The sequence below is a fragment of the Leptosomus discolor genome, unplaced genomic scaffold, assembly GCF_034619465.1.
Source record: "Leptosomus discolor isolate bLepDis1 unplaced genomic scaffold, bLepDis1.hap2 HAP2_SCAFFOLD_86, whole genome shotgun sequence".
Taxonomy (NCBI): Eukaryota; Metazoa; Chordata; class Aves; order Leptosomiformes; family Leptosomidae; genus Leptosomus; species Leptosomus discolor.
Window position 1 is genome coordinate 1 of NW_028237836.1, and position 555,834 is coordinate 555,834.

Consider the following 555,834-nt stretch of genomic DNA (forward strand, 5'->3'; position numbering starts at 1 on the left):
TCTTTCTTTCCTTCTTTCTTTCTTTCTTTCTTTCTTTCTTCTTTCTTTCTTTCTTTCTTTTCTTTTCTTCTGTTCTTTCTTTCTTTCTTTCTTTCTTTCTTATCTTTCTTTCTTCTCTTTCTTTCTTTTCTTTCTTTCCTTCTTTCTTTCTTTTCTTTCTTTCTTTTCTTTCTTCTCTCTTCTTTCTTTCTTCTTTCTTTCTTTCTTTCTTTCTTTCTTCTTTCTTTCTTTCTTCCTTCTTTCTTCTTTCTTCTTTCTTCTCTTTCTTTCTTTCTTTCTTTCTCTTCTTTCTTTCCTGCTCTTTCTTTCTTTCCTTTCTTCTTCTTTTCTTTCTTTCTCTATTCTTTCTTTCTTTCTTTCTTTCTGTCTGTTCTTTCTTTTCTTTCTTTCTTTCTTTCTTTCTTTCTTTCCTTCTTCTCTCTCTTTCTTTCTTTCTTTCTTCTTTCTTTCTTTCTTTCTTTCTTTCTTCTCTTTCTTTCTTCTTCTGTCTTTCTTTCTCTTCTTTCTTTCTTTCTTTCTTCTTTCTTTCTTCTTTCTTTCTTTCTCTTCTGTCCTTCTTTCTTCCTTCTGTTCTTTCTCTTCTTTCTTTCTTTCTTTCTTTCTTTCTTTCTTTCTTTCTTTCTTTCTTCTTCTTTCTTTTCTTTCTTTCTTTCTTTCTTTCTTTCTTTCCTTCTTTCTTTCTTTCTTTCTTCTCTTTTTCTTTCCTTTAGTGATGTTTATTTAGTACAAAGTGAGAATTAACTCAGAGAACTCAATGATATATATTAAATGACATATGGATTATAACATGAGAGGATAACAGAGACCAGTCATGGCCACAAACCAGAAGTTTCTTTACATCCATGAACTGATAGCAAAATTTCTCATTATTCCAAGAGCTTGGGCACACAAGACATAACATTCATTTGCTTATCAGTGATAACACTTAAAAACTCAGGGCTAGTGTATCTCTTTATCCATGAATAAGAGGAGCAGCACAGAAGGATTGTGACCTAGTTCACAGTGCTCCTGAGCAGACAGATAAAGAAGCACAGGCCACACAGTCAGCCCTTCACTGAGCTGTTCTATAATGTACTTTTCACTAGGGAATCCTTTTCTCTTGTGCTTCCTGTGCTCTCTTGGTCCTAGGTGTGTTACAAACCAGAATGGAAAATTCATACCATGAGGAGAAGATAATACAGGCTTTTCTGCTTCCAGCCGTCCACCCAAAATTACAACTCAGGGACAGGAAAGGGATGACATCATGAAAATGAAAGACCGATACTTCTATAAGCACTAAAAAAAAAGGAAAAAGTTATTATTTTATCTGCTCCAAATGCATGGTGCAGGCTCAAAAGCCAGAAAGCAAATAAAAAGAAAAAAAAATAATTGCATTTCTAGCTCATAAGTCTATATATTTCTTTTCCTTTTTTCCCCTCCCTTTCTCTTAATCCTGCCAGGAAATTGGGACAAGCTGGAGCCATTCTCGCCTCTCCTCCTTCTACAACACTTTTATCTGCCTCATACAATCTATGTCAGAGCTGCTTAGTCTATGAGGTTGCTTCCTAAGGGACACAGTCACCCCTATTTCTTCAAGTGCAGAAGAGGGGCCTTTCTGCTCACCTTACCATTTGATGTCCAAATGCGTGTGTCCCCCCCAGAGACACACACATACATGATTCCTTCAGCAGATTCTGCCTCCTCCTTGCATGTCTCTAATGTGAGAGAGCTAATGCAATATCTCTGACACATCTCAATTCTTCCCCTGAAGCAGCCCCAGCAGTACCACCATAGAAAACACACAGGCAGCAGGGAGCAAGGATTATTCTGGGTGTGACTTCAGTGTGGAGGAAATGCAGTCAAGGTGATTCAGGGAGGAGTAAGTCATGACAGAGTGTCTGCCTGTCTGTCTGTGTGACTGATCCTGAAGAGACTTGCGGACATCAGGAAGGTTGTTCAGCACTTCTCACTGTGAAAATCTGCTTGCAACTTTGCCAAGTTTTAATCATCGGTGTTGTAATTGCCAATGTAATTGGATGTTTTCCCTCAGGCTTATTACCTATATATGCATGTATATGTGTATGTATGTAAATGATTATTTATGCATATATATGTGTTGGCCAAACATCTTTCTTACTTGCAAGACAGTGACTTGGTGGACTAAATGCTTAGACTCACAGCATTGATTAGCAACATGTCATTTCTTCTAATTTACATGACTTAGACTAAGCTATTTAAGTGTTTACCTTAAAATTATTCAAGATGCTACTGGCAATAACTAATGACAGAGAGGGACCTATATAACACCCTATCATTGACAACTTTAATGTCAAAGACAAAATGGCAATTGTTCTTTTGAAAGGCATCACTTTCTATGCTAACCATCAGGCATTTGATGTGTAAAAGCAGAGATGACTGTGTCAACTAACAACCATGTCATGTTTTATACCTGCAAACATCCACCCAAATTTGCCACATTATTTTAACAAAAAAACCTGGACTTGATCAATGATCTGTCAAGTTTTCTTAGATTTTATTACCTAAAATCTCCACAGACTCATTCCTCCCTGAGCTCAGGTCTCTCACAGCTCCTATGATGACTGTGCTTTTCACATGCCATCCCCATCAATCAGTGGTATGTTTCACCTCCTTCCCACACACTCCTCATCCATAGCTGAATGGCACATGTGCTGTCTTCATAGGGAGCACAAACTCAGTAAGATATTCCTGGAAGACCACCACTCAAATGCAGCTGTTACAGTGGAAAAATCATGAAGTAAGAGAGGGACCATGCAGTTCATAATGACCAATAAAGTAAAAAAGGATAAGGATAAATCTGATACTGAGCTATTCTCTATATACAAGCAAGGTGCACCAGAGGGCAAAGAGCATACTATAAACGACCATGCTGTAAGGCAAGTCCATGAAAGGAGGCCTGAAGCTGGCTGTCCACTCCTCACATGTCAAGCAGTGAACCTCAAAGACCCCTCACTCTAGCAAGTATGCTCAGATAGAACTAAGAGTGTAGTTTGTCTAAACGCAAAGACTAAAAGACAGTTCCCCCTAGTTCTAGTTCCTGCTTGCCTCAAATACTAAAAACTTAGATCTTCTATGCTTGCTGGAAATAAAAACTGTAGTCCTAGTGGGTGAATTGAGCAGTTATTAAAAGGCTTGAGTAACTCTTTCAGAGCACTGATTTATATTTATATAATCCAGACTCACTACTGGAATCCTGCATTGGATTAGTTCCTTTGGCCTAAAACCTCCCTTGGTGGTGCATGTTTTGAGCCCTCTGCATTTCTAGTGGTGAGATAGGAACCTTGCAACCCACCATCTGAAGGCATTTAGAAAACGTGTAATAGTCCAGTGGGCCACAGTGAAGGTGTACTCTTGGCTGACTTACCTCCTCTCCCAAAGTCACAAGTGAAACTGTCATCTACATTAGGATTTAAGGCTTGGATCTCACCTTGCTTGGATTTGGAGACGTTGTTCAGATCTGAGCAGCTGCAGAGTGGAGAGAGGGGAACGCTGCCCACCAAAACCAGCACTCAGGAGAGGGGACTCATTCAACAGCAGCACAGGATTGCACAGGATAGAGAGCAGACCAGAGCAGCCACTTTGAACAAATCACCTTCAGAGTAGTTCAGATTTTAGCATATTTCTTGAAAATGTGACCAATAGGCATCTGAAATCCATTAGAACAGAAAAACTGTATTTATGATTCACTTCAGTCTATTTTTGTAAGATTTCTGCACACTACAATTCCCAGTGCACTAACCTGACAGGCTAAAACTCTGATTATGGTCTCTAAACAGACCTTGGCTTCTCTGAGGCTCAGCTAGCTTAACAGAATTACTCAGAGTTTCCTGTCACCTTCAGGTAGAAGGCAAGGACACAGCACAAACCATCTCAGAAGCTGGGTTGTGTTTGTGGCACAGATAACCCTGCCATTGCTGGTTGCAATCACCTAGCTCAGACAAGCTGCTCCGAGTGATACATCTCCTTCCCAGGACCTGGTGCAGAAGAAGGCCATATGTTCACGACTTTCTTGAGATCTACAAAGAATGGATTGCCCTGTGACAAGCTATCCCTGATGTTTGCTCCAGACTACAGATTTCTGTGACTGACTCTGCACTGCCTTCTTAACTTCACCAGAATATACCTCAGTTGCTGGAAATTGCAAATATTTGTTTTACAAACCTCACTGCCTGCAGACCAGACCAGACCAGAGATACCAACCATTGCTGAAACAATGCACAAAGGATTTAAGCTCCTTGCTAAGCAATCCACAACCTTCCCCCTCAAAAGAAGTCATACCTTTTCCATATGTGTGTTACGTGTTTCATATAATTTATTGCACACATGGTAAGAATATATCTGACAATATATAAAACGAAATTTTTAAAAGAAGAAAAAAAAAAAAGAATTGGCCCATTGTTCTGCTGCTTAAAATATGGGACACCACACAATATAAGTTAAAATTATAAGAATATGTTGAAAATATTTTATGTCATTCCATGTAATATATTTGAAATACCATGACAGCTGCTATAGGCTGTAATATGTTCCATATTGTCTGATATATTCTAAATGCTTGTGTAATACATTTCATGAAATATATGGCAAACGAAAAAATGAACAAAAATTTTCCCTTTGCTTAAGCTGAGTGCAAATAATAAATAAATATAGTTGTACATTCATGAAAGAAATAAAGAAAAAAACTTGTTTATTCCTAACACCTTTTATGCTCTCATTCATTGACATGTGGGTAAACATGCTTTTATTCATTGCAAAGAAGAATTTCACAGAAACCATGAATTTACCCCGGTACACAAATTGTTCAATTACAGGTTTGAAATGATCCAATGCAGATTATACAAAATACCCGGTGATTTACATAATCAAATGAAAAGAGAAAACAGAATGAAACTAGACAATCAGTCACACTTGCAGAAGCCACTTTACAAATATTTCATTGAAGCCATAAAGCTGTTTGAGGAAAATCATCCTTCACACTGATGCCACAAAAGAGCATCCCTCACCCAAAAGCCCAACATATTGTTACCAAATCACTGACATATTGTTGTGCTGAAGGACTTAGAATATTATGTTCCATTCCAATGCAAAAATAGAAAACCATAGGATTGAGAAACGGAAAAGATTTATTAGCTTCCCTTTCTTCTCTTTCCTAGCAGCCTAGTCAGGATGATTTCCCATTGTATAAGACACTGAAAAAATTCCCTGTGTTCTTATGCTTGTGGTGCTATACAATGTGAGGGGAGAGAGGAGGACCAACTCCAGACATGGAGAAGGAGGCATCAGAGGAAGGCAGCAATAAGTTCTCTGTGTCCACTGGTGACAGGAGAAGAGTCAAGAGTTTACATTGCCACAGAGGAGGTATAAGCTAGACACTAGGAAAAACTCAAAAGGGACAGGATATCAAACCTCACAGGCACACTACCTGTGGATTCGGAGCACCCGTTTTGTTGAAGGTTTCATGTACCAGGTAGAAAAACACCTATCTGAGGAACTGACACGAGGGAACAGGCTGTGATATCACTGAAGCCTCTTCTTGCTCTGGCCCATTCAGTGATTAGGCGATTATCAAAATGCAGTAACTGCTATGTCAAGAGAATATCTTAGGCAGCTTAATATGCAGAAAGCCATTTTCATAGCCATGGTTTTAGGGTAGGCATGTTATCAACTCTGCTGCATCCAGACATGATGCAGCAAAGCTGCTGGACATGAAAGAAAATAACCACTCCAACCAAGAGGAAAGATAATTTTAAGGCTTATACATTTGGCCAAAATTCAGGTGGTCTTGGCCTACTCCACCCATTTGCTCACTGCTTGCTTGCTTACTGGATTTTTAAACACAGTTCCAGTGTTGCACTACCCCCAGCCTCTACCCAGCTTAACTATCAGCACAGGGACTTTTCTTTATGATGTTGACATGCAGCAGCGGGCAACAGGGCTCTGGATCTGGCTGGCTGTTCTCACACTCCATTGCAACACAGTTGTCCATTTGACCATTCCTCAAGTCCAGCTTTCCTCAAGCCCGTCAGACTTCCTGGGTGTTTTTTAGGAACGTCTGTTAGGTTAAAAATCTGCTACGCATGTGTCTATGGATCAGTAGTTAAACCCACATGTGCGATCCTGAACAAATATGCCCTTCTTGATGCTGAAAATGGACTGCTGTGGGACTGTTGCTACCTGCATCTCTGCAACCAGAGTCTGAGAGAGCGGCCTATAATGTCTTTGTGCCTCAGTTTCCCTACACATGCCAAAAAATAAGAATGTCTGTGATTCAAGTGGTGAGGTGAAACAGTGGGATTATTTGTTATTTCCTGGTCCAAGACAGAACCACCACCAGTCAGCCACTTATATGCAAAATACTCTAAATGTCTGAAAAAGACATTTTTGCAATGCAGTCAAAATCCAGTGCTTTATTTTATCATGATACAACACACTTTTATGTGCTTATATCTCATGAAAAGTAACAGGGCTTATGCACGTGTTTGAGTGCTTTGTAAGGCAGAGATGGGTTTACGTACATGGGGTGATGATATTTTGGTGATAGCCATTCCCTGTATGTGTTATGATAGAATATTCAGGGTTAAGCAACTTTGAACCAATGCACATTTTAGGGGCTGGAATATACTTATCTGCCCAGTGAGTCATTATTTCCTTGCTGTTAGCTATTAATAACCCTTGGAGGAACTTTTCAAGCTGATAACCATTTCCTATCATTTTTGGCATTTTGAACATGTTTTTATTTTATTTTCCCGTTTCTCCCAGTCTCCCAAAGGCAGCCAGATTCCCAGAACCCTTGTGTAGTAAAGAGATCGCTTCCTGCCCTTCCCCATTCTCCTGCTTTCTCCACCCTTTCCAGGCCAATAAAAGGACTCTAAATTATTGAGATCATCTTTTTCTTTTTTGGTTCCGTTCTGTTTTGTTATTTTTAATGTGGTCAGTTACTTAGTACTTTCTTGTTTTCTGGCCCATACCTTCATCCTCTCAGTAGAGTGGATGTAACATGAACTAGTGAACTTTAAACATTTGGGGCCAGCAATAGCCCTTAAAGCAATATATATTTAATGAAGCAATATATATTTAGTTATATTTACACACACCCCCAACAGTTAGAATTCAAATACTAACTGATAAGAAAGTTTGCCTCTCTAGGTTACTCGAGTGCTGAGTTTGTTAGATCTTGAGACGCCCTTGCCTGTTTATATCAGAAAGGGAGTATATGCAGTGACTGGAAGGACCAGTCCACGAACAGAGTAGAATGGAGTGTGATTTCACTTTGCATTTCCACTTCTAAACTAAGCATGAAAGATGGGGACTACAGTAATCCTCAATACACTTTGTTCCTGCTCAGGATAAGCTTGCTTCTTGGAGCTAACAGTCTTTTACAAAGGGGAATTTCAGCTTGTGGACATGTTCAGAGTAATGAAAAACCTCCACTATTTCACACAGCCTTTGAGAAAACCAGCGATGTCTCATTTGTCTAGAGCAAAAGTGGGAAACATGTTAGCACAGATGCCCCCTGAAAGATGCAAAAAGGGGAGAAGAAGATCTAGAGAGATTATCAGGATTGTGCTTTAAACACATTATACCTCACAGACGTACGATAGAGAGCATGGAGAACAAGACAGGGAAAGCCCGAGACAAAATAACTTCCATATGCAGCCCTTGCCCTGATGCAGCCAGGCCCCTGCTGCTTCTCCAACAGAACATCTCAGCCTCTCAGAGCTCGTTAGGATCTAAAAGAGCGGCATAGACAATAACTGTGTGCCTTAAATCTTGTCCATCTTACAGGCATCTTGTCTCAAGCAATCAAAGGCAGCCTATGCTGGCACGGCCCAGTAATTAGCCGGCTGTGCTTCCAGCTGGTTTGCAGGCACATGGCAAGTTGAACAATAAATAAATCAGATTAGGCTGAAATCTGTTAAGCAAGAGTGGTCCTGGCATTCAAAGCCATTTCTTCAAAGCATTGCAGGTCAGTGCTCAGGTTTTATTTTCCAAAGCCTGTTATCATGGGTATGGCTACATGGTACTTTGCAGACAGACACAAGATCATTTTGGCTGAGATTTGAGTAGGAGCCATGGATTGGCTTTAGACCAGAAGCAACATAACCTCCTGAGAAGGCAGGTATACGAGCTCTGGTTGGCTTGTGGCTGATCCAAGGCCTGAATAGAGCAATCTGCTATCTAAAATTCTGTGGAAGGAATTTTCCTTGCATGACCTGGGGAAATACTTGTGCTCACTTGCAAACCTCACAGCCTCCATCCAAATGAATGTTACCAGTTCTAACTGCTCCATGGGCATTCTTGTCTGCTGCAAAGTGTTTCATCAGGAGCTCAAGGTCTGTGCATGAAAAAACATGGGTTATTTCTTTGTTAAAGTCAAAGACTCATTGCAATTTGTGTGTAATGAGGATAGAGAAGGTAAGATAAATTGAGTCTTTTTTTTTTAATAAATAAAATAATTGTTGCCTATTTCTCTGGCATCTAGGGGTTTAGGACCAAGTGGACAGGAAGCTTTGTCTACATTCCAATTGAGCCGATTCTGCTCTCAGCTCTTTGACATAGCCCTGCCCTTCCTGGAGCAAATGCTTCACCCTGGAGAAGAGCCCCAAACCACTTTCACCCTCTCTCTCCAACAGTTCCTCCAGAAGTCTCTGCCCATGGTTCCTTTTGTCTGCATCTTCCACTAAGGTGAGGAAGGTGTCTGAAATGTCCCAGGTGGGCACATCATTGAGCAGTAAAGGACAGGGAAGACTCTGGAGCATCCAGAGAAAAACAGTGTACAAAGAAGCTCTTAGGGAAACCCAGGGGTTGCATTAAGTGAAAAGGGATGACTTTATTTCTGGAAACACTTGGGAAAGTCTAAGTTATCGCAAAAACCTTTTGACTCTGCTTCTACATCATTTTCACTGTGGTAACATCTTCTGGTCCCAGACCTTGACTTCTTGTGCTCAGCACTGTATCAACATAGCTGAGAAAGCTGGTCTCTGGCCACAGAGCTTACAATGCCATAACACCACAGAAAAAGGGTCAAGCAGCACTGAAGTGAAAGGGATCATAGGCAACCCACCTGACATCTCGATCCTGCTTCCCTTCTAAGCCTGATTGAAGAAGCAAGCAAAATATTTAGAAAGGAAATGTGATGATGAAGGCTGCCTGCCTCTTCACTGACACAGTCCATGAAGGATTGTTTATGTAGCAGTCAAGATGATATTGATCTTAGCCCATATCTCTTATTTTCCTCATGTTTCCTCATGTTTTTTCCATGCAGGCTTCAAGGAAACTCTCACCAAAAATGACTAATTCTCAGCAAGGCTAAATGACAGTGTTACAAAGCAAAGATTTTTCAATGCCCAAGCTGCAGGCAGCTTCCAAGATATTCAATTTCTTTCCCCATACCTCCTGGATGCCTCTTTGCTTTGGAGGAAGAAATCAAGAATCTGCCCACATCAAAACATGCAGTGCACCTTCCCAAGAGAACTCATAGTTAACAGGTTGCTTATAGAAGCACTTTTCAACCTTTTCAGGCTGTGTTTTATCTCCTGGAGTGGATGGATCTTCTTTCCCTGTTCATAGTACTTCACTGGCCAGGCACATTGCTTTAGTTAAGAGTTGTTCTACCCAGTGGGATAAATATCCCCCTTAAAATTATTTTCAGATGGAAATAATGGGTTCTGTCTCACTCTCCCTTACCCCACCCCCATCACCCCTGAGGAATATAGGCTGCATCTAGAGATGGTAAAAATTTGTCATGTTTTTATTTTGTTGGAAATCTGTCAGAAATCCCAACTCCAAGACTTACTTTTTTTCCATAAAAAAAAACCCCACGTCTTTTGTTTTTACCATCAAAACAAACAAACAAACAAAATAGTTTCCTTGGAGGAGGGAAGGTCAGAGCTCAGCTGCTTCAAGAGCTCATCCTCTGTCTGTGCTAGGGTGGCTGTAGTGTTCCTTCTTTCTTCCTCAACTCGTGCAGGAAAGGTTTGCTGTCAGCAAGGATGTGTTCAAAGGCACAAGGCCATCCTGACATCATTGGTACTGGGCAGCTGGTGAGCTGCTGCCTTACTTGGTCTTGCCACTCTGATAACTAGTGACAGTTTGGGACCTCGCCTTTCCTTCTTATCATCGACCGAGTCTGCGCTTATCTGGCTGCGTTCAGGATGGCTCCTTAAACTATCTTTATCAATGACAGATCTAGCAGGAGTTGATGGAGATATTTTATGGGTTTGGCAGCGAGAGCTGGGGTGGTGCTAAATCTCCCCTCACTTGGCTGACCCCAGAAAATAAAACTGGTGAAGCATGCACTCACAAATCCCTTAATTAGCCAATGCTGACATATCACATTGTGAGTGTTAAGAGGAAGATGTTAAATAAAGTTGTTTTTCATCCACTGAAGCAAAAGAGACAATGCTTAAATTTTCAGTTTACCCTGGTTCTTAGACATTAAGTTAAATTCCCAGAGACACATAAAAACATTCATCTAGCCATATAATCTTCTCCATCTTTATAGATTGTTTAAAATCTGTGACATAATCTATATTGCTCTGATTTCCTTTTGTTTGCACAAGTCATTGGAGCGAATGGACTAACTTTGGATTGCATCTGGCTAGAGGCTGTACTTGTAAGAAGTCAGATTCGCTGTCCAAACATTTGGGCCAAAAATTAAGCAAGATAACTCAGTAATGTCATATCAGATCTGTTCTTTCTCATTTCCCACTTCACCCTCTTCCCTGATCTCCCAACTCAAGTTGAAAATCAGCCTTTAATCCTGATTCTTGTAGGCAAGAATGGGATGGATTCCTTTTGTGCATCAGCCAGCAGGAGTGGCATATGATGTATCTCCCTTGCCTTCTGGCTCTCTTTGACATTTTCTCCAACTGTTTGTCTCTGCCAACTTTTGGGAGGACTCATGAAGGGAGGTGGGAAACTCTTCAGTGGAAGGAGTACTTTGCTATGGCGTCATTATTGTGTCATACTAAGAAACAGTGTGTTAGCCCATGGATATCCCCAGAATTATTGCCAGGAGTCAGATCCCACTAGGGCCTCTTTCCCCACTAAGCTGTGTGTCAGCTTTTGCTTTGAACATGGTCCTGCATTCACAACAGAGAGAGTTCCCATTAAGCCTGACTGAAATGGAAACGAGACAGTTTTCGATTTACTTCCTTGCTTAGAGAGCTTCAGGACAAAACTCCAAGCTCTGTTGGGAAGGTGGCTCTAATGGTTTGCGCTTTGGGTTTTCTCCTTCCCAGCATGAAGCAGAACCCCACATCTAAGCACAGCACGTGCAGTAAGAAATTTAAGGAGTTTCGTGTCAGAATCCATCAAGCAGAGACAATTAAAATCCCTAGTCATTGTTGACAGCCATGGCCAGAGCGCATTTCTAGGACGCAGAAGCAGTGGCTGGCTCTGCACGAGCTTCGTGTTTCTTTGGCAACTTAGAACATTGCAAGAGCTGCTAGAAATAAATGAACCCTTCCTTTTCTTTTCCATTTTTTCTTCTTCTTCATTTAAAGAGAAAATAATATTTGGAGATTTTTCCAGTGCAAAACACTTCTTTTCAGAGGCTTTTTGCAGTTTCCCAGCCTGCAATTGAATAGCACAGCATTGTTTAGAGCTGGTTAGTGACAAAAATAAATAATCATCACCGCAACAAGCATGTATCTCCCCATCTATGCTGCTCCAGTGACCCATCACTGAGAACAAAACCTTAGTTGTTCTGTGTCATCTGACTGATCCTCTCCTTTTGCCTCTGTCTCTCTTGAATGCATGTGTAGCATGGCTCTATTTGGAACCCCATCAGCCTAAGCAAGATTAATGTTTGCATGGGGGTGCAAAGCTGGCTCAGAACAATATCAGCTTTACGAGACCTGCCTTGTCCCCAGTCTAGAGATGGGTGCAGGAGCCACTTGGTACATTATTCCTTTATTTATTTATTTATATTTAAATGTCTCGGTTCTTCTGAAGCAAGCATTGGCTGCAGGCCCACAGCCAGATGGAACTGAGCTGCTTTCTAAGAAAAACATGAGCAAGGGAATTGCATTTTGATGTTGTAATTTCTTCATAGGGGTATTTATTTCCAGTGCTCTTTTTTCCCCTCTCACTCCTCCCCCACCTCTGGAATTTAGTGCACAAAAGTCAAAGAAGCTATCAAACTTCTGTTGTTGTTTCTGGTTCAGTTTGCATCTGGTTTTAATACTGAAAGATTTGGGGCAGACAGCTCCAGAAAGGGAAATCCACAGTCTGGGCAGTGAAAGCAGTGGTAGATTGCATCATGGTGTTCTGGTCCAGTGAGGAAGAGGAGAAATATGTCTTTTGAGTGGCTCTGTTCTCACAGCTTGACAGTCCTTTCACTTCTGATGTGTCTGCAGACAAGCTCTGCATGCGCTACAAGGGACTGGTCAGGATCCATTAACTGGTTTCGTCTGTCTAAACTAATAAAGAGCCATCAAGTGGTAGATTTATGACATTACAATGTGGGCTAAATTAGATGTTGAAGGCTCTGTATGGAGTTTTTACATCACAAAGAACCAATTCCAATTTAGTACAGGGACCAGCTCTGTTCAAGCCAACAGTACTAGCCTGAGTTACATCGTCTTAAGATTTCACCCAGTGTATCTGTTCTTCTTTGTCAGTAAATATATTTCAAAAGCCCAAGCAAACCAGCTATGTTTTCTGAGAGTCAACTGTTCGGCTTTCTGGTTGAAAAATCTCAGAATGTTCCCAAATGCCTGCTGCTCGCTTTCCTCAGCATAAAAGCTGACTGAGGAGGGATGCAGTTGTTTCCATATTTTGCCCTTCCAGAGCATAAATGCAGAAGTATTTTGTTTATAATCAGCTTGAAGACATGTCTTCATGCCAACAACTACAGAAAACAATCATGAAGATCAAATGCCTCTGGTTTTGCCACTTTTTTGCAACAAATGATAATTACGAAATACACATTTTCATTATTTGGTAATGTTTGAAAAGGGATTATTAGTAAAATAAAACACTGTGCTTTTAAGGTGTACTTGATCAAAACTTGTTACACGAGCAGACATTTCTTCAAAATTTCAATGTGTGTCCTGACTTTGTAGGACCAATAAATCTTGAGCATTAAAAAATCATTCTCTCACTTATTTTTGCATCTCTCTGGGTAGCAGGGAGGAAAGATTAAACAAGCATTATGGGTTGATTTATTGGATTTCTATCATGCTCAACAGAGAATGAGGAGGAACATCTTTGCCCCTAAAAGCAATACATTGTATTTATGATCACTACAAAGTGTTTTCTGACTGTCTCGGGGAGGAGGAGCAGAGACATGTGAATTTCTTTGTGAAAAGATTAAACAAACTTAGCTTGATATTTTTTCTGCAGTTCTTTCTGAAACTGGGATGGTCAAAGCCATCAGATGAGCTGAAGAGGTAGCGAATCACTACAGCTTATATTACAAAATATTACAAGTAAAATCAAGGCATTTTCTTTATTGAAAAGAGCTGAGCAATGCATGAACCTCATGCTCACACAGATTAGCTGGTTGATGTCTAATTACCCAGAGATTGTACAAGAGTTGATAGTGTTCCCTTCAGAGCTTCAGAGGCACTGACCTTAAAAACTCATCCCCTACTGATTTTGACAGAGTTCAGAGGCTGCAGCGCGCCCACTGTTGTAGGATGCTGCAGTCCCAGTCAGGCTGCTCCCTCCCAAGCTACTGCTTCTCCCTCCTAGTCATCAGGTTGCAGGAATAAAACTACAAGAAACAGCTTTAGGATTTATTTTGGTTTTGTTTCAGGTATGAGGTATTTGCTATTGCAAAGTGCATGACCCCCAGGAATGCTCCCCACCACTGCTGTCAACTTTTTTGCTGGAGAGTGACAGTACAGTCTGTAAACACATTGGAGGTAGATGCCTTGTCAGAAGAGAACTGGAGGTATTCATTTTGTAAAGGTTCTTCATTTCCAAAGGTCACCTTTTGCATACCATTTGTTTCTAATCTCTTGGTTGCTGGTTTAGAAACAAACAAGTGCCAGGAAAGAACAAGGAGACAGGGCGGTTTGAAGGTAAAAGGGCAGAATGATCTCATGCACCTGGAGTTGATAATGGGCTCTGGTGCTGAGCAGTTAATTTTAGGGTTGGGGTTCATCCAAGTAGTTCCTGTAGAATGGAGAGACATACGATGTATTTGTGTACCATCCGAGCACCCTATACATTTAGGGCAAATGCAGCTGAGAAGGCAGTTTCTCATAGATCTGCTTTAAATGTAGCATGTGTGACTTTTTCCATGCTTTGCCAAATAACATTATTATGTGTTGCCAAAATCCTCAAAGCTTTTACTCTTCTGATGTAACAGAAATCTGGAAAGCCTCCATAATGCTGCCTTATAATACACCCCTAATTTAACCTGGAGAAGCCATTTTTCAGACAATGACTTCCTGCAATTGGTCTCTCTGCTGAGACTGTCAGAAAGTGAAGAAAACAATACAAATTATAATGGTCATTTTTCTAACATAGATACTGCCCCCACAGTCTTTTAGCTTTCATCCAGTTAAGTGGAGAGTCAAACAGAAGGTGAAGAAACAGAGGGAGGAAGAGACAGAATTATTTACCTGTGCATGTACTGTCCTCAGCCACAAATAAAAAAATGACACATCAGCAAAAAAAAATCTAAAATACTTTCTCAGTACTATTTCCCCTGGCTCTTCAAAAAGAGGAGTTTTTTTCTTTCCCCTTTGACTTTCCTTTTATCTGATCTGTGTGAAATTTGGGACAGAAAAGTAACCTTTCTTTGACACATTCTTCAGAGGCACGTAAGCAGTCATAGGATCAATGATGCTCCTTCTCCAACAAAGAGCTTGTCTGTCCTCAGGTCTCCAGTTTAGGGAAAATAATTCACAAAAATGAAAACCAGGAGCATAAAGCATACAAAATTGTTAATGAAACCCTTTTCTTGAGGGAGCTTGAGAAAAATCAAGCATCCTTAACACTGGTCTTAAATTTCTCTCCCTAAGATGGAATGAAAAGCAAATTTCAGCAGAGTCTTTTCGGGCATAAAGAGAAAAATTTGGAAAGCGGGTCAATCAGTGGTCGATGCCAGTAGCAAGCATTTAAGTCAGTGATGATCTGGTCTAGGTACATCTTGGTGTCTTAGTTTATGGCTGAGTACCAGCAAAGGAATAACAGCAGTATAAAGAATATAATCTGTGACATTAATGAATGACATACAAGATTTTGTCGCAAGGAGATTATCTGTAATTACATAAAGAATTAGAAGGATCTGCATATAATCTACATTCCTGTGAAAACAATAGTGGACATTGGATTAACTAAAATTTCTGACAAAACAAGGGAAAACTCCTCCTAGAACAATTCAGTTTACAGATGTCCACTCTAAAACACATTCTCGGTGCCTAAGACTAGCAAGGCGACACTTTACATCTGGAGTCCCACAGATCCCTCCTTCTGTTTTACTTCTGGGAGTGTCATGGTATTTTATTATCTCCTCCCAAATGAGCTGCGTGAGACCTCCACTGCCTGCTGGCAACTGTAGCAGTTCGGTGCTCTGTGTGCAGTGATCACCCCTGCTGCAGCCCCCTTCTTGCACATGTAACCCATCACTGCTTTTTCTAAGCTAGCTGCCAGGTTTAACCCTGCCATCTCCTTCTGCTCCTTCATCTCCTGCAGTCAGAGTGGTCATTCATCTAACAGCCCTGTCCAAGAGCTAGTACTTTCTACACTAGACGGCAGAGAAATCACCTTCATTATCTCTGTCTTCCCACAGTGCAGATTCACTTTTGTGTGAGAGGTAAACAATGGAGCCACCAGGTTAGAGGCTGTTTCTCATGGAGAGGCAAAGTCTCATTTTCTTGCTCAGAGGGGAGAAGTCTCTCTCCACCTTCTGTTTGCAAACTCCTTACCCACCTTTGCACTGAATAAAAATTAAACAGTGAATGGTCATACCTTCTCTTGCACTTAGAGGAAATTTACTTTCTGAATGTCCTCACAGCCATATCTCTAACATGAATTTCCTGAGGCATCACAATGTACTAAGGGCATCGTGGTGGATTAGATAGCTAGTCCCTCTAAGCCTTATTTTTCATGATTGTTGTGCATCTCTGTAAGAATCTCCAGTACTGAGGTTTGAGGCAGTTCCTATTCCTTCCATTTTTGAGTCTGTAACCACAAAATGCCACACTCATTCCTTTCCTGTGATCTGTCTGTACATCATATCCAGGAAACAGCTTCCAGCGTCCTGGTGTGATAGAGATAAGCAAGGTGTGAGTTTACAGACCGCACCTCCTTAGATTTCCCATGTCTTTCTGGCAAGAAGAAAGCGCTCTGGACTCAAATTTCTATTTTGATTTATTGCCCTTAAGACGAGAAGCAGCAAAAGAGCTATGGCTGAAAATTATTTATGGTGAATTGACCACAGTAGCTTTATTCTTGCAAGTTACCTCAGCCTGTGGATAAAGTTTTTTCACACTGCTGGTGCATTTTTTGAGCTGCTTCAGAAAGAGAGGAATCTGACCTTGCAGCTGAACATGTCATTTCAAACCTGTGGTGGAAGAAGCCGTGGACAGAGTAGGCTGGGAAGAGGAGGTGCAGGAAAGCATAAGTCCAGCAGGAAAAGGCAGACAACAGGCAGCAGAACCTCAGGGACCATGTGAAGAATAATCTCTGCCATCTGGAGAAGAACCACAAAAATAGCCACCCTTGGGGCCATGTCACCATGGTGTAATTTCTTTTTTCCTGCAAGGTAGCACAAGTTACTTCTCTAGCTTTTTATGAAGTTGCCCTTCTCAAGCTTATTATTACATAGAGGGTCCTTCAAATAAATTCTGCCAGATATATTAGGCCCTAGATATAATTTGCAATAAAGAAAAGAATTTGCACATTTCCTTAAACCACTTTGATTGTCAAAGTCAGGGAGTATGTGGTGTTACCCTACTCAGAAAGAGAGATTTTCACATGCTGGCTTTCTGAAGACACAAAGGGAAAATGGCAAACCAGAAGGCTCAAAAATACCACTCACCCTGATAAGAGCAAGGGATACACATGTTGAATTAAAAGTCAGTGTTATAAATTGTCATTCCTTCGTGAATATTAGCAATATTGAGTCCTTGTTAAAAAAAAACAAAGGAGAAAAAAAAATTAGAAAAAAATCTTTTTCTGGAAACAATCAATTAAGAGAGAAATACAAGTAAAGAACCCCCTATATTTTTATTCTCGTAGTCACATAGAAACTCTTGCAAGTATGTACCCTCAGGGCAACGTAATGGTTCAAAACTCGAATTATACACTATAAAAATAATTTCATTATTGTTATCTTTAGTATTAAGATGTTGTGAATTTCAGTCAAAGTCATGATTTTTGGGTGATGCTGCATATTTTTGAATGATTGAGGCTGTCAGAGCTTTATTCTCTGTGGAATATATTGCTTTGAGAGAGAGAAGAAAAACTTACATGTTTATAATCTAGAGTAAACAGCACAATAGCCAGAAAATGAACCTGACTATAAATTAGGAATGAAATGTACCACACAAAGTGTCCTAGTTTAAACCTCTAGAGCAGTTAAGATATACAAGTGAAAATCCATTTTGTGAAAAGCCAATACAAATGCAACGGGTGCTTTAAATTGTTTCTTTATTGCTTTTTCAGAGTTGTTACTAAAACAGGAAAGGGTTTTTCAGTGCAGGATGTTCATCCAGAGTGGCCTTTTAAATCTGATTCACAAAGAAATACTCATAGCTTTCAGCTCCAACCAAGCTCACCCATACGGTTATTTTAATTTTAGCGCTCTTTATGCTCAAAGATCTTTTGGTCCCAGCACCATGGCCTCCAATAAAATAGATAGCAATCCAATTTCACTTTCAGTAACGGCAAAAAAAATCAGTTGGGAATAATTTTGTTTGGTACAAATGCCCTCTAGATTCCACTGCCAGGTCTAAACTCTAGAACCACCTGCAGAAGAATAAAATGAGAGAGAGAAATTAAAATGAGAGATCTTTGTTGCTGTTGACTGGTACCAGTTTCCATGTTCCAGATGTGAGTTGTCCATGAGTACACCAGGAGAAAACAAATGAATGTCACCATGAAGTTGTTAAATGTGCTCGAATGGCTCACCTTTAATTTTCAGGTATGATGCTGTCATTTCATGTCAGTTGTCTTTTGAGAGTAAACTTCTGGAAATGATTTGAGTTCATTTAAGGGAGGTTTAGATCCAAACTCATGGTTCTGGCAGAACCTATTGCACTTCTAAATGTTTTCTGTAAGAACATAAAAGTAGACAAAACTACCATTTAGCACAATGGATCATTTCGGTGCCTAAAAAGCAGAAAACAAGTTTCAGAACAGTGGTTTGCAGTTTCTGCCTTGTCTGTCAGTTCCATACAGCTCTCACATCAATGCATTTGCTTTCTTTCCCTGCGGGTGAAGTGCTGGGCATTTAGTACTGCGATTACTACAACTTCCTAACCACATATTGCATAAAAACACAATTTTGGGAGCTATTGCCCAGAGGCAGTCAGACCATTTTGAAAAGCATAAATTCACAACATCAGACAGAAACCAAATTGAAGGCAGATATTTGCCACCTTTTCCCCCTTCTCCACCCTTTTTGACCAGCTGTGCTACTGATCCAGCCTCCCTGGAGCTGTCCACAGCTGCATTTTCCACATAGCCTTTACCTGAGTGATATTTATGATATGCCTTGGGACCATTGCTTACCAGAGGGAGTGATTTGGCTGACTGTGTATGGTAGGTCTGTAGACCATGACAGGTGCACTAAACACAAGGTGGCTTTCTTACCAGGACTGATTTATTACTAAGTTTTTGTTCATGACTGTTTAATGAATTAATTTGAAAGTCTCTTTTTTTGTTGTTGTTGTAGAAGTGCAGCCTTGTGGGCAGGGAAACTGGTGACTGAAACCTTTCTGAGGGGCAAAGGTGATATCGTGGGCCTTGACCTGTGCTCTCAGGAGAATTGTGGTTTGCATATATTCAATAATATCCTTCTATCTGGGCTGCGTTTCTGGTGTTCCCGACACCCATTCGTAGGTCACAAACCATCAAGTTGTCTTTGGATACTTCCTAGACACCAACCTCACCTTGAAAATAGCAGCCTACAAACAACCTTAGAGATAGAAATAAACAAGGACCAGCACACCTGCCACTAGAAACATGGCAGCCATCCAAAACGCTCCCTGAAATGTGTAATATGCAGCCAAACCTCCAGAGAATATCAGATTGGCGGTGAGGAGAATATTCTTGATAACCCTGGTACCAGCCACAAAACATTCAGCAAACAAGGCTGCTGCTCCTCCAGAGACAGACATCACAGATGTAAATGAGCCTCCTGAAGAACATATGTAAAACGCACTACAATATAAAAAGAAAAAACCTATTAACAGCACACTTAGCTATCACATTTCATGCTAGATTGGAACTTGTCCAGAACATCCTGAAACTACCGCCTTTGCTAGCAGATGATCATTTGAAAGAAATTGTCCTCAAAGTTTCCCTTTGAACTTTCCAAATTGCCCTTGCCCCACCAAATACTTTAGTAGAAGCAAAATTTCTCATGGCAAACATATCCCAAGTGGAGTAGGGCCATGCATGCCAAAGCAATAGATTTAAAACTTGCTGACACATGTACATACCCCATAGAATAAGAGTCCCATTCCCATCCAAAAGAAACCATCAAAGCTTTCCATCCTACATGTACTCATTCCAGAACGTGATCTATTCTATCCAAAGCACAAAATGCCCCCATGGAAAGTATGTGGGTGAAACCCATCAACTACTGTACACCACAACATTTTCATGCAGACACTCTGCAAAAGACAGAAACAGCCGGTGGGAGAACGTTTCTCACAATATAACCACTCTCTGTTTGACTTCTTAGTCTTGATCTTCAAAGGCATTCCACAAAACATCTTCAAAAGATGAGCTTTGGATGTCAAATTCCTAACCCTACTTCATCCTAAAAACCAGAGCACAATAGAGATGCTGGTTTTATATCACAATTTTCCCTACACTATAGCTGAAGCTCTTGCCATCTGTCTCTATGACACAGAAATTATTGAACTTACTACTTTTGATAATGTACTTTTCATTTCCATAGGCACCAAATACCTTTTTCTCAACAAATATCAAGCTGATTAACACAATTCAGTTCAAGCTGCAAAGCAAGTTTCCCCCATCTTTATTATCTGGAATGTTGCTTCTTCAGTTTCAGGCCAAAAAAATGCCTTCTCTTTGCTTCTTATCTTTTGCTTTAACCAGCAATGTCATCTCTCCCCACAAATCTCTCCTTGCTTATTTCGTTAATGATAGTATCATTGTAGCTGTGGGGTTAGTTCCACTACCTACACAAAAAGTAGACAGCTAATAGGCTCAAGTTGGTTTGTTTCTCCACAAAACACATGTATCACAGACAGTTCACATTTTCACAGAGAGGCTGGTTTAATCCTTCATATGCTTCATGGATCTGCTAGCAAAAATGCCACTTTCCCTAGAAATCCTCCACTCCAGTGGGCTAAGTGGTCCCAGGAGAATGGTCAAGGAGGTATCCTTGCTGCAGGACACAAAAGTCCAGATTTGAATAGGAGACAAAGCAAGAACAAGTGCAGTGGCAATCCTAACCATCAGCAATGCTACACTACAAAGTAACACTATTTGCTTAATGCAAGTGTTGGTCAGCGATGAGGTAGCTTTTGTTTTGTTGCTGTTTCCAGTCCCTGTTAGTAGACCCCAGCTCAAATTGACTGTACTTTTAACAGGGCAAAAGAAGGGAACATAGCTAACCACAGTGACACTGATCCATTTATCAACACTAGAAAGAGCAAACAAGGCCGAGAGCATTTCTTTTGAGCTGCAGTTTGGCTGGACTAATGGGTGATTACCCTTCACAGATCGAAAGAAAAAATATGACTAGACATATTAGAAAAAGACAGGTTTAATTTGTGTTATTTAGTCATGTAATCAGAGAGCAGTCTGCATGTGTGTGGCAATGATTATGAGATAATTCTTGGAAGCTTGCTAATCGTGTCATTGCTTTTCAGAATTCAGCTTATGCTCTAAACTCTCCTGCAATTTATTAAGGTAGACACTTTGATGCTTCAGGTTCCTCCACTCCAAGACAGACATAGAAATTGCTACAACAGGGAGTTCTGACAGCCCACCTCTCCTGATAGGTTTGCTTTAAGATGGCTGGATGATTCAAGCAAAGGGATAAACATCCCCGTACAATACTAACTGTAGAAAAGAAATTTTTTTCCAGCCCATCATACATGTTATGTACACTGCAGCATGGGGCTGTGGCTCCTTTATAATTTTTCTAAAGCACATAAAATGTAACTCTGGAGTTTTAGACTGTAAAAACTGCTTGTCTTCTGTATGGGCCAGCTAGGACCCTGGGAGGTTTCTCAAAGTGAAAGACTGGGCAATTTCAACTCCCTGTGAATGTCATGAATGCAATGTCCTCACTGATTCACCTGAATCATTGGCTATTTCAGACACTTCATAAGCCTACAGCATGGGTGACAGCTAACAAGGGTGACCCTTTTCCAAAAACAGAATCTTGACAAGTTTGACTACTCCATGATCTGTCCAGTTGTACATCCTCAAAAAGGTTTCTTAGAGTATCTGTGAATAGTTTTGAATCTACATATTTATTCAGTTAGCAGGCACAAACTCCTCCTCTCTGCTATGGAGTCATACATCTCCATTCTACGTGGATAAGGTGTGTTACTCCCATTTTAAAGCTGGGTGAAATGAGAAAGAAGAGATCATTTGCCCCAGGGAATCCAAAATTTCCAGCTAAACATAATTTGTTCCCTTGAGTTGCAGAACTTAGCTTTTTTTCTCCAGGCTTGGCAAAATGACAGAAAGACTCCTACATTCAGCAGAGCACAGAGGACAACACTTTATTCTTCATCCTTTGCCTGCAATAAAGATAACCGTTCAAGCAGAGCTGTCTGCATATAGAGAGGGATTTTATGCACTCAAGATCTCTGCTTCTAGCAGGTGCAGCCAAGGCTGCTAGGAAGGGTAGGAAGAGTTAAAGCACCATTTGGTTCTGGAAGATGTATAGGAATTGGAGAAGACAGAGGAATTTGCTGGATTCTGGAACGCATGAATTTAATAACTAAAATTATTCTACCTAGAGATGACAGAACTTGAACTATGCACATGAGAGAGCCGAGTTACCCCAGGCTCTAGTGGACAAAGTCGCACTAGAGAATTGCAGCTGATCTGGGGAAGTGAACTAAGCTTTTCCTAAGCTCCAATTCACTCCCGAGAAATAAACATCTGAAAAATCTTCCACGTGGAAACAAAACTTTTTCTCCCTCTGCTGCAAGGAGGAAGAGAAGAGAACAGGGGTGTGTTTTCCATCCTATTCCTTTCTTTCACCCTGCAAGTTCATGTGACTTCAGTTTAACCTAGCCCTAAGGCAAAGACTGCAGAAATAAAGATAGCATTTTTTCTGTTTCCTGTACACTGCAATGAGTGACATAATGTTGTAGAGAGAAGCCCACTGAGGCTATTACAAGAGACCAAGAAGAAACAAGATCTTCTGAGTACTGTTAGTTATTCAGAAATTTTCTCCTGGGAGCAGAAAAAAACCAACAGCAACAGGTCCTCACTTGAAAGAGTCAAGAAAACACAGAGATGGATCGGTTGAATTAGTTTTGGGGTTTGTTAATTACCTCCAAAGCTTTTAGGGTTAAAAGAAGTCTAGAGGCCTTTGCATCCAGCCTCTCTCTAAACTCATGCTCAGCTAATCCGTGTCAGCTGCATCTTCCCTTGCCAATAGAGAGGTGAGTGTGAGGAATTTCTGCATGTTACTTATTTAGCTGTTACCTTTTATGGGTCTCTCTGTCTCCCACTGACTTTCTGGCTACAGACGGGTTGGCAAGAGGAAAACCTCAAGCAATCCTCTTCTGAAAGCTTTAAAACTTGGGCGGGTGAAAGAATAGTCTGACAAAAGCAGTAGACACCTGTGAAGTCTGTGCTTGGACTTGGGCTGCTACTTTCAGGGCCGCAGCTAACACAGGGTATTGTCTCTGTTTAAAACAGCATCTGCTTATCTCATCGGAATTTGGGAATCCACTGATTCATTTTTATTAATGTGATTTTTTTTTAATGTGTTTTTCAGTCCTTACTTACATGTTTATTGAAAGGCCTATCTGCAGACAACGAAAAAAAAAATCTCATTTTTACAGGTAGTGTTCAAAACCAAAGGTGGAAACAGGCCTTACTTCATGGAGACTGTTTAAGCAGATGAAGAATAGCCAGGAACGGGGGAGAAAGAAGTTTCCACTTCACAGTGAGCAGTGATCCTCCACAGAGAGGCAGGGAGTGGGATGGGCAATGATCAACAGACAAAGGAAGGGTTGTGGAGCTAAGGCAGCAGCTGGGAGGACAGTGCTAAAGTGGACATGCTGCGAGGGAACTGGCTGGAGTAGGAGATCCAATTACCCAGCACAGGGCAGGGACAGTCCCAAATCAAATTCTCCAAATGCCAGAAGCACCTAGCTATGGCTGGAGCATGCGTTCACTCAGTGTACATCCTCCTGCACATGCACATGGGATACTCCTCATGCTGGGCTACACTCCTCCAGGAAACCAATCCATGCTCATGGATTCCATTTGTGTTAGTGAAGTTACTACCAAATTGTTACTGCTGTGCTGTGAATGGTTCTTTGTTGGTGTTTATTAACCTTGGCCAAGAAGCATCCATCAGTCTGGGAATAGCAAGGAGGATTTAATGATGACAATGAACATGCTAAGGAGGTGATTACAACCAGAAGAGCCTGATCTTTTACTTACTTGCAGAGGAAGATTTTGTAGCAATGGGAAGAGTGAAAGAGATGTCAGGTTATAGGAAAGGTACACATTGCAGGAAGGGAAGAAGAAACTTCATGGAGAGCCATGCCAGAAGGAAGAAGTAGTAGACAGGGTTATTTTGTCATGGAGAACCTGGATTAGCTGTGAGACAAGCCAAGTCCAGAAAAGAAACCACAGGAGATTAACAACAGATAAATAAGCAGAGGAAGACCTTGAATGGGGTCAGGAACTTCCAGGAAAGACACTGTTCAGGAAATTCATTCTCATAGAAATTGTAAGCATTTGATGGTGCTTGAAAGTAAACAGCAATGCTCAGTTCTGAAACTTTGTGCTTAGCAGATTTCCATGAGTGCATTTCTTTGCAATTATTAACAGAAAGGGAAAAACCAAACTCATAACTTCAGTAGCAAGGCGGGATTCTGCAAAAATGCACACTTCAAGTACAGAGGAAATCTAAAGGTTTCTAATGGGACTGAAAGCCCTGACAAATGGACTTCAAGATAACAAAAAAAAAAAGCAAACCAGGATAAGTTTAGATGCAGATCATCAGTACCAGTTAAGGGCCCTAAAACAGGAATTGCTGGAGACTGCTCAGACTCTACAGGCATAAAGATACTTTTGTGCCCTACCTGCAGGACAGCAAGGACCCTGCAGGAAGCTTCCACAAAACTAAGACACCTTGATCCTTCCATTCTCTCCTGCCGGGCTGCAACGGAGACCTCTGAAAAGTCTTCTCACGTGCTTCCTTGGCAATATTGACTCCAGAAGAAACATTCCTCACATCAGAACTGGGGCTTTTCAGAGCCATTTTTACAATTCCAGCTATTTCAGTATTTTAGCACAAGTTGTCTGAGGGGTGAAGATCATATCCAGTACAATGACTCACGTGGGTTACAACCAACACATCCTTCATGTGGGCCAGAAAAAGCCATGTGTTTTCTTCATTGACAACAGCTTGTCAACACAACTGACGCCTTGGTTACCAATCCCAGCACAGATATACAGAGTGAATAGGCCAGAAACTGAAACAGCAGAAGCCCGTCCATATGGATTGGGATCTGATGCGTGTCCCTGGTGAACAAGTCCAGAGCATACTTCTCCAAAGAAGTTACAACACAGTTGTCACTTTTACCTATGAGCACCATCCTGCCCAACACTCACAGACCTCCCAAAAGAAAAGAGTGTCTTATAAAGTCCAGGATGAAGGACAATGAAAGAATAAAGATGACTTTCTGTTTCTGTCCTAAGACGTAAGAGCAAGTGCTTTGTTTAGTACAACATTCATTGATCTGATTCCACGGCTGCATAGAACTAGAAAAGACTGTACCACTCTTGACTTTGTATTTTGATTCTGAATGCTCACAGAAGGACCTGCTGGCTATTTCTGTTTTTGCTGGAGGCTCCAAGCAGTGAGGAAATTCAAATGTGTGGAAGCACACCCAAGAACTGACGATCTCTTGAAGCAGAGATTGGCTACAAAACCGGAGACTCAGTTTCGCCAAACCTCATCAATCAGACTTTGTTTTTGCCAAACCAAACACCACACCAGAAATGGGTTTGGAGTCAGCTTCCATTTTCTTCAAGCCACCAAAGTCCTGAGGTTATTCAAAGGTCTCTCTATCACCCATCTGCAACCTAAACCTTTTTTCTGGAATGGGTTCTCTGCAGATTGCCTTGATATGCCAACAAAGGGTGAGAAGCCAAGGTTCTCTGCAAGTTTTTCAGTGTTCCCCAGCTCTGGACGGGCCCCAGATACTTCAGGAATAGCCTTTCAAGTGGTGGTTTGGCCCTCATAGGCACAGGCGGTTCTGGGAGGAAGAGAGTCTCATGTTCATAGAAAATAAGATTAAGAAACAAAAATATTGAGCAAATGGCTTTGAATCTGGAAAAATATGCTCAAGTTGGGGTGAAAATTCCAGTTGTTTTTAAATGAGCTAATTTGTTCTTTCCTGTACATCAAATGTGGGAAGAAAAGGGGAAAAAAAAAGAGAATAAAACAAACAAAAAAAACCCTTTGCTTTTTAATCTGACAGCTGCTTCTTCTGGAAAAACGATGGTTTTGTGCTTAAAATGTTAGACTGGGACATAAGAGGGCTGGGTTCAGTTTGCTGATGTGCCAAAAAATCCCTGCATGACCTTGGGCAAGTCACTTAGCCTCTCCCAGTTCCCTTTGCAAATCCTGGGGCTAAGACAAGTTCCCTTCTCCTTTGTGTATACTCTTACTGCAAGGACTTTTGAACAGGCCTGATTCTTCTTATACATTTTTGCAACACCTAGCAGAAAATGTGGCTACTCTTTTAGTTGGAGCTCAGGAGCAAGTTTGTGATCCAAGTCATGTTATCATCCATTATAAATTCTGCAAAGTCCAATTCTGGACTAGAGTTTTCAACTCAGGCCAGTCTTAAGGCAGTAGGGGATTATATCATATAAACGAGGCTGTAGATGTCACTCTCTCCTAAGAGGCTTACCCTCTCTCTGCCTTGAGCTCTGTTGTTGGTTTAGGCTATTGTCAGAATGCACTTGCTCACACTTGTGGGATGTTTAGTTTAAGAAAACCCACAGTGGCCTGAGGTCCCTTTGCATTCAGAATATATGAAATCCCAGAGACGCGAAAAGGACTGTCTACCAAGCACCACTGTGATTTCACATGATGTCCAGGTCAAACCTTTACCTGGAATTCAAGATTTAGAAAAAGTTTTTTGTGTTGGTTTGTTGGGGTTTCTTTTGGAAAAACACTTGAGTGTGAATCGGGAAGACCACACACATGCGGCAGTTTCTCACCGCCCATGATCTGATACGCCACTTAACCCCTGTGGTTTACAACCAGCCCTCACCACACTGCTTGTTGAGAGCACTGAGACACTGCTCATGCTGGGGTGGGCGGGCAGGAAATCCCCAGGGAATTCCCCAGCTGATAAGATCTTGCCCATCAAGACTCAAGTGAAGGACTGGAGTATTGGGTTTAGGAATGGACAGACTTCAGGTGGGAAATAGAAGGTCCATTTCCTTCACTGAACCAGAAGCCCTGTGTTTTCTAGGGCTGTCTTCCAAACCAAGCACAGCCTGAAGCAAGAAGCAGAAAGGACTGCAGGAGAAAGCCAGCCAAGCTTCCCAGGCACTGGTGGTTTTGACAATTCAGGAACAAGGAACTAAAGATGAGACAGGGTTGCTTCAGTCATCACAGCCATTCCTTACCAAACACAGACAACTCAGGGAGGAATTTTATTCCAGGAGTACCCTCTGACCGTGCACTGTGGACAGACATTTCACAGTATCCTCTAATAAACTGCGAGACCTCTAATTAAAGGTCAAAAGACACAGAGTGCACCATGCCACCAGCAGAGAGAGGGAGTAATTGTGAGAATCACCAGCCATTCCTGCAACTGCAGAGAACTTTACGTGTAATTGTTGCAAAAAGTAGATGAGTCTGCAACTGATTCTCTGGGTTGTACTGAGATTTGCCCACTGTTGATGAGGACATTATCATGATCCTCTTTTTCAAAGTCCATATTGGTGTCTCTTCAGATGGAAGTTGGAAAATCTGGACTCCCCAGAATCTTCTCCATAAAGGGTCTCTTAGGACTGCTGGTCCAGAAGCTGCTGTTGTTTCCTGAGCTGCTACACACTCCAAAGAGAGACACGCAACATTTTGGACCTCATGGCCAGCAGCATTCACAGCTAAGATTTACACAGTCCTTGGAGGCAAGAGCCTTGTGATTCTGAATATAGAGGGCCCTTTCATTGATGCTGTTGGTGACAGACACGCTGGATCTAGCTGTGTGTGTAAGTGAATATTAACACAATTTAACACAATTAAATAGCTGTAGGACTCAGCCTTCCTGTGGAAGAATACTCAAAGTTGTTCTTAACACATGATGAAAAAAGCATAAACTTTAATGAAATCAAGCTGAAATTGATGAACACGGACATCTTTGGCTCCCCTCAAAATACAACCTTTTAATAACACCTTTGGTTTGACGACTTTTCAATGCAATTCTACAGCGCCTGTTTCCAGCCTATTGCCCATCAGTTTAGCTGTACAAATCTGCACACAGCGTTACAGCACAAAGGCACAGATCTGGTGAGGGTTTCTTAGAAGCACTGCTGCACACTGTTATCTTAAATGATGGTCTTGTGATTAAGGCACCTAAAGGCAAGAAAAGGAGGACGAACCCCCCTTCAAACCCCTCGCGACCCTGTACAGGTCATCCAATCCCTCGCTCTATATTCCACATCTAAAATACCAAATTAAGAATTGCTCAAATATTTTAAATTTTTTAAAATCATTTGCTAACTGCATACGTGGCACTCAGACACAAAGGCAGTCAGGCAGTCTGTATGTGCGATAAACACTGAAAACAATTTCTTTGCAGGAGTAGAATTAAAAGCAAGAAAAAAATCAAGAGCCTTTGCAAAGGTTCTGCACACAATTCTCAGCTTTCAATCTGAACACAGTCTGGAAAGGCCAACGTGAAGGAATCATCCTCTGGCGAGAGTTTAATCCAATTTCAAATAACTCCAGTAAAAGCACCCAACAACAGAGATATTGCTTAAAAGGGCAGTGGTTTGACACGGCAAGCCTTTTGATGACTCTTGCTATTAGGAGGTTTTCAGGTCTTGAGGTACAAAACTCTGTTCAGGACATGAACTGGGGAGTTGTGGGGGAGACAAAACCCTGAAGTTATGACTGCATGAACAACAGCAATCACTTCAAAGTTACCATCCTGAAGAACTAAAAACTTAAGCCCATACACGACTCACAAATGAGACCGTGGGTTCTACTGCTTCTCTCCTACAAATAAGTAACTCTCCTTGACAATTATGCATTAGAAAAACTAAAACATTTGTAGCGTATTTCTAGGAAAAAAGGATTAAGGGTGGAACTCCTGGAGGCAGCCAGACACACACTGATTTTATAGGAATTGTGATCATTCTATACTTTCGAAAAACCACGTTCTCGATGTTATGGAGCCAGACCAGGCAGATCATCTCCTGACAAACTTCCTTGCACCCAACGGAAGGATTGCCCCTTGAAATTTTAATCATGTCTCAACTATTAAGAAACTGTCTTAAAACAAAAAGATAGATCTAATACATGATTTCCCAGAACAACGGCAAGCTAACAAAAATATTTAAAGGTGACATTTTTGACACATTCATCCTGTTATTGTGGCTGCTACTGGTCAATAGCCAGGGATCAAGGTCTCTGTTAACACAGACAACTCCAGAACATAATCCTCACATGAATACACTACCTCTAGTGCTAGCAGTACCCTGGTTTGAGGAGCTGAAACAGCAGAATTCCTCTGCAGAGCTTCAGTGTGTGCAGCATTTCAGGACACACAACTGGTAGAAAATCCCCTGCCCTTCTTTAGTTACTCATCGCAGCATCCACAGGCAGCTCACAAAATACTCTGAAACAGTAAACTACTTTCAGCTCCAGAACAGCTCAAACCTCCATTAGGGCTAACAAAGAACTCAGTCATTTGAGGACAACAGACTGAGTCGACCTCCAGAAGAAAAAACCCGAACCAAAACACCCCCCAGCCCTCCTCAGCTCAGCAAATAAATCGCATCAGGCTTTCCCCTCTGCTTCCCCCTGCCCCACAATTCTAAGTGACTTTCTAGTCTAAAGGCACTCACAAATAGCCACACCGTGCCTTTGTCCAAACAAGCCCAATGAAATCAGACGGCTTCAGAAAGCAACATTTACGCCATGTGACGGCTGCTGCATCAAACCCTCGCACTAGGAAACTCCTGTTCACTATTGCACACCACGAAACATCTAGGATTATTAACGAAACATAAAAGAAAAATCATGCAAGCTACTGGATTTGAAAACTCAGCCATCCACCTTCGAGGAAGGTGCAGATTCAACTGCATGACCAAGCTTCCAGTTTCAACTGATGGCTGCTGCAAAGCAGCTGTAAAAACGGCCAAAGTTTTGTACTACTCAGTTTTAAGCATTACCTGTGCTTCTCCTGACCCTTCTACACCAAATTATCTATCTTCAGATAATAAAAGCATTACGCTGCAATCTTAGTCGCCAAGGTTTCTCCTAAACCAACTTCTTACTAAAGGGTCTTTGGCCAACGCCACTCTGATCTACTGTTACTTTTCCATCACCATTTTATCTCCACAACTTTATTGTCAAATGTATAAGCTTCGGCCTCTCGCCGTCAATGTTCTGCTATCAAAATACCAAGTCCCTGGTCATGAGGGTACTACAAGTAAAAAAATGGAACCGCTCAACCTTTAAAAACTACAGAATTCAAACATCCAGTGAAATTAAATGGTTTACTACGAGACAGATGACTATTGACAGAAACCAGATTATTAATAAAATTAAAATATCGCATTGCTAGTGGTTTCCACAAGAGAATGACATTCTGAAAAAGCCGAAGACTATCTTGGAAAGAATCAGATGTTGCTAAGGTTTTCTTTCAGCAACTCAAGCTCACACAAAACAAGTAAGGTATTTATGGAAGCAACTGAAGAACATGACAAACAAACAGGCTACAGAAAGCCTCCTGAGCCTAAAGAAGAGATGATCAGTTGAAGAAGTGACCTGTTTCTCACTGTGTTTGTGTTTTGTTCTGTTTTTTAAATCTGCCCCATAGGCACCTAGATTAGGCAGCTCCACCAAGCTTTCTCCGCCAGCAAAAGTATTTTCTTGTGCACGCATCACCCTGCAGTCAGGCTTGAAGTCTGGCTGGTTTTAGTTTATTTCTGCTGATACACGGGCAAGATGAACACTAGATATCTGGAATTCATTTTATTTACATTTTCACGTCCCTTAACCTAAATATAACCACCCAAATTTTCACGAAAGCAGGCAACACAAAACGTGCTCACAAACTGCACAGTGCTCACGAGAACACTGTCGTTCTCCACTATGTTCAACACCTCTTGGACACTTCTCAGCCAGGGGGACTTTGTTCTCCTTCTCTCCCACTGCACAGAGCAATCAACCTCACCTAACACTTCATCTACTTCCACAAGTCTGGAGATAAGAAATTCCAGGGGATGAGTCAGCCCCGTGAACCAAAGCAAGCGAAACCAAAAGGGAGCACCTTGGATCACTGGTCCCTGTTGTTGCAACTCCCACGTCAGCATTTTCTGCAGCCCTGGCTCTCAGCACTCTCTTCCTCCAGCCACCCCCACCCTCCCCCCCAGCTCACCTCACATGCTCTGCATCTCCCTTTCCGCTCCCAGCCTTCCTTTCAACACATCCTCCCCTCCTCCTGTTTGTCCACTCGGGCAATCCCTCCTACAAAATCCCACTTCAAAATGACGACTAACAATATTGCCATGCCATCTGTTTTCGTAACATATCACTCTTCCTACACCTTTTAATTCCTCCTTTTATAGAGAACAGAATTCTTTCGGAGTGAGGACTATCCACCATTACACTGTCTAAACCAACTCGTTTCTGTTCTTAAGTCTTTCATCTTTAATATAGGTGTGGTTAAAAATGACTATTTATTTCCTTGATTAGGTTTCCAACTGCTGGCATAAGAACACAAGCTCACCAAAACCTGACATGCTGGCACAACCTCTAAATGCTTAGCAGAGCTTTAGTCTGTTCTTCCCACCTATCCTATGGTGGGCGGTTTTGTTGGTGGGTTTTGGGGGTGTTTCAGGCATCAGACTCAAACCAGAAATCTAGACTGTAAAGGTACTAAATCCATCTCTGCACGGGCATTGCAGGTTCACAAACATACATGTGAACGCACAAATTCCTTAAGAAGCATCCATTAAAAAAAAACATAATAAAGAATGACCTGAATTACCATGGCAAGTTAAATTACTTTATGCACAACATATGCCACTCTTCTGAAGTAAAGAAAACATGGGACAATTTAAAACTGTATTTCTGGTACAGAACACCTTCTTAGTCAAATGACGACTTATATTCAGTTATTTTAGATCATTCCTGTGTTTTCTGTTCAGGTAACACATACCATCAAAAATCAGAAAATACAGACTCAGGATTTGTCACTTTTACTTTAGTCATACCATACCCAAGATATCTACATAAAAGTTTTCTAAAAGCTACAAAACAAGCCTTGCTGTAATCAGAAATGAAATGCAGCGCGTACACGTTCACCCCAGAGGACGGCATGTTAAAAAAAGGAAGAGGTAACAACAAAACACACCCTGGAGAGCTCTAAACCAGATTTGGCTGTTATGCAGCCGAGAGAGAAATGAAACTGAAGTGAGGAGAAGCAGCCTTGCGGTAATGCAACACAGAGGCCAGTCACTAGTGGTGCTCCAGAGGTCAATACTGAGGCCAGTATTGCTGAACACCTTCATTAACGGCCTGGACAGCGAACAGGTGTACCCTCAGCAGGTCTGCAGATGATAACATTTGGAGGAGTGCCTTACACACCAGAGGGTTGTGCTGACATTCAGCAGGACCTTGGCAGGCCGGAGAAACGGGCAGAGAGGAATCTCCTGAAGCCCTACAAGGGGAAATGCAAAGTCCTCACGCGGGGAGGAATAACCCCGTCCCTCACTGCGGGCTGGAGGCAGACTGTCTGGAAAGCAGCTCTGCAGAACAGGACCCGGGGTCCTGGGTGAAGCAGCCAGCAACGCGCCTCGGCCACAAAGGCGGCCAACAGTGTCCCGGGCTGCATTAGGAAGAGCACCAGCAGGTCGGGGGACGTGACCCTTTCCCTCTGCTCAGCACTGGTGAGACACATCTGGAGTGCTGGGCCCAGGTCTAGGCTCCCCAGTACAAGGCAAACACGGACATACTGGAGCCCGATGAAGGGCTTGGAGCATCGGACATACAAGGGAAGGCTGTGCGAGCCAGGATTTTGTAGTCTCAAGAAGGACTGGGGGTGGCGGGAAAGAATCTTATTGATGCGTATAAAAACCTGATGGGAAGCAGTAAAAAAGAGTGGGTCTGACTCACCCAAGTGGTGCCCAGTGAACGGACAAGAGGCAACAGGCACAACTGGAAACACAAGAAACTTAAAAAGGAAGTTTGGGGTGGGTTTGGTTTCTTTCTTTCATGGTTTCCCCCCCCTCCCTTGCTGTTTGTTTTGTTTTTCTGTGAGGGTGGTCAAACACTGGAACTTACCCAGACAGGCTGTGGCGTTTCCATCCCTGGAGCTGGTCTAGGTGACCCTGATGGGAGCAGGGCGCTTGGACTAACTAAACGATCTCTAGAGGTCACTTCCAACCTGAACATTAATCTGAGGGTAAAAAACCCACTTCTGTGGTAGGAAACAGAGGAACAGATAATACTCGCAGCAGAACTGGGTTGGTTTTCCTGCTGCTATTTACACCTAACAGTAGAGATGATTAAGCCTCAGTACTACAAAGCTAATTCAAACAGCCTAAAAGTCAAAATAGTTGATACCAAGTATTTATAAAACCAGCTTTATTTTACCTCAATGTAAGAAACTGCCAGACAACCTCAGGCTCTACAGTTTTTAATAATGAATAGTTACTCATGCATTGCATAAATATTATTACATCATATCTCGTATGTATGCAAAATCAGAACTACAATAAAATAGGTTCCTCTGTTTCAATATTGTATCAATTAACCCACTCATCCACTTAATTTGGAGCTGTAGATGCATCAGGTCACAACAGCTTTAACATCTCACATGCCTCTGTGTCTAAACAGGGAACAGACAGACCATTCTAAATACAAAAAAAACCCAGCCCACCACCAACAAAAACCCCAACAAAAAAACTTGCTCTACCATAATAACTGGGTGAGAGGGAAAGATACCATTACTGTGCTTTTCTATTATGTTTTTGTCCTGCCTAACATCTAACGTACATATCAACACCTCACTTTCAAGATGTAAGTCAATAAAACACGCAGAAATACCTTCATCCCCAAGGTCGGCATTACACAACGTGAGTATAAAATGGATCACAACAAGGACGCTGAACACGGCTCACATCTCAAAGAACGCGGCTTTTTTTCCAACTCGGTAATTAATGCATGAGTAAACTACAATAAGTATTACATTCATTTTCCTAAATATTAAACCTGTTAGAAATTTGTTCTGACGGTCAGAAACACACTTGAGACACGGGAAGACTGTAACCCTGAGCCCATGGAGAAGGGGCAACGAAGAAGTGGGATGTGACATGAGGAAGTCTCGGGGGCAACACGGGCCAGGGGTTAGGACGTTCCCTTCTGCAGCGCAGCACCAGTGCCCGCCGTTGTAGGCAGTTTGTACCACGCTAGCGTAGGACCACCATAAAACCCCCACTTTGCAAGTCCTGCACAAGTCTCCCTTGTGACTACGCCCAGAGGTCTCCCCTCGCACGCTCACCCTTTCGCCACCCGCCCCGCAGGAACACACCTCCTGCTGTGCCGCCTCCACCCCCGCGCCCACAGACTGACCCCCCAGGTGACAACCCAGGAATCATTTACAGCCACATGAAACATCTGAATTCGAATTACTTCACATCTCCAGCTTCTGACTAGCAGCACGAAATTCAGTGGCTTTAATTGTGAAATAACCTTTCCTAATTCTAAGCTGCTGAAATAGGCTGCTGAGTCAGCACCGTATAAAAACTTAAGTCTTACGCTAAAGGGGGAGATGAAAACACAGGAATTTGTGCCCCCCTGTGCTGCACAGTAATCCCACCCCGAAATTCCACTCCCCGTGGCTGAGCGCAGGCTGTATCTAACAGACCCCAGCCTGGCACGAGCAAACCTGTCCCCACGGCATTCCAGAAGTCTGGGCAGAGACCGACTGCTGCTCCTGGCCCCGGCAACTCGGACCCAGGGGTCTCCCTCTTCACCACCTGACGTTGCCCTTGGCAAGCGAGCCCTGGTTTGAACACCTCCCCAGCAACCCACCAGCACAACTGGTCTTGTACCAGACAGCTGCCCTTTTTCCTGACAGAAGCAAGGGGCTCGAGGAACTGGAAGACCAGCAGCCAATTATCTTTCCTAATCACAAAACAACCCCGCAGACCCTTACTTCAGCTGATGGCAAACTCCTTCCGTTCACAGCTCAGTCCTTGCACAGTCCTCACCATTTTCCAGGAAACTGGGTGGGCCTGGAAATAACTGGGTTCTCTGGATATACACACACTCTTCACCTTGAAGGTGTACTGATAGCTACACCCACAAGGTACCCCAGGGGTCACAGCATACAGGCCTGTTCTTCTGCCAGAATAAAACACACAGCGCACACCTAGAAACCTGTACCGTGAACTCTGATCTGAGAATCAGAGCTTTTAAAATCCCCAGTTGCTGACACTGCTGAACTGGTAAAGCACGGTAGAGGTCTAAAGCTTTTCCAAGAAACTTCTCTGCCTACGTTGTATTTACGTGCACAGGCTACAGGTATTTAGAGGTTCTTATTCGTGAGTGCCTAAATTTTAACCAAACCTTCTGAAGCACACAAGTTCTCCACTACTTCAGGGTTCTTTGTTTTCAAGGAGACTCTTTCACACTTTGAATCAGCCTGTCTCTAGTTAGATGAAGCTAGCCATTTCTCTCCCCCTTCATTGCCAAAAAAAGCTTGTTTCATGTCCCCCCGAGATGGAGGTGTTTGTTAACTGACCTGCTCCCGTCTCTCCAATCCCACACGTGGGACCAGTCCGTAAGTATCGCCTCGGGGTTGCTCAGCCACAGCTTTCCAGGCTCAGCTTCTCCTCGTCCACCAAGCACCTCGTAAAAAAAGACGTAATTACAAAAGTTACTGCCTTTGCAAAGTTGTGGGATTCTAACTGGGCAGAAAAGTTCCCCAAGTCATCATACTACCCACTGTTACAGCACCCTCAAACACAGGGCTCAACTGGCGGTTCACAGGAAGGCCGAACGCTCCTGCCTCGAGCACAGCCACACTCAGAAGCACCAGGAACACCTTGGGGGGCTGTAGCAGTTTGGGCTGTCTAATTGCAGTCCACGGGCCCCAGTCCGTTAGAGTTTGCATCCAGCAGCGTGCCTGGCTACGTCACCCCTGAGCCATGACTCTTCCCAGTCCTTCTCCCTCCACCTCTACCAGGAGAGTTGTTTCAAGGGACACAGGAAAAGTTGTGTTTAAAAAAATCCAAACAAAACCACAAAACAAAATAAAACAAGAGATAATTCTAAAGCCTCACTGATTTAATGTGAGCGAGCTTAAAGCTTTGCAGAAACTTCAGGCAAAGCACCTAGAAACTGAAATGACTATTTTTATCTTCTTTGCTGGAGGCGCCTACACAAAACTGTTTAGAAACTCCACCCAAAAGGGAGCGATTCCTAGGTACTGCCTTTTGATTTGGGTTGAGGTTTGGGAGACTGTAGAACAGTAGGTACACCAGAGACATCAGAGAGGACTTCTCTGAAGGAAGGTGAGGCTAAGAACGCTTCTGAACACACTGCGAATGGTCAACAGAGCATCAAATTGTGACTGCAGACAGTAAAACAGTGTTGAGTCCTTCATACCAAGTAAAATACCATCTCCCCTCAAAACCCACACCGACAAGCAGCAAGGGTTACTGACACTGGCATTACTGAAGCTACAGAGAACTGTGCCTGCTGCAGCTCAACAGCTGAAATTTTTACCTCACCTACAAAGCCAAAAGCTAGAACATTATCTTCCCATGGAACATACTTATTTGCCACTTAAGAGGCCACCTGAATTCAAAACCATCGGCTCCGTTCCCACAGCTTTCAACAGCGAGGGTTCTCCTAAGGAAAACCCACTGTGTGCTGTAAGAAAGCACAACCAGGGGCATTGATTGTCATTTTGCTTCAGTTAAACACAACCGCATCTCCGAGTCCAACGATTCAGCTCTGCCCTCCCTCGCTTCCCGGCGAGGTGACCTCGAGTACGGCGTCACGGCCAAGGTGACAAGTCCCGAAAGCTGCGGCTTCCCAGTTCAGCTCCCAGCCCCCACGGTCTGCAGTTACGGCAAGGGCCGTCAAGCACTTCCCTCCCTCCCTCCCCCCCCTCCCTCCCTCCCCCCCCGGCAGCGCCGAGATGAAACCCTCTCACCTCCACCCCGCCGCGGCCGTCCCCGGCAGGCGGCTCTCCGAAGGCACGGGGCGGCCAGGGAAGGGGAGCGGGCCCGGCGGCAGGGACGCAGAGAGCGGGACCGGAGGCCCCGCGGGCGGACGCCGCGTTACCTCGCTCCCCTCCGGGGCCCCGCAGCGGCGCTCCCGCCGGGAGAGGCCTCCCGGCCGCGGGGCTGCAGCTCCCTCGGCCCGGGCCGGGGCTGGTGTCGCGGCAGCCGCAGCGCCGGCCCCGCCGCCGGACGGCGAGGCGGCCCCGGCAGCGCCTCTTCCCCCGGGCTCTCACCGCAAGTGCGAGCGGCGCAAGAGCGCAGGCGCCGGCGCGGCGCGGGGAGGGCGGCCCGGGGCGGGGGGGGTCGGGGGGCGGGGCCGGGGCGGCCCCTCCGCTGCCCGGGGGAGGGCGGGCGCGTCCGGGCCGCGTCTCCCGCCGTGCCGGCGCCTGCGGGACAACGGTCCCGGGGCTGCGAGCGTCCCGCCGGTTGCTTCCGCCTTCGGTCCCCGCTGCGGCGATGAACGCGCTCGCGGGGCGGCGGGCGGGAGGCACGCGCGGCTCTGAGACAAAGCCGCGATCGGGCACAGGGTCATCGGCCACGGCCGGGGCTTGGGGCCTGACCCCCCCCTCTGACGAGGCTGCAGAGCTGGCAGGTAGGAGGTGCCCTTGGGCCAGCGCCTTGGAGCTCCTTTTTAGCTGTTTTTCATCTCAAAACGCAGCGCGCGAGCTGGGGAGGCTCGTGTGGCGCCGTGGGGGATGTGGCTGGGGAGCTGACGTAGGCAGGATCTCCCTGCGGTTCCTTCCCTCGGGCAGAAATCAATCTGAAACTCGACTTTCCCGGGTGAGTTCACCTTCCCGGTGGCAGCGTGGGATCCAGGAGCAGCGTCGTGAGTGATAAACCTCATGTTCGCCTCCGTGGTCAGAGCTGAGGCTTCTGCTTACCCGCTTCAAACACCCCCCCCGCCCCCCGTTCTTTTTTACCTTCCAATCTAGAATTTATTTTCCTCTGTGAGAGAAGGGGAAAGTACTGTTTCTGGGAGGTACATAGTGGTAAGGGGATGGCACGACTTGCAACTGAGGAAACGGTTTCAACCATTGAGTCTTGACGGTGCTGTAAGCCTTTGTGTTCTGTCTTGATGGTCACTGCTTTTTAAACAAGATCGAGCTCGTTTTATACTTTAGATATAGGGAGGAAAGGATTGTAGAAGAGTTGGATTAGTGGGACAACAAGAGGAGGTAACTCATCCTACTTCTACTTACGGGAGAGGGAGTGGGGAGAGGGGGTGGTTTGCGGGGGTTTTTTTGTACTTGGTATTGATGTCCTCAACTTGATTGTCATTTAAAAATGCAGCCAACAAATGAACCAAACCCAAAATCCACAACCAAAAACAACCAACAAAAAAAAAAAAAAAAAAAACCAACCCCAAAAACCCAAACTGGTTTGGATTTTGCGTTTCAGTGGGGTTTTTTTCACTATGGTAAAAATTATTGTTTTAAGACAGCTTATAGTAGCTTCTCAGTACCTCCCTACTTCTGGCAAATTTGGAAAATTCAAGCCTTGTTCTACACCTATTATGTTCTTAAGTTTAGGCTGTAGAAGTTGTAGGCATTTGAACATCTGAAACTTGGGCCATTTTTTGGTTTAAGTATATGTTTTAAGAAAGTTTTAGTCCTGTGTTTAGTGCCATTTGTGTTCAGAAAAATCACAGAATCACACGCTCTGCTGACTTGTGCATCTGTGTATCTCTTTAAATGTGTGTTTTGAGGCTTAATTTGCCTCTGCATAGTTAAAATCTTGATGTTTACCCAAACTGAGTTCTTCGTGAGGCCACTTCACCTCCAGAGCCTGGGAAGCATTTGCTGAAGCAGTGCTGTAACTGACTCAAAGAAAACTCACTGACAACTCAGTGTTATTAAGCAGGGATTCTGTATTACGGTGCCGGGCAGCACGGGGGATGGCTCCTTCCACCCGTGCTCCAATGGGTTAGCAAAACACATCAGTTCCTATACACAAAAATCGTACGTTTGTGAAAATGAATTTGTGAAACACCTTTGTGTAGAAACTGGAGTCAAATTAAAAAAATCCAAAGCCAACTGAAAGACTAGACGAGGTCATAGGCTTTGAGCAGGGAGGTTGGACTAGATGGCCTCCAGAAGCTCCTTCCAACCTCGACTGTTCTGTCAATCTGTTCTGTGACAGAAGAATTGCATTTAATAAACCTGCATTAAAATAGGTTTATCCAACTAGTTTGTATTTCAGATTTTGTTCCTTGTTTTGTTGAAATTTTTTTAACTCATTCTGTTGTCTTCAATGACAAGAAGGAATACCTGAGTCATTTCCATGTAGTAGAAATTAATGGAATCAAAACTAAAACCAAGTTTTCAGCTCTTCCTCAGTGTTGAAAGTTTTACAAGACCTTATTTAAAGGTGTTTTTTTCCTTTATTTTATTAAGCTATCTTGAATGTTCCGTAGTAGACTAAACAAATCTAAGAGGGAGATGGTCATAGACCTAGGGATTATTAGTCAGATGACTGAAGAACTTGCTGAACACTAGAAAAAAGAAAACAAAACCAACCCAAACCCCTCGCTCTTGCCAGATCTGGTCCCTGAGCACCTCATCACACACCTGAGCTCAGCACTGGACACAGCTTAGTGCAAGGCAGCAGCAGCAGCTCATGCTGCTGCAGAGCTACACTTTCAAACCCCAACCTGTTTGTGAGGTAGCAGGGTCTGGTTAAAGCTGCTGGTTCTCTGAGTTCATTGATAACGTCAGAGTTAAAGAAATTAGACCGAAGCCATTCAGTACAATACTTGAATGTGTAGTGCGTCAGGCAGAGGGCTTTTGAGCAGTGATTGAGTTGCTTACAAAGAACAGAATCAGGATTACATGGGGCTGTTCTTTGATATTTTGGGATTTTCAGTCCTTTGCCACCCATGTGTGTAATTTTCAGCTACTTTGGTTTTTCTTGTGAATGGACACAGTGAATACCTGGCTATCAGTGCTTTTAAAGCCTTACTAAAGCATTGAATAATAAATAAATAGGGCTGGTTTTTCTCATGTTGCTACCTCCACATGCAACATTTTGTGATGTCTCGAACAAGGTGACAGTTCTTAAACTTTTGGGGTTTTATGCTTCCTGTACTACTTGTGGCATCCTCAGGCAGAAAGCACGATACCCAGAGCAAAGCAGCAGACTTTTGAACTGGGCTAACTTGGATTCTTCCCTTAGTTCTCTTGCTGCAAAGCACGTTCTAGTTACTCCTCACGTGCAGAACACGGCCCATATGCACCATAATATTTTACTAACGAAACGGTCGACAAAGAGGGCTGAGCTGGAGAAGGCCCAAGCTGACGTGGAAAAGAAAAAACAGGTATCAAGTAAAACTCTCTTCTTTCAAATAAATAAATGAATTCAGGTGACAGCTAGCGGCGAGTCTCGGAGGACGTGCTGCCTTGGCAGAAGGAAGGCTGTAGTGAATATACAGACACCATGGAAGGTGCGTGGGGATATTTTCCCCAAATAATTGAAAATAAGAAGAATCCCCCCCACCAAGATAGTGGCATGTACTGAACAGAATTTTTTTATGAGCCTTATAATAGGAAGTAGTAATCAGTAGTGATCACTCTTCACGCAGGCAACGGGGGTGTGGGGGCAGAAAGATATTTAGCAAAGAAGTATCATATGTTGAAGTCTGGAGAATTGCTCTGAGTCCCAAGGAAGAGCGAACTTGGAAGGTGAACTGAGCGGTCGGTGTGCTGGAGCTCCCTCTGCTGCCTCCTGCTTGCAGCAGGACACCAACTAATTACTGTTGATGCAGAATTGCGGGCAAACGGTTGAGATGGAACGGGTTTAGATGGTTTTTAACAAAGGATTTTAAACCATAAATTATCAAGATTCACAGCTGCTGGAGAGGTGGCGCAATGTAACCCATGCTGGCAGGGATGAATGCTGCTTCAGATCTGAAGGACCAATTTCCTACTGTGGGTGGAACGATAAAAACCAGCAAAGAAGGTTTTGTTCTCTTGAAAATTGTCACTGCTGCATTCAGGAGTCGTTTGGATAGGAATGGAAGAGTTTCAGTAGGAATCAAAGCTAACTGAATTCATTTTCAGCCCAAGTTATTGCTGTAGAATTTAGTTGGTTAAGCCTGAGATTATGTTACTCATCCTGAGCTGTTTGGCTCTGCCTCTCTAGGATCTTCTGGTAGACCGCTTGACCCGGAAAGCCTACGAGCTGCAGGAACAGATTGCTCTGTTCGAAGCTCAGTTTGTGGCTCAGGCAGAGGACACCAAAGTAACTCGGCAAGCAGCAAATGAGGTAGGAGAATGCTTTTTTTTTGCTTCTGGTTAATATTTCCCTCTGGAAGGACCGACCCCGTTGGCTCATGCTCACGTGGTAGCTACAGTGTAGGACAGAGTTGTATGATCAGTTCCTGTTTGGAGGAATGAAGACTTTTTTGTTTTGGTTTGTTTTGTCTTTCCCTTTGTCCTCAAGAATTGCCTATAAATCACTTCCTCCCCCACCCTCTCTGCATTTTTTTCCTTGCAGACCTATGCTCTGTGGTCGGGGGTGACCATAAACCAGAGGCACGTTAGCTGAAGCTGTTCCTGCCCAGCGTATTATGAACACACACCAAAAACAGGCATTGTAACGTGAATTTGGTTTCCCAGCCTAGTATAGATTTATCCTGTCTACAAATCCTCTCTCCCCCAGGCTTGTATGGAGGTTCAGGCTATTAACATGGAGAAAAAGCGACTGATGAACCACTGGAATAGCAGCTTGGCGGGAATGAAGCAGAGAGATGAGGCCTATATCGCCACCCAAGCGCTGCTGAGGTACGGTATCTGAGAACAGTCCCAGGAGAGACCTCACACGGGTTGGACGGGAGGGCTGCTGAAAGGGGCAGTGCGTCTCCAGTTTATTGCTGCGCGTGCAGGATATGTCAAGCAGAACAAGTTTGCTGCTCTGAAGCACGTAGTAAGGTTAAAGGATAGGAAGCACAGTTCTTCGTCACTATTCTGTATCCAAAACACAACTCTCCCCCCAAATGTGTGGGGTTTTTAAAGCTGTTTAGAGTTTTTCTGTTCATATTTTAGTCCTTTAGAAGAGTTCCTTCACCTTTGCAACATCTCTCAATCCAAAGAGCTAGACTTCAAGAGGGATTTTACCTGTCGCTCTCAGTTAGGGTTTTGTGATGCCTTCAGAAATCATCAGGAAAACCGTCCTGTTGTTGCCAAAGGAAGCGCTTATTTGCTCTGGAGTCAGCCTGGCTGATTGCCTGCAATGTGCTTTGATGGTGGCATCCTGGTAAGAGTGGGGGGTGGGGACAGGACTGAAAGCGGGAATTAATTTTCCTACGTACGTTTGCTTTTCAGTCTTCTGTCTCCATCCATCTTCTGATGACTCTGCACTGTCACAGCAGGGTGGCCTTTGTAAAGATCTTCCTCCTTGGTCTGTTGTCGCTGCAGTAGCGTGTTTGAAAAGAGGAATTTGTAGATGACTGTTCAGCGCGTGAGTCTTCCCCTGTGGTGATTTTCCATCCTCTTTGCCTCTCCAGCAAGTACAGACATGACCTCAAGTCCCTAGAAACGGACATCCATGGCTGTAGGAAGTCAATCAGGAAGGAGGAGGAGAAGAATGAGTTGCTTGTCGCCATCCTGAGCCGTTCACAGAACGATGCCAACATGACAAAGAAGCTGATTGCCCAGTGCCTTTCCAGGCAGGAGGCCTTGAAGGTGGAATCTGGCACCTACGCTCGCGTTCTCCACGAGACAGAGCAGGCCCTCAACAGGACCAGGATGGTGAGGAGAGTTACTTGGAAGAAGAACCTTTCAAATCAGACACAGATGTTTAATCCCCTTCCCCAAACAGTTGTAGTGACCCTGTCTCCTGTCTTTCCTGCGTTTAGGATCAAGCTGCTTGTCTGAATCAGTTGCTGTCCATCAGTAAGGACATAGAGAAAGGAACTGATGCCAAAGTGCAGATGGAGAACGAAATCATGGCAAAGCTTCAGGACCAGATGGTGTCCAGCAAAGCCACAAAGCACTTCTCGCAGCTGGCTGCAAAGCTCCGTAGGAGAAAAACAGACCTGGTGTGTTATCTCTTCCGTTTGGGAGGGCGGGGGAAGGAAACCGCCCTGAGCGGTGTTTCTCAAGTGTGTTTCGTCCGCGCCTTCGTTCTGCTTTTCAGATCTGCAGTTGAAGGTCTGCTGAGTTTGTGACTTCAGTTTGGTTCTTCCAGTGCTCTTATTGCGGGATTCTGGTGTACGCGAGAGGGTTTGGCCAAAAAGGCCTTGACACATAATGTACTGTTCTTTCTTTACTTAAAAAACGGGACAGAACGATGAATTCTGGGAGTTTTTACCATAAAGTAGTACCAGTTCTTATGTATTGGAGGAAGACAGTGGATATGTATTACTGCTGTACTCCACATTGAACTAACCTGTATTTCTGTCCGGCATCATGGAATGCGATACAGGCCTGCTCTCGTTCCTGAGTGAGGATTACAGCCCAAGGAGCAATCGAACCAGACCCACAGTTCTTTGTGGCACGATCAGTTGCTCTCTTTGGGAGTGTGTAACTGGAACAGATAGAAAAACTAGAAGATCCAGCGTAGTGTTTGTGGTGTTGAGTTGTGTGGGCTGGCACTAACAAGGCACCCACACCTCTGTATTTCTGTGGGTTACTTCAGCCTGGCCCTGGGATTTTTAAATCGGGGGCATTATCTTGAGCAAGAGGAAGAGTTCCAGGGCTGGCTTCCGTTGTGAGAGAGGGGCCCCCCGCCCCCTTCCCACAGGCACACCAACAAGCGGACACTCGCGTTGTCTCCCATCAGCACCTGCGGTGCACGGCTGGATGTAGCCAGAGAGTCGTGGCCGCTGGCGGCGCAGGGGCAGCAGAAGTCACCCGGCTGCATTCGCGCTGCGCTCAACAGGCACCTGCCTTTCTGGCTGCTGCGGTGGTGGTTCGGTGAGGGACGTGCTTGTCGGGTGTGGTGGAGAATGTCCTGCTCCGGTGAGCCGGGCAGCTGGAGACACCCAGGCAGGGCAGGTAACTGCAGAGGTGATGAGCGCGGCCTCTTAAAGGCTTTGGGATGTTTGGGCTCCTTCATGCTCTTCAGCAGCCTTATGGCAGAGGTAAATGTTGGTATCTCCGTCAGGAGATGGAGAAACAAAGGTACAGAGCGGGTAAGTGGCTGGCTCGCAGCTTGTGGCACAGACCTGGGAGGAGAATCTAAATCCCCTGACTCCTGTGCCTCGGGAAGCGGGCGTTCCAAATCAATGGGCTGCTGCTGGTGACAGTAATTTGTTTTCTGTCTGTTGGCGTTCCTAGGAGCTGCATTTTTCCAAGGTTGAGAATGATGTGGCCCAGGTTATTCTGAATGGAACTCATACCAGCTGCAGGCTGACAGTTCTCCAAAACACACTTTGTCAGCTGGACAAGGAAGTAAAAAATACCCGTGACCAGATCAGCTGCAGGGAAAGCGAGATTGCAAGGTGCAGTCTCCTGACCGAGAACAGGCAAGCGGTGCTCAGCCAGTACAACAAGAGGTTGGAGAAGATTCTTGCGCGGCAGGGGGTATGTACATTCCCATTTCAGTCCCAGGCTTGATTTTATTCTTTGTGGTGACCACAGGTGCCCCTGATAAATGTAACTGTGTAAGTGCTGAGTAGTTAAAACTTTTAGGCATCAGTATAGAGGTTTAAAAGCTGCACTAGTTAATGTAAATGTTTACGTCTGTCAAACAGCTCTTAGTGCACGGGGGGGGGGGGGGGGGGGGGGGGGAGGAGCTGGCATGAGGGAATTGTGAAATGAGGGTGTGCCCAGCACAGATTTCTGCAGGGAGTTGTCTGCACCTGATGAAAACGTTGAATGACATCAATACCCTGGGAGTAACTAGGGTCTCATCAGAAAACCTGCAAATCCTGACAAGGGGCGAATGGAGCAGGCGGGGTGATGTAGATCACTTGGTGCTTGGCCCCATTCAGCTGATAGATACCCAGGTCTGCCCCTGGCACCGTGAGCTGCAAGACCTTTATAGAGCCCAATGCAAGAATGAGTGCTGTGGCAGACTCTTGGACACCCAGATGTGCCTGTTGTAGGAGCTTAGGAGGCCCCTCTCGCCCCAGAGCCTGAGAGCTGTTCGGGCTTCCCTTGCATTTGTTCCCGTGAGGTCAGGAATGATTGGTCCCATCCAGCTCCTGGGAAATAGAGGCACAAAGGAAGTAGCAGTATAGCAGAAGTATTCGGTAGGCATCTCAGCAGCTGGACCGGCCTTCTGCAAAAAGTGCTTCAGCAGCTTCTGCCTGATCAATCCCCAACCTTGCCCTCATCCAGGGTCAAGAACTGGGGCCACTGGAAATGGAGATCAACAAGCTGTCCAAACAGATAGAAGAATATCACTCTGAGGTGATGACGCTACAAAAGCACTGGCTCAATCAGCAGCAAGAGCTGGTCAAGTTAACACACCAACGGGAGGAACAAGTAGCCTCCCTGGACACGTTAAAGAAACGGATCACAGTAATGCAGCAGAAGAAAGTGCGCAGGGAAAGTAGGTCATTCCCCAACTCTTTTTAAAACGTTCAGCTGTGAATGGAGGAAAAAGGGAGCGAGGGCTTACGGACGGGTGAGCCAGACCTTCACCAGAGAATGCGCCGTGCTCCTACGTCCGTGTGAGCAGTAACGCAGGCGGCCCCAGCGCTGCTCTGGGGCTACGAGCCAGGCACCTCTGCTGCTCTGCCTGGCGTTATTCCCTGTCCCGACTGATCCCGCTGCCTTAACGGGCACAACCGAACCGAAGTGGCCGTGTCACGTGCTACACTTCTTAAATAACGTTTGCAAGTAGTTGGTGGGTAAATGTCCCCACCACGATGGCGCTTCCCTTGGCTCAAACCAGCTCTTTTCCACAGCAGTCTCCTTCAAAACCGTATTTGGGTTTTGGGCTTGTGGAAAAACGGTTTGGCTGGGTACGTGGGACGCAGGTGGCTCTGCAGGCAGCGTTGTCTGGTCTGATGGCAGTCTGTCACGCCTTGCCTGTGTTCCACCTGCTGCTTGTGGGAATTTTAAGACTTTTTTTTTTTTCTGTTCACCTGTAGATGAAATTCAGCAGGAAACAAAAGAGCAGAAAGACATCGAACGTCACATGAGGAACATGTCCAATGACTTGATAAAGCTGAATGTGTTGATCCACAAGAACAGCAGCAGCTTCGAGGAGCTGCAATATGGCAACACGATCACTGAGAACGAGTTTGTGCGCTCTCTCAAGGTACAGACATCTCATTTCCAGGTCTCAGCCTCCCGTGCAGATCGGAGGCAGACAGTGACCGTGTAAATCTTTCTTAGTCTGACCACGTTGTGTTGTCTGACAATGTTATGCTTCCCAAACCTAGGCAGCAGAAAAAGAGTCGGTTGAGATGCAGGAGAAGCACAGTCAGCTGACTGAGGAGAAGGAAAGACTCCTAAACAGCCTGGTGGAAGCAGAGTAGGTACCAGAGAGGTTCTTGCTTTGTGCCACCCTCTTTGAATGTAGGTGTCCATGTCACCTTTCCTCTCTGCTCATCGAACTGAACCAGCAACAGCAAATGTGCTTCTGTCCTTCTCGGAGAAGATGAAAGGAGTTTCATGGATTTTGGGGCGCAGAAGCTGAAAGGTGCTTTAGCTGTCTCTGCAAGCAGCGAGAGCCGTGAGGATGTCGGCTTTAACAGTTCCAGCAGGCTCGTGCTGGACGTTGCTGAGATCTGTATGGGGTGACTCTGCCTGCGCTCTCCTCCGCCAGTCACTCGGAGCGAGCGTGCTGCGCTGGGCAGCTCACTGGGGTCCACCAGCCCCCGGCAGCCTGGGCACGCTTGTTGTTAGTCACCGTGCCACCACCGTGCCACGTTGTGGATGGCGGAGCTCCCTGTCTGGTTCCACGCTGCTCCTGGCTGCCCTTTTACGTGTCCCACGTGCAAACCCTCAGGTTCTGCTGCACCTTCAGCTCCATGTTCAGGACTGAGCTCGGGAGCGTGCTGCCACGCGTGCACAGGGAGCGAGCGTCCTCTCGGGCGCTGACAAAGGTGCCGCTTTCCCTTTCTGTCACTGAAGGCATCAAATCCTGCTGTGGGAGAAGAAGATCCAGCTGACGAGAGAGATGCGTGCGGCGGTGGAGTCTGAGTCAGGGCACGGCGAGCTCCACGCCATGAGAACAGAGATTCACAGGATGCAGGTGAGCCCCGGGGGAGGAGCACTGGGGAGGGGAAGCTGCACACGATGGATTCAGCTTCGGCGTTGCTGAAGGCAGGAGATGAGAAACGGGCTGGGGAAGCAGCATTGCCAGGCCACAGCAATGTTGGAAATCGTACACCCTCCAGCTGGGCCGAATGAAATACATCCAGCGTGCGTGCTCTTCGTGCCTTCCTTGCGCCTGCCGTGTAACGGGCTGCAGCAGAGTCTAGAGACACCTGAGCAATCTATTTAAAACATAATATGTTTGCCACCTTATGCCGTGACCCCAATTTATAAGCAAAGGAATGTTGATGACTAAATATTGCATCATCTTAATCACTGGTTAGGGAAGCCTTCTGTCTTCTGGCAAAGCAACTCTTCCCTTTTGTTCCCAGGTTACTTTACTCTTCTGCTTTTCCTATTGCTAAGGAGTTCCAGTGAAACCTTTTGAAGATTACTTTAGATGAGTTGATAATCCAGCCCTTTGCTTTCCAGATCCACACAGGGCAAGCAGGGTTTGGGTTTAGAGCAAATTTGGCTTGCCAACGCTCACGTGTCACGTATGTCTGGTTTATGTGGAGGGGATGTGCCGCACAGAATCGGTTCGGTGCCGTTTGTGAACATTGGTTACTTTCAGCCTATTTCATATCTTGACACACGGCAGGTCCGCTATGGCCAGCTGATGAAGCAGCAGGAGAAGGTGATTCGTGATATGGAGGCATCTGTTTCTCGCAGAGAGGTGATAGCGCTTTGTGGAGAGGGTCAGAACAAAAGAGACAAGAAGCTTGTCCCCAAGAGTGTCTTCCACTGCAAGAAACAGGAGCTGAGAAAGAAGATCAGCAAAGCCCAGAAGGTGAGCGAGCAGAGCAGGGCTGCAGGAGTTCACCGGGGCTGTAAGGAGCACCAGGGTGGGCTGAGCGCAGACACGCGGGGTGTCGGGACACAGACGGGACAGGCTTTGGAGGCTCCTTAAAAAACCCCACAGGAGAGTTCTGGGGAGATGGCTGGGAGTGCAGCTGGACGAAGAACCACACTCTGCCCTTTCCTTCTCTTCCGTTTGCCAGAACGTTCAGGACTGCAACGCAACCCTCCTGGAGCTGGAGAGCGCCCAGGCGTCCCTCGGTGCCGCCTTCTCGGAAGAGCAGCGAGAACTGCGCAGGCTGGAGGCTGAGTGCGACGGCCTCGATGCAGACGCAGAAGCTCGTCGGAACAGGAAGCGACGGGTGAGCGGCTCCGCTCCCTGGAGCTCGCGAGCCCGACGGGACCGGCTGCTTTCTCCTGGTGCCGGCTCCCCGTCTCCCTGTCTCGCCACCATCCTGAACTGAGTGTGCTTGGCATTTTAGCGGCACTTTAAGTTAACTGAGCACACCTTGAGGGCTCATGGGGGTCCTGAATTGGGGCTGCAGTTGTACTCTTAGCGAGGCAGCATTCACCTGGAGACATCAGCCTGAAGGACATGGTTTGTGTCTTGAAAATACCCGGTCACAGCTCTCCTCTGTGAGCGCTTTCTGGCTGCTCATATGTCACAGATTTGAGAGCCAGCTGAAGGTCTTGAATGGCCTCCTGCAAAGGTTGTAAGTTGGTCAAACTCTATCCTGGCGAGGGTTGCCCTGTGCATGCAGGTATTTCTCTGGTTTATGGAATTCTGTGATGAACATTTAATTTTATTTTTTTTTTCTATTAGCTGACGTGTAGATGTGGTGCTTAGGGACACGGTTTAATGGTGGACTTGGCAGCGTTAGGTTCATGGTTGGACTCAATGATCTTAAAGGTCTCTTCCAACCTAACCACTTCTCTGGCTGTACCCATTAGCAGCTGTTCTGCCGCTACAAGGGGGACTTGATAGCCCTGTCCCTCTTCAGAAGCCCTTCCCTTTCAGAATGTGATGGTTCCAGTACCGGTGACAAAAGTCACCTGCCTTTCTTAGTGCTTTTCTCTCTGCGGCCTGCTGTCAAAGCAATTTCTGTTGTTGCTTTCCTCAGAACCTTTTGGAGATCGTGTCCTACCAGACTCGCCGGAAGCACCTGCAGGCGCTGAAGGAAGGGACGTACACTCCCCTGTGCCGCACGGAGCAAGCCTGGAGAAATGAGCACCAGAAACTGCGCCACCGGCTCCAGACCATCGATGCCATCGTCCAGCAGATCCAGCAGGACCATCCCCAGCACTACCGGACTCTCCAGTGGCTCAGACAGTGCTTGGGCTCCAGGCTGGGCTCGCAGGAAGCCTGACTGCCACGAACCCCATCCATGTAACCCTCAGCTCTTGTTCTGCTGGAGCCTGCAGGCTTTGTAAATAAACAAATATCTAAAAACTAAGTCTGTGTAGCAGGTAGTGGTCACCAAAGCTGTAGCAGTGCAACTGATTTTTGTTTCCTTGGCTGCACAAGGGTGGCTTCATCCCTCCCCCTGGCCTGGGGCGCTGGGGGCAGCCGCCCCCTTCCCCTCCGGGCCCCCCCTCTCTCACCGCCTTTCCCTGCAGCTCCGGGAGGCGGAAGGCCCCGGCCCCGGCGGGGGAAGGCGCCCGCCCGCTCCCGGGGCCGGTCCCGCCCCGCAGACGACTCCGTGCCGTGGGGCCGGTCCCGCCGCGCCTGCTGGGAGGCCGGGCCGGGCCGGCGGGGCCATGGCGGGGCCGGGGCTCCCGGCCGCGCTGCTGCTGCTGGCGCTGCTGGGCTCCGCCGCGGCGGGCAGCCCCGGGGCCGCCGGCTGCCAGGTGCCCCCGGGCGAACGCTTCGACTGCGGCCCCGAGCGGCTGCTGTCGCGGGCGGACTGCGAGGAGCGGGGCTGCTGCTACGCACCCGCCGGCTCCGGCTCCAGCCCCGGCTCCAGCCCCGGCCCGCCCTGGTGCTTCTTCCCCAGCGGCTACCGGAGCTACCGGGCGGAGAACCTGACGGCCACCGCCACCGGCTCCGCCACCCGGCTCCGCCGCGTCGCCGCCAGCTTCCTGCCGGGGGCCGTGGGCAGCTGGCGGCTGGACGTGGCGCTGGAGACCCCCACCCACCTCCGCCTCACGGTGCGAGCCGGCCCCGGGACCGGTGCCCCGGTGCTCCGGACCCCCCCGCTGACACCCCCCCCCTCCCTTCTGTCCCCGCAGCTGCGGGACCCGGCCCGGCAGCGGTACGAGGTGCCCCTGGCCACGCCGCGGGCGAGCGGCCGAGCCGCCTCCCCGCTCTACGGGCTGCAGATCAACCAGGATCCCTTCGGCCTCGTCGTCTGCCGGCAGCGCGACGGGCAGGTCCTGTAAGTGCCCGTCCTGCCCCGAGCCTTCCCGAAGGGATTCGGTCTGGAAGCGGGTCCTGGCCCCAACCCCAGCGGTGCGTGGGACGGAGCAGGGATGCGGCAGGGGATGGCGGTGACAGCAGCGGGGTGGCGGTCAGCGGCTGCAGGGGCTTTGCTTTGAGCCCCTCTGCGGTTCGGTGCCTGGGAAGGGAAGCAGGAGTCCCAGAGATCAGTCGAAACCGGTCTGCTGGGCACCGCTGGGGCTGTTTGCCGGAGTCTCCCTTTCTCTCCAACAGGCCGAACACCACCGTCGCGCCCCTCTTCTTCGCAGACCAGTTCCTGCAGATCTCCACCTCTTTGCCCTCCCATTTCATTTCTGGGCTGGGGGAGCACCAGACGCTGCTGGTCCTCGACACGACGTGGACCAGGGTCACCCTCTGGAATCGGGATATGGCGCCTGTGGTACGGAGCGGGGCTGAGGGAGAGGGAGGTGGCTCATCTGCGCCTGTGGGGGTGGCCCTGCAACCTCTGACATCTTGTTTGGGGCTGGGGAAAGGCATCGGTGGCTGTGGAGCTCTGGGACCTGGCCTCAGCCCTGGGCAAGCCCGTGGGACCGTTGTCCCCAAGTCAGGCTTTGTCCCCCCTGGGGCTCTGTGCTGCTCAGAAGCCGCTTTCCCTGACACGGTCCAGGGCTCTTGTTTGGGGCAGAGCTCTGCTGACTCAGGCAGTGTCTGGGGCTGCAAGCCCTGGCTTTGCACCCCGAGCCGTGACGGTGCTTCTGGCCAGTGGCAGGCAGGTGGGGGGGTGGGTGCTGTGCTGGGGCCTCCAACGGAGCCTCACCCACACTGCGCTGTGCTCTACTCCAGCCCCAGGTCAACCTCTACGGCTCCCACCCTTTCTACCTGGTGATGGAGGACAGCGGTTCGGCTCACGGCGTCTTTCTGCTGAACAGCAACGCGATGGGTGAGTTCCACGGAGGTGCTGGGCATGGGCTTGGCCCACGTCCCCATCCTCAGCTTGTTCCTCCGGCGCTCGTGCTTCGCCAGATGCGCTCCTGCAGCCCAGCCCGGCCCTGACCTGGCGCACGACGGGCGGGATCCTGGACTTCTACGTCTTCCTGGGCCCTGACCCCAAGAGCGTGGTGCGGCAGTACCTGGACGTCATTGGTAGGGCCGAGCCGCGGGCGGGGGGCACGGGTGCTCCTGGGATGGCTCTGCCGGGATGCTGCGTGGCCCGTCTGAGGTGAGGGCTGGGGCTGCCCCTGAGGTGAGTGAGGCCCTTGGGTGGGTGACGGGGTGTCTTCTGCCTGCTGGCTGCCCGGGGGTGGTGGGTGGGAGCTCCAAGCCGGAGCCGGGCCGGCTGGGGCATCCCCGGGGGTGACCTGAGGGCTGGGCAGGGGAAGGAGAAGGAGACAGACCCCCCAGCACAGGCACTGGGCATCCCGTTTCCCAGAGCCCCCCTGAGCCCCCTCAGCCCTGCTCCCCCCCTGCAGCTGCCCCGTCCCCAGCCCCTCCCCTGAGGCCAGTCCCGCAGCCCCAGGCTGCCCCACGGCCTGTCCTGGCAGCGGAGAGCGGGGCCTCGGGCAGGCCCAGGGCTCTGTTAACCCAGGGGCCTTCAGCAGCAGTGCGGGGAAGGAGCGGGGTCTGCAGGAGCGGCTGCAGCAGGAGGGGCTCCGGCCTGGGGCCGGCTGTGACAGTCAGGGTTCTTTCCCTCTGCCAGAGGCCGTGCCAGGGGCTCGGTTGTCTGTTCCTGCCCTGGGAATGTCGTCAGCTGCATCCAGCTCAGGCTGAAGCTGAGGAGATGGGCAAAAGGAAAAGCAGCCGGAGAAGGACACGAAGGGGATCCGGCTGCGAGCTGCCCCCAGCTGCAGACAAGAGACAGCCGGCCTCTCGGCGTGAGGAAGGGTCGCTGTGAGTAGTCCTGAGCAGAGCTGGTCACCAACATGCACCGCGGGGTCTGTGTGCGTAACCAAAGCACGGTACAGCCATGTAGTGTGTGTGTGTGTGTGTGTGCGCAGTGAGGCTGTGTATGTAGGAAGCCTCATATTGTAAGAGCTGAGAGAGGCAGAGACAGAAGTGTCTCAACAGTAAAATCCTCCCAGCAGCACCAAGAGCGGGAGCTGCAGTGAGTCCTGGGCCCTTGTGTTATAATCAGATCTGAATTTTGATTTCATTGATAATTAATTGTTTTGAATGAACAACTAACATCTTATAGTTAATTCTTTCCTGATTCAATTAATTTACATTATGGTAAGGAGTAGACAAAACCTCACTTATGCTAAGAGACAGCAGATGCAGGCCTTAGGAAGATGGCCAAAGCTGAAGGTGCTGTGGATTGGGAAACTGTACAGAACACAGAATGAGGAGGGAGGGAGGCAGGTACAAGGGGTGAAATTGTACGTTCTCAGCTAGTTCTCTTATCTTATGTGATGAAACCATTGAAACAAAGGAATGTTGCTGTGAAGACTCTCCCATCCTCCCCATCCTAATTTGTATATCAGAGATTTTGATCAGTAAGATAACGAATGACTAGATTAGGAAAGGACTATTAAGAAAGTTATAGAATAGGGCGGACCAATCATTGTAAATGTCAAAATTAATAGCGGGCATAACATGCATGCTTATGTTAAAATCTGTTAAAGATCATGACTTTGCAGAAAAAGGGTGTAAGATGTTGAATTTTTGATGTAACTTTGAAGCCCGTCGGGTGGAGCTGTCCCCGTGCTTCCCAGCGCTGCAATAAAGACGTGCCGGCTTATCTGCAGTTGTGTAGATAAATTTGTCGCGATTGCGACCCTCCGTCCACACTTGGGGCCGTGTCACCCCTCTTCTGCTCCAGGTGCCTCCCTGTGCCTGTGCCCTCCCACCTTCCATCACTGGCGTCACTCTTTTGCTTCCCTGTACCTTTCTTCTGTCTGTTCTCATACCCTGCTCCCTCTTCGTCCCTCTCTGCTTTCCAAGCCCCTCTCTTGTTCTGCTATTCTACCTGCCCCTTTGGTTTTTCTTGCTCTCCCTCTGTCTTGCTCCCTGCCCCTCTTTTTTCCTTCCTCTGTCTCTGTCCTGCAGCGCATGGCTGTTTTTTTGTTCACTGCCTCTTTGTCCCGATCTGCATTCCTCCTTGTTGTTCACAGTCTGTCTGGCTTCTTGCCTGAGCTGCTTTTTCTCTCTCTGCCTGCATGTCCCACTCCCTGCCCCTGTCCTCCTCTCTCTCCTTCATCGAATTGTAGAATGTATTGGGTTGGAAGCGACCTCTAAAGGCCATCTAGTCCAAACCCCCTACAACAAGCAGGGACATCTCTAACGAGGTCAGGTTGCTCAGAGCCCCATCAGGCCTGACCTTGAATGGCTCCAGGGATGGGGCTTCCAGTACCTCTCTGGCAACCTCTTCCAGTGACCCAGCACCCTCATATTAAAGAACTTTTTCCTAATGTCCAACCGAAATCTAGCCTTTTCTAGCTCAAAACCACTACCTCTCGTCCTATTGCTACAAACCCTTGCGAATTGTTCTTCCCTGCCTTCTTAGAGGCCCCTTTCAGGTATTGCAAGGTTGCTACCAGGTCCTCCTGGAGCCTTCTCTTCTCCAGGCTGAACAACCCCAACTCTCTCAGCCTGTCTTCATAGGGGTGTCAGACCTTGGTGGCACCAAACTGATCTCAAACAAAGACAACAGGAGTTTGAAGATAAGAGAATGGTAAATGTCTGATTTCCTAGGTCAAGTTAGGAGGGACATCATTTACTTCACTGCAGTTCCTTTGTTGTTGTTTTGTATCTTAAGACCCAGCTTCTTTCCCCAAAGGGGTGCTAGCTTTGTGGAGGTACCACCTAGCACACTTTTCTGTGCAGGACTGGAATTAAACAAATATCCTGACTGTGTTTTTCAGCTCTTTGCAGACTGAGTAAAAGAACCCTGATTTGGGGGACAACAGGACTTACAGTGCTAATACCCCCCCCGCCCCAGCTTTTTGGAAAGCACATAGAAGAAAGTGTGACAAAGGAGCTCATAGAGAGGAGGGGGGAAGAAAACCCACCAGATGACTAAGAGCTATGTCTGTAGTTGGATAAAGCTGCTCCGAGAGAGAGAGAGACATCCATCTTCCCTGCATGGGAGAGTCAGGGCAACGACTAGAAATGAGGAGCTGTAATCAGGTGTCCTTTTTCAACCCCAGTGTCGAAGCTGTCCTTTGAGCATTTCCTAATCCCACTGCAGCTGAAGTGGGTCAGGTACCTCAAAAGCATCTCTTGACTGACCCAGCTGATCTCTGCACTTGTCCACATGTGAAGGGGGAAAATACTTGCTTTGAGTAATGGCCTCATTAATGCCTTTAGCCTTAGGGTCTGGGTATGGACTCTGACAAGCAGGAGGAGTTGAATAGACCTTCTGATGGGTCTCCCCCTGTTGCTGCTAGTGTTTCTGTAGGGATCCTTCATCTGTTAAGTACAGTTCTTGCCTCCTGTCCCACTCCTCTCTCTCTGCTGGTTTCAGCTGGTAGTGAAAAGTCGGGGGTTTTCTCCATTTTTCCCTTTCTAAAGCAAGGGGTTTATATGTAAAAAAAAAAAAAAAAAAAAAAAAAAAAAAAAAAAAGCTAATGCTGCCTTTAACTGAATGTTGCCCTGCCCTGTCGGTCCTGTGCTGCTTCTGACTGCAAATGAGCCTCAACACGCAGGACAAGTGGAGGGTGGGAGGTGAAAATGATGCCTTGCTGTAGCTGGAGTTCCAGGGCAGTAACCTGGGGGGCTCCAAACCAGGTGCCTGGTGTCGTGCTCTGCCTAACGGGGCAGTGAGCTGGCTGAGCCAGATCTGAACACCCTCTACAACCAGAGCTTGGCTTGGGCTGCTTTGTATGCTGACTGCTTTAGATAAAACAGCCGTGTGTACAGCTGAGCCTCTGGACTATAAAAACTGAACACCGTGTTACGAGCAGGAGGCTCTCCCAGCAACATTCGCTGCAGATTGGTTCATGTTCTCCCACTCTTCCATAAACAAACCCAAGGTAATACTGAATTTACTGCATGAGCTGTGTTTAACAGACTGCTTTGTTATTTCTCCTTCCACTAGAAGGCCCTTCCAGAATCAGCAGCAGCACAGCAAATACATTGAACGAAAAGAAGCCGGTGTTAAACTGTCTTGTTTAGTGTCATCAGGAAGCTGATGGGAATATCCTTAAGTCAAAACTGGTATGGAACTGGAAATGGGTCCAAAACCTCTGCTGTGTGGCCCTTAGTAGGGTTGAAACCTTTTCCTTTCCTGGTGATTAGTTCTAGCTGTCCAGAGCAATGCAAATCAGTTGTGTTAAGTTGGTAGCAACTTGGATCTTTTCTTCTATCCCCAAATGTTTTTCAAAAGAGGTAGTTGTGGCTTCTAAATTGGGTCAAGTTATCTAAAAATCATCAGCAGGATTTTTTTTCTCATTTCTGTTAGTGCTGGGTAAAAGAGTAGAAGTTGATTTGGAAACCTGTAAGCTGAAGGGTGTTTCCCAATAAGTTTCTTTTTTTGCTTTTGTGGAGTCTTCAGCATTTTATTTTCTCCCACAGTACTTGTAGGCTGCAGAAGCAGCCCCTGAGGCACTATGGAATTACTTGTGTAATTAGCTTGGCTCCTGCTAAGGATATAGATTGCCGTCATACTCAGAAGCTGGTTGAAGCGATGAAGCCATGTGGGGTATTTGAAGACGAGGAAGATCTGAATCGCAGGTCTAACAAGGCTGTAAAACTTGTTCACCTCTTCATTTTTTTAGGACAAACGGATGAGTTTTCTTTACAGGCTGGTTGTTCCTGGAAAACTGAGTAACTTGGTCAAAGAATGGATGTCAGACCTTGGTGAGAGCAAGGGAAGGATTTTTTATACGTTCTTCTCAAAACAGCTGAAGCCTTTTGATTTCTTTTCAAGGCCGTACTACTGGGCTTTATGCTAAAGCTCAACTTTTGACTTTCTTCTCAAGTATTGAGTGGAGCCGTTGTAACTGTCATTGAAATAAGGTCTAAAAGATACCTCAGAGGAAGATCTTGAAGTCTTTGGGGCCCCGAATCAGTCTGTGAAGTGGCTCCATCAGTTGACTTGTAGCAGTTCACAAAGCTCGAACAAGGTGTTGTGGGGGAGGTAGATGGTAAATGGGCACTGATTTGCCCCAAACAGCCTGCAGCACCCAGTCTGCTTCGACATTGTGACAGGAGATTTGCCTTTTGTATAGCTGCTTCATGTGTGCCTGCTGCAGGGAAGAACAACCATAGGTCTTATTTTGGGTAAAGTAATGAAAGGAATGCTACATTGGGGTGGGGGTTGGGGGGTGTGCTTTTGGGTTTTTTGAGTTGCAAGCACTCACTGCAGAAAACCAGCATCAGTCTGTTAGACTAACCACTGGGTACGGGCCTGAGAAGACACTTTATGGAGGCTGTTCTGGTAATCGTGGTGATGGGAGCCTCGGTGGAGTTGACAGCACTTGTGTTTCCTTTCAGCAGAGTGCTTTACCTGAGGAGAGTTGAGAGCAGAAGGAAATGACTTGTGTTCTTCTGGTTGTTTGATCCAGCCTTGTTCTTCCTTCATTAAACCGCCTGTAATTGCCATGCTATGGAATCAATTAGTGCTGTGTGTGAGCTGGTGGCTCCGTGAAGGCGCTGTAGAGCATTCAGCCTAAAGCAATGCAGGGGCAGCAGGCCCACCCCAGCTCAGATGCCCCTTTCCGCTGAGGAGGTACATCCATGTGACGATTACTGGGTGAACAGTCTCAGTTCTGTTGAAGCTGCTCTAGACTGAGCTGCGGATGGGAGCAGTCTGACCTTCAGCCATCCGGTGTCCCAGCAGGGTTGAGATTAATGGAGGAGAAAGAAAAGGACAAGGCTGCTGGGGAAGGACAGGAGGAGCAGAGCAGGAAGGAGGATGGGAGGACAGTGTGAGTGACAGTGGCAGGGAGAGGGGATGGAGGAAAGAAGAGAATGAGATGAAGAGGAGGCAAGCAAACAGGAGGGCGCAAGCGTGGGGTCAAACCCTTTCTCTCTCTCTGGAGAAAAGCTGCTACTTAGCTGAGTCATGTTTTTCTGCCAAACAACTGCTCTTTTAACGTAATAATGATGGTGATGCTGCAGACCGTGGAAGACAGAAAACTCTTTTCTTGTTCTCTTTGGTCTATAAGAGTTGCTGAGGTAGTGTGGGTGGCCCTTGTGGCTAACTGCTGTGCGGCAGGAGTGTATTGTGAGGGGTGTTTGTGAGAAGATCCAACAGGAATGCCCAGTATAAACCCCTTGAATCCACTCAGTCATTGCTTCAAGGGAGTCATGCCTTTTCGTCTCCTTTTGCCAGCTTACATAACCCAGAAGTGATGTGAGTTGCAGGGCACAGAGAGAAGTGTCCGAGTTTTTAGACTGGGGAGGGGTGAGGGTGTTGCAAGGAGATGTTGAGTGCTGTATTTAATTTATGGTTTATCAGCATTTGGATGACGGATGTTCTATCCCCAGTCTGGTAGGCAGAGGTCTGTGAAGCAGATGAGGCAAATCTTAGGGAATGAGCTGGTGGAAGACTTGCCCGCTGGCAGGAGAGGCCTAGAATGGACAAGTGCTGCTTTTGATGGAACGTTTCCTGTAATGCCTTATTTCGCTTCTAGATTTGGCTGTTGCTTTGAACTGAATTTGATGATCCTTTAAATCTAACTTTCACTGCATTTGCTTGGAAATGCTGAGGTAGGAGAAGCCAATTTTGTTATCTCCAGTCAAAAGTTATATGTGCTGAATGGAGATGATGTCTTGTAACTGGCAACATCTATCCTGAAAATCAAACAACATCGTCGTAGAGATAAAAGAAGGAGAAAAGCCTTTGCCTTTGTATTTGATCTATTGCTGCCATCTTTCCTGCATGCTAACTGAAAATAATTCATCTCTTCACATTGTGTAGGGGTGTGCAGTACAGACCAAAGGTGACAGTTAATTATTTAATGAGGGTAAATGCAACAATGCAGAGAAAGGATTAGAAACACCCAAAGTACTCTAGACTGTAATTCTGAAGAGAAGAGCAGAGCATCTTCCAACTGAAGGAGGCTGTAAGGCAGGAGAAGAAAGGCACAGCAAGAGAGGCCTTGTGGAGCTAGTGTCTGTGAGCAAAGACAGACCCAGGCTGGGAGGGTGCCGGTCCATAGCGAGTTCAGGCTTTGGATGAGACCCCTAGGTAAACTTGGGCAGTTGGCAGACATAATAGTAAAACATCAGAGAAAAATGTTAATTAAAAGTCCATGAGCGTAGTAGTGCTTTATGTTAGAAGACTGATGTGCCAGGAAATAGATTTCGCAAAGCTCCATCCTGGTTGATAAGGGTGGACGGGGACACGTGCTTTTGAAGTCAGACACACGCAAAGTTGTCTTCATCCAGCTCTTTTTGCTGTGCATAGCGTGGCTGTCCCTGGCGCTGCACGGAGGGAATACGGAAGGCAAAGACAGGACCTGAACAACTGCTCCTTCCTCTCCTGCTGATGTGTTACTATGGCACGTGTATTCGTTTTCGTGTTGTCATCGATAGACGGTGATACACGGGCCTTTGGAGATCCCGATAGAGAGTCCCACTGTGAGAGGCACAGTATAAACCTCTCGTCTATCTCTGGGTTTCTCACAACTGTTAGCGTGAAGTCACGTCACATCAGATCTATAGAGAAGCCTGCTCAGCACCACGGTGAGGATATGTCGACCAGACACACCTTAAACTGGTAAGGAGGGCAGCCGAGGTGAGGGGGGATCCTGGGGGGCAGAGTACTTGCTTGAAAGATGTGAGAGGATGTGACTGTTTTGTGTTCTACATGAGCGCTTTAAGCGTGACTGAGTTCCTGAGTTTGTGTTAATAGCTCTCGCATACTGCAAGTGAGCGCTGTAAGACAGGAATTTGCTCTCGACAGCTCCCTCCAAGGAAGTTGTAGTGAGGCTGGTGTTGGTCTCTTCTCCCAAGTAACTAATGACAGGACAAGAGGTAATGGCCAGGGCAGACTGGCTATTAGGAAAAATTTCTTTACTGAAAGTGTGGTCAGACATTGGCCCAGGCTGCCCCGGGAGGTGTTGGAGTCACCATCCCTGGAGGTGTTCAAAAGACGTATAGATGTGGTGCTTAGGGACCTAGTTTAGGGGTGGGCTTGGTCGTGTTAGGTTAATGGTTGGACCTGATGATCTTAAAGGTCTTTTCCGACCAAAACGCTTCTCTGATTCTATAACATTTTTTCGGTCATTTTTCGAGTGAAAAGACAAATGTATTTGGTAGAATGGCAGTTCCCCTCTCGGCTGTTACAGAGGTACCACTGGCACTAGAGAAGATCCTACAGACAGCTCTGTGCTGTATTATCCAGCCACGTGGTAGTTAGTCTTGGAGAATGCTGGTTCTGCAGGGAAGCCCAATATGTGAGGTACCCACCAGCAGGATAGATGTTTGCATGTGGGTTTATGCCGTGTTTATCTGGGTGTTTGGGAGTTGTCCAGAACTGGCATTATTGTGACCATTTCTCAGAGAAATAAATCTCTGTTGAACATGGGTTCTTGATGCATCAGAGGGAAGGCAGCTTCTCTCAGCCTTTGTTCCACTCACGCTTTATCAGGGTCACTAAAAGTGGGCTGAAGTGAGATTTGTCAATCGTAAAAGGCTCAGGAGATGGATGACCACAAGCGATGTTACTTTTGAGAGTTGTTAAACTAGGAGGGAGGTGAGAAATGGACGCAGACGCAGACTGACTGACTTCCCAGCCAGTCAAACCCTAGATTGGGGTGGCACCAAGGCTAAGTTTAAATGTTCTTCAGGTGGAGTTTTTCATTCAGTAAGGCCTGCAATTGGCTGGTAGGTGTTGGCTGTGCAGGTATATGGGGAAAATGACAGGCTTTCCAATTCAGGAAATTGCACTGGAGATTTAAAGCAATTGTTCATCCATATAGTTTGAACGCAGAGCTGCGGCTTTCAGCGATTGGATCAATTTTGAAATGCCACCCTCCCTCGTAAGATGTCCGAGACTTCAGCCAAGGCTTTGGCACTTTCTGCCTGTTTTCCCAGTCCCTGGTTTCTGCATCTTTACAGGAGAGAACCTAGAGAGCTACAGGAGCTCGCAAAAGAGGCATCCTTAGCAGCAGTGGCGGAACTCAGTGTTAGGATTTTGAGAATTTAAATGCAGATTCTTAAGCCCGCAGGGTTCCCTGGTATGCTGCAAATGAATTGTATCAGGATGGGGTTTAGCTTTTAGTCAGACAGCAGTGATCATTTCAGCAAGATGGGTTTGCGTTATTAAGCATTCAAAATCCAGTGTAAAGCTCCTAAAATACACGGTGTTGTCCACAAATACAGAACCGTCTGGTTGTGCCTGCACTGAATCCCCAGGAAAACAAGTGAAGTCTTAAATCATTATGCCATGAAGAGCAGAGTTGATTTAAAATGAGTTTCATGCCCTTTTTTTCCTATCACAGTCCTAACTTTCTTTTGATTGTAAAGTTAATCCTGGTTTTAGCTGTGTATTTTGGTAGAGAAGAGAATGATTGCATCTAGTGTAGAAGCTACTAACTTGAATGGTAAGGTGTCAACCAAAATTTGTGAAAGTAATCTTACAGGTAGCATGGGAGCTTGGTCAAGATGTGTGAGGCTGCGGCTGTTCAGTATTCTAAATGCTCCTTCTTTCCACTTGACATCTACAGGGCACTCCAGAGCAGTGGGCCAGGCTGGTCCAGACCTCCAGCGTAACAAAACTGGAGCAGAAGAAGAACCCACAAGCTGTTCTAGCTGTTGTCAAATTCAGACTGGGTACAGGGTATACTTGTTTTGTGCGTTTTATGAGTTATTGTGGGATCCTTTGAGCAATGTGTTCGTGTTCCAGAGGAAGAGAATTTTTTGGGATGCTTTGTGACACAGCACATTTTTCAGGGCTGCTGTCATGATGTCACGGGAACATTGGCCCAGAGGAGAAGGAAGGTGTCAGTGCCCAGAGCAGCCTTTGTAGCACGCTCCTTCCAGGAGGGTGTGACGAGAGTGCCCTTTTGTCCCCTTGGTTGGGCCCCATCTGCAGACTTGTAGTGTAGCGCTGCAAAGGTGAAGGAGCAAGTCTGTGGTGTGCTCTTCAGTGTTCTTTTGCCTTTGGCCCATTCCTTCTGTTTTTTGCTAGACAAAGTGTGGCTGATGACGGATCTAGCAGGTAAGCAGAGGGGTTTACTAGGTGCAGGATATCTGGCTTCTGTATCGATGTGTCCTTTTGCTGTTCCTTAATAACCAAGTTGATTTTCCAACAAAAATACCATTAAGGTACCGATAGTGCAGAGGAGGCCACAAAGGTGGTGAGGGGGCTGGAGCACCTGCCCTGTGAGGACAGTCTGAGAGAGTTGGTGTTGTTCAGCCTGGAGAAGAGAAGGCTCCGGGGAGACCTTCTCGCGCCCTTCCAGTGCTTAAAGGGGGGCTACAGGCAAGGTGGGGAGGGACTCTTTGTCAGGGAGTGCCGTGATAGGACGAAAGGTAACGGTTTGAAACTGAACGAGGGGAGATTTCAATGCGATCTTGGGAAGAAATTCTTTCCTGGGAGGGTGGTGAGACACTGGAAGAGGTTGCCCAGAGAAGCTGTGGCTGCCCCCTCCCTGGCAGGGTTCAAGGCCAGGCTGGATGGGGCTGGGAGCAACCTGGTCTGGGGGAAGGTGTCCCTGCCCACAGCAGGGGGTTGGAACGAGATGGTCTTTAAGGTCCCTTCCAGCCCAAACCATTCTACGAAAAGAAGCTGCTTTAGCTCTTGGGCAGAGCAGAAGCATTGACTGTTAAAGAGCAATTTGCATTTTCTTCATCAAATTTCTGTTTATTTTATTGGCTGGCAAAACCGGGCAAAACATAGACACCAGAAACTCTAGAAAAAGAGTAGCCTAGTATATTGTCCTGCTGTCTTGCTTGCTATGTAAAATAGCTGTTGCTGCTGGCGGGCTGTTGTGAAAGAGAAATGCTATCTGTTTGGATTTACTTGTTTTGTGGGGTTCCCCCCATCAGGCAGTTTTATAACAGCATCTGGTTAATTCTCCCTTGCACGTTGCAGGTGAAAGCGCCCATGGATACCCAGAAGCCCGTCCTTCGGTGAGTGTGAAAGGAACCTCTTCCTTCCATGGCGTTTCAGAACTGTGGAGCAGGCTGTGAGCTTTGCCTTTGGTGACAGAGTGCCAGCCTCGCAGGCTGAACGAAAATACCTTTTAGTGTCTATGCAGCGGCAGTAAAGGGGTCACTGGCTGTTCTCTAATTTTCTGTTCAAGAACTTTTAGACAGATGAAAGTCTGGTTCTGCAGACAGAAGATCGCTTGCTGTTCTTGGGCATGGTGGAATATATCATTCACAACAGTATTCAGTACTGTCTAATTAATCCATTTTAATTTTTAACAACTTAGTGTCGATTTCTGTTACTTGTTATGATTTCTCCTTAGTACAGCTGGATGTGGAGCTGAATATAGATAAGGTTAGAATTGATACGTAAGTGACTGGAACCATTGCAAGAAAGTTTGAAATAATCCTCCACTCTAATGAATACTGGATTGCATAGCAATCCCAGAGATGTAGTCATGCCCTCCCCGTGAATATTGACCAGCTTTAGTAGTGTTGATGTGAGTGGACTGAATAGCAAATGACTGAACGGGGATTTGGCCTTTATTTTCGAGTATCAAGCACCTTAATTTGAGGTTTGGGATTACACAGCAGAGAGCGTGTCTAACAAAATGAAAGTCATCTTTGAATAGTCACACTTCAGATTTTCAATTGATGCCACTTTCATCATCTTGCTAAAACACACCTTTAAAATGAAGTTTGGGGTTCAGCAGAGCACCGTAAGCCTTCCCCATGGCTTTTCCCGTGGGTACGGGTGCATTGGCAGATGCTGTGGCAGTTTGCTCTAGCAGACGTAGGCAGTGGTGAGACAGTCCAGACGGGAGCTTTCAAAAGTTACTGACTCAGAGAATGCTGGTTGGATGTCACAGTGCAGGGAAAAGCAGACTCAAGTGTGGTGTGATTATCAAACCTCCCAAGTGCCAGAATGGGGACTGTCACTCACGCTGCTGGCTGTCTGTCCACAGAGCACAAAACCAGCCTCACAACCCCCACCAGCTCCCTCTGTTTCTGAAGGAGAGGATGAAGGTGATGAAGAAGAGGAAAACAAACCTCCCCCTGTTATCGCCCCGTGGCCTGAACATACAAAACCAGTAAGTCCCAGCTTTGGTCAGCACTGCAGCGGGTGTCATTCAGAGCTACATGTTTCGGATCAGACAGCATTTGCCGTCCACGGATGAACGGGCTGGAGTCCTACCGTGACCCAGTGCTTCACCCACGTCACCGACACCAGGAAAGTGTGCCTTGAACTTTCCCATGTAATCATGAGTTTCCTGTGATTCTGAGAGGGACCGTGTGTTCATCAGTATCAGATAAGAGGCAGCACTGTGTCTGTTAATGCCAGCGGTGTCAACGTGAGCAGCTCTGCCCAAAGTGCCTGTATGGGCTCTCTGGCATCAGCGGAGAGAGCGGTCATCAGACACAGTCCACCCCCTTGCGGGATCCTTAGGAGAAAGTGTCCCCTGGAGGTAGCCGTCGCTCTCCGCAGGCTGTACAAGTAGGTAAATGAAGAGCTTAGGCTGCCCCCTTAGCTTTTCCATGGCTGCAGTTTGGTGAGGAGAATCCTGCACAGCTCTGCCTTGTGAAGAGAAGGGAGGTCTCTGAAGGACTGGAACGCAGTTCCTCGTGGCCACTCCCTACGGCTTGAAATCCTGATGAGAAGTCAGTTCCACCGTTGTGATCAGAAAAGGGAGATGCTTCCTGCTTCTGTTCAGACACTTGCGTAGCAGCTAAAGAGTCGTGTCGTTACCCGAGAAAACACACGAGCATCAAGGCACAAGGCTCTGGGGCCCTGGACAGACCTATTTCTGTATCCTTGCACCACAGTAAATTCATTGTTTGAGGCATCTTTTCAGAAAATCAATGAAAATTGAAAAAGAAACTGACCATGAACTTGTGTAAAGCCAGCCTTTCACTTTTGTCTGTTGAGGTTGAGAAGGGGAGAGCAAACCCAAACATTTTAAGAGCCCTGGATGGGGCAGACAGCATCTTCCTAAGGGTTTGCATTTGAAACACGATCTCAGGGGCATCTCTGCAAGCTGCTTTTCTGACGCAAAATACTTTCTCGTCACAGACCTACACCCGCTCTGTAATTGAACCTGCGGCTGCACCAGCACCAGCTGAAGGAGCCACCACTCGCCAGCCTGAAAACTCAAATGCTTTGTACAGAGACACGGACCGGTGGCGAAAGAAACCCGAAATGAGCGATGAGGAGATCCTAGAGAAACTGAGTATGTGTTCTGTATTTCTTGTCTGATAAAGCAGTGTGTGCTCTACGCGTGTCTCGGGGTTACAGGTGCTCAGTGTTCATCCTCAGTTCAGTGTCGCAGCGTCCCGACTCCCTACACGAACTGTGACTGTGCTGAAGAGGAAGCGAGAGAGCGCTCTGGGTGTTCCTTGTGCCGCCGAGGGCAGCTGTGACGCGGTTGGATTTGCCTGAGCTGCCTTCTCCGCTGAAGGCAGAAGCAGAGATTGTTTCTGGTTGAGCAGAAGGCTGTGACCTCCTGACTGGCCTAGCGAACACCTGTGTGCTAATGGCCAAATGGACCAGAAGATTTGGGTTCCTGAGTGATCTTTAGACTCCTGATTCTCGGCAGTCATTGGAGCCAAATATACTTTGCAGAAATCTGTTGGGCTGTTGGTTTGGGATTGCTTTGCTTTGTGGTTTTGTTGGGTTTGGTTTCTTTTTTAACCCATAGACAACCACAGCACTAAGCTGATTCTTTCAGCCTCAAGGAGCTCTCCTGCCCCAGATACTCCATTGGTGACATTTTTATGCCTGCTGTTACTACTACTGCTTCTACTAATAGATGGGAGTTCATTTTCATAAGAATTCTCTGTTTTTGTCAGAGAGAACTCCTTTGAAAGAACATCAGTTGGCACTGTGGATAGAGAGGAGGAGGTGTTTTCAATGTGCCCCAACAGAAAAAAGAAAAAACTTTTATAACAATCCTTGTTTTATTTCTTAGCTTTATGCTTCTAAAGATGTACCCGAGACACATCTGCGTGGCTCGATCAGGTAAAACTGCACTGCAGGCGTGTCTCAGGAGGCAGCCTGCAGCACATCCACTGTATATCCTTCCGATACGGGGCACTTTGTCATAGCTCATTCCCAGCCAGTTCATACCATTAGAATCCTGACCGTTGGCCCCAACCCCTGGCTAGGCCCTACTCTAGGAAAAGACACCAAGCCCTTTGTGATTCTGCAGTACAAGAGCTTAATCTGCTTCTTGCACTTCATAACGGCCAGTGCTGTGTTCTCAGGTGGAAACTTGTTGGGTCCATAGCACAGCCCAGTTTACTCTGTGTCTGCTGTTGACTGTTAGGACAGCAAGTGGATGGAGCTACACCTCCTCGTGTGTGATCTCAAAGCCAACACCATTCTGTCTGTAACGGGGACAACAGCTTGTAAAGGGGTGCAGTCTGGCTGTGGCTTCTTCACAGCGGCTGTCAGTGCTCGTCCTTGTGCTGTACCACCCTTTCTGTCGCACCTGCCCTGCCGCTGATGGCTGGTGTGACTGCAGAGGCTGAAGCCTTCCTCAGCTGGGAGATTTCAGCTGCTCCTGTAGAGTTCTCTGCACCCTTAGCAGGTTGACAGGACTCTCAAGAACTGAATCTCAGTGCCATGAGGGAGTATCCAAGGTCTCAGTTCAATAGCTTTAGCTGAGGGCACAATGAAGTAAATTCCAGGGCAGAGGGTTCCTTGCAGGTATGTTAGCTTATAAAGGGAGGAATTAGAGCATCTTCAACAGAGGCTAAATGTTTGAGGCAGGCTTTGCAAAACAGTGTTAGCAGGGGGTGTAGCCGGTGGTGGGGTTGCCCCGTCGTCTTGCCGTGCTGGCAGGCAGGATTCCTGGCTAGGCATCCAGTCAGATGCCCATGTGGATGCTGAAGCCCTCTGCTCCAGAGAAAAGGCCTGGACAGGGGAGGGAGGTGTTTGTTCCTACTTCCAGTGAATGGTGCATCACCTGGTTTTGCTTTGGATGCACAGGTGAACAAAGAAGCCTGTGTTTGTGTTGGTGATACAGGAATATTGCCAGATGGGTCAAACAAAATACACTGTGAAACACTGAAAGTCTTCCTCCTGAACTAAGATTCTTCAAGTATTTCAGTGATGTACGTTGCAAGTGAAACCTTGAGAAGTCATTTGCATTGAGTGATCACCTTCATTGTTTGTATTTTATCTGGGAAACTACCGGACCAGAGAAAGCAGTATGTTTTTTTTCAGTTATTCCTTCAGATTAGTGTAGCAGATCTTGGCTCTTTCACTCAACACAAACATGGCACCCTAATGACTGCTTGCTCTCCTCGCCGTTCAGACCGCCTGCAACTCCGAGTGGGCCAGAAGCCGTCAGGCAGCGCACGCTTCCCTGTTGGCCTTCAGTGGCAGCTGAGCTTTTTTCTGTGTAGCTCCCTATTAATATTTTCGATATATCTTCGGTTATAAAATATATTTTCTATATGTCCCTCTATCAATTCCCCCCTTTTCTGTTAAGTGAATTCTTTTACTTGGCTATTCTGGTTGGTATAATGCTTCGTACATTGAAGTTATTCTTCTAACTATACGCCAAACCCACATATATAGGGTCCCTACTAGAAATAATAAAATAGCGGTAGCTATCAACAACACTACTATTGGATGCATTAGGAGGTTGAAAAAGTCCAGTGTCTGAAGGTGACCACCCAAAAAGTGTATCCCACCATTTGTGTTCTCCATCCTTTTTGACCCTTTTCAAGACCCTACTTATCTCATTTGCCTCATGATGAACAGTTATTAGAGTTTCCTTTCCATTATTCTTGGCTTCCTCTAATATCTGCATTAAGTCTGGGTGTTTCAACAACCTTTTTGTCACTGCTAAATCCATCCCTGTAGGTGTGGGTTCTAGTTCAGAAATTAGTGTATAGTTTGATCTCAGGATTTGATGAGAAACCACAGGAGCAAAGTAGCTAAAGTCACATCCTGTGATGGTGGTAAAATTACAAATACAGAAGTTCGAGTGATTCCTGGTGTCTATTTCTACTCCTTCTACAGACACAAAGCGACATGTTGTTCTTAAACAAGCACAACCTTTTCCTGCATAGACAACAAGATTTCAATGGTAATCTTATTTCACCACGTGCCCAGACCCAGGTTACAAAGACAGGTTGTGTTAGAGTAAAATTATGCCAACAATCCAAGATACTGCAAGGCTTTCTATTTGTTGTGTTTGTTATTATATTGGATACAGCTATCTGGTTTGCCCTTTTGTAGGAAGTTCCGTTAATTCCTCGGCATCCTACGCTTATGTTTTGACCCAGCATTCCCTGCAGTTGAGGCATCATTCTCTGAAGGTCTGTGCTCCAATAATTTTTGGGGTACACTTCATTTTTATGCATAACCACGGTGGCAAGGCTTAAGCTTTTTCTATCAGAGAGCGATCCCATATCCCCAGTATATTCAATATGAGCTTGGGTCCATGGCCATTCTGGGGTGTTGCTGTTCGACCCTTGGGTTACGATAACTACAAATACAACAATTTTCCTGACTAAATCTTGGCAGGCCGAGTTACTAAACACTTCTGGCTGCAATATACTCATTTTGCTCGGCAAAGCTTTAGTTTCAGTTCATCCTCACCCTGTGTTACTTTCCAAGGAGTTTTAGGAGCTTTCTTCACTCAGGAGTGGTGAATCCAGGCGCTTTGTTCCCTGATCTTGATTGCCGTGAAAGAGGTAAGAAGCACTTGGTATGGTCCTTCCCACTGTGGCTCCACAGTTTTCTCTGTAAGAGACTTAACATACACCTAGTCTCCAGGTTGTATGTTATGCACTGACCCACCCAAACCCCTGCATCGGGTTCCAAACACCTGTTTTTCAATTTTACGAAGCTGTTTCCCTAATGCCACCATATAGGAAGTCATCAATTCTTCACCAACTTGTGAAGAGGTTCCCTTTTGTACCCCATAGGGTCGCCCATATAGGATTTCAAATGGGCTTAGCCCTTCTTTAGCTCGGGGTCTAGTTCGTATCCGTAGCATTGCTAGGGGTAGAGATTGTGGCCAGGCCCGATTGGTTTCTTGTCCTAATGTAACAATCTGTTGTTTAATCAAGTGATTCATGTTCTCCACCTGGCCACTGGATTGTGGCCGGTATGGAGTGTGTAGTTGCCAATCTGTCCCTAGATGGTGGCTTATTTTTGGCACAACTTTGGAGATGAAGTGCTGCCCTCTATCTGAGGACATCACCGCTGGGACTCCAAACCTGGGTATGATTTCTTGTAGCAACACCTTGGTCACCTCTCGAGCTTTAGCTGTTCTGCATGGGAAGGCTTCTGGCCAGCCTGAAAAGGTATCAGTTGGTACAAGCAAGTATTTATACCCCCCTTTTCTAGGAAGTTCTGAGAAATCAGTTTGCCAATGTTGTCCCGGACAATTCCCTTTCCCAATTTGGCCCATTTCTGGTTTTGGGACAATTTTTGGATTAGTCTGGAGGCAAAGGTCACATTGCTGAGTCGCTTGTCTGAGAGTGATGTATAAATATCGAGCTGTCCCGTGTCTGATAAGGTATTTGTGTAATGCCTCCGCCCCCCAGTGTCCCTTCTTGTGTTCCTCCCGGACCAATGGCCAAACCGTATAAGAGGGGACTATGAGTTTCCCATGTGATGTTACAGCCTACCCATCCTCATTGTCTGTTCCTTCCAAATCTGTGATTAACTTTCGATCCTCCTTAGTGTATTCTGGCTTACCTTCTAGGGTTATCTGTCCGTCTGGGACTAGTGCTCCCTCTACCTGTACTGTTTCTTTAACTGCCTGTTTTGCCTCTCTGTCCGCCAGTTCGTTTCCTCTTTCCAATTCAGTGCTCGCTTTCTGGTGTGCCCTGATGTGCATAAATGCCACTTTTTCAGGAAGTTGGATTGCATTCAAAAGTCTTAAAATTTCCTTTGCGTGCTTGATAGTCTTTCCTTGGGAGTTCAACAGTCCTCGCTCCTTCCAAATTGCTCCGTGGGCATCTACCACTCCAAAGGTGTATTTAGAATCAGTCCAAGTATTCACAGCCTTTCCTTCGGCCCTCTCCAGGGCCCGAGTGAGGGCTATGATCTCGGCCTTTTGTGCTGAAGTGTCAGCCGGTAGTGGTCCAGATTCTATTACCTTTTCAGCAGTGGTGATGGCGTACCCAGAATGTCATTTTCCGCCGAGGATATAGCTGCTCCCATCTGTGAACCAGTGCTCTACCCCATCCATGGGGGTATCCTTTAGGTCCATGCGGCTAGAGTACGTGGTCTCAATCGTCTCGAGGCAGTCGTGGTCCACTGGTTCTCCAGCCTTCCCACTAAGAAATGAAGCTGGGTTGACAATGTTAGTGGTCACAATCTCAACATCATCCTGCTCGACCATGATAGCTTGATATTTCAGGAATCTCTGTGGGGAAAGCCAATGTCCCCCTTTCACTTCAAGGACTGTAGACACTGTGTGAGATAGGAAACCAGTCATTTTCTGACCCAGGGTAGACTTCTGAGGTTCCTGGACATTCAGGATGACTGCTGCTACCGCCCTTAGGCAGCCAGGCCACCCTTTGGCAGCAGCGTCCAATTGTTTGGAGAAGTACGCCACAGCTCGTCTGTATGGTCCCAGGTCTTGTGCCAGTACTCCTAACGCTATTCCCTGCTTTTCATGGGAAAATAGGAGAAATGGTCTACTCACATCAGGGAGTCCCAGTGCAGGTGCTGACATCAGGGCCTTCTTCAGCTGATGGAATGCCCGATCTGACTCAGCATCCCATTGGAGGTGACTTTGACTGGATTTTATCAGGGAATACAGTGGTTTGGCCAGCAGGCCATAGTCACGTATCCAGAGCTGGCACCACGCTGTCATTGCCAGGAAGGTCCGCAGTTCTTTTACAGTCTGTGGCCGAGGGGTCTGGCATAGGGCTTCTTTCCGGGCTTGCCCCAAGGACCGTTGCCCTGCACTGATCTCAGAACCCTAAGTATGTAACCTGCTGCAAAGTCACTTGTGCCTTGTTTGGGACACTCGGTACCCCTGAAGCCCAAGAAAAGTTAATAAACTTACAGTCCAGGTGACACAGGCTTCTCTGGTTTTAGTTGCAATGAGGATGTCATCCACGTATTGTAGTATTTTTCCTTCTTCCAATGGTGGTTCCCGTAATCCCAAATCTTTCGCTAGTTGGTTCCCAAAGATGGTAGGGCTGTTCTTGAAACCTTGTCGCAACACTGTCCTTGTGAGCTGGGTCTTCCGACCGCTCTTAGGGTTTTCCCACTTGAATGCAAAACTTTTCTGACTGGCTTCATGGAGAGGGAGGCAAAAGAAGGCATCTTTTACTTCTAAAACTGTAAACCAAATTAAATCAGGGGTTAAGGTGATTAGCAAGGTATGTGGATTGGCAACCCCGGGGTATAGAACCCCTGTTATTTTGTTAATGGCCCTCAGATCTTGGACTATTCGATAGGACCCATCTGGTTTTCGGACCGGGAGAATGGGGGTATTGAACTCCAATTCACATTCCCTCAATAAGCCCAGTTCTAGGAATCGCTCTATTTTCAGGTGAATCCCTTCCCTGTCTTCTTTCTTTAGTGGGTATTGTTTGATTCTTACCGCTCTCTGTCCATCCTTCAAATTTCTTATTATTGGTTGGGCATTCTTGGCACGTCCTGGGGCATCAGTCACCCAAACCCCGGGGCAGACCTGATTAATGATCTCCTCGTCGATTTGTCCTTCTATGGGAATATTCACCAAAGACAAGCTCATTATTTGTACATATTGATCATCATTTACCTCCAGAGTAATCTCACCCTTTTTGAATTTTATCGTGGCCTCCAGCTGTTCCAATAGGTCTTTTCCCAACAGGGAATTCGGTGAATTTGGCATAGACAAAAATTTATGGATGCCTACCTGCTTGACCAGTTTATATTTTAATGGTTCATAAAAATAAGCTTTTTCACTCTGGCCAGTTGCTCCCTTTACCATGACATAGTCATTTCCTAAAGGCATTAAAGCTTGATTCAAAACTGAGTATGTTGCCCCCGTATCAACTAGAAACTCCATTTTTTTTTTCTTTGTTTTTCTCCTCATTTCGTTGTAATCAATGGATCCTCTAATCAGTCCATTACATGTGCGATCGTTTTTCTTGGGTTATCCCGCCACCTATTGTTCCCCTGACGCTGGCGCTCCGGACATTCCCTTTTCCAGAGACCAGTTTTTTTACATATAGCACATTGATCCCTGCTCAGGGGCGCCGGTCCACGTCTCATCCTGGATTTAGGTTTCCATTCTCTCTCTTCTCTAACTACTGCCACCAATTTGCCTAGACTCTGCTTATAATTGTCCTCTCTGTTGCTAAACACCCTCCAAGCCTCTTCCAATAACACTTCCAAGTTTCGACTATTTGGTGGACGTAATTTTTGTCATTTACGTCTGATATCATTCTGAGATTGTCCTAGAAATAGGGATACCAGATGTTGTATTCCCACTGCTGACCCGGGGTCCAGTGGTGTATGACAACACATCGTGTCCCTTAGTCTATCCAGAAATTTGGAAGGGGACTCCGAGGGACCTTGTTTCACTGCATATAGCACTGCTCGATTTATAGGGTTTGGAATTGCCTTCTCCATTCCTTTCACTACCCATCCTTGGTCTGCTCGTAATGTATCCACATCAGCTGATCGATTAGGGTCCCAGTTTGGGTCCTGCAAGGGGAAGTATTCTTTAACATCACCCCTTTTTATCTCATAATATTCTTTTGCCAAATCCCCGGCAGTTTTTATAACCAACTGTGTTTCTGTTTCGGTTAAGCAGTCCAATAACAGTTACATGTCATTGCAATCGGGGCTGTACTGTTTTATTATAAACTGGAGAGTTTGAGTAACGCCTACTGGGTCACTGCGATATTTTTGGGCAGCATCTTTCCATTCCTTCAGCTCGTTACCAGAGAATGGTATTTTGACTTTTCCTGTTTCTCCATCCGGTCCAACTGCGTCCTGGAGAGGAGCCTGGAGAACTGTTTCTGTTATCTGCCTTCCCCGGGTTCGGGAAGATATCGGGCTATCTGGTGGGGAGGAGGGAGGATGTGGAGGGGTACGGACCCTTTCTAAGTTCTCATCTCGCCCTTGTGGCTGCTGAGGGGGCCTAAATAGGTCACTTAGATCTTGTTCTGATCCACGGTTAGTTTGACTTCTCTCTGTACACCTTTGGCCAATGCTACAAGCCGAACAGCACCTTTTAATTTATTTTTGTTGTTGTTTTTGTTTTCTTTTTCTAATGCAAGGACAATGGGTTCTCGGGGGGGTACTAATCTGCAGTCCCTTTGCCACTCAGGATTGTCCCGGAGAACAAAGAACATATCAGCGTATGTTACTTCATCCCATTTCCCTTCTCTCCTCAGAAACAACATTAACTGCAAGAGCGTGTTATAGTCTAACGTGCCGCCTTCCTTAGGCCATTTTGCCCCATCTTCCAGCTTATAAAGCGGCCACCATTGATTGCAATACTTAATTAACTCTTTCTTCTTTTCTGTGCCCCCTTGTCCTGCTCTGTCTTTCCAATGTGTCAGAACACATCCTAAAGGGGATTTTTCATGAGGTTTACTCTTTCCTCCCCCCATCTTTTGTTTTTCAAACCCGAACCCTTCGCTTATCTTTTCCTTCCTTCTCCGCACAACTCTACTTTCCACGGACCAACATTACTACTTATCAATATCCACGTGTTACACAGACGTATCAAGGATGGGCACGGCACTCCTTATTCATACTTCAAGTTATTACACTCGCTTCGCTCTTCTCCGGCCGCCTCAGTCGCCCCAGCTCGGAACCGCGGATAGAGCTCCTCACTCACTTCGTACGTCTCACTCACTCATACACTCAGAATGTCCGGACAGTTTTGATAGTAACGACAGGAATTGTAATTGCAGGAAGCTTCAACTAACATATAAAGCCATTCACAAACGACTCATGTTGATCCCCAGGCAAATCATACAATTACCTCCCCTTTTGTTGCCAGGTGATGGAGTCCACCTACTCATCCAGGGCACAGGCAAACCGACTTCCCTGGACAAGAGTCATAACCAACATCCCCTGGCAAGATTGTGGGGTTTAAGTTTAGTTATTTAGCCTTCCCAGTGAACACCCTTCTAAGCAGCTGCAAATATTGGAAAGATGACATGATCGTGAGAGGCCCGCTTACCCTTCTCCTGCTTCTTATATACCAGTCATTAGCAGGTCCGTCCTGGCTCCTGATGTTGGGATGCAGCGGCAACCTCGGATTTGCTCGATCTACTGCCAAGATCGCTAGCGGCCGCCCTATCAGTCAGCAAATCCCCCTGTTACCATGCAGGGTACCCTCCTCCCATACGGGGACTATGCTGCACGCCAGATGTCTCTGCTCGATTTACCAGCTGCCCCGGCCACGCGTACGACTTACAGGCCCCTCTCACAAAACATACCGTTTGATCCGCGGCTTCAGGAGGTTGTTGTCTGCTCCCGCGGTGAGCGGCTGGCAGCGGAGGCTCCTCCGAGGAAAGTGCTTGGGGTGCGCCCGGGGGCGTCCGCTCCCCAGGCGATCCCACAGCCGAGCAGAGAGCCTTCTGGCTGGCTCGCCAAAACTGACGTAGGGAAAAGACTTTACAACCCGAAAGGTTACACAGTAGGTGTGTTTATTGCGCGCAGATGCACGGGGGATCGCTCCACCACAAACGTGCATCCCCACCGTGGCCGCTTCTCCAGTATTTATCCAGTTAAAACATCACCTATTTCGAAACGCCTAGACATATTCATGACCTGTCCCCAAAAAGGCCATTCCTTCCTGTCACTTGTCATTTCCATAATCTCCGCCTCGGGCTCCTCCTCAGGGCGCTTGCGCAGTTCCTCCTGGTGGTCCTGGGCAGGGGTCTTCAGGGATGAAGGCCGTAGTTCTTCCTCGCTCTGTACTACTCCCCTCTCCCCTGGAAGCTCTAATTTGGCTGAGCTTGCAGTCCCAGACTGGTTTCAGCCTGGTCTGTCCCTGTGTGCACATCTGGCTGTCTCCTTTTTGTTCTTGGTTAGAGATGGATGTTAGCGAGCCCTCCTTAGCTCTTATCTCCTCCTGCCTTTGACGCCTTTGAGCCATGAATTACGTCCTTGTTTCTGTCTTTTCTGTTTCCCTTATCAGCATCTTTCTTGAGCAGTTTGCAGGAGTTAGTGACTAATTGCTTACTTGCATGCGTGTTAGTTCTGGGATGCAAGTTTTAATAGGTTTAGCTTTGTTTTCCTATGTAGCTCCCTATTAATATTTTCGATATATCTTGGGTTATACAATATATTTTCTATGTGGCCCCCTATCACCAGCTGTCTTTTCCATGAGGTAATTTAGCTGTGCCTGTTCATCTCAGTGCCCTTGTTTTCTTCTTTCAGCTACCTGGTCGGTGATGAGCTCCGGGTGGTGATGGAATACATGGCCGGAGGCGCTTTAACCGAAGATGTTACCCAGTTTTGTATGGAGGAAGGGCAGCTGGCAGCTGTCTGTAGGGAGGTGAGGGATCCCGCGTGTGCTTCCTCTCCCTTGGACGGGATGGTACTGGTGAACAGGTGGCAAGAACAGGAGGGATTTCATCTTGAGAGCTTTGTTTCTGCCTTGCTTTATGATATGGAGAAGAAAGGACACCTTAAGTGAACTGCCTGACAGTGTCACTGCACTTTCTGTACTCTGTGATTACACTCTTAAACACCGTTATTGCATTACATTTTTTTACTTTTTTTTTTTAAGTTTGACTCTTCTCAACTTTTCCTCTTTAAACACGTGCCTGGAGCATGTCTGTACTGCATTCCTTGCCTGTAAAAGCAAACATGCTGGTGGCAGAATTTTAAAAGAACAGCAAGGCAAAGGAGAGACTCATTTGTCAGAGTCTCAGCTTAAAAGGATAGCATTCCACCCAAAATGGTGTTTGCTCCTGAAAAATGACTAAGGTGCTATTTCCAAATCTGCTGTAGAGCCTGACAATAAAGTCTTTGTCCTGCAACCTCCCACCCAACAGTGATCTACTTCACACGGAAGGAAGGGACTTTCTCATTTCTGGCAAAGGATACTTTGTCATATGGATGGACATAGCACACTGATTGCGGCAGCAGCCATCCTGCCTGTGCTTTCAGGGGCTAGTCTGTGACAGTAATGGACATTTCTCTTCCCAAACCTGATATGCCTTCATTTGGAAAGTTGTTACTTTAATAGTGTTGAAGCAGCAAGCTATTCCTCTTGACAGTGCAATATTCAGGCATTGCTCGCAATTCATCTGGAAATTCAATGTTTTAGAGGCGTTTCATTCTTGAGTGATGAAATCTGGTCATTAATTTTTACCCTCATGTTTCCTTTTTACCTATCAGTGCCTGCAAGCCCTGGATTTCCTTCATTCAAAGCAAGTGATTCACAGGGACATCAAAAGCGACAACATTCTGCTTGCAGTGGATGGGACTGTCAAATTGGGTAGGTATTCTTGGTCAGGCACAGCCTTCCCAGACTGTGGCATGGGGCTGCTTTTGACTGACAGCCAGTTCCCCAGAAGGGATTCCTGTGGCAGTGCGCTGACCACTGCTGCCAGCTCCGAGCACAGTTCCAACCTACAGAGAGGCACAGAAAGGAGAAAGGTGTGAAGAGTGTCTTGGGTTTGTGTGTGGCCCTTCCAGAGGGAGGGAGTTACAGTCTAACGGTTCAAGTCAACAGAAGCCACTGCAGGGAACTTGAGGGGTGGGTTTTAATTGGCCAATTCAACAATATTTCCGTGGCTACAGCACTGAGCAAACAGAGCACAGCCGCTTTTCCAGATAGATTCCACACCATGTTCTCGGGCATAGAGTGGGGATTTCTTTTGCTCGCTTTCCTAATTCGAGCTGCCTTTAACACCACTTGTTTTCCTCCTCAGCTGATTTTGGCGTCTGTGCTCGGCTCAGCCCTGAGCAGAGTCGACGGAGCACAGTGGTCGGGTCTCCAGACTGGCTGGCACCAGAAGTGGTGAGGAAAGAAGCCTACGGCCCCAAGGTGGACATCTGGTCCCTTGGGGTCGTGGCAATAGAGATGGCGGAAGGACAGCCTCCTTTTATTGATGAAGATCCTCTCAGGGTAGGGTGTACATAAAATCAGATACCGGTGTCTTTCAAATCTATCCCGTTAATCCCCCGTGAGGCAAAACCCCAGCCGCATCAGCTGGAACCAGTTCCCCCATGGCCCGCTTCTAAAGCTGTCACTGCAGCACAGCAGCATCTCCTGTAGCTTTGGTGACGTCAAGGGGAAGACTTCCAAAGAGACGTGACTTGTAGCCAGGTCAGAGATGTGCCATCTCTGCCTTCAACTGGGCTTGAAATACCTTGTATGCTTTTTGAAATCTCTTTGAGCTGTATCTCTGAGTGACAGCGATTTTTCAGCGGCAAGTTTCTCCAGTTGGCGACTTTTTCTGAAAAGCATTCCAGCTGTGTCTGCAGGCAGAGAAGTCTTCTCAAAGTCGGATCAGTGCCGATGGCTCACCTGAGCCTTTCAGGTAAGCAGTGTCGCTGCTTGTACAAATGCCATAATTACTCATTAGCAAATGACTTTCTAAAAATGTGTTTTAGCACAGAAACTTGGAGTAAACAAATGTATTCTTAATGTTTTGAGGTTTTCTGTTTCATCCTCATTCCTTAAAATGAAATGACCAGCTCTTATCCCAAATGAGTGTGTGATAGTGAAGGCGTGTATACCAAGATAAAACCTCATGACTGGTAGCTGGAACAAAGTTAGGTGCTGCACAGTGAATTCCTGAGAGGGATGCAGGAATGTATGAGGAAATTAATTGTGACCATGTGTATAGATAGATCATTTGTGTTAAGGCTGGAATTGAAATAGAGCATGACATGTAGCTTTTCCCATAGCAATAAGGCTGTGCTCTCTCTGGTCTATGGCACCCAGACTGTGTGCTGCAGGCCGAGAGAAGAAACAGCAGAAGGGTCAAGACATACCCCCAGGGAGGCTACTTAAGAAAGGAATACAACAACTACACCAGTGTCAGTCCTCCGCTCTGCTTGAACAAAGATTCCTGAGTTTTCTTGGAAGGCTTGTTTTGGTTTGGTAGGTGCCCGGGGTTGTTGGTTCCAGTGCACACAGGAGGAGCGGTGTGCACTGTGCCACCTCCTGAGGGGGGAGAAGAAGTAAAGAGGTTTGGGTTCAGCCTGATGCTGAGTCAGCTGAGTGCACCGCAGCTGGCAGGGTGGCAGTAGGCCTGTGTCCCTGGTTTGCAGGCTGAAAATTCCCAGCTTCCTTAACCTCAAAGGTTGCTTAGGGCTCCTGGAGAAGCCTCGGGTCAACTGTGAGGCAGGGAACTGGATTTTTTCTCTCTGATCAAATTCACATTCAGCCATTCCTGCCCTTGCCCAGATTATTTGAGATGCTCTTTTTCTCCCTACATGCCTCATCTGCTGCGGGAGTTGAGATCAGCTTGAGCACTCAGAGCTTCACGGTGTCTTCAGGTGCCTGAGTAAAACTGCAGGAGGTTAAAATCAGGCACCTGGAGTTGGTCCCACCTGTGTTCACTTCCTGGGCTCTTGGGCAGGGGCTGTTGCCCCTGAGCTGGGAACAGTGAACAGCTTGTGATGGACCGCCTGAAGTTCCCCAGTTCCCAGCTGGTTTTATGAAAGTGAATCAGCCCCAACAGGGACAGGATCCCTCTGCTGTTGTGTGTGGAATCACAGAGTGCAGCGAGAGCTCTCAGCTGCATCCAAACAGGAGAGCTGATAAGCAAGACCCGTCTTTACAGGTCAGGTTTTTAGCTGATGGCACACAGTAGCTGTTGGGTTTAATAGTCACATTTAGACCCCATCCAGGGAGTTCTGCGAAGCCTGGAAACCAAAGGATGTTCTTTCACATTTTCGTGAATGCTTGTTTTAACAGTGCAAGGCACGCAGCAGCTTCCGTTCCTGACAGGAGTTGAAATACCTACATGTACTCTAAGGGCATTAAAGGATCGTTGATCATAGAGTTAACACCAGTCTGAATGTAGATATGATTGTTGTTTTCCACGTGTAGAGCAAATGCATCCCCTGTTGCTCACGTTCTTTCCAGCCGATGCAGAACTCACAGGAATGAACCATTTTCCAGCCAAGAGTGGCCTGGATATTTCTGTGACAGTGTTTGTTTTCTCTCACTGGGATTTCCTTCCACCAGGCATATGTCTGGGGCCTGAGGGACAAATATTGGTGCGATAAACGTCCTTTGAAACGCTGGTTGGACCTCCCCAGTTTCAGTTTTAAAAATACCCAACAAACCAAATCCTAGGCATTCCTGTTTCACAGCCAGGCGAATGTAGCCGGAATAAAATTCCCAAGGCTGGCATGGGTGCTGTGTTCCTTTACCGCAGGAGAACGGACGTCCCTGGGGCAGCACCATTTAACCGCAGTGAGGACAGGCCCTCCGGCTCACCGCTGTGCCCGGTGCCTGAGGGCAGCTGCAGATGGGTGGAACAAGGCTGATTTTGTGACACTTCTCTTGTGGGAAAAGTAGAGAAACTTCCTTTTATTGTTTTTCCTCTAGGATAGTTCATTTGCCTTTTTAGGCCTGGAAATTTTCCTCTACCTTTAAGAGGATAAGAGCAAAGTCCCTTTGGCCACCGTCTCTTTAAATGCCAGTAGCGCAGAGCTGTTCTTGTCATGGCGGACATTTGTATGGAAGACTCCTAGGCCTATTTCTATTATTATTGCTGTATATTTGGGACATATTCTGCAAGTTTAGGTTCAAACAGTTCAAAACATTTGTCTTGCCATTCTGAAGAACGTCTTACAAAAGCAGAATGAACTCATCTGTCCAGCTTCGCAGCGTGTTAGACCTTGGTTCCAAGTGAACTGCCCCGGATAATGCTCGCCCCATGTTTTGCAAAATTACGTTCTAATTCCTTGGCATGAGGTCTGTCAGGAAGACTTGCTGATCTGGAATTTGGAGACTGCTGAAAGACAGAGTTGCGGGTGGCTCCTGTCTGCCCAGTTATGTGTTTTCTTCATAATATATTTGTGCAAACAGCTAACGTGTCTGTGTTGAAAATGAGGTTCGAAATGTTTCTGTTTAGCCAAGGAATAAGCTGATGGATCTACTTTTTTATCCTCTAGTTACCATTTTTATCTAGAACAGAGGGAAAATCTGGACTACCTTTGTTTTAAGGAAGCTGTACTTTAGGGAGCAGTGAGCACTGCAGGGATGCATTTTATGTCCGAATCCTTTGAAATAATACAGCTGGACCAAGTTCACTCTTTAAAATAGCCAGGAAAGCTGGTGTCGATGCACAGAGAAGCCAAATGTGCTTTTGCTGATGGAGTTCCTCCTAACTAGGTCAGCCACTGCAATCAGCTGTCGAGGCAAGATCACGTTGACGTTGGAGTAGCTGTGGCTGCATCAGAGGTTTTTTGTAGGTAGAGAAAAATCATCTCTAACCCTCTGCCAGGGAGGAAACTGGCACTGGAGGCTGGACCTTAAAAAATGGGCTCTCTGTGAGCAGTTCTGGGTAAGAATGAAACAGGTGGAGTCTTGTGTTTCTTGTCACTCTAGACGATGGATCTGATAGCGACCAACGGGACACCAGAGCTGCAGAACCCCGAGCAACTGTCCGCTGAGTTTCAGGCCTTTTGGAGCTGCTGCCTGGAGGTGGACGTGGGCAGGCGAGGGTCTGCCCAGGACCTTCTGCAGGTAAAACGCGAAGCGGCTGCAGGTGAAAGAGCTGCGCTGTGTCCTGGTTTTGTCATCAGCTGAACTCGAAGGCATCAGATGGAGCCCCCTCGTGTTAGTCTCCACTCTTGGTGCTTTTCAGCTGAAAAATCAGTGGAATCCTACAGTGGTTTGGGCTGGAAGGGACCATTAGAGGCCATCCAGTCCAGCCCCCCTGCAGTGAGCAGGGACATCTTTAGCTGCATCAGGTTGCTCAGAGATGCATCCAGCCTGACCTTGGATGTCTCCAGGGATGGGGCTTCTGCCACCTCTCTGGGCAGCCTGTGCCTGTGTTTCACCACCCTCAGCGTAAAAAATTTCTTCCTTATATCTAGTCCTAATCTGGCCTCTTTAGTTTAAAACCGTTACCCCTTGTCCTATTGCAACAGGCCCTGCTAAAAAGTCTGTCCCCATCTTTCTTCTAGGCCCCCTTTAAGCACTGGAAGGGTGCTAGAAGGTCTTCCCGGAGCCTTCTCCTCTCCAGGCTGAACAACCCCAACTCGCTCAGCTTGTGCTCACAGGGGAGGTGTTCCATCCCTCTGGTCATTTTCGTGGCCCTCTTTTGTGTTTTGGTAGGAAGTTCAGGTTTACAGGGTGGCAAAATAACTGCAGTGGAACGATAGCAGGTGCAGAGGCCTGAAATGGGGTTGGGGACTGGTGTATGCCGAGAGATGAGCAGGGAGGAACGCGGTGAAGTCAGTCCCAGCCAAGCGGACAGAGGTTTGGCGGTGGGAAGGAAGGGGCTGCGGGTGCTCCCTGTGAGCATCAGAGGGGCCCCGGCTTGTCCCTCCTGCCCCACTTGTGGAGGTTTCTGCCAGCGAAACGGGGATGGCTGAGCAGGACTTGTCACAGCTCCTTCTGTTGCCTGGCATAGTCGAGTAGATGAAAACTGCTGCAGGTTTGGTGCTAGGTTTTGTGGCAGATAGGGGGTGGCACCGTGTGCCCCTTGGCTGTCTCTGCTGTGAAGGTGCCAGCCAGTGCAGGAGGGGAAGGACATGGGGTGGTGGACACTGCTGTCCCTGCAACCCAGATCTGAGTGCATCAGCGCTCTGTCTCTTGTCTCCCTGCTCTTCTCTCAACCTCAGTGGCCTTCAGAAGAACACGTGGGCCTAAATATTGCTGGGATAAACATGTCCTAGAGGAACTGGAGTTCCTTGAGGTGTGGCTTGTGCCCCTCATCTTTTCTGAGCACTAAAAGAGCCCGTGTCTGTAGCAAACAGGAACCTAAGTGAGCATTTTGAGGTTCCTGAGAGGAACAAGGCCCTGGGACAGCAAGTAGCATTCCCAGAGCACTGGCAGGGCAAAATTGCCAGCAAGCTGAAGACACCTTGATAAATGGATTAATCGAATGACGGGCCATGTTGGCCTGGGATAGCAAGGGACTGGAATTGCAGACGCAGGTGCAGGTGGTCCCCTAAGTCCCATTTCTGCATATTGCTGGTAACCAGCAGAACACTGCTTGAGCCCGTCAGTAACTGAGTTTGGAAAGTAATGGTTCATTTCTTTTTTTTTTTCCTTTGGGCAGCATCCATTTTTAAAGAAAGCCCAGCCTCTGCCGCTGCCAGCCACGGGGCCTGCACGCCCTCATCCCACAGGCAGAGTGTTCAGCAGGGGTTTGTCAGGGCTGTCCGATCCCAGCTTCCGCCTCCCCTCCTGCTTGGAAACCCCCCGTATTGCTGACACCCCCACCTCCACCCCCCCTTGAGAGGCCACCGTGCCCCACGCCCAGAAACGGCGGCTCTGTGACATCAGCCCCAGGGCCAAGGCCATCAGAGGCAGCGAGACTGCTGCGGGCAGTACGTCGGCGGCTGCGCTGGAGGCAACAAGACCTCGTTCTTGCAGCTGACGCGTGCCGCTGGCAGCGATGAAAGTGCTCGCCCTCCTCGTCCTGCTGGCCGTGTGCCGGCCTGCGCACAGCATGTGGGACAGCTGTGGGTAAGTGGGCCGAGGCTCTGGGAGGGAGCTCGGGCAGCCCTTGATGGGCTTCACTGGAGGGGGCCCGCGCGGCCCCTGTGGCCACTCCACAGCTTCCCAAACTCCCTGTGGGAGCCTCAGCTCCTTGCCAGCACCCAGGCTGCTGGCACAACCCGTCTACGGGGCTACAGCGGACAGAGGGCTGGAGGCACAGCCACGGGGTTCCCTGGCCCTGCCGTCCGTGCAGCCCCTCGGGGGGAGGGAAGACGGCTGACCTTCAGCCTCAACAGCAGCACAGCCATCCAGCAGCACACTCATGAGTTTCTTCTTACACCAGGACCTGCGGGCTCCGGCCCATGGCGGCTCGCTACGGCATGTCGCGCGTCGTGGGTGGCACGGGTGCCCAGCCAGGGGCCTGGCCCTGGATCGTCAGCATCCAGAGCCCCTGGGGCCACGTGTGTGGAGGGTCCCTCATCAGCCCGCAGTGGGTCCTCACAGCAGCCCACTGCTTCAACGCGGCCAGGTAAGGAGGAGCAGGGAAGGGGGCTATCCCCACAGCACCAGCAGGCGCCCCGTCCGCAGCCCCACGAGCTCCTGCCATCCCGCTGCCTTGCAGTATGCCCGGTGCCAGGGCACTGGCGAGCCCAGCTGAGAGACTGCTCCGCAGAAGGCTGGGCTCGTGCCACCGCTTCCTAGCAGCCTCCAGCTCCACGTTCCTGGTGCCCAAGGCATGCTAGGGCAGTGGCACCCTCCGCAGCGCTGCTTTCCTCCCTGCCTTGGGAAGCAGAAGGCAGGGAACCACGGGGCTGCTGCAGCACGTGGCTCCGCTCCCTCTGAGGCCTCTCTGCATCTGCCTTCCAGTTACCTCACCATGTGGCGTGTGGTGATCGGGGCCACCCACTTGGCTCAGCCGGGCCCTGAGACCCAAGTGCGCGGTATTTATCGGCTGATACTTCATGAACACTACGATAACGTCACGGAGAGGAACGACATCGCCTTGCTGGAACTGGACCAGCCTGTCCAGTGCGGCTACTACGTACAGCTGGCCTGCGTGCCCGACGCCTCGCTGAGAGTGTCAGAGCTGACGAGCTGCTACGTCAGCGGTTGGGGTGCCACCATGGCAAGATGTGAGTTCCCAAAGAGTATTCCTGTGCCGAGGGTAAGCTCGGCACGCTGGGGAGGCGGGCTGGGCTTCTGGGCAGCGGTGGCGGCGAAAACCAGAGTCGGGCTGCGGGGACGTACGGCCACGGAGAGATGGGCCCGAGCCATTAGCCAAAGCGAGATGGAAGGGCAAGCCCGGCACAAGGCCTCTGCAGGGGCAAAGGCGAGCCCTAGGGAAGGGCTTCGCCCACACAGGGGAGGAGAAGTGGGAACAGAAGGGCTGCTGGCTGCTAACTCCTTCCTGTGCTCACAGCTGGAGGATCGACTGCTGTCCTGCAGGAGGCCCAGGTCCACCTCATTGATGTCAAGGTCTGCAACAGCAGCCGCTGGTACAGAGGGGCCGTCCACCCCCACAACGTGTGTGCCGGCTATCCGCAGGGCGGCATCGACACCTGCCAGGTAGGAGCGTGCTCCGCGCCAGCCCCCAGCAGCACAGGCAGCCCTGTCGCCAGCGCCCAAACGTCCCCCGGCGCGTGTTGCGCCTGCCGAGTTGCCCTCCTGCCGCTGGGTCCCCACCGCTGTCGGGGCTTGCCTCCCCTTCCCCGTCTGCAGGCCCTTGCCCAGCACCCCTCTTGTCCCACAGCCCCGGCACTCTGCCCAGAAAGGCCACCCAGTGCTCTTGCCCCAGCCCAGAGGTCTGCATCCCAGTCCTGGAACGTCCCCCTTCCACACCTCCAGGATCAGCGGGCAGAGAGGAGAGAGCGCCCTACCTTGCAGGCCCACCACCCCCTCCCAGACAAGGTCCTGCAGGCTCCAGCACCCGAGCAGAGCCTTGCTGGGCACTGGGTACAGCTCTGGCAGGTGCCAGGAGAGAGAAGGAGCCAGCCACAGTGCTGACAGGGGCCACCCAACACCACCAGAACCCTCTGACTCTCCTCCGCTCCGCTGCAGGGTGACAGCGGTGGTCCTCTCGTCTGCCAAGACAAGCACGCCGACTACTTCTGGCTCGTGGGGGTGACCAGCTGGGGGATAGGCTGCGCGAGAGCCAGGCGGCCCGGAGTCTACACCTCCACGCAGCACTTTTACAACTGGATCCTGGTACAGATGGGACTGCACCCAGCAGTCCGGGCTGCTCCAACGGCGCGGGCATGGAGTCATTTTCTCACCGCCTCCACCCCCGTGCAGAGGCCAAGGCCGATCCCAACACAGTCGGGCACGTTTAGCTCCTGCCCATTCCCACTCCAGAAGCTGGTGGAGTTCTTTACTCGGGTGCAGGAGCTCCTGCAGGTGCTAAGGGGGAAAAAGGCTTGAGCAGCAAGAGGAAGAGGATCCAGTGCAGGCTGCAGAGTAGCACCACCCTTTCCTCCTGGGGCAATGCCTGCTGAGATCCAAAGGCAGCCTCAGTGCCAGTGGCCTGCTCGGTCCTGCCCACGCTCCTCTCAGGGCACACACAACTGCTGCTCTTGACTTAGTTCTTGAAATAAAGTTGACCATTTTCACAGCTAACCATGCTTCAGTCCAGTCTCCTGTGCAAGGCAAGGACTTCCATGCCCAGCACCTGCAGAACGAGGCTGCAGGCAGACAAGTCGGTCACACGGGCAAAGAGCCACTCCAAAAGCTGAAACCGTGCCCGGTCTGAGACGAGGGTGCTCAGAGCCACCGTGGGGTGGAGAAGACTGGCTAGAGGGAGGCTAGCAAGAGGAGAGGAGGAAATGATGTGACACGCAGCCAGCGTTGGGGGTATGCCTTAAGGCACGCAAGCTGAAGATTAGGGCCTGCCGGGAGCCTTCGCTTACTGAAGACACCGTGGGAAACGCCTGAGCATGCCAAGAGCTATTGCTGCCTGTAGCAAAGCGAGTGCGAAGCTGACGGGAGTCAGAGTGCCATGAGGAAGAGCCGGATTTCACAGGTAGTTAAGGGGGATTGGTGTGGGAGGTGGCCACACTTGACAGATAACTGAAGGAAGAGCTGGGGTGGTTTTGGGGAGAGAAGTCTGGCAGGGACAGCAGTACCCAGGAAAAAACTGCATCGGTAATGCCGTGGAAGTCCGAGGTGACCCAGCTAACAGCGCCTGAAACACCAAACCTGTGGACGGCTGTGGCAAACCTGGGAGCAAGGGGGAAAAAATACCCGCGGGGAGGTCCCTTGCTTGGGAGGAGACAGGGGCGGAGAAAGAGGGGAGTCAAGGCATTTGAGGGGCATGTATAGGCATGGAAAAAGGAGGGGAGGGGGGGGATCAAGGAGCCAACCCCACAGAGGCAAACTGCTGGTTGGTGTGCTTGTTTGACTGAGCCCTGCAGGTGATCACTGCAGTGCGTCCTACCTCCTCTTGGAGAGCGATTCCCACTCCTTCGTGTGCGGCCCCACTCTGCACCCAGGGCGCGGGTGGGTCCAGAGGGCTGGCGGCCAGCAAGGGCAGAAGGGAACACAGGCCACGGCGACCCAGCGGTGGGCAAGAGCGAGTGTCTCGGGCCAGCTACTGTTCGGAGCGCTGTGTGTTTGTGCAATTCACTAGGGAAACCAGAAGCTGGACTAGCTCACGAGCAAAGGAGAGAGACCCTTGCAGTCGTGCAGATGGCCTGTGGTTGCAGCCCACCCGCTTTGTTGAGCTGCCCGGTGGTGCCGATCCTGGGGAAGGCTCAAGAAACGGCGGCTGCCTGTACCTGCAGGTGGGCAGTGGAGTGTGCACAGCGGGAGCCAGCGGTGGTTTGTGGGGCTGTTGAACGGGTTTGGGCTTTAAATGTGCCCAGCCCAGTACACCTGGTTCCTTTCTCCTTGCAGGTTGTATTCAGAGCTGTAATGCTATTTTTTTAAAAAAGCAAAAGCAAAAGCAACCAGCAAACAAAAAAAAAGCTGGGCAATTCCACCCTGCAACTGGTTGTCTCCCCCAGGCCCTGGCCACCCTGCCAGGCGACATTCACCACCACCAGCAGGGTGCAGGAGCGGGCCCGGGGCAGGGCTTTCACAGGCCGCCCCTATTTTGAGGCTCCTGGCCATGCAGTTCCTGGGCAGTGCTCAAGCAATGGCAGCAGTGCCCACAGCCGGTATTTTTGATCTTTCTCCCTTTCTCCCAGGCTCTGGCTCCCTGGTTTCCAGCTGTTCTCTTTCTGCCTTAAAGCCTGTTGTGCTGCTTCTCTTCCCCTTCCTCACTCTGGCTCCTTGTCCCCATCTTTTTTAGCCTCCTCCCTGCCTGCCCCGGCCCCTCGTGCTCCCCCTGCTCCCCCACCCCGGCGGCCACCGTTGCTCGGTCCCTCTCTGCCGCCCTGCCCCACACTCCCCCTCCCGCTGGCCCTCAGGCTCTGGGGGATGTTTCCCGCCCTGCTCTTGGCTTGGGGGAGGGGCCATGGGGCCCGCGGGGGCGGAGCAGGGCCGGGGGAAGTGTCCCTGCAGGGGCAGGCAGAAGGAAGAGGCCCCGGGGCATGCTGGGAGCTGTAGTCCTGGGGCAGGGGCTGGTGCCGGGAGGTACAGGCTCTGCTCCAGCCATGGCCCGTCTGAGGTGAGGGCTGGGCTGCCCCTGAGGTGAGCCAGGCCCTTGCACGGGGGAGGGGGTGTCTCCTGCCTGCTGGCTGCCCGGGGGTGGTGGGTGGGAGCTCCAAGCCGGAGCCGGGTCAGTTGGGGCATCCCCGGGGGTGACCTGAGAGCTGGGTAGGGGAAGGAGAAGGGAGACAGACCCCCCAGCACAGGCACTGGACACGCCGACTCTCAGAGCCCCCCTGAGCCCCCCCAGCCCCACTCCCCCCTGCAGCTGCCCCGTCCCCAGCCCCTCCCCTGAGGCCTGTCCCGCAGCCCCAGGCTGCCCCACGGCCTGTCCTGGCAGCAGCGAGCGGGGCCTCGGGCAGGCCCAGGGCTCTGTTAATCCAGGGGCCTTCAGCAGCAGTGCGGGGAAGGAGCGGGGTCTGCAGGAGCTGCTGCAGCAGGAGGGGCTCCGGCCTGGGGCCAGCTGTGACAGTCAGGGTTCTTTCCCTCTGCCAGAGGCCGTGCCAGGGGCTCGGTGGTCTGTTCCTGCCCTGGGGATGTCGTCAGCTGCATCCAGCTCAGGCTGAAGCTGAGGAGATGGGCAAAAGGAAAAGCAGCCGGAGAAGGACACGAAGGGGATCCGGCTGCGAGCTGCCCCCAGCTGCAGACAAGAGACAGCCGGCCTCTCGGCGTGAGGAAGGGTCCCTGTGAGTAGTCCTGAGCAGAGCTGGTCACCAACATGCACCGCGGGGTCTGTGTGCGTAACCAAAGCACGGTATAGCCGTGGGGGCGGGGTGTGTGTGTGTGTGCGCAGTGAGGCTGTGTATGTAGGAAGCCTCATATTGTAAGAGCTGAGAGAGGCAGAGACAGAAGTGTCTCAACAGTAAAATCCTCCCAGCAGCACCAAGAGCGGGAGCGGCAGTGAGTCCTGGGCCCTTGTGTTATAATCAGATCTGAATTTTGAATTTCATTGATAATTAATTGTTTTGAATAAACAACTAATTTCTTATAGTTAATTATTTCCTGATTCAAATAATTTACATTATGGTAAGGAGTAGACAAAACCTCACTTATGCTAAGAGACAGCAGATGCAGGCCTTAGGAAGATGGCCAAAGCTGAAGCTGCTGTGGATTGGGAAACTGTACAGAACACAGAACGAGGAGGGAGGGAGGCAGGTACAAGGGGTGAAATTGTACGTTCTCAGCTAGTTCTCTTATGTGATGAAACCATCGAAACAAAGGCATGTTGCTGTGAAGACTCTCCCGTCCTCCCCATCCTAATTTGAATATCAGAGATTTTGATCAGTAAAATAACCAATGATTAGGTTAGGATAGGACTATTAAGAAAGTTATAGAATAGGGCGGACCAATCATTGTAACTGTCAAAATTAATAGCGGGCATAAGATGCGTGCTTATGTTAAAATCTGTTAAAGATCCTGACTTTGCAGAAAAAGGGTATAAGATGTTGAATTTTTGATGTAACTTTGAAGCCCGTCGGGTGGAGCTGTCCCCGTGCTTCCCATCGCTGCAATAAAGACGTGCCGGCTTATCTGCAAGTGTGTAGATAAATTTGTCGTGATTGCGACCCTCCGTCCACACTTGGGGCCGTGTTACCCCTCTTGTGCTCCGGGTGCCTCCCTGTGCCTGTGCCCTCCCACCTTCCATCACTGGCGTCACTCTTTTGCTTCCCTGTCCCTTTCTTCTGTCTGTTCTCATACCCTGCTCCCTCTTCGTCCCTCTCTGGTTTCCAAGCCCCTCTCTTGTTCTGCTATTCTACCTGCCCCTTTGGTTTTCCTTGCTCTCCCTCTGTCCTGCTCCCTGCCCCTCTTTTTTCCTTCCTCTGTCTCTGTCCTGCAGCGCATGGCTGGTTTTTCGTTCACTGCCTCTTTGTCCCAATCTGCATTCCTCCTTGTTGTTCCCAATCTCTCTGGCTTCTTGCCTGAGATGCTTTTTCTCTCTTGTTTGTAACAGGAGACGCTGTTCTGTAAAAACATGACGGCATTCTTTTGGCAAGCCGCTGAAACATTGAGAAGATCCCCTCCTGGGAACACTCTGCAATATTCTTCCTGTCTGCAAGTGGCACCTGTTCATCAGAATGGATTCCAGAACCCAAGGGGAAGTTAACCTCCAGAAGTCTTAAACCTTCTGGGGAATCGCACAGACTATTTCTTGCTAAGAAGATGAAGGCTCTGTTGTTCCAGCTGTCCTTAGTGTTTCGAGACAACAAGCACTTGCACTGGTACTTGTTCTTTTCTGATCTGCGGCTCCTGTGAATGTTTCTCCAAGTTCTTGGTTTCCTGTCCGGGTGACTCTCCAGAGGACTGTAAAAATCAGTCTTCGTGGAGACTCTCTGTGCTGCGGAGCTGCCTGTATCGTTGTTGTCACCCAGCTGCCTACAAACGGCTCCCAACCCCAGACAGTGGGGCGGCATTTCTGATCTGCTGGAAGGGGGTGTCTCCATTTTTAATGTTGTTTCTTTCAGGGAGCACTGTGAGCGTGGCAGATCCTAAGCAGAAATACACTCGATTTGAACAAGTCGGGCAAGGGTAAGTCCCGTCACAGTTACTGCTACAAAATCACGGGCCAGGTATTTTGCTGGTGTGATATCAAGCGTGAAGTCGGGCAAGCTCCAAACGTGTTCAGACCCTGGGCTTAGATTCTCCTGTCTCTCAGTACTGATCAGAATTGGTGCCTGTGGTCAGAAGGCGTCGTCAAAGAGCACTTGATGCTGGCAACGTCTTGTCTGCAGCGAGGGGCAGGACCTGGAAGATCTACTGTCCCTCAAGTTTGTAGCACGCGTTTGCTTGTTTTCTTAGGGGAAATCATTTTTGTGTGTCTCAAAATAATACGGCCACGCTAAAGAAAGGAGAAAAATCTTTATTGCCTGAAAGAGCAACTTAGAACCTGATAGCTGTCAGGTAAATAACACTTCTCAAGAACATTTCTTGCCACTCTTTTGCTTTAAAAAAGTATTTAGTGATCAGGATTATATCTTTTCTGGCAGAGGTAGTGAAAACCAACCATTCAGTAATACATGCAGTGTCAATGCACTGTCCTTTCCTCAGATGGCTGGCACGTGTGTTCAGGGCTCTCAGAATGACTGCATGGTGTTGCCGGAGTTTTGCAGATAGATCCAAAGAAGAGGTCTAAGAAGGCACAGCTAGACTGGGCGTGTGTTACATTCTCTGGAAAAAAACCACACACACCCCCCGCAATAAAAAAAAAAAAAAAAAAAAGAAAAAGGAAAAAACTAAACCTCAACAGAGCAAAACTGGAGAAAAGGGGAAAAGAATGAAATCTATTATTTTCCAGTCTCTGTAGGCACCCTGCCCTTCAGTTGTGGACTGAAAGAATTTAGTATGAACTCTGGAGATTTGCACCAGCCCTTTTTCTTCCTCTTGGACCTAAGTTTTCACTTGGATAGCCTGCATGGCAGGGGGCTTCTGGGCTGCTGCGCTGTGCGCTGCTGGCTGAAGGAGTGGAGGAACCAAGGTGTTTTAGAAACACTACAGGCAGCAGAGAGCTCCTGTCAGGGCTTTCACTTCCAGGGTCTAAACCACTTCTCGTGTCTCTGCTGCTCTTTTGTTTCTAGGGCGTCTGGAACTGTCTATACAGCACTCGACATCACCACAGGACAAGAGGTGGGTGTCAGCAGCCCCAGCAGATTTGGCAGGGGTTCAGCGCTTTCCCCCCTGGTGCAAACAGCGGATGGGCTTTCGGATCGCCAGGAGATCTTTACTGCAAAGACTTCCACATGGCTGGGGGCTTGTGGCTGGGGGTGGGGGCAGTGTCCAAACACTGGGCTCCCCCCTGGGCTGCACAATCACTGACGGACACCCACCCCTCATCCTGCCCAGCCGCACGCCCGACGTGCAGCCCCCCAGTGATGTCTCCCCACCCACGCACCATTCCGTGCCCCCCCAGCCGTATGCCCCCCAAGACCCCAACTACGCACCCCTCCATTCCCATTTACCCCCTCAGCCGTGCCCCCCCCATGCCCCTCACCCACTTTGGGCCGAGCTCTCCTGTGCTCCCCAGCCATGTCCCCCCACCCAGCCATGCCCCCCCCCATTTTGGGCGATGCCCCCTGAGCCCCTCCAGCCATGCCCCCCCCCCATTTTGGGCGATGCCCCCTGAGCCCCTCCAGCCATGCCCCTGCACCCCTGCTGGCCCCTCCCCCCGTGCTTTGCCCGCACCCCCGGGCTCCGCTCCCCTGCCCGCGCGCCCCCGACCCGGCCGTGGCCCCGCCCCCCGCCCCTCCCCATTGGCTCCCGCCGCGCCGCTCCCCTGGTAGTTTTCGAACATAAATAGGGGCGGCCGCGGGCGCGCGCCCCCCCCCTCGCGCACCGGACGGCGGAGCATCGGCGCGGCCCCGCTCCGCTCCGCCGGGGCCGGGAACGGTCGCTCCAACGGGTGTCATTAACGCCTCCCTTCCTTTCCTGCACTCGCCATGGCGGCGCAGGGCGGCCCCGGTGGCCGTGGGCTAGCCGGAGTGGCCAGGAGGCGAGCGGGCATGTCGCCGGTCACCCCGCTGACGCTGGATATGGACAAGCTGGTGGGACTGGGAAGGTGAGTGGAGACAGGGCGGGGGGGGGGCTGCCCCGCACCGCACCCCCCTCCCCCCCACGCGTGAATGCTGCCGGCTCAGGGCAGTGCTGAGCGCGGAGGGGGGGGACACCACCCACCGCCCCACCCGAGGGGGGCACCCCGAGGGGTACCGGTGGGTCCCCACGGGCTGATCGCCGCCCCCGCCCTGCCCGCAGCCACTGGGACACCCCGAAGCGGCGGGTGGCGGGGCTGTCCTTGCAGAGGCGCCGGGCCAGCCCGTGCCGGGGGTCGGCAGCCTTGGGCTCCCCCCGCAGCTCCGTCTCCTCCGAGTCCTCGGACGCGGGTGAGCGATGGGTGCTGTTGCCACACCCGCCCCTGCCCCGACCCCCCTCCTCCCCGGGGCTGGGGGTGTGCAGGGTGTCGGGGGGGGGGGGGGGTGGGCGTTGGGCAGGGGGTCACTGCATGCAGGGAGGGGGCTGGGAAGGCAGGGGAGGGGTTTGAGGGTGGGGAAGGGTCTTTCTGGGGGTGCACGTGGGAGCCGGGTCCCCCACTCTGTCTCAGCTCCTGGCCATGCTCTGAGTCAAACTGGGATTTTAAACTGGGATTTCCTCCCCAGCGCTTCCTTCCCTGTGCTGGATGATGGGTGGGAGCCCCCCCACCCGCCCAGCCCTGCACCCCGGTAGAATAGCAGAACAAGAGAGGGGCTTGGAAACCAGAGAGGGACGAAGAGGGAGCAGGGTATGAGAACAGACAGAAGAAGAAAGGTACAGGGAAGCAAAAGAGTGACGCCAGTGATGGAAGGTGGGAGGGCACAGGCACAGGGAGGCACCCGGAGCACAAGAGGGGTGACACGGCCCCAAGTGTGGACGGAGGGTAGCAATCACGACAAATTTATCTACACACTTGCAGATAAGCCGGCACGTCTTTATTGCAGCGCTGGGAAGCACAGGGACAGCTCCACCTGACGGGCTTCAAAGTTACATCAAAAATTCAACATCTTACACCCTTTTTCTGCAAAGTCAGGATCTTTAACAGATTTTAACATAAGCATGCATCTTATGCCCGCTATTAATTTTGACAGTTACAATGATTGGTCCGCCCTATTCTATAACTTTCTTAATAGTCCTATCCTAACCTAATCATTGGTTATTTTACTGATCAAAATCTCTGATATTCAAATTAGGATGGGGAGGACGGGAGAGTCTTCACAGCAACATTCCTTTGTTTCGATGGTTTCATCACATAAGAGAACTAGCTGAGAATGTACAATTTCACCCCTTGTACCTGCCTCCCTCCCTCCTCGTTCTGTGTTCTGTACAATTTCCCAATCCACAGCAGCTTCAGCTTTGGCCATCTTCCTAAGGCCTGCATCTGCTGTCTCTTAGCATAAGTGAGGTTTTGTCTACTCCTTACCATAATGTAAATTAATTGAATCAGGAAAGAATTAACTATAAGAAATTAGTTGTTTATTCAAAACAATTAATTATCAATGAAATTCAAAATTCAGATCTGATTATAACACAAGGGCCCAGGACTCACTGCCGCTCCCGCTCTTGGTGCTGCTGGGAGGATTTTACTATTGAGACACTTCTGTCTCTGCCTCTCTCAGCTCTTACAATATGAGGCTTCCTACATACACAGCCTCACTGCGCACACACACACACACCCCACCCCCACAGCTATACCGTGCTTTGGTTACACACACAGACCCCGCGGTGCATATTGGTGACCAGCTCTGCTGAGGACTACTCACAGGGACCCTTCCTCACGCCGAGAGGCCGGCTGTCTCTTGTCTGCAGCTGGGGGCAGCTCGCAGCCGGATCCCCTTCGTGTCCTTCTCCGGCTGCTTTTCCTTTTGCCCATCTCCTCAGCTTCAGCCTGAGCTGGATGCAGCTGACGACATCCCCAGGGCAGGAACAGACAACCGAGCCCTGGCACAGCCTCTGGCAGAGGGAAAGAACCCTGACTGTCACAGCCGGCCCCAGGCCGGAGCCCCTCCTGCTGCAGCCGCTCCTGCAGACCCCGCTCCTTCCCCGCACTGCTGCTGAAGGCCCCTGGGTTAACAGAGCCCTGGGCCTGCCCGAGGTCCCGCTCGCCGCTGCCAGGACAGGCCGTGGGGCAGCCTGGGGCTGCGGGACAGGCCTCAGGGGAGGGGCTGGGGACGGGGCAGCTGCAGGGGGGGAGCGGGGCTGGGGGGAATCAGGGGGGCTCTGAGAGTCGGCGTGTCCAGTGCCTGTGCTGGGGGGTCTGTCTCCCTTCTCCTTCCCCTCCCCAGCTCCCAGGTCACCCCCGGGGATGCCCCAACTGACCCGGCTCTGGCTTGGAGCTCCCACCCACCACCCCCAGGCAGCCAGCAGGCAGGAGACACCCCCTCCCCCGTGCAAGGGCCTCGCTCACCTCAGGGGCAGCCCCAGCCCTCACCTCAGACGGGCCATGGCTTGAGCAGAGCCTGTACCTCCCGGCACCAGCATGGCCGCCCGGCAGCCCCTGCCCCAGGACTACAGCTCCCAGCATGCCCCGGGGCCTCTTCCTGCTGCCTGCCCCTGCAGGGACACTTCCCCCGGCCCTGCTCCGCCCCCGCGGGCCCCATGGCCCCTCCCCCAAGCCAAGAGCAGGGCGGGAAACATCCCCCAGAGCCTGAGGGCCAGCGGCAGGGGGAGTGTGGGGCAGGGCGGCAGAGAGGGACCGAGCAACGGTGGCCGCCGGGGTGGGGGAGCAGGGGGAGCACGAGGGGCCGGGGCAGGCAGGGAGGAGGCTAAAAAAGATGGGGACAAGGAGCCAGAGTGAGGAAGGGGAAGAGAAGCAGCACAACAGGCTTTAAGGCAGAAAGAGAACAGCTGGAAACCAGGGAGCCAGAGCCTGGGAGAAAGGGAGAAAGATCAAAAATACCGGCTGTGGGCACTGCTGCCATTGCTTGAGCACTGCCCAGGAACTGCACGGCCAGGAGCCTCAAAATAGGGGCGGCCTGTGAAAGCCCTGCCCCGGGCCCGCTCCTGCACCCTGCTGGTGGTGGTGAATGTCGCCTGGCAGGGTGGCCAGGGCCTGGGGGAGACAACCAGTTGCAGGGTGGAATTGCCCAGCTTTTTTTTTGTTTGCTGGTTGCTTTTGCTTTTTTTAAAAAATAGCATTACAGCTCTGAATACAACCTGCAAGGAGAAAGGAACCAGGTGTACCGGGCTGGGCACATTGAAAGCCCAAACCCGTTCAACAGCCGCACAAACCACCGCTGGCTCCCGCTGTGCACACTCCACTGCCCACCTGCAGGTACAGGCAGCCGCCGTTTCTTGAGCCTTCCCCAGGATCGGCACCACCGGGCAGCTCAACAAAGCGGGTGGGCTGCAACCACAGGCCATCTGCACGACTGCAAGGGTCTCTCTCCTTTGCTCGTGAGCTAGTCCAGCTTCTGGTTTCCCTAGTGAATTGCACAAACACACAGCGCTCCGAACAGTAGCTGGCCCGAGACACTCGCTCTTGCCCACCGCTGGGTCGCCGTGGCCTGTGTTCCCTTCTGCCCTTGCTGGCCGCCAGCCCTCTGGACCCACCCGCGCCCTGGGTGCAGAGTGGGGCCGCACACGAAGGAGTGGGAATCGCTCTCCAAGAGGAGGTAGGACGCACTGCGGTGATCACCTGCAGGGCTCAGTCAAACAAGCACACCAACCAGCAGTTTGCCTCTGTGGGGTTGGCTCCTTGATCCCCCCTCCCCTCCTTTTTCCATGCCTATACATGCCCCTCAAATGCCTTGACTCCCCTCTTTCTCCGCCCCTGTCTCCTCCCAAGCAAGGGACCTCCCCGCGGGTATTTTTTCCCCCTTGCTCCCAGGTTTGCCACAGCCGTCCACAGGTTTGGTGTTTCAGGCGCTGTTAGCTGGGTCACCTCGGACTTCCACGGCATTACCGATGCAGTTTTTTCCTGGGTACTGCTGTCCCTGCCAGACTGCTCTCCCCAAAACCACCCCAGCTCTTCCTTCAGTTATCTGTCAAGTGTGGCCACCTCCCACACCAATCCCCCTTAACTACCTGTGAAATCCGGCTCTTCCTCATGGCACTCTGACTCCCGTCAGCTTCGCACTCGCTTTGCTACAGGCAGCAATAGCTCTTGGCATGCTCAGGCGTTTCCCACGGTGTCTTCAGTAAACGAAGGCTCCCGGCAGGCCCTAATCTTCAGCTTGCGTGCCTTAAGGCATACCCCCAACGCTGGCTGCGTGTCACATCATTTCCTCCTCTCCTCTTGCTAGCCTCCCTCTAGCCAGTCTTCTCCACCCCACGGTGGCTCTGAGCACCCTCGTCTCAGACCGGGCACGGTTTCAGCTTTTGGAGTGGCTCTTTGCCCGTGTGACCGACTTGTCTGCCTGCAGCCTCGTTCTGCAGGTGCTGGGCATGGAAGTCCTTGCCTTGCACAGGAGACTGGACTGAAGCATGGTTAGCTGTGAAAATGGTCAACTTTATTTCAAGAACTAAGTCAAGAGCAGCAGTTGTGTGTGCCCTGAGAGGAGCGTGGGCAGGACCGAGCAGGCCACTGGCACTGAGGCTGCCTTTGGATCTCAGCAGGCATTGCCCCAGGAGGAAAGGGTGGTGCTACTCTGCAGCCTGCACTGGATCCTCTTCCTCTTGCTGCTCAAGCCTTTTTCCCCCTTAGCACCTGCAGGAGCTCCTGCACCCGAGTAAAGAACTCCACCAGCTTCTGGAGTGGGAATGGGCAGGAGCTAAACGTGCCCGACTGTGTTGGGATCGGCCTTGGCCTCTGCACGGGGGTGGAGGCGGTGAGAAAATGACTCCATGCCCGCGCCGTTGGAGCAGCCCGGACTGCTGGGTGCAGTCCCATCTGTACCAGGATCCAGTTGTAAAAGTGCTGCGTGGAGGTGTAGACTCCGGGCCGCCTGGCTCTCGCGCAGCCTATCCCCCAGCTGGTCACCCCCACGAGCCAGAAGTAGTCGGCGTGCTTGTCTTGGCAGACGAGAGGACCACCGCTGTCACCCTGCAGCGGAGCGGAGGAGAGTCAGAGGGTTCTGGTGGTGTTGGGTGGCCCCTGTCAGCACTGTGGCTGGCTCCTTCTCTCTCCTGGCACCTGCCAGAGCTGTACCCAGTGCCCAGCAAGGCTCTGCTCGGGTGCTGGAGCCTGCAGGACCTTGTCTGGGAGGGGGTGGTGGGCCTGCAAGGTAGGGCGCTCTCTCCTCTCTGCCCGCTGATCCTGGAGGTGTGGAAGGGGGACGTTCCAGGACTGGGATGCAGACCTCTGGGCTGGGGCAAGAGCACTGGGTGGCCTTTCTGGGCAGAGTGCCGGGGCTGTGGGACAAGAGGGGTGCTGGGCAAGGGCCTGCAGACGGGGAAGGGGAGGCAAGCCCCGACAGCGGTGGGGACCCAGCGGCAGGAGGGCAACTCGGCAGGCGCAACACGCGCCGGGGGACGTTTGGGCGCTGGCGACAGGGCTGCCTGTGCTGCTGGGGGCTGGCGCGGAGCACGCTCCTACCTGGCAGGTGTCGATGCCGCCCTGCGGATAGCCGGCACACACGTTGTGGGGGTGGACGGCCCCTCTGTACCAGCGGCTGCTGTTGCAGACCTTGACATCAATGAGGTGGACCTGGGCCTCCTGCAGGACAGCAGTCGATCCTCCAGCTGTGAGCACAGGAAGGAGTTAGCAGCCAGCAGCCCTTCTGTTCCCACTTCTCCTCCCCTGTGTGGGCGAAGCCCTTCCCTAGGGCTCGCCTTTGCCCCTGCAGAGGCCTTGTGCCGGGCTTGCCCTTCCATCTCGCTTTGGCTAATGGCTCGGGCCCATCTCTCCGTGGCCGTACGTCCCCGCAGCCCAACTCTGGTTTTCGCCGCCACCGCTGCCCAGAAGCCCAGCCCGCCTCCCCAGCGTGCCGAGCTTACCCTCGGCACAGGAATACTCTTTGGGAACTCACATCTTGCCATGGTGGCACCCCAACCGCTGACGTAGCAGCTCGTCAGCTCTGACACTCTCAGCGAGGCGTCGGGCACGCAGGCCAGCTGTACGTAGTAGCCGCACTGGACAGGCTGGTCCAGTTCCAGCAAGGCGATGTCGTTCCTCTCCGTGACGTTATCGTAGTGTTCATGAAGTATCAGCCGATAAATACCGCGCACTTGGGTCTCAGGGCCCGGCTGAGCCAAGTGGGTGGCCCCGATCACCACACGCCACATGGTGAGGTAACTGGAAGGCAGATGCAGAGAGGCCTCAGAGGGAGCGGAGCCACGTGCTGCAGCAGCCCCGTGGTTCCCTGCCTTCTGCTTCCCAAGGCAGGGAGGAAAGCAGCGCTGCGGAGGGTGCCACTGCCCTAGCATGCCTTGGGCACCAGGAACGTGGAGCTGGAGGCTGCTAGGAAGCGGTGGCACGAGCCCAGCCTTCTGCGGAGCAGTCTCTCAGCTGGGCTCGCCAGTGCCCTGGCACCGGGCATACTGCAAGGCAGCGGGATGGCAGGAGCTCGTGGGGCTGCGGACGGGGCGCCTGCTGGTGCTGTGGGGATAGCCCCCTTCCCTGCTCCTCCTTACCTGGCCGCGTTGAAGCAGTGGGCTGCTGTGAGGACCCACTGCGGGCTGATGAGGGACCCTCCACACACGTGGCCCCAGGGGCTCTGGATGCTGACGATCCAGGGCCAGGCCCCTGGCTGGGCACCCGTGCCACCCACGACGCGCGACATGCCGTAGCTAGCCGCCATGGGCCGGAGCCCGCAGGTCCTGGTGTAAGAAGAAACTCATGAGTGTGCTGCTGGACGGCTGTGCTGCTGTTGAGGCTGAAGGTCAGCCGTCTTCCCTCCCCCCGAGGGGCTGCACGGACGGCAGGGCCAGGGAACCCCGTGGCTGTGCCTCCAGCCCTCTGTCCGCTGTAGCCCCGTAGACGGGTTGTGCCAGCAGCCTGGGTGCTGGCAAGGAGCTGAGGCTCCCACAGGGAGTTTGGGAAGCTGTGGAGTGGCCACAGGGGCCGCGCGGGCTCCCTCCAGTGAAGCCCATCAAGGGCTGCCCGAGCTCCCTCCCAGAGCCTCGGCCCACTTACCCACAGCTGTCCCACATGCTGTGCGCAGGCCGGCACACGGCCAGCAGGACGAGGAGGGCGAGCACTTTCATCGCTGCCAGCGGCACGCGTCAGCTGCAAGAACGAGGTCTTGTTGCCTCCAGCGCAGCCGCCGACGTACTGCCCGCAGCAGTCTCGCTGCCTCTGATGGCCTTGGCCCTGGGGCTGATGTCACAGAGCCGCCGTTTCTGGGCGTGGGGCACGGTGGCCTCTCAAGGGGGGGTGGAGGTGGGGGTGTCAGCAATACGGGGGGTTTCCAAGCAGGAGGGGAGGCGGAAGCTGGGATCGGACAGCCCTGACAAACCCCTGCTGAACACTCTGCCTGTGGGATGAGGGCGTGCAGGCCCCGTGGCTGGCAGCGGCAGAGGCTGGGCTTTCTTTAAAAATGGATGCTGCCCAAAGGAAAAAAAAAAAGAAATGAACCATTACTTTCCAAACTCAGTTACTGATGGGCTCAAGCAGTGTTCTGCTGGTTACCAGCAATATGCAGAAATGGGACTTAGGGGACCACCTGCACCTGCGTCTGCAATTCCAGTCCCTTGCTATCCCAGGCCAACATGGCCCGTCATTCGATTAATCCATTTATCAAGGTGTCTTCAGCTTGCTGGCAATTTTGCCCTGCCAGTGCTCTGGGAATGCTACTTGCTGTCCCAGGGCCTTGTTCCTCTCAGGAACCTCAAAATGCTCACTTAGGTTCCTGTTTGCTACAGACACGGGCTCTTTTAGTGCTCAGAAAAGATGAGGGGCACAAGCCACACCTCAAGGAACTCCAGTTCCTCTAGGACATGTTTATCCCAGCAATATTTAGGCCCACGTGTTCTTCTGAAGGCCACTGAGGTTGAGAGAAGAGCAGGGAGACAAGAGACAGAGCGCTGATGCACTCAGATCTGGGTTGCAGGGACAGCAGTGTCCACCACCCCATGTCCTGCCCCTCCTGCACTGGCTGGCACCTTCACAGCAGAGACAGCCAAGGGGCACACGGTGCCACCCCCTATCTGCCACAAAACCTAGCACCAAACCTGCAGCAGTTTTCATCTACTCGACTATGCCAGGCAACAGAAGGAGCTGTGACAAGTCCTGCTCAGCCATCCCCGTTTTGCTGGCAGAAACCTCCACAAGTGGGGCAGGAGGGACAAGCCGGGGCCCCTCTGATGCTCACAGGGAGCACCCGCAGCCCCTTCCTTCCCACTGCCAAACCTCTGTCCGCTTGGCTGGGACTGACTTCACCGCGTTCCTCCCTGCTCATCTCTCGGCATACACCAGTCCCCAACCCCATTTCAGGCCTCTGCACCTGCTATCGTTCCACTGCAGTTATTTTGCCACCCTGTAAACCTGAACTTCCTACCAAAACACAAAAGAGGGCCACGAAAATGACCAGAGGGATGGAACACCTCCCCTGTGAGCACAAGCTGAGCGAGTTGGGGTTGTTCAGCCTGGAGAGGAGAAGGCTCCGGGAAGACATTCTAGCACCCTTCCAGTGCTTAAAGGGGGCCTAGAAGAAAGATGGGGACAGACTTTTTAGCAGGGCCTGTTGCAATAGGACAAGGGGTAACGGTTTTAAACTAAAGAGGCCAGATTAGGACTAGATATAAGGAAGAAATTTTTTACGCTGAGGGTGGTGAAACACAGGCACAGGCTGCCCAGAGAGGTGGCAGAAGCCCCATCCCTGGAGACATCCAAGGTCAGGCTGGATGCATCTCTGAGCAACCTGATGCAGCTAAAGATGTCCCTGCTCACTGCAGGGGGGCTGGACTGGATGGCCTCTAATGGTCCCTTCCAGCCCAAACCACTGTAGGATTCCACTGATTTTTCAGCTGAAAAGCACCGAGAGTGGAGACTAACACGAGGGGGCTCCATCTGATGCTTTCGAGTTCAGCTGATGAGAAAACCATGACACAGCGCAGCTCTTTCACCTGCAGCCGCTTCGCGTTTTACCTGCAGAAGGTCCTGGGCAGACCCTCGCCTGCCCACGTCCACCTCCAGGCAGCAGCTCCAAAAGGCCCGAAACTCAGCGGACAGTTGCTCGGGGTTCTGCAGCTCTGGTGTCCCGTTGGTCGCTATCAGATCCATCGTCTAGAGTGACAAGAAACACAAGACTCCACCTGTTTCATTCTTACCCAGAACTGCTCACAGAGAGCCCATTTTTTAAGGTCCAGCCTCCAGTGCCAGTTTCCTCCCTGGCAGAGGGTTAGAGATGATTTTTCTCTACCTACAAAAAACCTCTGATGCAGCCACAGCTACTCCAACATCAACGTGATCTTGCCTCGACAGCTGATTGCAGTGGCTGACCTAGTTAGGAGGAACTCCATCAGCAAAAGCACATTTGGCTTCTCTGTGCATCGACACCAGCTTTCCTGGCTATTTTAAAGAGTGAACTTGGTCCAGCTGTATTATTTCAAAGGATTCGGACATAAAATGCATCCCTGCAGTGCTCACTGCTCCCTAAAGTACAGCTTCCTTAAAACAAAGGTAGTCCAGATTTTCCCTCTGTTCTAGATAAAAATGGTAACTAGAGGATAAAAAAGTAGATCCATCAGATTATTCCTAGGCTAAACAGAAACATTTGGAACCTCATTTTCAACACAGACACGTTAGCTGCGTGCACAAATACACTATGAAGAAAACACATAACTGGGCAGACAGGAGCCACCCGCAACTCTGTCTTTCAGCAGTCTCCAAATTCCAGATCAGCAAGTCTTCCTGACAGACCTCAGGCCAAGGAATTAGAACGTAATTTTGCAAAACATTGGGCGAGCATTATCCGGGACAGTTCACTTGGAACCAAGGTCTAACACGCTGCGAAGCTGGACAGATGAGTTCATTCTGCTTTTGTAAGACGTTCTTCAGAACGGCAAGACAAATGTTTTGAACTGTTTGAACCTAAACTTACAGAATATGTCCCAAATATACAGCAATAATAATAGAAATAGGCCTAGGAGTCTTCCATACAAATGTCCGCCATGACAAGAACAGCTCTGCGCTACTGGCGTTTAAAGAGACGGTGGCCAAAGGGACTTTGCTCTTATCCTCTTAAAGGTAGAGGAAAATTTCCAGGCCTAAAAAGGCAAATGAACTATCCTAGAGGAAAAACAATAAAAGGAAGTTTCTCTACTTTTCCCACAACAGAAGTGTCACAAAATCAGTCCTGTCCCGTCCCTCTGCAGCTGCCCTCAGGCACCGGGCACAGCGGTGAGCCGGAGGGCCTGTCCTCACTGCGGTTAAATGGTGCTGCCCCAGGGACGTCCGTTCTCCTGCGGTAAAGGAACACAGCACCCATGCCAGCCTTGGGAATTTTATTCCGGCTACATTCGCCTGGCTGTGAAACAGGAATGCCTAGGGTTTGGTTTGTTGGGTATTTTTAAAACTGAAACTGGGGAGGTCCAACCAGCGTTTCAAAGGACGTTTATCGCACCAATATTTGTCCCTCAGGCCCCAGGCGTATGCCTGGTGGAAGGAAATCCCAGTGAGAGAAAACAAACACTGTCACAGAAATATCCAGGCCACTCTTGGCTGGAAAATGGTTCATTCCTGTGAGTTCTGCATCGGCTGGAAAGAACGTGAGCAACAGGGGATGCATTTGCTCTACACGTGGAAAACAACAATCATATCTACATTCAGACTGGTGTTAACTCTTTGATCAATGATCCTTTAATGCCCTTAGAGTACATTTAGATATTTCAACTCCTGTCAGGAACGGAAGCTGCTGCGTGCCTTGCACTGTTAAAACAAGCATTCACGAAAATGTGAAAGAACATCCTTTGGTTACCAGGCTTCGCAGAACTCCCTGGATGGGGTCTAAATGTGACTATTAAACCCAACAGCTACTGTGTGCCATCAGCTAAAAACCTGACCTGTAAAGACGGGTCTTGCTTATCAGCTCTCCTGTTTGGATGCAGCTGAGAGCTCTCGCTGCACTCTGTGATTCCACACACAAGAGCAGAAGGATCCTGTCCCTGTTGGGGCTGATTCACTTTCATAAAACCAGCTGGGAACTGGGGAACTTCAGGCGGTCCATCACAAGCTGTTCACTGTTCCCAGCTCAGGGGCAACAGCCCCTGCCCAAGAGCCCAGGAAGTGAACACAGGTGGGACCAACTCCAGGTGCCTGATTTTAACCTCCTGCAGTTTTACTCAGGCACCTGAAGACACCGTGAAGCTCTGAGTGCTCAAGCTGATCTCAACTCCTGCAGCAGACGAGGCATGTAGGGAGAAAAAGAGCATCTCAAATAATCTGGGCAAGGGCAGGAATGGCTGAATGTGAATTTGATCAGAGAGAAAAAATCCAGTTCCCTGCCTCACAGTTGACCCGAGGCTTCTCCAGGAGCCCTAAGCAACCTTTGAGGTTAAGGAAGCTGGGAATTTTCAGCCCGCAAACCAGGGACACAGGCCTAGTGCCACCCTGCCAGCTGCGGTGCACTCAGCTGACTCAGCATCAGGCTGAACCCAAACCTGTGAATCTCTTGCTTTGAATGAAGGAAATCCAGGGCTTGCAGGCACTGATAGGTAAAAAGGAAACATGAGGGTAAAAATTAATGACCAGATTTCATCACTCAAGAATGAAACGCCTCTAAAACATTGAATTTCCAGATGAATTGCGAGCAATGCCTGAATATTGCACTGTCAAGAGGAATAGCTTGCTGCTTCAACACTATTAAAGTAACAACTTTCCAAAGGAAGGCATATCAGGTTTGGGAAGAGAAATGTCCATTACTGTCACAGACTAGCCCCTGAAAGCACAGGCAGGATGGCTGCTGCCGCAATCAGTGTGCTATGTCCATCCATATGACAAAGTATCCTTTGCCAGAAATGAGAAAGTCCCTTCCTTTCGTGTGAAGTAGATCACTGTTGGGTGGGAGGTTGCAGGACAAAGACTTTATTGTCAGGCTCTACAGCAGATTTGGAAATAGCACCTTAGTCATTTTTCAGGAGCAAACACCATTTTGGGTGGAATGCTATCCTTTTAAGCTGAGACTCTGACAAATGAGTCTCTCCTTTGCCTTGCTGTTCTTTTAAAATTCTGCCACCAGCATGTTTGCTTTTACAGGCAAGGAATGCAGTACAGACATGCTCCAGGCACGTGTTTAAAGAGGAAAAGTTGAGAAGAGTCAAACTTAAAAAAAAAAAGTAAAAAAATGTAATGCAATAACGGTGTTTAAGAGTGTAATCACAGAGTACAGAAAGTGCAGTGACACTGTCAGGCAGTTCACTTAAGGTGTCCTTTCTTCTCCATATCATAAAGCAAGGCAGAAACAAAGCTCTCAAGATGAAATCCCTCCTGTTCTTGCCACCTGTTCACCAGTACCATCCCGTCCAAGGGAGAGGAAGCACACGCGGGATCCCTCACCTCCCTACAGACAGCTGCCAGCTGCCCTTCCTCCATACAAAACTGGGTAACATCTTCGGTTAAAGCGCCTCCGGCCATGTATTCCATCACCACCCGGAGCTCATCACCGACCAGGTAGCTGAAAGAAGAAAACAAGGGCACTGAGATGAACAGGCACAGCTAAATTACCTCATGGAAAAGACAGCTGGTGATAGGGGGCCACATAGAAAATATATTGTATAACCCAAGATATATCGAAAATATTAATAGGGAGCTACATAGGAAAACAAAGCTAAACCTATTAAAACTTGCATCCCAGAACTAACACGCATGCAAGTAAGCAATTAGTCACTAACTCCTGCAAACTGCTCAAGAAAGATGCTGATAAGGGAAACAGAAAAGACAGAAACAAGGACGTAATTCATGGCTCAAAGGCGTCAAAGGCAGGAGGAGATAAGAGCTAAGGAGGGCTCGCTAACATCCATCTCTAACCAAGAACAAAAAGGAGACAGCCAGATGTGCACACAGGGACAGACCAGGCTGAAACCAGTCTGCGACTGCAAGCTCAGCCAAATTAGAGCTTCCAGGGGAGAGGGGAGGAGTACAGAGCGAGGAAGAACTACGGCCTTCATCCCTGAAGACCCCTGCCCAGGACCACCAGGAGGAACTGCGCAAGCGCCCTGAGGAGGAGCCCGAGGCGGAGATTATGGAAATGACAAGTGACAGGAAGGAATGGCCTTTTTGGGGACAGGTCATGAATATGTCTAGGCGTTTCGAAATAGGTGATGTTTTAACTGGATAAATACTGGAGAAGCGGCCACGGTGGGGATGCACGTTTGTGGTGGAGCGATCCCCCGTGCATCTGCGCGCAATAAACACACCTACTGTGTAACCTTTCGGGTTGTAAAGTCTTTTCCCTACGTCAGTTTTGGCGAGCCAGCCAGAAGGCTCTCTGCTCGGCTGTGGGATCGCCTGGGGAGCGGACGCCCCCGGGCGCACCCCAAGCACTTTCCTCGGAGGAGCCTCCGCTGCCAGCCGCTCACCGCGGGAGCAGACAACAACCTCCTGAAGCCGCGGATCAAACGGTATGTTTTGTGAGAGGGGCCTGTAAGTCGTACGCGTGGCCGGGGCAGCTCGTAAATCGAGCAGAGACATCTGGCGTGCAGCATAGTCCCCGTATGGGAGGAGGGTACCCTGCATGGTAACAGGGGGATTTGCTGACTGATAGGGCGGCCGCTAGCGATCTTGGCAGTAGATCGAGCAAATCCGAGGTTGCCACTGCATCCCAACATCAGGAGCCAGGACGGACCTGCTAATGACTGGTATATAAGAAGCAGGAGAAGGGTAAGCGGGCCTCTCACGATCATGTCATCTTTCCAATATTTGCAGCTGCTTAGAAGGGTGTTCACTGGGAAGGCTAAATAACTAAACTTAAACCCCACAATCTTGCCAGGGGATGTTGGTTATGACTCTTGTCCAGGGAAGTCGGTTTGCCTGTGCCCTGGATGAGTAGGTGGACTCCATCACCTGGCAACAAAAGGGGAGGTAATTGTATGATTTGCCTGGGGATCAACATGAGTCGTTTGTGAATGGCTTTATATGTTAGTTGAAGCTTCCTGCAATTACAATTCCTGTCGTTACTATCAAAACTGTCCGGACATTCTGAGTGTATGAGTGAGTGAGACGTACGAAGTGAGTGAGGAGCTCTATCCGCGGTTCCGAGCTGGGGCGACTGAGGCGGCCGGAGAAGAGCGAAGCGAGTGTAATAACTTGAAGTATGAATAAGGAGTGCCGTGCCCATCCTTGATACGTCTGTGTAACACGTGGATATTGATAAGTAGTAATGTTGGTCCGTGGAAAGTAGAGTTGTGCGGAGAAGGAAGGAAAAGATAAGCGAAGGGTTCGGGTTTGAAAAACAAAAGATGGGGGGAGGAAAGAGTAAACCTCATGAAAAATCCCCTTTAGGATGTGTTCTGACACATTGGAAAGACAGAGCAGGACAAGGGGGCACAGAAAAGAAGAAAGAGTTAATTAAGTATTGCAATCAATGGTGGCCGCTTTATAAGCTGGAAGATGGGGCAAAATGGCCTAAGGAAGGCGGCACGTTAGACTATAACACGCTCTTGCAGTTAATGTTGTTTCTGAGGAGAGAAGGGAAATGGGATGAAGTAACATACGCTGATATGTTCTTTGTTCTCCGGGACAATCCTGAGTGGCAAAGGGACTGCAGATTAGTACCCCCCCGAGAACCCATTGTCCTTGCATTAGAAAAAGAAAACAAAAACAACAACAAAAATAAATTAAAAGGTGCTGTTCGGCTTGTAGCATTGGCCAAAGGTGTACAGAGAGAAGTCAAACTAACCGTGGATCAGAACAAGATCTAAGTGACCTATTTAGGCCCCCTCAGCAGCCACAAGGGCGAGATGAGAACTTAGAAAGGGTCCGTACCCCTCCACATCCTCCCTCCTCCCCACCAGATAGCCCGATATCTTCCCGAACCCGGGGAAGGCAGATAACAGAAACAGTTCTCCAGGCTCCTCTCCAGGACGCAGTTGGACCGGATGGAGAAACAGGAAAAGTCAAAATACCATTCTCTGGTAACGAGCTGAAGGAATGGAAAGATGCTGCCCAAAAATATCGCAGTGACCCAGTAGGCGTTACTCAAACTCTCCAGTTTATAATAAAACAGTACAGCCCCGATTGCAATGACATGTAACTGTTATTGGACTGCTTAACCGAAACAGAAACACAGTTGGTTATAAAAACTGCCGGGGATTTGGCAAAAGAATATTATGAGATAAAAAGGGGTGATGTTAAAGAATACTTCCCCTTGCAGGACCCAAACTGGGACCCTAATCGATCAGCTGATGTGGATACATTACGAGCAGACCAAGGATGGGTAGTGAAAGGAATGGAGAAGGCAATTCCAAACCCTATAAATCGAGCAGTGCTATATGCAGTGAAACAAGGTCCCTCGGAGTCCCCTTCCAAATTTCTGGATAGACTAAGGGACACGATGTGTTGTCATACACCACTGGACCCCGGGTCAGCAGTGGGAATACAACATCTGGTATCCCTATTTCTAGGACAATCTCAGAATGATATCAGACGTAAATGACAAAAATTACGTCCACCAAATAGTCGAAACTTGGAAGTGTTATTGGAAGAGGCTTGGAGGGTGTTTAGCAACAGAGAGGACAATTATAAGCAGAGTCTAGGCAAATTGGTGGCAGTAGTTAGAGAAGAGAGAGAATGGAAACCTAAATCCAGGATGAGACGTGGACCGGCGCCCCTGAGCAGGGATCAATGTGCTATATGTAAAAAAACTGGTCTCTGGAAAAGGGAATGTCCGGAGCGCCAGCGTCAGGGGAACAATAGGTGGCGGGATAACCCAAGAAAAACGATCGCACATGTAATGGACTGATTAGAGGATCCATTGATTACAACGAAATGAGGAGAAAAACAAAGAAAAAAAAAATGGAGTTTCTAGTTGATACGGGGGCAACATACTCAGTTTTGAATCAAGCTTTAATGCCTTTAGGAAATGACTATGTCATGGTAAAGGGAGCAACTGGCCAGAGTGAAAAAGCTTATTTTTATGAACCATTAAAATATAAACTGGTCAAGCAGGTAGGCATCCATAAATTTTTGTCTATGCCAAATTCACCGAATTCCCTGTTGGGAAAAGACCTATTGGAACAGCTGGAGGCCACGATAAAATTCAAAAAGGGTGAGATTACTCTGGAGGTAAATGATGATCAATATGTACAAATAATGAGCTTGTCTTTGGTGAATATTCCCATAGAAGGACAAATCGACGAGGAGATCATTAATCAGGTCTGCCCCGGGGTTTGGGTGACTGATGCCCCAGGACGTGCCAAGAATGCCCAACCAATAATAAGAAATTTGAAGGATGGACAGAGAGCGGTAAGAATCAAACAATACCCACTAAAGAAAGAAGACAGGGAAGGGATTCACCTGAAAATAGAGCGATTCCTAGAACTGGGCTTATTGAGGGAATGTGAATTGGAGTTCAATACCCCCATTCTCCCGGTCCGAAAACCAGATGGGTCCTATCGAATAGTCCAAGATCTGAGGGCCATTAACAAAATAACAGAGGTTCTATACCCCGGGGTTGCCAATCCACATACCTTGCTAATCACCTTAACCCCTGATTTAATTTGGTTTACAGTTTTAGAAGTAAAAGATGCCTTCTTTTGCCTCCCTCTCCATGAAGCCAGTCAGAAAAGTTTTGCATTCAAGTGGGAAAACCCTAAGAGCGGTCGGAAGACCCAGCTCACAAGGACAGTGTTGCGACAAGGTTTCAAGAACAGCCCTACCATCTTTGGGAACCAACTAGCGAAAGATTTGGGATTACGGGAACCACCATTGGAAGAAGGAAAAATACTACAATACGTGGATGACATCCTCATTGCAACTAAAACCAGAGAAGCCTGTGTCACCTGGACTGTAAGTTTATTAACTTTTCTTGGGCTTCAGGGGTACCGAGTGTCCCAAACAAGGCACAAGTGACTTTGCAGCAGGTTACATACTTAGGGTTCTGAGATCAGTGCAGGGCAACGGTCCTTGGGGCAAGCCCGGAAAGAAGCCCTATGCCAGACCCCTCGGCCACAGACTGTAAAAGAACTGCGGACCTTCCTGGCAATGACAGCGTGGTGCCAGCTCTGGATACGTGACTATGGCCTGCTGGCCAAACCACTGTATTCCCTGATAAAATCCAGTCAAAGTCACCTCCAATGGGATGCTGAGTCAGATCGGGCATTCCATCAGCTGAAGAAGGCCCTGATGTCAGCACCTGCACTGGGACTCCCTGATGTGAGTAGACCATTTCTCCTATTTTCCCATGAAAAGCAGGGAATAGCGTTAGGAGTACTGGCACAAGACCTGGGACCATACAGACGAGCTGTGGCGTACTTCTCCAAACAATTGGACGCTGCTGCCAAAGGGTGGCCTGGCTGCCTAAGGGCGGTAGCAGCAGTCATCCTGAATGTCCAGGAACCTCAGAAGTCTACCCTGGGTCAGAAAATGACTGGTTTCCTATCTCACACAGTGTCTACAGTCCTTGAAGTGAAAGGGGGACATTGGCTTTCCCCACAGAGATTCCTGAAATATCAAGCTATCATGGTCGAGCAGGATGATGTTGAGATTGTGACCACTAACATTGTCAACCCAGCTTCATTTCTTAGTGGGAAGGCTGGAGAACCAGTGGACCACGACTGCCTCGAGACGATTGAGACCACGTACTCTAGCCGCATGGACCTAAAGGATACCCCCATGGATGGGGTAGAGCACTGGTTCACAGATGGGAGAAGCTATATCCTCGGCGGAAAATGACATTCTGGGTACGCCATCACCACTGCTGAAAAGGTAATAGAATCTGGACCACTACCGGCTGACACTTCAGCACAAAAGGCCGAGATCATAGCCCTCACTCGGGCCCTGGAGAGGGCCGAAGGAAAGGCTGTGAATATTTGGACTGATTCTAAATACACCTTTGGAGTGGTACATGCCCACGGAACAATTTGGAAGGAGCGAGGACTGTTGAACTCCCAAGGAAAGACTATCAAGCACGCAAAGGAAATTTTAAGACTTTTGAATGCAATCCAACTTCCTGAAAAAGTGGCATTTATGCACATCAGGGCACACCAGAAAGCGAGCACTGAATTGGAAAGAGGAAACGAACTGGCGGACAGAGAGGCAAAACAGGCAGTTAAAGAAACAGTACAGGTAGAGGGAGCACTAGTCCCAGACGGACAGATAACCCTAGAAGGTAAGCCAGAATACACTAAGGAGGATCGAAAGTTAATCACAGATTTGGAAGGAACAGACAATGAGGATGGGTAGGCTGTAACATCACATGGGAAACTCATAGTCCCCTCTTATACGGTTTGGCCATTGGTCCGGGAGGAACACAAGAAGGGACACTGGGGGGCGGAGGCATTACACAAATACCTTATCAGACACGGGACAGCTCGATATTTATACATCACTCTCAGACAAGCGACTCAGCAATGTGACCTTTGCCTCCAGACTAATCCAAAAATTGTCCCAAAACCAGAAATGGGCCAAATTGGGAAAGGGAATTGTCCGGGACAACATTGGCAAACTGATTTCTCAGAACTTCCTAGAAAAGGGGGGTATAAATACTTGCTTGTACCAACTGATACCTTTTCAGGCTGGCCAGAAGCCTTCCCATGCAGAACAGCTAAAGCTCGAGAGGTGACCAAGGTGTTGCTACAAGAAATCATACCCAGGTTTGGAGTCCCAGCGGTGATGTCCTCAGATAGAGGGCAGCACTTCATCTCCAAAGTTGTGCCAAAAATAAGCCACCATCTAGGGACAGATTGGCAACTACACACTCCATACCGGCCACAATCCAGTGGCCAGGTGGAGAACATGAATCACTTGATTAAACAACAGATTGTTACATTAGGACAAGAAACCAATCGGGCCTGGCCACAATCTCTACCCCTAGCAATGCTACGGATACGAACTAGACCCCGAGCTAAAGAAGGGCTAAGCCCATTTGAAATCCTATATGGGCGACCCTATGGGGTACAAAAGGGAACCTCTTCACAAATTGGTGAAGAATTGATGACTTCCTATATGGTGGCATTAGGGAAACAGCTTCGTAAAATTGAAAAACAGGTGTTTGGAACCCGATGCAGGGGTTTGGGTGGGTCAGTGCATAACATACAACCTGGAGACTAGGTGTATGTTAAGTCTCTTACAGAGAAAACTGTGGAGCCACAGTGGGAAGGACCATACCAAGTGCTTCTTACCTCTTTCACGGCAATCAAGATCAGGGAACAAAGCGCCTGGATTCACCACTCCTGAGTGAAGAAAGCTCCTAAAACTCCTTGGAAAGTAACACAGGGTGAGGATGAACTGAAACTAAAGCTTTGCCGAGCAAAATGAGTATATTGCAGCCAGAAGTGTTTAGTAACTCGGCCTGCCAAGATTTAGTCAGGAAAATTGTTGTATTTGTAGTTATCGTAACCCAAGGGTCGAACAGCAACACCCCAGAATGGCCATGGACCCAAGCTCATATTGAATATACTGGGGATATGGGATCGCTCTCTGATAGAAAAAGCTTAAGCCTTGCCACCGTGGTTATGCATAAAAATGAAGTGTACCCCAAAAATTATTGGAGCACAGACCTTCAGAGAATGATGCCTCAACTGCAGGGAATGCTGGGTCAAAACATAAGCGTAGGATGCCGAGGAATGAACGGAACTTCCTACAAAAGGGCAAACCAGATAGCTGTATCCAATATAATAACAAACACAACAAATAGAAAGCCTTGCAGTATCTTGGATTGTTGGCATAATTTTACTCTAACACAACCTGTCTTTGTAACCTGGGTCTGGGCACGTGGTGAAATAAGATTACCATTGAAATCTTGTTGTCTATGCAGGAAAAGGTTGTGCTTGTTTAAGAACAACATGTCGCTTTGTGTCTGTAGAAGGAGTAGAAATAGACACCAGGAATCACTCGAACTTCTGTATTTGTAATTTTACCACCATCACAGGATGTGACTTTAGCTACTTTGCTCCTGTGGTTTCTCATCAAATCCTGAGATCAAACTATACACTAATTTCTGAACTAGAACCCACACCTACAGGGATGGATTTAGCAGTGACAAAAAGGTTGTTGAAACACCCAGACTTAATGCAGATATTAGAGGAAGCCAAGAATAATGGAAAGGAAACTCTAATAACTGTTCATCATGAGGCAAATGAGATAAGTAGGGTCTTGAAAAGGGTCAAAAAGGATGGAGAACACAAATGGTGGGATACACTTTTTGGGTGGTCACCTTCAGACACTGGACTTTTTCAACCTCCTAATGCATCCAATAGTAGTGTTGTTGATAGCTACCGCTATTTTATTATTTCTAGTAGGGACCCTATATATGTGGGTTTGGCGTATAGTTAGAAGAATAACTTCAATGTACGAAGCATTATACCAACCAGAATAGCCAAGTAAAAGAATTCACTTAACAGAAAAGGGGGGAATTGATAGAGGGACATATAGAAAATATATTTTATAACCGAAGATATATCGAAAATATTAATAGGGAGCTACACAGAAAAAAGCTCAGCTGCCACTGAAGGCCAACAGGGAAGCGTGCGCTGCCTGACGGCTTCTGGCCCACTCGGAGTTGCAGGCGGTCTGAACGGCGAGGAGAGCAAGCAGTCATTAGGGTGCCATGTTTGTGTTGAGTGAAAGAGCCAAGATCTGCTACACTAATCTGAAGGAATAACTGAAAAAAAACATACTGCTTTCTCTGGTCCGGTAGTTTCCCAGATAAAATACAAACAATGAAGGTGATCACTCAATGCAAATGACTTCTCAAGGTTTCACTTGCAACGTACATCACTGAAATACTTGAAGAATCTTAGTTCAGGAGGAAGACTTTCAGTGTTTCACAGTGTATTTTGTTTGACCCATCTGGCAATATTCCTGTATCACCAACACAAACACAGGCTTCTTTGTTCACCTGTGCATCCAAAGCAAAACCAGGTGATGCACCATTCACTGGAAGTAGGAACAAACACCTCCCTCCCCTGTCCAGGCCTTTTCTCTGGAGCAGAGGGCTTCAGCATCCACATGGGCATCTGACTGGATGCCTAGCCAGGAATCCTGCCTGCCAGCACGGCAAGACGACGGGGCAACCCCACCACCGGCTACACCCCCTGCTAACACTGTTTTGCAAAGCCTGCCTCAAACATTTAGCCTCTGTTGAAGATGCTCTAATTCCTCCCTTTATAAGCTAACATACCTGCAAGGAACCCTCTGCCCTGGAATTTACTTCATTGTGCCCTCAGCTAAAGCTATTGAACTGAGACCTTGGATACTCCCTCATGGCACTGAGATTCAGTTCTTGAGAGTCCTGTCAACCTGCTAAGGGTGCAGAGAACTCTACAGGAGCAGCTGAAATCTCCCAGCTGAGGAAGGCTTCAGCCTCTGCAGTCACACCAGCCATCAGCGGCAGGGCAGGTGCGACAGAAAGGGTGGTACAGCACAAGGACGAGCACTGACAGCCGCTGTGAAGAAGCCACAGCCAGACTGCACCCCTTTACAAGCTGTTGTCCCCGTTACAGACAGAATGGTGTTGGCTTTGAGATCACACACGAGGAGGTGTAGCTCCATCCACTTGCTGTCCTAACAGTCAACAGCAGACACAGAGTAAACTGGGCTGTGCTATGGACCCAACAAGTTTCCACCTGAGAACACAGCACTGGCCGTTATGAAGTGCAAGAAGCAGATTAAGCTCTTGTACTGCAGAATCACAAAGGGCTTGGTGTCTTTTCCTAGAGTAGGGCCTAGCCAGGGGTTGGGGCCAACGGTCAGGATTCTAATGGTATGAACTGGCTGGGAATGAGCTATGACAAAGTGCCCCGTATCGGAAGGATATACAGTGGATGTGCTGCAGGCTGCCTCCTGAGACACGCCTGCAGTGCAGTTTTACCTGATCGAGCCACGCAGATGTGTCTCGGGTACATCTTTAGAAGCATAAAGCTAAGAAATAAAACAAGGATTGTTATAAAAGTTTTTTCTTTTTTCTGTTGGGGCACATTGAAAACACCTCCTCCTCTCTATCCACAGTGCCAACTGATGTTCTTTCAAAGGAGTTCTCTCTGACAAAAACAGAGAATTCTTATGAAAATGAACTCCCATCTATTAGTAGAAGCAGTAGTAGTAACAGCAGGCATAAAAATGTCACCAATGGAGTATCTGGGGCAGGAGAGCTCCTTGAGGCTGAAAGAATCAGCTTAGTGCTGTGGTTGTCTATGGGTTAAAAAAGAAACCAAACCCAACAAAACCACAAAGCAAAGCAATCCCAAACCAACAGCCCAACAGATTTCTGCAAAGTATATTTGGCTCCAATGACTGCCGAGAATCAGGAGTCTAAAGATCACTCAGGAACCCAAATCTTCTGGTCCATTTGGCCATTAGCACACAGGTGTTCGCTAGGCCAGTCAGGAGGTCACAGCCTTCTGCTCAACCAGAAACAATCTCTGCTTCTGCCTTCAGCGGAGAAGGCAGCTCAGGCAAATCCAACCGCGTCACAGCTGCCCTCGGCGGCACAAGGAACACCCAGAGCGCTCTCTCGCTTCCTCTTCAGCACAGTCACAGTTCGTGTAGGGAGTCGGGACGCTGCGACACTGAACTGAGGATGAACACTGAGCACCTGTAACCCCGAGACACGCGTAGAGCACACACTGCTTTATCAGACAAGAAATACAGAACACATACTCAGTTTCTCTAGGATCTCCTCATCGCTCATTTCGGGTTTCTTTCGCCACCGGTCCGTGTCTCTGTACAAAGCATTTGAGTTTTCAGGCTGGCGAGTGGTGGCTCCTTCAGCTGGTGCTGGTGCAGCCGCAGGTTCAATTACAGAGCGGGTGTAGGTCTGTGACGAGAAAGTATTTTGCGTCAGAAAAGCAGCTTGCAGAGATGCCCCTGAGATCGTGTTTCAAATGCAAACCCTTAGGAAGATGCTGTCTGCCCCATCCAGGGCTCTTAAAATGTTTGGGTTTGCTCTCCCCTTCTCAACCTCAACAGACAAAAGTGAAAGGCTGGCTTTACACAAGTTCATGGTCAGTTTCTTTTTCAATTTTCATTGATTTTCTGAAAAGATGCCTCAAACAATGAATTTACTGTGGTGCAAGGATACAGAAATAGGTCTGTCCAGGGCCCCAGAGCCTTGTGCCTTGATGCTCGTGTGTTTTCTCGGGTAACGACACGACTCTTTAGCTGCTACGCAAGTGTCTGAACAGAAGCAGGAAGCATCTCCCTTTTCTGATCACAACGGTGGAACTGACTTCTCATCAGGATTTCAAGCCGTAGGGAGTGGCCACGAGGAACTGCGTTCCAGTCCTTCAGAGACCTCCCTTCTCTTCACAAGGCAGAGCTGTGCAGGATTCTCCTCACCAAACTGCAGCCATGGAAAAGCTAAGGGGGCAGCCTAAGCTCTTCATTTACCTACTTGTACAGCCTGCGGAGAGCGACGGCTACCTCCAGGGGACACTTTCTCCTAAGGATCCCGCAAGGGGGTGGACTGTGTCTGATGACCGCTCTCTCCGCTGATGCCAGAGAGCCCATACAGGCACTTTGGGCAGAGCTGCTCACGTTGACACCGCTGGCATTAACAGACACAGTGCTGCCTCTTATCTGATACTGATGAACACACGGTCCCTCTCAGAATCACAGGAAACTCATGACTACATGGGAAAGTTCAAGGCACACTTTCCTGGTGTCGGTGACGTGGGTGAAGCACTGGGTCACGGTAGGACTCCAGCCCGTTCATCCGTGGACGGCAAATGCTGTCTGATCCGAAACATGTAGCTCTGAATGACACCCGCTGCAGTGCTGACCAAAGCTGGGACTTACTGGTTTTGTATGTTCAGGCCACGGGGCGATAACAGGGGGAGGTTTGTTTTCCTCTTCTTCATCACCTTCATCCTCTCCTTCAGAAACAGAGGGAGCTGGTGGGGGTTGTGAGGCTGGTTTTGTGCTCTGTGGACAGACAGCCAGCAGCGTGAGTGACAGTCCCCATTCTGGCACTTGGGAGGTTTGATAATCACACCACACTTGAGTCTGCTTTTCCCTGCACTGTGACATCCAACCAGCATTCTCTGAGTCAGTAACTTTTGAAAGCTCCCGTCTGGACTGTCTCACCACTGCCTACGTCTGCTAGAGCAAACTGCCACAGCATCTGCCAATGCACCCGTACCCACGGGAAAAGCCATGGGGAAGGCTTACGGTGCTCTGCTGAACCCCAAACTTCATTTTAAAGGTGTGTTTTAGCAAGATGATGAAAGTGGCATCAATTGAAAATCTGAAGTGTGACTATTCAAAGATGACTTTCATTTTGTTAGACACGCTCTCTGCTGTGTAATCCCAAACCTCAAATTAAGGTGCTTGATACTCGAAAATAAAGGCCAAATCCCCGTTCAGTCATTTGCTATTCAGTCCACTCACATCAACACTACTAAAGCTGGTCAATATTCACGGGGAGGGCATGACTACATCTCTGGGATTGCTATGCAATCCAGTATTCATTAGAGTGGAGGATTATTTCAAACTTTCTTGCAATGGTTCCAGTCACTTACGTATCAATTCTAACCTTATCTATATTCAGCTCCACATCCAGCTGTACTAAGGAGAAATCATAACAAGTAACAGAAATCGACACTAAGTTGTTAAAAATTAAAATGGATTAATTAGACAGTACTGAATACTGTTGTGAATGATATATTCCACCATGCCCAAGAACAGCAAGCGATCTTCTGTCTGCAGAACCAGACTTTCATCTGTCTAAAAGTTCTTGAACAGAAAATTAGAGAACAGCCAGTGACCCCTTTACTGCCGCTGCATAGACACTAAAAGGTATTTTCGTTCAGCCTGCGAGGCTGGCACTCTGTCACCAAAGGCAAAGCTCACAGCCTGCTCCACAGTTCTGAAACGCCATGGAAGGAAGAGGTTCCTTTCACACTCACCGAAGGACGGGCTTCTGGGTATCCATGGGCGCTTTCACCTGCAACGTGCAAGGGAGAATTAACCAGATGCTGTTATAAAACTGCCTGATGGGGGGAACCCCACAAAACAAGTAAATCCAAACAGATAGCATTTCTCTTTCACAACAGCCCGCCAGCAGCAACAGCTATTTTACATAGCAAGCAAGACAGCAGGACAATATACTAGGCTACTCTTTTTCTAGAGTTTCTGGTGTCTATGTTTTGCCCGGTTTTGCCAGCCAATAAAATAAACAGAAATTTGATGAAGAAAATGCAAATTGCTCTTTAACAGTCAATGCTTCTGCTCTGCCCAAGAGCTAAAGCAGCTTCTTTTCGTAGAATGGTTTGGGCTGGAAGGGACCTTAAAGACCATCTCGTTCCAACCCCCTGCTGTGGGCAGGGACACCTTCCCCCAGACCAGGTTGCTCCCAGCCCCATCCAGCCTGGCCTTGAACCCTGCCAGGGAGGGGGCAGCCACAGCTTCTCTGGGCAACCTCTTCCAGTGTCTCACCACCCTCCCAGGAAAGAATTTCTTCCCAAGATCGCATTGAAATCTCCCCTCGTTCAGTTTCAAACCGTTACCTTTCGTCCTATCACGGCACTCCCTGACAAAGAGTCCCTCCCCACCTTGCCTGTAGCCCCCCTTTAAGCACTGGAAGGGCGCGAGAAGGTCTCCCCGGAGCCTTCTCTTCTCCAGGCTGAACAACACCAACTCTCTCAGACTGTCCTCACAGGGCAGGTGCTCCAGCCCCCTCACCACCTTTGTGGCCTCCTCTGCACTATCGGTACCTTAATGGTATTTTTGTTGGAAAATCAACTTGGTTATTAAGGAACAGCAAAAGGACACATCGATACAGAAGCCAGATATCCTGCACCTAGTAAACCCCTCTGCTTACCTGCTAGATCCGTCATCAGCCACACTTTGTCTAGCAAAAAACAGAAGGAATGGGCCAAAGGCAAAAGAACACTGAAGAGCACACCACAGACTTGCTCCTTCACCTTTGCAGCGCTACACTACAAGTCTGCAGATGGGGCCCAACCAAGGGGACAAAAGGGCACTCTCGTCACACCCTCCTGGAAGGAGCGTGCTACAAAGGCTGCTCTGGGCACTGACACCTTCCTTCTCCTCTGGGCCAATGTTCCCGTGACATCATGACAGCAGCCCTGAAAAATGTGCTGTGTCACAAAGCATCCCAAAAAATTCTCTTCCTCTGGAACACGAACACATTGCTCAAAGGATCCCACAATAACTCATAAAACGCACAAAACAAGTATACCCTGTACCCAGTCTGAATTTGACAACAGCTAGAACAGCTTGTGGGTTCTTCTTCTGCTCCAGTTTTGTTACGCTGGAGGTCTGGACCAGCCTGGCCCACTGCTCTGGAGTGCCCTGTAGATGTCAAGTGGAAAGAAGGAGCATTTAGAATACTGAACAGCCGCAGCCTCACACATCTTGACCAAGCTCCCATGCTACCTGTAAGATTACTTTCACAAATTTTGGTTGACACCTTACCATTCAAGTTAGTAGCTTCTACACTAGATGCAATCATTCTCTTCTCTACCAAAATACACAGCTAAAACCAGGATTAACTTTACAATCAAAAGAAAGTTAGGACTGTGATAGGAAAAAAAGGGCATGAAACTCATTTTAAATCAACTCTGCTCTTCATGGCATAATGATTTAAGACTTCACTTGTTTTCCTGGGGATTCAGTGCAGGCACAACCAGACGGTTCTGTATTTGTGGACAACACCGTGTATTTTAGGAGCTTTACACTGGATTTTGAATGCTTAATAACGCAAACCCATCTTGCTGAAATGATCACTGCTGTCTGACTAAAAGCTAAACCCCATCCTGATACAATTCATTTGCAGCATACCAGGGAACCCTGCGGGCTTAAGAATCTGCATTTAAATTCTCAAAATCCTAACACTGAGTTCCGCCACTGCTGCTAAGGATGCCTCTTTTGCGAGCTCCTGTAGCTCTCTAGGTTCTCTCCTGTAAAGATGCAGAAACCAGGGACTGGGAAAACAGGCAGAAAGTGCCAAAGCCTTGGCTGAAGTCTCGGACATCTTACGAGGGAGGGTGGCATTTCAAAATTGATCCAATCGCTGAAAGCCGCAGCTCTGCGTTCAAACTATATGGATGAACAATTGCTTTAAATCTCCAGTGCAATTTCCTGAATTGGAAAGCCTGTCATTTTCCCCATATACCTGCACAGCCAACACCTACCAGCCAATTGCAGGCCTTACTGAATGAAAAACTCCACCTGAAGAACATTTAAACTTAGCCTTGGTGCCACCCCAATCTAGGGTTTGACTGGCTGGGAAGTCAGTCAGTCTGCGTCTGCGTCCATTTCTCACCTCCCTCCTAGTTTAACAACTCTCAAAAGTAACATCGCTTGTGGTCATCCATCTCCTGAGCCTTTTACGATTGACAAATCTCACTTCAGCCCACTTTTAGTGACCCTGATAAAGCGTGAGTGGAACAAAGGCTGAGAGAAGCTGCCTTCCCTCTGATGCATCAAGAACCCATGTTCAACAGAGATTTATTTCTCTGAGAAATGGTCACAATAATGCCAGTTCTGGACAACTCCCAAACACCCAGATAAACACGGCATAAACCCACATGCAAACATCTATCCTGCTGGTGGGTACCTCACATATTGGGCTTCCCTGCAGAACCAGCATTCTCCAAGACTAACTACCACGTGGCTGGATAATACAGCACAGAGCTGTCTGTAGGATCTTCTCTAGTGCCAGTGGTACCTCTGTAACAGCCGAGAGGGGAACTGCCATTCTACCAAATACATTTGTCTTTTCACTCGAAAAATGACCGAAAAAATGTTATAGAATCAGAGAAGCGTTTTGGTCGGAAAAGACCTTTAAGATCATCAGGTCCAACCATTAACCTAACACGACCAAGCCCACCCCTAAACTAGGTCCCTAAGCACCACATCTATACGTCTTTTGAACACCTCCAGGGATGGTGACTCCAACACCTCCCGGGGCAGCCTGGGCCAATGTCTGACCACACTTTCAGTAAAGAAATTTTTCCTAATAGCCAGTCTGCCCTGGCCATTACCTCTTGTCCTGTCATTAGTTACTTGGGAGAAGAGACCAACACCAGCCTCACTACAACTTCCTTGGAGGGAGCTGTCGAGAGCAAATTCCTGTCTTACAGCGCTCACTTGCAGTATGCGAGAGCTATTAACACAAACTCAGGAACTCAGTCACGCTTAAAGCGCTCATGTAGAACACAAAACAGTCACATCCTCTCACATCTTTCAAGCAAGTACTCTGCCCCCCAGGATCCCCCCTCACCTCGGCTGCCCTCCTTACCAGTTTAAGGTGTGTCTGGTCGACATATCCTCACCGTGGTGCTGAGCAGGCTTCTCTATAGATCTGATGTGACGTGACTTCACGCTAACAGTTGTGAGAAACCCAGAGATAGACGAGAGGTTTATACTGTGCCTCTCACAGTGGGACTCTCTATCGGGATCTCCAAAGGCCCGTGTATCACCGTCTATCGATGACAACACGAAAACGAATACACGTGCCATAGTAACACATCAGCAGGAGAGGAAGGAGCAGTTGTTCAGGTCCTGTCTTTGCCTTCCGTATTCCCTCCGTGCAGCGCCAGGGACAGCCACGCTATGCACAGCAAAAAGAGCTGGATGAAGACAACTTTGCGTGTGTCTGACTTCAAAAGCACGTGTCCCCGTCCACCCTTATCAACCAGGATGGAGCTTTGCGAAATCTATTTCCTGGCACATCAGTCTTCTAACATAAAGCACTACTACGCTCATGGACTTTTAATTAACATTTTTCTCTGATGTTTTACTATTATGTCTGCCAACTGCCCAAGTTTACCTAGGGGTCTCATCCAAAGCCTGAACTCGCTATGGACCGGCACCCTCCCAGCCTGGGTCTGTCTTTGCTCACAGACACTAGCTCCACAAGGCCTCTCTTGCTGTGCCTTTCTTCTCCTGCCTTACAGCCTCCTTCAGTTGGAAGATGCTCTGCTCTTCTCTTCAGAATTACAGTCTAGAGTACTTTGGGTGTTTCTAATCCTTTCTCTGCATTGTTGCATTTACCCTCATTAAATAATTAACTGTCACCTTTGGTCTGTACTGCACACCCCTACACAATGTGAAGAGATGAATTATTTTCAGTTAGCATGCAGGAAAGATGGCAGCAATAGATCAAATACAAAGGCAAAGGCTTTTCTCCTTCTTTTATCTCTACGACGATGTTGTTTGATTTTCAGGATAGATGTTGCCAGTTACAAGACATCATCTCCATTCAGCACATATAACTTTTGACTGGAGATAACAAAATTGGCTTCTCCTACCTCAGCATTTCCAAGCAAATGCAGTGAAAGTTAGATTTAAAGGATCATCAAATTCAGTTCAAAGCAACAGCCAAATCTAGAAGCGAAATAAGGCATTACAGGAAACGTTCCATCAAAAGCAGCACTTGTCCATTCTAGGCCTCTCCTGCCAGCGGGCAAGTCTTCCACCAGCTCATTCCCTAAGATTTGCCTCATCTGCTTCACAGACCTCTGCCTACCAGACTGGGGATAGAACATCCGTCATCCAAATGCTGATAAACCATAAATTAAATACAGCACTCAACATCTCCTTGCAACACCCTCACCCCTCCCCAGTCTAAAAACTCGGACACTTCTCTCTGTGCCCTGCAACTCACATCACTTCTGGGTTATGTAAGCTGGCAAAAGGAGACGAAAAGGCATGACTCCCTTGAAGCAATGACTGAGTGGATTCAAGGGGTTTATACTGGGCATTCCTGTTGGATCTTCTCACAAACACCCCTCACAATACACTCCTGCCGCACAGCAGTTAGCCACAAGGGCCACCCACACTACCTCAGCAACTCTTATAGACCAAAGAGAACAAGAAAAGAGTTTTCTGTCTTCCACGGTCTGCAGCATCACCATCATTATTACGTTAAAAGAGCAGTTGTTTGGCAGAAAAACATGACTCAGCTAAGTAGCAGCTTTTCTCCAGAGAGAGAGAAAGGGTTTGACCCCACGCTTGCGCCCTCCTGTTTGCTTGCCTCCTCTTCATCTCATTCTCTTCTTTCCTCCATCCCCTCTCCCTGCCACTGTCACTCACACTGTCCTCCCATCCTCCTTCCTGCTCTGCTCCTCCTGTCCTTCCCCAGCAGCCTTGTCCTTTTCTTTCTCCTCCATTAATCTCAACCCTGCTGGGACACCGGATGGCTGAAGGTCAGACTGCTCCCATCCGCAGCTCAGTCTAGAGCAGCTTCAACAGAACTGAGACTGTTCACCCAGTAATCGTCACATGGATGTACCTCCTCAGCGGAAAGGGGCATCTGAGCTGGGGTGGGCCTGCTGCCCCTGCATTGCTTTAGGCTGAATGCTCTACAGCGCCTTCACGGAGCCACCAGCTCACACACAGCACTAATTGATTCCATAGCATGGCAATTACAGGCGGTTTAATGAAGGAAGAACAAGGCTGGATCAAACAACCAGAAGAACACAAGTCATTTCCTTCTGCTCTCAACTCTCCTCAGGTAAAGCACTCTGCTGAAAGGAAACACAAGTGCTGTCAACTCCACCGAGGCTCCCGTCACCACCATTACCAGAACAGCCTCCATAAAGTGTCTTCTCAGGCCCGTACCCAGTGGTTAGTCTAACAGACTGATGCTGGTTTTCTGCAGTGAGTGCTTGCAACTCAAAAAACCCAAAAGCACACCCCCCAACCCCCACCCCAATGTAGCATTCCTTTCATTACTTTACCCAAAATAAGACCTATGGTTGTTCTTCCCTGCAGCAGGCACACATGAAGCAGCTATACAAAAGGCAAATCTCCTGTCACAATGTCGAAGCAGACTGGGTGCTGCAGGCTGTTTGGGGCAAATCAGTGCCCATTTACCATCTACCTCCCCCACAACACCTTGTTCGAGCTTTGTGAACTGCTACAAGTCAACTGATGGAGCCACTTCACAGACTGATTCGGGGCCCCAAAGACTTCAAGATCTTCCTCTGAGGTATCTTTTAGACCTTATTTCAATGACAGTTACAACGGCTCCACTCAATACTTGAGAAGAAAGTCAAAAGTTGAGCTTTAGCATAAAGCCCAGTAGTACGGCCTTGAAAAGAAATCAAAAGGCTTCAGCTGTTTTGAGAAGAACGTATAAAAAATCCTTCCCTTGCTCTCACCAAGGTCTGACATCCATTCTTTGACCAAGTTACTCAGTTTTCCAGGAACAACCAGCCTGTAAAGAAAACTCATCCGTTTGTCCTAAAAAAATGAAGAGGTGAACAAGTTTTACAGCCTTGTTAGACCTGCGATTCAGATCTTCCTCGTCTTCAAATACCCCACATGGCTTCATCGCTTCAACCAGCTTCTGAGTATGACGGCAATCTATATCCTTAGCAGGAGCCAAGCTAATTACACAAGTAATTCCATAGTGCCTCCGGGGCTGCTTCTGCAGCCTACAAGTACTGTGGGAGAAAATAAAATGCTGAAGACTCCACAAAAGCAAAAAAAGAAACTTATTGGGAAACACCCTTCAGCTTACAGGTTTCCAAATCAACTTCTACTCTTTTACCCAGCACTAACAGAAATGAGAAAAAAAATCCTGCTGATGATTTTTAGATAACTTGACCCAATTTAGAAGCCACAACTACCTCTTTTGAAAAACATTTGGGGATAGAAGAAAAGATCCAAGTTGCTACCAACTTAACACAACTGATTTGCATTGCTCTGGACAGCTAGAACTAATCACCAGGAAAGGAAAAGGTTTCAACCCTACTAAGGGCCACACAGCAGAGGTTTTGGACCCATTTCCAGTTCCATACCAGTTTTGACTTAAGGATATTCCCATCAGCTTCCTGATGACACTAAACAAGACAGTTTAACACCGGCTTCTTTTCGTTCAATGTATTTGCTGTGCTGCTGCTGATTCTGGAAGGGCCTTCTAGTGGAAGGAGAAATAACAAAGCAGTCTGTTAAACACAGCTCATGCAGTAAATTCAGTATTACCTTGGGTTTGTTTATGGAAGAGTGGGAGAACATGAACCAATCTGCAGCGAATGTTGCTGGGAGAGCCTCCTGCTCGTAACACGGTGTTCAGTTTTTATAGTCCAGAGGCTCAGCTGTACACACGGCTGTTTTATCTAAAGCAGTCAGCATACAAAGCAGCCCAAGCCAAGCTCTGGTTGTAGAGGGTGTTCAGATCTGGCTCAGCCAGCTCACTGCCCCGTTAGGCAGAGCACGACACCAGGCACCTGGTTTGGAGCCCCCCAGGTTACTGCCCTGGAACTCCAGCTACAGCAAGGCATCATTTTCACCTCCCACCCTCCACTTGTCCTGCGTGTTGAGGCTCATTTGCAGTCAGAAGCAGCACAGGACCGACAGGGCAGGGCAACATTCAGTTAAAGGCAGCATTAGCTTTTTTTTTTTTTTTTTTTTTTTTTTTTTTTTTTTACATATAAACCCCTTGCTTTAGAAAGGGAAAAATGGAGAAAACCCCCGACTTTTCACTACCAGCTGAAACCAGCAGAGAGAGAGGAGTGGGACAGGAGGCAAGAACTGTACTTAACAGATGAAGGATCCCTACAGAAACACTAGCAGCAACAGGGGGAGACCCATCAGAAGGTCTATTCAACTCCTCCTGCTTGTCAGAGTCCATACCCAGACCCTAAGGCTAAAGGCATTAATGAGGCCATTACTCAAAGCAAGTATTTTCCCCCTTCACATGTGGACAAGTGCAGAGATCAGCTGGGTCAGTCAAGAGATGCTTTTGAGGTACCTGACCCACTTCAGCTGCAGTGGGATTAGGAAATGCTCAAAGGACAGCTTCGACACTGGGGTTGAAAAAGGACACCTGATTACAGCTCCTCATTTCTAGTCGTTGCCCTGACTCTCCCATGCAGGGAAGATGGATGTCTCTCTCTCTCTCGGAGCAGCTTTATCCAACTACAGACATAGCTCTTAGTCATCTGGTGGGTTTTCTTCCCCCCTCCTCTCTATGAGCTCCTTTGTCACACTTTCTTCTATGTGCTTTCCAAAAAGCTGGGGCGGGGGGGGTATTAGCACTGTAAGTCCTGTTGTCCCCCAAATCAGGGTTCTTTTACTCAGTCTGCAAAGAGCTGAAAAACACAGTCAGGATATTTGTTTAATTCCAGTCCTGCACAGAAAAGTGTGCTAGGTGGTACCTCCACAAAGCTAGCACCCCTTTGGGGAAAGAAGCTGGGTCTTAAGATACAAAACAACAACAAAGGAACTGCAGTGAAGTAAATGATGTCCCTCCTAACTTGACCTAGGAAATCAGACATTTACCATTCTCTTATCTTCAAACTCCTGTTGTCTTTGTTTGAGATCAGTTTGGTGCCACCAAGGTCTGACACCCCTATGAAGACAGGCTGAGAGAGTTGGGGTTGTTCAGCCTGGAGAAGAGAAGGCTCCAGGAGGACCTGGTAGCAACCTTGCAATACCTGAAAGGGGCCTCTAAGAAGGCAGGGAAGAACAATTCGCAAGGGTTTGTAGCAATAGGACGAGAGGTAGTGGTTTTGAGCTAGAAAAGGCTAGATTTCGGTTGGACATTAGGAAAAAGTTCTTTAATATGAGGGTGCTGGGTCACTGGAAGAGGTTGCCAGAGAGGTACTGGAAGCCCCATCCCTGGAGCCATTCAAGGTCAGGCCTGATGGGGCTCTGAGCAACCTGACCTCGTTAGAGATGTCCCTGCTTGTTGTAGGGGGTTTGGACTAGATGGCCTTTAGAGGTCGCTTCCAACCCAATACATTCTACAATTCGATGAAGGAGAGAGAGGAGGACAGGGGCAGGGAGTGGGACATGCAGGCAGAGAGAGAAAAAGCAGCTCAGGCAAGAAGCCAGACAGACTGTGAACAACAAGGAGGAATGCAGATCGGGACAAAGAGGCAGTGAACAAAAAAACAGCCATGCGCTGCAGGACAGAGACAGAGGAAGGAAAAAAGAGGGGCAGGGAGCAAGACAGAGGGAGAGCAAGAAAAACCAAAGGGGCAGGTAGAATAGCAGAACAAGAGAGGGGCTTGGAAAGCAGAGAGGGACGAAGAGGGAGCAGGGTATGAGAACAGACAGAAGAAAGGTACAGGGAAGCAAAAGAGTGACGCCAGTGATGGAAGGTGGGAGGGCACAGGCACAGGGAGGCACCTGGAGCAGAAGAGGGGTGACACGGCCCCAAGTGTGGACGGAGGGTCGCAATCGCGACAAATTTATCTACACAACTGCAGATAAGCCGGCACGTCTTTATTGCAGCGCTGGGAAGCACGGGGACAGCTCCACCCGACGGGCTTCAAAGTTACATCAAAAATTCAACATCTTACACCCTTTTTCTGCAAAGTCATGATCTTTAACAGATTTTAACATAAGCATGCATGTTATGCCCGCTATTAATTTTGACATTTACAATGATTGGTCCGCCCTATTCTATAACTTTCTTAATAGTCCTTTCCTAATCTAGTCATTCGTTATCTTACTGATCAAAATCTCTGATATACAAATTAGGATGGGGAGGATGGGAGAGTCTTCACAGCAACATTCCTTTGTTTCAATGGTTTCATCACATAAGATAAGAGAACTAGCTGAGAACGTACAATTTCACCCCTTGTACCTGCCTCCCTCCCTCCTCATTCTGTGTTCTGTACAGTTTCCCAATCCACAGCACCTTCAGCTTTGGCCATCTTCCTAAGGCCTGCATCTGCTGTCTCTTAGCATAAGTGAGGTTTTGTCTACTCCTTACCATAATGTAAATTAATTGAATCAGGAAAGAATTAACTATAAGATGTTAGTTGTTCATTCAAAACAATTAATTATCAATGAAATCAAAATTCAGATCTGATTATAACACAAGGGCCCAGGACTCACTGCAGCTCCCGCTCTTGGTGCTGCTGGGAGGATTTTACTGTTGAGACACTTCTGTCTCTGCCTCTCTCAGCTCTTACAATATGAGGCTTCCTACATACACAGCCTCACTGCGCACACACACACACACACACACACTACATGGCTGTACCGTGCTTTGGTTACGCACACAGACCCCGCGGTGCATGTTGGTGACCAGCTCTGCTCAGGACTACTCACAGCGACCCTTCCTCACGCCGAGAGGCCGGCTGTCTCTTGTCTGCAGCTGGGGGCAGCTCGCAGCCGGATCCCCTTCGTGTCCTTCTCCGGCTGCTTTTCCTTTTGCCCATCTCCTCAGCTTCAGCCTGAGCTGGATGCAGCTGACGACATCCCCAGGGCAGGAACAGACAACCGAGCCCCTGGCACGGCCTCTGGCAGAGGGAAAGAACCCTGACTGTCACAGCCGGCCCCAGGCCGGAGCCCCTCCTGCTGCAGCCGCTCCTGCAGACCCCGCTCCTTCCCCGCACTGCTGCTGAAGGCCCCTGGGTTAACAGAGCCCTGGGCCTGCCCGAGGCCCCGCTCTCCGCTGCCAGGACAGGCCGTGGGGCAGCCTGGGGCTGCGGGACTGGCCTCAGGGGAGGGGCTGGGGACGGGGCAGCTGCAGGGGGGGAGCAGGGCTGAGGGGGCTCAGGGGGGCTCTGGGAAACGGGATGCCCAGTGCCTGTGCTGGGGGGTCTGTCTCCTTCTCCTTCCCCTGCCCAGCCCTCAGGTCACCCCCGGGGATGCCCCAGCCGGCCCGGCTCTGGCTTGGAGCTCCCACCCACCACCCCCGGGCAGCCAGCAGGCAGAAGACACCCCGTCACCCACCCAAGGGCCTCACTCACCTCAGGGGCAGCCCCAGCCCTCACCTCAGACGGGCCACGCAGCATCCCGGCAGAGCCATCCCAGGAGCACCCGTGCCCCCCGCCCGCGGCTCGGCCCTACCAATGACGTCCAGGTACTGCCGCACCACGCTCTTGGGGTCAGGGCCCAGGAAGACGTAGAAGTCCAGGATCCCGCCCGTCGTGCGCCAGGTCAGGGCCGGGCTGGGCTGCAGGAGCGCATCTGGCGAAGCACGAGCGCCGGAGGAACAAGCTGAGGATGGGGACGTGGGCCAAGCCCATGCCCAGCACCTCCGTGGAACTCACCCATCGCGTTGCTGTTCAGCAGAAAGACGCCGTGAGCCGAACCGCTGTCCTCCATCACCAGGTAGAAAGGGTGGGAGCCGTAGAGGTTGACCTGGGGCTGGAGTAGAGCACAGCGCAGTGTGGGTGAGGCTCCGTTGGAGGCCCCAGCACAGCACCCACCCACCCACCTGCCTGCCACTGGCCAGAAGCACCGTCACGGCTCGGGGTGCAAAGCCAGGGCTTGCAGCCCCAGACACTGCCTGAGTCAGCAGAGCTCTGCCCCAAACAAGAGCCCTGGATCGTGTCAGGGAAAGCGGCTTCTGAGCCAAACAAGAGCCCCAGGGGGGAAAAAGCCTGACTTGGGGACAACAGTCCCCCGGGCTTGCTCAGGGCTGAGGCCAGGTCCCAGAGCTCCACAGCCGCCGATGCCTTTCCCCAGCCCCAAACAAGATGTCAGAGGTTGCAGGGCCACCCCCACAGGCGCAGATGAGCCACCTCCCTCTCCCTCAGCCCCGCTCCGTACCACAGGCGTCATATCCCGATTCCAGAGGGTGACCCTGGTCCACGCCGTGTCGAGGACCAGCGGCGTCTGGTGCTCCCCCAGCCCAGAAATGAAATGGGAGGGCAAAGAGGTGGAGATCTGCAGGAACTGGTCTGCGAAGAAGAGGGGCGCAACAGTGGTGTTCAGCCTGCCGGAGAGAAAGGGAGACTCCGGCAAACAGCCCCAGCGGTGCCCAGCAGCTGGGTTTCGACTGATCTCTGGGACTCCTGCTCCCCTTCCCAGGCACCGAACCGCAGAGGGGCTCAAAGCAAAGCCCCCGCAGCCGCTGACCGCCACCCCGCTGCTGTCACCGCCATCCCCTGCCGCATCCCTGCTCCGTCCCACGCACCGCTGGGGTTGGGGCCAGGACCCGCTTCCAGACCGAATCCCTTCGGGAAGGCTCGGGGCAGGACGGGCACTTACAGGACCTGCCCGTCGCGCTGCCGGCAGACGACGAGGCCGAAGGGATCCTGGTTGATCTGCAGCCCGTAGAGCGGGGAGGCGGCTCGGCCGCTCGCCCGCGGCGTGGCCAGGGGCACCTCGTACCGCTGCCGGGCCGGGTCCCGCAGCTGCGGGGACAGAAGGGAGGGGGGGGGTGTCAGCGGGGGGGTCCGGAGCACCGGGGCACCGGTCCCGGGGCCGGCTCGCACCGTGAAGCGGAGGCGGGTGGGGGTCTCCAGCGCCACGTCCAGCCGCCAGCTGCCCACGGTCCCCGGCAGGAAGCTGGCGGCGACGCAGCGGAGCCGGGTGGCGGAGCCGGTGGCGGTGGCCGTCAGGTTCTCCGCCCGGTAGCTCCGGTAGCCGCTGGGGAAGAAGCACCAGGGCGGGCCGGGGCTGGAGCCGGAGCCGGGCTGGAGCCGGAGCCGGCGGGTGCGTAGCAGCAGCCCCGCTCCTCGCAGTCCGCCCGCGACAGCAGCCGCTCGGGGCCGCAGTCGAAGCGTTCGCCCGGGGGCACCTGGCAGCCGGCGGCCCCGGGGCTGCCCGCCGCGGCGGAGCCCAGCAGCGCCAGCAGCAGCAGCGCGGCCGGGAGCCCCGGCCCCGCCATGGCCCCGCCGGCCCGGCCCGGCCTCCCAGCAGGCGCGGCGGGACCGGCCCCACGGCACGGAGGCGTCTGCGGGGCGGGACCGGCCCCGGGAGCGGGCGGGCGCCTTCCGCCTCCCGGAGCTGCAGGGAAAGGCGGTGAGAGAGGGGGGGCCCGGAGGGGAAGGGGGCGGCTGCCCCCAGCGCCCCAGGCCAGGGGGAGGGATGAAGCCACCCTTGTGCAGCCAAGGAAACAAAAATCAGTTGCACTGCTACAGCTTTGGTGACCACTACCTGCTACACAGACTTAGTTTTTAGATATTTGTTTATTTACAAAGCCTGCAGGCTCCAGCAGAACAAGAGCTGAGGGTTACATGGATGGGGTTGGTGGCAGTCAGGCTTCCTGCGAGCCCAGCCTGGAGCCCAAGCACTGTCTGAGCCACTGGAGAGTCCGGTAGTGCTGGGGATGGTCCTGCTGGATCTGCTGGACGATGGCATCGATGGTCTGGAGCCGGTGGCGCAGTTTCTGGTGCTCATTTCTCCAGGCTTGCTCCGTGCGGCACAGGGGAGTGTACGTCCCTTCCTTCAGCGCCTGCAGGTGCTTCCGGCGAGTCTGGTAGGACACGATCTCCAAAAGATTCTGAGGAAAGCAACAACAGAAATTGCTTTGACAGCAGGCCGCAGAGAGAAAAGCACTAAGAAAGGCAGGTGACTTTTGTCACCGGTACTGGAACCATCACATTCTGAAAGGGAAGGGCTTCTGAAGAGGGACAGGGCTATCAAGTCCCCTTTGTACCGGCAGAACAGCTGCTAACGGGTACAGCCAGAGAAGTGGTTAGGTTGGAAGAGACCTTTAAGATCATTGAGTCCAACCATAAACCTAACGCTGCCAAGTCCACCATTAAACCGTGTCCCTAAGCACCACATCCACACGTCAGCTAATAGAAAAAAAAAAAAAAAATTAAATGTTCATCACAGAATTCCATAAACCAGAGAAATACCTGCATGCACAGGGCAACCCTCGCCAGGACAGAGTTTGACCAACTTACAACCTTTGCAGGAGGCCATTCAAGACCTTCAGCTGGCTCTCAAATCTGTAACATATGAGCAGCCAGAAAGCGCTCACAGAGGAGAGCTGTGACCGGGTATTTTCAAGACACAAACCATGTCCTGCAGGCTGATGTCTCCAGGTGAATGCTGCCTCGCTAAGAGTACAACTGCAGCCCCAATTCAGGACCCCCATGAGCCCTCAAGGTGTGCTCAGTTAAAGTGCCGCTAAAATGCCAAGCACACTCAGTTCAGGATGGTGGCGAGACAGGGAGATGGGGAGCTGGCACCAGGAGAAAGCGGCCGGTCCCGTCGGGCTCGCGAGCTCCAGGGAGCGGAGCCGCTCACCCGTCGCTTCCTGTTCCGACGAGCTTCTGCGTCTGCATCGAGGCCGTCGCACTCAGCCTCCAGCCTGCGCAGTTCTCGCTGCTTTTCCGAGAAGGCGGCACCGAGGGACGCCTGGGCGCTCTCCAGCTCCAGGAGGGTTGCGTTGCAGTCCTGAACGTTCTGGCAAACGGAAGAGAAGGAAAGGGCAGAGTGTGGTTCTTCGTCCAGCTGCACTCCCAGCCATCTCCCCAGAACTCTCCTGTGGGGTTTTTTAAGGAGCCTCCAAAGCCTGTCCCGTCTGTGTCCCGACACCCCGCGTGTCTGCGCTCAGCCCACCCTGGTGCTCCTTACAGCCCCGGTGAACTCCTGCAGCCCTGCTCTGCTCGCTCACCTTCTGGGCTTTGCTGATCTTCTTTCTCAGCTCCTGTTTCTTGCAGTGGAAGACGCTCTTGGGGACAAGCTTCTTGTCTCTTTTGCTCTGACCCTCTCCACAAAGCGCTATCACCTCTCTGTGAGAAACAGATGCCTCCATATCACGAATCATCTTCTCCTGCTGCTTCATCAGCTGGCCGTAGCGGACCTGCCGTGTGTCAAGATATGAAATAGGCTGAAAGTAACAAATGTTCACAAACGGCACCGAACCGATTCTGTGCGGCACATCCCCTCCACATAAACCAGACATACGTGACACGTGAGCGTTGGCAAGCCAAATTTGCTCTAAACCCAAACCCGGCTTGCCCTGTGTGGATCTGGAAAGCAAAGGGCTGGATTATCAACTCGTCTAAAGTAATCTTCAAAAGGTTTCACTGGAACTCCTTAGCAATAGGAAAAGCAGAAGAGTAAAGTAACCTGGGAACAAAAGGGAAGAGTTGCTTTGCCAGAAGACAGAAGGCTTCCCTAACCAGTGATTAAGATGATGCAATATTTAGTCATCAACATTCCTTTGCTTATAAATTGGGGTCACGGCATAAGGTGGCAAACATATTATGTTTTAAATAGATTGCTCAGGTGTCTCTAGACTCTGCTGCAGCCCGTTACACGGCAGGCGCAAGGAAGGCACGAAGAGCACGCACGCTGGATGTATTTCATTCGGCCCAGCGGGAGGGTGTACGATTTCCAACATTGCTGTGGCCTGGCAATGCTGCTTCCCCAGCCCGTTTCTCATCTCCTGCCTTCAGCAACGCCGAAGCTGAATCCATCGTGTGCAGCTTCCCCTCCCCAGTGCTCCTCCCCCGGGGCTCACCTGCATCCTGTGAATCTCTGTTCTCATGGCGTGGAGCTCGCTGTGCCCTGACTCAGACTCCACCGCCGCACGCATCTCTCTCGTCAGCTGGATCTTCTTCTCCCACAGCAGGATTTGATGCCTTCAGTGACAGAAAGGGAAAGCGGCACCTTTGTCAGTGCCCGAGAGGACGCTCGCTCCCTGTGCACGCGTGGCAGCACGCTCCCGAGCTCAGTCCTGAACATGGAGCTGAAGGTTCAGCAGAACCTGAGGGTTTGCACGTGGGACACGTAAAAGGGCAGCCAGGAGCAGCGTGGAACCAGACAGGGAGCTCCGCCATCCACAACGTGGCACGGTGGTGGCACGGTGACTAACAACAAGCGTGCCCAGGCTGCCGGGGGCTGGTGGACCCCAGTGAGCTGCCCAGCGCAGCACGCTCGCTCCGAGTGACTGGCGGAGGAGAGCGCAGGCAGAGTCACCCCATACAGATCTCAGCAACGTCCAGCACGAGCCTGCTGGAACTGTTAAAGCCGACATCCTCACGGCTCTCGCTGCTTGCAGAGACAGCTAAAGCACCTTTCAGCTTCTGCGCCCAAAAATCCATGAAACTCCTTTCATCTTCTCCGAGAAGGACAGAAGCACAGTTGCTGTTGCTGGTTCAGTTCGATGAGCAGAGAGGAAAGGTGACATGGACACCTACATTCAAAGAGGGTGGCACAAAGCAAGAACCTCTCTGGTACCTACTCTGCTTCCACCAGGCTGTTTAGGAGTCTTTCCTTCTCCTCAGTCAGCTGACTGCGCTTCTCCTGCATCTCAACCGACTCTTTTTCTGCTGCCTAGGTTTGGGAAGCATAACATTGTCAGACAACACAACGTGGTCAGACTAAGAAAGATTTACACGGTCACTGTCTGCCTCCGATCTGCACGGGAGGCTGAGACCTGGAAATGAGATGTCTGTACCTTGAGAGAGCGCACAAACTCGTTCTCGGTGATCGTGTTGCCATATTGCAGCTCCTCGAAGCTGCTGCTGTTCTTGTGGATCAACACATTCAGCTTTATCAAGTCATTGGACATGTTCCTCATGTGACGTTCGATGTCTTTCTGCTCTTTTGTTTCCTGCTGAATTTCATCTACAGGTGAACAGAAAAAAAAAAAAAGTCTTAAAATTCCCACAAGCAGCAGGTGGAACACAGGCAAGGCGTGACAGACTGCCATCAGACCAGACAACGCTGCCTGCAGAGCCACCTGCGTCCCACATACCCAGCCAAACCGTTTTTCCACAAGCCCAAAACCCAAATACGGTTTTGAAGGAGACTGCTGTGGAAAAGAGCTGGTTTGAGCCAAGGGAAACGCCATCGTGGTGGGGACATTTACCCACCAACTACATGCAAACGTTATTTAAGAAGTGTAGCACGTGACACGGCCACTTCGGTTCGGTTGTGCCCGTTAAGGCAGTGGGATCAGTCGGGACAGGGAATAACGCCAGGCAGAGCAGCAGAGGTGCCTGGCTCGTAGCCCCAGAGCAGTGCTGGGGCCGCCTGCGTTACTGCTCACACGGACGTAGGAGCACGGCGCATTCTCTGGTGAAGGTCTGGCTCACCCGTCCGTAAGCCCTCGCTCCCTTTTTCCTCCATTCACAGCTGAACGTTTTAAAAAGAGTTGGGGAATGACCTACTTTCCCTGCGCACTTTCTTCTGCTGCATTACTGTGATCCGTTTCTTTAACGTGTCCAGGGAGGCTACTTGTTCCTCCCGTTGGTGTGTTAACTTGACCAGCTCTTGCTGCTGATTGAGCCAGTGCTTTTGTAGCGTCATCACCTCAGAGTGATATTCTTCTATCTGCTTGGACAGCCTGTTGATCTCCATTTCCAGTGGCCCCAGTTCTTGACCCTGGATGAGGGCAAGGTTGGGGATTAATCAGGCAGAAGCTGCTGAAGCACTTTTTGCAGAAGGCCGGTCCAGCTGCTGAGATGCCTACCGAATACTTCCGCTATACTGTTACTTCCTTTGTGCCTCTATTTCCCAGGAGCTGGATGGGACCAATCATTCCTGACCTCACGGGAACAAATGCAAGGGAAGCCCGAACAGCTCTCAGGCTCTGGGGCGAGAGGGGCCTCCTAAGCTCCTACAACAGGCACATCTGGGTGTCCAAGAGTCTGCCACAGCACTCATTCTTGCATTGGGCTCTATAAAGGTCTTGCAGCTCACGGTGCCAGGGGCAGACCTGGGTATCTATCAGCTGAATGGGGCCAAGCACCAAGTGATCTACATCACCCCGCCTGCTCCATTCGCCCCTTGTCAGGATTTGCAGGTTTTCTGATGAGACCCTAGTTACTCCCAGAGTATTGATGTCATTCAACGTTTTCATCAGGCGCAGACAACTCCCTGCAGAAATCTGTGCTGGGCACACCCTCATTTCACAATTCCCTCATGCCAGCTCCTCCCCCCCCGTGCACTAAGAGCTGTTTGACAGACGTAAACATTTACATTAACTAGTGCAGCTTTTAAACCTCTATACTGATGCCTGAAAGTTTTAACTACTCAGCACTTACACAGTTACATTTATCAGGGGCACCTGTGGTCACCACAAAGAATAAAATCAAGCCTGGGACTGAAATGGGAATGTACATACCCCCTGCCGCGCAAGAATCTTCTCCAACCTCTTGTTGTACTGGCTGAGCACCGCTTGCCTGTTCTCGGTCAGGAGACTGCACCTTGCAATCTCGCTTTCCCTGCAGCTGATCAGGTCACGGGTATTTTTTACTTCCTTGTCCAGCTGACAAAGTGTGTTTTGGAGAACTGTCAGCCTGCAGCTGCTATGAGTTGCATTCAGAATAACCTGGGCCACATCATTCTCAACCTTGGAAAAATGCAGCTCCTAGGAATGCCAACAGACAGAAAACAAATTACTGTCACCAGCAGCAGCCCATTGACTTGGAACGCCCGCTTCCCGAGGCACAGGAGTCAGGGGGTTTAGATTCTCCTCCCAGGTCTGTGCCACAAGCTGCGAGCCAGCCACTTACCTGCTCTGTACCTTTGTTTCTCCATCTCCTGACGGAGATACCAACATTTACCTCTGCCATAAGGCTGCTGAAGAGCACGAAGGAGCCCAAACATCCCAAAGCCTTTAAGAGGCCGCGCTCATCACCTCTGCAGTTACCTGCCCTGCCTGGGTGTCTCCACCTGCCCGGCTCACCGGAGCAGGACATTCTCCACCACACCCGACAAACACGTCCCTCACCGAACCACCACCGCAGCAGCCAGAAAGGCGGGTGCCTGTTGAGCGCAGCGCGAATGCAGCCGGGTGACTTCTGCTGCCCCCGCGCCGCCAGCGGCCACGACTCTCTGGCTACATCCAGCCGTGCACCGCAGGTGCTGATGGGAGACAACGCGAGTGTCCGCTTGTTGGTGTGCCTGTGGGAAGGGGGCGGGGGGCCCCTCTCTCACAACGGAAGCCAGCCCTGGAACTCTTCCTCTTGCTCAAGATAATGCCCCCGATTTAAAAATCCCAGGGCCAGGCTGAAGTAACCCACAGAAATACAGAGGTGTGGGTGCCTTGTTAGTGCCAGCCCACACAACTCAACACCACAAACACTACACTGGATCTTCTCGTTTTTCTATCTGTTCCAGTTACACACTCCCAAAGAGAGCAACTGATCGTGCCACAAAGAACTGTGGGTCTGGTTCGATTGCTCCTTGGGCTGTAATCCTCACTCAGGAACGAGAGCAGGCCTGTATCGCATTCCATGATGCCGGACAGAGATACAGGTTAGTTCAATGTGGAGTACAGCAGTACTACATATCCACTGTCTTCCTCCAATACATAAGAACTGGTACTACTTTATGGTAAAAACTCCCAGAATTCATCGTTCTGTCCCGTTTTTTAAGCAAAGAAAGAACAGTACATTATGTGTCAAGGCCTTTTTGGCCAAACCCTCTCGCGTACACCAGAATCCCGCAATAAGAGCACTGGAAGAACCAAACTGAAGTCACAAACTCAGCAGACCTTCAACTGCAGATCTGAAAAGCAGAACGAAGGCGCGGACGAAACACACTTGAGAAACACCGCTCAGGGCGGTTTCCTTCCCCCGCCCTCCCAAACGGAAGAGATAACACACCAGGTCTGTTTTTCTCCTATGGAGCTTTGCAGCCAGCTGCGAGAAGTGCTTTGTGGCTTTGCTGGACACCATCTGGTCCTGAAGCTTTGCCATGATTTCGTTCTCCATCTGCACTTTGGCATCAGTTCCTTTCTCTATGTCCTTACTGATGGACAGCAACTGATTCAGACAAGCAGCTTGATCCTAAACGCAGGAAAGACAGGAGACAGGGTCACTACAACTGTTTGGGGAAGGGGATTAAACATCTGTGTCTGATTTGAAAGGTTCTTCTTCCAAGTAACTCTCCTCACCATCCTGGTCCTGTTGAGGGCCTGCTCTGTCTCGTGGAGAACGCGAGCGTAGGTGCCAGATTCCACCTTCAAGGCCTCCTGCCTGGAAAGGCACCGGGCAATCAGCTTCTTTGTCATGTTGGCATCGTTCTGTGAACGGCTCAGGATGGCGACAAGCAACTCATTCTTCTCCTCCTCCTTCCTGATTGACTTCCTACAGCCATGGATGTCCGTTTCTAGGGACTTGAGGTCATGCCTGTACTTGCTGGAGAGGCAAAGAGGATGGAAAATCACCACAGGGGTAGACTCACGCGCTGAACAGTCATCTACAAATTCCTCTTTTCAAACACGCTACTGCAGCGACAACAGACCAAGGAGGAAGATCTTTACAAAGGCCACCCTGCTGTGACAGTGCAGAGTCATCAGAAGATGGATGGAGACAGAAGACTGAAAAGCAAACGTACGTAGGAAAATTAATTCCCGCTTTCAGTCCTGTCCCCACCCCCCACTCTTACCAGGATGCCACCATCAAAGCACATTGCAGGGAATCAGCCAGGCTGACTCCAGAGCAAATAAGCGCTTCCTTTGGCAACAACAGGACGGTTTTCCTGATGATTTCTGAAGGCATCACAAAACCCTAACTGAGAGCGACAGGTAAAATCCCTCTTGAAGTCTAGCTCTTTGGATTGAGAGATGTTGCAAAGGTGAAGGAACTCTTCTAAATGACTAAAATATGAACAGAAAAACTCTAAACAGCTTTAAAAACCCCACACATTTTGGGGGAGAGTTGTGTTTTGGATACAGAATAGTGACGAAGAACTGTGCTTCCTATCCTTTAACCTTACTACGTGCTTCAGAGCAGCAAACTTGTTCTGCTTGACATATCCTGCACGCGCAGCAATAAACTGGAGACGCACTGCCCCTTTCAGCATCCCTCCCGTCCAACCCGTGTGAGGCCTCTCCTGGGACTGTCCTCAGATACCGTACCTCAGCAGCGCTTGGGTGGCGATATAGGCCTCATCTCTCTGCTTCATTCCCGCCAAGCTGCTATTCCAGTGGTTCATCAGTCGCTTTTTCTCCATGTTAATAGCCTGAACCTCCATACAAGCCTGGGGGAGAGAGGATTTGTAGACAGGATAAATCTATACTAGGCTGGGAAACCAAATTCACGTTACAATGCCCTTTTTGTGTGTGTGTTCATAATACGCTGGGCAGGAACAGCTTCAGCTAACGTGCCTCTGGTTTATGGTCACCCCCGACCACAGAGCATAGGTCTGCAAGGAAAAAAATGCAGAGAGGGTGGGGGAGGAAGTGATTTATAGGCAATTCTTGAGGACAAAGGGAAAGACAAAACAAACCAAAACAAAAAAGTCTTCATTCCTCCAAACAGGAACTGATCATACAACTCTGTCCTACACTGTAGCTACCATGTGAGCATGAGCCAACGGGGTCGGTCCTTCCAGAGGGAAATATTAACCAGAAGCAAAAAAAAAGCATTCTCCTACCTCATTTGCTGCTTGCCGAGTTACTTTTGTGTCCTCTGCCTGAGCCACAAACTGAGCTTCGAACAGAGCAATCTGTTCCTGCAGCTCGTAGGCTTTCCGGGTCAAGCGGTCTACCAGAAGATCCTAGAGAGGCAGAGCCAAACAGCTCAGGATGAGTAACATAATCTCAGGCTTAACCAACTAAATTCTACAGCAATAACTTGGGCTGAAAATGAATTCAGTTAGCTTTGATTCCTACTGAAACTCTTCCATTCCTATCCAAACGACTCCTGAATGCAGCAGTGACAATTTTCAAGAGAACAAAACCTTCTTTGCTGGTTTTTATCGTTCCACCCACAGTAGGAAATTGGTCCTTCAGATCTGAAGCAGCATTCATCCCTGCCAGCATGGGTTACATTGCGCCACCTCTCCAGCAGCTGGGAATCTTGATAATTTATGGTTTAAAATCCTTTGTTAAAAACCATCTAAACCCATTCCATCTCAACCGTTTGCCCGCAATTCTGCATCAACAGTAATTAGTTGGTGTCCTGCTGCAAGCAGGAGGCAGCAGAGGGAGCTCCAGCACACCGACCGCTCAGTTCACCTTCCAAGTTCGCTCTTCCTTGGGACTCAGAGCAATTCTCCAGACTTCAACATATGATACTTCTTTGCTAAATATCTTTCTGCCCCCACACCCCCGTTGCCTGCGTGAAGAGTAATCACTACTGATTACTACTTCCTATTATAAGGCTCATAAAAAAATTCTGTTCAGTACATGCCGCTATCTTGGCGGTGGGGATTCTTCTCATTTTCAATTATTTGGGGAAAATATCCCCACGCACCTTCCATGGTGTCTGTATATTCACTACAGCCTTCCTTCTGCCAAGGCAGCACGTCCTCCGAGACTCGCCGCTAGCTGTCACCTGAATTCATTTATTTATTTGAAAGAAGAGAGTTTTACTTGATACCTGTTTTTTCTTTTCCACGTCAGCTTGGGCCTTCTCCAGCTCAGCCCTCTTTGTCGACCGTTTCGTTAGTAAAATATTATGGTGCATATGGTCCGTGTTCTGCACGTAGAAGAGGTGCAAGGCCAAGTTTTCAACCTGGGTCTGCATTGCAGAGACTGGAGAGGCAGGGGGAAAAATATTTACAGAAAAGTATGTTTGTAAGACACACTTTAAACAGAGGTAAAAGGGAAAGAAACACAGAAACACCCAAAGCCAAATTCGCACACTGACCAGCCAAATCAGCCCCCCTGAAATGTGAATTTGCATCGGCTCTGGAGTACAGCTCCACAAGCACAGCTAATATCTTGGTAAGCAATTCATTGCTTCCCAGCACTCAGAAGCCCAGGAGATCAAAGAAGGGGCGGCCTCAGGAGGCTGTGACTCCACTCCTCTGCCCCAAAACAGAACTGTCTCTTTCTCAGTCTGTTGAACGCTTCTCTATTTTTTTCAGCAACCTGCCAAACCTTTCTAGGCAGTTTATCCTACGCTGAGCTACCCTCGCCATCACAGTTGTTTTCCTGTCCCCTACCCACAGGCCTGCAGCACAACCAGCATGAGTCAAGTCCATTTCTTTGGCTGGGACGGGTTCCCACACGGATGGCACTCTCAGGCTCCCGCGTGCCCCTCACGACCCACGACCTTTGCGATCTCGTCACACCCTTACAGAGACACAGGCAAACGTAACAGAGCGACAGGATCTTCCTCCTTCTAAGTCACAGAGCAGCCCATCTGCCCGGAACAGTTTTAGTCCTAAAGACCTTCTTAGAAGTACAAGGTAGCCACACGGTCTTAGAAACAACCAGGAATACCTGTGAAAGGTTTCAGCGAGTGTCTTATTCCTGATCAATGTTACTGTATTTTTCAATCCAATGCTTGACTTGGATTCAAATAAATCCCTTTCTCCACACAGTACTAGAGCCAGGAAACCTGGCAAGGGCTGCCTCGGTCACCTTTCTGGCGTTCATCGTGTGTGTTCTGACACATTTGCTTGTAAGTAAGCCTGAGGCCCTCCAGCTCCTCCTCCAGCTGCTGACGTGCTGCGGCCACCTGAGAACGGCGGTCGTGGCTCTTCTCCAGTTCCAGCTGCAGGCGGGCCAGCTGCTGCTGCGCTCCGTAAAGAACCAGCCCAAGCTCTTCCCTCTCTGCTTGCCCCTTCTTCGCTGCTGCCCTCTGCAAACACAAGAGGAAACCAGTTACCTGGCTTCAGCTCGGGCAGGGGTGGGCTGCTGCGGGAAGGCAAAGTAAGAATGCCACGTACCAGTTCCTGAAGCTCTAGGCTCACTTTTTCCATCTGCTTAGTGAGGTGACTCTTCAGGGCAGCCTGGAATCTTCTCATCAGAGGCTGTCAAGAAGTATGACATTGATACAAGTCAACGTACTTGTGTAAAGAAATTATGAAGAAACCTTACTGCTACCCCCGCTGTTAAATAACACAGCGTATTTTCTGCCACAGACCCTTGCATTCTTCCTTTAGCTACGCTCACTGTAACGAGTGAGAGGAGTTACACAGTGGGTATTTGTTGACAGCAGAAAGCCACTACTGAGGATATCTGAAAGTCAGAAACACATCAGAAGAGCTGCCTCTGAGAGCCCATCCGCTCGCTCTTGCTGACAGAACTTCTCTTTCAGGAGCACTGAGGAGTATCAGATTTACCCACTACGCGGCTCCCTCCTGAGCCTCCCGTTTGGGGTTAACCCTGAGGGAGCAGACACGCTCAGGAGTCAGTACTTCTGCAAAAGCCTGTTTTAAACACGTGGTTTCAGCCTATGGCTGAGCCGCTGCTGACAATCTACCTTGTGTATTTCATACAAATAAAACCAGCAGGTCTGCGAAGAAGAACGACAAGATTGGAGGACTTCTCACATGTTCTAGAGCCAAGACAACCAGCTCTGTTTCTTCTACGGTTTCTTCACTTCTTCCACTCATTTCGTGCCCCTCAGCTCCACGCTGCTGGCATGCCTGTTCCCGCCTTTGGTCACCATGCTCACTGGTGAGCTGATCCAACTGCTCAAAGGCAGTCTCTGAGCAGAGAGAAATGGGTTCTCCAATGTCACCTGGACCCCACCCCCCAAGAAAAAAAAAAAAAAAAAAAAAAGAGAAGAAAAAGACAAAGAAAATGCTTAGATTTCAAAGCGTTGTGCCTCCAGTTGGACTAACAATGACGAGAAAGGGAGAAAACTAGAAACCGTGCTTGACGGGTGGTATGGAGTGTTGTACTGTTAGCAAGGGACTGAAGGATACCTGACTCTGTGCAGCTGTTCCGCTCCGCTGACCACGCAGACACCTGCTGAGGAGCTCCTGAAGGAAGGGGAGGGTTTTCTCTCTCGGTTACTGGCTGCTCCATGTCACCCAACGCAGGAGGACAACTGTCTAATTCGACTTTGTCCAAGAAAGTCTCAGGGGATTTTTTCTGAAACGTAAAATCCACCACCTGAAACAGCTTTTCAGTCTGCCCTGACAATCTGTTCTAAACTCAGCCCACAGATACACTGGCAAAGCTGTGCCTCTGCCGATCAAAACACCACCTTTACCCACATGCAGCACGACAGAGGAACCTCTCCAGCTCTGTCACAGCTTTTGTAGACTTTGTGCCTGACCAGTTAGCTTCTCTCTGTTCAGTTCTGGTCAGGTTTGTGTTGGCAGCAACAAAACCGCCCCAGGAGAATTTGAAGTTACAAATACCGGCCATGCCTTCTGTGAATAAGATTGTGTGTGTTATTAGTGTCTCACTTCTGCAGAACTAACAAACAGCTCTGTAGCTCCTCTTTCTGCTGCTGGAAATGTCTCTTTTTGGTCCTGCAGAGGAACGGACCCTTCTTCTTCACTGTCGCTCCCATTCTCCGCCTCTACTGCCTAGCACACACGCAGGCAAAAAGCAGAATAGCAGCGTTACAGCAGGTTGTGCATTTGGTTTAATGCTCATGCTACGGTGCTGTAACAACTGCTTTTTGTCATGGGAGTTTAATTTTGAAGTTTAATCTCGTTCACAAAAACAGTCACCCAGGCAGCATGAAGACGGTAAAGATCCTGACAAAAATTCTACACACCACTTTTAATTTCAGATGTGTCTCTGGCTCACGTCTATTTTTTAAAAAAATGCCCTTAGGGATTTTAGTCCTCCAGCTGGTGCTACGCGTAGCCAAACTATTATCTTCTTTTTAAAGAGACACTGTTTTATCCCGTACCATCATTTGCCAAATTCAAATATCGTGCAGTACCAACAGACAAAAAAAACTTAGCACCACCAACCTCGAACACAGCCCCCGTACGTGTGTCTGTGAGATGGGGGCAACCTCCCGTTTAACATGCCTACAGCCATCTGGGAGCTGAGTGAGAAGCACATGCTTCAGGACGCTGCTGACACACAGAACTACAACTACATTTAACTTGGGTTTTTTTAATAGGCAGGGCAAGACTTCAACAACCGCTCCCTTGTTTTACTTCTCCCTATCGAAACTGCTTCCACGAAGCCATCACTCTGCAAGGAGAGCGTAGGAACATCATGCTGCCCCGCGAACGTTCTGAAGGAAATCACCTCCATAGCAAGAGGCGACGGAACTCGGACGATATCCCGCGCAGCGGAGCCGGATTCCACCCCAGAGCCCTCTGCTGCGCCACCGGCGGCCTCCTCCATATTGCTGGGCTGGGGATGGCCTGTGCCTGCAACCAGAGCGGAGGGAAGAGTGAGAACCAGCCCGGCTCCCCGGGGCCCGCCAGCTGCAGGCCGCCGCGGGGCTGGGCACGGGCACCCGCGGGGCCGGGGAGGCCGGGCGGCCGAGGGCCGGGCGGTTCAAGGCCCGGCCGCGGCCCAGCCCCGCACTCACCCGCCGCCGTCTGCGCCATGTTCCCGTGTTCCCGTTGCCAGGCGACGCAGCGACACCCGGTCACGTGAGCGCTCCGGGCCGCACCACCTCAGCCCGTGGAGGGGGGGGGGGAACGCGGGCCGCACCACCTCGGCTCGTGGAGATGGGGGGGGCTGTGGGGGGGGCGCTCGGCCCGCACTACCTCAGCCCGCCGGGCCCGGGGGGGGCCCGCGGCGTCCCGGCCGCCCTGGCGGCGCCAGCCCCGGTGCGGGGCAGCAGGTAACGGCGCCGAGAGCTGGAGTCCGGGCGGGGGGAGCTGCGGGGACGAGGCACCCGGGACGCTGCCCAGCACCCCGGGGATGCATCCATTTTCTTTTATCCCGCTCTTTGTCTTCCCTTCCCACCGGAGCCCCGAGGCGCTCGGTGTGCTGCCGGCTGGGGGCTGGCGGAATGCGAAAGAGTTCATTTTAACTTTATTTTCTGCTGTTCTGGGCTGGCTCCCTAAAGCTTGGGGTGTATTTAGGATTGCCTTCCTTTAGGGGAGGGGGTCCTCTCTCAAATTGCCCCAGTATCTACCTCTTCCTTTGCTGTTATCAGCAGAGACATGAAGGTGGATGGTCGGTGTAATAAGTAACATATTGTGCTTTGTTCATTAAACCTGTATGGGAAGGTATGGAGGGAAGATTTATGTGCCCGCGAGGCTTGATAGCCCAACCGAAGGACATTCGGCAAAGTAAACAGGACCCGCAGCTGAGGGGGTTGAGTAATCACATTCTTGCATAAGTTCACCCACAGGGCAACGAGGAAGACCTTCAGCCTTCATCCTTACGACCACCAGGAGGCAGAGAAAGACCCCCCAGCAACAGAAGGAACATGCGCAGAGTATCGCCCTGATTGCGACATCGCGAATGCAGGAAATGAGACTGTATATAATGTGCTTACACGAGGCGGGAAGGCGCGAGCCGTTGGCGGAGCGCAGACTCCCCGGCCGCCCAGCGCTGCCTTTGCTCTTGTTCGCTTGCTAATATAATAAAATTCGCATTGGATTTTGACACTTTAAATTGTCCGTGTCTCTACCTATCACAATTTGGTGCCGTGACTCGGATCGCGACTAGATTGTGGCCTGCAGCTGCATTGGGGAGGCGCCCCGCCAGCCGGCGGCCCCTGCAGCCCTCAGGTCGCTTCTGTCTCGACCGACGAACCTAAATTGAACACTGAGCAAAGGAGAACCGGTAACCCTGTAATCTTTGTGCACGAAGCTCCGAACGAAGACGCAGGACGCGTGAGTATAGGCCGGGAATCCGTTCGGTTTGGGTTGGGTATCCTGGGGCACGGTGTATGAGACGTCCTGCCAGGGCGAAGTGAGTACGGACCCTCTAGTAGTGCGTTTCTCGTAGCCCGCGAGGGAGCGAGCCCCAAACGAGGGGAGCGGTTGGTGTGTGTGTGTGAGTGCCTCAGAAGATGGGACAAAGGAAAAGCAAGCCCTTTGAGCCCATGGGAGAGGGGCCCCATGTGAAATTGCCCCAAATACCGCCCGATAGTCCCCTAGGGCTGATGTTGAAACACTGGGATAACTTTCCCTCTAGGCAGGGAAAGGATAAGGTAAAAATGATCCATTATTGCATAGAGGTCTGGGGCGGAAAACAGATTCGAGGAGACCATCTGTATTGGCCTGGTTTTGGATCATTTGAGGATTGGATATGTCAGGCGCTAAACATTTATGTTAACTCAAAGGAACCATTTAATTTGGAAGAAAGTGAATATGCCAGTCTGTGGATGGTGGCCGACACTAGGGTAAATTTATACCCTTTAAAAGAAAAGGGGGGTGGCTACCGAGGGAGGAAGAATAGAGAGGAAGAATTAATAAAGCTTTCAAGGAATATCAAGAAGCAGATGAGTCGCCCACTAAATGGTTAGAGAGACTACGAAAGAGTCTCCAAATGTATTCCAGTCTGAATGTAGACACTCAGGAGGGGCAGGCCCTGCTGAAAATGCAATTTGTAGCAAACGCATGGGAAGATAGTAAAAGAAAAATTGAGAAGATAGATGATTGGCAGAACAGAGGTTTGGACGGGCTATTGAGGGAGGCACAGAAGGTGTTTGTCAGAAGGAAAGACGAGAGGTTTAAGAAGCAGGCAAAGGTGATGGTAGCAGTGGCTCGGGAAGGACAACGTGGAGGTGGGATTAGATCGACTCACAAAACGGACCCAAGACCCGGGGTGGAAGGAACAAGGAGAAAGGACGTAGGGTGTTATTATTGTGGGAGGAAGGGTCATATGAGAAGGGAATGCAGAAAGCGGCTGCAGGATGAGAAAATATTCAAGGAGGATTAGGGGTGTCAGGGGCTCTATTTGCTGGGGGCTAGACGTAAGACTGAGCCCTTGATAAAAATTAAAGTAAGTCCCCAGCAACAGGAAATCGAGTTCCTTGTGGACTCCGGGGCCAAAAGGTCCACAGTACAAGAATTACCCCGGAGATGTCACTTGTCCCCGGAGACAATGCAAGTAATTGGAGCAAAAGGAGAGCCTTTCGGGGTTCCAGTAATAAAAGACGTTCTTTTTGAAATGGAATCTAAATTTGGGGTGGGATCCCTATTGTTGGTCCCAGAAGCAGATTATAACCTATTGGGACGAGATATGATCATCACACTGGGCATTAATTTGGAAGTTAAAAATAATGAGATGCAAGTAAAATTACGTCCCCTTAGGAGTGAGGATGAAGTAAAAATTAACCCCGAGGTTTGGTACACTCCGGAGACAGTGGGCAAATTAGATATCCCACCCTTCACTGTAACTATCAAGGATCCGGAAATTCCAATAAAAATAAACCAATACCCAATCTCACGAGAAGGCAGGATGGGGTTGAAACCAGAGATTGAAAGATTAATTAAACCAAGGCTACTGGAACCATGCATGTCTCCCTTCAGTAAACCCATCTTACCCGTAAAGAAAACTGATGGGTCCTATAGATTAGTCCATGACCTATGGGAAATTAACAAAAGAACACTTGCAAGGTTCCCAGTTGTGGCAAATCCGTATATTTTACTCAGCCAGCTGGGACCTGAAAGTAAAGAAACCTTACTAACCCCATAGTGGGAAGGGCCTTGTCCTGTTTTACTTACTACAGAAACCTCCATACGAACAGCTGAAAGAGGGTGGACTCACGCCAGCCGAATCAAAGGACCCGTAAAGAATCAACAGTGGCAAGTGACCAGTGTACCCGGGGACCTAAAAATAAAATTTCAAAGGACCTGAATGAACACCTTTAAAATTGAATATAGTGAGAATCCAATTCTGACTGAAGATGGGCATGTAGATGCTGAAATCAAGTGTGGTATATTAACTGTTACCCATTCGTGTGCTTTGTGTGTAAGGTGTGTCGGGAACGGTGGTGGGCCCATTGCCGAAACGGAAGACCCCAAAGAGTGTCTGCCGGATCTGCTGGGAGTGGGAAAGGGAACTCACAGAATTGGCATTAAAATTAAAAGAATCACAGGGAGAAATTATTCTTGAATCAGAGGAATGGTGGGAGATATTTGCTAAAGGAATTCGGCCCGAAAATTATTGTTACCATTCGAATGAACCAATTCCTTTTGTCGCTGAAATAGTAAGAGGGCAGTGCCGGAAGTTCCTGAAAGGGGTGAAGTGCAACGCACCCCAAGTTAAAGATACCAACTGGAGTTCATACATCCTGAGGCAAGTGGCTAAAGTAAGCACGAGTCCTCCTGAAGAATACCCCTGCTGCCAAGAAGACGGTACCCCTCGTGGCTCGAAGCAACCGAGTCGACGAGCGAGGCAGAGGAGTAAAAAACTGTGGAGGAATGAACCCAACGATTGGGACCGTAAAGCAGTGCTTGAGATCCTGCCTCAAGGATGGTAGCGAAAAGGCGAAGCCCTGGAGTGCAAACGACAAAAATCGGGGACGGGTATCAAATCGGGGTAGGAATAAGCAATTGGTATATTACAAAAACCACCACTTTTCCCGATACGTATTTATAGGGGCAATCTGGGTAGTATTATGCATCCCTGTTTGTGAGCCGTACGCGCATGAACCTTTTAAACGGACCCTGTTTAGATGGGAAGACCAAGCTGTAGTACAGACAAAAATAGTCTCTGGACCTCCCAGTTTTACTCCCACATTGTGCCAACTCGTGCCAATACAACCATGCTTAAACCTGAAAGGGTTTTATTTTTGCCCTAGTTCAAATCCAGGAAGGACCTATTGTAACTCACCAGGACATTATTATTGCACATACTGGGGTTGTGAAACCATAGCATCGGACTGGGCTCCCGGGGGAGGGAATGACAAGTTTATTACAGTAACATGGGGACCAGTGGGATGTGCACCCCCTCAGCGTGATAGTTCTGGTGGTATACTATTGTCTGGAAATTGCCAGTTTGTATACATGAATATTTCTCAAGACCAGAACCCTACATGGTTTGTGGGAAAAACTTGGGGAATGCGTTATTGGGAACCGGGAACTGATAGAGGAGGACTGATACTAATAAAAAAAGAGACCATTCCAAATGATCCGGAACCAATTGGACCAAATCCCGTGCTAACACATGAACAAACTCTGGGACCCGCGAATGATACTGAAACTAGCAATGATACCCAGTTTACTGGTAATAATACTCACTCTGGTATAAGCAATGATACTTAGTTTACTGGTAATAATACTCACTCTGGTATAACTATCTCAGAAGAAGAAAACTTAGAAGGAAATACCCTATGGAAAGTGATGCAAGCTAGCTACCGAATACTAAATAAGACTAACCCGCAAATAACCAGCTCCTGCTGGCTATGCTATAGCATTAAACCGCCCTTTTACGAGGCTGTAGGAATTACATCCAAGGCTAGGCAGGTAAATGGGACAAACCCTGCACAATGTTTATGGAGAAAAAGGAAAGGATCAGGTCCAAGGTCTCACCTTGGAACAAGTAACGGGAAAAGGACGGTGCGTTGGGACAATTCCACCCACAAAACAACATTTGTGTAATGTAAGTATTTCACTCACAAAGGAAGCTCCTGCGGATTGGTTAATACCAGCGGCAAACACAAAATGGGTGTGCTCAAGCATCGGAGTAACACCTTGCTTGAGCCTCCAAAATGTTAATAAAAGCAAAGATTATTGCATACAAGTAGCAATAATTCCAAAAATTGTATATCACTCAAATGAGTTTGTCTACAATTATCAAACCACCCCCGAGCACCATCTTGCTAGGAGGGAACCGTTTACAGCTCTGACCATAGCCGCCCTCCTTACGATTGGAGGAACCGGAGCGACCACAGGGATAACCTCTCTATTAATCAACAAGCTGAATTTAAGTCACTTAGAGTAGCAGTGGATGAGGATTTGAGCAGAATAGAAAAATCGACAGACGCATTGGAAAAATCACTAAGATCACTATCAGAAGTGGTGCTTCAGAATAGACGCGGCTGGGATTTATTATTCTTGCAGCAAGGGGGATTGTGTGCAGCTTTAAAGGAAGAGTGCTGTGTGTATGCAGATCATACCGGAATAGTACGGGACACAATGGCAGAGCTAAGAAAGGGGTTGGAACAACGAAGGAGAGAGCGAGAATCCCAACAAAGTTGGTACGAATCATGGTTTAACCATTCTCCTTGGCTTACTACTTTATTGTCAACATTGGCGGGACCATTAATACTGCTCACTTTAACGCTTGCATTTGGACCTTGTATTTTTAATAAAGTTATCGCGATAGTTAAGAACCGTTTAGAAGCCGCTCACCTGATGCTTGTTCGAGCGAAGTACGAATCGGTATCCGATGAGCCCGATTTGGCAGAAACCCTTGTCTTGAGTGCTCAAGAGCTACAACGGTTCAATGAACAAAATAATGGACAAAAGAAAAAGGGGGGATTGTAATAAGTAACATATTGTGCTTTGTTCATTAAACCTGTATGGGAAGGTATGGATGGAAGATTTATGTGCCCGCGAGGCTTGATAGCCCAACCGAAGGACATTCTTGCGTAAGTCAACAGTACCCGTAGCTGAGGGGGTTGAGTAGTCACATTCTTGCATAAGTTCACCCACAGGGCAACGAGGAAGACCTTCAGCCTTCATCCTTATGACCACCAGGAGGCAGAGAAAGACCCCCCAGCAACAGAAGGAACATGCGCAGAGTATTGACCTGATTGCGACATCGCGAATGCAGGAAATGAGACTGTATATAATGTGCTTACACGAGACAGGAAGGCGCGAGCCGTTGGCGGAGCGCAGACTCCCCGGCCGCCCAGCGCTGCCTTTGCTCTTGTTCTCTTGCTAATATAATAAAATTCGCACTGGATTTTGACACTTTAAATTGTCCGTGTCTCTACTTATCACAAACAGAATGAGTTAAAAAATTTCAACAAAACAAGGAACAAAGTCTGAAATACAAATTACTGGGATAAACCTATGTTAAGGCAGGTTTATTAAATGCAGTTATTCTGTCACAGAACAGATTGACAGAACAGTCGAGGTTGGAAGGAACTTCTGGAGACCATCTAGTCCAACCTCCCTGCTCAAAGCCTATGACCTCGTCTAGTCTTTCAGTTGGCTTTGGATTTTTTTATTTGACTTCAGTTTCTACACAAAGGTATTCTGACAAGTGTTCAAGCCATCCAATCACAGTTAACCTTAAGCCCAACAACAAAGAAGCAAAAGAAAAGGTAAGTGAAGGTAGTTTTTCTTCAAGGCAATAAATATTATTAAACATCACCAATTAACATGTGTACGCCCTGCAACTGAAGCATCCTGAATTGACAATAATTACAGCAGTGAGTCTAAAGTTTTACAATACTTACTTCAGAAAAAGCAATTCCAAACCTAAGACTTTGCAGCTGTTTAGTTTAATATCCACCTACACCTGTTCTTTTACTCATTTTATTGACTCTATCAGCCTGTCTGGGCTCTACATTTTTCAGAATGCAAGATGTATATAGATATGGTCCTACTTTCTATCTCAATGAACAGTGACACACTAAAGTACTCGGACATTTCCAATCATCACTCCAAGCTGGGCTAAAAACTAGCTGGATGGCCAAGCACAGAGAGTGGTGGTGAAGGGAGTTCAATCCAGCTGGCGGCCGGTCACAAGGGGTGTCCCCCAGGGCTCAGCATTGGGACCGCTCTGGTGTCACATCTTGATGGATGAGCTGGATGAGGGGATCGAGTGCTCCTGCAGGGAGCTTGCAGATGACACCACGTTGGGTGGGAGCGTCGATCTGCTCGAGGGCAGGGAAGCTCTACAGAGGGATCTGGACAGGCTGGATCGCTGGGCCAAGGCCAGTTCCACGAGTTGCAACAAGGTCAAGTGCCAGGTCCTGCACTTCGGCCACAACAACCCCCAGCAGCGCTACAGGCTGGGGAGGAGTGGCTGGGAAGCTGCCCGGCAGAGAGGGACCTGGGGGTGCTGGTCGACAGGCGGCTGAACGTGAGCCGGCAGTGTGCCCAGGTGGGCAAGGCGGCCAACAGCATCCTGGCCTGTGTCAGCCATGGTGTGGCCAGCAGGAGAGGGAGGTGATCATGCCCCTCTACTGGGCACTGGTGAGGCCGCCCCTCGAATGCTGGGTGCGGTTTTGGGCCCCTCAGGACAAGACAGACACGGAGGTGCTGGAGCGTGTCCAGAGAAGGGCAGCAAAGCTGGTGAGGGCTCTGGAGAGCAGGTCTGATGGGGAGCAGCTGAGGGAGCTGGGGTGGTTTAGTCTGGAGAAGAGGAGGCTGAGGGGAGACCTTACTGCTCTCTGCAACTGCCTGAAAGGAGGCTGGAGTGAGGTGGGGTCGGTCTCTTGTCCCAAGTGACAAGCCATAGGACAAGAGGAAATGTCCTCAAGTTGTGCCAGGGGAGGTTTAGATTGGACATGAGGAAAATTTTCTTTACTGAAAGAGTGGTCAGACATTGGAACAGGCTGCCCAGGGAGGTGGTGGAGTCACCATCCCTGGAGGTGTTCAAAGACGTACCCACGTGGTGCTCAGGGTCCTGGTTTAGTGGCGGGCTTGGTAGTGTTAGGATAACGGTTGGACCTGATGATCTTAAAGGTCTTTTCCAACCAAAATGATTCTTCTATGTTGCGCCGGGGAGGTTTAGATTGGACATCAGGATAAATTTCTTTACCGAAAGGGTTATCCAGCATTGGGACAGGCTGCCGAGGGAAGTGGTGGAGTCACCAGCCTTGGAGGTGTTCAAAAAACGTGTTGATGTAGTGCTTCTAGACATGGTTTCGTGCGCATGGTGGTGTTAGGTCAACGGTTGGACTTGATGATCTTAGAGGTCTACTCCAGCCTAATGATTCCATCATTCTATGATCACTACTGGCACAGTTTTAAGAATGGGTCAGTTCATACCTCAGAGCTATTGTTTTAAGCTCTCTGACAGCTCAAGCAGACAGTGTGTTACTGGATTGACTTGGTTTTGGTGTTGAATGTTTCCTGGCAACTACAACTACAGAACTGGTTCTCATTTGAAAACAAAATCAAAAACACAGGTCTACCTCTGTTCCCAAGATACTTTCTTTCATGTCCCCTAGGATTGCTGCTATTATTCTAAGAAGTTTGGCTTTACACAAAATCTTGCTTAAATTGAAGATGGCAAGGAACAGCATGTATTACACAAATCTGCACACAAAGTTCCACCAACAGAACTTCATTGATTCAGGTTGTGAAAATTTATGGCTACTGATCACCATGTTCAGAAAAAGGAATCAAATAGCTACACAAGTTCACTACAAATATTTCAAATCTTACTGTATTAAGCCTTTGAGTGGAATGGATCATCAAAAGCAACAGGACTGCTTAAAGAATGGAAGAGAACTTGCATTTCCAATGCACTGAGAAAAAAATTAATAACCACCATCATCATCATTTAGTCGGATCAAAGTAAGTCCTCGCTTTTTATCTGTTATCTGTTTAAAGGCTCCATATTTAATAACAGAGCTTTAATAAAGAACAGAGGACTTCCCACATTTAAGATACCCACAGGACTTCATTAAGCTCCTCAGTACAACCTGACACCTGAAATAACAACATCCAAACAAAACACAGACATCTCACTGCATTACTCAAAGGTCCATGGGGACTAAGGGTTTCTGTACAAAAGCCGGGGTAGTACAGATCTGGAAAAAACCAAAACCCATAAAGCACACTGGAGACTTTTTGGACTAAATAGTTGCCAAAGGAAGGTGCAATGGAGAGGGGATAAAACTAAACAAAATACAATCCGTTTAACTCCCAGGACACTCTACACTTTGTAAGTGAACAGGACAAAGTCTCCTTATCACAGTAACAGGTAAAACTTGGGGATAACACTATAGATTAGCCATGAGAGGTAGTTTTATGCATTTTATGCATATGAATATAACTTTTGATGAAGCTATTACAAAGTAAACATTTGAAGCCAGTTTGTTCCCTACTAGTTGGTTTTCTGTAGTGGTTTTATTGCTTTTTACCCAAGGGCTTACAGAAATAAGCATTAATTAGGTCTTTTTTTTCCGCTGATGGCAGAATACACACATGGTAATCTGCCCAAAGCATTGTTTTCCCATGCTACAGCTACTGGCATAGTAGAAGCTAGCCCTAAAAGAAAAAAAGAGAGGACTAGAAGCTACTGAATATATTTTCCTGTTCATTGTCAGAGAAGTGATTGTCTCGATCTCTTTCAAAACAGACTTTGCTTTATGCCTGTGTGTTTAGATACCCTTGCAGCTGGTTACCCTATGGAGAACTCCAAAGATTAACAGCCAAATCTGAAGACCCAGGTGAACCTTGTAAAACACCATTCAGTGATTCTGCACCTTCCACACTGGTTTTGTTCAGCCATGTGCCTCTAGTGGTATATTCTACTTTTTGTAGTGAGATGCTCTAAGAGCTTTTACCGGCACATTATGTCAGCTTACGTGCCCCGTCATGACAAGCTTGAGTAAGGAATGCACTTGAACGCCAAGCTATGACTTTTCCTAAAGTCACTGGACGTGACCAGATCCGAAAGCACGCAGGGTGTTAACGTCAACGGTGTGATACACTTTGCAACAGCCCTACTGCTCATTGCTTAGTGAAGACACACCTCAAAAGAGCACTTAAGTCTTCCTCAGAAACTATCACTGACATTTCCAAGAACTGAAAAGACAGGCTGTCTTTCTGAAGCCGTGCAACAACTTCATGCTAATCATCCAGTGTCAGGAGACAGATCAAGAAGTTGTACAAGTTCAGAAGAACACTGACAAATCATACCTCCAAGTTTTTTGTCCCCGAGGTCGGTTGGAGAGTTATCGCTGCAGTGAACTCACAGTCCACAAAGATCACTAACTAATAAAATGTTTTGGGGCTGTTGAACTATAAAGTTGCAACTGTCTCTCACTCAAAATAAAAAGGTTGTCAGGACGCACTCAGTTTTGTAAAGCAGTCAGAGTACTACTTAACTAGAGGCTCTAGTTTGAGACTGGAAAACTCTCTGTGAACACCAGTATCACAGAACACAACTATTCCCGTTCTCGTGTTTCAGATTTGGAAGTATTTGCATTTTATTTCCAGTACTAATGGCATCACTTTTGTTCTAGACAATTTTATTATTTTGCTGTCCTGGCTCCCGGTCCTTTTGAGAGAAAGGTTTCATTCAATCCTTTGAACAATAACGATGAGGTTACTAACAATGAGTTTAAGAAAGAACTGACACACACAAACTTGTTCAGGCATCCAGAACAAAAGAACCTGGAAGTGTTGAGAGCAAAGTTCAGGACGATGAAGAAAAGGATCTATTTTTCATTTGTAATTAGACCAAGAAGGGAAAATGCTATAAAGTAGATTCAAATAATTTAGATCAGATTACCAGTGCAGCACTGTGCCAAATTATAAATTAGGACTTTACTTCATTTGACATTTTTATCGATATTAGAAGCATTTTCCAAAGCCTCAGTAGAAATTGATGGAAAAACCAAAATCTGAACTCTCACACCCTAACCATCAGACTGCTCTTCAGTCAACACTTACTCTTCCAGTGGTCATTCCAACACTCGGGACAACTGAAATAAACAGACTGTAACCAGGAATAAAAATCTGTGCTTTAAAAGTATTTTGCATAGTTAAGGCCAACACTTGACTGATTATTGCAAGTCCTGGCCAATTAACTTGAGTATATCAAAAGTAAAATAAACACAAAGTGCATTGAGAGCAAAGCACAAACCAACAGGAACTTCTCACACAGGTGACCGCCACAGCATAGTATTAATAGCGATGGCTGGGGCTGGGACAACCACCTGAAAACCTCCTATTGACGGAAAGTAAGACTAAGGCTTGTGCAACTCTACAGAGAAGCTGGCCATTCAAATCCCTGGGGCTCTAGCCCTTTAAGAGACAAAGAATTCCTTTATTTCTAGGAAAAGCAGAAAAGAATTGCCATGGAAACCACCAGAAGACCTTGAGATCTAAAACCACAGGTCAGGCTATTTATTTTGTCGTGGCTTTGGTCAGAAACTCATTCATCAGTGTCACCGGGGTGTTTCTGCACTGTCCTGTTCTAAAATGAATGCTCCAGCAAACTTCATATTCATTTCTTCAGAAAACAAAACAAAACAAAAACCACCTTTAAGAGAAAAACCCACTATATTTCTAGCTCTTTGATGACAAAGGCAGACCTCCAAATAAGAATCATTTCAACCCTGTGCCTGTAGAAAAATTGTTCCTCTGCCTCCTCTGTTGCTATTCAGAGATTTCTAAGCAGCTACGAGTCCCGACCAGACAAACGTAACAACTTCAAACACTCCTGGCAGAGGCCTGTTTATTATTTTCCAGTATGACTGTCTGCCAAGTTTCCCTGTCCAGGGTTTGGCTTGGCTTTGTTTGGCTCTTTTTTTTTAAAAAAAAAAAAAAGAAAGGAACTGTGTGAGCTAAGCTGTGTCAGGGACTCTCCTTCCAACAGTTCTTGCAGAAAGTGGAAGTGCACCAGCACGTATGCAGACTTGTATCTGAATACGGTTCAAAACCATTACAAGACACAGCACAGTCAAAACTTTAGTCTTCAAAAACCAAAATGCTATGCTGTGAGTCTTGGAAATCATTTACCAGTACAGAATACTCAAAGTTGTTCTTAACACATGATGAAAAAAGCATAAACTTTAATGAAATCAAGCTGAAATTGATGAACACAGACATCTTTGGCTCCCCTCAAAATACAACCTTTTAATAACACCTTTGGTTTGATGACTTTTCAATGCAATTCTACGGCGCCTGTTTCCAGTCTATTGCCCATCAGTTTAGCTGTACAAATCTGCACACAGCGTTACAGCACAAAGGCACAGATCTGGTGAGGGTTTCTTAGAAGCACTGCTGCACACTGTTATCTTAAATGATGGTCTTGTGATTAAGGCACCTAAAGGCAAGAAAAGGAGGACGAACCCCCCTTCAAACCCCTCGCGACCCTGTACAGGTCATCCAATCCCTCGCTCTATATTCCACATCTAAAATACCAAATTAAGAATTGCTCAAATATTTTAAATTTTTTAAAATCATTTGCTAACTGCATACGTGGCACTCAGACACAAATGCAGTCAGGCAGTCTGTATGTGCGATAAACACTGAAAACAATTTCTTTGCAGGAGTAGAATTAAAAGCAAGAAAAAAATCAAGAGCCTTTGCAAAGGTTCTGCACACAATTCTCAGCTTTCAATCTGAACACAGTCTGGAAAGGCCAACGTGAAGGAATCATCCTCTGGCGAGAGTTTAATCCAATTTCAAATAACTCCAGTAAAAGCACCCAACAACAGAGATATTGCTTAAAAGGGCAGGGGTTTGACACGGCAAGCCTTTTGATTACTCTTGCTATTAGGAGGTTTTCAGGTCTTGAGGTACAAAACTCTGTTCAGGACATGAACTGGGGAGTTGTGGGGGAGACAAAACCCTGAAGTTATGACTGCATGAACAACAGCAATCACTTCAAAGTTACCATCCTGAAGAACTAAAAACTTAAGCCCATACACGACTCACAAATGAGACCGTGGGTTCTGCTGCTTCTCTCCTACAAATAAGTAACTCTCCTTGACAATTATGCATTAGAAAAATGCAGGGCTCCAATTATTGTTTCTAACTAAAAACATTTGTAGCGTATTTCTAGGAAAAAAGGATTAAGGGCGGAACTCCTGGAGGCAGCCAGACATACACTGATTTTATAGGAATTGTGATCATTCTATACTTTTGAAAAACCACGTTCTCGATGTTATGGAGCCAGACCAGGCAGATCATCTCCTGACAAACTTCCTTGCACCCAACGGAAGGATTGCCCCTTGAAATTTTAATCATGTCTCAACTATTAAGCAACTGTCTTAAAACAAAAAGATAGATCTAATACATGATTTCCCACAACAACAGCAAGCTAACAAAAATATTTAAATGTGACATTTTGGACACATTCATCCTGTTATTGTGGCTGCTACTGGTCAATAGCCAGGGATCAAGGTCTCTGTTAACACAGACAACTCCAGAACATAATCCTCACATGAATACACTACCTCTAGTGCTAGCAGTACCCTGGTTTGAGGAGCTGAAACAGCAGAATTCCTCTGCAGAGCTTCAGTGTGTGCAGTATTTCAGGACACACAACTGGTAGAAAATCCCCTGCCCTTCTTTAGTTACTCATCGCAGCATCCACAGGCAGATCACAAAATACTCTGAAACAGTAAACTACTTTCAGCTCCAGAACAGCTCAAACCTCCATTAGTGCTAACAAAGAACTCAGTCATTTGAGGACAACAGACTGAGTCGACCTCCAGAAGAAAAAACCCGAACCAAAACACCCCCCAGCCCTCCTCAGCTCAGCAAATAAATCGCATCAGGCTTTCCCCTCTGCTTCCCCCTGCCCCACAATTCTAAGTGACTTTCTAGTCTAAAGGCACTCACAAATAGCCACACCGTGCCTTTGTCCAAACAAGCCCAATGAAATCAGACGGCTTCAGAAAGCAACATTTACGCCGTGTGACGGCTGCTGCATCAAACCCTCGCACTAGGAAACTCCTGTTCACTATTGCACACCACGAAACATCTAGGATTATTAACGAAACATAAAAGAAAAATCATGCAAGCTACTGGATTTGAAAACTCAGCCATCCACCTTCGAGGCAGGTGCAGATTCAAGTGTATGACCAAGCTTCCAGTTTCAACTGATGGCTGCTGCAAAGCAGCTGTAAAAACGGCCAAAGTTTTGTACTACTCAGTTTGAAGCATTACTTGTGCTTCTCCTGATCCTTCTACACCAAATTATCTATCTTCAGATAATAAAAGCATTACGCTGCAATCTTAGTCGCCAAGGTTTCTCCTAAACCAACTTCTTACTAAAGGCTCTTTGGCCAACGCCACTCTGATCTACTGTTACTTTTCCATCACCATTTTATCTCCACAATTTTATTGTCAAATGTATAAGCTTCGGCCTCTCGCCGTCAATGTTCTGCTATCAAAATACCAAGTCCCTGGTCATGAGGGTACTACAAGTAAAAAAATGGAACCGCTCAACCTTTAGAAACTACAGAATTCAAACATCCAGTGAAATTAAATGGTTTACTACGAGACAGATGACTATTGACAGAAAATAGATTATTAATAAAATTAAAATATCGCATTGCTAGTGGTTTCCACAAGAGAATGACATTCTGAAAAAGCCAAAGACTATCTTGGAAAGAATCAGATGTTGCTAAGGTTTTCTTTCAACAACTCAAGCTCCCACAAAACAAGTAAGGTATTTATGGAAGCAACTGAAGAACATGACAAACAAACAGGCTACAGAAAGCCCCCTGAGCCTAAAGAAGAGATGATCAGTTGAAGAAGTGACCTGTTTCTCACTGTGTTTGTGTTTTGTTCTGTTTTTTAAATCTGCCACATAGGCACCTAGATTAGGCAGCTCCACCAAGCTTTCTCCGCCAGCAAAAGTATTTTCTTGTGCACACATCACCCTGCAGTCAGGCTTGAAGTCTGGCTGGTTTTAGTTTATTTCTGCTGATAGACGGGCAAGATGAACACTAGATATTTGGAATCCATTTTATTTACATTTTCACGTCCCTTAACCTAAAAATAACCACCCAAATTTTCAGGAAAGCAGGCAACACAAAACGTGCTCACAAACTGCACAGTGCTCACGAGAACACTGTAGTTCTCCACTATGTTCAACACCTCTTGGACACTTCTCAGCCAGGGGGACTTTGTTCTCCTTCTCTCCCACTGCACAGAGCAATCAACCTCACCTAACACTTCATCTACTTCCACAAGTCTGGAGATAAGAAATTCCAGGGGATGAGTCAGCCCCCTGAACCAAAGCAAGCGAAACCAAAAGGGAGCACCTTGGATCACTGGTCCCTGTTGTTGCAACTCCCACGTCAGCATTTTCTGCAGCCCTGGCTCTCAGCACTCTCTTCCTCCAGCCACCCCCACCCTCCCCCCCACCTCACCTCACATGCTCTGCATCTCCCTTTCCGCTCCCAGCCTTCCTTTCAACACATCCTCCCCTCCTCCTGTTTGTCCACTCGGGCAATCCCTCCTACAAAATCTCACTTCAAAATGACGACTAACAATATTGCCATGCCATCTGTTTTTGTAACATATCACTCTTCCTACACCTTTTAACTCCTCCTTTTATAGAGAACAGAATTCTTTTGGAGTGAGGACTATCCACCATTACACTGTCTAAAACAACTGGTTTCTGTTCTTAAGTCTTTCATCTTTAATATAGCCGTGGTTAAAAACGACTATGTATTTCCTTGATTAGGTTTCCAACTGCTGGCATAAGAACACAAGCTCACCAAAACCTGACATGCTGGCACAACCTCTAAATGCTTAGCAGAGCTTTAGTCTGTTCTTCCCACCTATCCTATGGTGGGCGGTTTTGTTGGTGGGTTTTGGAGGTGTTTCAGGCATCAGACTCAAACCAGAAATCTAGACTGTAAAGGTACTAAATCCATCTCTGCATGGGCATTGCAGGTTCACAAACATAAATGTGAATGCACAAATTTCTTAAGAAGCATCCATTAAAAAAGAACATAATAAAGAATGACCTGAATTACCATGGCAAGTTAAATTACTTTAGGCACAACATATGCCACTCTTCTGAAGTAAAGAAAACATGGGACAATTTAAAACTGTATTTCTGGTACAGAACACCTTCTTAGTCAAATGACGAGTTATATTCAGTTATTTTAGATCATTCCTGTGTTTTCTGTTCAGGTAACACATACCATCAAAAATCAGAAAATACAGCCCCGGGATTTATCACTTTTACTTTAGTCATACCATACCCAAGATATCTACATAAAAGTTTTCTAAAAGCTACAAAACAAGCCTTGCTGTAATCAGAAATGAAACGCAGCGCGTACACGTTCACCCCAGAGGACGGCATGTTAAAAAAGGGAAGAGGTAACAACAAAACACACCCTGGAGAGCTCTAAACCAGATTTGGCTGTTATGCAGCCGAGAGAGAAATGAAACTGAAGTGAGGAGAAGCAGCCTTGTGGTAATGCAACACAGAGGCCAGTCACTAGTGGTGCTCCAGAGGTCAACACTGAGGCCAATATTGCTGAACACCTTCATTAACGGCCTGGACAGCGAACAGGTGTACCCTCAGCAGGTCTGCAGATGATAACATTTGGAGGAGTGCCTTACACACCAGAGGGTTGTGCTGACATTCAGCAGGACCTCGGCAGGCCGGAGAAATGGGCAGAGAGGAATCTCCTGAAGCCCTACAAGGGGAAATGCAAAGTCCTCACGTGGGGAGGAATAACCCCGTCCCTCACTGCGGGCTGGAGGCAGACTGTCTGGAAAGCAGCTCTGCAGAACAGGACCCGGGGTCCTGGGTGAAGCAGCCAGCAACGCGCCTCGGCCACAAAGGCGGCCAACAGTGTCCCGGGCTGCATTAGGAAGAGCACCAGCAGGTCGAGGGACGTGACCCTTTCCCTCTGCTCAGCACTGGTGAGACACATCTGGAGTGCTGGGCCCAGGTCTAGGCTCCCCAGTACAAGGCAAACACGGACATACTGGAGCCCGATGAAGGGCTTGGAGCATCGGGCATACAAGGGAAGGCTGTGTGAGCCAGGATTTTGTAGCCTCAAGAAGGACTGGGGGTGGCGGGAAAGAATCTTATTGATGCGTATAAAAACCCGATGGGAAGCAGTAAAAAAGAGTGGGTCTGACTCACCCAAGTGGTGCCCAGTGAACGGACAAGAGGCAACAGGCACAACTGGAAACACAAGAAACTTAAAAAGGAAGTTTTGGGTGGGTTTGGTTTCTTTCTTCCCCCCCCCCCCCCCCCCCCTTGCTGTTTGTTTTGTTTTTCTGTGAGGGTGGTCAAACACTGGAACTTACCCAGACAGGTTGTGGCGTTTCCATCCCTGGAGCTGGTCTAGGTGACCCTGATGGGAGCAGGGCGCTCGGACTAACTAAACGATCTCTAGAGGTCCCTTCCAACCTGAACATTAATCTGAGGGTAAAAAACCCACTTCTGTGGTAGGAAACAGAGGAACAGATAATACTCGCAGCAGAACTGGGTTGGTTTTCCTGCTGCTATTTACACCTAACAGTAAAGATGATTAAGCCTCAGTACTACAAAGCTAATTCAAACAGCCCAGAAGTCAAAATAGTTGATACCAAGTATTTATAAAACCAGCTTCATTTTACCTCAATGTAAGAAACTGCCTGTAATCTCTCTCAGTTTCCTACAGACACTACACTGGGTTTCACTGCTTACAAATGTGAATGCCACAAAACCGTTTGCTTAACGGTCAACGGATAAAACCACACAAGAACATGAAGCAAGATCCATCTGTGATGAAAGTCTTTTGTAACATTTTAGCTAGGTTAAACATACAGCTTTTTAAAAGGAAATACAAAAGCTGCTGTATCGAGAACTCCAGAAAACAACCTCCTCCACTGGATGACAAATATAATAGGGGTGGCAGCAATAAAAACGTGTTCATTACTGATCTGAAGGCAGGACCCGCAGAAGTGAGGCCCGAATCAGTTTCCAGTTCCCACTGCTTAACCAGAACTGTGCTACACAGAAACCCACCTCGGCAGTTTCAAACACAAAAGGAAAGACTCATTGTACATCTCATCATACACAACTCAGAAAACTTGTATTGCAAACCTCCCCTGAGGAGCCATGCCAAGCATTATGGATTAGCTGCAACATCCCACAGCCCTTTCAACATTCCCACTAGGTACCGCGTACTGATATTGCACCTGAAACAGGACATACAGCCTTGCTGTAGCACACACTGGTTTAGGCAGCAAACAGCACAGAGGCACAACTGGGATGGAAATAAGCAGGGTCTGCTCCTACTTTCTCTGCAATTTTGAGGAAAAGAACCTGTCACTGAAGAACAAACCCAAGCTGACATGGGCTCTGGAGTTAATCTCTTTCTTTTCTTCTGCTTTCCAAATCTAAATCAGTTTTCACTAACAGCGCCAAAACCTGCCAGTAACTTTTACAGCTGCAGGGTCATCAACTTCAAGACAGCTACTTGGCAACCTTTCCACACCATTTGGATGCGACTGTGTTCACCCGGACACACAAACAAGCTGTACAGAGAGAGACAACATAAGACAGACAACTGTTTTCAGGCCAGCATGTTATTTTGAGGAGGTTCACTTTACACCCTGAAAAAGAAGATGTTTCAACAAGCAGCCAAAGAGCACCCTTAAGAAGTATGTGACAGAACTGGAAGTTGTAGCTGAGAGACATAAGCTGTTAGCCTGCTTCCAGGGGCACTGATCATAAACATCAGTCCCACGTTATATATTAGACCCAGTATAGATGCAGCTACTTTGTGAAACACTTTGAAGCCTCCAGCTGATGGAGTTGTAAGCATGCAGTGTCAGCTATACGTGTATTTGTTTGATCGAATTACAAAAGCACGAATATATTCAGTGACTTGATCAAGAGGTGATCTACAGTAGCAAACCGAAGAACGGTTATGAAAGCAATATCTGCATTCTAGAACACCGATTTTGTCACAGTATTTTAAGGTTTATTCAAGAAACAGAACTAAAGCAAGCTGTATATACGGTACCACAGATGGGTACTAAATTTGCTACTGAACGAGTTTCATGCCAGCAGAGCTGAATCTCGCAGTCTATTCAGGCAGCCTCTCATTGCTCAAACAACTCAGCAGGCAATCTATACAAAGTATGGAACAAACGCCTCAAAAAAGGAGAAGGTTCTCCAAAAAACACCCCCACGACACACCAGACAACACATCCTTTTGAGAACCAGGGAAGGTAGAGGCTAATGACCTCCCATCTCATCACTGACAAAATTCCAACACTGAAAACAATCTCAGAATAACTACACGGTCTCCAATTCCTCAGTCCTACTCCAGCCCTATTCACAGCTCACAGAAGCTATAAACCTCTGGAGAAAAAAGAGAAACAAAAGGACAGGAGACTATTTTCCAAAGAGCTCTTCAGAAGCACGAGAAGCCTGCCCGTGCGAGGCGCAGAAATGGTGTGCTGGAAGCGGAGCTACACTGTACGATGCCGACAATCTGCGAGGCCACGCTGCAGCCCGCAGAATAACCCCCTGTCCGGAGCTGGACGCTGGGGTAGTTTGGGAGAGGGTGTGAGAAAGGAAGGCAGAGGCATAAGCCGCACCACAATGCCTGTATCCGCTTTGCAGCCTCAGCCCCTCCCTATGAAACCGCAGAAGGGACTGGAAGGCTGTGGACAAGAAGTGCCCACTTCTGAAAAACAGAACACGGGAAGTGACGGCAACTGGAACGATGCTGGGCCGTGAGCACTGGGACAGTGAACCAAGGAGGCTACGGGGCAGGAGCACTGTGGGAAACGAAAAGTTACTCCCGCGCTGAGTGTAGAAAGCAGCGAGTTCCTGCCATGAGCTCATTCCTTCTCAAGTGAGCAGCAGTGGAGGAGAGACAGACACTTGGATGGCATCAGATACACAGCCCAGCCAGGGGAGGGAAAGGAAGAACAGAGGAAAGAAGAGAAGCAGGCCCCCTCACTGAGCCAGACCAGAGCTACTGCTGCTAGAAGGGAGCCAGATTAGAGCTGGAGCACTTGCCTCTGCTTTTTTCCCCTCTCAGAAAACCAAGGAGAAGCCACCAAACTTAGACACCTACCTGAAATGCATTCAGATTTTGCTGACTGCAAACCCCTACTCTGAATCACACCTAGCCTCAGAAAAACTTGCCATCAAAAGCACGCAAGAGTGACTTCAGAACATCCTCCTCTTTGGCTGAGTGTTTGTGCTGCCCTGAAGTAAGATTCATTCTTGGATCAGTGATTTCATAATGTAAAACACAAAACCCTTCAAAAAGAAACAAATACATAAGGTGGCAGTTAAGGACAGCAGTTATAATATTCCTCAAATTACACGTTGCTTTCTCTTAGGTAACTTCCTAATCTGCCTTCTCCAAAGGCCCTCCTGTCAACTGAACACACATTTCTCAGGCTAACACCCTTCAAATGCAATTTTAAAATGTGTACCTATTTCTGTAAAATTTGTCACGTGGCAGCCTCAAATCAGAATTCTGATTTTTAAAAACACTTCACCTATCTGTTTTACAACACTCATCACACCCCAACAGGTATCTTGTATGCTGTTTACTCTCAGTGTCCTCAGATGCTTTGCACTCAGGCTTGTTAAGCAAAGCAGTAATTTAGCAACGTCGGCTCGTTTGTTAATGTCTCCCCTAACATGACATCTAGTCTCCCCCTGATTTCTTTACGGCTGGATTTACAGCTTGGTTCTGTCTTCCTGCAGCTGAATAAGCACCTGACAGAAACGCCCAACTGAACAGTCACATACTCATTTTGAAGCAGTCACGGAAATCTTGAGGAAAGACTCAAGAGCTTGAAATGGCCAAGAGCTGGTAGGAAATAAATCAAAACTTTGATACCTCCATACACCCCAAGTTAGCAACAAGAACAATTCAAGAATCACCAACTAAACAAAAGGCCGTATGTAAACAGAAAACCCCATTTTCATTATGATTTTTCTCTAATAAACAGGCCTTGCAATTTCTCAAAGGGTTTTTTTTGTGTGTTGAAAGGAAATACTGCCTTAGAAGGTAACAAAATTTTGTTTCACAGTTCAGCATTGCCTAGTGAATTACAAGCTATTGTTTCTATATATAAGCAGCAACATTGTGAGACTCCTTTAGAGATACAAAGACTACCGCATCAAATAATACCGACAACCTTACACCTCAAAGCATGAATTTAACTCTGCTTTCATTGTATTACCACCACGGCAGCGTTACAGCATTTCTGAAATTACACTTTTGTCCAAGTCACTGTGTCAACAGACAAGCCAGTCTGCTCCAAGCACCGAAGGGCTAAAATGGAATAAAAGGGCTCAACCAGCTAAGATGCATTCAAACATGAATTCTAGTGGTGCTTCACTTCACTTTGCTACTGTAGTCAAAATTTTACTCTCTGTATTTTACAGAACAACAGAAAATCGTAGGCGGATTTTTGGGTTCAAACAAAAGTTTGATGCCTTGCCTTTCAAGCTCTTACTACGTAAAGATGCAGGACATCAAGAGAGGACACCCATAGTCTTGCCAAATGCAACGAGATTTCTCCTTCAGAAGACCTACAGAAGTTGTCAAACCTTAGTGCCAGCACAGTCCATTCGAGGAGCTGATCCTTCCACCATTTTCAATTAAAAGTCAGGGTTTCACTTCCCCCAACCACCACAGCACAAACCACTTTAACTTCCTAGATTGTACCAGCAAACCTTTACAAACCGATGGCTGAGCACAGGAGCACACAAAAGCCCTCAGAGGGAAGAACACTGGCAGGCCTTGTTCATACACCTCGCTGAGCACAACCCCTCCAGAAGAAGAGGCAGAAAGACTAGGTAGGCAGCTTCAGAGCCAGCGCCCACAGCTGGCACTAGCCACGAGCTGCAGCGCTGCTGGACGTTCGGCTTCTGAACATCCGCATCAGCCGCTTCCACGTGCCCATCCGCCCCTTCACTGCGCAGGTGGAACGAGGAGCCTGGGCTGACCCTGACTCCCCAGCAGCTGCCCAGCCTGGACACCCAGCCTGACACAGACGGAGGCTGGTGCAGAGCTCCCCACGCCACAGGAGCAGCAGCCTGTACAGGCAGGGTGGGTGGCTGGCAGGCAGGCAGCCCGGCAGCTGAGCGCCTTCCTGCAGGCAAGACACGCACGTCAGACCCCGTGAGAAAGGGTCGTTCTGATCCCTACCAACTCCAGGGAAGACAAGCATCGCGCTGCCTGCAAGCCAAACAGGAAGGACACTCTGCTCTCTTGTACAGCAGGTTAGAAGTTGTTTCTGCTATTTCTTTCTCCTCAAAGAAAATGTCAGTGTGGACACAGGCGATTACACTTGATTTCATTCTGTATTTCAACTCTCAAGCAAATAATTGGATAGGTGCCTCTCTGAAGTCACCTACAGGACTTCTGACAACGACTGCGTGGGTCCAACACCTCTGAAAAGAGACAGAATTACATTTATCTCCTTTTTTTTTTAAAAAAAAAAAAAACAAACCACAGATGTAATAAGAAGTTCTTGAAGCTTATTAGCAATCATCACTAAAGGTAGAGAAAGCAAAAAAAGCCATTAAAAAGTTTCACATGGAAACAGATAGAAAATGGCCAAATCACACTTCCTTTGCAGACTATAGTGAAGTGTCTTCTCTAACCAAGACAAATTAGAAACGCCTGTATTATGCAAACTCATATCACAGTTTACGGCTTGAGAAGCCAGGGATTTCCTACTGTGTTTCTAACAGCTGGACAACTAAATTACTTCACTGTTTACTTCGTGATGCCGCATTCGTGATATGGCAGAGCCTAAACATTTTCTTAAAAGAAAACGAGCCTGAAGGAGTTAACCTCACACACAGAAAGCCTGATACCTGCCAGACCACCTCAGGCTCTACAGTTTTTAATAATGAGTAGTTACTCATGCATTGCATAAATATTATTACATCATATCTCGTATGTATGCAAAATCAGAACTACAATAAAATAGGCTCCTCTGTTTCAATATTGTATCAATTAACCCACTCATCCACTTAATTTGGAGCTGTAGATGCATCAGGTCACAACAGCTTTAACATCTCACATGCCTCTGTGTCTAAACAGGAACAGACAGACCATTCTAAATACAAAAAAACCCAACCCACCACCATCAACAACAAAAGCCCCAACAAAAAAAACTTGCTTTACCATAATAACTGGGTGAGAGGAAAGATACCATTACTGTGCTTTTTTATTATGTTTTTGTCTTGCCTAACATCTAACGTACATATCAACACCTCACTTTCAAGATGTAAGTCAATAAAACACGCAGAAATACCTTCATCCCCAAGGTCAGCATTACACAACGTGAGTATAAAATGGATCACAACAAGGACGCTGAACATGGCTCACACCTCAAAGAACACGGCTTTTTTTCCAACTCGGTAATTAATGCATGAGTAAACTACAATAAGTATTACATTCATTTTCCTAAATATTAAACTCATTAGAAATTTGTTCTGACGGTCAGAAACACACTTAAGACACGGGAAGACTGTAACCCTGAGCCCATGGAGAAGGGGCAACGAAGAAGTGGGATGTGACATGAGGAAGTCTCGGGGGCAACACGGGCCAGGGGTTAGGACGTTCCCTTCTGCAGCGCAGCACCAGTGCCCGCCGTTGTAGGCAGTTTGTACCACGCTAGCGTAGGACCACCATAAAACCCCCACTTTGCAAGTCCTGCACAAGTCTCCCTTGTGACTACGCCCAGAGGTCTCCCCTCGCACGCTCACCCCTTCGCCACCCGCCCCGCAGGAACACACCTCCTGCTGTGCCGCCTCCACCCCCGCGCCCACAGACTGACCCCCCAGGTGACAACCCAGGAATCATTTACAGCCACATGAAACATCTGAATTCGAATTACTTCACATCTCCAGCTTCTGACTAGCAGCACGAAATTCAGTGGCTTTAATTGTGAAACAACCTTTCCTAATTCTAAGCTGCTGAAATAGGCTGCTGAGTCAGCACCGTATAAAAACTTAAGTCTTACGCTAAAGGGGGAGATGAAAACACAGGAATTTGTGCCCCCCTGTGCTGCACAGTAATCCCACCCCGAAATTCCACTCCCCGTGGCTGAGCGTAGGCTGTATCTAACAGACCCCAGCCTGGCACGAGCAAACCTGTCCCCACGGCATTCCAGAAGTCTGGGCAGAGACCGACTGCTGCTCCTGGCCCCGGCAACTCGGACCTGGGGGTCTCCCTCTTCACCACCTGACGTTGCCCTTGGCAAGCGAGCCCTGGTTTGAACACCTCCCCAGCAACCCACCAGCACAACTGGTCTTGTACCAGACAGCTGCCCTTTTTCCTGACAGAAGCAAGGGGCTCGAGGAACTGGAAGACCAGCAGCCAATTATCTTTCCTAATCACAAAACAACCCCGCAGACCTTTACTTCAGCTGATGGCAAACTCCTTCCGTTCACAGCTCAGTCCTTGCACAGTCCTCACCATCCTCCAGGAAACTGGGTGGGCCTGGAAATAACTGGGTTCTCTGGACATGCACACACTCTTCACCTTGAAGGTGTACTGATAGCTACACCCACAAGGTACCGCAGGGGTCACAGCATACAGGCCTGTTCTTCTGCCAGAATAAAACACACAGCGCACACCCAGAAACCTGTACCGTGAACTCTGATCTGAGAATCAGAGTTTTTAAAATCCCCAGTTGCTGACACTGCTGAACTGGTAAAGCACGGTAGAGGTGTAAAGCTTTTCCAAGAAACTTCTCTGCCTACGTTGTATTTACGTGCACAGGCTACAGGTATTTAGAGGTTCTTATTCGTGAGTGCCTAAATTTTAACCAAACCTTCTGAAGCACAGCAAGTTCTCCACTACTTCAGGGTTCTTTGTTTTCGAGGAGACTTTCACACTTGGAATCAGCCTGTCTCTAGCTAGATGAAGCTAGCCATTCCCCTCCCCCTTCATTGCCAAAAAAGCTTGTTTCATGTCCCCCCGAGATGGAGGTGTTTGTTAACTGACCTGCTCCCGTCTCTCCAATCCCACACGTGGGACCAGTCCGTAAGTATCGCCTCGGGGTTGCTCAGCCATAGCTCTCCAGGCTCAGCTTCTCCTCGTCCACCAAGCACCTCATAAAAAAAGACGTAAATACAAAAGTTACTGCCTTTGCAAAGTTGTGGGATTCTAACTGGGCAGAAAAGTTCCCCAAGTCATCATACTACCCAGTGTTACAGCACCCTCAAACACAGGGCTCAACTGGCGGTTCACAGGAAGGCCGAACACTCCTGCCTCGAGCACAGCCACACTCAGAAGCATGAGGAACACCTTTGGGGGCTGTAGCAGTTTGGGCTGTCTAATTGCAGTCCACGGGCCTCAGTCCGTTAGAGTTTGCATCCAGCAGCGTGCCTGGCTACGTCATCCCTGAGCCATGACTCTTCCCAGTCCTTCCCCCTCCACCTCTACCAGGAGAGTTGTTTCAAGGGACACAGGAAAAGTTGTGTTTAAAAAAATCCAAACAAAACCACAAAACAAAATAAAACAAGAGATAATTCTAAAGCCTCACTGATTTACGTGAGCGAGCTTAAAGCTTTGCAGAAACTTCAGGCAAAGCACCTAGAAACTGAAATGGCTATTTTTATCTTCTTTGCTGGAGGCATCTACACAAAACTGTTTAGAAACTCCACCCAAAAGGGAACGATTCCTAGGTACTGCCTTTTGATTTGGGTTGAGGTTTGGGAAACTGTAGAACAGTAGGTACACCAGAGACATCAGAGAGGACTTCTCTGAAGGAAGGTGAGGCTAAGAACGCTTCTGAACACACTGCGAATGGTCAACACAGCATCAAATTGGGACTGCAGACAGTAAAACAGTGTTGAGTCCTTCATACCAAGTAAAATACCATCTCCCCTCAAAACCCACACCGACAAGCAGCAAGGGTTACTGACACTGGCATTACTGAAGCTACAGAGAACTGTGCCTGCTGCAGCTCAACAGCTGAAATTTTTAACTCACCTACAAAGCCAAAAGCTAGAACATTATCTTCCCATGGAACATATTTATTTGCCACTTAAGAGGCCACCTGAATGCAAAACCATCGGCTCTGTTCCCACAGCTTTCAACAGCGAGGGTTCTCCTAAGGAAAACCCACTGTGTGCTGTAAGAAAGCACAACCAGGGGCATTGATTGTCATTTTGCTTCAGTTAAACACAACCGCATCTCCGAGTTCAACGATTCAGCTCTGCCCTCCCTCGCTTCCCGGCGAGGTGACCTCGAGTACGGCGTCACGGCCAAGGTGACAAGTCCCGAAAGCTGCGGCTTCCCAGTTCAGCTCCCAGCCCCCACGGTCTGCAGTTACGGCAAGGGCCGTCAAGCACTTCCGTCCCTCCCTCCCTCCCTCCCTCCCTCCCTGCCTCCCCCCCCGGCAGCGCCGAGATGAAACCCTCTCACCTCCACCCCGCCGCGGCCGTCCCCGGCAGGCGGCTCTCCGAAGGCACGGGGCGGCCAGGGAAGGGGAGCGGGCCCGGCGGCAGGGACGCAGAGAGCGGGACCGGAGGCCCCGCGGGCGGACGCCGCGTTACCTCGCTCCCCTCCGGGGCCCCGCAGCGGCGCTCCCGCCGGGAGAGGCCTCCCGGCCGCGGGGCTGCAGCTCCCTCGGCCCGGGCCGGGGCTGGTGTCGCGGCAGCCGCAGCGCCGGCCCCGCCGCCGGACGGCGAGGCGGCCCCGGCAGCGCCTCTTCCCCCGGGCTCTCACCGCAAGTGCGAGCGGCGCAAGAGCGCAGGCGCCGGCGCGGCGCGGGGAGGGCGGCCCGGGGCGGGGGGGGTCGGGGGGCGGGGCCGGGGCGGCCCCTCCGCTGCCCGGGGGAGGGCGGGCGCGTCCGGGCCGCGTCTCCCGCCGTGCCGGCGCCTGCGGGACAACGGTCCCGGGGCTGCGAGCGTCCCGCCGGTTGCTTCCGCCTTCGGTCCCCGCTGCGGCGATGAACGCGCTCGCGGGGCGGCGGGCGGGAGGCACGCGCGGCTCCGAGACAAAGCCGCGATCGGGCACAGGGTCATCGGCCACCGCCGGGGCTTGGGGCCTGACCCCCCCCTCTGACGAGGCTGCAGAGCTGGCAGGTAGGAGGTGCCCTTGGGCCAGCGCCTTGGAGCTCCTTTTTAGCTGTTTTTCATCTCAAAACGGAGCGCGCGAGCTGGGGAGGCTCGTGGGGCGCCGTGGGGGATGTGGCTGGGGAGCTGACGTAGGCAGGATCTCCCTGCGGTTCCTTCCCTCGGGCAGAAATCAATCTGAAACTCGACTTTCCCGGGTGAGTTCGCCTTCCCGGTGGCAGCGTGGGATCCAGGAGCAGCGTCGTGAGTGATAAACCTCATGTTCGCCTCCGTGGTCAGAGCTGAGGCTTCTGCTTACCCGCTTCAAACACCCCCCCCGCCCCCCGTTCTTTTTTACCTTCCAATCTAGAATTTATTTTCCTCTGCGAGAGAAGGGGAAAGTACTGTTTCTGTGAGGTACATAGTGGTAAGGGGATGGCACGACTTGCAACTGAGGAAACGGTTTCAACCATTGAGTCTTGACGGTGCTGTAAGCCTTTGTGTTCTGTCTTGATGGTCACTGCTTTTTAAACAAGATCGAGCTCGTTTTATACTTTAGATATAGGGAGGAAAGGATTGCAGAAGAGTTGGATTTGTGGGACAACAAGGGGAGGCAACTCATCCTACTTCTACTTACGGGAGAGGGAGTGGGGAGGGGGAGTGGTTTGCGGGGTTTTTTTTGTACTTGGTATTGATGTCCTCAACTTGATTGTCATTTAAAAATGCAGCCAACAAATGAACCAAACCCAAAAACCACAACCAAAACCAACCAACCAACCAAAAAAACCCCATACAAAACCCCAAACTGGTTTGGATTTTGCGTTTCAGTGGGGTTTTTTTCACTATGGTGAAAATTCTTGTTTTAAGACAGCTTATAGTAGCTTCTCAGTACCTCCCTACTTCTGGCAAATTTGGAAAATTCAAGCCTTGTTCTACACCTATTATGTTCTTAAGTTTAGGCTGTAGAAGTTGTAGGCATTTGAGCATCTGAAACTTGGGCCATTTTTTGGTTTAAGTGTATGTTTTAAGAAAGTTTTAGTCATGTGTTTAGTGCCATTTGTGTTCAGAAAAATCACAGAATCACACGCTCTGCTGACTTGTGCGTCTGTGTATCTCTTTAAATGTGTGTTTTGAAGCTTAATTTGCCTCTGCATAGTTAAAATCTTGATGTTTACCCAAACTGAGTTTTTCGTGAGGCCACTTCACCTCCAGAGCCTGGGAAGCATTTGCTGAAGCAGTGCTGTAACTGACTCAAAGAAAACTCACTGACAACTCAGTGTTATTAAGCAGGGATTCTGTATTACGGTGCTGGGCAGCACGGGGGATGGCTCCTTCCACCCGTGCTCCAACGGGTTAGCAAAACACATCAGTTCCTATACACAAAAATCATACGTTTGTGAAAATGAATTTGTGAAACATACCTTTGTGTAGAAACTGGAGTCAAATTAAAAAAATCCAAAGCCAACTGAAAGACTAGACGAGGTCATAGGCTTTGAGCAGGGAGGTTGGACTAGATGGTCTCCAGAAGCTCCTTCCAATCTCAGCTGTTCTGTCAATCTGTTCTGTGACAGAAGAATTGCATTTAATAAACCTGCATTAAAAGAGGTTTATCCAACTAGTTTGTATTTCAGATTTTGTTCCTTGTTTTGTTGAAATTTTTTAACTCATTCTGTTGTCTTCAATGACAAGAAGGAATACCTGAGTCATTTCCACGTAGTAGAAATTAATGGAATCAAAACTAAAAACAAGTTTTCAGCTCTTCCTCAGTGTTGAAAGTTTTACAAGACCTTTTTCAAAGGTGTTTTTTTCTTTTATTTTATTAAGCTATCTTGAATATTCCATAGTAGACTAAACAAATCTAAGAGGGAGATGGTCATAGACCTAGGGATTATTAGTCAGATGACTGAAGAACTTGCTGAACACTAGAAAAAAGAAAACAAAACCAACCCAAACCCCTCGCTCTTGCCAGATCCAGTCCCTGAGCACCTCATCACACACCTGAGCTCAGCACTGGACACAGCTTAGTGCAAGGCAGCAGCAGCAGCTCATGCTGCTGCAGAGCTGCACTTTCAAACCCCAACCTGTTTGTGAGGTAGCAGGGTCTGGTTAAAGCTGTTGGTTCTCTGAGTTCATTGATAACGTCAGAGTTAAAGAAATTAGACCGAAGCCATTCAGTACAATACTTGAATGTGTAGTGCGTCAGGCAGAGGGCTTTTGGGCAGTGATTGAGTTGCTTACAAAGAACAGAACCAGGATTACATGGGGCTGTTCTTTGATATTTTGGGATTTTCAGTCCTTTGCCACCCATGTGTGTGATTTTCAGCTACTTTGGTTTTTCTTGTGAATGGACACAGTGAATACCTGGCTATCAGTGCTTTTAAAGCCTTACTAAAGCATTGAATAATAAATAAATAGGGCTGGTTTTTCTCATGTTGCTACCTCCACATGCAACATTTTGTGATGTCTCGAACAAGGTGACAGTTCTTAAACTTTTGGGGTTTTATGCTTCCTGTACTACTTGTGGCATCCTCAGGCAGAAAGCACGATACCCAGAGCAAAGCAGCAGACTTTTGAACTGGGCTAACTTGGATTCTTCCCTTAGTTCTCTTGCTGCAAAGCACGTTCTAGTTACTCCTCACGGTTAAAAGCTTGGAGGCACAATTACCAGCTGACACAGCTCCCGTGTCATTTCTCTGTTTTCCCAGATGTTGAAATCATAATGCAGTGCCTCATTCCTGGAATGATGACCGGGAAAATGCTCACCAGCTGCATGTTATACTGTGTTTTCTTCAGTGTTCTGCAAGTCCAACAAAAATACAGTTCAGTAAACGCTTGTTCCCTGACTGCAGCATGGCCATCCGCACATGTTGTTGCAGCCTGTTGGGTGTTTATTTTTCCATAGGTAAAAATTAGAAGTACTTGATTTTCAGTTATTAGGGCTAAATGATGAGGAAACACATGGAAAAGTTCCACTGTATGTGATAGAAAATGTACCTTAAAAGCGAGAGTGTGGCTGTTTATTTTGGAAAACTGGTTGTCCGTACTTTAAATTCAGGAAATGTGAGTGTGTACTCGCACAGTTGGATACAGCCGTGTTTACTCTGCATTTCTGAAATTACGGTGACTGTATCCAACCTGTTGTGCAGTATCGTGTGGAGTCCCTGGTGCTGCGTATTGCAAAGCCAACGAATTGTGTTCCTGGGACACCCAGCATCCAGCAGCGAGCTCAAGGGAAAGCCCTGCAACGTGCTCCCTCAGTGCCGGAGCCAGAATCCCGCTCCTGCGGCAGTGCTGTTCTCGTGTGAGCCTTCCAGCCGTTAGAGCCTTCCGCTGGGATAGCGCACAGCTACTGGTTTTCAGCCTGCCTGGGACAGGTTGAAAGCTTAGGGAAGTGAGTGGTTCATCTTTTCTCACAAACTTGAATTCCCTGCAGACTTTAGCATCTTTTCAGAGGTACTGAGAACCCTTGGGTGTCATTGGAAACCAGGGGCAGGTGTGAATAGCACCATTTTCTGCTACACAATAGAGATGATAAAAATCTACCCTGTGGGTGTGTGCATGCACACACATATACCTATGCACATCAATAGGTATTTTTAATTAAAAACAGAGAATTAGACTCTGTTCTGTTAAAAAAAAAAAAAATCAACTCTGTATGTCCGTGTGTGTAGGGCTGTCCCATTCTTGTGGTGAGGCCGGTTTTTCCCGTTGCTTCAGACTAAGTTAGAATGTCACATCGATCTACTTCCTGTTTTCCAAACTGGACTGGTATTATTCGACTGTATGTTAATAAATGATTGTTGTTCTCTTTTAACAGTTGTAGTTCATTCTGATCTTAACTATGCAAAATGGAAAGATACAATGAGTTACTCTGTGTGGCCTCTCTTATGGAGCTTAACAGCGATTCTGTTGATTGGAAATCTCATGGGTCATTATAACGTGTTATTTGTAATTGTACGTCGCTAAGAAATTTTGAATGACAGTATGTTTGTTTATAGCTGAGATTATAATTGTGACTGTATCCTTGGTAGTGTTACCAGCATTTAATGTGAGTTGGTGGGTTTCCTTGCTCGGGCTGTAAATGAAAGAATTGTCTTCATATTTCATTTTCCTCTTTATCAGACAGGATGCATTCCAATCTGGCCGTGCATCTCTCAGAGCCCTTCCTGACTGACTGTACCAGATTAGAGATGATACCCCAGTGTCACCCAGTGGAGGAGCTTTTGTCAAGGTGACGATATCAGGGCTCTGTGACAGGCACTTTCCCTTCCTGTTGGCCAAGCAGCTGAACATCAACTTGATCTTGTGGTTTCTATTTTGCTGCATTACGAGCAGACAGAAGGGGGGGAGGTTCAGTCTCCCATTTCCCCATGTTTTTTGATATTTGTCAGACGGCTGAACTTCTGGCAGTTCAGGAAATATTTACGCTTTATGCTTTCATGTACCCTGAAGGCTCATTTCATCAATAATTAAACTGTGTTTTACTTGTGCAGTTTGGGGATCAAACAGTAATTATCTGTGTGTAACACTTCATTCTTCTTCTGCCTGTAGAGCAGAATGTTTTCCTAGACAAAGAGTCGTAGTTCAGGAGATGAAACTCCCTGACCTGCTTTCTGTTGTTCTCGTTTTATATGAGGTGTCTGCTGGCTGCTTGGTAAGGAAGTAATAAATATGGCCTGGAACTCTTTCAAATAATTAGCCAGTCACCAGCATACAGCTATTTAACATAAACCACAAACTTCAAGTAAAGAATATTTGCAAGATTTTTAAATGACAATGTTCCTTTAGCATTTACCATTAGGAGAATGAACAGTTAACTCTTGAAGTCCCGTTTCAGTTAACAAGGGTATCTAACCAGTGGGTGAGTGGGGCTGAGGAGAACAAAGAACAACAAGCTGTTTACCCTGCCCTTGAGAGCTCTGCCTGCACTCGGAGTTGCTCCTGGTAGTTGTGGGAAGAGCCAAACCGTTGGTGCCTGAGGCACCTTGCAAACTAATTTGTCCTCTGAACAGCGATTATCTTAACAGTTCTGGGGTTTGCTTTTACTCCTCACTCTTTAGGTTGGGCTTTTGAACGTGATTTTTTCCTTGGTTCCCTTTGTGGCAACCTTCAAGAAGAAAGGGTGTGCTGGCGGGAGTGCTGGGAGGGATCTTGGAGCCGAGGACGGCGGTGAAACAGCCCGTGAAGGCTTATGAGCTTGACAAGGCTGTGACTGGAATGCCTGCAGCTCGGCAGTCGGGTCTGGAATTTACAGCTGGTGTTACATGTCGTGACACCGCTGCTAATCGTTCTGGAAGAGTGCCCTGCACTGAGGTGAGCCTTGCAGGTAAAAATGCAGAAAAACTGTGGAAAAGACACTGTTAATAAAGCATAGTCAGATAACACAGTAGTATTATTTGAAACATGTTTAATGTAAATACCTTCACAAAAGCTGGTTTTATTTGTAGTACTGAAAATCAGCAACTTGGGATTTATTTGCGATCCTTTCTTTAAAACAAAAAAAGTCTGTTATTTTTTATTCTTCCCATCAAAAGAGCATTTGGAGTTGGCATTTCTGTAGAACTCTCTCCAAAAGTAGATTACAGTTGTAAGAGCGGAAATAAAATAAAACACTGTGGCTGTTTCATAGTTTTCATAAAAGGAAGAATCAGAAGAGTCCAAAAACCAGATAAAATGATCCTAAGCAATCTTGTCATGCTCCTTACACTGCTACCATGCCTGAAGACGTTTAAACCAAATTTTCCTTTATTTTAATTCTTAAGAATTTGTGATCACTCTTCCTTTAATTTGTGCTATTTTGGGGTAATGTAAGCAACCTTTTTATTTATTATATGCATTTAAACCCTTAAATAAAATATATTGTCTCAATATAGTAATTTTCATAAGCAAGGTTGGACTGTGTTTACCAAGAGCTAGTACTGGGTTTAGCAGTAAAGATTTTCAGTCTATTTTTAACTTTGTAGGTTGGGGATAACCCTGTCCACAAAGCCAGAGAAACGCTGGAGCGCGCGATAAAACTGGTGAAGGACACAAAACCCGGGATGCTCACTTGTGTATGGTGATAGGGACAGGCATTAATGGTCTGCCTCTCACAGCGTTTTAAACGGTAGTAGTTCTTCATAGATCTATTTTTCTTTTGTCTCAGCAAGGGAAATTTTTGATACTGAAAAGAGTCTGTGGACCCTCTTTGGGAGGTTGCTTACTGTCTTGCAGGATATGCAAAGTAAATAATATTTATTTCCTTGGAGTTTCTTTTGGGACTCTTAGAAAGAACTTTGAGGGTTTCCTTTCCTTTGAAAATTATGTGGAAGAGAAAGGGGGGGATTTTTTTTTCGGGTGTGAATTAATGTAAGTTTTATTTATTGAATTAATATTTTTGTGCCTGCTTCTGATGAGATTTTCTTATTTTGGAAAATAGAGTATTTATGATCCAGTAGGCGTTGCATGTTGATACTCAGAGCAAGGCACTGTTTTTAAGCCTCAAAAGTGGACACAATTCAGAAGCGACCACCAGAGCATACAACGAGATGATCAGGCGGCCTGAAAGACATCCATATAAGTATCTCCCATCTCTCAGTCTAGGATACACTCTGGGCATGGCCATCTCTGGTGTTGGACTTGGGTAAGTTTCCAGCCATGGGAAACAAGGCCTGTCTGGCTGTCCTTCCTTAATAACCTGTGAATCCAGTGAGTGAGTTCAGCCAGATTTCCTGAAAGACTTGAAATTTCAAATATACTAAATTCATAGTAGCTTCAACAACCAAAAAAAAATTGTTGGAGAAAGGAAGTAAGATCCTGTTGCTGCCTGTAGTGGAAAAAAAGAGCTCTTTCTAGTTGTTGTCTCCTGGGCACTCAGGTTTTGCAGTGCCTGGGAGCAGTCATGTCTCTGCCTCCCCAGAGAATCACAGCATTTGTTGTGCCTCTGGCACTCCTGATCTCATGCTGAACGGAAGTTTCTGAGGTTTTGGGCTTTTCCAGCTGAAGGAAGGGAATAGAATTACTAACAACATCCCTGCCTTGCCACCAGGAAACTATAGCTTATAAGTTTCAGGAACTACGTGGAACAGATTTGTGCTTGTTTCCTGGGTCTGATTTCCCGCAGCATGTTCGTACTCTTGACAGGAGCCACGAAGGAGCAGTCTTTTAAGACCGGTCCAGAAACAGCAACAAACCCCAAACCTGTTGAACTGAAATGTGAAAAGGTAAAAGGAAAATGCTTTGCTTCAAGTGTGTTGGGTGAAATCATGATTATCCTAAAAAAAACCAAACCAAACAAAACAAAGGAAAAAAAAACAACAACAAAGAAAAAAGTGTTATGCTTTCTAAAACAAAAAATAGAAACTAAATCCCTTAGCTTAGAGATTTACAAGGATCTTTCCCTCAAAACCATGTTTTTACTGACTGATTTGTTCTTGCCTAAATCCCATCTCTTAGTTATTGGCTCTATCTGACATAGGGGAAACTTCCAGCAGCTTCGTACAGAAGCCACCCCTGTAGCCCCTCAGCTACCAAAACCTTGCCACGCAGACCCGTTACAGTGCCTTCTGTCTGTCCACCCAAGCCAGGATGACGGCAGGAAGCTCCCGCACCTTTCACGAGCTTGGAGGCTGCCGTTCTTCAAGCCGCTGCTGTCTCCCCTCCAGGGACCCGGCCCTGCTCAGCAAATGCCACGCACGGTGGCTGGCTGCTGCTGTGCTCCCGTGACTGCCCTGCGCTCCAGCACGTGAGCAAGGCAAGGCTCCGCCATACAGCTGCAGAAGGCGGACTGGTGAGATGAGGCTGGTGCAGGGCTTCCCAAAGCCGTGGAGAACGACATGTGCGGCTGAGAGCAGGAGCATTCTTCTCTGTCTGGAGCTTCAGCTTGCACGTCCTGGGCCGCACGAACCAGGCGCCCCATCGCCCTTGCCAGGGTTGGCTCGGAAGGGCGACAGACCTCCTAGACAGCGAGGACAGGAAGCCTGCCAGAGGGTGTTGCTGTGGCTGCCCTAGCCAGCGTGGACTGTGCTGCATCTGTGTTTCACTGGGCTTTGTGCAGGGAAGTTGGCCCTGCTTGGTGTGGGGGATGCTTGACTTGTTTGGCTGCACATCGCTGCTTGCCTGCTGCGGCGATGACCGGACTGGCTCTTCAACACCCAACAAGTGCGTCCTGCCCAGAGCAGTTATGTTCTCTGGTGTGTGGTTTTTGGGAAGGACCTGGAGGCAAACAGCTGTGGAGAGCAGGGTGGCAGTGAACTTCCCAAAGAGGCCGTGCTGCCACGCTTGCTCTTTTCCTGCTGGCTGTGAGCAGGCAGCGCTCGGAGGCAGGCGCTACTGCCTGCCACGGGGCCTGCATGCCCTCATCCTGCAGGCAGAGTGTTCAGCAGGGGTCCGTCAGGGGGGTCCGATCCCAGCTTCTGCCTCCCCTCCTGCTTGGAAACCCCCCATGTTGCTGACACCCCCACCTTCACCCCCCCGAGAGGCCACCGTGCCCCACGCCCAGAAACGGCGGCTCTGTGACATCAGCCCCAGGGCCAAGGCCATCAGAGGCAGCGAGACTGCTGCGGGCAGTACGTCGGCGGCTGCGCTGGAGGCAACAAGACCTCGTTCTTGCAGCTGACACGTGCCGCCAACAGCGATGAAATTGCTCGCCCTCCTCGTCCTGCTGGCCGTGTGCCGGCCTGTGCACGGCATGTGGGACAGCTGTGGGTAAGTGGGCCGAGGCTCTGGGAGGGAGCTCGGGCAGCCCTTGACGGGCTTCACTGGAGGGGGCCCGCGTGTGCCCTGTGGCCACCCCGCTTCCCGAACCCCTGTGGGAGCCTCAGCTCCTTGCCAGCACCCAGGCTGCTGGCACAACCCGTCCATGGGGCTGAAGCGGACAGAGGGCTGGAGGCACAGCCACGGGGTTCCCTGGCCCTGCCATCCGTGCAGCCCCTCGGGGGGAGGGAAGACGGCTGACCTTCAGCCTCAACAGCAGCACAGCCGTCCAGCAGCACACTCATGAGTTTCTTCTTACACCAGGACCTGCGGGCTCCGGCCCATGGCAGCTCCCTCCGGCACGTCGCGCGTGGTGGGTGGCACGGGTGCCCAGCCAGGGGCCTGGCCCTGGATCGTCAGCATCCAGAACCCCTGGAAAGTGGGCACGGGCCACGTGTGCGGAGGGTCCCTCATCAGCCCGCAGTGGGTCCTCACAGCAGCCCACTGCTTCGTCGGGGCCAGGTAAGGAGGACCAGGGAAGGGGGCTATCCCCACAGCACCAGCAGGCGCCGTGTCCGCAGCCCCACGAGCTCCTGCCATCCCGGTGCCTTGCAGTACGCCCAGTGCCAGGGCACTGGTGAGCCCAGCTGAGAGACTGCTCCGCAGAAGGCTGGGCTCGCGCCACCGCTTCCTAGCAGCCTCCAGCTCCACGTTCCTGGTGCCCAAGGCGTGCTAGGGCAGTGGCACCCTCCGCAGCGCTGCTTTCCTCCCTGCCTTGGGAAGCAGAAGGCAGGGAACCGCGGGGCTGCTGCAGCACGTGGCTCTGCTCCCTCTCACCTCTCTCTCCATCTGCCTTCCAGGCACGTCACCATGTGGCGCGTGGTGATCGGGGCCACCCACTTGGCTCAGCCGGGCCCTGAGACCCAAGTGCGCAACATTCAGCGGCTGGTGGTTCACGAACACTACCGTAACGGCACGGAGAGGAACGACATCGCCTTGCTGGAACTGGACCAGCCTGTCCAGTGCGGCTACTACGTACAGCTGGCCTGCGTGCCCGACGCCTCGCTGAGAGTGTCAGAGCTGACAAACTGCTACGTCAGCGGTTGGGGTGCCACCACGGCAAGATGTGAGTTCCCAAACAGTGCTCGTGTCCCGAGGGCAAGCTCGGCACGCTGGGGAGGCGGGCTGGGCTTATGGCAGCAGTGGCGGCGAAAGCCAGAGTCGGGCTGTGGGGATGTACGGCCACGGAGAGGGGGGCCCGAGCCGTTAGCCAAGGCGAGACGGAAGGGCAAGCCCGGCACAAGGCCTCTGCAGGGGCAAAGGCGGGCCCTAGGGAAGGACTTCGCCCACACAGGGGAGGAGAACTGGGAACAGAAGGGCTGCTGGCTGCTAACTCCTTCCTGTGCTCACAGCTGGAGGATCGACCGCTGTCCTGCAGGAGGCCCAGGTCCCCCTCATCGATGTCAAGGTCTGCAACAGCAGCCGCTGGTACAGAGGGGCCATCCACCCCCACAACGTGTGTGCCGGCTATCCGCAGGGCGGCATCGACACCTGCCAGGTAGGAGCGTGCTCCGCGCCAGCCCCCAGCAGCACAGGCAGCCCTGTCGCCAGCGCCCAAACGTCCGCCGGCGCATGCTGCGCCTGGCGAGTCGCCCTCCTGCCGCTGGGTCCCCACCGCTGTCGGGGCTCGCCTCCCCTTCCCCGTCTGCAGGCCCTTGCCCAGCACCTCTCTTGTCCCAGAGCCCCATCGCTCTGCCCAGAAAGGCCACCCAGTGCTCTTGCCCCAGCCCAGAGCTCCGCATCCCAGTCCTGGCACATCCCCCTTCCACACCTCCAGGATCCACTGGGGCAGAGAGGAGAGTGCCCGACCTTGCAGGCCTGCCAGCCCCTCCCGGACAAGGTCCTGCAGGCTCCAGCACCTGAGCAGAGCCTTTCTGGGCACTGGGTACAGCTCTGGCAGGTGCTGGGAGAGAGAAGGGACCAGCCACAGTGCTGCCGGGGCCACCCAACAACACCAGAACCCTCTCTCTCTCCTCCGCTCCGCTGCAGGGGGACAGCGGTGGTCCTCTCGTCTGCCAAGACAAGCACGCTGCCTACTTCTGGCTCGTGGGGGTGACCAGCTGGGGGAAAGGCTGCGCCAGAGCCAAGCGGCCCGGAGTCTACACCTCCACGCAGCACTTCTACGACTGGATTCTGGTACAGATGGGACTGCGCCCAGCAGGAACGGCTGCTCCAACGCCACAGCCAGTCTTCACCTCAACCCCCGTGCAGAGGCCAAGGCCGATCCCAACCCAGTCGGGCAGGTTTAGGCCCTGTCAGTTTCCACGGCAGAAGCTGCTGGAATTCTTTAACCTGCTGCAGGAGCTCCTGCAGGTCCTAAGGGGGATAAAGGCTTGAGCAGCAGGAGGAACAGGAGCCAGTGCAGGCTGCAGGGTAGCACCACCCGTTCCTCCTGGGGCAAAGCCTGCTGAGATCCAAAGGCAGCCGCAGTGCCAGAGGCCTGCTCTGTCCTGCCCACGCTCCTCTCCAGGCACACACTTGCTGCGCTCGACTTAGTTCTTGAAATAAAGTCACCAGTTGTCACAGCTGACCACGCTTCAGTCCAGTTCAGTCTCCTGTGCAAGGCAAGGACTTCCACGGCAGGCCCTTGCGGCAGGAGGCTGCGGGCAGACAAGTTGGGCACAAAGGGGAAGCATCACACCGAAGGGCTGAAACGGTGCCTGGGCAGAGGAGAGGGTGCTGGGAGCCCCCATGGGATGGAGAAGACGGGTCACCGAGGCTCGCAAGAGGACAAGAGACAAAGACGTGCCACGCAGACAGCTGTGGGGGCACGCGTTAAGGCACACAAGCCCATGCTTAGGGCCTGGCTGGGGTGGTATGACCTTGGTTAGATGGCAGGTGCCCACCAAAGCCACTATCACTCTCCCCCTCCTCAGCTGGGCAGGGGAGAGAAAAATAGAACCACAGGTTTGTGGGTTGAGATCAGGACAGGGAGATCACTCGGCATTTACCCTCATGGGCAAAACAGACTTGACATGGGAGAACAAATGTCATTTATTACCAATTAACTCAGAGAGAAGCACTGAGAAATAAAACCAAATCTTAAAACACCTTCCCCCGACCCCTCTCTTCTTTCCGGGGCTTAACTTTGATCCCGATTTCTCTCCCTCCTCCCCCCCAGCGGCACGGGGCAGGAGGGAACAGGGAATGGGGGTTGTGGTCAGTTCATCACTGTTGTTCCTGCTGCTCCTTCCTCCTCAGAGGGAGGACTCCTTACACACTTCCCCTGCTCCAGTGTGGGGTCTTCTCTCATGGCAGACAGTCCTCCATGACTTCTCCAGCGTGAGTCCTTCCCAGGGGCTGCAGTTCTCCATGAACTGCTCCAACGTGGGTCTCCTCCATGGGGTGCAGTCCTTCAGGAACCGACTGCTCCAGCGTGAGCCCCCTCACGGGGTCACCAGCAGCAAACCTGCTCCAGCGTGGGCTTCTCTCTCTCCACGGGCTACAGGTCCTGCCAGGAGCCTGCTCTGGTGCAGGCTTCCCACGGGTCACAGCCTCCTTCAGGCACCCGCCTACTCCGGCGTGGGGGCCCTCCACGGGGTGTAGGCAGTCCTCTGCTCCACCGCCCATGGGCTGCAGGGGGACAGCCTGCCTCACCGTGGTCTTCACCACAGGCCGCAGGGGAATCGCTGCTCCGGCGCCTGCAGCATCTCCTCCCCCTCTTTCTGCACTGACCTTGGTGCCTGCAGGGCTGTTCCTCTCCCATATTCTCACTCCTCTCTCTCGCTGCGATTGCTGCTGCCCAGTAACTTTTTCCTCTCTTAAACACACTCTCCCTGAGGCGCTGCCACCGTCGCTGATGGGCTCGGCCTTGGCCAGCAGTGGGTCCGTCTTGGAGCCAGTGGCACTGGCTGTATCGGACACAGGGGAAGCTTCCAGCAGCTTCTCACAGAAGCCACCCCTGTAACCCCCTCACTACCAAAACCTTGCCCCGCAAACCCAGGACACTGGCGTAAGCCTTAGCTCACGGAACAGACCGTGGGAAACTCCTGAGCGTGGCGAGAGAACTGGGTGCCCGTAGCAAAGCGGGTGAGAAGCTGACGGAGTTACAGTGCCATGAGGAAGAGCTGGATTTCCCGGGTAATTCAGGGGATGGATGGGTGAGGCGGCCACACTGCACAGACGACTGACGGAAGGGTTGGGGTCGTTTTGGGGAGAGGAGTCTGGCAGGGCCAGCAGTAACCAGGAGACTGTAACAGTGATGCCGTGGAAGTCCAAGGGGACGGAGCCAACAGCTCCTGAAACACCAAACCTGTTCAGGGATGGGGCAAACCTGGGAGCAAGGGGGAAAAATAACCGGGGGGGTAGGGGCCCTGTTTGGGAGGAGACAAGGGTGGAGCAAGGGCGGGGGGGTCAAGGGAGATGAGGGGGATGTATAAGCCTGGAGAATGGAGGGAAGGGGGGATGGAGGAGCCAGTCCCGCCCAAGCAGACTGCGGGTCGGTTCGCTTGTTTGCTGAGCCCTGCGCCTCATCGCCACAGCGCGTCCTGCCTTCTTTGGGAGACGCTTCCAGACCCTCTGGTGTGCGGCACAAGAGGTGACGCCAGCCTCAGCGTGGGGAGTTTTGTCACCTCACCCCCAGCTGAACAAATCCAAATGTCTCAAAATCAAAACGTACCAAACATTAACCTATCAGGCCAAGAAGTGACTTGGTGTCGTTCTGTGTGTGTGCCAGCAGCCGACCTTGTCACATGCGCCCTTCCCAGGGTTCTGTCTGTTTTTACAGACCTTGAGTGCTCCGACTGACAAGTCAGACTGACGTTGATTTAAGAAAAGCGGTAACTGCAGTTTCCCTTCTTTCCCTATTTCACGTGCGGTTCACATTAACTTCTAAAGGCCAAAAAACCAGTGTAAACATTAGGGACCGGTTTTTATTTGTCAGCTTCAGACCTTAAAAATGAGGCTTTGGGCCTTAAAATGAGCATTTGGACCATCAAACAAGGGGTTGGATCCTAAAAATGAGGCTTTGGGCCCTGAATAACAGCATTTGGGCTCTGTCATCAGTTTTGGACCTTAAATTTGAGACTTTGGACCCTAGAAATTAGAAGTTGGACCCTAAAGATGCAGGTTTGGAAACTAAAGATGAGGCTTTCTACTCGAAAGAGGGATTAAAACCCTAAAGCTGAGTCACTGGAGCCTAAATGCAGCTATGAGCCCTGAAAGGGAAGGTTTAGACTCTAAAAAGGAGGCTTTTACCCCTAGAAATGAGGCTTTGGAGACTAAAAATGAGGCTTTGGGCACTGAACCAGGGGGTTTGGACTCTCCAGGTGACGCTAAAGATGCCTGGCAGGATCCTCAAAATGAGGCTTTGGAGCCTGAAAGTGAGACTGCAAAGTAAACCTGACCCTTTTGGTCCTAAAAATGAGGCCCCCGGAAGCTGCCGGGGCCGAAGGAGGTCAGAGTCCCTGTGGCCCGCAGTACATCCGGGGCAGGGCTGGAGCTGCCCAACAGAACCGCTCCGCCAAAGCCACCCGCTGTGTCCCCATCACCCAGACTGCCCCTCACAGCCACCCCCATGGCCACAGCTCTGCCCGATGGTGCAGCATGGAGGCCCAAGCAGCCGCTCTCCTTCCCGCAGCCGCTCTCCTTCCCGCAGCTGCCTCCTGTGCCCAGAGCAGCTCAAGGCTTCTGCAGCACCAGCAGGGCAAGTGCGGCCAAAGCGGAGCTGCCCCGGCAGAGCTCCTGCGAGCGCAAGCAGCCACCTGTGTCACCCAAGGTGCTGCTGGAGCCCAGCCGCAGCCAGGAGCCTGGGGGCAGTGGGGACAACACCGGGACCCTCAAGAGGGTCTCTTGCGACAGCGGTGCTCCCAGGCCAGCGCAGGGTGCAGTGGGGAAGCTGGCCAAGGTGTCCCAGAAGGCCAAGAGCAGACCTGGCAGCTCCTGCAGCTCTCGGGAAACAGGCTGAGGCACAGACCTCCCTGCTGGCCCCGGCGGCAATCCCGCTGCTCTCAAAAACACCAAGCCGGCAAAACAGAAATCCCGCCTGTTGGCCAGCACCATGTCACCGCCACCGGCGAAGAAGCTGGCGCTCTCTGTGTCGTGGCTAAACCCCAGCCAACAGCTGAAATGGACGCAGACACTCGCTCACTCCTCCCCCGTCCCCCTGGGATGGGGAGGAGAATCGAAAAAAAAGTAAAACTTGTCATTGAGGTAAGAACAGTTTAATAAATAAGTAAAATAAAATAAAATCATGACGATAATAATGAAAAAGTTACTCACATTAATAATAGTAACTGTAATTAAATGGAATATAGCAAAGAGAGAGAGAAACAAAACTCAAGAAAAGACAAGTGATGCACAGTGCAGTTGCCCACCACCTGCTGACCAATTCCAGAGCAGTGATCCCCCCTCTTGGCCAAATCCCCCCAGTTTCTCTGCTGACTGTGACGTTCTATGACCCTTTCACCAGTTTGGGTCAGCTGTCCTGGCCGTGTTCCCTCCCAGCTTCTTCTGCGCCTGCTTGCTCAAAGAGCAGGGGAAACAGAAAAATCCTTGACTTAGGATAAGCCCTCGAACTCTCCTGGTTTTGCAGAACACGGTCTGCCAAGGCCACAGCACAGCGGGAGTCTGGCGGTGAGGTTTTTGCTGATGTGACAGTGCTGACGCCAGTGTCTGCCCCACAATATGCAGCCCCTCTCCAGCCATCTGCCTCAGCAGAGAGCAAATCCTGGGGGGAGCAGCTGGCAGCAGAGATGCAGGCTCCCCCAACTCCTGCCAGGGCTTGGGGACATGCTCCCACCCTCTTCCCACCGTCTCATGAGCACGGCGGTGAGACTGAACTCATCCCTAGGCCGGACCTGACCAACCTCCAGGTTCACTCTAGAGTGGCAGTACCTCAAAATTCTTGGATGGAGCACCTGCTACGTATGTTCATCCATGGGGATTCACTAAATCCAAGCCTACTGGTGAAGCCATTACTCACAGGGGTTGTTCCATGTCGCGGCCATTGCTCGTCTCGGGAACAGAGAGGAAAGGTCTAGATGACAAAAGCTGTCAGGACGCACTCCAGAAACGGAAGACCAGTGCTAGAAGATCCCCATCACCTAATCGCATAGAAATACTTCCGGCTTAATTAAATCATTATTGAAAATACAGCACACAGAATAGCATCCACCAGCAAAACACTTTCAGTCGTAGTTTTAGCTGCTGCAGAGCTGCAGGCTGATGACCTTACATTCACTGTCATAGGACCAAAAAAACCCACAAGTGGCAAACAGGAACTCATACCTACCTAGCTTTATATGTAGAAGAGCTCAGCCTACAGCTCTGGAGGTATAGACCAGCCTAGACTTAGATCCTGAGTCTACCTACTCGATGACCTGTCCACAAAGTCAAATCGTAATTACCTTTGAAAGAGGAGGGAACTGGGAGGGGAAGGGGGAAGAAAAAAAATTTGCTGGGAAGAAAACGGAAGTATAGGCACACAATTAAAAGAGGAAGGAGCCGAGGTATCCTGAAGGCCAGCTCAGCCCAACTCACTTTTGCTGGTGAAAAGCTGTGCAGCTTGGAAGGAAAAAAGCACACTTTGGTGCTGGGATGCACACAAATGCCTGAGTTCAGACATGAAACAGCAGAAAAACCTGGACACGGCTGCTTTTCACTTTCTTCCTATCTGCATGCATCTTTGACTTCTACATTTGCCTGAAGTCCTCCCAGACTTACAGGGATGTGGCCTCTGTCCAGTTCATGTGCTATGAGGAGAAACAGGTTTTGACCATGAAGGAGGCAGCAAATAACTGCGCCTGCAGAAGGAAAGGAGCAGCCACCCCTCAGCTTCGGAGAAGCCCAAAGCTGCCCAGCGCCCCAGCAGCCCCTGGCACCCCGGCCTTTCCTTGGCTCTGAAACCCTGTGGGGCCTGCCAGTGCCGGGGAGCCCCAGGGACAGGAGCCAAGGACGGTGGCCAGCCCTGTGGGGAGAGTGAGGGGGGCTCCGTCCTTTCTTCTGGCCACGGGAGGCTGCCCTAGGCCATGCCAGGACAGGGCGTCCCTCCTCCCCATGGCCCGGGGGAAGGCGAGGCCTGAGGAAGGCCCCGGGCGCTGGGCTCAGCACGGGCAGTGTGACGGGGCAGGGCCTGGCCGATGCCAGCGGCTGCCGTCACACAGCTCCTGCTGCCTGGGGCTGTGGCTGGAGCACAGACAGAGCCGCCTTTTGGGAAAGACTCGACAACCCAGAGCAAGCCCAGGGCAGCTCCGCTCCTGTCCCCCTCCCTCCCTGAGCAGGCCCAGGCCCCCGAGCGGACCGAGGGCGGGCAGAGCTGTGCCCCTCCCTGCGCTGCCGCGGGCTCCGCTCCAGGGAAATGGCCCTTCCTGAAGGCTGCCTCCGCAGGCCCCACGTCCTGGCTGGCTGAGGAGCTGCTGAGGTGAGGAGAGGCCTGGGGGCGAGAAGGGGCAGAGGCCGAGGGGCCTGAAGAGAAATGGAGGAGAGACAGGCCGGGGGCAGCTGGGGACAGGGACAGGGACAGGACCAGGACTAGGGGTGCTGCAGGAGCAGGTAAATCCCAGCGTGGATGTGCCTGGGGGGAGGGACCCGGAGACTGCAGGGCCCACAGGCCCCACCGGGGCCCAGTTTACCAGCTTTGGGCCCGTGTGCTCAGCCCCAGGGACAGCCCCACAACCAGGGTCAGAGCGGCTCCTGCTGCTGCCCCCAGGGTCACCAGCCCCCTGCCAGCCCTGAGCCAGCCTGCAGGTGTCTGAGCCGGGGTGAGGTGGAGGAGCCTGGAAAACAATTCATCAATGAGGCGAGGGAAGAAGGTGTAGTGGGTGTGGCCCCTGGGGTTCACTGACCCCCTCAGTTTCGTGTCTGGATCAGTGCTGGACTTGGGCACGAACAACTCCAGTTCAGAGCAGGATCCTTGTTACTCATCTGGCTGCCAGGCTGTTTCTGCCCTCTCCTCCCTGCTACAACCTGAGCGCATGAGTACTCTCCTTGCTTCTGCCCTGCTGCTTTGGGACCTCGGGGGTGAAAAGGAGAGAGGGACTCGTGTAGTCACGGGGTCTCTTGGGGTGTCCTGGGTTTGCTTTGCTGCTCACTTCTGTGCTGTTTCCTGGGCTGTTCACCGTGTGGGTGCCTAGAGAGGCAAATGAGGCCCTGAACTAAGTTTCCGCTTCAGGGTTTCCTCCTACAATAAAACACGCTTCCATTTTCTCATTGGTAACAGCCTGAAAAATCGACACCGAAGCAGCACGTGCCTCTTGTGACAACAGGTGACAAGAGATGGTTGTGTTCAGTTAATCCTTAGTAGCTTTGGGTGTAGGAAAACAGTAATGTTACTGTGTGGGCACCATGTATGTGGATGTCTGGTTTTCTGCATATTTGTAACTGATCTTGTTTCTTTTAGACATGAAAACCTTGATATGTACTGCCAAGGTCAGAACAAAATGCGCAGAACTGATAAAGCCAGAGGTGCCGATTAAGGAGGGTGTGTAGGTTAGCACTAGTTTTGAATTTTCTCGTTCTAGTTAAAAGCCTTGCCTTAAACGATTGAAACGAGCTGAACCATTGGGTATTTATCATCCTTGCGCAATTCTGTATTGCTTCAGACTTTACCAGCCATACTCATGGACTCTGGGCCTGTCCTGTAGTGAGCTCAGAACAGAAATTCAGGAAAAAAAATGTGTGATTTTCCAAAATTGTTATGAGATGGAAGGCAACCGCTGGCTGCACACAGGTGGGAGTACACAGAAATAGGCAGCGTCACTCAGAATGAGGAAGAGCGGTGTGGGGACAGCCGCAGTGTGACAGTTGTGGTGGCCGTGAGCAGCACAGCACAGGTTTTTCAGGCAGCAAGGCTGGCTGGCAGGGTGGGTGAACAGCTCCTCCCGAGCACGGAGATGGGCATGGGAGAAGCCAGGGCTGTTCCGTCCGTGTGTAGCGGGGAATGGTCGGAGGAAGCTGCTCTCAGGGCCTGTGACCAGGAGCTGTCGTCTTGGTACTCCCGGAGGGTGATGGTTCCCAGGGAGCAGAGCTGCCGGGCAGGGGCTCCAGCTCGCAGTGTGCCACGGGGTGAAGAACTTCCTCTCCCAGCATGTGCGGGGTTGTTGTAGAAGGGTCTGGGGAGCTCCTGCTGCCGACTGACCGGGTTCAGACTGGACTGGTGTGGGGCTGTGTTTTGGATTTGCGCTGGAAAGTGTGTCAATAATAATACAGGGATCTTTTAGTTACGGCTGCTGAGCAGAGCTGTGATGGGTTTGCGGGGCAAGGTTTTGGTAGTGGGGGGCTGCAGGGGTGACTTCCGTGAGAAGCTGCTAGAAGCTTCCCCCGTGGCCAAGGCTGAACCCCTAAATGACAGCGGTAGCGCCTCGGGGAGAATGTCTTTAAGAGGAGAAAAAGTTGCTGGGCAGCAGCAATTGCAGCGAGAGGGAGGTGTGAGAAGATGTGAGAGAAACTTTTCTGCATCCACCAAGGTCAGTGAAGCAGGAGGGGGAGGAGGTGCTGGGGTGCTCCAGGTGCCCGAGCAGAGATTCCCCCGCAGCCCTTGGTGAAGACCACAGTGAGGCAGGCCATCCCCCCGCAGCAGAAGGCAATGACTGCAACAGCACAGGGCCTTTATCAAGAGAGGGTGGTTGACGTTGTCAGTATCTCATTCCTGTGAGGGTGCCACTCCCCCGCCCGCTGCCCAAATGACTGCAGGCGGAGAGAGGCGCTGCCAAGCAAACATCCAACTCTTTAATGGATTGGGAAAGAACGAGGGATCTGGGAGAGGGCTGGGGATGGGGCAGGTGGGGTCAGGTCTCCTATTCCAGATCGTCTCTGCACGTGGGTGGGGGGCAGATTGGTGCAGGACCCGTGTGGCGTGAGTAGCCGTACTCGTCGGATATCTCCATGACGATGCGCCTCTGCAGAAAGAACTGCGCCCGGCCCTGTGCCATCTGCAGGGCCGCCCGCTCCCGCTCCTCCTGGGCCAGCTCCCGCTCGGGCTGCTGCTCAGGTGTGAGGGGCACCGACGCCTCCTGCTCCTCCAGCGGGGTAGGCGTAGCCACAAGGGTCCCCCCAGGGACAGTATGGAGCTGCGGGAGGGCGCAGCAGCTGTGGCGGCTTCCGTGGGTTTTGCCCCTCCACGGGTGACAGGCGTGGCCGGCTGGGCTGCATGTGTTTGGCAGCCTCCCGGGTGCGCTCCTTGCCACTCGATGCCACCACTGGTGCCGTCTCCTTCTTGCCATCAGCTGGGGGCTTGGAGGCAGCTGGCCGCATGCTGGGGCATCTTGGGGCCACCAGAAGGGGCTGGGGGACCCGGGGGGGCACCTGGGGGCTGGTCTGGGGCTCCAGACGGCGCAGTTGACGCTCCACCCCCACCGGTTTCACTCTTTGCCCCAGTGGGCGGAAAATCCGGATGGCATCCATCAAGCGCGCCTTCAGCTCAGTGCGGGGCGTCCTCGGCTCCCCCGGCGCTTTCTCCTTCTTGATCAGCGGTGGGTGAGAAGGGCATGGGGCGCTTTGTCCCCAGGTGTCCCCAGGGCTTTTGGGTCGCTTGGGCCCCAAGGTGGGCACAGTGGTGTCCTCAGATGCCCTGTGCTTGATGCCACCCGCTTGTCGCCTGCTGCTGCCCGCCTGCTGCTTGCTGCTGCCCACCGCCGCGCCGCCCCTGCCTGGCTGCCCCTCGCACAGGGCTTTGGACTCTTTGTCCACCTGGCACGTCGCCGCCTTCTTCTTCTTCTTCTTGGGTGGGTCGTCGTCCTGCGGGGAGCTCTCTTGCGTCTCGGACGCGTCGGCCGGTGCAGGGCGCTTGGCCTGCTTGCTGCCTGCCTCTCCCGCTCTGGGCAGTGCCTGGCCGGAGACGACAGCCGGCATCAGCGGCAAGCGGCTCACAACCTCCTGGGGCTGCCGCTGCGGCACCTTCTCCAGCTGCTGGGCCGTGCAGAGCGGATCACACTGGGGGGCTGCTGTGGGGCTGGTCAGCAGCGGGAAGCGCAGGGAGAAGGGGTCGGTGTCCCCCAGCATCACCTCCGCCAGGCTCTCCTTGCAGCAGCTGCCCTCCACCACGTACTCAGAGAGGTCGGGGAGCTCCTGGAGGAAGGCGGTCCAGCCAGGGCTGTCAGAGATGTCGGAGGCAGTGTCAAGCCAGGCCAGCATTTGGTTGTCGGTGGTGTCCTCTGCCTGCTCAGGAAAGGCCATGGAGAAGGCGGATGGCCACTGCTGGGGCAGGTGCACGGGCTTCCCTGGAGCTGGCCCTGCAGCTGAGAAACTCCAGGCGCCTCCTCCAGCCTCCAGGCTTCCTCCCTCCAAGCAATTCCAGGGGCTCCTCCTGGGCTTCCTCTGAGATGTCTTGGGGCTGCCCCGAGCCAGCTCTGTCCCGAGGGCGAAGCTGGGCAGTCTGGCAGCAGGACACGGGGGGGACGCTCCTTTTATCCTGCCCCGCAGCATTGTGACTGCTGCGTTGCCGGGTGTGGGCACTGTGACATGGGGCCCCCCCTGCGCAGCCCCGCCTGCCGCAGCCCTGCCCGCTGCCCCTCTGCCCAGCATCCTTCGGAGGAAGGCCTTTGGGGGGGCTGGCCCCAAGGCAGCCCCGTGTGCCCAGGAGGCCCAGGGGGCTCTCCCTGCCCTTGGTGGCCATGCGCTGGGCACAGCTGCTGGGCGGCCCCGACGCCTCCTCTGCCCCTCGGCTCCCAGGGACAAAGCCAGTGCTGCTGCTCTTCTCTCCGGCCGGGGCAGAAACCCACCGTGTGGGCCCAGTGACCCCCCTACCCGCCGTGCCCTCTCTGCGCCAGAGCCAGCGGCCATGAGGCCGTGCAGTGGGGAGGACGGGGGACTTGATCTGGGGTAGACAAACCCTTGCCCAGAGGCGCAGCGAGGCTGGTTTCGGCAGCCGCAGCCCGAGTGGAACCGGAGCCAGAGGCTGGGCTGGACGGTGCCAACGGAGCGCCATGGAAACAGCAGAGGCTTTGGAAAAGGAGGGAGCGGGGGTTACCCTGGGGTGGTGGAGATGTTGCTCCTTTTCAGGCCCAGAACACCGGGGTCCGTGCCCAAAGCACGGTGAGGCAAATGGCGACGCTTCCCAACTGTAAAGGCAGCCCCTGGCTGCTGGGGCTGTCACATCCCCTTTTCCTCATGAAACCAAGTTGCGCAGGCAGCCATCTTTATGGGGTGAAAAACATGTTCAGCTGCAGAGCTCATTTGTGACTGTAACCTTTCCGAGATTTTTTTTTCAATTCCTAAAAGAAACTGTGAAAAACAATCTTCTGGCACACGTGTTGCCAATCGGCAGTGGGTAAGAAAAACTCCTCTACACACAGTGAGATCAGTAGAGACGTCCTTTATTAACGATGCGCACCGGGGACATGGGATCCTTCCCCAAGATGTCCGCCTGCACGTTGCAGTCAACAAATATTTATACATTAAATTCATACAGATTCAGTCTATACAATGCATATTCAATTTCATCCTCTCAATGATTGGTTCTTCTTCTCTCGCTTCTGATGCAAATTAGCACGCAGCCTCTGTCGTAGTCTTCTGTTGTTCCCTTGTGAGTAGGGGGTATAATTTGGGTAGGTGGTCCGTGAGTCGGAGGTCTCAACCACTCCTCAAATTGACCGTGTTTGGTCAAGGAACATGTCCTTGGCTCGTAGGCTCTTGGCTTGTACCTCCTTTGGTCACGATTCAAAGATTGGAGCTCCCACCCACCACCCCTGGGCAGCGGGAACCATCATAAATCCTGTCTAGCAGACACCTTGGACTGCAACACGTTATCCTTGTTTCTAACCACTAACAGATCATTGGTTAATAAACACCTTAGGTCAGGGACTTTATGCTAGCAGCATTGGCAATACAAATTTTATTTTACATTTGATCATTTATTCCATTTGAGACTTATTTTCCCAAAATAATCATTAGTCTCTCCTACTAATATCCACTAATTCGGATTCTTGATATTCAAATCAAGACGGGAAAAGTAAGGGGATTTCCAAGCAGTATCACTGGTGCACGGCAGGTTTCAAGTTTCTCTGGTTTTTAAACTGTAACCACCTGATGAGGTTTCTATGGTTACGAGGCTCAAAACACACACTTCTAACATCCTAAATCTGGGGATTTCTGCAGCACCATCAGCTGTGCTCTCCTGCAGGGCACTCTCAGGACCATCACACCTGGAGTGAGAACAGGACCTGCTCCAAGTTCAGTTTGTGCCAACTCTGCAAAACAAGCTGCATGACCCGCTGAGGGGATACAGGGGACATGCAGAGGGGGGTATGGGGGCTAATGTTTGAATGTGCTGTCCACTCGTCACTCATAGCCAGGAGGATGAGGGACGAGGCTACTGCCTGTCTACACGTGGGAGAAGATGCTTACCTAATATTGTTGATTCATTAATTGATTTATAAAATTTCTTGAGTTTATTTTGATTCTTGTAGCTTCTGCACGGGTGTGTTTCTGGAGGTCTAAATACTTGGACTCAGTGCCTGTGAACTGGATGTGGTGAAATCTGGTATTTTCAGATCTGATGGCTGAGTTTCCTGGATTTCTGGATGGGAGTTCAAGTTGACTGTGTTTATCCTTGTGGAGGAGGGGTTGCTTGGGTTTTTGGAAAGGCATGGTGCTGGCTGTTTTTATTCCTAGCAGCCTCTGTCTGATAGGGGGCCAGATAGAAAATATACTTTATACCTGAACATATATTAATAGGGAGCTATATAGAAAATGCTAAAACTATTGAAACTTGCTTTCTCTAGAACTAACACGCATGTAAGTAAACAATTAATCAGTAACGCCTGCAAGCCGCCTGAGGAGGAGGCCGGAATGCTTGAGAAAGAAGCTGATAAGGGAAACAGAAAGGACAGAAACAAGGACATAATTCATGGCTCAAAGGCGTCAAAGGCAGGAGGAGCTAAGGGCTAAGGAGGGCTCGCTAACATCCATCTCTAAACAAGAACAAAGAGGAGATAGCCAGCTGTGCACACAAGGACAGACCAGGCTGAAACCGGTCTGGGACTGCAAGCTCAGCCAAATTAGAGATTCCAGGGGAGAGGCGAGGAGTACACAGCGAGGAAGACCTATGGCCTTCATCCCTGAAGACCCCTGCCCAGAACCACCAGGAGGAACTGTGCAAGCGCCCCGAGGAGGAGCCCGAGGCAGAGATTATGGAAATGGAGTGACAGGAAGGAATGGCCTTTTTGGGGACAGGTCATGAATATGTACAGGCATTTCGAAATAGGTGATGTTTTAACTGTATAAATCCTGGACAAGCGGCCACGGTGGGTATGCCCGTGTGTGGTGGAGCGATCCCCCGTGCATCTGCGCGCAATAAACACACCTACTGTGTAACCTTGCAGGTTGTAGAGTCTTTTCCGCACGTCATGTGTCACTTTCCTTATTATCATTTAAAAAAAACCAAACCCAAACAGGACTTGCTTATTGATGATCATGAAAGGGACTTAGCCCGGCACTGGCTACGAGCTGCCGTTCAGGACTGCCAGGAACTGCCCCCCCCCAAGCCCCTCCCAGCTGTGAGTGAGCGCAGGTCTCACTGCTGCAAGCTGGGGTGCCCCTGGGGTAACAATGCACGGGCCCAGTGAGGGCAGAGCTCGCTTGCCCTGAGGAGGAGCAGGGGGACAAGGGGAAGGAAGCCAGTGCCTTCTGCCGGGCGAGAGGGTGGCATTTCCCAGCACCCACTGCACTGGAGAGCTGGAGCAGACACTGGCAGCAGCACTGAGCTTGTAGGTACTGCAGGAGTTCAGAAGACAGGTCAGCTTCAAAGTGCCTGTGAGGTGGAAGAAGGGTCTGAGCTGAGCTGTGCTGTGCTTCCTCCCCCGTTGCTGAGAAGCTCGGAGCATGAACCTGTCCTCCCGTCTCTCCTGTCCTGGCTCATGAACATAGAAGAGCGGTTGGCAGAGCAGACTTTGGGGGCTGCTAATGCTGCTGCCTCTGAACTCCGAGGGGGAGAGAAAATCAGATGAGGAGGGAAGAAGAATGGCCTGAGGCGAACTGCAGAGGAAGTCAAGCACCAAGTAAACCGACAGCCGCACTCTTAAAGCCAGCCCTCTGCTGTGTTTCACCACGGCAGGGATTCCAACAGCACAACCTTTTACCTTGAAGATTCTTTTTTCTTAGATGACTAAAATAAGGTAATCTACCTCAGCTGTTTGATGGATTTTTCACTGACAGCTGAGGATTTGAAACCCCCCTCTAAACTACAGAGCACTGAACTAATAAACTGCTGCTTGAAAGTGGAAATGGGAAAAAGATTAGAAAAGGCTCCGATCGATTAACACTGTGTTGTAGCGCGGTGCTCGACTGCCTTGAGTCATCCATGCCAAGGTGTGAGGCAATGGATGAAGGTTCACAAAGCCTGAATGCTGCCTACAGCAAGGAATCACAGAACTAATTCAGCTCTTTACAAGGTGCTTGTGCCTGAGGCAGCGACAGCCCCAGCCGAGCGCTTGCTTGGGGGGGGGGGGTCAGGAGTTTGGGGAGCACAAGGGGGACCCAGCATCCCCATGTCCTGGAGGTACCTACAAACTGGACGGAGCAGCCGCTCAGAATGGGGATTTATTCCCACCCCACGCAGCCAGCACTCCACCAGAGTGCAGTACAGCTCGGGGTCAGCTGGGAATATCACACTCCGCGGTTTGGCCCAAGAATGCCCAAGTTTCACCATCGATCCTTTCGGCACGATGACCCCACTCACAGAGGGGGAACCGGCCCACGCCCGGTGCCCCGACCCTGCAACCACTCACCGACGGGCGAGGGCTTGCTCACGGACAGAATCTGCGGGGTCTCCACTCACCCAAGGCTCCCGGGGGGTGAGGGCCCTCAGCCCCGGGCAGCGTCCTCGGGCACGTCCCAGCCCCCGGGAGAGTCCCTGGCCGCAGCCCCGCTGCTCCCCGGAGGCCCGGAGTGGCTCCCAGCACCTCTTGGTTGGGCTCCGGCTGCGCCCCCTCGGCTCGGGCTGGGGTCAGCTCTCATGAGCTGGGGCCAAGTGCCAAAACCGTGAGGTAAACGCCATGATGAGATCTTACCGGCTGAACTCCGATCGTTGTCTTTGGCAAGTCCCTGTCAATGTTGGCTCTTTGCCAGGGCGGGTGCATCTGCCACAACCCACCCATGACCACAGCCATTACTCAACTGGTTTCCTGGGAGCGGTCGTGCAGCCACCTCTTGCCTCCAGCGTTAAAAGCGAGCGTGACCTCGGGGAGCTTTCGTGCTCGCTGTGGATCGTCATTCCTCAATTATCCTTCTGTCCAACACGGACAGAACAGGTTTCAAGGGGGTGCACTCTACCATTAACAGGTTTCAGTACTGCACGCCTACTCTGGCTTATTACAATACAAATTACAATAATCATAACTGCAGTCACCTAGTAAAATCCAAACATTCCAAAACTTTCCCCGACCCATTAGTCCCTGGTACAGCAACAACTGCCTCCCAGCCTTTTACCACTTTCTTCATTTCGTTGGCCTGATCCCGAGGTGGCATCGATACATCTCGGATGTGGATGCAGCCCTGTTCCACACACTCCTTCTCCTTTGGTCACACAGCATTGTGTTCCACTGAGCACCACACTCGGCTGTTGCCCTGGGAATGTTGAAACGCAGGGTAGTGCCATTCCAGTCCCCACTCCACAGTGTCATGAGCAGGTAGGAAGGAATAAGTTCATCGCTCAGGTGAAACCCACTGGCATTTTTGCCACCACATGGTCATCCAGGTCCTGGTTGTCACCATGGCCAGCAGGGACACCAGGGCGATCCGCTGTCCCTGTAAGACAACACGGCTGACCTCAGCTTGGAAACTGGGCTTCAGGGTTAGAAGTCAGGGATTATCTACCGGCACCAATACGGTGGATTTCCCACTCCCATCCAGGGCTTCCCAGGCAAATATGCCTCTGGGTTTCGCCAGGGTCATGGGCACAATGCCGAGGGAGGGCAGCCTCACCATTACAGGTTGGCCCACGTATGTCCACAGTGTCCCTTTTATCATCTGGTACAGGGGCGATGCCCATTAATGGTCCCATAGGACAAAACGCTCAAATTTTGGGGTTTCCATGACGCCCCCAGCGGTTCTTGTCAATAAAGACCGCCTGTGGTGGCTGTACATCCCAGTTACGGTGTCAGACATCGGCACATCTTTCAATCAAACCACGGGTTCATTCGACTGCATGGTCAGCCTGAGTATGAGACCGTGGATGAACACCCACCTGATGCCCTCCCCTCGAGCCCAGTGCTGCACCGCTGTGGCCATAAAGTGTGGCCCATTGTCACTTCGGATGCACTCAGGAGTGGGTAAAATACTAAACCACTTTCTCTGTGCTTGCCCTGCCTGGTCTCCAGAGGCAGTTCTAACAGCTGTAGCCACGGTCAGTCCACACACCACCTCCACTGCTACCAAGAGAGATCCCTTTCCATGGGATGGCTGCAAAGGACCAGTACAACCACCTCTTCTCTTACGGAAATCATAAAAACCAGGTCCTTACCACCCAAAGCGGCCACCCACCAACAGGCGGCCGCCTGTATTGCTGTTACCACTGAGGGTACCCTCGGGATGGAGCTGTCAGGGACGGGCTATTACCGGTCAGTTTGCTATAACCGTTAATTTAACACCACCATCCATCAGGCTTACGGACTGGCCGGACTGGAGCGTTACGGGGTGAATGGGTGCAGCTTATGGTCTGTCTCTTCTCCAGGTCGCCAGTCCCTTCGGTGATGCCCTGCTTGGCTGCGGCTGGCAGCGGGCCCTGAGCCCTGCCGGGCACGTTCGATTGCGGCAGTGCAGGAGCGAGCTGCAGGGGCCTGATCCACCCCCAGCTCCCGAAACCCCAATGCTGAGAAAAAATGTAGATTAAAAGGAGAGATGTTAATGCCATGTGCGGAGGAAAAGGAGAAAAAGGAAAAGAAACATCTGCCTGGATGTTGGGGGGTGACGAACAAGAGGATGGGCAGTTGCGAGTCCCTTCTTCCCCTCCCCCGTGTGACCCCGGTCCAAAGGGGAAGAGAGGCAGGAAAACCCAGACAGAGCAGAAAGGACAGAGAAGAAATGGGGAGTTCGGGACTGTTTCAAGCGGCACTAGAGGGCACTCAGCACACACCCCCCCACACACACACACACAGGTGCCGCTGAGCCAGGCTGTCGGGGTGGATGCTGTGGCATCTTTGTTTCTCCCATCCCTGCACCCCCAAAATCTGGTTATATTCCCACCTGCACCCCCAAGTCCAGTTAAATCCCCCACCCTGCACCCCTAAATATGGTTAACTCCACAACTTGCACCCCAAACCAGGGTGTATCTCTCATCCTGCACCCCCACATCCATGGGTGCCTTGGTGCTGGGGGACCACCCAGGCAGGGTGAGACACAAAAGATGACGCGGAGGCCACGGCCTCGCAGGACGCAGCGTTTATTGTTGGCAGGGGAAACTGAGGCACGGGGACGCGGACAGACCTGTGTCCCACCCCCTGCCACCCCAGCCCGGGGGATGCACCCGTGCCTCAGCAGGCAGGGCCACTGCCCCCTCGGGTTAAATAGCTTAAAAAACAACCAACCAAACCAAAACAAGCCCAAACAAAGAAAAAAAAAAAAAAAAAAAAGGGAGATTTTAAGGGAAATAAAAGGGTGAGAAGCCCCAGAGCTCAGTGGGGACCAAGGCCGGGGCTCCCAGGAGCCTTGCAGGGGAAACTGAGGCACGCGGCGGTGTCACGGCCAGCACCCCAAGGGATGCGGTACCACACCTTCCCTGAAAGCCTGTTTAGTGTTAAACTGGGAAGACCGGAGGCTGCTGGCTGGACCTCCTCAGAACTAGCCCTTGGGGTGGGGTCTGCCCCACGGTCAAGGGGAAACTGAGGCACGGGGTGGGAGGAAAAGTCAGTCCCTCATCCCTGCAAATGGGATCCTACTTTGCTGTCAGCAGGGGAAACTGAGGCACGGACTCATCCTCCACCTCTCCAAGGTGCCCCAAACCAGCTCCCAACTGGAGAAACTGAGGCACGGACCCACTGGTGCTCCCCCCCCAAAACCCCAGCCCGGCTCAGCAGGGGAAACCAAGTCACGGATCCACCTCCCCCTCACCTCCCCGCCCCCTCCCCCAACAACTCCAGCAGCCCCACTTCTCCCAGTCGCGCCTTGGAGTGCTCCCCCCAGCCCCGGCTGGTTTTGGGGCTCGGGTGGGGGTGACCCCTCGCCGCGGAGGGCCGGGCCGGCGGCTGCCACTCGCCGTAACGCCCCCGCCCGCCCCCCGAACACCCCCGGCCCGGCCGCGTTGGGCGGGGGCAGGTTCGGGCCGCGGAGGCGAGCGGAGAAGCGGGGCGGGGGCCGCAGAAGGGGCGGTGCCGGCGGCGGGGGCGGTGGTCGCGGCAGAGGGTCTGGGCAGGGCGGGGCAGGGCCCGCACCGGGCGCTCGGGGGCGGCTTCTTCGCCCCGCGACGGCCCGCGGCCACCTCCGCGCGTGCCAGGCGCCGCCGGAGGGCACCGGCGGGACCGGGGGGGGGGCGGGGGGGCTGGTGGTCGCCCCCCCGGGCGCGGTTTCTCCTCCCTCACGAGCGGGGGGCAAGTGCCAAACGGGCTACTGAGCCCTGCGATCAGGCTTTTGCAGCCGAGGCCGGTTGGTGGGGGGTTGGCCGCGCTGGGATGACCTGATCTCCGCCACACTTTGGCAACCCCTGGCCGCTGCCGGGGCTTTTCAGGGCAGGGCCACGAGCCACAGCGGGGGATCGGTGAAACCCCCCACTCGATCGCTCTTCCCTTCCGACCAAAGCTCCGGTCATACCGCCGTGTGGGGGGCTGCTCCAGGCGCAGTGATTTGCCACAGAAGAGTAAAATCATTTTGGACGTTGATACAACGGGGAGGAGTCGGTGCAGCTCGGCAGTCAGGAGCGCTGACCAGGATGATGCTGGACTCCCAGTTCATGGGGAGCGTGTGAGCAACCACGCTCAGCTCAGTGTGGGCACTTGCATCATTTAAAGGTCAGGCTCGCTGAAACACTTCCCTGAACCGAAGCCGCACTGGGTTGTGCCCTAAAAACCCCCGGGACCGCCCAGCTGCACCAACCCCAGGCGTCTCCACCGGCGCGCCGTTCCTTGCAGGCTGGCCCGCTCCTGCCAGCGCAAGCCCCGATCCCTGCTGGCTCCTCGGGACGAGGCGGGTCACCCCGCTGCCGCCAGCAGCACCTGCCCCAGCAGCGGGGCCGTGTGCCCAAACCTGGTGTTTCCCCGGCCATGGAAGTGCAGCTGGAGTGAGGGCCGAGGGCCAGCGGGAACTGCCAGCGCCCACGACACCCCTCTCGTCCGAAGGGTCTTTGCTGGGGCAGTGCTGAGGGACAGGCTCTACTTAGACCATGCACAAGGTGTATTTATTTTTAATCAACTTCCTTGCTGACAGGTGCACACTTCAGTGAGAAAAGATCATTAAACAGCTTTCTGTACCACAGAAGTCTAACCATGCAAAAGAAAGATTATTCTGTTTTTCCCGGAAGAAAACATAAACTCCGAAAACAAGTCTCAGCACTGAAAGCAAATTATTAATTTAATAGCACTGTAAAACCAGATCACAAAACCACACATGCAAGACATACGATTAGGATGTCTAACTTGGAGCCTCTTTCCCTTGAGAATCAAGACAAAACCGATTTCACAAGAACGGATGGGTTATTTCTGTTACAGCAGCAGTATTTGGACAAGGCAGGTGTTACCATTCTTACAGCTACAAAAGCAGGGCCCTTCAGGCTTGACAGCTCCCCACTACTGTTAAGGCCAGAGGACAAGTTCATAGAAACCTCTAAATTGGGCATTACAAGAATTAAAAACCCTCAGATGTGTGATTTTCCCCCTATGCCTATGCAGAAGAATCAAAGCCCAGACAACGACCATCAGAAACAGCAACCGCATTAAACAAGACTTCGTGAGGAATTTGTGAAGTAAAATTTTTCATCTTTTTTTTTTTTTTCTTTTTTCTTTTGGCAGTATACAAAGAGCCAAACCAAACCAAACCCCAACAGACTTATTTTGAGACCTGACTCTAAGATCTTAAAGTAAAATCAATTATTTTTTCCATTCTCTTTTTTTTTCTTCTTTATTTTAATTTTGCAAGCAAAGGCCTGTAACGTTACACGAACAATCCCTTTTCGATGTGACATCACGTGGCTATGTGCTTCCCAGACTAATGCTCAGGAGCAACCACAGCTCAAACACCACCCCGGGGTTTTGTTGGGTTGGTTTGTTTTCAAAAACATTTTATATTCCTCTCCGGTAAGAAAACAACAACAACTTGCCTGGGGTCCTGTGATCAAAACCCCCAAAATTCTGCCAGTGACACAGGGCTCGGAGCCAGGTATTCATCTGATGGCTGTTCCTGTCTCTTCCCTCGTCACTCCCTGCAACTGGAAGGAAAGGAGAACACTACTTGTGTTCCTGATCCCTTCACCACTCCTCCCAAGACCCTGAAGTCTCTCTTGATTGCCCTTGGACTTCTGGTTACAACTTCATCGCTGCCTACCTGGAAAATCAATCCCGGATAATGTACAGGGTACTAACGGATAGGCACACCCTATGCCATCCCCCCCCCCAAAATACTTAATAGTCACACGAATTGGTGGGGTGAATTTCTGTTAGGCCATGGTGCTGAATTTAAAGCAATCACTTAGACGTAAAATACAACTGTAACATGCAGAAAATGTTCACCTCACTCTACAATGTTCCAGTAATTTAACCTTTGAAGGACAAGGAAGAGATAAATCACCATTGTTCCACCAAGTGAAAATCCAATGACCTATTTTCTGATGATACAAGGTAAGCACCAGACTGCAGTACTGTAATTCTTAAAGTTATCTTTTCAGGGAAATGGTCAGTATTTCTCCGCCCTCACTGAAGAGGGTATTTCAAGCAAGAGTTCATGCAGACAGCTGCAGTGCACAACCATCTGCATCAACAACTCAGCAGCCTTTTGCCACCTTACCCACTGTTTTCTATCACCTAAAACTCTTAGCTGTCCCGCCCTTTTCACCAGCAGGGCGGGACTGCAACATTTCCTGACTGCAACAGATCCAAGATGTTCACAAAACGTACCTCCTCAGGGGACACCACATGGGTGACTCTGACAGGAAAGGGATCTCCTGGACCAGGTAGCGGTGGCAACAGGTACGAAGGCAAACCAGGAACGTCTTCTTCGAGTAGCTCCTAGACCAAGAGAGGTTTTGGTCAGGCATCATGTTTAGTAACAAAATGGAAACTAGCTTTGGGATGATTCCTGGCACAAAGGAGTTATCTGAGAATGTAACCAGCATGTCCTTGATGAAAAAGATATTAATCAACATTTCCAACAAAAACTTAAGCTAAAAGATAACAGAAGAGAACTAGTTAATTAACACTTTTAAAATAGAAAGCATCTATCTTTGAAATGGTCCTAACACACTGACTTGCTAACTTGGCTGCTGTTAATTCAAAAGTGCACTGAATATGGCATTCCCTTTAAAGAGAGAAAATATTTAGAAAGAAAAACGAAGATAACAGCAATTTATTGGCACGGATTAACCCGAATGCCGTGCCCAAGGCTACTGCAGTTTGCCAGAGCAAGCTATCCCTTACGAGAAAGGCAAAGGATAATTTGACTCCTTAGCCGCCAGCATCATCCCACGTTCAAAACAGATCACAGACTTTGCAGGGTACAGATGCCCATTGTCTGGGCAGCACAGCACGCTCCGGTCTGTCGTCTTCTAGACCCTCATATTGTACAGGTTCAGCTCTACGTGCCGTGCGCTCACTTGGCTCAGGACAAAATCAACCTTGGCACATTCCATTATGCCTTTAAAGTAAGGATGGATAGCACATAGCTCAGCTGGACCATAGCTCCGGGGTACAGCTCCTGTCCTCTCTCGTACTTTAATGTCATACGTAACAAAAGGCACAATTTCTCTGAAATAATTTTATTTTTTACACATCTACTTGAACAGTTTTCATTCTGCCCAAAACAAAAAGTGGAAGCAATCAGATACCGATAACTGCAAAATAAAACAGCTTAAAAAACCCAACAAACCCATCTTGATAAATACCGGTAAAGAAAGGACATCTAACTAGATCACAGACACACACAAAGTGCCAGATTTCTGCCAAACCACCAGGAATATTGTGACGGGCCACCTGACTGCACCTGGCTCTGAAGATTCCTCTGAAATTCCTGCTTGTTCCCAACAGAGCACTGCACATCGCCCAGCCGGGCACCTTGGTCACCTCTCGTGCGCGTCTTTGAAAGAAAAACTGCCCTCGCAGCTCTGCTGTTGTGTTACCAGCCCTTCCTCGCTGCCAGCAGGGTGCTTACTGCCAGATCTGCCACACCGGGGCGTGGACAGCCCAGTTGCAAACACTGACCCTAAAAAGGTGTCCTGCCAAGACCTCTCAAGGAGCTACCCGTTTCAAACGGCTGTCCCTCTGCCTTTCCGCCTTTGTGCCTGTTCTTGAAACACCTGAAAAGGCCTCACATTCCTTAATGCATCTTTGAAGCCACAGCCAAACCCCTGAATGTTTAATAGATAATTCACACATCACCTAACACTGCACACTTAATAAGGCAACACAGGAGCGCTTTTCAGCACGAGGAATTCAATCCAAAGAAAGCAAAGGGCAGGCTGCAGGGCAGCGTGTCACCTCGTACCTCCTTCACCACACGCAAAGCTTTGGCCTTGAGCAGCCTACATGAGCCCAGCCAGTAGGCTGAGGCATTAAGGACGTCTTTAGGGTGAGGAAGATCGAAGTGACAGTCCGGCAAGTCTCAGATTCTGTACTTCCCCGACACGGACAGGGTACCGTAGACTTCCCTCTCCTGTTGACAAAAGGGAAGCAGAAAGGGCTTTCTACCCAGGTGTTTGCAGAACGCCTTTCCACTGGACTTGTTGCGAACATCAGCCACAGAACAGGTCTTCTTGGTGTCACAGATGGCGGGACCCACGACCCACACAGCTGGCCTTCAGCATACGGCCACAGTCACGTGACAGCCCCGTCCTTCATCCAGGCCTGGCCTGATAAATTTCTAACAAGGAAACAACAGCTCAGGGGATCGGGCAGGTCTTTCAGTCGTACAGATCACCGGTTCCAGAGGGAATTAACTGCCTGTGTAAAAGTGGGGAACAGGGACAGGAGGAATAAGCCTTCCTGCAAGCCGCAGGGCCCAACCACCTCACAGTCCCAGGGCTGGGATCTGCAACGCTGCCGGCAGTGCTGCAACACCAACTGCAGCATCTGCTCTCCTACCATGGAAGCCCATGTGGAATCAGAGGAGAAGGAACCAGCCCTTCGCACGCTGCTGCTTCTGCCTAAAGGGTTCTCCCTCTGCCTGAGGAGACGCTGGTCCCTCCTAGAACGGCTGGTGGCTGAACAGCTCCTGGTGAGGCTGGAAGCGCTCAGACGACTACAAGTCAGTCCCATCACAAACGGCTGTGCGTCAAGTCTGTTCAGCACGGCCTTGGCTGTCATTCAGAAGGCAGGGGCTCACTGAATGAACGTGCCCAGGGTGTCAACAGCAGTTTGAAGCGCAGCTCTCCTCCGACCCGAGCTGACGGACTGTTCCAAAAGCCAGCATTGCCATTTCCAGGGGCAGATTACAAGGGACCAGGCTGGCCAAGGGCTCGCTCAGATCATGAGCTTAAAACCTGCAGACCTCAAGTACCTCCCTACGGAGGGGCTGACAGGCAGCGCGGTTAAATACAAAAACAGGCCGTAGGAGGAACTGGGGACTTATTTTGGCTCAGATGCTTGGAAAGGGTTTGTCGTCAACTGCTGTAGAAAAAGTAATTTTAGAAATGACGGTTAGTTAAACCTCAGCTCAGAACAAAGAGATTAAAAACTCGTCTGTCAAATGAAGCAAGGTCACAGTCCCCCAGGCCTGAATCTAGGAGCACAAGGCAGCACCTGTACCTACGCGTATGCACACGAAGACACGTTCACGTGCACACGTTCACCCAGAACGAGACTCGCTGCCGTGAGCTCACCACGCCCGGGGTTCTGGGGTGCTCTCCAACACCCTACTGCCTGCCAGGGAATCTCCTGGCTAATGACTAAGCTGGGATGGTGCTACGGTAACAAAGACCAGCTCCTGAACTCGCCTGTCAGCTCAGCAGAAGCGCATCTCGCAGACAGGAACACACTCTGAAGCAAGACACCGGTGTAGCGGGCTCTGCATAAGCAGCTCATTACCACTGTTAACAGCACGACAACACTCCCAGAACAGACCACAGTCCTTACCAGGTTACCTACCTGAAAACACGCATGTGAAGCAAGGAAGTAAAGTTACTATAAAATAATAACATGGGTAATGGCTGTACTTTACATAGTAACGGTATCCTTCAGCCAACGCAGCGTAGCAGCTGGCTTGTGAGGATGGAGGGCTGCTGAGCCTCTCTGCAGCTAAACCCAGAGCTGATCGCGGCTGAACATTCTCAGAGCTGCAGGCTTCCCCCTTCTGCTGTTCCCGAGGCTCGGCTCCCGGAACCAGCTCGAGCTCTGGACGCCTTGCCCTTTTCTGGTCCACAAATGAACACCTCCAACACTCATTTTCTTACACAGTCTTCTGAACCGCTTATTTCTGGATCGGGTCTGCTTAATGCTACATGCCTTGCGGAGAGCATTCCGGGCTTTCCGAACGCTCCTTGCTTACAACCGCCTTACGCAGCTTGGTGGCTGTTTTCCAAATTTCATTTTTGTTCTAAGGGTACAATCCCATTTCAAGACAGTTTGCAGAAAGTCGCGTGTCACGTGCTGACTTTACCAAAACGCAACAAGAGACTGATTCACCATTGGGGTTTCACCGTTACTCAGTTCTAACGCACGCTGAGAGATTCTTCTAACTGCATCACTGCCATGCACGCCACGATTACATCAGCAGTGACAGCAGCGTCCTCTGAAGGGGAAAACGATCCTCTGAAGCAGAGACGAGCAACTGAGCAGTCTTTTTAATGTCAGAGGGACAGCAGCAAGAGACACACCTACACACACAAAAAAGCTCACCAGCTTTGTTATGTCCTGACCCTCTTCAGCAACACAGAACTTCTGACGTGCCATGAAGGAAGAAAGCGACGTTCCACCAAAACACAGGCTGACGGACAATTTGCCCCACGGGTTATCTGGTAATTCCTACTTACACAGGACAAAATAAGATTAGAACAGGCACAGTGTGACTGAGGTTTTAGAAACAGCGACCCGGAAGTTCCAACCTGTCAGTCCTACGCGCGCCCCACTCATTCGCCAACAGGACGAAACCCCCAAGGATGGTCGTTAACGTCAGGTAACGACACAAATGGGAACGTGCCCGTCCCTGGAACGGCAGCCCCTACCACTCGGTCCAACACCGAAACACCATCCCACGTTCGCTCACTCAGCGATAAACCCTTCTCTTCCACAATATACCATTAGAAATTAAATTATCTGAAATTGCAGGTTTTCAGACAATACAGATTATCTGTTTCCCTGTAGTGTCATACATTAATTTAAGCATGTCCATACTCGATTACGCCCAATTTTAATAACTTAAAATTGAATTGACAAGAATTTATGCTGTTGGTAGGTAGGTTGCTTGTCAGAACGACAACACAGAATACAAACAGCACCAAAAAGCATTTTTGACCTCTAAAGGACGCGTTTCGGGCCTGAAAATTATAACAAAGGTAAAGTCACGGGAGAAAACTTTAGTTTGGGATTTTGATCTGTCTACGCAACACATTTACTGCTGTACTCCTTCACCTATTATTCCTGATGCAAGTTAAAAGGAAATTAAAGCAAGATAACAGAAAGTAAGCCTCATTCCACACCCGTGAATACATTAAGCTACCTGAACATGGATTTCAACCTCCTCCTGTGTAAGTAGTTCTTGAAGGCAATCCACTGCACCTTGCTGCCAAAAACTGCCGATCTGTTGGGTGAAAGCAAGAAAATCGCCACACGTTAAGACGCTGACACTAAGCCCCACACCATCCTCAACACAGGGGCATGAAAATAGGCGACTATCATTGAAAAACTTGGTTGAAAACACCCATCACTGGTTTGAGTTGTCTACAACAGTTTAAACGTTACCTGCTCTTTGGGACACTAAAACTTTCCGTGTGACAAAGCCCACCAGCCAGTTCAGACGCTGAAGTGGCTTAGAAAGAGACGCTGCTTGCCAAGGCTGACCTTTACCCCAGGCATAACAAGGTCTGTGCGCACAATCACCCAAAGCAGAACCCAAAGACACAGAATTACACTCGGAGATAACAGACAACAGGAAACACAGGACACTTTAAAGACTTCTGTGTTTCCCTGCAATATCTGTCTGCGTCCCAACCCGCAGGCCGATAAGCCTGTCTGTCTGAATCTATCCGTTGAACTGCTCCCAGCAATAAAAAGGTTTTCTTTAAGAACAAGTTCAAAAGTGACCCAGTCGTTTCAGTAATTCACTTTACTAAATGCACCATTCAAATGGGACTAAGGTGTGATGACACCCGAGAACGTTGTTCACATACCAATTACCGACTAACAAAACCCCTAAACCACTCACTCCCATGAGCTGAGCAGCGGTAACAGAGGGTTTCCCTCACAGCTACCTGCAGAATGACAGAAACGCTTTTGCAGGACTTGAAGACTGACAATTTTCTGGCTATTCTGCATTAAGAAATCCAGGCCCCCCTTCTTCTCGCTGCTACTGCAAAACAAACTACCACTCCTGAGTATCATCCTGCCAACTACCGCAGCGTCCCCTCTCACAAAGATTTCATTCCAAGGACAGCTGCTTCTGAAGCACGGTCACTTCATAAAGTAATCCAGCAGCTCCTGGTAAAAGCCTGCCTTGCTGAAACCATCCTCCAGCTGTTCTCCCCATCCTCGCAGGCAAGAAAACACGCCAGCAACTAGCCTCAACCTTGGTGGGACTCAACAGCGTACCAGTTGGAGTAACTACCAGCTAAAACCTCTTCCAAGTCACCGTTGCTCACCGGTACTGTCTTGTGGAGCTCACAGGGTATGCAAAACGCAGGAACACCAGCATACAGCGCGGCTGGATACAGAAGACACAGAATAACCCTCTCCATGTAACCATGGTCTATGTACTGTACCTATAGGAAAAGAAAAGCTTTCCTGAAATAATTCAGTCAAGTTTACTCAGAGAACGCGTTCATTGACAGCATTCACTTCTCTGGGGGAAAAAACAACAGTCTGCTGAGAGCAGGTGATGTGATGAGGTGGAAATGAAGGAAAGGATTAAAAAACCGCTATGGCAGGTCAGAAGTTCACTTTCCAAACTTGTCTTGCAAGAGACCCCACGTGTTGTGCAATAACCCACAGCAGTTTAGAAGTGAAAGACATAAAGAATGCGTGAACCAGGCTGGAGTCAGACTTGCAAATCTACGTTGAAAGAGCGCAAGCAGACTCAAGAGTTTAGGTAGGATTAACTGCTCATTCGAAAAAGGAGCTCTGTACCTGTGCAGCAGAAAGCATTCAAAACACACAGCCAGCCCCGACTCTCTGGGTGGGGGGAAGCTAAACCCAAGTATTTTCAAAGCGTTCCACACATGGTAACACCAACAGCAAAAGAAGAAAAAACCTGCAAGGGATTACTTACAGGGGATCAAGGGGAGCTTTTTACTTAAGAACATTTATCATCACCAGGAAAACTACGGGAAAGATTGTGACAACTGAGATAGGTACGTAGAATTCATCTTTAACAGAAACGTTAACATCCGGACAGTTACCACACTTTTAAGCAGAATGAGCATCTGGAAAGTCAGGTCAGCTGAATGAAAAAAAGGTGTGATCATAAACTGACGGTAGACGACTGGATTATTTGCCTTTTTTTTTTTTTTTTAACATACACGTGCACCTGTTCATACGCACATGCCCCCTCCCCCCATATAATCAAACTTACCTGGAGACAGGCACTGCTGAGTCCTACAACTCTACCTCGATACCACATGGCATCTGGTCCTCTTACAACACAAGCTTCTCCCTTTGCCCAGCAGTACGGTTGCAGAAGACCAAGGCACTGGAAGTTACTTTGTATGTCAGTCATCAATTGGTTTAGTGCCGTTTCTGGGGGTGGGGGGAGGAATAAAAAAAATCAATTTAAAACAGTCTATAACATAGTAGTGCAAATGATTTCAGTCACCAAACCCCAGCAGATTCAGGTGAAGACCTGTATAAACAGAAACCACACGTGCTGCTCCAAAGAATATTTTCCAACACTGATACAATCTGTATGTTCGACGTCCAGCATATGCAAACACGCTACTGCTCAAAACAAAAAGCAAACTGCATTTCCAATTGGGAAGCCATTAGTATTTCTGGACTCTCATCTCAGAGAAGGAGAGTCTGTAAATTTTGCAATCAACACCTTGACAGCACTAGTACAAGAGCCTCTCCATGAGCAATGCAACAGATTGCCAGAGACAGCAGCAGAACACCATGAACCACCACCAAACACACGTCCAGACGACCCTCTGGAAACCGGGAAACTGGGTACTGAGCTCACGCGGAAAGGGGAAAGTCCAGCAGTAGCTGAGAACCAGGCTAACTCCCAAGCATCTTTAGGCCTGCACCTTTCTCAACAGCGGCAAAACGTACCACCAGCTCCGCGTTCCAAAGCCAAGCACTCGTGGCTGCACCCCAGACTGCCCAGAGAAACATTGTCAAACACATTTTGACATTTTTGTCTGCTGCCTGAGCAGCAGTTGCTGATCCTGGGAAGGGAATGCCAGGCCTGTGAGGTCATTGTGCCCCGGACAGAGCAAGGACGAGAGCTGAGCAACTTGTTCATCTGGCAGAAAACAGCAAAAGGATAAGAGATGCTGGTATCTGCTTCTCCCTTCTAGAAACCTTGTGGGGGGAGATAACAGCCAAAGGAGGGAGCCTTGCCAGAGGCAAGAGGGCTCTGTTTGTCTCACGAGTGCTGTGCTGTTCTCCGGTGCCAGGGACGAGCCTGAGAACCGTAATCAAGAAGGATCGATCAGCATCGATGGAGCCAAGAAGAGGTGGAGATACAGAGGAGGAGCAAGGGCTGCTGCTGGGCATAAAAAAGGGCTCCTCAGCACCCGAACTTTGGAAGCTCCCCCCACCAAGGGTCATGACGATCGTTAGGACCGGCAGGATGCTGCCTGGACCTGGGACCAAAGGGACGCCTTGGACCCGTGGTGGTAGCTATCCATCTCTGTCCTCTTTTCACTTTACTTTCTCCTTTCCTTTCACCCTCTTTCCCTATCGCACACTACTTTATGGGCAAACAATAAAGTATGCTGGTGACCGGCTAATTATTTGAAAGAGCTCCAGGCCATATTTATTGCTTCCTTACCAAGCAGCCAGCAGACACCTCCTATAAAACGAGAACAACAGAAAGCAGGTCAGGGAGTTTCATCTCCCGAACCAGGACTCTTTGTCTGGGAAGACATTCTGCTCTACAGGCAGACGAAGAATGAAGTGTTACACACAGATAATTACTGTTTGATCCCCAAACTGCACAAGTAAAACACAGTTGAATTATTGATGAAATGAGCCTTCAGGGTACATGAAAGCATAAAGCGTAAATATTGCCTGAACTGCCAGAAGTTCAGCCGTCTGACAAATATCAAAAAACATGGGGAAATGGGAGACTGAACTTCCCCCTCTTCTGTCTGCTCGTAATGCAGCAAAAGAGAAATCACAAGATCAAGTTGAAGTTCAGCTGCTTGGCCAACAGGAAGGGAAAGTGCCTGTCACAGAGCCCTGATATCGTCACCTTGACAAAAGCTCCTCCACTGGGTGACACTGCGGTATCATCTCTAATCTGGTAAAGTCAGTCAGGAAGGGCTCTGAGAGATGCACGGCCAGATTGGAATGCATCCTGTCTGATAGAGAGGAAAATGAAATATGAAGACAATTCTTTCATTTACAGCCCGAGCAAGGAAACCCACCAACTCACATTAAATGCTGGTAACACTACCAAGGATACAGTCACAATTATAATCTCAGCCATAAACAAACATACTGTCATTCAAAATTTCTTAGCTACGTACAATTACAAATAACACGTTATAATGACCCATGAGATTTCCAATCAACAGAATCGCTGTTAAGCTCCATCAGAGAGGCCACACAGAGTAACTCATTGTATCTTTCCATTTTGCATAGTTAAGACCAGAATGAACTACAACTGTTAAAAGAGAACAACAATCATTTATTAACATACAGCCGAATAATACCAGTCCAGTTTGGAAAACAGGGAGTACATTTATGTGACATTCTAAGTTATTCTGAAGCAACAGGGAAAACCGTCCTCACCACAAGAATGGGACAGCTGTACACACATGGACATACAGAGCTGATTTTTTTTTTTAACAGAACAGAGTCTAATTCTGTGTTTAATTAAAAATACCTATTGATGTGCATAGGTATATGTGTGTGCATGCACACACCCACAGGGCAGATTTTTATCATCTCTATTGTGTAGCAGAAAATGGTGCTATTCACACCTGCCCCTGGTTTCCAATGACACCCAAGGGTTCTCAGTACCTCTGAAAAGATGCTAAAGTCTGCAGGGAATTCAAGTTTGTGAGAAAAGATGAACCACTTACTTCCCTAAGCTTTCAACCTGTCCCAGGCAGGCTGAAAACCAGTAGCTGTGCGCTATCCCAGCGGAAGGCTCTAACGGCTGGAAGGCTCACACGAGAACAGCACTGCCGCAGGAGCGGGATTCTGGCTCCGGTACTGAGGGAGCACGTTGCAGGGCTTTCCCTTGAGCTCGCTGCTGGATGCTGGGTGTCCCAGGAACACAATTCGTTGGCTTTGCAATACGCAGCACCAGGGACTCCACACGATACTGCACAACAGGTTGGATACAGTCACTGTAATTTCAGAAATGCAGAGTAAACACGGCTGTATCCAACTGTGCGAGTACACACTCACATTTCCTGAATTTAAAGTACGGACAACCAGTTTTCCAAAAAAAACAGCCACGCTCTCACTTTTAAGGTACATTTTCTATCACATACAGTGGAATTTTTCCATGTGTTTCCTCATCATTTAGCCCTAATAACTGAAAATCAAGTACTTCTAATTTTTACCTATGGAAAAATAAACACCCAACAGGCTGCAACCACATGTGCGGATGGCCATGCTGCAGTCAGGGAACAAGCGTTTACTAAACTGTAGTTTTGTTGGACTTGCAGAACACTGAAGAAAACACAGTATAACATGCAGCTGGTGAGCATTTTCCCAGTCATCATTCCAGGAAAGAGGCACTGCGCTATTATTTCAACATCTGGGAAAACAGAGAAATGACACGGGAGCTGTGTCAACTGGTAATTGTGCCTCCAAGCTTTTAACCATGAGGAGTAACTAGAACGTGCTTTGCAGCAAGAGAACTAAGGGAAGAATCCAAGTTAGCCCAGTTCAAAAGTCTGCTGCTTTGCTCTGGGTATCGTGCTTTCTGCCTGAGGATGCCACAAGTAGTACAGGAAGCATAAAACCCCAAAAGTTTAAGAACTGTCACCTTGTTCGAGACATCACAAAATGTTGCATGTGGAGGTAGCAACATGAGAAAAAGCCAGCCCTATTTATTTATTACTCAATGCTTTAGTAGGGCTTTAAAAGCACTGATAGCCAGGTATTCACTGTGTCCATTCACAAGAAAAAACAAAGTAGCTGAAAATTACACACATGGGTGGCAAAGGACTGAAAATCCCAAAATATCAAAGAACAGCCCCATGTAATCCTGATTCTGTTCTTTGTAAGCAACTCAATCACGGCTCAAAAGCCCTCTGCCTGACGCACTACACATTCAAGTATTGTACTGAATGGCTTCGGTCTAATTTCTTTAACTCTGACGTTATCAATGAACTCAGAGAACCAGCAGCTTTAACCAGACCCTGCTACCTCACAAACAGGTTGGGGTTTGAAAGTGTAGCTCTGCAGCAGCATGAGCTGCTGCTGCTGCCTTGCACTAAGCTGTGTCCAGTGCTGAGCTCAGGTGTGTGATGAGGTGCTCAGGGACTGGATCTGGCAAGAGCGAGGGGTTTGGGTTGGTTTTGTTTTCTTTTTTCTAGTGTTCAGCAAGTTCTTCAGTCATCTGACTAATAATCCCTAGGTCTATGACCATCTCCCTCTTAGATTTGTTTAGTCTACTATGGAATATTCAAGATAGCTTAATAAAATAAAAGAAAAAACACCTTTAAAAAAGGTCTTGTAAAACTTTCAACACTGAGGAAGAGCTGAAAACTTGTTTTTAGTTTTGATTCCATTAATTTCTACTACGTGGAAATGACTCAGCTATTCCTTCTTGTCATTGAAGACAACAGAATGAGTTAAAAAATTTCAACAAAACAAGGAACAAAATCTGAAATACAAACTAGTTGGATAAACCTCTTTTAATGCAGGTTTATTAAATGCAGTTCTTCTGTCACAGAACAGATTGACAGAACAGTCGAGGTTGGAAGGAGCTTCTGGAGACCATCCAGTCCAACCTCCCTGCTCAAAGCCTATGACCTCGTCTAGTCTTTCAGTTGGCTTTGGATTTTTTTAATTTGACTCCAGTTTCTACACAAAGGTATGTTTCATAAATTCGTTTTCACAAACGTACGATTTTTGTGTATAGGAACTGATGTGTTTTGCTAACCCGTTGGAGCACGGGTGGAAGGAGCCATCCCCCCTGCTGCCCGGCACCGTAATACAGAATCCTTGCTTAATAACACTGAGTTGTCAGTGAGTTTTCTTTGAGTCAGTTACAGCACTGCTTCAGCAAATGCTTCCCAGGCTCTGGAGGTGAAGTGGCCTCACGAAAAACTCAGTTTGGGTAAACATCAAGATTTTAACTATGCAGAGGCAAATTAAGCTTCAAAACACACATTTAAAGAGATACACCGACGCACAAGTCAGCAGAGCGTGTGATTCTGTGATTTTTCTGAACACAAATGGCACTAAACACAGGACTAAAACTTTCTTAAAACATACACTTAAACCAAAAAATGGCCCAAGTTTCAGATGCTCAAATGCCTACAACTTCTACAGCCTAAACTTAAGAACATAATAGGTGTAGAACAAGGCTTGAATTTTCCAAATTTGCCAGAAGTAGGGAGGTACTGAGAAGCTACTACAAGCTGTCTTAAAACAAGAATTTTTACCATAGTGAAAAAAACCCCACTGAAACGCAAAATCCAAACCAGTTTGGGTTTTTTTATGGGGTTCTTTTGGTTGGTTGGTTGGTTTTGGTTGTGGATTTTGGGTTTGGTTCATTTGTTGGCTGGATTTTTAAATGACAATCAAGTTGAGGACATCAATACCAAGTACAAAAAAAACCCCGCAAACCACTCCCTCTCCCCACTCCCTCTCCCGTAAGTAGAAGTAGGATGAGTTGCCTCCTCTTGTTGTCCCACAAATCCAACTCTTCTGCAATCCTTTCCTCCCTATATCTAAAGTATAAAACGAGCTCGATCTTGTTTAAAAAGCAGTGACCATCAAGACAGAACACAAAGGCTTCCAGCACCGTCAAGACTCAATGGTTGAAACCGTTTCCTCAGTTGCAAGTCATGCCATCCCCTTACCACTATGTACCTCCCAGAAACAGTACTTTCCCCTTCTCTCACAGAGGAAAATAAATTCTAGATTGGAAGGTAAAAAAGAACGGGGGGCGGAGGGGGGGGGGTGTTTGAAGTGGGTAAGCAGAAGCCTCAGCTCTGACCACGGAGGCGAACAGGAGGTTTATCACTCACGACGCTGCTCCTGGATCCCACGCTGCCACCGGGAAGGCGAACTCACCCGGGAAAGTCGAGTTTCAGATTGATTTCTGCCCGAGGGAAGGAACCGCAGGGAGATCCTGCCTACGTCAGCTCCCCAGCCACATCCCCCACGGCGCCACACGAGCCTCCCCAGCTCGCGCGCTCCGTTTTGAGATGAAAAACAGCTAAAAAGGAGCTCCAAGGCGCTGGCCCAAGGGCACCTCCTACCTGCCAGCTCTGCAGCCTCGTCAGAGGGGGGGGTCAGGCCCCAAGCCCCGGCGGTGGCCGATGACCCTGTGCCCGATCGCGGCTTTGTCTCGGAGCCGCGCGTGCCTCCCGCCCGCCGCCCCGCGAGCGCGTTCATCGCCGCAGCGGGGACCGAAGGCGGAAGCAACCGGCGGGACGCTCGCAGCCCCGGGACCGTTGTCCCGCAGGCGCCGGCACGGCGGGAGACGCGGCCCGGACGCGCCCGCCCTCCCCCGGGCAGCGGAGGGGCCGCCCCGGCCCCGCCCCCCGACCCCCCCCGCCCCGGGCCGCCCTCCCCGCGCCGCGCCGGCGCCTGCGCTCTTGCGCCGCTCGCACTTGCGGTGAGAGCCCGGGGGAAGAGGCGCTGCCGGGGCCGCCTCGCCGTCCGGCGGCGGGGCCGGCGCTGCGGCTGCCGCGACACCAGCCCCGGCCCGGGCCGAGGGAGCTGCAGCCCCGCGGCCGGGAGGCCTCTCCCGGCGGGAGCGCCGCTGCGGGGCCCCGGAGGGGAGCGAGGTAACGCGGCGTCCGCCCGCGGGGCCTCCGGTCCCGCTCTCTGCGTCCCTGCCGCCGGGCCCGCTCCCCTTCCCTGGCCGCCCCGTGCCTTCGGAGAGCCGCCTGCCGGGGACGGCCGCGGCGGGGTGGAGGTGAGAGGGTTTCATCTCGGCGCTGCCGGGGGGGGAGGCAGGGAGGGAGGGAGGGAGGGAGGGAGGGAGGGAGGGAGGGAAGTGCTTGACGGCCCTTGCCGTAACTGCAGACCGTGGGGGCTGGGAGCTGAACTGGGAAGCCGCAGCTTTCGGGACTTGTCACCTTGGCCGTGACGCCGTACTCGAGGTCACCTCGCCGGGAAGCGAGGGAGGGCAGAGCTGAATCGTTGGACTCGGAGATGCGGTTGTGTTTAACTGGAGCAAAATGACAATCAATGCCCCTGGTTGTGCTTTCTTACAGCACACAGTGGGTTTTCCTTAGGAGAACCCTCGCTGTTGAAAGCTGTGGGAACGGAGCCGATAGTTTTGCATTCAGGTGGCCTCTTAAGTGGCAAATAAATATGTTCCATGGGAAGATAATGTTCTAGCTTTTGGCTTTGTAGGTGAGGTAAAAATTTCAGCTGTTGAGCTGCAGCAGGCACAGTTCTCTGTAGCTTCAGTAATGCCAGTGTCAGTAACCCTTGCTGCTTGTCGGTGTGGGTTTTGAGGGGAGATGGTATTTTACTTGGTATGAAGGACTCAACACTGTTTTACTGTCTGCAGTCACAATTTGATGCTGTGTTGACCATTCGCAGTGTGTTCAGAAGCGTTCTTAGCCTCACCTTCCTTCAGAGAAGTCCTCTCTGATGTCTCTGGTGTACCTACTGTTCTACGGTTTCCCAAACCTCAACCCAAATCAAAAGGCAGTACCTAGGAATCGCTCCCTTTTGGGTGGAGTTTCTAAACAGTTTTGTGTGGGTGCCTCCAGCAAAGAAGATAAAAATAGCCATTTCAGTTTCTAGGTGCTTTGCCTGAAGTTTCTGCAAAGCTTTAAGCTCGCTCACGTCAATCAGTGAGGCTTTAGAATTATCTCTTGTTTTATTTTGTTTTGTGGTTTTGTTTGGATTTTTTTAAACACAACTTTTCCTGTGTCCCTTGAAACAACTCTCCTGGTAGAGGTGGAGGGAGAAGGACTGGGAAGAGTCATGGCTCAGGGGTGACGTAGCCAGGCACGCTGCTGGATGCAAACTCTAACGGACTGAGGCCCGTGGACTGCAATTAGACAGCCCAAACTGCTACAGCCCCCAAAGGTGTTCCTGGTGCTTCTGAGTGTGGCTGTGCTCGAGGCAGGAGTGTTCGGCCTTCCTGTGGACCGCCAGTTGAGCCCTGTGTTTGAGGGTGCTGTAACAGTGGGTAGTATGATGACTTGGGGAACTTTTCTGCCCGGTTAGAATCCCACAACTTTGCAAAGGCAGTAACTTTTGTATTTACGTCTTTTTTTACGAGGTGCTTGGTGGACGAGGAGAAACTGAGCCTGGAAAGCTGTGGCTGAGCAACCCCGAGGCGATACTTACGGACTGGTCCCACGTGTGGGATTGGAGAGACGGGAGCAGGTCAGTTAACAAACACCTTCATCTCGGGGGGACATGAAACGAGCTTTTTTGGCAATGAAGGGGTATAGAAATGGCTAGCTTCATCTAGCTAGAGACAGGCTGATTCCAAGTGTGAAAGTCTCCTCGAAAACAAAGAACCCTGAAGTAGTGGAGAACTTGCTGTGCTTCAGAAGGTTTGGTTAAAATTTAGGCACTCACGAATAAGAACCTCTAAATACCTGTAGCCTGTGCACGTAAATACAATGTAGGCAGAGAAGTTTCTTGGAAAAGCTTTAGACCTCTACCGTGCTTTACCAGTTCAGCAGTGTCAGCAACTGGGGATTTTAAAAGCTCTGATTCTCAGATCAGAGTTCACGGTACAGGTTTCTGGGTGTGCTCTGTGTGTTTTATTCTGGCAGAAGAACAGGCCTGTATGCTGTGACCCCTGGGGTACCTTGTGGGTGTAGCTATCAGTACACCTTCAAGGTGAAGAGTGTGTGCATGTCCAGAGAACCCAGTTATTTCCAGGCCCACCCAGTTTCCTGGAGGATGGTGAGGACTGTGCAAGGACTGAGCTGTGAACGGAAGGAGTTTGCCATCAGCTGAAGTAAGGGTCTGCGGGGTTGTTTTGTGATTAGGAAAGATAATTGGCTGCTGGTCTTCCAGTTCCTCGAGCCCCTTGCTTCTGTCAGGAAAAAGGGCAGCTGTCTGGTACAAGACCAGTTGTGCTGGTGGGTTGCTGGGGAGGTGTTCAAACCAGGGCTCGCTTGCCAAGGGCAACGTCAGGTGGTGAAGAGGGAGACCCCCGGGTCCGAGTTGCCGGGGCCAGGAGCAGCAGTCGGTCTCTGCCCAGACTTCTGGAATGCCATGGGGACAGGTTTGCTCGTGCCAGGCTGGGGTCTGTTAGATACAGCCTACGCTCAGCCACGGGGAGTGGAATTTTGGGGTGGGATTACTGTGCAGCACAGGGAGGCACAAATTCCTGTGTTTTCATCTCCCCCTTTAGCGTAAGACTTAAGTTTTTATACGGTGCTGACTCAGCAGCCTATTTCAGCAGCTTAGAATTAGGAAAGGTTGTTTCACAATTAAAGCCACTGAATTTTGTGCTGCTAGTCAGAAGCTGGAGATGTGAAGTAATTCGAATTCAGATGTTTCATGTGGCTGTAAATGATTCCTGGGCTGTCACCTGGGGGGTCAGTCTGTGGGTGCGGGGGTGAAGGCGGCACAGCAGGAGGTGTGTTCCTGCAGGGCGGGTGGCGAAGGGGTGAGCGTGCGAGGGGAGACCTCTGGGCGTAGTCACAAGGGAGACTTGTGCAGGACTTGCAAAGTGGGGGTTTTATGGTGGTCCTACGCTAGCGTGGTACAAACTGCCTACAACGGCGGGCACTGGTGCTGCGCTGCAGAAGGGAACGTCCTAACCCCTGGCCCGTGTTGCCCCCGAGACTTCCTCATGTCACATCCCACTTCTTCGTTGCCCCTTCTCCATGGGCTCAGGGTTACAGTCTTCCCGTGTCTCAAGTGTGTTTCTGACCATCAGAACAAATTTCTAATGGGTTTAATATTTAGGAAAATGAATGTAATACTTATTGTAGTTTACTCATGCATTAATTACCGAGTTGGAAAAAAAGCCGTGTTCTTTGAGATGTGAGCCATGTTCAGTGTCCTTGTTGTGATCCATTTTATACTCACGTTGTGTAATGCTGACCTTGGGGATGAAGGTATTTCTGCGTGTTTTTTTGACTTACATCTTGAAAGTGAGGTGTTGATATGTACGTTAGATGTTAGGCAGGACAAAAACATAATAGAAAAGCACAGTAATGGTATCTTTCCCTCTCACCCAGTTATTATGGTAGAGCAGGTTTTTTTGTTGGGGTTTTTGTTGGTGGTGGGTTGGGTTTTTTTGTATTTAGAATGGTCTGTCTGTTCCCTGTTTAGACACAGAGGCATGTGAGATGTTAAAGCTGTTGTGACCTGATGCATCTACAGCTCCAAATTAAGTGGATGAGTGGGTTAATTGATACAATATTGAAACAGAGGAACCTATTTTATTGTAGTTCTGATTTTGCATACATACGAGATATGATGTAATAATATTTATGCAATGCATGAGTAACTATTCATTATTAAAAACTGTAGAGCCTGAGGTTGTCTGGCAGTTTCTTACATTGAGGTAAAATAAAGCTGGTTTTATAAATACTTGGTATCAACTATTTTGACTTTTAGGCTGTTTGAATTAGCTTTGTAGTACTGAGGCTTAATCATCTTTACTGTTAGGTGTAAATAGCAGCGGGAAAACCAACCCAGTTCTGCTGCGAGTATTATCTGTTCCTCTGTTTCCTACCACAGAAGTGGGTTTTTTACCCTCAGATTAATGTTCAGGTTGGAAGGGACCTCTAGAGATCGTTTAGTTAGTCCAAGCGCCCTGCTCCCATCAGGGTCACCTAGACCAGCTCCAGGGATGGAAACGCCACAGCCTGTCTGGGTAAGTTCCAGTGTTTGACCACCCTCACAGAAAAACAAAACAAACAGCAAGGGAGGGGGGGGAAACCATGAAAGAAAGAAACCAAACCCACCCAAAACTTCCTTTTTAAGTTTCTTGTGTTTCCAGTTGTGCCTGTTGCCTCTTGTCCATTCACTGGGCACCACTTGGGTGAGTCAGACCCACTCTTACTGCTTCCCATCGGGTTTTTATACGCATCGATAAGATTCTTTCCCGCCACCCCCCGTCCTTCTTGAGGCTACAAAATCCTGGCTCACACAGCCTTCCCTTGTATGTCCGATGCTCCAAGCCCTTAATCGGGCTCCAGTATGTCCGTGTTTGCCTTGTACTGGGGAGCCTAGACCTGGGCCCAGCACTCCAGATGTGTCTCACCAGTGCTGAGCAGAGGGAAAGGGTCACGTCCCTCGACCTGCTGGTGCTCTTCCTAATGCAGCCCGGGACACTGTTGGCCGCCTTTGTGGCCGAGGCGCGTTGCTGGCTGCTTCACCCAGGACCCCGGGTCCTGTTCTGCAGAGCTGCTTTCCAGACAGTCTGCCTCCAGCCCGCAGTGAGGGACGGGGTTATTCCTCCCCGCGTGAGGACTTTGCATTTCCCCTTGTAGGGCTTCAGGAGATTCCTCTCTGCCCGTTTCTCCGGCCTGCCAAGGTCCTGCTGAATGTCAGCACCACCCTCTGGTGTGTAAGGCACTCCTCCAAATGTTATCATCTGCAGACCTGCTGAGGGTACACCTGTTCGCTGTCCAGGCCGTTAATGAAGGTGTTCAGCAATATTGGCCTCAGTGTTGACCTCTGGAGCACCACTAGTGACTGGCCTCTGTGTTGCATTACCACAAGGCTGCTTCTCCTCACTTCAGTTTCATTTCTCTCTCCGCTGCATAACAGCCAAATCTGGTTTAGAGCTCTCCAGGGTGTGTTTTGTTGTTACCTCTTCCTTTTTTTAACATGCCGTCCTCTGGGGTGAACGTGTACGCGCTGCATTTCATTTCTGATTACAGCAAGGCTTGTTTTGTAGCTTTTAGAAAACGTCTGTGCAAATATCTTGGGTATGACTAAAGTAAAAGTGATAAATCCTGGGTCTGTATTTTCTGATTTTTGATGGTATGTATTACCTGAACAGAAAACACAGGAATGAACTAAAATAACTGAATATAAGTCGTCATTTGACTAAGAAGGTGTTCTGTACCAGAAATACAGTTTTAAATTGTCCCATGTTTTCTTTACTTCAGAAGAGTGGCATATGTTGTGCATAAAGTAATTTAACTTGCCCTGGTAATTCAGGTCATTCTTTATTATGTTCTTTTTTAATGGATGGTTCTTAAGGAATTTGTGCATTCACATGTATGTTTGTGAACCTGCAATGCCCATGCAGAGATGGATTTAGTACCTTTACAGTCTAGATTTCTGGTTTGAGTCTGATGCCTGAAACACCCCCAAAACCCACCAACAAAACCGCCCACCATAGGATAGGTGGGAAGAACAGACTAAAGCTCTGCTAAGCATTTAGAGGTTGTGCCAGCATGTCAGGTTTTGGTGAGCTTGTGTTCTTATGCCAGCAGTTGGAAACCTAATCAAGGAAATACATAGTCGTTTTTAACCACGGCTATATTAAAGATGAAAGACTTAAGAACAGAAACGAGTTGTTTTAGACAGTGTAATGGTGGATAGTCCTCACTCCAAAAGAATTCTGTTCTCTATAAAAGGAGGAATTAAAAGGTGTAGGAAGAGTGATATGTTACGAAAACAGATGGCATGGCAATATTGTTAGTCGTCATTTTGAAGTGGGATTTTGTAGGAGGGATTGCCCGAGTGGACAAACAGGAGGAGGGGAGGATGTGTTGAAAGGAAGGCTGGGAGCGGAAAGGGAGATGCAGAGCATGTGAGGTGAGGTGGGGGGGAGGGTGGGGGTGGCTGGAGGAAGAGAGTGCTGAGAGCCAGGGCTGCAGAAAATGCTGACGTGGGAGTTGCAACAACAGGGACCAGTGATCCAAGGTGCTCCCTTTTGGTTTCGCTTGCTTTGGTTCACGGGGCTGACTCATCCCCTGGAATTTCTTATCTCCAGACTTGTGGAAGTAGATGAAGTGTTAGGTGAGGTTGATTGCTCTGTGCAGTGGGAGAGAAGGAGAACAAAGTCCCCCTGGCTGAGAAGTGTCCAAGAGGTGTTGAACATAGTGGAGAACTACAGTGTTCTCGTGAGCACTGTGCAGTTTGTGAGCACGTTTTGTGTTGCCTGCTTTCATGAAAATTTGGGTGGTTATATTTAGGTTAAGGGATGTGAAAATGTAAATAAAATGAATTCCAGATATCTAGTGTTCATCTTGCCCGTGTATCAGCAGAAATAAACTAAAACCAGCCAGACTTCAAGCCTGACTGCAGGGTGATGCGTGCACAAGAAAATACTTTTGCTGGCGGAGAAAGCTTGGTGGAGCTGCCTAATCTAGGTGCCTATGTGGCAGATTTAAAAAACAGAACAAAACACAAACACAGTGAGAAACAGGTCACTTCTTCAACTGATCATCTCTTCTTTAGGCTCAGGGGGCTTTCTGTAGCCTGTTTGTTTGTCATGTTCTTCAGTTGCTTCCATAAATACCTTACTTGTTTTGTGGGAGCTTGAGTTGCTGAAAGAAAACCTTAGCAACATCTGATTCTTTCCAAGATAGTCTTCGGCTTTTTCAGAATGTCGTTCTCTTGTGGAAACCACTAGCAATGCGATATTTTAATTTTATTAATAATCTGGTTTCTGTCAATAGTCATCTGTCTCGTAGTAAACCATTTAATTTCACTGAATGTTTGAATTCTGTAGTTTCTAAAGGTTGAGCGGTTCCATTTTTTTACTTGTAGTACCCTCATGACCAGGGACTTGGTATTTTGATAGCAGAACATTGACGGCGAGAGGCCAAAGCTTATACATTTGACAATAAAATTGTGGAGATAAAATGGTGATGGAAAAGTAACAGTAGATCAGAGTGGCGTTGGCCAAAGACCCTTTAGTAAGAAGTTGGTTTAGGAGAAACCTTGGCGACTAAGATTGCAGCGTAATGCTTTTATTATCTGAAGATAGATAATTTGGTGTAGAAGGGTCAGGAGAAGCACAGGTAATGCTTCAAACTGAGTAGTACAAAACTTTGGCCGTTTTTACAGCTGCTTTGCAGCAGCCATCAGTTAAACTGGAAGCTTGGTCATACAGTTGAATCTGCACCTGCCTCGAAGGTGGATGGCTGAGTTTTCAAATCCAGTAGCTTGCATTATTTTTCTTTTATGTTTCGTTAATAATCCTAGATGTTTCGTGGTGTGCAATAGTGAACAGGAGTTTCCTAGTGCGAGGGTTTGATGCAGCAGCCGTCACACGGCGCAAATGTTGCTTTCTGAAGCCGTCTGATTTCATTGGGCTTGTTTGGACAAAGGCACGGTGTGGCTATTTGTGAGTGCCTTTAGACTAGAAAGTCACTTAGAATTGTGGGGCAGGGGGAAGCAGAGGGGAAAGCCTGATGCGATTTATTTGCTGAGCTGAGGAGGGCTGGGGGGTGTTTTGGTTCGGGTTTTTTCTTCTGGAGGTCGACTCAGTCTGTTGTCCTCAAATGACTGAGTTCTTTGTTAGCAGTAATGGAGGTTTGAGCTGTTCTGGAGCTGAAAGTAGTTTACTGTTTCAGAGTATTTTGTGAGCTGCCTGTGGATGCTGCGATGAGTAACTAAAGAAGGGCAGGGGATTTTCTACCAGTTGTGTGTCCTGAAATACTGCACACACTGAAGCTCTGCAGAGGAATTCTGCTGTTTCAGCTCCTCAAACCAGGGTACTGCTAGCACTAGAGGTAGTGTATTCATGTGAGGATTATGTTCTGGAGTTGTCTGTGTTAACAGAGACCTTGATCCCTGGCTATTGACCAGTAGCAGCCACAATAACAGGATGAATGTGTCCAAAATGTCACATTTAAATATTTTTGTTAGCTTGCTGTTGTTGTGGGAAATCATGTATTAGATCTATCTTTTTGTTTTAAGACAGTTGCTTAATAGTTGAGACATGATTAAAATTTCAAGGGGCAATCCTTCCGTTGGGTGCAAGGAAGTTTGTCAGGAGATGATCTGCCTGGTCTGGCTCCATAACACCGAGAACGTGGTTTTTCAAAAGTATAGAATGATCACAATTCCTATAAAATCAGTGTATGTCTGGCTGCCTCCAGGAATTCCACCCTTAATCCTTTTTTCCTAGAAATACGCTACAAATGTTTTTCGTTAGAAACAATAATTGGAGCCCTGCATTTTTCTAATGCATAATTGTCAAGGAGAGTTACTTATTTGTAGGAGAGAAGCAGCAGAACCCACGGTCTCATTTGTGAGTTCTGTATGGGCTTAAGTTTTTATTTCTTCAGGATGGTAACTTTTAAGTGATTGCTGTTGTTCATGCAGTCATAACTTCAGGGTTTTGTCTCCCCCACAACTCCCCAGTTCATGTCCTGAACAGAGTTTTGTACCTCGAGACCTGAAAACCTCCTAATAGCAAGAGTAATCAAAAGGCTTGCCGTGTCGAACCCCTGCCCTTTTAAGCAATATCTCTGTTGTTGGGTGCTTTTACTGGAGTTATTTGAAATTGGATTAAACTCTGGCCAGAGGATGATTCCTTCACGTTGGCCTTTCCAGACTGTGTTCAGATTGAAAGCTGAGAATTGTGTGCAGAACCTTTGCAAAGGCTCTTGATTTTTTTCTTGCTTTTAATTCTACTCCTGCAAAGAAATTGTTTTCAGTGTTTATCGCCCATACAGACTGCCTGACTGCATTTGTGTCTGAGTGCCACGTATGCAGTTAGCAAATGATTTTAAAAAATTTAAAATATTTGAGCAATTCTTAATTTGGTATTTTAGATGTGGAATATAGAGCGAGGGATTGGATGACCTGTACAGGGTCGCGAGGGATTTGAAGGGGGGTTCATCCTCCTTTTCTTGCCTTTAGGTGCCTTAATCACAAGACCATCATTTAAGATAACAGTGTGCAGCAGTGCTTCTAAGAAACCCTCACCAGATCTGTGCCTTTGTGCTGTAACGCTGTGTGCAGATTTGTACAGCTAAACTGATGGGCAATAGACTGGAAACAGGCGCTGTAGAATTGCATTGAAAAGTCATCAAACCAAAGGTGTTATTAAAAGGTTGTGTTTTGAGGGGAGCCAAAGATGTCTGTGTTCATCAATTTCAGCTTGATTTCATTAAAGTTTATGCTTTTTTCATCATGTGTTAAGAACAACTTTGAGTATTCTGTACTGGTAAATGATTTCCAAGACTCACAGCATAGCATTTTGGTTTTTGAAGACTAAAGTTTTGACTGTGCTGTGTCTTGTAATGGTTTTGAACCGTATTCAGATACAAGTCTGCATACGTGCTGGTGCACTTCCACTTTCTGCAAGAACTGTTGGAAGGAGAGTCCCTGACACAGCTTAGCTCACACAGTTCCTTTCTTTTTAAAAAAAAAAAGGCCAAACAAAGCCAAGCCAAACCCTGGACAGGGAAACTTGGCAGACAGTCATATTGGAAAATAATAAACAGGCCTCTGCCAGGAGTGTTTGAATTTGTTACGTTTGTCTGGTCGGGACTCGTAGCTGCTTAGAAATCTCTGAATAGCAACAGAGGAGGCAGAGGAACAATTTTTCTACAGGCACAGGGTTGAAATGATTCTTATTTGGAAGTCTGCCTTTGTCATCAAAGAGCTAGAAATAGTGGGTTTTTCTCTTAAAGGTGGTGTTTTGTTTTGTTTTTTTTTCCTGAAGAAATGAATATGAAGTTTGCTGGAGCATTCATTTTAGAACAGGACAGTGCAGAAACACCCCGGTGACACTGCTGAATGAGTTTCTGACCAAAGCCACGACAAAATAAATAGCCTGACCTGTGGTTTTAGATCTCAAGGTCTTCTGGTGGTTTCGATGGCAATTCTTTTCTGCTTTTCCTAGAAATAAAGGAATTCTTTGTCTCTTAAAGGGCTAGAGCCCCAGGGATTTGAATGGCCAGCTTCTCTGTAGAGTTGCACAAGCCTTAGTCTTACTTTCCTTCAATAGGAGGTTTTCAGGTGGTTGTCCCAGCCCCAGCCATCGCTATTAATACTATGCTGTGGCGGTCACCTGTGTGAGAAGTTCCCGTTGGTTTGTGCTTTGCTCTCAATGCACTTTGTGTTTATTTTACTTTTGATATACTCAAGTTAATTGGCCAGGACTTGCAATAATCAGTCAAGTGTTGGCCTTAACTATGCAAAATACTTTTAAAGCACAGATTTTTATTCCTGGTTACAGTCTGTTTATTTCAGTTGTCCCAAGTGTTGGAATGACCACTGGAAGAGTAAGTGTTGACTGAAGAGCAGTCTGATGGTTAGGGTGTGAGAGTTCAGATTTTGGTTTTTCCATCAATTTCTACTGAGGCTTTGGAAAATGCTTCTAATATCGATAAAAATGTCAAATGAAGTAAAGTCCTAATTTATAATTTGGCACAGTGCTGCACTGGTAATCTGATCTGAATGATTTGAATCTACTTTATAGCATTTTCCCTTCTTGGTCTAATTACAAATGAAAAATAGATCCTTTTCTTCATCGTCCTGAACTTTGCTCTCAATACTTCCAGGTTCTTTTGTTCTGGATGCCTGAACAAGTTTGTGTGTGTCAATTCTTTCTTAAACTCATTGTTAGTAACCTCATCGTTATTGTTCAAAGGACTGAATGAAACCTTTCTCTCAAAAGGACCGGGAGCCAGGACAGCAAAATAATAAAATTGTCTAGAACAAAAGTGATGCCATTAGTACTGGAAATAAAATGCAAATACTTCCAAATCTGAAACACGAGAACGGGAATAGTCGTGTTCTGTGATACTGGTGTTCACAGAGAGTTTTCCAGTCTCAAACTAGAGCCTCTAGTTAAGTAGTACTCTGACTGCTTTACAAAACTGAGTGCGTCCTAACAGTCTTTTTTTTTTTTTTTTTTTTTTGAGTGAGAGACAGTTGCAACTTTATAGTTCAACAACCCCGAAACATTTAAACATTTTACTAGTTAGTGATCTTTGTGGACTGTGAGTTCAGTGCAGCGATAACTCTCCAACCGACCTCGGGGACAAAAAACTTGGAGGTATGATTTGTCAGTGTACTTCTGAACTTCTGAACAAGTGCAACTGCTTGATCTGTCTCCTGACACTGGGTGATTAGCATGAAGTTGTTGCACGGCTTCAGAAAGACAGCCTGTCTTTTCAGTTCTTGGAAATGTCAGTGACAGTTTCTGAGGAAGACTTAAGTGCTCTTTTGAGGTGTGTCTTCACTAAGCAATGAGCAGTAGGGCTGTTGCAAAGTGTATCACACCGTTGACGTTAACACCCTGCGTGCTTTCGGATCTGGTCACGTCCAGTGACTTTAGGAAAAGTCATAGCTTGGCATTCAAGTGCATTCCTTACTCAAGCTTGTCATGACGGGGCACGTAAGCTGACATAATGTGCCGGTAAAAGCTCTTAGAGCATCTCACTACAAAAAGTAGAATATACCACTAGAGGCACATGGCTGAACAAAACCAGTGTGGAAGGTGCAGAATCACTGAATGGTGTTTTACAAGGTTCACCTGGGTCTTCAGATTTGGTTGTTAATCTTTGGAGTTCTCCATAGGGTAACCAGCTGCAAGGGTATCTAAACACACGGGCATAAAGCAAAGTCTGTTTTGAAAGAGATCGAGACAATCACTTCTCTGACAATGAACAGGAAAATATATTCAGTAGCTTCTAGTCCTCTCTTTTTTTCTTTTAGGGCTAGCTTCTACTATGCCAGTAGCTGTAGCATGGGAAAACAATGGTTTGGGCAGATTACCATGTGTGTATTCTGCCATCAGCGGAAAAAAAAAGACCTAATTAATGCTTATTTCTGTAAGCCCTTGGGTAAAAAGCAATAGAACCACTACAGAAAACCAACTAGTAGGGAATAAACTGGCTTCAAATGTTTACTTTGTAATAGCTTCATCAAAAGTTATATTCATATGCATAAAATGCATAAAACTACCTCTCATGGCTAATCTATAGTGTTATCCCCAAGTTTTACCTGCTGCTGTGATAAGGAGACTTTGTCCTGTTCACTTACAAAGTGTAGAGTGTCCTGGGAGTTAAACGGATTGTATTTTGTTTAGTTTTATCCCCTCTCCATTGCACCTTCCTTTGGCGACTATTTAGTCCAAAAAGTCTCCAGTGTGCTTTATGGTTTTTGTTTTTTTCCAGATCTGTACTACCCCGGCTTTTGTACAGAAACCCTTAGTCCCCATGGACCTTTGAGTAACGCAGTGAGATGTCTGTGTTTTGTTTGGATGTTGTTATTTCAGGTGTCAGGTTGTACTGAGGAGCTTAATGAAGTCCTGTGGGTATCTTAAATGTGGGAAGTCCTCTGTTCTTTATTAAAGCTCTGTTATTAAATATGGAGCCTTTAAACAGATAACAGCTAAAAAGCGAGGACTTACTTTGATCCGACTAAATGATGATGATGGTGGTTATTTTTTTTTTTTCTCAGTGCATTGGAAATGCAAGTTCTCTTCCATTCTTTAAGCAGTCCTGTTGCTTTTGATGATCCATTCCACTCAAAGGCTTAATACAGTAAGATTTGAAATATTTGTAGTGAACTTGTGTAGCTATTTGATTCCTTTTTCTGAACATGGTGATCAGTAGCCATAAATTTTCACAACCTGAATCAATGAAGTTCTGTTGGTGGAACTTTGTGTGCAGATTTGTGTAATACATGCTGTTCCTTGCCATCTTCAATTTAAGCAGGATTTTGTGTAAAGCCCAACTTCTTAGAATAATAGCAGCAATCCCAGGGGACATAAAAGAAAGTATCTTGGGAACAGAGGTAGACCTGTGTTTTTGATTTTGTTTTCAAATGAGAACCAGTTCTGTAGTTGTAGTTGCCAGGAAACATTCAACACCAAAACCAAGTCAATCCAGTAACACACTGTCTGCTTGAGCTGTCAGAGAGCTTAAAACAATAGCTCTGAGGTATGAACTGACCCATTCTTAAAACTGTGCCAGTAGTGATCATAGAATCATGGAATCGTTAGGCTGGAGTAGACCTCTAAGATCATCAAGTCCAACCGTTGACCTAACACCACCATGCGCACTAAACCATGTCTAGAAGCACTACATCAACACGTTTTTTGAACACCTCCAAGGCTGGTGACTCCACCACTTCCCTCGGCAGCCTGTCCCAATGCTGGATAACCCTTTCGGTAAAGAAATTTATCCTGATATCCAATCTAAACCTCCCTGGCTCAACATAGAAGAATCATTTTGGTTGGAAAAGACCTTTAAGATCATCAGGTCCAACCGTTATCCTAACACTACCAAGCCCACCACTAAACCAGGACCCTGAGCACCACGTGGGTACGTCTTTGAACACCTCCAGGGATGGTGACTCCACCACCTCCCTGGGCAGCCTGTTCCAATGTCTGACCACTCTTTCAGTAAAGAAAATTTTCCTCATGTCCAATCTAAACCTCCCCTGGCACAACTTGAGGACATTTCCTCTTGTCCTATGGCTTGTCACTTGGGACAAGAGACCGACCCCACCTCACTCCAACCTCCTTTCAGGCAGTTGCAGAGAGCAGTAAGGTCTCCCCTCAGCCTCCTCTTCTCCAGACTAAACCTCCCCAGCTCCCTCAGCTGCTCCCCATCAGACCTGCTCTCCAGAGCCCTCACCAGCTTCGCTGCCCTTCTCTGGACACGCTCCAGCACCTCCGTGTCTGTCTTGTCCTGAGGGGCCCAAAACCGCACCCAGCATTCGAGGGGCGGCCTCACCAGTGCCCAGTACAGGGGCACGATCACCTCCCTGCTCCTGCTGGCCACACCATGGCTGACACAGGCCAGGATGCTGTTGGCCGCCTTGCCCACGTGGGCACACTGCCGGCTCACGTTCAGCTGCCTGTCGACCAGCACCCCCAGGTCCCTCTCTGCCGGGCAGCTTCCCAGCCACTCCTCCCCAGCCTGTAGCGCTGCTGGGGGTTGTTGTGGCCGAAGTGCAGGACCCGGCGCTTGACCTTGTTGCAACTCGTGGAACTGGCCTTGGCCCAGCGATCCAGCCTGTCCAGATCCCTCTGTAGAGCTTCCCTGCCCTCGAGCAGATCGACGCTCCCACCCAACGTGGTGTCATCTGCAAGCTCCCTGCGGGAGCACTCGATCCCCTCATCCAGCTCATCCATCAAGATGTGACACCAGAGCGGTCCCAATGCTGAGCCCTGGGGGACACCCCTTGTGACCGGCCGCCAGCTGGATTGAACTCCCTTCACCACCACTCTCTGTGCTTGGCCATGCAGCCAGTTTTTAGCCCAGCTTGGAGTGATGATCGGAAATGTCCGAGTACTTTACTGTGTCACTGTTCATTGAGATAGAAGGTAGGACTATATCTATATACATCTTGCATTCTGAAAAATGTAGAGCCCAGACAGGCTGATAGAGTCAATAAAATGAGTAAAAGAACAGGTGTAGGTGGATATTAAACTAAACAGCTGCAAAGTCTTAGGTTTGGAATTGCTTTTTCTGAAGTAAGTATTGTAAAACTTTAGACTTACTGCTATAATTATTGTCAATTCAGGATGCTTCAGTTGCAGGGCGTACACATGTTAATTGGTGATGTTTAATAGTATTTATTGCCTTGAAGAAAAACTACCTTCACTTACCTTTTCTTTTGCTTCTTTGTTGTTGGGCTTAAAGTTCACTGTGATTGGATGGCTTGAACACTTGTCAGAATACCTTTGTGTAGAAACTGGAGTCAAATAAAAAAATCCAAAGCCAACTGAAAGACTAGACGAGGTCATAGGCTTTGAGCAGGGAGGTTGGACTAGATGGTCTCCAGAAGTTCCTTCCAACCTCGACTGTTCTGTCAATCTGTTCTGTGACAGAAGAACTGCATTTAATAAACCTGCCTTAACATAGGTTTATCCCAGTAATTTGTATTTCAGACTTTGTTCCTTGTTTTGTTGAAATTTTTTAACTCATTCTGTTTGTGATAAGTAGAGACACGGACAATTTAAAGTGTCAAAATCCAATGCGAATTTTATTATATTAGCAAGTGAACAAGAGCAAAGGCAGCGCTGGGCGGCCGGGGAGTCTGCGCTCCGCCAACGGCTCGCGCCTTCCCGCCTCGTGTAAGCACATTATATACAGTCTCATTTCCTGCATTCGCGATGTCGCAATCAGGGCGATACTCTGCGCATGTTCCTTCTGTTGCTGGGGGGTCTTTCTCTGCCTCCTGGTGGTCGTAAGGATGAAGGCTGAAGGTCTTCCTCGTTGCCCTGTGGGTGAACTTATGCAAGAATGTGATTACTCAACCCCCTCAGCTACGGGTCTTGTTTACTTTGCCGAATGTCCTTCGGTTGAGCTATCAAGCCTTGCGGGCGCATAAATCTTCCATCCATACCTTCCCATACAGGTTTAATGAACAAAACACAATATGCTACCTATTACAATCCCCCCTTTTTCTTTTGTCCATTATTTTGTTCATTGAGCCGTTGTAGCTCTTGAGCACTCAAAATAAGGGTTTCTGCCAAATCGGGCTCATCGGATACCGATTCGTACTTCGCTCGAACAAGCATCAGGTGAGCGGCTTCTAAACGGTTCTTAACTATCGCGATAACTTTATTAAAAATACAAGGTCCAAATGCAAGCGTTAAAGTGAGCAGTATTAATGGTCCCGCCAATGTTGACAATAAAGTAGTAAGCCAAGGAGAATGGTTAAACCATGATTCGTACCAACTTTGTTGGGATTCTCGCTCTCTCCTTTGTTGTTCCAACCCCTTTCTTAGCTCTGCCATTGTGTCCCGTACTATTCCGGTATGATCTGCATACACACAGCACTCTTCCTTTAAAGCTGCACACAATCCCCCTTGCTGCAAGAATAATAAATCCAAGCCGCGTCTATTCTGAAGCACCACTTCTGATAGTGATCTTAGTGATTTTTCCAATGCGTCTATCGATTTTTCTATTCTGCTCAAATCCTCATCCACTGCTACTCTAAGTGACTTAAATTCAGCTTGTTGATTAATAGAGAGGTTATCCCTGTGGTCGCTCCGGTTCCTCCAATTGTAAGGAGGGTGGCTATGGTCAGAGCTGTAAACGGTTCCCTCCTAGCAAGATGGTGCTCGGGGGTGGTTTGATAATTGTAGACAAACTCATTTGAGTGATATGCAATTTTTGGAATTATTGCTACTTGTATGCAATAATCTTTGCTTTTATTAACATTTCGGAGGCTCAAGCAAGGTGTTACTCCGATGCTTGAGCACACCCATTTTGTGTTTGCCGCTGGTATTAACCAATCCGCAGGAGCTTCCTTTGTGAGTGAAATACTTACATTACACAAATGTTGTTTTGTGGGTGGAATTGTCCCAACGCACCGTCCTTTTCCCGTTACTTGTTCCAAGGTGAGACCTTGGACCTGATCCTTTCCTTTTTCTCCATAAACATTGTGCAGGGTTTGTCCCATTTACCTGCCTAGCCTTGGATGTAATTCCTACAGCCTCGTAAAAGGGCGGTTTAATGCTATAACATAGCCAGCAGGAGCTGGTTATTTGCGGGTTAGTCTTATTTAGTATTCGGTAGCTAGCTTGCATCACTTTCCATAGGGTATTTCCTTCTAAGTTTTCTTCTTCTGAGATAGTTATACCAGAGTGAGTATTATTACCAGTAAACTAAGTATCATTGCTTATACCAGAGTGAGTACTATTACCAGTAAACTGGGTATCATTGCTAGTTTCAGTATCATTCGCGGGTCCCAGAGTTTGTTCATGTGTTAGCACGGGATTTGGTCCAATTGGTTCCGGATCATTTGGAATGGTCTCTTTTTTTATTAGTATCAGTCCTCCTCTATCAGTTCCCGGTTCCCAATAACGCATTCCCCAAGTTTTTCCCACAAACCATGTAGGGTTCTGGTCTTGAGAAATATTCATGTATACAAACTGGCAATTTCCAGACAATAGTATACCACCAGAACTATCACGCTGAGGGGGTGCACATCCCACTGGTCCCCATGTTACTGTAATAAACTTGTCATTCCCTCCCCCGGGAGCCCAGTCCGATGCTATGGTTTCACAACCCCAGTATGTGCAATAATAATGTCCTGGTGAATTACAATAGGTCCTTCCTGGATTTGAACTAGGGCAAAAATAAAACCCTTTCAGGTTTAAGCATGGTTGTATTGGCACGAGTTGGCACAATGTGGGAGTAAAACTGGGAGGTCCAGAGACTATTTTTGTCTGTACTACAGCTTGGTCTTCCCATCTAAACAGGGTCCATTTAAAAGGTTCATGCGCGTACGGCTCACAAACAGGGATGCATAATACTACCCAGATTGCCCCTATAAATACGTATCGGGAAAAGTGGTGGTTTTTGTAATATACCAATTGCTTATTCCTACCCCGATTTGATACCCGTCCCCGATTTTTGTCGTTTGCACTCCAGGGCTTCGCCTCTTCGCTACCATCCTTGAGGCAGGATCTCAAGCACTGCTTTACGGTCCCAATCGTTGGGTTCATTCCTCCATAGTCTTTTACTCCTCTGCCTCGCTCGTCGACTCGGTTGCTTCGAGCCACGAGGGGTACCATCTTCTCGGCAGCAGAGGAATTCTTCAGGAGGACTCGTGCTTACTTTAGCCACTTGCCTCAGGATGTATGAACTCCAGTTGGTATCTTTAACTTGGGGTGCGTTGCACTTCACCCCTTTCAGGAACTTCCGGCACTGCCCTCTTACTATTTCAGCGACAAAAGGAATTGGTTCATTCGAATGGTAACAATAATTTTCGGGCCGAATTCCTTTAGCAAATATCTCCCACCATTCCTCTGATTCAAGAATAATCTCTCCCTGTGATTCTTTTAATTTTAATGCCAATTCTGTGAGTTCCCTTTCCCACTCCCAGCAGATCCGGCAGACACTCTTTGGGGTCTTCCGTTTCGGCAATGGGCCCACCACCGTTCCCGACACACCTTACACACAAAGCACACGAATGGGTAACAGTTAATATACCACACTTGATTTCAGCATCTACATGCCCATCTTCAGTCAGAATTGGATTCTCACTATATTCAATTTTAAAGGTGTTCATTCAGGTCCTTTGAAATTTTATTTTTAGGTCCCCGGGTACACTGGTCACTTGCCACTGTTGATTCTTTACGGGTCCTTTGATTCGGCTGGCGTGAGTCCACCCTCTTTCAGCTGTTCGTATGGAGGTTTCTGTAGTAAGTAAAACAGGACAAGGCCCTTCCCACTATGGGGTTAGTAAGGTTTCTTTACTTTCAGGTCCCAGCTGGCTGAGTAAAATATACGGATTTGCCACAACTGGGAACCTTGCAAGTGTTCTTTTGTTAATTTCCCGTAGGTCATGGACTAATCTATAGGACCCATCAGTTTTCTTTACGGGTAAGATGGGTTTACTGAAGGGAGACATGCATGGTTCCAGTAGCCTTGGTTTAATTAATCTTTCAATCTCTGGTTTCAACCCCATCCTGCCTTCTCGTGAGATTGGGTATTGTTTTATTTTTATTGGAATTTCCGGATCCTTGATAGTTACAGTGAAGGGTGGGATATCTAATTTGCCCACTGTCTCCGGAGTGTACCAAACCTCGGGGTTAATTTTTACTTCATCCTCACTCCTAAGGGGACATAATTTTACTTGCAACTCATTATTTTTAACTTCCAAATTAATGCCCAGTGTGATGATCATATCTCGTCCCAATAGGTTATAATCTGCTTCTGGGACCAACAATAGGGATCCCACCCCAAATTTAGATTCCATTTCAAAGAACGTCTTTTATTACTGGAACCCCGAAAGGCTCTCCTTTTGCTCCAATGACTTGCATTGTCTCCGGGGACAAGTGACATCCCCGGGGTAATTCTTGTACTGTGGACCTTTCGGCCCCGGAGTCCACAAGGAACTCGATTTCCTGTTGCTGGGGACTTACTTTAATTTTTATCAAGGGCTCGGTCTTACGTCTAGCCCCCAGCAAATAGAGCCCCTGACACCCCTAATCCTCCTTGAATATTTTCTCATCCTGCAGCCGCTTTCTGCATTCCCTTCTCATATGACCCTTCCTCCCACAATAATAACACCCTACGTCCTTTCTCCTTGTTCCTTCCACCCCGGGTCTTGGGTCCGTTTTGTGAGTCGATCTAATCCCACCTCCACGTTGTCCTTCCCGAGCCACTGCTACCATCACCTTTGCCTGCTTCTTAAACCTCTCGTCTTTCCTTCTGACAAACACCTTCTGTGCCTCCCTCAACAGCCTGTCCAAACCTCTGTTCTGCCAATCATCTATCTTCTCAATTTTTCTTTTACTATCTTCCCATGCGTTTGCTACAAATTGCATTTTCAGCAGGGCCTGCCCCTCCTGAGTGTCTACATTCAGACTGGAATACATTTGGAGACTCTTTCGTAGTCTCTCTAACCATTTAGTGGGCGACTCATCTGCTTCTTGATATTCCTTGAAAGCTTTATTAATTCTTCCTCTCTATTCTTCCTCCCTCGGTAGCCACCCCCCTTTTCTTTTAAAGGGTATAAATTTACCCTAGTGTCGGCCACCATCCACAGACTGGCATATTCACTTTCTTCCAAATTAAATGGTTCCTTTGAGTTAACATAAATGTTTAGCGCCTGACATATCCAATCCTCAAATGATCCAAAACCAGGCCAATACAGATGGTCTCCTCGAATCTGTTTTCCGCCCCAGACCTCTATGCAATAATGGATCATTTTTACCTTATCCTTTCCCTGCCTAGAGGGAAAGTTATCCCAGTGTTTCAACATCAGCCCTAGGGGACTATCGGGCGGTATTTGGGGCAATTTCACATGGGGCCCCTCTCCCATGGGCTCAAAGGGCTTGCTTTTCCTTTGTCCCATCTTCTGAGGCACTCACACACACACACCAACCGCTCCCCTCGTTTGGGGCTCGCTCCCTCGCGGGCTACGAGAAACGCACTACTAGAGGGTCCGCACTCACTTCGCCCTGGCAGGACGTCTCATACACCGTGCCCCAGGATACCCAACCCAAACCGAACGGATTCCCGGCCTATACTCAGGCGTCCTGCGTCTTCGTTCGGAGCTTCGTGCACAAAGATTACAGGGTTACCGGTTCTCCTTTGCTCAGTGTTCAATTTAGGTTCGTCGGTCGAGACAGAAGCGACCTGAGGGCTGCAGGGGCCGCCGGCTGGCGGGGCGCCTCCCCAATGCAGCTGCAGGCCACAATCTAGTCGCGATCCGAGTCACGGCACCAAATTGTGATAGGTAGAGACACGGACAATTTAAAGTGTCAAAATCCAATGCGAATTTTATTATATTAGCAAGCGAACAAGAGCAAAGGCAGCGCTGGGCGGCCGGGGAGTCTGCGCTCCGCCAACGGCTCGCGCCTTCCCGCCTCGTGTAAGCACATTATATACAGTCTCATTTCCTGCATTCGCGATGTCGCAATCAGGGCGATACTCTGTGCATGTTCCTTCTGTTGCTGGGGGGTCTTTCTCTGCCTCCTGGTGGTCGTAAGGATGAAGGCTGAAGGTCTTCCTCGTTGCCCTGTGGGTGAACTTGTGCAAGAATGTGATTACTCAACCCCCTCAGCTGCGGGTCCTGTTTACTTTGCCAGATGTTCTTCGGTTGGGCTATCAAGCCTTGCGGGCACATAAATCTTCCATCCATACCTTCCCATACAGGTTTAATGAACAAAGCACAATATGTTACTTATTACACCGACCATCCACCTTCATGTCTCTGCTGATAACAGCAAAGGAAGAGGTAGATACTGGGGCAATTTGAGAGAGGACCCCCTCCCCAAAAGGAAGGCAATCCTAAATACACCCCAAGCTTTAGGGAGCCAGCCCAGAACAGCAGAAAATAAAGTTAAAATGAACTCTTTCGCATTCCGCCAGCCCCCAGCCGGCAGCACACCGAGCGCCTCGGGGCTCCGGTGGGAAGGGAAGACAAAGAGCGGGATAAAAGAAAATGGATGCGTCCCCGGGGTGCTGGGCAGCGTCCCGGGTGCCTCGTCCCCGCAGCTCCCCCCGCCCGGACTCCAGCCCTCGGCGCCGTTACCTGCTGCCCCGCACCGGGGCTGGCGCCGCCAGGGCGGCCGGGACGCCGCGGGCCCCCCCCGGGCCCGGCGGGCTGAGGTAGTGCGGGCCGAGCGCCCCCCCCACAGCCCCCCCCATCTCCACGAGCCGAGGTGGTGCGGCCCGCGTTCCCCCCCCTCCACGGGCTGAGGTGGTGCGGCCCGGAGCGCTCACGTGACCGGGTGTTGCTGCGTCGCCTGGCAACGGGAACACGGGAACATGGCGCAGACGGCGGCGGGTGAGTGCGGGGCTGGGCCGCGGCCGGGCCTTGAACCGCCCGGCCCTCGGCCGCCCGGCCTCCCCGGCCCCGCGGGTGCCCGTGCCCAGCCCCGCGGCGGCCTGCAGCTGGCGGGCCCCGGGGAGCCGGGCTGGTTCTCACTCTTCCCTCCGCTCTGGTTGCAGGCACAGGCCATCCCCAGCCCAGCAATACGGAGGAGGCCGCCGGTGCCGCAGCAGAGGGCTCTGGGGTGGAATCCGGCTCCGCTGCGCGGGATATCGTCCGAGTTCCGTCGCCTCTTGCTATGGAGGTGATTTCCTTCAGAACGTTCGCGGGGCAGCATGATGTTCCTACGCTCTCCTTGCAGAGTGATGGCTTCGTGGAAGCAGTTTCGATAGGGAGAAGTAAAACAAGGGAGCGGTTGTTGAAGTCTTGCCCTGCCTATTAAAAAAACCAAGTTAAATGTAGTTGTAGTTCTGTGTGTCAGCAGCGTCCTGAAGCATGTGCTTCTCACTCAGCTCCCAGATGGCTGTAGGCATGTTAAACGGGAGGTTGCCCCCATCTCACAGACACACGTACGGGGGCTGTGTTCGAGGTTGGTGGTGATAAGTTTTTTTGGTCTGTTGGTACTGCACGATATTTGAATTTGGCAAATGATGGTACGGGATAAAACGGTGTCTCTTTAAAAAGAAGATAATAGTTTGGCTACGTGTAGCACCAGCTGGAGGACTAAAATCCCTAAGGGCATTTTTTTTAAAAAATAGACGTGAGCCAGAGACACATCTGAAATTAAAAGTGGTGTGTAGAATTTTTGTCAGGATCTTTACCGTCTTCATGCTGCCTGGGTGACTGTTTTTGTGAACGAGATTAAACTTCAAAATTAAACTCCCATGACAAAAAGCAGTTGTTACAGCACCGTAGCATGAGCATTAAACCAAATGCACAACCTGCTGTAACGCTGCTATTCTGCTTTTTGCCTGTGTGTGTGCTAGGCAGTAGAGGCGGAGAATGGGAGCGACAGTGAAGAAGAAGGGTCCGTTCCTCTGCAGGACCAAAAAGAGACATTTCCAGCAGCAGAAAGAGGAGCTACAGAGCTGTTTGTTAGTTCTGCAGAGGTGAGACACTAATAACACACACAATCTTATTCACAGAAGGCATGGCCGGTATTTGTAATTTCAAATTCTCCTGGGGCGGTTTTGTTGCTGCCAACACAAACCCGACCAGAACTGAACAGAGAGAAGCTAACTGGTCAGGCACAAAGTCTACAAAAGCTGTGACAGAGCTGGAGAGGTTCCTCTGTCGTGCTGCATGTGGGTAAAGGTGGTTTTTGAATCGGCAGAGGCACAGCTTTGCCAGTGTATCTGTGGGCTGAGTTTAGAACAAGGCCCTCTTGCCGATTCTGTGTCTGCATCGTTCTTGTCTCGTGATGACAGAAACAAGCAGATTGTCAGGGCAGACTGAAAAGCTGTTTCAGGTGGTGGATTTTACGTTTCAGAAAAAATCCCCTGAGACTTTCTTGGACAAAGTCGAATTAGACAGTTGTCCTCCTGCGTTGGGTGACATGGAGCAGCCAGTAACCGAGAGAGAAAACCCTCCCCTTCCTTCAGGAGCTCCTCAGCAGGTGTCTGCGTGGTCAGCGGAGCGGAACAGCTGCACAGAGTCAGGTATCCTTCAGTCCCTTGCTAACAGTACAACACTCCATACCACCTGTCAAGCACAGTTTCTAGTTTTCTCCCTTTCTCGTCATTGTTAGTCCAACTGGAGGCACAACGCTTTGAAATCTAAGCATTTTCTTTGTCTTTTTCTTCTCTTTTTTTTTTTTTTTTTTTTTCTTGGGGGGTGGGGTCCAGGTGACATTGGAGAACCCATTTCTCTCTGCTCAGAGACTGCCTTTGAGCAGTTGGATCAGCTCACCAGTGAGCATGGTGACCAAAGGCGGGAACAGGCATGCCAGCAGCGTGGAGCTGAGGGGCACGAAATGAGTGGAAGAAGTGAAGAAACCGTAGAAGAAACAGAGCTGGTTGTCTTGGATCTAGAACATGTGAGAAGTCGTCAAATCTTGTCGTTCTTCTTCGCAGACCTGCTGTTTTTATTTGTATGAAATACACAAGGTAGATTGTCAGCAGCGGCTCAGCCATAGGCTGAAACCACGTGTTTAAAACAGGCTTTTGCAGAAGTACTGACTCCTGAGCGTGTCTGCTCCCTCAGGGTTAACCCCAAACGGGAGGCTCAGGAGGGAGCCGTGTAGTGGGTAAATCTGATACTCCTCAGTGCTCCTGAAAGAGAAGTACTGTCAGCAAGAGCGAGCGGATGGGCTCTCAGAGGCAGCTCTTCTGATGTGTTTCTGACTTTCAGATATCCTCAGTAGTGGCTTTCTGCTGTCAACAAATACCCACTGTGTAACTCCTCTCACTCGTTACAGTGAGCGTAGCTAAAGGAAGAATGCAAGGGTCTGTGGCAGAAAATACGCTGTGTTATTTAACAGCGGGGGTAGCAGTAAGGTTTCTTCATAATTTCTTTACACAAGTACGTTGACTTGTATCAATGTCATACTTCTTGACAGCCTCTGATGAGAAGATTCCAGGCTGCCCTGAAGAGTCACCTCACTAAGCAGATGGAAAAAGTGAGCCTAGAGCTTCAGGAACTGGTACGTGGCATTCTTACTTTGCCTTCCCGCAGCAGCCCACCCCTGCCCGAGCTGAAGCCAGGTAACTGGTTTCCTCTTGTGTTTGCAGAGGGCAGCAGCGAAGAAGGGGCAAGCAGAGAGGGAAGAGCTTGGGCTGGTTCTTTACGGAGCGCAGCAGCAGCTGGCCCGCCTGCAGCTGGAACTGGAGAAGAGCCACGACCGCCGTTCTCAGGTGGCCGCAGCACGTCAGCAGCTGGAGGAGGAGCTGGAGGGCCTCAGGCTTACTTACAAGCAAATGTGTCAGAACACACACGATGAACGCCAGAAAGGTGACCGAGGCAGCCCTTGCCAGGTTTCCTGGCTCTAGTACTGTGTGGAGAAAGGGATTTATTTGAATCCAAGTCAAGCATTGGATTGAAAAATACAGTAACATTGATCAGGAATAAGGCACTCGCTGAAACCTTTCACAGGTGTTCCTGGTTGTTTCTAAGACCGTGTGGCTACCTTGTACTTCTGAGAAGGTCTTTAGGACTAAAACTGTTCCGGGCAGATGGGCTGCTCTGTGACTTAGAAGGAGGAAGATCCTGTTGCTCTGTTACGTTTGCCTGTGTCTCTGTAAGGGTGTGACGAGATCGCAAAGGTCGTGGGTCGTGAGGGGCACCCGGGAGCCTGAGAGTGCCATCCGTGTGGGAACCCGTCCCAGCCAAAGAAATGGACTTGACTCATGCTGGTTGTGCTGCAGGCCTGTGGGTAGGGGACAGGAAAACAACTGTGATGGCGAGGGTAGCTCAGCGTAGGATAAACTGCCTAGAAAGGTTTGGCAGGTTGCTGAAAAAAATAGAGAAGCATTCAACAGACTGAGAAAGAGACAGTTCTGTTTTGGGGCAGAGGAGTGGAGTCACAGCCTCCTGAGGCCGCCCCTTCTTTGATCTCCTGGGCTTCTGAGTGCTGGGAAGCAATGAATTGCTTACCAAGATATTAGCTGTGCTTGTGGAGCTGTACTCCAAAGCCGATGCAAATTCACATTTCAGGGGGGCTGATTTGGCTGGTCAGTGTGCGAATTTGGCTTTGGGTGCTTCTGTGTTTCTTTCCCTTTTACCTCTGTTTAAAGTGTGTCTTGCAAACATACTTTTCTGTAAATATTTTTCCCCCTGCCTCCCCAGTCTCTGCAATGCAGACCCAGCTTGAAAACTTGGCCTTGCACCTCTTCTACGTGCAGAACACGGACCATATGCACCATAATATTTTACTAACGAAACGGTCGACAAAGAGGGCTGAGCTGGAGAAGGCCCAAGCTGACGTGGAAAAGAAAAAACAGGTATCAAGTAAAACTCTCTTCTTTCAAATAAATAAATGAATTCAGGTGACAGCTAGCGGCGAGTCTCGGGGGACGTGCTGCCTTGGCAGAAGGAAGGCTGTAGTGAATATACAGACACCATGGAAGGTGCGTGGGGATATTTTCCCCAAATAATTGAAAATGAGAAGAATCCCCCCCACCAAGATAGTGGCATGTACTGAACAGAATTTTTTTATGAGCCTTATAATAGGAAGTAGTAATCAGTAGTGATCACTCTTCACGCAGGCAACGGGGGTGTGGGGGCAGAAAGATATTTAGCAAAGAAGTATCATATGTTGAAGTCTGGAGAATTGCTCTGAGTCCCAAGGAAGAGCGAACTTGGAAGGTGAACTGAGCGGTCGGTGTGCTGGAGCTCCCTCTGCTGCCTCCTGCTTGCAGCAGGACACCAACTAATTACTGTTGATGCAGAATTGCGGGCAAACGGTTGAGATGGAATGGGTTTAGATGGTTTTTAACAAAGGATTTTAAGCCATAAATTATCAAGATTCCCAGCTGCTGGAGAGGTGGCGCAATGTAACCCATGCTGGCAGGGATGAATGCTGCTTCAGATCTGAAGGACCAATTTCCTACTGTGGGTGGAACGATAAAAACCAGCAAAGAAGGTTTTGTTCTCTTGAAAATTGTCACTGCTGCATTCAGGAGTCGTTTGGATAGGAATGGAAGAGTTTCAGTAGGAATCAAAGCTAACTGAATTCATTTTCAGCCCAAGTTATTGCTGTAGAATTTAGTTGGTTAAGCCTGAGATTATGTTACTCATCCTGAGCTGTTTGGCTCTGCCTCTCTAGGATCTTCTGGTAGACCGCTTGACCCGGAAAGCCTACGAGCTGCAGGAACAGATTGCTCTGTTCGAAGCTCAGTTTGTGGCTCAGGCAGAGGACACAAAAGTAACTCGGCAAGCAGCAGATGAGGTAGGAGAATGCTTTTTTTTTGCTTCTGGTTAATATTTCCCTCTGGAAGGACCGACCCCGTTGGCTCATGCTCACGTGGTAGCTACAGTGTAGGACAGAGTTGTACGATCAGTTCCTGTTTGGAGGAATGAAGACTTTTTTGTTTTGGTTTGTTTTGTCTTTCCCTTTGTCCTCAAGAATTGCCTATAAATCACTTCCTCCCCCACCCTCTCTGCATTTTTTTCCTTGCAGACCTATGCTCTGTGGTCGGGGGTGACCATAAACCAGAGGCACGTTAGCTGAAGCTGTTCCTGCCCAGCGTATTATGAACACACACCAAAAACAGGCATTGTAACGTGAATTTGGTTTCCCAGCCTAGTATAGATTTATCCTGTCTACAAATCCTCTCTCCCCCAGGCTTGTATGGAGGTTCAGGCTATTAACACGGAGAAAAAGCGACTGATGAACCACTGGAATAGCAGCTTGGCGGGAATGAAGCAGAGAGATGAGGCCTATATCGGCACCCAAGCGCTGCTGAGGTACGGTATCTGAGAACAGTCCCAGGAGAGACCTCACACGGGTTGGATGGGAGGGATGCTGAAAGGGGCAGTGCGTCTCCAGTTTATTGCTGCGCGTGCAGGATATGTCAAGCAGAACAAGTTTGCTGCTCTGAAGCACGTAGTAAGGTTAAAGGATAGGAAGCACAGTTCTTCGTCACTATTCTGTATCCAAAACACAACTCTCCCCCCAAATGTGTGGGGTTTTTAAAGCTGTTTAGAGTTTTTCTGTTCATATTTTAGTCCTTTAGAAGAGTTCCTTCACCTTTGCAACATCTCTCAATCCAAAGAGCTAGACTTCAAGAGGGATTTTACCTGTCGCTCTCAGTTAGGGTTTTGTGATGCCTTCAGAAATCATCAGGAAAACCGTCCTGTTGTTGCCAAAGGAAGCGCTTATTTGCTCTGGAGTCAGCCTGGCTGATTCCCTGCAATGTGCTTTGATGGTGGCATCCTGGTAAGAGTGGGGGGTGGGGACAGGACTGAAAGCGGGAATTAATTTTCCTACGTACGTTTGCTTTTCAGTCTTCTGTCTCCATCCATCTTCTGATGACTCTGCACTGTCACAGCAGGGTGGCCTTTGTAAAGATCTTCCTCCTTGGTCTGTTGTCGCTGCAGTAGCGTGTTTGAAAAGAGGAATTTGTAGATGACTGTTCAGCGCGTGAGTCTTCCCCTGTGGTGATTTTCCATCCTCTTTGCCTCTCCAGCAAGTACAGACATGACCTCAAGTCCCTAGAAACGGACATCCATGGCTGTAGGAAGTCAATCAGGAAGGAGGAGGAGAAGAATGAGTTGCTTGTCGCCATCCTGAGCCGTTCACAGAACGATGCCAACATGACAAAGAAGCTGATTGCCCAGTGCCTTTCCAGGCAGGAGGCCTTGAAGGTGGAATCTGGCACCTACGCTCGCGTTCTCCACGAGACAGAGCAGGCCCTCAACAGGACCAGGATGGTGAGGAGAGTTACTTGGAAGAAGAACCTTTCAAATCAGACACAGATGTTTAATCCCCTTCCCCAAACAGTTGTAGTGACCCTGTCTCCTGTCTTTCCTGCGTTTAGGATCAAGCTGCTTGTCTGAATCAGTTGCTGTCCATCAGTAAGGACATAGAGAAAGGAACTGATGCCAAAGTGCAGATGGAGAACGAAATCATGGCAAAGCTTCAGGACCAGATGGTGTCCAGCAAAGCCACAAAGCACTTCTCACAGCTGGCTGCAAAGCTCCGTAGGAGAAAAACAGACCTGGTGTGTTATCTCTTCCGTTTGGGAGGGCGGGGGAAGGAAACCGCCCTGAGCGGTGTTTCTCAAGTGTGTTTCGTCCGCGCCTTCGTTCTGCTTTTCAGACCTGAAGTTGAAGGTCTGCTGAGTTTGTGACTTCAGTTTGGTTCTTCCAGTGATCTTAGTGCAGGATTCTGGTGTACGCGAGAGGGTTTGGCCAAAAAGGCCTTGACACATAATGTACTGTTCTTTCTTTACTTAAAAAACAGGACAGAACGATGAATTCTGTGAGTTTTTACCATAAAGTAGTACCAGTTCTTATGTATTGGAGGAAGACAGTGGATATGTAGTACTGCTGTACTCCACATTGAACTAACCTGTATCTCTGTCCGGCATCATGGAATGCGATACAGGCCTGCTCTCGTTCCTGAGTGAGGATTACAGCCCAAGGAGCAATCGAACCAGACCCACAGTTCTTTGTGGCACGATCAGTTGCTCTCTTTGGGAGTGTGTAACTGGAACAGATAGAAAAACTAGAAGATCCAGCGTAGTGTTTGTGGTGTTGAGTTGTGTGGGCTGGCACTAACAAGGCACCCACACCTCTGTATTTCTGCGGGTTACTTCAGCCTGGCCCTGGGATTTTTAAATCGGGGGCATTATCTTGAGCAAGAGGAAGAGTTCCAGGGCTGGCTTCCGTTGTGAGAGAGGGGCCCCCCGCCCCCTTCCCACAGGCACACCAACAAGCGGACACTCGCGTTGTCTCCCATCAGCACCTGCGGTGCACGGCTGGATGTAGCCAGAGAGTCGTGGCCGCTGGCGGCGCGGGGGCAGCAGAAGTCACCCGGCTGCATTCGCGCTGCGCTCAACAGGCACCCGCCTTTCTGGCTGCTGCGGTGGTGGTTCGGTGAGGGACGTGCTTGTCGGGTGTGGTGGAGAATGTCCTGCTCCGGTGAGCCGGGCAGCTGGAGACACCCAGGCAGGGCAGGTAACTGCAGAGGTGATGAGCACGGCCTCTTAAAGGCTTTGGGATGTTTGGGCTCCTTCATGCTCTTCAGCAGCCTTATGGCAGAGGTAAATGTTGGTATCTCCGTCAGGAGATGGAGAAACAAAGGTACAGAGCGGGTAAGTGGCTGGCTCGCAGCTTGTGGCACAGACCTGGGAGGAGAATCTAAATCCCCTGACTCCTGTGCCTCGGGAAGCGGGCGTTCCAAATCAATGGGCTGCTGCTGGTGACAGTAATTTGTTTTCTGTCTGTTGGCGTTCCTAGGAGCTGCATTTTTCCAAGGTTGAGAATGATGTGGCCCAGGTTATTCTGAATGCAACTCATACCAGCTGCAGGCTGACAGTTCTCCAAAACACACTTTGTCAGCTGGACGAGGAAGTAAAAAATACCCGTGACCTGATCAGCTGCAGGGAAAGCGAGATTGCAAGGTGCAGTCTCCTGACCGAGAACAGGCAAGCGGTGCTCAGCCAGTACAACAAGAGGTTGGAGAAGATTCTTGCGCGGCAGGGGGTATGTACATTCCCATTTCAGTCCCAGGCTTGATTTTATTCTTTGTGGTGACCACAGGCGCCCCTGATAAATGTAACTGTGTAAGTGCTGAGTAGTTAAAACTTTCAGGCATCAGTATAGAGGTTTAAAAGCTGCACTAGTTAATGTAAATGTTTACGTCTGTCAAACAGCTCTTAGTGCACGGGGGGGAGGAGCTGGCATGAGGGAATTGTGAAATGAGGGTGTGCCCAGCACAGATTTCTGCAGGGAGTTGTCTGCGCCTGATGAAAACGTTGAATGACATCAATACTCTGGGAGTAACTAGGGTCTCATCAGAAAACCTGCAAATCCTGACAAGGGGCGAATGGAGCAGGCGGGGTGATGTAGATCACTTGGTGCTTGGCCCCATTCAGCTGATAGATACCCAGGTCTGCCCCTGGCACCGTGAGCTGCAAGACCTTTATAGAGCCCAATGCAAGAATGAGTGCTGTGGCAGACTCTTGGACACCCAGGTGTGCCTGTTGTAGGAGCTTAGGAGGCCCCTCTCGCCCCAGAGCCTGAGAGCTGTTCGGGCTTCCCTTGCATTTGTTCCCGTGAGGTCAGGAATGATTGGTCCCATCCAGCTCCTGGGAAATAGAGGCACAAAGGAAGTAACAGTATAGCGGAAGTATTCGGTAGGCATCTCAGCGGCTGGACTGGCCTTCTGCAAAAAGTGCTTCAGCAGCTTCTGCCTGATTAATCCCCAACCTTGCCCTCATCCAGGGTCAAGAACTGGGGCCACTGGAAATGGAGATCACCAAGCTGTCCAAGCAGATAGAAGAATATCACTCTGAGGTGATGACGCTACAAAAGCACTGGCTCAATCAGCAGCAAGAGCTGGTCAAGTTAACATACCAACGGGAGGAACAAGTAGCCTCCCTGGATACGTTAAAGAAACGGATCACAGTAATGCAGCAGAAGAAAGTGCGCAGGGAAAGTAGGTCATTCCCCAACTCTTTTTAAAACGTTCAGCTGTGAATGGAGGAAAAAGGGAGCGAGGGCTTACGGACGGGTGAGCCAGACCTTCACCAGAGAATGCGCCGTGCTCCTACGTCCATGTGAGCAGTAACGCAGGCGGCCCCAGCGCTGCTCTGGGGCTACGAGCCAGGCACCTCTGCTGCTCTGCCTGGCGTTATTCCCTGTCCCGACTGATCCCGCTGCCTTAACGGGCACAACCGAACCGAAGTGGCCGTGTCACGTGCTACACTTCTTAAATAACGTTTGCAAGTAGTTGGTGGGTAAATGTCCCCACCACGATGGCGCTTCCCTTGGCTCAAACCAGCTCTTTTCCACAGCAGTCTCCTTCAAAACCGTATTTGGGTTTTGGGCTTGTGGAAAAACGGTTTGGCTGGGTACGTGGGACGCAGGTGGCTCTGCAGGCAGCGTTGTCTGGTCTGATGGCAGTCTGTCACGCCTTGCCTGTGTTCCACCTGCTGCTTGTGGGAATTTTAAGACTTTTTTTTTTTTTTTTTCTGTTCACCTGTAGATGAAATTCAGCAGGAAACAAAAGAGCAGAAAGACATCGAACGTCACATGAGGAACATGTCCAATGACTTGATAAAGCTGAATGTGTTGATCAACAAGAACAGCAGCAGCTTCGAGGAGCTGCAATATGGCAACACGATCACCGAGAACGAGTTTGTGCGCTCTCTCAAGGTACAGACATCTCATTTCCAGGTCTCAGCCTCCCGTGCAGATCGGAGGCAGACAGTGACCGTGTAAATCTTTCTTAGTCTGACCACGTTGTGTTGTCTGACAATGTTATGCTTCCCAAACCTAGGCAGCAGAAAAAGAGTCGGTTGAGATGCAGGAGAAGCACAGTCAGCTGACTGAGGAGAAGGAAAGACTCCTAAACAGCCTGGTGGAAGCAGAGTAGGTACCAGAGAGGTTCTTGCTTTGTGCCACCCTCTTTGAATGTAGATGTCCATGTCACCTTTCCTCTCTGCTCATCGAACTGAACCAGCAACAGCAAATGTGCTTCTGTCCTTCTCGGAGAAGATGAAAGGAGTTTCATGGATTTTTGGGCGCAGAAGCTGAAAGGTGCTTTAGCTGTCTCTGCAAGCAGCGAGAGCCGTGAGGATGTCGGCTTTAACAGTTCCAGCAGGCTCGTGCTGGACGTTGCTGAGATCTGTATGGGGTGACTCTGCCTGCGCTCTCCTCCGCCAGTCACTCGGAGCGAGCGTGCTGCGCTGGGCAGCTCACTGGGGTCCACCAGCCCCCGGCAGCCTGGGCACGCTTGTTGTTAGTCACCGTGCCACCACCGTGCCACGTTGTGGATGGCGGAGCTCCCTGTCTGGTTCCACGCTGCTCCTGGCTGCCCTTTTACGTGTCCCACGTGCAAACCCTCAGGTTCTGCTGCACCTTCAGCTCCATGTTCAGGACTGAGCTCGGGAGCGTGCTGCCACGCGTGCACAGGGAGCGAGCGTCCTCTCGGGCGCTGACAAAGGTGCCGCTTTCCCTTTCTGTCACTGAAGGCATCAAATCCTGCTGTGGGAGAAGAAGATCCAGCTGACGAGAGAGATGCGTGCGGCGGTGGAGTCTGAGTCAGGGCACGGCGAGCTCCACGCCATGAGAACAGAGATTCACAGGATGCAGGTGAGCCCCGGGGGAGGAGCACTGGGGAGGGGAAGCTGCACACGATGGATTCAGCTTCGGCGTTGCTGAAGGCAGGAGATGAGAAACGGGCTGGGGAAGCAGCATTGCCAGGCCACAGCAATGTTGGAAATCGTACACCCTCCAGCTGGGCCGAATGAAATACATCCAGCGTGCGTGCTCTTTGTGCCTTCCTTGCGCCTGCCGTGTAATGGGCTGCAGCAGAGTCTAGAGACACCTGAGCAATCTATTTAAAACATAATATGTTTGCCACCTTATGCCGTGACCCCAATTTATAAGCAAAGGAATGTTGATGACTAAATATTGCATCATCTTAATCACTGGTTAGGGAAGCCTTCTGTCTTCTGGCAAAGCAACTCTTCCCTTTTGTTCCCAGGTTACTTTACTCTTCTGCTTTTCCTATTGCTAAGGAGTTCCAGTGAAATCTTTTGAAGATTACTTTAGACGAGTTGATAATCCAGCCCTTTGCTTTCCAGATCCACACAGGGCAAGCCGGGTTTGGGTTTAGAGCAAATTTGGCTTGCCAACGCTCACGTGTCACGTATGTCTGGTTTATGTGGAGGGGATGTGCCGCACAGAATCGGTTCGGTGCCGTTTGTGAACATTTGTTACTTTCAGCCTATTTCATATCTTGACACACGGCAGGTCCGCTATGGCCAGCTGATGAAGCAGCAGGAGAAGATGATTCGTGATATGGAGGCATCTGTTTCTCGCAGAGAGGTGATAGCGCTTCGTGGAGAGGGTCAGAACAAAAGAGACAAGAAGCTTGTCCCCAAGAGCGTCTTCCACTGCAAGAAACAGGAGCTGAGAAGGAAGATCAGCAAAGCCCAGAAGGTGAGCGAGCAGAGCAGGGCTGCAGGAGTTCACCGGGGCTGTAAGGAGCACCAGGGTGGGCTGAGCGCAGACACGCGGGGTGTCGGGACACAGACGGGACAGGCTTTGGAGGCTCCTTAAAAAACCCCACAGGAGAGTTCTGGGGAGATGGCTGGGAGTGCAGCTGGACGAAGAACCACACTCTGCCCTTTCCTTCTCTTCCGTTTGCCAGAACATTCAGGACTGCAACGCAACCCTCCTGGAGCTGGAGAGCGCCCAGGCGTCCCTCGGTGCCGCCTTCTTGGAAAAGCAGCGAGAACTGCGCAGGCTGGAGGCTGAGTGCGACGGCCTCGATGCAGACGCAGAAGCTCGTCGGAACAGGAAGCGACGGGTGAGCGGCTCCGCTCCCTGGAGCTCGCGAGCCCGACGGGACCGGCTGCTTTCTCCTGGTGCCGGCTCCCCGTCTCCCTGTCTCGCCACCATCCTGAACTGAGTGTGCTTGGCATTTTAGCGGCACTTTAAGTTAACTGAGCACACCTTGAGGGCTCATGGGGGTCCTGAATTGGGGCTGCAGTTGTACTCTTAGCGAGGCAGCATTCACCTGGAGACATCAGCCTGAAGGACATGGTTTGTGTCTTGAAAATACCCGGTCACAGCTCTCCTCTGTGAGCGCTTTCTGGCTGCTCCTATGTTACAGATTTGAGAGCCAGCTGAAGGTCTTGAATGGCCTCCTGCAAAAGTTGTAAGTTGGTCAAACTCTGTCCTGGCGAGGGTTGCCCTGTGCATGCAGGTATTTCTCTGGTTTATGGAATTCTGTGATGAACATTTTTTTTTTTTTTTTTTTCTATTAGCTGACGTGTAGATGTGGTGCTTAGGGACACGGTTTAATGGTGGACTTGGCAGCGTTAGGTTCGTGGTTGGACTCAATGATCTTAAAGGTCTCTTCCAACCTAACCACTTCTCTGGCTGTACCCGTTAGCAGCTGTTCTGCCGCTACAAGGGGGACTTGATAGCCCTGTCCCTCTTCAGAAGCCCTTCCCTTTCAGAATGTGATGGTTCCAGTACCGGTGACAAAAGTCACCTGCCTTTCTTAGTGCTTTTCTCTCTGCGGCCTGCTGTCAAAGCAATTTCTGTTGTTGCTTTCCTCAGAACCTTTTGGAGATCGTGTCCTACCAGACTCGCCGGAAGCACCTGCAGGCGCTGAAGGAAGGGACGTACACTCCCCTGTGCCGCACGGAGCAAGCCTGGAGAAATGAGCACCAGAAACTGCGCCACCGGCTCCAGACCATCGATGCCATCGTCCAGCAGATCCAGCAGGACCATCCCCAGCACTACCGGACTCTCCAGTGGCTCAGACAGTGCTTGGGCTCCAGGCTGGGCTCGCAGGAAGCCTGACTGCCACCAACCCCATCCATGTAACCCTCAGCTCTTGTTCTGCTGGAGCCTGCAGGCTTTGTAAATAAACAAATATCTAAAAACTAAGTCTGTGTAGCAGGTAGTGGTCACCAAAGCTGTAGCAGTGCAACTGATTTTTGTTTCCTTGGCTGCACAAGGGTGGCTTCCTCCCTCCCCCTGGCCTGGGGCGCTGGGGGCAGCCGCCCCCTTCCCCTCCGGGCCCCCCCTCTCTCACCGCCTTTCCCTGCAGCTCCGGGAGGCGGAAGGCCCCGGCCCCGGCGGGGGAAGGCGCCCGCCCGCTCCCGGGGCCGGTCCCGCCCCGCAGACGCCTCCGTGCCGTGGGGCCGGTCCCGCCGCGCCTGCTGGGAGGCCGGGCCGGGCCGGCGGGGCCATGGCGGGGCCGGGGCTCCCGGCCGCGCTGCTGCTGCTGGCGCTGCTGGGCTCCGCCGCGGCGGGCAGCCCCGGGGCCGCCGGCTGCCAGGTGCCCCCGGGCAAACGCTTCGACTGCGGCCCCGAGCGGCTGCTGTCGCGGGCGGACTGCGAGGAGCGGGGCTGCTGCTACGCACCCGCCGGCTCCGGCTCCAGCCCCGGCTCCGGCTCCAGCCCCGGCCCGCCCTGGTGCTTCTTCCCCAGCGGCTACCGGAGCTACCGGGCGGAGAACCTGACGGCCACCGCCACCGGCTCCGCCACCCGGCTCCGCCGCGTCGCCGCCAGCTTCCTGCCGGGGGCCGTGGGCAGCTGGCGGCTGGACGTGGCGCTGGAGACCCCCACCCGCCTCCGCTTCACGGTGCGAGCCGGCCCCGGGACCGGTGCCCCGGTGCTCCGGCCCCCCCCGCTGACACCCCCCCCCCTCCCTTCTGTCCCCGCAGCTGCGGGACCCGGCCCGGCAGCGGTACGAGGTGCCCCTGGCCACGCCGCGGGCGAGCGGCCGAGCCGCCTCCCTGCTCTACGGGCTGCAGATCAACCAGGATCCCTTCGGCCTCGTCGTCTGCCGGCAGCGCGACGGGCAGGTCCTGTAAGTGCCCGTCCTGCCCCGAGCCTTCCCGAAGGGATTCAGTCTGGAAGCGGGTCCTGGCCCCAACCCCAGCGGTGCGTGGGACGGAGCAGGGATGCGGCAGGGGATGGCGGTGACAGCAGCGGGGTGGCGGTCAGCGGCTGCGGGGGCTTTGCTTTGAGCCCCTCTGCGGTTCGGTGCCTGGGAAGGGAAGCAGGAGTCCCAGAGATCAGTCGAAACCCGGCTGCTGGGCACCGCTGGGGCTGTTTGCCGGAGTCTCCCTTTCTCTCCGGCAGGCTGAACACCACCGTCGCGCCCCTCTTCTTCGCAGACCAGTTCCTGCAGATCTCCACCTCTTTGCCCTCCCATTTCATTTCTGGGCTGGGGGAGCACCAGACGCCGCTGGTCCTCGACACGGCGTGGACCAGGGTCACCCTCTGGAATCGGGATATGGCGCCTGTGGTACGGAGCGGGGCTGAGGGAGAGGGAGGTGGCTCATCTGCGCTTGTGGGGGTGGCCCTGCAACCTCTGACATCTTGTTTGGGGCTGGGGAAAGGCATCGGTGGCTGTGGAGCTCTGGGACCTGGCCTCAGCCCTGGGCAAGCCCGTGGGACCGTTGTCCCCAAGTCAGGCTTTGTCCCCCCTGGGGCTCTTGTTTGGCTCAGAAGCCGCTTTCCCTGACACGGTCCAGGGCTCTTGTTTGGGGCAGAGCTCTCCTGACTCAGGCAGTGTCTGGGGCTGCAAGCCCTGGCTTTGCACCCCGAGCCGTGACGGTGCTTCTGGCCAGTGGCAGGCAGGTGGGTGGGTGGGTGCTGTGCTGGGGCCTCCAACGGAGCCTCACCCGCACTGCGCTGTGCTCTACTCCAGCCCCAGGTCAACCTCTACGGCTCCCACCCTTTCTACCTGGTGATGGAGGACAGCGGTTTGGCTCACGGCGTCTTTCTGCTGAACAGCAACGCGATGGGTGAGTCCCACGGAGGTGCTGGGCATGGGCTTGGCCCACGTCCCCATCCTCAGCTTGTTCCTCCGGCGCTCGTGCTTCGCCAGATGTGCTCCTGCAGCCCAGCCCGGCCCTGACCTGGCGCACGACGGGCGGGATCCTGGACTTCTACGTCTTCCTGGGCCCAGACCCCAAGAGCGTGGTGCGGCAGTACCTGGACGTCATCGATAGGGCCGAGCCGCGGGCGGGGGGCACGGGTGCTCCTGGGATGGCTCTGCCGGGATGCTGCGTGGCCCGTCTGAGGTGAGGGCTGGGGCTGCCCCTGAGGTGAGCGAGGCCCTTGGGTGGGTGACGGGGTGTCTTCTGCCTGCTGGCTGCCCGGGGGTGGTGGGTGGGAGCTCCAAGCCGGAGCTGGGCCGGCTGGGGCATCCCCGGGGGTGACCTGAGGGCTGGGCAGGGGAAGGAGAAGGAGACAGACCCCCCAGCACAGGCACTGGGCACCCCGACTCCCAGAGCCCCCCTGATCCCCCCCAGCCCCGCTCCCCCCCTGCAGCTGCCCTGTCCCCAGCCCCTCCCCTGAGGCCTGTCCCGCAGCCCCAGGCTGCCCCACGGCCTGTCCTGGCAGCGGCGAGCGGGGCCTCGGGCAGGCCCAGGGCTCTGTTAACTCAGGGGCCTTCAGCAGCAGTGCGGGGAAGGAGCGGGGTCTGCAGGAGCGGCTGCAGCAGGAGGGGCTCCGGCCTGGGGCCGGCTGTGACAGTCACGGTTCTTTCCCTCTGCCAGAGGCCGTGCCAGGGGCTCGGTGGTCTGTTCCTGCCCTGGGGATGTCGTCAGCTGCATCCAGCTCAGGCTGAAGCTGAAGAGATGGGCAAAAGGAAAAGCGGCTGGAGAAGGACACGAAGGGGATCCGGCTGCAAGCTGCCCCCAGCTGCAGACAAGAGACAGCCGGCCTCTCGGCGTGAGGAAGGGTCCCTGTGAGTAGTCCTCAGCAGAGCTGGTCACCAACATGCACCGCGGGGTCTGTGTGTGTAACCAAAGCACGGTATAGCCATGGGGGCGGGGTGTGTGTGTGTGTGCGCAGTGAGGCTGTGTATGTAGGAAGCCTCATATTGTAAGAGCTGAGAGAGGCAGAGACAGAAGTGTCTCAACAGTAAAATGCTCCCAGCAGCACCAAGAGCGGGAGCGGCAGTGAGTCCTGGGCCCTTGTGTTATAATCAGATCTGAATTTTGAATTTCATTGATAATTAATTGTTTTGAATAAACAACTAATTTCTTATAGTTAATTATTTCCTGATTCAATTAATTTACATTATGGTAAGGAGTAGACAAAACCTCATTATGCTAAGAGACAGCAGATGCAGGCCTTAGGAAGATGGCCAAAGCTGAAGCTGCTGTGGATTGGGAAACTGTACAGAACACAGAACGAGGAGGGAGGGAGGCAGGTACAAGGGGTGAAATTGTACGTTCTCAGCTAGTTCTCTTATGTGATGAAACCATCGAAACAAAGGAATGTTGCTGTGAAGACTCTCCCGTCCTCCCCATCCTAATTTGTATATCAGAGATTTTGATCAGTAAAATAACCAATGATTAGGTTAGGATAGGACTATTAAGAAAGTTATAGAATAGGGCGGACCAATCATTGTAACTGTCAAAATTAATAGCGGGCATAAGATGCATGCTTATGTTAAAATCTTTAAAGATCCTGACTTTGCAGAAAAAGGGTGTAAGATGTTGAATTTTTGATGTAACTTTGAAGCCCGTCGGGTGGAGCTGTCCCCGTGCTTCCCAGCGCTGCAATAAAGACGTGCCGGCTTATCTGCAGTTGTGTAGATAAATTTGTCGTGATTGCGACCCTCCGTCCACACTTGGGGCCGTGTCACCCCTCTTGTGCTCCGGGTGCCTCCCTGTGCCTGTGCCCTCCCACCTTCCATCACTGGTGTCACTCTTTTGCTTCCCTGTACCTTTCTTCTTCTGTCTGTTCTTGTCCCCTGCTCCCTCTTCGTCCCTCTCTGCTTTCCAAGCCCCTCTCTTGTTCTGCTATTCTACCTGCCCCTTTGGTTTTCCTTGCTCTCCCTCTGTCCTGCTCCCTGCCCCTCTTTTTTCCTTCCTCTGTCTCTGTCCTGCAGCGCATGGCTGGTTTTTCATTCACTGCCTCTTTGTCCCAATCTGCATTCCTCCTTGTTGTTCCCAATCTCTCTGGCTTCTTGCCTGAGATGCTTTTTCTCTCTTGTTTGTAACAGGAGACGCTGTTCTCTAAAAACATAACGGCATTCTTTTGGCAAGCCGCTGAAACGTTGAGAAGATCCCCTCCTGGGAACACTCTGCAATATTCTTCCTGTCTGCAAGTGGCACCTGTTCATCAGAATGGATTCCAGAACCCAAGGGGCAGTTAACCTCCAGAAGTCTTAAACCTTCTGGGGAATCGCACAGACTATTTCTTGCTAAGAAGATGAAGGCTCTGTTGTTCCAGCTGTCCTTAGTGTTTCGAGACAACAAGCACTTGCACTGGTACTTGTTCTTTTCTGATCTGCGGCTCCTGTGAATGTTTCTCCAAGTTCTTGGTTTCCTGTCCGGGTGACTCTCCAGAGGACTGTAAAAATCAGTCTTCGTGGAGACTCTCTGTGCTGCGGAGCTGCCTGTGTCGTTGTTGTCACCCAGCTGCCTACAAACGGCTCCCAACCCCAGACAGTGGGGCGGCATTTCTGATCTGCTGGAAGGGGGTGTCTCCATTTTTAATGTTGTTTCTTTCAGGGAGCACTGTGAGCGTGGCAGATCCTAAGCAGAAATACACTCGATTTGAACAAGTCGGGCAAGGGTAAGTCCAGTCACAGTTACTGCTACAAAATCACGGGCCAGGTATTTTGCTGGTGTGATATCAAGCGTGAAGTCGGGCAAGCTCCAAACGTGTTCAGACCCTGGGCTTAGATTCTCCTGTCTCTCAGTACTGATCAGAATTGGTGCCTGTGGTCAGAAGGCGTCGTCAAAGAGCACTTGATGCTGGCAACGTCTTGTCTGCAGCGAGGGGCAGGACCTGGAAGATCTACTGTCCCTCAAGTTTGTGGCACCCGTTTGCTTGTTTTCTTAGGGGAAATCATTTTTGTGTGTCTCAAAATAATACGGCCACGCTAAAGAAAGGAGAAAAATCTTTATTGCCTGAAAGAGCAACTTAGAACCTGATAGCTGTCAGGTAAATAACACTTCTCAAGAACATTTCTTGCCACTCTTTTGCTTTAAAAAAGTATTTAGTGATCAGGATTATATCTTTTCTGGCAGAGGTAGTGAAAACCAACCATTCAGTAATACATGCAGTGTCAACGCACTGTCCTTTCCTCAGATGGCTGGCACGTGTGTTCAGGGCTCTCAGAATGACTGCATGGTGTTGCCGGAGTTTTGCAGATAGATCCAAAGAAGAGGTCTAAGAAGGCACAGCTAGACTGGGCGTGTGTTACATTCTCTGGAAAAAAAACACACACACCCCCGCAAGAAAAAAAAAAAAAAAAAAAAGAAAAAGGAAAAAACTAAACCTCAACAGAGCAAAACTGGAGAAAAGGGGAAAAGAATGAAATCTATTATTTTCCAGTCTCTGTAGGCACCCTGCCCTTCAGTTTTGGACTGAAAGAATTTAGTATGAACTCTGGAGATTTGCACCAGCCCTTTTTCTTCCTCTTGGACCTAAGTTTTCACTTGGATAGCCTGCATGGCAGGGGGCTTCTGGGCTGCTGCGCTGTGCGCTGCTGGCTGAAGGAGTGGAGGAACCAAGGTGTTTTAGAAACACTACAGGCAGCAGAGAGCTCCTGTCAGGGCTTTCACTTCCAGGGTCTAAACCACTTCTCATGTCTCTGCTGCTCTTTTGTTTCTAGGGCGTCTGGAACTGTCTATACAGCACTCGACATCAGCACGGGACAAGAGGTGGGTGTCAGCAGCCCCAGCAGATTTGGCAGGGGTTCAGCGCTTTCCCCCCTGGTGCGAACAGCGGATGGGCTTTCGGATCGCCCTGCAAAGACTTCCACATGGCTGGGGGCTTGTGGCTGGGGGTGGGGGCAGTGTCCGAACACTGGGCTCCCCCCTGGGCTGCACATTCACTGACGGACACCCACCCCTCATCCTGCCCAGCCGCACGCCCGACGTGCAGCCCCCCAGCGATGTCTCCCCACCCACGCACCATTCCGTGCCCCCCCAGCCGTATGCCCCCCAAGACCCCAACTACGCACCCCTCCATTCCCATTTACCCCCTCAGCCGTGCCCCCCCCATGCCCCTCACCCACTTTGGGCCGAGCTCTCCTGTGCTCCCCAGCCATGTCCCCCCCCCCCAGCCATGCCCCCCCCCCCATTTTGGGCGATGCCCCCTGAGCCCCTCCAGCCATGCCCCTGCACCCCTGCTGGCCCCTCCCCCCGTGCTTTGCCCGCACCCCCGGGCTCCGCTCCCCTGCCCGCGCGCCCCCGCCCCGGCCGTGGCCCCGCCCCCCGCCCCTCCCCATTGGCTCCCGCCGCGCCGCTCCCCTGTTAGTTTTCGAATATAAATAGGGGCGGCCGCGGGCGCGCGCCCCCCCCCTCGCGCACCGGACGGCGGAGCATCGGCGCGGCCCCGCTCCGCTCCGCCGGGGCCGGGAACGGTCGCTCCAACGGGTGTCATTAACGCCTCCCTTCCTTTCCTGCACTCGCCATGGCGGCGCAGGGCGGCCCCGGTGGCCGTGGGCTAGCCGGAGTGGCCAGGAGGCGAGCGGGCATGTCGCCGGTCACCCCGCTGACGCTGGATACGGACAAGCTGGTGGGACTGGGAAGGTGAGTGGAGACGGGGGGGCTGCCCCGCACCGCACCGCACCCCCCTCCCCCCCACGCGTGAATGCTGCCGGCTCAGGGCAGTGCTGAGCGCGGAGGGGGGGGACACCACCCACCGCCCCACCCGAGGGGGGCACCCCGAGGGGTACCGGTGGGTCCCCACGGGCTGATCGCCGCCCCCGCCCTGCCCGCAGCCACTGGGACACCCCGAAGCGGCGGGTGGCGGGGCTGTCCTTGCAGAGGCGCCGGGCCAGCCCGTGCCGGGGGTCGGCAGCCTTGGGCTCCCCCCGCAGCTCCGTCTCCTCCGAGTCCTCGGACGCGGGTGAGCGATGGGTGCTGTTGCCACACCCGCCCCTGCCCCGACCCCCCTCCTCCCCGGGGCTGGGGGTGTGCAGGGGGAGCTGTGCCGGGGGGGTGGGCGTTGGGCAGGGGGTCACTGCATGCGGGGGGGGGGGGGCTGGGAAGGCAGGGGAGGGGGTTGAGGGTGGGGAAGGGTCTTTCTGGGGGTGCACGTGGGTGCCGGGGCCCCCGCTCTGTCTCAGCTCCTGGCCATGCTCTGAGTCAAACTGGGATTTTAAACGGGGATTTCCTCCCCAGCGCTTCCTTCCCTGTGCTGGATGATGGGTGGGAGCCCCCCCACCCGCCCAGCCCTGCACCCCGGGGGGGGGCTCGGCTGTGGACCACCCCAGTGGGGGTCCCTGGGCAGGGTGATGTGGGACATGTTGGCCAGGATGGGTGGTCCCAGGTTCGTCCCTTTGCTATGCTGGGGGACGGGAGAAGCTTTGGGTGAGGGTCCCGCCTGAGCACACAGCAGATCCCACCCTGTGGCCCCCTCCCCAGCGCTAGAAGGGAACACAGCTGGGGTGGGGGGGGCTCCCCTGCACCCTGCCAGCGCCCCACAGGAGCAGGGGGGGACCTGTGCTGGAGCAGGGTCCCGGGGGCACGGCGTGCCTCCCACCCGCCTCCCCCGGTGCTATCCCTGCCCCTTGTTCCCGCAGGAGTGGGGCTGGACTCCCCTACGCAGGAGGACCCCGCGGCACTGGAGGAAGTGTGAGTGTCCCTCGCCCCGCGTCCCCCCACTCCGGGAGGTCTCCACCCTTGCCCACTGTGTCCCCCCGCTCACCCTCCCCGGGCTGCCTGCAGTGCCCACGCTCGGCCTGTCCCAGCCTTGCTGGGGGGCTGTGCTTCCAGCTGTGCCCTCCACCCCAAAATTGATTTTTGGTGGGGGGTGGTGTGAGAAACCACCTCTAGTGGGGGTGTCAGTGCTGGTGCGCGGCCCAGCCCTGCTGCAGGCAGGGGTCTGGCAGCGGGTGCAGGCAGGAAGCCTCTGCGGTGCTGCCGTGCCAAGTCCTCCTCTGGCAGGGACAGCCGGCAGACGGCTCGCTGCCTCACCACGCAGCGGGGTGAGGGTGCTGAGCACCTCCCTGGGCTCCCAGCACCCCCGCCTCAGCCTCCTTGGGGTGCTGCTGCCCAGGCCTCGCAGATTTGGGGTGCAGGGATCAGCTGAGAGCCGAGCTCTGCGGGGCTGAGGGGCTCTGGGTGCCACGCCGGTGGCTTCGCCCACTCCCGGGGCCGTTGGCAGAGCCCCTCTCTGGCAGATGTCGGGTGACTGAGTAACTGGGGGCAGATGGTGATGCTGGGGCAGCCGTGGGGCTGGGTGGGCTGGGCTGCAGGGGACACGCCAGTGCCCCCTTCGTCCTGTCGCAGTGTGCAGCTGCATGGCCATATGGCCGACGGCCAGCATCCCCAGCATCCCCGCTGCCGGATTTACATACAGGTGGAGAGCGGGCGCCACTGCCACCAGCTACATCTGGGCCCCGAGCGGGGTCAGCGGGGTGCCCTGAACCACCCCAGGGTGCTGCTTAACCCCCCAGCCCAGATTGGGGTCCCCCCGTCTGAAACCAGTGATTTCCAGATGGGGTTTTAACCCTTTGTGGGGCTGAAAGCCGCTCAGCTGTTCTCCCCTTGGGGGGGCTGATGACCCCTGTGTGGGGTGGGGGCCTTCTAAGGGCTGCGGCTGCCCATCCCCGGGGCTTCTGGGCTGCTCAGGCTGGGGCACGGGGTGCCATCCCCCCTAACTCTGGCTCCTCTCTTCCCGCAGCTTTGAGACAGCGATCCTAGAATCCAGGAGAGCTCTCAAAGAGTAAGTGAAGGGGCTCTGTCCCTGTGCCCAGACCCGAAAGCCAGGCTGTGCGTCTGCCCTTCCCTGGGGTTTGGATCAAGCTGTTGGTGTTGCTCAGTGGCTGGAGGAATTGCTGCCCTGGGGTCCTTCCAGGGAGGTCTCACCCCACTGTGGGGACCCAGGGGACAAGGGGGTCCATGCCAGCTTCGGGGCAGGGGGGGGTGGGACGCTGCTGGTCCAGGGCATCTTCTCACTCATTCAATCCTTTTCTTTTTGCAGCAATAAGCTCCTTATCCGGAGGATCCACTCACTGCCAGTAAGTCCCGGGGGCTCTACAGGGCTGAGCTGAGGGCGGCTGGATCCTGCTGTGCCCCTGGCTGAGCTGGGAGGAGGAGGAGGAGAAGGAGGAGGATGGAGCTGGGGAGCGCAGGGGCTGTGCAGCACCTCTCACCCCTCCCAACCCGCCCTGCAGCCACAGCTCCTGGGGGCCAGCCCGGTCCTGAAGAACATCTCCCACTGCCGGGAGTTCAACAGCCACGGGGCCAGGGAGCAGAGGGGCCCAAGGAAGCCCGAGGACAAGGTGAGGGGGGACAGCAAGGCTGGGGAGAGGGAGGCAGGACCGGGGAAGGGGCAGGGGGATGCCATGCCCACCCCCCCCCTCCCCCACTGCTGCAGGAGGGGTTTGTCTTCAAGAAGCTGCAGAGGCCAAGTCAGCGCAGCCGGCTGCCCGCCGGCGATGGGGCTGCGGGGAGGGACCCCCTCAGCCAGAGACTCGGCTCTGCACCCGGGCTGCTGGTGAGAGGGGCTGGGGGCGCTGAGAGGGGGGCACCGGGGGTGGGTGGTCCTGCTGCAGGGGCTGCTGAGCCGGGACCTGCTGCTCCAGCCACCCTGTTTGCACTGGAGACCTGTGGGTGTGGGAGCTGGGGGGATTGGGGTCACTGTGTCTGCAAACAGGGCTGGTGTGGGGCTGGCCCCACTCCTGAGCCATGGGCTGTGTCGTGTCCCCTCCCCAGTTCGACACCCCCGAGAAGGAAAACGTCGCCCAGGGCGAGAGCCCCATCATCCTGCACCGGTGCTCCTTGACCTCCTCCATGTCTGAAGAGGAAGATGATGGCTTTGTGGAGATCCTGGATGAGGAGGAGATGAAAGTAGGGAGGGCTCCTCCATCTGTGCAGCTGGATGGACCCTGGGCAGGGGCTCCGTCCCTGCCCAGGGGGGTGCGAAGCAGCAGTGGGACTCGTTCCCTTCATGCTCTCCTCTGTCTCTCCCCTGTGGCCCCCCCAGGTGCCTCCCCAGAAGAGCGATACCGACGGGCCACAGGGGATGGAGAACCTACTGACTGCGCCCCTGGTGGGGAAGGAGGAGGCTGAGCCGGTACGTTGGGTGTCTCGGGGGGTGGATGGGGCCCCAGGCTCCCCCTTCCTGGGGTCTCCAAGGTGGGGTCTGGGGGTGAGGGTCACTGGTTGGCCAGCAGCACACACCCCCCAGGGCTTTGGGCTTGTCCTGGGTGGTGTGCAGCCACTAGAGAGGGACCCTTTTGCCTTTGTTCTCGTGGTGCTGGGGGGGGGGTGTATGTGGGAGGAAAGCCGGACCCTTGGGCACCAACACGGGCTCTCTCCCCACACAGTGTCCGGTGAAGCGCGGCAAGTGCCGGCAGCTCTTCCGTTCGCCCTCGATGCCCAGCAGCGTCACCAGGCCCATCCAGAAGCGGATAGACCGACCCCAGGACCGGGACACCCCCGTCAAGACCAAGCGACGGAGGAGCGTGGCCGGTAGCCCTGGCGAGGAGGCGGCAGCGGCGGAGCTGGTGGGTGATGGGGAATCCTCGGGGTGAGGCGTCCTTGCCCGTCCCTGGTGGGACTGCCCGGTGCCACGGCTCTGCCGGCGCCCTCGCTAACGCCGAGGGGGGTGTCTCTGGTTCATGTCCCCGCAGAAAGCACGGCTGCTGTGCTCCAGGTCCTTCTGCCACGAGGAGATGGAGAACCTGCTGGCCAACGACCATCAGGAGCTCATCGGGGACTTCTCCAAGGTAGGGCTGCTGGGGGTGCTGCAGGCTTGGGGGTGCCGCCTGCACCCCTCTCCTGAAACAAAGGGGGACCTTCAGTGGAGCCCTGCGCTGGTGCCAGAGCCCCAATACAGCTGGTGGCCCTTGTTTGGGACCAAGGGGACTTGGGGCTGAGACTTTCCAGCCTGAAGAGCCTGACCCACTGCTCTTCCAGTGCCGCAGCGCCGTCCCTCTTGGGAGGGAGCAAACGTCGCAGGCGGGGGGTCTTCTGGGCTGGGGGGAGCAGGTGGCAGCCAGGACATCTCCCCGGGGACAGATTCTGACCCAGCACCCGCCTCTCCTCCAGCCTTACCTTCTGCAGACGGTAGAGGGGAAGCACCCGGACCTGAAGTACATTTCTCCCAAAATGGTAAGGGAGCAGTGACATCTTCCCCAAAAAAAACACCCCCACAGGGCTGCCTCCCTGCTCCACCCCCCCCCCCCAGTGACGGGCTCCCCCCACAGATGGTGGCAGTGCTGACGGGGCAGTTCAGCAGCCTCATCGAGAGCTGTGTGATCGTGGACTGCAGGTACCCCTACGAGTACGAGGGAGGCCACATCAAGGTCAGAACCGCCGCTGCGCCCCTCGGGGCTGGGGACAGGGTGGTCATGGGTGGGGGAGACACAAACCTGTCAAACCTCAGAGGGGCTGATGCCCCCTCCCAAAGGTGCTGAGCTCCCTGGAGGGGTTGAGAGCCTCCCCAAAGGTTCTGAGCACCCCCGGAGGTGCTGAGCCCCAGCTGGAAGGAGGAGGGGGGTGATGACATTCCCAACAGATGGGGCAGAAGGGGGGCAGGGTATGGAGGGCCACCCCTCCTCCCCGAGATGAAATGGGAGGAGGGGGGAGCTGAAAGGGGCCCCTCTACCTCGCCAGGGCGCCGTCAACCTGCCGCTGGCGCAGGACGTGGAGGAGTTCCTGCTGAAGAAGCCCATCGTGCCCTTTGACGCCAGCAAGAGGGTGATCGTCATCTTCCACTGCGAGTTCTCCTCCGAGAGGGGGCCCAGGATGTGAGTTTGGGGGTTTGGGGGGGGTGGGGTGGGCGCTGGGTTCTGCCGGACCCCCTGGACATGGCAGGATCCTATCTGGGTGCCAATCCTGTCCCCTGTCCCGCAGGTGCCGGTTCATCAGGGAGAAGGACCGAGCCTGTAACGAGTACCCCCACCTCCACTACCCCGAGCTCTATGTCCTGAAGGGGGGGTACCGGGAGTTCTTCCCCCAGTACCAGGTAAGCCCCCCTACCTTTCACCCCCTGTGTGGGAGGGGGGGCAGTCCCTGGCAGGAGGGTGAGAGTGCTGGGTGGGGGGAAAACACCCTCTCTGCTCCCCAAAACCCTGCCCTGTGAGGGGAAAGGGTCTGGCTCTGAGCATCCTCCCTGAGGGTGGCACTCTAGGGGAAGGGGGTTGTGCTGGGGGTCCTGGAGGGTGCTGGGTTTGCCCCAGGGGGTGGGGAGGGGGGTCTGCGGGTGCTGACAGAGCCGTGGGTGCCCAGATGCACTGCGAGCCCCAGGACTACCGGCCGATGGACCACGAGGACTTCAAGGAGGACCTGCGCAAGTTCCGCCAGAAGAGCCGCAGCGGGGCGGGCGAGCGCAGCAAGCGGGAGCTCTACAGCCGCCTCAAGAACTTCTGAGGGACCCCCGCAGCCCCCTGCCCACCCCCTACCCGGAGCTGCCAGCGCTCACCATTGCCCAGCCCAAAACCTGGTCGCCACCCTGCCCCCCCCCCCCCAGCCCTCCCAGCTCTGTGCTGGGTGCCCTGCCCAGCATCGCCCCCCTCAGCAGCATGGGGCAGGGGGCCATGGTTGTGGGGTTTTACCCCTTTTTTACCCTAGAAGGTGTTTAGTTTTTACCCCAAATGGTGGCTGGAGGCTGTAGCATGTGGGTGGGGAATGCCTAGGGGGGCTCAATCCCTGCCAGGTTGAACCTTCCTCTGGGAGTGGGGGTCAGGCTACCTCCCCTCCCCAGCATCAGGGATGGGGCTCGGGGGCTGTGGGGCAGCCCCCCAAGCCAGTGCCCCCCTTCCCCTTGCACCCTGGGCTGGGTGGGGGGTGGCTTTGCCAGCTTTGGGAAAGCCACGGGGCTGCAGCACATCCCCCCCCCCCCCCCCCCGCCGAGCCCTGGGGCGTGCCATGGAGCTGGGCAGACCCTCTCTGGGAGGCTGGGTGTCCACAGGGAAGGTGGGGACCCCCATCCCTGAGGGCTGCGACCCCCCCGTCAGCAAAGCTTAATTGGCAGAACTGTTACAGAAAAGCGCTTAAACCTCCTTTGCAGCCAGGGGGTGCTGCAGGGGGTGGGGCTTGGGGGTGCCCCTTGTACCGGTCAGTATTTGGGGAGTTCCTTGTTGTTGTGGTGTTTTGCCACCCCGTTGGTTAACTTTGGGGGGGCAGGAGGGGCTTCACCCCCACCCCAGAGTGGCTGCTGCCAAAGCACCACATGCTGGGGAGGGGGGAATGGCCCCTGTGCCCCCATGTCTTGTTTGTTTTTATTGGTTTTTTTAACATTTCTGTTTAATAACTCTGTGAGGAGGGAAAGCCTTGGCTCTGGTCTGTGACTGCGCTGCGAATCTGAGGGGGGTCAGGGGTCCCCCCCCTGCTTTGAGGGTGGGGTTGGGGCGCTTGGGGTAACAGGAGAGCTGTTTAAAGGGGTGATGGCTGCCCTGTGGGGCTGGGGTCACAGCTGGACCGACCCCCTCAGGGCTGTGTGTGGGGCAGGAGGAGGGGTGGGGATGGTGGGGTGACCGTGGGGTCCCACAACTGGGACAATGGTGTGTGGTGGGGGGGCACCCCCAGCTCGGTTGTTGTGCCCCTCATGCTCGCCCTGCCACCTGCTGCCCCCCCCCCCCCGGGTGATCCTGTGTCCCCAGGCCCTGTCACACACACCACCACCACCTCCCCACCCCCGGGGTGATCCTGTGTCCCCCAGGCCTGTGACACCCTGACGTGCGGAAAAGACTTTACAACCCGAAAGGTTACACAGTAGGTGTGTTTATTGCGCGCAGATGCACGGGGGATCGCTCCACCACAAACGTGCATCCCCACCGTGGCCGCTTCTCCAGTATTTACCCAGTTAAAACATCACCTATTTCGAAACGCCTAGACATATTCATGACCTGTCCCCAAAAAGGCCATTCCTTCCTGTCACTTCATTTCCATAATCTCCGCCTCGGGCTCCTCCTCGGGGCGCTTGCGCAGTTCCTCCTGGTGGTCCTGGGCAGGGGTCTTCAGGGATGAAGGCCGTAGGTCTTCCTCGCTGTATACTCCTCCCCTCTCCCCTGGAAGCTCTGATTTGGCTGAGCTTGCAGTCCCAGACCGGTTTCAGCCTGGTCTGTCCCTGTGTGCACACCTGGCTATCTCCTTTTTGTTCTTGTTTAGAGATGGATGTTAGCGAGCCCTCCTTAGCCCTTAGCGCCTCCTGCCTTTGACGCCTTTGAGCCATGAATTAGGTCCTTGTTTCTGTCTTTTCTGTTTCCCTTATCAGCTTCTTTCTCGAGCAGTTTGCAGGGGTTAGTGACTAATTGTCTACTTGCCTGTATGTTAGGTCTGGGAAGCAAGTTTTAATAGTTTTAGCTTTTTCTATGTAGCTCCCTATTAATATTTTCGATATATCTTCGCTTATAAAATATATTTTCCTTATGTCCCTCTATCAATTCCCCCCTTTTCTGTTTAGTTAAGTGAATTCTTTTACTTGGCTATTCTGGTTGGTATAATGCTTCGTACATTGAAGTTATTCTTCTAACTACACGCCAAACCCACATATATAGGGTCCCTACTAGAAATAATAAAATAGCGGTAGCTATCAACAACACTACTATTGGATGCATTAGGACGTTGAAAAAGTCTGGTGGCTGAAGGTGACCACCCAAACAGTGTATCCCACCATTTGTGTTCTCCGTCCTTTTTGACCCTTTTCAAGACCCTACTTACCTCATTTGCCTCATGATGAACAGTTATTAGTTTCCTGTCCATTATTCTTGGCTTCCTCTAATATCCGTATTAAGTCTGGGTGTTTCAACAATCTTTTTCTCACTGCTAAGTCTATCCCTGTAGGTGTGGGTTCTAGTTCAGAAATCAACGTATAGTTTGATCTCGGGATTTGATGAGAAACCACAGGAGCAAAGTAGCTAAAGTCACATCCTGTGATGGTGGTAAAATTACAAATACAGAAATTCGAGTGATTCCTGGTGTCTATTTCTACTCCTTCTACAGACACAAAGCGACATGTTGTTCTTAAACAAGCACAACCTTTTCCTGCATAGACGACAACCGGTTTTGGACTGGCATTCGGGCGAATTTCAAGGTGACAGACCTTTTGGTCGGTATCCAGCAAATGTCTTGTGCACTCATGGTATTGCTTTCGCAGAGAAATCCCTGTTGCTTTCGTACAACGCAGGATTCTAAGTCAACTGTTTGTTCTCTCTCTTTCGGGCCCATGTCCTATGTTCCAAAGGATAAAGCAAATTTTGACCGTGATTTATTCCCATGGCTATTATGGGATGTATTACAGTCACTGATGCATTGTGGATAGTTAACACGAGGGCAGTGACTGTGTGTGTGGTGGGGTTATAGGTAAAGTTTACCACTTCCCAGCAGGACTGGTGCTCTCTTTCCCTATCAGTGGCACTATCCCAAACTATCTTCCGTATCTCCGTGGGGAAGACCCCTTCCTCTCCTTCCCTTACAATAGGTGCAGTTATTGATTGTATCCACAGCTGGGCCTGGATACAGCTCAGGGCCAATGAGATATTACTGTGGAGCCCTCCAATTGCAGCTATAATGATATTATGATCCCTTATGTTTGTCCGTTCCCAGCCGGGTAGAACTTCCGACACCAACCATTGGTGAGCTCCTAGAGCTAATAGGGAGGATTGTGATGGCTGTTGTAATTTGGACAGATCAGCAGTAGAGGCAGCTAATTTGTTCATTATCACTTCTGAATCTGTGGTATTTAGAACCCCAAGTCCTGTCCCTAACACCCCAGCTACATCCCTCGGTATTCGCCTTTGAAAAATACCCATTCTCCTGCGTAGCCAAGTGGTCCACCCTTCATAGGAAGTCCGTAAGAAAGGGGAACACAATGGTTGTATTTCTGAAACCTTAACTTGCATCATCAGTTCCACCCTTTTTAGAGACCACTCTGGGTTAAATAATACTTGTTGCTGACCTGTATCTCTGATGACATACGGACCAATCTCATAAATCTTAGATTCAAGTTTAGTTTGGGTTCGGACTGTTTGAGTGCTAGTATCAGCTGTATAGGTTGTGCAGGGCCCCGCTGTCGTAGACGGTACAGCATCTATCTTCAATTTCAATGGTAATCCTATTTCACCAGGTGCCCAGACCCAGGTTACAAAGACAGGTTGTGTTAGAGTAAAATTATGCCAACAATCCAAGATACTGCAAGGCTTTCTATTTGTTGTGTTTGTTATTATATTGGATACAGCTATCTGGTTTGCCCTTTTGTAGGAAGTTCTGTTAATTCCTCGGCATCCTACGCTTATGTTTTGACCCCGCATTCCCTGCAGTTGAGGCATCATTCTCTGAAGGTCTGTGCTCCAATAATTTTTGGGGTACACTTCATTTTTATGCATAACCATGGTGGCAAGGCTTAAGCTTTTTCTATCAGAGAGCGATCCCATATCCCCAGTATATTCAATATGAGCTTGGGTCCATGGCCATTCTGGGGTGTTACTGTTCGACCCTTGGGTTACGATAACTACAAATACAACAATTTTCCTGACTAAATCTTGGCAGGACGAGTTACTAAACACTTCTGGGTGCAATATACTCATTTCGCTCGGCAAAGCTTTAGTTTCAGTTCATCCTCACCCTGTGTTACTTTCCAAGGAGTTTTAGGAGCTTTCTTCACTCAGGAGTGGTGAATCCAGGCGCTTTGTTCCCTGATCTTGATTGCCGTGAAAGAGGTGAGAAGCACTTGGTATGGTCCTTCCCACTGTGGCTCCACAGTTTTCTCTGTAAGAGACTTAACATACACCTAGTCTCCAGGTTGTATGTTATGCACTGGTCCATCCAAACCCCTGCATCGGGTTCCAAACAGCGGTTTCCCAGTTTTACGAAGCTGTTTCCCTAATGCCACCATATAGGAAGTCATCAATTCTTCACCAGTTTGTGAAGAGGTTCCCTTTTGTACCCCATAGGGTCGCCCATATAGGATTTCAAATGGGCTTAGCCCTTCCTTAGCTCGGGGTCTAGTTCGTATCCATAGCATTGCTAGGGGTAGAGATTGTGGCCAGGCCCAATTGGTTTCTTGTCCTAATGCAACAATCTGTTGTTTAATCTGGTGATTCATTTTCTCCACCTGGCCACTGGATTGTGGCCGGTATGGAGTGTGTAGTTGCCAATCTGTCCCTAGATGGTGGCTTATTTTTGGCACAACTTTGGAGATGAAGTGCGGCCCTCTATCTGAGGACATCACCGCTGGGACTCCAAACCTGGGTATGATTTCTTGTAGCAACACCTTGGTCACCTCTCGAGCTTTAGCTGTTCTGCATGGGAAGGCTTCTGGCCAGCCTGAAAAGGTATCAGTTGGTACAAGCAAGTATTTATACCCCCCTTTTCCAGGAAGTTCTGAGAAATCAATTTGCCAATGTTGTCCCGGACAATTCCCTTTCCCAATTTGGCCCATTTCTGGTTTGGGGACAATTTTTGGATTAGTCTGGAGGCAAAGGTCACGTTGCTGAGTCACTTGTCTGACAGTGATGTATAAATATCGAGCTGTCCCGTGTCTGATAAGGTATTTGTGTAATGCCTCCGCCCCCCAGTGTCCCTTCTTGTGTTCCTCCCGGACCAATGGCCAAACCGTATAAGAGGGGACTATGAGTTTCCCATGTGATGTTACAGCCCACCCGTCCTCATTGTACGTTCCTTCCAAAGCTGTGATTAACTTTTGATCCTCCTTAGTGTATTCTGGCTTACCTTCTAGGGTTATCTGTCCATCTGGGACTAGTGCTCCCTCTACCTTTACTGTTTCTTTAGCTGCCTGTTTTGCCTCTCTGTCCGCCAGTTCATTTCCTCTTTCCAATTCAGTGCTCGCTTTCTGGTGTGCCCTGATGTGCATAATTGCCACTTTTTCAGGAAGTTGGATTGCATTCGAAATTCTTAAAATTTCCTTCACGTGCTTGATAGTCTTTCCTTGGGAGTTCAACAGTCCTTGCTCCTTCCAAATTGCTCCGTGGGCATGTACCACTCCAAAGGCGTATTTAGAATCAGTCCAAATATTCACAGCCTTTCCTTCGGCCCTCTCCAGGGCTCAAGTGAGGGCTATGATCTCAGCCTTTTGTGCTGAAGTGTCAGCCGGTAGTGGTCCAGATTCTATTACCTTTTCAGCAGTGGTGATGGCGTACCCAGAATGTCGTTTTCCGCCCAGGATATAGCTGCTCCCATCTGTGAACCAGTGCTCTGCCCCATCCATGGGGGTATCCTTTAGGTCCATGCGGCTAGAGTACGTGGCCTCAATCGTCTCGAGGCAGTCGTGGTCCACTGGTTCTCCAGCCCTCCCACTAAGAAATGAAGCGGGGTTGACAATGTTAGTGGTCACAATCTCAACATCATCCTGCTCGACCATGATAGCTTGATATTTCAGGAATCTCTGTGGGGAGAGCCAATGTCCCCCTTTCACTTCAAGGACTGTAGACACTGTGTGAGATAGGAAACCAGTCATTTTCTGACCCAGGGTAGACTTCTGAGGTTCCTGGACATTCAGGATGAATGCTGCTACCGCCCTTAGGCAGCCAGGCCACCCTTTGGCAGCAGCGTCCAGTTGTTTGGAGAAGTACGCCACAGCTCGTCTGTATGGTCCCAGGTCTTGTGCCAGTACTCCTAACACTATTCCCTGCTTTTCATGGGAAAACAGGAGAAATGGTCTACTCACATCAGGGAGTCCCAGTGCAGGTGCTGACATCAGGGCCTTCTTCAGCTGATGGAATGCCTGATCTGACTCAGCATCCCATTGGAGGTGACTTTAACTGGATTTTATCAGGGAATACAGTGGTTTGGCCAGCAGGCCATAGTCATGTATCCAGAGCCGGCACCATGCCGTCATTCCCAGGAAGGTCCGCAGTTCTTTTACAGTCTGTGGCCGAGGGGTCTGGCATAGGGCTTCTTTCCGGGCTTGCCCCAAGGACCGTTGCCCTGCACTGATCTCATACCCTAAGTATGTAACCTGCTGCAAAGTCACTTGTGCCTTGTTTCGGGACACTCAGTACCCCTGAAGCCCAAGAAAAGTTAATAAACTTACAGTCCAGGTGACACAGGCTTCTCTGGTTTTAGTTGCAATGAGGATGTCATCCACGTATTGTAGTATTTTTCCTTCTTCCGATGGTGGTTCCCATAATCCCAAATCTTTTGCTAGTTGGTTCCCAAAGATGGTAGGGCTGTTCTTGAAACCTTGTGGCAACACCGTCCTTGTGAGCTGGGTCTTCCGACTGCTCTTAGGGTTTTCCCACTTGAATGCAAAACTCTTCTGACTGGCTTCATGGAGAGGGAGGCAAAAGAAGGCTTTACTTCTAAAACTGTAAACCAAATTAAATCAGGAGTTAAGGTGATTAGCAAGGTATGTGGATTGGCAACCCCGGGGTATAGAACCTCTGTTATTTTGTTAATGGCCCTCAGATCTTGGACTATTCGATAGGACCCATCTGGTTTTCGGACCGGGAGAATGGGGGTATTGAACTCCAATTCACATTCCCTCAATAAGCCCAATTCTAGGAATCGCTCTGTTTTCAGGTGAATCCCTTGCCTGTCTTCTTTCTTTAGTGGGTATTGTTTGATTCTTACCGCTCTCTGTCCATCCTTCAAATTTATTATTATTGGTTGGGTATTCTTGGCACGTCCTGGGGCATCAGTGACCCAAACCCCGGGGCAGACCTGAATAATGATCTCCTCGTCGATTTGTCCTTCTATGGGAATATTCACCAAAGACAAGCTCATTATTTGTACATATTGATCATCATTTACCTCCAGAGTAATCTCACCCTTTTTGAATTTTATCGTGGCCTCCAGCTGTTCCAATAGGTCTTTTCCCAACAGGGAATTCGGTGAATTTGGCATAGACAAAAATTTATGGATGCCTACCTGCTTGCCCAGTTTATATTTTAATGGTTCATAAAAATAAGCTTTGTCACTCTGGCCAGTTGCTCCCTTTACCATGACATAGTCATTTCCTAAAGGCATTAAAGCTTGATTCAAAACTGAGTGTGTTGCCCCCGTATCAACTAGAAACTCCTTTTTTTTTTTGTTGTTGTTGTTTTTCTCCTCATTTCGTTGTAATCAATGGATCCTCTAATCAGTCCATTACATGTGCGATCATTTTTCTTGGGTTATTCCGCCACCTATTGTTCCCCTGACGCTGTCGCTCCGGACATTCCCTTTTCCAGAGACCCGTTTTTTTACATATAGCACATTGATCCCTGCTCAGGGGCGCCGGTCCACGTCTCATCCTGGATTTAGGTTTCCATTCTCTCTCTTCTCTAACTACTGCCACCAATTTGCCTAGACTCTGCTTATAATTGTCCTCTCTGTTGCTAAACACCCTCCAAGCCTCTTCCAATAACACTTCCAAGTTTCGACTATTTGGTGGATGTAATTTTTGTCATTTACATCTGATATCATTCTGAGATTGTCCTAGAAATAGGGATACCAGATGTTGTATTCCCACTGCTGACCCGGGGTCCAGTGGTGTATGACAACTCATCGTGTCCCTTAGTCTATCCAGAAATTTGGAAGGGGACTCTGAGGGACCTTGTTTCACTGCATATAGCACTGCTCGATTTATAGGTTTTGGAATTGCCTTCTCCATTCCTTTCACTACCCATCCTTGGTCTGCTCGTAATGTGTCCACATCAGCTGATCGATTAGGGTCCCAGTTTGGGTCCTGCAAGGGGAAGTATTCTTTAACATCACCCCTTTTTATCTCATAATATTCTTTTGCCAAATCCCCGGCAGTTTTTATAACCAACTGTGTTTCTGTTTCGGTTAAGCAGTCCAATAACAGTTACCTGTCATTGCAATCGGGGCTGTACTGTTTTATTATAAACTGGAGATTTTGAGTAACGCCTACTGGGTCACTGCGATATTTTTGGGCAGCATCTTTCCATTCCTTCAGCTCGTAACCAGAGAATGGTATTTTGACTTTTCCTGTTTCTCCATCCGGTCCAACTGCGTCCTGGAGAGGAGCTTGGAGAACTGTTTCTGTTATCTGCCTTCCCCGGGTTCGGGAAGATATCGGGCTATCTGGTGGGGAGGAGGGAGGATGTGGAGGGGTACGGACCCTTTCTAAGTCCTCATCTCGCCCTTGTGGCTGCTGAGGGGGCCTAAATAGATCACTTAGATCTTGTTCTGATCCACGGTTAGTTTGACTTCTCTCTGTACACCTTTGGCCAATGCTACAAGCCGAACAGCACCTTTTAATTTATTTTTGTTGTTGTTTTTGTTTTCTTTTTCTAATGCAAGGACAATGGGTTCTCGTGGGGGTACTAATCCGCAGTCCCTTTGCCACTCAGGATTGTCCCGGAGAACAAAGAACATATCAGCGTATGTTACTTCATCCCATTTCCCTTCTCTCCTCAGAAACAACATTAACTGTAAGAGCGTGTTATAGTCTAACGTGCCACCTTCCTTAGGCCATTTTGCCCCATCTTCCAGCTTATAAAGCGGCCACCATTGATTGCAATACTTAATTAACTCTTTCTTCTTTTCTGTGCCCCCTTGTCCTGCTCTGTCTTTCCAATGTGTCAGAACACATCCTAAAGGGGATTTTTCATGAGGTTTACTCTTTCCTCCCCCCATCTTTTGTTTTTCAAACCCGAACCCTTCGCTTATCTTTTCCTTCCTTCTCCGCACAACTCTACTTTCCACGGACCAACATTACTACTTATCAATATCCACGTGTTACACAGACGTATCAAGGATGGGCACGGCACTCCTTATTCATACTTCAAATTATTACACTCGCTTCGCTCTTCTCCGGCCGCCTCAGTCGCCCCAGCTCGGAACCGCGGATAGAGCTCCTCACTCACTTCGTATGTCTCACTCACGCATACACTCAGAATGTCCGGACAGTTTTGATAGTAACGACAGGAATTGTAATTGCAGGAAGCTTCAACTAACATATAAAGCCATTCACAAACGACTCATGTTGATCCCCAGGCAAATCATACAATTACCTCCCCTTTTGTTGCCAGGTGATGGAGTCCACCTACTCATCCAGGGCACGGGCAAACCGACTTTCCTGGACAAGAGTCATAACCAACATCCCCTGGCAAGATTGTGGGGTTTAAGTTTAGTTATTTAGCCTTCCCAGTGAACACCCTTCTAAGCAGCTGCAAATATTGGAAAGATGACATGATCGTGAGAGGCCCGCTTACCCTTCTCCTGCTTCTTATGTACCAGTCATTAGCAGGTCCGTCCTGGCTCCCGATGTTGGGATGCAGCGGCAACCTCGGATTCGCTCGATCTACTGCCAAGATCGCTAGCGGCCGCCCTATCAGTCAGCAAATCCCCCTGTTACCATGCAGGGTACCCTCCTCCCATACGGGGACTATGCTGCACGCCAGATGTCTCTGCTCGATTTACCAGCTGCCCCGGCCACGCGTACGACTTACAGGCCCCTCTCACAAAACATACCATTTGATCCGCGGCTTCAGGAGGTTGTTGTCTGCTCCCGCGGTGAGCGGCTGGCAGCGGAGGCTCCTCCGAGGAAAGTGCTTGGGGTGCGCCCAGGGGCGTCCGCTCCCCAGGCGATCCCACAGCCGAGCAGAGAGCCTTCTGGCTGGCTCGCCAAAACTGACGTAGGGAAAAGACTTTACAACCCGAAAGGTTACACAGTAGGTGTGTTTATTGCACGCAGATGCACGGGGGATCGCTCCACCACAAACGTGCATCCCCACTGTGGCCGCTTCTCCAGTATTTATCCAGTTAAAACATCACCTATTTCGAAACGCCTAGACATATTCATGACCTGTCCCCAAAAAGGCCATTCCTTCCTGTCACTTCATTTCCATAATCTCCGCCTCGGGCTCCTCCTCGGGGCGCTTGCGCAGTTCCTCCTGGTGGTCCTGGGCAGGGGTCTTCAGGGATGAAGGCCGTAGGTCTTCCTCGCTGTATACTCCTCCCCTCTCCCCTGGAAGCTCTGATTTGGCTGAGCTTGCAGTCCCAGATCGGTTTCAGCCTGGTCTGTCCCTGTGTGCACACCTGGCTATCTCCTTTTTGTTCTTGTTTAGAGATGGATGTTAGCGAGCCCTCCTTAGCCCTTAGCTCCTCCTGCCTTTGACGCCTTTGAGCCATGAATTAGGTCCTTGTTTCTGTCTTTTCTGTTTCCCTTATCAGCTTCTTTCTTGAGCAGTTTGCAGGGGTTAGTGACTAATTGCCTACTTGCATGCGTGTTAGTTCTGGGATGCAAGTTTTAATAGTTTTAGCTTTGTTTTTCTATGTAGCTCCCTATTAATATTTTCGATGTATCTTTGGTTATACAATATATTTTCTATGTGGCCCCCTATCACCAGCTGTCTTTTCCATGAGGTAATTTAGCTGTGCTTGTTCATCTCAGTGCCCTTGTTTTCTTCTTTCAGCTACCTGGTCGGTGATGAGCTCCGGGCGGTGACGGAATACATGGCCGGAGGCGCTTTAACCGAAGATGTTACCCAGTTTTGTATGGAGGAAGGGCAGATGGCAGCTGTCTGTAGGGAGGTGAGGGATCCCGCGTGTGCTTCCTCTTCCTTGGACGGGATGGTACTGGTGAACAGGTGGCAAGAACAGGAGGGATTTCATCTTGAGAGCTTTGTTTCTGCCTTGCTTTATGATATGGAGAAGAAAGGGCACCTTAAGTGAACTGCCTGACAGTGTCACTGCACTTTCTGTACTCTGTGATTACACTCTTAAACACCGTTATTGCATTACATTTTTTTACTTTTTTTTTTTTTTTTTAGTTTGACTCTTCTCAACTTTTCCTCTTTAAACACGTGCCTGGAGCATGTCTGTACTGCATTCCTTGCCTGTAAAAGCAAACATGCTGGTGGCAGAATTTTAAAAGAACAGCAAGGCAAAGGAGAGACTCATTTGTCAGAGTCTCAGCTTAAAAGGATAGCATTCCACCCAAAATGGTGTTTGCTCCTGAAAAATGACTAAGGTGCTATTTCCAAATCTGCTGTAGAGCCTGACAATAAAGTCTTTGTCCTGCAACCTCCCACCCAACAGTGATCTACTTCACACCGAAGGAAGGGACTTTCTCATTTCTGGCAAACAATACTTTGTCATATGGATGGACATAGCACACTGATTTGGCAGCAGCCATCCTGCCTGTGCTTTCAGGGGCTAGTCTGTGACAGTAATGGACATTTCTCTTCCCAAACCTGATATGCCTTCGTTTGGAAAGTTGTTACTTTAATAGTGTTGAAGCAGCAAGCTATTCCTCTTGACAGTGCAATATTCAGGCATTGCTCACAATTCATCTGGAAATTCAATGTTTTAGAGGCGTTTCATTTTTGAGTGGTGAAATCTGGTCATTAATTTTTACCCTCATGTTTCCTTTTTACCTATCAGTGCCTGCAAGCCCTGGATTTCCTTCATTCAAAGCAAGTGATTCACAGGGACATCAAAAGCGACAACATTCTGCTTGCAGTGGATGGGACTGTCAAATTGGGTAGGTATTCTTGGTCAGCCACAGCCTTCCCAGACTGTGGCATGGGGCTGCTTTTGACTGACAGCCAGTTCCCCAGAAGGGATTCCTGTGGTAGTGCGCTGACCACTGCTGCCAGCTCCGAGCACAGTTCCAACCCACAGAGAGGCACAGAAAGGAGAAAGGTGTGAAGAGTGTCTTGGGTTTGTGTGTGGCCCTCCCAGAGGGAGGGAGTTACAGTCTAACGGTTCAAGTCAACAAAAGCCACTGCAGGGAACTTGAGGGGTGGGTTTTAAGTGGCCAATTCAACAATATTTCCGTGGCTACAGCACTGAGCAAACAGAGCACGGCCGCTTTTCCAGATAGATTCCACACCGTGTTCTCGGGCATAGAGTGGGGATTTCTTTTGCTCGCTTTCCTAATTCGAGCTGCCTTTAACACCACTTGTTTTCCTCCTCAGCTGATTTTGGCGTCTGTGCTCGGCTCAGCCCTGAGCAGAGTCGACGGAGCACAGTGGTCGGGTCTCCATACTGGCTGGCACTAGAAGTGGTGACGAAAGAAGCCTACGGCCCCAAGGTGGACATCTGGACCCTTGGGGTCGTGGCAATAGAGATGGCAGAAGGACAGCCTCCTTTTATTGATGAAGATCCTCTCAGGGTAGGGTGTACATAAAATCAGATACCGGTGTCTTTCAAATCTATCCCGTTAATCCCCCGTGAGGCAAAACCCCAGCCGCATCAGCTGGAACCAGTTCCCCCATGGCCCGCTTCTAAAGCTGTCACTGCAGCACAGCAGCATCTCCTGTAGCTTTGGTGACGTCAAGGGGAAGACTTCCAAAGAGACGTGACTTGTAGCCAGGTCAGAGATGTGCCATCTCTGCCTTCAACTGGGCTTGAAATACCTTGTATGCTTTTTGAAATCTCTTTGAGCTGTATCTCTGAGTGACAGCGATTTTTCAGCGGCAAGTTTCTCCAGTTGGGGAATTTTTCTGAAAAGCATTCCAGCTGTGTCTGCAGGCAGAGAAGTCTTTTCAAACTCGGATCAGTGCCGATGGCTCACCTGAGCCTTTCAGGTAAGCAGTGTCGCTGCTTGTAGAAATGCCATAATTACTCATTAGCAAATGACTTTCTAAAAATGGGTTTTAGCACAGAAACTTGGAGTAAACAAATGTATTTTTAATGTTTTGAGGTTTTCCGTTTCATCCTCATTCCTTAAAATGAAATGACCAGCTCTTATCCCAAATGAGTGTGTGATAGTGAAGGCGTGTATACCACGATAAAACCTCATGACTGGTAGCTGGAACAAAGTTAGGTGCTGCACAGTTAATTCCTGATTGGGATGCAGGAATGTATGAGGAAATTAATTGTGACCGTGTGTATAGATAGATCGTTTGTGTTGAGGCTGGAATTGAAATAGAGCATGACGTGTAGCTTTTCCCATAGCAATAAGGCTGTGCTCTCTCTGGTCTATGGCACCCAGACTGTGTGCTGCAGGCCGAGAGAAGAAAGAGCAGAAGGGTCAGGACATACCCCCAGGCAGGCTACTTAAGAAAGGAATACAACAACTACACCAGTGTCAGTCCTCCGCTCTGCTTGAACAAAGATTCCTGAGTTTTCTTGGAAGGCTTGTTTTGGTTTGGTAGGTGCCCGGGGTTGTTGGTTCCAGTGCACACAGGAGGAGCGGTGTGCACTGTGCCACCTCCTGAGGGGGGAGAAGAAGTAAAGAGGTTTGGGTTCAGCCTGATGCTGAGTCAGCTGAGTGCACCGCAGCTGGCAGGGTGGCAGTAGGCCTGTGTCCCTGGTTTGCAGGCTGAAAATTCCCAGCTTCCTTAACCTCAAAGGTTGCTTAGGGCTCCTGGAGAAGCCTCGGGTCAACTGTGAGGCAGGGAACTGGATTTTTTCTCTCTGATCAAATTCACATTCAGCCATTCCTGCCCTTGCCCAGATTATTTGAGATGCTCTTTTTCTCCCTACATGCCTCGTCTGCTGTGGGAGTTGAGATCAGCTTGAGCACTCAGAGCTTCACGGTGTCTTCAGGTGCCTGAGTAAAACTGCAGGAGGTTAAAATCAGGCACCTGGAGTTGGTCCCGTCTGTGTTCACTTCCTGGGCTCTTGGGCAGGGGCTGTTGCCCCTGAGCTGGGAACAGTGAACAGCTTGTGATGGACCGCCTGAAGTTCCCCAGTTCCCAGCTGGTTTTATGAAAGTGAATCAGCCCCAACAGGGACAGGATCCTTCTGCTCTTGTGTGTGGAATCACAGAGTGCAGCGAGAGCTCTCAGCTGCATCCAAACAGGAGAGCTGATAAGCAAGACCTGTGTTTGCAGGTCAGGTTTTTAGCTGATGGCACACAGTAGCTGTTGGGTTTAATAGTCACATTTAGACCCCATCCAGGGAGTTCTGCGAAGCCTGGAAACCAAAGGATGTTCTTTCACATTTTCGTGAATGCTTGTTTTAACAGTGCAAGGCACGCAGCAGCTTCCGTTCCTGACAGGAGTTGAAATACCTACATGTACTCTAAGGGCATTAAAGGATCATTGATCAAAGAGTTAACACCAGTCTGAATGTAGATATGATTGTTGTTTTCCACGTGTAGAGTAAATGCATCCCCTGTTGCTCACGTTCTTTCCAGCCGATGCAGAACTCACAGGAATGAACCATTTTCCAGCCAAGAGTGGCCTGGATATTTCTGTGACAGTGTTTGTTTTCTCTCACTGGGATTTCCTTCCACCAGGCATATGCCTGGGGCCTGAGGGACAAATATTGGTGCGATAAACGTCCTTTGAAACGCTGGTTGGACCTCCCCAGTTTCAGTTTTAAAAATACCCAACAAACCAAACCCTAGGCATTCCTGTTTCACAGCCAGGCGAATGTAGCCGGAATAAAATTCCCAAGGCTGGCATGGGTGCTGTGTTCCTTTACCGCAGGAGAAGGGACGTCCCTGGGGCAGCACCATTTAACCGCAGTGAGGACAGGCCCTCCGGCTCACCGCTGTGCCCGGTGCCTGAGGTCAGCTGCAGAGGGACGGGACAGGACTGATTTTGTGACACTTCTCTTGTGGGAAGAGAAACTTCCTTTTATTGTTTTTCCTCTAGGATAGTTCATTTGCCTTTTTAGGCCTGGAAATTTTCCTCTACCTTTAAGAGGATAAGAGCAAAGTCCCTTTGGCCACCGTCTCTTTAAACGCCAGTAGCGCAGAGCTGTTCTTGTCATGGCGGACATTTGTATGGAAGACTCCTAGGCCTATTTCTATTATTATTGCTGTATATTTGGGACATATTCTGCAAGTTTAGGTTCAAACAGTTCAAAACATTTGTCTTGCCGTTCTGAAGAACGTCTTACAAAAGCAGAATGAACTCATCTGTCCAGCTTCGCAGCGTGTTAGACCTTGATTCCAAGTGAACTGCCCCGGATAATGCTCGCCCCATGTTTTGCAAAATTACGTTCTAATTCCTTGGCCTGAGGTCTGTCAGGAAGACTTGCTGATCTGGAATTTGGAGACTGCTGAAAGACAGAGTTGCGGGTGGCTCCTGTCTGCCCAGTTATGTGTTTTCTTCATAATATAGTTGTGCACGCAGCTAACGTGTCTGTGTTGAAAATGAGGTTCCAAATGTTTCTGTTTAGCCAAGGAATAAGCTGATGGATCTACTTTTTTATCCTCTAGTTACCATTTTTATCTAGAACAGAGGGAAAATCTGGACTACCTTTGTTTTAAGGAAGCTGTACTTTAGGGAGCAGTGAGCACTGCAGGGATGCATTTTATGTCCGAATCCTTTGAAATAATACAGCTGGACCAAGTTCACTCTTTAAAATAGCCAGGAAAGCTGGTGTCGATGCACAGAGAAGCCAAATGTGCTTTTGCTGATGGAGTTCCTCCTAACTAGGTCAGCCACTGCAATCAGCTGTCGAGGCAAGATCACGTTGATGTTGGAGTAGCTGTGGCTGCATCAGAGGTTTTTTGTAGGTAGAGAAAAATCATCTCTAACCCTCTGCCAGGGAGGAAACTGGCACTGGAGGCTGGACCTTAAAAAATGGGCTCTCTGTGAGCAGTTCTGGGTAAGAAAGAAACAGGTGGAGTCTTGTGTTTCTTGTTACTCTAGGCGATGGATCTGATAGCGACCAACGGGACACCAGAGCTGCAGAACCCCGAGCAACTGTCCGCTGAGTTTCGGGCCTTTTGGAGCTGCTGCCTGGAGGTGGACGTGGGCAGGCGAGGGTCTGCCCAGGACCTTCTGCAGGTAAAACGCGAAGCGGCTGCAGGTGAAAGAGCTGCGCTGTGTCCTGGTTTTGTCATCAGCTGAACTCGAAGGCATCAGATGGAGCCCCCTCGTGTTAGGCTCCACTCTGGGTGCTTTTCAGCTGAAAAATCAGTGGAATCCTACAGTGGTTTGGGCTGGAAGGGACCATTAGAGGCCATCCAGTCCAGCCCCCCTGCAGTGAGCAGGGACATCTTTAGCTGCATCAGGTTGCTCAGAGCCGCATCCAGCCTGATCTTGGATGTCTCCAGGGATGGGGCTTCTGCCACCTCTCTGGGCAGCCTGTGCCTGTGTTTCACCACCCTCAGCGTAAAAAATTTCTTCCTTATATCTAGTCCGAATCTGGCCTCTTTAGTTTAAAACCGTTACCCCTTGTCCTATTGCAACAGGCCCTGCTAAAAAGTCTGTCCCCATCTTTCTTCTAGGCCCCCTTTCAGCACTGGAAGGGTGCTAGAAGGTCTTCCCGGAGCCTTCTCTTCTCCAGGCTGAACAACCCCAACTCGCTCAGCTTGTGCTCACAGGGGAGGTGTTCCATCCCTCTGGTCATTTTCGTGGCCCTCTTTTGTGTTTTGGTAGGAAGTTCAGGTTTACAGGGTGGCAAAATAACTGCAGTGGAACGATAGCAGGCGCAGAGGCCTGAGATGGCGTTGGGGACTGGTGTATGCCGAGAGATGAGCAGGGAGGAACGCAGTGAAGTCAGTCCCAGCCAAGCGGACAGAGGTTTGGCGGTGGGAAGGAAGGGGCTGCGGGTGCTCCCTGTGAGCATCAGAGGGGCCCCGGCTTGTCCCTCCTGCCCCACTTGTAGAGGTTTCTGCCAGCGAAACGGGGATGGATGAGCAGGACTTGTCACAGCTCCTTCTGTTGCCTGGCATAGTCGAGTAGATGAAAACTGCTGCAGGTTTGGTGCTAGGTTTTGTGGCAGATAGGGGGTGGCACCGTGTGCCCCTTGGCTGTCCCTGCTGTGAAGGTGCCAGCCAGCTCAGAAGGGGCAGGACATGGGGTGGTAGACACTGCTGTCCCTGCAACCCAGATCTGAGTGCATCAGCGCTCTGTCACTTGTCTCCCTGCTCTTCTCTCGACCTCAGTGGCCTTCAGAAGAACACGTGGGCCTAAATATTGCTGGGATAAACATGTCCTAGAGGTACTGGAGCTCCTTGAGGTGTGGCATGTGCCCCTCATCTTTTCTGAGCACTAAAAGAGCCCGTGTCTGTAGCAAACAGGAACCTAAGTGAGCATTTTGAGGTTCCTGAGAGGAACAAGGCCCTGGGACAGCAAGCAGCATTCCCAGAGCACTGGCGGGGCAAAATTGCCAGCAAGCTGAAGACACCTTGATAAATGGATTAATCGAATGACGGGCCATGTTGGCCTGGGATAGCAAGGGACTGGAATTGCAGACGCAGGTGCAGGTGGTCCCCTAAGTCCCATGGCCAAGGCCATCAGAGGCAGCGAGACTGCTGCGGGCAGTACGTCGGCGGCTGCGCTGGAGACAACAAGACCTTGTTCTTGCAGCTGACACTTGCCGCTGGCAGCGATGAAATTGCTCGCCCTCCTCGTCCTGCTGGCCGTGTGCCGGCCTGCGCACGGCATGTGAGACAGCTGTGGGTAAGTGGGCCGAGGCTCTGGGAGGGAGCTCGGGCAGCCCTTGACGGGCTTCACTGGAGGGGGCCCGCGCGGCCCCTGTGGCCACTCCACAGCTTCCCAAACTCCCTGTGGGAGCCTCAGCTCCTTGCCAGCACCCAGGCTGCTGGCACAACCCGTCTACGGGGCTACAGCGGACAGAGGGCTGGAGCCACAGCCACGGGGTTCCCTGGCCCTGCCGTCCGTGCAGCCCCTCGGGGGGAGGGAAGACGGCTGACCTTCAGCCTCAACAGCAGCACAGCCGTCCAGCAGCACACTCATGAGTTTCTTCTTACACCAGGACCTGCGGGCTCCGGCCCATGGCGGCTAGCTACGGCATGTCGCGCGTCGTGGGTGGCTCGGGTGCCCAGCCAGGGGCCTGGCCCTGGATCGTCAGCATCCAGAGCCCCTGGGGCCACGTGTGCGGAGGGTCCCTCATCAGCCCGCAGTGGGTCCTCACAGCAGCCCACTGCTTCAACGCGGCCAGGTAAGGAGGAGCAGGGAAGGGGGCTATCCCCACAGCACCAGCAGGTGCCCCGTCCGCAGCCCCACGAGCTCCTGCCATCCCGCTGCCTTGCAGTATGCCCGGTGCCAGGGCACTGGCGAGCCCAGCTGAGAGACTGCTCCGCAGAAGGCTGGGCTCGTGCCACCGCTTCCTAGCAGCCTCCAGCTCCACGTTCCTGGTGCCCAAGGCATGCTAGGGCAGTGGCACCCTCCGCAGCGCTGCTTTCCTCCCTGCCTTGGGAAGCAGAAGGCAGGGAACCGCGGGGCTGCTGCAGCACGTGGCTCCGCTCCCTCTGAGGCCTCTCTGCATCTGCCTTCCAGGTACCTCACCATGTGGCGTGTGGTGATCGGGGCCACCCACTTGGCTCAGCTGGGCCCTGAGACCCAAGTGCGCGGTATTTATCGGCTGATACTTCACGAACACTACAATAACGTCACGGAGAGGAACGACATCGCCTTGCTGGAACTGGACCAGCCTGTCCAGTGCGGCTACTACGTACAGCTGGCCTGCGTGCCCGACGCCTCACTGAGAGTGTCAGAGCTGACGAGCTGCTACGTCAGCGGTTGGGGTGCCACCATGGCAAGATGTGAGTTCCCAAAGAGTATTCGTGTGCCGAGGGTAAGCTCGGCACGCTGGGGAGGCGGGCTGAGCTTCTGGGCAGCGGCGAAAACCAGAGTCGGGCTGCGGGGACGTACGGCCACGGAGAGATGGGCCCGAGCCATTAGCCAAAGCGAGAGGGAAGGGCAAGCCCGGCACAAGGCCTCTGCAGGGGCAAAGGCGGGCCCTAGGGAAGGGCTTCGCCCACACAGGGGAGGAGAAGTGGGAACAGAAGGGCTGCTGGCTGCTAACTCCTTCCTGTGCTCACAGCTGGAGGATCGACCGCTGTCCTGCAGGAGGCCCAGGTCCACCTCATCGATGTCAAGGTCTGCAACAGCAGCCGCTGGTACAGAGGGGCCGTCCACCCCCACAACCTCTGTGCCGGCTATCCGCAGGGCGGCATCGACACCTGCCAGGTAGGAGCGTGCTCCGCGCCAGCCCCCAGCAGCACAGGCAGCCCTGTCGCCAGCGCCCAAACATCCCCCGGCGCGTGTTGCGCCTGCCGAGTCGCCCTCCTGCCGCTGGGTCCCCACCACTGTCGGGGCTTGCCTTCCCTTCCCCGTCTGCAGGCCCTTGCCCAGCACCCCTCTTGTCCCAGAGCCCCGGCACTCTGCCCAGAAAGGCCACCCAGTGCTCTTGCCCCAGCGCAGAGGTCTGCATCCCAGTCCTGGAACGTCCCCCTTCCACACCTCCAGGATCAGCGGGCAGAGAGGAGAGAGCGCCCTACCTTGCAGGCCCACCACCCCCTCCCAGACAAGGTCCTGCAGGCTCCAGCACCTGAGCAGAGCCTTGCTGGGCACTGGGTACAGCTCTGGCAGGTGCCAGGAGAGAGAAGGAGCCAGCCACAGTGCTGACAGGGGCCACCCAACACCACCAGAACCCTCTGACTCTCCTCCGCTCCGCTGCAGGGTGACAGCGGTGGTCCTCTGGTCTGTCAAGACAAGCACGCCGACTACTTCTGGCTCGTGGGGGTGACCAGCTGGGGGATAGGCTGCGCGAGAGCCAGGCGGCCCGGAGTCTACACCTCCACGCAGCACTTTTACGACTGGATCCTGGTACAGATGGGACTGCACCCAGCAGTCCGGGCTGCTCCAACGGCACGGGCATGGAGTCATTTTCTCACCGCCTCCACCCCCGTGCAGAGGCCAAGGCCGATCCCAACACAGTCGGGCACGTTTAGCTCCTGCCCATTCCCACTCCAGAAGCTGGTGGAGTTCTTTACTCGGGTGCAGGAGCTCCTGCAGGAGCTAAGGGGGAAAAAGGCTTGAGCAGCAAGAGGAAGAGGATCCAGTGCAGGCTGCAGAGTAGCACCACCCTTTCCTCCTGGGGCAATGCCTGCTGAGATCCAAAGGCAGCCTCAGTGCCAGTGGCCTGCTCGGTCCTGCCCACGCTCCTCTCAGGGCACACACAACTGCTGCTCTTGACTTAGTTCTTGAAATAAAGTTGACCATTTTCACAGCTAACCATGCTTCAGTCCAGTCCCCTGTGCAAGGCAAGGACTCCACGCCCAGCTCCTGCAGAACAAGGCTGCAGGCAGACAAGTCGGTCACACGGGCAAAGAGTCACTCCAAAAGCTGAAACCGTGCCCAGTCTGAGACGAGGGTGCTCAGAGCCACTGTGGGGTGGAGAAGACTGGCTAGAGGGAGGCTAGCAAGAGGAGAGGAGGAAATGATGTGACACGCAGCCAGCGTTGGGGGTATGCCTTAAGGCACGCAAGCTGAAGATTAGGGCCTGCTGGGAGCCTTCGCTTACTGAAGACACCGTGGGAAACGCCTGAGCATGCCAAGAGCTATTGCTGCCTGTAGCAAAGCGAGTGCGAAGCTGACGGGAGTCAGAGTGCCATGAGGAAGAGCCGGATTTCACAGGTAGTTAAGGGGGATTGGTGTGGGAGGTGGCCACACTTGACAGATAACTGAAGGAAGAGCTGGGGTGGTTTTGGGGAGAGAAGTCTGGCAGGGACAGCAGTACCCAGGAAAAAACTGCATCGGTAATGCCGTGGAAGTCCGAGGTGACCCAGCTAACAGCGCCTGAAACACCAAACCTGTGGATGGCTGTGGCAAACCTGGGAGCAAGGGGGAAAAAATACCCGCGGGGAGGTCCCTTGCTTGGGAGGAGACAGGGGCAGAGAAAGAGGGGAGTCAAGGCATTTGAGGGGCATGTATAGGCATGGAAAAAGGAGGGGAGGGGGGATCAAGGAGCCAACCCCACAGAGGCAAACTGCTGGTTGGTGTGCTTGTTTGACTGAGCCCTGCAGGTGATCACCGCAGTGCGTCCTACCTCCTCTTGGAGAGCGATTCCCACTCCTTCGTGTGCGGCCCCACTCTGCACCCAGGGCACGGGTGGGTCCAGAGGGCTGGCGGCCAGCAAGGGCAGAAGGGAACACAGGCCACGGTGACCCAGCGGTGGGCAAGAGCGAGTGTCTCGGGCCAGCTACTGTTCAGAGCGCTGTGTGTTTGTGCAATTCACTAGGGAAACCAGAAGCTGGACTAGCTCACGAGCAAAGGAGAGAGACCCTTGCAGTCGTGCAGATGGCCTGTGGTTGCAGCCCACCCGGTTTGTTGAGCTGCCCGGTGGTGCCGATCCTGGGGAAGGCTCAAGAAACGGCGGCTGCCTGTACCTGCAGGCGGGCAGTGGAGTGTGCACAGCGGGAGCCAGCGGTGGTTTGTGCGGCTGTTGAACGGGTTTGGGCTTTCAATGTGCCCAGCCCGGTACGCCTGGTTCCTTTCTCCTTGCAGGTTGTATTCAGAGCTGTAATGCTATTTTTTAAAAAAAGCAAAAGCAAAAGCAACCAGCAAACAAAAAAAAAGGTGGGCAATTCCACCCTGCAACGGGTTGTCTCCCCCAGGCCCTGGCCACCCTGCCAGGCGACATTCACCACCACCAGCAGGGTGCAGGAGCGGGCCCGGGGCAGGGCTTTCACAGGCCACCCCTATTTTGAGGCTCCTGGCCGTGCAGTTCCTGGGCAGTGCTCAAGCAATGGCAGCAGTGCCCACAGCCGGTATTTTTGATCTTTCTCCCTTTCTCCCAGGCTCTGGCTCCCTGGTTTCCAGCTGTTCTCTTTCTGCCTTAAAGCCTGTTGTGCTGCTTCTCTTCCCCTTCCTCACTCTGGCTCCTTGTCCCCATCTTTTTTAGCCTCCTCCCTGCCTGCCCCGGCCCCTCGTGCTCCCCCTGCTCCCCCACCCCGGCGGCCACCGTTGCTCGGTCCCTCTCTGCCGCCCTGCCCCACACTCCCCCTGCCGCTGGCCCTCAGGCTCTGGGGGATGTTTCCCGCCCTGCTCTTGGCTTGGGGGAGGGGCCATGGGGCCCGCGGGGGCGGGGCAGGGCCGGGGGAAGTGTCCCCGGAGGGGCAGGCAGCAGGAAGAGGCCCCGGGGCATGCTGGGAGCTGTAGTCCTGGGGCAGGGGCTGCCGGGCGGCCATGCTGGTGCCGGGAGGTGCAGGCTCTGCTCCAGCCATGGCCCGTCTGAGGTGAGGGCTGGGGCTGCCCCTGAGGTGAGCGAGGCCCTTGCACGGGGGAGGGGGTGTCTTCTGCCTGCTGGCTGCCCGGGGGTGATGGGTGGGAGCTCCAAGCCGGAGCCAGGCCGGCTGGGGCAGCCCCAGGGTGACCCAAGAGCTGGGCAGGGGAAGGAGAAGGGAGACAGACCCCCCATCACAGGCACGGGGCACCCCGACTCTCAGATCCCCCCCGAGCCCCCCCAGCCCCGCTCCCCCCCTGCAGCTGCCCCGTCCCCAGCCCCTCCCCTGAGGCCTGTCCCGCAGCCCCAGGCTGCCCCACGGCCTGTCCTGGCAGCGGCGAGCGGGGCCTCGGGCAGGCCCAGGGCTCTGTTAACCCAGGGGCCTTCAGCAGCAGTGCGGGGAAGGAGCGGGGTCTGCAGGAGCGGCTGCAGCAGGAGGGGCTCCGGCCTGGGGCCTGCTGTGACAGTCACGGTTCTTTCCTCTGCCAGAGGCTGTGCCAGGGCTCGGTGGTCTGTTCCTGCCCTGGGGATGTAGTCAGCTGCATCCAGCTCAGGCTGAAGCTGAGGAGATGGGCAAAAGGAAAAGCAGCTGGAGAAGGACACGAAGGGGATCCGGCTGCGAGCTGCCCCCAGCTGCAGACAAGAGACAGCCGGCCTCTCCGCGTGAGGAAGGGTCCCTGTGAGTAGTCCTGAGCAGAGCTGGTCACCAACATGCACCGCGGGGTCTGTGTGCGTAACCAAAGCACGGTATAGCTGTGGGGGCGGGGTGTGTGTGTGTGTGCGCAGTGAGGCTGTGTATGTAGGAAGCCTCATATTGTAAGAGCTGAGAGAGGCGGAGACAGAAATGTCTCAACAGTAAAATCCTCCCAGCAGCACCAAGAGCGGGAGCGGCAGTGAGTCCTGGGCCCTTGTGTTATAATCAGATCTGAATTTTGAATTTCATTGGTAATTAATTGTTTTGAATAAACAACTAATTTCTTATAGTTAATTATTTCCTGATTCAATTAATTTACATTATGGTAAGGAGTAGACAAAACCTCACTTATGCTAAGAGACAGCAGATGCAGGCCTTAGGAAGATGGCCAAAGCTGAAGGTGATGTGGATTGGGAAACTGTACAGAACACAGAACGAGGAGGGAGGGAGGCAGGTACAAGGGGTGAAATTGTACGTTCTCAGCTAGTTCTCTTATGTGATGAAACCATCGAAACAAAGGAATGTTGCTGTGAAGACTCTCCTGTCCTCCCCATCCTAATTTGTATATCAGAGAATTTGATCAGTAAAATAACCAATGATTAGATTAGGATAGGACTATTAAGAAAGTTATAGAATAGGGCGGACCAATCATTGTAACTGTCAAAATTAATAGCGGGCATAAGATGCATGCTTATGTTAAAATCTGTTAAAGATCCTGACTTTGCAGAAAAAGGGTATAAGATGTTGAATTTTTGATGTAACTTTGAAGCCCGTCGGGTGGAGCTGTCCCCGTGCTTCCCAGCGCTGCAATAAAGACGTGCCGGCTTATCTGCAGTTGTGTAGATAAATTTGTTGTGATTGCGACCCTCCGTCCACACTTGGGGCCGTGTCACCCCTCTTGTGCTCCGGGTGCCTCCCTGTGCCTGTGCCCTCCCACCTTCCATCACTGGCGTCACTCTTTTGCTTCCCTGTACCTTTCTTCTTCTGTCTGTTCTTGTCCCCTGCTCCCTCTTCGTCCCTCTCTGCTTTCCAAGCCCCTCTCTTGTTCTGCTATTCTACCTGCCCCTTTGGTTTTCCTTGCTCTCCCTCTGTCCTGCTCCCTGCCCCTCTTTTTTCCTTCCTCTGTCTCTGTCCTGCAGCGCATGACTGGTTTTTCATTCACTGCCTCTTTGTCCCAATCTGCATTCCTCCTTGATGTTCCCAATCTCTCTGGCTTCTTGCCTGAGATGCTTTTTCTCTCTTGTTTGTAACAGGAGACGCTGTTCTCTAAAAACATAACGGCATTCTTTTGGCAAGCCGCTGAAACGCTGAGAAGATCCCCTCCTGGGAACACTGTGCAATATTCTTCCTGTCTGCAAGTGGCACCTGTTCATCAGAATGGATTCCAGAACCCAAGGGGCAGTTAACCTCCAGAAGTCTTAAACCTTCTGGGGAATCGCACAGACTATTTCTTGCTAAGAAGATGAAGGCTCTGTTGTTCCAGCTGTCCTTAGTGTTTCGAGACAACAAGCACTTGCACTGGTACTTGTTCTTTTCTGATCTGCGGCTCCTGTGAATGTTTCTCCAAGTTCTTGGTTTCCTGTCCAGGTGACTCTCCAGAGGACTGTAAAAATCAGTCTTTGTGGAGACTCTGTGCTGCGGAGCTGCCTGTATCGTTGTTGTCACCCAGCTGCCTACAAACGGCTCCCAACCCCAGACAGTGGGGCGGCATTTCTGATCTGCTGGAAGGGGGTGTCTCCATTTTTAATGTTGTTTCTTTCAGGGAGCACTGTGAGCGTGGCAGATCCTAAGCAGAAATACACTCGATTTGAACAAGTCGGGCAAGGGTAAGTCCAGTCACAGCTACTTACACAAAAGCACGCGCCAGGTATTTTGCTGGTGTGATATCAAGCGTGAAGCCGGGCAAGCTCCAAACGTGTTCAGACCCTGGGCTTAGATTCTGCTGTCTCTCAGTACTGATCAGAATTGGTGCCTGTGGTCAGAAGGCGTCGTCAAAGAGCACTTGATGCTGGCAACGTCTTGTCTGCAGCGAGGGGCAGGACCTGGAAGATCTACTGTCCCTCAAGTTTGTGGCACCCGTTTGCTTGTTTTCTTAGGGGAAATCATTTTTGTGTGTCTCAAAATAATACGGCCACGCTAAAGAAAGGAGAAAAATCTTTATTGCCTGAAAGAGCAACTTAGAACCTGATAGCTGTCAGATAAATAACACTTCTCAAGAACATTTCTTTCCAATCTTTTGCTTTAAAAAAGTATTTAGTGATCAGGATTATAACGGCATAGTTTAGAAACTGCAACCAGAGATTAAATATTCAGCTCTCTTTTCTGGCAGAGGTAGTGAAAAACAACCATTCAGTAATACATGCAGTGTCGATGCACTGTCCTTTCCTCAGATGGCTGGCACGTGTGTTCAGGGCTCTCAGAACGACTGCGTGGTGTTGCCTGAGTTTTGCAGATAGATCCAAAGAAGAGATCTGAGAAGGCACAGCTAGACTGTGTGCGTGTTACATTCTCCGGAAAAAACCCACACAAACACACTGCAGGAAAAAAAAAAGGGACAAAATAAAACCCAACAGCACAAAACTGGAGAAAAAGGGAAAAGAATGAAATCTATTATTTTCCAGTCTGTATATGCACCCCGCCTTTCAGTTTTGGACTGAAAGAATTTAGTATGAACTCTGGAGATTTGCACCAGCCCTTTTTCTTCCTGTTGGACCTAAGTTTTCACTTGGATAGCCTGCATGGCAGGGGGCTGGTGGACTGCTGCGCTGTGCACTGCTGGTTGAAGGAGTGGAGGAACCAAGGTGTTTTAGAAACACTACAGGCAGCAGAGAGCTCCTGTCAGGGCTTTCACTTCCAGGGTCTAAACCACTTCCCATGTCTCTGCTGCTCTTTTGTTTCTAGGGCGTCTGGAACTGTCTATACAGCACTCGACATCAGCACGGGACAAGAGGTGGGTGTCAACAGCCCCAGCAGATTTGGCAGGGGTTCAGCGATTTCTGCCCCGGTGCGAACAGCGGATGGGCTTTCGGATCGCCAGGAGATCTTTACTGCAAAGGCTGTTCCTCTGAAGCGCAGGCTGGCGTCAGCCTGCAATGTACCTCGTCTGCTGTCTTCAGCTTTTCAGGGACAGCTCTTTAAGGGCACCATGGTTCTGTGCCTCAGGAACTGAACGCTTCCTGTGGCTATCCGCTTTCCAGCAGCCATTGCACCGAGGGGTTGATTAATGCCTGAAAAGGTGCCTGCGAATTCCTGGGGGGAGGTCCTGGTCCCCCTGGCATCAGGAAGAGCCTTGGTGCTTTCTGTGCTTGGGCTGATGCTTCACCCATCGCTTCCAAGGCCCATCGTAAGAGAACTGGTTTTTTACTTACTGTGTCTTGAGGACAGGTTGGTGCTCTCCACAGTGCTGTTGGTCCCCGGCTGCTACCATGTTACATCATCCCTGACTGGGCATTTGAATGGAGAGAAATCTGTAAAGAAATCGCAGCAAGCCTTTGGGCCTGCTAAAAACTATAGTTTTTACTGCCAATGTGAATGTGTTGGTTTAGAAATTGTTACATCTCTGTTCCCCACTGTGCATGAAGTTGTGCTCTTACAGAGAATGTTGGTCTCGATATACAATTTAACTCTGTACATTTACAGCATGTAAAACTGCCTGTGGACCTGGCCATAGATTGGTTAGTAATACAGATCGTAAAATCTGAAGATCTGTCACAGTGAGAGGCCTCGGGAGAACCCCAGGGGTGGTCACAGATTCCCCTGTTGCTGTGAGGAATAAATAGCTTCGTTACGTCACTTAATTTTGGACACACTTTGTCCTTATTAACAACCAGCAAGAACGCAAGGAGGGCACTTTCTCCTTTCAGAGAAGGCCACACTAGCTCTGTCTTAGTTACTGAATATATTGATGCATCCACTCGCTGCTGAAGGCTGCCGTCGTTCAGTCCCAATTTACCTTAACCACAGCTTCAGGCAGTAATACTGTTTAGCATTTTTTCCATCAGGTGTTTCATCTCCAAAGTGTGATGCAAGACCTAATGAAGGAGAGATCGTGTTTAGGACTCAGTTTTGTGCTTTAGTCATCCTGAAGCTGGTTGACACACACCTGACAGATGAGAAGACGTATCTCAAGACCAAAGCTCTCTCCAAAAGAATACAGCCGTGTTTAGGTCCAGTGTCGGTGACAGCCTGTTACAGCCCGTGGAGTGGTTGCAGTGAAGTGGGGGCCGGGGGGTTGAGAAGCAGCTCTTGAAGGAGAGTTAACACTGACAGTCCCTGTAGTGGCCCCTTTAAAGTGGCATCTTAACGTTTTTGAATATGGGCAAACACTGCCTGAAAATCTGGCTGGAAAACCAGGCCCGAGAGTGGAGGGGTGCTCTCTTTTGGGCCATGTCAAGAGCAGGACTGGGCAGAGGGGGAGGCTGGCCAGACTACGGGGGAGCAAGAGGCAGACTTGAAATAGCCCCGGGGCGTCGTCTCCCCAGCGGGCGCGTGTCGGGTAGGGGGGCTCTTCTGGGGTGGGTTTGTAGGAGCCCTTGGCCGGAGCTGAGCTGGAAGGCAGGGAGGGAAGCAGGGCTGAGCCCAGAGGGACGGGGCTGGCAGAAGCGGGCTCACGAGGAGGCCAGGACGAAAAGCTCGAGCAGGGCCCATGGCTGCCTGGGGGAAGGTGGCACTGGGTGCAGGAGCCAGGCTGAGGCAGAGGCAGGCTGGCTACAGCGGTTCAGAGCAAAAGTGGTCATATTAGTGATAATTAGACAAGGTGGTGTCTTAGAGAATCCCTTTGCTCTTTGGGGCTACAGCTTCAGCTTTCTGATTTATCATTCCTGGCTGTCAACAGATACATCTGAATCTCACGGGTAGTGTCTCATCCACCTGCAGTGCTGCACTTTACAGCTGCTCTGAGACAGAGGTCTGCAAGGGATCTAAAAGCCCTAAGCTCTGCTTATGACCCTGGGTGTATCCATAAAATACTGATGAATGGATTATTGTTTTTTAACCCAGAAAATAATTGCAAATCTAAACTGTGCTAAAGAATGGCATTCAGAGTTGCAAAATAAAAATTCAAGGCATTAGGAAGTGCTAGGGTCGTACTTTTTGTGTAACCTTAGTAATCTTTTTAGTACAGCATTTGCCACGTAACGTGCATTTGTGTTTTGTTTCAGTTATGCAGTCAAGAACACCAGCAATTGCTGAAATAATGATCAAAAATCACGATTGCTAAAGCATTACCAGCTGGTTTTATGTTTTCACAGAAATAAAATCACTTCCTGCTTGAAAGCGTGCATGAATAATAATACCGTGATACACTAAGGCCATTTGAAAAGAACCTAGATAGACCTAAAAATGGTAGACCATTTTGACAGATTTACAAGGCAAAATGTATTTGGCCATGTGTCCTGCAAGCAGCACCCAAGCTAGCAAAGAAATAGGGCGTTGTAGTGTGAGTTACTGACCTCTTACGTCTAATAACAAGACAGCTTGGCAGAGCTCTGCTATGTCATTCCAAACCCACTCCCTTCGTGTTCATTCTGATCTCATACCACAGACTGCTCAAATGAATGGTTTTTAATGTCATTTCAGGTGGCCATAAAACAAATGAATCTCCAACAACAGCACAAAAAGGAACGAGCTCTTAACGAAAGCCTGGTGATGAGGGAAAATAGGAATCCAAATATTGTTAACTGTTTAGACAGGTAAGTAGTTCTGGTACTATCACATGAATGTTCATTTACGTACTGCAAGCCAAAGATTAAAAAACTTCTGGTCTCTGGCAGAAGATTGACCTCTTCATTATTTATCTACTCATATACAATTTCTGGGAGAAGATTGTGTTTTGTCTGCGTTAATCTTTTCTGGCATATATAGTTTGAAGACTGTTTTTAAAAATGTGCATCAGCCATGTCTTACTAAAACAACAGCCCATGAGTTCACTACCTCTGTGTTGTTTTGTTGTTGTTTTTGTTGTTGGGGTTTTTTTGTTCCTTTTTTTTTTAAATTGATCATATTTTCTCTGTCTTATGATAAGTGCTGATAAGTCCTCATAGAAATTATTTCCGTTGGGCTGTTCCCACTATTTTCCATTACTGTGGATGCCAGGAAGACTAGGTTCTTGTTTCCAGAAACACATCATTTGCCAGTTTTAAATTTTTTTTTCCTCTCTCTGTGTGTTTTTTATGTAAGGTTTTCCAAACTGTGGACCAATTTCTGTCCTCAGTGGTACACACCCTCCTACCATGGATGTCTATGAAAGTTGTGTTGCCTTGTTTCTGGAGTTAATCCTGGAATCTTTGCGTTAAGATGATGAACCAGATGATGTGCTATGTCCTGGTTCCAGATTTATCTTTGCTGTTGGTAAACTGCATTTTTCACTTGCTTGCCATCTAAGACATGTAATTTTTCACTCGCATGCCTTTCTCATTTAGGCTGCACAGATTCTAAGTCCTGTATAGCCTAGAAGGAACGTCTAGTCATTTTATTCTGTCTTCGTTTGAAAATGACCAGGAAACAAAAGCCACCAGCAGTCTTTTCCATGAGGTAATTTAGCTGTGCCTGTTCATCTCAGTGCCCTTGTTTTCTTCTTTCAGCCACCTGGTCGGTGATGAGCTCCAGGTGGTGATGGAATACATGGCTGGTGGCTGTTTAAGAGATGTTGTTACCCAGTTTTGTATGGATGAAGAGCAGATGGCAGCTGTCTGCAGGGAGGTGAGGGATCCCGTGTGTGCTTCCTCTTCCTTGGACAGGATGGTACTGGTGAACAGGTGGTAAGAACATGAGGGATTTCATCTTGAGAGCTTTGTTTCTGCGTTGCTTTATGATATGGAGAAGAAAGGGCACCTTAAGTGAACTGCCTGCCAGTATCGCTGCACTTACTGTCCTCTGTCATTACACTCTGAAACACTGTTACTGTGTTATCTTTTCTTTTTTTTTTTTTCTTTTTTTACTCTTCTCAGCTCTACCTCTTTAAACACGTGCCTGGAGCATGTCTGTACTGCATTCCTCGCCTGTAAAAGCAAACATGCTGGTGGCAGATTTTTAAAAGAACAGCAAAGAAAAATAGAGACTTATTTGTCAGAGTCCTCAGCTTAAAAGGATAGCATTCGACCCAAAATGGCATTTGCTTCTGAAAAATGACTAAGGTGCTATTTCCAAACCTGCTATAGAGCCTGACAATAAAATCTTTGTCCTGCAACCTCCCACCCAACAGTGATCCACTTCAAACCGAAGGAAGGGACTTTCTCATTTTTGGCAAAACATAGTTTGTCATACGGATGGAGATAGCACACTGATTGGGCAGCAGCCATCCTGCCTGTGCTTTCAGGGGCTAGTCTGTGACAGTAATGGACATTTCTCTTTCCAAACCTGATAAGCCTTTATTTGGAAAGTTATTACTTTAATAGTAAGTTGAAGCACCAAGCTATTCCTCTGGACAGCGCAATATTTGGGCGTTACTCACAATTAATCTAGAAATTAAATCTTTTAGAGGCATTTCCTTTCTTGTGTGGTGAAATCAGGTCATTAATTTTTACCCTCATGTTTGTTTTTTACGTATCAGTGCCTTCAAGCCCTGGATTTCCTTCATTTAAAGCAAGTGATTCACAGGGACATCAAAAGCAACAGCATTCTACTTGGCATGGACAGGTCTGTCAAATTGGGTGGGTATTCCTGGTCAGGCACAGCCTTCCCAGGCTGTGGCACGGGGCTGCTTTTGACTGATGGCCAGTTCCCCAAAAGGGATGCCTGTGGCAGTGCGCTGACCACTGCTGCCAGCTCCGAGGACAGTTCCAACATGCAGAGAGGCACAGAAAGGAAAAAGGTGTCAAGAGTGGCTTTGGTTTGTGTGTGGCCCTTCCAGAGGGAGGCAGTTACAGTCTAACGGTTCAAGTCAATAAAAGCCACTGCAGAAAACTTGAGGGGTGTTATTAAGTGGCCAAATCAGTATTTCCGTGGCTACAGCACTGAGTAAACAGAGCATGGCAGCTTTTCCAGATAGATTCCACACCGTGTTCTCAGGTATAGAGTGGGGATTTCTTTTGCTCGCCTTCCTAATTCAAGCTGCCTTTAACACCACTTGTTTTTCTCCTCAGCTGATTTTGGCTTCTGTGCTCGGATCATCCCTGAGCAGAGTCGACGGAGCACAATGCTCAGGACTCCATACTGGATGGCACCAGAAGTGATGAGAAAAGAAGCCTATGGCCCCAAGGTGGACATCTGGTCGCCTGGGGTCATGGCTATAGAGATGGTGGATGGAGAACCTCCTTACTTTAGTGAAGATCCTCTCAGGGTAAGGTGCACATAAAATCAGATACCAGTGTCTTTCAAATCTATCCCGTGTTTAGTCCCCCATGAGACAAAACCCGAGCCGCATCAGCTGGAACTAGTTCCCCCATGGGCCACTTCTAAAGCTGTCAGGGAGCGCAGCAGCATCTCCTGTAGCTTTGGTGACGTCAAGGGGAGAACCTCCAAAGAGCAGTGACTTGTATCCAGTTCAGAAACATGCCATTTCTGCCTTCAACGGGGCTTGAAATACCTCGTATGTTTTTTGAACTCTCTTTGAGCTGTATCTCTGAGTGACAGCGATTTTTCAGCGGCAAGTTTCTCCAGTTGGGGACTTTTTCTGAAAAGCATTCCAGCTGTGTCTGCAGGCAGAGAAGTCTTTTCAAACGGGTCAGTGCCGATGGCTTACCTGAGCCTTTCAGGAGGTGTCACTGCTTATAGAAATGCCATAATTATTCATTAGCAAATAACTTCCTGAAAATGTGTTTTAGCACAGAAACTTGTAGTAAATGAATGTATTTTTAATGATTTGAAGTTTTCAGCTTCGTCCTCATTTCTTAACATGAAATGACCAGCTCTTATCCCAAATGGGTGTGTAATAGTGGAGGAATGTATATAAAGATAAAACCTCATGACTGGTAGCTGGAACAAACTTAGATGCTGCACAGTTAATTCCTGATAGGGATGCAGGAATTTATGAGGAAATTAATTGTGACCCATGTGTATAGACACAGAATTTTTGTTAAGGCTGGAATTAAAATAGAGCATGATGCGTAGCTTTTCTCACAGCAGTAAGACTGCACTCTCCCTACTCTACAGCACCCAGAGTGCGTGCTGCAGGCTGAGAGAAGAAACAGCAGAAGGATCAGGACATACCCCCTGGCAGGCTACTTAAGAAAGGAATACAACAGCTACACCAGTGTCAATCCTCCACTCTGAACAAAGGTTCCTGAGTTTTCTTGGAAGACTTCTTTTGGTTTGGTAGGTGCCCCAAGGTTTTTCGTTCCAGTGCAGACAGAAGGAGCAGCGTGCGCTGTGCCACCTCGTGAGGGGGGAGAAGAAGCAAACAGGTTTGGGTTCAGCCTGATGCTGAGTCAGCTGAGTGCACTGCAGCTGTCAGGGTGGCAGTAGGCCTGTGTCCCTGGTTTGGAGGCTGAAAATTCCAAGCTTCATTAACCTGAACTGTTAATTAGGGCTCCTCGAGAAGCTTCAGGTCGACTGTGAGGAAGGGAACTGGATTTCTTATCTCTGATCAAATTCACATTCAGCGATTCCTGCCCTTGCCCAGATTATTTGAGATGCTCTTTTTCTTCATACATGCCTCGTCTGCTGCGGGAGTTGAGATCAGCTTGAGCACTTGGAGCTTCAAGGCATCTTCAGGTGTCTGAGTCAACCTGCAGGAGGTTAAAATCAGGCACCTGGAGTTGGTCCCGTCTGTGTTCACTTCCTGGGCTCTTGGGCAGAGGCTGTTGCCCCTGAGCTGGGAACAGTGAACAGCTTGTGATGGACCGCCTGAAGTTCCTCAGTTCCCAGCTGGTTTTATGAAGGTGAATCATCCCCAGCAGGGACAGGATCCCTCTGCTGTTGTGTGTGGAATCACAGAGTGCAGTGAGAGCTCTCAGCTGCATCCAGACAGGAGAGCTGATAAGCAAGGCCTGTGTTTGCAGGTCAGGTTTTAGCTTATGGCACACAGTAGGTGTTGGGTTTAATAGTCACATTTAGACCCCATCCAGGGAGTTCTGCGAAGCCTGGAAACCAAAGGATGCTCTTTCAAACTTTGCGTGTTTCAATAGTGCAAGGCACGCAGCAGCTTCCATTACCGACATGGATTGAAATACCGAAATATACTATAAGGGCATTAAAGGATCATTAATCGTAGAGTTAAAACCAGGCTTAATGTCGATGCATTTGTTGTTTTCCATGTGCAGAGCAAACGCATCCCCTGTTGCTCAAGTTCTTCCCAGCCGATGCAGAACTCACAGGAATGAACCATTTTCCAGCCGAGAGTGGCCTGGATATTTCTGTGACGGTGTTTGTTTTCTCTCGCTGTGATTTCCTTCCACCAGGCGTATGCCTGGGGCCTGAGGGACAAATACTGGTGCGATAAATATCCTTTGAAATGCCGGTCGGACCTCCCCAGTTTCAGTTTTAAGAAAACCCAACAAACCAAATCCCAGGCATTTCTGTTTGCTTTTTCCTTTATTAACCACACTGCATCAATTTTCTTCAAACCTATAACATATTTTCCAAATGCTGTGAATCTTCTACAGTTTCAGGCTTCTAAATCATCCATATGTTGTTCCGTCATGTATCTGGGTGCCCTGGATAACTTTAGGGTCTCATTTTCACAGACTGCAGCTGTATGCCAAATCCATTCTTCTTTCTTGGTACGTTAAAGAAATCCATGAGCTTATTGCCCCTTTGCAGCTACTGCAAACACTTCTTTCCTTTGTACTGTACTTGCTTTTCTCTGCCAGCTGGATCACAGGAAAGCAAAAGAGACACGGCAAGAAGGTGCTTCAGCTTCCCCTAGATCTTTTTCTGTGGTCGTAGAACTGTTTAAAAGGTGCAGTACCCAGCTACAGATGACTCTGCTGATTGGAGTTCTGTGAAGAAAGGAGCAGCTGAAAGAGCTCCCTTTGTCCTGGCACTCCTGTTTCACAGCCAGGTGAATGGAGCCGGAATAAAATTCCCAAGGCTGCCATGGGTGCTGTGTTCCTTTACCGCAGGAGAAGGGACGTCCCTGGGGCAGCACCATTTAACCGCAGTGAGGACAGGCCCTCCGGCTCACCGCTGTGCCCGGTGCCTGAGGGCAGCTGCAGAGGGACGGGACAGGACTGATTTTGTGACACTTCTGTTGTGGGAAAAGTAGAGAAACTTCCTTTTATTGTTTTTCCTCTAGGATAGTTCATTTGCCTTTTTAGGCCTGGAAATTTTCCTCTACCTTTAAGAGGATAAGAGCAAAGTCCCTTTGGCCACCGTCTCTTTAAACGCCAGTAGCGCAGAGCTGTTCTTGTCATGGCGGACATTTGTATGGAAGACTCCTAGGCCTATTTCCATTATTATTGCTGTATATTTGGGACATATTCTGCAAGTTTAGGTGCAAACAGTTCAAAACGTTTGTCTTGCGTTTCTAAAGAACGTCTTACAAAAGCAGAATGAACTCATCTGTCCAGCTTCGCAGCGTGTGAGACCTTGGTTCCAAGTGAACTGCCCCGGATAATGCTCGCCCCATGTTTTGCAAAATTCTGTTCTAATTCCTTGGCCTGAGGTCTGTCAGGAAGACTTGCTGATCTGGAATTTGGAGACTGCTGAAAGACAGAGTTGCGGGTGGCTCCTGTCTGCCCAATAGTGTTTTTTCTTCCTAATAAAATTGTGCATACAGCTTACATGTCTGTGTTGGAAATGAGGTTCCAAATGCTTCTGTTTATCCAAGGAATAAGCTGATGGATCTAGTTTTTATTTCATCCATTTACCATTTCTATCTAGAACAGAGCAAAAATCTGGACTAGGTTTGTTTTAAGGAAGCTGTACTTTAGGGAGCAGTGAGCACTGCAGGGATGCATTTTATGTAATCATCCTTTGAAATAATACAGCTGGCCCGAATTCACTCTTTAAAATAGCCAGGAAAGCTGGTGTCGATGCATGGAGAAGCAAAATGTGCTTTTGCTGATGTAGTTCCTACTAATGAGGTCAGCCACTGCAATCAGCTGTCAAGGCAAGATCACGTTGATGTTGGAGTAGCTGTGGCTGCATCGGGGTTTGTTTTGTAGGTATAGAAAAATCATCTATAACCCTCTGCCAGGGAAGAAACTGGCCCTGGAGACTGGACCTTAAAAAACAGGCTCCCTATGAGCAGCTCTGGGTAAGAAAGAAACAGGTGGAGTCTCGTGTTTCTTGTCTCTCTAGGCAATGGATCTGATAGCGACCAACGGGACACCAGAGCTGCAGAACCCCGAGCAACTGTCCGCTGAGTTTCGGGCCTTTTGGAGCTGCTGCCTGGAGGTGGACGTGGGCAGGCGAGGGTCTGCCCAGGACCTTCTGCAGGTAAAACGCAAAGCGGCTGCAGGTGAAAGAGCTGCGCTGTGTCCTGGTTTTGTCATCAGCTGAACTCGAAGGCATCAGATGGAGCCCCCTCGTGTTAGTCTCCACTCTCGGTGCTTTTCAGCTGAAAAACAAGTGGAATCCTACAGTGGTTTGGGCTGGAAGGGACCATTGGAGGCCATCTAGACCAGCCCCCCTGCAGTGAGCAGGGACATCTTTAGCTGCATCAGGTCGCTCAGAGCCGCATCCAGCCTGACCTTGGATGTCTCCAAGGATGGGGCTTCTGCCACCTCTCTGGGCAGCCGGTGCCAGTGTTTCACCACCCTCACGGTAAAAAATTTCTTCCCCATATCTAGTCTGAATCTGCCTTCTTATAGTTTAAAACCGTTACCCCTTGTCCTATTGCGACAGGCCCCGCTAAAAAGTCTGTCCCCATCTTCCGGATAAGCCCCTTTCAGCACTGGAAGGTGGCTGCAAGGACTCCCCGGCCTCTTCTCCTCTCCAGGCTGAGCAACCCCAGTTCTCTCAGCCAAATGCCTCCAGGGCTGGTGACTCAGCCACCTCCCTGGGCAGCCTGCTCCAGTGCTTGAGAAGGTTACCACTCCCCCTGTGCTGTGTCAGTTGAGTCGTTAGAATATGGATAAAGGAGTCTTCATAATCATCTTCTAGTGAACTTGGTGACTTAGTAGGTAGGGGCTGTTTTGAAGATAATGTCAGTGGTGAATGAGAATGTCGGAGAAGCCTATTGAAATGCACAATGGCAACCTCTCCCAACCTAGAAGAAAGCTAAAACATGACAAAATCAAGCTCGTTTGCATTGGAAGACCTTTGAAGAACTCGAACAGGGGGGGAAAAAAGGAGATCTGGTAGAGGCCTCACATGCTGGTGCCACTCCCGAATAACAGCAAAGGTGAAAGAAGTCACAACTAGGAGGTGCGCAGGAGTTGAGGCCCATTCTGTAGACATGAAGTGCTGCAGAGCGAAGGGTGGGTGCGTTCCTGAAGGGGTGAGGGGAGAAGAGAAGGTGGGCTGTTCCATACTGCTTACGCTCCAGTTTTCACCAATTGCTTGTTGTAACCGGACAGCGGAGCCGAGGGTTTGATTCAGTGGAGTTACATTTGCAGTTCTGTCAGTCTGACTGTGAAGGCACTTAAAGGGTTTTGCTGGCTTTCATCGGTGAAAGAAGCGGCTGTTCGTGAGCGTAGCGATAAGCAGAACAAAGAGAAGGTAGATTTTGGACTTCAGTTATGGTGGTGTTCTTCAGGACTGTTGGGGAATTCCTTTTCTCCGTGCAGAATGATCTGTTGAATTGAACTGGGTGTAGGGGTGAAAACTCAGCGAGTGAATTTTGGAGTACTCTGCGCGTGAGAGAGAGAGAAAGCAAAAGGCAAGAGAGTTTTTAAGTCTGAATGTGAAGGTAGATGAGCAACCAAATCGGTTCTTAATAGGAGGGGAGGAATGGAACTGGAGTAGGTGATTAATCTCTTACTTTGTCCCTCGATGAATATTGTGGTGAAAAATACGGTCTATGGCAAACTGTCAGAGTGATGAGGTGTTCACATCACCTTCTGTAACGTTTCTTCTCTTCTCTCGAGGTTCTTCCTGAACACCAATGAGGTGACATCTGTTTTTAAAAACTTGGGCATGATTGGATGGGGAACAACAGGGCAGTAAGTATTGTTGTTTTTTAATGAAGAGGCTAGGTACAGTAACTTACCTGTTCTTCTAATGGTTAAATATTTATTGGAAATTAAATTTTAAAATGAAAAAAAAAAATCTGCGTGTGCTAGTGGGTGTCTAAGAGTGTAATGAAAGAAAGCAAAGCTGCAGATACTGGTATTGCAGTTGGCATTCCAGGTCATCCAGTTAGTGTTTCAGTTCTGACATCTCGGTTTTACTTGTGCTTCACCCAACTGTTTCCCCGTGTCGCTGAAGAGATTTTTCTGTGCTGTGCTTTTCAGCTGTGGCTGGCGTTTAACGATACGATCCTGTGATTGTTCCCTAGGATCGGTGAGGTTGGAAAAGACCTTTAAAATCATCGGGTCCAACCGTAAAAGTAACACTGCCAAGTTTGCTGCTGAGCCATGTCCCTAAGCACCGCATCTACACGTTCATAGTACAAGTAATAGAGATGTTTATTGTTTCAGCAGTCACATCATCTAAGTGTGACGTATGAGAGCAGCAGGAGGTCATTTTTTACAGCCTCTGTGTTCCTCGGGTAATTGCCTTTCCTCCTAAGTGAGGAAAAGGCAAAGGTTCTGGCAAGGTAGTGGATTCTAGCCTTTTACTGTCTTTCTTTTAACAATTTAAATGTGCGCTAGGGCATCCCAAATAACAAAATGTCTTGAGGAGCCAGCTGCCATGTGTCGTTCGTGTGCTCTGTTTGTGATGGGAGAAGCATGAGAGAGAATTGGCTGCATCAGCTGCAGGAAGGGAAGGTCAAGCTATTCATACAAACACGAATCGAGTTATTTTGATAAGACCATTTTGCACTTTTTTAACGGGCAGCTTGACGTTTGAATAGAAAAGGGTTCCTTCTCAGTTAATTTTGAGAGAATTTATTCCAAGTTGTATTTTATTTACCTCAGGTTTAGAGCACAGCTTCCCCGTCAGTTAGGAAGTACCATCCTGCAGTATAGCCCACCTAGGATTCCACAGGAGAGAGAAGTCTCAGTCGTAGTTTCTCACATTAATAGTCCGAGTGATTTCTATCTGCAGTGGGTAAGTTTAGAAATAAGGTCTGTTTAAATAAAACTCTGAACAAACCTTTTAACGTTTGGCTACTTGTCTTCCACCTTAAATAAGCTACTGTCCGTCGCTTGTAACCGGTTTTAGGATTCCTGGAATTAGTAGGTGAGATTAATTCTTACAATCCTAGCTTGATTCCAGGAATTCTTAGAATTCCGGAAGGTTAACACATTTTGGTCAGTTTTGTTAGATGGTTAGTTCCTATGCGGGCATGCAGTGGTTTACTGTTTCAAGCAGAGATTGGACAGGGCAATATCCAACAATTGTCAGGCTCTTTGATTCACGTGAGGTGTTCCTAACCGCTGTGTCATGTTGGGGGAGGCCTAGGAAGTGCATTGCTAGAGAAAATGGCCCTTAAGAGAGCAACAGTACCACGGGGCAGGGGTGCGGGGGGTGTGTGTGTGGAGGTGTGTGTGTGTGAGATTTGTTTTTCTCATTTTAGACAGACAGCCTGGATTCTCTGTCTCCTGCAAAGAAAATTCAGGAGGTGTATAGACATGAGCATGGGACAAACGTGGAGATGCTCTGCCCAGTTGAAGGCCAAGCCTGCGTGGCAAAGTGGGAAGATGGGAATTGGTACAGAGCGCAGATTCTAGGTGAAGTCTTGGTTCTTTCGCTCTAACGCTGGGTTGGGAAGTCAGATGTGGCTCTAGATCACGGGCTGTGAGCAGTAACAAAGCTGTTGTTTTCACTGGGCGTTCTTAGACTGGCGGGAGGTTCATAGAGTCAGTAGTACTAATGCATGTTATGACGTTTTGCTGTTACTGGAGTGGGTTATGCATTTTTACTTTTCTTTAAATCAAGAGAAGCGGTATACTTCATTTTCTATATATTATTGAAATTCTATGATCTAATTATTTTAAATAATTTTTCTGTTACTGCTACAGTTTGCACTACAGGTTTGTCTGTTAAGCCAACCTCTGAGCCTAGCTCGCGTGGGTCGCTTATTCCCCATGGCAATTCCGAAGGGGACTGGCCGTTCTTGTGCTGGCTCCTGTGCTGCCTGTGTGGGCAGCGCCGCGTGCCTGTGTGCTCGCGTGTCTCCTGGGCACGTACTTGATGTGCCAGGGTCTCATGAAGTGGTTAGATGGAAGGGGACCAAACTGCGAACTCTGTCGTTGCAGGAACGTGACAGAGCTGACTCTCAAAGAACAGAGTTTTGGAACTGGGTTGTAGGACACTTGAAGCTGTGATATTTGATGATTGTATGGTGTAAATGTGGGGTTTGCTCTGAAATTCGGGTGCTCTAACCTGTATCAGATACTCATTTTTTGTTTTAATAACTTGGGCTGTTTTTCTTGAAGGGCTGCCAAGTCATCAAGCAGTTTTGGTGAAATATGTTGACTTTGGCAATGTTGCCACCTTAACTCTTAAAGACATACGCAGAGTCAAAAAGGAGTTCCTGAGCTTTCCAGAAAAGGTAAATTAGAGCTCGCTTGGATTAAATACTCAAAATAAACAGAATCTGGGTGGATGGAAGAGGAAGGCGAGGGTTGTTAACGTTCAGAAGTAAATAAAATGTTAAGCCAGTTCCTTGTCACATTGAAAACCCATTTAATTGGTTTTGGATCATCCAGTTTCATCCAGTTTTAAATGAAATCTGAGGCTGCCTTGGGGTGAGGAGGTGTCTGTATAGTGTGTGTGTGTTTAATTCAGATCCAATCAAATGGCGGTGACGTGGCAGCAGAAGCCGAGGTCACGCTGTCTCGCTGTCCTGCGTGAGCGCAAAGCAGAGGCTGTGACGGGGCTGTGGTGAGACGGCCTTGGTGCGTGATGGGAGATCGATAACTTGAGTCCTCCTGTAGGCGATCAGGTGCAGGCTGGCTGGCATTGAGCCCTGCAAAGGGGCAGACGAGTGGAACAGAGAAGCCAAGGCAAGATTTGGAGAAATGACTGAAGGTAAAATTCTGCTGTGTTCAATTTTTGGTAAGTTATCGAGTTTCTGTTTCAGTATGATTGAATTGACTCAAACGTTGAAACATGCACTCTCGTGTTTTAGATAGTGTTTGTTGGAAGCGCTTGTGCTCGTACTTGTGACAGGTGGCCTGGAGTGAGAGTATCTCACCATGAGCCAGCTGGAGGAGACCTAACAGATGATGACTGCTGACAAAAGCTCTGGTTATGGCTCCTCTTACGGACCACACCAGCCTTGAGGGACATAAGTGTCCTGGTTTATTAAGAGGGGCCTGTTTCCAGAAGTGCTCGCTGTCCTTGGCTCTTCTGACTTTACTGGTAGCTGGGAGTGGGATCGCTGCGGCTGTAAAGCATCGCAAAAAGAAGAAACAAGCAAGAAGAATTTCAGCTAACACATCTATGCCTTAGTAGGATTTTTCTCAACACCATTTATTGTTAACCTGTAGCTCGTTATTTTTCAGCGCCTGGGGGATGGTGGTTTGGAGCCCATCTCATAAATGAAATAACATGTAGCAGTTGGTTTTTTTGTACAAAAACATGGTGTAATTATTGGTGTATTTGAAGTTAAATTTTGTAGATACGTGCAAAGCTAAGCCTCTGCATTTTGTTGATGTTCAGAATCAATTGCTTTATAAACAAAATGTCATTTTACAGAATTCTGTCTTTTATAGTACCATTTGCCTCCAAAGTCGTCAGTAGTCTTTATACTGTCATTGGGTGGCTGTAGTTCTGTTTATATTATTCATTCACAGAAATTTTAGAGGCGAACATCTTGTCTGTTGAACTCGTGGACTCCCCTGCTCCTCCTGGAAGAATCTTTAGTATTAACTGCCAGCTAGTTAAAGAAGACCTGGCGTCCTACGTAACTGGGTAAGTACTCTGTGCGTAACGTAAAGTATGTGGAGATACTGAATTTGTGTAGTAAAGTTTCTGGCTTTAATATGTTGCCTCCAGTGACTGTAACTTACCACATTTGTGATAAATTCATGACAAGTCACATTCCTCAGCTGATGTGAGGTACAGAGTGTAACTCTGCAGTTTGGCATGATCGAGTTCTCCAGCTGAATCTTGACCAACGTCATGTATTGGAATTGTAGTTGATGGAGAAGGTGGAGATGAAATGTCTGCATCGTACTTGTAGTGTGCTTAAGTGCCCAGTCCTCCCAAACTGGTTATCGTGAAGGTTCCCCTTCCCTTGTAGTAAGGAAAGAAATACCCCTTTTGTGTGTTGGACCTGCAGCTGAGGTGAGTCGTCTCTGTGGAAGGTCTGTTGTTGGAGAAGAAGTACTGAGGTAACCAGCTGTGACAGCCACAGACAGAAGGGTTGGGAAGCCTGCTGGGGGAGATGGGGCTGATAAGGAGATGACAGGGCTGCATTTAGTTTGTTGGCTTTTTGGAAGGCTAATCCGTGGGCTGTGTTTGTGAAAAACAGTCATTACTCTCTCGTGAATAACTCTTGAATAGGGATGAGAATAAGAAGATTGCTGTGTAGAAAATTTTGATTCCGAAAGGGAATTTCTGAATTTGCTTTTTTCAGGAGGAAGCAAGTAAGTGGATTTTCGTCTCTTAGCTCAGAAATACGACTAAATCCTAGGAAGACTTTTCCTTACTGGTCACGCTTTTCAGTCAGGTTTTTGTCAAGTGAAGGAGCTTTATTGAAACCTGAACAGCAGAGTTGTTTTGTCACTGTCACTGGGGTGTTTTATTGTGTGGCAGCTGCAAACAAGCAGCCGTGTGACTTTACTGTGTCTAAAGTTGGTGGCTTGCCTAATGTGGATTTTTGTGGTCACTCGCTCACTGCCCCCTCCTTGGTTGGACTGGGGAGAAAACAGAAGAAAGAGGAGCAAGAAATCTCATGGGTCAACATGACAGAAGACAGGGAAGTTGCTTACCGACTACTGTTGTGGGCAAAACAGACTCAATTTACCTTAGTTTATTGCTAATTAGCATAAATCCTTCAAGACTGGTGCAAGCATTGTACCCAAACAGTTACAGCAGCCCCCTCTCCCTTTCCCAGCGCAAGTTTGCTCCAAGCCCCTCTCCTCCCCTGATGCCCCGGCTCCCCTCAGTCCCTTCGGTGAGGCCATGGGCAGGGCAGGGGCTGGGGCCAGGACCAGCCGTTTCTCCCCGCTGCTCCTTCCTCCGTGCTCTTTGCTTCCCGTGCTTCAGCGTGGGCCCTCCTCAGGCCTCGGTCCCTTCAGGAGTGTGCCTCTGCCCCCCCCCCCCCAATACCCTCTGCTCTCCTGACCTTGGTTCCTTCTCCCTCTGTTCCCTCTGTTCTGTTCCCTCCTCTCTCTCCCTGGCGTTTCTGCCCTTCAGGAAAGGAGAGGTGCCACCGGCTCCCGTTAGGATTACTCTTCCGTGTTTAAGGTTGTTGTTGGGGGATGCCCAGGCCAGCCCTGAACTGGTAGAAGAGACTCTAAGTGGGAGAGCACAGCTCCGCTGAAGCTGGCTTGCTGGCCAGCAAACCTTAGTCACCTCGCTCTTGCGTTGGGATAGGAAGTAGTCCATGCAGAATTCCGGGGAGCAACCTTGGAGCCTGAAGTTCATTCCAAACAGATGGTTTTTGCTGATGGGTGTGCAGTGATACTGCTGTACTGGAGTTACTAGAGAGGGTGTTGGAGGACTCGTAACGTGTGCTTCACTTGGGAGAGCTCTCTGTGGCACATTGCCTCTGTCCGTTTCCCAGTTCAGGCTGGTTGGACACACGGCAAGCGTTGCTTGTGAGCTTTGGTGTTCCTTTCTTCCCTGGTTCTACAAGGCGGCTGTTTTACCCATTGGTTTCCAAACGCCTGCCCCAGGCAGGTTTGCAGAAATAACTGTGGGGCAGTGGGCAGTGGGTGAGTCAAAGCTTCAGGGAATTTCTCTCTGCCAGAGCAGTTTGTTTCCTTCCCGTGAAGGAAGGCATAGACGGGTGGTAGATCTCCGAGAACAGAGCTTCTTCCTGGCGGCCCAGCAGTGCCCACAGTTAAACTCACGCTTGCCGTCTCCTTTGGTCAGCGGTGGTTACCAGAAGCCAGTTCTTTTGTGTTCACAGCTTTTTGTTGGAGCTGCAGTCTCTTACGGCTCTAGCTGGCGCAGCTCACACAGGCTTGTCCTGAGCCGGGCTGTGGCTCAAAGTACCTACCAGCCACCTCTGGGTTGCTGCTGGGCTTTGTTCTATCCGGTTCAGGCCATTTAAACAAGTTTTCGTCAAGGTGTTGCATGACCAGACTTCACTCGGGACTCTGCTGAGGACAGTGCTGGCACCGGTTGCGGTGCGTTTGTATGCTCAGGGACCGCTAGAAAGGTAAATGTTTGGCTGACGTTCGTCATCTTCACGTCTGGAAGGAATACTTACACATCTTAGAAGCAGAATGTTGCAGCTTTCGCTCGGAGACAACACTGATCTCCCAGAAGCTTGATGTCGGTCATTTGATGTCTTTTAAGCCAGACGCAAACGTGAATGTTCAGCAGCCCGTTTGTGTCAGGCTTGCTTTTCTGCTGGCAGCCTGGACTGTGTAGTGCTGCCATCTCTCAGCAGAACGTGCAAGGATGCCTTCTGAAGGGGAATAAAAGCAAGGTACTCTCCCAAGTGTTTCAGCACTTAGAAATGATTTTGCCTTTTTTTGTCTGCTTTTCTAAGTTACTTGTTCTTTGCTCTTCTCCGCGTTGAGTGATTCCCGTCATGTTGAACTGTTGATTGAGCTCTTTTTTGTGTTGTCTCAAATGGCTTTCAACTTCCCGTTCCAATGACTTTATGCTCTTTACAGGTGCCCTGAAAGTACTGGTGTAAGGCCCAATGAAATATGGGATGTTCCTCTAGAAATTCCTGAAGCCTCGGAAGCTTTAAATCCTAGAGACGTGGAGTCCATGGACGGAGGAGATTTCAAATCCCTTTCTAAGCAGGAGCTACAAGCGAGAATTAGTCATGTTGTATCTCCCAGTAAAATCTTTCTACAGTGGCTGTCATCAGAAAGGACACTGAAAAGGTACTGAAATCCAAATGAATTTTCTCAAAGCATTCTTAGGACAAACTGGTGAAGTGTAGTTAGAGCAAACTCTGGTGCTGTGGGCTCCCCTGGCTTTGTTGGGGAAAGTCTAGGGCCAGAAGGCAGATTGGCACTATGTTGTGTTTTATTAAATATTTGGGATTCCAAATTAAGCACATGTCGAACTCCTATTTCTGGTCAGTTCTAGTGTAGTAAATGTTGGGGCCTGATAAATGCCACACTGTCCAGAAAGAGATGAAATCTTTCTGCTCTTTCTTTTCTCCTCCACGTTCCCGTGTTAGAAATCTTGCTAAAGAATCCCGGTATCTTGCATTGTAGAGCTTCAGTCAAGTTCGTTCTTTCCAGGTGCTTCTAATAGGCTGTTAGGAAAGTCTGAAGGCCTTTTCTAGACATGGTGTATCCATCCGCCTGCCTTTGGCAGGTGTTTAGGTACGGCATGTGTTTGGGAGCTCCACTTCAGGTATTTCTAACGTGTCATGAAGAAAAACAACCATACTGTGTGTCTGTTAAACGGTCACTGAGACTGTCCTGTGTGCTAGTTGGGCAGTGGTGGGCTAAATACCCCTTCATTCGCCGGACAAAACTGGGCCACTAGAAACGTGGTTTCCTTGAATGTTAGTTTGCAGGAGAAGATGGCCACCACCTACAGAGAATCCCAGCCCCAGCCCGTGAAGTGAGAACGTGGCACGCATTGTGCTGTTTACAGCTGTGAGGTGAAACAGTGGCAGAGAGGTCGAGTAAGCAGGACTGTGCCTGACAGCTGTGCAGAGGTAAGCCTCTTGCCGGGGGAGGGTTCGTGCTTTGATTTCTAAAGGTTGTAAGCGTGCGCTGATTGAAATAATGTCAAATCTCTGCTGCTTACTTCTGTGTTAATACAGTCTCATCCAGCCTCCTGCTTTTGTCGAGAGGTCGGGTTCTGTTGTGCGTTGCTGCAGACAAGCTTTCTGTCTGATCAAAGCGCAGGTGCCTGTAGCAGGGGCCCGGCCGTGGCGGAGGGCTCAGGAGGTTGACTGTGCGGGTGTTTACGCGATGCTTTGCACCATGGCAGATTCCCAAGCTGCAGCCTAATGGTTTAGCTTAGATTCCAGCTGCGTGAGCCTGAGGGTCCCAGTAGTTCACGCTTCATCCAAAGTAAACGAGGGAGCCAACTGAAGGGAGAGCAGCACCCCAGCGCCCATGCCGTCCTGCTGTTGCTTGGGCCCTAAACGGGCGGTGACGCCCTGGGCCGAGCAGGGGTAACCTTTTCCCCGGGAGCTTCTCCCACAGGGCGGCTTTAAACAGGCGTGTTGTTGCGCTCATTTGAAAAGAGGGAGGAGCACCAGAAGAGGCGTTTTGTGAATAGATAACCACTTGCCTCAAAAGTCAGAGTGGCTTTTTAATCCTGCAGATAATCCAGGGCTGGATTGCCATGGGTTCTCTCCACCCTCATCAGCTGATGCCCGTGGGTGGTGGTAGTTGGGAGCAGCGGTGCGACCTTCTCTACTTGTGGTTTGTGTCGCCTGCTTTCTGAGGCAAAGAGCCCTCGAGCAGCTCTTTAACCACCTCAGAGTGAAAAGCGGGGGGTGGAGAGGAGCTGTTCCGCCGTTCCTGGGTTTACAAACTGAAATGCACCCGCGTAACTGGAGCACAGGAGAAGAACTTTTCTTACTCAAGTCACAGGCCCTGTAAAGTTGTTGGACCCCCTTTGAGCATGTTTGTGTGTGTTTTGTCCTCTCGGCCCGCTGCGGTGGTCACCGGTGTTGTGTGAGGAAGTACTTCAGCACAAAGGCCACTCAGTGAATCCTGGTACTGTTTGTTTGAATTTTGTTCACCTCTTCAGGCATGCTTTGAATTCTGTTCCTTACAGCAAAGAGTGAGAGGGGGGTTTTGTTCTGTTCTGTTGTGTTTCTTATCTGTAACAGGTAATGCTTTATGATTTTGGAGCTGAAAAAACAGTGGATATCAGCTGTCTAAGAAGACTCGAGGAAAATCTGAAGATCATTAGGCCATTGGCAACAGAATGTTCCTTGGCAGATATAAGGTAGCCTTTCCTTATACGGAGTAGCAGTCTTAGACACCTAATAATGCCATAACTTAGTATTTTTCTGTGTTAGCACTGATTATTTGGGATTTGGATGGGCTTTGCTTTTTGAATAAAGAAGAAACGGGATGGCAGCTGTGATTTGCTCTATAAAAAGGTTTTTTTTTTCCGAAGGGTTGAGCTACTTACCAGTAAAGCAGAAACGGGGCTATAGAAAGCAAGAAAGCATACTTATAGGATGAATTCTAAAATAGTGGGCAGATGGTAGAGGTTTTTCTGACTGTACTGAGTGCTTTTTTCCTTGTCTCAGAGTTTGAGATGAATCTGGTCTCGTGAAAACATGCAGGAGGTCAGAGAACCGGGGTATCGTCCCGTGCCTTTGTTTATGTGCCGTCTGTGCTGTGAAGAAAAAATAATCGTGTTTGTAAAACCTGTTCTCTGAATGACTATAAAAAGCCAATTTGCAGATGACATATGGATTTTCCTTTGTTCTGTTCAGACAGGCGTCATCCTTCTGGACCTCCTGATGCTCCTCATTTTGAAGTTTTGGGGTTAGATTTTTGAATTCTTCCTGTCGTGTAGATCCAGAGATGAATAACCATTTCTTTTTCCTGTTGACTGTAATGGAAACTGTCTTTTTTCCCCCTGACAGTTCAGGCAGTTTCAAAAAACATTCAAAAGCCGAGTAAAGGGCAGGGTTTGTGGTTAAGCTCAGGAGATGCCAACTTCTCTTGTACTAAAGGGATCGTGATTGTTCTGTGTCAGACCAGCAGGTGGAAGCCCGCAGTGGACAGCAACAGCATGCGAGTGTTTATCCTCTTACCTAGCTGGGGCACGAGTCAAAGTGTTCCTACAGGTTTGTAACCAAACCCAGCAGGATTTGTAAACTTTCTGTCAGGTTGTCTCTTAGTTTTTTATTTCTTTTTTCTGAATGTTGTTACTCTTCAAAAAGTCCTGAATGGAGTTTGCTTAGATGGTGGTGTTTGCTGTGGGGAGAAAGGTGGTGTTTGCTGTGGGGAGAAAGGTGGTGTTTGCTGTTTTCTGCTTTACTCTCGTTATTCCCTGGTGCGTTAGAGCAGTTTGGCCCCCAGGGCGGAAAGAACAGAGTCTGAGCTACATTTAGTTACTGAAGAATGATATTTACATCTTTGGGATCACTGGATGCTGACAGCTTTTATGGACAGGTGAGCAAGATGCTCACGTTCTTGAGGAGAACAGTCTCAGCAGCCACTCTATTAGCTTTCAAGTTTGCTCGGAAATGGAAAGAACGAGTCCGATGCTGTACGAGCATCGTTAGTCACTGAGTGCTTGCACTGGTAAAACAAAATGGAATTATTGTGGGGGTTGATGGATTCAGTGTCCGTTGGCAACTGCCAGCGAGGCTTTACAGTGTGTCTGGAAGTGACAGCACTGGTGAGCACAGGTGGTTACAAGTGGGCTTAAAGCTCCTGCTGGAGGGAAACTGGTGTTTGGCAGCTCATGCAAGTGACAGAGCTGAGGGACTAAGCAAGGGTTTGTGCTGTGATTTGTTTTTTTTTTTAAATGACCTGTTTAGAACAGGTGGTAAAACGATGGGAACTGTGACACAGATCAAATGGTTTTTGTCTTCTGATGTGGGCACCAGTTGTTCAACGACGTCTGACTGGCGGCCAGTACCAGTACAATGGAAAACGCCGGTAGTTAGCGGAGCTGCACAGTGTAATATGTTGTCGATCTCTCTCATTTTCTCCAGGAAAGGGATGTGGCTGGTGCATTGCTTGTGAAAATTCTTTGCAAAGATGAAACAGGAGAATTGATTGATATTGCAGAGCAGCTTGTTAAAAAGGGTTTGGCTTTTCAAAACAGGAGGTTTGGATACTTTCCTTTTTATGTTCTTTCTGACTCTCATATTCGCATCGTGATAAGCTAATGAGTAAACCAGAAGTTTGCACTGTCCTCTACAGCACATGTGGCAGCTGAACTCCATCTGCAGTGAACTACTTGGATTATAACGTTCGTAGTTGTACCCAGTGCACGTTTCAGTTCTCTCAGTTGGTAGATGAGATGTTGGGCAGTATTTTAACAAGCATTTGCCATCTTGGTGTGTTTGGGTTTTGACTTCTGTTATTTTGTTCTTTTGCACTTTTCAAGTTCTTTGCCAGTTAATGTGTTGATATGCTTTGATTGAATCTGCTAGAACTCATAAAGCTGGTGTGGCTCGCTCAGTCTCCAAGGAACATCTTAAAGTACATTTAGAGCAAGGGAACACACGACTGGACGGCTGCGGTTCAGAAACGGCACGTGTGAAAACCAGCGCTGCTCTGGAGGACCACATCGCTGTTTCAGAGAGTGAAGAACAGTCGTGTAAAACACGTGTGTCACAGTGTCGTTCAGGAATGGGTGAAATCTATAAACCCCCCTTTATACCTGAAGCGAAGAGTTTTCAAGCTGTAGTGAGTTGCGTTGGATGCGATGGAACTATTTATATAATACCCAAATCCTCCGGTAAGGTTCCAGAGAAGAAAATACGTTTGTGCCTGTGAATCTGCTGGCTTGGGTGCACCAGAACATGGCAGCTCTGTGTGCTGGTGTGCGCGTCCTGTGCCAGAGCCCGGCTCTGGAAGGTTCCTGCTGGGGAGGATTGCTGTTGGGAGGCGATGAGGCCTTTGGCAGGGGGGGCGAGGGGTGCATGCCCGTGCACCCCCTGCGCTGCAGCGGTGGGGAGAGCTCCGGCAGCTCCCTGGCAGAGGAAACCCTGATCCCCGGAGGAGTTGCCGTGCCCTGACACCCACCCCAACGGGCTCTCCCCTCCTTCCATCCGCCCCAGAAATCCAGGAGGCCCGAGCGCTTCGACAGGCGGGTTACTCACCTCTTCTCTGGGCAGTCTGGGGTGCAGCAGCGAGTGCTTGGCTTTGGAACGCGGAGCTGGTGGTACGTTTTGCCGCTGTTGAGGAAGGTGCAGGCCTAAAGATGCTTGGGAGTTAGCCTGGTTCTCAGCTACTGCTGGACTTTCCCCTTTCTGCGTGAGCTCAGTACCCAGTTTCCCGGTTTCCAGAGGGTCGTCCGGACGTGTGTTTGGTGGTGGTTCATGGTGTCCTGCTGCTGTCTCTGGCAATCTGTTGCATTGCTCATGGAGAGGCTCTTGTACTAGTGCTGTCAAGGTGTCGATTGCAAAATTTACAGACCCTCCTTCTCTGAGATGAGAGTCCAGAAATACTAATGGCTTCCCAATTAGAATGCAGTTTGCTTTTTGTTTTGAGCAGTAGCGTGTTTGCATATGCTGGACGTCGAACATACAGATTGTGTCAGTGTTGGAAAATATTCTTTGGAGCAGCACGTGTGGTTTCTGTTTATACAGGTCTTCACCTGAATCTGCTGGGGTTTGGTGATTGAAATCATTTGCACTACTATGTTATAGACTGTTTTGAATTGATTTTTTTTATTCCTCCCCCCACCCCCAGAAACGGCACTAAACCAATTGATGACTGACATACAAAGTAACCTCCAGTGCCTTGGTCTTCTGCAACCCTACTGCTGGGCAAAGGGAGAAGCTTGTGTTGTAAGAGGACCAGATGCCATGTGGTATCGAGGTAGAGTTGTAGGACTCAGCAGTGCCTGTCTCCAGGTAAGTTTGATTATATGGGGGCAGGGGGCATGTGCGTATGAACAGGTGCACGTGTATGTTAAAAAAAAAAAAAAAAAAAAGGCAAATAATCCAGTCGTCTGCCGTCAGTTTATGATCACACCTTTTTTTCATTCAGCTGACCTGACTTTCCAGATGCTCATTCTGCTTAAAAGTGTGGTAACTGTCCGGATGTTAACGTTTCTGTTAAAGATGAATTCTACGTACCTATCTCAGTTGTCACAATCTTTCCCGTAGTTTTCCTGGTGATGATAAATGTTCTTAAGTAAAAAGCTCCCCTTGATCCCCTGTAAGTAATCCCTTGCAGGTTTTTTCTTCTTTTGCTGTTGGTGTTACCATGTGTGGAACGCTTTGAAAATACTTGGGTTTAGCTTCCCCCCACCCAGAGAGTCGGGGCTGGCTGTGTGTTTTGAATGCTTTCTGCTGCACAGGTACAGAGCTCCTTTTTCGAATGAGCAGTTAATCCTACCTAAACTCTTGAGTCTGCTTGCGCTCTTTCAACGTAGATTTGCAAGTCTGACTCCAGCCTGGTTCACGCATTCTTTATGTCTTTCACTTCTAAACTGCTGTGGGTTATTGCACAACACGTGGGGTCTCTTGCAAGACAAGTTTGGAAAGTGAACTTCTGACCTGCCATAGTGGTTTTTTAATCCTTTCCTTCATTTCCACCTCATCACATCACCTGCTCTCAGCAGACCGTTATTTTTTCCCTCAGAGAAGTGAATGCTGTCAATGAACGCGTTCTCTGAGTAAACTTGACTGAATTATTTCAGGAAAGCTTTTCTTTTCCTATAGGTACAGTACATAGACCATGGTTACATGGAGAGGGTTATTCCGTGTCTTCTGTATCCAGCCGCGCTGTATGCTGGTGTTCCTGCGTTTTGCATACCCTGTGAGCTCCACAAGACAGTACCGGTGAGCAACGGTGACTTGGAAGAGGTTTTAGCTGGTAGTTACTGAAACTGGTACGCTGTTGAGTCCCACCAAGGTTGAGGCTAGTTGCTGGCGTGTTTTCTTGCCTGCGAGGATGGGGAGAACAGCTGGAGGATGGTTTCAGCAAGGCAGGCTTTTACCAGGAGCTGCTGGATTACTTTATGAAGTGACCGTGCTTCAGAAGCAGCTGTCCTTGGAATTAAATCTTTGTGAGAGGGGGCGCTGCGGTAGTTGGCAGGATGATACTCAGGAGTGGTAGTTTGTTTTGCAGTAGCAGCGAGAAGAAGGGGGGCCTGGATTTCTTAATGCAAAATAGCCAGAAAATTGTCAGTCTTCAAGTCCTGCAAAAGCGTTTCTGTCATTCTGCAGGTAGCTGTGAGGGAAACCCTCTGTTACCGCTGCTCAGCTCATGGGAGTGAGTGGTTTAGGGGTTTTGTTAGTCGGTAATTGGTATGTAAACAACGTTCTCGGGTGTCATCACACCTTAGTCCCATTTGAATGGTGCATTTAGTAAAGGTGAATTACTGAAACGACTGGGTCACTTTTGAACTTGTTCTTAAAGAAAACCTTTTTATTGCTGGGAGCAGTTCAACGGATAGATTCAGACAGACAGGCTTATCGGCCTGCGGGTTGGGACGCAGACAGATATTGCAGGGAAACACAGAAGTCTTTAAAGTGTCCTGTGTTTCCTGTTATCTGTTATCTCCGAGTGTAATTCTGTGTCTTTGGGTTCTGCTTTGGGTGATTGTGCACACAGACCTTGTTATGCCTGGGGTAAAGGTCAGCCTTGGCAAGCAGCGTCTCTTTCTAAGCCACTTCAACGTCTGAACTGGCTGGTGGGCTTTGTCACACGGAAAGTTTTAGTGTCCCAAAGAGCAGGTAACGTTTAAACTGTTGTAGACAACTCAAACCAGTGATGGGTGTTTTCAACCAAGTTTTTCAATGATAGTCGCCTATTTTCATGCCCCTGTGTTGAGGATGGTGTGGGGCTTAGTGTCAGCGTCTTAACGTGTGGCGATTTTCTTGCTTTCACCCAACAGATCGGCAGTTTTTGTCAGCAAGGTGCAGTGGATTGCCTTCAAGAACTACTTACACATGAGGAGGTTGAAATCCATGTTCAGGTAGCTTAATGTATTCATGGGTGTGGAATGAGGCTTACTTTCTGTTATCTTGCTTTAATTTCCTTTTAACTTGCATCAGGAATAATAGGTGAAGGAGTACAGCAGTCAGAAGTTCTGTGTTGCTGAAGAGGGTCAGGACATAACAAAGCTGGTGAGCTTGTTTGTGTGTGTAGGTGTGTCTCTTGCTGCTGTCCCTCTGACATTAAAAAGACTGCTCAGTTGCTTGTCTCTGCTTCAGAGGATCGTTTTCCCCTTCAGAGGACGCTGCTGTCACTGCTGATGTAATCGTGGCGTGCATGGCAGTGATGCAGTTAGAAGAATCTCTCAGCGTGCGTTAGAACTGAGTAACGGTGAAACCCCAATGGTGAATCAGTCTCTTGTTGCGTTTTGGTAAAGTCAGCACGTGACACGCGACTTTCTGCAAACTATCTTGAAATGGGATTGTACCCTTAGAACAAAAATGAAATTTGGAAAACAGCCACCAAGCTGCGTAAGGCGGTTGTAAGCAAGGAGCGTTCGGAAAGCCCGGAATGCTCTCCGCAAGGCATGTAGCATTAAGCAGACCCGATCCAGAAATAAGCGGTTCAGAAGAATGTGTAAGAAAATGAGTGTTGGAGGTGTTCATTTGTGGACCAGAAAAGGAGCAAGGCGTCCAGAGCTCGAGCTGGTTCCGGGAGCCGAGCCTCGGGAACAGCAGAAGGGGGAAGCCTGCAGCTCTGAGAACGTTCAGCTGCGATCAGCTCTGGGTTTAGCTGCAGAGAGGCTCAGCAGCCCTCCATCCTCACAAGCCAGCTGCTACGCTGCGTTGGCTGAAGGATACCGTTACTATGTAAAGTACAGCCATTACCCATGTTATTATTTTATAGTAACTTTACTTCCTTGCTTCACATGCGTGTTTTCGGGTAGGTAACCTGGTAAGGACTGTGGTCTGTTCTGGGAGTGTTGTCGTGCTGTTAACAGTGGTAATGAGCTGCTTAAGCAGAGCCCGCTACACCGGTGTCTTGCTTCAGAGTGTGTTCCTGTCTGCGAGATGCGCTTCTGCTGAGCTGACAGGCGAGTTCAGGAGCTGGTCTTTGTTACCGTAGCACCATCCCAGCTTAGTCATTAGCCAGGAGATTCCCTGGCAGGCAGTAGGGTGTTGGAGAGCACCCCAGAACCCCGGGCGTGGTGAGCTCACGGCAGCGAGTCTCGTTCTGGGTGAACGTGTGCACGTGAACGTGTCTTCGTGTGCATACGCGTAGGTGCAGGTGCTGCCTTGTGCTCCTAGATTCAGGCCTGGGGGACTGTGACCTTGCTTCATTTGACAGACGAGTTTTTAATCTCTTTGTTCTGAGCTGAGGTTTAACTAACCGTCATTTCTAGAATTACTTTTTCTACAGCAGTTGACAGCAAACCCTTTCCAAGCGTCTGAGCCAAAATAAGTCCCCAGTTCCTCCTACGGCCTGTTTTTGTATTTAATCGCGCTGCCTGTCAGCCCCTCCGTAGGGAGGTGCTTGAGGTCTGCAGGTTTTAAGCTCATGATCTGAGCGAGCCCTTGGCCAGCCTGGTCCCTTGTAATCTGCCCCTGGAAATGGCAATGCTGGCTTTTGGAACAGTCCGTCAGCTCGGGTCGGAGGAGAGCTGCGCTTCAAACTGCTGTTGACACCCTGGGCACGTTCATTCAGTGAGCCCCTGCCTTCTGAATGACAGCCAAGGCCGTGCTGAACAGACTTGACGCACAGCCGTTTGTGATGGGACTGACTTGTAGTCGTCTGAGCGCTTCCAGCCTCACCAGGAGCTGTTCAGCCACCAGCCGTTCTAGGAGGGACCAGCGTCTCCTCAGGCAGAGGGAGAACCCTTTAGGCAGAAGCAGCAGCGTGCAAAGGGCTGGTTCCTTCTCCTCTGATTCCACGTGGGCTTCCACGGTAGGAGAGCAGATGCTGCAGTTGGTGTTGCAGCACTGCCGGCAGCGTTGCAGATCCCAGCACTGGGACTGCGAGGTGGTTGGGCCCTGCGGCTTGCAGGAAGGCTTATTCCTCCTGTCCCTGTTCCCCACTTTTACACAGGCAGTTAATTCCCTCTGGAACCGGTGATCTGTACGACTGAAAGACCTGCCCGATCCCCTGAGCTGTTGTTTCCTTGTTAGAAATTTATCAGGCCAGGCCTGGATGAAGGACGGGGCTGTCACGTGACTGTGACCGTATGCTGAAGGCCAGCTGTGTGGGTCGTGGGTCCCGCCATCTGTGACACCAAGAAGACCTGTTCTGTGGCTGATGTTCGCAACAAGTCCAGTGGAAAGGCGTTCTGCAAACACCTGGGTAGAAAGCCCTTTCTGCTTTCCTTTTGTCAACAGGAGAGGGAAGTCTACGGAACCCTGTCCCTGTCGGGGAAGTACAGAATCTGAGACTTGCCGGACTGTCACTTCGATCTTCCTCACCCTAAAGACGTCTTTAATGCCTCAGCCTACTGGCTGGGCTCATGTAGGCTGCTCAAGGCCAAAGCTTTGCGTGTGGTGAAGGAGGTACGAGGTGACACGCTGCCCTGCAGCCTGCCCTTTGCTTTCTTTGGATTGAATTCCTCGTGCTGAAGAGCGCTCCTGTGTTGCCTTATTAAGTGTGCAGTGTTAGGTGATGTGTGAATTATCTATTAAACATTCAGGGGTTTGGCTGTGGCTTCAAAGATGCATTAAGGAATGTGAGGCCTTTTCAGGTGTTTCAAGAACAGGCACAAAGGCGGAAAGGCAGAGGGACAGCCGTTTGAAACGGGTAGCTCCTTGAGAGGTCTTGGCAGGACACCTTTTTAGGGTCAGTGTTTGCAACTGGGCTGTCCACGCCCCGGTGTGGCAGATCTGGCAGTAAGCACCCTGCTGGCAGCGAGGAAGGGCTGGTAACACAACAGCAGAGCTGCGAGGGCAGTTTTTCTTTCAAAGACGCGCACGAGAGGTGACCAGGGTGCCCGGCTGGGCGATGTGCAGTGCTCTGTTGGGAACAAGCAGGAATTTCAGAGGAATCTTCAGAGCCAGGTGCAGTCAGGTGGCCCGTCACAATATTCCTGGTGGTTTGGCAGAAATCTGGCACTTTGTGTGTGTCTGTGATCTAGTTAGATGTCCTTTCTTTACCGGTATTTATCAAGATGGGTTTGTTGGGGTTTTTAAGCTGTTTTATTTTGCAGTTATCGGTATCTGATTGCTTCCACTTTTTGTTTTGGGCAGAAGTAGATGTGTGAAAAATAAATTATTTCAGCGAAATTGTGCCTTTTGTTACGTATGACATTAAAGTACGAGAGAGGACAGGAGCTGTACCCCGGAGCTATGGTCCAGCTGAGCTATGTGCTATCCATCCTTACTTTAAAGGCATAATGGAATGTGCCAAGGTTGATTTTGTCCTGAGCCAAGTGAGCGCACGGCACGTAGAGCTGAACCTGTACAGTATGAGGGTCTAGAAGACGACAGACCGGAGCGTGCTGTGCTGCCCAGACAATGGGCATCTGTACCCTGCAAAGTCTGTGATCTGTTTTGAACGTGGGATGATGCTGGCGGCTAAGGAGTCAAATTATCCTTTGCCTTTCTCGTAAGGGATAGCTTGCTCTGGCAAACTGCAGTAGCCTTGGGCACGGCATTCGGGTTAATCCGTGCCAATAAATTGCTGTTATCTTCGTTTTTCTTTTTAAATATTTTCTCTCTTTAAAGGGAATGCCATATTCAGTGCACTTTTGAATTAACAGCAGCCAAGTTAGCAAGTCAGTGTGTTAGGACCATTTCAAAGAGAGATGCTTTCTATTTTAAAAGTGTTAATTAACTAGTTCTCTTCTGTTATCTTTTAGCTTAAGTTTTTGTTGGAAATGTTGATTAATATCTTTTTCATCAAAGACATGCTGGTTACATTCTCAGATAACTCCTTTGTGCCAGGAATCATCCCAAAGCTAGTTTCCATTTTGTTACTAAACATGATGCCTGACCAAAACCTCTCTTGGTCTAGGAGCTACTCGAAGAAGACGTTCCTGGTTTGCCTTCGTACCTGTTGCCACCGCTACCTGTTCCAGGAGATCCCTTTCCTGTCAGAGTCACCCATGTGGTGTCCCCTGAGGAGGTACGTTTTGTGAACATCTTGGATCTGTTGCAGTCAGGAAATGTTGCAGTCCCGCCCTGCTGGTGAAAAGGGCGGGACAGCTAACAGTTTTAGGTGATAGAAAACAGTGGGTAAGGTGGCAAAAGGCTGCTGAGTTGTTGATGCAGATGGTTGTGCACTGCAGCTGTCTGCATGAACTCTTGCTTGAAATACCCTCTTCAGTGAGGGCGGAGAAATACTGACCGTTTCCCTGAAAAGGTAACTTTAAGAATGACAGTACTGCAGTCTGGTGCTTACCTTGTATCATCAGAAAATAGGTCATTGGATTTTCACTTGGTGGAACAATGGTGATTTATCTCTTCCTTGTCCTTCAAAGGTTAAATTACTGGAACATTGTAGAGTGAGGTGAGCATTTTCTGCCTGTTACAGTTGTATTTTACATCTAAGTGATTGCTTTAAATTCAGCACCATGGCCTAACAGAAATTCACCCCACCAATTCGCGTGACTATAAGTATTTGGGGGCGGGGGGGATGGCCTAGGGTGTGCCTATCCATTAGTACCCTGTACATTATCTGGGATTGATTTTCCAGGTAGGCAGCGATGAAGTTGTAACCAGAAGTCCAAGGGCAATCAAGAGAGACTTCAGGGCCTTGGGAGGAGTGGTGAAGGGATCAGGAACACAAGTAGTGTTCTCCTTTCCTTCCAGTTGCAGGGAGTGACGAGGGAAGAGACAGGAACAGCCATCAGATGAATACCTGGCTCCGAGCCCTGTGTCACTGGCAGAATTTTGGGGGTTTTGATCACAGGACCCCAGGCAAGTTGTTGTTGTTTTCTTACCGGAGAGGAATATAAAATGTTTTTGAAAACAAACCAACCCAACAAAACCCCGGGGTGGTGTTTGAGCTGTGGTTGCTCCTGAGCATTAGTCTGGGAAGTACATAGCCACGTGATGTCACATCGAAAAGGGATTGTTCGTGTAACGTTACAGGCCTTTGCTTGCAAAATTAAAATAAAGAAGAAAAAAAAAGAGAATGGAAAAAATAATTGATTTTACTTTAAGATCTTAGAGTCAGGTCTCAAAATAAGTCTGTTGGGGTTTGGTTTGGTTTGGCTCTTTGTATACTGCCAAAAGAAAAAAGAAAAAAAAAAAGATGAAAAATTTTACTTCACAAATTCCTCACGAAGTCTTGTTTAATGCGGTTGCTGTTTCTGATGGTCGTTGTCTGGGCTTTGATTCTTCTGCATAGGCATAGGGGGAAAATCACACATCTGAGGGTTTTTAATTCTTGTAATGCCCAATTTAGAGGTTTCTATGAACTTGTCCTCTGGCCTTGACAGCAGTGGGGAGCTGTCAAGCCTGAAGGGCCCTGCTTTTGTAGCTGTAAGAATGGTAACACCTGCCTTGTCCAAATACTGCTGCTGTAACAGAAATAACCCATCCGTTCTAGTGAAATTGTTTTTGTCTTGATTCTCAAGGGAAAGAGGCTCCAAGTTAGACATCCTAATCGCATGTCTTGCATGTGTGGTTTTGTGATCTGGTTTTACAGTGCTATTAAATTAATAATTTGCTTTCAGTGCTGAGACTTGTTTTCGGAGTTTATGTTTTCTTCCGGGAAAAACAGAATAATCTTTCTTTTGCATGGTTAGACTTCCGTGGTACAGAAAGCTGTTTAATGATCTTTTCTCACTGAAGTGTGCACCTGTCAGCAAGGAAGTTGATTAAAAATAAATACACCTTGTGCATGGTCTAAGTAGAGCCTGTCCCTCAGCACTGCTCCAGCAAAGACCCTTTGGATGAGAGGGGTGTCGTGGGCGCTGGCAGTTCCCGCTGGCCCTCGGCCCTCACTCCAGCTGCACTTCCATGGCCAGGGAAACACCAGGTTTGGGCACACGGCCCCGCTGCTGGGGCAGGTGCTGCTGGCGGCAGCGGGGTGACCCGCCTCGTCCCGAGGAGCCAGCAGGGATCGGGGCTTGCGCTGGCAGGAGCGGGCCAGCCTGCAGGGAACTGCGCGCCGGTGGAGACGCCTGGGGTTGGTGCAGCTGGGCGGTTCCGGGGGTTTTTAGGGCACAACCCAGTGCGGCTTCGGTTCAGGGAAGTGTTTCAGCGAGCCTGACCTTTAAATGATGCAAGTGCCCACACTGAGCTGAGCGTGGTTGCTCACACGCTCCTCATGAACTGGGCGTCCAGCATCATCCTGGTCAGCGCTCCTGACTGCCGAGCTGGACCGACTCCTCCCTGTTGCATCAACATCTAAAATGATTCTACTCTCCTGTGGCAAATCACTGCGCCTGGAGCAGCCCCCCACACGGCGGCATGACCGGAGCTTTGGTCGGAAGGGAAGAGCGATCGAGTGGGGGGTTTCACCGATCCCCCGCTGTGGCTCGTGGCCCTGCCCTGAAAAGCCCCGGCAGCGGCCAGGGGTTGCCAAAGGGTGGCGGAGATCAGGTCATCCCAGCGCGGCCAACCCCCCACCAACCGGCCTCGGCTGCAAAAGCCTGATCGCAGGGCTCAGTAGCCCGTTTGGCACTTGCCCCCCGCTCATGAGGGAGGAGAAACCGCGCCCGGGGGGGCGACCACCAGCCCCCCCGCCCCCCCCCGGTCCCGCCGGTGCCCTCCGGCGGCGCCTGGCACGCGCGGAGGTGGCCGCGGGCCGTCGCGGGGCGAAGAAGCCGCCCCCGAGCGCCCGGTGCGGGCCCTGCCCCGCCCTGCCCAGACCCTCTGCCGCGACCACCGCCCCCGCCGCCGGCACCGCCCCTTCTGCGGCCCCCGCCCCGCCTCTCCGCTCGCCTCCGCGGCCCGAACCTGCCCCCGCCCAACGCGGCCGGGCCGGGGGTGTTCGGGGGGCGGGCGGGGGCGTTACGGCGAGTGGCAGCCGCCGGCCCGGCCCTCCGCGGCGAGGGGTCACCCCCACCCGAGCCCCAAAAGCAGCCGGGGCTGGGGGGAGCACTCCAAGGCGCGACTGGGAGAAGTGGGGCTGCTGGAGTTGTTGGGGGAGGGGGCGGGGAGGTGAGGGGGAGGTGGATCCGTGACTTGGTTTCCCCTGCTGAGAAGGGCTGGGGTTTTGGGGGGGGAAGCACCAGTGGGTCTGTGGCTCAGTTTCTCCAGTTGGGAGCTGGTTTGGGGCACCTTGGAGAGGTGGAGGATGAGTCCGTGCCTCAGTTTCCCCTGCTGACAGCAAAGTAGGATCCCATTTGCAGGGATGAGGGACTGACTTTTCCTCCCACCCCGTGCCTCAGTTTCCCCTTGACCGTGGGGCAGACTCCACCCCAAGGGCTAATTCTGAGGAGGTCCAGCCAGCAGACTCCGGTCTGCCCAGTTTAACACTAAACAAACTCTCAGGGAAGGTGTGGTGCCGCATCCCGTGGGGTGCTGGCCGTGACACCGCCGCGTGCCTCAATTTCCCCTGCGAGGCTCCTGGGAGCCCCGGCCTTGGTCCCCACTGAGCTCTGGGGCTTCTCACCCTTTTATTTCCCTTAAAATCTCCCCTTTTTTTTTTTTTTTTTTGTTTGTTTGGGCTTGTTTTGGTTTGGTTGGTTGTTTTTTAAGCTATTTAACCCAAGGGGGCAGTGGCCCTGCCTGCTGAGGCACGGGTGCATCCCCCGGGCTGGGGTGGCAGGGGGTGGGACACAGGTCTGTCCGCGTCCCCGTGCCTCAGTTTCCCCTGCCAACAATAAACGCTGCGTCCTGCGAGGCCGTGGCCTCTGCGTCATCTTTTGTGTCTCACCCTGCCTGGGTGGTCCCCCAGCACCAAGGCACCCATGGATGTGGGGGTGCAGGATGAGAGATACACCCTGGTTTGGGGGTGCAAGTTGTGGAGTTAACCATATTTAGGGGTGCAGGGTGGGGGATTTAACTGGACTTGGGGGTGCAGGTGGGAATATAACCAGATTTTGGGGGTGCAGGGATGGGAGAAACAAAGATGCCACAGCATCCACCCCGACAGCCTGGCTCAGCGGCACCTGTGTGTGTGGGGGGGGTGTGTGTGTGTGCTGAGTGCCCTCTAGTGCCGCTTGAAACAGCCCCGAACTCCCCATTTCTTCTCTGTCCTTTCTGCTCTGTCTGGGTTTTCCTGCCTCCCTTCCCCTTTGGACCGGGGTCACATGGGGGAGGGGAAGAAGGGACTCGCAACTGCCCATCCTCTTGTTTGTCGCCCCCCAACATCCAGGCAGATGTTTCTTTTCCTTTTTCTCCTTTTCCTCCGCACATGGCATTAACATCTCTCCTTCTAATCCACATTTTTTCTCAGCGTTGGGGTTTCGGGAGCTGGGGGTGGATGAGGCCCCTGCAGCTCACTCCTGCGCTGCCGCAGTCGAACGTGCCCAGCACGGCTCAGGGCCCGCTGCCAGCCGCAGCCAAGCAGGGCATCACCGAAGGGACTGGCGACCTGGAGAAGAGACAGACCATAAGCTGCACCCATTCACCCCGTAACGCTCCAGTCTGGCCAGTCCGTAAGCCTGATGGATGGTGGTGTCAAATTAATGGTTATAGCAAACTGACCGGAAATAGCCCGTCCCTGACAGCTCCATCCCGAGGGTACCCTCAATGGTAACAGCAATACAGGCGGCCGCCTGTTGGTGGGTGGCCGCTTTGGGTGGTAAGGACCTGGTTTTTATGATTCCCGTAAAAGAAGAGATGGTTGTACTGGTCCTTTGCAGCCATCGCATGGAAAGGGATCTCTCTTGGTAGCAGTGGAGGTGGGGTGTGGACTAACCGTGGCTACAGCTGTTAGAACTGCCTCTGGAGACCAGGCAGGGCAAGCCCAGAGAAAGTGGTTTAGTATTTTACCCACTCCTGAGTGCATCCGAAGTGACAATGGGCCATACTTTATGGCCACAGCGGTGCAGCACTGGGCTCGAGGGGAGGGCATCAGGTGGGTGTTCATCCACGGTCTCATACTCAGGCTGACCATGCAGTCGAATGAACCCGTGGTTTGATTGAAAGATGTGCCGATGTCTGACACCGTAACTGGGATGTACAGCCACCACAGGCGGTCTTTATTGACAAGAACCGCTGGGGACGTCATGGAAACCCCAAAATTTGAGCGTTTTGTCCTATGGGACCATTAATGGGCATCGCCCCTGTACCAGATGATAAAAGGGACACTGTGGACATACGTGGGCCAACCTGTAATGGTGAGGCTGCCCTCCCTCGGCATTGTGCCCATGACCCTGGCGAAACCCAGAGGCATATTTGCCTGGGAAGCCCTGGATGGGAGTGGGAAATCCACCGTATTGGTGCCGGTGGATAATCCCTGACTTCTAACCCTGAAGCCCAGTTTCCAAGCTGAGGCCAGCCGTGTTGTCTTACAGGGACAGCGATTGCCCTGGTGTCCCTGCTGGCCATGGTGACAACCAGGACCTGGATGACCATGTGGTGGCAAAAATGCCAGTGGGATTCACCTGAGCGATGAACTTATTCCTTCCTACCTGCTCATGACACCGTGGGGTGGGGACTGGAATGGCACTACCCTGCGTTTCAACATTCCCAGGGCAACAGCCGAGTGTGGTGCTCAGTGGAACACAATGCTGTGTGACCAAAGGAGAAGGAGTGTGTGGAATAGGGCTGCATCCACATCCGAGATGTATCGATGCCACCTCGGGATCAGGCCAACGAAATGAAGAAAGTGGTAAAAGGCTGGGAGGCAGTTGTTGCTGTACCAGGGACTAATGGGTCGGGGAAAGTTTTGGAATGTTTGGATTTTAATAGGTGACTGCAGTTATGATTATTGTAATTTGTATTGTAATAAGCCAGAGTAGGTGTGCAGTACTGAAACCTGTTAACGGTAGAGTGCACCCCCTTGAAACCTGTTCTGTCCGTGTTGGACAGAAGGATAATTGAGGAATGACGATCCACAGCGAGCACGAAAGCTCCCCGAGGTCACGCTCGCTTTTAACGCTGGAGGCAAGAGGTGGCTGCACGACCGCTCCCAGGAAACCAGTTGAGTAACGGCTGTGGTCATGGGTGGGCTGTGGCAGATGCACCCGCCCTGGCAAAGAGCCAACATTGACAGGGACTTGCCAAAGACAACGATCGGAGTTCGGCCGGTAAGATCTGATCATGGCGTTTACCTCACGGTTTTGGCACTTGGCCCCAGCTCATGAGAGCTGACCCCAGCCCGAGCCGAGGGGGCGCAGCCGGAGCCCAACCAAGAGGTGCTGGGAGCCACTCCGGGCCTCCGGGGAGCAGCAGGGCTGCGGCCAGGGACTCTCCCGGGGGCTGGGATGTGCCCGAGGGCGCTGCCCGGGGCTGAGGGCCCTCACCCCCCGGGGGCCTTGGGTGAGTGGAGACCCCGCAGATTCTGTCCGTGAGCAAGCCCTCGCCCGTCGGTGAGTGGTTGCAGGGTCGGGGCACCGGGCGTGGGCCGGTTCCCCCTCTGTGAGTGGGGTCATCGTGCCAAAAGGATCGATGGTGAAACTTGGGCATTCTTGGGCTAAGCCGCGGAGTGTGATATTCCCAGCTGACCCCGAGCTGTACTGCACTCTGGTGGAGTGCTGGCTGCGTGGGGTGGTAATAAATCCCCATTCTGAGCGGCTGCTCCGTCCGGTTTGTAGGTACCTCCAGGACACGGGGATGCTGGGTCCCCCTTGTGCTCCCCAAACTCCTGCCCCCCCCCCCCCCCCAAGCGAGCGCTCGGCTGGGGCTGTCGCTGCCCCAGGCACAAGCACCTTGTAAAGAGCTGAATTAGTTCTGTGATTCCTTGCTGTAGGCAGCATTCAGGCTTTGTGAACCTTCATCCATTGCCTCACACCTTGGCATGGGTGACTCAAGGCAGTCGAGCACCGCGCTACAACACAGTGTTAATCGATCGGAGCCTTTTCTAATCTTTTTCCCATTTCCACTTTCAAGCAGCAGTTTATTAGTTCAGTGCTCTGTAGTTTAGAGGGGGGTTTCAAATCCTCAGCTGTCAGTGAAAAATCCATCAAACAGCTGAGGTAGATTACCTTATTTTAGTCATCTAAGAAAAAAGTATCTTCAAGGTAAAAGGTTGTGCTGTTGGAATCCCTGCCGTGGTGAAACACAGAAGAGGGCTGGCTTTAAGAGTGCGGCTGTCGGTTTACTTGGTGCTTGACTTCCTCTGCAGTTCGCCTCAGGCCATTCTTCTTCCCTCCTCATCTGATTTTCTCTCCCCCTCGGAGTTCAGAGGCAGCAGCATTAGCAGCCCCCAAAGTCTGCTCTGCCAACCGCTCTTCTACGTTCATGAGGCCAGGACAGGGGAGACGGGAGGACAGGTTCATGCTCCGAGCTTCTCAGCAACGGGGGAGGAAGCACAGCCATCAGCACAGCTCAGCTCAGACCCTTCTTCCACCTCACGGGCACTTTGAAGCTGACCTGTCTTCCGAACTCCCGCAGTACCTGCAAGCTCAGTGCTGCTGCCAGTGTCTGCTCCAGCTCTCCAGTGCAGTGGGTGCTGGGAAATGCCACGCTCTCGCCCGGCAGAAGGCACTGGCTTCCTTCTCCTTGTCCCCCTGCTCCTCCTCAGGGCAAGCGAGCTCTGCCCTCACTGGGCCCGTGCATTGTTACCCCAGGGGCACCCCAGCTTGCAGCAGTGAGACCCGCGCTCACTCACAGCTGGGAGGGGCTGGGGGGGGGGGGGGGGGCAGTTCCTGGCAGTCCTGAACGGCAGCTCGTAGCCAGTGCCGGGCTAAGTCCCTTTCATGATCATCAATAAGCAAGTCCTGTTTGGGTTTGGTTTTTTTTAAATGATAATAAGGAAAGTGACACATGACGTGCGGAAAAGACTCTACAACCTGCAAGGTTACACAGTAGGTGTGTTTATTGCGCGCAGATGCACGGGGGGTCGCTCCTCCACACACGGGCATACCCACCGTGGCCGCTTGTCCAGGATTTATACAGTTAAAACATCACCTATTTCGAAACGCCTGTACATATTTGTGATCTATCCCCGAAAAGGCAGTTCCTTCTGGTCACTCCATTTCCATAATCTCTGCCTCGGGCTCCTCCTCGGGGCGCTTGCACAGTTCCTCCTGGTGGTTCTGGGCAGGGGTCTTCAGGGATGAAGGCCATAGGTCTTCCTCGCTGTGTACTCCTCGCCTCTCCCCTGGAATCTCTAATTTGGCTGAGCTTGCAGTCCCAGACCGGTTTCGGCCTGGTCTGTCCTTGTGTGCACAGCTGGCTATCTCCTCTTTGTTCTTGTTTAGAGATGGATGTTAGTGAGCCCTCCTTAGCCCTTAGCTCCTCCTGCCTTTGACACCTTTGAGCCATGAATTATGTCCTTGTTTCTGTCCTTTCTGTTTCCCTTATCAGCTTCTTTCTCAAGCAATTTGCAGGGGTTAGTGACTAATTGCTTACTTGCCTGTATGTTAGTTCTGGGAAGCAAGTTTTAATAGTTTTAGCTTTTTCTATGTAGCTCCCTATTAATATTTTCGATATATCTTTGGTTATAAAATATATTTTCTATATGGCCCCCTATCAATTCCCCCCTTTTCTATTGAGTTAAGTGAATTCTTTTACTACAGCCGAACACAATGTTCCTCTATCTAACATTTTTAAAATACTGACTAGACTCAAGTTTCCGTCGTCATTGGTTCTTTTTCAATTCATTGTAGGAATCCCCTGTCTTTTGAAAACACCATAAACTACATCAGACTGTTATACAAAGGACTATAAACAAAAGGATAATTGTTATCATTGTGACAAACAATTGCTTTAACCATGTTAGATTTGACAACCAAGAGGTTAGCTTTTCCCACAGCTTAGAAAAATCCCAGGAGGTGCTTTCTTCACACAGGTGTAGTGAATCCAGGCGCTTTGTTCTCTGATCCTAATTGCCGTGAAAGAGGTGAGGAGCACTTGATATGGTCCTTCCCACTGTGGCTCCAAAGTTTTCTCTGTAAGAAACTTAACACACCCATAGTCTCCAGGCTGTATGTTAGGCACTGGCCCATCCAAACCCCTGCATCGGGTTGCAAACAGCGGTTTCCCAGTTTTACAAAGCTGTTTCCCTAATGGCACCATATAGGAAGTCATCAGTTCTTCACCAATTTGTGAAGAGGTTCCCTTTTGTACCGCATATAGGTCGTCCATATAGAATTTCAAATGGGCTTAGCCCTTCCTTAGCTCGGGGTCTAGTTCGTATCCATAGCATTGCTAAGGGTAGAGATTGTGGCCAGGCCCAATTGGTTTCTTGTCCTAATGTAACAATCTGTTGTTTAATCAAGTGATTCATTTTCTCCACCTGGCCACTGGATTGTGGCCAGTATGGAGTGTGTAGCTGCCAGTCTGTTCCTAGATGGTGGCTTATTTGTTGCACTATTTTGGAGATAAAGTGCGGCCCTCTATCTGAGGACGTCACCGCTGGGACTCCAAACCTGGGTATGATTTCTTGTAGCAACACCTTGGTCACCTCTCGAGCTTTGGCTGTTCTGCATGGGAAGGCTTCTGGCCAGCCTGAAAAGGTATCAGTTGGTACAAGCAAGTATTTACACCTTCCTTTTCTAGGAAGTTCCGCAAAATCAATTTGCCAGTGTTGTCCCGGACAATTCCCTTTCCCAATTTGGCCCATTTCTGGTTTGGGGACAATTTTTGGATTAGTCTGGAGGCAAAGGTCACCTTGCTGAGTCACTTGTCTGACAGTGGTGTATAAATTTCGAGCCGTCACGTGTCTGATAAGGTATTTGTGTAATGCCTCCGCCCTCCAGTGTCCCTTCTTGTGTTCCTCCCGGACCAATGGCCAAACCATATAAGAGGGGACTATGAGTTTCCCATGTGATGTTACAGCCCACCCGTCCTCATTGGATGTTCCTTCCAAATCTGTGATTAACTTTTGATCCTCCTTAGTGTATTCTGGCTTACCTTCTAGGGTTATCTGTCCGTCTGGGACTAGTGCTCCCTCCCCACCTTTACCATTTCTTTAGCTGCCTGTTTTGCCTCTCTGTCCGCCAGTTCGTTTCCTCTTTCCAGTTCGGTGCTCACTTTCTGGTGTGCCCTGATGTGCATAATCGCCACTTTTTCAGGAAGTTGGATTGCATTCGAAATTCTTAAAATTTCCTTCACGTGCTTGATAGTCTTTCCTTGGGAGTTCAACAGTCCTCGCTCCTTCTAAATTGCTCCGTGGGCATCTACCACTCCAAAGGCGTATTTAGAATCAGTCCAAATATTCACAGCCTTTCCTTCGGCCCTCTCCAGGGCCCGAGTGAGGGCTATGATCTCGGCCTTTTGCGCTGAGGTGTCAGCCGGTAGTGGTCCAGATTCTATTACCTTTTCAGCAGTGGTGATGGCGTAGCCGGAATGTTGTTTTCTGCCCAGAACATAGCTGCTCATATCTGTGAAGCAGTGCTCTACCCCATCCATGGGGGCATCTTTGAGGTCCATGCGGCTAGAGTACGTGGCCTCAATCGTCTCGAGGCAGTCGTGGTCCACTGGTTCTCCAGTCTTCCCACTAAGAAATGAAGCTGGGTTGACAGTGTAACTGCCATGGAAACATGTCGCAAATAATAGTTGCCGTTGTTTACCATGGAAACGCTCTCAAAATTGTAGGTGCCATGGAATGCCATGGAACGCTCTGGAAATCCTATTTGCCATGAAGTGCCCTAGAAACGCACTGGAACTATAGTTGCCGTGGCATTCCATAGAGCGGTGCAGAACTTCTATTTGCCATGCAATGCCATGGTAGCTCTTGAACTTCTAGATGCTATGGAATGTCATGGAAACACATTACAAGTAATACTTGCTGTTAAATGCCATAGAAACGCTCTGAAAATTCTAGTTGCAGTTAAATGCCATGGAACCCTCCGTAACTCCTAGTAGCCATGGAATGACGGAGAAACACTCTGGAACTTCTAGTTGCCATGGAATGCTATGGAACGCTCTGAAGCTTCTAGTTGCCATGGAATGTCATAGAAACTCTCTGGAAGTACTAGTTACCATGTAATTTTATGGAACACACTGGAACTTCTAGTTGCCATGCAATGCCATAAAACGGTGCAAAACTTCTAGTTGTCATACAATACCATAAAAACGCTCTGGAATTAATAGTTGCCAAGAAATGACATGGAACACTCAGGAACTCCTAGTTGCCATGGAAAGTCATGGAAACACATGGCAATGACGGAGAAACACTCTGGAACTTCTAGTTGCCATGGAATGCAGTGGAACCCTCTGGAACTCCTAGTTACCACAGAATGACGTAGAAACATTCTGGAACTTCTAGTGTCCATGGAATGTTATGGAATCCTCTGGAACTTCTAGTTGCCGTGGAATGCCATGGAACACTGCGGAACTCCTCGTTGCCATCAAAATGCCATAGAAATGCTCTAGAAATACTAGTTGGCATGGAATGCCATGGAACACTGCGGATCTTCTAGTTGCCATGGATTGTCATGGAAACACAGCGCAAATAATAGTTGCCATGGAATGCCATAGAAATGCTCTGGAACTCCTAGTTGCCATGGAATGCCATGGAATGCTCTGCAACTTCTAGTTGCCATGGAATGCCATGGAATGCTCTGGAACTCCTAGTTGCCGTGGAATGCATGGGACACTCCGGAATTCCTAGTTGCCATGGAATGCCATGGGATGCTGCAGAAATTCCAGTTGCCATGGAACCCCATAGAAATGCTCTGGAAATACTAGTTGCCATGGAATGCCAAATAAACCCTCTGAAAATATTAGTTGCCATGAACTGCCATAGAAACGCTATGGAACTACCAGTTGCCATGGAATGCTATTGAACGCTATAAAACTTCTAATTGAAATGGCATACCAAATAAAGGCTCTGGAACTTCTAGTTGCCATGGAATGCCATGGAACGCTTCAGAACTTCTAGATGCTACGAAATGTCATGGAAACACATCGCAAACAATACTTGCTGTTAAACGCCATAGAAAGCCTCTCAAAATTCTAGTTGCCACAAAATACCATGGAACCCTCCAGAACTCATAGTTGAAATGGAATGACGTAGAAACACTCTGGAAATTCTATTTGCCAGGAATGCCATAGAAACGCTCTGTAAGTACTAGTTGCCATGGAATGCCATGGAACGCTCTGGAAGTCCTAGTTTCCACGGAATGCCATAAAAACACTTTGGAACTACTAGTTTCCAGGTAGTGCCATAGAAACGCTTTGGCACTACTGGTTGATATGGAATGGAATGGAACGCTCTTGAACTTTTAGTTGCCGTGGAATGCCAAATAAACCCTCTGAAACTATTAGTTCCCATGGAATGCCATAGAAACGCTCTAGATATACTAGTTGCCATGGAATGCCATGGAACACTCCGCAAATTCTAGTACCTATTGAATGCCAAATAAACCCTCTGAAAATACTAGTTGTCATGGAATGCCATAGAAATGCTCCTTAATTACTAGTTGCCATGGAATGCTGTGGAATGCTCCGGAACTCCTAGCTACCATGGAATGCCATAGAAAGGCTCTGGAACTACTAGTTGCCATGGAATGCCATGAAACACATCGCAAATAATCGTTGCCGATGAATGCCACAGAAACCCTCTCAAAATAGTAGATGCCATGGAATGCCATGTAATGCTTTGGAACTCCTACTTACCATGGAATGCAATAGAACGATCCAGTACTTCTAATTCTAATGGAATGTCATGGAAACACATTGCAAATAAGAGTTGACATGGAATGCCATAGAAACTCCCTGGAACTACTAGTTGCCATGTAATGCCATGAAATGCTGCAGAAATTCTAGTTCCATGAAATGCCATAGAAACGCTCTGGAACTACTAGTTGCCATGGAATGGCTATGGAACGCTCTGGAACTTCTAGTTGACATGGAATGCAATCAAAACTTTCTGGAACTTCAAATTGCCACCTAATACCATAAAAACCTCTGGAACTACTACTTGCCATTGAATGGTATGGAACGCTTGGAATTTCTAGTTGCCATGGAATTCAATGGAACGCTCCGGAACTTCTAGTTGCCATGGTATGCAATAGAAATGCAGTGGAAATCCTAGTTGCCATGGAATACCATAGAAACTCCCTGGAACTACTAGTTGCCATGGAATGCCATTGGATGCTGCAGAAATTCTAGTTGCCATGGAATGCCATAGAAACACTCTGGAACTACAAGTTTGCACGGAACACTATGGAAGACACTGGAACTTCTAGTTGCCATGGAAAGCAATGAAACGGTCCGGAAATTCTAGTTGCCATGGAAAGCCATAGGAATTCTCTGGAACCTCTAGTGGCCACCTAATACCATAAAAACCTCTGGAACTACTACTTGCCCTTGATTGGTATGGAACGCTCTGGAATTTCTAGTTGCCATGGAATGCAATGGAACGCTCCGGAACTTCTAGTTGCCATGGTATGCGATAGAAACACACTGGAACTCCCAGTTGCCATGGAATGTCATGAAAACACATCGCAAATAATAGTTGCCATGGAATGCATTAGAAATTCCCTGGAACTACTAGTTGTCAAGGAATGCTGTGGAACGCTCTCGAACTTCTAGTTGCCATGGAATATCGTGGAAACACATCGCAAATAATAATTGCCATGATATGCCACAGAAACGCTCTGGAACTTCTAGTTGCCATGGAATGGCAATGGAACACACCGGAACTTCTAGTTGCCATGAAATACCATGGAACGCTGCAGAACTTCTAGTTGCCGTGGAATGCCATATAAACGCTCTGTAACTACTAGATGCCAAGGAATGCCATGGAAACACATCACAAATAATAGTAGCCATGGAATTCCATAGAAATGCTCTGGAACTTCTAGTTGCCATGGAATGCCATGGAATGCTCTGAAACTCCTAGTTGCCATGGAATGTCATGGAAACACATCGCAAATAATAGTGTCCATGGAATGGTATGGAACGCTCCGGTACTTCTAGTTGCCATGGTATACAATAGAAACGCACTGCAACTCCTAGTTGCCGTGGAATGCCATGTAATGTTTTGGAACTCCTACTTACCATGGAATGCAGTAGAAGAATACAGAACTTCTAATTCAAATGCAATATCATCGAAACACATTGCAAATAAGAATTGCCATGGAATGCCATGGAACGCTCTGGAACTCCTGGTTGCCATGGAGTGCCATAGAAACGCTCTGGAACTAGTAGTTGCCTCCTAATACCATCAAAAGCTCTGGAACTACTTCTTGCCCTTGATTGGTATGGAACGTTCTGGAATTTCGAGTTGCCATGGAATGCAATGCAACGCTCCGGAACTTCTGGTTCCCGTGGTATGCGATAGAAATGCACTGGAACTCCTAGTTGACATGGAATGACATAGAAACGCTCTGGAACTACTATTTGCCATGGAATGTAATGGAACACTTTGGAACTCCTGGTTGCCATGGAGTGCCATAGAAACGCTCTGGAACTACAAGTTGCCACGAAACACTTTAGAATTCTCTGGAACTTCTAGTTGCCATGGAATGCCATGGAACTCTATGAAACGTCTAGTTGCCAGCTAAGACTTTCAAAAGCTCTGGAACTACTACTTGCACTTGATTTGTATGGAATGCTCTGGAATTTCTAGTTGCCATGGAATGCCATAAAAACGCTCTGGAACTACTAGTTGCCATGGAATGCAATGGAATGCTCCGGAAATTTCAGTTGCCATGGAATGCTATAGAAACCCTTTGGAACTTGAAGTTGCCACCTAATACCATGAAAAGATTTGGAGTTACTCCTTGCCCTTGATTGGTATGGAACGCTCTGGAATTTCAAATTGCCATGGAATGCAATGGAACGCTCCGGAAACTCTCGTTCCGCAGGTATGCGATAGAAGTGCACTGAAATCCTAGTTGCCATGCAGTGCCATAGAAACGCTCTTTAACTACTACTTGCCATGGAATGCTATGGAACACACTGAACTTCTACTTGCCATGGAACCCTCTGAAATTTCTAGTAGCCATGGAATGCCATATAAACTGTCTAGAACTACTAGTTACCATGGAATGCCATAGAAACGATCTGGAACTACAAGTTGCCATGCAATGATATGGAACACACTGGAACTTCTACTTGCCACGGAACCCTCTGGTATTTCCAGAAGCCATGCAATGCCATATAAACTGTCCAGAAGTACTAGTTGCAATGCAATGACATAGAACGCCCTGGAACTTCTAGTTTCCATGGAAGGCTATGCAACGCTATGGAAATTTTAGTTGCCATGAATGCCATGAAACGCTGCAGAACTTTTCTTTGCCACCAAAATGCCATAGAAATCCTCTGGAACTACTAGTTTGCATGGAATGTCAAGGAATGCTACGGATCTTCTAGTTGCTATGGAATGTCATGGAAACACATGGCAAAAAATAGTTGCCATGTAATGCCGTAGAAACGCTCTGTAATTACTAGTTACCATGGAATGCCATGGAAACCCTCTGGAACTACTAGTTGCCATGGAATGCAATGGAACGCTCCAGAACTTCTAGTTGCCATGGAATGCCATAGAAACACTCTGGAACACCTTGTTGCCACCTCATACCATCAAAAGCTCTGGAATTATTACTTCCCCTTGATTCGTATGGAACGCTTTGGAATTTCTAGTTGCCATGGAATGCAATGGAACACTCCGCAAATTCCAGTTCCCATGGTATGCGATAGAAATGCACTGGAACTCCTGCTTGCCATGGAATGCCATAGAAATGCTCTGGAACTACTTGTTGTCATGGAATGCCACGGAACGCTCTGGAACTCCTGGTTACCATGGAGTGCCATAGAAACGCACTGGAACTACTAGTTGCTATGAAATGCTATGGAACACAATGGAAATTCTACTTGCCACGGAACTCTCTGGAATTTCTAGAAGCCATGGAATGCCATATAAACTGTCCAGAACTACTAGTTGCATACAATGCCATGGAACGCACTGGATCTTCCAGTTGCCATGGAATACGATAGAAACGCTCTGGAACTACTAGTTGCCATGGAATGCCATAGAAAGTCTCTGGAACTACTAGTTGCCATGGAATGGCTATGGAAACACATCGCAAATAATAGTTGCCGATGAATGCCACAGAAACCTTCTCAAAATTGTAGTTGCCATGGAATGCCATGGAATGCTTTGGAACTCCTACTTGCCATGGAATGCAATGGAACGATCCAGAACTTCTAATTCTAATGGAATGTCATGGAAACACATAGCAAATAAGAGTTGCCATGGCATGCGATAGACACGGTCTGGAACTCCTACTTGCCATGGAATGCCATGGGACGCTCTGGAACTCCTGGTTGCCATGGAATGATGTAGAAACTCTCTGGAACTACTAGTTGCCATGGAATGGTATGGAACACACTAGAACTTCTACTTGCCATGGAACCCTCTGGATTTTCTAGTAGCCATGGAATGCCATATAAACTCTCTAGAACTACTAGTTTCCATGGAATGCCATAGAAAAGCTCCGGAACTAATAGTTGCCATGGAGTGCAATGGAGCGCTCCAGAACTTCTAGTTGCCATGGAATGCCATGGAATGGTCTGGAACTCCTGGTTCCATGGAGTGCCTTAGAAACCCTCTGGAAGTACTAGTTGCAATAAAATGCTATGGAACTCAATGGAACTTCGACTTGCCACGGAACCCTCTGGCATTTCTAGAAGACATGGAATCCCACATAAACTGTCCAGAACTACTATTTGCCATGGAAGGCTATGGAACGCTCTGGAAATTCTAGTTGCCATATAATACCATGAAATGCTGCGGAACTCCTTGTTACCATCAAAATGCCATAGAAATGGTCTTTTAACACTAGTTGGCATGGAATGTCATGGAACGCTGCGGATCTTTAAATTTCCTTGGAATTTCATGGAAACACATCGCAAATAATTGTTGCCATGTAATACATAGAAACGCTCTGTAACTACTAGTTACCATGGAATGCCATAGAAATTCTCTGGAACTACTAGTTGCCATGGAATGCCATGAACCACATCGCAAATAATAGCTGCCGATGAATGCCACAGAAAAACTCTCAAAATTGTAGTTGCCATGGAATGGCATGGAATGCTTTGGAACTCCTACTTACCATGGAATGCAACGGAACAATCCAGGTCTTCTAATTCTAATGGAATGTCATGGAAACACATCGCAAATAAGAGTTGCCATGTAATGTCGTAGAAACGCTCTGTAATTACTAGTTGCCATGGAATGCCATGGAACGCTCTGGAACACCTGTTTTCCATGGAGTGCCACAGAAACTCTCTGGAATTTCTAGTGGCCACCTAATACCATCAAAAGCTCTGGAACTACTACTTGCCCTGGATTGGTATGGAACGCTCTGGCATTTCTAGTTGCCATGGAATGCAATGGAACGCTCCGTAAATTCTAGTTCCCATGGTATGCGATATAAATGCACTGGAACTCCTAGTTGCCATGGAATGGAATGGAACGATCCAGAACTTCTAGTTGCCATGACATGCCATGTTATGCTGCAGAACTTCTAGTTGCCATGGAATGCCATGGAAACACATCGGAAACAATAGTTGCCGATGAATGCCACAGAAAGCCTCTCAAAATTCTAGGTGCCATGGAATGCCATGTAATGCTTTGGAACTCCTGATTGCCATGGAATGCAAAGGAACGATCGAGAACTTCTAATTCTAATGGAATGTCATGGAAACACATCGCAAATAAGAGTTGCCATGAAATGCCATAGAAACTCCCTGGAACTACTAGTTGCCATGGAATGCCATGGCATGCTGCAGAAATTCTAGTTTCCATGAAATGCCATAGATACGCTCTGGAACTACAAGTTGCCACGGAACGCTATGGAACTTCTAGGTGCCATGGAATGCAATGGAACGCTCCTGAACTTCTAGTTGCCATGGTATGTGTAATGGGTCTGCCCGAGATGCAGCCCTCACCGTGCTGTGCAGTGGTAGCTTGATAACACACCAGTGTTTTGACTACTGCTGAGCCGGGCTCACACAGCACCAAGGCTGCTTCCCCACCATTTTCCCAGTAGGCTAGGGGTGGGTAAAAACTTGGGAGGGTATATAGCCAGGACAGCTGACTCAGATTGTCCAAAGGGATATTCCATACCACATGACGTCTGCTTAGCAATATATGCTCGGGAAAACAGGAAGAAGGGGGGGACATTCGTTTCGCGTTTGTCGTCCAGAGCAACCGCTTCGTGTACCGGAGCCCTACTTCCCAGGAAGTGACCGGACATCGCCTGCTGATGGAAAGGAAATGATAAGATCTTTTGTTTTGCTTTTGCTTCCGCGCGCGGCTTTTGCTTCATTAAACTGTCTTTATCTGACCCAAGTGCCCGTTGTTATATTTTGTCTCCCCTGTCCAGCTGAGGGGGTGAGAGTGATAGAATGCCTTTGGTGGGTACCTGGCATCTGGCCAGGGCCAAACCACCACAGTCTTTTTGGCGCCCAACGTGAGGCACGATAACGGCAGTTTTGCATTAAGTGTGCTGTAACTGTAGTAGCTATTAAGTGACAAAACTCCTGTGCAGGTCACGGAGTTTGTTAATTGCAGTGCTTATCTCTTTATTTTGCTGTGCTTGGGCACATGCTAGTAGAAAGAGCTGCTATGTACTTTGGTATCATAGTGATAGCTTTAGCGTGCTGGGGAAGCTATTGTGTGGGGAGGATGAAGGAGCTTGGGAGCATGCTAGCTCAAATAAGAGCTATGTGCTCTTGCCTGGTAGTGATGGCCTTGTTGTGCTTCGGGAGCTATGTTGTGGAGAAGATGAAAGTATCCATCTCCCTCTCCCTACCTGAAATTGATGTAGATGATTTTGTTATGCAGGCTCCCAAGGTTCTCATTCACCCTTAGGTGAGTTGTTTAATATTACTCGTTAATACTTTTGGCATGGTCTGGGTTCTGTGGAATCTGGCATCATCCTGGTATAAGAGAAGAGAGCTTTTGGGTCAGGCAATACTGAAAAGTGCCCTGAGGCGGCCAGTCCCTGGGTGGCAGGGTGTGTGGAAGGATTTGGGCAGATTCTTAGGACGGTTATCACCTCCCATAACCTGGGACTTCACGCCTGAACAGGCAAGCGATCCTAGAAAACTAACGCACCACCTGATAGAAGGGTGCCTTACCTACCCCAATGAAACCCAGCAGCTTCTAGCCCTGTACTGGGGCCTGGTCTGTGCCTACCGAGCCACAGTTCAATACTCTCAGAGGACTGTGGCTGAAGCAGGGACCCAAACTACATCTGAGAACACCATGGCTGAGATGGGAACCCAAACAACAACGGCTAGAGTAATTGCCCCAGTAGTGAAGAAGAAACAGTGGATAAGAAAAGCAACAGGTCCATATCCTCGATTAACAAGGGAGGAAGACGTATCCGATCAAGAAACCAGAAGAGTGCAGCCATGACCAAAACCAAGCCAGCGCTGGTGCCCAGTGATCGAACATAGTGCTTCTCCTGTCCTGAACACTCATCTTGACAGATGGAACACAAGTTGTAGACCTGGGAAAAAGACTCTCTGTCTGCTAAAGGACAAGGGATGGTAGTTAATGAGAATGTTAAATCTCTATGCTGGGGATAAAGATGGTTTAAGTATGTAGCGTCAATTGTAAGTTGTAAGAAGGATGTACACTAAATTACGTGGTACCTGAGCATGACACAAGTGGTATGGAATAAGGGGTGGATAGTGTAATGGGTCTGCCTGAGATGCAACCCTCACCATGCTGTGCAGTGGTAGCTTGATAACACACCAGTGTTTTGACTACTGCTGAGCCGGGCTCACACAGCACCAAGGCTGCTTCCCCACCATTTCCCCAGTAGGCTGGGGGTGGGTAAAAACTTGGGAGGGGATATAGCCAGGACAGCTGACCCAGACTGTCCAAAGGGATATTTCATACCACATGACGTCTGCTCAGCAATATAAGCTGGGGAAAACAGGAAGAAGGGGGGGACATCCATTTCGCGTTTGTCATCCAGAGCAACCGCTACGCGTACCGGAGCCCTACTTCCCAGGAAGTGGCTGGACATCGCCTGCTGATGGGAAGTAGAAAATAAGATCTTTTGTTTTGCTTTTGCTTCCGCGCGCGGCTTTTACTTCATTAAACTGTCTTTATCTGACCCACGTGCCCGTTGTTATATTTTGTCTCCCCTGTCCAGCTGAGGGGGTGAGAGTGATAGAGTGGCTTTGGTGGATACCTGGCATTTGGCCAGGGCCAAACCACCACAGTATGCGATAGAAATGCACTGGAAATCCTAGTTCCCATGGAATGACATAGAAACGCTCTGGTACTACAAGTTGCCATGGAATGCAATGGAACGCTCCGGAACGTCTAGTTGCCATGAAATGCCATGGAACGCTGCAGAACTTCTAGTTGCCATGGAATGCCATAGAAATGCTCTGGGTCTACTAGTTCCCATGGAATGCCATAGAAACTCTCTGGAACTTCAAGTTGCCACCTAATATTATCAAAAGCTCTGGAATCACTACTTGCTCTTGATTGGTATGGAACACTCTGGAATTTCTAGTTGCCATGGAATGCAATGGAATGCTCCAGAAATTCTAGTTCCCATGGTATGCGATAGAAGTGCACTGGAACTCCTAGTTGCCATGGAATGCCGTAGAAACGCTCTGGAACTACTAGTTGCCATGGAATGCAATGGAACGCTCCTGACCTTCTGGTTGCCATGGAATGTCATGGAGCGCTCTGGAACTCCTGGTTGCCATGGAGTGCCATAGAAACGCTCTGGAACTACTAGGACCCAGAGAATGCTATGGAACACGCTGGAACTTCTGCATGTCATGGAACCCTCTGGTTTCCTAGTAGCCATGGAATACCATATAAACTGTCTAGAACTACTAGTTGCCATGGAATGCTATGGAACACAATGGAACTTCTACGTGCCACGGAACCCTCTGGCATTTCTAGAAGCCAAGGAATGCCATATAAACTCTCCAGAACTACTAGATGCCATAGAATGCCGTGGAATGCTCTGGAACTACTAGTTTCCATGGAAGTCTATGGAAAGCTCTGGAAATTCTAGTTGCCATGGAATGACATGCAATGCTCTGGATCTCCTGGTTGCCATGGAGTGCCACAGAAACGCTCTGGAACTACAGGTTGCCACGAAATGTTATGGAATGCTCTGGAACTTCTAGTTGCCCTGGAATGCCATATAAACTCTCTGGAACTTCTAGTTGCCAGCTTATACCATCAAAAGCTCTCGAACTATATCTTGCCAATGAATGGTATGGAATGGTCTGGAATTTCTAGTTTCCATCGAATCGAATGGAATGCTCTGTAACTTCTAGTTGCCATGGTATGTGATAGAAACGCACTGGAACTCCTATTTGCCATGGAAAGCTATTGAAACTCTCTGGAACTTCTAGTTCCCTGGAATGCAATGGAACGCTCTGGAATTTCTGGTTGCCATCAAATGCCATAGAAAAGCTCTGGAGTTACAAGTTGCCACAAAACGCTATGAAATGCTCTGGAACGTCTAGTTGCCATGGAATGCCATGGAATGCCATAGAAACTCTCTGGAATATCTAGTTGCCACCTAATACCATAAAAAGCTCTTTCACTACTACTTGCTCTTGATTGGTATGGAACGCTCTGGAATTTCTAGTTTCCATGGAATGCCATGAAGCGCTGCAGAACGCCTCGTTGCCATCAAAATGCCATAGAAATGGTCTGGAAACACTAGTTTGCATGGAATGCCAAGGAACGCTGCGGATCTTCTAGTTGCCATGGAATGTCATGGAAACACATCGCAAATAATAGTTACCGTGTAATACCGTAGAAACGCTCTGTAACTACTAGTTGCCATGGAATGTCATACAAAGTCTCTGGAACTACTAGTTGACATGGAATGCCATGGAACACTCTGGAACTCCTGGTTGCCATGGAGTGCTATAAAAAGGCTCTGGAACTACTAGTTGCCATCAAATGCCATAGCAACGCTCTGGAACTACAATTTGCCATGAAACGCTATGGAATGCTCTCAACTTCTAGTTGCGATGGAATCCCATAGAAAGCCTCTGGAACTACTAGTTGCCATGGAATGCAATTGAAAGCTCCATGACTTCTAGTTGCCATGGAATGCCATGGAACGCTCTGGAACTCCTGGTTCCCATGGAGTTCCATAGAAACCCTCTGGAAGTACTAGTTGCCATGGAATGCTATGGAACACACTGGAACTTCTACTTGCCATGGAACCCTCTGAGTTTTCTAGTAGCCATGGAATGCCATATAAACTGTCTAGAACTACTAGTTGCCATGGAATTCCATAGAAACGCTCTGGAAGTAGTCGGTTCCATGGAAGGCTATGCAACGCTCTGGAACTTCTAGTTGCCATGGAATGCCATGAAATGCTGCGGAACTCCTCCTTGCCATCAAAATGCCATAGAAATGCTCTTGAAACACTGGTTGGCATGGAATGCCACGGAACGCGGCGGATATTCTAGTTGCCATGGAATGTCGTTGAAACACATCGCAAACAATAGTTGCCATGGAATGCCATAGAAAGGCTCTGGAACTACTAGTTGCCATGGAATGCCATGAAACACATCGCAAATAATCGTTGCCGATGAATGCCACAGAAACCCTCTCAAAATGGTAGATGCCATGGAATGCCATGTAATGCTTTGGAACTCCTACTTACCATGGAATGCAATAGAACGATCCAGTACTTCTAATTCTAATGGAATGTCATGGAAACACATTGCAAATAAGAGTTGACATGGAATGCCATAGAAACACTCTGGAACTATTAGTTTCCGTGGAAGACTATGGAGCGCTCTGGAAATTCTACTTGCCATGGAATGCCATGAAACGCTGTGGAACTCTTCGTTGCCATCAAAATGCCATAGAAATGCTCTGGAAATACTAGTTGGCATGGAATGCCACGGAACGCTGTGGATCTTCTGGTTGCCATGGAATGTCATGGAAACTCTCTGTAATTACTAGTTGCCATGGAATGCGATGGAACGCTCCGGAACTCCTAATTTCCATGGAATGCCATAGAAAGTTTCTGGAACTACTAGTTGCCATGGAATGCCATGGAAACACAGCACAAATACACGTTACCATGGAATGCCATAGAAACGCTCTGGAAATACATGTTGCCACGGAACGCTATGGAAGACTTGGAACTTCTAGTTTCCACGGAATGCCATAGAAACTCTCTGGAACTTCCAGTTGCCACCTAATACTATGAAAAGCTGTGTAACTACTACTTGCCCTTGATTGGTATGGAGCACTCTGGAATTTCTAGTTGTCATGGAAGGGAATGGGTTTTTCTGGAATTCTAGTTACCATGGTATGCGTTAGATAAGCCTTGGAAGTCCTAGTTGCCATGGTATGCCATAGGAACGCTCTGGAACTACTAGTTGCCATGGAATGCAATGGAACACTCCGGAACGTCTAGTTCTCATGAAATGCCAGGGAATGCTGCAGAACTTCTAGTTGCCATGGAAAGCCATGGAAACGCTCTGGAACTACTAGGTGCCCTCGAATGCCATAGAAACTCTCTGGAGCTACAAGTTGCCACGGAATGCTATGGAAGGCACTGGAAATTCTAGTTGCCATGGAACAGAATGGAAACTTTCTGGAACTTCTAGTTGCCAACTAATACCATAGAAAGATCTGGAACTACTACTTGCCATTGAATGGTATGGAAGGCTCTGGAATTTCTAGTTACCATGGAATGAATGGAACGCTCCATAACTTCTAGTTACCATGGTATGCGATAGAAGCACTCTGGAACTCCTAGTTGCCATGGAATGCCATAGAAATGCTCTGGAACTACTAGTTGCCATAGAATGTCATGGAACGCTGCAGAACTCCTAGTTGCCATGGAATTCCATTGAAACACATTGCAAATAATAGTTGCCGAAGAATGCCACAGAAACCCTCTCAAAATTGTAGTTGCAGTGGAATGCCATGAAATGCTATGGAACTCCTACTTCCCGTGGAGTGCAATGGAACGATCCAGAACTTCTAATTCTAATGGAATGTCATGGAAACTCTTCGGAAATAACAGTTGCCATGGAATGCCATAGAAACTCCCTCGAACTACGAGTTGTCATGGAATGCCAAAGAAATGCTCTGGAACTTCTAGTTGCCATGGAATGCCATGGAACACTCTGGAACTCTTGGTCGCCATCAAATGCCATAGTAACTTTCTCGAATTACAAGTTGTCACGAAACGCTATGGAATGCTCTGGAACTTCTAGTTACCATGGAATGCCAAAGAAACTCCCTGGAACTTGTAGTTGCCACCTAATACCATAAAAAGTTCCTTAACTACTACTTGCCCTTGATTGGTATGGAACGCTCTGGAATTTCTAGTCGCCATGGAATGCCATGGAACGCTCTGGAACTACTACTTGCCATGGAATGCTATGGAACGCTCAGGAACTTCTAGCTGCTATGGAATGCAATGGAATGCTCCGGAACTTCTAGTTGCCATCGAAAGCCATCGAAACTCTCTGGAAGTTCTAGTTGCCAACTAACCCCATAAAAAGCTATGGAACTACTACTTGCCCTTGATTGGTATGGATCGCTGTGGAATTTCTAGTTCCCATGGAATGCAATGGAACGCTCTGGAACCTCTAATTGCCATGGTATGGGATAGAAATGCGCTGGAACTCCTAGTTGCCATGGAATGCCATAGAAACGCTCTGGAACTATTTGTTGCCATAGAATGCAATGGAACTCTCCGGAACTTCTACTGCCATGATCTGCCTTGGAACGCTGCAAAACTACGAGTTGCCATGGAATGCCACGGAAACACATCGCAAACAATAGATGCCGATGAAAGCCACAGAAAGCCTCTCAAAATTCTAGGTGCCATGGAGTGCCATAGAAACGCTCTGGAACTACTAGTTGCCATAAAATGCTATGGAATGCTCTGGAACTTCTAGATGCCATGGAATGCCATAGAAACACTCTGGAACTTCTTGTTGCCACCTATTACCATAAAAATCTCTGGAACTAATACTTTCCCTTGATTGGTATGGAATGCTCTGGAATTTCTAGTTGCCAAGGAATGCAACGGAACGCTCTGGAAATTCTAGTTCCCATGGTATGCGGTAGAAATGCACTGGAACTCCTAGTTGCCATGGAATGCCATAGAAACGCTCTGAAACTACTATTTGCCATGGAATGCAATGGAATGCTCCAGAACTTCTAGTTGCCATGGAATTCCATGGAACGCACTGGAACTCCTGGTTGCCATGGCGTGCAAAAAAACGCTCTGGAACTAATAGTTGCCATGGAATGTTATGGAATACACTGGAACTTCTACTTGCCACGGAACCCTCTGGCATTTTTAGAAGCCCTGGAATGCTATATAAACTGTCCAGAACTATTAGTTGCCATGGAATGTCATGGGACGCTGCGGAACTCTTCGTTGCCATTAAAACGCCATAGAAAAGCTCTGGAAATACTAGTTGGCATGGAATCCCACGGAACGCTGCGGATCTTCCGGTTGCCATGGAATGTCATGGAAACTCTCTGTAATTACTAGTTGCCATGGAATGCGATGGAACTCTCTGGAACTCCTAATTTCCATGGAATGCCATAGAAAGGTTCTGGAACTACTAGTTGCCATGGAATGCCATGGAAACACATCGCAAATACAAGTTACCATGGAATGCCATAGAAACTCTCTGGAAATACATGTTGCCACGGAACGCTATGGAAGACTTGGAACTTCTAGTTGCCACGGAATGCCATATAAAATGTCCAGAACTACTAGTTGCCATGGAATGCAATGGAACGCTGTGTAACTTCTAGTTGCCATGGAATGCCGTAGAAACGCTCTGGAACTTCCAGTTGCCACCTAATACTATAAAAAGCTGTGTAACTACTACTTGCCCTTGATTGGTATGGAGCACTCTGGAATTTCTAGTTGTCATGGAAGGGAATGGGATGTTCTGGAATTCTAGTTACCATGGTATGCGTTAGATAAGCCTTGGAAGTCCTAGTTGCCATGGTATGCCATAGGAACGCTCTGGGACTACTAGTTGCCATGGAATGCAATGGAACACTCCGGAACGTCTAGTTCTCATGAAATGCCAGGGAATGCTGCAGAACTTCTAGTTGCCATGGAAAGCCATGGAAACGCTCTGGAACTACTAGGTGCCCTCGAATGCCATAGAAACTCTCTGGAGCTACAAGTTGCCACGGAATGCTATGGAAGGCACTGGAAATTCTCGTTGCCATGGAACACAATGGAAACTTTCTGGAACTTCTAGTTGCCAACTAATACCATAGAAAGATCTGGAACTACTACTTGTCATTGAATGGTATGGAAGGCTCTGGAATTTCTAGTTACCATGGAATGAATGGAACGGTCCAAAAATTCTAGTTACCATGGTGTGTGATAGAAACACTCTGGAACTCCTAGTTGCCATGGAATGCCGTAGAAACTCTCTGGAAGTACTAGTTCCCATGGAATGCCATGGAATGCTGCAGAAATTCTAGGTGCAATGTAATGCCATGTAATGCCTCTAACTCCTACTTACCATGGAATGCACAGGAACGATCTAGAACTTCTAATTCTAATGGAATGTCTTGGAAAAACATGGCAAATAAGAGTTGCCATGGAATGCCATAGAAACACTGTGGAACTACTAGTTGCCATAGAATGTCATGGAACGCTGCAGAACTCCTAGTTGCCATGGAATTCCATTGAAACACATTGCAAATAATAGTTGCCGAAGAATGCCACATAAACCCTCTCAAAATTGTTGTTGCCATGGAATGCCATGAAATGCTTTGGAACTCCTAGTTGCCATGGAATGTCATGGAAACACATCACAAATCATAGTAGCAATGGAATGCCATAGAAACGCTCTGGAACTACAAGTTGCCACGCAAGGCTATGGAAGACACTGGAACTTCTAGTTGCCATGGAATGCAATAGAAAGTCTCTGAAACTTCTAGTTGCAACCTAATACCATAAAAACCTTTGGAACTACTACTTGCCATTGAATGGTATGGAACGGTCTGGAAATTTTAGTTGCCATGGAATTCAAAGGAACGTTATGAAACTTCTAGTTGCTATGGTATGTGATAGAAACGCAATGGAACTCCTAGTTGCCATGGAATGACATAGAAACCCTCTGGAACTACTAGTTGCCATGGAATGCAAAGGAACCCTCTTGAACTTCGAGTTCCCATGGAATGCCATGCAAGGCTGCAGAAATTCTAGTTGCCATGGAATGCCATAGAAACGCTCTGGAATTACTAATTGCCATGGAATGCCATTGAAACACATCACAAATAATAGTTGCTTATGAATGACAAAGAAAACCTCTCACAATTCTAGGTGCCACGGAATGCCATATAAAATGTCCAGAACTACTAGTTGCCATGGAATGCAATGGAACGCTGTGTAACTTCTAGTTGCCATGGAATGCCGTAGAAACGCTCTGGAACTTCTAGTTGCCACCTAATACCATAAAAACCTCTGGAACTATTACTTGCCCTTGATGGGTATGGAATGCTCTGGAATTTCTAGTTGCCATGGACTGCAATGGAACACTCCGGAACTTCTAGTTCTCATGGTATGCGATAAGAATGCACTGGAAATGCTAGTTGCCATGGAATGCCATAGAAACGCTATGGAACTACTATTTGCCATGGAATGCAATGGAATGCTCGAGCAATTCTAGTTGCCATGGAATGCCAGGGAACGCTCTGGAACTCCTCGTTACCATCAAAATGCCATAGAAATGCTCTTGAACTACAAGTTGCCACGAAATGCTATGGAGTGCTCTGGAACTTCTATTTGCCATGGAATGCCATAGAAACGCTCTCGAACTTCTAGTTGCCACCTAATACCATCAAAATCTCTGGAACTACTACTTGCCCGGGATAGGTATGAAACACACTATAATTTCTAGTTGCCATGGAATGTAATGGAACGCTCCGGAATTTCTAGTTCCCATGGTATGCGATAGAAGTGCACTGGAAATCGTAGTTGCCATGGAATGCCATAGAAACGCTCTGGAACTACAAGTTGCCATGGAACGCTATGGAACTTCTAGGTGCCATGGAATGCAATGGAACGCTCCTGAACTTCTAGTTGCCATGGTATGTGTAATGGGTCTGCCTGAGATGCAGCCCTCACCGTGCTGTGCAGTGGTAGCTTGATAACATACCAGTGTTTTGACTACTGCTGAGCCGGGCTCACATAGCACCAAGGCTGCTTCCCCACCATTTTCCCAGTAGGCTAAGGGTGGGTAGAAACTTGGAGGGTATATAGCCAGGACAGCTGACTCAGATTGTCCAAAGGGATATTCCATACCACATGACATCTGCTCAGCAATATAATTGCTCGGGAAAACAGGAAGAAGGGGGGGACATTCGTTTCGCGTTTGTCGTCCAGAGCAACCGCTTCGTGTACCGGAGCCCTACTTCCCAGGAAGTGGCTGGACATTGCCTGCTGATGGGAAGTAGAGAATAAGATCTTTTGTTTTGCTTTTGCTTCCGCGCGCGGCTTTTGCTTCATTAAACTGCCTTTATCTGACCCACGTGCCCGTTGTTATATTTTGTCTCCCCTGTCCAGCTGAGGGGGTGAGAGTGATAGAGTGGCTTTGGTGGATACCTGGCATTTGGCCAGGGCCAAACCACCACAGTATGCGATAGAAATGCACTGGAAATCCTAGTTCCCATGGAATGACATAGAAACGCTCTGGTACTACAAGTTGCCATGGAATGCAATGGAACGCTCCGGAACGTCTAGTTGCCATGAAATGCCATGGAACGCTGCAGAACTTCTAGTTGCCATGGAATGCCATAGAAATGCTCTGGGTCTACTAGTTCCCATGGAATGCCATGGAAACATATCGCAAATAACAGTTGCCATGGAATGCCATAGAAATGCTCTAGAACTAGTAATTGCCATGGAACGCTATGGAAAACATTGGAAATTCTAGTTGCCATGCAATGCCATAGAAACTCTCTGGAACTTCTATTGGCCACCTAATACCATAATAAACTCTGGAACTACTACTTGCTCTTGATTGGTATGGAACGCTCTGGAATTTCTAGTTGCCATGGTGTTCGATAGAAGCGCACTGGAAATCCTAGTTGCTATGGAATTTCATGGAAACACATGGCAAATAATAGTTGCTATCGAATGCCATAGTAACTCCCTGAAAATACTATTTGCCATGGAATGCTATGGAACGCTATGGAACTTCTAGTTGACATGGAATGCTATGGAATGCTCCAGTACTTCTAGTTGCTATGGAATGCCAAATAAACACTCTGGAACTACCAGTTGCCATGGAATGCCATAAAAGCGCTCTGGAACTCCTAGTTGCCATGGAATGGAATGGAAACACATCGCAAGTAATAGTTGCCGTGATATGCCATAGAAATGCTCTGGAACTCCTAGTTGCCATGGAATGGAATGGAATGATCCGGAACTTCTAGTTGCCATGAAATGCCATGTAACGCTGCAGAACTTTTAGTTGCCATGGAATGCCATGGACTGCTGCAGAAATTCTAGTTGCCATGGAATGCCACAGAAACACTCTGGAACTACTACTTGCCATGGAATGATATGAAAAGCTCTGGAAATACTAGTTGCCATGGAATGCCATGGAATGCTCCGGTACTTCTAGTTCCTATGGAATGCCAAATAAACCCTCTGGAACTACCACTTGCCATCGAATTCCATAGAAACTCTCTGAAACCTCTAGTTACCACGGAATGCAATGGAACCCTCTCGAAATTTGAGTTCTGATGAAATGCCAAGGAACGCTGCAGAACTTCTAAATGCCATAGAAACGCACTGGAACTACTAATTACCATGGAATGCCATGAAAACACATCGCAAATAAGAGTTGGCATGGAATGCCATGAAACGCTGCGGAACTCCTCGTTGCCATCAAAATGCCATAGAAATTCTCTGGAAATAATAGTTGGCATGGAATGCCATGGAACGCTGCGGATCTTCTAGTTGCAATGGAATGTCATGAAAACACTTCGCAAATAATAGTTGCAATGGAATGCCAATGAAACGCTCTGGAACTACTAGTTGCAATAGAATGCAATGGGATGCTGTAGAAATTCTACTTGCCATGGAATGCCATAGAAACGCTCTGGAACTACTAGTTGCCATGGAATGCAATAGAAACTCTCTGGAACTTCTAGTGGCCACCTAATACCATAAAAAGCTCTGGAACTACTACTTGCCCTTAGTTGGTATGGAACACTGTGGAATTTCTAGTTGCCATGGAATGCAATGGAACGCTCTGGAACTTCTAATTGCCATGGTGTGCGATAGAAACGCACTGGAACTCCTAGTTGCCATGGAATGCCATAGAAACACTCTGGAACTACTAGTTTCCATGGAATACAATGGATCTCTCCGGAACTTCTAGTTGCCATGATATGCCATAGAACACTGCAGAACTACGAGTTGCCATGGAATGCCACGGAAACACATTGGAAACAATAGTTGCCGATGAATACCACAGAAACCCTTTCAAAATTCTAATTGACATAGAATGCCATGTAATGCTTTGGAACACCTAGTTACCATGGAATGCAATGGAACGATCCAGAACTACTAATTGTAACGGAATGTCATGGAAACACATCGCAAATATTAGTTGCCATGAAATGCCATAGAAATGCTCTGGAACTTCTAGTTGCTATGGAATGCCATGAAATGCTGCAGAAGTTCTAGTTGCCATCGAATGCCATAGAAACGCTCTGGAACTACAAGTTGCCACGCAACGCTATGGAAGACACTGGAACTTCTAGTTGCCTTGGAATCCAATGGAAAGCTTTGGAACTTCTAGTTGCCATGGAATGCCATAGAAACTCTCTGGAACTTCTATTTTCCACCTAATGTGGTGTCCTTTGACCTTGGGATTTACTGCCCCGCTGAGACCCTAGTGCGTCTGATAGCTTTCCTTCTCTCCTTTTCGACTTGGTTCACAGCTGAGCTACCAAGGTGTGTTGTTTGATGGCCTGGAGACCCTCTTTTCCTGCAACATGGCATCTGCTCTCCTCTGCTTGCTCAAAGCTGTGAGAAATCGGCCATATATCTATTTTGTGAACCTGTTCCAGGATTACGCTTCTCTGAAAGCCAGGGAAACAGCTGCAAAAGAGCAGGAAAGTGAGTGCTGTGGACAGCTGGCCAGCAGCCAGTTACTGAGCCACAGCAGCTTGCACTTGTGCCCAAGCTTTAATGTTAGAGACTAAGGCAAGGCTTACAGCCTCAGCTCTGCTGTATTTTAAGCAGCTGGGAGCTGAGTGCTGGCTATACTGAGGCAGAAGGAGGAAGGATTAATAAAAACATTTCCTACAAGCTCTGTTGGTAGCCCAGATACACACAGATAATGTTGAAGGCTTGAGAGAAGAAGAGGTCTGTAAGCCTTCCATGGGTGACTCCCCAGGATAGTGTCCCCAAAGGGTTTCCCTGCTCCAGAGACCTTGGTGGAGCTCAGAGGGTTGACAGAGCAGAGGCCAAAAGTGTCCGTTATAGGCAGCACAAAGATGGCCAGTTCCACCTCCCTGGTTCCCAACAGAGGAAAGACCTTCCTCTGGTGAGATGAGAACATCTTCTCTCCATTTTAGCGGTGAGCCCTCTGACTTAGACGCTACCTGCAAGGAGCTCGTCTCTGTGCTTGACTTTCCGCTGCACTTACGAGTGACTCTAAGTTAATGATGTTGATTCTCATCATCGTCATCCCCCCGTCACCAAACCAGAGGGGTTGTGGTGTGGGTTGGTGTCAGGCGTAGCTGTGCTGGCTTGGTTCAGATACCAGTCCTGCCATAGATGAAGCCCTTGCAGTGCTGGTCTCCCAGGGTTCTCCTTACTGAGTGACACCAGCCATAAAAGCGAGTGTCTCTGGGGCTCACCTTCAGCTCCAGCAGCAGGTGAGCCTAAGAGAAGCTCTAATCCAGCAAAGCAGCCATGTTCAGGAGGATGGGTAGGATAAGGGTAAGCCTGTATTAATCCCCACCTAAAACTCGGGGAGGGACTTGCTTAAAGCAAGCGTTTCAGCACTTGCAGCGCCAGCTGAAGCTTGTTTCCCTGGGAGGGTATCACTAGGACTGCTTCAGATTGTGATTTCCAGGACAGGCAGCACAAGTCACAGCTGGGTTGCAGCAGGAAATCTGGTGGTTCAGACCAGAGGAGGGGAGTTACTGCAGCCTTTGCTTTCCAATGGATATGGTTATTCTCACTAAGGAGTGGGCTATGCCTGGGGGAAGGGCTGGATAAGCCAAGTAAGTGTTGGTGCAGGAATAAGTAAGTGCAAGTGATTTGTGAGCTGGTTTACACTGGGAAATCAAGAGGGCTTCAGGCATCAGTGCGGAATGACGGTGGATCAGCCTTCAGCAGTGTGCTGGAGGTGTCCAGGTGGACCTTCTTGAGAAGCAGCACAATTTGGACCTTATGACAGCAAAGCCTAGATTTGGCTGGCCCTGGAGGTCCCCTCCCACCTTTCCTCACTTTGGATGTTCCCAGCCTCCCCAGGTTGAGGGAAGTCCGTGGAGATGACCTAATGGTTCTGTCAATGGCCTCAGGGTCGATGGATGAAGTGCAGAACCAGCTGGGGTTACAGCGAGCCCAGATTTCTGGTGGTGACTCTCAGGGTTGTTTTCTGTTTGTCGTTCTGAAGGGAGCTGGAGCAGCTGGCTCGAGAACTTGAGGAAAAGCACCGACAGGAGCTAGAACGCTTGAAGGAGGAAGAAGAGCTGAAGCAGAAGTCTAGGCGGGGGATGAGAGAGCTTGGAAAAGACAAAGATAAAGCTTCAGGGAAGAAAAGCCGGCCTGGAGTCAGGCAGGTAGGTGGCTGTGTTTATAGATGAGTAAAAGCCCTGGGGACCTTCTAGCTGAGCTGTGCCATTCCCGGGAAGCCAGCAGCCACAAGCAGTGCTGGGGACGAGTACCTGGCCCTGAGGAACATGTGGGGCTGTACTGGGAAACAACAGCTGGTGCTTGAACACGCTGCTGCTTCACCCAGGGTGTTTTCCCATGGCTTTGTTGGTAGAGCTGCTCTTCTAGGATCATGCTGCCTTTGAGTCATGGCTTCACGTAACTCCATCCATTCACTGTGAAGCTCTAGATAGTTTTAGGCCAGCATTTCTGCCCACTCTGCATGTGACTTACACCTCTGAGACACGATCAGTCTGGGATGTGGTGTCTTTTCCTCCAGGTCTGGCAGGAGATCCCACCAGGCCTTAGGTGTTTGTTAGCAGCCAGACTTCCCAAAGTGTCAGGGATGCTCAGCACACCAGAAATGAGCCCAGAGGGACTGCATAGGAGTAGGGATGTGTCTTAAGTTCCCTGTTTGGGTTGGGAAGCTGTTCTGTTTCTCAGCTGGTTTGCAGGACTCCTCATCAGCCTGATGCTGGAGGGTTTGGTTTCGGTTGAGCTAAACTGGGTACCAGCTACGTTCTGAATTGGGATTTGTAGAGAACCTAGCACAGATCCTGGATGAGGCTTGGGGTGCTATTGCAAAGCTCATCACTGTCCTACTGCAGCTACCCCGTGGTGTTCCCCAGGGGTCAGCACTGGGTCCAGTCTTATTCAACATATTCATCAACGCCCTGGCCGAAGGGACACAGTGCACCCTCAGCCAGTTTGCTGACGATACAAACTGGGAGGAGTGGCTGACACGCCAGAGGGCTATGCTGCTGTTCAGCAAGACCTGGACAGGCTGGAGAGCTGGGCAGAGAGGAGCCTCGGCAGGTTCAACAAGGGCAAGTGTAGGGTTCTGCACTTGGGGAGGAATAACCCCCTGCACCAGTAGAGGCTGGAGGGCAGCTCTGTGGAGAAGACCTGGGAGCTGTAGACAAGAAGTTGGCCATGAGCCAGCCATGTGCCCTTGTGGGTGCATTAAGAGGAGTGTGGCCAGCAGGTCGAGGGAGGGTCTCTTGCCCCTCTACTCTGCCCTGGTGAGGCCACATCTGGAGTGCTGTGTCCAGTTCCGGGGCACTCAGTTGAAGAGGCACTACTGGAGAGAGTCCAGCAGAGGGCTACTAAGATGCTTAGGGGGCTGAGAGACCTGGGGCTCTTTAGCCTGCAGAAGACTGAGAGGGGACCTTATCAACGCTTATAGATACCTAAAGGGCGGGTGTCAAGAGGATGGGGCCAGGCTCTCGTCAGTGGTGCCCAGTGACGGGACAAGGGGCAATGGGCAGAAACTGGAGCACTGGAAGTTCCGCTTGAACATGAGGAAAAATGTCTTTACTCTGAGGGTGGCAGAGCCCTGGAACAGGCTGCCCAGGGGGCTTGTGGAGTCTCCTTCCCTGGAGATATTCAAAACCCACCTGGACACGGTCCTGCGCAACCTGCTCTGGGTGAACTTGCTTTAGCAGGGGGTTGGACTAGATGATCTCCAGAGGGCCCTTTCAACCCCTTCCACTCTGTGATTCTATGATTTGTGTCAGTGCTTTGAAATACTCACTGCTTTTTTCCTACTCCTCCTGCCCAGAATGTGAACACATCCGCCAGCAGCACCAGGGTGTCCACTAGCAACCGTCTGGATGCCACCAAGGGGGTAGACAGGAAGGGATCTGTAAAGGAGGACACAGACTCTGCAGGTGACAAGGAAGGTACGAAAAAGCAGAGCAAGGTTCTCCTGACAGAGGCCTGCCCAGCAGCGGTTGTGCAACTCTCAGACCCAGAACAGGGGGAAACCAAAGACGAGGCTCAGAGTGACAGTGAGAAGAACTTGACCCTGAGGTTTGAGATGTATGAGGCATCGCAGAAGGATGTCACGCGCATTTTGTCATCCTGGGACAGGGTTCAGGGTATCCTGCTGTCCCCTCTGAGTCGAGAGGAAGTGCGGCACCAAGCAGAAGACCAGCGCCAGCGTTTATCCCGCCACAGGAACTGGAAGAACAGAGAGAAGGAGCAGCTGGAGAAGGAGCGGCTGAAGAAACTCAAGGCTCTTGAGGACACCAAGTTATCTCCGCTGGAAGGGGAAGGTGCATCAGGGTCAGCCAGAGGCCAGGGTGTTGGAGTGCCCTGCTTGGACATCCAGGTGCTGAGCTCAGCAGATGTCACTAAGAGGATCTTGGAGAGCGGCAAGCTGCCGGCAGCAGAGCAGGTAAAGCCCCGTGAGGCTCAGATGCTGAGCCTTCCATGGTCTGGGCCCTTGTGCATTGTGTCCCACCAGGTGACAATGGCACAGAGCCTTGTCCAGGCCACTGGTGATGTTCCACGACAGCTCCACAGCAGTCAGGTGGCTGGGGAGGTTCTCACCGTCCCTCAGATGGGTGGAAAGAGGGAGTGCTCTCTATTCAAGCACCCTGTCTGTTCAGAGAGTTTCCCAGTCTGTAAACCATTAAAGATGGTCCCAGGGCAGGGAAGCTCATGGTCACGGTTTCCTTCAGCTGAGTCACTCAGAGGAGAGATTTCTCTCTGTAGGTCCTGGCACTGCTCTGGAGCCTGCCCACCCCTCTGGGCAAAAAAAAAAGCACCGCGCTCCATAGAAATAAAAAAAAAAAAACATGGCCAAAAGTTTAGTGTCTTTAAGGAAGTGTGAGGATGAAGGTGGTGGAAGTATGTATAAAAAGGGTTTTCTCTTATGCTTTTAGATCCTGGATGACCTGGGACTGGGTCCCTCAGGGCCTCCCATTCCACCTACCACTTTTTACTCTGTGATCCACTACCCGGAGAAGCGGATGGCCCCTGCAGCCAGAGAAGCCCTCAAGCACTTCATCTTTGTTGTGCCCAGAGGTGTCCCTGCGGAAGAAGAAAGGAAGGGTCCAGAAAGTCTCGTGGATACCCCCACTGTGCCCACAGTGAAGGTGCCAGGGCGGGGGCCAGGCTGGATGGGGGGCAGGTGGGATGGAAAAGGATCACTGTGGAAGGGCAGTGAAGACATGATGGGGCCCCAGGTCTGCAGGCAACCCTTCTGTCTGTCCAAAAGAGACAGGGCAGTTCTGTAAGATGAGAGAAAAAAAACCCAACACATAAACCCCCTAACTTCCCTTGAGGAGAGGGTGCTGGGCAAGGAGGGGTCCTGGGCAGGGAGAGGTGTCGTAGGCAAAACAAAGTCTGATAAGGAAGACCAAGTCCACAGGCAGATGTGGTGGGGTATTTAGTCTCTCTCCTGTTGAACCAAGCTGCAGCTTTCTTTCCAGGGTGGGGATGTCTCGGGGCAGGTCTCACCTCTCTCCCTTTTCTCTCTCCCTCGATGCAAAGATGCTGGAGGAGCAGGTCACCCCAACCAGGGGCCGATGGAGGAAGCAGAAAGCCGCGGGCAGCCGGGAGGCTGCAAGGGAGAAGCAGAGCAGGAGAGGTCTCCAGGGGCCAGACACAGGAGCACCCACACCTTCCCCTGAGGCACACCAAAGCAGTGTGGACACGCTCCCATCCCTGGGGAGGTCCGTCAGGTGAGCTGTGAGGGAGGAGGTGATCCCTCTGCTTTACGGCCGTCTTGCCAAGTGAAGTCCAATGTCCTCAGCTTTGCAGGGACCCTCTGCCGGTCCCTCCATGGGAGGGCCAGTCCATGACCCTCCTCCTGGCTCATTTGCTGGTTAGCAATGTCTGAAGCCTCCTTTCTAATTGCCAGGCTGAGCAGCTGCCGGTGGATAGTGCCTGCCCGTGGCGAGGTGGAACTGACGGTCCACTTCAGCTCCGCGGTGACGGGCCAGTTTGATCGGAGCCTGCATTTTGAGATCTTGGGGACAAGGCGCCTGTACCAGCTGCACTGCAGGGGCACCTGCCTGTATCCCACCATCAGCCAGGACCCGCGGTAAGGCTGGCCTGAGGGAGCCTCCCACGCTGCTCCCCCCTGAACTCAGAGCCAGGGCTGCCCCTTGTACCCCAGTGACCTTCTGGCTTGGGCAGAGCGCGCTGCCTGAGCCGCCCAGCATCTCTTCCCATGCTTGGAGCTGGGAACCGGTGTTGGTACCTCAGCCACCCATAAGAGTTATGGCTTTCTGACCAGGTTTTCTACTTAGAGCATCTCACGACTCCTCATTCCTCATTTTCTCTGCCCAGGCTGGTGTTTCCTTGCTGGAGGAAGAGCAAGGCAGATGATGACATCGTCTTCAAGCAGTATGTCATGAACACGGGCGTCTTCCACTTTGGACCACTGCTGTGTGGGGAGTCAAGAGACCGGTACGTGCTTCCTGCACTGAGTGAGCATGCTGATGCGCTGCCTGCCCAGAGTGAGACGTTGGGATGGGCTCTCCAGAGCCTTGTGCTTTCGTGGACACGCTTGGAGACACGCTGCCCTGGTGGCACAATTCAGGGCGGGCCCAGGCACAGACCTGGGAGATACATGGGGCTGAAGGACCATGGATGTGTGAACTTGAGCGGATAGCAGGCACATGAGTCTTGGACGACCCGGGGAGAGATGGAGCTGATCTTGCTGCCTGGTGGGTGCTTTGGTGGCCACAGCCACATGCTGCTTCCGGCCTGAAGGTGACTTGGGGCAACTTGTGTCCCACTCCACCACGTCTCATCTTCACCACCTCTCAGCTTCACCACCTGTGAAATGAATTTTGTGGGGCTTCTTTAAAGTGCTTTGAGCTCTAGGGGTAGACTGAATTATTCTGCTGATGGCTTTGTAAGCCACTCGTTAATCTGTAATATTAGTAAGACTTTGTGATTTGACCTGCCAATATGAGTGTGGGCAAGGGGGAAACCTGCAGAGGAATGAAAAAGGGGAATTACATTTTCCTGATCCTTGCTGCTGGATAAAACCTGCCTAAAAAAATTGTCATAGTAGCTGCTGGCATATTTCTGGGTTTAGCATCACTTTTGGGGTTTTTTTATTATTAGAAATGAAGTTCTTGTCTTCCTGGGAGCTCTGGAGAACTAGTGGTATCTTGACAATCCAAGGAGATTTAATCAAAGCAGTTTAAAAACCAAAGGAGGCTCTTTAGCCAGGGTGATGAATGGTCTAGGGTTTCTGTTTGGTTTTTTAGCCCTTTAACTCCAAATTCTGTTCCACACCAGAGAGCAGGGATGTTTGTTAAATTTAGCATTCCTCTTGGGAATGAATCCCTTCCGTTTCCTTCCCTCAGACTTTGAGCTAATCCATGAAATACGAGGCAGTCTCATGACTTTTGAAAGAGAGAAGCTTAGCTATTTTTGAAACCTCTTTTCAAAAGCCTTTCTTTATACCCTGCAGGGAAGGAAACCCAACAAAGAAGGGGGAAGAACCCATGTGCTTGGCGTACTTTTATTTTTCCAGGCGCCTTTGAATTTGTATTTTGGAAAACGCTCTTTAAGGGGCCTGTGCATCGTCACGCTCCTGGGATGGAGGCCCCAAGTATAGGGGCGGGCATCAAAGTGACATCGGGATGAAGACACGTACCATGGAACGTGCCCCTGCAAGGGATCCTTTTTCTTAGCCTGCTTGTTAGATCGTGGCCTTCCAGCGCAGCCTCCTGCTGCCTGGACACGGTGCTTTCCTCGATGTGTGATAAAGGCAACGGTCTCCTCTGCAGCCTTTTCCCCTTTTGTGGACAGGTACAAGGCGCTGCAATCTCCCAGCAACTGCGAGAAGCTGACCATCCTCAACGTCACCCCCTTCGAAGCAGCAGTGCGTTTCTTCTTTGAGCGGGATCGCAAAGCGGGCACGTTCCTTTCAGACCCCCCCAGCATGAGGCTGAAACCTAACGAGCAGCAGGTAGGAGATGGGCAGGTAGGGCAGGCACCAGCAGAAGTGCCCAGGAGCTGTTCTCCCTGCTCACCGAATGCTCTTCTGGTGTTTGTTTTGCGGGGACGGGGCTAGCAGCTGAGTGTTTGGGCGTACCCCACTTCGGCCGGCCTCGTGGAAGACAACCTCATCTGCTGCGTTCAGGAGAACCCCGAGCCAGTGGTCTTCCACCTGTGCTGCCAGGGGGTGCAGGCGGAGCTGGGGGTCAGCCCAAGCAGGTGCATTTCAAGAAGCTGCTTCTGCACAGGTCAGTCATCCCGTGGTCCCTCTGCTGGGGACAAGAGTTGTCAGCAAGCTCCTCCTCAGCGGCCGCTCAGGTTGGGGGTTGGGCTAGCACCTCTCTTTCTCCCAGTGGTTCCCAGTCTCTTGCTCACCATTCCTTGCTGGCTTGGATATCCCGTGACAGCCACCAGCTCTGTAGCCCCCCAGCGATCCTGTGTGAGGAGCATCCCGATGCATTTGCATCTTGTCTGCTGGCTCAGAGAGCAATCCAGTTGCTCCTCCTTATCTCCCGTCTGTCGGATACACTTCTAACACCAAGCTCTCCCCCAAGGACCTCACCTCTCAGGTCTGTGGCAAAGAGAAAACATTTAACTGCAGTTTCAGATGTGTGGATAGGGCTGCTTTGAGTTGCATTCGGTTGCAAGGCTAGCATGACCGTCACACGACTGGTGCTGCCTGTCTTTGTGTCTCTGCAGGAGGGACAGCAAGACCCTGGTCTTGAGAAACAGCATCCCACTGCCCGTGGCCTGGCGGCTCAGTGGGCTGGAAAACCTTGGCGAGGACTTCTCTGTGTCACAAGACAAGGGCACCGTTGGTCCCTGCACAGAGTTTGTGGTGTATCTGTATTTCAAGGCCACAAAGGCTCTCAGTGTTAAGAAAATGATCCAACTGGAGGTGAGGGGGACTGTGCCCTCCCTGGCAGAGCAGGGCAGTGACCAGCCCTGTGCTCTTAGGGATGGAGTCTGTGCTTGAAAGTTACCCTGCAAAGATGGCAAAAGGATGAGCCTTCATGAGATTCCTTTCTACCCTCGTTGCCAGGGGGTCCAGGCCGTAGCAGCAGGGGACTCACTGAAGGGTAAAGTTTTGGAAACTCAGTGACAACTCAGGTGCTCCTATAGCTGAGCTTCATGGGGCAAGTATGCTGTGGAGTCAGGAAGAGGTGTACCTGACGGCCACAAGGGTGCTCTGTCCCCAGCTGCTGCTGCCTCTGGGTTCGCCAGAACACACAGCGCATCCCTGAGCATCCACGTCGCCCCAGATGACCAGGTGCAGCCTCTGCGGGGCTTACCCTGCGTTATGAGGCTGCGTCCCGAGCCTGTACTACAAGCGCCTTGCTGCTGTGCGTGGTTGAATTGGTTGTCCAGACTTGGGCGTGCTCCCTGCACCCATCCTGGGGTCCATCTGGGGCTCTTAACACAGAGCAGCAAACTCTCACACTGGGGTTTGGTTCGCTGTGGTTCAGGGGCTGCCTTTCAGTGGGGATGCTGGGTGATTAAGAGGAGAGGGGTGGTTGTTAATGCCACCTGCTCTGGGACACCTTGCCCTTCTTGTGGTCGTTTTGACATCGCTGTGCCTCCCAGGGTGCTTTGGCAGCAGGTTCCCCGCTGTAGGAGTGCGGAGTTGGGCTGACAGTGTTTCTTACTGCAGCAGAATCGCGCTGGGTCAGCCCGTGAGATGAACAGGTTAGGAAAGCCTGGGAGTCCGCAAATGCTTGTGAAGCGGGGGAGGCCATGGTGGAAGCAGCCAGCGGAGACAAGGACTTGTATGTTGTCTACCAAAAGCATTTAGGAGAATGGTCTAAGCAGTGTTTGTTTCTTGCTGCCTTCAGGTTTCAGACGCAGAAAACGTCCTGGGGTTTGTTCAGGTTGAAAATATCCAGATCGTTGCGGAGGCTTACGGTGTTGCTCTGAGCATCGACATTCCTCAAGGTCAGTGGATGCCTCCAAAACGAATTGCTGTGGCAGGTGGGCAGCCAAAGTGCTTGGGACAGGACGGGACGGGATGGCATGCAAGGGTGGCACAGATACATAAAGTACATGTCCTGCAAGCTGCAGGGAGTAAAGCACTGTCGGGGCACAGCCAGCCCTGCATCTGTCACCTCTGAAGTGTGGAACTTCCTGTGCAGACTTATTTGGGGGCTCTGAAACAACACTGATGTCAACCAGCAGTTGGCAGCTCCTGAAGGCGCAGCATGGCAATAAAGTTGTTGGATCTGTGCTTGGAAGCAAGGAGATGGAAGACGAGCTCCTTAGCTGCTAAACCCTGTGGATATTCTCCTAGTAAGGAGAGAAGGGGCAGCAAAGTAGCCAGAGAAAACTTCTGAGAACGGAAACTTGCTGAGAAGGGTTTTGTGCCGCCTGAGATCTCCAAATATGTATCTTGTCACTCGGTGTAGTCTGCAGCAGCTCACAAATATTCACCGTTTCTTACCTCGCTCTGTGGGTTTTCTGCAGGTACAGATGGCGGGGTGGAGTTTGGAGTCGTTAAGGTCCTGGATGATGTGAAGCAAGTGCTGACTCTGAAGAACAAAGGGAAGTACGACGTTGCATACAGGTGGGTCCAGCTGCCTGGTCTGTGAACGCATGGTGCCACCATCTGCCCAGGCCTGCATTCTCCTTCTGTCCATGGCTGGAAGCTGTTCCCGTGCTGGCTGCCTCATGGTCTGGGTAAATACAAAACCTGGGCTCTCGAACCTCAGATGTTTTGATAGAGAATCCAGCCACACACCAGCATTTCTTCGCAGCTCAGCAGGAACCAGGAGGAGAGACTCTGACATTTAAGGCACTCACTGCTGAGATTCATTGCCTTTCTTTGAGGGTCAGCTCATATCTCTTTATGAGACTCTTTAAAGGAGGGAATGAAAAAATTTGGTGTCCAGGTTAGCTTGCAACGCTCGGGATTGTCCGCACTCTGTGTCAAGATGTGGGATTCCCCAAGCAGAGCTGGACTCTTTCTCTTTTTATTTTTTCTGATGGTCCTGTGCAAAGTGCTGGCTGTGCTGGTGCCACCTGCACTTTTAACTGCAGACGTCTTCATTCCTTCCCTTTCTTCCCAGCTTTGGGCTGGAAACCACAGATACCAACATACCCGACTTGGCATTGCACTTCCCTATCCAGCCGCGGAAGGGCGTGCTGACTGCCTCTGGGCGCCCTGTGCAGGTCCAGCTGCTCTTCCAGCCCAAGATGGAAATGAATGTTGAGGACAAACCCATCCTGCACTGCCAGGTGAGCTGTCTGGGCCAGGCGGTGTTAGCACACCATGGCTTGGGAGTGTAAGCAGGGCATGTCTTCTGGAAGGAAGGCTCTAGCTGGGCAATCCTCTCTCATACATATACAAGGTCTTTCAGAAACCATTTGTGACACTTCCTAAGTGGAGCTGAAAATCTGGCTCTGGGGGAGGCTGGTGGGGTCTTGGGGTGGCATCGGGGGACAGAGAGAGAGGCTGGCCTCTGTCCTATTGACCAACCCCTCCTCCGGTTGCAGGTGGTTGAGCCCAGCCTCTGTGAAGGAGGCGAGACCATCGCCGTCATCCCAGTGAGGGTGTCAGCGAAAGCTGTGTTCAGCAAGTACAGCATTTACCCTGCCTCGCTCATCAGCTTCGGTGCCATGACGCACGGTACCAGGAAAACCTGCACCTTCACACTGGAGAACAAAGGCATCCTGGACTTCAAATTCTTTATCTACAAAGCAGACCAGGATGCAGCTCTGTTGCCAAGGAAAAGGTGAGAGAAGACCTGCACCATCCTTCCTGCCTGAGATGGCACCACAGCACAGCTGGTGTGTGACAGGCAGCCAGGACACCTGGGTGGTTGTCCATTGGCATCACTGGCTTGTGAACAGGGAGCAGAAAAATGCCTCTGTATCCCCATGTGTAGGACAAAGCCGGTGATACAGCCGGTCTGTCAATAAGCTACAGCCATATGTTGATGCAGGCAGCCCTCTGGAAGCAGGAGGACTTTCCTCCATGGGGAGGAAGGCCAGCTTTGGCCTTGGAGAAAGGCAGGGGTGCTCAGCAGGACGGATGTTTCTGCTTTCTCCTCTCAGTTCACATCAGATGACAACTGCCCACTCCCACGAGAGCGAAAAAGTAAAGGAAATGACTCCCTCAGTCAAGCAAAGCAAGCCGTCGCTGCGGAAGGACGCAAACCCCTTCATGCAGGTGGGTGGCTCCAGCTCCCCAACACGTGCTGCTGCAGGTGGTGTGGGAGGATGCCGCTGTGCCCAGGATCACCACGGGATGGGATGTGGTCTTGCGTGACGGAGGTCCATTATCTCCCAGCAGAGGCAGGAGCTGCTCAGTCCCACTGACAGTCCCACGCTTTGGCTCAGACCTGGATTTGTGGGGTCAAGAGAGGGGAGCAGGTCCTGTGTTTAGTAGCTGCTAACCCAAATAGGTCTGTGGGTACCACAGATGCAGAACATCCCTGTTTGAATTCCCAGTCTGTAGATGTCAGATGATCTTGCTTGTTCTTCCCAGCCCCCTTTATCTTCTTCCATCATTTCTCACAGTTATTTCTGCTCACCTGTTTAACCCCTGGAGGTTTAAGAATCCCAGCTACCACCTTCAGCCTTTCCACGCAAACTCCTTTCTCTGTGCCACTCGGGACAAGCCTACACCTCCTGCCAGCTTGTTCATGTCATCTTGGGGCTGCCTCTGGGCTGGGGAGTCATCCCTCCCTGCCCTGGGGCCAGCGGCACCATTCTAGGAACAAACCAGCTTTTCCTACGTGCTTTGCTACAGCCTCGTTACCTTTGAAGACGGCGCTTCTTACCTCTGCTACCCCAATGCAGCCTCACAGCCCAGCCAAATCACACTGCAGGGAGGAAACCTTCACCGTACAGAGATGGGCACGCTACAGGAACACGTTACTCTCAAAGGGCTCTTCCAACTACTCTTCCTCTTGCTTGCCAAAGGTCAGAGTGTGCTAGAAAACAACAACAGCAAAGCAGGGTTCCCTCTCACATCTGCCAGAGCCCATTATATCAGCCATTCAACGTTAAGTCTAACTCCAGGCTGAACCCCAGAATAAGAAATACATCTTAAAAACTGCCGGGAACAGGAAGAGCTTGAAGGGGCAGGACCAGAGAACGTTGATGAAAGCCCCATCACGCAAGTACCTGATCACAGACTAACTGCACCATTACCTGAGTAAGCAATGTTCCCCACTGACTTGCAGCCACTGGCATCTGGAAAATGGCTCCAGGTCTCTTTTTTATTAGTGCCAAGCACACAGGTTGGAATTGAAGCTGAGGAAGAAAACCACAGACAGTCGGTCTGGTTTCATTCAAGTCCATTAAGACAAGTCCAGTTCACAGTTACGAGGAATCACAGCAGGTCCCACCCGTCCCTGCAGACCCCAACACGGCTCCTCTGCAGCCTCCCTAGGAGCAATAACCATCACACAAGAAACCTTCCTTAAAAATAAGGCCCACAGCCTGGTCTTTCAACGAAGTGCACAGAGCACAAACTTGAGAACAACCTCTGCTTTAGCTACACCTAGCTCTGCCATCTGCTTAAGGAGATCAGCTCCTAAATGATCCCTAGCCCTAAAGACATGGATCATCCCTAAGGCAATGCTAGGTAAATACCAGAGCACAGGGATACCTGGTCAGGCCAGTTAAGCTGATGGGGAGAAGGGCTAGAAAGAGAAAAATAAGAGGAGGGAAAAGCCTGAGGAGTCGAGAGAGAAAGAAAGGTGCAGGGAAAAGGCCAGAGAGACGGAGAAATCAAGAAAAACAAGGACAGGGAGTCTTGCAGAGAGATGGAGGAAGAAAAAGTAGGGTCAGGGAGCAGCACAGAGGGATAAGGAAGAGGGTGGGAAGAAGGAAGGAGGGACAGAGAAAGACAGGGACAGGGAATGGGACTTACAGACAGAGTGAAAAAGAGGACAGCGAACAGGACAGAGAAAATAAGGACTAAGAAATAAAGGGAGGGTCAGATCTGGACAAAGAGATCAAGAGGAAAAATAACAGCAATGGGCTGGAGGAGAGAGATGGAGGAAGAAAGGCTGAGAAGCAGGGCAGAGGAAGGGAGAACAGAAAAAAGGGAGAACTGAATGGACTGGTGGGCATAGCGAGACACAACAGGACAGGCAGTGGGACAGAAGAAATCTGGTTAACTGTCTCCCCCTCTCTGAACAGTCTCGTTTAGCACTAGTGATGCAGCATTAGCAGCTCAAGTAGTTGAAGTCTTAAGCTGCAAGAGCTAACCAAGAGTAAAGTTTTAGATAAAACTAAGGCTGCTAACAAAGAATAGCTGAATCCAGCAGATCCAGGTGGAACAAAGAAGGTAAGGACCAAGGAGACAATTCCATGAGAATCAAGTAACTTTGGAAGAAGGCCAGCCCAGCGACTGTGAAAACCAATAAGAAATCAAGAGACCACCGACCAGAATCAAGTGACTGGAGCTAGGGCTGGGCTTGGGGATCGGGGGATGGGTGGTACAGGTATAACTGAGAGGCATGAATTGGGATAAGGGGCCCTTTTCAGAGGGACCCAGCTTGAGCTGTAACCTCAGAACTAATAAAAGAGTAAGTGGAAAATCAGCGGGATCCTAGGGTCGGACCCTGCTGCGGTGGCTGGCGTGTGTAAATCGTAACAGAAATAGAGACAGAAAAGATGGGAGAGGAAGCAGGACAGAGGAACAGCAAAAGGGAAAAAAGGGTCAGGGAGCAGGACAGGGTGATAAGGAGAGAGCAAACAGGGACAGAGAGGCAGGACAAAGTGAAACAGGCAAAAATAAGAGACAGGGAGCAGGACAGAGATGGATGGAAAAAAAGCTAGGGTTGGCAGCAGGACAGAGAGATGGAGAAGGAAAAGAGCGCTGGACTGCAGGACAGAAAAGGTGAGGAAAAGAAAGATGACAGAGGGATAGCGAGAGGGAAGAAAAAGGGACAAGGATCCAGACAGAGATGGAGAAAGAAGCAGCAGGGATAGAGGAAGAGAGGCAGGAAGAAGGAGCAGGACAGAGAAAGACAAATAAGGGCAGGGAGACGGAGAGAGATGGAGAAATAATCTGGGGTAGGCACCAGAACAGAGAGTGAGTGAAAAAGCAATAGGGTCAGGGAGTAGGACAGAGGAACAAAGCAAGAAACAATGGGACAGGGAGCAAGACAGTGACAGACAAGAAAAACAAGAGAGAAAAAGACAAGGGAATTTGAGCCTCACAGAGGGATGGAGAAAGAACAAGAGGGATCAGGAGCCCTGTGGAGAGATGAGGAAGAAAAAAAAAGAAAGGGGGTCAGGGAGCAGCAGAGAGGGGCAGCATGAGTAAGAGGTGGACAGGAAGAAGGACAGGGACAGTGGGATACCGAATGATAAAAAAAAACAGGCAGTGAGAAGGACAGAGGGAGAGAGAGAGAAAGAGAAGGAAGGCCAAAGAAAGTGTCTCCCCATGAGCAGCAACAGTGAACTAGTAACAACAGACAAGGAGAAGGCTGAGGTTCTCAACAACTTTTCTGCCTCAGTTTTCACTGGCAGCCTCTCTCCTCACAGCTCTCAAGTTAATGGCCCACAAGACGGCGACCAGGGCGACAAAGTCCCTCCCACCGTAAGTGAAGACAAGGTTCGTGACCGTCTGAGGAACCTGAACATACACAAGCCCGTGGGACCTGATGAGATGCATCCCAGAACCCTGAGGGAATTGGCTGATGCAGTTGCCAAGCCACCCTCCACGATACTTGAAAAGTCACGGCAGTCAGGTGAAGTCCTGGTGACTGCAGAAAGGGAAACATGATGCCCATTTTGACAAAGGGTAGAAAGGAGGTGCAGGTGGTCCCCTAAGTCCCATTTCTGCATATTCCTGGTAACCAGCAGAACACTGCTTGAGCCCGTCAGTAACTGAGTTTGGAAAGTAATGGTTCATTTCTTTTTTTTTTTTCCTTTGGGCAGCATCCATTTTTAAAGAAAGCCCAGCCTCTGCCGCTGCCAGCCACGGGGCCTGCACGCCCTCATCCCACAGGCAGAGTGTTCAGCAGGGGTTTGTCAGGGCTGTCCGATCCCAGCTTCCGCCTCCCCTCCTGCTTGGAAACCCCCCATGTTGCTGACACCCCCATCTTCAACCCCCCTCTGAGAGGCCACCGTGCCCCACGCCCAGAAACGGCGGCTCTGTGACATCAGCCCCAGGGCCAAGGCCATCAGAGGCAGCGAGACTGCTGCGGGCAGTACGTCGGCGGCTGCGCTGGAGGCAACAAGACCTCGTTCTTGCAGCTGACGCTGACACATGCCGCTGGCAGCAATGAAATTGCTCTCCCTCCTCGTCCTGCTGGCCGTGTGCCGGCCTGCACACGGCATGTGGGACAGCTGTGGGTAAGTGGGCCGAGGCTCTGGGAGGGAGCTCGGGCAGCCCTTGACGGGCTTCACTGGAGGGGGCCCGCGCGGCCCCTGTGGCCACTCCACAGCTTCCCAAACCCCCTGTGGGAGCCTCAGCTCCTTGCCAGCACCCAGGCTGCTGGCACAACCCGTCTACGGGGCTACAGCGGACAGAGGGCTGGAGGCACAGCCATGGGGTTCCCTGGCCCTGCCGTCCGTGCAGCCCCTCGGGGGGAGGGAAGACGGCTGACCTTCAGCCTCAACAGCAGCACAGCCGTCCAGCAGCACACTCATGAGTTTCTTCTTACACCAGGACCTGCGGGCTCCGGCCCATGGCGGCTAGCTACGGCATGTCGCGCGTCGTGGGTGGCTCGGGTGCCCAGCCAGGGGCCTGGCCCTGGATTGTCAGCATCCAGAGCCCCTGGGGCCACGTGTGCGGAGGGTCCCTCATCAGCCCACAGTGGGTCCTCACAGCAGCCCACTGCTTCAACGCGGCCAGGTAAGGAGGAGCAGGGAAGGGGGCTATCCCCTCAGCACCAGCAGGTGCCCCGTCCGCAGCCCCACGAGCTCCTGCCATCCTGCTGCCTTGCAGTATGCCCGGTGCCGGGGCACTGGCGAGCCCAGCTGAGAGACTGCTCCGCAGAAGGCTGGGCTCGTGCCACCGCTTCCTAGCAGCCTCCAGCTCCACATTCCTGGTGCCCAAGGCATGCTAGGGCAGTGGCGCCCTCCGCAGTGCTGCTTTCCTCCCTGCCTTGGGAAGCAGAAGGCAGGGAACCGCGGGGCTGCTGCAGCACGTGGCTCCGCTCCCTCTGAGGCCTCTCTGCATCTGCCTTCCAGGTACCTCACCATGTGGCGTGTGGTGATCGGGGCCACCCACTTGGCTCAGCTGGGCCCTGAGACCCAAGTGCGCGGTATTTATCGGCTGATACTTCATGAACACTACAATAACGTCACGGAGAGGAACGACATCGCCTTGCTGGAACTGGACCAGCCTGTCCAATGCGGCTACTACGTACAGCTGGCCTGCGTGCCCGACGCCTCGCTGAGAGTGTCAGAGCTGACGAGCTGCTACGTCAGCGGTTGGGGTGCCACCATGGCAAGATGTGAGTTCCCAAAGGGTATTCGTGTGCCAAGGGTAAGCTTGGCACGCTGGGGAGGCGGGCTGGGCTTCTGGGCAGTGGCGGCGGCGAAAGCCAGAGTCAGGCTGCGGGGACGTACGGCCACGGAGAGATGGGCCCGAGCCATTAGCCAAAGTGAGATGGAAGGGCAAGCCCGGCACAAGGCCTCTGCAGGGGCAAAGGCGAGCCCTAGGGAAGGGCTTCGCCCACACAGGGGAGGAGAAGTGGGAACAGAAAGGCTGCTCCTGAGAACTCCTTTCTGTGCTCACAGCTGCAGGATCGACTGCTGTCCTGCAGGAGGCCCAGGTCCACCTCATCGATGTCAAGGTCTGCAACAGCAGCCGCTGGTACAGAGGGGCCGTCCACCCCCACAACGTGTGTGCCGGCTATCCACAGGGCGGTATCGACACCTGCCAGGTAGGAGCGTGCTCCGCGCCAGCCCCCAGCAGCACAGGCAGCCCTGTCGCCAGCGCCCAAACGTCCCCCGGCGCGTGTTGCGCCTGCCGAGTCGCCCTCCTGCCGCTGGGTCCCCACCGCTGTCGGGGCTTGCCTTCCCTTCCCCATCTGCAGGCCCTTGTCCAGCACCCCTGTTGTCCCAGAGCCCCGGCACTCTGCCCAGAAAGGCCACCCAGTGCTCTTGCCCCAGCGCAGAGGTCTGCATCCCAGTCCTGGAACGTCCCCCTTCCACACCTCCAGGATCAGCGGGCAGAGAGGAGAGAGCGCCCTACCTTGCAGGCCCACCACCCCCTCCCAGACAAGGTCCTGCAGGCTCCAGCACCTGAGCAGAGCCTTGCTGGGCACTGGGTACAGCTCTGGCAGGTGCCAGGAGAGAGAAGGAGCCAGCCACAGTGCTGACAGGGGCCACCCAACACCACCAGAACCCTCTGACTCTCCTCCGCTCCGCTGCAGGGTGACAGCGGTGGTCCTCTCGTCTGCCAAGACAAGCACGCCGACTACTTCTGGCTCGTGGGGGTGACCAGCTGGGGGATAGGCTGCGCGAGAGCCAGGCGGCCCGGAGTCTACACCTCCACGCAGCACTTTTACGACTGGATCCTGGTACAGATGGGACTGCACCCAGCAGTCCGGGCTGCTCCAACGGCGCGGGCATGGAGTCATTTTCTCACCGCCTCCACCCCCGTGCAGAGGCCAAGGCCGATCCCAACACAGTCGGGCACGTTTAGCTCCTGCCCATTCCCACTCCAGAAGCTGGTGGAGTTCTTTACTCGGGTGCAGGAGCTCCTGCAGGTGCTAAGGGGGAAAAAGGCTTGAGCAGCAAGAGGAAGAGGATCCAGTGCAGGCTGCAGAGTAGCACCACCCTTTCCTCCTGGGGCAATGCCTGCTGAGATCCAAAGGCAGCCTCAGTGCCAGTGGCCTGCTCGGTCCTGCCCACGCTCCTCTCAGGGCACACACAACTGCTGCTCTTGACTTAGTTCTTGAAATAAAGTTGACCATTTTCACAGCTAATCAGGCTTCAGTCCAGTCTCCTGTGCAAGGCAAGGACTTCCATGCCCAGCACCTGCAGAACGAGGCTGCAGGCAGACAAGTCGGTCACACGGGCAAAGAGTCACTCCAAAAGCTGAAACCGTGCCCGGTCTGAGACGAGGGTGCTCAGAGCCACCGTGGGGTGGAGAAGACTGGCTAGAGGGAGGCTAGCAAGAGGAGAGGAGGAAATGATGTGACACGCAGCCAGTGTTGGGGGTATGCCTTAAGGCACGCAAGCTGAAGATTAGGGCCTGCCGGGAGCCTTCGCTTACTGAAGACACCGTGGGAAACGCCTGAGCATGCCAAGAGCTATTGCTGCCTGTAGCAAAGCGAGTGCGAAGCTGACGGGAGTCAGAGTGCCATGAGGAAGAGCCGGATTTCACAGGTAGTTAAGGGGGATTGGTGTGGGAGGTGGCCACACTTGACAGATAACTGAAGGAAGAGCTGGGGTGGTTTTGGGGAGAGCAGTCTGGCAGGGACAGCAGTACCCAGGAAATAACTGCATCGGTAATGCCGTGGAAGTCCGAGGTGACCCAGCTAACAGCGCCTGAAACACCAAACCTGTGGACGGCTGTGGCAAACCTGGGAGCAAGGGGGGAAAAAATACCCGCAGGGAGGTCCCTTGCTTGGGAGGAGACAGGGGCGGAGAAAGGGGGGAGTCAAGGCATTTGAGGGGCATGTATAGGCATGGAAAAAGGAGGGGAGGGGGGGATCAAGGAGCCAACCACACAGAGGCAAACTGCTGGTTGGTGTGCTTGTTTGACTGAGCCCTGCAGGTGATCACCGCAGTGTGTCCTACCTCCTCTTGGAGAGCGATTCCCACTCCTTCGTGTGCGGCCCCACTCTGCACCCAGGGCGCGGGTGGGTCCAGAGGGCTGGCGGCCAGCAAGGGCAGAAGGGAACACAGGCCACGGCGACCCAGCAGTGGGCAAGAGCGAGTGTCTCAGGCCAGTACAGAACACAGAACGGGGAGGGAGTGAGGCAGGTACAAGGAGTGAATTGTACGTTCTCAGCTAGTTCTCTTATCTTATGTGATGAAACCATCAAAACAAAGGAATGTTGCTGTGAAGACTCTCCCATCCTCCCCATCCTAATTTGTATATCAGAGATTTTGATCAGTAAGATAACCAATGATTAGGTTAGGATAGGACTATTAAGAAAGTTATAGAATAGGGCGGACCAATCATTGTAACTGTCAAAATTAATAGCGGGCATAAGATGCATGCTTATGTTAAAATCTGTTAAAGATCCTGACTTTGCAGAAAAAGGGTATAAGATGTTGAATTTTTGATGTAACTTTGAAGCCCGTCGGGTGGAGCTATCCCCCCCGTGCTTCCCAGCGCTGCAATAAAGACGTGCCGGCTTATCTGCAGTTGTGTAGATAAGTTTGTCGTGATTGCGACCCTCCGTCCACACTTGGGGCCGTGTCACCCCTCTTCTGCTCTGGGTCCCTCCCTGTGCCTGTGCCCTCCCACCTTCCATCACTGGTGTCACTCTTTTGCTTCCCTGTACCTTTCTTCTTCTGTCTGTTCTTGTCCCCTGCTCCCTCTTCGTCCCTCTCTGGTTTCCAAGCCCCTCTCTTGTTCTGCTATTCTACCTGCCCCTTTGGTTTTTCTTGCTCTCCCTCTGTCCTGCTCCCTGCCCCTCTTTTTTCCTTCCTCTGTCTCTGTCCTGCAGCGCATGGCTGGTTTTTCATTCACTGCCTCTTTGTCCCGATCTGCATTCCTCCTTGATGTTCCCAATCTCTCTGGCTTCTTGCCTGCGCTGCTTTTTCTCTCTCTGCCTCTATGTCCCACTCCCTGCCCCTGTCCTTCTCTCTCTTCTTCATAGAATCATAGAATGTATTGGGTTGGAAGGGACCTCTAAAGGCCATCTAGTCCAAACCCCCTACAACAAGCAGGGACATCTCTAACTAGGTCAGATTGCTCAGAGCCCCATCAGGCCTGACCTTGAATGGCTCCAGGGATGGGGCTTCCAGTACCTCTCTGGCAACCTCTTCCAGTGACCCAGCACCCTCATATTAAAGAACTTTTTCCTAGTATCCAACCGAAATCTAGCCTTTTCTAGCTCAAAACCACTACCTCTCGTCCTATTGCTACAAACTCTTGCAAATTGTTCTTCCCCTGCCTTCTTAGAGGCCCCTTTCAGGTATTGGAAGGTTGCTACCAGGTCCTCCTGGAGCCTTCTCTTCTCCAGGCTGAACAACCCCAACTCTCTCAGCCTGTCTTCATAGGGGTGTCAGACCTTGGTGGCACCAAACTGATCTCAAACAAAGACAACAGGAGTTGGAAGAGAAGAGAATGGTAAATGTCTGATTTCCTAGGTAAAGTTAGGAGGGACATCATTTACTTGACTGCAGTTTCTTTGTTGTTGTTTTGTATAGAAGACCCGGCTTATTGCCCCAAAGGGGTGCTAGCTTTGTGGAGTTACCACCTAGCACATGTTTCTGTGCAGAACTGGAATTAAACAAATATCCTGACTGTGTTTTTCAGCTCTTTGCAGACTGAGTAAAAGAACCCTGATTTGGTGGACAACAGAACTTAACAGTGCTAATACCCCCCCCAGCTTTTTGGAAAAGACGTAGAAGAAAGTGTGAATAATGAGCTCATAGAGAGGAGAGAGTAAGAAAAGCCACAAGATGACTGAGAGCTATGTCTGTAGTTGGATAAAGCTGCTCCGAGAGAGAGACATCCATCTTCCCTGCATGGGAGAGTCAGGGCAACGATTAGAAATGAGGAGCTGCAAGAAGCTATCCTTTTTTAACCCCAGTGCCGAAGCTGTCCTTTGAGCATTTCCTAATCCCACTGCAGCTGAAGTGGGTCAGGTACCTCAAAAGCATCTCTTGACTGACCCAGCTGATATCTGCACTTGTCCACATGTGAAGGGGGAAAATACCCGCTTTGAGTAATGGCCTCATTAATGCCTTTAGCCTTAGGGTCTGGGTATGGACTCTGACAAGCAGGAGGAGTTGAATAGACCTTCTGATGGGTCTCCCCCTGTTGCTGCTAGTGTTTCTGTAGGGATCCTTCATCTGTTAAGTACAGTTCTTGCCTCCTGTCCCACTCCTCTCTCTCTGCTGGTTTCAGCTGGTAGTGAAAAGTCGGGGGTTTTCTCCGTTTTTCCCTTTCTAAAGCAAGGGGTTTATGGGGTAAAAAAAAAAGCTAATGCTGCCTTTAAGTGAATGGTGCCCTACCCTGTCAGTCCTGTGCTGCTTCTGACTGCAAATGAGCCTCAACACGCAGGACAAGTGGAGGGTGGGAGGTGAAAATGATGCCTTGCTGTAGCTGGAGTTCCAGGGCAGTAACCTGGGGGCCTCCAAACCAGGTGCCTGGTGTCGTGCTCTGGCTAACGGGGCAGTGAGCTCGCTGAGCCAGATCTGAACACCCTCTACAACCAGAGCTTGGCTTGGGCTGCTCTATATGCTGACTGCTTTAGATAAAACAGCCGTGTGTACAGCTGAGCCTCTGGACTATAAAAACTGAACACCGTGTTAAGAGCAGGAGGCTCTCCCAGCAACATTCGCTGCAGATTGGTTCATGTTCTCCCACTCTTCCATAAAGAAACCCAAGGTAATACTGAATTCACTGCATGAGCTGTGTTTAACAGACTGCTTTGTTATTTCTCCTTCCACTAGAAGGCCCATCCAGAATCAGCAGCAGCACAGCAAATACATTGAACGAAAAGAAGCCGGTGTTAAACTGTCTTGTTTAGTGTCATCAGGAAGCTGATGGGAATATCCTTAAGTCAAAACTGGTATGGAACTGGAAATGGGTCCAAAACCTCTGCTGTGTGGCCCTTAGTAGGGTTGAAACCTTTTCCTTTCCTGGTGATTAGTTCTAGCTGTCCAGAGCAATGCAAATCAGTTGTGTTAAGTTGGTAGCAACTTGGATCTTTTCTTCTATCCCCAAATGTTTTTCAAAAGAGGTAGTTGTGGGTTCTAAATTGGGTCAAGTTATCTAAAAATCATCAGCAGGATTTTTTTTCTCATTTCTGTTAGTGCTGGGTAAAAGAGTAGAAGTTGATTTGGAAACCTGTAAGCTGAAGGGGGTTTCCCAATAAGTTTATTTTTTTGCTTTTGTGGAGTCTTCAGCATTTTATTTTCTCCCACAGTACTTGTAGGCTGCAGAAGCAGCCCCAGAGGCACTATGAATTACTTGTGCAATTAGCTTGGCTCCTGCTAAGGATATAGATTGCTGTCATACTCAGAAGCTGGTTGAAGCGATGAAGCCATGTGGGCTATTTGAAGATGAGGAAGAACTGAATCGCAGGTCTAACAAGGCTGTAAAACTTGTTCACCTCTTCATTTTTTTAGGACAAACGGATGAGTTTTCTTTACAGGCTGGTTGTTCCTGGAAAACTTGGTCAAAGAATGGATGTCAGACCTTGGTGAGAGCAAGGGAAGGATTTTTTATACATTCTTCTGAAAAGAGCTGAAGCCTTTTGATTTCTTTTCAAGGCCATACTACTGGGCTTTATGCTAAAGCTCAACTTTTGACTTTCTTCTCAAGTATTGAGTGGAGCCGTTGTAACTGTCATTGAAATAAGGTCTAAAAGATACCTCAGAGGAAGATCTTGAAGTCTTTGGGGCCCCGAATCAGTCTGTGAAGTGGCTCCATCAGTTGACTTGTAGCAGTTCACAAAGCTGGAACAAGGTGTTGTGGGGGAGGTAGATGGTAAATGGGCACTGATTTGCCCCAAACAGCCTGCAGCACCCAGTCTGCTTCGACATTGTGACAGGAGATTTGCCTTTTGTATAGCTGCTTCATGTGTGCCTGCTGCAGGGAAGACCAACAATAGGTCTTATTTTGGGTAAAGTAATGAAAGGAATGCTACATTGGGGTGGGGGTTGGGGGGTGTGCTTTTGGGTTTTTTGAGTTGCAAGCACTCACTGCAGAAAACCAGCATCAGTCTGTTAGACTAACCACTGGGTACGGGCCTGAGAAGACACTTTATGGAGGCTGTTCTGGTAATGGTGGTGATGGGAGCCTCGGTGGAGTTGACAGCACTTGTGTTTCCTTTCAGCAGAGTGCTTTACCTGAGGAGAGTTGAGAGCAGAAGGAAATGACTTGTGTTCCTCTGGTTGTTTGATCCAGCCTTGTTCTTCCTTCATTAAACCGCCTGTAATTGCCGTGCTATGGAATCAATTAGTGCTGTGTGTGAGCTGGTGGCTCCGTGAAGGCGCTGTAGAGCATTCAGCCTAAAGCAATGCAGGGGCAGCAGGCCCACCCCAGCTCAGATGCCCCTTTCCGCTGAGGAGGTACATCCATGTGACGATTACTGGGTGAACAGTCTCAGTTCTGTTGAAGCTGCTCTAGACTGAGCTGTGGATGGGAGCAGTCTGACCTTCAGCCATCCGGTTGCCCAGCAGGGTTGAGATTAATGGAGGAGAAAGAAAAGGACAAGGCTGCTGGGGAAGGACAGGAGGAGCAGAGCAGGAAGGAGGATGGGAGGACAGCGTGAGTAACAGTGGCAGGGAGAGGGGATGGAGGAAAGAAGAGAATGAGATGAAGAGGAGGCAAGCAAACAGGAGGGCGCAAGCGTGGGGTCAAACCCTTTCTCTCTCTCTGGAGAAAAGCTGCTACTTAGCTGAGTCATGTTTTTCTGCCAAACAACTGCTCTTTTAACGTAATAATGATGGTGATGCTGCAGACCGTGGAAGACAGAAAACTCTTTCCTTGTTCTCTTTGGTCTATAAGAGTTGCTGAGGTGGTGTGGGTGGCCCTTGTGGCTAACTGCTGTGCGGCAGGAGTGTATTGTGAGGTGTGTTTGTGAGAAGATCCAACAGGAATGTCCAGTATAAACCCCTTGAATCCACTCAGTCATTGCTTCAAGGGAGTCATGCCTTTTCGTCTCCTTTTGCCAGCTTACATAACCCAGAAGTGATGTGAGTTGCAGGGCACAGAGAGAAGTGTCCGAGTTTTTAGACTGGGGAGGGGTGAGGGTGTTGCAAGGAGATGTTGAGTGCTGTATTTAATTTATGGTTTGTCAGCATTTGGACGATGGATGTTCTATCCCCAGTCTGGTAGGCAGAGGTCTGTGAAGCAGATGAGGCAAATCTTAGGGAATGAGCTGGTGGAAGACTTGCCCGCTGGCACGAGAGGCCTAGAATGGACAAGTGCTGCTTTTGATGGAACGTTTCCTGGAATGCCTTATTTCGCTTCTAGATTTGGCTGTTGCTTTGAACTGAATTTGGTGATCCTTTAAATCTAACGTACACTGCGTTTGCTTGGAAATGCTGAGGTAGGAGAAGCCAATTTTGTTATCTCCAGTAAAAAGTTATATGTGCTGAATGGAGATGATGTCTTGTAACTGTCAACATCTATCCTGAAAATCAAACAACATCGTCGTAGAGATAAAAGAAGGAGAAAAGCCTTTGCCTTTGTATTTGATCTATTGCTGCCATCTTTCCTGCATGCTAACTGAAAATAATTCATCTCTTCACATTGTGTAGGGGTATGCAGTACAGACCAAAGGTGACAGTTAATTATTTAATGAGGGTAAATGCAACAATGCAGAGAAAGGATTAGAAACATCCAAAGTACTCTAGACTGTAATTCTGAAGAGAAGAGCAGAGCATCTTCCAACTGAAGGAGGCTGTAAGGCAGGAGAAGAAAGGCACAGCAAGAGAGGCCTTGTGGAGCTAGTGTCTGTGAGCAAAGACAGACCCAGGCTGGGAGGGTACTGGTCCATAGCGAGTTCAGGCTTTGGATGAGACCCCTAGGTAAACTTGGGCAGCTGTCAGACATAATAGTAAAACATCAGAGAAAACTGTTAATTAAAAGTCCATGAGCATGGTAGTGCTTTATGTTAGAAGACTGATGTGCCAGGAAATAGATTTCGCAAAGCTCCATCCTGGTTGATAAGGGTGGACGGGGACACTTGCTTTTGAAGTCAGACACACGCAAAGTTGTCTTCATCCAGCTCTTTTTGCTGTGCATAGCGTGGCTGTCCCTGGCACTGCACGGAGGGAATATGGAAGGCAAAGACAGGACCTGAACAACTGCTCCTTCCTCTCCTGCTGATGTGTTACTATGGCACGTGTATTCGTTTTCGTGTTGTCATCGATAGACAGTGATACACGGGCCTTTGGAGATCCCGATAGAGAGTCCCACTGTGAGAGGCACAGTATAAACCTCTCGCCTATCTCTGGGTTTCTCACAAGTGTTAGCGAGAAGTCACGTCACATCAGATCTATAGAGAAGCCTGCTCAGCACCACGGTGAGGATATGTCGACCAGACACACCTTAAACTGGTAAGGAGGGCAGCCGAGGAGAGGGGGGATCCTTGGGGGCAGAGTACTTGCTTGAAAGATGTGAGAGGATGTGACTGTTTTGTGTTCTACATGAGCGCTTTAAGCGTGACTGAGTTCCTGAGTTTGTGTTAATAGCTCTCACATACTGCAAGTGAGCGCTGTAAGACAGGAATTTGCTCTCGACAGCTCCCTCCAAGGAAGTTGTAGTGAGGATGGTGTTGGTCTCTTCTCCCAAGTAACTAATGACAGGACAAGAGGTAATGGCCAGGGGAGACTGGCTATTAGGAAAAATTTCTTTACTGAAAGTGTGGTCAGACATTGGCCCAGGCTGCCCAGGGAGGTGTTGGAGTCACCATCCCTGGAGGTGTTCAAAAGACGTATAGATGTGGTGCTTAGGGACCTGGTTTAGGGGTGGGCTTGGTCGTGTTAGGTTAATGGTTGGACCTGGTGATCTTAAAGGTCTTTTCCGACCAAAACGCTTCTCTGATTCTATAACATTTTTTCGGTCATTTTTCGAGTGAAAAGACAAATGTATTTGGTAGAATGGCAGTTCCCCTCTCGGCTGTTACAGAGGTACCACTGGCACTAGAGAAGATCCTACAGACAGCTCTGTGCTGTATTATTCAGCCACGTGGTAGTTAGTCTTGGAGAATGCTGGTTCTGCAGGGAAGCCCAATATGTGAGGTACCCACCAGCAGGATAGATGTTTGCATGTGGGTTTATGCCGTGTTTATCTGGGTGTTTGGGAGTTGTCCAGAACTGGCATTATTGTGACCATTTCTCAGAGAAATAAATCTCTGTTGAACATGGGTTCTTGATGCATCAGAGGGAAGGCAGCTTCTCTCAGCCTTTGTTCCACTCACGCTTTATCAGGGTCACTAAAAGTGGGCTGAAGTGAGATTTGTCAATCGTAAAAGGCTCAGGAGATGGATGACCACAAGGGATGTTACTTTTGAGAGTTGTTAAACTAGGAGGGAGGTGAGAAACGGACGCAGACGCAGACTGACTGACTTCCAAGCCAGTCAAACCCTAGATTGGGGTGGCACCAAGGCTAAGTTTAAGTGTTCTTCAGGTGGAGTTTTTCATTCAGTAAGGCCTGCAATTGGCTGGTAGGTGTTGGCTGTGCAGGTATATGGGGAAAATGACAGGCTTTCCAATTCAGGAAATTGCACTGGAGATTTAAAGCAATTGTTCATCCATATAGTTTGAACGCAGAGCTGCGGCTTTCAGCGATTGGATCAATTTTGAAATGCCACTCTCCCTCGTAAGGTGTCCGAGACTTCAGCCAAGGCTTTGGCACTTTCTGCCTGTTTTCCCAGTCCCTGGTTTCTGCATCTTTACAGGAGAGAACCTAGAGAGCTACAGGAGCTCGCAAAAGAGGCGTCCTTAGCAGCAGCGGCGGAACTCAGTGTTAGGATTTTGAGAATTTAAATGCAGATTCTTAAGCCCGCAGGGTTCCCTGGTATGCTGCAAATGAATTGTATCAGGATGGGGTTTAGCTTTTAGTCAGACAGCAGTGATCATTTCAGCAAGATGGGTTTGCGTTATTAAGCATTCAAAATCCAGTGTAAAGCTCCTAAAATACACAGTGTTGTCCACAAATACAGAACCGTCTGGTTGTGCCTGCACTGAATCCCCAGGAAAACAAGTGAAGCCTTAAATCATTATGCCATGAAGAGCAGAGTTGATTTAACGATGAGTTTCATGCCCTTTTTTTCCTATCACAGTCCTAACTTTCTTTTGATTGTAAAGTTAATCCTGGTTTTAGCTGTGTATTTTGGTAGAGAAGAGAATGATTGCATCTAGTGTAGAAGCTACTAACTTGAATGGTAAGGTGTCAACCAAAATTTGTGAAAGTAATCTTAGAGGTAGCATGGGAGCTTGGTCAAGATGTGTGAGGCTGCGGCTGTTCAGTATTCTAAATGCTCCTTCTTTCCACTTGACATCTACAGGGCACTCCAGAGCAGGGGGCCAGGCTGGTCCAGACCTCCAGCGTAACAAAACTGGAGCAGAAGAAGAACTGACAAGCTGTTCTAGCTGTTCTCAAATTCAGACTGGGTACAGGGTATACTTGTTTTGTGCGTTTTATGAGTTATTGTGGGATCCTTTGAGCAATGTGTTCGTGTTCCAGAGGAAGAGAATTTTTTGGGATGCTTTGTGACACAGCACATTTTTCAGGGCTGCTGTCATGATGTCACGGGAACGTTGGCCCAGAGGAGAAGGAAGGTGTCAGTGCCCAGAGCAGCCTTTGTAGCACGCTCCTTCCAGGAGGGTGTGACGAGAGTGCCCTTTTGTCCCCTTGGTTGGGCCCCGTCTGCAGACTTGTAGTGTAGCACTGCAAAGATGAAAGAGCAAGTCTGTGGTGTGCTCTTCAGTGTTCTTTTGCCTTTGGCCCATTCCTTCTGGTTTTTGCTAGACAAAGTGTGGCTGATGACGGATCTAGCAGGTAAGCAGAGGGGTTTACTAGGTGCAGGATATCTGGCTTTTGTATCGATGTGTCCTTTTGCTGTTCCTTAATAACCTTAATAAAATACCATTAAGGTACCGATAGTGCAGAGGAGCCCACAAAGGTGGTGAGGGGGCTGGAGCACCTGCCCTGTGAGGACAGTCTGAGAGAGTTGGTGTTGTTCAGCCTGGAGAAGAGAAGGCTCCGGGGAGACCTTCTCGCGCCCTTCCAGTGCTTAAAGGGGGGCTACAGGCAAGGTGGGGAGGGACTCTTTGTCAGGGAGTGCCGTGATAGGACGAAGGGTAACGGTTTGAAACTGAACGAGGGGAGATTTCAATGCGATCTTGGGAAGAAATTCTTTCCTGGGAGGGTGGTGAGACACTGGAAGAGGTTGCCCAGAGAAGCTGTTGGCTGCCCCCTCCCTGGCAGTGTTCAAGGCCAGGCTGGATGGGGCTGGGAGCAACCTGGTCTGGGGGAAGGTGTCCCTGCCCACAGCAGGGGGTTGGAACGAGATGGTCTTTAAGGTCCCTTCCAGCCCAAACCATTCTACGAAAAGAAGCTGCTTTAGCTCTTGGGCAGAGCAGAAGCATTGACTGTTAAAGAGCAATTTGCATTTTCTTCATCAAGTTTCTGTTTATTTTATTGGCTGGCAAAACCGGGCAAAACATAGACACCAGAAACTCTAGAAAAAGAGTAGCCTAGTATATTGTCCTGCTGTCTTGCTTGCTATGTAGAATAGCTGTTGCTGCTGGAGGGCTGTTGTGAAAGAGAAATGCTATCTGTTTGGATTTACTTGTTTTGTGGGGTTCCCCCCATCAGGCAGTTTTATAACGGCATCTGGTTAATTCTTCCTTGCACGTTGCAGGTGAAAGCGCCCATGGATACCCAGAAGCCCGTCCTTCGGTGAGTGTGAAAGGAACCTCTTCCTTCCATGGCGTTTCAGAACTGTGGAGCAGGCTCTGAGCTTTGCCTTTGGTGACAGAGTGCCAGCCTCGCAGGCTGAACGAAAATACCTTTTAGGGTCTATGCAGCGGCAGTAAAGGGGTCACTGGCTGTTCTCTAATTTTCTGTTCAAGAACTTTTAGACAGATGAAAGTCTGGTTCTGCAGACAGAAGATCGCTTGCTGTTCTTTGGCATGGTGGAATATATCATTCACAACAGTATTCAGTACTGTCTAATTAATCCATTTTAATTTTTAACAACTTAGTGTCGATTTCTGTTACTTGTTATGATTTCTCCTTAGTACAGCTGGATGTGGAGCTGAATATAGATAAGGTTAGAATTGATACGTAAGTGACTGGAACCATTGCAAGAAAGTTTGAAATAATCCTCCACTCTAATGAATACTGGATTGCATAGCAATCCCAGAGATGTAGTCATGCCCTCCCCGTGAATATTGACCAGCTTTAGTAGTGTTGATGTGAGTGGACTGAATAGCAAATGACTGAACGGGGATTTGGCCTTTATTTTCGAGTATCAAGCACCTTAATTTGAGGTTTGGGATTACACAGCAGAGAGCGTGTCTAACAAAATGAAAGTCATCTTTGAATAGTCACACTTCAGATTTTCAGTTGATGCCACTTTCATCATCTTGCTAAAACACACCTTTAAAAGGAAGTTTGGGGTTCAGCAGAGCACCGTAAGCCTTCCCCATGGCTTTTCCCGTGGGTACGGGTGCATTGGCAGATGCTGTGGCAGTTTGCTCTAGCAGACGTAGGCAGTGGTGAGACAGTCCAGACGGGAGCTTTCAAAAGTTACCGACTCAGAGAATGCTGGTTGGATGTCACAGTGCAGGGAAAAGCAGACTCAAGTGTGGTGTGATTATCAAACCTCCCAAGTGCCAGAATGGGGACTGTCACTCACGCTGCTGTCTGTCTGTCCACAGAGCACAAAACCAGCCTCACAACCCCCACCAGCTCCCTCTGTTTCTGAAGGAGAGGATGAAGGTGATGAAGAAGAGGAAGAGGACAACAAACCTCCCCCTGTTATCGCCCCGTGGCCTGAACATACAAAACCAGTAAGTCCCAGCTTTGGTTAGCACTGCAGTGGGTGTCATTCAGAGCTACATGTTTCGGATCAGACAGCATTTGCCGTCCACGGATGAACGGGCTGGAGTCCTACCGTGACCCAGTGCTTCACCCACGTCACCGACACCAGGAAAGTGTGCCTTGAACTTTCCCATGTAGTCATGAGTTTCCTGTGATTCTGAGAGGGACCGTGTGTTCATCAGTATCAGATAAGAGGCAGCACTGTGTCTGTTAATGCCAGCGGTGTCAACGTGAGCAGCTTTGTCCAAAGTGCCTGTATGGGCTCTCTGGCATCAGCGGAGAGAGCGGTCATCAGACACAGTCCACCCCCTTGCGGGATCCTTAGGAGAAAGTGTCCCCTGGAGGTAGCCGTTGCTCTCCGCAGGCTGTACAAGTAGGTAAATGAAGAGCTTAGGCTGCCCCCTTAGCTTTTCCATGGCTGCAGTTTGGTGAGGAGAATCCTGCACAGCTCTGCCTTGTGAAGAGAAGGGAGGTCTCTGAAGGACTGGAATGCAGTTCCTCGTGGCCACTCCCTACGGCTTGAAATCCTGATGAGAAGTCAGTTCCACCGTTGTGATCAGAAAAGGGAGATGCTTCCTGCTTCTGTTCAGACACTTGCGTAGCAGCTAAAGAGTCGTGTCGTTACCCGAGAAAACACACGAGCATCAAGGCACAAGGCTCTGGGGCCCTGGACAGACCTATTTCTGTATCCTTGCACCACAGTAAATTCATTGTTTGAGGCATCTTTTCAGAAAATCAATGAAAATTGAAAAAGAAACTGACCATGAACTTGTGTAAAGCCAGCCTTTCACTTTTGTCTGTTGAGGTTGAGAAGGGGAGAGCAAACCCAAACATTTTAAGAGCCCTGGATGGGGCAGACAGCATCTTCCTAAGGGTTTGCATTTGAAACACAGTCTCAGGGGCATCTCTGCAAGCTGCTTTTCTGACGCAAAATACTTTCTCGTCACAGACCTACACCCGCTCTGTAATTGAACCTGCGGCTGCACCAGCACCATCTGAAGGAGCCACCACTCGCCAGCCTGAAAACTCAAATGCTTTGTACAGAGACATGGACCGGTGGCGAAAGAAACCCGAAATGAGCGATGAGGAGATCCTAGAGAAACTGAGTATGTGTTCTGTATTTCTTGTCTGATAAAGCAGTGTGTGCTCTACGCGTGTCTCGGGGTTACAGGTGCTTGGTGTTCATCCTCAGTTCAGTGTCGCAGAGTCCCGACTCCCTACACGAACTGTGACTGTGCTGAAGAGGAAGCGAGAGAGCGCTCTGGGTGTTCCTTGTGCCGCCGAGGGCAGCTGTGACGCGGTTGGATTTGCCTGAGCTGCCTTCTCCGCTGAAGGCAGAAGCAGAGATTGTTTCTGGTTGAGCAGAAGGCTGTGACCTCCTGACTGGCCTAGCGAACGCCTGTGTGCTAATGGCCAAATGGACCAGAAGATTTGGGTTCCTGAGTGATCTTTAGACTCCTGATTCTCGGCAGTCATTGGAGCCAAATATACTTTGCAGAAATCTGTTGGGCTGTTGGTTTGGGATTGTTTTGCTTTGTGGTTTTGTTGGGTTTGGTTTCTTTTTTTAACCCATAGACAACCACAGCACTAAGCTGATTCTTTCAGCCTCAAGGAGCTCTCCTGCCCCAGATACTCCATTGGTGACATTTTTATGCCTGCTGTTACTACTACTGCTTCTACTAATAGATGGGAGTTCATTTTCATAAGAATTCTCTGTTTTTGTCAGAGAGAACTCCTTTGAAAGAACATCAGTTGACACTGTGGATAGAGAGGAGGAGGTGTTTTCAATGTGCCCCAACAGAAAAAAGAAAAAACTTTTATAACAATCCTTGTTTTATTTCTTAGCTTTATGCTTCTAAAGATGTACCCGAGACACATCTGCGTGGCTCGATCAGGTAAAACTGCACTGCAGGCGTGTCTCAGGAGGCAGCCTGCAGCACATCCACCGTATATCCTTCCGATATGGGGCACTTTGTCATAGCTCATTCCCAGCCAGTTCATACCATTAGAATCCTGACCGTTGGCCCCAACCCCTGGCTAGGCCCTACTCTAGGAAAAGACACCAAGCCCTTTGTGATTCTGCAGTACAAGAGCTTAATCTGCTTCTTGCACTGAATAACGGCCAGTGCTGTGTTCTCAGATGGAAACTTGTTGGGTCCATAGCATAGCCCAGTTTACTCTGTGTCTGCTGTTGACTGTTAGGACAGCAAGTGGATGGAGCTACACCTCCTCATGTGTGATCTCAAAGCCAACACCATTCTGTCTGTAACGGGGACAACAGCTTGTAAAGGGGTGCAGTCTGGCTGTGGCTTCTTCACAGCGGCTGTCAGTGCTCGTCCTTGTGCTGTACCACCCTTTCTGTCGCACCTGCCCTGCCGCTGATGGCTGGTGTGACTGCAGAGGCTGAAGCCTTCCTCAGCTGGGAGATTTCAGCTGCTCCTGTAGAGTTCTCTGCACCCTTAGCAGGTTGACAGGACTCTCAAGAACTGAATCTCAGTGCCATGAGGGAGTATCCAAGGTCTCAGTTCAATAGCTTTAGCCGAGGGCACAATGAAGTAAATTCCAGGGCAGAGGGTTCCTTGCAGGTATGTTAGCTTATAAAGGGAGGAATTAGAGCGTCTTCAACAGAGGCTAAATGTTTGAGGCAGGCTTTGCAAAACAGTGTTAGCAGGGGGTGTAGCCGGTGGTGGGGTTGCCCCGTCGTCTTGCCGTGCTGGCAGGCAGGATTCCTGGCTAGGCATCCAGTCAGATGCCCATGTGGATGCTGAAGTCCTCTGCTCCAGAGAAAAGGTCTGGACAGGGGAGGGAGGTGTTTGTTCCTACTTACAGTGAATGGTGCGTCACCCGGTTTTGCTTTGGATGCACAGGTGAACAAAGAAGCCTGTGTTTGTTGTGGTGATACAGGAATATTGCCAGATGGGTCAAACAAAATACACTGTGAAACACTGAAAGTCTTCCTCCTGAACTAAGATTCTTCAAGTATTTCAGTGATGTACGTTGCAAGTGAAACCTTGAGAAGTCATTTGCATTGAGCGATCACCTTCGTTGTTTGTATTTTATCTGGGAAACTACCGGACCAGAGAAAGCAGTATGGTTTTTTTCAGTTATTCCTTCAGATTAGTGTAGCAGATCTTGGCTCTTTCACTCAACACAAACATGGCACCCTAATGACTGCTTGCTCTCCTCGCCGTTCAGACCGCCTGCAACTCCGAGTGGGCCAGAAGCCGTCAGGCAGCGCACGCTTCCCTGTTGGCCTTCAGTGGCAGCTGAGCTTTTTTCTATGTAGCTCCCTATTAATATTTTTGATATATCTTCGGTTATAAAATATATTTTCTATATGTCCCTCTATCAATTCCCCCCTTTTCTGTTAAGTGAATTCTTTTACTTGGCTATTCTGGTTGGTATAATGCTTCGTACATTGAAGTTATTCTTCTAACTATACGCCAAACCCACATATATAGGGTCCCTACTAGAAATAATAAAATAGCGGTAGCTATCAACAACACTACTATTGGATGCATTAGGATGTTGAAAAAGTCCAGTGTCTGAAGGTGACCACCGAAAAAGTGTATCCCACCATTTGTGTTCTCCGTCCTTTTTGACCCTTTTCAAGACCCTACTTATCTCATTTGCCTCATGATGAACAGTTATTAGAGTTTCCTGTCCATTATTCTTGGCTTCCTCTAATATCTGCATTAAGTCTGGGTGTTTCAACAACCTTTTTGTCACTGCTAAATCCATCCCTGTAGGTGTGGGTTCTAGTTCAGAAATCAGTGTATAGTTTGATCTCAGGATTTGATGAGAAACCACAGGAGCAAAGTAGCTAAAGTCACATCCTGTGATGGTGGTAAAATTACAAATACAGAAGTTCGAGTGATTCCTGGTGTCTATTTCTACTCCTTCTACAGACACAAAGCGACATGTTGTTCTTAAACAAGCACAACCTTTTCCTGCATAGACAACAAGATTTCAATGGTAATCTTATTTCACCACGTGCCCAGACCCAGGTTACAAAGACAGGTTGTGTTAGAGTAAAATTATGCCAACAATCCAAGATACTGCAAGGCTTTCTATTTGTTGTGTTTGTTATTATATTGGATACAGCTATCTGGTTTGCCCTTTTGTAGGAAGTTCCGTTCATTCCTCGGCATCCTACGCTTATGTTTTGACCCAGCATTCCCTGCAGTTGAGGCATCATTCTCTGAAGGTCTGTGCTCCAATAATTTTTGGGCTACACTTCATTTTTATGCATAACCACGGTGGCAAGGCTTAAGCTTTTTCTATCAGAGAGCAGTCCCATATCCCCAGTATATTCAATATGAGCTTGGGTCCATGGCCATTCTGGGGTGTTACTGTTCGACCCTTGGGTTACGATAACTACAAATACAACAATTTTCCTGACTAAATCTTGGCAGGACGAGTTACTAAACACTTCTGGGTGCAATATACTCATTTCGCTCGGCAAAGCTTTAGTTTCAGTTCATCCTCACCCTGTGTTACTTTCCAAGGAGTTTTAGGAGCTTTCTTCACTCAGGAGTGGTGAATCCAGGCGCTTTGTTCCCTGATCTTGATTGCCGTGAAAGAGGTAAGAAGCACTTGGTATGGTCCTTCCCACTGTGGCTCCACAGTTTTCTCTGTAAGAGACTTAACATACACCTAGTCTCCAGGTTGTATGTTATGCACTGGTCCATCCAAACCCCTGCATCGGGTTCCAAACACCTGTTTTTCAAATTTACGAAGCTGTTTCCCTAATGCCACCATATAGGAAGTCATCAATTCTTCACCAATTTGTGAAGAGGTTCCCTTTTGTACCCCATAGGGTCGCCCATATAGGATTTCAAATGGGCTTAGCCCTTCTTTAGCTCGGGGTCTAGTTCGTATCCATAGCATTGCTAGGGGTAGAGATTGTGGCCAGGCCCAATTGGTTTCTTGTCCTAATGTAACAATCTGTTGTTTAATCAGGTGATTCATTTTCTCCACCTGGCCACTGGATTGTGGCCGGTATGGAGTGTGTAGTTGCCAATCTGTCCCTAGATGGTGGCTTATTTTTGGCACAACTTTGGAGATGAAGTGCGGCCCTCTATCTGAGGACATCACCGCTGGGACTCCAAACCTGGGTATGATTTCTTGTAGCAACACCTTGGTCACCTCTCGAGCTTTAGCTGTTCTGCATGGGAAGGCTTCTGGCCAGCCTGAAAAGGTATCAGTTGGTACAAGCAAGTATTTATACCCCCCTTTTCTAGGAAGTTCTGAGAAATCAATTTGCCAATGTTGTCCCGGACAATTCCCTTTCCCAATTTGGCCCATTTCTGGTTTTGGGACAATTTTTGGATTAGTCTGGAGGCAAAGGTCACCTTGCTGAGTCACTTGTCTGAGAGTGATGTATAAATATCGAGCTGTCCCGTGTCTGATAAGGTATTTGTGTAATGCCTCCGCCCCCCAGTGTCCCTTCTTGTGTTCCTCCCGGACCAATGGCCAAACCGTATAAGAGGGGACTATGAGTTTCCCATGTGATGTTATGGCCCACCTGTCCTCATTGTACGTTCCTTCCAAATCTGTGATTAACTTTTGATCCTCCTTAGTGTATTCTGGCTTACCTTCTAGGGTTATCTGTCCGTCTGGGACTAGTGCTCCCTCTACCTTTACCATTTCTTTAACTGCCTGTTTTGCCTCTCTGTCCGCCAGTTCGTTTCCTCTTTCCAATTCAGTGCTCACTTTCTGGTGTACCCTGATGTGCATAATTGCCACTTTTTCAGGAAGCTGGATTGCATTCAAAAGTCTTAAAATTTCCTTTGCGTGCTTGATAGTCTTTCCTTGGGAGTTCAACAGTCCTCGCTCCTTCCAAATTGCTCCGTGGGCATGTACCACTCCAAAGGCGTATTTAGAATCAGTCCAAATATTCACAGCCTTTCCTTCGGCCCTCTCCAGGGCCTGAGTGAGGGCTATGATCTCGGCCTTTTATGCTGAAGTGTCAGCCGGTAGTGGTCCAGATTCTATTACCTTTTCAGCAGTGGTGATGGCGTACCCAGAATGTCGTTTTCCGCCCAGGATATAGCTGCTCCCATCTGTGAACCAGTGCTCTGCCCCATCCATGGGGGTATCCTTTAGGTCCATGCGGCTAGAGTACGTGGCCTCAATCGTCTCGAGGCAGTCGTGGTCCACTGGTTCTCCAGTCTTCCCACTAAGAAATGAAGCTGGGTTGACAATGTTAGTGGTCACAATCTCAACATCATCCTGCTCGACCATGATAGCTTGATATTTCAGGAATCTCTGTGGGGAGAGCCAATGTCCCCCTTTCACTTCAAGGACTGTAGACACTGTGTGAGATAGGAAACTAGTCATTTTCTGACCCAGGGTAGACTTCTGAGGTTCCTGGACATTCAGGATGACTGCTGCTACCGCCCTTAGGCAGCCAGGCCACCCTTTGGCAGCAGCGTCCAGTTGTTTGGAGAAGTACGCCACAGCTCGTCTGTATAGTCCCAGGTCTTGTGCCAGTACTCCTAACACTATTCCCTGCTTTTCATGGGAAAACAGGAGAAATGGTCTACTCACATCAGGGAGTCCCAGTGCAGATGCTGACATCAGGGCCTTCTTCAGCTGATGGAATGCCCGATCTGACTCAGCATCCCATTGGAGGTGACTTTAACTGGATTTTATCAGGGAATACAGTGGTTTGGCCAGCAGGCCATAGTCATGTATCCAGAGCCGGCGCCACGCCGTCATTCCCAGGAAGGTCCGCAGTTCTTTTACAGTCTGTGGCCGAGGGGTCTGGCATACGGCTTCTTTCCGGGTTTGCCCCAAGGACCGTTGCCCTGCACTGATCTCATACCCTAAGTATGTAACCTGCTGCAAAGTCACTTGTGCCTTGTTTGGGACACTCAGTACCCCTGAAGCCCAAGAAAAGTTAATAAACTTACAGTCCAGGTGACACAGGCTTCTCTGGTTTTAGTTGCAATGAGGATGTCATCCACGTATTGTAGTATTTTTCCTTCTTCCGATGGTGGTTCCCATAATCCCAAATCTTTTGCTAGTTGGTTCCCAAAGATGGTAGGGCTGTTCTTGAAACCTTGTGGCAACACCGTCCCTGTGAGCTGGGTCTTCCGACCGTTCTTAGGGTTTTCCCACTTGAATGCAAAACTCTTCTGACTGGCTTCATGGAGAGGGAGGCAAAAGAAGGCATCTTTTACTTCTATAAACTGTAAACCAAATTAAATCAGGGGTTAAGGTGATTAGCAAGGTATGTGGATTGGCAACCCCGGGGTATAGAACCTCTGTTATTTTGTTAATGGCCCTCAGATCTTGGACTATTCGATAGGACCCATCTGGTTTTCGGACCGGGAGAATGGGGGTATTGAACTCCAATTCACATTCCCTCAATAAGCCCAATTCTAGGAATCGCTCTATTTTCGGTTGAATCCTTTCCCTGTCTTCTTCCTTTAGTGGGTATTGTTTGATTCTTACCGCTCTCTGTCCATCCTTCAAATTTCTTATTATTGGTTGGGCATTCTTGGCACGTCCTGGGGCATCAGTCACCCAAACCCCGGGGCAGACCTGATTAATGATCTCCTCGTCGATTTGTCCTTCTATGGGAATATTCACCAAAGACAAGCTCATTATTTGTACATATTGATCATCATTTACCTCCAGAGTAATCTCACCCTTTTTGAATTTTATCGTGGCCTCCAGCTGTTCCAATAGGTCTTTTCCCAACAGGGAATTCGGTGAATTTGGCATAGACAAAAATTTATGGATGCCTACCTGCTTGACCAGTTTATATTGTAATGGATCCAAAAAACAAGCTTTGTCACTCTGGCCAGTTGCTCCCTTTACCATGACATAGTCATTTCCTAAAGGCATTAAAGCTTGATTCAAAACTGAGTATGTTGCCCCCGTATCAACTAGAAACTCCATTTTTTTTTTCTTTGTTTTTCTCCTAATTTCGTTGTAATCAATGGATCTTCTAATCAGTCCATTACATGTGCAATCATTTTTCTTGGGTTATCCCGCCACCTATTGTTCCCCTGACGCTGTCGCTCCAGACATTCCCTTTTCCAGAGACCAGTTTTTTTACATATAGCACATTGATCCCTGCTCAGGGGCGCTGGTCCACGTCTCATCCTGGATTTAGGTTTCCATTCTCTCTCTTCTCTAACTACTGCCACCAATTTGCCTAGACTCTGCTTATAATTGTCCTCTCTGTTGCTAAACACCCTCCAAGCCTCTTCCAATAACACTTCCAAGTTTTGACTATTTGGTGGACGTAATTTTTGTCATTTACGTCTGATATCATTCTGAGATTGTCCTAGAAACAGGGATACCAGATGTTGTATTCCCACTGCTGACCCGGGGTCCAGTGGTGTATGACAACACATCGTGTCCCTTAGTCTATCCAGAAATTTGGAAGGGGACTCCGAGGGACCTTGTTTCACTGCATATAGCACTGCTCGATTTATAGGTTTTGGAATTGCCTTCTCCATTCCTTTCACTACCCATCCTTGGTCTGCTCGTAATGTATCCACATCAGCTGATCGATTAGGGTCCCAGTTTGGGTCCTGCAAGGGGAAGTATTCTTTAACATCACCCCTTTTTATCTCATAATATTCTTTTGCCAAATCCCCGGCAGTTTTTATAACCAACTGTGTTTCTGTTTCGGTTAAGCAGTCCAATAACAGTTACATGTCATTGCAATCGGGGCTGTACTGTTTTATTATAAACTGGAGATTTTGAGTAACGCCTACTGGGTCACTGCGATATTTTTGGGCAGCATCTTTCCATTCCTTCAGCTCGTTACCAGAGAATGGTATTTTGACTTTTCCTGTTTCTCCATCCGGTCCACCTGCGTCCTGGAGAGGAGCTTGGAGAACTGTTTCTGTTATCTGCCTTCCCCGGGTTCGGGAAGATATCGGGCTATCTGGTGGGGAGGAGGGAGGATGTGGAGGGGTACGGACCCTTTCTAAGTCCTCATCTCGCCCTTGTGGCTGCTGAGGGGGCCTAAATAGATCACTTAGATCTTGTTCTGATCCACGGTTAGTTTGACTTCTCTCTGTACACCTTTGGCCAATGCTACAAGCCGAACAGCACCTTTTAATTTATTTTTGTTGTTGTTTTTGTTTTCTTTTTCTAATGCAAGGACAATGGGTTCTCGTGGGGGTACTAATCCGCAGTCCCTTTGCCACTCAGGATTGTCCCGGAGAACAAAGAACATATCAGCGTATGTTACTTCATCCCATTTCCCTTCTCTCCTCAGAAACAACATTAACTGTAAGAACGTGTTATAGTCTAACGTGCTGCCTTCCTTAGGCCATTTTGCCCCATCTTCCAGCTTATAAAGCAGCCACCATTGATTGCAATACTTAATTAACTCTTTCTTCTTTTCTGTGCCCCCTTGTCCTGCTCTGTCTTTCCAATGTGTCAGAACACATCCTAAAGGGGATTTTTCATGAGGTTTACTCTTTCCTCCCCCCATCTTTTGTTTTTCAAACCCGAACCCTTCGCTTATCTTTTCCTTCCTTCTCCGCACAACTCTACTTTCCACGGACCAACATTACTACTTATCAATATCCACGTGTTACACAGACGTATCAAGGATGGGCACGGCACTCCTTATTCATACTTCAAGTTATTACACTCGCTTTGCTCTTCTCCGGCCGCCTCAGTCGCCCCAGCTCGGAACCGCGGATAGAGCTCCTCACTCACTTCGTACGTCTCACTCACTCATACACTCAGAATGTCCGGACAGTTTTGATAGTAACGACAGGAATTGTAATTGCAGGAAGCTTCAACTAACATATAAAGCCATTCACAAACGACTCACGTTGATCCCCAGGCAAATCATACAATTACCTCCCCTTTTGTTGCCAGGTGATGGAGTCCACCTACTCATCCAGGGCACGGGCAAACCGACTTCCCTGGACAAGAGTCATAACCAACATCCCCTGGCAAGATTGTGGGGTTTAAGTTTAGTTATTTAGCCTTCCCAGTGAACACCCTTCTAAGCAGCTGCAAATATTGGAAAGATGACATGATCGTGAGAGGCCCGCTTACCCTTCTCCTGCTTCTTATGTACCAGTCATTAGCAGGTCCGTCCTGGCTCCCGATGTTGGGATGCAGCGGCAACCTCGGATTTGCTCGATCTACTGCCAAGATCGCTAGCGGCCGCCCTATCAGTCAGCAAATCCCCCTGTTACCATGCAGGGTACCCTCCTCCCATACGGGGACTATGCTGCACGCCAGATGTCTCTGCTCGATTTACCAGCTCCCCGGCCACACGTACGACTTACAGGCCCCTCTCACAAAACATACCGTTTGATCCGCGGCTTCAGGAGGCTGTTGTCTGCTCCCGCGGTGAGCGGCTGGCAGCGGAGGCTCCTCCGAGGAAAGTGCTTGGGGTGCGCCCAGGGGCATCCGCTCCCTAGGCGATCCCATAGCCGAGCAGAGAGCCTTCTGGCTGGCTCGCCAAAACTGACGTAGGGAAAAGACTTTACAACCCGAAAGGTTACACAGTAGGTGTGTTTATTGCGCGCAGATGCACGGGGGATCGCTCCACCACAAACGTGCATCCCCACCGTGGCCGCTTCTCCAGTATTTATCCAGTTAAAACATCACCTATTTCGAAACGCCTAGACATAATTCATGACCTGTCCCCAAAAAGGCCATTCCTTCCTGTCACTTGTCATTTCCATAATCTCCGCCTCGGGCTCCTCCTCAGGGCGCTTGCGCAGTTCCTCCTGGTGGTCCTGGGCAGGGGTCTTCAGGGATGAAGGCCGTAGTTCTTCCTCGCTCTGTACTCCTCCCCTCTCCCCTGGAAGCTCTAATTTGGCTGAGCTTGCAGTCCCAGACCGGTTTCAGCCTGGTCTGTCCCTGTGTGCACATCTGGCTGTCTCCTTTTTGTTCTTGTTTAGAGATGGATGTTAGCGAGCCCTCCTTAGCTCTTATCTCCTCCTGCCTTTGACGCCTTTGAGCCATGAATTAGGTCCTTGTTTCTGTCTTTTCTGTTTCCCTTATCAGCTTCTTTCTTGAGCAGTTTGCAGGGGTTAGTGACTAATTGCTTACTTGCATGCGTGTTAGTTCTGGGATGCAAGTTTTAATAGGTTTAGCTTTGTTTTCCTATGTAGGTCCCTATTAATATTTTCGATGTATCTTTGGTTATACAATATATTTTCTATGTGGCCCCCTATCACCAGCTGTCTTTTCCATGAGGTAATTTAGCTGTGCCTGTTCATCTCAGTGCCCTTGTTTTCTTCTTTCAGCTACCTGGTCGGTGATGAGCTCCGGGTGGTGATGGAATACATGGCCGGAGGCGCTTTAACCGAAGATGTTACCCAGTTTTGTATGGAGGAAGGGCAGATGGCAGCTGTCTGTAGGGAGGTGAGGGATCCCGCGTGTGCTTCCTCTCCCTTGGACGGGATGGTACTGGTGAACAGGTGGCAAGAACAGGAGGGATTTCATCTTGAGAGCTTTGTTTCTGCCTTGCTTTATGATATGGAGAAGAAAGGGCACCTTAAGTGAACTGCCTGACAGTGTCACTGCACTTTCTGTACTCTGTGATTACACTCTTAAACACCGTTATTGCATTACATTTTTTTACTTTTTTTTTTTAAGTTTGACTCTTCTCAACTTTTCCTCTTTAAACACGTGCCTGGAGCATGTCTGTACTGCATTCCTTGCCTGTAAAAGCAAACATGCTGGTGGCAGAATTTTAAAAGAACAGCAAGGCAAAGGAGAGACTCATTTGTCAGAGTCTCAGCTTAAAAGGATAGCATTCCACCCAAAATGGTGCTTGCTCCTGAAAAATGACTAAGGTGGTATTTCCAAATCTGCTGTAGAGCCTGACAATAAAGTCTTTGTCCTGCAACCTCCCACCCAACAGTGATCTACTTCACACGGAAGGAAGGGACTTTCTCATTTCTGGCAAACAATACTTTGTCATATGGATGGACATAGCACACTGATTGCGGCAGCAGCCGTCCTGCCTGTGCTTTCAGGGGCTAGTCTGTGACAGTAATGGACATTTCTCTTCCCAAACCTGATATGCCTTCCTTTGGAAAGTTGTTACTTTAATAGTGTTGAAGCAGCAAGCTATTCCTCTTGACAGTGCAATATTCAGGCATTGCTCGCAATTCATCTGGAAATTCAATGTTTTAGAGGCGTTTCATTCTTGAGTGATGAAATCTGGTCATTAATTTTTACCCTCATGTTTCCTTTTTACCTATCAGTGCCTGCAAGCCCTGGATTTCCTTCATTCAAAGCAAGTGATTCACAGGGACATCAAAAGCGACAACATTCTGCTTGCAGTGGATGGGACTGTCAAATTGGGTAGGTATTCTTGGTCAGCCACAGCCTTCCCAGACTGTGGCATGGGGCTGCTTTTGACTGACAGCCAGTTCCCCAGAAGGGATTCCTGTGGCAGTGCGCTGACCACTGCTGCCAGCTCCGAGCACAGTTCCAACCTACAGAGAGGCACAGAAAGGAGAAAGGTGTGAAGAGTGTCTTGGGTTTGTGTGTGGCCCTTCCAGAGGGAGGGAGTTACAGTCTAACGGTTCAAGTCAACAAAAGCCACTGCAGGGAACTTGAGGGGTGGGTTTTAAGTGGCCAATTCAACAATATTTCCGTGGCTACAGCACTGAGCAAACAGAGCACGGCCGCTTTTCCAGATAGATTCCACACCGTGTTCTCGGGCATAGAGTGGGGATTTCTTTTGCTCGCTTTCCTAATTCGAGCTGCCTTTAACACCACTTGTTTTCCTCCTCAGCTGATTTTGGCGTCTGTGCTCGGCTCAGCCCTGAGCAGAGTCGACAGAGCACAGTGGTCGGGTCTCCATACTGGCTGGCACTAGAAGTGGTGAGGAAAGAAGCCTACTGCAAGGTGGACGTGGACGTGGGCAGGCGAGGGTCTGCCCAGGACCTTCTGCAGGTAAAACGCAAAGCGGCTGCAGGTGAAAGAGCTGCGCTGTGTCCTGGTTTTGTCATCAGCTGAACTCGAAGGCATCAGATGGAGCCCCCTCGTGTTAGTCTCCACTCTGGGTGCTTTTCAGCTGAAAAATCAGTGGAATCCTACAGTGGTTTGGGCTGGAAGGGACCATTAGAGGCCATCCAGTCCAGCCCCCCTGCAGTGAGCAGGGACATCTTTAGCTGCATCAGGTTGCTCAGAGCCGCATCCAGCCTGACCTTGGATGTCTCCAGGGATGGGGCTTCTGCCACCTCTCTGGGCAGCCTGTGCCTGTGTTTCACCACCCTCAGCGTAAAAAATTTCTTCCTTATATCTAGTCCGAATCTGGCCTCTTTAGTTTAAAACCGTTACCCCTTGTCCTATTGCAACAGGCCCTGCTAAAAAGTCTGTCCCCATCTTTCTTCTAGGCCCCCTTTAAGCACTGGAAGGGTGCTAGAAGGTCTTCCCGGAGCCTTCTCTTCTCCAGGCTGAACAACCCCAACTCGCTCAGCTTGTGCTCACAGGGGAGGTGTTCCATCCCTCTGGTCATTTTCGTGGCCCTCTTTTGTGTTTTGGTAGGAAGTTCAGGTTTACAGGGTGGCAAAATAACTGCAGTGGAACGATAGCAGGCGCAGAGGCCTGAAATGGGGTTGGGGACTGGTGTATGCCGAGAGATGAGCAGGGAGGAACGCGGTGAAGTCAGTCCCAGCCAGGCGGACAGAGGTTTGGCGGTGGGAAGGAAGGGGCTGCGGGTGCTCCCTGTGAGCATCAGAGGGGCCCCGGCTTGTCCCTCCTGCCCCACTTGTAGAGGTTTCTGCCAGCGAAACGGGGATGGCTGAGCAGGACTTGTCACAGCTCCTTCTGTTGCCTGGCATAGTCGAGTAGATGAAAACTGCTGCAGGTTTGGTGCTAGGTTTTGTGGCAGATAGGGGGTGGCACCGTGTGCCCCTTGGCTGTCCCTGCTGTGAAGGTGCCAGCCAGCGCAGGAGGGGCAGGACATGGGGTGGTAGACACTGCTGTCCCTGCAACCCAGATCTGAGTGCATCAGCGCTCTGTCACTTGTCTCCCTGCTCTTCTCTCGACCTCAGTGGCCTTCAGAAGAACACGTGGGCCTAAATATTGCTGGGATAAACATTTCCTAGAGGTACTGGAGTTCCTTGAGGTGTGGCTTGTGCCCCTCATCTTTTCTGAGCACTAAAAGAGCCCGTGTCTGTAGCAAACAGGAACCTAAGTGAGCATTTTGAGGTTCCTGAGAGGAACAAGGCCCTGGGACAGCAAGCAGCATTCCCAGAGCACTGGCAGGGCAAAATTGCCAGCAAGCTGAAGACACCTTGATAAATGGATTAATCGAATGACGGGCCATGTTGGCCTGGGATAGCAAGGGACTGGAATTGCAGACGCAGGTGCAGGTGGTCCCCTATGTCCCATTTCTGCATATTGCTGGTAACCAGCAGAACACTGCTTGAGCCCGTCAGTAACTGAGTTTGGAAAGTAATGGTTCGTTTTTTTTTTTTTTCCTTTGGGCAGCATCCATTTTTAAAGAAAGCCCAGCCTCTGCCGCTGCCAGCCACGGGGCCTGCACGCCCTCATCCCACAGGCAGAGTGTTCAGCAGGGGTTTGTCAGGGCTGTCCGATCCCAGCTTCCGCCTCCCCTCCTGCTTGGAAACCCCCCGTATTGCTGACACCCCCACCTCCACCCCCCCTTGAGAGGCCACCGTGCCCCACGCCCAGAAACGGCGGCTCTGTGACATCAGCCCCAGGGCCAAGGCCATCAGAGGCAGCGAGACTGCTGCGGGCAGTACGTCGGCTGCTGCGCTGGAGGCAACCAGACCTCCTTCTTGCAGCTGACGCTGACACGTGCCGCTGGCAGCAATGAAAGTGCTCGCCCTCCTCGTCCTGCTGGCCGTGTGCCGGCCTGCGCACGGCATGTGGGACAGCTGTGGGTAAGTGGGCCGAGGTTCTGGGAGGGAGCTCGGGCAGCCCTTGACGGGCTTCACTGGAGGGGGCCCGCGCGGCCCCTGTGGCCACTCCACAGCTTCCCAAACTCCCTGTGGGAGCCTCAGCTCCTTGCCAGCACCCAGGCTGCTGGCACAACCCGTCTACGGGGCTACAGCGGACAGAGGGCTGGAGGCACAGCCACGGGGTTCCCTGGCCCTGCCGTCCGTGCAGCCCCTCGGGGGGAGGGAAGACGGCTGACCTTCAGCCTCAACAGCAGCACAGCCATCCAGCAGCACACTCATGAGTTTCTTCTTACACCAGGACCTGCGGGCTCCGGCCCATGGCGGCTAGCTACGGCATGTCGCGCATCGTGGGTGGCTCGGGTGCCCAGCCAGGGGCCTGGCCCTGGATCGTCAGCATCCAGAGCCCCTGGGGCCACGTGTGCGGAGGGTCCCTCATCAGCCCGCAGTGGGTCCTCACAGCAGCCCACTGCTTCAACGCGGCCAGGTAAGGAGGAGCAGGGAAGGGGGCTATCCCCACAGCACCAGCAGGCGCCCCGTCCGCAGCCCCACGAGCTCCTGCCATCCCGCTGCCTTGCAGTATGCCTGGTGCCAGGGCACTGGCGAGCCCAGCTGAGAGACTGCTCCGCAGAAGGCTGGGCTCGTGCCACCGCTTCCTAGCAGCCTCCAGCTCCACGTTCCTGGTGCCCAAGGCGTGCTAGGGCAGTGGCACCCTCCGCAGCGCTGCTTTCCTCCCTGCCTTGGGAAGCAGAAGGCAGGGAACCGCGGGGCTGCTGCAGCACGTGGCTCCGCTCCCTCTGAGGCCTCTCTGCATCTGCCTTCCAGGTACCTCACCATGTGGCGTGTGGTGATCGGGGCCACCCACTTGGCTCAGCTGGGCCCTGAGACCCAAGTGCGTGGTATTTATCGGCTGATACTTCATGAACACTACAATAACGTCACGGAGAGGAACGACATCGCCTTGCTGGAACTGGACCAGCCTGTCCAGTGTGGCTACTACGTACAGCTGGCCTGCGTGCCCGACGCCTCACTGAGAGTGTCAGAGCTGACGAGCTGCTACGTCAGCGGTTGGGGTGCCACCATGGCAAGATGTGAGTTCCCAAAGAGTATTCGTGTGCCGAGGGTAAGCTCGGCACGCTGGGGAGGCGGGCTGGGCTTCTGGGCAGCGGCGGCGGCAAAAACCAGAGTCGGGCTGCGGGGACGTACGGCCACAGAGAGATGGGCCCGAGCCATTAGCCAAAGCGAGAGGGAAGGGCAAGCCCGGCACAAAGCCTCTGCAGGGGCAAAGGCGGGCCCTAGGGAAGGGCTTCGCCCACACAGGGGAGGAGAAGTGGGAACAGAAGGGCTGCTGGCTGCTAACTCCTTCCTGTGCTCACAGCTGGAGGATCGACCGCTGTCCTGCAGGAGGCCCAGGTCCACCTCATTGATGTCAAGGTCTGCAACAGCAGCCGCTGGTACAGAGGGGCCGTCCACCCCCACAACGTGTGTGCCGGCTATCCACAGGGCGGCATCGACACCTGCCAGGTAGGAGCGTGCTCCGCGCCAGCCCCCAGCAGCACAGGCAGCCTTGTCGCCAGCGCCCAAACGTCCCCCGGCGCGTGTTGCGCCTGCCGAGTCGCCCTCCTGCCGCTGGGTCCCCACCGCTGTCGGGGCTTGCCTTCCCTTCCCCATCTGCAGGCCCTTGCCCAGCACCCCTCTTGTCCCAGAGCCCCGGCACTCTGCCCAGAAAGGCCACCCAGTGCTCTTGCCCCAGCGCAGAGGTCTGCATCCCAGTCCTGGAACGTCCCCCTTCCACACCTCCAGGATCAGTGGGCAGAGAGGAGAGAGCGCCCTACCTTGCAGGCCCACCACCCCCTCCCAGACAAGGTCCTGCAGGCTCCAGCACCTGAGCAGAGCCTTGCTGGGCACTGGGTACAGCTCTGGCAGGTGCCAGGAGAGAGAAGGAGCCAGCCACAGTGCTGACAGGGGCCACCCAACACCACCAGAACCCTCTGACTCTCCTCCGCTCCGCTGCAGGGTGACAGCGGTGGTCCTCTGGTCTGCCAAGACAAGCACGCCGACTACTTCTGGCTCGTGGGGGTGACCAGCTGGGGGATAGGCTGCGCGAGAGCCAGGCGGCCCGGAGTCTACACCTCCACGCAGCACTTTTACGACTGGATCCTGGTACAGATGGGACTGCACCCAGCAGTCCGGGCTGCTCCAACGGCGCGGGCATGGAGTCATTTTCTCACCGCCTCCACCCCCGTGCAGAGGCCAAGGCCGATCCCAACACAGTCGGGCACGTTTAGCTCCTGCCCATTCCCACTCCAGAAGCTGGTGGAGTTCTTTACTCGGGTGCAGGAGCTCCTGCAGGTGCTAAGGGGGAAAAAGGCTTGAGCAGCAAGAGGAAGAGGATCCAGTGCAGGCTGCAGAGTAGCACCACCCTTTCCTCCTGGGGCAATGCCTGCTGAGATCCAAAGGCAGCCTCAGTGCCAGTGGCCTGCTCGGTCCTGCCCACGCTCCTCTCAGGGCACACACAACTGCTGCTCTTGACTTAGTTCTTGAAATAAAGTTGACCATTTTCACAGCTAACCAGGCTTCAGTCCAGTCTCCTGTGCAAGGCAAGGACTTCCACGCCCAGCACCTGCAGAACGAGGCTGCAGGCAGACAAGTCGGTCACACGGGCAAAGAGTCACTCCAAAAGCTGAAACCGTGCCCGGTCTGAGACGAGGGTGCTCAGAGCCACCGTGGGGTGGAGAACACTGGCTAGAGGGAGGCTAGCAAGAGGAGAGGAGGAAATGATGTGACACGCAGCCAGCGTTGGGGGTATGCCTTAAGGCACGCAAGCTGAAGATTAGGGCCTGCCGGGAGCCTTCGCTTACTGAACACACCGTGGGAAACGCCTGAGCATGCCAAGAGCTATTGCTGCCTGTAGCAAAGCGAGTGCGAAGCTGACGGGAGTCAGAGTGCCATGAGGAAGAGCCGGATTTCACAGGTAGTTAAGGGGGATTGGTGTGGGAGGTGGCCACACTTGACAGATAACTGAAGGAAGAGCTGGGGTGGTTTTGGGGAGAGCAGTCTGGCAGGGACAGCAGTACCCAGGAAAAAACTGCATCGGTAATGCCGTGGAAGTCCAAGGTGACCCAGCTAACAGCGCCTGAAACACCAAACCTGTGGACGGCTGTGGCAAACCTGGGAGCAAGGGGGAAAAAATACCCGTGGGGAGGTCCCTTGCTTGGGAGGAGACAGGGGCGGAGAAAGAGGGGAGTCAAGGCATTTGAGGGGCATGTATAGGCATGGAAAAAGGAGGGGAGGGGGGGGATCAAGGAGCCAACCCCACAGAGGCAAACTGCTGGTTGGTGTGCTTGTTTGACTGAGCCCTGCAGGTGATCACCGCAGTGCGTCCTACCTCCTCTTGGAGAGCGATTCCCACTCCTTCGTGTGCGGCCCCACTCTGCACCCAGGGCACGGGTGGGTCCAGAGGGCTGGCGGCCAGCAAGGGCAGAAGGGAACACAGGCCACGGTGACCCAGCGGTGGGCAAGAGCGAGTGTCTCGGGCCAGCTACTGTTCGGAGCGCTGTGTGTTTGTGCAATTCACTAGGGAAACCAGAAGCTGGACTAGCTCACGAGCAAAGGAGAGAGACCCTTGCAGTCGTGCAGATGGCCTGTGGTTGCAGCCCACCCGCTTTGTTGAGCTGCCCGGTGGTGCCGATCCTGGGGAAGGCTCAAGAAACGGCGGCTGCCTGTACCTGCAGGCGGGCAGTGGAGTGTGCACAGCGGGAGCCAGCGGTGGTTTGTGCGGCTGTTGAACGGGTTTGGGCTTTCAATGTGCCCAGCCCGGTACGCCTGGTTCCTTTCTCCTTGCAGGTTGTATTCAGAGCTGTAATGCTATTTTTTAAAAAAAGCAAAAGCAACCAGCAAACAAAAAAAAAGCTGGGCAATTCCACCCTGCAACGGGTTGTCTCCCCCAGGCCCTGGCCACCCTGACAGGCGACATTCACCACCACCAGCAGGGTGCAGGAGCGGGCCCGGGGCAGGGCTTTCACAGGCCGCCCCTATTTTGAGGCTCCTGGCCGTGCAGTTCCTGGGCAGTGCTCAAGCAACGGCAGCAGTGCCCACAGCCAGTATTTTTGATCTTTCTCCCTTTCTCCCAGGCTCTGGCTCCCTGGTTTCCAGCTGTTCTCTTTCTGCCTTAAAGCCTGTTGTGCTGCTTCTCTTCCCCTTCCTCACTCTGGCTCCTTGTCCCCATCTTTTTTAGCCTCCTCCCTGCCTGCCCCGGCCCCTCGTGCTCCCCCTGCTCCCCCACCCCGGCGGCCACCGTTGCTCGGTCCCTCTCTGCCGCCCTGCCCCACACTCCCCCTCCCGCTGGCCCTCAGGCTCTGGGGGCTGTTTCCCGCCCTGCTCTTGGCTTGGGGGAGGGGCCATGGGGCCCGCGGGGGCGGGGCAGGGCCGGGGGAAGTGTCCCTGCAGGGGCAGGCAGCAGGAAGAGGCCCCGGGGCATGCTGGGAGCTGTAGTCCTGGGGCAGGGGCTGCCGGGCGGCCATGCTGGTGCCGGAAGGTGCGGGCTCTGCTCCAGCCATGGCCCGTCTGAGGTGAGGGCTGGGGCTGCCCCTGAGGTGAGCGAGGCCCTTGCACTGGGGAGGGGGTGTCTCCTGCCTGCTGGCTGCCCGGGGGTGATGGGTGGGAGATCCAAGCCGGAGCCAGGCCGGCTGGGGCAGCCCCAGGGTGACCCAAGAGCTGGGCAGGGGAAGGAGAAGGGAGACAGACCCCCCATCACAGGCACTGGACCCGCCGACTCTCAGACCCCCCCCGAGCCCCCCCAGCCCCGCTCCCCCCCTGCAGCTGCCCCGTCCCCAGCCCCTCCCCTGAGGCCAGTCCCGCAGCCCCAGGCTGCCCCACGGCCTGTCCTGGCAGCGGCGAGCGGGGCCTCGGGCAGGCCCAGGGCTCTGTTAACCCAGGGGCCTTCAGCAGCAGTGCGGGGAAGGAGCGGGGTCTGCAGGAGCGGCTGCAGCAGAAGGGGCTCCAGCCTGGGGCCTGCTGTGACAGTCAGGGTTCTTTCCCTCTGCCAGAGGCTGTGCCAGGGCTCGGTGGTCTGTTCCTGCCCTGGGGATGTCGTCAGCTGCATCCAGCTCAGGCTGAAGGTGAGGAGATGGGCAAAAGGAAAAGCAGCCGGAGAAGGACACGAAGGGGATCCGGCTGCAAGCTGCCCCCAGCTGCAGACAAGAGACAGCCGGCCTCTCGGCGTGAGGAAGGGTCCCTGTGAGTAGTCCTCAGCAGAGCTGGTCACCAATATGCACCGCGGGGTCTGTGTGCGTAACCAAAGCACGGTATAGCTGTGGGGGCGGGGGGTGTGTGTGTGTGCGCAGTGAGGCTGTGTATGTAGGAAGCCTCATATTGTAAGAGCTGAGAGAGGCAGAGACAGAAGTGTCTCAACAGTAAAATGCTCCCAGCAGCACCAAGAGCGGGAGCGGCAGTGAGTCCTGGGCCCTTGTGTTATAATCAGATCTGAATTTTGAATTTCACTGATAATTAATTGTTTTGAATAAACAACTAATTTCTTATAGTTAATTATTTCCTGATTCAATTAATTTACATTATGGTAAGGAGTAGACAAAACCTCACTTATGCTAAGAGACAGCAGATGCAGGCCTCAGGAAGATGGCCAAAGCTGAAGGTGCTGTGGATTGGGAAACTGTACATAACAGAGAACGAGGAGGGAGGGAGGCAGGTACAAGGGGTGAAATTGTACGTTCTCAGCTAGTTCTCTTATGTGATGAAACCATCGAAACAAAGGAATGTTGCTGTGAAGACTCTCCCGTCCTCCCCATCCTAATTTGTATATCAGAGATTTTGATCAGTAAAATAACCAATGATTAGGTTAGGATAGGACTATTAAGAAAGTTATAGAATAGGGCGGACCAATCATTGTAACTGTCAAAATTAATAGCGGGCATAAGATGCATGCTTATGTTAAAATCTGTTAAAGATCCTGACTTTGCAGAAAAAGGGTATAAGATGTTGAATTTTTGATGTAACTTTGAAGCCCGTCGGGTGGAGCTATCCCCCCCGTGCTTCCCAGCGCTGCAATAAAGACGTGCCGGCTTATCTGCAGTTGTGTAGATAAATTTGTCGTGATTGCGACCCTCCGTCCACACTTGGGGCCGTGTCACCCCTCTTGTGCTCCGGGTGCCTCCCTGTGCCTGTGCCCTCCCACCTTCCATCACTGGCGTCACTCTTTTGCTTCCCTGTACCTTTCTTCTTCTGTCTGTTCTTGTCCCCTGCTCCCTCTTCGTCCCTCTCTGCTTTCCAAGCCCCTCTCTTGTTCTGCTATTCTACCTGCCCCTTTGGTTTTCCTTGCTCTCCCTCTGTCCTGCTCCCTGCCCCTCTTTTTTCCTTCCTCTGTCTCTGTCCTGCAGCGCATGGCTGGTTTTTCATTCACTGCCTCTTTGTCCCAGTCTGCATTCCTCCTTGATGTTCCAAATCTCTCTGGCTTCTTGCCTGAGATGCTTTTTCTCTCTTGTTTGTAACAGGAGACGCTGTTCTCTAAAAACATAACGGCATTCTTTTGGCAAGCCGCTGAAACGCTGAGAAGATCCCCTCCTGGGAACACTCTGCAATATTCTTCCTGTCTGCAAGTGGCACCTGTTCATCAGAATGGATTCCAGAACCCAAGGGGCAGTTAACCTCCAGAAGTCTTAAACCTTCTGGGGAATCGCACAGACTATTTCTTGCTAAGAAGATGAAGGCTCTGTTGTTCCAGCTGTCCTTAGTGTTTCGAGACAACAAGCACTTGCACTGGTACTTGTTCTTTTCTGATCTGTGGCTCCTGTGCATGTTTCTCCAAGTTCTTGGTTTCCTGTCCGGGTGACTCTCCAGAGGACTGTAAAAATCAGTCTTCGTGGAGACTCTCTGTGCTGCGGAGCTGCCTGTGTCGTTGTTGTCACCCAGCTGCCTACAAACGGCTCCCAACCCCAGACAGTGGGGCGGCATTTCTGATCTGCTGGAAGGGGGTGTCTCCATTTTTAATGTTGTTTCTTTCAGGGAGCACTGTGAGCGTGGCAGATCCTAAGCAGAAATACACTCGATTTGAACAAGTCGGGCAAGGGTAAGTCCCGTCACAGTTACTGCTACAAAATCACGGGCCAGGTATTTTGCTGGTGTGATATCAAGCGTGAAGTCGGGCAAGCTCCAAACGTGTTCAGACCCTGGGCTTAGATTCTCCTGTCTCTCAGTACTGATCAGAATTGGTGCCTGTGGTCAGAAGGCGTCGTCAAAGAGCACTTGATGCTGGCAACGTCTTGTCTGCAGCGAGGGGCAGGACCTGGAAGATCTACTGTCCCTCAAGTTTGTAGCACCCGTTTGCTTGTTTTCTTAGGGGAAATCATTTTTGTGTGTCTCAAAATAATACGGCCACGCTAAAGAAAGGAGAAAAATCTTTATTGCCTGAAAGAGCAACTTAGAACCTGATAGCTGTCAGGTAAATAACACTTCTCAAGAACATTTCTTGCCACTCTTTTGCTTTAAAAAAGTATTTAGTGATCAGGATTATATCTTTTCTGGCAGAGGTAGTGAAAACCAACCATTCAGTAATACATGCAGTGTCAACGCACTGTCCTTTCCTCAGATGGCTGGCACGTGTGTTCAGGGCTCTCAGAATGACTGCATGGTGTTGCCGGAGTTTTGCAGATAGATCCAAAGAAGAGGTCTAAGAAGGCACAGCTAGACTGTGCGTGTGTTACATTCTCTGGGAAAAAACCACACACACCCCCACAAGAAAAAAAAAAAAAAAAGAAAAAGAAAAAGGAAAAAACTAAACCTCAACAGAGCAAAACTGGAGAAAAGGGGAAAAGAATGAAATCTATTATTTTCCAGTCTCTGTAGGCACCCTGCCCTTCAGTTTTGGACTGAAAGAATTTAGTATGAACTCTGGAGATTTGCACCAGCCCTTTTTCTTCCTCTTGGACCTAAGTTTTCACTTGGATAGCCTGCATGGCAGGGGGCTTCTGGGCTGCTGCGCTGTGCGCTGCTGGCTGAAGGAGTGGAGGAACCAAGGTGTTTTAGAAACACTACAGGCAGCAGAGAGCTCCTGTCAGGGCTTTCACTTCCAGGGTCTAAACCACTTCTCATGTCTCTGCTGCTCTTTTGTTTCTAGGGCGTCTGGAACTGTCTATACAGCACTCGACATCAGCACGGGACAAGAGGTAGGTGTCAGCAGCCCCAGCAGATTTGGCAGGGGTTCAGCGCTTTCCCCCCTGGTGCGAACAGCGGATGGGCTTTCGGATCGCCAGGAGATCTTTACTGCAAAGACTTCCACATGGCTGGGGGCTTGTGGCTGGGGGTGGGGGCAGTGTCCGAACACTGGGCTCCCCCCTGGGCTGCACATTCACTGACGGACACCCACCCCTCATCCTGCCCAGCCGCACACCCGACGTGCAGCCCCCCAGCGATGTCTCCCCACCCACGCACCATTCCGTGCCCCCCCAGCCGTATGCCCCCCAAGACCCCAACTACGCACCCCTCCATTTCCATTTACCCCCTCAGCCGTGCCCCCGCCATGCCCCTCACCCACTTTGGGCCGAGCTCTCCTGTGCTCCCCAGCCATGTCCCCCCACCCAGCCATGCCCCCCCCCCATTTTGGGCGATGCCCCCTGAGCCCCTCCAGCCATGCCCCTGCACCCCTGCTGGCCCCTCCCCCCGTGCTTTGCCCGCACCCCCGGGCTCCGCTCCCCTGCCCGCGCGCCCCCGACGCGGCCGTGGCCCCGCCCCCCGCCCCTCCCCATTGGCTCCCGCCGCGCCGCTCCCCTGGTAGTTTTCGAATATAAATAGGGGCGGCCGCGGGCGCGCGCCCCCCCCCCTCGCGCACCGGACGGCGGAGCATCGGCGCGGCCCCGCTCCGCTCCGCCGGGGCCGGGAACGGTCGCTCCAACGGGTGTCATTAACGCCTCCCTTCCTTTCCTGCACTCGCCATGGCGGCGCAGGGCGGCCCCGGTGGCCGTGGGCTAGCCGGAGTGGCCAGGAGGCGAGCGGGCATGTCGCCGGTCACCCCGCTGACGCTGGATACGGACAAGCTGGTGGGACTGGGAAGGTGAGTGGAGACGGAGGGGCTGCCCCGCACCGCACCGCACCCCCCTCCCCCCCACGCGTGAATGCTGCCGGCTCAGGGCAGTGCTGAGCGCGGAGGGGGGGGACACCACCCACCGCCCCACCCGAGGGGGGCACCCCGAGGGGTACCGGTGGGTCCCCACGGGCTGATCGCCGCCCCCGCCCTGCCCGCAGCCACTGGGACACCCCGAAGCGGCGGGTGGCGGGGCTGTCCTTGCAGAGGCACCGGGCCAGCCCGTGCCGGGGGTCGGCAGCCTTGGGCTCCCCCCGCAGCTCCGTCTCCTCCGAGTCCTCGGACGCGGGTGAGCGATGGGTGCTGTTGCCACACCCGCCCCTGCCCCGACCCCCCTCCTCCCCGGGGCTGGGGGTGTGCAGGGGGAGCTGTGCCGGGGGGGTGGGCGTTGGGCAGGGGGTCACTGCATGCAGGGAGGGGGCTGGGAAGGCAGGGGAGGGGTTTGAGGGTGGGGAAGGGTCTTTCTGGGGGTGCACGTGGGAGCCGGGTCCCCCGCTCTGTCTCAGCTCCTGGTCATGCTCTGAGTCAAACTGGGATTTTAAACGGGGATTTCCTCCCCAGCGCTTCCTTCCCTGTGCTGGATGATGGGTGGGAGCCCCCCCACCCGCCCAGGCCTGCACCCCGGGGAGGGGCTCGGCTGTGGACCACCCCAGTGGGGGTCCCTGGGCAGGGTGATGTGGGACATGTTGGCCAGGATGGGTGGTCCCAGGGTCGTCCCTTTGCCATGCTGGGGGACGGGAGAAGCTTTGGGTGAGGGTCCCGCCTGAACACACAGCAGATCCCACCCTGTGGCCCCCTCCCCAGCACTAGAAGGGAACACAGCTGGGGTGGGGGGGCTCCCCTGCACCCTGCCAGCGCCCCACAGGAGCGGGGGGGGACCTGTGCTGGAGCAGGGTCCCGGGGGCACGGCGTGCCTCCCACCCGCCCCCCCCGATGCTACCCCTGCCCCTTGTTCCCGCAGGAGTGGGGCTGGACTCCCCCACGCAGGAGGACCCCGCGGCACTGGAGGAAGTGTGAGTGTCCCTCGCCCCACGTCCCCCCACTCCGGGAGGTCTCCACCCTTGCCCACTGTGTCCCCCCTGCTCACCCTCCCCAGGCTGCCTGCAGTGCCCACGCTCAACCTGTCCCAGCCTTGCTAGGGGGCTGTGCTTCCAGCTGTGCCCTCCACCCCAAAATTGATTTTTGGTGGGGGGTGGTGTGAGAAACCACCTCTAGTGGGGCTGTCGGTGCTGGTGCTCGGCCCAGCCCTGCTGCAGGCAGGGGTCTGGCAGCGGGTGCAGGCAGGAAGCCTCTGCGGTGCTGCCGTGCCAAGTCCTCCTCTGGCAGGGACGGCCGGCAGCCGGCTCGCTGCCTCACCACGCAGCGGGGTGAGGGTGCTGAGCACCTCCCTGGGCTCCCAGCACCCCCGCCTCAGCCTCCTTGGGGTGCTGCTGCCCAGGCCTGGCAGATTTGGGGTGCAGGGATCAGCTGAGAGCCGAGCTCTGCGGGGCTGAGGGGCTCTGGGTGCCACGCCGGTGCCACGCCGGTGGCTTCGCCCACTCCCGGGGCCGTTGGCAGAGCCCCTCTCTGGCAGATGTTGGTGACTGAGTAACTGGGGGCAGATGGTGATGCTGGGGCAGCCTTGGGGCTGGGTGGGCTGGGCTGCAGGGGACACGCCAGTGCCCCCTTCGTCCTGTCGCAGTGTGCAGCTGCATGGCCATATGGCCGACGGCCAGCATCCCCAGCATCCCCGCTGCCGGATTTACATACAGGTGGAGAGCGGGCGCCACTGCCACCAGCTACATCTGGGCCCCGAGTGGGGTCAGCGGGGTGCCCTGGACCACCTCAGCGTGCTGCTTAACCCCCCAGCCCAGATTGGGGTCCCCCCGTCTGAAACCAGTGATTTCCAGATGGGGTTTTAACCCTTTGTGGGGCTGAAAGCCACTCAGCTGCTCTCCCCTTGGGGGGGCTGATGACCCCTGCGTGGGGTGGGGTCCCTGTAAGGGCTGCGGCTGCCCATCCCCGGGGCTCCTGGGCTGCTCAGGCTGGGGCACGGGGTGCCATCCCCCCTAACCCTGGCTCCTCTCTTCCCGCAGCTTTGAGACAGCGATCCTAGAATCCAGGAAAGCTCTCAAAGAATAAGTGAAGGGGCTCTGTCCCTGTGCCCAGACCCGAAAGCCAGGCTGTCTGTCTGCCCTTCCCTGGGGTTTGGATCAAGCTGTCGGTGTTGCTCAGTGGCTGGAGGAATTGCTGCCCTGGGGTCCTGTCCGGGGAGGTCTCACCCCACTGTGGGGACCCAGGGGACAAGGGGGTCCATGCCAGCTTCGTGGCGGTGGGGGGGGTGGGATGCTGCTGGTCCAGGGCATCTTCTCTCCTCATTCAATCCTTTTCTTTCTGCAGCAATAAGCTCCTTATCTGGAGGATCCACTCACTGCCAGTAAGTCCCGGGGGCTCTACAGGGCTGAGCTGAGGGCGGCTGGATCCTGCTGTGCCCCTGGCTGAGCTGGGAGGAAGAGGAGGAGAAGGAGGAGGATGGAGCTGGGGAGCGCAGGGGCTGTGCAGCACCTCTCACCCCTCCCAACCCACCCCGCAGCCACAGCTCCTGGGGGCCAGCCCGGTCCTGAAGAACATCATCCACTGCCGGGAGTTCAACAGCCACGGGGCCAGGGAGCAGAGGGGCCCAAGGAAGCCTGAGGACAAGGTGAGAGGGGGCAGCAAGGCTGGGGAGAGGGAGGCAGGACCGGGGAAGGGGCAGGGGGATGCCGTGCCCACCCCCCCCTCCCCCACTGCTGCAGGAGGGGTTTGTCTTCAAGAAGCTGCAGAGGCCAAGTCAGCACAGCCAGCTGCCCGCCGGCGATGGGGCTGCGGGGAGGGACCTCCTCAGCCAGAGACTCGGCTCTGCACCCAGCCTGCTGGTGAGAGGGGCTGGGGGCGCTGAGAGGGGGGCACCGGGGGTGGGTGGTCCTGCTGCAGGGGCTGCTGAGCCGGGACCTGCTGCTCCAGCCTCCCTGTTTGCACTGGAGACCTGTGGGTGTGGGAGCTGGGGGGATTGGGGTCACTGTGTCTGCAAACAGGGCTGGTGTGGGGCTGGCCCCACTCCTGAGCCATGGGCTGTGTCATGTTCCCTCCCCAGTTCGACACCCCCAAGAAGGAAAACGCCGCTCAGGGCGAGAGCCCCATCATCCTGCGCCGGTGCTCCTTGACCTCCTCCATGTCTGAAGAGGAAGATGATGGCTTCGTGGAGATCCTGGATGAGGAGGAGATGAAGGTAGGGAGGGCTCCTCCATCTGTGCAGTTGGATGGACCCTGGCCAGGGGCTCCGTCCCTGCCCAGGGGGGTGCGAAGCAGCAGTGGGACTCGTTCCCTTCACGCTCTCCTCTGTCTCGCACCGTGGCCCCCCCGGGTCTCTGGGAAACCTGTTCCAGCATCTCACCACCCACACAGTGAAGAACTTCCTAACATTGAATCTAAATCTGCCCTCTTTCAGTTTGAAGCTGTTACCCCTCGTCCTATCACTACACTCCCTGATCGAGTTCCCTTCACGTGCCGCAGGGGATGGAGAACCTGCTGACCGCGCCGCTGGTGAGGAAGGAGGAGGCAGAGCCGGTACATTGGGTGTCTCGGGGGGTGGATGGGGCCCCAGGCTCCCCCTTCCTTGGGTCTCCAAGGTGGGGTCTGAGGGTGAGGGTCACTGGTTGGCAAGCAGCACTCACCCCAGGGCTGTGGGCTTGTCCTGGGTGGTGTGCAGCCACTAGAGAGGGACCCTTTTCCCTTTGTTCTCGTGGTGCTGGGGGGGGGGTATGTGGGGGGAATGCCAGACCCTTGGGCACCAACACGGGCTCTCTCCCCACACAGTGTCCGGTGAAGCGCGGCAAGTGCCAGCAGCTCTTCCGCTCGCCCTCGATGCCCAGCAGCGTCATCAGGCCCATCCTGAAGCGGATAGACCAACCCCAGGACCGGGACACCCCCGTCAAGACCAAGTGACGGAGGAGCGTGGCCGGTAGCCCTGGCGAGGAGGCGGCAGCGGCGGAGCCGGTGGGTGATGGGGAATCCTCGGGGTGAGGCGTCCTTGCCCGTCCCTGGTGGGACTGCCCGGTGCCACCGTTCTGCCGGCGCCCTCGCTAACGCCGAGGGGGGTGCCTCTGGTTCATGTCCCCGCAGAAAGCGCGGCTGCTGTGCTCCAGGTCCTTCTGCCACGAGGAGATGGAGAACCTGCTGGCCAACGACCACCGGGAGCTCATCGGGAACTTCTCCAAGGTAGGGCTGCTGGGGGTGCTGCAGGCTTGGGGATGCCACCTGCCCCCCTCTCCTGAAACAAAGGGGGACCATCAGTGGAGCCCTGCACTGGTGCCAGAGCCCCAATACAGCTGGTGGCCCTTGTTTGGGACCAAGGGGACTTGGGGCTGAGACTTTCCAGCCTGAAGAGCCTGACCCGCTACTCTTCCAGTGCCGCAGCGCCGTCCCTCTTGGGAGGGAGCAAACCTCGCAGGTGGGGGGTCTTCTGGGCTGGGGGGAGCGGGTGGCAGCCAGGACATCTCCCCAGGGACAGATCCTGACCCAGCACCCGCCTCTCCTCCAGCCTTACCTTCTGCAGATGGTAGAGGGGAAGCACCCGGACCTGAAGTACATTTCTCCCGAAATGGTAAGGGAGCAGTGACCTCTTCCCCAAAAAAACACCCCCACAGGGCTGCCTCCCTGCCCCCCCCCCCCCCCCCCCCCCCCCCGGTGACGGGCTCCCCCCACAGATGGTGGCAGTGCTGACGGGGCAGTTCAGCAGCCTCATCGAGAGCTGCGTGATCGTGGACTGCAGGTACCCCTATGAGTACGAGGGAGGCCACATCAAGGTCAGAACCGCCGCTGCGCCCCTCGGGGCTGGGGACAGGGTGGTCATGGGTGGGGGAGACACAAACCTGTCAAACTTCAGAGGGGCTGATGCCCCCCCCCCCCAAAGGTGCTGAACCCCCTGGAGGGGTTGAGAGCCTCCCCAAAGGTGCTGAGCACCCCTGGACGTGCTGAGCCCCAGCTGGAAGGAGGAGGGGGGTGATGACATTCCCAACAGATGGGGCAGAAGGGGGGCAGGGTATGGAGGCCCCTCCCCCCCTCCCCGAGATGAAATGGGAGGAGGGGGGGGGCTGAAAGGGGCCCCTCTCCATCGCCAGGGCGCCGTCAACCTGCCACTGGAGCAGGACGTGGAGGAGTTCCTGCTGAAGAAGCCCATCGTGCCCTTCGACGCCAGCAAGAGGGTGATCGTCATCTTCCACTGTGAGTTCTCCTCCGAGAGGGGGCCCAGGATGTGAGTTTGGGGGGTGGGGGGGGTGCTGGGTTCTGCCGGACCCCCTGGACATGGCAGGATCCTATCTGGGTGCCAATCCTGTCCCCTGTCCCGCAGGTGCCGGTTCATCAGGGAGAAGGACCGAGCCTGTAACGAGTACCCCCACCTCCACTACCCCGAGCTCTATGTCCTGAAGGGGGGGTACCGGGAGTTCTTCCCCCAGTACCAGGTAAGCCCCCCTACCTTTCACCCCCTGTGTGGGAGGGGGGGCGGTCCCTGGCAGGAGGGTGAGAGTGCTGGGTGGGGGGAAAACACCCTCTCCACTCCCCAAAACCCTGCCCTGTGAGGGGAAAGGGTCTGGCTCTGAGCATCCTCCCTGAGGGTGGCACTCTAGGGGAAGGGGGTTGTGCTGGGGGTCCTGGGGGGTGCTGGGTTTGCCCCAGGGGGTGGGGAGGGGGGCCTGCGCGTGCTGACAGAGCCGTGGGTGCCCAGATGCACTGCGAGCCCCAGGACTACCGGCCGATGGACCACGAGGACTTCAAGGAGGACCTGCGCAAGTTCCGCCAGAAGAGCCGCAGCTGGGCGGGCGAGCGCAGCAAGCGGGAGCTCTACAGCCGCCTCAAGAACTTCTGAGGGACCCCCGCAGCCCCCTGCCCACCCCCTACCCGGAGCTGCCAGCGCTCACCATCGCCCAGCCCAAAACCTGGTCGCCACCCCGCCCCCACACACACACAGCCCTCCCAGCTCTGTGCTGGGTGCCCTGCCCAGCATCGCCCCCCTCAGCAGCGTGGGGCAGGGGGCCATGGTTGTGGGGTTTTACCCCTTTTTTACCCTAAAAGGTGTTTAGTTTTTACCCCAAATGGTGGCTGGGGGCTGTAGCATGTGGGTGGGGAATGCCTAGGGGGGCTCAATCCCTGCCAGGTTGAACCTTCCTCTGGGAGTGGGGGTCAGGCTACCTCCCCTCCCCAGCATCAGGGATGGGGCTCGGGGGCTGTGGGGCAGCCCCCCAAGCCAGTGCCCCCCTTCCCCTTGCACCCTGGGCTGGGTGGGGAGTGGCTTTGCCAGCTTTGGGAAAGCCACGGGGCTGCAGCACATTCCCCCACCCCCACCCCCCCGAGCCCTGGGGGGTGCCATGGAGCTGGGCAGACCCTCTCTGGGAGGCTGGGTGTCCCCGTGGAAGGTGGGGACCCCCGTCCCTGAGGGCTGCGACCCCCCGTCAGCAAAGTTCAATTGGCAGAACTGTTACAGAAAAGCGCTTAAACCTCCTTTGCAGCCAGGGGGTGCTGCAGGGGGTGGGGCTGGGGGGTGCCCCTTGTACTGGTCACTGACTATTTGGGGAGTTCCTTCTTCTTCTGTTTTGCCACTCCGTTGGTTAACTTTGGGGGGGCAGGAGGGGCTTCACCCCCACCCCAGAGTGGCTGCTGCCAAAGCACCACATGCTGGGGAGGGGGGAATGGCCCCTGTGCCCCCATGTCTTGTCTGTTTTTATTGGGTTTTTTTAACATTTCTGTTTAATAACTCTGTGAGGAGGGAAAGCCTTGGCTCTGGTCTGTGACTGCGCTGCGAATCTGAGGGGGGTCAGGGGTCCCCCCCCTGCTTTGAGGGTGGGGTTGGGGCGCTTGGGGGAACGGGAGAGCTGTTTAAAGGGGTGATGGCTGCCCTGTGGGGCTGGGGTCACAGCTAGACCAACCCCCTCAGGGCTGTGTGTGGGGCAGGAGGAGGGGTGGGGATGGTGGGGTGACCGTGGGGTCCCACAACTGGGACAGTGGTGTGTGGTGGGGGGGCACCCCCAGCTCCATTGTTGTGCCCCTCATGCTCGCCCTGCCACCTGCTGCCCCCCCCCCCCAGGGTGATCCTGTGTCCCCAGGCCCTGTCACACACACCACCACCACCCCCCCGCCCCCGGGGTGATCCTGTGTCCCCCAGGCCTGTGACACCCTGACGTGCGGAAAAGACTTTACAACCCGAAAGGTTACACAGTAGGTGTGTTTATTGCGCGCAGATGCACGGGGGATCGCTCCTCCACACACGGGCATACCCACCGTGGCCGCTTGTCCAGGATTTATACAGTTAAAACATCACCTATTTCGAAACGTCTGTACATATTCATGATCTATCCCCGAAAAGGCAGTTCCTTCTGGTCACTTCATTTCCGTAATCTCCGCCTCGGGCTCCTACTCAGGGCGCTTGCGCAGTTCCTCCTGGTGGTTCTGGGCAGGGGTCTTCAAGGATGAAGGCCATAGGTCTTCCTCGCTCTGTACTCCTCCCCTCTCCCCTGGAATCTCTAATTTGGCTGAGCTTGCAGTCCCAGACTGGTTTCAGCCTGGTCTGTCCCTGTGTGCACACCTGGCTGTCTCCTTTTTGTTCTTGGTTAGAGATGGATGTTAGCGAGCCCTCCTTAGCCCTTAGCTCCTCCTGCCTTTGACGCCTTTGAGTCATGAATTAGGTCTTTGTTTCTGTCTTTTCTGTTTCCCTTATCAGCTTCTTTCTCAAGCAATTTGCAGGGGTTAGTGACTAATTGCCTACTTGCATGCATGTTAGGTCTGGGAAGCAAGTTTTAATAGTTTTAGCTTTTTCTATGTAGCTCCCTATTAATATTTTCGATATATCTTTGGTTATAAAATATATTTTCTATATGGCCCCCTATCAATTCCCCCCTTTTCTATTGAGTTAAGTGAATTCTTTTACTTGGCTATTCTGGTTGGTACAATGCTTCGTACATTGAAGTTATTCTTCTAACTATGCGCCAAACCCACATATATAGGGTCCCTACTAGAAATAATAAAATAGCGGTAGCTATCAACAACACTACTATTGGATGCATTAGGACGTTGAAAAAGTCCAGTGTCTGAAGGTGACCACCCCAAAAGTGTATCCCACCATTTGTGTTCCTCGTCCTTTTTGACCCTTTTCAAGACCCTACTTACCTCATTTGCCTCATGATGAACAGTTATTAGAGTTTCCTGTCCATTATTCTTGGCTTCCTCTAATATCCGCATTAAGTCTGGGTGTTTCAACAATCTTTTTCTCACTGCTAAGTCTATCCCTATAGTTGTGGGTTCTAGTTCAGAAATCAACGTATAGTTTGATCTCGGGATTTGATGAGAAACCACAGGAGCAAGATAGCTAAAGTCACATCCTGTGATGGTGGTAAAATTACAAATACAGAAGTTCGAGTGATTCCTGGTGTCTATTTCTACTCCTCCTACAGACACAAAGCGACATGTTGTTCTTAAACAAGCACAACCTTTTCCTGCATAGACAACAACCGGTTTTGGACTGGCATTCGGGCGAATTTCAAGGTGACAGACCTTTTGGTCGGTATCCAGCAAATGTCTTGTGCACTCATGGTATTGCTTTCGCAGAGAAATCCCTGTTGCTCCCGTATAATATAGGATTCTAAGTCAACTGTTTGCCATTTGTTCTCTCTCTTTCGGGCCCATGTCCTATGTTCCAAAGGATAAAGCAAAGTTTGACCATGGTTTATTCCCAAGGCTATTATGGGATGTATTACAGTCACTGATGCATTGTGGATAGTTAACACGAGGGCAGTGACTGTGTGTGTGGTGGGGTTATAGGTAAAGTTTACCATTTCCCACCAGGACTGGAGCTCTCTTTCCCTATCAGTGGCACTATCCCAAACTATCTTCCGTATCTCTGTGGGGAAGACCCCTTCCTCTCCTTCCCTTACAGTAGGTGCAGTTATTGATTGCATTCACAGCTGGGCCTGGATACGGCTCAGGGCCAATGAGATATTCCTTTGGAGCCCTCCGATTGCAGCTATAATGATATTATGATCCCTTATGTTTTTCCGTTCCCAGTCGGGTAGAACTTCTGACACCAACCATTGGTGAGCTCCTAGAGCTAATAGGGAGGATTGTGATGGCTGTTGTAATTTGGACAGATCAGCGGTAGAGGCAGCTATTTGTTCATTATCACTTCTGAATCTATGGTATTTAGAACCCCAAGTCCTGTCCCTAACACCCCAGTTACATCCCTTGGTATTTGCTTTTGAAAAATATCCGTTCTCCTGCATAGCCAAGTGGTCCACCCTTCATAGGAAGTCCGTAAGAAAGGGGAACACAATGGTTGTATTTCTGAAACCTTAATTTGCATCATAAGTTCCACCCTTTTTAGAGACCACTCTGGGTTAAATAATACTTGTAGCTGACCTGTATTTCTGATGACATACGGACCAATCTCATAAATCTTAGATTCAAGTTTAGTTTGGGTTCGGACTGTTTGAGTGCTAGTATCAGCTGTATAGGCTGTGCAGGGCCCCGCTGTCGTAGACGGTACAGCATCTATCTTCAATTTCAATGGTAATCCTATTTCACCACGTGCCCAGACCCAGGTTACAAAGACAGGTTGTGTTAGAGTAAAATTATGCCAACAATCCAAGATACTGCACGGCTTTCTATTTGTTGTGTTTGTTATTATATTGGATACAGCTATCTGGTTTGCCCTTTTGTAGGAAGTTCCGTTCATTCCTCGGCATCCTACGCTTATGTTTTGACCCAGCATTCCCTGCAGTTGAGGCATCATTCTCTGAAGGTCTGTGCTCCAATAATTTTTGGGCTACACTTCATTTTTATGCATAACCACGGTGGCAAGGCTTAAGCTTTTTCTATCAGAGAGCGATCCCATATCCCCAGTATATTCAATATGAGCTTGGGTCCGTGGCCATTCTGGGGTGTTACTGTTCGACCCTTGGGTTACGATAACTACAAATACAACAATTTTCCTGACTAAATCTTGGCAGGACGAGTTACTAAACACTTCTGGGTGCAATATACTCATTTCGCTCAGCAAAGCTTTAGTTTCAGTTCATCCTCACCCTGTGTTACTTTCCAAGGAGTTTTAGGAGTTTTCTTCACTCAGGAGTGGTGAATCCAGGCGCTTTGTTCCCTGATCTTGATTGCCGTGAAAGAGGTAAGAAGCACTTGGTATGGTCCTTCCCACTGTGGCTCCACAGTTTTCTCTGTAAGAGACTTAACATACACCTAGTCTCCAGGTTGTATGTTATGCACTGGCCCATCCAAACCCCTGCATCGGGTTCCAAACACCTGGTTTTCAAATTTACGAAGCTGTTTCCCTAATGCCACCATATAGGAAGTCATCAATTCTTCACCAATTTGTGAAGAGGTTCCCTTTTGTACCCCATAGGGTCGCCCATATAGGATTTCAATGGGCTTAGCCCTTCTTTAGCTCGGGGTCTAGTTCGTATCCGTAGCATTGCTAGGGGTAGAGATTGTGGCCAGGCCCAATTGGTTTCTTGTCCTAATGTGACAATCTGTTGTTTAATCAGGTGATTCATTTTCTCCACCTGGCCACTGGATTGTGGCCGGTATGGAGTGTGTAGTTGCCAGTCTGTCCCTAGATGGTGGTTTATTTTTGGCACAACTTTGGAGATGAAGTGCGGCCCTCTATCTGAGGACATCACCGCTGGGACTCCAAACCTGGGTATGATTTCTTGTAGCAACACCTTGGTCACCTCTCGAGCTTTATCTGTTCTGCATAGGAAGGCTTCTGGCCAGCCTGAAAAGGTATCAGTTGGTACAAGCAAGTATTTATACCCCCCTTTTCTAGGAAGTTCTGAGAAATCAATTTGCCAATGTTGTCCCGGACAATTCCCTTTCCCAATTTGGCCCATTTCTGGTTTTGGGACAATTTTTGGATTAGTCTGGAGGCGAAGGTCACATTGCTGAGTCACTTGTCTGACAGTGGTGTATAAATATCGAGCTGTCCCGTGTCTGATAAGGTATTTGTGTAATGCCTCCGCCCCCCAGTGTCCCTTCTTGTGTTCCTCCCGGACCAATGGCCAAACCGTATAAGAGGGGACTATGAGTTTCCCATGTGATGTTACAGCCCACCCATCCTCCTTCTACGTTCCTTCCAAAGCTGTGATTAACTTTCGATCCTCCTTAGTGTATTCTGGCTTACCTTCTAGGGTTATCTGTCCGTCTGGGACTAGTGCTCCCTCTACCTTTACCATTTCTTTAACTGCCTGTTTTGCCTCTCTGTCTGCCAGTTTGTTTCCCCTTTCCAATTCAGTGCTCACTTTCTGGTGTGCCCTAATGTGCATAATTGCCACTTTTTCAGGAAGTTGGATTGCATTCAAAAGTCTTAAAATTTCCTTTGCGTGCTTGATAGTCTTTCCTTGGGAGTTCAACAGTCCTCGCTCCTTCCAAATTGCTCCGTGGGCATGTACCACTCCAAAGGTGTATTTAGAATCAGTCCAAATATTCACAGCCTTTCCTTCGGCCCTCTCCAGGGCCCGAGTGAGGGCTATGATCTCGGCCTTTTATGCTGAAGTGTCAGCCGGTAGTGGTCCAGATTCTATTACCTTTTCAGCAGTGATGATGGCGTACCCAGAATGTCGTTTTCCGCCCAGGATATAGCTGCTCCCATCTGTGAACCAGTGCTCTACCCCATCCATGGGGGTATCCTTTAGGTCCATGCGGCTAGAGTACCTGGCCTCAATTGTCGTGAAGCTGTCTTGGTCCACTGGTTCTCCAGCCTTCCCACTAAGAAATGAAGCTGGGTTGACAATGTTAGTGGTCACAATCTCAACATCATCCTGCTCGACCATGATAGCTTGATATTTCAGGAATCTCTGTGGGGAGTGCCAGTGTCCCCCTTTCACTTCAAGGACTGTAGACACTGTGTGAGATAGGAAACCAGTCATTTTGTGACCCAGGGTAGACTTCTGAGGTTCCTGGACATTCAGGATGACTGCTGCTACCGCCCTTAGGCAGCCAGGCCACCCTTTGGCAGCAGCGTCCAGTTGTTTGGAGAAGTACGCCACAGCTCGTCTGTATGGTCCCAGGTCTTGTGCCAGTACTCCTAACACTATTCCCTGCTTTTCATGGGAAAATAGGAGAAATGGTCTACTCACATCAGGGAGTCCCAGTGCAGGTGCTGACATCAGGGCCTTCTTCAGCTGATGGAATGCCCGATCTGACTCAGCATCCCATTGGAGGTGACTTTGACTGGATTTTATCAGGGAATACAGTGGTTTGGCCAGCAGGCCATAGTCATGTATCCAGAGCCGGCACCACGCCGTCATTCCCAGGAAGGTCCGCAGTTCTTTTACAGTCTGTGGCCGAGGGGTCTGGCATAGGGCTTCTTTCCGGGCTTGCCCCAAGGACCGTTGCCCTGCACTGATCTCATACCCTAAGTATGTAACCTGCTGCAAAGTCACTTGTGCCTTGTTTCGGGACACTCAGTACGCCTGAAGCCCAAGAAAAGTTAATAAACTTACAGTCCAGGTGACACAGGCTTCTCTGGGTTTAGTTGCAATGAGGATGTCATCCACGTATTGTAGTATTTTTCCTTCTTCCGATGGTGGTTCCCGTAATCCCAAATCTTTCGCTAGTTGGTTCCCAAAGATGGTAGGGCTGTTCTTGAAACCTTGTGGCAACACCGTCCCTGTGAGCTGGGTCTTCAAACCACTCTTAAGGATTTCCCACTTGAATGCAAAACTTTTCTGACTGGCTTCATGGAGAGGGAGGCAAAAGAAGGCATCTTTTACTTCTAAAACTGTAAACCAAATTTGTGGGAGGACATTTATGAAATAAGGGACATGTGAACAATCCAGCCTTTTCAGAGAGCCTGGGCTGGGACGTACCGGAACTGCTGAAAGCATAAACAACTTCCGGTGCAGAGGGCATCAACATCTTACAGGTGCAGGAGAAGAGACAGCCGCCATTAATGACGCAGTTTTAATTCTTGAAGAAGATGGGTGTGAACATCTGTGAACGTGACTTGAACATGACTCACAATGTGGCCAATCAGGTTGGACTATGGGCTGTTATTTGTGATGAAGCCAATCAGTATTTATTGGGTGTGGTCAAGGGTTATAAATTGCATTGGAAACACGGAAATAAAGGTTCACTTGTTAAATCACATTGATCGTGTCAGTGTCCTCACGCAGCTCCCGCAAGTGGCACCCGAACAGGGACCCTCAGATTCCTCAGAACAAAGTTGCAAGACTTGGAGAGGAAGAGGGTGGAAGGCCGACCGAAAGAGATCCGCTGCCCCGGCGGAGTAATAAAGAAAAAAGAGATAAAAAGAGTATCAGCGATCCACCCAGTCGCTAAGCGGTGACTCACATATTTACCAGGAAGGAGGAGAGAAAAGGAAGTTGCGCACCTCATCGTGAAACGATTACGGAATCTCACCCTGATCAGGTGAGCGGTCGGGGAGACAGATGGGGTTGGACAAGCAACAGGAGGCTGTCCTAAATCTGCTCCAACACATACTCTCAGTGAGAGGACTCAAGTATGAATCCTCGGCTCTTAAAGGGCTGTTATTATGGGCATGGAATAGAAGTTTAATCTCTTCCGTGGGAGTTGCTTTTGAACTCGCTACGTGGGAGGCCATAGATAAAGAGTTATTGGAAGATATAAGCTCGGGGGGAGCGAGAGCAAAAGAAGCAGGCAAGTACGCCACGTTATGGAAATTGCTTATGGAGATGTTGCATAGTATGAATGCTGAAAGAGCTGCTGCAGCTTCTGCCTTTGCTGCCTTTACCCCCTCCTCTGGCGATTCCTCGCCAACAACCACTACTTCTATTTTTTCTACGCAAATTTCTGTTCCTGTTCCACCTCCCTTTACCCCTGCTAATCAGACACAGACCACGAATTCGGGGGCTGGTGGGGCCACCGCGGGGACCGCACCCTCGGAGGAGGAGGTGCGCCATAATGGTGCCGACCCGATCGCAGTAAGAAGGGACTCGGAAGAGAATGCGGAAAAACTACAAGGGGGTGTGGGCAAAGAAAAGGGGGAAGTACGTGAACCAGCAGACCCACCCAAATCCCACCCCTATCCTGAATACACAGCGACCCACCCAACATCCCGCCCTTATGGCAACGTCACAACGACCCGCCCAAAATCCCGCCCTTGTCACACCGTCACAACGGCCCGCCTACAGGAAGACTCTCTTTCTCCAGGGATCATGTCAAAACAAAAGCAGAAAAAGGAGCTGCTTGATGAAGTCCTACAGCAACTCATAAACAAACTATCGGCACTCAATACGGCAGCGGACAGCAACAAGAAGACTCCAGAAAACGCTGCGACTCATAATCCTTTTGCTGTACCGTCATCACTACCAGTGCCTTTGTCGCAAATGCCTGTGCCAACTACTTCATTGTCAAATACGTTATTAAATGAACAAGAAGCAGGATGAAGATGGAAAGGAGTTATTCGTGATGCCCTAATTGAAGGAAATTTTCTTCCTTCTGCCTTTCCTATCGTTACAGATCAGGCAGGAGGTGGAAAATGGGAACCGTTTGATTGGAAAATCCTTGAAACATTCAGCAGTATCACAATATGGGCTTCAATCTAGTTATACTCAACAATTATTACAATTTATTTTTACAGCAGATGTTCTGTTACCATATGATTCACAACAGGTTGCTAACATTCTTTTGTCCCCTTCTCAACAGCTTATGTTTACCAAGGCATGGCAACAGCTCTGTGACCGCGAAGCTGCACGACCTCGGCAGCAGGGAGATCCATTGTATGGTATACAAGCCCAAATGTTAATGGGCCAAGGTCCTTTTGCAAATACAGGCTTACAACACGGTTTTATAGGAGAGGTATTACAATTGTCACAGCAGTTAGCTTACCAAGCAATGATTTCAATCAGGGAACCAGGAAAGATACATACCTTTGCCAATATTAAGCAGGGTCCACAAGAAAGTTTTCCTTCTTTTATTGATCATTTAGATCAGGTTATTAAAAGTCATCCAGATTTGGATGAGGGAATGAAGAAAAAGGTTTTTAAAATGTTTGCCTTTGAGAATGCTAATGATACAACAAAAAGAGCTTTAGGTACCCTACCCAGAGATGCAAAAGTAGCTGATATGCTTAAAGTTATAGAACGCACCAATGGTATCGCATCCTTACTTGCTGCTGCTGTATACAGTGCTGTTCGACCCCTCATAGATAGAAAGCAGGGAGGCAAGCAAAAGAGATGCTTCAGTTACGGGACAATGGGTCACCTTATGAGCCAATGTAAACTCATTTCAGTCCCTCTGTAAATCAAACTTCCGCAGTTACACGGCGTACCAAATTCTAATCGCACTGTAGGTTTGTGCTTGCCAGGCAGGTTTAAAAAGTGCTTAATTTTTCAGTCATTGCAATAGGGTCAAAGCAGGTCCTTGTTTTAAAACTATTTTTTTTGAACTGTCTTATGATCTGTATGTGTCTGGTCAAAGAGAAAGCTTCATAATGCTATTTTTATTCATGATGTTAACTGGCTGTAAAATATGAGACATTTTATCTAAAGCAGGCAAAGAAATTCAGGATTCATTTACAGGTTGCCTATAAAGTTGTGTAATTTGAAAAGCAGTGTTCATTATGAAAGAGCTCAAGTTGCTTGTAAAGATAATCTAATTAAAAAAGATGATGGAAAAAGGGGGATCTGCATAAAACATATAAAAGCCTTTGACAGATTTCTTGAAGTGCAATGGAGAATGGAAAATACCTGCTTGATAACACATAGTTGTTATTGAGTTTTCTCAGATTCAGTTGACAACCCAGAGGTGACAATCTCTGTCCGGCTGCAGGAGCCGCTGAGGACCGGGACTCCCTAGGCGCGCCCCGGGACCCTTTCTCGGAGGGGCTCCCTGACTCAATCTGGCTCGCTGCAGGGGCAGACACGGTCCATCTACGGAAAAAGGTATTCTTTCTGGTCTGTTTCTGTAATTTGCTAAATGTTCACACTGTGCACCGATCGGCATTGATGTCAACGTGTATTTTCACCCCTCGCACTGATATTTAACTACGTGAATGGGGTTAGTCTGCTTAATGCTATAGTTGCTATTGTAGTGATCATATTTGCAAGCGTCTTCTGATGTCTTTTGTGTGAATGGTGTAAAGGAGCTCCTTGTGTGATAGTGTAAAACTGGTTATCAATATTTGAATGTGTGAGTGAGTGAGACACAGTGTTATTATTATCATTATATAGAAGATATTTTGTTAACCGCACTTTGCCGCTTTTCACAAAAAAAAAAAAAAAAAAAAAAAAAAGACACGTGGGACAGGTACCGCACAGACTGGTGAAACTACACGACATGTTGAGCGACAGCTTTATGCATGCTTTGCTGTTTTAGGCATTCCACTTGAAATTAAGACAAACAACGCACCTGCTTATGCTTCGCTTTGCTTTGCACGTTTTTGCAATCTTTGGGGTATTAACCATCGTACAGGTACACCTCACTCTCCTACTGTCAGGCAATTGTTGAGCGCTCTCACCAGACACTAAAAGCAACATTGTTAAAATAAAAAGGGGGAACCCAGGGTTGGTTGCCTAATGATCAACTGATGAAAGCATTGTATGTTTTGAATTTTTTAAGTCTAGCAGGTAACAGTGAGGAGCCACCAATGTTAATACACAGCAAAGGAATGGGTTCATTCTGGGAAGGGCTTCTAGAATTGCTTTATCATTATTTTTGCCAGGAGCTGTTGGGGGCAATGCCTTGCGTGAACTATCGCATTTAGCATGCTGGACTGCTAAGAAAATTAATCTGACTTCAAGCATACTAACAGAATTGCTGGAAGATGTAGATAGTGTTAGACATGCAGTATTACAGAATAGAGCTGCTATAGTTTTTTTGTTATTGGTATTAGGTCATGGGTGTGAAGATTTTGAGGGATTGTGTTACATGATTCTTTCTGATCATTTCACAAGCATATACAAAATCTGCAAAAGAATATTAAAAAGATTGGCATTGATCATTCTCCGCTGGACGTGGGGTTGAGTTCTTGGGGTATAAGTGAATGGTTACTACACTGGGTAAAGTATGGTATCCTTATTGTTATCATGATATTAATTGTACTGCTGATGCTACCTTGTATCCTACGGTACATAAGCTCAATGATCGAGCAGGCTGTAAAACAAGTCTGGATTGTGCAAAAAAAAAAAAGAAGGGGGCTGTGTGGGAGTACATTTATGAAATAAGGGACATGTGAACAATCCAGCCTTTCCAGAGAATCCGAGCTGGGACGTACCAGAACTGCGGAAAGCATAAACAACTTCCGGTGCAGGGGGCATCAACATCTTACAGGTGCAGGAGAAGAGACAGCCACCAGTAATGACGCAGTTTTAATTCCTGAAGAAGATGGGTGTGAACATTTGTGAACATGACTTGAACATGACTCGCAATGTGGCCAATCAGGTTGGACTATGGGCTGTTATTTGCGATGAAGCCAATCAGTATTTATTGGGTGTGGTCGAGGGTTATAAATTGCACTGGAAACACGGAAATAAAGGTTCACTTGTTAGATCACATTGATCGTGTCAGTGTCCTCACGCAGCTCCCGCAACTCTCATTTGCAATGTGTTTCCATGACATTCCATTAGAATTAGAAGTTCTGGATCATTCCATTGCATTCCGTGGCAATGAGGAGTTCCAAAGCATTACATGGCATTCCATGGCAACTAGAATTTTGAGAGAGTTTCTGTGGCATTCATCGGCAACTATTGTTTTTGATGTGTTTCATGGCATTCTAAGGCAAGTAGAATTTCTGCAGCATTCCATGGCATTCCATGGCAACTAGTAGTTCCACAGGGTTTCTATGGCATTCCATGGAACCTAGGAGTTCCAGTGCATTTCTATCACATACCATGGCAACTAGAAGTTCCGAAGTGTTCCTTTCGATTCCATGGCAACTAGAAATTCCAGACCGTTCCGTACCATTCAATGGAAAGTAGTAGTTACAGAGCTTTTTATGGTATTAGGTTGCAACTAGAAGTTTTAGAGAGTTTCCATTGCATTCCATGGCAACTAGAAGTTCCAGTGTCTTCCATAGCATTCCGTGGCAACTTGTAGTTCCAGAGCATTTCTATGGCATTAAATGGTAAACAGAATTTCTTCAGCATCCCATGGCATTCCATGGCAACTAGTAGTGCCAGAGCATTTCTATGTCATTCCATGGCAGCTAGAATTGTGAGAGGGTTTCTCTGGCACTCATCAGCAACTATTATTTGTGATGTGTTTCTATGGCATTCCATGGCAACTAGAATTTCTGCAGCCTTGCAATGCATTCCATGAAAACACGAAGTTCAAGAGTGTTCCATTTCATTCCGTGGCAACTAGAAGTTCCAGAGCGTTTCTACGGCATTCGATGGCCTCTGGTAGTTCCAGAGGGTTTATTTGGCATTGCATTGCAACTAGAAGTAGCGGAGCATTCCATGGTATTCCATGGCAACTAGTAGTTCCAGAGAGTTTCTATGGCATTCCATGGCAACTAAGAGTTCCAGACCGTTTCTATCGCATACCATGGTAACTAGAAGTTTTGGAGCATTCCATTGCATTCCATGGCAACTAGAAATTCCAGAGCGTTCCACACCATTGAATGGCAAGTAGTAGTTCCTAATCTTTATACAGTATTAGGTGGTAAACTAGAAGTTCCAGGGAGTTTCTATGGCATTCCATGGCTACTGGAAGTTCTGCCGCATTCCCTGGCATTTCATGACAGCTAGACGATCCGGGGCGTTCCATTGCATTCCATGGCAACTAGAAATTCCAGAGCGTTTAATACCAATCAAGGGCAAGTCGTAGTTCCAGAGCTTTTTATGGTATTAGATAGCAACTAGAAGTTCCAGAGAGTTTTTATGGCATTGCATGGCAATTAGAATTTCCGGAGCATTCCAATGCATTCCATGGCAATTAGAAGTCTTTCATAGCTTTCCGTGGCAACTTATATTTCCAGAGCGTTTCTATGCCATTACATGGCAACTATTATTTGATATGTGTTTCCATGACATTCCATTGCAACCAGAAGATTCGCAGCGTTCCGTGGCATTCCATACCAACTAGTATTTCCAGAGCATTTCTATGGCATTTTGATGTCAACGAGGAGTTCCGCAGCGTTTCATGGCATTCCATGGCAATTAGTAGTACTATACAGTTTATATGGCATTCTATGGCTACTAGAAATTCCAGGGGGTTCAGTGTGTAACATAACATTCCATGGCAACTAGTAGTTCCAGAGTGTTTCTATGACACTCCATGGCAACCAGGAGTTCCACAGTGTTCCATGGCATTCCACGGCAACTAGACTTTCTGCAGCATCTAATGGCATTCCATGACAAATATTATTTGCGATGTGTCTCCATGACATTCCATTAGAATTAGAAGTTCTGGATCGTTCCATTGCATTCCATGGCAACTACAATTTTGAGAGGGTTTCTGTGGCATTCATCGGCAACTGTTATTTGCAATGTGTTTCCATGACATTCCATGCAAACTAGAAGATCCGCAGCGTTCCATGGCATTCCATGCCAACTAGTATTTCCAGATCATTTCTTTGGCATTTTGATGGAAATGAGGAAGTCCTCAGCGTTCCGTGGCATTCCATGCCAACTAGTATTTCCAGAGTATTTCTATAGCATTTTGATGGCAATGAGGAGGTCCGCAGCGTTCCATGGCATTCCATGTCAACTAGAAGGTCCTGAGCGTTCCATAGCATTCCATGGCAACTCGTCGTTCCAGAGCGTTTCTATGGCATTCCATGGCAACTAGAAGATCCAGAGCGTTTCTATGGCATTTCATGGCAACTGTTATTTGCGATGTGTTTCCCTGACAATCCGTTAGAATTAGAAGTTCTGGATCGTTCCATTGCATTCCATGGTAAGTAGGAGTACCAAAGCATTCCATGGCATTCCATGGCACCTAGAATTTTGAGAGGCTTTCTGTGGCATTCATCGGCATCTATTGTTTGCGATGTGTTTCCGTGGCATTCCATGGCAACTCGTAGTTTTGCAGCGTTCCATGGCATATCATGGCACTAGAAGTTCCGGAGAGTTCCATTGCATTCTATGGAAACAAATAGTTCCAGAGCGTTTCTATGCCATTCCATGGGAACTAGGAGTTCCAGTGCATTTCTATCGCATACCATGGCAATTAGAGGTTCCAGAGCGTTCCATTGCATTCCACGGGAACTAGAAATTCCACAGCGCTCCATACCAATCAAGGGCAAGTAGTAGTTCCGTAGCTTTTTATGGTGTTAGGTGGCAACTAGAACTTCCAGAGAGTTTCGATGGCTTTCCATGGCAACTAGAAGTTCCGGATCATTCCATTGCATTCCATGGTAACTAGAAGTTCCAGAGCATTCCATAGCGTTTCGTGACAACTTGTAGTTCCAGAAAGTTTCTATGGCATTTGATGGCGACCAAGAGTTCCAGAGTGTTCCATGGCATTCCATGGCATTCCATGGCAACTGGAAGTTCCAGAGCATTTCTTTGGCATTCCATGGCAAATCGTAGTTCGAGGGAGTTCCTATGGCATTCCATGACAACTGTTATTTCCGAAGACTTTCCATGACATTCCATTAGAATTAGAATTTCTGGATCGTTCCATTGCATTCCACGGGAAGTAGGAGTTCCAAAGCATTTCATGGCATTCCATGGCAACAACAATTTTGAGAGGGTTTATGTGGCATTCTTCGGCAACTATTATTTGCAATGTGTTTCAATGGAATTCCCTGGCAACTAGGATTTCTGCAGCGTTCCATGACATTCTATAGCAACTAGTAGTTCCAGAGCACTTCTATGGCATTCCATGGCAACTCTTATTTGCGATGAGTTTCCAAGCCATTCCATTAGAATTAGAAGTTCTAGATCGTTCCATTGCATTCCATGGAAAGTAGGAGTTAGAGGCATTACATGGCATTACATTGCATCTAGAATTTCTGCAGCATTCCATGGCATTCCATGGGGACTACTACTTCCAGAGAGTTTCTATGGCATTCCATGGCAACTAGGAGTTCCAGAGTGTTTCTATCGTATACCATGGTAACTAGAAGTTTTGGAGCGTTCCATTCATTCCATGGTAACTAGAAATTCCAGAGCCTTCCATACCATTCAATGGCAAGTAGTAGTTCCAGATCTTTCTATGGTATTAGTTGGCAACTAGAAGTTCCAAAAAGTTTCCGTTGTGTTCCATGGCAACTAGAATTTCCAGTTCCTTCCATAGCGTTCCGTGGCAACTTGTAGCTCCAGAGAGTTTCTATGGCATTCGAGGGCACCTAGTAGTTCCAGAGCGTTTCTATGGCATTCCATGGCAACTAGGACTTCCAATGCTTATCTAACGCATACCATGGTAACTAGAATTCCAGAGCATCCCATTGCCTTCCATGACAACTAGAAATTCCAGAGTGCTCCATACCAATCAAGCGCAAGTAGTAGTTACACAGCTTTTTATGGTATTAGGTGGCAACTGGAAGTTCCAGAGAGTTTCTATGGCATTCCGTGGCAACTAGAAGTTCCAGTGTCTTCCATAGTGTTCCGTGGCAACTTGTATTTCCAGAGCGTTTCTATGGCATTTCATGGTAACTTGTATTTGCGATGTGTTTCCATGGCATTCCATGGCAACTAGTAGTTCCAGAACCTTTCTATGGCATTCCATGGAAATTAGGATTTCCGGAGCGTTCCATCGCATTCCATGGCAACTAGTAATTACAGAGAGTTTCCATGACATTCCGTGGCAACCAGAAGATCCGCAGCGTTCCGTGGCATTCCATGCCAACTAGTATTTCCAGAGCATTTCTATGGCATTTTGATGGCAACGAGGAGTTCCGCAGCGTTTCATGTCATACCATGGGAACTAGTAGTTCTAGACAGATTATATCGCATTCCATGGCTACTAGAAATTCCAGAGCATTCCACAGCGATTCGTGGCAACATGTAGTTACAGAGCGTTCCTACGGCATTTGATGGCAACCAGAAGTTCCAGAGTGTTCCATGGCATTCCATGGAACTAGAAGTTCCAGAGAGTTTCTAAGTCATTCCATGGCAACTAGGAGTTCCAGTGCGTTTCATTCCATTCCATGGCAACTACTAGTTCTGGACAGTTTATATGGCATTCCACGGCTTCTAAAAATGCCAGAGGGTTCTGTGGCAAGTATAAGTTGCAGTCTATTCCATAACATTCCATGGCAACTAGTAGTTCCAGAGCGTTTCTATGGCACTCCATGGCAACCAGGAGTTCCAGAACCTTTTTATGGCATTCCATGGAAATTAGGTGTTCCGGAGAGTTCCATAGCATTCCATGGCAACTAGTAATCACAGAGCATTTCCATGACATTCCATGGCAACCAGAAGATCCACAGCGTTCCGTGGGATTCCATGCCAACGAGTATTTCCAGAGCATTTCTATGTCATTTTGATGGCAATGAGGAGTTCCGCAGCGTTTCATGTCGTTCCATGGTAACTAGTAGTTCTAGACAGATTATATCGCATTCCATGGCTACTTGAAATTCCAGAGGGTTCCGTGGCAAGTAGAAGTTCAAGTGTATTCCATAACATACCATGGCAACTAGTAGTTCCAGAGGGTTTCTATGCCACTCCATGGCAACCAGGAGTTCCAGAGTGTTCCATGGCATTCCATGGCAACTAGAAGTTCTGGAGCGTTCCATTGCATTCAATGGCAACTAGGAGTTCGAGCACATTTCTATGGCATTCCATGGCAACTAGAAGTTCCAGAGCATTCCATATTGTTTCGTGGAAACTTGTAGTTCCAGAGTGTTTCTATGGTATTTGATGGCAACTACTAGTTCCAGAGCGTTTCTATGGCACTCCATGGAAACCAGGAGTTCCAGAGCGTTCCATGGCATTCCATGGCAAATAGTAGTTCCAGACATTGCATATCTTTCCATGGAAAATAGTAGTTCCAGAGCGTTTCTATGGCATTCCATGGCAACTAGTAGTTCGAGGGAGTTCCTATGGCATTCCATGTCAGCTCTTATTTGTGATGTGTTTCCATGACATTCCATTAGAAGTAGAAGTTCTGGATCGTTCCATTGCATTCCATGGTAAGTAGGAGTTCCAAAGAATTACATGTCATTCCATGGCAACTACAATTTTGAGAGCGTTTCTGTGTCATTCATCGACAACTATTATTTTCGATGTGCTTCATGGCATTACATGGCAACGAGTAGTTCCAGAGCCTTTCTATGACATCGCATGGTAACTAGAAATTACAGAGCGTTTTTATGGCATTCCACAGCAACTATTATTTGCCATGTGCTTCCATGATATTCCATGGCAACTAGAAGATCCGCAGCGTTCCGTGCCATTCCATGCCATCTAGTGTTTCCAGAGCATTTCTATGGCATTTTGATGGCAACGAGCTGTTCCGCAGAGTTTCATGGCATTCCATGGCAACTACTAGTTCTAGACAGTTTATATTGCATTCCATGGCTACTAGAAAATCCAGAGGGTTCCATGGCAAGTAGAAGTTCCAGTGTGTTCCATCGCATTCCATGGCAACTAGTCGTTCCAGAGGGTTTCTATGGCACTCCATGGCAACCAAGAGTTCCAGAGCGTTCCATGGCATTCCATGGTTACAAGAAGTTCTAGAGCGTTTCTATGGCAATCCATGGCAACTAGTAGTTCCAGAGCATTTCTATGGCATTTTGATGGCAACGAGGCGTTCCGCAGCATTTCACGGCATTCCATGGCATCTAAAAGTTTCAGAGCGTTGCATGGCCTTCCATGGAAACTAGTAGTTCCAGAGCGTTTTTATGGCATTCCATGGCAACTAGAAGTTCCAGAGCGTTCCATGGCATTCCAGGGCAACTAGTATTACAGAGCGTTTCTATGCCATTACATGGCAACTATTTTTTGCGATGTGTTTCCATGGCATTCCATGGCAACTAATAGTTCTGGAGAGTCTATATGGCATTCCATGGCTACTAGAAATTCCAGAGGTTTCCGTGGCAAGTAAAAGTTCCAATGTTTTCCATAGCAATCCATGGCAACTAGTAGTTCTGGAGAGTTTCTATGGCACTCCATGGCAACCAGGAGTTCCAGAGCGTTCAATGGCATTCCACGGCAACTAGAAATTCCAGAGTGTTCCATACCAATCAAGGGCAAGTAGTAGTTCCAGAGCTTTTGATGGTATAAGTGGGCAACTAGAAGTTCCAGAGAGTTTATATGGCATTCCATGGCAACGAGAAATTCCAGAGCATTCCATATCGTTTCGTGGCAACCTGTAGTTCCAGAGCATTCCATGGCATTCCATGACAACTAGAATTTCCAGAGCGTTCCATAGACTTCCATGGAAACTAGTATTTCCAGAGCGTTCCACGGCGTTCTATGGCAACTAGTAGTTCTGGAGAGTTTTTATGGCATTCCTTGGCTTCTAGAAATGCCAGAGGGTTCCGTGGCAAGTAGAAGTTCCATTGTGTTCCATAGCATTCCATGGCAACTATTAGTTCTAGACAGTTTATATGGCATTCCATGGCTACTAGAAATTCCAGAGGGTTCCGAGGCAAGTAGAAGTTCCAGTGTGTTCCATAGAATTCCATGGTAACTAGTAGTTCCAGAGCGTTTCTATGGTACTCCATGGCAACCAGTATTTCCAGAGCGTTCCATGGCATTCCATGGCAAGTAGAAATTCCAGAGCGTTTCTGTGGCATACCATGGCAACTCTTATTTCCGATGTGTTTCCATAACATTCCGTTAAAATTAGAAGTTCTGGATCGTTCCATTGCATTCCATGGTAAGTAGGAGTTCCAAAACATTACATGGCATTACATGGCAAGTAGAATTTTGAGAGGATTTCTGTGGCATTCATCGGCAACGATTGTTTCTGATGTGTTTCGATGACATTCCATGGCAACTAGAAGTTTTGCAGTGTTCCATGGCATTTCATGGCAAGTAGAAGTTGCGGAGCGTTCCATTGCATTCCATGGCAACGAGGAGTTCCTGAGCATTCCATAGCATTCCATGGCAAGTAGAAGTTTCAGTGCGTTTCTATGGCACTCCATGGCAACCAGGAGTTCCAGAGCATTCCATGGCATTTCACGGCAACTAGAAGTTCCAGAGCGTTTCTATGGCATTCCATGGCAACTAGAATTTCCAGTGTCTTCCAGAGCGTTCCGTGACAAATTCTAGTTTCAGAGCATTTCTATGGCATTCCATGGCAACTGGAATTTCTGCAGCATCCCATGGCATTCCATGGCAACTAGTAGTTCCAGAGCCTTTCATTGGCATTCCATGGCAACTAGTAATTACAGAGCGTTTCTACTGCATTACATGGCAACTTTTATTTGCGATGTGTTTCCATGACATTCCATGGCAACTAGAAGACCTGCAGAGTTCCTTGACATTCCATGCCAACTAGTGTTTCTAGACCATTTCTATGGCATTTTGATGGCAACAAGGAATTCCACAGCATTTCTATGGCATTCCATGGCAAATAGTAGTTCTGGAGTGTTCCATTGCATTCCATGGCAACTAGTAGTTCCAGAGCGGTTTTTTGCACGCCATGGCAACCAGGAGTTCCAGTGCGTTCCATGGAATTCCATGGCAACTAGAAGTTCTGGAGCATTCCATTGCATTCCATGGCAAATAGTAGTTCCAGAACATTTCTATGGCATTCCATGGCAACTAGGAGTTCCAGTGCATTTCTACCGCATACCATGGGAACTAGAATTTCCAGAGCGTTCCGTTGCATTCCTTGGCAACTAGAAATTCCAGAGCATTCCATACCAATCAAGGGAAAGTATTAGTTCCAGAGATTTTTATGGTAATAGGTGGCAACAAGAAGTTCCAGAGTGTTTCTATGGCATTCCATGGCATCTAGAAGTTCCAGAGCATTCCATAGCATTTTATGGCAACTAGTAGTTCCAGAGCGTTTCTATGGCACTCCATGGCACCTAGAATTTTGAGAGGCTTTCTGTGGCTTTCATCGGCATCTATTGTTTGCGATGTGTTTCCGTGGCATTCCATGGCAACTCGTAGTTTTGCAGCGTTCCAAGGCAGATCATGGCAGTAGAAGTTCCGGAGAGTTCCATTGCATTCTATGGCAACAAATAGTTCCAGAGCGTTTCTATGGCATTCCATGGCAACTAGGAGTTCCAGCGCATTTCTATCCCATACCATGGCAATTAGAGGTTCCAGAGCGTTCCATTGCATTCCATGGGAACTAGAAATTCCACAGCGATCCATACCAATCAAGGGCAAGTAGTAGTTCCATAGCTTTTTATGGGGTTAGTTGGCAACTAGAACTTCCAGAGAGTTTCGATGGCTTTCGATGGCAACTAGAAGTTCCGGAGCATTCCATTGCATTCCATAGCAGCTAGAAGTTCCTGAGCGTTCCATAGCATTCCATGGCAAGTAGTAGTTCCAGAGCGTTCCATGGCATTCCATGGCGACTAGAAATTCCAGAGCGTTCCATACCAATCAAGGGCAAGTAGTAGTTAAGGAACTTTTTATGGTATTAGGTGGCAACTACAAGTTCCAGGGAGTTTCTTTGGCATTCCATGGTAACTAGAAGTTCCAGAGCATTCCATAGCGTTTCGTGACAACTTGTAATTCGAGAAAGTTACTATGGCATTTGATGGCGACCAAGAGTTCCAGAGTGTTCCATGGCATTCCATGGCAACTAGAAGTTCCAGAGCATTTCTTTGGCATTCCATGACAACTCGTAGTTCGAGGGAGTTTCTATGGCATTCCATGGCAACTGTTATTTCCGAAGAGTTTCCATGACATTCCATTAGAATTAGAAGTTCTGGATCGTTCCATTGCACTCCACGGGAAGTAGGAGTTCCATAGCATTTCATGGCATTCCACTGCAACTACAATTTTGAGAGGGTTTCTGTGGCATTCTTCGGCAACTATTATTTGCAATGTGTTTCAATGGAATTCCATGGCAACTAGGAGTTCTGCAGCGTTCCATGACATTCTATGGCAACTAGTAGTTCCAGAGCATTTCTATGGCATTCCATGGCAACTAGGAGTTCCAGAGTGCTTCTATCGCATACCATGGTAACTAGAAGTTATGGAGCGTTCCATTCATTCCATGGTAACTAGAAATTCCAGAGCCTTCCATACCATTCAATGGCAAGTAGTAGTTCCAGATCTTTCTATGGTATTAGTTGGCAACTAGAAGTTCCAGAAAGTTTCCATTCTGTTCCATGGCAACTAGAATTTCCAGTGCCTTCCATAGCGTTCCGTGGCAACTTGTAGCTCCAGAGAGTTTCTATGGCATTCGAGGGCACCTAGTAGTTCCAGAGCGTTTCCATGGCTTTCCATGGCAACTAGAAGTTCTGCAGCATTCCCTGGCATTTCATGAGAACTAGACGTTCCGGAGTGTTCCATTGCATTCCATGGCAACTAGTAGTTCCAGAGCGTTCCTATGGCATACCATGGCAACTAGGACTTCCAAGGCTTATCTAACGCATACCATGGTAACTACAATTCCAGAACATCCCATTCCCTTCCATGACAACTAGAAATTCCAGAGGGCTCCATACCAATCAAGCGCAAGTAGTAGTTACAGAGCTTTTTATAGTATTAGGTGGCAACTGGAAGTTCCAGAATGTTTCTACGTCATTCTGTGGTAACTAGGAGTTCCAGAGGGTTCCACTGCATTCCATGGCAACTAGAAGTTCCAGAGTGTTTCTCCGTCATTGCCATGTGTTTCCATGACTTTCCATGGCAACTAGGAGTTCCTGAGTGTTCCATGTCATTTCTTGGCAACTATTAATTCCAGAGCGTTTTTATGGTATTGTATGACAACTAGAAGTTTTGCAGCGTTTTATGGCATTGCATGGCAACTAGAAGTTCCAGTGTGTTCCATAAAATTACATGGTAACTAGTACTTCCAGAGAGTTTCTATGACATTCCATGGCAACTAGAAGCTTCAGAGCGTTCCATAGCATTCCATGGCAACTAGAAGTTCCAGAGTGTTTCTCCATCATTCCATGGCTACTAGGAGTTACGGAGGGTTCCATGGCATTTAACTGCAACTAGAATTTTCAGAGCGTTTCTATGGCATTTAACAGCAAGTATTACTTGTGATGTGTTTCCATGACATTCCATAGCATCTAGAAGTTCAAGAGCATACCATGGCATTGCATGGCAAATAGAAGTTCTGCACCGTTCTATGGAATGCCATGGCAACTATAGTTCCAGAGCGTTTCTAGGGCACTTCATGGCAAATAGGATTTCCAGAGCGTTCCATGGCATTCCATGGCACCTACAATTTTGAGAGCGTTTCCATGGTAAACAACGGCAACTATTATTTGCGACATGTTTCCATGGCAGTTACACTGTCAACCCAGCTTCATTTCTTAGTGGGAAGACTGGAGAACCAGTGGACCACGACTGCCTCGAGACGATTGAGGCCACGTACTCTAGCCGCATCGACCTCAAAGATGCCCCCATGGATGGGGTAGAGCACTGCTTCACAGATATGAGCAGCTATGTTCTGGGCAGAAAACAACATTCCGGCTACGCCATCACCACTGCTGAAAAGGTAATAGAATCTGGACCACTACCGGCTGACACCTCAGCGCAAAAGGCCGAGATCATAGCCCTCACTCGGGCCCTGGAGAGGGCCGAAGGAAAGGCTGTGAATATTTGGACTGATTCTAAATACACCTTTGGAGTGGTAGATGCCCACGGAGCAATTTAGAAGGAGCGAGGACTGTTGAACTCCCAAGGAAAGACTATCAAGCACGTGAAGGAAATTTTAAGACTTTTAAATGCAGTCCAACTTCCTGAAAAAGTGGCAATTATGCACATCAGGGCACACCAGAAAGTGAGCACTGAATTGGAAAGAGGAAACGAACTGGCGGACAGAGAGGCAAAACAGGCAGCTAAAGAAATGGTAAAGGTGGGGAGGGAGCACTAGTCCCAGATGGACAGATAACCCTAGAAGGTAAGCCAGAATACACTAAGGAGGATCAAAAGTTAATCACAGATTTGGAAGGAACATCCAATGAGGATGGGTGGGCCATAACATCACATGGGAAACTCATAGTCCCCTCTTATATGGTTTGGCCATTGGTCCGGGAGGAACACAAGAAGGGACACTGGGGGGCGGAGGCATTACACAAATACCTTATCAGACACGTGACGGCTCGAAATTTATACACCACTGTCAGACAAGTGACTCAGCAAGGTGACCTTTGCCTCCAGACTAATCCAAAAATTGTCCCCAAACCAGAAATGGGCCAAATTGGGAAAGGGAATTGTCCGGGACAACACTGGCAAATTGATTTTGTGGAACTTCCTAGAAAAGGAGGGTGTAAATACTTGCTTGTACTAACTGATACCTTTTCAGGCTGGCCAGAAGCCTTCCCATGCAGAACAGCCAAAGCTCGAGAGGTGACCAAGGTGTTGCTACAAGAAATCATATCCAGGTTTGGAGTCCCAGCAGTGACGTCCTCAGATAGAGGGCCGCACTTTATCTCCAAAATAGTGCAACAAATAAGCCACCATCTAGGGACAGACTGGCAACTACACACTCCATACCGGCCACAATCCAGTGGCCAGGTGGAGAAAATGAATCACTTGATTAAACAACAGATTGTTACATTAGGACAAGAAACCAATTGGGCCTGGCCACAATCTCTACCCCTAGCAATGCTATGGATACGAACTAGACCCCGAGCTAAGGAAGGACTAAGCCCATTTGAAATTCTATATGGACGACCTATATGCGGTACAAAAGGGAACCTCTTCACAAATTGGTGAAGAACTGATGACTTCCTATATGGTGGCATTAGGGAAACAGCTTTGTAAAACTGGGAAACCGCTGTTTGGAACCCGATGCAGGGGTTTGGATGGGCCAGTGCCTAACATACAGCCTGGAGACTATGTGTGTGTTAAGTTTCTTACAGAGAAAACTTTGGAGCCACAGTGGGAAGGACCATATCAAGTGCTTCTCACCTCTTTCACGGCAATTAGGATCAGAGAACAAAGCGCCTGGATTCACTACAGCTGTGTGAAGAAAGCACCTCCTGGGATTTTTCTAAGCTGTGGGAAAAGCTAACCTCTTGGTTGTCAAATCTAACATGGTTAAAGCAATTGTTTGTCACAATGATAACAATTATCCTTTTGTTTATAGTCCTTTGTATAACAGTCTGATGTAGTTTATGGTGTTTTCAAAAGACAGGGGATTCCTACAATGAATTGAAAAAGAACCAATGACGACGGAAACTTGAGTCTAGTCAGTATTTTAAAAATGTTAGATAGAGGAACATTGTGTTCGGCTGTAGTAAAAGAATTCACTTAACTCAACAGAAAAGGGGGGAATTGATAGGGGGCCATATAGAAAATATATTTTATAACCAAAGATATATCGAAAATATTAATAGGGAGCTACATAGAAAAAGCTAAAACTATTAAAACTTGCTTCCCAGAACTAACATACAGGCAAGTAGGCAATTAGTCACTAACCCCTGCAAATTGCTTGAGAAAGAAGCTGATAAGGGAAACAGAAAAGACAGAAACAAGGACCTAATTCATGGCTCAAAGGCGTCAAAGGCAGAAGGAGCTAAGGGCTAAGGAGGGCTCGCTAACATCCATCTCTAAACAAGAACAAAGAGGAGATAGCCAGGTGTGCACACAGGGACAGACCAGGCTGAAACCGGTCTGGGACTGCAAGCTCAGCCAAATTAGAGATTCCAGGGGAGAGGCGAGGAGTACACAGTGAGGAAGACCTATGGCCTTCATCCCTGAAGACCCCTGCCCAGAACCACCAGGAGGAACTGTGCAAGCGCCCCGAGGAGGAGCCCTAGGCGGAGATTATGGAAATGGAGTGACAGGAAGGAACTGCCTTTTCGGGGATAGATCACAAATATGTACAGGCGTTTCGAAATAGGTGATGTTTTAACTGTATAAATCCTGGACAAGCGGCCACGGTGGGTATGCCCGTGTGTGGAGGAGCGATCCCCCGTGCATCTGCGCGCAATAAACACACCTACTGTGTAACCTTGCAGGTTGTAGAGTCTTTTCTGCACCTCATGTGTCACTTTCCTTATTATCATTTAAAAAAAACCAAACCCAAACAGGACTTGCTTATTGATGATCATGAAAGGGACTTAGCCCGGCACTGGCTACGAGCTGACGTTCAAGACTGCCAGGAACTGCCCCCCCCCCCCCCCCCAAGCCCCTCCCAGCTGTGAGTGAGCGCAGGTCTCACTGCTGCAAGCTGGGGTGCCCCTGGGGTAACAATGCACGGGCCCAGTGAGGGCAGAGCTCGCTTGCCCTGAGGAGGAGCAGGGGGACAAGGGGAAGGAAGCCAGTGCCTTCTGCCGGGCGAGAGCGTGGCATTTCCCAGCACCCACTGCACTGGAGAGCTGGAGCAGACACTGGCAGCAGCACTGAGCTTGCAGGTACTGCGGGAGTTCAGAAGACAGGTCAGCTTCAAAGTGCCCGTGAGGTGGAAGAAGGGTCTGAGCTGAGCTGTGCTGTGCTTCCTCCCCCGTTGCTGAGAAGCTCGGAGCATGAACCTGTCCCCCCGTCTCCCCTGTCCTGGCCTCATGAACGTAGAAGAGCGGTTGGCAGAGCAGACTTTGGGGGCTGCTAATGCTGCTGCCTCTGAACTCCGAGGGGGAGAGAAAATCAGATGAGGAGGGAAGAAGAATGGCCTGAGGCGAACTGCAGAGGAAGTCAAGCACCAAGTAAACCGACAGCCGCACTCTTAAAGCCAGCCCTCTGCTGTGTTTCACCACGGCAGGGATTCCAAAAGCACAACCTTTTACCTTGAAGATTCTTTTTTCTTAGATGACTAAAATAAGGTAATCTACCTCAGCTGTTTGATGGATTTTTCACTGACAGCTGAGGATTTGAAACCCCCCTCTAAACTACAGAGCACTGAACTAATAAACTGCTGCTTGAAAGTGGAAATGGGAAAAAGATTAGAAAAGGCTCCGATCGATTAACACTGTGTTGTAGCGCGGTGCTCGACTGCCTTGAGTCACCCATGCCAAGGTGTGAGGCAATGGATGAAGGTTCACAAAGCCTGAATGCTGCCTACAGCAAGGAATCACAGAACTAATTCAGCTCTTTACAAGGTGCTTGTGCCTGGGGCAGCGACAGCCCCAGCCGAGCGCTCGCTTGGGAGGGGGGGGGGGGGGGGGCAGGAGTTTGGGGAGCACAAGGGGGACCCAGCATTCCCATGTCCTGGAGGTACCTACAAACCGGACGGAGCAGCCGCTCAGAACGGGGATTTATTCCCACCCCACGCAGCCAGCACTCCACCAGAGTGCAGTACAGCTCGGGGTCAGCTGGGAATATCACACTCCGCGGCTCGGCCCAAGAATGCCCAAGTTTCACCATCGATCCTTTTGGCACGATGACCCCACTCACAGAGGGGGAACCGGCCCACGCCCGGTGCCCCGACCCTGCAACCACTCACCGACGGGCGAGGGCTTGCTCACGGACAGAATCTGCAGGGTCTCCACTCACCTAAGGCCCCCGGGGGGTGAGGGCCCTCAGCCCCGGGCAGCGCCCTCGGGCACGTCCCAGCCCCCGGGAGAGTCCCTGGCCGCAGCCCTGCTGCTCCCCGGAGGCCCGGAGTGGCTCCCAGCACCTCTTGGTTGGGCTCCGGCTGCGCCCCCTCGGCTCGGGCTGGGATCAGCTCTCATGAGCTGGGGCCAAGTGCCAAAACCGTGAGGTAAACGCCATGATCAGATCTTACCGGCTGAACTCCGATCGTTGTCTTTGGCAAGTCCCTGTCAATGTTGGCTCTTTGCCAGGGCGGGTGCATCTGCCACAACCCACCCATGACCACAGCCGTTACTCAACTGGTTTCCTGGGAGCGGTCGTGCAGCCACCTCTTGCCTCCAGCGTTAAAAGCGAGCGTGACCTCGGGGAGCTTTCGTGCTCGCTGTGGATCGTCATTCCTCAATTATCCTTCTGTCCAACACGGACAGAACAGGTTTCAAGAGGGTGCACTCTACCGTTAACAGGTTTCAGTACTGCACGCCTACTCTGGCTTATTACAATACAAATTACAATAATCATAACTGCAGTCACCTAGTAAAATCCAAACATTCCAAAACTTTCCCCGACCCATTAGTCCCTGGTACAGCAACAGCTGCCTCCCAGCCTTTTACCACTTTCTTCATTTCGTTGCTCTGATCCCGAGGTGGCATCGATACATCTCGGATGTGGATGCAGCCCTATTCCACACACTCCTTCTCCTTTGGTCACACAGCATTGTGTTCCACTGAGCACCACACTCAGCTGTTGCCCTGGGAATGTTGAAATGCAGGGTAGTGCCATTCCAGTCCCCACTCCACGGTGTCATGAGCAGGTAGGAAGGAATAAGTTCATCGCTCAGGTGAATCCCACTGGCATTTTTGCCACCACATGGTCATCCAGGTCCTAGTTGTCACCATGGCCAGCAGGGACACCAGGGCGATCCACTGTCCCTGTGAGACAACACGGCTGGCCTCAGCTTGGAAACTGGGCTTCAGGGTTAGAAGTCAGGGATTATCCACCGGCACCAATACGGTGGATTTCCCACTCCCATCCAGGACTTCCCAGGCAAATACGCCTTTGGGTTTCGCCAGGGTCATGGGCACAATGCCGAGGGAGGGCAGCCTCACCATTACAGGTTGGCCCACGTATGTCCACAGTGTCCCTTTTATCATCTGGTACAGGGGCGATGCCCATTAATGGTCCCACAGGACAAAACGCTCGAATTTTGGGGTTTCCATGACGCCCCCAGCGGTTCTTGTCAATAAAGACCGCCTGTGGTGTCTGTACATCCCAGTTACGGTGTCAGACATCGGCACATCTTTCAATCAAACCACGGGTTCATTCGACTGCATTGTCAGCCTGAGTATGAGACCGTGGATGAACACCCACCTGATGCCCTCCCCTCGAGCCCAGTGCTGCACCGCTGTGGCCATAAAGTGTGGCCCATTGTCACTTTGGATGCACTCAGGAGTGGGTAAAATACCGTGCCTTGCCAGGCACGTTCGATTGCGGCAGCGCAGGAGCGAGCTGCAGGGGCCTGATCCACCCCCAGTTCCCGAAACCCCAATGCTGAGAAAAAATGTGGATTAGAAGGAGAGATGTTAATGCCATGTGCGGAGGAAAAGGAGAAAAAGGAAAAGAAACATCTGCCTGGATGTTGGGGGGTGACAAACAAGAGGATGGGCAGTTGCGAGTCCCTTCTTCCCCTCCCCCGTGTGACCCCGGTCCAAAGGGGAAGAGAGGCAGGAAAACCCAGACAGAGCAGAAAGGACAGAAAGAAATGGGGAGTTCGGGGCTGTTTCAAGCGGCACTAGAGGGCACTCAGCACACACACCCCCCCCCCACACACACACAGGTGCCGCTGAGCCAGGCTGTCGGGGTGGATGCGGTGGCATTTTTGTTTCTCCCATCCCTGCACCCCCAAATCTGGTTATATTCCCACCTGCACCCCCAAGTCCAGTTAAATCCCCCACCCTGCACCCCTAAATATGGTTAACTCCACGCACCCCCAAACCAGGGTGTATCTCTCATCCTGCACCCCCACATCCATGGGTGCCTTGGTGCTGGGGGACCACCCAGGCAGGGTGAGACACAAAAGATGACGCGGAGGCCATGGCCTCGCAGGACGCAGCGTTTATTTTTGGCAGGGGAAACTGAGGCACGGGGATGCGGACAGACCTGTGTCCCACCCCCTGCCACCCCAGCCCGGGGAATGCACCCGTGCCTCAGCAGGCAGGGCCACTGCCCCCTCGGGTTAAATAGCTTAAAAAACAAACAACCAAACCAAAACAAGCCCAAAGAAAAAAAAAAAAAAAAAAAAAAAGGAGATTTTAAGGGAAATAAAAGGGTGAGAAGCCCCAGAGCTCAGTGGGGACCAAGGCCGGGGCTCCCAGGAGCCTCGCAGGGGAAACTGAGGCACGCGGCGGTGTCACGGCCAGCACCCCAAGGGATGCGGTACCACACCTTCCCTGAAAGCCTGTTTAGTGTTAAACTGGGCAGACCGGAGGCTGCTGGCTGGACCTCCTCAGAACTAGCCCTTGGGGTGGGGTCTGCCCCACGGTCAAGGGGAAACTGAGGCACGGGGTGGGAGGAAAAGTCAGTCCCTCATCCCTGCAAATGGGATCCTACTTTGCTGTCAGCAGGGGAAACTGAGGCACGGACTCATCCTCCACCTCTCCAAGGTGCCCCAAACCAGCTCCCAACTGGAGAAACTGAGGCACGGACCCACTGGTGCTCCCCCTCCCAAAACCCCAGCCCTGCTCAGCAGGGGAAACCAAGTCACGGATCCACCTCCCCCTCACCTCCCCGCCCCCTCCCCCAACAACTCCAGCAGCCCCACTTCTCCCAGTCGCGCCTTGGAGTGCTCCCCCCAGCCCCGGCTGGTTTCGGGGCTCGGGCGGGGATGACCCCTCGCCGCGGAGGGCCGGGCCGGCGGCTGCCACTCGCCGTAACGCCCCCGCCCGCCCCCCGAACACCCCCGGCCCGGCCGCGTTGGGCGGGGGCAGGTTCGGGCCGCGGAGGCGAGCGGAGAGGCGGGGCGGGGGCCGCAGAAGGGGCGGTGCCGGCGGCGGGGGCGGTGGTCGCGGCAGAGGGTCTGGGCAGGGCGGGGCAGGGCCCGCACCGGGCGCTCGGGGGCGGCTTCTTCGCCCCGCGACGGCCCGCGGCCACCTCCGCGCGTGCCAGGCGCCGCCGGAGGGCACCGGCGGGACCGGGGGGGGGCGGGGGGGCTGGTGGTCGCCCCCCCGGGCGCGGTTTCTCCTCCCTCATGAGCGGGGGGCAAGTGCCAAACGGGCTACTGAGCCCTGCGATCAGGCTTTTGCAGCCGAGGCCGGTTGGTGGGGGGTTGGCCGCGCTGGGATGACCTGATCTCCGCCACCCTTTGGCAACCCCTGGCCGCTGCCGGGGCTTTTCAGGGCAGGGCCACGAGCCACAGCGGGGGATCGGTGAAACCCCCCACTCGATCGCTCTTCCCTTCCGACCAAAGCTCCGGTCATGCCGCCGTGTGGGGGGCTGCTCCAGGCGCAGTGATTTGCCACAGAAGAGTAAAATCATTTTGGACGTTGATACAACGGGGAGGAGTCGGTGCAGCTCGGCAGTCAGGAGCGCTGACCAGGATGATGCTGGACTCCCAGTTCATGGGGAGCGTGTGAGCAACCACGCTCAGCTCAGTGTGGGCACTTGCATCATTTAAAGGTCAGGCTTGCTGAAACACTTCCCTGAACCGAAGCCGCACTGGGTTGTGCCCTAAAAACCCCCGGGACCGCCCCGCTGCACCAACCCCAGGCGTCTCCACCGGCGCGCTGTTCCTTGCAGGCTGGCCCGCTCCTGCCAGCGCAAGCCCCGATCCCTGCTGGCTCCTCGGGACGAGGCGGGTCACCCCGCTGCCGCCAGCAGCACCTGCCCCAGCAGCGGGGCCGTGTGCCCAAACCTGGTGTTTCCCCGGCCATGGAAGTGCAGCTGGAGTGAGGGCCGAGGGCCAGCGGGGACTGCCAGCGCTCACGACACCCCTCTCGTCCGAAGGGTCTTTGCTGGGGCAGTGCTGAGGGACAGGCTCTATTTAGACCATGCACAAGGTGTATTTATTTTTAATCAACTTCCTTGCTGACAGGTGCACACTTCAGTGAGAAAAGATCATTAAACAGCTTTCTGTACCACGGAAGTCTAACCATGCAAAAGAAAGATTATTCTGTTTTTCCCGGAAGAAAACAAACTCCAAAAACAAGTCTCAGCACTGAAAGCAAATTATTAATTTAATAGCACTGTAAAACCAGATCACAAAACCACACATGCAAGACATACGATTAGGATGTCTAACTTGGAGCCTCTTTCCCTTGAGAATCAAGACAAAACCGATTTCACTAGAACGGATGGGTTATTTCTGTTACAGCAGCAGTATTTGGACAAGGCAGGTGTTACCATTCTTACAGCTACAAAAGCAGGGCCCTTCAGGCTTGACAGCTCCCAACTACTGTTAAGGCCAGAGGACAAGTTCATAGAAACCTCTAAATTGGGCATTACAAGAACTAAAAACCCTCAGATGTGTGATTTTCCCCCTATGCCTATGCAGAAGAATCAAAGCCCAGACAACAATCATCAGATGCAACCGCATTAAACAAGACTTCGTGAGGAATTTGCGAAGTAAAATTTTTCATCTTTTTTTTTCTTTTGGCAGTATACAAAGAGCCAAACCAAACCAAACCCCAACAGACTTATTTTGAGACCTGACTCTAAGATCTTAAAGTAAAATCAATTATTTTTTCCATTCTCTTTTTTTTTCTTCTTTATTTTAATTTTGCAAGCAAAGGCCTGTAACGTTACACGAACAATCCCTTTTCGATGTGACATCACGTGGCTATGTACTTCCCAGACTAATGCTCAGGAGCAACCACAGCTCAAACACCACCCCGGGGTTTTGTTGGGTTGGTTTGTTTTCAAAAACATTTTATATTCCTCTCCGGTAAGAAAACAACAACAACTTGCCTGGGGTCCTGTGATCAAAACCCCCAAAATTCTGCCAGTGACACAGGGCTCGGAGCCAGGTATTCATCTGATGGCTGTTCCTGTCTCTTCCCTCGTCACTCCCTGCAACTGGAAGGAAAGGAGAACACTACTTGTGTTCCTGATCCCTTCACCACTCCTCCCAAGACCCTGAAGTCTCTCTTGATTGCCCTTGGACTTCTGGTTACAACTTCATCGCTGCCTACCTGGAAAATCAATCCTGGATAATGCACAGGGTACTAACGGATAGGCACACTCTATGCCATCCCCCCCCCCCCCCCCCCCCCCCCCCCAATACTTAATAGTCACACGAATTGGTGGGGTGAATTTCTGTTAGGCCATGATGCTGAATTTAAAGCAATCACTTAGACGTAAAATACAACTGTAACAGGCAGAAAATGTTCACCTCACTCTACAATGTTCCAGTAATTTAACCTTTGAAGGACAAGGAAGAGATAAATCACCACTGTTCCACCAAGTGAAAATCCAATGACCTATTTTCTGATGATACAAGGTAAGCACCAGACTGCAGTACTGTCATTCTTAAAGTTATCTTTTCAGGGAAACGGTCAGTATTTCTCCACCCTCACTGAAGAGGGTATTTCAAGCAAGAGTTCATGCAGACAGCTGCAGTGCACAACCATCTGCATCAACAACTCAGCAGCCTTTTGCCACCTTACCCACTGTTTTCTATCACCTAAAACTGTTAGCTGTCCCGCCCTTTTCACCAGCAGGGCGGGACTGCAACATTTCCTGACTGCAACAGATCCAAGATGTTCACAAAACGTACCTCCTCAGGGGACACCACATGGGTGACTCTGACAGGAAAGGGATCTCCTGGAACAGGTAGCGGTGGCAACGGGTACGAAGGCAAACCAGGAACGTCTTCTTCGAGTAGCTCCTAGACCAAGAGAGGTTTTGGTCAGGCATCATGTTTAGTAACAAAATGGAAACTAGCTTTGGGATGATTCCTGGCACAAAGGAGTTATCTGAGAATGTAACCAGCATGTCTTTGACGAAAAAGATATTAATCAACATTTCCAACAAAAACTTAAGCTAAAAGATAACAGAAGAGAACTAGTTAATTAACACTTTTAAAATAGAAAGCATCTGTCTTTGAAATGGTCCTAACACACTGACTTGCTAACTTGGCTGCTGTTAATTCAAAAGTGCACTGAATATGGCATTCCCTTTAAAGAGAGAAAATATTTAGAAAGAAAAACAAAGATAACAGCAATTTACCTGCACGGATTAACCCGAATGCCGTGCCCAAGGCTACTGCAGTTTGCCAGAGCAAGCTATCCCTTACGAGAAAGGCAAAGGATAATTTGACTCCTTAGCCGCCAGCATCATCCCACGTTCAAAACAGATCACAGACTTTGCAGGGTACAGATACCCATTGTCTGGGCAGCACAGCACGCTCCGGTCTGTCGTCTTCTAGACCCTCATATTGTACAGGTTCAGCTCTACGTGCCGTGCGCTCACTTGGCTCAGGACAAAATCAACCTTGGCACATTCCATTATGCCTTTAAAGTAAGGATGGATAGCACATAGCTCAGCTGGACCATAGCTCCGGGGTACAGCTCCTGTCCTCTCTCGTACTTTAATGTCATACGTAACAAAAGGCACAATTTCTCTGAAATAATTTTATTTTTCACACATCTACTTGAACAGTTTTCATTCTGCCCAAAACAAAAAGTGGAAGCAATCAGATACCAATAACTGCAAAATAAAACAGCTTAAAAAACCCAACAAACCCATCTTGATAAATACCGGTAAAGAAAGGACATCTAACTAGATCACAGACACACACAAAGTGCCAGATTTCTGCCAAACCACCAGGAATATTGTGACGGGCCACCTGACTGCACCTGGCTCTGAAGATTCCTCTGAAATTCCTGCTTGTTCCCAACAGAGCACTGCACATCGCTCAGCCGGGCGCCTTGGTCACCTCTCGTGCGCGTCTTTGAAAGAAAAACTGCCCTCGCAGCTCTGCTGTTGTGTTACCAGCCCTTCCTCGCTGCCAGCAGGGTGCTTACTGCCAGATCTGCCACACCGGGGCGTGGACAGCCCAGTTGCAAACACTGACCCTAAAAAGGTGTCCTGCCAAGACCGCTCAAGGAGCTACCCGTTTCAAACGGCTGTCCCTCTGCCTTTCCGCCTTTGTGCCTGTTCTTGAAACACCTGAAAAGGCCTCACATTCCTTAATGCATCTTTGAAGCCACAGCCAAACCCCTGAATGTTTAATAGATAATTCACACATCACCTAACACTGCACACTTAATAAGGCAACACAGGAGCGCTTTTCAGCACGAGGAATTCAATCCAAAGAAAGCAAAGGGCAGGCTGCAGGGCAGCGTGTCACCTCGTACCTCCTTCACCACACGCAAAGCTTTGGCCTTGAGCAGCCTACATGAGCCCAGCCAGTAGGCTGAGGCATTAAAGACGTCTTTAGGGTGAGGAAGATCGAAGTGACAGTCCGGCAAGTCTCAGATTCTGTACTTCCCCGACACGGACAGGGTACCGTAGACTTCCCTCTCCTGTTGACAAAAGGAAAGCAGAAAGGGCTTTCTACCCAGGTGTTTGCAGAACGCCTTTCCACTGGACTTGTTGCGAACATCAGCCACAGAACAGGTCTTCTTGGTGTCACAGATGGCGGGACCCACGACCCACACAGCTGGCCTTCAGCATACGGTCACAGTCACGTGACAGCCCCGTCCTTCATCCAGGCCTGGCCTGATAAATTTCTAACAAGGAAACAACAGCTCAGGGGATCCGGCAGGTCTTTCAGTCGTACAGATCACCGGTTCCAGAGGGAATTAACTGCCTGTGTAAAAGTGGGGAACAGGGACAGGAGGAATAAGCCTTCCTGCAAGCCGCAGGGCCCAACCACCTCGCAGTCCCAGTGCTGGGATCTGCAACGCTGCCGGCAGTGCTGCAACACCAACTGCAGCATCTGCTCTCCCTTCCATGGAAGCCCACGTGGAATCAGAGGAGAAGGAACCAGCCCTTCGCACGCTGCTGCTTCTGCCTAAAGGGTTCTCCCTCTGCCTGAGGAGACGCTGGTCCCTCCTAGAACGGCTGGTGGCTGAACAGCTCCTGGTGAGGCTGGAAGCGCTCAGACGACTACAAGTCAGTCCCATCACAAACGGCTGTGCGTCAAGTCTGTTCAGCACGGCCTTGGCTGTCATTCAGAAGGCAGGGGCTCACTGAATGAACGTGCCCAGGGTGTCAACAGCAGTTTGAAGCGCAGCTCTCCTCCGACCCGAGCTGACGGACTGTTCCAAAAGCCAGCATTGCCATTTCCAGGGGCAGATTACAAGGGACCAGGCTGGCCAAGGGCTCGCTCAGATCATGAGCTTAAAACCTGCAGACCTCAAGTACCTCCCTACGGAGGGGCTGACAGGCAGCGCGGTTAAATACAAAAACAGGCCGTAGGAGGAACTGGGGACTTATTTTGGCTCAGACGCTTGGAAAGGGTTTGTTGTCAACTGCTGTAGAAAAAGTAATTCTAGAAATGACGGTTAGTTAAACCTCAGCTCAGAACAAAGAGATTAAAAACTTGTCTGTCAAATGAAGCAAGGTCACAGTCCCCCAGGCCTGAATCTAGGAGCACAAGGCAGCACCTGCACCTACGCGTATGCACACGAAGACACGTTCACGTGCACACGTTCACCCAGAACGAGACTCACTGCCGTGAGCTCACCACGCCCGGGGTTCTGGGGTGCTCTCCAAAACCCTACTGCCTGCCAGGGAATCTCCTGGCTAATGACTAAGCTGGGATGGTGCTACGGTAACAAAGACCAGCTCCTGAACTCGCCTGTCAGCTCAGCAGAAGCGCATCTCGCAGACAGGAACACACTCTGAAGCAAGACACCGGTGTAGCGGGCTCTGCATAAGCAGCTCATTACCACTGTTAACAGCACGACAACACTCCCAGAACAGACCACAGTCCTTACCAGGTTACCTACCCGAAAACATGCATGTGAAGCAAGGAAGTAAAGTTACTATAAAATAATAACATGGGTAATGGCTGTACTTTACATAGTAACGGTATCCTTCAGCCAACGCAGCGTAGCAGCTGGCTTGTGAGGATGGAGGGCTGCTGAGCCTCTCTGCAGCTAAACCCAGAGCTGATCGCGGCTGAACATTCTCAGAGCTGCAGGCTTCCCCCTTCTGCTGTTCCCGAGGCTCGGCTCCCGGAACCAGCTCGAGCTCTGGACGCCTTGCTCCTTTTCTGGTCCACAAATGAACACCTCCAACACTCATTTTCTTACACATTCTTCTGAACCGCTTATTTCTGGATCGGGTCTGCTTAACGCTACATGCCTTGCGGAGAGCATTCCGGGCTTTCCGAACGCTCCTTGCTTACAACCGCCTTACGCAGCTTGGTGGCTGTTTTCCAAATTTCATTTTTGTTCTAAGGGTACAATCCCATTTCAAGACAGTTTGCAGAAAGTCGCGTGTCACGTGCTGACTTTACCAAAACGCAACAAGAGACTGATTCACCATTGGGGTTTCACCGTTACTCAGTTCTAACGCACGCTGAGAGATTCTTCTAACTGCATCACTGCCATGCACGCCACGATTACATCAGCAGTGACAGCAGCGTCCTCTGAAGGGGAAAACGATCCTCTGAAGCAGAGACGAGCAACTGAGCAGTCTTTTTAATGTCAGAGGGACAGCAGCAAGAGACACACCTACACACACAAAAAAGCTCACCAGCTTTGTTATGTCCTGACCCTCTTCAGCAACACAGAACTTCTGACGTGCCATGAAGGAAGAAAGCGACGTTCCACCAAAACACAGGCTGACGGACAATTTGCCCCACGGGTTATCTGGTAATTCCTACTTACACAGGACAAAGTAAGATTAGAACAGGCACAGTGTGACTGAGGTTTTAGAAACAGCGACCCGGAAGTTCCAACCTGTCAGTCCTACGTGCGCCCCACTCATTCGCCAACAGGACGAAACCCCCAAGGATGGTCGTTAACGTCAGGTAACGACACAAATGGGAACGTGCCCGTCCCTGGAACGGCAGCCCCGACCACTCGGTCCAACACTGAAACACCATCCCACGTTCGCTCACTCAGCGATAAACCCTTCTCTTCCACAATATACCATTAGAAATTAAATTATCTGAAATTGCAGGTTTTCAGACAATACAGATTATCTGTTTCCCTGTAGTGTCATACATTAATTTAAGCATGTCCATACTCGATTACGCCCAATTTTAATAACTTAAAATTGAATTGACAAGAATTTATGCTGTGGTAGGTAGGTTGCTTGTCAGAACGACAACACAGAATACAAACAGCACCAAAAAGCATTTTTGACCTCTAAAGGACGCATTTCGGGCCTGAAAACTATAACAAAGGTAAAGTCACGGGAGAAAACTTTAGTTTGGGATTTTGATCTGTCTACGCAACACATTTACTGCTGTACTCCTTCACCTATTATTCCTGATGCAAGTTAAAAGGAAATTAAAGCAAGATAACAGAAAGTAAGCCTCATTCCACACCCGTGAATACATTAAGCTACCTGAACATGGATTTCAACCTCCTCATGTGTAAGTAGTTCTTGAAGGCAATCCACTGCACCTTGCTGCCAAAAGCTGCCGATCTGTTGGGTGAAAGCAAGAAATCGCCACACGTTAAGACGCTGACACTAAGCCCCACACCATCCTCAACACAGGGGCATGAAAATAGGCGACTATCATTGAAAAACTTGGTTGAAAACACCCATCACTGGTTTGAGTTGTCTACAACAGTTTAAATGTTACCTGCTCTTTGGGACACTAAAACTTTCCGTGTGACAAAGCCCACCAGCCAGTTCAGACGTTGAAGTGGCTTAGAAAGAATCGCTGCTTGCCAAGGCTGACCTTTACCCCAGGCATAACAAGGTCTGTGCGCACAATCACCCAAAGCAGAACCCAAAGACACAGAATTACACTCGGAGATAACAGACAACAGGAAACACAGGACACTTTAAAGACTTCTGTGTTTCCCTGCAATATCTGTCTGCGTCCCAACCCGCAGGCCGATAAGCCTGTCTGTCTGAATCTATCCGTTGAACTGCTCCCAGCAATAAAAAGGTTTTCTTTAAGAACAAGTTCAAAAGTGATCCAGTCGTTTCAGTAATTCACTTTACTAAATGCACCATTCAAATGGGACTAAGGTGTGATGACACCTGAGAACGTTGTTTACATACCAATTACCGACTAACAAAACCCCTAAACCACTCACTCCCATGAGCTGAGCAGCGGTAACAGAGGGTTTCCCTCACAGCTACCTGCAGAATGACAGAAACGCTTTTGCAGGACTTGAAGACTGACAATTTTCTGGCTATTCTGCATTAAGAAATCCAGGCCCCCCTTCTTCTTGCTGCTACTGCAAAACAAACTACCACTCCTGAGTATCATCCTGCCAACTACCGCAGCGTCCCCTCTCACAAAGATTTAATTCCAAGGACAGCTGCTTCTGAAGCACGGTCACTTCATAAAGTAATCCGGCGGCTCCTGGTAAAAGCCTGCCTTGCTGAAACCATCCTCCAGCTGTTCTCCCCATCCTCGCAGGCAAGAAAACACGCCAGCAACTAGCCTCAACCTTGGTGGGACTCAACAGCGTACCAGTTTGAGTAACTGCCAGCTAAAACCTCTTCCAAGTCACCGTTGCTCACCGGTACTGTCTTGTGGAGCTCACAGGGTATGCAAAACGCAGGAACACCAGCATACAGCGCGGCTGGATACAGAAGACACGGAATAACCCTCTCCATGTAACCATGGTCTATGTACTGTACCTATAGGAAAAGAAAAGCTTTCCTGAAATAATTCAGTCAAGTTTACTCAGAGAACGCGTTCATTGACAGCATTCACTTCTCTGGGGGAAAAAACAACGGTCTGCTGAGAGCAGGTGATGTGATGAGGTGGAAATGAAGGAAAGGATTAAAAAACCGCTATGGCAGGTCAGAAGTTCACTTTCCAAACTTGTCTTGCAAGAGACCCCACGTGTTGTGCAATAACCCACAGCAGTTTAGAAGTGAAAGACATAAAGAATGCGTGAACCAGGCTGGAGTCAGACTTGCAAACCTACGTTGAAAGAGGGCAAGCAGACTCAAGAGTTTAGGTAGGATTAACTGCTCATTCGAAAAAGGAGCTCTGTACCTGTGCAGCAGAAAGCATTCAAAACACACAGCCAGCCCCGACTCTCTGGGTGGGGGGAAGCTAAACCCAAGTATTTTCAAAGCGTTCCACACATGGTAACACCAACAGCAAAAGAAGAAAAAACCTGCAAGGGATTACTTACAGGGGATCAAGGGGAGCTTTTTACTTAAGAACATTTATCATCACCAGGAAAACTACGGGAAAGATTGTGACAACTGAGATAGGTACGTAGAATTCATCTTTAACAGAAACGTTAACATCCCGACAGTTACCACACTTTTAAGCAGAATGAGCATCTGGAAAGTCAGGTCAGCTGAATGAAAAAAAGGTGTGATCATAAACTGACGGTAGACGACTGGATTATTTGCCTTTTTTTTTTTTTTTTTTTAACATACACGTGCGCCTGTTCATACGCACATGCCCCCTCCCCCCATATAATCAAACTTACCTGGAGACAGGCACTGCTGAGTCCTACAACTCTACCTCGATACCACATGGCATCTGGTCCTCTTACAACACAAGCTTCTCCCTTTGCCCAGCAGTACGGTTGCAGAAGACCAAGGCACTGGAAGTTACTTTGTATGTCAGTCATCAATTGGTTTAGTGCCGTTTCTGGGGGTGGGGGGAGGAATAAAAAAAATCAATTCAAAACAGTCTATAACATAGTAGTGCAAATGATTTCAATCACCAAACCCCAGCAGATTCAGGTGAAGACCTGTATAAACAGAAACCACACGTGCTGCTCCAAAGAATATTTTCCAACACTGACACAATCTGTATGTTCGACGTCCAGCATATGCAAACACGCTACTGCTCAAAACAAAAAGCAAACTGCATTCTAATTGGGAAGCCATTAGTATTTCTGGACTCTCATCTCAGAGAAGGAGGGTCTGTAAATTTTGCAATCGACACCTTGACAGCACTAGTACAAGAGCCTCTCCATGAGCAATGCAACAGATTGCCAGAGACAGCAGCAGGACACCATGAACCACCACCAAACACACGTCCGGACGACCCTCTGGAAACCGGGAAACTGGGTACTGAGCTCACGCGGAAAGGGGAAAGTCCAGCAGTAGCTGAGAACCAGGCTAACTCCCAAGCATCTTTAGGCCTGCACCTTCCTCAACAGCGGCAAAACGTACCACCAGCTCCATGTTCCAAAGCCAAGCACTCGTGGCTGCACCCCAGACTGCCCAGAGAAGAGGTGAGTAACCCGCCTGTCGAAGCGCTCGGGCCTCCTGGATTTCTGGGGCGGACGGAAGGAGGGGAGAGCCCGTTGGGGTGGGTGTCAGGGCACGGCAACTCCTCCGGGGATCAGGGTTTCCTCTGCCAGGGAGCTGCCGGAGCTCTCCCCACCGCTGCAGCGCAGGGGGTGCACGGGCATGCACCCCTCGCCCCCCCTGCCAAAGGCCTCATCGCCTCCCAACAGCAATCCTCCCCAGCAGGAACCTCCCAGAGCCGGGCTCTGGCACAGGACGCGCACACCAGCACACAGAGCTGCCATGTTCCGGTGCACCCAAGCCAGCAGATTCACAGGCACAAACGTATTTTCTTCTCTGGAACCTTACCGGAGGATTTGGGTATTATATAAATAGTTCCATCGCATCCAACGCAACTCACTACAGCTTGAAAAGTCTTCGCTTCAGGTATAAAGGGGGGTTTATAGATTTCACCCATTCCTGAACGACGCTGTGACACACGTGTTTTACACGACTGTTCTTCACTCTCTGAAACAGCGATGTGGTCCTCCAGAGCAGCGCTGGTTTTCACACGTGCCGTTTCTGAACCGCAGCCGTCCAGTCGTGTGTTCCCTTGCTCTAAATGTACTTTAAGATGTTCCTTGGAGACTGAGCGAGCCACACCAGCTTTATGAGTTCTAGCAGATTCAATCAAAGCATATCAACACATTAACTGGCAAAGAACTTGAAAAGTGCAAAAGAACAAAATAACAGAAGTCAAAACCCAAACACACCAAGATGGCAAATGCTTGTTAAAATACTGCCCAACATCTCATCTACCAACTGAGAGAACTGAAACGTGCACTGGGTACAACTACGAACGTTATAATCCAAGTAGTTCACTGCAGATGGAGTTCAGCTGCCACATGTGCTGTAGAGGACAGTGCAAACTTCTGGTTTACTCATTAGCTTATCACGATGCGAATACGAGAGTCAGAAAGAACATAAAAAGGAAAGTATCCAAACCTCCTGTTTTGAAAAGCCAAACCCTTTTTAACAAGCTGCTCTGCAATATCAATCAATTCTCCTGTTTCATCTTTGCAAAGAATTTTCACAGGCAATGCACCAGCCACATCCCTTTCCTGGAGAAAATGAGAGAGATCGACAACATATTACACTGTGCAGCTCCGCTAACTACCGGCGTTTTCCATTGTACTGGTACTGGCCGCCAGTCAGACGTCGTTGAACAACTGGTGCCCACATCAGAAGACAAAAACCATTTGATCTGTGTCACAGTTCCCATCGTTTTACCACCTGTTCTAAACAGGTCATTTAAAAAAAAAAAAAACAAATCACAGCACAAACCCTTGCTTAGTCCCTCAGCTCTGTCACTTGCATGAGCTGCCAAACACCAGTTTTCCTCCAGCAGGAGCTTTAAGCCCACTTGTAACCACCTGTGCTCACCAGTGCTGTCACTTCCAGACACACTGTAAAGCCTCGCTGGCAGCTGCCAACGGACACTGAATCCATCAACCCCCACAATAATTCCGTTTTGTTTTACCGGTGCAAGCACTCAGTGACTAACGATGCTCGTACAGCATCGGACTCGTTCTTTCCATTTCCGAGCAAACTTGAAAGCTAATAGAGTGGCTGCTGAGACTGTTCTCCTCAAGAACGTGAGCATCTTGCTCACCTGTCCATAAAAGCTGTCAGCATCCAGTGATCCCAAAGATGTAAATATTATTCTTCAGTAACTAAATGTAGCTCAGACTCTGTTCTTTCCGCCCCGGGGGCCAAACTGCTCTAACGCACCAGGGAATAACGAGAGTAAAGCAGAAAACAGAAAAAGCCCCTTTCTCCCCACAGCAAACACCACCTTTCTCCCCACAGCAAACACCACCTTTCTCCCCACAGCAAACACCACCATCTAAGCAAACTCCATTCAGGACTTTTTGAAGAGTAACAACATTCAGAAAAAATAAATAAAAAATTAAGAGACAACCTGACAGAAAGTTTACAAATCCTGCTGGGTTTGGTTACAAACCTGTAGGAACACTTTGACTCGTGCCCCAGCTAGGTAAGAGGATAAACACTCGCATGCTGTTGCTGTCCACTGCGGGCTTCCACCTGCTGGTCTGACACAGAACAATCACGATCCCTTTAGTACAAGAGAAGTTGGCATCTCCTGAGCTTAACCACAAACCCTGCCCTTTACTCGGCTTTTGAATGTTTTTTGAAACTGCCTGAACTGTTGGGGGGAAAAAAGACAGTTTCCATTACAGTCAACAGGAAAAAGAAATGGCTATTCATCTCTGGATCTACACGACAGGAAGAATTCAAAAATCTAACCCCAAAACTTCAAAATGAGGAGCATCAGGAGGTCCAGAAGGATGACGCCTGTCTGAACAGAACAAAGGAAAATCCATATGTCATCTGCAAATTGGCTTTTTATAGTCATTCAGAGAACAGGTTTTACAAACACGATTATTTTTTCTTCACAGCACAGACGGCACATAAACAAAGGCACGGGACGATACCCCGGTTCTCTGACCTCCTGCATGTTTTCACGAGACCAGATTCATCTCAAACTCTGAGACAAGGAAAAAAGCACTCAGTACAGTCAGAAAAACCTCTACCATCTGCCCACTATTTTAGAATTCATCCTATAAGTATGCTTTCTTGCTTTCTATAGCCCCGTTTCTGCTTTACTGGTAAGTAGCTCAACCCTTCGGAAAAAAAAAACCTTTTTATAGAGCAAATCACAGCTGCCATCCCGTTTCTTCTTTATTCAAAAAGCAAAGCCCATCCAAATTCCAAATAATCAGTGCTAACACAGAAAAATACTAAGTTATGGCATTATTAGGTGTCTAAGACTGCTACTCCGTATAAGGAAAGGCTACCTTATATCTGCCAAGGAACATTCTGTTGCCAATGGCCTAATGATCTTCAGATTTTCCTCGAGTCTTCTTAGACAGCTGATATCCACTGTTTTTTCAGCTCCAAAATCATAAAGCATTACCTGTTACAGATAAGAAACACAACAGAACAGAACAAAACCCCCCTCTCACTCTTTGCTGTAAGGAACAGAATTCAAAGCATGCCTGAAGAGGTGAACAAAATTCAAACAAACAGTACCAGGATTCACTGAGTGGCCTTTGTGCTGAAGTACTTCCTCACACAACACCGGTGACCACCACAGCGGGCCGAGAGGACAAAACACACACAAACATGCTCAAAGGGGGTCCAACAACTTTACAGGGCCTGTGACTTGAGTAAGAAAAGTTCTTCTCCTGTGCTCCAGTTACGCGGGTGCATTTCAGTTTGTAAATCCAGGAACGGCGGAACAGCTCCTCTCCACCCCCCGCTTTTCACTCCGAGGTGGTTAAAGAGCTGCTCGAGGGCTCTTTGCCTCAGAAAGCAGGCGACACAAACCACAAGTAGAGAAGGTCGCACCGCTGCTCCCAACTACCACCACCCACGGGCATCAGCTGATGAGGGTGGAGAGAACCCATGGCAATCCAGCCCTGGATTATCTGCAGGATTAAAAAGCCACTCTGACTTTTGAGGCAAGTGGTTATCTATTCACAAAACGCCTCTTCTGGTGCTCCTCCCTCTTTTCAAATGAGCGCAACAACACGCCTGTTTAAAGCCGCCCTGTGGGAGAAGCTCCCGGGGAAAAGGTTACCCCTGCTCGGCCCAGGGCGTCACCGCCCGTTTAGGGCCCAAGCAACAGCAGGACGGCATGGGCGCTGGGGTGCTGCTCTCCCTTCAGTTGGCTCCCTCGTTTACTTTGGATGAAGCGTGAACTACTGGGACCCTCAGGCTCACGCAGCTGGAATCTAAGCTAAACCATTAGGCTGCAGCTTGGGAATCTGCCATGGTGCAAAGCATCACGTAAACACCCGCACAGTCAACCTCCTGAGCCCTCCGCCACGGCCGGGCCCCTGCTACAGGCACCTGCGCTTTGATCAGACAGAAAGCTTGTCTGCAGCAACGCACAACAGAACCCGACCTCTCGACAAAAGCAGGAGGCTGGATGAGACTGTATTAACACAGAAGTAAGCAGCAGAGATTTGACATTATTTCAATCAGCGCACGCTTACAACCTTTAGAAATCAAAGCACGAACCCTCCCCCGGCAAGAGGCTTACCTCTGCACAGCTGTCAGGCACAGTCCTGCTTACTCGACCTCTCTGCCACTGTTTCACCTCACAGCTGTAAACAGCACAGTGCGTGCCACGTTCCCACTTCACGGGCTGGGGCTGGGATTCTCTGTAGGTGGTGGCCATCTTCTCCTGCAAACTAACATTCAAGGAAACCACGTTTCTAGTGGCCCAGTTTTGTCCGGCGAATGAAGGGGTATTTAGACCACCACTGCCCAACTAGCACACAGGACAGTCTCAGTGACCGTTTAACAGACACACAGTATGGTTGTTTTTCTTCATGACACGTTAGAAATACCTGAAGTGGAGCTCCCAAACACATGCCAAAGGCAGGCGGATGGATACACCATGTCTAGAAAAGGCCTTCAGACTTTCCTAACAGCCTATTAGAAGCACCTGGAAAGAACGAACTTGACTGAAGCTCTACAATGCAAGATACCGGGATTCTTTAGCAAGATTTCTAACACGGGAACGTGGAGGAGAAAAGAAAGAGCAGAAAGATTTCATCTCTTTCTGGACAGTGTGGCATTTATCAGGCCCCAACATTTACTACACTAGAACTGACCAGAAATAGGAGTTCGACATGTGCTTAATTTGGAATCCCAAATATTTAATAAAACACAACATAGTGCCAATCTGCCTTCTGGCCCTAGACTTTCCCCAACAAAGCCAGGGGAGCCCACAGCACCAGAGTTTGCTCTAACTACACTTCACCAGTTTGTCCTAAGAATGCTTTGAGAAAATTCATTTGGATTTCAGTACCTTTTCAGTGTCCTTTCTGATGACAGCCACTGTAGAAAGATTTTACTGGGAGATACAACATGACTAATTCTCGCTTGTAGCTCCTGCTTAGAAAGGGATTTGAAATCTCCTCCGTCCACGGACTCCACGTCTCTAGGATTTAAAGCTTCCGAGGCTTCAGGAATTTCTAGAGGAACATCCCATATTTCATTGGGCCTTACACCAGTACTTTCAGGGCACCTGTAAAGAGCATAAAGTCATTGGAACGGGAAGTTTAAAGCCATTTGAGACAACACAAAAAAGAGCTCAATCAACAGTTCAACATGACGGGAATCACTCAACGCGGAGAAGAGCGAAGAACAAGTAACTTAGAAAAGCAGACAAAAAAAGGCAAAATCATTTCTAAGTGCTGAAACACTTGGGAGAGTACCTTGCTTTTATTCCCCTTCAGAAGGCATCCTTGCACGTTCTGCTGAGAGATGGCAGCACTACACAGTCCAGGCTGCCAGCAGAAAAGCAAGCCTGACACAAACGGACTGCTGAACATTCACGTTTGCGTCTGGCTTAAAAGACATCAAATGACCGACATCAAGCTTCTGGGAGATCAGTGTTGTCTCCGAGTGAAAGCTGCAACATTCTGCTTCTAAGATGTGTAAGTATTCCTTCCAGACGTGAAGATGACGAACGTCAGCCAAACATTTACCTTTCTAGCGGTCCCTGAGCATACAAACGCACCGCAACCGGTGCCAGCACTGTCCTCAGCAGAGTCCCGAGTGAAGTCTGGTCATGCAACACCTTGACGAAAACTTGTTTAAATGGCCTGAACTGGATAGAATAAAGCCCAGCAGCAACCCAGAGGTGGCTGGTAGGTACTTTGAGCCACAGCCCGGCTCAGGACAAGCCTGTGTGAGCTGCGCCAGCTAGAGCCGTAAGAGACTGCAGCTCCAACAAAAAGCTGTGAACACAAAAGAACTGGCTTCTGGTAACCACCGCTGACCAAAGGAGACGGCAAGCGTGAGTTTAACTGTGGGCACTGCTGGGCCGCCAGGAAGAAGCTCTGTTCTCGGAGATCTACCACCCGTCTATGCCTTCCTTCACGGGAAGGAAACAAACTGCTCTGGCAGAGAGAAATTCCCTGAAGCTTTGACTCACCCACTGCCCACTGCCCCACAGTTATTTCTGCAAACCTGCCTGGGGCAGGCGTTTGGAAACCAATGGGTAAAACAGCCGCCTTGTAGAACCAGGGAAGAAAGGAACACCAAAGCTCACAAGCAACGCTTGCCGTGTGTCCAACCAGCCTGAACTGGGAAACGGACAGAGGCAATGTGCCACAGAGAGCTCTCCCAAGTGAAGCACACGTTACGAGTCCTCCAACACCCTCTCTAGTAACTCCAGTACAGCAGTATCACTGCACACCCATCAGCAAAAACCATCTGTTTGGAATGAACTTCAGGCTCCAAGGTTGCTCCCCGGAATTCTGCATGGACTACTTCCTATCCCAACGCAAGAGCGAGGTGACTGAGGTTTGCTGGCCAGCAAGCCAGCTTCAGCGGAGCTGTGCTCTCCCGCTTAGAGTCTCTTCTACTAGTTCAGGGCTGGCCTGGGCATCCCCCAACAACCACCTTAAACACGGAAGAGTAATCCTAACGGGAGCCGGTGGCACCTCTCCTTTCCTGAAGGGCAGAAACGCCAGGGAGAGAGAGGAGGGAACAGAACAGAGGGAACAGAGGGAGAAGGAACCAAGGTCAGGAGAGCAGAGGGTATTGGGGGGGGGCAGAGGCACACTCCTGAAGGGACCGAGGCCTGCGGAGGGCCCACGCTGAAGCACGGGAAGCAAAGAGCACGGAGGAAGGAGCAGCGGGGAGAAACGGCTGGTCCTGGCCCCAGCCCCTGCCCTGCCCATGGCCTCACCGAAGGGACTGAGGGGAGCCGGGGCATCAGGGGAGGAGAGGGGCTTGGAGCAAACTTGCGCTGGGAAAGGGAGAGGGGGCTGCTGTAACTGTTTGGGTACAATGCTTGCACCAGTCTTGAAGGATTTATGCTAATTAGCAATAAACTAAGGTAAATTGAGTCTGTTTTGCCCACAACAGTAGTCGGTAAGCAACTTCCCTGTCTTCTGTCAAGTTGACCCATGAGATTTCTTGCTCCTCTTTCTTCTGTTTTCTCCCCAGTCCAACCAAGGAGGGGGCAGTGAGCGAGTGACCACAAAAATCCACATTAGGCAAGCCACCAACTTTAGACACTTACAGTAAAGTCACACGGCTGCTTGTTTGCAGCTGCCACACAATAAAACACCCCAGTGACAGTGACAAAACAACTCTGCTGTTCAGGTTTCAATAAAGCTCCTTCACTTGACAAAAACCTGACTGAAAAGCGTGACCAGTAAGGAAAAGTCTTCCTAGGACTTAGTCGTATTTCTGAGCTAAGAGACGAAAATCCACTTACTTGCTTCCTCCTGAAAAAAGCAAATTCAGAAATTCCCTTTCGGAATCAAAATTTTCTACACAGCAATCTTCTTATTCTCATCCCTATTCAAGAGTTATTCACGAGAGAGTAATGACTGTTTTTCACAAACACAGCCCACGGATTAGCCTTCCAAAAAGCCAACAAACTAAATGCAGCCCTGTCATCTCCTTATCAGCCCCATCTCCCCCAGCAGGCTTCCCAACCCTTCTGTCTGTGGCTGTCACAGCTGGTTACCTCAGTACTTCTTCTCCAACAACAGACCTTCCACAGAGACAGTTCAAAACGTTTGTCTTGCGTTTCTAAAGAACGTCTTACAAAAGCAGAATGAACTCATCTGTCCAGCTTCTCAGCATGTGAGACCTTGGTTCCAAGTGAACTGCCCCGGATAATGCTCGCCCCATGTTTTGCAAAATTCTGTTCTAATTCCTTGGCCTGAGGTCTGTCAGGAAGACTTGCTGATCTGGAATTTGGAGACTGCTGACATTGCCCAAGAGCCCAGGAAGTGAACACAGACGGGACCAACTCCAGGTGCCTGATTTTAACCTCCTGCAGGTTGACTCAGACACCTGAAGATGCCTTGAAGCTCCAAGTGCTCAAGCTGATCTCAACTCCCGCAGCAGATGAGGCATGTATGAAGAAAAAGAGCATCTCAAATAATCTGGGCAAGGGCAGGAATCGCTGAATGTGAATTTGATCAGAGATAAGAAATCCAGTTCCCTGCCTCACAGTCGACCTGAAGCTTCTCGAGGAGCCTTAATTAACAGTTGAGGTTAATGAAGCTTGGAATTTTCAGCCTCCAAACCAGGGACACAGGCCTACTGCCACCCTGCCAGCTGTGCTGCACTCAGCTGACTCAGCATCAGGCTGAACCCAAACCTGTTTGCTTCTTCTCCCCCCTCACGAGGTAGCACAGCGCACGCTGCTCCTTCTGTGTGCACTGGAACGAAAAACCTTGGGGCACCTACCAAACCAAAAGAAGTCTTCCAAGAAAACTCAGGAACCTTTGTTCAGAGTGGAGGATTGACACTGGTGTAGCTGTTGTATTCCTTTCTTAAGTAGCCTGCCAGGGGGTATGTCCTGATCCTTCTGCTGTTTCTTCTCTCAGCCTGCAGCACGCACTCTGGGTGCTGTAGAGTAGGGAGAGTGCAGTCTTACTGCTGTGAGAAAAGCTACGCATCATGCTCTATTTTAATTCCAGCCTTAACAAAAATTCTGTGTCTATACACATGGGTCACAATTAATTTCCTCATAAATTCCTGCATCCCTATCAGGAATTAACTGTGCAGCATCTAAGTTTGTTCCAGCTACCAGTCATGAGGTTTTATCTTTATATACATTCCTCCACTATTACACACCCATTTGGGATAAGAGCTGGTCATTTCATGTTAAGAAATGAGGATGAAGCTGAAAACTTCAAATCATTAAAAATACATTCATTTACTACAAGTTTCTGTGCTAAAACACATTTTCAGGAAGTTATTTGCTAATGAATAATTATGGCATTTCTGTAAGCAGTGACACCTCCTGAAAGGCACAGGTAAGCCATCGGCACTGACCCGTTTGAAAAGACTTCTCTGCCTGCAGACACAGATGGAATGCTTTTCAGAAAAACTCCCCAACTGGAGAAACTTGCCGCTGAAAAATCGCTGTCACTCAGAGATACAGCTCAAAGAGAGTTCAAAAAACATACGAGGTATTTCAAGCCCCGTTGAAGGCAGAAATGGCATGTTTCTGAACTGGATACAAGTCACTGCTCTTTGGAGGTTCTCCCCTTGACGTCACCAAAGCTACAGTAGATGCTGCTGCGCTCCCTGACAGCTTTAGAAGTGGCCCATGGGGGAACTAGTTCCAGCTGATGCGGCTCGGGTTTTGTCTCATGGGGGACTAAACACGGGATAGATTTGAAAGACACTGGTATCTGATTTTATGTGCACCTTACCCTGAGAGGATCTTCACTAAAGTAAGGAGGTTCTCCATCCACCATCTCTATAGCCATAACCCCAGGCGACCAGATGTCCACCTTGGGGCCATAGGCTTCTTTTCTCATCACTTCTGGTGCCATCCAGTATGGAGTCCTGAGCATTGTGCTCCGTCGACTCTGCTCAGGGATGATTCGAGCACAGAAGCCAAAATCAGCTGAGGAGAAAAACAAGTGGTGTTAAAGGCAGCTTGAATTAGGAAGGCGAGCAAAAGAAATCCCCACTCTATACCTGAGAACACGGTGTGGAATCTACCTGGAAAAGCTGCCATGCTCTGTTTACTCAGTGCTGTAGCCACGGAAATACTGATTTGGCCACTTAATAACACCCCTCAAGTTTTCTGCAGTGGCTTTTATTGACTTGAACCGTTAGACTGTAACTGCCTCCCTCTGGAAGGGCCACACACAAACCAAAGCCACTCTTGACACCTTTTTCCTTTCTATGCCTCTCTGCATGTTGGAACTGTCCTCGGAGCTGGCAGCAGTGGTCAGCGCACTGCCACAGGCATCCCTTTTGGGGAACTGGCCATCAGTCAAAAGCAGCCCCGTGCCACAGCCTGGGAAGGCTGTGCCTGACCAGGAATACCCACCCAATTTGACAGACCTGTCCATGCCAAGTAGAATGCTGTTGCTTTTGATGTCCCTGTGAATCACTTGCTTTAAATGAAGGAAATCCAGGGCTTGAAGGCACTGATACGTAAAAACCAAACATGAGGGTAAAAATTAATGACCTGATTTCACCACACAAGAAAGGAAATGCCTCTAAAAGATTTAATTTCTAGATTAATTGTGAGTAACGCCCAAATATTGCGCTGTCCAGAGGAATAGCTTGGTGCTTCAACTTACTATTAAAGTAATAACTTTCCAAATAAAGGCTTATCAGGTTTGGAAAGAGAAATGTCCATTACTGTCACAGACTAGCCCCTGAAAGCACAGGCAGGATGGCTGCTGCCGCAATCAGTGTGCTATCTCCATCCGTATGACAAACTATGTTTTGCCAAAAATGAGAAAGTCCCTTCCTTCGGTTTGAAGTGGATCACTGTTGGGTGGGAGGTTGCAGGACAAAGATTTTATTGTCAGGCTCTATAGCAGGTTTGGAAATAGCACCTTAGTCATTTTTCAGAAGCAAATGCCATTTTGGGTCGAATGGTATCCTTTTAAGCTGAGGACTCTGACAAATGAGTCTCTATTTTTCTTTGCTGTTCTTTTAAAAATCTGCCACCAGCATGTTTGCTTTTACAGGCAAGGAATGCAGTACAGACATGCTCCAGGCACGTGTTTAAAGAGGTAGAGCTGAGAAGAGTAAAAAAAGAAAAAAAAAAAAAAAGAAAAGATAACACAGTAACAGTGTTTCAGAGTGTAATGACAGAGGACAGTAAGTGCAGCGATACTGGCAGGCAGTTCACTTAAGGTGCCCTTTCTTCTCCATATCATAAAGCAACGCAGAAACAAAGCTCTCAAGATGAAATCCCTCCTGTTCTTGCCACCTGTTCACCAGTACCATCCCGTCCAAGGAAGAGGAAGCACATGCGGGATCCCTCACCTCCCTGCAGACAGCTGCCATCTGCTCTTCATCCATACAAAACTGGGTAACAACATCTCTTAAACAGCCACCAGCCATGTATTCCATCACCACCCGGAGCTCATCACCGACCAGGTGGCTGAAAGAAGAAAACAAGGGCACTGAGATGAACAGGCACAGCTAAATTACCTCATGGAAAAGACTGCTGGTGGCTTTTGTTTCCTGGTCATTTTCAAACGAAGACAGAATAAAATGACTAGACGTTCCTTCTAGGCTATACAGGACTTAGAATCTGTGCAGCCTAAATGAGAAAGGCATGCGAGTGAAAAATTACATGTCTTAGATGGCAAGCAAGTGAAAAATGCAGTTTACCAACAGCAAAGATAAATCTGGAACCAGGACATAGCACATCATCTGGTTCATCATCTTAACGCAAAGATTCCAGGATTAACTCCAGAAACAAGGCAACACAACTTTCATAGACATCCATGGTAGGAGGGTGTGTACCACTGAGGACAGAAATTGGTCCACAGTTTGGAAAACCTTACATAAAAAACACACAGAGAGAGGAAAAAAAAATTTAAAACTGGCAAATGATGTGTTTCTGGAAACAAGAACCTAGTCTTCCTGGCATCCACAGTAATGGAAAATAGTGGGAACAGCCCAACGGAAATAATTTCTATGAGGACTTATCAGCACTTATCATAAGACAGAGAAAATATGATCAATTTAAAAAAAAAAAGGAACAAAAAAATCCCAACAACAAAAACAACAACAAAACAACACAGAGGTAGTGAACTCATGGGCTGTTGTTTTAGTAAGACATGGCTGATGCACATTTTTAAAAACAGTCTTCAAACTATATATGCCAGAAAAGATTAACGCAGACAAAACACAATCTTCTCCCAGAAATTGTATATGAGTAGATAAATAATGAAGAGGTCAATCTTCTGCCAGAGACCAGAAGTTTTTTAATCTTTGGCTTGCAGTACGTAAATGAACATTCATGTGATAGTACCAGAACTACTTACCTGTCTAAACAGTTAACAATATTTGGATTCCTATTTTCCCTCATCACCAGGCTTTCGTTAAGAGCTCGTTCCTTTTTGTGCTGTTGTTGGAGATTCATTTGTTTTATGGCCACCTGAAATGACATTAAAAACCATTCATTTGAGCAGTCTGTGGTACGAGATCAGAACGAACACAAAGGGAGTGGGTTTGGAATGACATAGCAGAGCTCTGCCAAGCTGTCTTGTTATTAGACGTAAGAGGTCAGTAACTCACACTACAACGCCCTATTTCTTTGCTAGCTTGGGTGCTGCTTGCAGGACACATGGCCAAATACATTTTGCCTTGTAAATCTGTCAAAATGGTCTACCTACGTTCTTTTCAAATGGCCTTAGTGTATCACGGTATTATTATTCGTGCACGCTTTCAAGCGGGAATTGATTTTATTGCTGTGAAAACATAAAACCAGCTGGTAATGCTTTAGCAATCGTGATTTTTGATCATTATTTCAGCAATTGCTGGTGTTCTTGACTGCATAACTGAAACAAAACACAAATGCACGTTACGTGGCAAATGCTGTACTAAAAAGATTACTAAGGTTACACAAAAAGTACGACCCTAGCACTTCCTAATACCTTGAATTTTTATTTTGCAACTCTAAATGCCATTCTTTAGCACAGTTTAGATTTGCAATTATTTTCTGGGTTAAAAACCAATAATCCATTCATCAGTATTTTATGGATACACCCAGGGTCATAAGCAGAGCTTAGGGCTTTTAGATCCCTTGCAGACCTCTGTCTCAGAGCAGCTGTAAAGTGCAGCACTGCAGGTGGATGAGACACTACCCGTGAGATTCAGATGTATCTGCTGACAGCCAGGAATGATAAATCAGAAAGCTGAAGCTGTAGCCCCAAAGAGCAAAGGGATTCTCTAAGACACCACCTTGTCTAATTATCACTAATATGACCACTTTTGCTCTGAACCGCTGTAGCCAGCCTGCCTCTGCCTCAGCCTGGCTCCTGCACCCAGTGCCACCTTCCCCCAGGCAGCCATGGGCCCTGCTCGAGCTTTTCGTCCTGGCCTCCTCGTGAGCCCGCTTCTGCCAGCCCCGTCCCTCTGGGCTCAGCCCTGCTTCCCTCCCTGCCTTCCAGCTCAGCTCCGGCCAAGGGCTCCTACAAACCCACCCCAGAAGAGCCCCCCTACCCGACACGCGCCCGCTGGGGAGACGACGCCCCGGGGCTATTTCAAGTCTGCCTCTTGCTCCCCCGTAGTCTGGCCAGCCTCCCCCTCTGCCCAGTCCTGCTCTTGACATGGCCCAAAAGAGAGCACCCCTCCGCTCTCGGGCCTGGTTTTCCAGCCAGATTTTCAGGCAGTGTTTGCCCATATTCAAAAACGTTAAGATGCCACTTTAAAGGGGCCACTACAGGGACTGTCAGTGTTAACTCTCCTTCAAGAGCTGCTTCTCAACCCCCCGGCCCCCACTTCACTGCAACCACTCCACGGGCTGTAACAGGCTGTCACCGACACTGGACCTAAACACGGCTGTATTCTTTTGGAGAGAGCTTTGGTCTTGAGATACGTCTTCTCATCTGTCAGGTGTGTGTCAACCAGCTTCAGGATGACTAAAGCACAAAACTGAGTCCTAAACACGATCTCTCCTTCATTAGGTCTTGCATCACACTTTGGAGATGAAACACCTGATGGAAAAAATGCTAAACAGTATTACTGCCTGAAGCTGTGGTTAAGGTAAATTGGGACTGAATGACGGCAGCCTTCAGCAGCGAGTGGATGCATCAATATATTCAGTAACTAAGACAGAGCTAGTGTGGCCTTCTCTGAAAGGAGAAAGTGCCCTCCTTGCGTTCTTGCTGGTTGTTAATAAGGACAAAGCGTGTCCAAAATTAAGTGACGTAACGAAGCTATTTATTCCTCACAGCAACAGGGGAATCTGTGACCACCCCTGGGGTTCTCCCGAGGCCTCTCACTGTGACAGATCTTCAGATTTTACAATCTGTATTACTAACCAATCTATGGCCAGGTCCACAGGCAGTTTTACATGCTGTAAATGTACAGAGTTAAATTGTATATCGAGACCAACATTCTCTGTAAGAGCACAACTTCATGCACAGTGGGGAACAGAGATGTAACAATTTCTAAACCAACACATTCACATTGGCAGTAAAAACTATAGTTTTTAGCAGGCCCAAAGGCTTGCTGCGATTTCTTTACAGATTTCTCTCCATTCAAATGCCCAGTCAGGGATGATGTAACATGGTAGCAGCCGGGGACCAACAGCACTGTGGAGAGCACCAACCTGTCCTCAAGACACAGTAAGTAAAAAACCAGTTCTCTTACGATGGGCCTTGGAAGCGATGGGTGAAGCATCAGCCCAAGCACAGAAAGCACCAAGGCTCTTCCTGATGCCAGGGGGACCAGGACCTCCCCCCAGGAATTCGCAGGCACCTTTTCAGGCATTAATCAACCCCTCGGTGCAATGGCTGCTGGAAAGCGGATAGCCACAGGAAGCGTTCAGTTCCTGAGGCACAGAACCACGGTGCCCTTAAAGAGCTGTCCCTGAAAAGCTGAAGACAGCAGACAAGGTACATTGCAGGCTGACGCCAGCCTGCGCTTCAGAGGAACAGCCTTTGCAGTAAAGATCTCCTGGCGATCCGAAAGCCCATCCGCTGTTCGCACCGGGGCAGAAATCGCTGAACCCCTGCCAAATCTGCTGGGGCTGCTGACACCCACCTCTTGTCCTGTGCTGATGTCGAGTGCTGTATAGACAGTTCCAGATGCCCTAGAAACAAAAGAGCAGTGGAGACATGAGAAGTGGTTTAGACCCTGGAAGTGAAAGCCCTGACAGGAGCTCTCTGCTGCCTGTAGTGTTTCTAAAACACCTTGGTTCCTCCACTCCTTCAGCCAGCAGTGCACAGCGCAGCAGCCCAGAAGCCCCCTGCCATGCAGGCTATCCAAGTGAAAACTTAGGTCCAAGAGGAAGAAAAAGGGCTGATGCAAATCTCCAGAGTTCATACTAAATTCTTTCAGTCCAAAACTGAAAGGCGGGGTGCATATACAGACTGGAAAATAATAGATTTCATTCTTTTCCCTTTTTCTCCAGTTTTGCGCTGTTGGGTTTTATTTTGTCCCTTTTTTTTTTCCTGCGGTGTGTTTGTGTGGGTTTTTTCCGGAGAATGTAACACACGCACAGTCTAGCTGTGCCTTCTCAGATCTCTTCTTTGGATCTATCTGCAAAACTCAGGCAACACCACGCAGTCGTTCTGAGAGCCCTGAACACACATGCCAGCCATCTGAGGAAAGGACAGTGCATTGACACTGCATGTATTACTGAATGGTTGGTCTTCACTACCTCTGCCAGAAAAGAGAGCTGAATATTTAATCTCTGGTTGCAGTTTCTAAACTATGCCGTTATAATCCTGATCACTAAATACTTTTTTAAAGCAAAAGAGTGGCAAGAAATGTTCTTGAGAAGTGTTATTTACCTGACAGCTATCAGGTTCTAAGCTGCTCTTTCAGGCAATAAAGATTTTTCTCCTTTCTTTAGCGTGGCCGTATTATTTTGAGACACACAAAAATGATTTCCCCTAAGAAAACAAGCAAACAGGTGCTACAAACTTGAGGGACAGTAGATCTTCCAGGTCCTGCCCCTCGCTGCAGACAAGACGTTGCCAGCATCAAGTGCTCTTTGACGACGCCTTCTGACCACAGGCACCAATTCTGATCAGTACTGAGAGACAGCAGAATCTAAACCCAGGGTCTGAACACGTTTGGAGCTTGCCCGACTTCACGCTTGATATCACACCAGCAAAATACCTGGCGCGTGCTTTTGTGTAAGTAGCTGTGACTGGACTTACCCTTGCCCGACTTGTTCAAATCGAGTGTATTTCTGCTTAGGATCTGCCACGCTCACAGTGCTCCCTGAAAGAAACAACATTAAAAATGGAGACACCCCCTTCCAGCAGATCAGAAATGCCGCCCCACTGTCTGGGGTTGGGAGCCGTTTGTAGGCAGCTGGGTGACAACAACGACACAGGCAGCTCCGCAGCACAGAGAGTCTCCACCAAGACTGATTTTTACAGTCCTCTGGAGAGTCACCCGGACAGGAAACCAAGAACTTGGAGAAACATTCACAGGAGCCACAGATCAGAAAAGAACAAGTACCAGTGCAAGTGCTTGTTGTCTCGAAACACTAAGGACAGCTGGAACAACAGAGCCTTCATCTTCTTAGCAAGAAATAGTCTGTGCGATTCCCCAGAAGGTTTAAGACTTCTAGAGGTTAACTGCCCCTTGGGTTCTGGAATCCATTCTGATGAACAGGTGCCACTTGCAGACAGGAAGAATATTGCAGAGTGTTCCCAGGAGGGGATCTTCTCAGCGTTTCAGCGGCTTGCCAAAAGAATGCCGTTATGTTTTTAGAGAACAGCGTCTCCTGTTACAAACAAGAGAGAAAAAGCATCTCAGGCAAGAAGCCAGAGAGATTGGGAACATCAAGGAGGAATGCAGATTGGGACAAAGAGGCAGTGAATGAAAAACCAGCCATGCGCTGCAGGACAGAGACAGAGGAAGGAAAAAAGAGGGGCAGGGAGCAGGACAGAGGGAGAGCAAGGAAAACCAAAGGGGCAGGTAGAATAGCAGAACAAGAGGGGCTTGGAAAGCAGAGAGGGACGAAGAGGGAGCAGGGGACAAGAACAGACAGAAGAAGAAAGGTACAGGGAAGCAAAAGAGTGACGCCAGTGATGGAAGGTGGGAGGGCACAGGCACAGGGAGGCACCCGGAGCACAAGAGGGGTGACACGGCCCCAAGTGTGGACGGAGGGTCGCAATCACGACAAATTTATCTACACACTTGCAGATAAGCCGGCACGTCTTTATTGCAGCGCTGGGAAGCACAGGGACAGCTCCACCCGACGGGCTTCAAAGTTACATCAAAAATTCAACATCTTATACCCTTTTTCTGCAAAGTCAGGATCTTTAACAGATTTTAACATAAGCATGCATCTTATGCCCGCTATTAATTTTGACAGTTACAATGATTGGTCCGCCCTATTCCATAACTTTCTTAATAGTCCTATCCTAATCTAATCATTGGTTATTTTACTGATCAAAATCTCTGATATACAAATTAGGATGGGGAGGACGGGAGAGTCTTCACAGCAACATTCCTTTGTTTCGATGGATTCATCACATAAGAGAACTAGCTGAGAACGTACTATTTCACCCCTTGTACCTGCCTCCCTCCCTCCTCGTTCTGTGTTCTGTACAGTTTCCCAATCCACAGCACCTTCAGCTTTGGCCATCTTCCTAAGGCCTGCATCTGCTGTCTCTTAGCATAAGTGAGGTTTTGTCTACTCCTTACCATAATGTAAATTATTTGAATCAGGAAATAATTAACTATAAGAACTTAGTTGTTTATTCAAAACAATTAATTATCAATGAAATTCAAAATTCAGATCTGATTATAACACAAGGGCCCAGGACTCACTGCAGCTCCCGCTCTTGGTGCTGCTGGGAGGATTTTACTCTTCAGACTCTTCTGTCTCTGCCTCTCTCAGCTCTTACAATATGAGGCTTCCTACATACACAGCCTCACTGCGCACACACACACACACCCCGCCCCCACAGCTATACCGTGCTTTGGTTACGCACACAGACCCCGCGGTGCATATTGGTGACCAGCTCTGCTCAGGACTACTCACAGGGACCCTTCCTCACGCGGAGAGGCCGGCTGTCTCTTGTCTGCAGCTGGGGGCAGCTCGCAGCCGGATCCCCTTCGTGTCCTTCTCCGGCTGCTTTTCCTTTTGCCCGTCTCCTCAGCTTCAGCCTGAGCTGGATGCAGCTGACGACATCCCCAGGGCAGGAACAGACCACCGAGCCCTGGCACAGCCTCTGGCAGAGGGAAAGAACCCTGACTGTCACAGCCGGCCCCAGGCCGGAGCCCCTCCTGCTGCAGCCGCTCCTGCAGACCCCGCTCCTTCCCCGCACTGCTGCTGAAGGCCCCTGGGTTAACAGAGCCCTGGGCCTGCCCGAGGCCCCGCTCGCTGCTGCCAGGACAGGCCGTGGGGCAGCCTGGGGCTGCGGGACAGGCCTCAGGGGAGGGGCTGGGGACGGGGCAGCTGCAGGGGGGGAGCGGGGCTGGGGGGGCTCGGGGGGGGTCTGAGAGTCGGCGTGTCCAGTGCCTGTGATGGGGGGTCTGTCTCCCTTCTCCTTCCCCTGCCCAGCTCTTGGGTCATCCTGGGGCTGCCCCAGCCAGCCTGGCTCCGGCTTGGAGCTCCCACCCATCACCCCCGGGCAGCCAGCAGGCAGGAGACACCCCCTCCCCCGTGCAAGGGCCTGGCTCACCTCAGGGGCAGCCCCAGCCCTCACCTCAGACGGGCCATGGCTGGAGCAGAGCCTGCACCTCCCGGCACCAGCCCCTGTCCCAGGACTACAGCTCCCAGCATGCCCCGGGGCCTCTTCCTGCTGCCTGCCCCTGCAGGGACACTTCCCCCGGCCCTGCCCCGCCCCCGCGGGCCCCATGGCCCCTCCCCCAAGCCAAGAGCAGGGCGGGAAACATCCCCCAGAGCCTGAGGGCCAGCGGGAGGGGGAGTGTGGGGCAGGGCGGCAGAGAGGGACCGAGCAACGGTGGCCGCCGGGGTGGCGGAGCAGGGGGAGCACGAGGGGCCGGGGCAGGCAGGGAGGAGGCTAAAAAAGATGGGGACAAGGAGCCAGAGTGAGGAAGGGGAGGAGAAGCAGCACAACAGGCTTTAAGGCAGAAAGAGAACAGCTGGAAACCAGGGAGCCAGAGCCTGGGAGAAAGGGAGAAAGATCAAAAATACCGGCTGTGGGCACTGCTGCCATTGCTTGAGCACTGCCCAGGAACTGCACGGCCAGGAGCCTCAAAATAGGGGTGGCCTGTGAAAGCCCTGCCCCGGGCCCGCTCCTGCACCCTGCTGGTGGTGGTGAATGTCGCCTGGCAGGGTGGCCAGGGCCTGGGGGAGACAACCCGTTGCAGGGTGGAATTGCCCAGCTTTTTTTTTGTTTGCTGGTTGCTTTTGCTTTTGCTTTTTTAAAAAAATAGCATTACAGCTCTGCAAGGAGAAAGGAACCAGGCGTACCGGGCTGGGCACATTGAAAGCCCAAACCCGTTCAACAGCCGCACAAACCACCGCTGGCTCCCGCTGTGCACACTCCACTGCCCGCCTGCAGGTACAGGCAGCCGCCGTTTCTTGAGCCTTCCCCAGGATCGGCACCACCGGGCAGCTCAACAAACCGGGTGGGCTGCAACCACAGGCCATCTGCACGACTGCAAGGGTCTCTCTCCTTTGCTCGTGAGCTAGTCCAGCTTCTGGTTTCCCTAGTGAATTGCACAAACACACAGCGCTCCGAACAGTAGCTGGCCCGAGACACTCGCTCTTGCCCACCGCTGGGTCGCCGTGGCCTGTGTTCCCTTCTGCCCTTGCTGGCCGCCAGCCCTCTGGACCCACCCGCGCCCTGGGTGCAGAGTGGGGCCGCACACGAAGGAGTGGGAATCGCTCTCCAAGAGGAGGTAGGACGCACTGCGGTGATCACCTGCAGGGCTCAGTCAAACAAGCACACCAACCAGCAGTTTGCCTCTGTGGGGTTGGCTCCTTGATCCCCCCCTCCCCTCCTTTTTCCATGCCTATACATGCCCCTCAAATGCCTTGACTCCCCTCTTTCTCCGCCCCTGTCTCCTCCCAAGCAAGGGACCTCCCCGCGGGTATTTTTTCCCCCTTGCTCCCAGGTTTGCCACAGCCGTCCACAGGTTTGGTGTTTCAGGCGCTGTTAGCTGGGTCACCTCGGACTTCCACGGCATTACCGATGCAGTTTTTTCCTGGGTACTGCTGTCCCTGCCAGACTTCTCTCCCCAAAACCACCCCAGCTCTTCCTTCAGTTATCTGTCAAGTGTGGCCACCTCCCACACCAATCCCCCTTAACTACCTGTGAAATCCGGCTCTTCCTCATGGCACTCTGACTCCCGTCAGCTTCGCACTCGCTTTGCTACAGGCAGCAATAGCTCTTGGCATGCTCAGGCGTTTCCCACGGTGTCTTCAGTAAGCGAAGGCTCCCGGCAGGCCCTAATCTTCAGCTTGCGTGCCTTAAGGCATACCCCCAACGCTGGCTGCGTGTCACATCATTTCCTCCTCTCCTCTTGCTAGCCTCCCTCTAGCCAGTCTTCTCCACTCCACGGTGGCTCTGAGCACCCTCGTCTCAGACCGGGCACGGTTTCAGCTTTTGGAGTGACTCTTTGCCCGTGTGACCGACTTGTCTGCCTGCAGCCTCGTTCTGCAGGTGCTGGGCATGGAAGTCCTTGCCTTGCACAGGAGACTGGACTGAAGCATGGTTAGCTGTGAAAATGGTCAACTTTATTTCAAGAACTAAGTCAAGAGCAGCAGTTGTGTGTGCCCTGAGAGGAGCGTGGGCAGGACCGAGCAGGCCACTGGCACTGAGGCTGCCTTTGGATCTCAGCAGGCATTGCCCCAGGAGGAAAGGGTGGTGCTACTCTGCAGCCTGCACTGGATCCTCTTCCTCTTGCTGCTCAAGCCTTTTTCCCCCTTAGCACCTGCAGGAGCTCCTGCACCCGAGTAAAGAACTCCACCAGCTTCTGGAGTGGGAATGGGCAGGAGCTAAACGTGCCCGACTGTGTTGGGATCGGCCTTGGCCTCTGCACGGGGGTGGAGGCGGTGAGAAAATGACTCCATGCCCGCGCCGTTGGAGCAGCCCGGACTGCTGGGTGCAGTCCCATCTGTACCAGGATCCAGTCGTAAAAGTGCTGCGTGGAGGTGTAGACTCCGGGCCGCCTGGCTCTCGCGCAGCCTATCCCCCAGCTGGTCACCCCCACGAGCCAGAAGTAGTCGGCGTGCTTGTCTTGGCAGACGAGGGGACCACCGCTGTCACCCTGCAGCGGAGCGGAGGAGAGTCAGAGGGTTCTGGTGGTGTTGGGTGGCCCCTGTCAGCACTGTGGCTGGCTCCTTCTCTCTCCTGGCACCTGCCAGAGCTGTACCCAGTGCCCAGCAAGGCTCTGTTCAGGTGCTGGAGCCTGCAGGACCTTGTCTGGGAGGGGGTGGTGGGCCTGCAAGGTAGGGCGCTCTCTCCTCTCTGCCCGCTGATCCTGGAGGTGTGGAAGGGGGACGTTCCAGGACTGGGATGCAGACCTCTGCGCTGGGGCAAGAGCACTGGGTGGCCTTTCTGGGCAGAGTGCCGGGGCTCTGGGACAAGAGGGGTGCTGGGCAAGGGCCTGCAGACGGGGAAGGGGAGGCAAGCCCCGACAGCGGTGGGGACCCAGCGGCAGGAGGGCGACTCGGCAGGCGCAACACGCGCCGGGGGACGTTTGGGCGCTGGCGACAGGGCTGCCTGTGCTGCTGGGGGCTGGCGCGGAGCATGCTCCTACCTGGCAGGTGTCGATGCCGCCCTGCGGATAGCCGGCACACACGTTGTGGGGGTGGACGGCCCCTCTGTACCAGCGGCTGCTGTTGCAGACCTTGACATCGATGAGGTGGACCTGGGCCTCCTGCAGGACAGCGGTCGATCCTCCAGCTGTGAGCACAGGAAGGAGTTAGCAGCCAGCAGCCCTTCTGTTCCCACTTCTCCTCCCCTGTGTGGGCGAAGCCCTTCCCTAGGGCCCGCCTTTGCCCCTGCAGAGGCCTTGTGCCGGGCTTGCCCTTCCATCTCGCTTTGGCTAATGGCTCGGGCCCATCTCTCCGTGGCCGTACGTCCCCACAGCCCGACTCTGGTTTTCGCCGCTGCCCAGAAGCTCAGCCCGCCTCCCCAGCGTGCCGAGCTTACCCTCGGCACACGAATACTCTTTGGGAACTCACATCTTGCCATGGTGGCACCCCAACCGCTGACGTAGCAGCTCGTCAGCTCTGACACTCTCAGCGAGGCGTCGGGCACGCAGGCCAGCTGTACGTAGTAGCCGCACTGGACAGGCTGGTCCAGTTCCAGCAAGGCGATGTCGTTCCTCTCCGTGACGTTATTGTAGTGTTCATGAAGTATCAGCCGATAAATACCACGCACTTGGGTCTCAGGGCCCAGCTGAGCCAAGTGGGTGGCCCCGATCACCACACGCCACATGGTGAGGTACCTGGAAGGCAGATGCAGAGAGGCCTCAGAGGGAGCGGAGCCACGTAATGCAGTAGCCCCGCGGTTCCCTGCCTTCTGCTTCCCAAGGCAGGGAGGAAAGCAGCGCTGCGGAGGGTGCCACTGCCCTAGCATGCCTTGGGCACCAGGAACGTGGAGCTGGAGGCTGCTAGGAAGCGGTGGCACGAGCCCAGCCTTCTGTGGAGCAGTCTCTCAGCTGGGCTCGCCAGTGCCCTGGCACCGGGCATACTGCAAGGCAGCGGGATGGCAGGAGCTCGTGGGGCTGCGGACGGGGCGCCTGCTGGTGCTGTGGGGATAGCCCCCTTCCCTGCTCCTCCTTACCTGGCCGCGTTGAAGCAGTGGGCTGCTGTGAGGACCCACTGCGGGCTGATGAGGGACCCTCCGCACACGTGGCCCCAGGGGCTCTGGATGCTGACGATCCAGGGCCAGGCCCCTGGCTGGGCACCCGAGCCACCCACGACGCGCGACATGCCGTAGCTAGCCGCCATGGGCCGGAGCCCGCAGGTCCTGGTGTAAGAAGAAACTCATGAGTGTGCTGCTGGACGGCTGTGCTGCTGTTGAGGCTGAAGGTCAGCCGTCTTCCCTCCCCCCGAGGGGCTGCACGGACAGCAGGGCCAGGGAACCCCGTGGCTGTGCCTCCAGCCCTCTGTCTGCTGTAGCCCCGTAGACGGGTTGTGCCAGCAGCCTGGGTGGTGGCAAGGAGCTGAGGCTCCCACAGGGAGTTTGGGAAGCTGTGGAGTGGCCACAGGGGCCGCGCGGGCCCCCTCCAGTGAAGCCCGTCAAGGGCTGCCCGAGCTCCCTCCCAGAGCCTCGGCCCACTTACCCACAGCTGTCCCACATGCCGTGCGCAGGCCGGCACACGGCCAGCAGGACGAGGAGGGCGAGCACTTTCATTGCTGCCAGCGGCACGTGTCAGCTGCAAGAACAAGGTCTTGTTGCCTCCAGCGCAGCCGCCGACGTACTGCCCGCAGCAGTCTCGCTGCCTCTGATGGCCTTGGCCGTGGGGCTGATGTCACAGAGCCGCCGTTTCTGGGCGTGGGGCACGGTGGCCTCTCAAGGGGGGGTGGAGGTGGGGGTGTCAGCAATACGGGGGGTTTCCAAGCAGGAGGGGAGGCGGAAGCTGGGATCGGACAGCCCTGACAAACCCCTGCTGAACACTCTGCCTGTGGGATGAGGGCGTGCAGGCCCCGTGGCTGGCAGCGGCAGAGGCTGGGCTTTCTTTAAAAATGGATGCTGCCCAAAGGAAAAAAAAAAAAGAAATGAACCATTACTTTCCAAACTCAGTTACTGACGGGCTCAAGCAGTGTTCTGCTGGTTACCAGCAATATGCAGAAATGGGACTTAGGGGACCACCTGCACCTGCGTCTGCAATTCCAGTCCCTTACTATCCCAGGCCAACATGGCCCGTCATTCGATTAATCCATTTATCAAGGTGTCTTCAGCTTGCTGGCAATTTTGCCCTGCCAGTGCTCTGGGAATGCTGCTTGCTGTCCCAGGGCCTTGTTCCTCTCAGGAACCTCAAAATGCTCACTTAGGTTCCTGTTTGCTACAGACACGGGCTCTTTTAATGCTCAGAAAAGATGAGGGGCACAAGCCACACCTCAAGGAACTCCAGTACCTCTAGGACATGTTTATCCCAGCAATATTTAGGCCCACGTGTTCTTCTGAAGGCCACTGAGGTCGAGAGAAGAGCAGGGAGACAAGTGACAGAGCGCTGATGCACTCAGATCTGGGTTGCAGGGACAGCAGTGTCTACCACCCCATGTCCTGCCCCTCCTGCGCTGGCTGGCACCTTCACAGCAGGGACAGCCAAGGGGCACACGGTGCCACCCCCTATCTGCCACAAAACCTAGCACCAAACCTGCAGCAGTTTTCATCTACTCGACTATGCCAGGCAACAGAAGGAGCTGTGACAAGTCCTGCTCAGCCATCCCCGTTTCGCTGGCAGAAACCTCTACAAGTGGGGCAGGAGGGACAAGCCGGGGCCCCTCTGATGCTCACAGGGAGCACCCGCAGCCCCTTCCTTCCCACCGCCAAACCTCTGTCCGCTTGGCTGGGACTGACTTCACCGCGTTCCTCCCTGCTCATCTCTCGGCATACACCAGTCCCCAACCCCATCTCAGGCCTCTGCACCTGCTATCGTTCCACTGCAGTTATTTTGCCACCCTGTAAACCTGAACTTCCTACCAAAACACAAAAGAGGGCCACGAAAATGACCAGAGGGATGGAACACCTCCCCTGTGAGCACAAGCTGAGCGAGTTGGGGTTGTTCAGCCTGGAGAAGAGAAGGCTCCGGGAAGACCTTCTAGCACCCTTCCAGTGCTTAAAGGGGGCCTAGAAGAAAGATGGGGACAGACTTTTTAGCAGGGCCTGTTGCAATAGGACAAGGGGTAACGGTTTTAAACTAAAGAGGCCAGATTCGGACTAGATATAAGGAAGAAATTTTTTACGCTGAGGGTGGTGAAACACAGGCACAGGCTGCCCAGAGAGGTGGCAGAAGCCCCATCCCTGGAGACATCCAAGGTCAGGCTGGATGCGGCTCTGAGCAACCTGATGCAGCTAAAGATGTCCCTGCTCACTGCAGGGGGGCTGGACTGGATGGCCTCTAATGGGCCCTTCCAGCCCAAACCACTGTAGGATTCCACTGATTTTTCAGCTGAAAAGCACCCAGAGTGGAGACTAACACGAGGGGGCTCCATCTGATGCCTTCGAGTTCAGCTGATGACAAAACCAGGACACAGCGCAGCTCTTTCACCTGCAGCCGCTTCGCGTTTTACCTGCAGAAGGTCCTGGGCAGACCCTCACCTGCCCACGTCCACCTCCAGGCAGCAGCTCCAAAAGGCCTGAAACTCAGCACACAGTTGCTCGGGGTTCTGCAGCTCTGGTGTCCCGTTGGTCGCTATGAGATCCATCGCCTAGAGTAACAAGAAAAACAAGACTCCACCTGTTTCTTTCTTACCCAGAACTGCTCACAGAGAGCCCATTTTTTAAGGTCCAGCCTCCAGTGCCAGCTTCCTCCCTGGCAGAGGGTTAGAGATGATTTTTCTCTACCTACAAAAAACCTCTGATGCAGCCACAGCTACTCCAACATCAACGTGATCTTGCCTCGACAGCTGATTGCAGTGGCTGACCTAGTTAGGAGGAACTCCATCAGCAAAAGCACATTTGGCTTCTCTGTGCATCGACACCAGCTTTCCTGGCTATTTTAAAGAGTGAATTCGGGCCAGCTGTATTATTTCAAAGGATGATTACATAAAATGCATCCCTGCAGTGCTCACTGCTCCCTAAAGTACAGCTTCCTTAAAACAAACCTAGTCCAGATTTTCCCTCTGTTCTAGATAAAAATGGTAACTAGAGGATAAAAAAGTAGATCCATCAGCTTATTCCTTGGCTAAACAGAAACATTTGGAACCTCATTTTCAACACAGACACGTTAGCTGTTTGCACAAATATATTATGAAGAAAACACATAACTGGGCAGACAGGAGCCACCCGCAACTCTGTCTTTCAGCAGTCTCCAAATTCCAGATCAGCAAGTCTTCCTGACAGACCTCAGGCCAAGGAATTAGAACGTAATTTTGCAAAACATGGGGCGAGCATTATCCGGGGCAGTTCACTTGGAACCAAGGTCTAACACGCTGCGAAGCTGGACAGATGAGTTCATTCTGCTTTTGTAAGACGTTCTTCAGAACGGCAAGACAAATGTTTTGAACTGTTTGAACCTAAACTTGCAGAATATGTCCCAAATATACAGCAATAATAATAGAAATAGGCCTAGGAGTCTTCCATACAAATGTCCGCCATGACAAGAACAGCTCTGCGCTACTGGCGTTTAAAGAGACGGTGGCCAAAGGGACTTTGCTCTTATCCTCTTAAAGGTAGAGGAAAATTTCCAGGCCTAAAAAGGCAAATGAACTATTCTAGAGGAAAAACAATAAAAGGAAGTTTCTCTACTTTTCCTACAAGAGAAGTGTCACAAAATCAGTCCTGTCCTGTCCCTCTGCAGCTGCCCTCAGGCAGCGGGCACAGCGGTGAGCCGGAGGGCCTGTCCTCACTGCGGTTAAATGGTGCTGCCCCAGGGACGTCCCTTCTCCTGCGGTAAAGGAACACAGCACTCATGCCAGCCTTGGGAATTTTATTCTGGCTACATTCGCCTGGCTGTGAAACAGGAATGCCTAGGATTTGGTTTGTTTGGTATTTTTAAAACTGAAACTGGGGAGGTCCAACCAGCGTTTCAAAGGATGTTTATCGCACCAATATTTGTCCCTCAGGCCCCAGGCATATGCCTGGTGGAAGGAAATCCCAGTGAGAGAAAACAAACACCGTCACAGAAATATCCAGGCCACTCTTGGCTGGAAAATGGTTCATTCCTGTGAGTTCTGCATCGGCTGGAAAGAACGTGAGCAACAGGGGATGCATTTGCTCTACACGTGGAAAACAACAATCATATCTACATTCAGACTGGTGTTAACTCTTTGATCAACGATCCTTTAATGCCCTTAGAGTACATGTAGGTATTTCAACTCCTGTCAGGAACGGAAGCTGCTGCGTGCCTTGCACTGTTAAAACAAGCATTCACGAAAATGTGAAAGAACATCCTTTGGTTTCCAGGCTTCGCAGAACTCCCTGGATGGGGTCTAAATGTGACTATTAAACCCAACAGCTACTGTGTGCCATCAGCTAAAAACCTGACCTGCAAACACAGGTCTTGCTTATCAGCTCTCCTGTTTGGATGCAGCTGAGAGCTCTCGCTGCACTCTGTGATTCCACACACAAGAGCAGAAGGATCCTGTCCCTGTTGGGGCTGATTCACTTTCATAAAACCAGCTGGGAACTGGGGAACTTCAGGCGGTCCATCACAAGCTGTTCACTGTTCCCAGCTCAGGGGCAACAGCCCCTGCCCAAGAGCCCAGGAAGTGAACACAGACGGGACCAACTCCAGGTGCCTGATTTTAACCTCCTGCAGTTTTACTCAGGCACCTGAAGACACCGTGAAGCTCTGAGTGCTCAAGCTGATCTCAACTCCTGCAGCAGACGAGGCATGTAGGGAGAAAAAGAGCATCTCAAATAATCTGGGCAAGGGCAGGAATGGCTGAATGTGAATTTGATCAGAGAGAAAAAATCCAGTTCCCTGCCTCACAGTTGACCCGAGGCTTCTCCAGGAGCCCTAAGCAACCTTTGAGGTTAAGGAAGCTGGGAATTTTCAGCCTGCAAACCAGGGACACAGGCCTACTGCCACCCTGCCAGCTGCGGTGCACTCAGCTGACTCAGCATCAGGCTGAACCCAAACCTCTTTACTTCTTCTCCCCCCTCAGGAGGTGGCACAGTGCACACCGCTCCTCCTGTGTGCACTGGAACCAACAACCCCGGGCACCTACCAAACCAAAACAAGCCTTCCAAGAAAACTCAGGAATCTTTGTTCAAGCAGAGCGGAGGACTGACACTGGTGTAGTTGTTGTATTCCTTTCTTAAGTAGCCTGCCTGGGGGTATGTCTTGACCCTTCTGCTGTTTCTTCTCTCAGCCTGCAGCACACAGTCTGGGTGCCATAGACCAGAGAGAGCACAGCCTTATTACTATGGGAAAAGCTACACGTCATGCTCTATTTCAATTCCAGCCTCAACACAAACGATCTATCTATACACACGGTCACAATTAATTTCCTCATACATTCCTGCATCCCTATCAGGAATTCACTGTGCAGCACCTAACTTTGTTCCAGCTACCAGTCATGAGGTTTTATCTTGGTATACACGCCTTCACTATCACACACTCATTTGGGATAAGAGCTGGTCATTTCATTTTAAGGAATGAGGATGAAACGGAAAACCTCAAAACATTAAAAATACATTTGTTTACTCCAAGTTTCTGTGCTAAAACCCATTTTTAGAAAGTCATTTGCTAATGAGTAATTATGGCATTTCTACAAGCAGCGACACTGCTTACCTGAAAGGCTCAGGTGAGCCATCGGCACTGATCCGACTTTGAAAAGACTTCTCTGCCTGCAGACACAGCTGGAATGCTTTTCAGAAAAAGTCGCCAACTGGAGAAACTTGCCGCTGAAAAATCGCTGTCACTCAGAGATACAGCTCAAAGAGATTTCAAAAAGCATACAAGGTATTTCAAGCCCAGTTGAAGGCAGAGATGGCACATCTCTGACCTGGCTACAAGTCACGTCTCTTTGGAAGTCTTCCCCTTGACGTCACCAAAGCTACAGGAGATGCTGCTGTGCTGCAGTGACAGCTTTAGAAGCGGGCCATGGGGGAACTGGTTCCAGCTGATGCGGCTGGGGTTTTGCCTCACGGGGGATTAACGGGATAGATTTGAAAGACACCGGTATTTGATTTTATGTACACCCTACCCTGAGAGGATCTTCATCAATAAAAGGAGGCTGTCCTTCCGCCATCTCTATTGCCACGACCCCAAGGGACCAGATGTCCACCTTGGGGCCGTAGTCTTCTTTCGTCACCACTTCTAGTGCCAGCCAGTATGGAGACCCGACCACTGTGCTCCGTCGACTCTGCTCAGGGCTGAGCCGAGCACAGACGCCAAAATCAGCTGCGGAGGAAAACAAGTGGTGTTAAAGGCAGCTCGAATTAGGAAAGCGAGCAAAAGAAATCCCCACTCTATGCCCGAGAACACGGTGTGGAATCTATCTGGAAAAGCGGCCGTGCTCTGTTTGCTCAGTGCTGTAGCCACGGAAATATTGTTGAATTGGCCACTTAAAACCCACCCCTCAAGTTCCCTGCAGTGGCTTTTGTTGACTTGAACCGTTAGACTGTAACTCCCTCCCTCTGGGAGGGCCACACACAAACCCAAGACACTCTTCACACCTTTCTCCTTTCTGTGCCTCTCTGTAGGTTGGAACTGTGCTCGGAGCTGGCAGCAGTGGTCAGCGCACTACCACAGGAATCCCTTCTGGGGAACTGGCTGTCAGTCAAAAGCAGCCCCATGCCACAGTCTGGGAAGGCTGTGCCTGACCAAGAATACCTACCCAATTTGACAGTCCCATCCACTGCAAGCAGAATGTTGTCGCTTTTGATGTCCCTGTGAATCACTTGCTTTGAATGAAGGAAATCCAGGGCTTGCAGGCACTGATAGGTAAAAAGGAAACATGAGGGTAAAAATTAATGACCAGATTTCATCACTCAAGAATGAAACGCCTCTAAAACATTGAATTTCCAGATGAATTGCGAGCAATGCCTGAATATTGCACTGTCAAGAGGAATAGCTTGCTGCTTCAACACTATTAAAGTAACAACTTTCCAAACGAAGGCATATCAGGTTTGGGAAGAGAAATGTCCATTACTGTCACAGACTAGCCCCTGAAAGCACAGGCAGGATGGCTGCTGCTGCAATCAGTGTGCTATGTCCATCCATATGACAAAGTATTGTTTGCCAGAAATGAGAAAGTCCCTTCCTTCCGTGTGAAGTAGATCACTCTTGGGTGGGAGGTTGCAGGACAAAGACTTTATTGTCAGGCTCTACAGCAGATTTGGAAATAGCACCTTAGTCATTTTTCAGGAGCAAACACCATTTTGGGTGGAATGCTATCCTTTTAAGCTGAGACTCTGACAAATGAGTCTCTCCTTTGCCTTGCTGTTCTTTTAAAATCCTGCCACCAGCATGTTTGCTTTTACAGGCAAGGAATGCAGTACAGACATGCTCCAGGCACATGTTTAAAGAGGAAAAGTTGAGAAGAGTCAAACTTTAAAAAAAAAAGTAAAAAAATGTAATGCAATAACGGTGTTTAAGAGTGTAATCACAGAGTACAGAAACTGCAGTGACACTGTCAGGCAGTTCACTTAAGATGCCCTTTCTTCTCCATATCATAAAGCAAGGCAGAAACAAAGCTCTCAAGATGAAATCCCTCCTGTTCTTGCCACCTGTTCACCAGTACCATCCCGTCCAAGGGAGAGGAAGCACACGCGGGATCCCTCACCTCCCTACAGACAGCTGCCAGCTGCCCTTCCTCCATAAAAAACTGGGTAACATCTTCGGTTAAAGCGCCTCCGGCCATGTATTCCGTCACCACCCGGAGCTCATCACCGACCAGGTAGCTGAAAGAAGAAAACAAGGGCACTGAGATGAACAGGCACAGCTAAATTACCTCATGGAAAAGACAGCTGGTGATAGGGGGCCACATAGAAAATATATTGTATAACCAAAGATACATCGAAAATATTAATAGGGAGCTACATAGGAAAACAAAGCTAAAACTATTAAAACTTGCATCCCAGAACTAACACGCATGCAAGTAGGCAATTAGTCACTAACCCCTGCAAACTGCTCAAGAAAGAAGCTGATAAGGGAAACAGAAAAGACAGAAACAAGGACCTAATTCATGGCTCAAAGGCGTCAAAGGCAGGAGGAGCTAAGGGCTAAGGAGGGCTCGCTAACATCGATCTCTAACCAAGAACAAAAAGGAGACAGCCAGATGTGCACACAGGGACAGACCAGGCTGAAACCAGTCTGGGACTGCAAGCTCAGCCAAATTAGAGCTTCCAGGGGAGAGGGGAGTAGTACAGAGCGAGGAAGACCTACGGCCTTCATCCCTGAAGACCCCTGCCCAGGACCACCAGGAGGAACTGCGCAAGCGCCCCGAGGAGGAGCCCGAGGCGGAGATTATGGAAATGAAGTGACAGGAAGGAATGGTCTTTTTGGGGACAGGTCATGAATATGTCTAGGCGTTTTGAAATAGGTGATGTTTTAACTGGATAAATACTGGAGAAGCGGCCACAGAGGGGATGCACGTTTGTGGTGGAGCGATCCCCCGTGCATCTGCGCGCAATAAACACACCTACTGTGTAACCTTTCGGGTTGTAAAGTCTTTTCCCTACGTCAGTTTTGGCGAGCCAGCCAGAAGGCTCTCTGCTCGGCTGTGGGATCGCCTGGGGAGCGGACGCCCCTGGGCGCACCCCAAGCACTTTCCTCGGAGGAGCCTCCGCTGCCAGCCGCTCACCGCGGGAGCAGACAACAACCTCCTGAAGCCGCGGATCAAACGGTATGTTTTGTGAGAGGGGCCTGTAAGTCGTACGCGTGGCCGGGGCAGCTGGTAAATCGAGCAGAGACATCTGGCGTGCAGCATAGTCCCCGTATGGGAGGAGGGTACCCTGCATGGTAACAGGGGGATTTGCTGACTGATAGGGCGGCCGCTAGCGATCTTGGCAGTAGATCGAGCAAATCCGAGGTTGCCGCTGCATCCCAACATCGGGAGCCAGGACGGACCTGCTAATGACTGGTACATAAGAAGCAGGAGAAGGGTAAGCGGGCCTCTCACGATCATGTCATCTTTCCAATATTTGCAGCTGCTTAGAAGGGTGTTCACTGGGAAGGCTAAATAACTAAACTTAAACCCCACAATCTTGCCAGGGGATATTGGTTATGACTCTTGTCCAGGGAAGTCGGTTTGCCCGTGCCCTGGATGAGTAGGTGGACTCCATCACCTGGCAACAAAAGGGGAGGTAATTGTATGATTTGCCTGGGGATCAACATGAGTCGTTTGTGAATGGCTTTATATGTTAGTTGAAGCTTCCTGCAATTACAATTCCTGTCGTTACTATCAAAACTGTCCGGACATTCTGAGTGTATGCGTGAGTGAGACATACGAAGTGAGTGAGGAGCTCTATCCGCGGTTCCGAGCTGGGGCGACTGAGGCGGCCGGAGAAGAGCGAAGCGAGTGTAATAATTTGAAGTAAGAATAAGGAGTGCCGTGCCCATCCTTGATACGTCTGTGTAACACGTGGATATTGATAAGTAGTAATGTTGGTCCGTGGAAAGTAGAGTTGTGCGGAGAAGGAAGGAAAAGATAAGCGAAGGGTTCGGGTTTGAAAAACAAAAGATGGGGGGAGGAAAGAGTAAACCTCATGAAAAATCCCCTTTAGGATGTGTTCTGACACATTGGAAAGACAGAGCAGGACAAGGGGGCACAGAAAAGAAGAAAGAGTTAATTAAGTATTGCAATCAATGGTGGCCGCTTTATAAGCTGGAAGATGGGGCAAAATGGCCTAAGGAAGGCGGCACGTTAGACTATAACACACTCTTGCAGTTAATGTTGTTTCTGAGGAGAGAAGGGAAATGGGATGAAGTAACATACGCTGATATGTTCTTTGTTCTCCGGGACAATCCTGAGTGGCAAAGGGACTGCGGATTAGTACCCCCACGAGAACCCATTGTCCTTGCATTAGAAAAAGAAAACAAAAACAACAACAAAAATAAATTAAAAGGTGCTGTTCGGCTTGTAGCATTGGCCAAAGGTGTACAGAGAGAAGTCAAACTAACCGTGGATCAGAACAAGATCTAAGTGACCTATTTAGGCCCCCTCAGCAGCCACAAGGGCGAGATGAGGACTTAGAAAGGGTCCGTACCCCTCCACATCCTCCCTCCTCCCCACCAGATGGCCCGATATCTTCCCGAACCCGGGGAAGGCAGATAACAGAAACAGTTCTCCAAGCTCCTCTCCAGGACGCAGGTGGACCGGATGGAGAAACAGGAAAAGTCAAAATACCATTCTCTGGTAACGAGCTGAAGGAATGGAAAGATGCTGCCCAAAAATATCGCAGTGACCCAGTAGGCGTTACTCAAAATCTCCAGTTTATAATAAAACAGTACAGCCCCGATTGCAATGACATGTAACTATTATTGGACTGCTTAACCGAAACAGAAACACAGTTGGTTATAAAAACTGCCGGGGATTTGGCAAAAGAATATTATGAGATAAAAAGGGGTGATGTTAAAGAATACTTCCCCTTGCAGGACCCAAACTGGGACCCTAATCGATCAGCTGATGTGGATACATTACGAGCATACCAAGGATGGGTAGTGAAAGGAATGGAGAAGGCAATTCCAAAACCTATAAATCGAGCAGTGCTATATGCAGTGAAACAAGGTCCCTCCGAGTCGCCTTCCAAATTTCTGGATAGACAAAGGGACACGATGTGTTGTCATACACCACTGGACCCCGGGTCAGCAGTGGGAATACAACATCTGGTATCCCTATTTCTAGGACAATCTCAGAATGATATCAGACGTAAATGACAAAAATTACGTCCACCAAATAGTCGAAACTTGGAAGTGTTATTGGAAGAGGCTTGGAGGGTGTTTAGCAACAGAGAGGACAATTATAAGCAGAGTCTAGGCAAATTGGTGGCAGTAGTTAGAGAAGAGAGAGAATGGAAACCTAAATCCAGGATGAGACGTGGACCGGCGCCCCTGAGCAGGGATCAATGTGCTATATGTAAAAAAACGGGTCTCTGGAAAAGGGAATGTCTGGAGCGACAGCATCAGGGGAACAATAGGTGGCGGGATAACCCAAGAAAAACGATCGCACATGTAATGGACTGATTAGAAGATCCATTGATTACAACGAAATGAGGAGAAAAACAAAACAAAAAAAAAAAAATGGAGTTTCTAGTTGATACGGGGGCAACATACTCAGTTTTGAATCAAGCTTTAATGCCTTTAGGAAATGACTATGTCATGGTAAAGGGAGCAACTGGCCAGAGTGAAAAAGCTTGTTTTTTGGAACCATTAAAATATAAACTGGTCAAGCAGGTAGGCATCCATAAATTTTTGTCTATGCCAAATTCACCGAATTCCCTGTTGGGAAAAGACCTATTGGAACAGCTGGAGGCCACGATAAAATTCAAAAAGGGTGAGATTACTCTGGAGGTAAATGATGATCAATATGTACAAATAATGAGCTTGTCTTTGGTGAATATTCCCATAGAAGGACAAATCGACGAGGAGATCATTAATCAGGTCTGCCCCGGGGTTTGGGTGACTGATGCCCCAGGACGTGCCAAGAATGCCCAACCAATAATAAGAAATTTGAAGGATGGACAGAGAGCGGTAAGAATCAAACAATACCCACTAAAGAAAGAAGACAGGGAAAGGATTCACCTGAAAATAGAGTGATTTCTAGAATTGGGCTTATTGAGGGAATGTGAATTGGAGTTCAATACCCCCATTCTCCCGGTCCGAAAACCAGATGGGTCCTATCGAATAGTCCGAGATCTGAGGGCCATTAACAAAATAACAGAGGTTCTATACCCCGGGCTTGCCAATCCATATACCTTGCTAATCACCTTAACTCCTGATTTAATTTGGTGTACAGTTTTAGAAGTAAAGCCTTCTTTTGCCTCCCTCTCCATGAAGCCAGTCAGAAAAGTTTTGCATTCAAGTGGGAAAACCCTAAGAGTGGTCGGAAGACCCAGCTCACAAGGACGGTGTTGCCACAAGGTTTCAAGAACAGCCCTACCATCTTTGGGAACCAACTAGCAAAAGATTTGGGATTATGGGAACCACCATCGGAAGAAGGAAAAATACTACAATACGTGGAGGACATCCTCATTGCAACTAAAACCAGAGAAGCCTGTGTCACCTGGACTGTAAGTTTATTAACTTTTCTTGGGCTTCAGGGGTACTGAGTGTCCCGAAACAAGGCACAAGTGACTTTGCAGCAGGTTACATACTTAGGGTATAAGATCAGTGCAGGGCAACGGTCCTTGGGGCAAGCCCGGAAAGAAGCCCTATGCCAGACCCCTCGGCCACAGACTGTAAAAGAACTGCGGACCTTCCTGGGAATGACGGCGTGGCGCCGGCTCTGGATACATGACTATGGCCTGCTGGCCAAACCACTGTATTCCCTGATAAAATCCAGTCAAAGTCACCTCCAATGGGATGCTGAGTCAGATCGGGCATTCCATCAGCTGAAGAAGTCCCTGATGTCAGCACCTGCACTGGGACTCCCTGATGTGAGTAGACCATTTCTCCTGTTTTCCCATGAAAAGCAGGGAATAGCGTTAGAAGTACTGGCACAAGACCTGGGACCATACAGATGAGCTGTGGCGTACTTCTCCAAACAAGTGGACGCTGCTGCCAAAGGGTGGCCTGGCTGCCTAAGGGCGGTAGCAGCAGTCATCCTGAATGTCCAGGAACCTCAGAAGTCTACCCTGGGTCAGAAAATGACTGGTTTCCTATCTCACACAGTGTCTACAGTCCTTGAAGTGAAAGGGGGACATTGGCTCTCCCCACAGAGATTCCTGAAATATCAAGCTATCATGGTCGAGCAGGATGATGTTGAGATTGTGACCACTAACATTGTCAACCCAGCTTCATTTCTTAGTGGGAAGACTGGAGAACCAGTGGACCACGACTGCCTCGAGACGATTGAGGCCACGTACTCTAGCCGCATGGACCTAAAGGATACCCCCATGGATGGGGCAGAGCACTGGTTCACAGATGGGAGCAGCTATATCCTGGGCGGAAAACGACATTCTGGGTACGCCATCACCACTGCTGAAAAGGTAATAGAATCTGGACCACTACCGGCTGACACCTCAGCACAAAAGGCTGAGATCATAGCCCTCACTTGAGCCCTGGAGAGGGCCGAAGGAAAGGCTGTGAATATTTGGACTGATTCTAAATACGCCTTTGGAGTGGTACATGCCCACGGAACAATTTGGAAGGAGCAAGGACTGTTGAACTCCCAAGGAAAGACTATCAAGCATGCAAAGGAAATTTTAAGACTTTTGAATGCAATCCAACTTCCTGAAAAAGTGGCAATTATGCACATCAGGGCACACCAGAAAGCGAGCACTGAATTGGAAAGAGGAAACGAACTGGCGGACAGAGCGGCAGAACAGGCAGCTAAAGAAACAGTAAAGGTAGAGGGAGCACTAGTCCCAGACGGACAGATAACCCTAGAAGGTAAGCCAGAATACAGTAAGGAGGATCAAAAGTTAATCACAGATTTGGAAGGAACAGACAATGAGGACGGGTGGGCCATAACATCACATGGGAAACTCATAGTCCCCTCTTATACGGTTTGGCCATTGGTCCGGGAGGAACACAAGAAGGGACACTGGGGGGCGGAGGCATTACACAAATACCTTATCAGACACGGGACAGCTCGATATTTATACATCACTCTCAGACAAGTGACTCAGCAAGGTGACCTTTGCCTCCAGACTAATCCAAAAATTGTCCCAAAACCAGAAATGGGCCAAATTGGGAAAGGGAATTGTCCGGGACAACATTGGCAAATTGATTTCTCAGAACTTCCTAGAAAAGGGGGGTATAAATACTTGCTTGTACCAACTGATACCTTTTCAGGCTGGCCAGAAGCCTTCCCATGCAGAACAGCTAAAGCTCGAGAGGTGACCAAGGTGTTGCTACAAGAAATCATATCCAGGTTTGGAGTCCCAGCGGTGATGTCCTCAGATAGAGGGCCGCACTTCATCTCCAAAGTTGTGCCAAAAATAAGCCACCATCTAGGGACAGATTGGCAACTACACACTCCATACCGGCCACAATCCAGTGGCCAGGTGGAGAAAATGAATCACCTGATTAAACAACAGATTGTTACATTAGGACAAGAAACCAATTGGGCCTGGCCACAATCTCTACCCCTAGCAATGCTACGGATACGAACTAGACCCCGAGCTAAGGAAGGGCTAAGCCCATTTGAAATCCTATATGGACGACCCTATGCGGTACAAAAGGGAACCTCTTCACAAATTGGTGAAGAATTGATGACTTCCTATATGGTGCCATTAGGGAAACAGCTTCGTAAATTTGAAAAACAGGTGTTTGGAACCCGATGCAGGGGTTTGGATGGGCCAGTGCATAACATACAACCTGGAGACTAGGTGTGTGTTAAGTCTCTTACAGAGAAAACTGTGGAGCCACAGTGGGAAGGACCATACCAAGTGCTTCTTACCTCTTTCACGGCAATCAAGATCAGGGAACAAAGCGCCTGGATTCACCACTCCTGAGTGAAGAAAGCTCCTAAAACTCCTTGGAAAGTAACACAGGGTGAGGATGAACTGAAACTAAAGCTTTGCCGAGCGAAATGAGTATATTGCACCCAGAAGTGTTTAGTAACTCGTCCTGCCAAGATTTAGTCAGGAAAATTGTTGTATTTGTAGTTATCGTAACCCAAGGGTCGAACAGTAACACCCCAGAATGGCCATGGACCCAAGCTCATATTGAATATACTGGGGATATGGGACCGCTCTCTGATAGAAAAAGCTTAAGCCTTGCCACCGTGGTTATGCATAAAAATGAAGTGTAGCCCAAAAATTATTGGAGCACAGACCTTCAGAGAATGATGCCTCAACTGCAGGGAATGCTGGGTCAAAACATAAGCGTAGGATGCCGAGGAATGAACGGAACTTCCTACAAAAGGGCAAACCAGATAGCTGTATCCAATATAATAACAAACACAACAAATAGAAAGCCTTGCAGTATCTTGGATTGTTGGCATAATTTTACTCTAACACAACCTGTCTTTGTAACCTGGGTCTGGGCACCTGGTGAAATAGGATTACCATTGAAATTGAAGATAGATGCTGTACCGTCTACGACAGCGGGGCCCCGCACAACCTATACAGCTGATACTAGCACTCAAACAGTCCGAACCCAAACTAAACTTGAATCTAAGATTTATGAGATTGGTCCGTATGTCATCAGACATACAGGTCAGCTACAAGTATTATTTAACCCAGAGTGGTCTCTAAAAAGGGTGGAACTGATGATGCAAATTAAGGTTTCAGAAATACAACCATTGTGTTCCCCTTTCTTACGGACTTCCTATGAAGGGTGGACCACTTGGCTATGCAGGAGAACGGGTATTTTTCAAAAGCAAATACCAAGGGATGTAACTGGGGTGTTAGGGACAGGACTTGGGGTTCTAAATACCACAGATTCAGAAGTGATAATGAACAAATTAGCTGCCTCTACCGCTGATCTGTCCAAATTACAACAGCCATCACAATCCTCCCTATTAGCTCCAGGAGCTCACCAATGGTTGGTGTCAGAAGTTCTACCCGGCTGGGAACGGACAAACATAAGGGATCATAATATCATTATAGCTGCAATTGGAGGGCTCCAAAGGAATATCTCATTGGCCCTGAGCCGTATCCAGGCCCAGCTGTAGAAGCAATCAATAACTGCACCTATTGTAAGGGAAGGAGAGGAAGGGGCCTTCCCCACAGAGATACGGAAGTTAGTTTGGGATAGTGCCACCGATACGGAAAGAGGGCTCCAGTCCTGCTGGGAAGTGGTAAACTTTACCTATAACCCCACCACACACACAGTCACTGCCCTTGTGTTAACTATCCACAATGCATCAGTGACTGTAATATATCCCATAATAGCCTTGGGAATAAATCACGGTCAAAATTTGCTTTATCCTTTGGAACATAGGACATGGGCCCGAAAGAGAGAGAACAAATGGCAAACAGTTGATTTAGAATCCTGTATTGTACGGGAGCAACAGGGATTTCTCTGCGAAAGCAATACCATGAGTGCACAAGACATTTGCTGGATACCGACCAAAAGGTCTGTCACCTTGAAATTCGCCCGAATGCCAGTCCAAAACCGGTTGTCGTCTATGCAGGAAAAGGTTGTGCTTGTTTAAGAACAACATGTCGTTTTGTGTCTGTAGGAGGAGTAGAAACAGACACCAGGAATCACTCAAATTTCTGTATTTGTAATTTTACCACCATCACAGGATGTGACTTTAGCTACTTTGCTCCTGTGGTTTCTCATCAAATCCTGAGATCAAACTATACGTTGATTTCTGAACTAGAACCCACACCTACAGGGATGGATTTAGCAGTGACAAAAAGGTTGTTGAAACACCCAGACTTAATGCGGATATTAGAGGAAGCCAAGAATAATGGACAGGAAACTCTAATAACTGTTCATCATGAGGCAAATGAGGTAAGTAGGGTCTTGAAAAGGGTCAAAAAGGACGGAGAACACAAATGGTGGGATACACTTTTGGGGTGGTCACCTTCAGACACCGGACTTTTTCAACGTCCTAATGCATCCAATAGTAGTGTTGTTGATAGCTACCGCTATTTTATTATTCTAGTAGGGACCCTATATATGTGGGTTTGGCGCATAGTTAGAAGGATAACTTCAATGTACGAAGCATTGTACCGATCAGATAGAACAGCCAAGTAAAAGAATTCACTTAACTCAATAGAAAAGGGGGGAATTGATAGAGGGACATATGGAAAATATATTTTATAAGCGAAGATATATAGAAAATATTAATAGGGAGCTACATAGAAAAAAGCTAAACCTATTAAAACTTGCTTCCCAGACCTAACATGCATGCAAGTAGGCAATTAGTCACTAACCCCCGCAAATTGCTTGAGAAAGAAGCTGATAAGGGAAACAGAAAAGACAGAAACAAGGACCTAATTCATGACTCAAAGGCGTCAAAGGCAGAAGGAGCTAAGGGCTAAGGAGGGCTCGCTAACATCCATCTCTAAACAAGAACAAAGAGGAGACAGCCAGGTGTGCACACAGGGACAGACCAGGCTGAAACCGGTCTGGTACTGCAAGCTCAGCCAAATTAGAGATTCCAGGGGAGAGGGGAGGAGTACACAGCGAGGAAGAACTACGGCCTTCATCCCTGAAGACCCCTGCCCAGGACCACCAGGAGGAACTGCGCAAGCGCCCCGAGGAGGAGCCCGAGGTGGAGATTATGGAAATGGAGTGACAGGAAGGAATGGCCTTTTTGGGGACAGGTCATGAATATGTCTAGGCATTTTGAAAAAGGTGATGTTTTAACTGGGTAAATACTGGAGAAGCGGCCACAGTGGGGATGCACGTTTGTGGTGGAGCGATCCCCCGTGCATCTGCGCGCAATAAACACACCTACTGTGTAACCTTTCGGGTTGTAAAGTCTTTTCCGCACGTCAGGGTGTCACAGGCCTGGGGACACAGGATCACCCCGGGGGTGGGGGGGGTGGTGGTGGTGTGTGTGACAGGGCCTGGGGACACAGGATCACCCTGGGGGGGGGCAGCAGGTGGCAGGGCGAGCATGAGGGGCACAACAACCGAGCTGGGGGTGCCCCCCCACCACACACCACTGTCCCAGTTGTGGGACCCCACGGTCACCCCACTATCCCCACCCCTCCTCCTGCCCCACACACAGCCCTGAGGGGGTCGGTCCAGCTGTGACCCCAGCCCCACAGGGCAGCCATCACCCCTTTAAACAGCTCTCCTCTTCCCCCAAGCGCCCCAACCCCACCCTCAAAGCAGGGGGTGACCCCCCCGACCCCCCTCAGATTCGCAGCGCAGTCACAGACCAGAGCCAAGGCTTTCCCTCCTCACAGAGTTATCAAACAGAAATGTTTAAAAAAACAATAAAAACAGACAAGACATGGGGGCACAGGGGCCATTCCCCCCTCCCCAGCACGTGGTGCTTTGGCAGCAGCCACTCTGGGGTGGGGGTGAAGCCCCTCCTGCCCCCCCAAAGTTAACCAACGGGGTGGCAAAACACCACAACAACAAGGAACTCCCCAAATAGTGACCGGTACAAGGGGCACCCCCAAGCCCCACCCCCTGCAGCACCCCCTGGCTGCAAAGGAGGTTTAAGCGCTTTTCTGTAACAGTTCTGCCAATTAAGCTTTGCTGACGGGGGGGTCGCAGCCCTCAGGGACGGGGGTCCCCACCTTCCCTGTGGACACCCAGCCTCCCAGAGAGGGTCTGCCCAGCTCCATGGCACCCCCCAGGGCTCGGGGGGGTGGTGGGGGGGACGTGCTGCAGCCCCGTGGCTTTCCCAAAGCTGGCAAAGCCACCCCCCACCCAGCCCAGGGTGCAAGGGGAAGGGGGGCACTGGCTTGGGGGGCTGCCCCACAGCCCCCGAGCCCCATCCCTGATGCTGGGGAGGGGAGGTAGCCTGACCCCCACTCCCAGAGGAAGGTTCAACCTGGCAGGGATTGAGCCCCCCTAGGCATTCCCCACCCACATGCTACAGCCCCCAGCCACCATTTGGGGTAAAACCTAAACACCTTTTAGGGTAAAAAAGGGGTAAAACCTCACAACCATGGCCCCCTGCCCCGTGCTGCTGAGGGGGGCGATGCTGGGCAGGGCACCCAGCACAGAGCTGGGAGGGCTGTGGGGGGGGGGGGGGGGCCGGGTGGCGACCAGGTTTTGGGCTGGGCGATGGTGAGCACCGGCAGCCCCGGGTAGGGGGTGGGCAGGGGGCTGCGGGGGTCCCTCAGAAGTTCTTGAGGCGGCTGTAGAGCTCCCGCTTGCTGCGCTCGCCCGCCCCGCTGCGGCTCTTCTGGCGGAACTTGCGCAGGTCCTCCTTGAAGTCCTCGTGGTCCATCGGCCGGTAGTCCTGGGGCTCGCAGTGCATCTGGGCACCCACAGCTCTGTCAGCACCCGCAGACCCCCCTCCCCACCCCCTGGGGCAAACCCAGCACCCCCCAGGACCCCCAGCACAACCCCCTTCCCCTGGAGGTACCACCCTCATGGAGGATGCTCAGAGCCAGACCCTTTCCCCTCATAGGGCAGGGTTTTGGGGAGCGGAGAGGGGGATTTCCCCCCACCCAGAACTCTCACCCTCCTGCCAGGGACTGCCCCCCCTCCCACACAGGGGGTGAAAGTTAGGGGGGGCTTACCTGGTACTGGGGGAAGAACTCCCGGTACCCCCCCTTCAGGACATAGAGCTCGGGGTAGTGGAGGTGGGGGTACTCGTTACAGGCTCGGTCCTTCTCCCTGATGAACCGGCACCTGCGGGACAGGGGACAGGATTGGCACCCAGATAGGATCCTGCCATGTCCAGGGGGTCCGGCAGAACCCAGCGCCCACCCCCCCCCCCCCAAACCCCCAAACTCACATCCTGGGCCCCCTCTCGGAGGAGAACTCGCAGTGGAGGATGACGATCACCCTCTTGCTGGTGTCGAAGGGCACGATGGGCTTCTTCAGCAGGAACTCCTCCACGTCCTGCTCCAGCGGCAGGTTGACGGCGCCCTGGCGAGGGAGAGGGGCCCCTTTCAGCCCCCCCATCCTCCCATTTCATCTTGGGGCGGGGGGGGGGGGTGGCCCTCCATACCCTGCCCCCCTTCTGCCCCATCTGCTGGGAATGCCTTCACCCCCCTCCTCCTTCCAGCTGGGGCTCAGCACCTCCGGGGGTGCTCAGCACCTTTGGGGAGGCTCTCAACCCCTCCAGGGGGTTCAGCACCTTTGGGGGGGGGCATCAGCCCCTCTGAGGTTTGACAGGTTTGTGTCTCCCCCACCCATGACCACCCTGTCCCCAGCCCCGAGGGGCGCAGCAGTGGTTCTGACCTTGATGTGGCCTCCCTCATACTCGTAGGGGTACCTGCAGTCCACGATCACGCAGCTCTCGATGAGGCTGCTGAACTGCCCCGTCAGCACTGCCACCATCTGTGGGGGGAGCCCGTCACCGGGGGGGGGGGGGGGGGTGGGGTGGGGGGGGGTGGAGCAGGGAGGCAGCCCTGTGGGGGTGTTTTTTTGGGGGAAGAGGTCACTGCTCCCTTACCATTTCGGGAGAAATGTACTTCAGGTCCGGGTGCTTCCCCTCTACCGTCTGCAGAAGGTAAGGCTGGAGGAGAGGCGGGTGCTGGGTCAGAATCTGTCCCCGGGGAGACGTCCTGGCTGCCACCCGCTCCCCCCAGCCCAGAAGACCCCCCACCTGCGAGGTTTGCTCCCTCCCAAGAGGGACGGCGCTGCGGCACTGGAAGAGCAGCGGGTCAGGCTCTTCAGGCTGGAAAGTCTCAGCCCCAAGTCCCCTTGGTCCCAAACAAGGGCCACCAGCTGTATTGGGGCTCTGGCACCAGCGCAGGGCTCCACTGATGGTCCCCCTTTGTTTCAGGAGAGGGGGGAAGGCGGCACCCCCAAGCCTGCAGCACCCCCAGCAGCCCTACCTTGGAGAAGTCCCCGATGAGCTCCTGATGGTCGTTGGCCAGCAGGTTCTCCATCTCCTCGTGGCAGAAAGAGCTGGAGCACAGCAGCCGCGCTTTCTGCGGGGACATGAACCAGAGACACCCCCCTCGGTGTTAGCGAGGGCGCCGGCAGAGCCGTGGCACCGGGCAGTCCCACCCGGGATGGGCAAGGACACCTCACCCCGAGGATTCCCCATCACCCACCGGCTCCGCCGCTGCCGCCTCCTCGCCAGGGCTACCGGCCACGCTCCTCCGTCGCTTGGTCTTGACGGGGGTGTCCCGGTCCTGGGGTCGGTCTATCCGCTTCCGGATGGGCCTGGTGACGCTGCTGGGCATCGAGGGCGAGCGGAAGAGCTGCCGGCACTTGCCACGCTTCACCGGACACTGTGTGGGGAGAGAGCCCGTGTTGGTGCCCAAGGGTCCGGCATTCCCCCCACATACACACCCCTCCCCAGCACCACGAGAACAAAGGCAAAAGGGTCCCTCTCTAGTGGCTGCACACCACCCAGGACAAGCCCAAAGCCCTGGGGGGTGTGTGCTGCTGGCCAACCAGTGACCCTCACCCCCAGACCCCACCCTGGAGACCCCAGGAAGGGGGAGCCTGGGGCCCCATCCACCCCCCGAGACACCCAACGTATCGGCTCAGCCTCCTCCTTCCTCACCAGGGGCGCAGTCAGTAGGTTCTCCATCCCCTGTGGCCCGTCGGTATCGCTCTTCTGGGGAGGCACCTGGGGGGGCCACATGGGAGAGACAGAGGAGAGCGTGAAGGGAACGAGTCCCACTGCTGCTTCGCACCCCCCTGGGCAGGGACGGAGCCCCTGCCCAGGGTCCATCCAGCTGCGCAGATGGAGGAGCCCTCCCTACTTTCATCTCCTCCTCATCCAGGATCTCCACAAAGCCATCATCTTCCTCTTCAGACATGGAGGAGGTCAAGGAGCACCGGCGCAGGATGATGGGGCTCTCGCCCTGGGCGACGTTTTCCTTCTCGGGGGTGTCGAACTGGGGAGGGGACACGACACAGCCCATGGCTCAGGAGTGGGGCCAGCCCCACACCAGCCCTGTTTGCAGACACAGTGACCCCAATCCCCCCAGCTCCCACACCCACAGGTCTCCAGTGCAAACAGGGTGGCTGGAGCAGCAGGTCCCGGCTCAGCAGCCCCTGCAGCAGGACCACCCACCCCCGGTGCCCCCCTCTCAGCGCCCCCAGCCCCTCTCACCAGCAGGCCGGGTGCAGAGCCGAGTCTCTGGCTGAGGGGGTCCCTCCCCGCAGCCCCATCGCCGGCGGGCAGCCGGCTGTGCTGACTTGGCCTCTGCAGCTTCTTGAAGACAAACCCCTCCTGCAGCAGTGGGGGAGGGGGGGGTGGGCATGGCATCCCCCTGCCCCTTCCCTGGTCCTGCCTCCCTCTCCCCAGCCTTGCTGCCCCCCCTCACCTTGTCCTCGGGCTTCCTTGGGCCCCTCTGCTCCCTGGCCCCGTGGCTATTGAACTCCCGGCAGTGGGTGATGTTCTTCAGGACCGGGCTGGCCCCCAGGAGCTGTGGCTGCGGGGCGGGTTGGGAGGGGTGAGAGGTGCTGCACAGCCCCTGCGCTCCCCAGCTCCATCCTCCTCCTTCTCCTCCTCCTCCTCCCAGCTCAGCCAGGGGCACAGCAGGATCCAGCCGCCCTCAGCTCAGCCCTGTAGAGCCCCCGGGACTTACTGGCAGTGAGTGGATCCTCCGGATAAGGAGCTTATTGCTGCAAAAAGAAAAGGATTGAATGAGTGAGAAGATGCCCTGGACCAGCAGCGTCCCACCCCACCCTGCCCTGAAGCTGGCATGGACCCCCTTGTCCCCTGGGTCCCCACAGTGGGGTGAGACCTCCCTGGAAGGACCCCAGGGCAGCAATTCCTCCAGCCACTGAGCAACACCAACAGCTTGATCCAAACCCCAGGGAAGGGCAGACGCACAGCCTGGCTTTCGGGTCTGGGCACAGGGACAGAGCCCCTTCACTTACTCTTTGAGAGCTCTCCTGGATTCTAGGATCGCTGTCTCGAAGCTGCGGGAAGAGAGGAGCCAGGGTTAGGGGGGATGGCACCCCGTGCCCCAGCCTGAGCAGCCCAGAAGCCCCTGGGATGGGCAGCCGCAGCCCTTACAAGGCCCCCACCCCACGCAGGGGTCATCAGCCCCCCCAAGGGGAGAAGAGCTGAGCGGCTTTCAGCCCCACAAAGGGTTAAAACCCCATCTGGAAATCACTGGTTTCAGACGGGGGGACCCCAATCTGGGCTGGGGGGTTAAGCAGCACCCTGGGGTGGTTCAGGGCACCCCGCTGACCCCGCTCGGGGCCCAGATGTAGCTGGTGGCAGTGGCGCCTGCTCTCCACCTGTATGTAAATCCGGCAGCGGAGATGCTGGGGATGCTGGCCGTCGGCCATATGGCCATGCAGCTGCACACTGCGACAGGACGAAGGGGGCACTGGCGTGTCCCCTGCAGCCCAGCCCACCCAGCCCCAAGGCTGCCCCAGCATCACCATCTGCCCCCAGTTACTCAGTCACCCGACATCTGCCAGAGAGGGGCTCTGCCAACGGCCCTGGGAGTGGGCGAAGCCACCGGCGTGGCACCCAGAGCCCCTCAGCCCCGCAGAGCTCGGCTCTCAGCTGATCCCTGCACCCCAAATCTGCCAGGCCTGGGCAGCAGCACCCCAAGGAGGCTGAGGCGTGGGTGCTGGGAGCCCAGGGAGGTGCTCAGCACCCTCACCCCGCTGCGTGGTGAGGCAGCGAGCCGGCTGCCGGCCGTCCCTGCCAGAGGAGGACTTGGCACGGCAGCACCGCAGAGGCTTCCTGCCTGCACCCGCTGCCAGACCCCTGCCTGCAGCAGGGCTGGGCCGAGCACCAGCACTGACACCCCCACTAGAGGTGGTTTCTCACACCACCCCCCACCAAAAATCAATTTTGGGGTGGAGGGAACAGCTGGAAGCACAGCCCCCCAGCAAGGCTGGGACAGGCCGAGCGTGGGCACTGCAGGCAGCCCGGGGAGGGTGAGCGGGGGGACACAGTGGGCAAGGGTGGAGACCTCCCGGAGTGGGGGGACGCGGGGCGAGGGACACTCACACTTCCTCCAGTGCCGCGGGGTCCTCCTGCGTAGGGGAGTCCAGCCCCACTCCTGCGGGAACAAGGGGCAGGGATAGCACCGGGGGAGGCGGGTGGGAGGCACGCCGTGCCCCCGGGACCCTGCTCCAGCACAGGTCCCCCCCCGCCCCTGTGGGGCGCTGGCAGGGTGCAGGGGAGCCCCCCCCACCCCAGCTGTGTTCCCTTCTAGCGCTGGGGAGGGGGCCACAGGGTGGGATCTGCTGTGTGCTCAGGCGGGACCCTCACCCAAAGCTTCCCCCGTCCCCCAGCATAGCAAAGGGACGACCCTGGAACCACCCATCCTGGCCAACATGTCCCACATCACCCTGCCCAGGGACCCCCACTGGGGTGGTCCACAGCCGAGCCCCCCCCCGGGGTGCAGGCCTGGGCGGGTGGGGGGGCTCCCACCCATCATCCAGCACAGGGAAGGAAGCGCTGGGGAGGAAATCCCCGTTTAAAATCCCAGTTTGACTCAGAGCATGACCAGGAGCTGAGACAGAGCGGGGGACCCGGCTCCCACGTGCACCCCCAGAAAGACCCTTCCCTACCCTCAAACCCCACCCAGAGCATGACCAGGAGCTGAGACAGAGCGGGGGACCCGGCTCCCACGTGCACCCCCAGAAAGACCCTTCCCTACCCTCAAACCCCCCCCCTGCATGCAGTGACCCCCTGCCCAACGCCCACCCCCTCGGCACAGCTCCCCCTGCACACCCCCAGCCCCGGGGAGGAGGGGGGTCGGGGCAGGGGCGGGTGGGACAACAGCACCCATCGCTCACCCGCGTCCGAGGACTCGGAGGAGACGGAGCTGCGGGGGGAGCCCAAGGCTGCCGACCCCCGGCACGGGCTGGCCCGGTGCCTCTGCAAGGACAGCCCCGCCACCCGCCGCTTCGGGGTGTCCCAGTGGCTGCGGGCAGGGCGGGGGCGGCGATCAGCCCGTGGGGACCCACCGGTACCCCTCGGGGTGCCCCCCTCGGGTGGGGCGGTGTGGTGTGTCCCCCCCCTCCGCGCTCAGCACTGCCCTGAGCCGGCAGCATTCACGCGTGGGGGGGAGGAGGGTGCGGTGCGGGGCAGCCCCCCCGTCTCCACTCACCTTCCCAGTCCCACCAGCTTGTCCGTATCCAGCGTCAGCGGGGTGACCGGCGACATGCCCGCTCGCCTCCTGGCCACTCCGGCTAGCCCACGGCCACCGGGGCCGCCCTGCGCCGCCATGGCGAGTGCAGGAAAGGAAGGGAGGCGTTAATGACACCCGTTGGAGCGACCGTTCCCGGCCCCGGCGGAGCGGAGCGGGGCCGCGCCGATGCTCCGCCGTCCGGTGCGCGAGGGGGGGGGCGCGCGCCCGCGGCCGCCCCTATTTATATTCGAAAACTAACAGGGGAGCGGCGCGGCGGGAGCCAATGGGGAGGGGCGGGGGGCGGGGCCACGGCCGGGGCGGGGGCGCGCGGGCAGGGGAGCGGAGCCCGGGGGTGCGGGCAAAGCACGGGGGGAGGGGCCAGCAGGGGTGCAGGGGCATGGCTGGAGGGGCTCAGGGGGCATCGCCCAAAATGGGGGGGGGCATGGCTGGGTGGGGGGACATGGCTGGGGAGCACAGGAGAGCTCGGCCCAAAGTGGGTGAGGGGCATGGGGGGGGCACGGCTGAGGGGGTAAATGGAAATGGAGGGGTGCGTAGTTGGGGTCTTGGGGGGCATACGGCTGGGGGGGCACGGAATGGTGCGTGGGTGGGGAGACATCGCTGGGGGGCTGCACGTCGGGCGTGCGGCTGGGCAGGATGAGGGGTGGGTGTCCGTCAGTGATTGTGCAGCCCAGGGGGGAGCCCAGTGTTCGGACACTGCCCCCACCCCCAGCCACACGCCCCCAGCCATGTGGAAGTCTTTGCAGTAAAGATCTCCTGGCAATCCGAAAGCCCATCCGCTGTTCGCACCAGGGGGGAAAGCGCTGAACCCCTGCCAAATCTGCTGGGGCTGCTGACACCCACCTCTTGTCCCGTGCTGATGTCGAGTGCTGTATAGACAGTTCCAGATGCCCTAGAAACAAAAGAGCAGCAGAGACATGAGAAGTGGTTTAGACCCTGGAAGTGAAAGCCCTGACAGGAGCTCTCTGCTGCCTGTAGTGTTTCTAAAACACCTTGGTTCCTCCACTCCTGCAGCCAGCAGCGCACAGCGCAGCAGCCCAGAAGCCCCCTGCCATGCAGGCTATCCAAGTGAAAACTTAGGTCCAAGAGGAAGAAAAAGGGCTGGTGCAAATCTCCAGAGTTCATACTAAATTCTTTCAGTCCAAAACTGAAGGGCAGGGTGCCTACAGAGACTGGAAAATAATAGATTTCATTCTTTTCCCCTTTTCTCCAGTTTTGCTCTGTTGGGGTTTAGTTTTTTCCTTTTTCTTTTTCTTTTTTTTTTTTTCCTTGCAGGGGTGTGTGTGGTTTTTTTCCAGAGAATGTAACACACGCACAGTCTAGCTGTGCCTTCTTAGACCTCTTCTTTGGATCTATCTGCAAAACTCCGGCAACACCATGCAGTCATTCTGAGAGCCCTGAACACACGTGCCAGCCATCTGAGGAAAGGACAGTGCGTTGACACTGCATGTATTACTGAATGGTTGGTTTTCACTACCTCTGCCAGAAAAGATATAATCCTGATCACTAAATACTTTTTTAAAGCAAAAGAGTGGCAAGAAATGTTCTTGAGAAGTGTTATTTACCTGACAGCTATCAGGTTCTAAGTTGCTCTTTCAGGCAATAAAGATTTTTCTCCTTTCTTTAGCGTGGCCGTATTATTTTGAGACACACAAAAATGATTTCCCCTAAGAAAACAAGCAAACGGGTGCTACAAACTTGAGGGACAGTAGATCTTCCAGGTCCTGCCCCTCGCTGCAGACAAGACGTTGCCAGCATCAAGTGCTCTTTGACGACGCCTTCTGACCACAGGCACCAATTCTGATCAGTACTGAGAGACAGGAGAATCTAAGCCCAGGGTCTGAACACGTTTGGAGCTTGCCCGACTTCACGCTTGATATCACACCAGCAAAATACCTGGTGCGTGATTTTGTAGCAGTAACTGTGACGGGACGTACCCTTGCCCGAGTTGTTCAAATTGAGTGTATTTCTGCTTAGGATCTGCCACGCTCACAGTGCTCCCTGAAAGAAACAACATTAAAAATGGAGACACCCCCTTCCAGCAGATCAGAAATGCCGCCCCACTGTCTGGGGTTGGGAGCCGTTTGTAGGCAGCTGGGTGACAACAACGATACAGGCAGCTCCGCAGCACAGAGAGTCTCCACGAAGACTGATTTTTACAGTCCTCTGGAGAGTCACCCGGACAGGAAACCAAGAACTTGGAGAAACATTCACAGGAGCCGCAGATCAGAAAAGAACAAGTACCAGTGCAAGTGCTTGTTGTCTCGAAACACTAAGGACAGCTGGAACAAAAAAGCATCTCAGGCAAGAAGCCAGAGAGATTGGGAACATCAAGGAGGAATGCAGATTGGGACAAAGAGGCAGTGAATGAAAACCCAGCCATGCGCTGCAGGACAGAGACAGAGGAAGGAAAAAAGAGGGGCAGGGAGCAGGACAGAGGGAGAGCAAGGAAAACCAAAGGGGCAGGTAGAATAGCAGAACAAGAGAGGGGCTTGGAAACCAGAGCGGGACGAAGAGCGAGCAGGGGACAAGAACAGACAGAAGAAGAAAGGTACAGGGAAGCAAAAGAGTGACGCCAGTGATGGAAGGTGGGAGGGCACAGGCACAGGGAGGCACCCGGAGCACAAGAGGGGTGACACGGCCCCAAGTGTGGACGGAGGGTCGCAATCACGACAAATTTATCTACACACTTGCAGATAAGCCGGCACGTCTTTATTGCAGCGCTGGGAAGCACAGGGACAGCTCCACCCGACGGGCTTCAAAGTTACATCAAAAATTCAACATCTTATACCCTTTTTCTGCAAAGTCAGGATCTTTAACAGATTTTAACATAAGCATGCATCTTATGCCCGCTATTAATTTTGACAGTTACAATGATTGGTCCGCCCTATTCCATAACTTTCTTAATAGTCCTATCCTAATCTAATCATTGGTTATTTTACTGATCAAAATCTCTGATATACAAATTAGGATGGGGAGGACGGGAGAGTCTTCACAGCAACATTCCTTTGTTTCAGTGGTTTCATCACATAAGAGAACTAGCTGAGAACGTACAATTTCACCCCTTGTACCTGCCTCCCTCCCTCCTCGTTCTGTGTTCTGTACAGTTTCCCAATCCACAGCAGCTTTAGCTTTGGCCATCTTCCTAAGGCCTGCATCTGCTGTCTCTTAGCATAATGAGGTTTTGTCTACTCCTTACCATAATGTAAATTAATTGAATCAGGAAATAATTAACTATAAGAAATTAGTTGTTTATTCAAAACAATTAATTATCAATGAAATTCAAAATTCAGATCTGATTATAACACAAGGGCCCAGGACTCACTGCCGCTCCCGCTCTTGGTGCTGCTGGGAGGATTTTACTGTTGAGACACTTCTGTCTCTGCCTCTCTCAGCTCTTACAATATGAGGCTTCCTACATACACAGCCTCACTGCGCACACACACACACACACACCGCCCCCACGGCTATACCGTGCTTTGGTTACGCACACAGACCCCGCGGTGCATGTTGGTGACCAGCTCTGCTCAGGACTACTCACAGGGACCCTTCCTCACGCCGAGAGGCCGGCTGTCTCTTGTCTGCAGCTGGGGGCAGCTTGCAGCCGGATCCCCTTCGTGTCCTTCTCCGGCTGCTTTTCCTTTTGCCCATCTCTTCAGCTTCAGCCTGAGCTGGATGCAGCTGACGACATCCCCAGGGCAGGAACAGACCACCGAGCCCCGGCACAGCCTCTGGCAGAGGGAAAGAACCCTGACTGTCACAGCCGGCCCCAGGCCGGAGCCCCTCCTGCTGCAGCCGCTCCTGCAGACCCCGCTCCTTCCCCGCACTGCTGCTGAAGGCCCCTGGGTTAACAGAGCCCTGGGCCTGCCCGAGGCCCCGCTCGCCGCTGCCAGGACAGGCCGTGGGGCAGCCTGGGGCTGCGGGACAGGCCTCAGGGGAGGGGCTGGGGACGAGGCAGCTGCAGGGGGGGAGCGGGGCTGGGGGGGATCAGGGGGGCTCTGGGAGTCGGGGTGCCCAGTGCCTGTGCTGGGGGGTCTGTCTCCCTTCTCCTTCCCCTCCCCAGCTCTCAGGTCACCCCCGGGGATGCCCCAACTGACCCGGCTCCGGCTTGGAGCTCCCACCCACCACCCCCGGGCAGCCAGCAGGCAGGAGACACCCCCTCCCCCGTGCAAGGGCCTCGCTCACCTCAGGGGCAGCCCCAGCCCTCACCTCAGACGGGCCATAGCTTGAGCAGAGCCTGTACCTCCCGGCACCAGCATGGCCGCCCGGCAGCCCCTGCCCCAGGACTACAGCTCCCAGCATGCCCCGGGGCCTCTTCCTGCTGCCTGCCCCTGCAGGGACACTTCCCCCGGCCCTGCCCCGCCCCCGCGGGCCCCATGGCCCCTCCCCCAAGCCAAGAGCAGGGCGGGAAACATCCCCCAGAGCCTGAGGGCCAGCGGGAGGGGGAGTGTGGGGCAGGGCGGCAGAGAGGGACCGAGCAACGGTGGCCGCCGGGGTGGCGGAGCAGGGGGAGCACGAGGGGCCGGGGCAGGCAGGGAGGAGGCTAAAAAAGATGGGGACAAGGAGCCAGAGTGAGGAAGGGGAGGAGAAGCAGCACAACAGGCTTTAAGGCAGAAAGAGAACAGCTGGAAACCAGGGAGCCAGAGCCTGGGAGAAAGGGAGAAAGATCAAAAATACCGGCTGTGGGCACTGCCGCCATTGCTTGAGCACTGCCCAGGAACTGCACGGCCAGGAGCCTCAAAATAGGGGTGGCCTGTGAAAGCCCTGCCCCGGGCCCGCTCCTGCACCCTGCTGGTGGTGGTGAATGTCGCCTGGCAGGGTGGCCAGGGCCTGGGGGAGACAACCAGTTGCAGGGTGGAATTGCCCAGCTTTTTTTTTGTTTGCTGGTTGCTTTTGCTTTTGCTTTTTTAAAAAAATAGCATTACAGCTCTGCAAGGAGAAAGGAACCAGGCGTACCGGGCTGGGCACATTGAAAGCCCAAACCCGTTCAACAGCCGCACAAACCACCGCTGGCTCCCGCTGTGCACACTCCACTGCCCGCCTGCAGGTACAGGCAGCCGCCGTTTCTTGAGCCTTCCCCAGGATCGGCACCACCGGGCAGCTCAACAAAGCGGGTGGGCTGCAACCACAGGCCATCTGTACGACTGCAAGGGTCTCTCTCCTTTGCTCGTGAGCTAGTCCAGCTTCTGGTTTCCCTAGTGAATTGCACAAACACACAGCGCTCCGAACAGTAGCTGGCCCGAGACACTCGCTCTTGCCCACCGCTGGGTCGCCGTGGCCTGTGTTCCCTTCTGCCCTTGCTGGCCGCCAGCCCTCTAGACCCACCCGCGCCCTGGGTGCAGAGTGGGGCCGCACACGAAGGCGTGGGAATCGCTCTCCAAGAGGAGGTAGGACGCACTGCGGTGATCACCTGCAGGGCTCAGTCAAACAAGCACACCAACCAGCAGTTTGCCTCTGTGGGGTTGGCTCCTTGATCCCCCCCTCCCCTCCTTTTTCCATGCCTATACATGCCCCTCAAATGCCTTGACTCCCCTCTTTCTCTGCCCCTGTCTCCTCCCAAGCAAGGGACCTCCCCGCGGGTATTTTTTCCCCCTTGCTCCCAGGTTTGCCACAGCCATCCACAGGTTTGGTGTTTCAGGCGCTGTTAGCTGGGTCACCTCGGACTTCCACGGCATTATCGATGCAGTTTTTTCCTGGGTACTGCTGTCCCTGCCAGACTGCTCTCCCCAAAACCACCCCAGCTCTTCCTTCAGTTATCTGTCAAGTGTGGCCACCTCCCACACCAATCCCCCTTAACTACCTGTGAAATCCGGCTCTTCCTCATGGCACTCTGACTCCCGTCAGCTTCGCACTCGCTTTGCTACAGGCAGCAATAGCTCTTGGCATGCTCAGGCGTTTCCCACGGTGTCTTCAGTAAGCGAAGGCTCCCGGCAGGCCCTAATCTTCAGCTTGCGTGCCTTAAGGCATACCCCCAACGCTGACTGGGTGTCACATCATTTCCTCCTCTCCTCTTGCTAGCCTCCCTCTAGCCAGTCTTCTCCACCCCACGGTGGCTCTGAGCACCCCCGTCTCAGACCGGGCACGGTTTCAGCTTTTGGAGTGACTCTTTGCCCGTGTGACCGACTTGTCTGCCTGCAGCCTCGTTCTGCAGGTGCTGGGCGTGGAAGTCCTTGCCTTGCACAGGAGACTGGACTGAAGCCTGGTTAGCTGTGAAAATGGTCAACTTTATTTCAAGAACTAAGTCAAGAGCAGCAGTTGTGTGTGCCCTGAGAGGAGCGTGGGCAGGACCGAGCAGGCCACTGGCACTGAGGCTGCCTTTGGATCTCAGCAGGCATTGCCCCAGGAGGAAAGGGTGGTGCTACTCTGCAGCCTGCACTGGATCCTCTTCCTCTTGCTGCTCAAGCCTTTTTCCCCCTTAGCACCTGCAGGAGCTCCTGCACCCGAGTAAAGAACTCCACCAGCTTCTGGAGTGGGAATGGGCAGGAGCTAAACGTGCCCGACTGTGTTGGGATCGGCCTTGGCCTCTGCACGGGGGTGGAGGCGGTGAGAAAATGACTCCATGCCCATGCCGTTGGAGCAGCCCGGACTGCTGGGTGCAGTCCCATCTGTACCAGGATCCAGTCGTAAAAGTGCTGCGTGGAGGTGTAGACTCCGGGCCGCCTGGCTCTCGCGCAGCCTATCCCCCAGCTGGTCACCCCCACGAGCCAGAAGTAGTCGGCGTGCTTGTCTTGGCAGACCAGAGGACCACCGCTGTCACCCTGCAGCGGAGCGGAGGAGAGTCAGAGGGTTCTGGTGGTGTTGGGTGGCCCCTGTCAGCACTGTGGCTGGCTCCTTCTCTCTCCTGGCACCTGCCAGAGCTGTACCCAGTGCCCAGAAAGGCTCTGCTCAGGTGCTGGAGCCTGCAGGACCTTGTCTGGGAGGGGGTGGTGGGCCTGCAAGGTAGGGCACTCTCTCCTCTCTGCCCGCTGATCCTGGAGGTGTGGAAGGGGGACGTTCCAGGACTGGGATGCAGACCTCTGCGCTGGGGCAAGAGCACTGCGTGGCCTTTCTGGGCAGAGTGCCGGGGCTCTGGGACAAGAGGGGTGCTGGACAAGGGCCTGCAGACGGGGAAGGGAAGGCAAGCCCCGACAGCGGTGGGGACCCAGCGGCAGGAGGGCGACTCGGCAGGCGCAACACGCGCCGGGGGACGTTTGGGCGCTGGCGACAGGGCTGCCTGTGCTGCTGGGGGCTGGCGCGGAGCACGCTCCTACCTGGCAGGTGTCGATGCCGCCCTGCGGATAGCCGGCACACACGTTGTGGGGGTGGACGGCCCCTCTGTACCAGCGGCTGCTGTTGCAGACCTTGACATCGATCAGGTGGACCTGGGCCTCCTGCAGGACAGCGGTCGATCCTCCAGCTGTGAGCACAGGAAGGAGTTAGCAGCCAGCAGCCCTTCTGTTCCCACTTCTGCTCCCCTGTGTGGGCGAAGCCCTTCCCTAGGGCCCGCCTTTGCCCCTGCAGAGGCCTTGTGCCGGGCTTGCCCTTCCATCTCGCTTTGGCTAATGGCTCGGGCCCATCTCTCCGTGGCCGTACGTCCCCGCAGCCCGACTCTGGTTTTCGCCGCCGCCGCTGCCCAGAAGCTCAGCCCGCCTCCCCAGCGTGCCGAGCTTACCCTCGGCACACGAATACTCTTTGGGAACTCACATCTTGCCATGGTGGCACCCCAACCGCTGACGTAGCAGCTCGTCAGCTCTGACACTCTCAGTGAAGCGTCGGGCACGCAGGCCAGCTGTACGTAGTAGCCGCACTGGACAGGCTGGTCCAGTTCCAGCAAGGCGATGTCGTTCCTCTCCGTGACGTTATTGTAGTGTTCATGAAGTATCAGCCGATAAATACCACGCACTTGGGTCTCAGGGCCCAGCTGAGCCAAGTGGGTGGCCCCGATCACCACACGCCACATGGTGAGGTACCTGGAAGGCAGATGCAGAGAGGCCTCAGAGGGAGCGGAGCCACGTGCTGCAGCAGCCCCGCGGTTCCCTGCCTTCTGCTTCCCAAGGCAGGGAGGAAAGCAGCGCTGCGGAGGGTGCCACTGCCCTAGCATGCCTTGGGCACCAGGAATGTGGAGCTGGAGGGTGCTAGGAAGCGGTGGCACGAGCCCAGCCTTCTGCGGAGCAGTCTCTCAGCTGGGCTCGCCAGTGCCCTGGCACCGGGCATACTGCAAGGCAGCGGGATGGCAGGAGCTCGTGGGGCTGCGGACGGGGCGCCTGCTGGTGCTGTGGGGATAGCCCCCTTCCCTGCTCCTCCTTACCTGGCCGCGTTGAAGCAGTGGGCTGCTGTGAGGACCCACTGCGGGCTGATGAGGGACCCTCCGCACACGTGGCCCCAGGGGCTCTGGATGCTGACGATCCAGGGCCAGGCCCCTGGCTGGGCACCCGAGCCACCCACGACGCGCGACATGCTGTAGCTAGCCGCCATGGGCCGGAGCCCGCAGGTCCTGGTGTAAGAAGAAACTCATGAGTGTGCTGCTGGACGGCTGTGCTGCTGTTGAGGCTGAAGGTCAGCCGTCTTCCCTCCCCCCCAAGGGGCTGCACGGACAGCAGGGCCAGGGAACCCCGTGGCTGTGCCTCCAGCCCTCTGTCTGCTGTAGCCCCGTAGACGGGTTGTGCCAGCAGCCTGGGTGCTGGCAAGGAGCTGAGGCTCCCACAGGGAGTTTGGGAAGCTGTGGAGTGGCCACAGGGGCCGCGTGGGCCCCCTCGAGTGAAGCCCGTCAAGGGCTGCCCGAGCTCCCTCCCAGAGCCTCGGCCCACTTACCCACAGCTGTCCCACATGCCGTGCGCAGGCCAGCACACGGCCAGCAGGACGAGGAGGGCGAGCACTTTCATTGCTGCCAGCGGCACGTGTCAGCTGCAAGAACGAGGTCTTGTTGCCTCCAGCGCAGCCGCCGACGTACTGCCCGCAGCAGTCTCGCTGCCTCTGATGGCCTTGGCCGTGGGGCTGATGTCACAGAGCCGCCGTTTCTGGGCGTGGGGCACGGTGGCCTCTCAAGGGGGGGTGGAGGTGGGGGTGTCAGCAATACGGGGGGTTTCCAAGCAGGAGGGGAGGCGGAAGCTGGGATCGGACAGCCCTGACAAACCCCTGCTGAACACTCTGCCTGTGGGATGAGGGCGTGCAGGCCCCGTGGCTGGCAGCGGCAGAGGCTGGGCTTTCTTTAAAAATGGATGCTGCCCAAAGGAAAAAAAAAAAAAAGAAATGAACCATTACTTTCCAAACTCAGTTACTGATGGGCTCAAGCAGTGTTCTGCTGGTTACCAGCAATATGCAGAAATGGGACTTAGGGGACCACCTGCACCTGCGTCTGCAATTCCAGTCCCTTGCTATCCCAGGCCAACATGGCCCGTCATTCGATTAATCCATTTATCAAGGTGTCTTCAGCTTGCTGGCAATTTTGCCCTGCCAGTGCTCTGGGAATGCTGCTTGCTGTCCCAGAGCCTTGTTCCTCTCAGGAACCTCAAAATGCTCACTTAGGTTCCTGTTTGCTACAGACACGGGCTCTTTTAGTGCTCAGAAAAGATGAGGGGCACAAGCCACACCTCAAGGAACTCCAGTACCTCTAGGACATGTTTATCCCAGCAATATTTAGGCCCACGTGTTCTTCTGAAGGCCACTGAGGTCGAGAGAAGAGCAGGGAGACAAGTGACAAAGCGCTGATGCACTCAGATCTGGGTTGCAGGGACAGCAGTGTCTACCACCCCATGTCCTGCCCCTCCTGCGCTGGCTGGCACCTTCACAGCAGGGACAGCCAAGGGGCACACGGTGCCACCCCCTATCTGCCACAAAACCTAGCACCAAACCTGCAGCAGTTTTCATCTACTCGACTATGCCAGGCAACAGAAGGAGCTGTGACAAGTCCTGCTCAGCCATCCCCGTTTCGCTGGCAGAAACCTCTACAAGTGGGGCAGGAGGGACAAGCCGGGGCCCCTCTGATGCTCACAGGGAGCACCCGCAGCCCCTTCCTTCCCACCGCCAAACCTCTGTCCGCTTGGCTGGGACTGACTTCACCGCGTTCCTCCCTGCTCATCTCTCGGCATACACCAGTCCCCAACCCCATTTCAGGCCTCTGCGCCTGCTATCGTTCCACTGCAGTTATTTTGCCACCCTGTAAACCTGAACTTCCTACCAAAACACAAAAGAGGGCCACGAAAATGACCAGAGGGATGGAACACCTCCCCTGTGAGCACAAGCTGAGCGAGTTGGGGTTGTTCAGCCTGGAGAAGAGAAGGCTCCGGGAAGACCTTCTAGCGCCCTTCCAGTGCTTAAAGGGGGCCTAGAAGAAAGATGGGGACAGACTTTTTAGCAGGGCCTGTTGCAATAGGACAAGGGGTAACGGTTTTAAACTAAAGAGGCCAGATTCGGACTAGATATAAGGAAGAAATTTTTTACGCTGAGGGTGGTGAAACACAGGCACAGGCTGCCCAGAGAGGTGGCAGAAGCCCCATCCCTGGAGACATCCAAGGTCAGGCTGGATGCGGCTCTGAGCAACCTGATGCAGCTAAAGATGTCCCTGCTCACTGCAGGGGGGCTGGACTGGATGGCCTCTAATGGTCCCTTCCAGCCCAAACCACTGTAGGATTCCACTGATTTTTCAGCTGAAAAGCACCCAGAGTGGAGACTAACACGAGGGGGCTCCATCTGATGCCTTCGAGTTCAGCTGATGACAAAACCAGGACACAGCGCAGCTCTTTCACCTGCAGCCGCTTCGCGTTTTACCTGCAGGAGGTCCTGGGCAGACCCTCGCCTGCCCACGTCCACCTCCAGGCAGCAGCTCCAAAAGGCCCGAAACTCAGCGGACAGTTGCTCGGGGTTCTGCAGCTCTGGTGTCCCGTTGGTCGCTATCAGATCCATCGCCTAGAGTGACAAGAAACACAAGACTCCACCTGTTTCTTTCTTACCCAGAACTGCTCAGAGAGAGCCCATTTTTTAAGGTCCAGTCTTCAGTGCCAGTTTCTTCCCTGGCAGAGGGTTAGAGATGATTCTTCTATACCTACAAAAAAAAAAAAACCTGATGCAGCCACAGCTACTCCAACATCAACGTGATCTTGCCTCGACAGCTGATTGCAGTGGCTGACTCAGTTAGTATGAACTCCATCAGCAAAAGCACATTTGGCTTCTCCATGCATCGACACCAACTTTCCTGGCTATTTTAAAGAGTGAATTCGGGCCAGCTGTATTATTTCAAAGGATGATTACATAAAATGCATCCCTGCAGTGCTCACTGCTCCCTAAAGTACAGCTTCCTTAAAACAAACCTAGTCCAGATTTTTGCCCTGTTCTAGATAAAAATGGTAACCAGATGAAAAAAAAAGTAGATCCACCAGCTTATTCCTTGGATAAACAGAAACATTTGGAATCTCATTTTCTACACAGACGTAGAAGCTGCGTACACAAATATACTACGAAGAAAAAGCATAACTGGGCAGACAGGAGCCACCTCAACTATGTCTTTCAGCAGTCTCCAAATTCCAGATCAGCAAGTCTTCCTGACAGACCTCAGGCCAAGGAATTAGAACAGAATTTTGCAAAACATGGAGCGAGCATTATCCAGGGCAGTTCACTTGGAACCAAGGTCTCACATGCTGAGAAGCTGGACAGATGAGTTCATTCTGCTTCTGCAAGACGTTCTTTAGAAACGCAAGACAAACATTTTGAACCGTTTGCACCTAAACTTCCAGTCTATGTCTCAAATATACAGCAATAATAACAGAAATAGATCTAGGAGTCTTCCATAAAAACGCCTGCCATGACAAGAACAGCTCTGCGCTACTGGCGTTTAAAGAGACGGTGGCCAAAGGGACTTTGCTCTTATCCTCTTAAACACAGAGGAAAAATTCCAGGCCTAAAAAGGCAAATGAACTATCCTAGAGGAAAAACAATAAAAGGAAGTTTCTCTACTTTTCCCACAACAGAAGTGTCACAAAATCAGTCCTGTGCTGTCCCGTCCCTCTGCAGCTGCCCTCAGGCACCGGGCACAGCGGTGAGCCGGAGGGCCTGTCCTCACTGCGGTTAAATGGTGCTGCCCCAGGGACGTCCCTTCTCCTGCGGTAAAGGAACACAGCACCCATGGCAGCCTTGGGAATTTTATTCCGGCTCCATTCACCTGGCTGTGAAACAGGAGTGCCAGGACAAAGGGAGCTCTTTCAGCTGCTCCTTTCTTCACAGAACTCCAATCAGCAGAGTCATCTGTAGCTGGGTACTGCACCTTTTAAACAGTTCTACGACCACAGAAAAAGATCTCGGGGAAGCTGAAGCACCTTCTTGCCGTGTCTCTTTTGCTTTCCTGTGATCCAGCTGGCAGAGAAAAGCAAGTACAGTACAAAGGAAAGAAGTGTTTGCAGTAGCTGCAAAGGGGCAACAAGCTCATGGATTTCTTTAACGTACCCAGAAACAGGAAGGGATTTGGCATACAGCTGCAGTTTGTGAAAATGAGACCCTAAAGTCATCCGGGGCACCCAGATACATGACAGAACAACATATGGATGATTTAGAAGCCTGAGACTGTAAAAGATTCGCAGCATTTGGAAAATGGCTACAGTTTTGAAGAAAATTGATGCAGGGTGGTTAATAAATGCAAAAGCAAACAGAAATGCCTGGGATTTGGTTTGTTGGGTTTTCTTAAAACTGGAACTGGGGAGGTCTAACCAGCATTTCAAAGGACATTTATCGCACCAGTATTTGTCCCTCAGGCCCCAGGCATACGCCTGGTGGAAGGAAATCCCAGTGAGAGAAAACAAACACCGTCACAGAAATATCCAGGCCACTCTTGGCTGGAAAATGGTTCATTCCTGTGAGTTCTGCATCGGCTGGGAAGAACGTGAGCAACAGGGGATGCATTTGCTCCACACGTGGAAAACGAGAATCATATCTACATTCAGACTGGTGTTAACTCTATGATCAACGATCCTTTAATGCCCTTAGAGTACGTTTAGGTATTTCAACTCCTGTCAGGAACGGAAGCTGCTGCGTGCCTTGCACTATTAAAACAAGCATTCAGAAAAATGTGAAAGAGCATCCTTTGGTTTCCAGGCTTCGCAGAACTCCCTGGATGGGGTCTAAATGTGACTATTAAACCCAACACCTACTGTGTGCCATCAGCTAAAAACCTGACCTGCAAACACAGGCCTTGCTTATCAGCTCTCCTGTCTGGATGCAGCTGAGAGCTCTCACTGCACTCTGTGATTCCACACACAACAGCAGAGGGATCCTGTCCCTGCTGGGGATGATTCACCTTCATAAAACCAGCTGGGAACTGGGGAACTTCAGGTGATCCATCACAAGCTGTTCACTGTTCCCAGCTCAGGGGCAACAGCCTCTGCCCAAGACTCCAGGAGTGAACACAGACGGGACCAACTCCAGGTGCCTGATTTTAACCTCCTGCAGGTTGACTCAGACACCTGAAGATGCCTTGAAGCTCCAAGTGCTGATCTCAACGCCCGCAGCAGATGAGGCATGTATGAAGAAAAAGAGCATCTCAAATAATCTGGGCAAGGGCAGGAATGGCTGAATGTGAATTTGATCAGAGATAAGAAATCCAGTTCCCTTCCTCACAGTTGACCTGAGGCTTCTCGAGGAGCCCTAATCAACAGTTGAGGTTAAGGAAGCTGGGAATTTTCAGCCTGTAAACCAGGGACACAGGCCTACTGCCAACCCTGCCAGCTGCAGTGCACTCAGCTTACTCAGCATCAGGCTGAACCCAAACCTGTTTGCTTCTTCTGAGATAAAAGCCAAACCAAAAAGCTCACCCTGAAACGGGCAGCTCAGATGCAAAACCCAAGCCTAAAGGTGAGCTAAAGCCCAAACCAGAAAGGTCACTGAGACAGGTAGGTCAGATGCAAACCCAAACTCTAAAAGTGAAATAAAAACCAGAACTAAAAAGCTCACCCTGAAACTGGCATCTCAGATGCAAACCCCAAGCCTAAAGGTGAGCTAAAGCCTGAAACAAAAAGCTCACCCTGAAACACGCAGATCAGACACAAACCTGAACTTTAAATATGAAGCTAAAAGCCAAAACAAAAAGCTGACCCTGAAACAGGCAGGTCAGATGCAAACCCAAACTCTAAATTTGAAGCTAAAACCCGAACCAAAAAACTCCTCCTGTAAGGGAAGGGGCTAAGGAAATCTTGGTGAAAACATTATTGCTTAATGATGATCTAGAATACTGTGTAACCCAAAGAATCAGGCTAATGGATACCGCTTAATATTTTGCTGACTATTGTACAAACTAGTTGAAGCAAGGAATGTTGTGGCCCCTTACAAAAGACAATTCCTGATAAACTCACAGTATCACGAAGATTTATGGCTCCACACAAGGATAGTTCCTGATAAGAACCTGGGCAATGCCTCAAGAACCGACTGAAACCAACCCTACGGTTTGAGCAAGAGCCAAGGAGCAACTGAGTCTGCGCAAGAACAAGGGGTTACTAGCGGTGACGAAGAGGAGCCATCAGCCTTCAAGGGGTTAGTAGCGGTGGCAAAGAGGAGCCATCAGCCTTCATCTCCACGACCCCCCTACCTGCCCCCCCCCCCCGACGACCACCACAAGGAGGCACTGCGCAAGCGCAGTTAGGAGGAGTTTATGGAAACAACCTTTTGGAACTAATTTTAATACAAAGCAGGGACAGGTTATGCCTATGTATAGGTGTATTGGGAAACCTTGGGTATATGTAGCATCTGACCGTTTAAATCAGAGACAAGTTGCCGCGTTGGGGCGCGCACGATTTTGGTGGGGCTGCTCCCCGTGCTGCCCAGCGCTGAATACACATACCTACTTTACAGTCTCACAGATTGGGGAGTGCGTTTTCCACACGTCACCTGAAACAGGAAGGTCTGATGCAAACCCAAACTCTAAATTTGAAACTAAAAGCGAAACCAAAAATCTCACTCTGAAACAGGCAGCTCAGGTGCAAACCCAAACCCTCAACGTGGGCTAGAACATGAACCGAAAAGCTCACCCTGAAATAGGAAGTTAAAATCCAAACCTAAACTCTAAACAGAACCCAAACGTGAAATGACATAACCCCCCCGCTGCTCCTTTCTGGACCACCAGGCTGCAAGGGATGTCTTTTCAAGCTGAACTGAAGAGCGCATCAGCCTGCTCCTGGTGACACACGGGCGTTGTGCCAGTGCTCAGGAGCATCGGACTGGCAACATATACAGAAAAATGACATGAAACCTACAATCTAGATCTAAAATCCAAGGCAATGAAAAACCTAAGGGGATGCAAACCCCAACATCTAGATAAAAAGCCTAAAGCAACATAGAGCCTAAAGTAAGGTAGACAATAACATCTGGACGTAAATTCTAACATCTAAACGTAAAGCCTAAGCCGATGTAAAGCCTAAATGAATGTAAACCCTAAAATCCAGCTATAACCCCTAAACCGATGTGAACCCCTAAACCGATGTGAACCCCTAAACCGATGTGAACCCCTAAACCGATGTGAACCGTAACATCAAGATGTAACCCCTAAGGCGACGCGAACCCCTAAGGCGACGCGAACCCCTAAGGCGACGCGAACCGCAACATCCAGATGTGAACCCCTAAAGCGACGCGAACCGCAACATCCAGATGTGAACCCTAAACCGGTGTGAAACCCGAAACCGAGGTGAAACCCGAAACCGAGGTGAACCCCGAAACCGAGGTGAACCCCGAAACCGAGGTGAACCCCGAAACCGAGGTGAACCGTAACATCCAGATGTAAACCCTAAACCAGTGTGAAACCCTAACATCCAGATCTAAACCCTAAACCGATGTGGAACCCTAAACCGATGTAATCCGTAACATCCAGGTGTAAATCCTAAACCGATGTAAACCCCTAAACCAATGTAAACCGTAACACCCAGGTGGAACCCCTAAACCGAGGCAAACCCCTAACATCCATATGGAAACCTTAAACCAACGTAGACCCTAACATCAAGATGTAGACCCCAAAGCGAGGGAAGGCCCTAAAGCGAGGTAAACAGTAACATGCAGATGTAGACCGTAAAGCCAGGTAAACCTTCACATCCAGATGTAGACCCCAAAGCGATTTATGACGCCAAAGCGATCTACGACCCCAACGCCAGGCAAACCGTCTCATCCAGATGCACACCCCGAAGCCATCCAAGACCCCAACGCCAGGCAAACCGTCTCATCCAGATGCACACCCCGAAGCCATCCACGACCCCAACGCCAGGCAAACCGTCACATCCAGATGCACACCCCGAAGCCATCCACGACCCCAACGCCATCCACGACCCCAACGCCATCCACGACCCCAACGCCATCCACGACCCCAACGCCAGCTAAACCGTCACATCCAGATGCACACCCCGAAGCCATCCACGACCCCAACGCCAGGCAAACCGTCACATCCAGATGCACACCCCGAAGCCATCCCCGACCCCAAAGCCCCCGACGACCCCAAAGCCAGGTAAACCGTCACATCCAAATGTACACCCCAATGCCCTCGACGACCCCAACGCCCTCGACGACCCCAACGCCCTCGACGACCCCAACGCCCTCGACGACCCCAACGCCCTCGACGACCCCAACGCCCTCGACGACCCCAACGCCAGGTAAACCGTCACATCCAGATGCACACCCCAACGCCCTCGACGACCCCAACGCCCTCGACGACCCCAACGCCCTCGACGACCCCAACGCCCTCGACGACCCCAACGCCCTCGACGACCCCAACGCCCGGTAAACCGTCACATCCAGATGCACACCCCAACGCCCTCGACGACCCCAACGCCCGGTAAACCGTCACATCCAGATGCACACCCCAACGCCCTCGACGACCCCAACGCCCGGTAAACCGTCACATCCAGATGCACACCCCAACGCCCTCGACGACCCCAACGCCCTCGACGACCCCAACGCCCTCGACGACCCCAACGCCCTCGACGACCCCAACGCCAGCTAAACCGTCACATCCAGATGCACACCCCAACGCCATCCACGACCCCAACGCCATCCACGACCCCAACGCCATCCACGACCCCAACGCCATCCACGACCCCAACGCCATCCACGACCCCAACGCCAGGTAAAGCGTCACATCCAGAGGTACACCCCAACGCCACCTACGACCCCAACGCCTTCTACGACCCCAACGCCAGGTAAACCGTCACATCCAGATGTAGACCCTGTCCCCGTCCAAAGCCTGCCAAACGTCCCCGTCCAAAGCCTGCCAAACGTCCCCGTCCAAAGCCTGCCAAACGTCCCCGTCCAAAGCCTGCCAAACGTCCCCGTCCAAAGCCTGCCAAACGTCCCCGTCCAAAGCCTGCCAAACGTCCCCGTCCAAAGCCTGCCAAACGTCCCCGTCCAAAGCCTGCCAAACGTCCCCGTCCAAAGCCTGCCAAACGTCCCCGTCCAAAGCCTGCCAAACGTCCCCGTCCAAAGCCTGCCAAACGTCCCCGTCCAAAGCCTGCCAAACGTCCCCGTCCAAAGCCTAAACCCATCCAAACCCTAAACCGATCCAAACCCTAAAATCCCGACGTAAACCCTAACCTCCGAACCCTAAACCGATCCAAACCCCAACTTCCCAATGTAAACCCCAATGTCCCGACGTAAACCCTAAACCTAACACCTAGGTGTAAACCCAAACATGAAATGACATAACCCCCAGCTGCTCTTTTCTGGACCCCTGTGACCGTCCCTCACCAGGCTGCAAGGGATGTCTTTTCAAGCTGAACTGAAGTGCGCATCAGCCTGCTCCTGGCGACACACGGGAGTTGTGTCCGTGCTCGGGAGCATCGGCTCAGAAACAGATTCACAAAAACAAAAGTAAAATGACATAGAACAAACATGTGAAAGCTAGGCCAAAAAAGTAAATGCGTAATTTAAACTGAAAATTACAGAAAAGTTAAATGTAAAATCTGAATCAGAAACCTAAACATACAGTGACATAAAACCTAAACATAAAAAGAGATAGAATCTAAATCTCAAATCTCAGCCTAACATCCAGACCTAAAATCTAAACATAAAGTTGTATAAATACTAGATGTTAAATCTAGACTTAAAAAGTTGAACTTGAAATCTGAATGTAAAATCTAACCCTAAAATCAAATTGTAAAGTGACATAAAACGTAAACATAAAAACAAAACCTAAAATGACGTAAAATCTAAATGGAAAATAGGACAAAATCTAAACCGAAAATCGAAATCGAAAATCTAGACCTAAAATCTCACTGTAAAGTGGCATAAAATCCTGCTGCTCCTTTCTGTACCTCTATGACCGCTCTTCAGCTCAGAAACAGATTCAGAAAAATAATCTAAATGGAAAATGCCATAAAATCGACAGGTAAAACCTAAACAAAAAAAGGTCAACTCTACACCTAAAATGACAGACTTCCCTCAAACAGTATTTATAACCTATCCAAGTAAGGGGACGCCAATACTTCCAATAGGTTTCATAATCCATAATGTAGGTCTTTGTGCTCAACTAGAGATTCTGATTTCAAACAAGAACAAACAATGAAATAACCCCTTTCCCCACAAAAAAAACCCACACCAAACCAAAACCTTCCTGCCGTCATATTGGCACGCCAGGGCTGTGATCTAACCTGCTTTGAGCCAGCTCTAGAAGCAGAAGGAAAGGTTGCTTCCCAGTCCAGGCACAGCAAGAGCAGGCTGCTCCTGACGGGATGGGGATCTCCGGGCCAGCAGGACCTACCTCAGCATCCCAGTAAGGCAGCAGGGCAGCCCCAGAGGTGGCTACAAGTCCAGAGCACCAGGCAAAGCCACGGGGACAAGGCAGGGCCCATACCAAGCCAGGAAGGTAAGTCAGGATCACGGCCAACCAGCGCAGCCAAGGTCAGACACAGTCCCGCGGGGGCCAGGCAGGCCTACAAGGACAAGACAGACAGACAGACCAACAGCCAGCATGCTGGGGCCGGGAGCAATGAAGACCCACACTCCCACAGCACTGCTCAGGGAGAAGGTTATAGCCTCAGGCTGAGCTTCAGTGGAGCTCCTGGGCTGGGGGCAGGCTGGGGGGAGACCCCAGGAGAGGCTGAGCAGGGTCATTAAGGCTGTTCTCGCCCTTGGGGCCCTGGAAGTGAAGGTTCCCCCCAGAGGGGGAAAAAGGGTTTTAAAAGATGGAACAAATATTCCCATTCCACTATGAGGAAGGCAACTCTACTTATATCATGGGCATAGGATACTGAACTAAAATCAAACCTATCACCTGGAATCTCCCTCCTACCAATCCCAAGGCGCTCGCTTGTCCAACCTCGTTTCCAAATCCTGCAAACTTAGGAGAAGAACCCATATTCCTTCTAGCTTCACCATCAGCATGTGAAGCGGCACTCCTAAAGAAATCACAGGTAGCTCAGTGTCCAAGGAAGGCTTAAACAGGGAATACTTCTTCACCGACCTTTCAGAGTAGCCGGAGGAAACCCGCCTGTCACTTTTGAGTGCTCAGGAAACGCGGGATACCTTTACAGTACAGATTAAACATTGCTCAGAAAAGGACCACAAGAAAACTGGCTGCATTCATCTTACACGACGGTCCTGGTACCCAGCACTATCTCCTCAATGCACTTGCAGGAAAGTGGATCTTTCCACTAAGCACAGCTGATTGGATAGTCCCCAACTGCCCCTGGAGAGGAACAACCCCAGGCACCAGTATATGCTGGGGGCTGCCTGGCTGGAAAGTGGCTTTGCAGAAAAGGACCTGGGGGACACCAAGTCGAACACGAGGCAGCAATGTGCCCTTGCTGCAAAGGCGGCCAACAGCACCCAGGGCTGCCTTGCGAGGAGTGCTGCTGGCAGGCTGAGGGCAGTGATCCTTCCCCTCTGCGCAGCTGTGGAAGCAGAGCTAGAGGCGATTTGGAAATTAGACTTGGATTAACGGTGCAGCAGTGTTCCCCCGCTAAGGAAGGGCACAAAAGCAGAGTGCGGCGGATACACAAGGAATCCATTCCCCAGGAGCTCCCCAGGCAACCTTGGCTGTTGGCAACATCAGGGGAGCTTGATGTGCTGACTCTGAGAGACAAACGGCACGGCACAGAGGGTGGGGGCGGCCAGGCTCTGCGGTACCGCCCTGGGATGGGAACTGGATGGTGCTGCGGAACCGATAAGCTGCGTATTTGCTACCCGGGGCCGACGCTGTCATTCCTTGAGAGAATACTGTCCTTTGGGTGGACTTTGCCCACCATAATCTCACTATAATCCCAGAACACGCCTCCATCCCAAAAGCTACCCGCCTTCAAGGCGCGGCCATCCCTTGCTAAGCTTGAGCCCTGAATGTCTCTAGCCTGTACCTCTAAAAGTGAAGCGAGAGAGTTGGACACCAATCATAATGAGGGTCTGTACGACTGAAGTCACTCAAGCTCCACCCAAAAAGTAAAAAATAGTATAAAAATAGCTTAAGAGAGGAGGATGTTGGGGAAGATGTCATCGCTGACAAGTCACAGACTCCCTTAAACTTCTGGGATCAGTCGACAGGCTGAGCCTCTCTTTCCCCCCACAGGGAGACCTTTGGGTAAGACTCAAACACTCGCTTGCACCACGTGCTCCCCAGCAAACTTAGAAATCTCTGTCGAGTTGCTTTTATAATTTAGTGTGTTTTATAGCCAGGCTGTGTTACTCTTACCTGAAACTTGCACGTGCTTTGCAGACAGCGAGTTTATCACCAGCAATCCAACCAACTTGTGTGTCTGTTGCCTTGGTGGCACCCAACTAATCTCAAAGACAACAAGGGAATCGACATAAAAGAATGTTAAAGGTCTGGTTTCATATGTAAGGTTAGGAGTGACATCGCTGACTTCACTGTAGTTTTGTATATAAGACCCAGCTTTAGTTCTCAAAAGCCACAGCTAGCTTTATGGAGTTACCACCTCACACCCTTTTTTGTGCAGACTGGAATTAAACCAATATCTGGACTCTGAGGTTGTCTGCTCTTTGCACATTGGGTAAAAGAACCCTGATTTTGGGACAGCAGAACCTCCAGGCCAGCAGAAAGAAAGGCTGCTGAGCATCAAACAGATGGATGCACTTTGAAGAGCTTTCAGAACTCAACAGTGCTCTGCCACAAGGTTTCTGGTGACACAGCCTGAAGCTGCTTTTCAACAAACGATCCAGCTTAGTACCTGCCAGCACTCTAACGAACAGCAGTCTCTCGGCTCAGGGCTCGGGTTTTAGAGAGACTTGGGCCACAAACAAATGCCACAGATGTAGAAAACCTGAAGACTGAGAGCAACTGAAATGTAACTATTATTTTCCATTCCAGCAACCAGTTCTAAAACTACTTAACTCGTGCACTTCCGTAACAGAACACGGTAACTAACAAAAAGAAAGCCTTTTCTTCAGAACAGATTAGTGCATTTTACAAGAAAGCCACCAGTGCAACTTACAAAGTCAGCATTATCATTAGCAATGCACCTCTCCTGAAGAGGGAATCCCGACCCTTTTTCAAAGGTCAGCTGCAAGAGTGTGTGAATAAAAATCCCCACAAAAACCCCACACCAAATCCCACCCACACTCATACCCCAAAAGCTCCATTTAGATTATATACCCATGTATTTATAACAGGTCTTCAGAGATGACAACAATAGCAATTCCGGTCCTTCTCCTCCAGGAACCAGCTACAAAAGAGTAAGACAATTCTGTGTTAGTACCATAGAGCCAAGTTCTACAACCCCCTACATGACAGTTCTTGCTTTACAACACTTTAGCAGATGGAGACTTCATGGTAGACCACAAAAGCGGTTTTTAGATCCACTATTATCTTCCTCTTCCAACACAGGAAATCAAGTTACTGCCAGAGAAGCACATGCCAAAAACAATCTCCAAACTAAAAAGAATGTTTAACAAACCACAAAGGGCATCCAAGATAACACACATTTTGGTTTTTGTCTTTATTATTCTCTTCAAGATGATTCTGTCTAGAAACACTACAGCTCATTTTGAAAAGGACAAAGAACATGCTTCCCTTCAGGAAGAATTTTTCCAATTGCTGATTCTTCCCCAGACTGTGTTATACTGGGGAGCTCCTTTCCTCTTGCCAACTTCTGTTGCTATGCAGAGCCCAAAAACTAAGAGCGAGCCTGAACCCTTCTACAGGCAGCAGGGTCAGCACAGCATTTTACTGTTAAGGAGGTAGAGAACGGAATAATAGAAAAAGAAATACCAAAGAAAAAACATGAATAAGGGAAAAAGGAAGATACTAACCATTCCTTTTACATATATATATATATATCCTAATTTTATATATCTAAATATCACTTATTAACCATTTTAAGCCTCTTAGCCATTCCTTTTCCATTTATAAACTCTTAATAAATCAGCTGAGCACTTCTAAAGACAAAAAGCTTTGCCGCTTTTTGGACTGCGGTAAGAAAATTCTAAAGCAGAGTCTTCCTGGCGTGGGGTGAAGTGTCCCCAACAGAGACACAAGCCCTAACACAGGAACAGATCTGTGTCTTGCTGAAAATTTGCACTCCAAGAATCACAAGTTCTGCTCCAGGACAGTACAGCACTATTTTACCCCCCAGACTTTGGGTTTCCTCTGGGCTGCGGCTGCTGAAATCTCCCCCGCCGTGTGCCCCCAGGCCTTCCGCTGAAGGGGGCTGGGCAGAGGGGTGGTGGGCGGGGCGGTGCATGGGGGCTGCATCACCCCCATGGCACAATGCCCCGGGGCAGGATCAAGGGAGCCCCCTGCCCTGTCCCTGCCAGAGCTGGCCAGGGCAGCCCAAGGGAGACATCCCCGAGGAGGTCCCTGAGGAGCCGGCAGAATGGCTTGGAGGGGCTGAGGGAGGACGAGCGGAGGCCGCACGGGGCTGCTGGGGAGGAGAACCACCAGCGACAGCCGGAGGTGCCCAGGGCTGTCGGGCCTTTCCAGCTGGAGAGCAGCGGCCAGGCAAGGGGATGCCTTCTGGAGGAGCACTGCGGAGCTCGCCGTCCTCACCCCTGCGGAGCCAGGGGCAGCGGCAGTAAGAAGGGGGACGCAGGCACGCTGGCAGGGGTGCCAGTGCTTTGGAGCACCCACAGGTGCCCTGCCAGGCGTGGTGGAGGGGGATTCTTGCCCCCGACGTCGATCAGGCCGGGGGCATTTGGCCGCTCTGGGCAGCCCCGGAGGTGGCTCCAGGTTGAGGGAGAAGCAGGGGTCAGGCACCTCCTGGGAGGCGCGACCAGCCTGTGGGAGGAGGAGGAGGAGGCGGCAGGTCATGCTCACATGCTCAGGGAGCAGCCGATCACCAGCGCTGGGGTCAGGAAGGAATTTTCCCCCGGGGCAGATTGGCACTGGGCCCTGGGGGTTTTTTGCCTTCCTCTGCAGCACTGAGCACCACCACTTGTGAGGGCCCCTCTGCTCCGGTTTGGCTGGGTCACTGCCTGCTGCTCCTGCCCCACGACAATGGCCTCTCGGGCCCTGCAGCTGGGCGGAGGAAGGCTTTTTTACCCCCGAGGTGGGCTAGCAAGTGTCCCCGGGGGTTTTTTGCTTTCCTGCGCAGCACAGAGCACGGCCCCTTGCCAGGGCTCCTCTGGGCCGTTCTGGCCAGCTTCTTGCCTGCGGCTCTCGCACCTCCCAGGCGCTGCTTGTGCCCTGGCTCTCTCGGGCTCTCGTGCCCTTTGCAGTTTGTAGCGGGAGCGAGCTCTGCTCTTGCCTCGGCTCCATTTCCCCAGGGGTTTGGGCTTGGGCAAAGCAGCCTGTGCCTCGACAGATTCCACCCGTCCAACCTAACCCTAAAACGATATAAAATCGTAACCTGAAACCCAAACCTAAAAACTATACCTAATTATAAAAAATAAAGTCTAGACTTAAAAAACAAAACGTAACATATAGACATATAATTATGTAACATCTAAACATAAAAAGACATCAACGAAGTCTAAAGGTAAAATGACATAATGTAAGCTAAAAGCCTGAACAAAAAAGCTCACCCTGAAACAAGCAGTTCAAATGCAAACCCAAAGTCTAAAGGTGAGCTAAAAGCCGAACCAAAAAAGCTCGCCCTGAAACAGGCAGCTCAGATGCAGACCATAACTCTAAAAGGTGAGCTAAACCCCGAACCAAAAACCTAACCATGAAACACGCAGGTCAGATGCAAACTCGAAGTCTAAAGGTGAGCTAGAAGCCGAACCAAAAGACTCACCCTGAAACAGGCAGGTCAGATGCAAACCCAAAATCTAAAGGCAAGCTAAAGCCTAAACCAAAAAGCTCACCCTGAAAAGGCAGCTCAGATGCAAACCCAAACCCTAAAGGTGACCTAAAAGCCAAACGAAAAAGCTCACAGATAAACAGGCAGATCCAATGCAAACCCAAACTTTAAATTTGAAGCTAAAAGCCGAACGAAAAACCCCACTCAGAAACAGGCAGGTCAGATGCAAACACAAACTCTAAACGTGAGCTTAAAGCACAAACCAAAAAGCACGCCCTGAAACAGGCAGGTCAGATGCAAATCCCAACTCTAAAGGGGAGGTAAAAACCGAACAAAAAGGCTCACCCCGAAACAGGAAGGTCAGATGCAAACCAAACTTGAAATGTGAGCTTGAAGCCGAACCAAAAAGCTTAACCAGAAACAGGCAGGTCAGATGCAAACACAAACTCTAAAGGTGAAGCTAAGAGCCAAACAAAAAGACTCACCCTGAAACAGGAAGGTCAGATGCAAACACAAACTCTAAAGGGGAGCTAAAGCCCGAACCAAAAACCTCACCCAGGAACAGCCAGATCAGATGCAAACCCCAAGACTAAAGGTGAGGTAAAAACCGAACCAAAAGGCTCACCCAGAAACAGGCAGCTCAGATGCAAACCCAAACTCTAAATTTGAAGCTAAAAGTAGAGCCGCATTTTAAATGAAATCTCAAACTTCCCACAGACACTTCAGACGCATTTGAGGATTTCAAAAGCTGTCATTGAACAGATCTGCAAAAGAACTCCACAACCCAAGCTGATGGTGAAGCACGTCTGTTTATTACAGCTCTGCAGCGCTGGGTGCAGCGAGGGTCAGGTACCCTAAGGATGCTGCACCCCGAGCTGCGGTAATTGCGTCCTATTTAAAGCAACAAAACTTACATATTTACCTATTTATCACTCTGTCCCGCTTCGGATGTCAATTAGATCTCCTCCCCCTTGCGCAGGCACAGTCTTCCCCTTCGGGGGTCTTTTGGTGGTCTTGGGGAGGAAGTAAGAGTTCCTCGATAGTCTTCATCATGATTGTCCTTTTGAACCCGTCCTCCAGAGTGCGCAGTTCAGCCACAGCTGGGCAGTGTCTCGTCTCCACACACCCCCCCACCCCCACCCCACGACCACAGCTCAAGGCAACATCCCCCTCCGTGGTCACGGTCTCTTGCACAAATACAATTCCTCCCCCATCCCCATCTCACCTAAAACAATGAAGCAGGCCTTCGAGTGATCAAGACCCTACTTGAGCACAATGAAGCAGGCCTTCAAGTGATCAAGACCCTACTTGAGCCCTGCCAAGGGCAGGGGGTCACGCTCTTGTTTACCAAAGACAAGGCTAGCTAGCTAATATTGCAGAGACTAAAGCATATCACATATTTCAAAAAGAATATTTTCAGATATTTTCTACTTTCCCATATCAAAACACATACGCACGACTATTTTTGACACAGTACAATTCACACTGCGACATACACTACAGGTACCTCCTTTTTCAGAAAGCTTCCTTCCTACTAGCACCATCTGCAAACTCATCTCTAGTAACTGTTTGTCATCCGATGGTTTTGGCAAGGCTGAACAAAACCTTCGGAGGGGGCAGTGATATTTATCCTCAGCGAGAGGAAAACACAGGGCCGGTAACATTCCAGGATTCATTTGTCATTTGAGCCCAACTATTCTCTTTTAGCTATCCCATCAGATATCGAGGGGGCTGTTAAAATCTTTAGAACACACGGCAGATTATACTAAAACCACCCACTGACAACCTCCCAGGAAGGCTCTTCAATTCCGCTGTACGGGCCCCCACACCTGCCCTTCTGCACAGCACACACAGGCTCTACACAGCTCTCACAGAAGCCTCTCACAAAACAGTCTGCCTAAACCAGCGGAATCACCGGAGGAGAAGCAACTGGACCCTGTGGCACTGAGCTCATCGCCCACAGAGGCGGTGCCAGAGCTTTTAGGAGTGCAGCATTTAAGGCAACTAGAACCAGAAGCGAGGAATTGTTATACAATCAACTTCAATCACAGTCATTCTGTCGTTATTTAACTAAGAGTGTATTTAATAGATCAACGCTGATTTACTTGCTTATAAAATATACACACAGATCAACACAAGGTATTTTTAGCCTAAAAACTCGGTATTTGACAACATCCCAAGACACATTTAAAGTGTCTTTTTCCCTGAACCTTCTGCAAATGCTAGAGCTTTCCACAAACTGCACGTTTTACACACACAAATAACACGTACAAATGGACTCGTCACACTTGCAACACTGCAGAACACAAACATTACTTTTTACATCTTCTCAACACTATTTCCTAGTAACAACACGGTCAGAACTTAAAAACATCAAGGCCACTGGAGTCATCTCAGAATTCAAACACCACAGAGCTTTCAGTTTTCTTCAGTTAAGTTCCTCATCACCGTCAGCCACCCAGGAGAACTCCTCCCTTCCACTCACGAGGGTGTCGTGACTTTAAAAAACCCCAAAGGCAAGTTCCCTACGGCGCACCCCCGCACTCCGCGGCCGAGCCGCCCCGCAGGTCACTCCCAGCCCCCGGCACACAGTAAAACGCAGCGGGCAGACACAAACCCTCCCCAAACGCACCCCCGTTTCCCCGCAGGGCCGACCCTGCCCCGCAGCAGGCGCTCGCCCGCCCCGCACCCCCCGCCGCCCCAGGGCCGCTCCGCCCCTCCCGCCCCGCCACCGGCACGGCCGGACCCGCCGCTCCCGCCCCGCAAACCCCCTCCCCGGCCACGCGCCCCCGAGCGATGGCTTCTCTTTTCCGCCGAGTCCCTTGCGACCCCCCGCCTGCCCCGGCCCCGGCTCCCCTCCCCAGCCGCTGCCCGGCCCCGTGGCTCCCCTCGGTCTCTCCTCACCGCCGCCCCCGCCCCTTCTTTTTTTTTTCCCTTTTTGCCCCTTCCCTCCCAGCCGGCCCCAGAGCACCACCGCCGGGGCAGAGGCTGGAGCACGGACCTACCGACGCTGCCGGGGCCGGGCCGGGCCGCGCCTCCCCTCAGCGCAGAGGACGGACGGCCGGACGGCCGGCAGCCTCGTGGCAGCAGCCTGGAGGACCGCTGCGCGCCAGAACAGCCTCCCCGACCAGCCACCAATCACCAAGCGCCTCGCCGACCCGCCTTCCCATGACAGCCAATCACGACGAGGCGGGGGCGGGGGCTGCCGCAGCCCTCACGGGCAGCCTCTGCCGCCATGTTGGCGCCCTGAGGCGGGGCTGGGCTGCGGCGGGCGGCGAGACGCCGCCAGGCTCGATCGCTCCCTGCCGGGCGGGAGAGCGGGGTTCCGGGTTTGAGCGCAGCGGGGGAGGGCGGGCGGTGACACGCAGGGTGGGCGGTGGCAGAGCTGTTGTGGGGGTGGCAGGGGACGGGGAGCGGCAGGGAGGGTTGTCCTGGTGAAAGGGCTGGATGCCGTTTGAAAGCGGCGGTGTCTGCTCTAGAGCAGCCTTACGAGCTCTGGGATGAGAAGCCTAATTAGGCCTAGTGAGCTCTTTGGTGGGAAGACGGCTCATCCTCGCTTCCATTTCAACTTCAGCTCCATTTAATTAACGAGTGAACAATAGCAACAAACGCTCGTGTTATCATTTCCTCCTTATGGATTTGTCAAAACTCATGAAACTACAGCTTCACATTCTGTTCTCTATGCCCTTACAAAGAATTATTTAAGAAAGACATGTGTGTTACGTTACGTATCATGCACCTATGACGTTTGAGGGCCCTGCATGGGGTGTCTGTGGGGTGCCTATGAGGGGGTGGTGCCTATAGGGCCCCTCACAGGGGGTGTCTGTGGGGTGCCTATGGGGCAGTGGTTCCTATAATAGAGCCCTGCATGGGCTGTCATGGGAGGGGCCGTACAGTGTCTTATTGTGTTCTTATTTTGCTGTTAAAGTTCTACGAAAAGAAAACTGGATATGCCATCCTTGTGTTACGCGAGTGGTCAATCGCCAGCCAGCTGATAGCTGACAGACTCCTGAAAATCACTTTGTGCTCTGCTTTGAGACTATTCATTTCTTAACATTTTCAACGGAAAAAGAATCACCCCTGTTGCAAATCTGCAGTGGTTAAGAAAAACTCCTCTACACACAGTCAGATCAGTACAGACGTCCTTTATTAACGATGCGCACCAGGGACATGGGATCCTTCCCAAAGATATCCACCTGCACGTTGCAATCAACAAATATTTATACATTGAATTCATACAGATTCAGTCTATACAATGCATATTCATTATCCTTTTCTCGATGATTGGTTCTTCTTCTCTCACTTCTGATGCAAATTAGCATGGAGCCTCTGTCGTAGTCTTGTATTGTTCCCTTGTGAGTAGGGGGTATAATTTGGGTAGGTGGTCCATGAGTCGGAGGTCTCGACCACTCCTCGAATTGACCATGTTTGGTCAAGGAACATGTCCTTGGCTCGTAGGCTCTTGGCTCGTACCTACTTTGGTCGCGATTCAAAGATTATACACAGCGGGAACCATCAGAAATCCTGTCTAGCAGACATCTTGGACTGCAACACATTATCCTTGTTTCTAACCACTAACAGATCATTGGTTAATGAATACCTCAGGTCTGGGACTTTACAGGAGTATCCTAGCAGCATTGGCAGTACAGACAATTTGATCATTTATTCCGTTTGAGACTTATTTTCCCAAAATAATCATTAGTCTCTCCTACTAATATCCACTGATTAGAATTCTTGATATTCAAATCAAAATGGGAAAAGTAAGGGGACTTCTAAGCAGTATTCTAAAATCCTAAATCTGGTGATTTCTGCGACACCCCTGTTCTGTGCAATGTTTGAAACACCCCCGTTTCCAGCACCGGCCTCTCCCAGTGGTTGCACCGCTGTTGCCCTGAGGAAGCGCCGTGTGGGTGGGCCAGGGCTGTGACATTCGGTATGAGCAGTGGGACAACCCCCTGCAGGCAACTCTTCCCGGGCAGAGTCAGCAGCAGGCTCTGGCACCCCTTCCTCCAGAACACGTCCTGGATATCGGGATGAGAAATGTAGGGCTGCGTCAGCGCTGTGCAGGCGGGGCTCCCACAAAACACCTCTGTGCGGTGGGTGCTCCACTGTGGGTTGGTTTGTTTCTGTGGGGAGCTGCCCCTGTGTCTTAACTCTGAAAGGAAACCCGGGTAGTCCTGGGTTGTTTGCCTTGTTGTATTTTCCAGAATTGAAGGTGCAGTTAATTGAATTTGAGACACACGTAAAACCCACCAAAGAACATGTTCTGAAGGCAAAGTGGAGTTAACCTCTGCAGTGCACCGCTGTGCGATATTCTTGGGGCTCTGTTTTGTTTAATAGATGCTTTGATCTACCAAAGTCAGGCTGGGGAAACAGGTTTTAAACTGATGAAAATTTCGAGACCAAAATTTTTGTGAATAATCTGGATAGGTACTGCCTGGCAGGTGTCATACCCATGTTTCTGAAGAGGTACTTTTCACTTGCTCTTAGTAATAGCTCCTTAAAATGTTTGCTAAAATGCCAAAACTCCCAGAGGTTAGAAAAGGACAAGCTGCCTTCTGATTGAGCCAGATCTTTCCGTTGAAACCTGTCCCTGTTCCATCTCCGTCATTTCTTTGGGTGTCAGAACTTCAAGCTTGTGATTTCTGTTGTAGGATGAAAGAGGGGCGTCTCAAGGAGTCAGTTTGTGAACAAAACAGACAAACAGCTGGTGCTGGGCACTCTTGTTTTAGTGTCCTGTTAGAAGGCTTGGAGGGGAGGTGACCATTTCATTACTGTGCTGTCACTCTTGTTTGTGTTTCAGGCCTGTTTGGGGACAGACTTCTGCAGTACCCGTCTGGAACTGGGAGTGAGTCGTTGGGGGTAGGGGAGTGTCACTGCCTTTGTTCTGAACATGTTTGCGTTGCTGCTGTGTTTTCTGTTTTCAGTCGTGACGAGATGGATGTGTTTGGGGTGTCCCTGCACCTCCTTCCTCCTCCGGGAGCTGCAGTGTTCATTGGAACGTGTTGGAGTAGACAGGAGGTTTCTCAGCCTGCGCCTGCAAGCTTGTGTCCCTTTCCCGCTGCCGTGTGTCAGGGCTCTTGTGGATGTCTCTATTGTACTAGTGTGGTATTGTGGCAATTGAAGGCACGGGCTCAGGCTGAGGTGAAAGCTCACACGGAGACACCTTTGTTCAGCAGGCACACTTATTTATACCCAGCTGAGATACTGTATTTAGCAACAACCTACTTATACCCAGCAGAGATACTTTATTTAGTAACAAACTTATTTATACCCTCTTGCGAGCCCTGGTAACTGTTAACGTTCCCACGGCTTCCCGCCAACCAAAGCAACCGTGCCTGGCTGGCTTCCAAAGGTCGCCTCTGACTTACTCCTACATAGTATTTCCCTTCCATTTACGGCTCAGCCCCTTTCGGTCTCTCCACAGAGAACGCTGCCCAGATTATCAGGGAAAAAACAGGCACGATGAAGACTCCACAACCAGTTCCAGTGCTCGGTCACCCTCACAGTACAAAAGTGTTTCCTGATGTTCAGAGGGAACCTCCTGTGTTTCGGCGTGTGCCCATTCCTGCACACGTACACGCATACCCTTATGTACGTCTCTTCCCTCAAGATCACGTGAAAGAAGTGTGCAAAACTGCCCTCAGGCGTGTTGCTCAGGCTGCTGCAGGGTGGCCGGCCTATCTGTGCTGGCAGCGGAAGGGCCCCCTCACAGTTTTAGGGCACCCTCTGGGGTTAATCAGACACGTGCCGTGTGCTGGTGCAAACACCCAGTAGAGCTGTCGCGTGCTGGCTTCAGAATGTCTCTCTTTCCTTATTTTCATTTAATAAAAACCAAAACAAAACAGGACTTGCTTATCAATGCTCATGAAAGGGACTTAGCCCTGCGTTCCCTACGAGCTGCTGTTCAGGGGTGCCAGGACCTGCCCACCCGCCCCACCAAGCCCCTCCCAGCTGTGAGTGAGCGCAGGTCTCACTGCTGCAAGCTGGGGTGCCCCTGGGGTAACAAGGCGCAGGCACAGGGAGGGCAGAGCTCGCTTGCCCGGAGGAGAAGCGCGGGAACAAGGGGAAGAAAGCGAGTGCCTTCCGCTGTGTGAGAGAGTGACATTTCCCAGCACCCACTGCACTGGAGAGCTGGAGCAGACACTGGCAGCAGCACTGAGCTTGTAGGTACTGCGGGAGTTTAAAAGACAAGTCAGCTTCAAAGTGCCCGTGAGGTGCAAGAACGGGGTGAGATGAGCTGTGCTGTTGCTGTGTTTCCTCCCACATTTCTGAGTAGCTCGGAGCATGAACCTGTCCCCCAGTCTCCCCTGTCCTGGCCTCATGAACGTAGAGGAGCAGTTGGCAGAGCAGACTTTGGGGTCTGCTGATGCTGCTGCCTCCTGACTGTGAGAGGGAGAGAAAATGGGATTCTGAGGGAAGAAGAATGGCCTGAGGCGAACTGCAGAGGAAGTCAAGCACCAAGTAAGCTGATACCCAGACGCTTAAAGCTGGCCACCTGCTGTATTTCACCATGGCAGGAATTCCAACAGCACAACCTTTTCCCTTGGATTGAAGATTCTTTTTTCTTAGATGTCTGAAAGAAGGTAATCTACAGCTGTTTGATGGATTTCCACTGACAGCTGAGGATTTAAAAGACTCCACCCTCTAAACTACATGTGACAGAACACTGAACCAATAAACTGCTGCTTAAAAGTAGAAATGGGAAAAAAATAGGAAAAGCTCTGATAGATTGACACTCACTGAAAAACAAATTTATTTCAGGAAAACTGTAAACAATATATACACAACAAGCTTAAAGGGGTTTCTCCTCTTGCTTACAGGAATGTACGTTCTTTTTGCTGATGTGCCAACACTCCCAACAGTTTTGACGTTACCCGCAATCGGTGCCCCTGGTGATATCACCATCCTTGGCCATGACTCTCCCAGAGCCGTACGTACTTTCCTGCTGTCCCTTCAGGTACAGTCGTGACAGCACCCTCTGGGTTCTCCTGTCTCTTGAACTGTGATGTGTGTACTTCTCTCTGGCCATTACTGAGCTCCATAGTTTTGTTTCCAGCTCTGCATTAAAGAAATGTTGAGAAGTATTTAAAAAAAATAAATTAAGGACTATATATAGGCTTAAGCTTAGTCTCAGAAAAAACATTCAATATGCAAGCCTAAATGAAGGAAGAACTTAAAAATACGATGTTTGTGGAAAGCCTCTTAAGTGTCATCCCAGCTGGCTGGTACTCAAAAACCTGTTTCTGCAAAACTGACCTGACTTCTTTATACTTGAGAGCCTCTACCACACCTCTTCTGCACTAAGTCTATTGCTGCAGCAGGCCAAGCAGAGTGTAAACTGTGATGCTTTGAGTGCTCTCAGTTATCAGCTGTCCGTCAGACCTGCCTGCCGCACCACCTTGGTTCTCCCATGTTCTCCAGAACTATGCACAAGCGAGAAAAATCCCTCAGATTAGGGAGGAGGAAATACACACGGCTATTCAGCCTTTATGTCTCCTCCAAGCTATCAAAAAACATCAAAATCCAACTTTCCAGCAGTACATCCATGTTTACAGTGCAGTATGTTCCAGTGTGAACTTCTCGAGCTGGCTCTGTCACCACACCCTGCCTCTGTCAGTGAGCCCAAACTGCTCCTCTCCCAGCAGCAGCCTCGGGCACCTGAAGAGGTAAAGCCGCTGGATATGAACAGCAGCGCTGTCTGGAAAGACACTTTCTTCTTGCCCATCCCTAAATAATTCTTCATAGTTTGATCAGGGAAGGTAATTTCTTTCTTGCCATCAGGAAATGCTTCTCTGAAGTGTCTTTGGGGACAATATGCTGATTTATGCAGGTGTGTATCTGGGCAGCAATTCTGAGGAGTGGCCGGGTTGGCTGATTTCTTTCCCATTCGTCCGTTTGGAAACTGCAAGACCTCTAAGCCGTCAGAGTATGTCTGAGCTTCAGCATAATAATAACTCTGCAGAAACCAGTTCAGATTTGACATAACTGGTGAGAAATTTTATATGCGCGTGTCCACGTCTGCCTAAATACCGATAGAAAAATGCAGAAGACGGAGGGTATCACTGCTGTTGGATCAGGCGTAACTGCTTCACACCCCACTGAAGAAGGTCGTAGTTACGGTCTGCCCATCAGGACCCGCTTTTTTCCATGTCCCACTGGGGAAAAACAGGGGCTGAGCCGCATTTTTCCCAACCTTTTCAACCGAACAAGTACATTACGGAGAGGTCAGCATTGAGCCATCGCACTCACCTGCTCTTTCCTCTTTCACAGCTCTGCCCTGTGGAGTTTCAGAGGGCCAAGCTCTCATTTCTGGCCGTGTCTCCTCGCTGTCTGCATATGCAGGTCCAGGTGGTCGTGACCCATGAGCTTCATTAGGAGAGGTGTCCTGAAGTGACACCGGGCATGGAGCATAACCTCAAATCAAGCTTTGTCTTTACACACGATTTCTTTCCTAGGCTGACAGGTATTTTAGGAAACCAGGAGCATCAGGGGAGGAAGATAAGGCTGGGAAGGCATAAACACAATCCAGGTTTTATGCAACTCCAGTGTAATTGAAGCGGTGAGACAGACGGAGACCCAGCAATAACGGGGGGTCTGTGGTCAGCTGTAGTCCGGACCAAGGCGGAATTCAGTGGTGTGTTGTAGCACGGTGCTCCGCTGCCTTGAGTCGTCCACATCAAGGTGTGAAGCAACTGATGAAGGCTCCTAAAGCCTGAACGCTGCCTGCAGCAAGGAACCGCAGAATTAATTCAGCTGTTCACAAGGTGCTTGTGCCTGGACAGTGACCGTCCCAGCCGAGCGCTCGCTGAGTTAAGCAATAAACTCACTTCTGTGTCTCTGTCCCCTCCTGTCCCTCCGTGTCCCACGTGTGTCACTCCCCATGTCCCCAACCAGCTTTTGATTGCAGGGCTCTGTGTGTGTGTATGTCTGGGCCCCCCCTCATTCTGTATTGGAATGGTTGGTGGCCACCTGATACCCTGGATAACAGGGAAAAATGCCCACGGCTCGGGACTGTTCATACTGACACCATTTTGCAGCTCCTGTTGTTTTGTAAGCGGGAGAAGCAGCGGGATGAGGTGCCCTGGGTGCAGCTGGTTTCACGTGACGAAATATTGATGCGATCCAGCAGAGACGGGAGTCAGTGTGGAGAGATTCAAATGGCTCTTCCTGAGGTGAGCTCTGGAGTGCAGCAAGGATTGCTGCGCTGCTGCTCTGCTGTGTGCAGGGCTGTGGCGTTAAAAGCTTCAGAGTGAGGAGGAGGAAGATGGGGAAAGGCTATGGGTGCTAAAAGGCAGGCTTGGAGCCTAAAAAGGAGGATGTGGGCCCTACAAATGGGGCTTTCCAGCCTAAAAATGGGTCTTTGGGTGCTGAAATTGAGGCGTTGGACATGAAGAAAATGAGGCTTTGTTCTCTAAGGGAGGAGTTTGTACCCTAAAAGGAGGGTCTGGAGCATAAAAATGAGGCTTTTGGGACAAAAAATGGCACTCCGAGCAGGGCGGGAGCAGGGCAGGGACAAAACTCAGTGCCTCAAGTGGGGCAGGAGCAAAGCTAGCCACCCTGATTTGGGCAGGGGCATAAAGAGCCACCGGAGCAGGGCTGGAGTAAATCCAGGAAGCCTGTGTGGAGAAGGGGCAAAAGGAGCCTCCCCAAGCAAGGGAGGGGAAGAACCGAGGGGGACACGATGAGCAAAAGGCGCCCGAGCAAGGCTGTGGCCAAACGGGATGCCCCAGCGGGGGATAAAAAGAAGAAAGTCTCCCCGGGTGGAGCAGGGGCAGAACGAACTGCCCTGAGCTAAGCAGGAGGAAAACCAACTGCCCCGAGTGGACACTGGGAAAACTGGATGACCTCAGTTTGGGGCAGGGGCCAAACCGGCCAGTTCAAGTGGGGCAGGAATAGCAACCAGCTGCCTCGTCGGGGCAGGAGCAAGACTCACTGCCCGCGGAGCAGGAACAAGGGGCTGGAGCAGACGTCCCGAGCGGGGACAGCCCAAAGCTACGCAGGCCAGGCCAGGCAGGAACAAAACTGCCTCCAGGCACCGCGAGCGGGGATCTGGCTCGACAGAGAAGAAAACGTCAAAGGAAAAACCCATGGAGACCACCAAAGAACCAGAGCCTCCCGCTTTCCTTAGTATTGCAGCCAGCAGGGAAGTACCACATGAGACTTCTGGTAGCGTGGAAGTAGAAGCCCTGACCCCAACGGAGGAGGCAGCACCCCAAAGCCTTCCAGGTCAGGGCAAACCAGAGGGCAGTGACTGTGGCTGCAGGAAATCAGCGAGATCTGCAAAGGTGCTCTTGGTAAAAGCCTGGTGTCAGAGGGCCTGCTGACATGCCTGCACGCTGGTGTGGACAGAGGTGGGTGGCTTTGGTGGTTCGTTTACAGCCTGAACTGCAAAAGCCTGGCTGGAGTGGGTGGAAAAGCCAAAGTCCGTGTTTAAGGTGGAGTTTGAGGACTGTGTGATGGGAATGCTGGGCCTGGTCACCTGAGATGCTGGGGGCAGGTGGAGGTGATGGATTCCACGGTCCAGGGCAGGTCTTCTGGAGTCCTGCTGTCTGTGTTCCTACTTACTTCAGAAACTTAACGTCTCCCCTTTTGTCCCTCACGGTCTGAGAGGCAGCTTTTTGACTGAAGGCTCTGTTGGTTCATTTGTCAGCCTGCTGACAGAGGGATGCAGGAGCTCTGTCATCTGTAACCCTGAACAATTCGCTTGTTGCTATGTGGTTGTGAGCGGAGTTCACAGTCCTGCGAGAGGCAGATGGGTGTGCTTTGGTGGTGAGCTTTGCTGCAGGTGGTGAGCGAGAACCCTTTACCTCGTGGAAGTATAAATTTGAGATAATTTCTGGAAGATTTCAGTGAGACGTCTTGAAATGTATTTTTCTGAGTAGTAGAGCTATAGGTGTAACTAGAACAGTCAGAAAAGAAAAAGATATTTCTGACTTAGGGAAATTGATTAGTGTAAATCTCCTCATCTCTTTCTCTTCTTTTCTACCTCAAGAGATCCTGACTTTAGAGGTAGTATAAAGACCGTGGGCGAGGAGGAGCTAGTGGCCAGTATCATCATTATCCAGGTTAAAATAAACAAATAAATAATCTGTAACACTTTCAGGAATGTCAGGCATCACGAGTTGCAGTACTGAAGGGGTACACAAGTTCCTTCTGAGCCCACTTTGTTTGGGTGCCTTTTCTAAAGATGAGAAAGAATTTTCTGCCTTCATCCCAGGAAAAAGAAGCTCAGGAAAAGGCAAGTCCTCAAATCAAAAAAAAAGTGGCCTTTTTCCCAAAGTGGACCAAGTGGGAACAAAAACTGGAAAAAAGCCGTTTGGTTTCGGTCGAGTTGCGGATTAACACTGTCCGAAGCTTTAGTTAGGTCAGTGTGGTAACTGAAGCGTGAGCTCTCTTCATTGCAGCTGAGGGAACTGCATCCAACACTCAAATAATCACAGTTAGTCAGAATTCCTGAAAATTACCAACCCCACTGGGCTGAGCCACGTTCTGGGTACCTGTTGCTTGTGTACCAAAGTAGTTCCTTTGAGATCTTTCCTGGGTTACACTACCATAAACAGATTTAAATGACATTATTTATTCCCTTTAAAAAAAGGTGCAATATTTACCCACTCAAGAGGTGGTGAAGAGGGTTACTTATATTTTGAGAGCACTTTGCAAGCAGCATTTAACGTTCTGTGTAGATGTTCAGTCATCCTAAACAGAATTAGAGTAGAAAGAATGATCTCTCTGCCCGCTTGGAGAGATTGCATATGGAGGAAGAGTAAACAATTTTCTAATATTGACAAATAATTGTGATAAACATATGATTTTTCCATTGTAGAGACAAGATGTTTAAACTGTTCGCATTCACTGTGAAGAAATTAAATGTATTGGAAGAATAATTAATGATTAGAAATGCATTAAAACTTAGCAAGGCTCCACAGAATTACTTTTCCATTATCTAACTTCTCCGGGATGTTGGGTGAATAAAAGCAGAGACATGTTTTTGTTTGTTGGTTTTGGGGTGCTGTTCCCCGCCCTCCCCCCCACTAGGGCTGTATGCTTTAGTGTGGTATATTTTGGAGTAAATGGTGCCAGAACAAATACAAAGCTAATTCCTACCCCAAAGCATCAGGTTTTAGAATATCCCCAGAAGATTGAATCATTTGACATTTTTCTTCTCGTTTGAATTGTTGTTGTTTTCTTTCTGGTGTAAGGACTTGTGTGTGAGGTTTATTTACTGGCTTTATTGTCCTTTTTTGTTTGTTTCCCTCGCAGAACAGACACATTTCCCGTATGAATCTGTGCAGCGAACAGAGCTGAAGTCACCAGTCTCACATTGATTTTTTCCCTAATTTTAATATCTGCAGCTGATGTAATCCATGTGTACTGACTGAGGAAGGCAGAGGCTGCAGTGTACGTTCTCCTCACAAAGCTGGATTAACATATACTAGTTTGGTGCTTACAGTGTGTTTGCGCTGCTTCTTTCCCAGACTCATCCCAGAAGGGTTTGGGCTGGAAGGGGCCTCCAAGGCCACCCAGTGCCACCCGCTGCCCTGGGCAGGGACACCTCCCACCAGCCCAGTCGCTCCCAGCCCCGTCCAGCCTGGCCTGGAGCCCTGCCAGGCAGAGGCAGCCCCAGCCGCTCCGGGCAGCCTGTGCCAGCGCCTCGCCGCTCTCCCGGGAAGAGTTTCCTCCTCGCATCTCACGGGAGGGAAGCGCCCCGCAGCCCCCGGCCCCGCCGCTGTCCCGCAGGGCAAACGCCCCCGCAGCGGCCCCGGCCCCGCGCCCGGCGCCCGGCGCCCCGCTCCGGTCGGAGCCGTTTCTGCCCGCGCTGCCGGTGCCGCCGGGAGCGCGGCCGCGCGGTTCCCTCGGCTCGGGGCCGGCGCCGTCGGGCCCCGGGGGGCCGCGGGAAGGGGCTGCCAGGGCGGGCGGCGGTGCCGCCGCGGGGGAACCCCCAGAGCGCCCGGCCCGGCCCCGGCCCGCCCGTGCCTTGGCCGAGCTGGGCTCTGCCCACGGGGCGGGGGGAGAGAGCCCGGGAAGGGGCAGTGTCCTCCTTCCCTCTCACGCCGCTTTCGCCGCTCCTGCTCCTTCCCCCGGCCCCTCCTTGCCCTCCTCCGGGGGGGCCAGAGCGGCAGGACCCGGGCGACAGGGCCAGAGCCCCTTCCCGGAGGGGCCCGGGTGGCGAGCGGAGCGGAGCGGGGCGGGGAGGTCGCGGCGAGGGGGCGGGGAGCCGCGGGGCCGCCGGCTGCGGTGCGGGGTAGAGGGGCCCGACTGCTCCCCCCTCCCGCGGGGAAACCAGTGCCGGGGACACGGGGCGAGGAGGGGAGAGGGGGAGCGCCGCTCTCCCGGGCTCCGCGGCGGCAGTGGCCCCCGCGAAAATCAAGTCCCGGAGCTGTCTGGGGGTCGGGCGCGCAGCAGCCCACCCACCCTCCGCGGCCCGGCCCGGCCCCCGGCCGTTGCCCCTCGAGACATTTCCCGGGCTGGCCCGGGATAATCGACAGTGGGGCCGGGAAGAGGGGACGAGCGGGCGGGGAAGCGCCGCTGCCGCTAGAGCTCGTCACAGCGGAGCGCCGGGTCGGCACGACAGCGCCGGCGAAGCGCTGCCAGCGGGAGGGGAGAGCTTCGGCTGGGAAGTCGCGGCCGGACGGGATCGGGCCCCTCGCCGGTCCCGGCGAGGCCAGCGGCCGCCCGGCAGCAGTCGCCTCTCCCTCGGGGGCACCCGCGCCCGTCCCCGCCGCACCCCCTGCAGAGCTCCGCCTTTTACGGCGGCGCCGGGGGGTCAAAGAAAAGAGGGGGCTGGGGGGGCTGCAGGGGCGAGAGCCCCCCCGCCCCGGGCACGGCGGGACCGGGGCGCGGCGGGAGCATCCCCGGCACAGGTCAGCCCCGGCGGCGGGTGTCCGTCCGCCCCGCAAACGCCCGGGGAGGGCAGGGTGGGCAGCAGCGAGCCCCGCCGGCGCTGCCCCGGGATGGGGAGGCGGGGACGGGCGGGTCTCCCCGCGGGAGCTCGGCCGCCGCCGGCCCCGCCGCTCCCCTCCCTCCCCCCGAGCGGCGGGGACAGCCCGGCCGCCCGCCCAGCGCTCGGCTCTCCCGGGGGGCTCCGGGCCGCCCCTGGCAGCGGGGCCGGAGGAGCAGCGGGGCCCCGGGCGGGCTCAGGGAGAGCATCGCTCCGCTCCGCACCCGGCCCCCGGCCCCGAGCGCTGCTTCCCCCGCCTCGGCCGGAGGACTCGCGTCTCACCGCGCCTCGGAAGGGGCGGCGGGATCCGCCGCCGGAGCCCGCGCGCGGTGCCGGCCTTGCCCGGGACAGCGAGCCGGGAACGGCCGTGGGAGCCGGGTCCCGCCACCGGCAGCCAGAGAAGCCGCGGGGGAGAGCGGGAGGCCGGGCCGGGAGGGCGCGGGCTGCGCAGGGGGAGAGAGCGCAGCGGCTGCCGCCCGCCGGGGCTCCTGCCGGCCCGCCGGGAAAGGAGCCCCGGAGCCCGGACAGCGCGCTGGGTGCGCCTGACGTCACCCCGCCGGGCTGTTCGCCCTTTTTTCCCCTCAATCTGGCCAATCTCAGCAGCAGCTCGTACACAGGAGTTACCCTTTTCCTCCAGCTGTCGAACAGTCGAATAATGCTTTGTTGTTACCTTTGACATTGAACTATGAATTCCCGTGGATCAACGGCCAGAAAGTCAGAAGAATTGGTGATTCGGGACTTCAGTACCCCTGGGGAAAAAAAAGGAAAAGGCCGATGGTTCAGCCCGGATCTTCCCTGTCTGATTTGTTACTATTATTCTATCTGGTGATGTGGATGGACGGAGAGACTCAGTCCAAGCCCAGACGAGCCGGTTTATAAAACACCACCGCCTGAAGGGCTCCGTTTATACTTTGTCAAAACGACAAAACGGTGGAGACGTGCGGGGACAGCGCGATGGCGGGAGCGCAGGAAAGGTCCTGTAAGAGCATGACCGGCTTGTTAATCGATTAATGTTTATTGAGTGTAAATATTTGGTAAAGTTTTTAGGAAAACAGGCGATTCTAAATGATTAGACCGGTCAGCAGGGCTTTTGAATAACGCATCCCATTAAATACATCTAAATATCGCTGTAGCGATTGCTTTATTCGCAGGGCATCCCCCGCACCTTTCTCTCCCGTTCATTTTTTTTTTCCCCCGCCGGCAGCTGGTTTCTTCTTGGCGCCTTCGCCTGAATATCAGGATCTCCAAATACGTGTTTTTCCCTGTACTTATAAACCGAACGTTTACAGAAAATGCTCCTTCAGCCTTGACATCGGGAGCGGTAATCACTTGGAAATTTCGAGTCGGAAGCAAAACTATGAAACTAAGGGGAAACCGAACTGAGCGCGTATACGTTTTGCTGGTTGGTGACTTCTGGTTTGTAGACAGCATTTAATTTAGACAGATTTGATTAGAGACGTATTTTTCCCAATAAAAGCCTTTTCTTTCTGTTTCAAATTACAAACGCTTTTCTCCTCCCTCCCTCCCGACCCCCCGCCCCCGCGCCCCAGTGCATGATTTTCACGTTTCCTTATTTCCACCGGAAAAAAAGGCGATTATTTCCCATCGCTTTCCCCCATCCATCCTCAATCTCGCTACAAAAAGAACGGATATTATTATCACTAATGACGCACCCGAAAGGCGCCTGCGGGGCGCGGGGTGCCGGGGAGCCCGCTCCGCTCCGTCCCCGGCCGCGCTCCCGCTCGGGGGGGGCGAGGGACGGCCGAGCTCAGGGGACACGCCGAGGGGGCAGGGCCGAGGGCTCGCACCCCGAGGCGCGAATCCTTTTAACGGCAACGACTGACGTGAATCAGCGAGAGACCGGGCCTTCTCCTCGCCCGGCTCCGACCTGGCAGCTCGGCATCGGCCGCCGCCCCAATCCTCTCCCGGTCCCTGCACCCAGCGGAGACCAGCCGGGAGCCGGGACCCCCGCAGCGCCCGGGGGACAGAGCTGTGTCCCAGCGCCCGCCCCGGCGGCAGCGCTCAGCCCCGGCCCCGCCGTCACCGCCGCGCCCCTCCTCCGGGACGGCGCGGCTCGGCAGTGACCGACTCCGGGCGGAGCGGCTGCCACCTCCCCCCAAACCGCGCTCGGCCCCTCACAGACACCCCGCTCTGCCCGCAAACCGCCCGCACCAGCGCGCCCCGCGGAGGCGTGCGGAGAGCGGAGCGCTCACGGCAGCCGCTCCCGCCGGCCCCTCCCGCGGACGCGGGGCTCGGGGGGTCCCGCTGCCGCCCCCGCCTCCCGCCCCCGCTCCCCGCCGTTCCCGGGGCCGGTCCGCCCGCGGCAGAGGCGAGCCCGGCCGGCGGCTGAGGGCGCCGGGCGGGACGTGCCGGGCGCCGGGCGAGTCCCCGCCGGCTGCGGCTCCGCTGGGAGCGCGGGGGCGGGCGGGGCAGGGCGGGAGGGAGGAGACCGGCAGGGCGGGGGTTGGGCTGCGGGGGCTGGAAACGCCCCCGACCAGACCGAGGCGCCGCAGGAGCGTTCCACAGCCACTACCCCCTGTCACTCCTCCGGCCGTTCGGCACCCGAGGCCCGTGCTCAGCCTCCGGCCCGGCAAGTCTCCCCCCAGGGAGCGGGGACGGTCCCGCAGCTCCACCGCGGCGGGCGGCAGAAACCAGCGCCCCGCGCTCGGCACGGAGCCGCCGTCCTGCCCGGCACCGGAGCGCCCCGGGGCAGCACAGACAGCTACCGCGGCCCTCGCTCCGCACCCTGGAACGCAACAGCTCCGCTATTTCAGTCAGAACTGCTGACAGTGAGGGAGAGTTCAAATCCCTGACAGACAGAGGTGCCTCTCTCAAATCGTCCTTCGCCGGCACAGCCCGGCTCACGCACGGGCAGACCAGGCGCCAGCAGGGGCTCCCCGGGGGCCCGCTCTGTCCCGGGAACCGCGCTGCGCACCCCTCTCGCTCAGACGGACACGACCAGCGGCAGCACCGCGGGGGCCGGGGCGTCTCTGCGCGTTCGCCGCGGGGAAAGGAGGTTCGTCAGCGCCTGGGCTCTGCCCCAGCCGATGCTGAACCAGACCCGACGGGACCTCCTGGGCTGCAGCATCTCCCCCCGCAGCGAGGAGCAGGCGAGGCGCAGCGGCTCCCGGCCGGGCTCTCACGCAGAGGGTCGCGGCGAGCGGCTGCAGCCTCCCCCTGCCCCGCGGGGAGGAACTTGCCCAACTTTCGCAGTGTCGCAGCCCCGGGCTTCTCCCAAAGCGCCCCCACCCTCCTTCTGCCCTCGCAGTCATAACCCCTTCGTTATCCTTGCCTGCACTTTGAACAGCAAAACCCACAGCCCGCGCCTCTTCCACACCTAAGCCCCGCTCCCGCTCGGCCGACGGCTCCTCCTGCCCCGCGGGCACCAGCCCGCACCCCGGGCAGCGGAGTCCGGCACCGCCCGCCCGCCGGGAGCCCCGCGACGCCGCCGGGGCCGGGGCTCTCCAGCAGCCCCCAGCGAGCAGCCGGTGGCTCCGCCGCTCTCCGCCGCCCAGCCCGGCCGCCAGCCCAGGCCCGGGCCGGCCCCGCTCTCCCCAGCGGCGGCCCCCGCCGCGGCAGCGCCGCCCCGCCCCCGCCGGCCCTCCTCCAGAGCCATCAGCACCGCTGGCACCGCCCGTGACGTCAGCTGTAAATTCCAGACCCGACTGCCGAGCTGCAGGCATTCCAGTCACAGCCTTGTCAGGCTCATAAGCCTTCACGGGCTGTTTCACCGCCGTCCTCGGCTCCAAGATCCCTCCCAGCACTCCCGCCAGCACACCCTTTCTTCTTGAAGGCTGCCACAAAGGGAACCAAGGAAAAAATCACGTTCAAAAGCCCAACCTAAAGAGTGAGCAGTAAAAGCAAAACCCAGAACTGTTAAGATAATCGCTGTTCAGAGGACAAATTAGTTTGCAAGGTGCCTCAGGCACCAACGGTTTGGCTCTTCCCACAACTATCAGGAGCAACCCCGAATGCAGGCAAAGCTCTCAAGGGCAGGGTAAACAGCGTGTTGTTCTTTTTTCTCCTCAGCCCCACTCACCCACTGGTTAGATACCCTTGTTAACTGAAACGGGACTTCAAGAGTTAACTGTTCATTCTCCTAATGGTAAATGCTAAAGGAATATTGTAATTTAAAAATCTTGCAAATATTCTTTACTTGAAGTTTGTGGTTTACATTAAATAGGTGTATGCTGGTGACTGGCTAATTATTTGAAAGAGCTCCAGGACATATTTATTACTTCCTTACAAAGCAGCCAGCAGACACCTCATATAAAATGAGAAGAACAGAAAGAGGTCAGGGAGTTTCATCTCCCGAACCAGGACTCTTTTTCTGGGAAGACATTCTGCTCTACAGGCAGAGGAAGAATGACGTGTTACACACAGATAATTACTGTTTGATCCCCAAACTGCACAAGTAAAACACAGTTTAATTATTGATGAAATGAGCCTTCAGGGTACATGAAAGCATAAAGTGTAAATATTTCCTGAACTGCCAGAAGTTCAGCCGTCTGACAAATATCAAAAAACATGGGGAAATGGGAGACTGAACCTCCCCCCCTTCTGTCTGCTCGTAATGCAGCAAAAGAGAAACCACAAGATCAAGTTGGTATTCAGCTGCTCGGCCAACAGGAAGGGAAAGTGCCTGTCAGAGAGCCCTGATATCATCACCTTGACAAAAGCTCCTCCACTAGGTGAACACTGGGGTATCATCTCTAATCTGGTAAAGTCAGTCAGGAAGTGCTCTGAGAGATGCACGGCCAGATTGGAATGCATCCTATCTGATAAAGAGGAAAATGAAATATGAAGACAACTCATTCATTTACAGCCCGAGCAAGGAAACCCACCAACTCACATTAAATGCTGGTAACACTAGCAAGGATACAGTCACAATTACAATCTCAGCCATAAACAAACATACTGTCATTCAAAATTTCTTAGCGACGTACAATTACAAATAACATGTTATAATGACCCATGAGATTTCCAATCAACAGAATCGCTGTTAAGCTCCATCAGAGAGGCCACACAGAGTAACTCATTGTATCTTTCCATTTTGCATAGTTAAGACCAGAATGAACTACAACTGTCAAAAGAGAAGAACAATCATTTATTAACATACAGCCGAATAATACCAGTCCAGTGTTGAAAACAGGGAGTACATTTATGTGACATTCTAACTATTTCTGAACAAAAAAAAAGGCCTCACCACAAGAATGGGACAGCTGTACACACATGGACATACAGAGTTGATTTATTTTTTTTATCAGAACAGAGTCTAATTCTGTGTTTAATTAAAAATACATATTGATGTGCACAGGAATATGTGTGTGCATACACCACCCCCTTACCCCACCCCCCACCCCCCCAGCATGGAATTCAAGTTTGTGAGAAAAGATGAACCACTTACTTCCCTAAGCTTTCAACCTGTCCCAGGCAGGCTGAAAACCAGTAGCTCTGCGCTATCCCAGCGGAGGGCTCTAACGGCTGGAAGGCTCACACGAGAACAGCACTGCCGCAGGAGCGGGATTCTGGCTCCGGTACTGAGGGAGCACGTTGCAGGGCTTTCCCTTGAGCTCGCTGCTGGATGCTGGGTGTCCCAGGAACACAATTCGTTGGCTTTGCAATACGCAGCACCACGGACTCCACACGATACTGCACAACAGGTTGGATACAGTCACCGTAATTTCAGAAATGCAGAGTAAACACGGCTGTATCCAACTGTGCGAGTACACACTCACATTTCCTGAATTTAAAGTACGGACAACCAGTTTTCCAAAATAAACAGCCACACTCTCGCTTTTAAGGTACATTTTCTATCACATACAGTGGAACTTTTCCATGTGTTTCCTCATCATTTAGCCCTAATAACTGAAAATCAAGTACTTCTAATTTTTACCTATGGAAAAATAAACACCCAACAGGCTGCAACAACATGTGCGGATGGCCATGCTGCAGTCAGGGAACAAGCGTTTACTGAACTGTAGTTTTGTTGGACTTGCAGAACACTGAAGAAAACACAGTATAACATGCAGCTGGTGAGCATTTTCCCCGGTCGTCATTCCAGGAAAGAGGCACTGCATTATTATTTCAACATCTGGGAAAACAGAGAAATGACACGGGAGCTGTGTCAGCTGGTAATTGTGCCTCCAAGCTTTTAACCGTGAGGAGTAACTAGAACGTGCTTTGCAGCAAGAGAACTAAGGGAAGAATCCAAGTTAGCCCAGTTCAAAAGTCTGCTGCTTTGCTCTGAGTATCGTGCTTTCTCCCTGAGGATGCCACAAGTAGTACAGGAAGCATAAAAACCCAAAAGTTTAAGAACTGTCACCTTGTTTGAGACATCACAAAATGTTGCATGTGGAGGTGGCAACATGAGAAAAACCAGCCCTATTTATTTATTACTCAATGCTTTAGTAAGGCTTTAAAAGCACTGATAGCCAGGTATTCACTGTGTCCACAATAAAAAAGAAAATAGCTGAAAATTACACACATGGGTGGCAAAGGACTGAAAAACCCAAAATAACAAAGAACAGCCCCATGTAATCCTGATTCTGTTCTTTGTAAGCAACTCAATCACGGCTCAAAAGCCCTCTGCCTGACGCACTACACATTCAAGTATTGTACTGAATGGCTTCGGTCTAATTTCTTTAACTCTGACGTTATCAATGAACTCAGAGAACCAACAGCTTTAACCAGACCCTGCTACCTCACAAACAGGTTGGGTTTGAAAGCGTAGCTCTGCAGCAGCATGAGCTGCTGCTGCTGCCTTGCACTAAGTTGTGTCCAGTGCTGAGCTCAGGTGTGTGATGAGGTGCTCAGGGACTGAATCTGGCAAGAGCGAGGGGTTTGGGTTGGTTTTGTTTTCTTTTTTCTAGTGTTCAGCAAGTTCTTCAGTCATCTGACTAATAATCCATAGGTCTATGACCATCTCCCTGTTAGATTTGTTTAGTCTACTATGGAATATTCAAGATAGCTTAATAAAAGAAAAAAACATCTTTAAAAAAGGTCTTGTAAAACTTCATATGAGATACAAAAATACGGAAAACATAACATATACGAAATCTGTTCTTAGTGCTATTCCGTTTCACATCTTTTCCAGCTAAGGAGAAAAGGAGTATCTACATAAATGGCAGCGATGATTCTTGAGAGAAAAAAAATTATTTGAGGTGACTGGGAATTGCTGCAACTGCTGTTGATGTGATTTGGAAAGTTTCAGTGGGAACAAAACCTGAGTGCACAGAAGGAAAGAGCAAAGAGCAGTCAGGACAGGACATGCAGCCTGTTTCTGTGCTCACCCCCACGCACGGCCATCTGAGAAAATGACAGGCAGGACGGGCTCTGCGGGCTGCAGCCGTGACCGCTCAAGCACCCCTACGTCGGCAGCACGCCAGCCCCCCCTCCCTGGCCCTAGCTCTGCGTTTCTCCTCCCTCGCTCCAACAGCGGCACTTTTCGGGGAACGTGGTGAACCGGGTCAGGGAGCTGAACTGGCAAATACCAACTGAACACCACCGGGGTTCTGCGGCCAGGGCCGCCCCCCGCCCAAAACACACGGCCAGCACCAGCAAGACCAACAAGAACCTGCACTGGGGCACGAGGTGACCCAGGCAACTGCAGTCAAAGGGAAAAGATGGCAACGCTCTTGAGTTGGGTTGGAGTGTTAAGGACCGGCAGCTTCAGACACTCCCGTTTCGGGCTGGCTCAGGACAGTGCTGGTCGGCTCAGGACAGCAGTTTCCAAGTTGTCTTTTTGTCCACAGAAGTTGGCAAAATAATCAGTCCTGGTCAGCTCAGCTACAGTCTGTTAAGACAGAAAGCAGAAGGAGGGCAGGAAAGAAGAAGGAGGGCAGGAAAGAAGAAGGAGGGCAGGAAAGAAGAAGGAGGGCAGGAAAGAAGAAGGAGGGCAGGAAAGAAGAAGGAGGGCAGGAAAGAAGAAGGAGGGCAGGAAAGAAGAAGGAGGGCAGGAAAGAAGAAGGAGGGCAGGAAAGAAGACAACAGCAGCGCAGACCACATGAGTGAGAGTAGTTGTCTCTCGTTTCAGGCGCTGTTCAGGGCTCATGAGAAGCCATGAAAACAGTCTAGTTAGTCCAGTCCCTCGGAATCTGGGCAAGGAAAGCCCTTGGTATTGCTGGAAACTGCTGGGGTCTCAAAGGAAGAGCAGTGTAAGTATCCCTCTGTCCTGCTCCCGCTCCCTCTGATGCTGGTATCGAAATAACAGAACCACACACAACTTGCATGACACATGTCCTTAATAAAGCCAGAGCCCTCCTTGTCTTACCATCAGATCTCACCCAGAGGTCTGCTTCACAGCACGTGTCACTCAGCACACACTCGATGCAGCTTTGCCTGCCCTGGAAGAAAACCATCCCATCTTTCTAAGGCGTTCTAAATTTACTGGTTATTGTTTTAAAAAGCATTCATTCTCAGACTCAGTCAGTAGAAGAGACTCACTGGCGTGATTACCTCCGGGGCACTCATTGTTAAAAATAAACAGCTATTTTTAACCTCTGAGACTAACCATTCAGTCCATTAGTACCGCTTTTGAATGCCCTTCCTTTACATTTCATGTCATGCAAAACAGTTTTCTGTGACCTTATGAAAACACACACACTAACTGAAAAGATACTGGAGAATGATTGTATAAAGACTGTTTTGCTTTTGTGAAGTGTGAGGAAAACCAGATCTTACCTGGGAGCCCCTTGTTCATACGTGTAAGAACTGAATGCCAAAAAGTCTCGCCATCTCACGTGTTCCCTCAATCCAATCCAGTTTGTCTGACAACTGGAGATCCCCACGGACCCAGCCAACAGAATGATCGACCGCTTTCCATGTGTGAAAGGCAACGCCTCGTTATAAACCATCAGGACAGTATTGCTCTTTCTACTAATAACAACGAGTTTTTATGACAGCTTGTTACAAACCAGCAAACAAAATTCCCCCCAGGACATTCTCACGCGGCTCTTTCAAAAACGTGGCACACACAAACAAACACTTATGTATTCTAAAGAGAGACACAGACTGTGCTACAGCAAACTGCTGTTAAGGCCTATCTCAATGACACACTTTGTACTGTTTTCCCCACTCCCCCAAAGGACTACTGAAACAGAAACTCCAGTTGCTCTTCCCCTGTTTACATGGGTTTTTTAACTGAGTGGACTTTGGTGGAACAAACCCCTTCAATATTAACAATCCAAACAACTGTTAATATAAAACCTTCTGTATTAACAACACCTATCTCAGCTGCACATAGATTTATAATTTCAGCACTAAACCAAGTTTCCACCGAGTTGGAAAGTATTTAACTTGAACAGAAATCATCTGTATGTCATGAATGACGCTCAGATCAGCACTCAGCTTTATGAGCTGTTCACACCACACAACACCAAATCACTCCAGCGAAGAGTGAAGCCCAGTGTGATACGTGTCATATAAAGGCTGTTTTTAAGCCGCTGTAGTTACTGCCTTAACATCTCGCACACGGTTTTGTTCTCCTTTGGAGCCTAGCTTTGTTGGCATGCACCGTGAAGTAAAACAGAAACCTGGCAGTTCATTAAAAGTCTTTCTGAGGAATAGTACATACAAAATAAAAACCTTCCAGAACTTCAATATGGTCGATCTATTCAGATACGGTGGAACTGGGACTGAGGATTTGCTTTGGTTTTGTGTACTTTAAACAGAAACATACAGAGAGATGAAATATTGAGGGTACAACTACACAACAGAGCACAGCACAACAGCAGAGTAAATAAGCTCATGTTGCTGCATACAGACTGTTCCAGTACCTGAGCTAAACTGATTATTTCTCCTTACGCTGACTTTAGCTCACACCTATTCCCATGTTAAGGATCTGGCCTTAAAAAGAACAAACAAACTGGAGCAAGAGATCCACCCGTAGACATCTGCCTTATTATCAAACCAATCAGACAGCACTCGGAGAGTAAATAAAGGAAAACGGTGATGAAGAACATGAAAGCCCACGTTTTCAAAAGGGTAATTCATTAGATGCACCTAGAAAAACACAGAGGCTGCGTTAACCTGCGTCATGTCTTTCATCGTCAGAGAAATCCCTACTTTTTAAAAACTGTGACAACTCAATTTATTAACTTTGTATTAGGATTCTTTGCTAAAAAAGGTAAACATACACACTTATAAGTCCTGAACTATTTACAAGTCAGGAAAGAATATCCCTCATCAGTTGAAAAGAATACGCTGAATTAAGTAAATCACAAAGGTCAGGTCTGAATTTGGTCAGAACAGGACTTCTAAGGACTGAACCATCTGAGTATTAAATGTAAGGTCTTAAACAGCAAAGCAATGAGTAAGTCTGACAGCTTAAAGGAAGTTCAAGTAGTTAATTTCGTAAAAGCACCACACTTGCCAAGTTGTGAAATCGGGTAAATTGTTCTCAAAACCCAGAAAGGAGTGAAAAGGAACATCATCACGTAACATGACTGAAAGGTAAGGGCTTCAGTATTTTACATCCCAGTGACACGCAAAACCCAGTCTGACCCAGTGGTAGAATGCTCTGTTTGAAAAGGTGTACAAACAGAGAACAGACAGTTACACAAGTTACATGAAATGTTCAAAAAAATCTACAATAATTTAAAAACCCCCAGTAAGTCAAATACATTAACCTTTTAAAACTTTACCTCATTTCTCATCGTTCTCCAAACATTTAAGATAATTCGCCCAACAACATTGATTTCACTCATTGTATCTGACCCAAATTCATCCAGCTCAGCTGCAAATCGGTTCTCTTCATCTAAAGACATTAAAAGAGAACAGATTTAGGCAAGTTACAGGACAGTCAAGACCAGACCAAGCTATCCCTCTTCCAATTTGAGCTCTCTAGAAAAATAAGAATTCATAAAGACTGTTACCGATTGTACAAGATTGTGTATTTACCAGTCTTCCACACGATCTCCAAATAACACTCCCCCCAGGTTTTCCTGCTCTTGCACATCCAAGATAACGCTTCCTTCGTTTTCATTGAAATGGTATCCATGGCAATATATTTTCCATAGCAAATATATTGGTTAAGCAATGCCCAATGTTACTTGAAAGCTACCTGCATGCACATGAGTGCACAACATAAAAAAAAAAAAAGTTATTTCTGCCCTGAAGGATTTCTAACTCAAGGCTTTACTTGTAAAGTGAGTTCTGGATAGCCCAGACGGAAAGCAAGCTCACACTTAGGGCATGACATTTTTGAGAGGAGCTCCTCAGTGTCAACATTTCCTTATCTTCCTCCTGCAGCTCAGGCAGAAAAGAATACTGACCTTACAAGAACACGAGTTCTTAGAAACATTTTAAGTGTTACACATTCCACTCCTGGGTGTGCATCTACCTCCTGTCACAAGAACACCGGTCCTATGAATACCAGGGCTGTGGAGATCCCACCTACGTCCTGCAGGCCCACTCCAATTTTATGTCCCAAGATGTTAAGGGCTACAACCCTGGTTCTCTTCACTAGAACTGAACCCATGTTGTGTGGGACTTCACAACTGCAGGGAAGGAAGCCCAGCTGTGAAACACACAGGGACATCGCCGTTAAGAACCGTGCAGCTCCCAGAGAAGTGACCTTTCTTCTTTGAGGAACTCTTCATCTGCACCCCAATTCCAGCATCTTGAACAACGGCTTCTGTCACAAAGGCGGGTACTATGGAGAGCTTTGCTGATGGAACTAAACGCATCAACTGCAGTGCAGACACAGCTGTCCTGCAAGGCACGAGCTGCGACTCAGCCTTTGAGGACAAAAGCAGAGACACATTAGTTACCTGTCCCAAACGGAAGAGATTGCTCAGCCGTACTTCTACAGCAGAGCAGGAAACCTTGGTGGTCACTGGAGGGCTAAGAAACTTTTGACTGCAACACTTACCATTTCTCTTACCAAAGAAAAGGCAAATCTTGAAGTGTGAGGGGTGTCACGGTTTGAGGCTGGGCCGGCCACTAACGAATGACAGATGCTCTCTACTAACCCCTCTCCCCTTCCAAAAGGGAAAAGGAGAGAGAACAAGGGAGAGAGACTTTACAGTTTGGAAAAGAAAACTAGAACAGCTTTAATGGAACAATAATAATAAAAGAAAAGATAATAATAAGGAAAAATGAAATATATACAATATGTACAAATATATACAAAACCAACACCGAACCCAACTCCCCCCACCCTGATGACAATACGTCACCACCACACCGCAGGGCTGGCACTGGGGCAGTCCCAGGCTGGACTCGGCAGCAGACAGGGATGGGATACAGGAGCTGGACTCAGGCACTGGATTCAGGGATGCACGGATCAGTCCTCCTCAGATGTCGGCCATCGAAGAAGAGAGGAAGAGATGAAGAGCACGAGACCCTCGTGATCTCTCAGCTTTATCCTGAATATGACACCTATGGGATGGAATACTCTGTTGGTCAGGTTTGGGTCACCTGTCCAGTTCGCTCCTCCCTGTAGGTGCGACCCTTTTCACTCCTGGCACCCCAACACGCAGTACAAGATTTAGCAGTGACCTTGGTCGCCATAAGAACAAGTATAAGCAAGGGCCTCTCTGCATCCCATTCCTTGGTACGAACTATAAACACCAGGCCTTATCACTGCTGCGAGCAGTCACTGTCTGGAAAAACAGGCTGCTGTTTCAGAAAGTGCTGGTAGTTAGAGGAGACTTAACTGAAAAGTTAAAAGCACTAAAACAGAATTAGTTCTGATTTAGCCCAAACCAGGACAGAGGGGTCACAACTTTTTCCGAACAGCCTTCAATACCTCTGAAGACTGTACCAGAGGCACTACTGTTGCAATCAGTGCATCATCTCCATTTGAGCCATCAGGGGAAGGTAATAACAAGGTTCATGCAGTCAGTTATTATTCCTGAAGAACAAATTGGAGACCTTTGTGCTGGAGGAAATTTGTGACCTTTGACGGCCAATTCGTATTTAAACTGCCATGTGTTCCTGTTTTCATATATTAAACAGTTAAAAATTCACCAAAGTCCAGTTGACAGCAACTTTCAACTGAAGATCCAAATCCGTTCTTAGGGTTTTCTGTCCTTGGGAGATGTCTACAAGTCAGACCTTTTCTGAACAGGTCACAGGTGTCAAAAGCACGAAAAAATTCTGAAGGCATCAAAAGAGTGCACAGATGTTCAAACCTCAAGGAAGGAGTGTGTGAACACAGCTCTTCTGAAACACCGTGTTCTCCTGGCCAGGCACGCAGGATGCCAACAGAAGAGATGCTGTTGCTCTGCTGGGGAAGCCCAAAGATGCAACTACCCCCGTATCGGGTTCCATCAAGTACCCAAAAGCCGATGCTTCAACAACAGGGTAAGCAGCCATTGATAATCTCTCTAGAACTCTCCCAGCTTCTAAGCACTTGCAGCTTCCTGGGCCAGGCATGATTCTGACAAATTTAATAGTTCCCAATGGATTTTTCTTCAAAGACTTTAACTCCTCTTAAAGCAACACACACTTTAAGCATTTGTACTGTCTTGTGGCAAGGAACTCCGCAGTTCAACAACCCGTGGGTGAAAAATCAGCTCCTATTCGGTAGCTGCCATTTGCTGCCTTCATTTGATGAGTTCTGGCGCTTGCATTGGAACAGCCAATGCATATTTCCCTTTAAATCCCTCAAGATTTCCCAGGCTTTTACCTTCCTTACCCAGTTTTGTCTGCTCTGGAATCCTAACTTACCAGACACATTTGGATTACCCGTGTCACCTTTGCCAGTTCTCCTATATCCATTCTGATGGGGGAAAGGTTATGAAGAGGCTACAACTGCAGTTATTTGAGGTGCGAGCACACTACAGATTTTTACATTTACATTTATTGGCTTATATTTTCCTTGCTCCGTAATTCCTAACATTTAATTTTCTTTCTCAACCATTACAGAGTAACAGGACCAAGTTTTTAGCAGGCTCACAGGAAAGCACTTCTTATTTCATGGCTGCTTAGTTTCTGTACAGATCTTTGGCAAGAGCCCTGACAAAAGCAGCTTTTTCAGTTGTTTTGATTTTTAAAATCCTATCTCCCTCATCACCATCATCTTCATGACTGAAAAAAGCTACAAAAAAATTTTTGTGACAGTTTTTAATTTTACAAAGTCATCTTGAATCTTCTCGGGTGCAACACATTTATCTAGCTGTTCACTAACTACGTTCTTCAGAGTGAGAGCTTCTGTTGATTGGCTAAGTACAGACACTAGGCTTAGCACTCTCCTAGATCGCTTTCCCCACGTTTTCAAGAAAAAACCCAAACAGAGCTTTTTCTGAATGCTGGAGGAACGCAGCGGCACTTGGGCCAGTAAAATTTGCCCACAGTACAAGCGTGGCTATTGAAAGTAAGGATTTTATTGCAAAGCTGCTGACCAGGACGAGGGCTGCTCAGCAGCATCTTCATGTCCTCGTATCCCAGACAGAGAAACCACGAGTAATGTTTATAGCAGGCACCCTGAACGACATCTACATATGGCTGAACCCAAGGAGAAGCAAGAGAAGGTTTGGTAGCAGAAGCACCTCCAACACACAAAACCTAACACACATGACTTCCGAAAATCAGTCTCGGTTCATGGATACAGGACACACACAGCAGCGGCACACACAAGGAATTTAAGAATGCAGAAAACACGCAAAACCAGAATCCCATTGGTATTTCAAAATTTTCTCTGTGTGTGTGTGATTGTACCTACAACAACACAACAGCAACAACAACAGAGAAGAGGTCCTTCTGTAGAAATACTCGGCATTGATTGTCTCACTTTATTCCAAGGTAACACCATTAGAGTGGTGCTGCAAAGCCAGTGAGCTCTCCTAAGAGCTCCAAGAGACAGAAAGCACAATCCTCCCCACAGATTTTACCTAAATCCACAGTACTTGGGGTTGTAATGGGTAACTACTGATAGTTTGTTGATCAAAGGCAGTTGAGTGAGAAGAACAAGCTCTTTGTATGTAGAGGAAGATATTGTGAAACGTTAAACCTCACTGTTATGTTCCTATGTTATCGCAAGAGTACAGCTAACTGCAAGTTTGAACAAGCCTGGAGGGGTCACGTAGACAGAAGAAGCTGGAGGTTTCAATAAGCCTGGAGAATCAGCCGCCACAAAGATGAAAGGCGCCCCTCAGCTCGCCTGAATTTGTGCGCCGTAGGTGAAGCTGCGACTTCCCTCGGCCGCCCAGCGCTGCTTTGCTTTCCTACCTTAATCAATCGGAAATGAATAAGTTATTCCTGTATTGATTGACTCTTAGTTTGACTATAACAGGGTCAGCTATTTGTATACAGCGCAGATCAGCACAAGTCAGTAAGCTCTGAGGTGACACAAGGAGCCTAACAGGGAACTGGTACTCAAATCTTTCTGCTTCACAAGTAGGGTCAGCACTCCGCGCTGCTGAGACTGAGCTAGAAGCAGTACTTGCCACCCAGACATCACCCCGCACCGATACAGAACTGAATCAGATTGATGCCGTCGGTTGATATTTAACGTACTTTTTTTTAGGTTATGGGGGAAGATCTGATCAATTTACCTGCCCTCCAGGATGTTACAGGCCTGGAAGTCAACCTGGTCGTCCAGCAGCTCACATGACCAAAGCAGTCATTCTAGAAAGATCCATGGCTGGCTGTAGGAGGAGGCTACCACTTTAACAGGCAGTTCAAAACCGCTTCAGATCCCCTCTCCAAAACTCTTCTTTGCTTAAATATTTGTTTGAGCTGTTGTTTGTTCTTTCCACGGTTTTCTTCAGTAGGCTACAACTTCTCATCACTTCTTCACAAGCTCCTAACACAACCTAACAAAAATATATCTTATTATCCTCCAGAGGAGCAAAGTGCATCTTTGGGCTCTCTTCTGAGCCTTCTCTATTTTTTCAAAATAATTTAAAATACATTGGAGCAGGAGTCGGACACAGCGCTGATCCCATCTGTTTCACAAACGCTACCTTCAACCTCCTCAGCATTCGCCTGTTATTAATGTAACCAGAAACGACATCAGCTCTTTCAGCATCACTCTGATATTCATTGAGCTGCTTGTCTGCAACGTCCCCAAATTCTTTTCACAGTCACTGTTTTCTGTCCCAGGGACACTGCTTACATTCTTTGTTCTCACAAACAACATCCCCCTTTGTTCGAATACCCAAACTCTGTCAAGTGATTTACATACCTATGGATGACTGCTGCACTGTTTGACTTTCTGCAGCTCTCTGCCTTGCTATAATGGTGAATTCTATCAACATTATACATTACCGATACAAACTAATTTCACCGTCAATTATAAAGAAATATTATAACCCGTAGCGTCTCATGTGAAATATTTATGTTCTTTAAAGGGATGAAAAACCAAAAGTCATTAAACTTTTCTAAAAATCAAACTCCAGCTCTTACTCTGCAGCCACATAACTCAAAACAAGTGAAAGCACATAAGTGAAAGACATGCTCCGAGTTATCAGAAAACTTCTACTTTGAATTCTGTACATTGCCCACAGGATTAAAAAAAAAAATAATTAAAAAAAAAAATCACCAAGCAGCTCTTCTGTGTCCCCTGCTCTCAATAAATTACTTTCATTAATTTTATTACAGCTAGAACGAATACTGTTGTTCACCAAGCCAGAAAGAGCCAGTATGCTTATACTTCATGGCACATGGCTAAAGAACAATAAAGCTGCTATAAAACAAACAGTAGAAGAATACAAACATAGAAATGCATCAATAACAATACCAAAAACACATGTGCAAAAGCATGCAAGCATTAATTTGTATCACAGAGCTCAAAACCCCTCAAATTGGACACAAGACACATTGTATATTAAACCCGATAACATCTGTAACTACGTACATTTTATCCAGATGTATGTTGGTTACAGCCCGTGGGGGTGTGCGTTCAAACAAGGAGCACTCCAGTTGAAACGTCTGCATTCTAAAAAGTTTCACCTGCAGGAATAAAAGAGCACTGTCAAACTCAGATTTTTTTATTTATTTATTTATTTTTAATTTTCGCTTGTGTTGAAGTATTCCTAGTTTAGAATTCTTTGGTGCTCACTGCAATCACCAGACCTGACAAACGCAACCCTGCTGCAGGGATACTCTGCATGCTAAGTGAGCTGTGAAACGCCCGTAATAAAATGTAACTCAACCCGAACTATGCAACTAAGCGTTGCCTGTTTCCCTTTCTTCTATGGCTGAAGATTATTTCATCACTTACTGACTTAATAGTATGTCTCTCCTCAGACTCAGACAGTTCTTAGCAGGCTGTAATGCCTGAGGGCAGCAGCTGCAGTCCATCAGCAGGAGCAACCCGAGTGCAGCTCTGTCAGCTGTACTGAATTTATCCCTGAATTTCACCCAGGTAAAATCCCGGCCCTTTATCCAAACACTTAACTGTCACCATTTCCCTCTTGGAAAACGGATACCAAAAAACCCTCAGCAACTGAACACCACAAAACGAGTAAAACTTTTTGATAGGGTCATATTAGGAGACAGCCATAAACCTAAACTGTTTCCACTTCAGCAACTTGCAAACAAACCCTTTCCTTTTAAAGTAAACCTCTTAATGATCCAATTTGAACGTGCAACAACTTACACTGAGGTTTATGTTTGCTGTAAGCCATTAACATCATTCCGATTAAATGCTTTTAAATGTTAAGGAAACCATGTCTAACACAAACCTTCGTAAAGAAAATCAAACCATGGAAATGGAAAAGCAAGCAGCCTAGAATTACAGAGTTTTTCTAAATCCAGCTTGTGACAGAGACCATCTCTCCCAAGCAGGTGCAGAACAAGTAACTTCACTTTGGTTTCCTCAAACAGATCAATGATATTCATTCAACACTGAGGAAGAGCTGAAAACTTGGGTTTAGTTTTGATTCCATTAATTTCTACTACGTGGAAATGACTCAGGTATTCCTTCTTGTCATTGAAGACAACAGAATGAGTTAAAAAATTTCAACAAAACAAGGAACAAAGTCTGAAATACAAATTACTGGGATAAACCTATGTTAAGGCAGGTTTATTAAATGCAGTTCTTCTGTCACAGAACAGATTGACAGAACAGTCGAGGTTGGAAGGAACTTCTGGAGACCATCTAGTCCAACCTCCCTGCTCAAAGCCTATGACCTCGTCTAGTCTTTCAGTTGGCTTTGGAATTTTTTATTTGACTCCAGTTTCTACACAAAGGTATTCTGACAAGTGTTCAAGCCATCCAATCACAGTTAACCTTAAGCCCAACAACAAAGAAGCAAAAGAAAAGGTAAGTGAAGGTAGTTTTTCTTCAAGGCAATAAATACTATTAAACATCACCAATTAACATGTGTACGCCCTGCAACTGAAGCATCCTGAATTGACAATAATTATAGCAGTGAGTCTAAAGTTTTACAATACTTACTTCAGAAAAACAATTCCAAATCTAAGACTTTGCAGCTGTTTAGTTTAATACCCACCTACACCTGTTCTTTTACTCATTTTATTGACTCTATCAGCCTGTCAGGGCTCTACATTTTTCAGAATGCAAGATGTATATAGATATGGTCCTACTTTCTATCTCAATGAACAGTGACACAGTAAAGTACTCGGACATTTCCAATCATCACTCCAAGCTGGGCTAAAAACTGGCTGGATGGCCAAGCACAGAGAGTGGTGGTGAAGGGAGTTCAATCCAGCTGGCGGCCGGTCACAAGGGGTGTCCCCCAGGGCTCAGCATTGGGACCGCTCTGGTGTCACATCCTGATGGATGAGCTGGATGAGGGGATCGAGTGCTCCTGCAGGGAGCTTGCAGATGACACCATGCTGGGTGGGAGCGTCGATCTGCTGGAGGGCAGGGAAGCTCTACAGAGGGATCTGGACAGGCTGGATCGCTGGGCCAAGGCCAGTTCCACGAGTTGCAACAAGGTCAAGTGCCGGGTCCTGCACTTCGGCCACAACAACCCCCAGCAGCGCTACAGGCTGGGGAGGAGTGGCTGGGAAGCTGCCCGGCAGAGAGGGACCTGGGGGTGCTGGTCGACAGGCAGCTGAACGTGAGCCGGCAGTGTGCCCAGGTGGGCAAGGCGGCCAACAGCATCCTGGCCTGTGTCAGCCATGGGGTGGCCAGCAGGAGCAGGGAGGTGATCGTGCCCCTGTACTGGGCACTGGTGAGGCCACCCCTCGAATGCTGGGTGCGGTTTTGGGCCCCTCAGGACAAGACAGACACGGAGGTGCTGGAGCGTGTCCAGAGAAGGGCAGCGAAGCTGGTGAGGGCTCTGGAGAGCAGGTCTGATGGGGAGCAGCTGAGGGAGCTGGGGTGGTTTAGTCTGGAGAAGAGGAGGCTGAGGGGAGACCTTACTGCTCTCTGCAACTGCCTGAAAGGAGGCTGGAGTGAGGTGGGGTCGGTCTCTTGTCCCAAGTGACAAGCCACAGGACAAGAGGAAATGTCCTCAAGTTGTGCCAGGGGAGGTTTAGATTGGACATGAGGAAAATTTTCTTTATTGAAAGAGTGGTCAGACATTGGAACAGGCTGCCCAGGGAGGTGGTGGAGTCACCATCCCTGGAGGTGTTCAAAGACATACCCATGTGGTGCTCAGGGTCCTGGTTTACTGGCGGGCTTGGTAGTGTTAGGATAACGGTTGGACCTGATGATCTTAAAGGTCTTTTCCAACCAAAATGATTCTTCTATGTTGCGCCAGGGAGGTTTAGATTGGACATCAGGATAAATTTCTTTACCGAAAGGGTTATCCAGCATTGGGACAGGCTGCCGAGGGAAGTGGTGGAGTCACCAGCCTTGGAGGTGTTCAAAAAACGTGTTGATGTAGTGCTTCTAGACATGGCTTAGTGCGCATGGTGGTGTTAGGTCAACGGTTGGACTTGATGATCTTAGAGGTCTACTCCAGCCTAATGATTCCATGATTCTACGATCACTACTGGCACAGTTTTAAGAATGGGTCAGTTCATACCTCAGAGCTATTGTTTTAAGCTCTCTGACAGCTCAAGCAGACAGTGTGTTACTGGATTGACTTGGTTTTGGTGTTGAATGTTTCCTGGCAACTACAACTACAGAACTGGTTCTCATTTGAAAACAAAATCAAAAACACAGGTCTACCTCTGTTCCCAAGACACTTTCTTTTATGTCCCCTGGGATTGCTGCTATTATTCTAAGAAGTTTGGCTTTACACAAAATCCTGCTTAAATTGAAGATGGCAAGGAACAGCATGTATTACACAAATCTGCACACAAAGTTCCACCAACAGAACTTCATTGATTCAGGTTGTGAAAATTTATGGCTACTGATCACCATGTTCAGAAAAAGGAATCAAATAGCTACACAAGTTCACTACAAATATTTCAAATCTTACTGTATTAAGCCTTTGAGTGGAATGGATCATCAAAAGCAACAGGACTGCTTAAAGAATGGAAGAGAACTTGCATTTCCAATGCACTGAGAAGAAAAATAATAACCACCATCATCATCATTTAGTCGGATCCAAGTAAGTCCTCGCTTTTTATCTGTTATCTGTTTAAAGGCTCCATATTTAATAACAGAACGGAGGACTTCCCACATTTAAGATACCCAGAGGACTTCATTAAGCTCCTCAGTACAACCTGACATCTGAAATAACAACATCCAAACAAAACACAGACATCTCACTGCGTTACTCAAAGGTCCATGGGGACTAAGGGTTTCTGTACAAAAGCCGGGGTAGTACAGATCTGGAAAAAACCAAAACCCATAAAGCACACTGGAGACTTTTTGGACTAAATAGTTGCCAAAGGAAGGTGCAATGGAGAGGGGATAAAACTAAACAAAATACAATCCGTTTAACTCCCAGGACACTCTACACTTTGTAAGTGAACAGGACAAAGTCTCCTTATCACAGTAACAGGTAAAACTTGGGGATAACACTATAGATTAGCCATGAGAGGTAGTTTTATGCATTTTATGCATATGAATATAACTTTTGATGAAGCTATTACAAAGTAAACATTTGAAGCCAGTTTATTCCCTACTAGTTGGTTTGCTGTAGTGGTTTTATTGCTTTTTACCCAAGGGCTTACAGAAATAAGCATTAATTAGGTCTTTTTTTTTCCGCTGATGGCAGAATACACACATGGTAATCTGCCCAAACCATTGTTTTCCCATGCTACAGCTACTGGCATAGTAGAAGCTAGCCCTAAAAGAAAAAAAGAGAGGACTAGAAGCTACTGAATATATTTTCCTGTTCATTGTCAGAGAAGTGATTGTCTCGATCTCTTTCAAAACAGACTTTGCTTTATGCCCGTGTGTTTAGATACCCTTGCAGCTGGTTACCCTATGGAGAACTCCAAAGATTAACAACCAAATCTGAAGACCCAGGTGAACCTTGTAAAACACCATTCAGTGATTCTGCACCTTCCACACTGGTTTTGTTCAGCCATGTGCCTCTAGTGGTATATTCTACTTTTTGTAGTGAGATGCTCTAAGAGCTTTTACCGGCACATTATGTCAGCTTACGTGCCCCGTCATGACAAGCTTGAGTAAGGAATGCACTTGAACGCCAAGCTATGACTTTTCCTAAAGTCACTGGACGTGACCAGATCCGAAAGCACGCAGGGTGTTAACGTCAACGGTGTGATACACTTTGCAACAGCCCTACTGCTCATTGCTTAGTGAAGACACACCTCAAAAGAGCACTTAAGTCTTCCTCAGAAACTATCACTGACATTTCCAAGAACTGAAAAGACAGGCTGTCTTTCTGAAGCTGTGCAACAACTTCATGCTAATCATCCAGTGTCAGGAGACAGATCAAGAAGTTGTACAAGTTCAGAAGTACACTGACAAATCATACCTCCAAGTTTTTTGTCCCCGAGGTCGGTTGGAGAGTTATCGCTGCAGTGAACTCACAGTCCACAAAGATCACTAACTAGTAAAATGTTTTGGGGCTGTTGAACTATAAAGTTGCAACTGTCTCTCACTCAAAATAAAAAGGTTGTCAGGACGCACTCAGTTTTGTAAAGCAGTCAGAGTACTACTTAACTAGAGGCTCTAGTTTGAGACTGGAAAACTCTCTGTGAACACCAGTATCACAGAACACAACTATTCCCGTTCTCGTGTTTCAGATTTGGAAGTATTTGCATTTTATTTCCAGTACTAATGGCATCACTTTTGTTCTAGCCAATTTTATTATTTTGCTCTCCTGGCTCCCGGTCCTTTTGAGAGAAAGGTTTCATTCAATCCTTTGAACAATAACGATGAGGTTACTAACAATGAGTTTAAGAAAGAACTGACACACACAAACTTGTTCAGGCATCCAGAACAAAACAACCTGGAAGTGTTGAGAGCAAAGTTCAGGACGATGAAGAAAAGGATCTA

General features: G+C 50.3%; 8 protein-coding genes and 2 long non-coding RNA genes across 10 annotated transcripts; 8 read left to right on the top strand and 2 right to left on the bottom strand.

Annotated features, from left to right (window-relative positions):
* Positions 1-17,748: 17,748 nt before the first annotated feature.
* Positions 17,749-35,438, bottom strand: LOC147412686 (uncharacterized). The gene is made up of 3 exons (XR_015184164.1): positions 35,391-35,438; positions 18,112-18,254; positions 17,749-17,949 (listed from the first exon to the last, which is right to left on the bottom strand). It is a non-coding gene; the product is annotated as an uncharacterized LOC147412686 (long non-coding RNA).
* A 4,667-nt stretch (positions 35,439-40,105) lies between these two features.
* On the top strand, positions 40,106-47,714 carry LOC147412687 (coiled-coil domain-containing protein 40-like). Its single transcript, XM_086481112.1, has 10 exons — positions 40,106-40,192; positions 41,017-41,139; positions 41,536-41,657; positions 42,380-42,623; positions 42,731-42,913; positions 44,154-44,399; positions 45,159-45,372; positions 45,917-46,086; positions 46,211-46,302; positions 46,905-47,714. The coding sequence occupies exons 1-10, from the start codon at positions 40,106-40,108 to the stop codon at positions 47,092-47,094; spliced, it is 1,671 nt and encodes a 556-aa protein (XP_086337238.1). The 3' UTR covers positions 47,095-47,714.
* A 460-nt stretch (positions 47,715-48,174) lies between these two features.
* On the top strand, positions 48,175-49,339 carry LOC147412688 (uncharacterized). Its single transcript, XR_015184163.1, has 2 exons — positions 48,175-48,247; positions 49,007-49,339. It is a non-coding gene; the product is annotated as an uncharacterized LOC147412688 (long non-coding RNA).
* Positions 49,340-50,366: 1,027 nt separating this feature from the next.
* LOC147412689 (serine/threonine-protein kinase PAK 3-like) lies at positions 50,367-296,229 on the top strand. The gene is made up of 18 exons (XM_086481113.1): positions 50,367-50,392; positions 50,536-50,701; positions 51,106-51,202; positions 51,286-51,405; positions 58,738-58,921; positions 60,265-60,331; positions 60,873-60,978; positions 61,337-61,366; positions 62,243-62,280; positions 63,264-63,389; positions 64,370-64,526; positions 88,922-88,985; positions 254,018-254,066; positions 289,426-289,538; positions 290,430-290,547; positions 291,398-291,497; positions 291,930-292,126; positions 296,029-296,229. Exons 1-18 carry the CDS (start codon positions 50,367-50,369, stop codon positions 296,227-296,229), a joined length of 1,959 nt encoding a protein of 652 aa, XP_086337239.1.
* LOC147412690 (serine/threonine-protein kinase PAK 3-like) lies at positions 65,281-81,549 on the top strand (the record flags this gene model as incomplete). Its single annotated transcript, XM_086481117.1, has 7 exons — positions 65,281-65,314; positions 70,452-70,467; positions 74,669-74,786; positions 75,635-75,734; positions 76,171-76,367; positions 79,812-79,949; positions 81,493-81,549. Coding segments are annotated over exons 1-7 (660 nt in total), but the record flags the coding sequence as incomplete, so codon positions are not given.
* On the bottom strand, positions 128,786-140,358 carry LOC147412691 (coiled-coil domain-containing protein 40-like). The gene is made up of 17 exons (XM_086481114.1): positions 140,194-140,358; positions 139,816-140,006; positions 139,210-139,293; positions 138,902-139,121; positions 137,913-138,067; positions 136,966-137,088; positions 136,448-136,569; positions 135,482-135,725; positions 135,192-135,374; positions 133,706-133,951; positions 132,750-132,963; positions 132,035-132,204; positions 131,819-131,910; positions 131,096-131,216; positions 130,244-130,432; positions 129,874-130,032; positions 128,786-129,118 (listed from the first exon to the last, which is right to left on the bottom strand). Exons 1-17 carry the CDS (start codon positions 140,294-140,296, stop codon positions 128,873-128,875), a joined length of 2,862 nt encoding a protein of 953 aa, XP_086337240.1. The 5' UTR covers positions 140,297-140,358; the 3' UTR covers positions 128,786-128,872.
* LOC147412692 (acrosin-like) lies at positions 177,840-179,930 on the top strand. The gene is made up of 4 exons (XM_086481108.1): positions 177,840-178,018; positions 178,357-178,643; positions 178,915-179,054; positions 179,546-179,930. The coding sequence occupies exons 1-4, from the start codon at positions 177,840-177,842 to the stop codon at positions 179,891-179,893; spliced, it is 954 nt and encodes a 317-aa protein (XP_086337234.1). The 3' UTR covers positions 179,894-179,930.
* Positions 236,736-248,313, top strand: LOC147412693 (coiled-coil domain-containing protein 40-like). The gene is made up of 17 exons (XM_086481115.1): positions 236,736-236,900; positions 237,087-237,277; positions 237,800-237,883; positions 237,972-238,191; positions 239,026-239,180; positions 240,005-240,127; positions 240,524-240,645; positions 241,368-241,611; positions 241,719-241,901; positions 243,142-243,387; positions 244,129-244,342; positions 244,892-245,061; positions 245,186-245,277; positions 245,880-246,000; positions 246,664-246,852; positions 247,064-247,222; positions 247,981-248,313. Exons 1-17 carry the CDS (start codon positions 236,798-236,800, stop codon positions 248,224-248,226), a joined length of 2,862 nt encoding a protein of 953 aa, XP_086337241.1. The 5' UTR covers positions 236,736-236,797; the 3' UTR covers positions 248,227-248,313.
* On the top strand, positions 258,150-260,732 carry LOC147412694 (M-phase inducer phosphatase 2-like). The gene is made up of 9 exons (XM_086481110.1): positions 258,150-258,206; positions 258,358-258,441; positions 258,698-258,865; positions 258,992-259,087; positions 259,410-259,472; positions 259,568-259,666; positions 259,977-260,110; positions 260,217-260,328; positions 260,592-260,732. Exons 1-9 carry the CDS (start codon positions 258,150-258,152, stop codon positions 260,730-260,732), a joined length of 954 nt encoding a protein of 317 aa, XP_086337236.1.
* Positions 261,231-288,307, top strand: LOC147412695 (serine/threonine-protein kinase PAK 1-like). Its single transcript, XM_086481111.1, has 7 exons — positions 261,231-261,314; positions 263,910-263,938; positions 271,685-271,802; positions 272,655-272,754; positions 273,191-273,387; positions 276,827-276,964; positions 288,248-288,307. The coding sequence occupies exons 1-7, from the start codon at positions 261,231-261,233 to the stop codon at positions 288,305-288,307; spliced, it is 726 nt and encodes a 241-aa protein (XP_086337237.1).
* Positions 296,230-555,834: the final 259,605 nt, after the last annotated feature.

What these genes read in the sequence shown, in the direction of transcription:
- LOC147412687 (XM_086481112.1), top strand. Translation starts at nt 40,106, where the DNA reads ATGCACCATAATATTTTACTAACGAAACGGTCGACAAAGAGGGCTGAG. An exon ending in GCCACCCAAGCGCTGCTGAG is followed by an intron (nt 41,658 to 42,379) that starts GTACGGTATCTG and finishes TTGCCTCTCCAG; the next exon opens with CAAGTACAGACATGACCTCA. An exon ending in CCCTCAACAGGACCAGGATG is followed by an intron (nt 42,624 to 42,730) that starts GTGAGGAGAGTT and finishes TCCTGCGTTTAG; the next exon opens with GATCAAGCTGCTTGTCTGAA.
- LOC147412689 (XM_086481113.1), top strand. Translation starts at nt 50,367, where the DNA reads ATGGCGGTGACAGCAGCGGGGTGGCG. An exon ending in GTGACAGCAGCGGGGTGGCG is followed by an intron (nt 50,393 to 50,535) that starts GTCAGCGGCTGC and finishes TCTCTCCAACAG; the next exon opens with GCCGAACACCACCGTCGCGC. An exon ending in ATCGGGATATGGCGCCTGTG is followed by an intron (nt 50,702 to 51,105) that starts GTACGGAGCGGG and finishes GCTCTACTCCAG; the next exon opens with CCCCAGGTCAACCTCTACGG.
- LOC147412691 (XM_086481114.1), bottom strand. Translation starts at nt 140,296, where the DNA reads ATGGAGCAGCCAGTAACCGAGAGAGAAAACCCTCCCCTTCCTTCAGGA. An exon ending in TTGTCTTGGCTCTAGAACAT is followed by an intron (nt 139,294 to 139,815) that starts GTGAGAAGTCCT and finishes ACTTCTTGACAG; the next exon opens with CCTCTGATGAGAAGATTCCA. An exon ending in ACACGATGAACGCCAGAAAG is followed by an intron (nt 138,068 to 138,901) that starts GTGACCGAGGCA and finishes CTGCCTCTCCAG; the next exon opens with TCTCTGCAATGCAGACCCAG.
- LOC147412692 (XM_086481108.1), top strand. Translation starts at nt 177,840, where the DNA reads ATGGCAGCTCCCTCCGGCACGTCGCGCGTGGTGGGTGGCACGGGTGCC. An exon ending in CACTGCTTCGTCGGGGCCAG is followed by an intron (nt 178,019 to 178,356) that starts GTAAGGAGGACC and finishes TCTGCCTTCCAG; the next exon opens with GCACGTCACCATGTGGCGCG. An exon ending in GCGGCATCGACACCTGCCAG is followed by an intron (nt 179,055 to 179,545) that starts GTAGGAGCGTGC and finishes GCTCCGCTGCAG; the next exon opens with GGGGACAGCGGTGGTCCTCT.
- LOC147412693 (XM_086481115.1), top strand. Translation starts at nt 236,798, where the DNA reads ATGGAGCAGCCAGTAACCGAGAGAGAAAACCCTCCCCTTCCTTCAGGA. An exon ending in GAACAGCTGCACAGAGTCAG is followed by an intron (nt 236,901 to 237,086) that starts GTATCCTTCAGT and finishes GGTGGGGTCCAG; the next exon opens with GTGACATTGGAGAACCCATT. An exon ending in CCCTCAACAGGACCAGGATG is followed by an intron (nt 241,612 to 241,718) that starts GTGAGGAGAGTT and finishes TCCTGCGTTTAG; the next exon opens with GATCAAGCTGCTTGTCTGAA.
- LOC147412694 (XM_086481110.1), top strand. Translation starts at nt 258,150, where the DNA reads ATGTCTGAAGAGGAAGATGATGGCTTTGTGGAGATCCTGGATGAGGAG. An exon ending in AGGCTGAGCCGGTACGTTGG is followed by an intron (nt 258,442 to 258,697) that starts GTGTCTCGGGGG and finishes TGTCCGGTGAAG; the next exon opens with CGCGGCAAGTGCCGGCAGCT. An exon ending in AGGCGGCAGCGGCGGAGCTG is followed by an intron (nt 258,866 to 258,991) that starts GTGGGTGATGGG and finishes ATGTCCCCGCAG; the next exon opens with AAAGCACGGCTGCTGTGCTC.
- LOC147412695 (XM_086481111.1), top strand. Translation starts at nt 261,231, where the DNA reads ATGGAGCTGGGCAGACCCTCTCTGGGAGGCTGGGTGTCCACAGGGAAG. An exon ending in CTGAGGGCTGCGACCCCCCC is followed by an intron (nt 261,315 to 263,909) that starts GTCAGCAAAGCT and finishes GTCCGTTCCCAG; the next exon opens with CCGGGTAGAACTTCCGACAC. An exon ending in GGATGGGACTGTCAAATTGG is followed by an intron (nt 272,755 to 273,190) that starts GTAGGTATTCTT and finishes TTTCCTCCTCAG; the next exon opens with CTGATTTTGGCGTCTGTGCT.